This window comes from Sus scrofa, chromosome 9 (assembly GCF_000003025.6).
Source record: "Sus scrofa isolate TJ Tabasco breed Duroc chromosome 9, Sscrofa11.1, whole genome shotgun sequence".
Taxonomy (NCBI): domain Eukaryota; kingdom Metazoa; phylum Chordata; class Mammalia; order Artiodactyla; family Suidae; genus Sus; species Sus scrofa.
Genome location: NC_010451.4, coordinates 119,925,233 through 120,501,948, shown reverse-complemented (window position 1 = coordinate 120,501,948; position 576,716 = coordinate 119,925,233). Strand labels below are relative to the sequence as shown.

General features: G+C 40.6%; 3 protein-coding genes and 2 long non-coding RNA genes across 26 annotated transcripts; 1 reads left to right on the top strand and 4 right to left on the bottom strand.

Annotated features, from left to right (window-relative positions):
• LOC110255517 lies at positions 13,886-104,493 on the bottom strand. 5 transcript variants are annotated; one of them, XR_002335946.1, is made up of 5 exons: positions 102,317-104,493; positions 91,631-91,898; positions 80,876-81,007; positions 47,134-47,395; positions 45,841-46,197 (listed from the first exon to the last, which is right to left on the bottom strand). It is a non-coding gene; the product is annotated as an uncharacterized LOC110255517 (long non-coding RNA). The 5 variants fall into 5 exon arrangements; XR_002335947.1 differs by lacking the exons at positions 45,841-46,197; positions 47,134-47,395 and adding an exon at positions 13,886-14,755 and having other exon boundaries at positions 102,317-103,156; XR_002335948.1 differs by lacking the exons at positions 45,841-46,197; positions 47,134-47,395 and adding an exon at positions 42,369-43,322 and having other exon boundaries at positions 102,317-103,156.
• LOC110255516 lies at positions 116,161-121,143 on the bottom strand. The gene is made up of 3 exons (XR_002335943.1): positions 119,379-121,143; positions 117,617-117,705; positions 116,161-116,459 (listed from the first exon to the last, which is right to left on the bottom strand). It is a non-coding gene; the product is annotated as an uncharacterized LOC110255516 (long non-coding RNA).
• On the bottom strand, positions 124,049-149,991 carry TEX35 (testis expressed 35). Of its 2 annotated transcripts, XM_021063725.1 has the most exons (10): positions 149,832-149,991; positions 136,370-136,605; positions 132,668-132,718; positions 132,066-132,134; positions 130,559-130,615; positions 129,817-129,876; positions 125,438-125,502; positions 124,990-125,182; positions 124,592-124,635; positions 124,049-124,304 (listed from the first exon to the last, which is right to left on the bottom strand). In XM_021063725.1, the coding sequence occupies exons 2-10, from the start codon at positions 136,400-136,402 to the stop codon at positions 124,244-124,246; spliced, it is 633 nt and encodes a 210-aa protein (XP_020919384.1). In that variant the 5' UTR covers positions 136,403-136,605; positions 149,832-149,991; the 3' UTR covers positions 124,049-124,243. The 2 variants fall into 2 exon arrangements, with proteins under 2 accessions (XP_020919384.1, XP_020919383.1); XM_021063724.1 differs by lacking the exons at positions 136,370-136,605; positions 149,832-149,991 and adding an exon at positions 134,272-135,334.
• Positions 148,762-174,906, top strand: CLEC20A (C-type lectin domain containing 20A). Its single transcript, XM_021063723.1, has 10 exons — positions 148,762-149,712; positions 154,207-154,355; positions 155,924-155,971; positions 157,222-157,587; positions 159,079-159,144; positions 160,976-161,341; positions 162,914-164,853; positions 167,601-167,720; positions 169,058-169,143; positions 171,390-174,906. Exons 2-7 carry the CDS (start codon positions 154,316-154,318, stop codon positions 163,087-163,089), a joined length of 1,062 nt encoding a protein of 353 aa, XP_020919382.1. The 5' UTR covers positions 148,762-149,712; positions 154,207-154,315; the 3' UTR covers positions 163,090-164,853; positions 167,601-167,720; positions 169,058-169,143; positions 171,390-174,906.
• On the bottom strand, positions 172,132-560,646 carry RASAL2 (RAS protein activator like 2). Of its 17 annotated transcripts, none has more exons than XM_021063713.1 (19): positions 559,755-560,646; positions 370,205-370,332; positions 357,761-357,885; positions 271,928-272,034; positions 238,131-238,240; positions 217,879-218,032; positions 215,730-215,828; positions 214,402-214,956; positions 211,729-211,873; positions 204,953-205,097; positions 204,051-204,287; positions 200,964-201,165; positions 198,422-198,621; positions 196,771-197,632; positions 187,466-187,600; positions 185,149-185,351; positions 183,276-183,363; positions 180,152-180,182; positions 172,144-177,776 (listed from the first exon to the last, which is right to left on the bottom strand). In XM_021063713.1, exons 4-19 carry the CDS (start codon positions 271,961-271,963, stop codon positions 177,634-177,636), a joined length of 3,345 nt encoding a protein of 1,114 aa, XP_020919372.1. In that variant the 5' UTR covers positions 271,964-272,034; positions 357,761-357,885; positions 370,205-370,332; positions 559,755-560,646; the 3' UTR covers positions 172,144-177,633. The 17 variants fall into 17 exon arrangements, with proteins under 17 accessions (XP_020919379.1, XP_020919376.1, XP_013835347.2 ...); XM_021063721.1 differs by lacking the exon at positions 180,152-180,182 and adding an exon at positions 292,572-292,588 and having other exon boundaries at positions 271,928-272,032; positions 357,774-357,885; positions 559,755-560,103; XM_021063722.1 differs by lacking the exon at positions 180,152-180,182 and adding an exon at positions 292,572-292,588 and having other exon boundaries at positions 198,422-198,600; positions 271,928-272,032; positions 357,774-357,885; positions 559,755-560,103.

Here is a 576,716-nt window from a genome sequence, read left to right as displayed (position 1 = left end):
TTGACAATCATTACCTAACAATGTAAAGCCTCATGCCAGGGACATTGACGTAGCCTACTCTCAACAAGAATAATGTGGCCTTTCCGTCTGTGCTTATGATTCTGCACATGCACCTGCTCAGACCCATAAACAATAATGAAACAAATCACAGAGCCAGCACAATAGCATGAATGACTCCGTGCTGCTGGCTGAGAGAAGGTGGTCATGGATTACGCTCAGTTCTGCACTCCCCAGGCTCCTAAAGAGAAAGCCTCTTGAGGCAGGGGAGGGCCCGGAGCCCTCAGAAAGTTCCATCCATGGAGTAGTCTCTGACCGTCTCTGCCAATGGTCTCAAGAGCTTATGGGATGAGACATTCCCACTGTGGCACAACAGGATCGGTGGCGTCTCTGGAGCACAGGGACGCAGGTTTAATCCCGGCCTCGCACAGTGGGGTAAGGATCAGCTGTTGCCACAGCTGTGACAACACAGGTTCTGATCCCTTGCCTATGAACTCCATATGCTGTCGGGTGGCCAAAAAAGAAAAAAAGAAAAAAAAGAGAAAAGGTTTAAAAAAAAAAAAAAGCTTATGGGATAAAAGGGAAATGGAGTTAGAGAACTATTAAAAAAAAAAAAAAGTAAATGAATCCAGGTCTCAGTTGCAAAAAAGAAATATGCTGAATATATAAGACCTTTAGATCATAGGTGATAACATCTCGTAAACTCCTTTCTGTTGACAGGCAATTGTGTTTTACTGTCACAGCTCTCCACCCAGACTGACCCTCTGCATCATTTGCACAGTGAGACTGGTTTCACCTGTTTGCAACTGTTAAACTCTTAGTCATCACTTCAGTTGTGTAAGCCAATTTTCCCAGCAGATTGTCCTATACACATTTTTAAATCGACAGCAGAAAAAAAAAAAAAAAAAACCAAACATAAATCGACAGCAGAAATCAGCCAAGGGTGTACACCTGTTGTATATTGTCAAAAGGGGAAAAATAAAAACAGTTGGGAGTAGAAATGAGGCCATTACACCAGGGAGAACTGCAATCTGAGCTTTTCATCTAAAAGATGCCAAGAAAGAGAAACGTAGGTGGGCTGGAGGAGGAAGAAGAGGGAGGTTAACGGTGGAAGGGGTGGGAATTGAGATGAATGTCTAAGACTTACATCTTGGGTATAAAGTTGTCAGATTTAGAAAAAAAGAAAAGAGAGAGAGAAGAAAAGAAAAGAAAGAAAGAAGAAAAATGTAAGATGCTAAAATAAATCTGAATTTCCGATCAATAGCATGTAGTTTTTTAGTATAAGTCTGTTTCATGTAATATCTGAAACATACTTATACTAAAAATTATTTGCTGTTTAACCTAAATTCAAATGTAGCTGAGTGTTCTGTATTTGATCTGGCAACCTTACTTGAGTAGCGCCTTTTAATCTCAGTTTGAAAAAAATCCTTTTAGAAAACAGATGTCTTCAGGAAACCGGGTCATGGATTCAACAACAGAAATACTTGCTAATTATGCTGCACAGTGTGATGAGATTATATACTTATTTAATATAAATAAACTAGCAAGTGTAATGACGGAAACTTAGCTACTTCGATTTGAAAAACTATCCTCTTTATTTGGTAGGAGGAGAAATAAACTAAAAATGGACAACTCTGATTTTAAGACTTATGGCAAGAAAACATCCATCCATTTACTCATTCTCTGCCTACTTTTTATCTGTACAAAGTCTTGCTGGTGGAGATGTTTTATTAAATTTTATTTTAGTGATCAAAAGAATTACTACATATGGACTCCCCAATCCAGTTTCTTAAATAATTCTGCGTGGTAATAATAGACGATTGACCCAGCCAAAGACAAAACAAAGCCCCCAATAAAGGGCCAACTTACCACCACCACTTACCACAACCTGTCCCATTCCAGTTTGTCCAGGGTGGCAATACACTAGCATGCACACACAGAGACTGAAACAGCATAGGCTTAGAGTTGGGTGCTAAGATTGCAGTGGAGGAAAGAGGGGGAGAAATAGCATGAAAGAAATAAAGTCTAAGAAGTCCAAATGAGCCAGATGCTGAGGTTGAAAGAGGGTAGGGCAAGGATGGGGGCAAGAGAAGAGAAGCAGGTCTGACCAGAGCTTGGTGGGAAAACGGGAGGGTGGCAGAGAGAGGGAGGGTGAGCCGGTGCGAGGCTGAGCGTTTGTAGATGGGCCAATATTGGAGGGGCTGTCAGATGAAAGGGAACTTTATTTTATCTAGCTCCAGAGAACGAAACCAAGGCCAAGAAAAGACACCGCAGGAAAACAGATGTTGACACCATTTAGGCAAGAGCTTTCTAAGCATGAAGAGCTGATGCGGACAGAATGGCCATCCCTGGAGGAGTGTGAAGCTGAGGCTGGCAGACTGGTGGTCAGGACTCAGGGGGAAGACAACTCCTGTCTTGGGTGAGGCGTGTACAAGACAGATGTTCTCCAACCTGCAGTGTGTGTTTCAATCTGGCAGGGGCCTTATGCCTTTTATCAATTGCTCTGGCCTCAGTGCCTAGAACAGTACTTGCACAGGAGAGTCTCAGGACATCTGGAGGTCACAGGGGAAGTGCTTTGCGGAGAAGGTGGTGCTCTTTGGGGCCTTGGCCTTGAGATGATAGGGAAAAGGAAATGAGCGGGAGTCCAATCCATACGCAGTGAGCATCTGCATTTGGAGGAGGATGGATTACGGCTCTATTTTGTGAGAGCTGCAAGTACGGAATGCATGTTTCCCAGTCCGTACCAGCCTGGTGAGGAAAAAGAGAAAAAAACTCATCTAATAGCAAAAACAACACTTCCTGGGTCCCGCCATTCTCGCCTGCCTATGGAATTTGCGGTCCCTCTCGATTTCTCACCAGCGGGCTCTAGGAGCACTGGGGGCTGGCCCTCATGCCTTCGGAACTCAGGGCCATAAGAGGGTGTTTGCTTTGATTACATTTCTGTCCTCTGACTTGCTTTGTCTCCTGCTTTGCCAGACTATGGTGATGTCTCTACATGCCTATTGGCTCTGATGATGCCACAGCGCCTCTATACCTGGCCAAGGCACCAAAGCTGCCCTGGCACCTGCCAACATGCCCACCACCACCAGTGACACTGCCCTCAAAGCATATGGGCTGGGGAGTGAATGAAGTTTTAAGACAGAAGATGTGGCGTCAGCGAGCAGGAGCAAGAGCAGGTGATAGGGAGTCACTGACCCATCACACAGTGAAGCTCCCCGTGACCTTTTGGGGGAAAACAACCAGGAGAGCAGCCGCCCTGCACAGAGAGAAAGAATATGGAGCCAGAGCAGCTGGGATGTGGTGCTTGACCACTCTCTGCCTCAGTTTCTCCCACGTGAAGCAGGAACAAGGATGGTGCTTCTTCTGAGGCTGTTGTAAAGACGAAACGAGGGAGCACAGACAGAGCCTGGGGCTGCTTGTGGCCCAAGGAAAAGCTGTCAGTCTGTGAGCCCCTTTGTGAACGGTGCTGTCCCAATGTTCTGAAGGCACCCAGTTCCCCTGGGCGGGGGGGGGGGGTGTCCTGTGTTCCTGGTTGTACTGTAGCTTACAATAACCCTAAAACTGAGTGGGTCTCTGCTGCCTGCAACAAAAGGAGCCTGACAACCACTACAGATCTGACTTCTCAGGGGATATATCAACTCCGGTTCTCAAGTTGGAATTTCCACCACTGTCCTCTGAGAAGCAGCAGAAAATCCAGTACCCATACTGGTTAACCATGCCCATACAGAGTTACCTTTCTCTTGAGGAAACAAGGCAAAAAAACACTAAGTGACAATGAAATGTTTGAATATCTGTTTGTGTCTTCAGCAGGAGAGATGATGCTTAGTCCCAAATGTAGAGATTGTGGAAGCAAACTGCTTTCTTGCAGTTATAGGTTGTTCAGCCATTAGTAATCTTTTCTTTTTTCTTTTTCTTTTCTTTTTGGTCTTTCTAGGTCCAAAACCAAGGCATATGGAGGTTTCCAGGCTAGGGGTCAAATTGGGGCTGTAGCCGCCAGCCTACACCACAGTCATAGCCAGAGCAATGACAGATCTGAGCCACATCTGGGATCTACATCACAGCTCACAGCAACGCCAGATCCTTAACCCACTGAGCGAGGCCAGGGATCAACCTTCATCCTCCCAGATGCTAGTCGGATTCATTTCCACCGAGCCATGATGGGAATCCCCCCTCCCATTTTTTTTTTAATTTATGAGAAATTTAAACAAATTTTTCTTTACCTTGCATGGCGTCCCTAGCTTTTTGTTACCTAAGCAGGCCTCAACGAGTGGCCTTTAATTTCAAATGTCTTCGGAGGAAATAACTTTTCATTATTATATTTTGAAACTATTTTGAAAGGATCTGGAGAACATCAAGGGAGAAATGTCTGTTGGCTGATGGAAATTTAACCCTCACATTCAAGAGAAAGGTTGGGGCTACAGATATATGGGCTTGGAAAGCATTAGTATATAGGTCATAATTAAAACTCTAGGATAAAGTAAGCAGGAAGGGGATGTATGAAATGACCACAGAAAGGGACGAATGACTGTTTGGTGCCTTTTTCTAAAAATCCACGGTCATCAGCTTCACATGTGGGGCCTGCTGTTCCTGGGCCCTGCCCCGAACCCCTTAAACCTAATGAAGTCTGTGCTTTTTGGTGCCCTTCACCTCCTCTCCTCCACCCCCAACCACCAATCTGTTCTCTGTATCTGTAAGTTCAGGTTTTGTTTTATTTTTTTAGATTGCACATAGAAGTGAGATCATATGCTGTTTTGTCTTTGTCTGTCTGACTTATTTCACTTAGCATAACGCCCTCAAGGTCTGTCCAGTGTCCTCAAGGTCCATCCCATGCAAACAAAAGTCTGAGCCCCGAAGAATCAAAGGGAGGGTATATTTGTATCAGGCACAGAAAAGACGCGGTGGCAGATGCTACGTAAAGTAAAAGGCAGAAGTGGTAAATTGTCACTAAGACTCTGTGCTCAGCCTGGCCTTCATATTACCAGGCGTGCAGTTCCCTGCGTGTCCCACTGGGTGAGGAAGCCTCACTGGCACAGGCCAGAGCCCATGCACTGGGAGAGACTGGGGGCGCCAGCAGCCCACAGACCTCAGATCCCAACACTGCTTTTTCAGGGGAAAGGGTTTACAATGGCCATCAGGGTCAACTGGAAGCCCCAGAGGGCAGCCCTTGGTGCCTGGTAGGGGCTGGTGAGGCATCCCCGGAGAGTTTAAGTGAAGAGGGAACCTGTGTGCCATCCGACAGAGTCATGCTCAGGCGCAAGAGCTGCAGCCTGCTTTGCACACACATAGAGGCGAGAGTGGACCCAACCCAGTTCTGATGGAGTCGCTTAAACCACTTCCAGGTGATGCTCTGCAGTTAATCATGTAAGATACTTTTTTTTTTTTCGGTCTTTTTAGGGCCTCACTTGAGGCCTGTGAAAGTTTCCTGGCTAGGGGTCAAATCAGAGCGGTAGCCGCCCGCCTATACCACAGCCACAGCCACGCCAGACCCGAGCCCCATCTGTGACCTACACCACAGCTCATGGCAACACCAGATGCTTAGCCCAGTGAGCGAGGCCAGGGATCGAACCCGCATCCTCATGGATGCTAGTCAGATTCATTTCTGCTGAGCCACGCTGGGAACACCGATACTTTGATTTTTAACTCACGACTATTTCGTAAGGCGCTGTTTCTATAATACATAGTATTTTAACCAAAGCAGTTCCATCTTTCCCTAGGGACGAAGCTGAAAGAGTGACCTTTACAGAAGACGTGGCCCAGGAGTGACACATTGCCAACGCATAGGAACAGGGGGACTCCTTGACACGGCGCATGTTTCTGTAGGAAAGTGACTTGTGGGCTGGCTATAAAGTCCTGGAATTGCTGTAAATGTATAGGGGATCATTTTGGAATAAAAATGTTTCTAGCTCGATCCTGGCATGGAACAACTGGGGTTGTGAAATCTAAGCATACATCACTGAAAGAGAATTACGTTAAATAATACAGATGTAGGTCAAATCCAGCCATACATCCCTGGGACAGAATGCGTGCGCTTATCTCTGCTACCTCCCTGAAGGAGCAAACGTAAATCTTGCTTGGAGTACAACTTACATTTTGCCTTTAGGAGAGGGAGGTAGGCCTGGGCAGCTTTAATGCAACATTTACGACAGCGATTTTATGTATCGTGGGGGTTAGCTTTTAAAATTGTTTTGCCTTCACAGAGAAAAGCACCAGAGCAATGATGAAGCAAGAAACAGGGGAGGGTGTGTTTATTAATATGTTAAACACACATGTTTATGTTTATTTGCCCTGGTTCTCTGTACTCAAGGGAAAATTTCTAAGATCGCAGAATATAATCTCATCCTCTATAGACAAGCAGGGTTAACCGCTTAAAGAGCCTTGAAATTGTAGATACACCATCACATGGATGATGAAGCCGCCGCTGTCCATAAAAGGAAAGGGAACACACAAATCCTGGGAAAACACATTCCCCGTGAGAGGGATGAGATAAACGCTTGTAATGGGCTGTATTAACCATCCTCAGAGACAAGATGCAAACAGTCTCAAGCAACAAGCGAGCCAGGGCGTGACTGCCGTGGGGAGCTAGACGTCGTCCCTGCATGCAAACCAGAAGCCAAGAGATTTACCGAGCTCCCCGACGCAGGCGCATCTGTCCCTCCCTTAAATCCGATTTTCTTACCATCTGTTCCTTTACTCCAGCCTTGGCTGTAAACAAAGTTTATGCACAGGGATGCACTGTGTTGCCAGGCAGCCCTCCTTGCTCTTCTCAAACAACGTCAGTTCTGGCCGCAAAGACTGTGGGTCCCCTTGTTATCCATTCTCCCCCAACAATATAAATTGTGAGCACGTCGAGAGTAGTTTTAGAAATGGCATTTTTAAAAACTTCATTGGGTCAATGTGATGTGATGTAACTATCCGGTTTTGAAAATTCTGTAAGAAAAACAACATTTAATATGTTGGGATGATTTAGTTTGCAGAAGAGGCTTTCCCCTGCCTGGCAGAACAGTCAGAACATTGTCGGGGCAGTTGCTACCAGACACGGTAAAGGGATCGAAGAGAAACGAGGCAGCAGCTGCGCGGGAGAAAACTCACCGCCTCCAAGGTTACAGTTTGCCATGGGGGCAGGGGAGGAGAGGTGGGAGGAGGTGAAGAGGACTTAAAAGATGTGTATCTAGGATGTGAGGCTGTGTCTCTGAGAATGTACTAGAAGAGCCAACCATCTGGCAGCTGTGGGGAGGGATCGGTGGACTTTTGGTCTCCAGCTCTGGTTTTTCCCAGCTATATAATATTTATAATACACTCTTCCTGGGAGAAGCTTGGAGCCCTGCGCAGCTTTGAATGGACTGGGTTAATCCTTTTACTGTCCCATGAGTCATGAGAGACAGAGAGAGGTGCAACCAGGAAAAAAAAAAAAAAAAAAAAAAATTCCTCATTGAAAGTGGTCACTGCCATTGCAAAGAAGAAAATAACACTGGCTCTGCTAAGCAACCGCAGGAGTAGTCAACCTTGTGATTCTTCTCCATGGAGTCTCAGAGTCCAGGCAGAGGCAGAAACGGTCAGAATTCACTCAGAGGGAGTTCCCGTCGTGGCGCAGTGGTTAACGAATCCGACTAGGAACCATGAGGTTGCGGGTTCGGTCCCTGCCCTTGCTCAGTGGGTTAACGATCTGGCGTTGCCGTGAGCTGTGGTGTAGGTTGCAGACGCGGCTCGGATCCCGTGTTGCTGTGGCTCTGGCGTAGGCCGGTGGCTACCGCTCCGATTCAACCCTAGCCTGGGAACCTCCATATGCCACGGGAGCGGCCCAAGAAATAGCAACAACAACAACAACAAGACAAAAGACAAAAAAAAAAAAGAATTCACTCAGAGAGGGTAAATGCTGATCACGCAAGTCATTGTTGATTAAAAGTCCTTCCAATGCAGAGGAAGGGACTTGCCTGTTTTGGGGGACCCACAGTCAGAGGACGAACTTTTGGCCAGTATCGATGGGTGACTGGTGACGTATAGGGACGACCACACTAGAAAGTAAGTGCGTTCAGAGTTTCTTGCTGTCGGAAGAGAATTACAAATATGGAAAAGAAAGAGCCATGAAGGGAACTCCAGAGCTGATTTTCTGATCTTGATGATTGCACTGTGTAAGAAAATGTCCTTGTTTATAGGAAATACATAGAAACATATTGAAGGATCAAGGAGTAAGGGGTATCATGTTTACAACTTTTTCTGAAAGGTTCAGGAAAGAGTTTAATTTGTGTGTGTGTATAGAGAATAAGGCAGATGGGATAAATGATAACAGCTGGTAAATTAAGTGAAAGGTATAGCGGAGCTACAAGTACTACTTTAACTATTTTTACAACTTTTCTATAAATTTAAAATTTCAAAATTAAAAATATGACAACAGAAAAAAAGCCTACTATGGGTCTCTATGTACATAGAGTATAGTGAATCAAACTGAGCAGGTCATTGTACAGCAAAGAAATCATAATCAAAATGAAAAGACAAACTAGGGACTGGGAGAAAATATTTGCAAATAATGCGACTGACAAGGACTTAATTCCCAAAATCCACAAACAACTCATGCAACTCAATAACAAAAACAAACAAATAACCCAATCAAAAAACAGGCAGAAGACTTAAATAGGCATTTCTCCAAAAGAGACGTACAGATAGCCAATAGGCACATGAAAAGATTCTCAACATTCCTAATTATTAGAGAAAAACAAGTCAAAAGTACAATGAGGTACCACTTCACACTGGTCAGAATGGCCATCATTAAAAAGTTTTAAATAGGGAGTTCCTGTTGTGGTACTAGGAACCATGAGGTTGCGGGTTTGATCTCTGGCCTTGCTCAGTGGTTAAGGATCTGGCGTTGCCATGACCTTGGTGTAGGTCTCAGACACGGCTTGGATCTGGTATTGCTGTGGCTGTGGCGGAGCAACACAGCCTGGGAACTTCCATATGCCTCGGGTGTGGCCTTAGAAAGGACAAGAGATAAAAGAAAGACCAAAAAAAAAAAAAAAGTTTAAAATAGCAAATGTGGAGAGGGTGTGGAAAAAAAGGTAACCCTCCTACACTGTTGGTGGAAATGGAAATTGGTATAGTCATTAAGGAAAACAATACGGAGAGTCTTTAAAAGGCTAAAAATAGAACTACCATATGATCCAGCCATCTCACTCCTGGGCATATATCCAGACAAAACTATAATTTGAAAAGATACATACACCGCAATATTCATTGCAATACCATTTACAATAGCCAAGACATTGAAACGACCTAAATATCCATCAACAGATGAGTGGATAAAGATGTGGTACATAAATACAATGGAATACTATTCAGTCATAAAAAAGAATGAAATAATGTCATTTGCAGCAACATGGATGGACCTAGAGATTATCACACTAGCTAAGTAAGTCAGACAGAGAAAGGCAAATACCATATGATGTCACATATGTGTGGAATTGGAATATGACACAAATTGGTGTTCCTGTTGTGGTTCAGTGGGTTAAGAACCTGATTAGCATCCATGAGGATGGGGGTTTGATCCCTGGCCTCGCTCAATGGGTTAAGGATCTGGTGTTGCCACATGCTGTGATATATTCTGCAGATGTAGCTTGGATCTTGCGTTGCTGTGGCTGTGGTGTAGGCTGCAGCTCCGATTCAACCCCTGGCCTGGGAATTTCCATATGCTGCAGGTGTGGCCCTAAAAAGAAAAAAAAAAAAAAAAAAGACAATATCTGAGGGCAGAGTCCTCATAAAACATAAAGATAAAATAATGACACAAACGAACTTATCTATGAAACAGAAACAAACTCAGAGACACAGAGAACAGACTTTGGTCACCAAGGTGGGGTGGTGGGAGAGGGATGGAGTGGGTGTTTGGAATTAGCAGATGCAAACTATTATACATAGGGTGGATAAACAAGTTCCTACTGTATAGCATAGGAAACCACATGCAATATCCTGTGATCAATCATCATGGAAAAGACTATGAAACGAGTGTATATGCGTGTACAATAGAAATTAACACAACATTGTAAAGCAACCATACTTTCACAAAATCAATTTTTAAAAAACCGAGCGGGTCAATTTAAATGGAATAACAGTGAAGCATAAAGCACTGCACTCTCCCACTGAGTCCTTGCCCTCAGGTGGCTCACCAGAGGGGCTTAGGGGTTCATTGAAATGAGTGGGGTAGGAAAGAGGATAGGAGTGCAAGATAAATGACACAAAGAGTCAGCAGCGATAGGAATTCAAAGAAGCCCAAAGGCTCCACAGAGGTGCTGTGTGAGGAGGCAGAAGAATTGGGCCAAGAGATTGGTGGTCCTGCTTAGCATGTAGTCACCGAAATTAGGGACTTCTGAGGACCCTGTTTTCTTTGTCATCACCATGCAGGCTGGTCCGCTCCTCACCTCCACTCCCTTGCTCCTACTGCTGCTACTCCCTGAAATGTGGCCCGTTTATGAGCTTAGAGGATCCACTGCATCCATTTATTTTCAACATTTAACTCCCTTCCCTTCCTTCAATTTTTTTTGGCTATTTCTTGGGCCACTGCCATGGCATATGGAGGTTCCCAGGCTAGGGGTCGAATCGGAGCTGCAGCCACCGGTCTACGCCAGAGCCACAGCAATGCAGGATCCGAGCTGTGTCTGCAACCTACACCACAGCTCACGGCAACGCCGGATCGTTAACCCACTGAGCAAGGGCAGGGACTGAACCCGCAACCTCATGGTTCCTAGTCGGATTCGTTAACCACTGCGCCACAACGGGAACTCCCCTTCCTTCGATTTTTTTTCTGACTGACTTGCTCCCCTCCAGACCAAAAAGTCCTTTTCTCTCTTGTGCCTCTATTGTTCTTAATCCACGTGACACTGAATCCATGTGTCACTTTCAATCAGCTGTGGCTCTTTATGGCACCTGCCAATCCGTCCGTCCATCCCCCTCAACCTGAATCTCCGTGATGGCTTCATATCTTTTATCCCCAAGTCCAGCCATAGTGGGGGGCTCAGGAATTGTTCAAATAATCAAATTAATTTGAGACTCCCCCAAACCGTGTTTCTTCCTCTCCTTTCTATTTTCACTCCTGGGCCAACTAAAGACTTTATTCAGTGAAAACACACCCCGGGCTCTTAGACTTCAGGTAGTGTGAATCCACATTTGAAGGAAAATACTTTCTTTTCTACCCCGAGAACACCAGCAAAGACGGAGGGAGAGAAGGACCAGATGTTAGTAAAAGCAACAAGCTCCACCCATCCGTGGCTTCAATTCTTGATGAATGATTCAGGGACTAATCCACATAGAAATATGCGAACTACTCCTTGGGGTTATGTTAGGGGAGGCACCCTAATGACCACAGCTGATTGAAAGGGCCAACCAAAATTATGGTAACCACCGATGCTTGGACGCGTCTCACATCAAAGTATTATATAAGCTGCTCTCTGCTAAAGGCCAACAGACCTTCTTGCCGCAGTGTTATTATAACGATAATTAGTAATCACCAACATTCCTATAAGCACTCTTCATTCAGACACCCCCATAAGCAGCCAACAAATGTCACAAATTCTGTGCACCCAGGCGTCATCCGACCCATCCATCTATGGAATGAGGCAGCGCCGTGGAGCAGAAAACAGCTGTTACCTCTGAGACAGCCATGCTTGAGTTATGTCACCGAGGCGCTTATTGCAAAGTCCACTTCTCCTCCCCTTCTCCATGGTAATTGCAGTTTGAGGTTAGAAAGCACATCTTTTGTGAGTCAATTTATGGTCCCCCTCTTACCATATACCATGTATGAGACTGCTTCGGAGCAGTAAATCATCAATCTGCTGCAGAATGCTGAGGGGGTTCTAAGTGGGGGGGGGGGGATCTCTCCTTGCTGTGGCTAATGCATAAGTGCTAGAGCTTTCCACTGTCTGCTGTCTTCACCCGTTTTAAACATTTGTTTGCACCAAGGGCTGTTTCACCCTTGAGGGAGCAGCCTCCTCACCTCCAAGGCAAGCTGGCAGCTGTTGGGAGAGTTTTCAAAACCAGATTATTTTAAGGCATCTACACAGTGGGTGAAAGCTAACTCTAGTGAAAACCTGTTTTAAAAAACCAAACTTTTAGAAATAAATCAGAAGAACGTCCAAGCCCTGCAGAACAGCTGGCTCCTCAAACACCGAGAATGTTACTTGGTGCCCAGCAGTGTTTGCAAGATTCTAGCCTGACAACTGTGTCAGGGGGCATCCTTAACAAAGAATCCTATGAATCTCCTGTTTTCACATACTATTCATCAAGGCGACACAGGACCAAAATGAGTGCTGTAATTATGGTTTCTGGTTTCAGCAATTTCACACTAAATGGCAAAACAAACAAACAAAAAAGCTCATTGGCATATGTTATATAATTTTTAAATGTATATCAAGTAGTAAATATCAGCTTGGTTTCCTAGCTTGTTGATATGGCCTTAAAAGCAAATTAAAAAAACAAAACAGGAATTCCCATTATGGCTCAGGGGAAACGAATCTGACTAGCATCCTTGAGGATGTAGGTTTGATCCCTGGCCTTGCTCAATGGGTTAAAGGATCCGGCATTGCTGTGGCTGTGGTGTAGGCCATCGGCTACAGCTCGGATTTGACCCCTAACTTGGGAACTTCCATATGCTGTGGGTGCAGCTCCAAAAGACAAAACAACAACAACAAAAAACAAAACAGTTTGATTCTTAAACATAACATGGCTCATTTCTCTGTCTTTTCATATCATACACCAGCACAGCTTAACGTGATTGAGCCAAAGTAAATGGAGAAGCTTACAAGCTATTACTACTGTATTTGCAAGGTAGTCCCCAATCAGCCCAGCACCACAGTGCCCAGAGGAGGAGGGCAGGACCATGACCCTCTTTTTTTGTTTTGTTTTAGGGCTGCGCCCACGGCATATGGAAGTTCCCAGGATAGGGGCTGAATTAGAGCTACTGCTGCCAGCTACCCCACAGCCACAGCAACGAAGGATCCAAGCCTGCGACCTACACCACAGCTCATGGCAATGCTGGATCCTTAACCCACTGAGCAAGGCCAGGGATTGAACCCACATCCTCATGGATACTAGTCGGGTTCATTACTGCTGAGCCAGGACAGGAACTCCAACTCTGTTTACAGATGAAGAGATGAGGGCCCAGAGAAGATACATGGCAGCCAGTCCTAGAGCCTGGTTCTCATGGTCCTAAATTTAGCCCATAAAGTCATGACATCTCTCCTGGTTGGGGATTATGGTTTTAAAAATGATGGCTCCTGCAGCGATTCCTTATTATAAATAATCTAATAATTCATGATGAAGAAACTAGAAAACCAGGGCTAGCAACAAGTGTGTGACAGCTTGAATTTTCACCAGCTGTATTCTTTGGCTGCAAGCCCAGACACCATCTGACCTTCAAGCTCTCGCCAAACACGTGGGTATTTCTTATCAGCACCCAGAACCAAAAACTCGCTGTGATATTTTAGAGATCCAGCATTTCGTTAGGGAGGGAAAAGGGTGAAGATAATAAAGATGCGGCTTATGTTGAGATGGACTTGTTCTTTCTTCTTGGTTACGGTTCTGAGAGGGAAAAGCATCAGTGCTATGAATCAAGTGTTTGTTGAGCCCTTACGTGTGGGTCAAGCTCTGCACACAGATTCTGTGGAGAATAAGAAAAGCTTAAGATATCATTTTAGGGAGTTCCCATCGTGGCGCAGTGGTTAACGAATCCGACTAGGAACCATGAGGTCGCAGGTTCGGTCCCTGCCCTTGCTCTGTGGGTTAACGATCCGGCGTTGCCGTGAGCTGTGGTGTAGGTTGCAGACACGGCTCTGATCCCGCGTTGCTGTGGCTCTGGCGTAGGCCGGTGGCTACAGCTCCGATTGGACCCCTAGCCTGGGAACCTCCATATAGCAAAAAAGACAAAAAAAAAAAAAAAAAGTTATCATTTTAGGATCACTGGTTTCCTATTTATTATGGAGACCAGACACATGTAAGATGCTGTTGGTGGAGCGCTGGCAAACTTTGGCCCGTAGGTCAAGCCCAGCCTGCTGCCTGTTTTTGTACAGTATGGGAGCTAGGAGTGGTTTTCACAATTTTAAATGGTGGAAAAACATTCAAAGAGGAATACCATTTGGTGGCCTAGGAAAATGATTTGAAATTAAAATTTCCACATCCATCCATCAGATTTTACTGGAACGTGGTCACACGCCTTGTCCAGGAGGGCTTTTGCGCTACAGTGGGCAGCAGAGTTGAGTAGGTGTGACAGATACCATCTGGGCCACAAACCTAAAATATTTACTATCTGGTAAATAGTAGATACTCTGACCCTGAGGTAGATAACACTTGATTGGCGCTAAGTGACATGGTTTCGAATCTGTTGCAGAACCAGAGGACTTCCACAAGGGGGTGAGGTAATTTTGGGTGGGAATAACGTTTCAAGGAGAAAGTGCCTCCAAGCAGGGCTTGAAGGAGACAGACATTGAGTGTTGTGGTTGAGGGAAGAGCCAGCCAGATGCTGCTGTCAAATTGGCTCCACCATTGACAAACACATGACCTTGGTAAATTCTTTAACTTCTATACATCGGTTTCCTCGGCTGTTACACAGAAGTAATGATACCCACCTTCTGGGACTGTGGAAGAACCTACCAGAAGACGTTATTGACACAGTCAGCGCATTGCCTGGTATAGAGGCAGGTGTCGCATAGATGTTAACTCTTAGTATGACTGCCATGAGCTCTCACGCTTGGACATCCATTAATAAAATAAGGCAACATGTCACCTAAAAATTAAGCCCATCAGAGGTTATTAGTGAATAAGCTTTCAACATCTTAGAAGATGGGCGTTCCCGTTGTGGTGCAACGGAAATGAATCTGACTAGTACCCATGAGCAAGTGGGTTCAATCCTTGGCCTCACTCAGTGGGTCAGGGTTGCAGCGTTGCCGGGAGCTGTGGTGTAGGTCACAGATGCCACTTGGATCCCATGTTGCTGTGGCTGTAGTGGAGGCCGACAGCTGTAGCTCTGATTGGACCCCTAGCCTGGGAAATTCCATATGCTACAGGTATGGCCCTAAAAAGAAAGCAAACAAACAAACGCCTTAGAAGATGAATTCTAGTAACTGAATCCTATGAAGTTGTTAAAAAGATTTCATAAAAGAATTATAGCACGGGAAAATACGTTTCACACACCCAGAAATTCTATTTTACCAGTGGAACAAGATTGGAAACTCTCTATAAGAGCCTAGTGAAAGCTATTGACCCCTCTCCTTGACAGATGCACATGGCACATATACACAAGCTTTTGCATACAATCTTAGGGCTTAATGGATCCTTGAAGCCCCATCCCTGGTTTCCAAGTTAAGAACTCATCCTCTAGCTGCTCACTCATACTTATAAAACCCGCAAGATATTGATATGTGAACCAGAATGCTAAATTACTAATTCATGAAGAAGAAATAATGTCAAGCGGACTAAAATCCTTGCATTGGCCGATCAGCTCATTATCGTGCTATACAAAAGCTACATGAAAAGCCAAAGCACAATTAAAACTGAGAATGGAATCACAGCAAAGGGAATTAGAGAATGGTCTTAATAGCTCTTGTCGCCAAGCTTCGATAGTCTGAAGCATCCATTTCCTCTGTAGAAATACCCCTGCCAAGGATGCTGGAATACCAGCATCAGCAAGGTCAGTCCAGGCCCTCTCCTGCGGCCAGTTCTCGAGGTCTGTACCCCTGCCTGCAGACACAGTGGAGGCTAATGTCCGCTGTTATCACTCTTGCTAAATAAGGATACAGTACAAGGAGTTCCTGTGGTGGCTCAGTGGGTTAAAAACCCAACTAGTATCCATGAGGATGTGGGTTCGATCCCTGGCCTCACTCAGTGGCTTAAGGACCTGGTGTTGTCTGGACTGTGGTGTAGACCACCAGCTGCACCTCTGATTTGACCCCTAGCCTGGGAACTTCCCTATGATGCAGGCATGCTCCCCCCACAAAAAAGATACAGTACAAGCAATTAGACCCCCACATGCACACATATGGGTTTGCTTACACCTTACCTAGTCTTTCTACTGATGTAGAATATTTATATGTCTGTCTGTCTGACTATCTATCTCTCCCCATATGACTGCCAATTTAGAGTTTTTTTTGTGTTAATTTTTTATAATTTCCTTTACAGAGGGATCTTTGTTCAAAATTAGGAGGTACCTTTCTGTCCCTACCTCGTCCCTACTTCCAATCCAAGCTGACTGCGGAAGAAAAGGATCCATTGTTTCTTTCTCCTTTCTTATTCTTTTTTTTTTTTAATACAATCTTAATTTTTTTCCATTATAGCTGGTTTACAGTGTTCTGTCAATTTTCTACTGTACAGCATGGTGACCCAGTCACACGTACATGTATACATTCTTTTTTCTCACATTATCATGCTCCATCATAAGTGACCAGACAGAGTTCCCAGGGCTACACAGCAGGATCTCACTGCTAATCCCTTTTCCTTTCTTCTTTCTTGCCTCTTTTCCTTTTTCCCTCCATCCCTCCTTCCCTCCGTCCCTCTCCCTTCCTCCTTCCCTCCCTCCTCTCCTTCTTTCCTTCTTTCCATCCTTCCTGCCTAACTTCCTCTCTCTTTATTAAATAAACTTTAATTTGGGGAGTTTCCACTGAGGCTCAGCAGTAATAAACTCAACAAGGATCCATGAGGATATGGGTTCAACACCTGGCCTCACTCAGTGCGTTGAGGATCCAGTGCTGCCATGAGCTGCGGTGTAGGTTGCAGATGCAGCTTGGATCTGGCATTGCTGTGGCCGTGGTGGAAGCTGGCAGCTGCAGCTCCAATTTGATCCCTAGCCTGGGAACTTCCATATGCCGCAGGGATAGCACTAAAAGTAAAAAACAAAACAAAACCAAAAAAACCTTTCATTTTGAAAAAGTTTAAAATGTTATGTACAAGAAATTTCAGAAGTAGTACATAGATTTCCCATGTACCTTTCACCCAACTTCTCCCAGTGAAAATACCTTACATAACCACAGTACAGGTCAAACCCAGGGGACCTGAATTGGTACAATATTATTAATTCAGGTACAGACCTTACTCAGATTTCACTAGTTTTTACACGCATTCTTTGTGTGTGTGTGTGTGTGTGTGTGTGTGTGTGGTTCCATGATATTTTGCCACATTTGTAGACTGAGAAGCCAACACCACAATCAGGATACTACAAAGAAACTCCCTCATGTCACGCTTCAGCAGTCAATGATTTTCTTTTTCTCAGTGTTAGAAATTTTAGTCCAGCAAACTTTTTCTATTTCAGGCACCTGAAGTTCTCACGCAAATGACCTTGAGGGACAACAGTTGTGACCTCACCAACCCTTTCCCTGGGGGGACTAAACACATTCAGTATTACCAAGGCCTCAATGGCAATGCTTAAACTCAAATGAACTTGAGTTTCCTTTCTGAAACTCTGAATTATTTTCTGTCATTGAGCAAATATTTTGAAGGTATATTTCTGCTAGGGTGCAAAAACAGTCTAGCAGAGTTTTGAAAACGAGGATTTTTGACCATTATTCCTTTGACTATAGTTGCACCATAAAAGATTTCTTGAACCGGTGAGATGTGTTGGGGTCCACCTTCATGCAAACCCAAACTTGTTTCCTCTGGGCCCTGAGGATTCCTATACTTTTGTTCTTCATGTTGGCTTTTGCCTGGAGGAGTTGCATGTGGACACATTGAAGGCCAAATCGTCTTATAGAAAATACCCCCTGAGGTTTCACTCCTCTGAAATCTACTTTCAGGGAGTTGGGTTTCCCAGTGGATTTTCTGAGCAGTACACTGTTGTCTGCCCCAGAGTTTGCAGAAGTACATTGCACGGCCATCCCCTGAGACAGTCAAAAACTAAATGGTTATTGGAGGCAGCCCAATGAACTAAGTGTTTTAAATAAATAAATAATGACACATGTGCGTACTGAGCAGAACCGTCATAACGGTCTCTTTAAGGTCGTTACAGAGAACAAAGCATAATTCAGCCCAGGAGAGGTGAGCTGAAACCTTCTCCAGGACCTAATGAATTCTTAGAGTTAAAAAAAAAAAAAAACCTAGGAGTTGATCAAAGAAAGATGAAAAGATGCTTGGAGTCCCTTTGTGGCTCAGCGGTTAACAAACCTGACTAGGATTCATGAGGACGCGAGTTCGGTCCCTGGCTTTGCTCATGAGTTAAGGATCTGGCGTTGCCCTGAGCTGTAGTGTAAGTCGCAGACGTGGCTCAGATTTGGTGTTGCTGTGGCTGTGGTGTAGGCTGGCAACTGCAGCTCAGATTCGACCCCTAGCTTGGGAACTTCCATATGCCACGGGTGCAGGCCTAAAAAGCAAAGTAAAATAAAATAAATAAAAATAAAAATAAAAGAAATAGAAGATACTCGTCCCATGACTTGGAGAGCATAAAGGAACCTATACTTGCTGGTGGGCATGCAAAATGGTAAAGTCACTTTGGAAAACAGCTCGCCCGTTTACAGTTAAAAGTTAGACATACAACTACTTAGAAATTCCACTCCTACCAAAGAGAAATGAAAACATACATCTATACGAAGACTCACATGCAAATGTTCACAGCTGAATTATTCATAAGCGCCCAAAGCTGGAAACAACCTACCTACCTGTCGGTCAAGCAGTGAAGGGATACATAAAATGCCATGTTTCTGTACAATGGCACACGACTCAGAAATAAAAAAGGAGTACGCTACTGACATATGCTACATCGTGGATGAATTTCAAAAACATCATGTTCAGTGAAGTAAGTTAGACACCAGAGACCACATCTTATGTGATTCCATTTGCATGAAATGTCCAGAAAAGGCACACTTAAAGAGACAGAACGTATTGATTGCCTGGGGCTGCGGCTGGGAATGGGAGGAGGGCATAAGGGCTCTTGTTGGGGAAATGTTTTAAGCTGTTTTATAATGAAGGTTTACACCGCTGGGTAATGTTACTAAAAATAATTGCATAGCACACTTGAGATACATACATTTTCTTTTTTTCTTTTTTTTTTTTTGCTATTTCTTTGGGCCGCTCCCGCGGCATATGGAGGTTCCAGGCTAGGGGTCCAATTGGAGCTGTAGCCACTGGCCTACGCCAGAGCCACAGCAATGCTGGATCCGAGCCGCGTCTGCAACCTATACCACAGCTCATGGCAACGCCGGATCCTTAACCCACTGAGCAAGGGCAGGGACCGAACCCGCAACCTCATGGTTCCTAGTCGGATTCGTTAACCACTGCGCCACGACAGGAACTCCCCATACATTTTCTAATGCGTAAAATAAAATATACCTTGACAATGCCGTTTTTTTAAAAAAGATCCTTCTTGTCTTCCACGTTTTTCTGGAAGACAAGAAGGATCGGCCATGGGCCAAAGCCTAGGTTGCCAAGCCCTCTCCAGGGCTCAGCGAATCCTCTCCTCTCGTGAGAAGGTCTTCTCCTCTTGTTTCTAGTTGGGACTAGAAAACATTTGCAGTTCTGGTTGGTACTTGAGTGGAAGGGCCAGCCCTTTGGTTGCCTCTTGTACCCTCTGCTTCTCTGAAGGTGAAAGGCCAGTTCTGCAGACTCTTGATCAAAAATCTCAGTGGGAGCAAGAAAAGCTCCCCTGTCAGCCCCGTGTGGGTAAATCTGGCCGGAGGAAATGGGGAAGGGAGGGCAGAGGCCTGAAGAGAGACACAGGGAGAAAAGAGGCCGGTCAGGGAGAAGCCCTGGGGGTGTGGGGGGGGGCACCCAGGCTTGGAGAGAAGCCACCCCTCTGGGGAACCTCATGCTGCGATGAGAAGCTGCCCATCTTCCAGAGACTTTTGCTGTTCTCAATCGTCCCTGTGTCACCCACGTCATACGTGAGACAGCACAGGCAGAGGATGCAGAGGTGACCAGAGCGTCGGCGAGCGTGGTGCTGAACGGGAGAGGGGCCAGGGAAGGGAAGACACAGGCATGATGCCATCCAGAGCCCAGGAGAGGTTAGCCCGGGCTTGGAAGTTTGAGAGTTTGAGTACAGTTATAAAGGTTGCATTCACATCTATCATTTATTAGCTCTGGGTTCTTTAGCAAATTACTTAACCTCTATCAACAATCTCTTTCTATGTATATCTTATAGTATACTATTCTATTCTATTATTATATAATTATAATTTGCCTAGGGCGGCTGCGTTCAGCTGCAGGGTCAGCTGGGGGCTAAGCTCAGCTGAGATGCTGAACCAGTTGTGCCTCCCTTACCATGTGGTTCTTTTTTTTTCCTGACTTTGGTCTGGGAGTCCTCTTTTTTTTTTTTTTTGTCTTTTTGTCTTTTTGCCTTTTCTAGGGCCGCTTCCCACGGCATATGGAGGTTCCCAGGCTAGGGGTCTAATTGGAGCTGTAGCCACCGGCCTACGCCAGAGCCACAGCAACGCGGGATCCGAGCCACGTCTGTGACCTACACCACAGCTCACAGCAACGCTGGATCCTTAACCCACTGAGCAAGGCCAGGGATCGAACCCACAACGTCATGGTTCCTAGTCGGATTTGTAAACCACTGTGCCACGACGGGAACTCCCAGTCTGATAGTCTTAAATGGAGGCTAGGTTCCAACAAGAATGAGCTCCAAAGTGCAAGAATTTACCATTAAGTCATGTTTGCTGATGGGTCAATGGCCAAAGCAAAGCCCCTGGCTCAGTGGGGAATCAGTGTGGGAGGGGGACTCTGTGAGGCTGGGAACCTGGGAGGTCTGATTCATGGGGGACCCCCAGTACCACACTCTCTAAGCTGCAGTTTCTTCATCTCTAAAATGATGATAATAACATCTCATGTGGCTTCTCATGCAGAATAAATACGATTATGTATGAAAAGCACCTATTCAAACATTTAGCCCTTAGGAAGGCACCAGTGACTATGGGCTTTTATCATCATCACTAACATGGCCATAATTATTACTGCTATTGTCCTTTCCCCTCGGATTTATCAGAATATAGGGAGAGGTGAGAGGGAAAAACCAGGAGGGCCTGACCTAATCTAGGAAGTCAGGAAAGATTTTCTTGAGAAAATGATGTTTCCACGGAGGTCTGATAGTTAAATTCAAAGTTTCCTGGGCTAAAGGGGTCCATGGAGAAGAGCATTCCAGGAGAGGGAACCATGTGTGCAAAGGCCCTGAGGTTGGGGGAATGTGTGGCAACTACGACCGTCATGAAAACAGATGATTATACAATGTTAGCACTGCAAACCTAGAGATTTTCTCTGGCTGTTACGAACAGGCCCACGTCTGACACTCACAGGGCCCAGGGCAAGAGTATAAAGACAGGCCCATAGACTATATATCTAAGCATTTAAAATTATACGCCTTGGAGTTCCCATCATGGCTCAGCGGAAATGAATTCGACTAGGAACCATGAGGTTGTGGGTTCGATCCCTGGCCTTGCTCAGTGGGTTAAGGATCCGGCATTGCCTTGAGTTGTGGTGTAGGTTGCAGACGCGGCTTGGATCCTGCATTGCTGTGGCTCTGGCATAGGCCGGCAGCTGTAGCTCCTATTGGACTCCTAGCCTGGGAACCTCCATATGCCGTGGGAGCGGCCCTAAAAAGAGAAAAGACAAAAAAAAAAAAAAAAAAAAAAAAAATCAGACACCTAACATATGACTAGGGCACAGCCAAAAAAAAAAAGAACCAAAAAAACAAAAAAACGATTTATAGAGCTAGCTAATGAGCTATCAACACAGTATGTTCTGTCCTCCCATCTTATCAGACAGCCCTGGATCACCCGCTTTGGCTTCCCAGCACCAGCTCCATCCTTTATCACGAGGGTCAAGTGCACATACATGTGGACCCCTCAGATTGAAGATCCAGGTTCTCCCCAGCAGCAAATAGCCATTGCCCAGCCACCTCACAGCATCCAGCAGGGTGTATTTGACAACTGTGGGTCCAGTTTCAGGATGGACCTAGGCCGGAGGGCCATAGGCATTACGGAGAACATTCTGGGATCGTGGGTCCCCAAAGTTCAGGAGGGAAGGCATAGTCTTTGCGTGGGTACACCCCCTTGGGGCATGGATAGTTTTTCCCATAAAGAAGGATCAGTCAAAAGGAGGGTCAGAGGGGAGCCCCTAAACACAAGGCCCAGGTCCAGGCCCCTCCCATCTAGAATAATACTGGTTATGGAAACCCAAGGAGAATAACCGAGGCCATGGGAAGGGAAGGCTTCCTGGAGGAGGAAATGCTCAAGCCCAGGATTTTCCAGTGGAGGAGGCATTTGCTACAAACCGGAGTACACGGCAGCACACACCTACCGTGCCTTGAAATTGAGGGTGAAATGTTACAACAGGTGGCTGGTGGTTTGGCCTGGGTTAAGGTATTCCTCTTTTAAGTCTTTAATTTGTTAAGACCAACTGTGATTTCAGTGGAGAAGGCTTCCTCTGCTAGGCTCAAATGTGACTTAGGAGAGAGCAGAGAGGGGTCTGTGCACTCATTTCTAAGTCATTATTATTGGGGTGAGAAAGATTTTCTTCATTGAAGGGCTTAACTACAAACACTTTTTAGTGACTCATACCGTGAGATGTAAATGCAGCCCTTTGCATGAAATAGCCATTTGCTAAGAGTGGGGAGGGGGAAAACAGATTGAGTGAACCCCAACCAACCGACTGGCATGCAGAAACACCTTCTCCTTTTGAAGGAAGTGCTGACTGAGGGCGGGCATTCAACCACGCCTCTCTCATCCCCACAACAGCTACCCTTGATATTGAAGCCCTAGAATATTTGATAGATGGAATATTTGATAAATGAAAAGAAATGATATTTATGTATATACATACTTTACTGTGAAAATGAAAATTACGCCTTTGTGGAAGCCCCAGCGTGGCAGGATTAAATGCACTAAAGAGCCAAGAAAGCTTACATTTTAAAATATAACAAACTCAGTCATTTGGCCCCAGGGGGAAATAGCAATGTCAGGAATGAACTAATTACCAACAACATCCCAGAAGAGAGGCGGGAGAGTTCTTGTTGAAACAGGCTTGGGGGCAAAGGCGTGTGACCCATCAGCTGAGTCTCCTTACAGCAGCCTAGTCCCAAGAAACTTTGCAAGAACAAGGCAGCGTCCCAGGGGGGGTTGTTCCTAATTCTTGCTTCATGCAAATTCCACTAAGAAAGGAGTAATATAAAGAGAGATGAGGCCAGAATATCTGTAATTAGAAGACAAGGGGAGGGGGTGAACCCCAAAGCTATCATTTTGGAAAACTGGGAGAAAAGACAAAACCATACACAGATATTCGACTTAGTGGGAGTTTATCATTAGTAGTGTTATGTTACCAAGAGTGAATTTTTATTGAGTGCTTACCACATGCTTGGCAGTGCTAAAGTTTATGAAATATTGGTTCAGTGAGGGATACACACATCCTATGAAGAAAGTTCTATTGTTATCCCATTTTATTTTGTTTGTTTATTTATTTGTCTTTTTGCCTTTTCTAGGGCCGCATCTGCGGCACATGGAGGTTCCCAGGCTAGGGGTCTAATCAGAGCTGTTGCTGCGGGCCTACGCCAGAGGCACAGCAACGCAGGATCCGACCCGCATCTGCAACCTACACCACAGCTGACAGCAACGCCGGATCCTTAACCCAATGAGTAATGCCAGGGATCAAACCCTCAACCTCATGGTTCCTAGTCGGAGTCATTGACCACTGCGCCACAATGGGAACTCCGTTATCCTGTTTTATAGATGAAGACAAAGAGGCTTAAAGAGGTTGGATCCAGGATGGTAGGGAAGATGGTGGATTCGCTTTGGATACAGTGGATCAGTTCTATAAAGGGCATCCTTAGCACCGTCAAAAATCAGAAATCGAACCTGGAGGATGGAGGTGGGGCAGGAAGGGGAAGAAGCATCTGTAGATCTCCAATGTATACCTTTTTCTTTTTTTCTTACATCTTGACTTCTGAAGCAAATGAATATGCTCTCTGTTCAATAAAGATGTAAAAAAATCAGAAGTCGTAGTAAGGAAAGGTCAGGACTGAAAAAGTAGCTTTGAGAGTCAGGTCGAGTTGAAGACAAGGGTGTGGATGTAAGTGGAAAACCTTCAGTGATAGCTCAGTAGCAATCAGTAAACCAAGAATGGGAGAGATTTTTGTCTGTTTGCTCGTTCTAATCAGCCAAGCAGAAGCAAACTTAATACGCTCTCGGGTCCCAGCCTAAGGACGCTTAATAGACAAGAGTTAACTCTGGGCGTGTAGAAGCATTTAGAAGACTTTAGGAGAGGTTCTCACCACCTGAGTAACTCAGGAAACATTTATCCTGGAGAAAAGGCTAAGGTAAACTTTCCTATAGGTGGTAATAGAAACTCCCAGGAATGATTCACAGCCCCATTCTTCCTAGAAGCAACTGGCTCAAGCATTTCAGTAAGAGGCCAAGGCAGATAAGCCACTGCGTGGAACTTAATTATGCATCACTTGATTTCTTTGATGTTTCCTGAGCTAAGTAGGATTATTAAATGTTTTATGTTTAATCTGTACCTATTACACACAGAGGTTGGGTCTAAAGGCCCAGGAGAACCATTTCTCCAAAGTTCCAGCACTTCTAGCTCCCCGGCCAGCCCTTTGTCAGCTGGAAATAAATGATGAATGAACTGGGAGAGGGGAGGTGCCCTTTCTGAGAAAGGCTTGTCCTCTATAGGAAAGACAAATGGGAGCCACAGAACATTAGCTAACACTAAGCCAACAGGGGCCTTGCAGATGACTAAGGCAATGGTTCTCGCACCTGAGCACACATCAGGACTTCAAGGAGGACTTGTTAATACACGGGCGCCATCACCAGAGTTTCTAATTTAGGTCTAGGACGAGACTTGAGAATTTGCGTTTCTAACAACTTTGCAGATGATGCTATTTTATTTTACCACACGTTGAGGACCACTGAACCAGGGCAATCTCTTCATTTTATAAACAGGAAACCAAAGTCCAGAGGGTGTGAGGAACTTGTCCTAGGTCCCCTCGTTAATGGCAGAACTCAGATTAGCATCTTAATCGCTCTTTCTCTCTCATCTATAAGTGTTTTAGCAGGTATTTCCTAAAAGTAAAAAATGTCTCTTTCCTAACCAGAATACAATGACCATATCAAGAAATCAACATTAAAACAGTATAAATTAACCTACAGACTTTATTCGAATGTTGTCAATTGTCCCTTTATTATACCAGGATCCAATCCAGTGTCACACAAATTTACTTGGGATGTCTCTTCAGTGTGATTTACTCTGGAACAATTCCTCAGTCTGTCTTTGTTTTTAGGACCTTGATACTGTGGAAGGGTACAGGCCAGTTACGTTCAAGAATGTCTCTAGATTTGGGTTTGTTGGAGGTTTGTTCGTGATGAAATTCAAGTTCTGCAGTTTGGGCACAAACAGCACAGCAGTGACCTAGCATCCTTCTCAGGACAGGAGCCACACGAGGTCCGTTTTTCCATTTCTCATGATAGGAGTGTTGACCCCTTGGTCAAGATGGTGTCTGCTGGTTTTCACCAAGATAAAGTTACCATTTTGTCCCTTTGTAATTAACAAGTATCTTGCGAGGAGAAACCATGAGACTATGTTTCTCATCATATTTCACCCACTGATGTTATCATCCATGAGTAATTTTTACCTGAAGCAAGTCTTAATGTGATGGTTGCCAGGTGATGATTCTCCAATTCAATCCTTTCTCCTCCATTTATTAGTTGGAATCCATCTATGAGGAGAAGTTCCCCCTTCTCCCTCATACATTCATTCATCCCTCCATCATTCATATCAGTATGGACTCACTCATGGATTCTTTTTTATTCTAGAATCCACATCTCTTGCCCCCTAGTCCATTCTCTTTGCACTATATGGAAAGAGATGATGCCTATAACAGCATTATTTCAGAGATGACGTGGTTTATTACATTGGTTCAAAACCCCAAGTGAAATTTTTTTTCAGGCCATAAACTTTGACGGATCTCTTCTTTCTTGGCAGGGCAGGTTCCAAGCTAGAGATCAGGAACATGAGCAGCCTTAAGGGTACTAGAGCAACTACTCTCGGTCCTATTTTCCAGGGTTTTAATAACAGTTTAAAATTGTTTGCCTTGTAGAAGACCTAAATAGACATTTCTTCAAAGAAGACATATAGATGACCAAAAAACACATGAAAAGTTCCTCAACATCGCTAATTACTAGAGAAAAGCAAATCAAAACTACAGTGAGGTTCCACTTCATGTCAGTCAGAATGGCCATTATTAAAGAGTCTACAAAAGTTCCTGTCATGGCTCAGTGGTTAATGAACCCAACTAGTAACCATGAGGTTGTGGGTTCAATCCCTGGCCTTGCTCAGTGGGTTAAGGATCCGGTGTTGCTGTGGCTGTGGTGTAGGCTGCCAGCTTAGTTCTGATTAGACCCCTAGCCTGGGAACCTCCATATGCCATGGGTGCAGCCCTAAAAAGACAAGACAAAACAAACAAAACAAAACAAAAATAAATAAATAAATAAAGAGTCTACAAATAACAAATGTTAGAGAGGGTATGGAGAAAAGGGAACCCTCATACACTGTTGATGGAAATTTAATTGGTACAGCTACTGTGGAAAACAGCATGAAGGTTCCTCAAAAAATTAAAAATAGAGTTATCACATGATCCAACAATCCCATTCCTGGGCATATATCTGGAGAAAACTATAATCTGAAAAGATACATGCACCCCTATGTTCATAGCAGCACTATTCACCATAGCCAAGACTTGGAAGCAATTGAAATATCCAATGACAGATAATAAGATGTGTTACATGTATACAATGGATTATTACTCAGCCATAAAAAGAATGAAATAATGCCATTTGCAGCAACATAGATAGACTGAGAGGTTTTCATACTAATCAAAGCAAGTCAGAGAAAGATAAATACCATGTGAAATCACTTAGAGGTGGAATCTAAAATATAACACAAAGGGCGTTTCTATGAAACAGAAACACTCACAGACACAGAGAACAGACTTGTGGGGAAGGGGTGGGGGAGGGAAGGACTGGGAGTTTGAGATGAGCAGAGGCAAACTACTACACACAGGATGGATAATCAAGAGTGTCCTACTGTATAGCACAGGGAGTGGTAGTCAACATCCTATGATAAAGCATAATGGAAAAGAATACGAAAAAGAATACATATATGTATAACAGAATCACTTTGCTGTACAGCAGGAATTAACACAACATTGTAAATCAATTATACTCAATAAATTTTTAAATGAAAAAAATAAAGGTTTTTGTTGTTGGTGTTGCCTTAAAGCAAGGCCTTCACGATTTCCTATCCACCTTACTTCCTCTTAGACCATGTGCGTAACGAGTCTAATCATGCTCATATTATGGTCCTTGAGCTAAAGGAAGATCCCATTTAGATAATGACAGAGGGGTAGGCAGATCTGGTCATGGCCAAACCTAGGTTTCTATGAAGGAAAAAGCTGCTTTAGTTGACAAGGTCTTTCTTTCCTGGTCCCCCCACTCCATTGTCCCTGGGGTACCTGAGGGCAGGACATTTGACTTGCATTTGTACTTGGTTGTATGAGTCAAAGGAGAATGCCAACTCAGAAATCAATATTTGCCATTTTTGACTACTAATACCATGATTAAAAAAAAAAAACCCACAAAAACAAGCATTTACCACATCCTTGTCTTTGTGCAAGAAAAATAAGTCAGCTGTTTAGCAGAAGCAAGATGTGACTTTAAAAAAATCTAAATAATTTTTGTGTTTAGAAACAAATATAGCTGACTCAGAATCATAAAGAAATGAAAATTTCCTTTGGGGCTACACATACCTCTGTCCTCTAAACTATACTCCCAGGGAAAGTCCTCTCAGGATTTAGCTGCTTATAACCCATATTAGAATTCTTTGGGAATAAGATGTCACACTGAACTAGGTTGAGTTGGAATGTCTAATGCAGTGGTTCTCAGACTGTGGTGATACTGCCCCCTGAGGGGCGTTTGGTAGACAGTGAAGGCCTTTTCAGGGCTGTCACAATCAGTAAGATGGGGGTGCTACTGGCATTTAATGAGCAGGGTCAACATCTCACCACGCCAAGGACAGTTCCAAACAGCATGAATGGCCCTGCCCCAAATGCCAATAACTTTCCAGGGAGAAACAATTTTGGAGTTTTCCCAGGAATTTGGAATTAGACTAAGTTTCCAACTCAGTACAACTGTTCTCCTGAATCAAGCAGTTGTAACCCTAGGAACTGCTGGCTGTGGGCACTGTTTATGGAGTGGACTGGGGAGCAGAGAGAGCTGTCTACAATGAGAGAGGACTAACACGGATATGTAGAAAGAAATGGGGGGAAGCGACGGAGATTCCTGCCCACACTCTTATTCAAGCCTGTGGCTCTCATTACATTTCAGGTCCATTGTAATCCTGTGGTTGGTTTCTGTGACATCCCATTGCTTTCAAACAAGAGTGTGAACTTGGGAGAGGCTAATGCCATTTCTCCAACATGATTGAGCACCAGGGAAAGCTGGTATGTTGGTATGAGGGGAGCAGAAACAGATGCACCAGTGGGTACTGCCTGAGGGCCTTAAGTTTCCTGGTCAGTGTCTGAGGCCCAGCAGCCTCTGGCCCAACCAAATGTGGCCTGAAAGGTGGATGCTAGGAGATGGATCTCTCCAGGAACTGCGTTGTTGGCTGGAGAGGGCGGCGCAGGTCCAGAAGAGGAGGAAGTGCTCAGCAGCAAATTGCACCAGGGTCCCCTGGACCCGCAGTAGGAAGTCAGCCCAGCCTGAGACTGGAACTTCTTAAATCCCTTCCTTGGAAAGGATCAGCCTAAGTTTGAATTAGGTGGAGCTGTTTAGTGCAGACCGGACTGCCAGGGGTTGCATCTGCGGATTAGAAGTCAGTTAAGAAAATACCACCGAGCTGAAAATAAGGGAGTCACTTTCTTTAAAAGGAAGACAGAACCCCATCACACTCAAAGGAAAACAAACACCTATCACACTCTTAAAACAGTAGCCTTGGTTTTTTTAATTAGCTTTCTGTCTGCTCCAGTAGGATACTCGAGATTGCGTTGAAAATGGCAGGTTTCATCTCTATTACTATTGGTACTCCATGAGATAGAGAGGGAAGTGGTGGTTTCAGGGTGTATTTTGTAGGCTGATGCTTAATTGCCCGGCTACAGCTCCTTTCGTTTTTTTAAAAGGAGGATTAGAGAGGGAGAGTATAATGCCAAGAACTTTGGCGTTTGCTAGTCTATAAAGCATTTGGCAGTGATGAAGGAATGGCTTCGGAAGGGGTAGGTGCCATTTTCACCTGCCATTTCCAGGCAGCGAGTGTAGACAGATGAGGGAAATGGCGTGGGTGACACCATGACATGGCTTAAGGGATAAGACCTGAGTTTTTTCCCAGCAAGTCTTCCATCCCCATCTTGCTTTTCTTGGATTTCAAAGATGATGCCGAGATGCCCATGATTGATCACCAACACTTTTTACCCTTGGGATGTCCCCACCTAGCATCCCCTTAACAGAGTTGTCACCTTCTTCCAGCTGTCAACATAGGATTCGTTTCAGAACTGGTTCCTTTAAAACATACATCCTTCTAAACAAAAAACAAACCAAAACAAATAAACTGTATTTCACTTTTAGGAATGGAAACAGTTTCAAAAACAAGATAAAAATAAAATCTTGGAGTTCCCGTCATGGCTCAGCGGAAACAAATCTGACTAGTATCCATGAGGACACAGGTTCGATCCCTGGTCTCGCTCAGTGGGTTAAGGATCCAGCGTGGCCGTGAGCCGTGGTGTAGGTCACAGACAAGGATCTGGATCTGGCATTGCTGTGCCCATGGTGTAGGCTGGCAGCCGTAGCGCCAATCGACCCCTAGCCTGGGAACCTCCATATGCCTCTGGTGCGGCCCTAAAAAGACAAAAAACATCTTGTGAAATACTCATCTGATTAAACCCCTACAGGCCATTTCTAAAGGAAGTATTTCTGAGGTTAACATATGTTCAGCAGCAGAATTTCACCAGTGTGGTCTTTCTTGTCATTCAACCCTACCAAGGCTGAAAAGCTCTAGACTCATAGCTAGAAAATAGTACCGGACCCATAGTGGGCAATCAGTAAATGCTAGGTGAACTGAATTGAAACCAAGCCTGAGTTCTAATCCTATTTGTTCCATCAGTTATCAGGGTGAGCCGGGGACTTGTTTTTTGTATTTGTCATAGGGAAAGATTGAAGGATTATCTTATCTGCAAGGTCTCTTGCAACTCTAAAATCTATGAGCAACCAAGTGTTTTGTAGTGCAGTTAGTATTCTGAGCCATTTCTCAAGGCTTATATCTAACTTTTTGAGTTAGTTACATTGTTGACCCCTATGCCCTCCTCTTGGTTTGCTTATTAATATGCCCAGTGGCTTTCTCTCTGATCCATGAATAGGCCAAGCTCTGCTGCCGCTGAGAAATTGCTCTTGCTGTTCTCTCGGTCTGGGATGCTTTCCTCCCACATTCTGAAAGCCTGGCTGCTTCTCATCACTCAGGCCCCAGCTGAAATGTTATCTTCTAAGAAGTCTTTCCTGATGACTTCTCTCGAGCATCTCGCCAAGTCTGACACTCTCCATTATACCATCCAAGTTATTTCTATGCCGTGCATATTATAATTTATCATTATCTTATGTGTTTACGAGCCTCCCCCTAGACTTCAAGCTTCACAGGCACAGGAAATTGTCTACATTCTTTTTTGCTCTATCTTCAGAACCAGGCTTCCAGGAGCCCATATACATACAATTCCCATATACAGCCTCTTCCTCGGAGAAGACCCAGCCCCTTCCTGGGCACCTGGCTTGGTGAGCCAGGTGTGGGCTACATTTCAGCCCTTCATAGTCTCTTGGTCAGGTACCCTTGTTCAATGAACAACCTACTCAACTCTATGCACTCTCTCTGCCCAGCACTGTGCAAAATGCCTACAGAAAATAGAAACATAATATTGATTGGATGAATATCTCAACTTTGTTGAGGTTTAATTTACTTACAACAGAATGCATCATTTTAAGTGTTCCGTTCAATGAATTTTGGCAAAAGCATGTCCATAGGTAACCACTCCCACAATCAAGATAGAGAAATTCCATTACCCGCCAAAAGTTCCCATGTTTTATTTGTTGTTGTTGTTTTGCTTGTTCGTTTGTTTTTGTCTTTTTAGGGCTGCACCTGTGGCACATGGACGTTCCCAGGCTAGGAGTCGAATCGGAGCTGTAGCTGCTGGACTATACCACAGCCACAGCAAAGCCAGACCCAAGTGGGGTCTGTGACCTACACCGCAGCTCATGGCAATTCCGGATCCTTAACCCACTGAGCGAAGCCAGGGATCAACCCCTTGTCCTTACAGATACTAGCTGGGTTTGTTGCCATTAAGCCACAACGGGAACTCCCTTTATGTATTTTTGTAGTTGTCTCCCCTCTCACAGTCCACTCCCAACCCCCCCAACTTCAAGTAATCACTGAATCTTTTAATTTTATTTATTTATATCTCACCTCTTTGCAAGAGAATTTTAAAATGAACTTAAAAGGGAATAAATACATTAAAATCAATAAAAGAGGGGGAATAAAGAGGAGAAAGCAAGATTAAAAGGCGCAAGGCAGATGTCTCAACCATACAGGTGGGTAAAGCATTGTCTGTGATGGAGCTTGAAGGCTGAGGCTTCCTTATAGCCAAGACTCAGAGGGTTAAGTGGTACTTCAATTATTATCTGAGAGGGAGAAGCCCTGCCTTCATCTCAGGGGAGGCAAACTTTCCCTAGCACAAAGATCTGAGATATTTGTCTCGGGTTATCACATAGAAGTTGTTGGAGGATGCTCTGAAGTGTATCATCAATGAGAGTTTCATAGCAAACGCAGTTGGAAGAGTCACTTGTCTATTTCATTCAGTTAACCTTCCAGAAACATTCCTATAGCAAATACTAAAGTATCTGCCCTAAATAAAATGATCTCACTGGGTTTTTCAGAAAAGTGGGATAGCAAACAATTCAAAATCATCTTCTCTAGTGAGATCTGAAAATCAGGAATCCCTCACTGTCCTTATGAGCAACGTATTTGCTTTGAAACCCAGGTGGGCAAGTGGGAGGGTTCACGCTCAGTCGTGAAACTTTAAAGGGCTCGGGCAGGATCCCTGTTTGGATCAAAGGCTTCCCCATCCCTGCTTGGAGCTGCGCTGTGAGTGGGGGATATGCCTGAAAAGAAGCCAGGATTTTCTGAAGGAATACGTTTTGGAGCTGGGCCAACGTGAGCCAGAGCTCCTCTGCTGAGATGCCAAACGTCTATGTAGCAAAATGTTCAAACACTTGAACATGAAAGATATTGTGGGCAAGTGTCGACAGCTTCTCACTGCAGCCATAGAAATTGTTCTGTAATGTCCTTGGAAGACTGCGTTCTAAGCCACCGCATCCTTGGCTGTTGATGGGTTAGAGAGCCCTGAAGTTAATATCCTCTTTCCTGCTGGGTTGTGAATCCATTGAGAGATGAGACAAAGACGTAAAGCAGCTGTGAGTGAAAGTAATGTGTTTTGGGGAAATGTAGCTGGTGTCAGTGGGCAAGTGAGCTTCCCAGGTCTGAGCCCCAGAATCAGGCAGCCTCTCCATCACAGGCAGTACCCAGCCAGTGCTGGCTTCTGTAAGAAGTGGGACAAGGAAAAACTGAAAGCATGTGGTCCCTAATGGAAACTTACTGCCAAGAGGGGGAGGGAGAGAGAGGAAGGGGCTAGGCACCAACCCCTCCATTCATCCTCCAAACTCACCAGCCAGGAGCATTGCTCCCTGTCTCTGGGCTACCAACTCATTTGTCTCCCGGGACAAATGAGACATAAAGTATCCCAGAAGGGTTTGAAGGCGTGTTGTGAACTTGCTTGATATCAACCATTTATTTATTTATTTATTTATTTATTTATTTTTGTCTTTTTGCTATTTCTTGGGCCGCCCCTGCGGCATATGGAGGTTCCCAAGCTAGGGGTCGAATCGGAGCCATAGCCACCGGCCTATGCCAGAGCCACAGCAACGCAGGATCTGAGCCGTGTCTGCAACCTACACCACAGCTCACGGCAACGCCGGATCGTTAACCCACTGAGCAAGGGCAGGGATCGAACCCGCAACCTCATGGTTCCTAGTCAGATTCGTTAACCACTGTGCCACAACGGGAACTCCGATATCAACCATTTAAATGTTGGGGGCTGCCTGCTCAAGACAGCAGTCTTTGTATAACACCTCTGCTGGTTGAGGTTAAACCGTTCTTTCTGAAAATGGACAGATAATTGCACTATTTTCTTTCTACTTTCTGATAAGAAGACTATACCAGCAGTTAAATTGGGCCGGGGTGTGTGTCTCTGTTACCTAAAAGTGGTATTACCCATTAAGATCTATACTTGGAGTTCCCTGGTGGCTTAGCAGGTTAGGGATCTTGTGTGGTCACTGCTATGGCAAAGGTTCAATCCCTGTCCTGGGACATTTTGCCTGCCATGAGTGAGGCCAAAGGAAAAAAACCCCAAACACAAGGTCTATACTAAAAGAAAGAGGAAGAGGGGGACCCCAATGCACCCTCTTTTAATACTACTTCTCACTTGGTCTTTCAAGGTCATTCTTGCTACTCCTTGATCCAGGGGCTAGTATTTAAAACAGGATTTTGCTAAAGCATTAAGAATAGTGATCCTGATATGCGTGTGTTGCCAGATCTGCAGTTGGTTCTGCTCAGTGGAGTGATGGTAAATGCAAAAAAATAAAAATAAAAATAAATAAAAATTTAAAAATTTAAAAAGATCCCTAAAATAAAGAAATTCTGACATACAGCATTTTCTATTTTCCACTTTCTGTGGGGTAAATACTCCCTTCATGGCTGGTTTCAAGCTACTGACACCATCATTACCCAACACGGAGGAGGGAAGAGGGACATGGCAGCATTTATGGTTTTTCCACCAAATCGATACAATAGATCTAATTAATCTCGAGAGAAAATTCTATATTCGTTTTAAACTAATTAGAAAGTGATACATTTTGAATATTTATTACATTTGTCTTTAATATAATTTATTTAATTGTACATTTTTTATACTTAACCTCTAATAATGGTTGCTTTGAACAAATCAGCTCAAAGAATTCCTGAAATATAAGGATCGCCTCTTGTGAGCTGGTACAAGTCAGCTCCAGTACATCCCTGGCTCTGAGGAACATAATTAAAAGCCAAGAAAAGATCAGCATCACTACGAGGGGAAAAAGTACTAATCAATGGTCCATTGTGAAGAGTCTACGTTGAACAGGTCCCCACCTCGGACATTTGTTAGGAAAAGAGTTTAATGTTTTGATGGGCTACCCAGCAGCTTCAATGGGCCTGCAGTTTTGAGAGAACAGAGAGGATCTGTCCTTTGAAAAACATGGGCTAATTTCCACTGTCAGTCAACCTGGTGGGAGGAACAATTCAACAAGGGTTAGAGCCATCTGTTGGAAATCATTGACAGTTATGACGACAAATGGTTTGACATCTGACGTCAACTTGAGTCTTGAGCTTTCTGCAGTCTGCAGGGTTTCAGGAGAGGTGTGGCTGATGGGGCTGAGGATCTAATGGGCCACCCAGGGGGAGGCAAGAAGGGCCGAGGGAGGTGGGAGGGAGAGCAGGAGGAAAGGCAGGGGCAGAGCCGGAAGGGACCCTCTTCTACCTCAGGCCAGAGGCCAAAGGCAGAGAGCATCAGTAATCTCCCCATTAACAAAAATCTGGAAATGTTTCTATCTCATTTTAAAGTGACCTTTTTACCCTCAAGAGAGCCAGCAAATGGAGGTGATGGTGTCAGAACAGCAAACGAAAACTGATTTCTTCTTTAAAAAAAAAAAAAAAAAAAAAAAGATTATTTTATACCCACATGCAGAGTGGAAAGAGAAGTGTTTGGAGTCAGCACACCTCTGAGCAGTTTTGCCACGTCGGACAAATCATCAACCTCTGTTCCCTCCTCTGCAACATCAGGCAGGGCGGGCTCAACAGCATCCTGTGTTAGTGTCAGGGCAGCTGAGAGGGTGTGAGTGAAAGCACCTCACACGCTTGAAGGCACTAGCAACCCTTTAAAACCAGGATGCTGCCTTTGCACGTAGATTAAAAACATTTTTTTTTTCTTATCTTTTTAACATTTTTTCTTGCTGGAGTGTATTGGACTGTGAAACTAGAAACCTGCCTTGCAGCCCCTACCCTGTCAGCTCACTGCCCGCCCTGCAGAGACCAGCCAAGGTGCAGTTTCCTCATCTCCAAAATGGGAGGAGGATCTGTTAACATTCTAACACCGCCTTCCGTCTTGCCTTCAGCTGCTCTTACTAAAAAGCTTTATTTATGCTTTGACTTAAAAGCTAACCTCGAATTCTTTCCGCATCTGTGAAACCCCATGGCCTCTAAGAAGCCATCTTCGCAGGAGTAACATTCTATCTTTGTTTCCAGACCTTGACCGAGGCCAGAGAGGGTAATTCTGTTTTTCCCAGGTTGCCAAGTCAAACCAAGGAAAACAAACACAGCCGATCCCAAATCACAGTGGGTCGTGTATCCCTTGATATGGTAAAGACCCTGACAAGTGGCTCGGGGTTCTTCCATCAGTTTGGTCTGTTTGCTGAGTTCAAGGTCATTGTGAGTTCAGCAGAATGTCCTGCTGTTTTTCCAGCCTTTGGACAGCAAGAGAATGCAAAGCACATTTTGTAGTTAGGTTTGACACACGTAGGGTTCCAAGATAAATTCAATACATACGTTCTGATTCATTCACACTTTACCCACTAAATAACTATTTGATATCTAAGAAGGCTTCAGAATGTTAATGAAAAATCTCTTCAAAATATTCTTTCCTTTTGAACCCAGCAGGCATATTTTCCCAAGAATAAGAGTGAAAAATGGCCAGAAGAGTTTGTGGGTGTGTGAAACACTCCCCAAATATGTCTTTTCTCAACTTTAGGGTTCCTTTGAAATGTACAATGTACATAATAATAATTTTTTAAAAATCTGTACACTGTATCCACCATTTGGGTACAGTATCTGCTAGGAATTATGCTAAGCCCTTTACATACATTGTCACTAATATGTATAACAATATTTGAAGGTAGGTATTACTTCTCTCATTTATAGGCAGAGAAGTTGAGGCTCAGAAGCTTTTATGGCTTGCCCAAGGCCAGCGCTGACAAGCCACCATGCCAAGATTCTATTGAACTCTCTCTGTTTGAATCTTCTTAGTTAATTTTGTTCAATTCAGCAAATATTTATCAAGTGTCTCTATGTGCCAGGTGCTGTCCCAAGCCTGAGGAGAAAAACAAGGAAAGACCTTGGGATGCTCCAGTGAAGGGCTTCTTATTTTTATCCATCAGCATGTGATTGAAGATAGAAGGTTATTGGGGGGGATGGGGTGGTGTGAATTAGTATGCGTCTGATTGTGCATAATAGGAAACCCGATTCAAACTGCCTTAAACAATAAGGAAGACACACAGGGGCTGAGAAGGCTAGCTACCTCCTAATATCTACCCCTTTCCAGAAGAGTTCCCAATTTTCAGCCAGGCATACGCCCTCCGGAATAAAAACATTTCTCAGCCAAACCCAAGCTAGGTGTGGCCATATAACTAAGTCTGACATATACAATGTTAGGTGTGTCCTCTGGGAAGTGACTTTCCCTTTTCTCCTTCTTGCTGATGGACTCAGATGTGATGGCAGTAGCTGGAGCAGCCATCTTGGACTACAGGGGAATACATTATGTATTAAGATGGCAAAGCCACCGGTTAGAAGGTATATTATCCCTGAACTACCTGCTTAGACTTTTTTTTTTTTTTTTTAACCTTGGGGGCAGGGGAGAGAAAGAGCCCTTTAACTTGTTTATGCCACTATTACTGGGGTTTTCAGCTACTTGCAATTGCACCTAATCCTAACTCATATATTCCCATAGCTAGAAGTTCAGAGGTAGGGTGGGCTCACTGTTCATTTGACTCAACAGCTCCATGATGCTATCAAGGAATCAGTTTTGCTCTAGGTCTTTGTTTTACCTTTGCTGTCAGTTTCATCCTGTGGCTGGTTCTCCTTTATGGGGCAAGATCACCGCTAGCAAAAGATGGATATATGCTTCCTTATCAATTTTCAGAGAGAAAGAGTGACATCCAAATGCATCCCCATAAAAACAATGAAGTTCCTTTCCCAGAAACCATCTGATATCTTCTAGCTTTTCACTGCCCTTAATTAAGTCAGATGCAGCCAGAGAAATGCCATAAACTGATTGACTTAGTTCTGATAAAACCAATCACCGCGGCAAGGGAGTTGGGCTTACACTAATTGACTTGAACAAATCAGGGTCCACCACCAGAGGCGGGGTATTTTTTTCTTTCAAAATTCAGGATAACATAATGACTTGGGGTCAGTACAGTCAATTCTTGGCTCTGATGAATTTAACCTTCACAGTTCGTACTGTCCTTGAAGGGACCCAGTGGTCCACTGAGTAAGGGGAAGCATAACGTCTTCTTTGTGTGATTGCTAACAGGAGTCAATGAAATATGCAGCTCCTCTATTTCAGGAAATAGAGGCTGGTTGGCTAGAGGGAGTCCAAACAGTGGATCCATGGAGTTCCCAGATTAATCCCTTGGAAGTGTGCATGGCTTGTCAGTCCTAACCTCTCCCAGGGTGCTTGGACACCATCGCGGCTTGGGGAAGGCTGCTCCCTGAGAACTTCTCTTTCACCCCCCACTCCTCCTCTGATGCTTCCTGAATTCCCAGAAGTTCTAGATTAAAATATATTTCCGAAAAGTCCTCAGTACCTTAGGGGGAGTGACACATTAAACTTCAACACAAATATACCGATTAATGAAAAGCCCATCCCCCAACCCCCAGCACCACCACTACCTCCTCTTATACCAGGGACACTGAGCCAAGTGGACAGTTGGGATGTTGTCATAGGAAAGAAAAAGTTCCCAGGTTCTGGGCACATCAGAGAGGGCAGGGTGGGATCTCGAAATGGGGGTCCTGAGTCCCTGGCCAGGATAGGGATAAAAAGAGTGATCAGGAAGTGGAGATGGTGGAGAAACATCAAAGTCAATTTCAATGACTTAATAATTTAGCCCAGGGCGAGCCCTATGCAATCTATTCTGGATGACAAAATCCCTATCATTTCGTTTGTGGCTGTTAAGAGACCACAGCTCTATTACTTTCCATCCTGGATGCACCCGTGGTTGCCAGAATCTTTGAAGCTTTGTTTCAGCCTCAGCCATCTGGTCTGTGGCATGCCCACATGGCTTGGTACACAGCCTTGTTAAAATGACAGGACTCTATTATTCTCCCCAAAATGGAAAGGAAGACATTCATTCAGTACAGAAAACACGTCAGAGAAGGAGTGAAGCCAGAAACACTGGCCCAAAATAGGATGAGAGGGCGCTGAGGTATCCTGGAAAAACCAAGACCTTTTCTATGATTTTCAACCACCTCTAAGAGCAATTCTATAATAAACAGGTTTTTTCTGTAGTGAACTCATTTGAATAATATCTTCCAAGAGACCATCAGTTCATGAGCTTATTTAAGCTTATCACTTAAAGTAATTAGCTATGTGATAATCCAAATATGGGACCTACCTTATGCTTCCAAAGGGCCATTTCTGAAGTTCTTCTGAAGTGTTTTATTTGACCCTTACATTAGTGTTTCTCTAAATGTCATCCCTGGACCATTCATACAGAAAGCACTCGGCAGGGGAAGGGAGACAGTGATGGTGTCGGGGGATAAAAGGCAGATCTCTAAGCTCCACCCAGAATCTACTAAACTAGACTCTCCCTGGGAGCAGGACCTAGAAATGAACATCTTAAACCCATGAGTCTTGTGACTATAATACACTCCAGGGTTTCAGCACACTGACTCCTAGAGAGTGCCTCTCATGCTACTTTACAATTTATGGTGCTCTATGCTTTACAAAGACTTTGGCGTAGTATCTCATTTGAGCCTCACCACAAGCCTCAGGGAAGAATGTCAGAGCAGGTATTATCACTGCCACTTTAGGGAAGGAGAGCCCACAGCTCTCTATGGTCAAGTAGCTGCCTGAGGTCACCTGCTCCGAAGTGGGGTAACTCACAGCTCAAACCTTAACAGCACCAAGCTCAGTGCTCCTGCCATCACCCCAATGGTAACCACATTCCACCTGACTTCACCTTCGGGCACCGCCTAAAGGGAAGTAGTCTGAGCAGCCACAGGAAGGAGCATCATTTGTGAAAAGGGAAAATAAAACTATAAAAACTTGGAAGCTGACTCAAAATCATTAATGGTCTAATCGTAATGTTGACGTTGCTCAAACTACAAGGACAAGAATTATTTTTATTACATATTGAGATTGGGCTTGGTTGACTCTATAACTGGTTTGAGCAGGAAGGATCACCTTTTTACAGTAGTGAACCACGTGATCAGAAATTCAAGTAAGTTACATTCATTTCTTTTTTTTTTTTTTTTCTCTTTGGCTGCACCTACAGTATGTGGACGTTCTTGGGCCAGGCATCGAACCCACACCACAGCAGTCACCCGAGCTGCAGTAGTGACAATGCCAGATCCTTAACCCGTGGAGCCACCAGGAAATTCCACCTTCATTTACTTTTAGGGATAACAGCATTGAATGAAAATCCATATGATTCAAATCCGAGTCAAGAACATACGTGCAATTATTCTTGTCTATTTTCCTTTTGACAGCAATCCATGATGTCCGGGTTTCATTCAGAAATTTCAGTGGAATTAAAATGGGAGGAGCCCCAAAACTTTTATCATGAAGTTTGGTTCAATTACAATTATTAGCCAATCCAAGCCTGCCCATGAGACACACGTGGGCCATTAGTTTCACAACCGTAGTGTCACACAGATAAGTGGTCCCTACTGAAACCCTACAGATGTGTGTGATGGTTAATTTTATGTTCCAACCTGACTGGGCCACGGGGCACCCAGGTATCTAGTTAAATGTTATTTGGGGTGTATCTGTGAGAGTGTCTCCAGAAGAGAGGAGTGTTTGGATCAGCAGACTGAGTAGAGCAGATTGCCTGCTCATTGCGTTGAAGGTCTGAACAGAGCGAGCAAAAAGCTGGAGGAAGGGACATTTGCTCTCTGCCCTGATCCTGTGTGTCAGGACACTGATATTCTCCTGCATTCAGACTGGGGCTTAACACCCCTGCCCCGCCCCCTGTTTCTCAGGCTTGCAGGCTTGCAGGCTTGGACTGGAACTGCATCTGATTTCCTGGGTCCCTGACGTGCAGAGAGATTTGGGGATGTCTCAGCCTCCGTAATTACACGAGCTAAGATCTTATAATCTCAAAATATCTCTAGACAGAGAGAGAGAAGAGAGAGAGAACTCTTTGTTCTATTCTTTAGAGAATCTTAATAGCTTTTTTCACCTGACGTCTCAGGGGCCACATTGTGGGGTCATTTATCCTTGATCCCCTGGGTCATTGGATTTACAACATGATGCTAAGGCTACCTGGGTTCAGGTTGGAGCAGTATGGAACTGCTGGCTTGGCTTTTTTCCATGGCCTGAGGCTCGGCTCTAATTTACAGGCAGGCATCATGTGGTGTAAGAGCACAAGTGGCTGGTTCATAAGGGTTGGACAGCCCAGACCCCGTTCCAGCTCTGCTTCAGAAAGCATCCTCTGGTGAGATGCTGCATAAATTGAATAAGCCCCCTGTGAATGCTTAGGTCACAACTGGTGAAAAATGCAGATTACCCTACAGGGCTTACACTACTATAATTAAAACATTTTGCTAATAGTTATTTATGGATCACCTATAGTCAATCCTGTGTTAGAATAAATCCAGGCTATTTTGGGGCAATCTGAGTGTACTATGTGATTGTATTTTTCTAAGTGCCGATCAGGCTGTATATTTTTCCATGACCCTTCTGTGCAATCTTCTGTTTTTTATTTATTTTATTTTTATTTTATTTTATTTTATTTTATTTTATTTTATTTTATTTTATTTTATTTTATTTTATTTTTTGTCTTTTTGCCTTTTCTAGGGCCGCTCCAGCGGCATATGGAGGTTCCCAGGCTAGGGATCGAACTGGAGCTGTAGCTGCCAGCCTACGCCTCAGCCACAGCAACTCGGGATCTGAGCCGCATCTGCAACCTACACCACAGCTCACAGCAACACCGGATCCTTAACCCACTGAGCAAGGCCAGGGATCGAACCTGCCACCTCATGGTTCCTAGTCGGATTCATTAACCACTGCGCCACGAAGGGAACTCCTGTTTTTTATTTTTGTAATCCCAGAAATGTATGTCTTCTCCCATGGGATAAACATACTGGCATGTTTTCCAATGTTCAAAATAATTTGTGGTGATTGTTTCATTATTTTTTGAACCATCTGGATTTATCAAATGTAGGATGCATTACTAGGAATCACTGTTCCACGACACTTGAGTTGCAAGAAATATCTCTCCATTTTTCTAGCTCAGGATTTACTCCCTGAGCCCAGCCATACTTATTTAGGACAGGGGGTCCTCGCTCTCCCTTGCCTCTCCCTGAGTTGTACCAGGCCCTCAGGGCTCACTCAGTCTAGAAGGATGGGGAGGGAGGCCTCTGTCATGAATCCATTTGGTCACTGAGAAGATGCTCCTTGCCCAAGTGTGCACGGACCTCTGGCCACTGGCAGGCCCTGTAGTTGAACTCTCTCCTCACCAGGCCGGACCGCATGGCAGCTGCTCCCCAGCTGAGAGGCTTGCGGACAGGCCTTGACAACATCCCTGCAGCCATCCCCCACTCCAGGTCCCGAGACTTCCTGGGTCCTGCAGCTTCTCCTCTCCTTGGGGACCTCCAACCAGAGAACCAAGCACCCTCAGCCGGGCATCAAGCTGCTGCCCAACTCCAGACACCTCAGGGCCCCCAATCCCAGCCTCCACCCACCTGGGAACCGGAGCTCCCACAGGAAGGCTTGATCCTAAACACAAAATGTGTCCCTTGAGAGCCGGGAATACAGAAACACAAAGGCTGGCTGCCTCCTCTGAGAGGGGTAAGGGGAAAATCCCCTTCAGTCTCTGCTGATGAGTCCATAGTAGAAAAAAAAAGTTTCCACAAAACCATAAACCACAAAAAAAAAAAAAAAAGGCAAGACACCAGATACTTTCTCAATAATTCACTCTAAGTATGACATATGTATGACATATACATAATTACTCCTGTTTTTCCTACAATTTTGCTTAAATTATGTTTCTTCTATCTATCATTATATTGCTTATACTCCCTTCCCTCCCCCAATGTTATTTTGTCCCTAACACTATTGAATTTATTTCTGGAATATCTATTTTATTCAATTATTGACTTTTTTTTTTTTCTTTTTAGGGCTGTACCCAAGGCATATGGAGGTTCCCAGGCTAGGGGTCGAATCGGAGCTGTAGCCTCTGGCTTACGCCACAGTCACAGCAGCTTGGGATCCGAGCTGCATCTGTGACCTACACCACAGCGCACAGCGACACCAGATCCTTAACCCACTGAGCGAGGCCAGGAGTTGAACCCGCAACCTCATGGTTCCTAGTTGGATTGTTTCCGCTCTGCCACGACGGGAACTCCAAGGTTTAGTTGTTATATGTTTCAAAATCTAATGGCATCCTTCAACAAATTTTAAAACAGATTTTTTTATTCTTGAATTCTCTTTCTTCGGGACTAATTTCACATGATTTTTCAAGCCATACAAATTGTCTTTGGGGAACTTTGCACGAAATTCACATACTAACTTAAGATGTATCATCTTCACCGGATTCTCTTCTTAACCAGAAGCAAGGAACTTTGGCCACTTTTTGTCTCCCTTTCCTTCTCCTATTATGGTGTTTTACATTGCTTTCAAAAAGATAATTTTATTTTATTCCAAGTTGAGTCAATTCTCAAGAATGTATGGTTTTTGTTACTCTCACAGAATGAAATCTCTTTTTTCTATGTGTCCCACTGCTATAAAGAATAACATCACATTTTGAGGATTTGTCTTAGACTCCACAGCTCTTTGGCACCTCTTGACTCCAGGGATTTATAAGTATGTCATATCATCTCTCAAAAAGACTTTAATTATTCCTTTCCCGTGTCGATGCCTCTGTTTCTTGCCCTTCTTAGAATGTTGTTGTCAGCATTTCTGTATCATTCTGAGTGCCATGGTGGCAGAGGGCACACTGGCTCTGATTCTGCTTTGAAGAGCTTCTCCGTTTTCTATACTATTGGCTTGTAGTTTGGGTTTAAGAAACTTTAATACAGAAACCCTCTTTGTGAAAATATTTAGAGTTTTCCAAAGAAATGTTGATTTGACGTGACTTCTTTCTTGGCCTCTATTGAGAGGATGAAGTCATTTTACAAATTTTTCCCATTCGCATGCTGATTTAAAACCTATCCCTCGAATGGATATGTGGGCAATACAGTAATATCTGGATGCGGCTCATACCTCAAAGCTAAAAAACAAAGAACAAGCAAGTAAACAAACCAACCCTGTAGCTCAAAAAGGCTTGCGCTTCTTTATGAAAGAAACACAGTTTATTTGGGAGGGATCAGTCCCAGGAGGCCCATCACTGGCAGTCTTTGGAAGGTGCTCAGCTGATACCCAGACCACTTCTTAGCCCCCCCTGTTCATCCCTGCATTTACTTGTCCTAAGGATTGTGGTCAGGCCTTGGCCTGGCCCTGAGAAGGCTCCTCTTTGTAAGTCTTCAACTAAGCTTTGCAACCACGGTGCATTCTTTTTGGTTATTCAGCCACAGGGTTGAAACTATTAGTTACTTTCTCATACTGTGAACCACAGCAATTTTATGTCATAAGATGAACTTTATGGCCTATGATAAATAGGGTATGGGCTTTTATTACTAGATGTACACTAACTATGAACAATAAATGATAGTTTTTGTTTGTTTGTTCGTTAAGGGCCTTTAAGAGCTGCATCTGTGGCATATGGAAGTTCCCAGCCTAGGGGTCAAATCGGAGGTGCAATGGCAGGTCTACACCACAGCTCACAGCAACACTGGTTCCTTAACAGCTGAGCAAGGCCAGGGACCAATTCTTTTTTTTTTTCTTTTTGCCACATCCAAGGCATGCAGAAGTTCCTGGGCCAGGGATCAAACCTGCACCACAGCAGTGACCCAAGCCACAGCAGTGACAATGCCAAATCCTTAACTGATAGGCTACTGAGGAATTCCTATAAAATAATTATTTTAAAAAAGTATGGAGTTCCTGGATGGCTCAGGAGATTAAGGATCTGGCATCATTACTGCTGTACTTTGGGTCACTGCTGTGTCTCAGGTTTGATGCCTGGTCCTGGGAACTACACATGTCATGTTTGTGACCAAAAAAAAAAAAACAAAACCCAAACACCTATTAAGTTGGCACATATTGAAAAAAATCTAACTCATAGGAAGTGCAGGTGAAGGTATTTGCCAATATCGATGAAAATTATAAATACACATGCCTTATTAATTCCACTGTTAGGTAGGTATTGCTTATATGCAATTAAATCTGAGTGTGCTATGTATACGGATGTAAACATAGTGTATTTATAATTCGTAATATCAAAAAATCCGGAAACGTCTTAAATATATCTAAAAAAGGATTGATTAAATAAGTTCAGCGGAATCCCATGCAACTGCCAAAGAATAAGATAGATCTACGGGTCCTGATATAAAAATATGACCGAGGCATATTAAGTGAAAAACAATATATACAATAAGTATACCCTTATCTGTGTTTTTAAAAAATAAAATTAGCTTCAACATGTACAGAAAAATTCTGAAAGAATATGATTTGACTATTTACCATGAGAATAATTAAAAGTTCTTGTTTTCCCTTAAAGGTAATACAATGCTATTGCAGAAATTTTAGAAGATACAGAAGGATAGAATGATAAAAATAAGAGTTACCCAGATAAAATTAAGAATTACCCAAAACCAACTTGATGTTTTCCTTTTCCGTATTTTTTTTCAATTCATTTTTAAACTTAAAAAATTGGCACCAAATGCACATATGCTTTTATACTCAACTTTTCTCCACCAATCGGTATCATGTCATGAGCATTTTTTCATATCATTAGTTAATAATGAAAATATTTGTTCCTGAATTAGGCATTCTCTTTCTCTCATAAAGCAAGGCAGTTTTTGTTTGACCTGTCCATTGCTGGGAAGTCTGGAACAAGAGATGGAGAACAGACTTTAGAATTTGAAGATCTGCATTCAAGCCAGGCTTCTGGTTAGTTGTGTGATCCTGGGCACGTTGCGTAACTGAACTGAACCCCATTTTTCTCTTCAGTAACGTGGGTAAAAGGGTAAAAGGAAAGCCAGCCATACCTACATTGTGATGATATTGGGAGGGTTCGATGAGCTGTCACAAGCAAAGTGCTCTTTGAAGTCTGGTAGGAATCTACCTGCTACTCTAACCGAGACCCTCGATGCCCCTCCCTCAGGTCAGCTCACACCGCCTTCTCCTTACTTAACAGATTGAGGTCCTCTGGAAGGCGCCCTCCTCCTGAGCTGGGAAGCCGAGACCCACAGAGAGGGAGTTCCTTGATCCCAGGCAGCTTTCCAATCCAGGGTCTCCATTGCTGGAGAGGCCCAGCTGCCCCCCAGCAGCTTGGGGCTCCATGAAGCTACCTTATGTAAGTAAATCTCTCCTTTTTGCTTAAGGAAGACAGATACCTAAATCGCCATAAAAGAATGTGGATGTTCAGGAGTTCCCATCGTGGTGCAGTGGTTTATGAATCCAACTAGGAACCATGAGGTGGCAGGTTCGATCCCTGGCCTTGCTCAGTGGGTTAAGGATCCCGTGTTGCCGTGAGCTGTGGTATAGGTTGCAGACGGGGCTCAGATCCCGAGTTGCTATGGCTCTGGCGTAGGCTGGCGGCTATAGTTCTGATGGGACCCCTAGCCTGGGAAACTCCATATGCCGCGGGAGCGGCCCTAGAAAAGGCAAAAAGACAAAAAAAAAAAAAAAAAAAAAAAAAAAGAATGTGAATGAATGTTGAATAACAGAGATACATCCAAGGTTGTAGGGAGCACTGTGGGGTGAGGAAAGATGCCCAAGTGAGTAGCCAGGACCGGCTTCCTGTAGGAGGTGATGCTGGACCAGTAGGGAGGGTGTTTTGGGCCTGAGCGGCATGAGCCACGGTGTGGTGGTGGGAGCCATAAGCCGTTCAGGGTTGCTGGAAGGTGAAGGCATGGAGAGGCAGGTGTGAAGCTGGCTAGAGAGGGGGCCAGGGGCCCAGTCGAGAGACGTCTTGGGTGCCACGGGAAGGAGGAGGTTGGACTCCATCCTTGGAAGTCAGTGGTTCTCCATCCTGGCAGAGTTTCCTAGGGAATTTCAAAATGAAATATGGATACTTCTCCTAGCCTGTCAATTAAATCAGAATCTCTGGGGTGGAAGGTGGGCACTGGCTTTTTTTTGTTTAAGTTGCCCGGGTGATTCTAATGTGCAGATAGCATGGAGAATCTGACAGGACACCTTGCCGGATTTTAAGCTAGATAGACGTGGATTTAGAAAAATGGTCTTGGAGGGCCTGTCGTGGCATAGCGGAGACAAATCTGACTAGGAGCCATGAGGTTGTGGGTTCGATCCCTGGCCTCGCTCTGTGGGTTGAGCATCTGGTGTTGCTGTGGCTTTGGCGAAGGCTGGCAGCTACAGCTCCGATTAGACCCCTCACCTGGGAACCTCCATGTGCCACAGGTGTGGCCCTAAGAAAGGTGAAAGACAAAAAAAAAAAAAAAAAGGTCTTGTAGTTGGACTTAGAGTATGAAAAGGCAGGCGGGGAGCCTGCTGGCAACTGTCACAGTGAGCAGGTGAGGGCTGAAGTGGACGTGATGGAGGACAAAGCCGTGGGAATGGAGACAAATTTATGAATAGCTGCTTAGGAGATAAAACACTTTGAACTTGAAGATTTAGTTGATTGGAGAGGAAGGGAATGTAGCCCCCGGGGGGACCTGAGGGTCCCAGCTTGGGAAGCTGGAAATGCCTCAGACAGGAGGAGAGGGTCTGGGGGGAGGTGGTGAGTCCCACTTCGGCCATGTGGGTTGTGAGGTGGGACCTGGGTGTCCAGGAGGAAATCAGGCCTCTGGACAGACCCGTCTAAAGGTAGGGGCTGGGCCAGCTGCAAAGAATGTGCAGTCTGCTAGCTGATGGAGGATGGGTTTTTCTTTTTACCATAGAGTAAAAGAGCAGCCTCCTCCAAAGGCACTTTTCTAGCTCACCAAGGTGTTGTGGGTGTGAGAGGCAAGGGGGGGGCCCCCCACCCCAGATCAGCTCCTGAGATAGGCTGTGGTGTGGATCTTGGTGCCTTGATGTCAGGTGGCTTCTCAGTCTTCTAAAATTAGCAGAGCAGCTGTGCTCGGTGGGTGGCGATGCTGGGGCTCACTCAGCCGGGTCACTGGGCCTTCCTGCCGTGGATGCTTTGTGCGAGCAGGTCAGGGATCAAGCAAGAATCTGTTTCTTTGAAGCCTTCCCCGAGGGGCCGCGTGCCATGCCAGTGGGCTCCAAGGGAACAGAAGATGTCTTCTGTTGCCAGGGGAAAGGGAAAGACAGGGAGGGGTAGGCTAGAAGGAAGCTCGCAGGAGAGGGACTTTTCAAGAAAGTGCACTGTAGCAATGACACCCTCGAAGGCAGGTGAGGAGGTAGTTTGCATTAGAAGAGTCAGAATTAGCTCTGAAACTGAAAACGTGCTGCAGGGCTCTGTGCTTTGCACAGACGAGTGCTGTGCAAATGCTTCTTGGCTGTGACTTTTTGGCTCTCTAGAGTGGTTCAGCCTGGCCTCTGGATTAGGGTTCTGCTGCCAACCCCACCAACCAAAGGGTCTGGGGATGGGGGTGGAGGTGGGGGCAGCAGGTGTGTGTGTGTGTGCTCACAGGTGTGTGTGTGCCCACACAGACACAGGAGTTCCCATCGTGGCTTAGGAGAAACAAATCTGTCTAGTATCCATGAGGACGCAGCAGGTTTGATCCCTGGCCTCGGTCAGTGGGTTAAGGATCCAGCATTACCGCAAGCTGCAGTGTAGGTTGCAGATACAGCTCAGGCCTGGCACTGCTGTGGATGTGGTCTCGGCCAGCAGCTGCAGCTCCGATTTTTTTTTTTTTTTTTTTTTTGTCTTTTTGCCTTTTATAAGGCCACTCCCATGGCACATGGAGGTTCCCAGGCTAGGGGTCGAATCAGAGCTGCAGCTGCCGGCCTACGCCAGAGCCACAGCAATGTGGGATTCGAGCTGTGTCTGTGACCTACACCACAGCTCACGGCAACCCAGATCCTCAACCCACTGAGTAAGGCCAGGGATTGAACCCGCAACCTCATGGTTCCCAGTCGGATTCGTTAACCACTGAGCCACGACGGGAGCTCCTGCAGCTCCGATTTGACCCCTCACCTGGGAACTTCCATATACCGTGGGTGCAGCCATACAAAAGGAAAAAAAAAAAAAAAAAAAAAAAAAAACGGAAATAAACTCACTGATTTTTTTGCTTTTTGTTTTTTAGGGCCACACCTGTGGCGGCATATGGAAGTTCCCAGGCGAGGGGTCAAATCAGAGCCTACACCACAGCCAGAGCAATGCAAGATCTTTAATCCACTGAGTGAGGCCAGGGATCGAACCTGCAACCTCATGGATCCTAATCATGTTCGTTAGCCTCTGAGCCACGAAGGGAACGCCACAAAATCACAGATTTCAAAACCAGCCTCTTTATACTTTTGATCTTTGTCTTTCTTAATTTCGTTGAATAGTCAACATTTAGTTCCTTTACTTTTTATAGCTGGCAAAGGCCTTTGTAATTCTCCTCCAGGGGCCAAAAGATACCGCTGGGCCAGTGCACTCTGTATCACTCCCTCACATCCAGTGAAATAGGACAGGGCAACCCCCCACTCCAGACCCCAGGCCCTGGACCAGGTATCTCCCTGACTTCTCAGCTTCCCCTCCTCCTGCTCCTGACCTGGGATCCTGGCGACTTCTCTTTGCCTTTCTTCAGTCCCCTACCCTTATAGCCAGACTTCGGGGTGTGGAGCATGTGCAGTGGCTGCTTACACTGTAAAGTGACTCTGGACAGCTTGAGCCAACCCTGGGCTACTTGCCAGGCAAAGGGGAAACTTCCAAACATGCAGCTGATTCTGTGGATCACCTTCATAGATGAATAAGGGAGCTGTATATTGGGGGGGGGTGCTGTGGGGCTCCACAGAGAACCCATGGCCCTCCTTTATCTGTGCTCAATTTTCATTCACTCAGATGCAGAGGCTAAACCAGGAGACCCCAGAAAACATAAGATCAAAAAGTGGGTATGGCAGCGTTTCTGCATATATTATATACGATGTTCCTTTTACCTGAACCAACTGAGAGCAAATCTGCCCTCATCTGAGGGCACAAGAATAGCATAGGCAATACATCTCTGTTGTGGCACTTGAAGCTCAATTTGTCAAACTTCTCAGAATGGTGGAGCAGGATATTTTGGTGATAACTTAGCTAACGGGGCACCTGATGTGACGACAGTGAAGGCTGATGATCCAGACTCAGGGACTTCTTTCCCTTCTCATCTCTATTTGGCTGACCGTATGGAGATGCTCTCAGGATCTCCCTGTTTCTCCGAAAGTATTAAAGAAAACCAACAGTTACTGAGCAACTGGCTCTATGCATGGGGCTAAATAGATACATCTACGTAATTTAATTCTTAAAACAATTCTGTGAGGTAGGCGTCTGTGGTCCCATGTTACAGATGAGAATTCTACGAGTCACTGCAAGGTGAAGTAACTTGACAGAAGTCTGAGGGCTCGTAAGTGGTGGATTTGGGATCCTAATCCAGCTCATCTAGTATCAAAGTCCATGTACTTTCTTTTCTTTTTTCTTTTTTCTTTCTTTTTTTTTTTTTTTTTTTTTTGTCTTTTGTCTTTTTTTAGGGCTGCCCTAGTGGCATATGAAAGTTCCCAGACTAGGGGTCGAATCGGAGCTATAGCTGCCAGCCACAGCCACAGCCACAGCAACTCAGGATCTGAGCTATGTCTGCCACCTACACCACAGCTCATGGCAATGCCGGATCCTTAACCCACTGAGAGAGGCCAGGGATCGAACCTTCGTCCTCACGGATGCTAGTTGGGTTCATTAACCATTGAGCCACGACGGGAACTCCCGTGTATTTTCTTTATGCCACAATGCCTCCCAGGAAAGATCCAAATCCCTCTTTTTTTTTTTTTTTAACCAGGTTTGAAAACCTAGTAAGTAACTGTAGGAAAAAGTTTTGATAACTACAAATCGAAGTATCTCTAAGTCTTAGATTCTTAAGTATGATGCAAAGAAAATTGAAAGGGATCAGTTAAGGTTTCCCCAATTCAAAATGCATTGCTGAAGAATCCTCAAAATCAGAAATTGCACCAAGAAGGACCTACTCTCTGGTACAGGGAACTCTACTCAATGTTCTGTAATAAAAGAATATTCTTTTATGGGAAAAGAATCTGAAGAAGAATGGATATATGTGTATGTATAACAGATTCACTTTGGTACACCTGAAACTCATACAACATTGGAAAGCAACTATAGTCCAGTAAAATAAAAAAAGAAATTGCAAGTAAAAATAAAGATCTGAGCCTTTTGGTTCAGAGGTGAGAAGCTACAGAGGCTCAGTTTTACTGCAGATTCCAAAAGAGTTAATGGGTATGTACATGCTGATAGAGCAACTTTCTAAGCTGAAAGAGTGCTCGGTCACTGAAAAATGAAGGGTTCGTGATGACCACAATTTTAAAATGATTATTAGCACAAGAAATATAGACTTCTGATGGATTAAAACAGATTCTTGTTAAAAATCTGCTTTACAAAGTGCTTATGTAGTGGATAAAGACAGAAACATTAATTTCCATTTTCTGCAAGGAAAGGTTTATCCCATTTAATTCAAATCAACCCAACAATCCTCAGGCTTTAGAGACATTAGCTCATTCTCCAGATTTGACCCAGGCCAATGTACCAAAGGTACAGGCTTCAGACTTCTGAAGAAAGGCACATCATTCCAGAGGAAATGTGAACATCTTCCAGAGGCTCTGTGGATAATCCATGACTTCAATTGTTTTGCAAAGAAAGCCAGACTCAGGAGTGGCTTTTGAATTGTGACACTCCTCCTAGCACTGCAAGAACTTATTTCAAACCAACCTAGGTCCTCTGGGGGGGCTGGCTACAGTGCATTTGGTTCTGAAGTGCTCTAAACAAAGACGTATTTTCCCTTCTACTCTAAAAAGACATCTGGTCTACCAGCAGAGTCCAATGAAGGTAGATGCCACCAACACCGAGAAAACTCAAATGTTTTCTTCTCACAGTCTAACTCTATTGGAGAGATGATTTTCCCTGTTGAATATATTTTTCATGTTTAACTCCAGTTAAAGAATATGTCAGAGTCCATGTAGGCACTTGGCTGAGAGTCTTGGAAGTTGGGGTTATAAACAGAATGTGTAGCCCTTTTCTGGGGGAGCGAGAGGGGTTATTCACAGAATCTGAGTACCGGGAGGGGTTTTGGAGAATGTGTGGTAGGCAGCCTCTAAAATCATTCCCAACAAGTCCTGCCTCTCAGGATTCAGGCCCTTGTGTACTCCCCTCCCTTGGGTGTGGGGCTGGATTCAATGTGAGTCAATTCCATGGGACAGCACATGGCAAAAGTGACAGGAGGTCACAAAGGCTCTGACTTTCATTTTGCTTATTCTTTCTTGCTCACACTAAGGAAAGCCAGTTGCCATGTTATGAGCTGCCCAATGGGAAGACCCGTGTAGCAAAAGACTAAGGGAGGTCTCCAGCCAATGGTCAGTGAGGAACCGAGGTTCCATTCCAACTGCGACTCTCATTCTAGAATTCAGAGAGGGTCTGAATGCCAGCAACATCCTGGGTGAGCTAGAAAGCAGACCATCTCTGTGTTGAACCTGGAGATGACTGCAGCCCCAACTGACACCTTAACTGCAGCCACGTCAGAGGACTTGGCCTGGATTCCTGACCCCACAGAATCTGTGAAACAATAAGTTTGCTGTATGCCACTAAGGCGTGGGTTGATTAGTGTCATCTTAGATAACTAATACTTCATCCAATCCAACTTCTGTATTCTCAGTGAGCTGATGGAGACCCAGAGAGGTTTGGTACTTTGGCTTAGCTCTCAAAGACTCAGATATGACCAGAAGCCAGGCCCCCAACTCCCAGACCAAATTCTCTCTCGCCAATTTACAATGCCCTTCTGAAATTTGACATTATGGAAATTCGCCTGCCATAGCCTTATTGAAACCCTCTTTAAATGAGCCCGTGCTTTTTCCTAATAGGATAACTCTGTTGCCGGATGGACAGGAAGAGGAGGGGGCAGTGTCTGGATGCCTGATCTTGAAGCCCCATCTGTCTTTCCCATGGCCCCTGGGGCAGGGCTCCCCACTCCCAGCCAAACCCTATTCCAGGCACCGGGCTTTCTCTTCTACAGTTGGACCTCTGTATCTGCAGTTTCCACACCCATGGATTTAATCAAGCTCATATGAAAAGTGTTTGGCAGGACATAAGATTAGCATACAGAATGGGTTGCATTTCTTCACATTAACAATGAAATATCAGAAAGGTAATGTTAAAAAAAAAAGATGTCTTTTAAAATCACACCTCTCAAAATAAAATACTTAGGAATAAACCTGACCAAGAAAGCAAAAAACTTACACACTGAGAACTATAAAACATTAATAATGGAATTGAAAGTGATTTAAATAAATGAAAAGATATCCTATGCTCTTGGATTGGAAGAATTTTTTTTTTTTTTTTTTGTCTTTTTGCCTTTTCTAGGGCCACTCTCATGGCATATGGAGGTTCCCAGCCTAGGGGTCTAATCAGAGCTGTTGCTGCCAGCCTACGCCATAGCCACAGCAATGCGGGATTTGAGCTGCGTCTGCAGCCTACACCACAGCTTACGGCAACGCCAGATCCTTAACCCACTGGGCAAGGCCAGGGATCGAACCTGCAACCTCATAGATCCTAGTCGGATTCGTTTCCACCGTACCACGACAGGAACTCCAGGATTAGAAGAATTAATGTGTTAAATGGCCATATTACCCAAAGCTAGCTACAGATTTAATGTGATCCTTATCAAATTATTCATGACATTTTTCACAGAACTAGAACAAATAATCCTAAAATTTATATGAAACCATGAAAGACCCAGAATTGCCATGCAATCCTGAAGGAAAAGAACAAAGCAGGAGGCATAACCCTCCCAGACTTCAGACAATGCTGCAAAGCTATAGGAATGAAAACAGCATGGTACTGGCACAGAAATAATGGAACAGAATAGAAAACCCAGAAATAAACCCACACACCTATGATCAATTACTCTTCAACAAAGAAGGCAAGAATATACAATGGGAAAAAGACAGTTTCTCCAGCAAGTGGTATTGGGAAAACTGGACAGATGCATGTAAATTATCACACACAAAAGTAAACTCAAAATTGCTTAAAGACTTAAACATAAAATATGACATCATAAAACTCCTAGAAGAGGTCACAGGCAAAAAACATTCTCTGACAAATCATACCAATGTTTTCTTAGGTCAGTCTTCCAAGGCAACAGAAATAAAAACAGAAATAAACAAGTGGGACCTAATCAAACTTACAAGTTTTGTACAGCAAAGGATACCATGAACAAAATGAAAAGACAACCTACAGAATGAGAAAAAATATTGGCAAATGATGTGACTGACAAGAGCTTAATTTCCAAAATATACCAACAGCTCACACAACTCAATAACTAAAAAACAAACAATGCAATTGAAAAATGGACAAAAGACCTAAACAGACATCTCTCCAAAGAAATACAAATGGCCAATAGGCACATGAAAAAAAAATGTTCAATATTGCTAATTATTAAAGAAATGCAAATCAAAACTACAGTGAATTGCTACCTCCCACCAGTCAGCATGGCCATCATTAAAAAGTCTACAAACAAATGCTAGAGAGGGTGTGGAGAAAAGGGAACTCTCCTATGCTTTTGGTGGGAATGTAAATTGGTACAGTCCCTATGGAAAACAGTATGGAAGTTCTTTTAAAAAGTAAAAATAGGAGTTCCTGCTGTGGCTCAATGGGATCAGTGGCATCTCTGCAGTGTCAGGACGCAGGTTCCATCCCTAGACTGGCACAGTGATTTAAAGGATCCAGCAATGCCATAGCTGCGGCATAGGTCACAACTGAGGCTCAGCTCTGACCTCTAGCCCAGGAATTCCATGTGCCACGGTGGGGGTGGGGTGGGGGGTGGGAGGGCAAAAATGGGGAAAAAACACTAAAAATAAAATTGCCATATGATCTAGCCATCGCTCTCCTAGCATATATCTGGACAAAACTATAATTCAAAAAGATGCATGTGTCCTTATGCTCACAGCAGCACTAGTTACAATAGCCAAGACATGGCAACAACCTAAATGGCCGTGGACAGATGGATCAAGAAGATGTGGTGCATGTATACCATGGGCTACTCCTCAGCCATAAAAATGAACAAAATAATGCCACTCATAGCCATATGGATGCAGCCAGAGATTAGCATAAAGTGAAGTAAGTCAGAAAGAGAAAGATGAATACCATATGATATCACATATGTGGAATCTAAAATATGACACAAATGGGCCTATCTATGAAACAGAAACAGACTCACGGACTAGGAGAGCAGAACTGTGGTTGCCAAGGGGGAGAGAAATGGGAGAGCAATGGAGTGGGAATTTGGGGTTAGCGGACGTAAACTATTATACTCAAGGTCCTACTGTACAGCACAGGAAATTAGATTCAATGTCTATGATAAACTATAAGGAAAAGAATTTTTTTAGAAAAAAAAATGCTTTTTTAAAAAAAGAGGAGGTATAACTGAATCTCTTTGCTGCACAGCAAACATCAACATATTGTAAACCAACTATACATCAATAAAAGAGCTTTTAAAATTTTATTTATTTATTTATTTATGTTGCTTTTTAGGGCCGCACCCATGGCCTATAGTGATTCCCAGGCTAGGGGTCCAATCTGAGCTGCAGCTGCCAGCCTACGCCACAGCCACAGCAATGCAGGATCTGAGTTGTGTCTGCGACCTACACCACAGCTCATGGCCATGCCCGATCCTTAACCCACTGAGCAAGGTCAGGGATTGAACCTGCATCCTCATGGATGCTAGTCAAATTTGTTAGCAGCTGAGCCATGATGGGAACTCCAGATTTTTTTTTTTTTAATATTTGGGAGAAGAATTCCCAAAAGTTCCAAAAAGCAGCACTTAAATTTGCTGCGTGTTGGAAGCTATTTACATATCATTTACACTTATGTACAACTATTTACATAAATTACATTGTATTGGGTGTTATAGGCAATATAGAGATGAGTTAAAGTATACGACAGGAGGAATATGCAGAGGTTATATGCAAATGCTATACCATTTTATGCAAGAGACCTGAGCATCCTTGGATTTGGGGGTGCTGGGGTGGGGGTCCTGAAACCAATCTTCAGCAGAAACCAAGGGGTAACTGTACTCTGAAAAACCTTAAAATTCCCTAACCTCTCTAGATCACAGATTCCAGGATTTGACAGCCTTTCTCTCTCCTGCTACAATTTAGAGCCATCTTGTCCTGTTAATTCTTAGTGAAATGAGATATCTCTCCCCATGCCATTGTCAAGTCACAGATTTATGTGGTGTGCTCCCGCCAAAGGCCCTGGGCTAAACCTGGACCTTCTGAGGAGGAGGAGATGAGGTGACACCGGGAGAGACAGGACAGTCCCAGCAGCACAGCTCTGAGTGTCTGGATGGAGGACAGAGGGGATGGGGTCGGGGAACCTGGTGCAGCTGGGAGCAGAAGGTGGGGCTGGGCCAGGGGAGTCTCGGCCAAGGCAGAGGTGGAGATAGATAGAGTCTTTGCTGGGTGAGGGGCCCAGCCGGGGTTGTGAGCTATGGGCAGGAACAACAGTATAAGGGTCAAAACCAGACTGAGAGGCAGGAGGAGCTCACAGCTTGGGAGGCAGGACATCTAAGAGCCGAAAAAGAGCCAGACCAGGCAGGTGATCAGGAACTCAGGCCTCAAACACTGGTATCAGCATCAAGTCGGCCCAATGATGCTCAATACCAGACTTTGACTTGAAAGCAGCTGTCTGGCCAGGTGGCCTGTTTGCTCCCAGTTATGGCAGGAACCAACCCCCACGCATGGATATTCTTCATCTTCAGCAACTTTCCACCTCACACTCAGAGAAAGGAAGAAGTAGGCCAGGGCTGTTTGCCCTCCACGCCCCACAATCTGGCTCCCTGGTGGCCCTGGGGCTAAGGGTGGGGTGCCTGGTAGGGATGAGTAGACTGTGTGTTTCCACGTTTTCTGGAATATCTGTGTCTCCTCAGTGTTTGGCTGCTTTAAGATTTGGGGAGGAGTGGATGGTGGGGCCAAGAGGACAGTAGCTTTTTTTTCCTTTTTTTTTTTAGGGCCACACCTGCAGCATATGGAAGTTCCAGGGCTAGGAGTGGAACCTGCCTATGCCACAGCCCCACAGCATCGTGGGCCCTGAGCTGCATCTGTGAACTACACCGCAGCTCATGGCAATGCCAGATCTTTAACCCCCTGAGCAAGGCCAGGGATCAAACCCACATCCTATATTGGGTTCTTAACCTGCTGAGCCACAATGGGAACTCCCAGGACAGCTGCTTTTTACGATTCCAGATGTATCCACAGAAATCTTCAACTCTGGAGGGATTGCCAAGCAGGAGAGATGAGCTACCTCTTCCTGCCAGCTGGTGGATACTCTAGTGAATTTATGGACCATTTCTCAGCTTTTTGTTCCTGAAATGACCTTTGTATGGAATGGAGCAGGGATCATGAAATGGCAGCCCACTGGGTCCTACCCTCTGACAAATTTTATTTGATTCAGCTGAGTATTAAGAAATATATACAGAGACAGCTGCTTAAAAATCAGGGTACTTGGAGTTCCCATCATGACTCAGCAGAAACGAATTGGACTAGTATCCATGAGGACGCAGGTTCGATCCCTGGCCTCACTCAGTGGGTTAAGGACCTGGCGTTGCCGTAAGCTGTGGTGTAGGTCACTGAGGCGGCTCAGATCCCGTGCTGCTGTGGCTTTGGAATAAGCTGGCAGCTTCGGCTCCAATTCAACTCCTAGCCTGGGAACCTCCATATGATGCAGGTATGGCCCTAAAAAGACAAAAATTTAAAAAAAAATTAAGGTACTTGACTCAAGTCCAGATTTCTGGCTTCTCTGGCCAGGTCGGGCCCCCTTCCCCTGCAGTGTCGTGGTGCAGAGGCAGGCAGCCTTTCCCACAGGGAGCCAGCACGCTCTTGGGTCCAGGCCTCTTTGGCACACACTCGCATGACCCAGGCCCAAGTGCTGGAACCCCGTCTGTTTTCCTCATCTATCTTATCTTCCTGGCCCATCCCCACCTGAGATTTTACTTCATGAAACTGAAGGATCAACCTGGCCCAGGAGGGGCTACTAGCATCATAACACAAAGACCAAACTTCCTATATTTCCTGTACATTTGTGATACCTGGGAAAGGATTTTCATAATCTCCCTAATTACACGTCTGCTCCATTTTATTCTTTCCTTTGTCTTGTACTTTAAAGAGCTCTCATAATAGAAATTGTCTGCAAGAGCCAACTGCATTGATATCATTAGCATGATAATACTGGTCAAAGATAAATTAGTTCTGCACAAACACAAGCCAAATAGACGGAACCAGTACTCATTAACCCAAAGAGGTGTAGATTATATCCAGAGATGCTAGTTTGGTCAAAAGTCATCTGCTGTGATTAAATAAAGTAGCTGAATTAGAATAACAGGGCAGCTGCTAACCTCATTGTTGATTTCATCAGGAGACAAGGGACTGGGGAACCCTGAGGATGATTCCTGAGTCTCATCCAAAAAGAGGCACAGGAGAGTGATTTTCCCATCTAGTGGCACATTATTAGCTAGCAAATGAGTATTCCTACTGAAGTTCAAGAGATGAATTGGATTATTTGCTTCTGCTCCAGTTGTTTTTAATGTGCACCTTACATGATCACACTTAACTACCACTACACAAAACAAGTCTCCCACCCAGCTGTTCAATACGTTCCAATTTCATGTGAAATGTGCTTCTCAGAAAGATCACCCAGAACCAGTGGATTCTAGATTCTAGTTTGGCTTAATCGCTATCTTGCACTATAATATTGAACAAGTGATTTTTTTTTCTGCACCCCCTCCCCCATTTTCCATGTCTCCCATTCTGGGAATCATGGGCGTGAGTTCTAGGTCTGTAACAAAGGCCATTTTTTATTAAAAAAAAATTTTTTTTTTGTCTTTTTGCCATTTCTTGAGCCATTCCCACAGCATATGGAGGTTCCCAGGCTAGGGGTTGAATTGGAGCTGTAGCCGCCGGCCTACACCAGAGCCACAGCAACATGGGATCCAAGCCGCGTCTGCAACCTACACCACAGCTCACGGCAACACCGGATCCTTAACCCACTGAGCAAGGCCAGGGATCGAACCCTCAACCTCATGGTTCCTCGTTGGACTTGTTAACCACTGAGTCACAACGGGAACTCCAACAAAGGCCATTTGTATTAAGACTGAGGAATAGGAAGAGAGACAGTGAGAATGTGTGACCTGGAGTGCCCTCCGGAAGGACTGAACTATCAATGGTCACTTCTGTCCTTAGAATGGTCTCTCCTGGATATCACAAGGGGTTGCGGTTTTGGAGGCTCACACGAGGAAAGGTAGCTAATTTTAAAAAGTAGGAGATAAAGTTAAAAAAACTACCTATATCAAAGTATAAGGAAACATACTACTATATACAGAATCAATAAGTAACAAGGACCTGCTGTATAGCACAGGGAAATCTACTCAATACTCTGTGATAGTTGATATGGGAAAAGAATCTGAAAAAGAATGGCTATACATACATATATATCATACATATGTGTATATACATCATATATGTATATATGCATATGTATATCATAAATGCATGTATTGTATATACATGATATACGTGTATATGTGTGTGTATATATTATATATGTATGTGTGTGTGTGTGTGTGTGTGTGTATATATATGACTCACTTTGCTGTATACCTGGAACTAACACAACACTGTAAGCCAACTATACTTCAATAAATTAAAAAAAAAAAAAACAGAACATAGATCAACACAGTGTTTCTAATTAGACGAGGAACTAGGTCTACAAAGGATTTAACTAAGAAACTAGGACTTCTTTTGTTACTCAAACATATACCCTCTGGCAGTCTCTGCGGGCAGGCAGCTGGTTCTACCACACGATTAAGGGGAACCCGCAAATGACTGTCCCTAAAGAAAGGAATCAAATCCACTTCCACTTGCTGTTCTGATGTCCTGTGTTAATTTAACCGAGAGATGTGTACTGAGCCTGCCCAGTGCAGAGACCTGCCTAATAAATACCGATAAACTCAACAATGCCCCACTCTCAACTTGAAGGTTCCTCTATTTAATGTCTTGCCTACCTGCCTCCCATCGGGATTGAAATCTTATTAAGGAGGCATGTCAAGCTGTACATGTGCGTGAGAAGGACAAGCACATGGCAAATAAGACATCTATCTGTGTGAGGACCACCAACATGCTACAGCACCATGGTGTACACACAGGCAAACCTCACCCTCTCATCTTGTGGGTATGCAATAATTTAAATTTTCACTCTAATCTCGCCTCAAATATCTGACTTTTAAATTTGTTTTTTTTTTTAATTTTTAAATGATTTTTATTTTTTTCCATTAGAGTTGGCTTACAGAGTTCTGTTAATTTCAACTGTACAGCAAAATGACCCAGTCACACACATATCTATATACAGACATTCTTTTTTCTTACATTATCCTCCATCATGCTCCATCATAAGTGACTAGATATAGTTCCCTGTGCTATACGGCAGGATCTCATTCTTATCCACTCCAAATACAACCCTTTGCGTCTTTGTTTTGTTTTTAATGTGATGTGAACTTAAGACTCTTTCCCTCTCCTCCAGAAGCTCTCCGGGGAATACATGCCTCGTGGAGGACGGAGAGGTTAAAATCCCACTGTTTTGTTTGTCCCTGCGATGCCTATTATTTTCTCCCATTCCAAGTAGGAGTATTTACCTCCAACTAAGCCGAAGTTAAAATGCTCAGTTCTTAGTTTTTTTTTTTTTGTTTTTTTTTTTTTTTAATAATTCATACTTGGTGAGATGTGCAGTTTTGGGGGAAAAAGAGAACTCAGAACAACAAGGAGAAGACTAACTCTTTAGAGACTTATTAGTGTGGGACACCTGTGCTGGTGGGACAACCGAGGTGCTGAGGGGACTCCCCAGACCCCCACACAATGTCCATTAGCCTGCCCCCCACCCCTGGTCCCCCCTGCCAGGGAGCTGAGTGCAAATGCCCATCTTGGCTGCAGCAAAAAGGGATGCTTCTTCTTCCTCTTCCTTCTTTCCTCCTTCAAATAACCTTTTCCTGCCGTTCTCTTGTGGCTCTGTAGGTTAAGGATCTGGCGTTGGCATTGCAGCAGGTACCGCTATGGTTTGGGTTGGATCCCTCACCTGGGAACTTCAACTTGCCGTGTGTGCGTGTGACAAAAACAAAACAACCTTTTCCTGACCAAAGACTCAGGGTAGGACACGTTTTCTCTCTTCTAGTTAAAAAAACACACGCTCTGCACCTCCAGTTTCTTCTACCTGGTCCATCACAGCCTCCCCTTTCTGCTTTGCTAAAGAGAGCCATTCAACGTCAGAGCCCCCCAGCCCAGCCTAGTTCAGCTCCTAGCCCACCCAGCCCCCACCCCAGGCCTCTGCAGGGAACCTTGCCCCCTTGAAGGCCGGGAATCTTGAACTTTGCTGAGCCCCCGGGACTGGCTCTTGATCACTCTGGGGGCATTTTCTTTGAATGCAATCCAGTTTCTCTGATTCCCACGTCCCAAGAAGCTGCTCTCTGTCCAATGGAACATTCGGCTGCTGTGTGCTGTGTAGCAGTCTTATTTTGTTCCTTTCATTAGGGAATGTTCCCGTCAGGGGCCTGCGTGTTGAAAAGGCTCCATGCTCACAAAGAGGGTGGCTTTGTCCCTCCTCCTTCCATGACCTCTGTCAGGAGTTCTTTGAGGCTCCAGACAAGGCCCTGATATAATTTTGAGCTTTGCAAAGAAACTACTAGCCAGGCTGCCTGGATATATTAAAATGTCATCTCTATATTTTGGACATGAGTGGCTTGTTTAGTTAATGCTAGAGGGGGGAAATAGAGTTTGCTCTCAAGGGAGGGAAGCAGAAGGAGAAAACAGGCATACGAACAGCTGACAGCGTTCCAGCCACTTTGTCCCAAAGAGTCAAATCTACCATTAGATCGAAAAATCATCAGCTAATTCTAGTCCCCTGGGAATGGTGCTGGGGCTCCAACAGAGGTGTTGAAAGGCTCCTCAACGTGGAGGCAGAAGGTAAATTCTACTTTATTAAATCAGATTCTTAAAAAGGGAAGCAGAGCTCCTTAACATTTGTTATTAATTATGTGCCAGGCACTGGGCTTGGTGCTTTTATGTAAGTTACTTAATTTAACACTCATAGCAACTTGGAAACTAGGTATTATTACTCCTGAGCACCTCTGGATTTGCTTTATTTTTATTTACATTCTTATCATTCACATCCCTGCTTGGTCAGGTCAAATACCTCCTTTTTTTGTTGTTGCACCTGTGGCATATGGAAGTTCCCAGGCCAGGGATTGAACCCAAGCCACAGCAGTGACAACACCAGATCCTCAACCCTTCAAGCCACACAGGAACTCCTCAAATATCTCCTTGCACAAGCCTTTCCTGAGCCCCGAGTCCATAACCACAGCATCTGTCATTCCCTACCTTATTCAAATGACTCTCTTGAGGTTATTACCTTCTGGGTGAATCCCTCCCAATTCCAATATGTTAATTCTCTTCTCAGCTACATTTAGTTTAGAATTTATCCTATGGAATTAAAAAATTTCAATGGAACATTGTAAACCGATTGCACTTTAATACAAAATAAATTAATTAAAAAATGACAATCATTCGAAAATACAATAGGAGTTCCTGTTGTGGCTCAGGGGTAACAAACCCAACTGGTGTTTCATGAGTCTGTGGGTTTGATCCCTGGCTTTGCTCAGTGGGTTAAGGACCCGGCATTGCCGTGAGCTGTGGTGTAGGTTGCAGATGTGGCTCGGATCTGGCACTGCTGTGGCATAAGCCAGCAGCTGCAGCTCCGATTCAACCCTTAGGCTGAGAATTTCCACATGCTGTGGGTGCAGTCCTAAAGAGACCAAAAAAAGAAAAAGAAAAAGAAAGAAAAAAAGAAAAGACAATAAAACATAGAGAATGATTTTTAAAAAGTTTCAATGATTATAATTTCTTTCTTTCTTTTTTTTTTTTTTTTTCGGTCTTTTTAGGGCCAGTGGTCTTATCAGAACTGTAGCTGTCAGCCTACATCACAGCCACAGCCATGCCAGATCTGAGCCATGTCTGTGATCTACACCACAGCTCACAGCAACGCAGGATGCTTAACCCACTGACCGAGGCCAGGGATCATACCTGCATCCTCATGGGTGCTAGTCAGATTTATTTCCACTGAGCCATGATGGGAACTCCTAATTTCTTAATTTCTAATTTCATATCCACCTGTGTTTCATTTCTGCCTATTTTTGTAATGCCTTCATGTATCTCTTCGAGGATTCTAAATGAATATATTTTTCAGAATTTTTTTTTTCATGTAATTTTGTATTGTGAGTGCTTCTTCAGTTGGACTTTATATGTGCAAATCTTTTGCAACCTGGTTTTATTACTGGAACCAATTTTAACTGGAACCAATTTTTGTTGTTGTTGTTGTTGTTGTTATTGTTGTTGTTGCTATTTCTTGGGCCGCTCCTGCGGCATATGGAGGTTCCCAGGCTAGGGGTCGAATCGGAGCTGTAGCCACCGGCCTACGCCAGAGCCACAGCAACGCGGGATCCGAGCCGCATCTGCAACCTACACTACAGCTCACGGCAACGCCCGGATCGTTAACCCACTGAGCAAGGGCAGGGACCGAACCCGCAACCTCATGGTTCCTAGTCGGATTCGTTAACCACTGCGCCACGACGGGAACTCCAGAATTTTTATATTATTTTGCTTTTTTTCTAGAAAAACTCATATTCCAAGTGTTGACTTTATGGGTTGTCTTTCTTGGTGTAAGATTTCTTCAGGCATTTTCAAATTGGGTTTACAGGATCAGTATGTTCAACGTCTTCCCCCTGCTTTCTTTCTCTCCATACCTCTGCCTTTCTGGGCTTGAGCTTGAGCCTGGCTCTCCAGACACTAAGCTACCCCCCCACCACCGGGTACACAGCCTGGGCTATGGTGCACATCCTGTCTTCCGGGCTCACTTTACTGGCCAGCGAAGCCCTGCCCCGAATTCTGGTTGTGAGCTCTGAGCCTGTCTCTAGTTCCCATGTCTCCCATGGAGCCCTTCTCCCTGAGGTGTACCTGCAGAAGCCAGACTCACAGCGCCTACTACGTACTTTCCGATCCAGAGGCTGGCAGGCCCTCAGATCAGCCTGGACGCATCACTTTGCATTTCAATTCTGTTCCAGGACCATGGACACATGTAACTTATTTTTGAGTGTGGTTATGACTTTTAAAATCCTCTGTTAGGTGTTCTCTATCATTGCCATGTGTTGCAGCAGAGGGAGCTTCAAAGCATGGGCTTACAAAGCCACTGAACCTGGTAACTGGGAATACGAACTGGGGAAAATATCAATAGTGGGAGAGAACAGGGAGGTGAAAAATGGGCAGTCATGTGCAGGTCGGAAGAGTAAAGAACTTAAAAAAATGACGAGTCCAGGTATCACTGGTGAGTTGATGTGCGGGAAGCCCAGTTATTAAAATGGGAAGAGGAATTCCTGTCGTGGCTTCAGAGTTCCCATCGTGGTGCAGTGGAAACAAATCTGACCAGCATCCATGAGGACATAGGTTCAATCCCGCAGCTTGCTCAGTGGGGAAGGATCCAGCGTTGCCATGAGCCCTGGTGTAGGCCGAAGAAGACTCGACTTGGATCTGGCGTTGCTGTGGCTGTGGTGTAGGCTGGCAGCTACAGCTCCAATTCCACCCCTAGCCTGAGAACGTCCATATGCTGCCGGTGTGGCCCTAAACAGACAAAAAAAAAAAAAAAAAAAAAAAAAAAAAAAGGAAGAAAAGCCATATAATTTCGAATGAGATTGAATGGTCTTGACTTTCCAAGGCCTCCCTCCCTCTCAAACCTCCTCTCTCTCACCCCCTTTCATGTTGGTATAACCTCTAGGATGATCGGCCACTTTGGTTTGCCTAGGACTGTCCTGCTTTGAGCAGTGGAAGTCCTGCTTCCTTGGAAGGCCTCAGTCCTCAGCAATCTGGGATGGTCGGTCTCCTGAACCCCCATCCTTCTCCTTGTGAGCCCTAACAAAGGACCTCCCCTAGCAACACTGACTTCACTGAGGGTGACTTCAGGGGACAATAATGGTAGCAGGGAGGCAACAGGAGCAGGCAATAGGCTGCCGCCGTCTCTGTTCGGGTGGAGGAAGCCACAGCCCAAGAAATACCTTTCACTTTGACCTGCATAGAAATGTAGATGAGAAAGGGCTCTTTGAAGTATATGATTCTCAGAATTGTACTTACTTGGAGAAATCTGAATAACTACTGCCAAGGGTGTTTATCCTTCCTTATGTATTGGGTTCTGATACTACTTTCTTTGGGAAAGAAAGATTCTACAAACATGAGTTAATTTCTCTGTGGTCTTCTCAAGTTCAATAAGCCACACTGTCATTCTTTAAGGATATAGTATTAGCTAATACTCAGTTCCACTGACTTCAGGTTCATCATCAGTGTCAAAATCATACGTCCTTTCACTACGTTCAAAGTACCTTTATCTTAGGAAAACAACGGTCAGTTTTACAGCAGTCATCACCACAGCCAAAAATATGCTGCTAAGGTTGCCCTTGACCATCAGCAGTCATGGCTAACACAACACTGATTTTGTCTGTTTGATGGTGGAGGGTGCAGCCACAATGTACCTTGACTCCGGGAATAAATTAAGATTGATAAATTCAGTTCAGTCCCGGCTGTAGTGTTTCTCTTTGAAAAATACTTTCTCTTCCTCCCTTGCTGCTAAGAGTGACATGTTACCAACTGGGACCAATGAGATATAAAATAAAAGTTGACTGGGAGTTTTCCAGGAAACGTTTTGCTTTTCTGATACAAGGGACAGACCTGAAGGAAAGCTTATCGCCATCCCTTTTCCTCTTCTTCCTATCTGGAAGACAGATGTGATGCCTGGACAAAGTCAGCCACATTAAATCCATGAGACAATGAGCATGATGATGAAAAACAATATGCCTAATAAGTCAGGGTTAGAAAGAGAAAGAGTCTACGCCCTTTTTCCCCCACATCTGTGGCATGCAGAAGTTCCCGGGGCCAGGGATTGAACCGGTGCCACAGCAATCACAATGCTGGATCCTTAACCATTAGGCCACCAGGGAACTCTGAGCCTAAGCCTTTGATAACACAGTTGAGCTCTCAGACCAGCCCTGAGACCATACCTCTAGATACTTTCATACTAAAATCTTTCTATACATATTAGAAATACAGTCTCATCTGGACTATATTGTTTGGGGGCAAAAGGAAATAGGCTGAGAACTGGCAGATCTTCCAGGGCAAAGTTTTTGCTGTGGGTCTGGATTAAATCCACTGTGAGAGCAAGACAACTGCCTTTAGTGGGCTGGGAGTTGTACCTAAGCACCTGTTCCCATCTATAGGATTAAAGAGGCTTCAGCCAGTACTCAAGTGGACAATGAGCCCAACCCAAGGCAGTCCAAGGAGACTCTCTGTTGGTGGGAGGATAGATTTTAACTTGGTCGAGGATGAGTAAAGAGGTCAAAAATGAATTAAGTGGGGAAATGTAGTAGAATAAGGTAAAAGGAACATCACTGCAAAGACTCAGAGGAAGAACTTGCTTCTGAAAATGGTTTATTGCAGGAACCATACTTGGGGAAATGCGTGACATCCCTAATAGAAAAAGATAGGGAGGAAGAAAAAAAAGAAAAAAAAAAAAACGCTAATAGAAATCCAAAGAAATAAATACATTAAGAATGAACCACAGGACTTTTTAAAATCAATCCCTTTTTTTTTTTTTTGCCTTTTGCTTTTTAGGGCTGCATGGGCAGCATGTAGAAGTTTCTAGGCTAGGGGTCGAATGGGAGATGCAGCTACCTGCCTACACCACAGCCACAGTAACACTGGGTCCGAGTCACATCTGCAATCTACACCACAGCTCATGGCAATGCGGGATCCTTAACCCACTGAGCAAGGCCAGGGATCAAACTCGCATCTTCATAGACACTGCCAGGTTCTTAACCCTCTGAGCCACAACAGGAACTCTAACCATAGGACTTTTGAATACCATTAACCTCTACAATCTACTGTGGACCAGCACTGCACTAGGAGCTGGGGCTCAGAGGTGGTATAAGCATGGCCCTCAGCCATCAAGGGCTCATAGTGCAGTGACCCCATTCCAACCAAATAACTTATTCAGAATTGAACTGTAACAGTGAACTACGATACCATGAGATCCTACTGTACTTAAAAGTGTTATTTTCTGGACACAGTCACTATATGGGAAAGAAATCATATTACTATCTCCTAAGTAAGTAAATATAGAAGGGAGGCACAGAGAAATGGAGACCACTGAATGTTGTATTGAGCATTGGTTGGTTCATGCAAGGCACTCTAAGAAAATCCACTGTTCTTCAGAAGATATATATTTGTCCTTGTTCAACAAGGAAGTGGTGGATGGTACCCAGGAAGAGAGGCCGGGGAAGGAGAATAACAAAAGCTGTTGCCTCTATGCAATCAGGATTCAGCCCTCGAGCTGAGCCGTAAGCTCTCTGAGATCTCAGATGACTCTGTATCAGCACAGGGACACAGTGGGGAAGCTCAGCCACTGCTTCTGCTATTGACAATTGCTGATACAATCCTGGTCACCCCTCTACCCCCAGCCTTCCTCTGAAAACAGAAATTAAGCCAAGGCACTCAGAACTTCCTATCCTCTCTTCCTTACCCCTGAGGAAATGCCAGTTCATAGCAGACAAGTATGCGGGACAAGGGGGGAGGTAGGAGAGGACAATTATTTCTCAATTCATTGTTTAAGCTCTTCTCACCAGGACCCTGCCTCCTGGGTCCCCTTGATGGACCTACGGGCGGGAGCAGGCCACAAACTGGGCCAGTTATAGAGCACATCAGGCCCTGGGCACTGTGGCTGGATAAGGGATAGACAGCAGACCAATGGGCCAACTGGAGTGTACCATTGGAATTTATGACCACAAAGCACCGTGCCCACTTTCTCTCTGTGATGGAAACTAGAAACTCTAAGCTCATCAAGTGGAGGGATCCAGCCTGAGGTAGATGGAATGATACCAGCACCTGGAGATGCAGTATGACAGGTATTTCCAGCTATTCCCAAGGTACAGCCATCCTGCAGTCATATTAGTCTTCCAGATACATCTTCCTTTGAGTCTAAATGAGTTTAAACTGGGTTTTTACATTTACAACCAAAAAAAAATAATAATAATAATAAAATAAAACCCCAAACAAAAAACCAAGACACTGATTGTTGTACCTTTTACACATTTTGGCTTTCCAAAGAAAATTTATTCCTGATTATAAAAATGAGACACCAATGGGACCTAACCAAACTTATAAGCTTTTGCACAGCAAAGGAAACCATTAAAAAAAAACAACAAACCTATGGAACGGGAGGAAATAGTTTCAAATGATGCAAATGACAAGGGCTTAATCTCTAAAATATACAAAAAACTTATACAACTCAATAGCAAAAAACAAAACAAAACAAAAAAACCCAACAACCCAATTGAAAAATGGGCAGAAGATCTGAACAGACATTTCTCCAAAGAAGACATATAGATGATCAACAGGCACATGAAAAAATACTCAACATCACTAATTATTAGAGAAATGCAAATCAAAACTACAACCTCACACTGGTCAGAATGGCTATGACTAACAAATCAGCAATAACAAATGCTGGAGAGGGTGTGGAGAAAAGGATACCCTCCTTCACTAATGGTGGGAGTGTAAACTGGTAAAACCATTATGGAAAACAGCACAGAGGTACCTCAGAAAACTAAAGACAGAACCTGCCATATGACCCAGAAATCCCACTCCTGGGCATATATCCTGACAAAACTTTCATGGAAAAAGATACATGAACCCCTACATATCTTTACTGCAGCACTTTCACAATAGCCAAAACATGGAACCACCTAAATGTCCATCCACAGATGAATGGATTAAGAAAATGTGGCACATATACATAATGGAATATACTACTCAGCTATAAAAAGAACAAAATGATGCAGCAACATGGATGGAACTAGAGAGTCTCATACTAAGTGAAGTAAGTCAGAAAGAAAAAGACAAATACCATATGATGTCACTTATGTCTGGAATCTAATATATGGCACACAAGAACTTATCTACAGAGAAGAAACAAACTCATGGACATGGAGAACAGACTTGTGGTTGCCAAGGGGGAAGGGGAGGGACTGAGGGTTTGGGGTTAGTAGATGCAAACTATTGCATTTGGAGTGGATAAGCAATGAGATCCTGCTGTATAGCACAGGGAACTATATCTAGTCACTTGTGATGGAACAGGATGGAGGATAATGTGAGAAAAGGAATGTATCTATATATGTATGACTGGGTTGTTTTGCTGTACAGCAGAAATTGACAGAACATTGCAAATCAACTATAACAAAAAAATTTTAAATGACATAAAAATTTTCAAATAATATTGAAAAGTATAATACACTTTAAAAATTACTATAATTCCACCATCCAGATATGTCTTTTCGTATTCATAAGGCACTTCTTTCTTTTGGAAGATAAACAGATAATTTTACAAAAGTACCATTTCACCTAAAATACATTTTTGTGGGAGTTCCCATTGTGGTGCAGCAGAAATAAATCCAACTAGTATCAGTGAGGATGCGGGTTCGATCCCTGGCCTCAGTGAGTGGGTTGGGGATTTGGCTTTGCCATGAGCTGTTGGTGTAGGTCACAGATGCAGCTCAGATCTCATGTTGCTGTGGCTGTGGCTGTGGCTGTGGCTGTGGCCATCAAACGGCAGCTTCGATTTGACCCCAGTAGTCTGGGAACTTCCATATGCCTCTGGTGCAGCCCTAAAGAGCCCTAAAAAGCAAAATGTATGTGTGTGTGTATTTGTCACTTTTATACAGTCTACATTTTAAAAATGGGTGCACAGCATTTTATTACATTACATCACCATAATGAATGTATCTAGTCCCTTTTGTTGGACATGTAGGTTGTTTTGAAAGCTCCACTATTATAAAGACAACGAACATCTTTGTATGCACATTTGGGGACCCTTGATTACCACTTAAGGATACATTTCTCCCTTCTCAAATTCTAATGCTGTTATTTGTCTTTTGGAACTCAATCAATTTTGGCAACTCTTCCTGTGGCCTGGCCTATCAGTATCATATATGTCCTCTTGATTCATTCCTCATTCATTCATTCACACTGTCAGTAAATATTTACTGAGCATATATTGTGGTGCCAGACACAGTATTAGATTTAGGAAAACAAATGTGGATAAATTTGGGGGTTTATCCTTAAAAGGAAGGAAAAATGTGCATCTATTGAAATCTCTGTGCCAAACACTGTACAAGATTCTTTATCTCATTTACTCTTCATTAAAAAAAAAAAAAGAAACAAAACATCAACCCCCTGCAATGGTTAGTATTCTTTCTCTTGTGTAAACAAAGAAAAGGAAGGAGAGCAATGCTGAGCAACTTGTCCAAGATCCTACTGTTATTAAGACCAAAGCTGAAATTCAAACCCAGTTCTGTCTGGTCTCTTTTTGTCACACCTAGTTTAAGGAGAGAGATGTGAAAACAAATGACAAAAGCAAGCTGTAAGAGCTTTGTAAAATCTGAACAAAAGGATGTATTTAGGTCTATCAACCATGATGACAGCAGAAGCAGACCTCAGACAAGTCTTGCAGGCAGCCTTTTTTTTTTTTGGTCTTTAGGGCCGCACCCACGGCAACTGGAGGTTCCTAGGCTAGGGGTCAAATCACAGCTGCAGCTACCGACCCACACCACGGCCTCAGCAATGTCAGATCCAAGCCACATCTGCGACCTCCACCACAGCTCACGGCAACGCCGGATCCTTAACTCACTGGGTGAGGCCAGTGATGAAACCCTCAACCTTATGGTTCCTAGTTGGATTTGTTTCTGCTGCTCCACGATGGGAAGTCCTTTTATTTATTTATTTATTTATTTATTTATTTATTTATTTATTTATTTATTTATTTATTTTAGGCAGCTTTTTAATAGTCTAGGTTAAAGGGTCAAAACCCAACTTTAAAATGATCTTCCCAATGCCACACAGCTTGGTAAGCCAGCGTATTTGTCAAGTGGGAAGCTGGGGAGAGTAGGAGGCTGTTTATAAACAGCTCCTGTTTAGAGAAGCTGAAACCAGCAGGTATAATGCAGTGTTCCCGGGAAGATGAGAACAGCAATGAGAGCAGATGTCATATGAAAGAAGAGCTCAGAGGAAAGGGACCAAGTGTTGGGAGGTCTTGGGGTTCAGGTGATGGAGGTGACACCTTGAGTGGCCCTGTCCCATGAATAGCTGATGCCCCAGCACCAGCCAACCCTCAGGATAAGCATGTGTTTCACTGGAGGCTGGGCATGGACGAGCCTGCAAGCACTGCTTACCAGGCATGAGATGGCAACAGCAGATGAAGCTTGGATAGTGTGTGACTCAGAGTCTGCTGAGGGCTTAGATTTGTCTGGACAAGATCCACAAAGCTGACCAGGCAGCATCCCAGGGATACAAGGCCAGGAGGTACTTCGCTGCATTGCCAGTCCTCAGCCCTTCCTTTCCTTCCCTACAACAAGACCTGAAGGGCCGAGCATGTGCACGCAGCTATAATCTCTTCCTCCCTTCCTCGTACATGTTCCATGTGGTTCCTTGCCCTGTGGCTGAGCCCCCACTGGAGCCATCACAGCAGAATGCTGTGAATTCTCAACCTATTTTTCAACCTCCTTTTTTTTTTTTTTCAAATCAATCCTGAATGGAACACCCAGTAGACAGAGCAAATCAAACTGGACCTGCTCCCATCTGAGTGGGGCTTAGGAATATGCCAGGACGCCCTTCTTCTCCAAGGATGCTGCTCTGTTGGGTACACAGTTTAAAAACCACTGTCATAGCTGGAAGAGCCCTGAATTTAAAGTTAGAACACCTAGCTTCTAACCCAAGCTCTGCCATGCAGAAAGAGTGTGGCTTTCCAGAAGTCTTTTAACCCCTCTCAGACCCTGTGTTTTTCATCTGAGAAATGAAGATAATTAATTCTTGGCCATTTCAGAGATTGCTGAGAGCATGAGGGGCAATCACGTGGGTCAGAGCAGCCGTAAAATGCCACACAAGTGTGAAATGTTTCTTGCTTGGCTTCCTCCACACAGGCGTAGCCCATGGCTCCTCCCACGTCCTTGGATGAGGGGCAAAGACACACCACTTGGGGCTCAATGTGATCTACTCCCCGTTATGGTTTCCAAAGAGAAATGGCCATTTTGCAGCCATGTTTCCTGGGTTTTCCTCCCACCGGGTTGTTATTCTTGGACTTCCCTTTTCACTTTTCTCAGACAGTCCTACTTCTGTGCCTCTGTCCTCTCACCAGGAGACCCAAACCTGTTGCCCTCGGGGGCTCTCACCTGAATCACAGGGTCTTCCATAGCAGGTGCTGCACTCTTGTCACTCGGATTTGTGACTCTCTGGGAAATCCCTTTTAGCAGGGGACAACCAGGCCATCTCCTCTCCTATCAGCGTAGTCCAGGTCCGTACAAAGCAAGAACCTGAGTCTCTTCTCCGAGTTGTGCCAGAGAAACCACTACGTCTGGGGGCTCTCCCACCGCTCCGTACTGTCTGTGGCATCACTACCTGTGAAAGGCAGGCTGAGGTGGTGATAACACACCCCTTCAGGCCCTCCCACCAGCAAAGCCAGAGATTATAGGAATAAAGGGGCTGGTGGGAACAGAGGTTTATCAGGGAGGTTCCTCAGAGGGGACCACGCCCACTCCTCAAAGTCAAGGACTGACTTAAATCCTGGGCTTGATTTGATTTGGAGGGAGGATTAATAAAGGATGGTGCCCACTTCTACTGTGGGACACTCCCGGGGGGGTGACCTGAGTTGTAACTCCACGTTCCCACAGAGTCACCAGCTATACACCAAAAGTATATGTGTGCTTGCTGTATTAAATTGGGTAGACTTTGCTTGCTGGGTAGGATCTCAGCCAGTGGTGTGGATTGTACCAGCAGAGTGGTTTCTGGCCCATGGCATCAACAGTCACCTCTGTTGAGAGGGCACATCCAGAAGGGCCAGTGGTTGGGATGGCCCACTAGGGGCAGGGTAGGAACTGGATTGCAAATGAGGGCATTAATTCTACCCCACATCCCATAGACGAATAGAGCTTAAGGCAGCAGTTACTTACTCAGAAGAGACTTCCTCATTTTGCACCTGTTTTGACATTTCCTATAGTTTCATAGCCCATGTGACTCGAGTGGAGCCACAGAGACCCTTTCTGGACCGTCACAGCCCATCTTTGCATTTTTTTCCCTTCCTTTTTTTTTTTTTTTCTTTAAATGTTGGCCCTTCATTTTAATTTTTAAATTTTTCTTTTTTAAGTATAGTTGATGTACTATATAAATTACACATGTACAATAGCGTGCTTTACTTTTTTTTTTTTTAAAGGTTATATCTGATTTATAGTTATCACACAATATTGGCTATATGCCCATGTTGTATGATTTATTCTTACAGCTTATTTTACATGTAATAGTTTGTATCTCTTAGTCCCCTACCCCTATCTCTCTCCTCCATCCTTCCCTCTCCCCACTAGTAAGCACTAGTGTGTTGTACCTGCAAGTCTGCTTCTTTTTTGCTATATTCACAAGTTTGTTCTAGTTTTTAGATTCCACATATAAATGATGTCAGGCAGTATTTGCCTTTCTCTGACTTCTCTCACCAAGCATTGCATTTTCTTTTAAGTGACATAATCCAGGGAAGAGGAAAAATAAATAAAGTGAAAGGAGTGAGGCCACTAGCAGAGAATTCCAGCTCTGAGATTCCTGGCAGCAAGACCCACTCTTCTTGCCAGAGGCGCAATTGATGCTTTCATGTTCAGCCTCTTCCCGGTACTCAGATCTGCTCCTGGATGTGCCTTTAAAATGTGGCCATCCTTCGGGCTCCACATCAGGAGTCTGGGGTCTCCCAGAGCATGACAGAGGACGAGGCAATGACATTGAAGGGATGTCTTTGCCTCCTGCACTCCCTCCACTCCCACAGGCCACCCCTATGTCTCTCCATGGTGTCCAGGAGACATCAGATATACTCTCCAAAACTGCCTCCCCTCCACCCCTTCCCCTGTCTTCACAGGCAGGGCTTCCTGTCATGCAACCTGCAGGTGGGTTATGGGTGTGGTATCATCTGGTGGCCCGGGTCCCAGGGGGGCATCCTGATGCCTGGGCTCACCAACGTTCAAGCCAAAGAACAGAGAACCCATCGGTGAATGAGAGTAAGATGGGTTTGGTGCCTACATGGACCTTGAACTCTAAGCACCATAAAGGGATCAAAGACTGTCTGGGATAACTGACATCTCCATTGGTTAATTGTTTTTTGGGGTTGGTTTTTTTTTTTTTGGTTTTTGTTGTTGTTGTTGTTGTTGTTGTTGTTTTGTCTTTTTGCCATTTCTTGGGCTGCTCCCACGGCATATGGAGGTTCCCAGGCTAGAGGTCCAATCGGAGCTGTAGCTGCCAGCCTACACCACAGCCATAGCAATACGGGATCCGAGCCGCATCTGTGACCTATACCACAGCTCATGGTAACGCCAGATCGTTAACCCACTGAGCAAGGCCAGGGATCGAACCCGCAACCTCACGGTTCCTAGTCAGATTCGTTAACCACTGCGCCACGACGGGAACTCCTGGTTAATTGGTTTTAAATTCCTTCCCCACCAGACCTTTGACCAGAGCTATTAATTTTCCCATTTTTTTCCTTTCATCTTCTCTGTCCAACCTCTGCTTAGGGAGCTCATCAGCCATGTCAGGAACGAAAGGACAGCAGCCAGAGGAAGGGGAAAATAGGAGCCTGGACCCTGTGCCATGGGCTCCTGTACAGATCGCATCCCATCTCACAGGGCCAGGTTGGCCTGATGCTTCTCCCTGCTTATAACTTGGGGCACAGACCTCCCCGGAAGGCCCCTCCCCTCCATGGGGCCGGCCCGCCAGGACAGAAGGGTAGAAAGAATGGTTTTGCTTCTGGGGTGCCAAGGGTGGAAGGAGTTGACTGTTGCCAAGGGGACAGGGAGTCTGGTGTGCATCTAGGACATTCTTGCCCTCTGAACTGGCTGGTGAGCTGAGACATGCAAATGCCACAGGTGTGGGTTATAAAAGAGAAGTGGCTCAGGGTGAGGCCGGTGGGGCAGCTGGTGACCCACTTTGCATATGCTCTTAGAAGGCTAAAGTTGGGTTCAGGCTCACAGCAGGTGGCGGGGCCACACGCAGCTCTTCCCCACCGCCAAGCTGGGGGCTTGCTGTGCTTTGGCTATGACGGGGTCTGGCTTGTTCTTTCAGAGTCACAGATCGGGCTCTAGGCCATCACTGTGTTAAGGGAAAGTCAGGAGGAAAAAAAAAATCACAACTATATTCTCCCTTTCCCCCAAGTCTGAACATGACAGATTTAAAATCTGGCTGGAATGGACTGAAGGATGGACAAGTCTTGCCTAGTCATTCCAACACCAGCACATCCATCTCCCTCTTCACTCCACCCCAGACCGGAAACATCACCAGATCCCACCAGAGAGGCCCCAGCCTGGCATTACTCCTGGACTCCCCTGAGCCATCTCCACTATCCTGTTTCCTATAACATACTTGCTGTGCTCGTCACCCTGCCAGCCTCTGACCCCAAGACAGGCCTTCCTTTCTGTGTTCCGGCCTCACCCCCTGAAACTCAATGCTCAGCTTCTCTGGCTTTCAAGTTTGCTTCCTTCCTTAACCCTGATTTGCATTTCTTTGGCAGTGAGCAGCCATGAGCCATGCCCCAGGCTGTGCAAGACCCCGGCAGGGAGGGGTGTCAACCAGAGAGTCCACTGGGAGAGGGAGGCTGTGTGTGCCTAGTGGAGATGCCTGTGCCCCTCGGTCTGGTCAATGCCCTGAACAGCTCCAGCCTCCTCTCTGCTGGGGGAGCTGAGCACACCCCTAAAACCCAGGCCAGGAAACAAGGGTTTGCCATACTCCATGTTGTGCTAATGGCATGATGCTCCCACTGTGTCTTTGAAAGATATTATACAAAGGGGTTTTTTGGGGTTTTTTTTTTTAAAGGGGTGGAGGAGGGGAGGAGAGGGTGGTGGTTTTAGGCAGGAAGTGAAGCATCCAATCAGCTGCCTTGCATCAGAGGATGTCAGGGCTGCATGCAGTCCTGCCCACAGCGGTCTTTATGATGCTGGGGGAGCCCCATGAGGAGGAGGCCAGGCAGGATAAAGCCTGAGGAGGGCTCAGAAGCTCTGCCCCTCTCTGCCTCAGGCAGCCTGCCAGGCCCAGGGAGTGAGGCACACTCTCTTCTATGGCCCTTGAGAAGAAGGGCTGTTCTCTTGTCAGGAGACTGCTGTTGAATCTAAGGTTCCACCAACCAAGAGACTGGTCCTGACTAAATTTTGATCATGAGACCAACAGGCGAGCAAGTGGAGGAGCCGAGGATGGGGGGAGATGTTCAGGAAACTATCCCCCATGACCCCACCTGGCCTGTCTTTTAACAGGGTCTTTTCTCGTAGCTCGCGGACAGGGTGGGCACCCCAGAGCAGGCCACCAGGCTGAGCATGCTGGGTGGAGCACCAGTGACAGCAGATGACACAGAAGGCTCTGTTCACAAGGAGGTAAATACCTGTTGGGGGAGGTGAGATAGCACCTAGATGATGTGCATGTCGTTTAGAGTCTCATTAAAATGGAAAGAATTTCCATCAGGGACCAGGATCTGTATGAACAAATGTAGGAATTACACAGGAATTGATAGCGACGGGGCAGACACTCCCAGCAGTTATTACAGGCACATAGACAAACACAACTACAGGGGCCCTGAAATCAGCCTTGGAGATGGATCCAGATGCCTTGGAGCAGTTTGAAGCTCTCAAATATTGTTTCGGTGTTTTATTCTGGAAGAGAGACCGGCTCCTCTGGGACTCCCTCCACAGCACAGTCCTTCTAGGGACCAGCTACGAACATCAGGGACCAGGGGCAAAGCAAAGTCACTCTGTGTGGATGGGGAGCCAGGACCTGAGAGAGGAGGCTCAGGAATAAGACTGCCTCAAAATTGCTAAATGACCGAACCATCAAACATCCACGATTAAATCAAGCCTGTCACGAAATGGACCTCACACCTAAGGGATTGTTTTGCTTGTCTTTCTCCTGCCTGGAGGAAGCAGGTGCCAAGAAAGGTAGGTCATCAAGAGAATGACTGGAGTTCCTGTCGTGGCTCAGGGGTAATGAACCTGACTAGGATCCATGAGGATGCGGGGTCGATCCCTGGCCTCACTCTGTGGGTTAAGGATCCAGCATTGCCGTGAGCTGTGGTGTAGGTCGCAGACACGGCTTGGATCTGATGTTGCAGTGACTGTGGTGTAGGCCGGCAGCTGCAGCTCCAATTTGACCCCCTAGCCTGGGAATGTCCATATGCCGAGGGTGCAGCCCTAAAGAGCAAAAAATAAAAAAAAATAAATAAAAATAAAAATTTTTAAAAAAGAAAAGAACACAACCGCCTTATCATAACTGGAAATAAGCAGAGAGAAGACTTCCTTCCTATGGAAGAAAAGCTGCAGAGAGCAGATCCAGGGGCTCTCAACCCCAGCGCCACTGGCTTCCTGGCCAGGGGAGCTCTTTGCTCTGGGGACTGTCCTGTGCATTGTCAGAGGTTCAGCAGCATCCCTGGTCTCTGCTGACCAGGCCCCACCTCCCGCTGTCCAGCTGGCTCCTGACACCATCAAACATCCCCTGGAAGCAAACCCACCTGCCCTAGAGAGTCACCGAGACAGATGAAGGGGTTGCAGTCCCAGGCTGCACCAGGAACACCCCCTGCACTTAATCTGGCAAGGGCTTGGCTTCCACAATGAAAACAGGATCACGGGAGGCTCAGTACAGGTCACGGGGGTTCCGCACCGCTCAAGTTCAAATGGCGTGTGGTGCCGTCTCCAGCAAAAAACCTTTGAGGATTTCCAGTGTTGGTGTACTTTACTTTTATAAGATTGGTAGTTAAATATGTGCAAATATGAAAGCCGGGCATACATCCCACAGGCCTGCACCTTCTACAACCACCAAACTCAAAGCAGCTTCACGACTTGCACAAACAAAGAGCAAACCAATCAACCTTCAGTTAACAGTGAATTGAAGGAGACAGATGGCACGGTTTTGTGGAGTCCATTGCCCTCCCCGACCCCCGCTTCGCCAGTGGGTGCCACGCCACTCTGGGGGCTAGGCATGGTCCCCTGACTCCCATCTCCCATCTTACTCCATGGTCACTTCAAACACCTGGGAACGTGCTGGTTGTGAGCCTTGCCACGAGGTCGCTTGGCAAACTCAGACTCTACCCATGAAGGTCACCTGTGCCTTCATCTCACTGGCCTGAGATAATTCAAAGAGCACGTCTGGGCCCCGGCAGGCTCACAGTCACAGAGGGATGCTGGCACAGTCGGCTCTAAGGGAGACACACAGAGGACCCAGACGCTGTGTGTGCCCTTTAGAGTCTCATTAAAATGGAAAGAATTTCTTATTGAAAAAAAAAAAAATTAAAGTTCCCACAGGGAACGCCCAAGAATACACCAGGAGACTCCCAGAGGAGTTCAAATCGGGTCTGATCGTCTTTACAGATGAGAACTAAAGCCCAGAGAACTGCCCAGGGAAACGGCTGCGGAGGGTCAGAGCTGGCTGGGAAGGGGCCTCTGCCCTGGCGGCCAGTGCCCTTCCCTCTCCTCGGGCTGTCTCTCCAGCACTGCATTAGAGAATTCTCACCCAAATCACACCTAAGAGGCTGAAATGTTCATTCCACTGAATGTGTTCATTTTTTAAAGGAACTGCATTGAACGAGGGCATGTCTTTTCTCAAATCTCCATCTTCGAGTATGTAATAGTTGGTGCACGCATGCGCCCATGTGTGTGTGAAATAAAACACTTTAAAAATGCATGAATCATTAATATCCAGTTTCATGAATAACGTTAAAGTGAAAACCTATGAAACCACAGCCAGGTCAAGAAATAAAACATGTCCAGTGCTCAGAAATCTTGAGTATTCTTTGTGGTCACCACCCTGCCTTTCTGCTAAAAGTAACACTATCCTAACCTAATCATCCTAAAATCATGATTTTCTTGCTTTTCCTTGTAGTTTTGCTCTATATGCATCCCTAAACATGGACTGAGTTTCACCTGTTTGTGAGCTGTTTTTTTCCCCTTCCTTTTTCAGGGCCACACCCACGGCAGGTGGAAGTTCCCACGCTGGGTGTTAAATTAGAGCTGTAGCTGCTGCCACAGCCACAGCCACAGCCACAGCAATGCGGGATCCAAGCTGCATCTGCAACCTACACCACCGCTCACAGCAGTGCTGATCCCCAACCCACTGAGCAAGGCCAGGGATCAAACCTGCGTCCTCATGAATGCTGGTCAGATTTGTTTCCACTGTGTCACAAGGGGAACTCCTGTTTACGAGCTTTCCAAGCACTATGTTGCTTCTTTGGCTCACCATCACGTCTGTGAACTCCATCTCTGCTGTGGCAAGGGGCTCGAGTTCTTACTCACCCTTTCTATGTTACACAGACATTTGGGTTGTTTCCAGCTTGGGACTGTTACGAGCAGTGCTTCTCTAAACATTTTTGTATATATCCTGGTCCACAGGATACAGAGACACCACCTCCAGGGCATGTTCCCACAGTGGCATTTCTTCACTTGTCAACAGGGTGTGTGACCTCAGTAGACAATGGCAACTGTTCTCCAAAATCTTTGCTTTGGTTCAAAGTCCCACTAGCAGGAGTTCCCACTATTCTCTGTCCTCATTAGCACTTTTATTGCCAAACTTTAAATATTTAACTGGTCAGGTTGGTGTATGGGCTACCTTGTTATGGGCTTAATTTGAGTTTCCCTGATTTACTCAAAAAAAAAAAAAAAAAAAAAAAAAGACAGCCCTTGCCACAGTTATCAACCACATGCATTTCCTCCCATGTGATATGCCTGCTCAAATCTTTTGCCATCTTTCTATTGTCAAATTTAAAATTTCTTAAAAACAATTGTATCTTCGTTAAAATCTCATTTGCCACAAAAGTGTGCCCGTCGTCCAAGGTCCCTCCTCACCTGAGGATTGTATACAGTTATAGGCAAAATGTCTAATACCTGTAAGCTTAGAAATGATTTTTTTTCTACTCTAAATCATTAAAAAGATAACAAGAGAGGTTCACAGAAAAATACCTACCCAGATGTTTTGTTCTTGTCTCCATTTTCCAAATCCTTTCGTTTTTCTGTTTATGGCTGAACTTACTAACTAGTTCTCAGTCTAGGGGCTGAATCAGAGCTGCAGCTGCTGGCCTAGCCACAGCCACAGCAATACTCAGATCCAAGCCATAGCTCAAGGCATCGCCAGATCCTTAACCCACGGATCGAGGCTGGGGATCAAACCTGTGTCCTCACAGACAGTATGTCAGGTTCTTAACCGGCTGAGACACAATAGGAACTCCCAAATCTAGCATCCTTTTACTGAATTCACTCCTTCTTGTTTCTGTATGTTTTCACTGAGAACAAACATGCTTTTACATATCACAGTCCTTTGTTAAAACCACCAAGTATAGAGAAGATCATTTATTTTTCGATTCTTCATTTCTCAGTGCTGTGTGTTGTAGGCATTGTTGTGAGTTAGCTAAACATTATGAACAAAGTGGTGCCTTGATAGTATATATGGCAATGCAGCTGACATATTATTAAGTAAAAGATGTATATATAATTTAATAGTTATGCGTACCTAGTAAAAAATAAATAAACAGCACACCCAAGCCTGCATCTACCTTTCACTTACCTTATCTTCTTTAGACATTTGCGTAGGAGCTCATTGGCAAAGAGCGAAGCCCATATAATCTACCATTAAATAAATTATTCAGTAATCTGTGATGTCCTTGTAACATGAGAATCCCCCATTAAAAAAATAAATAGCTGCACTGCTTACGGAGGCATGTGCCTACTATATATAGTCTTTATAGAAGGTGCTTTGCTGGTGAGCCCAAGTGGAACTCCCTGGCAATCTACAGAAGTGATGTTGGTGGCAGGGTTTGTACACTAAGCCATTCATTGCATGCATAGGTATCAATGCATGATGCATCCACACACACACCTAGCGGAGAAAGCCTAGGCAGCTGTGAGTTATTTGTTCGAGTCGTCTCTTTCTCCCCTTACACTTTGGACTCTCAAATAGGGAAAAAGGACCTATCGGTCACGTGCAGATTCAACCACATGCATTCCCGACTGTACCTAGACAACTAGATCTCTGCTTTATTTTTATTTATTTATTTATTTTTTGTCTTTTTGCCTTTTCTAGGGCCGCACCCACAGCATATAGAGGTTCCCAGGCTAGGGGTCAAATCAGAGCTGTAGCTGCCAGCCTACACCACAGCCACAGCAACCCGGGATCCAAGCCGCATCTGGGACCTACACCACGGCTCCCGGCAATGCTGGATCCTTAACCCCCTGAGCAAGGCCAGGAATTGAACCCACAACCTCATGGTTCCTAGTTGGATTCATTAATCACTGTGCCACGACGGGAACCCCCTGGGTCTCTACGTTTTGTCAAAGTAAACATTTAAGTTGTCTGCTAAAAACACTGATTTCCCTCCCAGACAGATTAAAAACCCAGACACTAAGCTTCCCCTCTTACCTCTCCTTCCCCCCCGCAGGGGTGAGCGTGATGCCAGGAAGCCAGAGTGGGACCTGAGCTGCACGGAGTTGAGGAATCAAGGAGGCAGGATGCAGATCAGAGCTGGGCAGAGAGCCTAAAAGACCTCTCATTCTGGAAGGGATGCAAAAGAAATTGTGAGGTGTCTATTTTTCCTAGTTTAACCTTTCGATGAGAAAAAAAATGTGTATGAATATAGATATGTAACTGGCATGTGGGCAAAGCAATTCCCTCCATAACAGCCCCATGAAGGCCAGAATGGTCCATTAACTACATTATTCATGCAGTGTACATCACATTGGGTCCTGAGTTGACCATGACTGACTAGGTGTCAACATTGTGTTTCATCTTGTCTCATAAGTAGGCGTTGATAGGAGTTCCTGTTGTGGCACAGTAGAAATGAATCCGATTAGGAACCATGAGGTTGCGGGTTCAATCCCTGGCCTTGCTCAGCCAGTTAAGGATCCGGCATTGCCATGAGCTGTGGTGTAGCTCACAGACGCAGCTCAGATCTAGCGTTGCTGTGGCTCTGGCGTAGGCTGGTGGCTACAGCTCTGATTCAACCCCTAGCCTGGGAATCTCCATATGCCGTGGGTATGGCCCTAATAAGACAAAAAGACCAAAAGAAAAAAAAAAAAAGGTGCAGACATTGATATAATTCTCAGCATATTGAAAAAAGGGTGGGCTGAAGAATGAAATGGAATAGTGTGAATACTAGCAGAAATTTGGTGGAAAATTTGAATCTTTCCAACACTTTACACAGTTGTTTAACAGTGAAGAAGCTTCTGAAGAACAATACATGAGACATAGAAAAACAAATACTGTATGACATTACTTATATGTGGAATCTAAAAAAAATACAACAGCCAGTTCTCATCTGGCTCAGCAGAAAGGAACCTGACTAGTATCCATGAGAACACAGGTTCGAGCCCTGGCCTTGCTCAGCGGGTTAAGAATTCGGCATTGCCGTGTAGGTTATAGACGTGGCTCAGATCCTGCACTGCTGTGGCTGTGGCATAGACCAGCAGCTGTAGCTCTGATTCAACCCCTAGCCTGGGAACCTCCACAGGCCATGGGTGTGGCCCAAAAAAGACAAACAACAACAACAACAACAACAAAACCCAACAAACCAATGAATATAACAAAAAAGAAGCAGACCCACAGATACAGAGAACAAGCTAGTGGTTGCCAGTGGGGAGGGGCAATATAGCAGTAGGGGAGAAAGAGGTACAAACTGCCTTGTATAAAATAAATAAGCTACACGGATATACCATATAACATGGGAAATATAGCCAAATTCTACATTACCTTTAAATGGAGTATACATTTAAAATTTAAATCATTGTATTATACACCTGTCTTAAATAATATCGTCAGTAAACATAATTCAATTTTAAAAAGTAAAATAATAATAATAATAATAATGTAGTAGAAAAAAACAATACATGAAAGATACATACATGAGTTTACAATTAAAAGTTGATATACCAAAACAGATGTAGGAGTTCCTGCAGTGGCACAGTGGGTTAAGAATCTGATTGCAGCAGCTCAGGTTGATGCAGAGGCACAGGTTCAATCCCCAACCTGGTGCAGTGCGTTAAAGGATCTGGTGTTGCCGCAGCTGTGGCTCAGATTCAGTCCCTGGCCTGGGAACTTCCATATGCCATTGGTGTAATCATTTAAAAAATAAAAATAAAATAAAAATAGATTTAAAAAAACTAAATTACCACAATGAAATTTTACTACATACCTATTAGAATGACAAAAATCAGAAGTAGTGATAACATCAAATGCTGGCAAGGATGTACAGAAACAGAATCACTCATTTACTGCTGGTGGAGAACATTTTGGTAGTTTCTCATAAAACTAACCATGCAATTACTACATGATCCAGTAAATGCACTCTTGGACAATTATCCCAGAGGATAGAAACTTATGTTTTATTTTTACACAAAAACCTGTTTATGAACATTCATAGCACCTTTATTCATAACAGCCCCAAACTGATAACAACCAGAGGTCCTTCAGCGGGGAAATGGTGAAACTAACTATGGTACATCCTACCTTAGAATAAAACCCAGCATAAAAAGGAACAACTTTTTGACACATGCAAAAACTTGGATGGCTATCAAGGGAACTGGGCTGAATTTTAAAAAATCAATCCCCAAAGGTTACATAGGCTACAGCTTCATTTATATAACATTCTGGAAACAACAAAAATATAGCAATAGAGAACAGGTTGCCATGGGTGGGCTGGTGGGGGAGGAGCAAGAGGGAGATAGGTGGGGTTATTCAAAGGCAACACAAGAGATAGTGAGTGATACACAAACCTTCACACGTGATAAAATAGCATAGAAACACACACACACACACACACACACACACGACAAAGGAAATATAAATAAGATCTGGGAATTAGACCAACGTCAATAGCCTGACTCTGATATTGTACCAAGTTTTGCAAGATGCCACCACTGGGAAACTGGGTAAAGAGCTCGTGATAGCTCTCTGTGTTATTTCTTACCATTGCATGTGAATCTATAACTACTCAAAATAAAGTGTTCAATTAAATTTTAAATATTAAATGTAATCTGGTATTTTCATACCAGCTACTTTAACCTTGGTGTAGGGAGAAAGAGTTCAGGTGTGAAGCCACAGAAAGAACAGTGTGGGAGCCTGGAAAAAGGTGAAAGCAGAGGACAAAAGCAAAGGCTGGAGTTATTTCTGCACGTGTGTGTGTGTGTGTGTGAAGGGAAGGTATGACCAGGGGTTATTTTGGGGTGCCAGGACAGGGTGGGGAGGGATCTCTTAGCAGTGGATATGCCCTGTGTGCTAGTAAGGAGGCTTCTAGATGCAAAGAAGGCAAACAGATGGCAGCTCCTTATGGAGCCCAAATTCCAACCATGAGGTTTTTTTAAGTTCAATAACTCAAACAGACACCATTAGATAGAGTTAGAATCACTCCAGCGCTGGAACCCAATCTTTGTGTGTGTAATGGCTCCAAACCGTAGAGAACAGTGGATTATCTTCAGGTGGCTATGAATGGGGCTGTTTTAGTCACCACAACTTCAACTGTGCTTCTGTTGGTTATCAAACTGCAATGGCCTTCATCCCCTTAGACCTTGGGTGGGCTCCGTGGACCCTGAAGACTGGGTTTCCTCTGGGCCTCACCCCATCCCAGAGCCAGATGGGCACAGAAGGGACAAACAACAGCACACTGACTGGTTGGAGCAGGGCTAGGAGTCCAAGAGGTTAGTGAGGAAAAACAAAACAACTTTAGGACTTTAGGTTCTGTTCAAGGCTGCAACCTTCAATACTGATTTCTTAATAGCAATGCACGGCCTCTACCTTACTGGTCCCTTAACCCCACTTTGGAAAGCAAGTTCTACTGCATGTGTTTCCTAATAGCTCTAGTTCTGATTATCTGTCATCTTGGTTCATTCGCTGTCCTTCCAGCACTCACTGTGGTCCTGTATTTCAAAGGCACTTGATGCCCTTTATTTAGATGTCTTAATGAACCTCTAACCAGGCATTTCAGCTTGAACAATGAGATCTATTTTGTTCCCTTTCCAGATGGCCCACCAGAGTAAAATAGATGGCTTGGGGTAAATATGGAAAAAAGATGAGTTTTGGGGCCAGATATATCTGTGCTTGCCAACTCTGTGATTTCATCAAGCTTGTCTCTGAATCTGCATGGCAAAAGGGTTAAAAGAACAGGCTTTAGGATCGGATCACTTGATTTGAATCCCAGGACCACCGCACACAGCCGGGGTGTCCTTGGATCAATTAGTGAATGTCTTTAAACCTCTGTTTTTTCACCTGTCAAAGAGTTATCTTCACAGCTAATCATCCTCCTTCCTTACTAATAAACCCTTAGTTTTCAGCTGTGCACATGGCCTTCTAAATCAAGACCCTATCTTTTCAGCCTCCTCTGAGCTGGGTGTGGCCATGTGGCCATGTGACCATGTTCTGAAACACCATGTGCCGTTTCTGGGAAGTGTACTTAAAGGAAGGGTGTATGCTCGTCTTCACCTCTTCCTTCATCTTGTTTCCTGGAAGGCAGGAGCTAAGCAGTTATCTCAGACTCTTAACATGAGGGCCACACTCTAGGGCTGGCAGAGCTGAAAGCGAAAAGAAGCCGCTGTCTCTGAACAGTTCCAACTTTTACTTTTTTTTTTTTTTTTTTTTTTTGTCTTTTTGTCTTTTCTGGGGCTGCTCCCGAGGCATATGGAGGTTCCCAGGCTAGGGGTCTAATCAGAGCTCAGCAAGGTCAGGGATCGAATCCGCAACCTCACGGTTCCTAGTCGCATTCATTAACCGCTGAGCCACGATGGGAACTCCAGTTCCAACTTACTTTTAACTTAATGTGAGACAATACAACGTGTGTATTTAAGCCACTGTTACTTGGGGTCTTTGGTCACATGTAGACAGACCTAATCCTAACTGCTATAATAAGGATCAAAAGAGCTACCAAGGGGCATGAGTCAAAGGAACCTTCAAAAACTCCTCCATGAAAGCAACGTGGTCAGAATCGACATTTTTTCAAAACTCTGAAAATTAACAAAAGGCTTTTTGGTGAGCCTGTTTACTCAATCTACAGGTATTCATTCAAGAAAAACCACTGGATCTCCGTAAGAATAGCAAACTTTGTGGCATTTTAACACCATCTCTCCCCAGCTCCGCGGTGGCCTTGAAAATCAAAAGCTTCCAATCATGGTGAAAACTAGAAACATGCCAACCCCCCTGGAAGGGGCAAAACAGGATTGACGTGCCTTTAAAACCTCATTCCAAGAGAACTGTCATTATTTGACTTCTCTGGTGATTTTCTCAAAGACCGCCCTGGCAAGCGTATCTTTATTTGACCTACCTTGGAACTCAGTGTGAAAAGCCTTTTACCTTAGTATGTTTGTTAACAATTAGAGGCAATTTTTAAACTTTACAGCTGCCTAAAGTGGTGGGTAACAGTTGCACAAATAATCTACCCAAAAAGCTTAAAAGGAAAAACTGTAAAATGAAATGTTTATAAAGCTTTGAAAAACCCTGACACATTATTGGTAATCCACAAGGTGATATGTATATGTAGGGCTGTGGGCATGTTCAGGAAAGACCTGAGAGGGTCACCTCTGGCTGACCTTGAGGCTCTGAAAAAGGAAGAAGTAAAGGCTAAGACAGAGCTGTCAACTACCTGGCTTTGTGTTGAAGGCAATTCAACACTCACAGAGAGTCCTCAGCAAAGACTGGGAGATTTATTAGTTCAAAGCATTTAAAGAAATCTCTGTGCAATCATTAGCTGACCACTAAGATAATCAAGCAGAAACTTCAGTGGCCAACCTAACAAAGAAAAGAGACTTAGTTCAGAAAAGCCACGAAACAAACTAACAATAACAAATAGCAAAACAAACGTGAGAAGGGTAGAAAATCTGATTCCAGTTGTCACATATATTATTTAGAATGTCTAGTGTTCAACAAAATATTGCCAGACAAGTAAATAAGCAAGAAAATACAGTTCATACACAGGAAAAAAAAAAAAAAACCCCGAAGAAGTCCAGACACTGGATTTACTAGATGAAGACCTTAAATCAGGTATTTTAAATATAAAGACCTAAAAGAACTCACATCTAAAGAACTAAAGTATTAGAATTATATACCACCAGATAGAGCATATTAATAAAGAGATAGAAATTTCATAAATGCATATATACACAGAATCAAATTCTGATGTTGATATGGAAAATGCACTACGGGAGGGAGCTCAGAAGCAGATGTGAGCAGGCAGAGGAAAGAATTAGCAAACCTGACAGGTCAATTGAAACTATCCAGTCTCAAGAACAGAAAGAAGAAAGAATGAGGAAAAAATGGATAGAGCCTCAAAGGCTTGTATGGGATGCCATCAAGTGTACCAACATATGCATAAATGGAGTTTCAGAAGGAAAAGAGAAAGGGCTACAAATTATGTTTTATAATATATATTATATTGGATGATATAGTAAATGCAAAACATAAGCATGCAGTATGTACTCCATCAATGTTCATTTCTTTCCTGTTTTCCTATGAATGAGCATAACAGAATCATCACCATTTATCAATTTGGTTTCCTTCTTTTATGTATAGTTAATCTCCATTATTTGTGAGTTGTGTAGCTGTAAATTCACCTACTTACTAAAATGTATCTGTAGCCCCAAAATCAATACTCATGAGGCTTGCATGTTTATTCATGGAAATGTGCAGAGTGGTAAAAAACTTGAGTAGTCTGACACACATGTTCCCAGCCAAGATAAAACAAGCCTTCTCGTTTCAGCTCTATAGTATAAACATGTATTCTTTGGTGGTGGGGGGGGTTGTTTAGTGATCTTTTTTCTCACACTTTTGTGCCTTTTGTTGATGATTTTGCTGTTTAAATGATTCCCAAGCGTAATGCTGAAGTTCTGTCTAGTGTTCTAAGCACATGAGACTGTGATGTGCCTTATGGAGGAAATACATGTGTTAGATAAGCTTCATTCAGGCATGAGTTATAGTGCTATTAGCCATGAGTTCACTGTTAATGAGTATATATTAAATGTTAATGAGTATATATTAAACAAGGTGTCTTTCAATAGGTACACACATAAAACAATGTTATTATTGATCGGTTGATAAAAATGTATCCAGAGGCTCATAGGAACTTAACCTTCTATTTCCCCTAGGAACCATGGTTCAATATTTTCTATTTGCAATGACTTTATAGAACATAGCTACTGTAAATAACAGGAATCAACTGTTCATGTATCCTGCTGTAGTAGATTAAAACACATGACTACAATATTTGCAACTCTTTCCATCAAGAGACTATTTTCCGGAGTTCCCGTCGTGGCGCAGTGATTAACAAATCTGACTAGGAACCATGAGGTTGCAGGTTCCATCCCTGGCCTTGCTCAGTGGGTTAAAGATCTGGTGTTGCTGTGAGCTGTGGTATATAGGTCACAGATGCGGCTTGGATTCTGCATTTCTATGGCTGTGGTGTAGGCCAGCCGCTACAGCTCCTATTAGACCCCTAGCCTGGGAACATCCATACGCCATGGGAGCAGCCCTAGAAAAGGCAAAAAAAAAAAAGAAAGAGAGAGAGACTGTTTTGCCAAACTTTGAATCTGGGCTGGCCTTGTTATTGGCCTTAACCAATAAAATGTGGCAGATGTGTAAGTTGTGAAGCCTGGATTCAAGAAATCCTGCAGCTCCTGCTTTTGTCCTCATGGGCCACTATCCTGAGAGACTATGACGTAAGGCAGTCAGCTGAGTCTACTGGAGGATGAGAAGCCAAGTGAAGAACCAAGGCACCCTGAGCCAACAGTGTGCACTAATGGCCATAATGATTAGTCCAAATGTATCCAAAATTTGTCCTTACCCCTGTCCTATCTCACATGTGAATCCATCCTCTGTCTCTATGTGTGATGCCAGAGATAAGCCCATGTCTACTTTCCCAGTGAGGATCTTCCTCGTTTATTAATACAGCTCCACCTTGTTAAGCTAAGGGTGTTCTGTGCAGAAGCCTGCCAAATGCTTGTCTCAGTCCATTCAGCTGCTATAGCAAAATGCTATAGACTGGGTGGCATATAAACCACAGAAATTCATTTCTCACAGTTCTGGAGAGAAAAAGCCTGAGATCAAGGTGCCAGCATGATCCAGGGAGGACTCCCTGCCAAGTCAGATTTTTGTATTCTCACATGGAAGAAAGGGCTAGGTTATTACTCTGGGGCCTCTTTTATTAAAAGGGCACTAATCCTGGAGAAAACACTTATGGTTGCCAAGGGGGAGGGGGAGGGAGTTGGATGGCCTGGGAGCCTGGGGTTAGTAGATGCAAACTACTGCACTTGGAGAGGATAAGCAATGAGATCCTGCTGTATAGCACAAGGAACTATATCTAGTCACTTGTGATGGAACAGGATGGAGGATAATGTGAGAAAAAGAATGTGTATATATGTATGACTGGGTCACTTTGCTGTACAGCAGGAATTGACAGAACATTGCAGATCAACCAATAAATTAAAAAACAGGGCACTAATCCTATTATGAGGGCTCTGACCTTTTAACCTAATCACCTCCCAAAGCCCCCCCCCCCTTCTAATACAATCATACTGGGCTTTAGGATTTAACATATGAATTTCAAGAAAGGCAAACATTCAGACCACAGCAAACCTAACTAGCGTCCGCCTGCACACAGAGCCGGGTCTATAGAGATAACTAGAGGCTTTGGTGTGTATTTTTTAAAATAAAGATGCAGATATTTATCCATAGTCACATATATAGTACATTAACATATCAATGACGGGGAAGGTGACCAGGTTTTAAATGATCATATCTATTTTTAAACCAGCATTTTTTATCAGCCATTTAGATTTCAGGGCACATTTTACTTCTCATTTCACTTGACACATGAGAAAATTGTTGCAAGCTAGTTGAGCTGTAAGGTGAACTTGACTATGATAATGGGACCCAGCTCAGCAAAGACAGCAAGATCAGTTGACCAGCGTTCTGTTCTCAGAACAGAAGATCAATCTGGGCCTTTCTTCAGTTCTGAACTCTGGGGCAGGTCATGGTGGCACCACAAGGCTCCCTCAACCAGCCAGGAAACATTGGCCCAGACCTCCCCTGAGCTCAAGGCAAGAGGCTGCCAGTGTGGTCTTGGGTTGATCCCTAACGGCCACATGGATCTGTAATTGACTTTTCTTGGTGAGTCAAAGAAATTATGTTACTAAGAACATAAGCACCTGCCAGAAGCTGAGACGCTGTCCCTGGAGATAGAAGTTCTTGTGAAAATCAAGAATAAAGGGAATAGGAACAAGGGAAAATGAGGCCAGCAATAGAAAATACGTGGAACTAGAAGACAGTTTCTTGTTTGATCTGACTTCAGACTGGTTGTTTGGGGCCTTGGGGGAAAAAAAATCACTCAGTGTTTGTTTTTGAACCTCGCTTCCTCCACTGTAAAATCAGAGGTGCCCTTCCAACCTTGTGGGGGTTATTAGAAGCTAAAATGAGACCATGTGTAAGAAAGGGTGTTAAGAGAATGAAAGGCTTAGCAGTGAAACAAACAAGCCGACCTGCCTTTCTTTTCAGCCTCAACGCAGAACAGACTCCAGGCTATAGTCAGACCAGCTTTTCCCATGCAAGTTGTTGTGGTTCCTGACGTGTTGATACTTGTGCAGAGCTTATGCATTGTTTCAAAAGAAAGCTCCTTTTATTGTGACATTGTGAAATCGTTGCCCTAGCAAACGATTATAGCTAAAAGCGTACGATTCCTGATCTGAACACCAAAATTTCCCTAAGAGCGTGCCAAGGAGGGCTTATTTCAAGGGACAGATGAGCTCGAAGGAACAAATGGGGTTGGGGCCAGAAATGGAGAGATTCTTGCTAGAAACAGAGTTGGAACCAAGCCCAAGAAGGCCTGAGAAAGAAGCCAGAGTGTCTCAAGAGGGATGGTGGGTGGGGCTGCAGGAAGAGGGGGAATACACTGAGAAGAGGCACATCAGAGTTTTAAAGGGCTTATGCATCCACCATTTCACTGACTTCTCACAAGAACCCTACGTTGCGTGTATCATGTTGACCCTCATGAACCTGCCATACCAGCTCAGAGAGGTTAAGCAGCTTTCACAAGGCCACACAGTTAAGCAGCAGAGCGTGGCAGGGAAATGAAGTGAGGTAGTTTGGGAAGTGAGCACATTTGAACTTTTTCCCGCACAACTTCTCCAGGCCTTTGCTTTTCACTGTCATATGTTGCTAAGGACCCACACCAGCCTCAAGAGAGGAGTGAGTTGTAAATGGCATTTGAAGGTCTAGCAGGGCCAGAGTTTCAATGGACAGGCACACACACACAAAAAAACCTGCCTTTAAAAAAAAAAATCCTTAACTCCTCATTTATCACCAAACCAAACTCCATTTGTGGGTCTCCTAGGGCTGCTCGGCCCCACCTGTGCTCCGGCTTCAGCAGCTGCTTCTAATAATCCTGGGTGAACACGGGGCCTCTGCCTGCTTTTCAGGTGCCTGATGCCAGGACCAATCTGGATAAGTGAAATGTGGGGCTCAGGATCCAGCTTCCCCAGGGGACTGCTTGGAGGAGACAGGCCACACAGTCAGAGCTGTGGGGGCATGAGCACGCCATGGAGAGAACCGTGACCCAGGAAAGGCAGGAGATAGAAAAGCGCCAGGAAATCAAGTCCTTTTTCTTCCTCTCCATCTCTGAACCGTGATGGAGCCTCGCCGTCTGTCTGGAAGACATCCTGCGGGGACCACACTAAAGGCTGCAGCTGGGAGTTCCTATCATGGCTTAGCAGTTAACGAACCCGACTAGCATCCATGAGGACACAGGTTCGATTCCTGGCCTCGCTCAGTGGGTTAAGGATCTAGCGTTGCTGTGAGCTGTGGTGTCGGTCGCAGACACGTCTCAGATCTGGCATGGCTGTGGCTGTGGCATAGGCCGGCGGCTACAGCTCTGATGGGACCCCTAGCCTGGGAACCTCCGTATGCCGCAGGTGCGGCCCTAAAAAGACAGAAAAGCAAAAAATAAAATAAAAGAGGCTGCATGTGTTGGGGAAGCTGCCTCTCACTGGGTAACATCTCCTTCTTTTCCTGCCTCCACTGTCGCTTTCATCCCCTCTCGCTGCCTTAACACTGCACCTCCCAGTTAAGCCTCAACACACCACCATCAGCACAAATACTTTTCTCTGGGGAGTTAAGATAACCCCTCTGACTCCAACCCCCATTTCCTACCTCAGCTGCGGAAGGATCCCGCAATCTCCATGAAGTCTGTGGACTGATGGCACAGGGCCCCTTGGTGAAGCCTGTTTCCAGGGGCAGGATCAGCAGTGTAGACGAGGCCGCCCATTCTGGGCAGAGCCCCAGACCAGGTGCTTTGGAGGAACACAAAGCCAGCAGCAGAGGGAACTCTCAGGTGAGGTGCTCTGGGTATAACGGTTTCCCAAGGCCCGCGGGGAACACCCACAAAGAAGGGCCTTCGTTACTACGAAAACGGCCAACTCTGTAAGAGAAAAGCAGCTTCAAGTGAGAATCTCTAAAACTAAGGAGCCATTTCTATGTAGAAATGAAGCATGTCTATAAAGTGAGAGTAATACTCCCCCTACTTAATAGTGAATAGACGAAGAAGAAAAATAATTTACACTTTTATGTGACAGTCCATCATGTACATTAAAAAGAAAAATGTCCCAGGGTCACGAAGCCCCCCGGAGTCGAGGTATTTTTAAATCCCCCAGAAGAGGAGGTTCTGGAAATGGCAGGTGCAGTCATTGTCACCAAGTGGGCTTGGGGCATAAAAGACAAGCCTTTGGGATCAGCTCTGGTTTCCACTCTGTCCTCCTCCCAGAATCTGTCACACTTGGCATTTGGTAACTCTATCAGGCAGGGCCATGGAGAGGCCGCGTTTGAGGCCAGGGCACAGCTGTAACCTGAGCGTTCCCGGGCAGTGGCCCTGGCTTGTCCCTGGGGGACAGCCGCCGTCAGGGGAGCGGAGCCAGCTGGAACCAGAAGGAGGAGATGCAGCCCAGATGCCCTCCCTGGGTATGTAAGAGCCACACGCCCTGCTGGAAAAGCAGGTGCTGGCCTGGATGCAAACCAGGGAGCCAGACCTCCTCCAATCAGAGCCCACTCTGTCCCTGGAGTGTGTCTCCTCCCCTTCCTCTCTCTGCTGGTGCCTTTGCCTGATGGGCCCAGGCACCTTTCAGGCACATGCAAGCTCCACACTCACCTCCCCACCTCCAGCTTGGCTTCCCTCTCATCCAGGTCTACCAGACAATGCTTTGGCATCATGGGGGTGGGGATGAGAGTGGGACATGTACCTGAGGGTAAAATGCAGATTCCTAAGCCCTGCCCCGGCCTAGTGAATGGCACTTTCCAGGTAGGGTCCAGGAGTCTGTATTTTTTTCTTAAGATTTTTAATTTTTTGGCCACGCCTGGGCCAGGGATCAGACGGGTGCCACAGCAGTGATAATGCCAAATCCTTAATGACTAGGCCACTGGGGAACTCCCAGGAGTCATATTTTAACAAGTGTTCTGGAAGATTCTGCAGCAGGCTAAATCCTCCTGATCTTGGCTGCCAGTCTAATTGTATTTAAACACAGATTTGCTCATTGCACCTCCTTGGTTTAGGCACTGGAGTAGGGGATGGGATGGGATAGGTGTGTCTAGAAATGCCAGGTGACCTGGTGGGACTGGCCCACCTACAGTCTCCTTACCTGAGGGACCGAGGTGCTGCCTGGCCCCAGAAAGAACTCTTAAGAAAAGAGGAAAAGTACGGTGACCAGGTGAGGAGGGCCAGCCCCCGTGAAGGCTGAGACACCAAATCCATGCCTGGCCCCAAAGCACGGACCAGCGCCTAAGGAGACAGGGAGCTGTAAGCAGAAGCTGCACTAAACTTTAATCCACACACCCCCTCACTTAATTGTCACCCACTGCTAGGGTTTGGCTGCAACTTCTGCGGTAGGTTAGGCAACTGGTGATGGAGGAACTGAAACCCTTATCAGAAAAACCCAGAGCTGGGGGTTGGGTCGAGAGAAAGCTATAAAAACCTTTGTAAGTACTTAGCATTCACTACAATAAGATAACAGGATGTCACACAGAATAACGACCATATCTGTGATATTTTTGCTCATCTTTATGAATTTCCATTAGAATTTGTAGGAAAATGTCAGGATCTCCTTTCCGTATATTTTAAAGGAAATTCTCATGAATTAATTCTGCTTTGCCCCCTATGCTATACACACTAAGGTACTTTGCTTTTTTGTTTCTTTAAATATGATCCTGGTTGTTTTTTGTTTGCTTTTTAGGGCCGCACCTGTGGCACATGGAGGTGCCCAGGCTAGGGGTCGAATTGGAGCTACAGCTGCCGGCCTATACCACAGCCACAGCAACGTGGGATCCGAGCTCCTTTTGTGACCTACACCACAGCTCAGGGCAATGCTGCATCCTTAACCCACTGAGTGAGGCCAGCAATCGAACTCGCCACCTCAGCGTTCCTAGGCAGCATTTGTTTCCGCTGAGCCACAATGGAAACGCCAATCCTGTGTTTTTGTTAAAACTCAGAACTGTTAGCTGTCAACTGTGGGACTGTTCACAGGTCCCCCAGCTGCAGGGTCACCTGAGGAAATAAGTAACTTGGATGTTTTGACAGAAAACATGCAGCTGTCCTCTTGCCAGGGGTGCAGAGTCCTTCCTCTCCACTTGAGATCTTTGGGCCAAAACTCAGGCATCTCTGCTTTCCTCCTCTGGGATCCCACCCACGTTCAAGGCCCAGGTCCATCTTCCCCTCTTTTTGCCCTTCACTGGCCATGTGCTTTCCGTCTCTCATCTCCATGTGAGGGTTAGAACGCCTTCAGCGAAAAGCGCTGGAGTCAAAGGGATTGCTGCCCATCCCTCTCTCAGCCCCTCATCACCCTCTCTGGCTCCTCCAAGGGGCCGAGGCTGTAGCTCAACACCAAAGAAAGAGTCCGCCCTTCGAACTTCCACAGAAACAGCCCCCAGGGCCGGCTCCAGGCCCCTTCGGGGTCACAGACCCACTCTTGCACGCACCTCCCGGGAAGAAAATGATTGGTTGCTTTCCGCCCCGCCCCTTACTCTCAGCGTCCTATCACCCAGGCTCCCGAGGAATCTTCAACAAATGGAAATCGATCTTGTTACTTCCCTGCTTGAGATCCTCCAATCACGTCCTGTGCCACCTAGACGTGAACCCAAAAGTTTGGCCGTGGCCTAGCCCACCCCGAGATCTGCCTCTGTGACTCTCCGCCCTCGTCTCCTGCCTTCCCCCGCCCCCTACAGTTCAGCTACATGGGCACCTTCTTGCTCAACCATCATGTACAACCAACTCCTTCCTGTCTGAAGTGCTCTCCCTCTGGAGCCTCCCATGGCTGGCTCCTTCCCTGCTAAGATGTCACAACCTCAGGCAGGCCTGCCCTAACCCCCTATGTTCCTCCAACGTACTCAATCCCCTTAATTGGCTTTGATTTCGGCACAGCACAAGTTGCCATCTGCATCTCTCACCATTATTTATCTACTGGTTTTACGATCGTCTCCTCTGGCCTCAGCTCTAGAGACCACGGCCCCATTCTCCTGTTCACGAGTGTGATCCAGTCTAGCACCAGCGCATAACTACTGCTCAACAAAACGTTTACTGTGAACCAATGAATCCAGACCTTGAGGTAAGGCAGCTTAGGAAGGCTGGGCAGTGGCAGGCAGGTGCCTGGATCCAGGAGATAACCAGACCTGCAGCCTCCATAACCGGGCAGCATTTCCTGGGGAGGGTGGGGGTGTCAGCCACCAATAGTAGGTGTTCTCCTCTGCCGACTTTTCCAATCTCTTTGTCCCCTTCCAGTTTTCATCTGATTCCCATTCTCTGTGCCTCTCAGAATCCTCATTCAAACCTGTTTTCTTACTTTTTTGGCTTTTACATAGATAGATTAGAATATTAGAATATACCAGTGTTTATTTACAGTTGAGAAAGTTGCTACAGGTGTCTTGATGCAAAAAAATAGTATCTGCACAATATTTGGTAATAAAAACCCAGTCATGAGTAAGTAAGGTATGAGACCCCCGTTTATCACAGCCTCTTTTTTCTTTTTTTTTTTTTTAGAGCCCCACCTGTGGCATATGGAGGTTCCCAGGCTAGGGGTCCAATCAGAGCTACAGCTGCCAGCCCACGCCACAGTCAGAGCAATGTAGGATCCTAGCTGCGTCTGTGACCTATACCACAGCTCACAGCAACGCCAGATCCCTGACCCACTGATCGAGGAGAGGGATCAAACCCGCGTCCTCATGGAATTCTAGTCGGGTTCGTTAACCACTGAGCCACGACGCGAACTCCTTAACACCCCCCCCCCCCACTAATACACAGATGTAGTTTCCTTAGCTAGTGTTAAAAGCTAGAAGCACTTTTTTTTTTTTTTTTTTTGGCTCTTGAGGAGCCTAGTACAGTTTACCAGTTAGACGAATTTGTCATTAAAAAAAAAATCTTATAAAATGATACAACATAATGATATCATTCCTTTATTAAGCAGCCCTCAAACCGTGTAAAGTGAGAGGGTCCAAGGAAAATGAGCCGACCCTCAGATATGTAACCCAGTAGCTTTTGCATGTGAATGTGTGTTTGTCTGCAATATTATGAACTTCACAAAATTGGCCTTCAAAGTACCGGATTCTTCATTAAATGAACACCGCCGCTGCAGTTGTCTGATAAGTAAAATGAGCATTTCCATATGAATTAGAAATGCCAACTTGCAGACAGCTTCCCTGAGGTTTTGTTACAAAATCATCTCTGTTTCTGTCATTGTTCAGGCACAATATGCAGCACGTTCCAATCTGGAAATAAGCGTGTTCTTCAGGCAGTCGGGTCCCACGTGCCGACCGGATATTCCTTAAGACAGTTTTCCCCGGAGTTCCCCATGGCGCAGTGGTTAACAAATCTGACTAGGAACCATGAGGTTGCAGGTTCGAGTCCTGGCTTCACTCAATGGTTAAGGATCCGGCATTGCTGTGGCTGTGGCGTAGTCTGGCGGCTACAGCTTGAATTAGACCCCTAGCCTGGAAACCTCTATATGCCATGGGTATGGCCTTAGAAAAGGCCAAAAAAAAAAAAAAAAAAAAAAAAAAAAAAGAAAAAGAAAAGAAAAGAAAAAGACAGTTTTCCCCTCATTCCTATCTAATCCATGAAAACAGTTAATTGGTTAGAAAAAAACCTCTTATTGTTTTACTTTAGTGAAACCCACCAAATTCAGATCAGTTGTAAATCAAAGCTGCAAAGAAAATTTAACAACTTTTTTTTTTTTTTTTTTTAAAAAACACTACAGGGAGTTCCCATTGTGGCTCAGCAGTGACAAACCCGACTGGTATCCATGAGGTTGTGGGTTCACTCCCTGGCCTTGCTCAGTGGATTAAGGATCTAGTGTTGCTATGAGCTGTGGTGTAGGTTGCCGATGCAACTCGGATCCTCCGTTGCTATAGGCTGGCAGCTGTAACTCCGATTCTACCTCTAGCCTGGGAACCTCCATCTGTCATGGGAGCAGCCCTAAAAAGATGAAGAAAAAAAAAAAAGAGCTGATTTCCCTTGGCCACACCTATAGCAGATGGAAGTTCCTGGGCCAAGGATCAAAGCTAAGCCACAGCTACAACCTGAGCCACAGCAGGTGCAATACCAAATCCTTTAAGCCACTGCTCCGGGCCACGGATCAAACTCATGCCTCTGCAGTGACCAGAACCACTGCAGTCAGACTTTAACCCACTGCACCATAGTGGGAATTCCCAGAACTGGTTTCTTAATTAAACTTAACCTTCCCTTTGCACTCTTGTTTGTCCTCTGAATTTTCTTAGTAAATCTTTGAATTAGTGCAGAAGAAAATGTCCGTCCAGCCTGACCATGAACGGATACACATTTTCAGTTAGAGGCATCTAAGCGAATGAAGTGATGCTGAGTTTTAAATCAATAGGGCAAGATACAGAACCGCTGCTATAGATGACACATATTTGTTTTTAAGATAGAACTAGCCTTGGTCTTTAGTCTCAGTTCAAGGTCAATCGCCCTTCTCTCCTACCCACCGCCTTTGCCTTAAACTCCCTTGTTCAACATTCTTTCCATCCTGGAAGAGAGGCTTTGAATTCATTATGGGGACCTGCCATTTCCACGTGGTTTTGGGTAACTTATTTATTTAGAAAGTCCCCATAGGTTGCTTTTTAAGCTTAGCTAGGTGTTTCATTATTTTGGTGACTCGGTTCTTAGCTCCAGATAGGTGACAGCAGCGGCAAGATGGGGGCTAAACAGAGCTTTAGGGACTGAGCTGGCCAGGACACGTCCAGGCAGCCTTGAATGTCCATGGGGTCTAGACCAGATCCAATGGAAGCCCACAGTCATGAAGCTAGAGACCTCTCCTCATGCTTCCCACCCCAAGCAGGTGACCGCTGCCCATAAAGTGCCCCTATCTCTCTGCCTTTTAAGTTCCTCAGAGCAACACGAGGCTGGGAAAGCCAGTTCAAATGAAGAATATCTGGCCTCCTTGGAACTCGGTGTTAGAACACGGCAGCACAGGGAGACGGCTCTGGCACTGCCTCTTCTTCTCACCAGGCTCTGATGCCATGGAAGCTCTCACATGGGGCTTTGGGAAACACAGCTCTGAATCCAAACAGGCCCCCTGTACCCTTGGCCACTCCAGGGACGGGCAACATAACCATCCAGGACAGACAGAACTGAAAGTGCGCCTATGTGGCCCTGTGTACCTGGAGAATATTCTAGAAGGGAGGATGTAGGCTTAGCCCCTGAAAGTGCTAAGTGCAGATGCCTCTTGCCCGGATCCAAGGGCAGTGCTTACGAGGCGTCATCACTCTTTTCCTTAGGGAGGCAGTGCTTGACCCCAAAGGGGGTACTGGAGAAAGGAGTTTAGTCAAATAAAAGAGTGGACTGTTGGGAATATTCTGGTGTATTCTGCCCATTACAAAACTTGAGATGAGGTTCAAGAAGAGAAAGAGCTAAAGGGCTTCGATGCTAGTATTGCTACAAGCACCTCCCTGGGCTACACCCACAGCATATGGAGGTTCCCAGGCTAAGGGTCGAAGCAGAGCTGGAGTTGCCGACCTACACCACAGCCACAGCAACTCGGGATCCAAGCTGTGGCTATGACCTACACCATGGCTCATGGCAATGCTGGATCCTTAACCCACTGAACAAGGCCAGGGATCGAATCTGCGTCTATCCTCCTGGTTACTAGTAAGGTTCTTAACCCACGGGGCCACAACAGGAACTCCTATTATATTCTTTATCAGAATGTATGATGGCCTATTGGCTTCATGTTGTCATCTGTTACAGCATGTATTTTCTTGAATATTTTTTCTCTTGAAGTTTTTGTCTGGAAAACCTCAGTTTTCTGCCTGCCTCATTTCTGCGTGGCCCTCAAAACGGAGACAACTCCCTAAAAACTGCCACTCTGACTCCTTGCCTTCAGAGCGTGTGCTTAAATGGATTCTAAAATGTTTAGAGGAACTGTGCCACATTTGAGGGACAAGAGCTTCAGAAGCAAAACATTTTGTCTGACACTCTTTTTGCTTTGGATTGTGTCTACGTGACACAGGCATGTGACTCCTGGCCACCCAAGTTTGGCCCCGAGTCATTTGCTAGGTGTGACGACAAGTAACAAATCCGAGTGGGAACATTTCCGCTTTCTCTGTCTCCAAAATGCCATTCTGGAATGGTCTGGTGTAACTTAAGAAATAAATCTCAAGGCTCCATGTAGCTGTCCTGTAGGTACCTGTCTTCCCAGGGGCCAGGGCTCATCCTCTGTTACGTTCATATTTATTTTTTTTTATTTTTTTGTTTTTTCTAGGGCCGCCCCCACGGCATATGGAGGTTCCCAGGCTACGGGTCTAATCAGAGCTGTAGCCGCCAGCCTACGCCAGAGCCACAGCAACGCAGGATCCGAGCCACATCTGCAACCTACACCACAGCTCATGGCAACACTGGATTCTTAACCCACTGAGCGAGGCCAGGGATCGAACCTGCAACGTCATGGTTCCTAGTTGGATTCGTTAACCACTGAGCCGTGATGGGAACTCCACGTTCATATTTATAACTAAAGACTTTATTCTTTGGTTTAGGGTGTGAATTGATGATCAGCTTACGCAGCTCCAGAATTAAAGCAGAGAAGACGGGAACACGGATTTCTAAGCTGAAGATCACTGTCCTGGCTTTTTGATGATGTGGAAACAACTTGGACTGTGAATCACAACTACAGGGCCTGATCCCTGAGCTCCTCTTCTGTCCCTCACTGCATATGCACTTACTGAAGCCCTTGATGTCCTGGGCACCTGGGAGACCCAGTGGGCGGTACCACATTCAGCAGGGGATTGTGACTAAGTGTCAGGCTGTTAGCCTCCTTTGGGCTCGCCCTCCTCCTCTATAAACAGGCAATGACATGAACCCTTCTCAGGGAGAAGGGGGAAATGGAAGAAGTGGAAACAGGAGCTCCCGTCGTGGCTCAGCAGAAACGAATCTGACTAGCATCCGTGAGGACGCAGGTTCAATCCCAGGCCTCGCTCAGCGGGTTAAGGATCCAGCATTGCTGTGAGCTGCAGGGTAGATTGCAGGCATGGCTTGGATCCCATATGGCTGTGGCTGTGGTGTAGGCCAGCAGCTACAGCTCCAGTTCGACCCCTAGGCTGGGAACCCCCATATGCCACAGGTACAGCCCTAAAAAAAAAAAAAAAAAAAAAAAAGTGGAAGTGTACAGGTGGCACTTAGGTGATTAAAATAAATCTTGCGGTCAGTGTCCTGGAGCCCCATGGCTGCCTGGAGGATAAGGGTTTGGTCCTGGGGACCTGGGCGCTGTCGCTGCAGCACAGCAAGTTCTCCGAGGGTAGCAAATAAAGCTGGACTGCTGTTTCTGTAGCTACAACAGAGAAGATACCCACAAGCTTGGCATCTTTCCACCCAACAAGGAAATGAATTATCTCTTGAAATGCCACTAAATACTTGGAAAACACATTCCTAAAGTCCGCCTCAAAGTATAATTTTTAGAAAGTGACAAACATTTGAGAAAAATGAAATGTTTTGGTTCTCGATGCATCTGGAGCTCAGTTATGACCCGTCCCCCAAGGTCTCTGGTCTCACCAAGAACCCATCTGCCCTCACAGAGCTGAGGGAAGGATCCTTTTCCTGAACTCGCACAGTTTCTCTCTGGATCTGGCTCCATGTCACTGGGCAGCCAGTGCCCCAGGGCCACAAAGTCAGAGAAAACTCCGCGCAAGGCCCTGTATTTGCCGGGAAGGTAGAGAGACCATTTTGCACTTCTCATGTCTTTGCTCCAAGTTTAGAGAGGCCGGGCCTGTCTGGCCTAGTTACGGCTTTCTGTCTCTGCAACCCTCCCGGCGCCAGCCCTCGGCTTCCTCCTTATTCATGGTCTGTGAAGAGCCCCTCCCGTGCTGTGTATCCATCCAATAGGATTATCAGGGGGCAACACAGCAGGGAAAGGGTTGTGGACTCACTCTCACAAATAACATCCCTCAGCACGATCAGAGCAACCTCAAAATTACTGCTCTTAAAAATGCAACCATAAAATACCCAACCTTGAAGTCTCTCTATATAATTTATTTGTCTGCCAACTTCCTATTTTTATGATAGAAGGTTAAGCCACAAGGGGAAATAAACCCCAGAGAAGCCTAATTACTTTATGTTCTTCCAGGAGCTAAAGACACAGACATTTCCTAATTTTTGTTTAAAAAAAAAATTGGGGGGGGGGCCTCTACTTTCATGAGGAATACAAAGAATTAAAGAAATTGGGGTGTTCTTTTGTGATGCAGTGGGTTAAGGATCCAGCAGTATCACTGCAGTGGCAGAGGTTCCATCCCTGGCCTGGGAACTTCCATAGGCCATGGACACAGCCAAAAACAGAAAAGAACTTGTGACTGACAGAGCAAATATGTGGAGTTCACAGGGCTCAGAGGAATGGGGATGGGAGAATGGGCATGGCAGGGGTAGTTTAGGCTCAACTCAGAACTAAAGAAATGAACATGGAGTGGTTCTGGAATGTAGGTTCTATAAGAATGGCTAGGGAGTTCCCATTGTGGTGCAGTGGTTAACGAATCTGACTAGGAACCATGAGGTTGAGGGTTCAATCCCTGGCCTTGCTCCATGGGTTAACGATCCGGCATTGCCGTGAGCTGTGGTGTGGGTCACAGACGCGGCTCGGATCCCGTGTTGCTGTGGCTCTGGCATCTGGCATAGGCCGGTGGCTATGGCTCCGATTAGACCCCTAGCCTGGGAACCTCCACAGGCTGTGGGAACAGCTCAAGAAAAGGCAAAAAAAAAAAAAAAAAAGAATGGCTAGAAAACGAAAATGTCGTCTCTCACAGAATTTATCCAATGCTGCACACCTGTTTGAGGCGTCTTAAAAGTCCAGGTTGACGCGAATCAAGAGCTTTCCTTCTGAAAGAATGGGGTTCAATATTCCAGTGAGGTCAGGAAAAAGAAAAATAAGAAGGAGGAGCCGAACCTGAAGCCACACCAAGCCAGAGGTGATGCTCAGAAAGAAAGAAGGATCTCTGGACTCCAAACTTCTCCTATTGCAACAGCAGTACGCAAAAGCTTTGGCTGGTATTTCTCCAAGCGTGGCCTACCCATCATGCCTCGGAATCTCTTGGGGGGGGGTGAGGGGGGTGTAAAAATGTAGATTCCTAGGCTCCATCCTCATCTTCCTGAATTGGAATCTTTACAAATGAGAAGGTGGAGTTCCCACTGTGGCGCAGTGGGTGAAGGACCTGGCATTGCTGCAGCTGTGGCGTAGGTCCCAGCTGTGGCTCATACTCGATCCCTAGCCGAGGAACTTTCAGACACCTTGGGGGTGGCAGAAAAAGGGGGAAAAAAAGGAGACAGTGGAATCTACATTTTACACAAAGAGCCCAGGAGCAACTTACTGTGCTGTGGCTCTCCAGCTGTTTCTTACAGAGACACAAACACCAGGTCCCTGCTGTGCATGGAGAAACACATCAGGTGTGGAGTTGATGTGCTGCCAAAGCAGCAGAAGGTTTTGTGCCCTCAGGTGTACACGCAAGGTGCCCATAAATCCGTGGGTGCCTGTTCTGGGCCCCCTTCCTAGCTTTGCCTGACAGTGTTCCTGGAAAAGTCCAGGGCTTCCCACCTCACCTGTTTCTCTTCTCCCAAATGTGAATCGGGCACATGGGGCACTGCCCACACATGGAAGAAGAGTCAAGTCACAAGGAGAGAAGAGCTCAGTGGGCCCCACCTGCCACGGTACCTGGTCCCGCATCTCCCCCTCTCCCACAGAGTCTCTCATCTCCACCCCAGCATCTGCACAAAAACCCCAAGATCAGGACGCAGAAGGCTGGTCAACTATCAAACCCAAGAAGGCTGACCACAGATCTGGCCTTGACCCCTGATCACCTTGTGCCTCCCACTTCACTCTGCAAGAGCCCCCGTCCCCCTCTCCGCCCCAACTTGTTTACCCTCATTCCATCTGTGGCCAAGCCCGTGGCCTTGGATTGGAACCTGTTCCCTGATTTGCGAATCTCCAAGGAGAAACATTTCTGGAAAGCAAATTTCTGGAAAGCAAAGGGAAGGCCTTTGTCAGAACCGGAGCTGGGGTGAGACCACAGGGGACCTCCCAGGTCGAAGCGGCGACCTGGGAGGTTCCTCTGTCGCAGATGGGGAGGTTCTTCCTCCCCCTCCCTACCCTGTCCCTGGAGGTCAGTCCCCAGCCTAGGCGCCCGGTTCCTCCGGACAGACTGTTGCTCCTGCGCCTCCCAGTGGGCACCTCGGGAACTGCATCCCACGACCCTGGCTCCCTCCCGGCCCTCGCGCTGGACACCAAGACAATTAAGAAGAATGCCTGGCGCCGAGTAATGTTCGGTGTAAGGTTGCTATCATTCCTGTGCCAGGAGCGAATCTGCTTTTAGTAAGAGAAGAAACCGGAATGATAGTAATATCAACAGAGCGGACGGAGACAGTAACATCTACTGCGGTGCTTGAAATTCCCCCCAGTGTCACGTTCTGGGCCAGTGGAAGGACTGTTTCATAGCCCGTGGCTGAAGTCAGAGGTCTGCGGGACTATTACCAGTCTGTGTTTGGGGGCCCCGGGTTAAACATGCCTTAGTAGCATCCATTTATTCACTGTTCTTTAACCATCAGCCCCTGAAATCCAAGGGAAGCTACCCAATGAAACTGCACCTTCTCCTGCAGCCCGGGCAGCTCTCTTTCCACCTTGGAAATGCAAAGGGATATTTTCCACCCATAACTTCCTCTACCGTGGGGGTCGAGAAAGGCTTGGGGGATGGGATGGGGCTGGAGGCTTCCAAGGAGGAGGGGGCATTATGCCTTTCCATCATCCTGCCCTGAGGGTGCTGCTTCAAGACCTGAATCCGCCAGGCTTGTTCTCTGCCCACTGGCCCTTGACACTGCTCTCCGGCTGATGTGGGGATGGGAAGGTGGTACTTGGCCACCAGAGCAGAACCACTCCCGCTAATCAGGTCTGCATCCCACACCTGAGGCTGCCTCCCTGCAGGGAGCCTCACTGAGCACCCCATGTAGAAAATCGGGTCATTGTGAAGACATATCTGTATACATGTCTGTATGCATGCTTCTTCACACGGGGTATTTGCACGGCTTCCCCAGTTATTCAGCTGTGCCCACAGGTCACTTCCTTAGAGAAATTTCCCTTGCAGCCCCTGATTCCACTCCTGTACTAGGGCATTATTCTAGGCAGCGGAGACAAGGATGAAGAAGGGACCACGTGAGCCAAGGGAGAGGGGGGAGTGGGAGGAGAGGAGGCATGAGCGGTGGCCAGGGGCCAGAACAGGTGGGGTCTTGTCAGCCATAGTAAGGAGTGTGACTTACGTTCTGAGTCTGCAAAGGGGGATACGGTCCCCACCTCTGCAGGTGTGACATCTGCAAATGTTTGCTTGGGGCACGTCCCGTGTGGAATGGGGGAGGATGTGCCCACATGCAGTCTTGTGCTTTCTCATTCATCTCTAGGTGATGTTATGAACCTGGGTATCCTGTAAGTTTAAAGACAAGATGGAATTCCCTGGCGGCTCAGCAGGTTAAGGACCTGGCATTGCCACTGCTGTGGCTCGGGTCACTGCTGTGGTCCAGGTTCAGCCCAGGAACTTACACATGCTTCCAGTGTGGCTTTTTTTTTTTTTCTTTGCCATTTCTTGGGCCACTCCTGCTGCATATGGAGGTTCCCAGGCTAGGGGTCGAATCAGAGCTGTAGCCACTGGCCTACGCCAGAGTCGCAGCAACAAAGGATCCGAGCCGAGTCTGCAACCTACACCACAGCTCATGGCAATGCCAGATCCTTAACCCACTGAGCAAGGCCAGGGATGGAACCCGCAACCTCATGGTTCCTAGTTGGATTCGTTAACCACTGAGCCACAAAGGGAACTCCCCAGTGTGGCCATTAAATAAATGATAAGAAAATACTGTTCATGGGTACTAGCTACTGTTGATTTGTTTGGGCTGCTCAGCTGCCTCTTTGGAGGGAATCCGCTGTGTGTCTGGGCGGCAGGAGGCAGGATCCATCAGGCCCTCTAGGAGTTGAAAGCCCAGGTGTCCCCTTCTCCTCCTGCCCCCCAGAGCTTGCAGGCTCAGCATCCTGGCCCCTACAACCAGGGGCTCTAACTTGGGGTGGGAAAGATGCAAGGAGAGCAGAGAGCTTATCTGCGGAGACGGCGTGTAGTGAGGGCAGAACTCCCTGTGGCGGCCGGCCCAGCAGTGGTGTCCTAACCAGAGCGTGGCCTCAGCTCAGCCTGCTGCCTTGGGACATTTCCCCAGCATGGTTCTCCAGCCTCCCCACTGATGACGTCTGTGTCCCCACATCCACTCAGTACGTCCCTTCTCAGTAAGTCCCAGCTGTGTACCCATCACTGCAGACTCCCGCCGCAGGAGCTGTGCTGGAGCTTTCAGCTGCTGGCTTGAACTGCCTGCAATAAGGGTGTTTGGGGGTTCTTCTCCCAGCCCCTGAAGTTAGGATCGCTGGCCCATCACAGCATTGCTGTGCGACTCCTGCCAGATCCCCAGCGGTGCCCCCATGCTGGTGCCCAGCAAGGAGGGGGCTTCTCTCCCAGCAAAGCCTCTGCAGATGAGTGTTGGTGGGCAGCCAGCCCCCATCACAGAGATTTTTGACTACAACCTCACGTCCCAGGGAAAATCCTTGGATTTTTTTTTTTTCCATCGCTCTAGATGAGATTTGACCAGTCATCAAACCTCCTAGTCTCATATCCCTGAAATTTTTTTTTTCTAACTTCATAAGTTCACCTCACGAGGAAGACTGTGAGCCTGCAAGCCAGAGACAGGGCTGGGAGGCTCCCAGCTTCTCTGGGCAGGGCCTGGGCAATGGCTAGGTGATGGCTGGGCCAGGGTGGAGATATCACAGCTGTTCCAAAGGCAGTGGGTGCCTGCAGGGTCCTGGGTGTCATGCTGGAACGTCCCATTCCTTTCGAGAAGGAAGGAAAACCAGCAGCTCGTGACTCACAACAGGGTCCTCCCGCAGTCAGCATGCAGCTGAGCTGTCGTGTCGCAGTGACTGTGTGCCAGCCGCACAGCTCATGCAAGGCCACTGCCCCATCCACGGGCTGGGCAGAGCTTCCCCTGGTGCACGCTGCTCATGGCCCCGGGGTTGTTGAGATCCCAAGCCTCTTCCATCCTGGGAGGTAAACAGCTGCTGCTCTGAGCCCCCAACCCCAGCCCTATTGTGACCTGCCCATCATTACCTTGGTCCTTCCAGGTAGGACCAGGCAGACCTCCCTACAATTTAGCGACTGGAGAAACACACTGCCATAGGCAGCACTTCCAGGCTCTGGAGGGTCAGGGCCGGTAGTTACATGGCTGGGGTGTCACCCCTGCCCGTGAGGGCTCTCAGAGCCCTTTCCCTCCTGACTTGTCCCCGTCACCATGCATGCAGCCACCCAGTCCCACCACGTCTCACCCCCAAACTAAGGCCCTGCCTGTCCTCCTTCCCTGCTTCACCCCCACCTCCTCCAGGAAACTGTTCTTTCTGGAAGCGTCCCCTGGGTGTGTGCCCTCCCACCCACATCACGCTGCCTTCCTCCAGTCTCATGTGGCCCCTCCTTCGCCAAAGCCGTCTCGCTCGAAGCTCCTTGAGCGTCTTCAATTCATCATCACCAAGTTGATTGGAAGCAGATCCCTGCCTAATTGTTATCTGGCAGCAGGTAAGTGATGACAGGACCCCTCGGGCCAGGGCCAGAGGGGAAGGTCCCAGGACATAGCTGGCAGGGCTGCCTGAGAAGGGACCTTCCTGAAAGAGGTCAAGCCAGGGGGACTCCTGGGCTACAAGCCGTGAGCAACGCTGAGCTGGCCAGTGGTCAGAGCAGGGACACACAGGTGGGGTTGACACACAGGAAGGCTCAAAGGCGGGGGCAGGGGGGTGTCACACCCAGAGCAGAATGAGACTGAGCAGAAGGGGGGTGTGGTCGGTCAGCTTAGTCACAACCTCTGCGTGGGGGTGGGGCCTCCCCTCTGGGCCAAGATGGGCCTGTGAGTGACAAGCTCCTGCTGGACCAGAAAGGAGGCCAAGCAGCACCCACACAGACTGAAGAGACACCCCAGCCACCTCCTCCTTGCTCTGTGCCACGGCGAGTACCTGGGAATGGAATTTTGGAAACTCAAATCCCATTTTCCTGTTAGGTGCCACGATAGTTTAGAAAGTGCCCTCCTTGGCCACCAGGGATTGGTGGCTCCTGACATGTTGACTTTAATTCTCTCTATTCCCTGTCAACTGGCCAGTTTAGCTTTCTACTGCGGCGCTGATAAAAGTCACCATCAGCGCCAGAGCCAGATGCCGTGGGAGGGATTTCATTGCCGTGGAGATGGAACCTGGGCTTGGCACTGTCCGCTCAGCTGCTGGGTGTTCCTGGGTGTTCCCAGGGTTGACTCCCAGCCCAGCATGCAGCAGGAGGCCTTCCTGAGACCCCAAGGCTTTGCTTCCCCAACTGGATCCAGACCACAACTTCTGCGGGCCAGCTGTTGACCCTCGGTACTTCCTCTGTGCTGCTAAAACCTGCAGCCTGGGAGCCCACAGCCAAGCCTGCGGGAGCCGACCTCTGGCCTCCTTGGATCCCAGCCGCACCCCAGAGCCCCAGAGAGGAGTGACTCAGGTTGGACACGGTGGCTCCAAATGACCTCAAGTGACTCACAGCAAACAGGATGAAGGTGACACCCAGTGTTTCACTTACCAACTCACTTTGTCATTCCTCCGGCAGAGGCAGCCACAGGTCTCAGCTTTTTTACGGAGCTCTTTCTGCTAAAATCCCAGCTTTGCCTGTTCCGACACCAAGAGTCTCAATGTGGCTGCCCGTCAGGGTCGGGCACCTGGGGGAGATTGGCAATCACTGAAGCCGAGGGCCTCCTGCAGAGATTTAATTGGTCAAGGGTGGAATCCTGGGCATCTGTGTGTTTCCAGAGCTTTCCAGGTGATTCGAGTGGGGAAGCCAGGGTTGAAACCCATGGCTCCAACATCTGATCCTGTTGGGGAGAAGGATGCTAACAGACCCACTATTTCCCTTCCCACTGTGGTCGTGAGCACATCTGCAGCCTGGCTCGTGACCTTGGCTGCTGGGCCTCTGGTATGAACTTAGCTGTGCTCATTTCTTTTTTTCGCCTTTTTGCCATTTCTTGGCCTGCTCCCGCAGCATATGGAGGTTCCCAGGCTAGGGATCAAATTGGAGCTGTAGACGCCGGCCTTACACCAGAGCCACAGCATCTCGGGATCGAAGCCACGTCTGCGACCTACACCCCAGCTCACAGCAGCCCCAGATCCTGAACTCACTGAGCAAGGCCAGGGATCGAACCCGAAACCTCATGGTTCCTAGGCGAATTCGTTAACCATTGAGCCACGACGGGAACTCCGCTGTGGTCATTTCTGACCCATAATTATTTCTGTCTCTAATAATTCTTTCTCCTTGAGTTTTCATGACTTTGAAATGTCAGCTCCGTCCTTTGAACTATGAGTCGAGAGTTGCCTTCTATAGAACATCTGTAAAGGCAGAGTACAAAGAAATTACCTTACCAAAAATCTAGCTATGGGAAAGCAGCTTGAGAAGGGAAATAAGAAAGGCCATCTTACTGTTCTTACCTGGTTTGGGATCCTTTGCCTAAACTGTTTGGACTCTATGTTGGTTTTTCTTACATCCACACTTTGTTATAAATCTTTTGTTTGCTTTAGCTTAACTTTAGAGACTTTTGAACATACGTATACAAAAGTAGGCAGAATACAATCACGAATGACCATACACCTACCAACACCCACCCCCGTGAATAGCCAGAGGGGCCCCAGAGCCCACACTCATCAATGTAGCCCATCTTCCATAATTTTGAGGCAAATCCCAGACATGATACTATTTCATCTGTCCAAGTTTTAGTAAATCACTCAAAAAGAACTCTTTGTATCACAACCAGTAATTCCTGGTGCTCAGATTTCCCCATTGTCTCCATGTTGTCAAAAATGGATTTTTTTTTTTTTCAAGTTTGAATCAGTTCAAATGAGGTTCACATGTTGAAATTGGTGGTTGTAACTTTTGACTGTTTTAATCTATAGATACTCCTCCATCTTTTTTTTTTCCTTTGCAATTTGTTGAAGATGCTGGGTTGTTTATTCTATAGATCTGTCCACAATCTAGATTTTGCTGGTATCCTTCCTATGGCCCCCTGTCCCCATTTTTCCTGTTTAGCGGTACTCTGAGCTAGAGCTTAATTGGATTCAGCTTGGGCTTTAGGGGTGGGATATTCTTCCAACAGGAGGCACATGGCATCTGTTGGTCTCCATCTGTGATATTAGATGCTGCAGTTGATCGATGCCTAAGCCTTTTGAAATATCACTGTTTCAAAGTGGTGATATCTGCTTCCATCATTTTCTCCGTCATAGAAGTGTTCTAGCTTACAAACTAAGGAGGAATGATAGAATCAGATATCATTATTTATCTACCGCTTGACACCCAGAATAATGGCTTGATTTCCTCCCTTTATTTACTATTTTCAAAATGATGGATTGCTTTCCTAGCATCCTCCAACAGGGAGCAGAGTTTAACTTTTAGTATAACTATGAATTCATGGGTTTTTAATACATGTGATGTGTTTCAATTCGCTGCTGTTAATATTCTTACTGATGCTTACGTGGCCCTGTTTGGACCAGCAGGAGTCTCTCCCAGTTGGTTCCTGAATCCCTTAAACCTGACCTGAGAAGTTTGTACATTTTAAACATGCTGCTTCATCTTGCATATCTTCTACCCAGACCTAGCATCAGCCGTTTCTCCCCAAGCCCTGATGCCTTTAAGTAGGAAATGGTATTTAGAGACCTCACTTTGGATGTCCTGAGTTTACATAGTCGTTTTTTTGTTGTTGTTTTTTGTTTGTTTTTTTGCTTTGCTTTTTAGGGCCACACCCTTGGCACATGAAAGTTCCCAGGCTGGGGTTGAATCAGAGCTGCAGCTGCTGGCCTACACCACAGCCACAGCAACATGGGATCTGAGCTTTGTCTGTGACCTACACCACAGCTCATGGCCACTCCGGATCCTTAACCCACTGAGCAAGGCCAGGGATCGAACCCACATCCTCATGGTTACTAGTGGGGTTCCTTTCTGCTGAACCACAAAAGGAACTCGCAGAGTTTACGTGGTCTTTTATCTGCCTCAAGTGTCCCCAGATTTTAGTCTCTCTATCCTGGTCTTAGAGTAGGAATGGGCTTTAGTGTTGAGGCCATGACACTGAACCCACAAATATTAAGGAGCACTAGGTGGGGAGACAAAAAGACAGTCTTCTTTTTTTTTTTTTTTTTTTTTTTCTTTTTACAGCCATACCTGTGACATATGGAAGTTCCAAGGCTAGGGCCTGAATCAGAGCTGGAGCTGTCGGCCTACACCACAGCCACAGTAGCACCAGATCTGAGCCACATCTTCGACCCGGTAAGCCAGATCCTTAACCCACTGAGTGGGGCCATGGCTCGAACCCCGAATCCTCATGAAGACTATGTCAGGGCATTAACCTACTGAGCCACAACGGGAACTCTGACAAAGACCATCTTAAGGTGAACCTGGGGAGGGGTGGGAGAAGGCTTCTAGAGCAGTATTTCTCAAACCTGAATCCGCATTCGAATTACCAGGTGCTCTTGTTGAAAGGCAGAGTCCAATTTAGCAGGCCTGTGGTGGGGGACACCTAAGATGCTGCACATCTAACAAGCGCCCAGCTGATGCAAGGGCCCTGGACCAGGGCGGCACTCTGTCCAGGCTCTGCAGTAATAAGCAGTAAGCAGGGCATGAGCACTACATGCTTAAGGAGCTCAGCGTGGGGTGAGGGAAACTTCATAGAGTAGGTGGATTTTTTGCTGTGACTTTTTTTTTAAAAATCGGGATTCATAGCAACAGAGCAGTGGCATCATCACTTTTCAATTTTAAAGAAATCTTTAAGGTATAACATTCATAGATCAAAGGAAACAAGCTACAAGTGTACACCTCGATCCAGGTTTTTGTTGTTTTTGTCGTTGTTGTTGTTGTCTTTTTAGGGCCTCACCTGCAGCATATGGAAGTTCTTAGGCTAGGGATTGATTCAGAGCTGTAGCAGCCAGCCTACACCACAGCCACAGCAACACAGGATCTGAGCTGCATCTGTGACCTACACCACAGCTCACAGCAATACCAGATCCTTAACCCACTGAATGAGGCCAGGGATCGAACCTGCATCCTCATGGATACTAGTCAGGTTCATTTCCGCTGAGCCACAACGGGACCTCCTGAGCCAGGATTTAAGATCACACAGCGTAAAATTCACACCTTAAAAGGATATCTTTCACTCATCTTTCATACAGGCACAGAGCTGTGTAACCATTGCCACCATCTAATTCCAGAACATTCTCATCACTCCCCCCCTCAAAATCCCATATCCATTAGCAGTCATTCCCCACTTCCCTCTCCCCCAGCCCCTGGCAATCACTAATCTATTTTCCATCTCTGTGTATTGCCTATTCTGGATTTTCCTATAAAGAAAACCATACTATCTGCAGTCTTTTGCGACTGGCTTCTTTCACCGAGCATAATATTTTCCAGGTCCAGTCATGTCATAGCCTGTATCAGTATGTCATTCCTTTTCATGGTTGAGTAATATTCCATAGTATGGACAGATCCCATTTAGTTTATCATTCATCATTGGCTGATGGACACTTGGGTTATTTCCACTTTTTAGCTATCATGAAGAAGTTGCTGTAGATATTCACACACACATTTTTGTGTGGCATATAGTCTCGATTTTTGGGGTATGTACCTAGGAGTGGAATAACTGGATCATAACGGTAACTCCACATCAAATTTTTGAGGAGCTGCTAAACTGTTTTCCAAAGCAGGTGCATATCTAACAGTTTCCATTTAATGAATAAATCTTTACACATTGCGCACACCCATAGCACTACCCCCCAGAGCAGGAAATAGGATGTTGGGAGTTCCCTGGTGGACTAGGGATTAGGATTTGGTGCTTGCACTCTTGTGGCCCAAATTAAGTCTATGGTCTAGGAACTGAAATCCCACATCAAGGTGGTACACACTGCAGCCAAAAAGAAAGAAAGAGAGTGTTATCAGCACCTTAGAACCCTCCCCTGAACCTCTCCCCGTCATCCTCCCACCCTCTGGATAACCACTAGTTTGACTTCTGTCACCATCATGGCTGGGGCTTTGAGAGGTAGAGCTGGGGGGGAACGTCCCTTGTGGTAAGAACAGCATTAGCAATCCCACTCCTGGGCATCTATCCAGAGAACACCATGACTTGAAAAGACACATGTACTGCAGTGTTCATTGCAGCACTATTTGCAATAGCCAAGACATGGAAACAACCTCAGTGTCCATTGACAGAGGAGTGGCTCAAGAAGATGTGGTACATATACACAATGGAATATTACTCAGCCATTAAAAGGAACGAAATACCAGCATTTTTAGCAACATGGATGGACCAAGAAATTACCATGCTAAGTGAAGTCAGTCAGACAATGAGACACCTACATCAAATGCTTTCACTGACAGGTGGAATCTGAAAAAAGGACAGACTGAACTTCTTTGCAGAACAGATGCTGACTCACAGACTTTGAAAAACTTATGGTTTCCAAAGGAGACAGTTTGAGGGGGTGGGGGGATGAGCTGGTATTGTGGGATGGAAATCCTACGAAACTGGATTGTGATGAGCATTGTACAACTATAAATGTAATAAATTCATTGAGTAATAATAATTTAAAAAAAAAAGAACAACAACAACAAAAGAACAGCATTAGCAAAGGCACAATGAAACAGGCAGGGTTTTAAATCCTTCTTTGTGGACAGATATCCAGCTTTTCCTGTTGTACCAAGGCCTGGTGAGCAAACTGGTTTCCTCCCTACTCACCCTACTTCCTGTGCAGCCAGGGGACCTTTCAGAGGAAAAGCAAGTGGGAGGCTTGGGATCCTCGGGGAGACTGGCAGGGCTGAGGGGGTGTGGGGGGGAAGGCAGATAAAGAAGGGAAGCAATGTGCCCGATGCCCAAGATTCACCTAAAGGATAACTTCAGCATGAAGCATCCCGGCTAAGTCTGCTGTGTGACAGGTGGCTGTGATGGAGGGGCTGGCCTCCCTGACCCCTTCATGTCCACTTACCTCCCACCGCAGCCCCTTTGGGAAAGACCCAGCCCACTCCCAGTCGCCAAGGCGAGGCTTTCTGACCAGGCCTCCCACTAGCAGGGAACTGCACGGGGCAGCTGCAGTGCAGAACCTGCAGAGCGTGCCCGGCCACGAGGCCCCTTGGAGAGTCAGGCCTTCTGCTGCCACCACGGCCTTTTGGAACCCATCCCTAGAAGGGTGACTGCTGGCTTTCCTGGAGGCACAAATCAGAGGTGTCAGGTGTCCTGAACGCCCAAAAGGTTCCACAGACGAAGCCAGGGAGGGACCCAGGATCCAGAACCCAATCCAGTCTGATTTCTTTTCTTGCGTCTTTGCAGCTTTTCCTCTGGAGAGGTCAGCGGGCCGGGACTGATGTGGTCACAGCGCCCTCTGCTGGTGCATTCTTACGGTCAGCTTTTTTTTTTTTTTTGGTCTTTTTTTCCTTTTTTTTTTTTTTTTTTTTTTTTTTTTTTTTTTTTTTTTTTTTTTTTTTTTGTCTTTTTGTCTTTTGTTGTTGCTATTTCTTGGGCCGCTCCCGCGGCATATGGAGGTTCCCAGGCTAGGGGTCTAATCGGAGCTGTAGCCACCGGCCTACGCCAGAGCCACAGCAACGTGGGATCCGAGCCCGTGTCTGCAACCTACACCACAGCTCACGGCAACGCCGATCATTAACCCACTGAGCAAGGCAGGGACCCGCAACCTCATGGTTCTTAGTCGATTCGTTAACCACTGCGCCACGACGGGAACTCCTTTTTTTGCCTTTTTTCTAGGGCTGCTCCCGCGGCATATGGAGGTTCCCAGGCTAGGGGTCGAATCGGAGCCATAGCCACCAGCCCACGCCAGAGCCACAGCAACACGGAATCCAGGCCGCGTCTGCAACCTATACCACACACAGCTCATGGCAACGCCGGATCCTTAACCCACTGAGCAAGGCCAGGGATCGAACCTGTGTCCTCATGGTTACTAGTCAGATTTGTTAACCGCTAAGCCACGACAGGAACTCCTCCTTACGGTCAGCTTTTATACCTGACTTTACATACATGGATACTCTGGTTTTTAATGGGCTTGGGCGAGGGCTGGGAGTGAGGATTTCTGGTTTCATTCCAGGCTCACGCTTCATGAATGGCAAATCTGAAAGTGGCTCTTGGTGATAAAAATGAGTGTCAGGGTGGGTTCCCAGGCATTAATGATTTAATTGGAAGCACATTTTGTTTTTGTTTGAACCACCGCCCTGGCCCAAGTGTCTGTCAAGTGGAAACTGCCCCTTCCCAGAGGCTCAGTGCGGCATCTCTGGTGGCAGTGGGTTCCCTTATATGTAAGAGGGACAGGTGTGAACAGAGAGATTTTCCTCCAAGAAAGAGAAGCAACCCTGCTCACAGCAGGCAGGACTGTCTCCTGGACAAAGGCTGGCACAGAGCTGGCATTAGTTATCATGAACCTTGGTTCTCCCCCCAGAGCCTGGCAGATACTAAAAAGCTCCTGGGTGAAAGAGCGGCTGGCAGGGGAACCACCCATAGAGGCAGAGAACCCGAGGCCATGCTAACCCCGCAGCCCCTTGCTTGGTGAGGCCTCTTACTTTCCCAACACCCACTGGCACAACACAGAGCACAGCTTCTCAGACTACAGAGGGCACTGGAATCACCAGGAAGTCTCATCAGAAGACAGTTCCTGGAAATCCTGTGCTGGCTCAGCAGTAACGAACCTGACTAGTATCCATGAGGATGCAGGTTGGATCCCTGGCTTGCTCAGTGGGTTAAGGATCCGGTGTTGCCATAAGCAGCAGCAGAGGTTGCAAACACAGCTTGGATCTGGCATTGCTGTGGCTGTGCTGTAGGCCAGCAGCTGCAGCTCTGATTCAACCCCTAGCTCAGGAACTTCTTAGGTACTGCCCTAAAAAAAAAAAGACAGAAAAAAAAAAAAATCCTCAGGACCTGATTTGGTAGTTCTGGCATATAGCCTAAGACTCTGAATTTCTAACCAGCTCCCAGATATGCTGATGCTGCTGGTCCGGGGCCCACATGTGAAGAAGGAAGAGTGCAGAGGGGACAGTGTCTGCCAGCAGAGTGCTCGGGTTCCAATTCCAGCTCCGCCACATCTTCTGTGACCCTGGACAGATGCCTTTCTCTGAGCCTATTTCATCCTGTACCAAATAGGGCGAGTGACCATTCAAATGACTTCAAAGAAAGAGACAGACAGAGGGACCTCCTAGGGCTGTTGTACGAAGAAACTGGAGCAGTGCCAGGGAAACCCTCTCTGCAGAGCCTGCAGCGCCCAGCGCATGGCAAATATCTTTACACGCATGTGTCCCTTCGGCTGTGCACTTGGCACTGCCCTTAGGCCCTGGGGCAGAGCCGTGACAGAAACACAATCTCTGCTCTCCAGGAACTCACACACGAGCAGAAGACAGACAGCAGACAAGTGCAGTGGATGGCATGTCAGTCGGCACTAGGTGTGCTGCAGAGGAAAATAGAGCAGGCTAAGGCTGACGAGGAACGCTGGGCCTGGAGATGTGTTGTTTGCAGGGAGTAATAGGATAGGGTCACTGAGAGGGACATTCTGAGGTGAGAGCCGCGTGGACAGCCGAGGAAAGGGAGGGAAGACGTGGGAGTGCAAAGGCCCTGAGGCCAGAGGGTACACGGCGTGTGTGAAGGAGAACAAGGAAACCAGTGTGGCCAAGTCTCAGCGGGGAGAACGGTCCGTGTGGGGTGAGGGCTGACCCTGCGAGGCACTGCGAGCATCGACTTTGGATTTTGCTCCGCGAGAAATGGGGAAACACTGGAAGTGCCGAGCATAAGAGCTGCGTGATCTAACTCACACCCTCAAAGGACTAGTTTGGCTTATTGGGGACAAGCTGCAGGGGCTCCCAGTCTACTCGAGGACCCTTGTAATATGCAGGGGTGTAGCACAGAGACCCCGGGTAGAAGCTGGGGGAGGATGAGCATCGAGTAAGTGCCACTCGTGGCTAAAAACATGACCCATTTTCATTTTGTCTTCTATTGTGCTTTTACTTTTTCTCTTCTTTTCCTTTTTTTTATTTTTTTAGGGCCACACCTGCAGCATATGGAGGTTCCCAGGCTAGGGGTCGAGTCAGAGCTACAGCTGCCAGCCTACGTCACAGCAAGGCCAGATACTTAACCCACTGAGCGAGGCCAGGGATCGAACCTGTGTCCTCATGGTTACTAGTCAGATTAGTTTCTGCTGAAGCCACGATGGGAACGCCTCTATTGTCCTTTTAAATTGTCCTTTGGGCGGGGTTAATTCACCCCCTTCTCAGGTGAACATGCAGACGGAGTGGGATTTCACTGGCCGCTTCCAGGAAATCGAAAGGTCCAAGGTGCTTCCCATCAGAAAGGATTTGGGGTGACCTCACCTGATCTTGTCTCTATTCTTAAGGGTCCTTCCTGGGCCATCTTTCTCTTCTTTAAAAAAAGGAAAGTTACTGTTATACAAATGATGCATGTTCTTTGTAGAAACATTAGAGATTACAGATAAACACAAAGAATCACAAGAAATAGTCATAATCCTTCTACTCAGAGAAAACTGCTGCTCTTATTCTTGCATAGATCTTGCATAGATACACACACACATTTTTACCAAACGAGGGATGATACTCTAATACTATTTTATAGTTTGCTTTTTTCATTTGACATCATATCATTAACTTTTCTCAAGGGCATGAAATGTATTTCAACAATATTTTTCCCTTTTTAAAATTTATACTTGATTTACAATGTTGTACCAATTTCTACTGTACAGCAAAGGGACCTAGGCTGGCATATACATATATATATATATATATTCCCTTTCTTTTTTTTTTTTGTCTTTCTGCCTTTTCTAGGGCCACTCCTGTGGCATGTGGAGGTTCCCAGGCTAGGGGTCTAATTGGAGCTGTAGCCACTGGCCTACACCAGAGCCCCAGCAACACAGGATCCAGGCCGCGTCTGAAACCTCCACCACAGCTCATGGCAACACCAGATCCTTAACTGAGCAAGGCCAGGGATCAAACCCGCAACCTCGTGGTTCCTAGTCAGATTCGTTAACCACTGCGCCATGACGGGAACGCCTACATTCCCTTTCTTATATTTTCTTTCATCAGGGTCTAGCCGCAGAGACTGGATCTAGTTCCCTGTGCTGTGCGGTACCGGAGGACCTGATCGCTGATCCATTCCAAATGTAGCAGTTTGCAACTCCTACAAACTGCCGTCCATCCCACTGGCTTCCCTCTCAACATAATATTGTCAGGGGAGAATTTCATTTTATGGGTGTGCCATAACCGATTTAACCAGCTGGGGTCCATTAATGCTGTTTCTGATTTTTAAATGCAGAAATGACTCCTCGATGTGTACCCTGGTAGCTAAATCCTGGCAGCCATCTGCAGGTGTTCCCTGTCTGTTAAAGCATCTGATATGTACCATCAGATTGCCCTCAAATACTGTATGAATTATACTCATGCTGGAGTTACTCATCTCCCCACAAACTCATCACCCATAAAAAAACAAACCAAAACAAACCCTTCCTGGTCACCATATTTAAAAGCTGAGCTTGACATTAAAGCATCAGGTGGGCAAAACCTCACCCCATCCTGCTCCATTGCCACCACCTGCTTCACCTGCCGGGTCCTCTGTGGTTGGAGTTGGGGTGGAGCTTTCAGACTCACTGCTCAGTCTCCGGAAGTGAGATGTGGATGAATATTTGGTGCACAGCAAAGGAAACCATAAAAAAAAAAAAGAGACAACTTACAGAATGAGAGAAAATAGTTTCAAATGATGCAACAGACAAGGGCTTAATCTCTAAAATATACAAACAACTTATACAACTCAATAGCAAAAAAGTCAACAACCCAATTGAAAAATGGGCAAAAGACCTGAATAGACATTTTTCCAAAGAAGATATACAGATGGCCAACAAGCACATGAAAAAATGCTCAACATCACTGATTATTAGAGACATGCAAATCAAAACTACTATGAGGTACCACCTCACACCAGTCAGAATGGCCATCAATAATAAGACCACAAATAACAAATGCTGGAGAGGACGTGGAGAAAAGAGAGGCCTCCTGCACTGTTGGAGGGAATGTAAATTGGTACAACCACAATGGAAAATGGTATGGAGGCACCTCAGAAAACTAAATATAGAACTACCATATGAGCCAGCAATCCTACTCCTGGGCATATATCCGGAGGAAACTTTCATTGAAAAAATACATGCACCCTATGTTCATAGCAACACTATTCACAATAGCCAAGACATGGAAACAACCTAGTTGTCCATTGACAGATGAATGGATTAAGAAGATGTGGTACATATACACAGTGGAATACTACTCAGCCATAAAAAGGGACAAAATAATGCCATTTGCAGCAGCATGGATGGAACCAGACTCTCATACTGAGTGAAGTTATAAAGTGGATTAGTGTTAGGTTGTGTTTTGTTCTAATATAGAGGGAAGTACCCAAGAGTCACTTTGATCACATGTATAGGAGGGTAAGTCACCTCTGAAAGACTGAAGGGGTTGCAGGGAGGCTCTGGTGGGCCCTGGAGTCTATCCAGGCCGCCCCCTTAGGAAGGTGGGTGGGTGACTCATTGCCATGGAAATGATATTCTCAGACCTGCTGCGTCTGATAGAGGTGGGGCTCCCGTCTGGGGTGGTGGACGCCCAAGCCCATCCTTACCCACCTTCTGGGGCTGGGCTGTGCCTCGGACCTGGGAGAAGCAAGGCTGCGAGTGGGCATCTTGCCGGGGCCCAGGGTAGAGATGGATGAGATGGCCCGGCCTCTCCTGGGCACTGCCCTGCCTGCCTGATTGCTGCTGCATGACTCACCCTCATGATTCTCCTGTGACAGCAGCAGCACCTGTTCCCTGTGGTGGGCTGGGGTGAGCCGCTTGCCCATCACTCTTTTGGAATCAGACACTGCACTCTTAGGGGTTGGAGGCTGCCTTACAAGGACTCCCTCTGTCCTCTGGAACGGACAGTCTTGATGCTCATACCATTTTAATATATTCAGGCTGATTGCTTTTTTCTAACCCTTCCCCCTCTCGAAACAAAACATGGTTGTTGTTTTTTTTTTTTTCATTGAAGTAGATCAAAATTCATTTTATTACAGACTTGGTTCTGACTGGAGGCAGTTAAGGTATCAGGAGACTGTGATGGAGAATGGAAGCCTTTCAATCTGGGAAGGACCATTCTGACCTCATCGATGTCAGAGCAGTTTTTTGAAAGAATTGAATTCCCCTGCAAATGCTCTCATCTAACTCTCACATCCCCAGGAGTTAGGTGCTACTGTGCCCACCCTCCAGATGGAAACACTGAGTCTCAGAGAGGTGAGCTGACTTACCTGCGGCCACACCACTGACGCATGTCCTGATTCAGCGGCCCCCGAGGTCTGTCCTCCTTCTCTCTCATTGTATTGCCCTTGGAAGTACAGCCAGCCCCAGGGAGCCACAGAGCACCACTGGCCCAGAAGTCAGGAAACTGTTGTCATGAATGGGCTATATGGCCGAGGGTACCTCACTGCACCTCTCTGGATCTCAGAATCCTCATTGTAAACTGCAGAGTGTTGATCAAACAATCTCGGAGATTCCTTTTAAGCGCAGGGCCTTAGTTCAGGCTTGTTTGGTGGTAAGAAAGCCACTCTACTTAAACAAAAATGGGCACCGCCATCCAATGGTCCAGAGACTCTCATAGAGCCAAGGGGCCAGCACCAGACCCGCAGGGCTGGGCCAGACAGTGGCTCTTGCAGCCCCTTCTGCAGAACTGCACGAGTCTCCACTTCTCTCAGCTCCTCTATTTCATCCTTCTCTTTCTGCAAAAGAGCCTTCTTTCTCTATAGATCAGCTTTCTCTGCTTCTCTGGCCAATGGTGGCAGATGCCTCTCCAGTTTCTAATTATAAGTCCTCAGTTTGGGGGCCAACGGAGTCTCACCAAATTCCAATTTCCAATTCCCGGGGAGAGAAATCCGACTGGGCAAGCTGAGCTGGCTAATCCACCTTGCTCAGATCCCCTGGCTCCTGTAGCACAGAGAGGTGGGTGACCATTTCCCAGGTGGGGGGAATGTCCCCAGGAGACTCTGTACACAGGACAGGAAGAGCATCTTTGGGAGACAAGACATGGGTACACATAATCTTTACTGGAATAGGTGACATTGAGACCTCCTGAAAAAGCGCAAGCTCACCAGCAAAGAGTCAGTGTCTGCAGGACATGGCAGGCTGTGGCTCCCCTCGGGAGGTCCCTTCCCGAGGGCCGACTTGACAGCTGTGTGCCCGCCAGGCAGACCTGTCTCCCAACACACAGTGTTGTCCTTCTGTTGCCTCTGAGCTGGATGACATAGCACTGGTTCAGGTGGGAGCTTGGGAAGGGTCAAGGGAGGAGGGACCACTGCCACCAGTCCAGGGGGCTGGATTAGCACTGCACCATCATTTGCACACGGAAGACTCAGTGCTTCAGCTGATCCTGGCAGCTCTGTTTCCCTGATGACCGTATCTTAGTTTTTAAACCTGGCATATGTACTATCTATTGCTGCATAAAAATTTTTTTCTTAAAATCCAGCAACTTAGAGCGACAAGCATTTATTATTTCACAGTTTGTGCAGGTCAGGTGTTTGGGAAAAGCTTAACTAAGTTCTGGTTCAGGGTCTTCTCATGAGGTTGGCTGGGGCTGCATCAGCTCAGAGCTCAGTGGGGGCTGGAAGATGACTCCTCATGTGACTCTTGGCAGGAGGCTTCCGTTCCTTGCCACGTGGCCTTTTCCACAGGACCACTCGGGTGCCCTCACCATGTGGCAGCAAGCTTCCCACCGAATGAGTATCCAAGACAGAGCAAGACGGAAGCCGCATGTCCTTCGTGACTTAAGTCTCCAAAGCACCACGCCATCTTTTCTGCCACAGTCTATTCAAGAAGCAATCCCTAAGTCTGCCCTCACTCAAGAGGAGAGGACTTAGGTTCCTCTTGAAAGAGCATCGGAGAGTTTGTGGGCCGATTGTAAAAGCAGCACAGCAAAGGCATTCCCATCGTGGTGCAGGGGAAATGAATCCAACTAGGAGCCATGAGGTTGTAGGTTCGATCCCTGGCCTCACTCAGGGGGTTAAGGATCCAGAATTACCGTGATCTGTGGTGTAGGTCGCAGATGCGGCTTGGATCTGGCGTTGCTATGACTGTGGCACAGGCCAGCAGCGGTAGCTCCGATTAGATCTCCAGCCTGGGAATCCCCATATGCCATAGGAGCAGCCTTTAAAAAAAAAAAAAAGCAAAAAAAAAAAAAAAAAAACTGCGCAGCAAAGAACCAAATGATGCAGTTCCCCAAGTGTTTGGAGGTTTGGTCGTCAAAGGACCAGGGTGTCCCCTTTAGCAGGCAAAGTAATGGGCCTCCAAAGATATCCGCCAGATGTCCAGATGTTCTGGAGTTTCCATCATAGCACAATGGGCTACGAATCTGACTGCAGAGCCACAAGTTCAATTCTGCCCAGCGCAGTGGGTTATAGGATCCAGTATTCCTGCAGCTGTGACATAGGTCGCAGCTGTGGCCCGGATGCAATTCCTGGCCCAGGAATTTCCATATGTCATGGGTGCAGCCGTAAAACAAACAAACAAAAACCAAAAATCATCACTATTAAAAAAAATAAGAAGACATCTACATTCTAATCCCCAGAACCTTCAAATATGTTATGTTACACGGCAAAGGAGAAGTAAGTTTGATCATCAGGTGACCTTAAACTAAGGAGAGACTAACAGGAGGCCGAAGAAGAATCAGAGGTGCAGAGAGAGAGAGACTTGACTGCCTGTTGCTGGCTTTGAAGATGGGAAGAGGCGATGAGCCAGGGAATGCAGGCTCCCTCTAAATCTGCAAAAGGTGATGAAACAGATTCTCCCCTGCGTCTCCAGAAGAAATGCAGGCCTGCCAACACCTGGAGTGTAGCCCATTGAGACCCATTTTGGACCAGTTTTGTATTGCCTTAAGCCATTAAGAAACTAAGTAGTGGGAGTTCCTGTCCTGGCTCAGCAGTTAACGAAGCAGACTAGGATCCAGGAGGATGCGGGTTCGATCCCTGGCCTTACTCAGTGGGTTAAGGATCTGGCGTTGCCATGAGCTGTGGTGTAGGCTGCAGATGTAGCTCAGATCCTGTATTGCTATGGCTGTGGCGTAGGCCGGCAGCTGTAGCTCTGTTTCAACCCCTAGCCTAGGAACTTCCATATGCCACTGATGCAGCCCTAAAAAGACAAAAAAAAAAAAAAAAAAAAAGAGAGAGAGAGAGAGAAAGAAAAACAAAGAAAGCAAGCAAGCAAAATAGCAATAAGAATAGAGGAGTTCCCTGGTGGTGCAGCAGGTTAAGGATCCAGCATTGTCACTGCTGTGGCTCAGGTCACAGCCGTGGTGGGAAACAGATCCCTGGCCAGGAGCTTCTGCATGATGTGGGTGAGGCCAAAAAAAAAAAAAAAAAAAAAAAAAAAATTATAGGGGTATATACCCACCTTTCTCCCTTTCCTAATCCATTTCTGCTTTCATCAGTTTTTTGGTTTTTGGATTTTTTGTTTTGTTTTATTTTTTGTTTTTTTTGCTTTTTAGGGCCACACCTGTGGCCTATGGAGGTTCCCAGGCTAGGGGTCAAATCAGAGCTGTTGCCACTGGCCTACACCACAGCCACAGCAACACAAGATCCGAGCCGCATCTGCAACCTACACCATAGCTCACTGGCAACGCCAGATCCTTAACCCACTGAGCAAGGCCAGGGATCGAACTCACATCCTCCTGGATCCTAGTCAGGTCCATTGTTTCCACTGCACCAAGACGGGAGCTCCACAGGTTTACTTTTAGTGGAGTTATTTGTCCCTGGTCCATATCTTTAGTATGTGTGTTAACCCTCTCTCCTTTAAAACTTAAGTTCCTTGAGGGCAAGGCCTGGTTTTGTTTCAGTTTCTTTGATTTTTAAATGTATATTAAGGCACCTCGCATGATTATGTGGCCACTAAGAACTGGATCAGTCCTATACTAGACCATCTAAAATTCGAAGCAGCCAACTTGGCAAAGAGGCGAAACAAGAAAGAACTGGTGGGAAATAAAACATGGAATTCCATCAACTCAGCTTTTGTTGAACTGAAACCAGAGACCCACACCCATGGCAGGAGAGTCTGGTGAAGTACTATTTGCTCTGTATATTTCTCTGCTGTCATTTCAAGCCCATAGCCAAGCTTCATCTCCTGGCTGAGGGATTTGGGGCAGGACAGAATAGGGCAGTGGAAGGCAATGGCCCATCACAACCTTTAAAGGCTTCGGAAGGGCCAGGTGTCCTTTGGCAGAAGGGGTGAGGAAACCTTCAGGAAGCTGAGGAGGGGGTCCTGAAAGCCCAAGAAGGGGATCCCGTTTCTCTGAGCAGTGAGGCCTCAAGCCCCACTTGGCAGCAAGACCTCAAAGGGAAGCAGTGCAGACTAGACCCCTGGCCTAGTACCCAAGACACACACATACACACACACAGACACACACACACACACACAAATACACACACCCCTTCCAGGGTCACACAGAATGGCATCTGATATCTTCAGGGACTCTCCTCTCTCTTTTTTTTTTAATTTTCAGGGCCGCACCTGCAGCATATGGAAGTTTCCAGGCTAGAGGTCGAATGGGAGCTGCAGCTGCCGGCCTACGCCCCAGCCATGTGAGTTCCAAGCCACAACTGCAACTTACACCGCAGCTCACAGCAATGCTGGATCCTTAACCCACTGATCGAGGCCAGGGATCAAATCTGCGTCCTCACAGATACTAGTCAGGTTCATTACTGCTGAGCCACGATGGGAACTCCTCCCCTTTTGACCTGGGACATTTGCAGAAGCACGTGCCCTGGAGGGAGCCGGGGGTTGAGGGGAGAAAGGCTGACCTAAGGACGACCCTAAGAATTTTCCACTAAACCCTCAGGAAGCAGGAAGAGGGATTGGAAATACACGGATTTCCATCCTTGGGAGGGGCACTCGGCACACTCAAGTTTGGGGCTGATAGTCAACACGTGGTTGCCCATTTTGGCTTTAAATGAAGATTTTACTCTCCGGTGGAGGGAGCCTGGGGGCAGGATGGTTCACTGAGAGCCACAGGCCGTCACTGTGTGGCTCAGGAATGGGAAAAGGTTGGACCTGAGCTGCTGCGAGTAGGTCCTCCAGTGGCGCTAGGTTGGAAGGACGGCCTCGGTCCCGTGGGAGATGAAGCACAGATAGATCAGAAGGCAGGTCCAGAGGCCAAGGGTGAAAAGGGTGCCCAGGCCGGGTGTGGAAGTTTCCTGTCCCATGGGGAAAAAGTCGGGAGCCTGAGGCCAGGTCAGCTCAGCAGCTGGCCAGCACCCTCCCCTCCAGGGCGGGGGCCTTGAGGTCGCAGCCTCTGGGCTGGGCCAAGCAAGGCCTCCTTCCTGGGCCACGTCCTCTAGGACTGAGTGGATGTGGGGGCAGGGGGAGGGGCAGTGCCTGCACAACCACAGGTGACATGTGACGGGGCTGCACCCCTGAGCACCCTGCCTTTGGGATGAGGGGGCACTCGGTAGCAACAGGGCGCTTGCCTGGATCTACCTACCCCTGGTTGTAGTTGTTCTTTGGGGCACACAACAAACATTTCTCCTGTGGAGGACAGAAACGGCACAAGAAAGGTCATTTGTCCCTGGTCCCAGATGGCCAGGCTGCTGGGCAGCGCATCGGGTCTTGCTATAGGAGAGGACGGAACAAGAGGTGCATTTGGGAGCAGGCCTGTCCCGGGTTGAGTCCTGCGTGGTCATGGTTTAGGAGTCTCCCCAGGCCTGGAGGGTGAGACCCCAGTGCAGAGACATCATGGGGCCAGGGGAGGACGGGAACCAGTCCCTTACAGCAAGAAGGAGGGAGGGAGAGGGCCCAGGAGGGGTGGGGGCGGGGGCACAGGAGCCCAGGGTGTAGCCCTGCGGTATGATGGGGGCAGGCCGAGGGGGGGGCTTCACTTACACAGCAGGGCTCACACTGGTGCAGGGAATCCATTGGGTTCTTATTTGGTGTCTGCAGGGCCATCATCTTCTTGTGAAGCCCAAGCGGTATTCCATCAGCGCCATCCAATTTCTTGAGCTGGAGCTGTGGCTCTGTGACTGTCTTTCCCACCAGCCTGAGGTCTTGCTGTTCCTTCAGTCCTCTTCTTAGGGGACTGGGGAGTCAGGGAGGGGCAGAGTTGGGGAGATGATTGCCAGTATGAAAGGAGATAACCAGGAGCATGCGTGGCCCTGGAAGGCCTTGACTCCAAGGCCCTGGAAGGCCTTGACTCCAAGGCGTGGGGCAACAGAAACCAAGTCAGCTCCCGGAAGGACATTGAGCAAAGTCCTCTGAACCCTGAGGACACTGAGCAAAGTGAAGGGAGGAGCTTCTTTAGGGATGGGGTGCATTGCATGCAGGTTACACTCACCGCTTGCTGTTCTTGTGTATATTTATTAAAACGTCCATCTTCTCATCCATATCCTTCTGCATTTCCTTTGAGAGAGAATTCAAAGCTAGACTCGGGACCGAGAAGGGCTTTGGAAACCCCTTCCTCCTGCCTCACTCTGCGCACTCCTCAGAGATCACCGCAGCATCTTACTTCCTCAAGGACCTGCCCTGGTCCTGGGTGAGGTGGCTCGTGAGATGTACACGTCACGTGCCACCTCTCCTTTCCCCTCCCCCACGCCATGGGCAGCGTTATTAAGGGTTTGTCCAACGTCCCTACGCGTGGCCGAGGCCAGGATCTGTTTCACCTCATCTCACACTTGAATGAAACTTGTATCTGCTTTGGTTCAATGCTTACAAAAACATGGAACCAAGAAACCCAGTCTTGTGACCCCCAAAGACACTTCTGACTCCAGTATTTTGACCCTTGCCATGCACCTAGATCTTGTGTGTTTGTGTTCGTTTCATCTTTTACCCAGTTCTTGGCAGAAATGGTCAACACCAAATAAAACGGACAGTACCTCAAGTGGCATCTCGGCGTTATTATTTACTAAGAACTGAAAGAATAATAAAAATCTTCTTGGGAAAATTTAGAGCTACAAAATGTGACCTGGAAAAACCAGATAGAAGAAAGAGGCGCACGGAAATTCTAGGCTGGCAGATATTATCATTGACGGTGTCTGTTAAGGAAAAAAACAGCGTTGGCTGGACCGTCACAAAAATACAAAATAAGGAGTTCCTGTTGTGGCTCAGCAGTAAGGAACCCAACTAGCATCCATGAGGACAGGGGTTCAATCCCTGGCCTCGCTCAGTGGGTTAAGGATCTGGCGTTGTCATGAGCTGTGGTGTAGGTTGGAGACAGGACTCAGATCCAGCATTGCTGTGGCTGTGTCATAGGCTGGGAGCTTCCCCTAGCTGGCAACTTCCATATGCTGTGGGTGCAGCCCTAACAAGACAAAGTAAATAAATAACTTGCCTCAAGGAAAACCATTTTAACCAAAAATGAAAGATTTGGGAAACAGCTTACTGATCTGTGATAGAAAACTGATCAAGGAGTTACACCATCAGGATGGAAATGATTTTTAAAAATACCTTCTTGAAATGCATTTTTAAATGTTTGTATAAATTTCGAATAAAGTATTTGTAGTCATAAACAACGGCAAAACGTCCTTGAATTCAAAATGCCCCAAGGTCCAAAACATCAGAATCACAATGTCCCACATTCTTAAAAGTCTCACCATCACTTCAAACTCCTCATAGTCCAAACTGACCTCCTCATTTTCTCTTCTAAACTAGCTGTTTCCCAACTGTCCTTGTCACTGTCACCACTGTCTTCTAATCATCCTGTTTAAAACTTCTGCCGTATATAAAAGGACCAGGAATTCCATTGTGGCTCAATGGTAATGCACCCGACTAGTATCCACGAGGATGTGGGTTCAATCCCTGGCCTCACTCAGTGGGTAAGGATCCGTTGTTGCCATGAGCTGTGGTGTAGGTCACAGACGCAACTTGGAGCCCACATTGCTGTGGCTGGGGCGTAGGCTGGCAGCTGCAGCTCTGATTCGATCCCTAGCCTGGGAACCTCCATATACCGCGGGTTCGGCGCTAAAACAAGACCTACTATATAGCACAGGGAACTCTACTCTGTACTCTGTAATAACCTATATGGGAAAGGAATCCAAAAAAGAATGGATACATGTACAAGTATAACGGAATCACTTTACTGCACATTTGAAACTAACACAACATTGTATCAACTATATACTCCAATATAAAATTTGAAAATTAAAAAAAAAAAAAAAAACCTTTGGTGTCATCATGGATGCTTGCCTCTCCCTTCATTCCTTAACTAGATCAAGGGCCAAGAATGTTATTTTTCCTGTGACGCATCTTTCAGATTGACCCTCTCCCTTCTGCTGCTACACCTGTTCCAGCTTTCTTCACCTTGATGGGGACGCGGCTTGCCGTCTGATACTCTTGCTGCTGTCGGCGCCCCCCTGCTCCCCCGGCGCCCCCGGGCCACCTTGCAAGCAGCTGCCAGCTCAGCTTTCTGAAGTGCTGCTCCTAGCATGTTCTTTGATTAAGAATCTCCAGAGGCCTCTTCCTGCTTACACAACCAAGTCCCGACCTGCCTGCCCGTCTTTCAAAAGCCTTCATTATCCGCTGCCTTTGTGCTCAGGCCATTTGATTCTCCCTGTTTCCCCGAATGATCCCCCTTTTATGACGGATCTCCCCACGGACCGTGATCTGCTTCGCCTTCATCCTGCTTCCATGCTGTGTGCAAGCTGTTTCCATGCCCAAAATAGCCTCCTTTGTGCCTTCTGATACCCAGTCCTGCCTGCCCACTAACAAAACACTTACTGTGTTTGCATTTTAATATAGAAATAATATCTGCCCTCTGTAGAAAATGTGGGCAATATAGAGGAATGTAAAAGAAAAACTAGTCTCATCACCCAGCAAGGACTACTATCGACCCTTTGGGGATATTTCTTTCTGGTCTTTTTTTGATATAGGTTTTATTTACTTTTTTTGCCACCAATAGTTAGGCCTATTCTCCTCTATGGATTGTTCACACATAACTTTTGCCCATTTTCCTCTTTGGTTCTTACTGATTTCATATGCTACAGATAAAAAACCTTCTGTCTATGTCTACCATGTGAAAAATTGCTTATCCAAAACTTTTACTCACTTTTTCATTCTGTGTAGAGTGTTTTTCTGTTTTAATTTAAATTTTTCTGTATTATTAAACACATCAATATTTCCTTTACAATTTCTTCCACTGTATTTATATTTAGACCAGTCTATATTATATAAATATAAATCTATATTTAGATCCAGTTAAGTACAATGTCTTATTTTTATTTTTTTAAATTCACTTCACAGACAATTTCAGTTCACAGTGTTAATGGACTTAAGATTTTTCCTCAAATATTCAAGCAATGTTCTTAATAATCCCTTCTCACGAACAGTTAAAAAAATCATCTTTAGGCGTTCCTGTCGTGGTTCAGTGGAAACAAATTTGACCAGCATCCGTGAGGATGCAGGTTCAATCCCTGGCTTCCTTTAGTGGGTTAAGGATCCGGCATTGCCATAAGCTATGGTGTAGGTTCTAGATGCGGCTCGGATCTGGCATGGTTGTGGCTGTGGTGTAGACCAGTGGCTACAGCTCCGATTCAACCCCTAGCCTGGGAACCTCCATATGCCATGGGTGCAGACCTAAAAAGACAAAAAAAAAAAATCATCTTTATTATATTTTAAATATTATAGAGCTGTGGCACCCAACTTTGAGTATAAAATTGAATCTGCTGGGGCTCTTTAAAAATTACCAGTGCCTGGCCCTCATACTACAAGGTGCAACTGAGGGTGGAGGCACAGATCAAAACCACAGTACAGGTGATTTCCATGTGCAAAGTTGGTAATGGGGTTGGGGACAGGTTAAAGCCACCATGCAGGTAATTCCAATGTGCAGCCAATGTTCATTATTGCTCAAGTGCTAAGGACCTGGTTCTCACCAGGGGCAAGAATCTGACACAGAGTTTTGTTTTGTTTTTTGTTTTTTGTCTTTTTGTAGGGCCTCACAGACGCCGCATGGAGGTTCCCAGACTAGGGGTCTGATCAGAGCTACAGCTGCCAGCCTTCACCACAGCCACAGCAACACCAGATCCGAGTCGCATCTGCGACCTACACCATAGCTCACGGCAACACTAGATCCTTAACCCACTGAGCGAGGCCAGGGATCGAACCCGCAACCTCATGGTTCCTAGTCGGATTTGTTTCCCCTGTGCCACAATGGGAACTCCTGAATTACAGAGTTTTAAGCAACTGTGCCCCACCTTGGAGGTTTTTATTCAGTTCATCTGGACAAGGACCTGGGTCAATGCACTTTAAAAATCTTTCCAAGTGACTCTCAGTGCACCCCTGGCAGAGAAGCTATTACAGGGTTATCTACCCTGGTTGCCTTCATTTGTCCCATGATCCATGGGCCGCACACCTTACTTTGATTATTGTGACTTTATTAGGAATTTTAATAGCTGGTTGGGTAGTGTCCCTTATAACTTTTGAAAAATGCATAGATAAATGCCTTTGCTTATTTATGCCTCTACAGTGCTTGTTCTCAAACTTCCACCTGGGGAACGTGAACAAAACCCAAGAATGCAAGACCCGTCCAGATAGCAGCTGGGCTCTATTTCACTGACAGCCAGTCATCCTTCAGCTTGGTACTTCCTTGTTATTTAATTATTTCTTGCAATAGAGTTTGGGTCTCTTACTAGATTGTAAGCCCTGGTAGGGCAGGCTCTGGCATCTCTCTCAATGATTCCTAGTATGCTACTGGCCCAGGGAGGGCAGTCAGTAAATGCTTACCTTCATGATCTGCACAAATTCCTGGAGTTTATCAAAATCCTTGTCCATTACATCCTTTATCTAGAGAGGAAGAAAAGCACAGAGCATGTTATTGCATGGGGAGTTGTCTTCGGGGCATTCTAAGTCAAGGGCTATAGCTGCTCTCTTCAAAGGAACTGGATAGAGCTTAAGGAATGGACTGATGATGACCTATTAAAGCCACTTACTTCCCAAGAGTCTATGAAGGGAATGGGGAACATGTACTATGAAGTCACCCCCAGCAGTGGCCTTGGCACAGCTTGGACTTGGCCACTGCAAGGCTTCCATGTGGAGCTCAGACCACAGCATCAATTACACTGCCTCACTCGAGCACTTCCCTTGTTCATAAGTCTGCTATGGGTGATTCCATCAAAGAAACAGGAAGGGAGTTCTTGCTCTGCAGCTTGCTCAGGGGAGGAGGAGAAGAACAATGAAAGTGGTCTCCGGATTGGCCCCAAATTCCAGGTCAGCCCCTCTCTGTCACTCGGGTAGTATCGCCCCATCTTTATCAATGAGGCACCTTAGAGAGTCTTTATCATTCCAAAATTGGGTTTAAGCTGCAGACAGGTCATAAACAGATGACCTAAGCTGTCTGATGTGTAAACCCACTAGGGGATTCAGGTGCAGTTGGTTTGATGCTTTTTCCACGCAATTCCTGCTTTCCTTCACTGTGCCAAGTTGGCCATTGCACCGCCTTGAGGCTACCCTTTTCTCAGCCTGTTACCTGTTTTATCTCCTCCATTTTTTCCTTGAGCTCTTCCCTCACCTCCCTGAGTTCATTCTGAGAAAACAAAACAGAAAAGGGATTTTAAAAAAAAAATGTCTTGGATGGAGAAGAAACTGTCAAAAGGAGGAAGGAAGAATCCTGGGGCTCTGCCAAAGAGGACCAGAAGTGGCGGCCCACAGGGATGGAAGATGCTACTGTAAAGAAAACAGGACAGGGGGACACACAGACATCCTGTACCTCTTTGAAAAGCTGATGTGATGCTCTTTGAAAAGCTCATACCTTTCCTTGTCCACTGTGGTGTGACCACCAAAACCACACAGCCTAGGTCTGATGGTGAGGAAGCATCAGACAACTTGAATTCAGGGTCATTCTACAAAATAAATGATTTGTAATCCTCAAAAATGACAATGTCGGAGCCCCACCGTGGCACAGGGGGTTAAGGGTTTGAGAGCAGTGGCTCGGTTCACTTGGAGGCACAGGTTCAATCCCCAGCCCAGTGCAGTGGCTTAACGATCTGGCTTTGCAGCAGCTGTGGCGCAGGTTGCAGCTGCAGCTTGGATTCCATCCCTGGCCCAGGAACTTGCATAGGCTACAGGTGCAGCCATTAAAAAAAAGAAAGAAAGAAAATGTCCCAAAAGCCAAGGGTGAAGAACTGTTCCAGATGAAAAAAAACTAAAGAGACATGGAGACTGGATGCAAAGTGTGATTCCAGACTGGATCCCAGACCAAAAAAAAATATCTTCTCTTTTGTTAGTTGGAAGACACCAGTGGGACAACTGGTGAAATTAGAATCGGGGCTTAAGGTGAGAACTGCATCAAGATTAATTTCCTGATTTTGATCTTTTGGTAATTGTACTCTAGTTTTTAGGAAATATATACTGAACTTTGAGAGAAACACGTGCTCACAAATGGTTCAGGAAGTATATTACATAGAAGGGGGTTGTGAATATGAGAGAGAGAAAACCACGATAAAATGCCAACATTGAGGGAATCTGGGTGAACGGTATCCTGGAACTCACTGTGCCATTTTTGGAAATTTTCTCTGAAATTATTTTAAAATAAAGAGTTTAAAACACACACACACACACAAACAGGAGTTCCCATTGTGGCTCCGTGGTTAATAAATTGGACTAGGAACCATGAGGTTGCAGGTTCAATCCCTGTCCTTGCTTGGTGGGTTAAGGATCCGGCGTTGGCTGTGAGCTGTGGTGTAGGTCACAGATGCGGCTTGGATCTCGCATTGCTGTGGCTGTGGTGTAGGCCAGAGGCTACAGCTCTGATTGGACCCCTAGCCAGGGAGCCTCCATATTCTGCGGGTATGGCCCTAAAAAGACAAAAACAAAACCCAAATCTCACACACACACACACACAGAAGGAATGAAGTCCCAGGAGCTGGGGCAGAACCAGAGATGCCCGCAATTTATCTGCCCTAGAAGTTGTTCGGTTGGCTCCACCTCTTCACCATACAGATCCAAAGCCCCACCTCCTGGGCCTGCACCCCTACCTTTAGGTCCTTTGTCCCTCCTGGTTTGGTAAATGGCCCTCCCTGTTTAACTTCTTTGTAATCATATGTCTGTTGGTTGAAAACAGAAACACAACGTGTTGGAAATGGCAGGAGTGGGAGAAATCACCCGAGTCTCTGCCCCTCCCTCCTTCTCCTCTCTCTGGGCTCACCTCGTTCCACACCCTTCCTCTCCCCGGGGGCCTCAGCTCTGTCCCCTGAACCGCCACGCTCACTCCCACCTCTGGGCCTCTGTGCAAGCACTTCCTCTGCCCACAGTGTATTCCCAGCCCTGGAGCAGCCAGAGCCCCAGCCTTAAGCTCTCAGCTCAAAGGCAGGGCTTTTCTGAGCCCCTCGCTGGAACAGCTGCCCCTTCACATGTTTTAATTCTCAGCATCGTAGGTACCACTTCTGATTTTTTCCTTATTTATGTATGCATCTGCTTCGTTTCTATGAGAGCAGAGAGCTTGTCTCTCTCTCTCTCAATCCGCCAGCACCTGGGACAAGTCTTGGCCACCAGGAACAGCGAATGACCCCTGACTCCAAGTCACCTCCCCATGGGTCTCAGGCCTGGCTGCCGGCATAGCCTCAAAAAAGCTTCTTACTTTGATCGGCTCTGGTTTCAATTCCAGGCAAACTGCCTTGTAGTTCTTGCTCTGCAGAGAGAGAGGAGGTTGGGGTTCAGTCTGCCAGGCGGCAGGATTGGGGAGGAACCCCCTCCCCCCAGCCCTGCCTGTCCAACTGCACTCAAGCGCAGGCCCCCCTTACCAACCCCCCAGCACCTGAGCTAAGACAGCTCAAGTGCTGTCATGGTCTACTTCTCTTACAAGCAACACCTGCCCGTTCAGCAGGATGCCCACTCCTTGCTGGCAGGGCTGGCAGGGAAGCCCTTTAAGGTAATGAAGCCAGCTAAGCATTATTTTAGGAGCACTGGCTTTGGCAGTAGACAGATTTGAATTCTAGTCTCCATGGGCCTTCTCCCTGGCTGTGTCAACTTAGGCAAGTTATTTCGTCTCTCTGAGCCTCTGTTTCCGCATCTGTACATTGTGGGTGAATTCACTTTATCTCATGAGGTTCTCATGCGCCTTAAACATGCAGGTCAGATGTGAGCTTGGTCCAGGGTCATGGCTCCCAGAATGGCTGAGTCTTTGGGTGGGACATTTCAGAGCCCCTGGTCTCAGGGGGAGTCCTTCCTACCCCAAGGCCAGGGGTCCATTCCCACCCTCCTTCCAGGCTGAGAGGCCCCTTCATGCTAAGAAGGAGAAACTGCTGTACAGCACAGGGAACTATGTTCAATCACTCGTGATGGAACACGATGGAAGGTAACATGAGAGTGTGTGTACAGATGTATGACCGGGTCATTTCCTGTACAGCAGAAATTGGCAGAATGTAAATCAACTATAATAAAAAATTTGCTTCAAGAATAACCTTTGAAGATTCTGATCACAACAGGGGAACCCGTCAGACAAAAAATATCCACAACTTGGTTATAAGAGATTACCGAGTATTCTTGCAGTGCAGGGCTGGGTTTATTTACTGGTAATTATCAATCTCTAGGGGCAGTTATAAACTTATAGAATTTCGCCTGGTAGAGATATAAACAATTTATATCCAGGAGATGAGATAACCCTAAATAGTCTAGTTTATGGATTTGTTGGATATTAGCTAATTTTGTATTTTACTTAGCAATGTATCAAATTCTATATCTCTATGTTTGTCTCTATTTCTACATATATACTTAAATAATTTCTAAACTGTAACATGGTACCGCTTCCTTTTTTTGTTTGTTTTGATTTTTTTAGGGCTGCACCTGTGGCACATGGAAGTTCCCAGGCTAGGGGTCAAATTGGGTCTACAGCTGCCAGCCTACACCACAGCCACAGCAACAAAGGATCTGAGCCACATCTGCGCTACATTCGAGCTCACAGCAATGCTGGATCCCCGACCCACTGAGCAAGGTTAGGGATCGAACCCGAATCTTCATGGATACCGGTCAGGTTCATTACCACTGAGCCACAGTGGGAACTCCCGCCGCTTCCATTTTTCAATAGTGAATTAAATATCTACTCTGACCAATGTTAAAAAGAGAGAGAGAGAGAGAGAAAGAAAAGCCAAGATTCGCAGGGAGCTCTCTGTACCCCACACCCCCACATCTCCATACACTGGGAGCGCAGAGGCCCCACGTGGCCCAGCAGTGTTTCTCTTTTACCAGATTTTTCTTCAGTTCTGCCCTCTTGGCCGACATGGTGGAGGCGGCCAGAGTGTTCAACTTCCCAGCCTCCGCACAACGGGCCCCCGTGACCAGGCCACTGTCCTGTGCAGGTTACTGGCCAAGGTGAGGGCAGGATGACTGCCTCTCTGGGTGCGGAACAGCTGAGGTCACAATGCCCAGGACCTACACACTGGCTCGGCGTGTCACTGCAGCGTTGAGCCTGGGAGTGGCTCAGCCCCTGAGAAGAGGACCTCAGGCCAGGTTCCCAAGCCACGAAGTCTCCCTCCTCCCAGCGGGAGAGGGGCTCTCCTGCAAGCTCACCCTCAAGGGCCATGGCCTGTGGGTCCCAGCACAAGGCACACTGCCCAAGGGGCAAACCCTGCCAGCTGCTCCCCTGGCAGGACCCACCCAGGGACCAGGGGGAGGTGTCTGCCCTTGACAAAGAGTTTCCCCTGAAGTCTCCTGGGTTCAGGTGCACATGATGTGCAGACCCAGGGCTCTCTGTGTGGGCGGAAGGGTGCCGATCTCGGCAGGATGGCATCAGATGCCCTGGCCTGACCACACAGCGGGCCCTGTCCCCTCCCCCGCTACCCAGTCCATTCTCGGCTCCTGGTTTGCCTATCATCCTAGTAGCGCCCTGGGGCAAGAAGCAACACGTGGACACTGCTGTTGGCGAGAAGGGCAGATGACAGGCAGGGGAGAATCCCGAGGCCACTCTCAGGGTGGCTGTGATATCTGCTTCAAGAGTCCAAGACGTGCAGCCTCCCCTGGGACCTAAAATCATTCAGCATCGAGTTAGCAAGGCCCTATTCTCTTTCCTCTTATCCCTGGGCCTTCCTTCTTTCCTCATTTCAGCTACTAGTTGCTACGGAAAAGCCAACTTGGAAACTCCTGGAACAGACAGACGCTCACCCTCCCATGTCCTACACCTGTGCCTGCCTTTCCCAGAGGCCCTGAGCTCTGGAGCTTCCTCGGAGTCGCTTGAAACATTTCTGATGCGTTTCCTTGGGGGGGGGGTTGTTTGTTTTGCTCTTTAGGACCAAACTTGCGGCATATGGAAGATCCCAGGCTAGGGGTCTAATTGGAGCTATAGCTGCCAGCCTATGCCAGAGCCACAGCAACTCGGATTCCGAGCTGCACCTGCAACATACACCGCAGCTCACAGCAACACTGGATCCTTAACCCATCGAGCGAGGCCAGGGATTGCACCCGCATCCTCATGGATCCTAGTCGGGTTCATTAACTGCTGCACCACAAAGGGAACTCCTCCTCAGGGGTTATTTTGCAGCTGCCATGCTAGCGACAGCCCTCAATCTCACCCCATCGCAACCAAAGAAGAATATCTGTCTCTGTTCCCTCCGGGAGAAGAAGGAAGGGAGGGGAAAGGAGCTTCCCAGGCTTCTTTCTCCATCCTAAGTGCCGAGTTGGAACGTTAGGCTCCCTTAACCACGATGCTCAGTCTTCCTTCCCAGATCTGCTGGCCGCCTGGCCGGAGGGACCCTTCCCCACAGGTCTCCAAAGATCCCACTGGCTTGAGCAGGAAACTACAGTGAACATGCCTGCCTCCTCCTCAGCTTTTACCAGTCCTGTGAAAATGGGCACCGTCTCCTCCTTGGTTGGGGTTGAGCGCCTCCTGGACCTGCAGCCAAGTCTCCTTTGCTTGGCTGAGCAGGTGTTAGATGAGCCTCCTCCTGGCCAAGCATGTCACCTGAGCCCCCTGGCCTATAGATCAGGGAACTGGCTGTAACGGAAATCAAGGTCTCACTGTGAAACTGCCTTAGAAAGTAGAAAATTACACACACACACACACACACACACAGACCCATCATCATTATCATCACCATCTGGACAGAAGTCAAACAGGCCAGGCTTGTGCTTTCATAGAGTACTTAAAATCCCTGTCCCCAAATACCTCTTTGCTGTCATCAGGACTGTTCTGGAAGGGCTGGGAATATGTTTAATGAACCCAAATAAACGAGTCTGTTATTCTCTAAGACTTTGCAGCTGCCCAAGGCCCTATGGAAGCAGCGCTGGGCTGTGACTATCCCTGTGGTATAACCTTGGTACATGCAGGCCAGAGGCCATTCATTCTTACCTGGAGAAGGCCAGACACACCTTCCCGCTTCATGGCAAGATCTCCATGCTCCCGGCCCTGGGCCAGACGAGGGCCAGGAACATGAAGCCCTTCCACATTCCAAAGGTGTTCGAAAGAGGAGACGTTCCCCCGGAAAGAAAGCAGCAGTCCCGTGGCTCTTTTCTCCAAGCCGATGGCATTTGGTTTGCCTTTTTTCTTTTTTCTTGTTAGGTTGCACTCTCGGCATATGGACGTTCCTGGGCCAGAGATCAAACCTGTGCCTCAGCAGTGACCTGAGCCACAGCAGAGACAACACTGGATCTTTAACCCACGGGCCCACATCTGGAACGCGGGGATTCCCTTTTTTTTTACAAGGGTCCTGGGGTTTGGCTTTCATGAAGACAGTGTAGTGGGGAGAGGAGGAGCAGGGGAAGAGGAGAGTCAAAGTGGCCTTGGGCCGCTGCGTTTGGCCTTTTGTGAAGCCAGGGGTACAAAGCTCCAGGGTTTGGCCTGCGCTGAAGCCTGGGCTCAGCTAGGATGCACACCTGGCCCCAGAGAAGGGACAAGAAGGTCACCTGTGCTGAGGGGCCTATGTGGCTACAGGGGACCAGGGTTCTAAAGCCCTTTGATTCATACAGGGGCCCAGAGTCCTGATGGCCCTGGTCTCTGATCAACCTAGCACGACACAGCTCACCACCCATGATCTAGGTGATGCGCTCATCAAACACCAGCTGACACACTGCAAGGTTGGGGGCTGCCTTCCACCGGGGCTGTGGTCCTGTTCCCGACCCCAAGGGACCCATCACAGGACTTCTGTCTGATTGGTTTCCACATTGTCCCGGGTAAGTGACTTACAGACACCTCACCTCTGCGCTGCGCGGTGTGCAGATATCTTTTCTCACTGACACACTGGTGACTCTGCAGTTTCTGATCATTTCTATAAATAGCCTATCAGACCTTGGCTAGAATCTTAATCCTATTATATGGTTTCTATGGAAAAATTACATCCAGTTTCTAGCCTGTGAACTTCCAGGACCTCTATCCCAGGAACAAAACGTAATATTCTCCACCATCAATGGTAAATCTCCAGCTACTTCAATACAGCTAATGAGAAGTGAAAAGTCAGGCTTTGTTTGAGGATCATAGGCTTGTTTCCCCTGTGTGCTCACTGTGACAGGGACGTATTTGCCAGGGCCTCCCAGTACTCAGGGGACCCTGGTACTGTGCCCACGGCCGACTGTTCAGAGCAGCCTGCTGGGCGAGAGAAAGCAATGCCCCCTGTCAGTAGTCCCCCTGCTCTTGCCAAATGTGGCTCCTGGGTTTCCTTACTTGGCTGGTGTCCCTTTACCCTTGGATGGAGTCCAAATAGAGGCTGGCAGTCATCCTGCTGCCTCTTTCGGCTTCCCTGCTCCAAAGCCCTACACTTGCTACCCCCGTTCCCAGACTCCGCTCCACCTCTGACACCCCCAGATCCTCTTCTATCACCAAAGGGATAAAGCTGGGGCAACAGCCTCTTTTTTGCCTTTTTCTATTTAGGGCCGCACCTGCAGCATGTGGAAGTTCCCAGGCTAGGGGTCAAATGGGAGCAGCAGCTGCCAGACTACACCACAGCTGCAACAACGCAAGATCTGAGCCTCATCTGCAGCCTGTGGCAACGCCAGATCCTTAACCCACTGAGCCAGGCCAGGGATCAAACCTGCATTCTCATGGATACTAGTCGGGATCTTAACCCACTGAGCCACAATGGGAACTCTAATGGCCTCTTTGGATCACGCTTGTTGGAGGTCTCTGACTGCCTGGCATCCGTGGAGGATCAGTCCTGGGAGAAGCCTGCATCCCTCCCTCTCTCATTTCTTTGGCTACAATGAACCACAAGGCCACGGCTAACCTGAAAGGAGCCTGGGATGTGTGGCCAAGTTTCTCCCAAGAAGAAGAAATTGATTGAAGGAGCCCGTAACCAGTCTCTGTGACACTTTCCTAGTGCGTCTCATCTTTCCCACTTCTCTTTAACAAGTCCTCGCATGAGAAAACCTGGTTTAGGGTTGTTTTGGGTGCAATCATAGCTGACCAGGTCTGCAAGGGAAGATTCCACCAGGTTCTCGAGCTGAGATGACATCTCCCAGCATACGCGCAACTGGCCGAGTTCTGGTCAGGGATTTCCTCTTTGCACCGAATGGCCAGTGGGCTGGATGTTGAGACAGAGCTGGTGAAAATGATCCTGCTTGTCCAAGGCTTTGCAGTCCAAGAGTTCCAGTCCCAGTCTATCCCAGTCCCACTCTGCAGATGGCCCTGCACACCTCCCTCCCTGCCTGCAGGCATCAGAAGAGGGGTCTGGAGCTTCTCTGGAAGTTCTAAGCTCTCTGAGTAGCACTGGGGGCTGACCAAGATGCCCGATCTTTGCCTGCCCCTTCCCTGGGGGTCGGGGTGGGTCCTGCTGCTGTCCTCTCGTCTGGTCATCCCTAACCTGGTTTGGATGAACCTTGTGTTTAGTCCCAAGAAGCCCCTGAACATGACCCTTGCCTAGGAACGCCTACTGCTCAGCACCCCCCCACCACCAGATATGGACATCAACCCAGCATGGACCAGAACCTGGAGACACTGGCCACTGGTTGGCTTCCTGTAAGGTCCGCCTGCCTGGTGCCTTTTCCACATCTGACTCACTTCCTTCTCTTGGCCATTCCACCTCTGGGATCATTAGCATCTCAGAGCTGAGTCCGCATGAAGCATGGCCCAGAAGGTGTGACTCTTCCCTCAGTAGGAGTTCCAGGCCTCAAGCAGGAGAAGGCATCTCTTCTTGGAGCTCTGGGTGGTGATTAAGCCAGCCCGGGGTCTCGTGGAGAGGTCAGCGGGCTGGAGAAGGCTGCTTACAGCCGTCTCCAAACAGGGGAGCCAGGCACAGATTCTGAGAGCCGCGGTGGAGGCAGTCACGGCGGGAAGGGCTCCTGCCAAGGGCAACCAGACTAGACCAGCCTGGGAGGCTCTTGCTGGTGGCTGAGTTGTGAGGGGAGGAAGACTTGGGGCATGCAAAGCCTGAGAATTTGGCAGTTTCTAGAGGTCTGCTTCTTCCTTCCTGTTACAGGTCTGAGTTCTGAACAGGGCTGGGCTGTCTTCTCTTGTTGGCAAAAAGCCTTCTGTAGGATACACATAAACAGGCTGCTCGTTTTCTGGATCTTGAATTCAATGGAGCCCAGGTTCCTTTGCATTTCATGCCAAGATACTTGGCTGTTCTGGTTTAGTTTATCTTTAACAAACCTAGGACCCCCATTCATCCAGATCCATCCACTTGGACTGGCGGCACACATCCTTGGCTTTTGTTTAGCTCCCAGGCTCACGGTGGGGAAGTTCTGCAGAGGCCTCCTGTCTGCTGGTGTGGGTGGAGCAAAGCATGGGTTCTCTGATGTGGGGCTGAACGCTGTGCTGGAAGCTGGGAGTCCAGCCTTTTTCTCCAGCCCTCCCAACATTTAAACCAGCTAATGTGGTTCCTTTTTGCAACTAAGAAGCTGACTGATGGACGGAGATTCCCGCTAGTTGCAGCTAATTGTAGATCTTGGGAAACTTTGGAAATTGTCAGTCTTTGTGCAGCAGTAAGTCGTGGCTGATGTTTCATGAGCACATTTCCTAGGGAACTGTTGGGACATCTCTTTGGAGACACCTCATGGATTCTTGGGTTGGTCATTTTAAATAGTAGCCGTGGGAGTTCCCGTTGTGGCTAAGCAGGTTACAAACCCGACTGGTATCCATGAGGATGTGAGTTCAAACCCTGGCCCTAGTCAGCAGGTTAAGGATCTGGTGTTGCTGTGGGGTGTGGTATAGGTCGCAGATGTGGCTTGGATCTGGCGTTGCTGTGGCTGTGGTGTAGGCTGGCTGCTACAGCTCTGATATGACCCGTAGCCTGGGAACCTCCATATGCTGCAGGTGCGGCCCAAAGACACACACCAAAAAAAGCGGCTGTGATAAACGGGGGTCTCATACCTTACTTACTCACGACTGGGTTTTTTGTTACCATATATTGTGCAGATACTATTTTTGGCATCAAGACACCGCAGATGATGGGCTTTTCCTCACAAGAGGTCGATGGCTCATCACCCTGTATGGACATTCCATGGGGAGCACTTTCTCCAGCAGGCTCAGGAGACAGAACCCACAAGCCCATGGGCCCCACCCTGGCCCCCCTTCTTCCTCGGGGCCACCGGCAGCCCCCTTGCTCATCCTCCTCCTCTTCTCCATGAGGCTCTGGGGTGTCCCTTGTTCACATGACAGACAAACACTTTGAGAAGAACATTCTGGGCCCTGGACTATCACTCAAAGTTGAGGAAAGACATAAATGACACTGCTCCTTTGGGTGGCAAAACTCAGGGGAAAATCACTCACTGGGAAAGACAGCTTGGATGGAACGGAACACTGAAACAGGTGTCAACAGACAAATGTAATCCCGCCTTATCAGCAAGCAAAGGATGTTAGAGCCATCAAGCCATCATATTACAGCTGCCCTAAGGGTGAGTCCAGAGGGAGCTCAGGAGGGAGGTGGGAAGCCTGCCATCAAGCCATCAACCACTGCTGCCACCTCCAGTGGGCACACTGAGGAGACACAGGATGGGCAAACCCAGGATACCAGTCCCAGGTAGCTGAGATGCATATCAAAGGAAGAATTTCAGTGAGCCTGGACTCTAGCATCTTCCCATACAGAGAAAAGTGCTAAATTCATTAACCTGAGAACTATAGATCAATAGAACAGGATAGAAAGCCCAGAATTAAACCCACACAGCTATAGTCATCTAATCTATGACAAGGGAGGCAAGAATATACAATGGAGAAAAGACAGCCTGTTCAATAAGTGGTGCTGGGAAAACAGGACAGCCACATGGAAAAGAATGAAATTAGAACACTCCCTAACACCATACACAAAAATAAACTCCAAATGGATTAAAGACCTAGATATAAGACCAGACACTATAAAACTCCTAGAGGAAAACAGAGGCCAAACACTCTCTGACATAAACGACAGCAACATCTTCTCAGATCCACCCCTTAGACTAATGACAGTAAAAACAGAAATAAACAAATGGGACTTAATTAAACTCGAAAGTTTCTGCACAGCAAAGGAAACCCTAAACAAAACAAAAAGACAACCCAGAGAATGGGAGAAAATCTTTGCAAATGAATCAACTGACAAGGGATTAATCTCTAAAATATATAAACACCTCCTACAGCTCAGTATTAAAAAAAAAAAAAAAAACCCATCCAAAAATGGGCAGAAGATCTAAACAGACAGTTCTCCAAAAAAGACATACAGATGGCCAAGAAACACATGAAAAGATGTTCAGCGTCACTCATTATTAGAGAAATGCCAATCAAAACCACGATGAGGTACCACCTTACATCAGCCAGAATGGCCATCATCAAAACGTCTATAAACAAAAAGTGCTGGAGAGGGTATGGAGAAAAAGGAACCCTATTACACTGTTGGTGGGATTGTAAATTGGTGCAACCACTGTGGAAAGCAGTATGGAGATTCCTCAGAAAACTAAACATAGAACTACCCTTTAATCCAGCAATCCCACTCCTGGGCATCTATCCAGAAAAAAAAACCATGACTCGCAAAGACACATGTACTCTGACGTTCACTGCAGCACTCTTTTCAGTAGCCGAGACATGGAAACAACCCAAGTGTCCATTGACAGATGAGTGGATCAAGAAGAAGTGGTACATATACACAATGGAATATTACTCAGCCATTAAAAGGAACAAAATAATGGCAATTGTAGCAACACGGCGGGACCTAGAAATTATCATGCTAAGTGAGGTCAGTCAGACAATGAGTCACCAACATCAAATGCTATCACTGACATATGGAACCTAAAAAAAGGACACAATGAACTTCTTTGCAGAACAGATACTGAAGCATAGAATTTGCAAAACTTATGGTTTCCAAATGAGATGGGTTGTGGGGTGAGGGGATGCACTGAGGGTTTGGGATGGAAATGCCTTAAAATTTGTTTGTGATGATTGTTGTGTACTTATAAATGTAATAAAATTCATTAAGTAATAAAAAATAAAAACAAATGATTAAATATATTATCATTCAAAAAAATGGTTTTCTTTAATCAACACTAATTTGGTCTTTGTGGCAAAAACTGCTATATATCCTGGCTTCTCCTTATCTCTTCCAAGCTGAAAGGCTGTGTCCTGGGCTTAAGTCCTCAGTCTTGTCCCCCAAATAAACCATAATTTTCAGCTTTTAGGTTGTGCATTGTTTTGTTTTTATTTTCAGTCAACACAGGCCACCGTCCCTTGCCAAGCCCTCTAAACAAAACCATTCATTTATTTCTATCTAATTCTTGATTTAAACAAAGTAACCCCCTCTGGTGCCCCTAACCTCTGGAAAACGATGACAATACCAACCCAGGCAGTGAGTGTGAACCTCAGGGCCTGCCTGGGTCTCAGTCCCACCGTCACTGGCCGGTTACCCTTATCCAGGCTCAGGGCCAGGCTGGGTCTTAGCAAGCAGCTCTGGGTCACTATCCAGGGGACTCCACCTCGAGTCCCTGTTTGTGCCACACACATTCCCTGAGCCCTGACTACGTGCCAAGCACTCTGCAAGGCACCAGGAGCACAGAAATAATTAAGACACGGCCCTGGCCCCTAGGAACTCATCATGGATGGAGCTGACAGGGGCTTCCATAGAGTCAAGCTTAAAATACAGTAAGTGGGCCCAGGGTGCTGAAGGAGCCCAGAGATGGGGCACGGCCCAGTTCGTGGAGCTGGTTCCCTGCCATGTTCTTTGGATCTCATTCCTGGCCCTGGGAGCTTCCTAGTACCCTTTATGTTAGACCGTTTCTTCTCCAAACCAAGCACGGGGGGCAGGGAAGGTCATACTACCTGCCACGTGCCAGACCTCCCCCTCACCAGTGCCTAGCCGGGTCTCTGAAGATGACACGCTCCCTCCACTCTGGGCCTGAATGGGAGGGTTCACCTGAAGCAGGTGACGGGCCTCACCTATGTCAGCCTCTCCCCCTTGACACTGGAACATCACATGGGTCTTCCTTTCGGCAGAGAGATGCTAGCCTGTCCCAGCAGGTGTGCTGCAGACCAAGGCAGCCTTCTCTGCCTGCTCCAGCTGGTGCGCATGCACCTTTACCTGGCCTTGTCACCACCCACGGCCCATAGAGCTGGACTTGCATTTCACCTTCCTCTCACAAGGCGGAGTAAGGAGATGTCCTCTGAGCCGAGTGTCAGGCTGACACTTCAGCATGTTGTGGTGGCTGCAGGCAACACACGCCTGGCCTCAGGGGTCCTGCGGGTTCCTGCCTCAGGAAATAGTGGGGTACGCATTGATGAAACAACCCTCTGGTTGGGGGCAGGGATCTCCCTCAGCTCTCGGGACTCAGAGAATTGGAAAAACGGAAGCCCCGAAGTCCACACGAAGGAGACTGGCAGTGCCAACCTGGGGTCAATGGGATTCCTCTTGCTGACCCGGTCAGTTACCTGACCTGGCCTCCACCCTGCTGCTCCTACCACCCCCACCCCCCACCCCACATTCCATGGGCCTTCTATTCTGCCTTCCACTCAGTTACTAGTGTAAGTCAGTGTCCTCCAGAGAAACAGCATCAATAGCATATCTATCATCTATCGATCCATCGATCACCTAGCAAGAGATTGGTTTTGAGGACTGGCTCACGTGATGACAGAGGCTGAGACGTCCCACCGTCTGCCCTCTGCAGCTGCAGACCCAGGAGAGCCAATGGTGGCAGCTGCCATCCAAGTAGAGAAGCCTAATGTCCCAGCTCTAAAACAGGCAGAGAAAGAATTATTTCCTGCCTTTTATCCTACCCAGGCCTCCAACAGAAAGGATGGGCCCCACCCACCCATAGGGAGGGCAGTTGGCCTAACTGGTCGACCTATTCAAATGTTAACCTCATCCCCAGCAGCCTCCAGACACACCCAGAATAATGTTTAACATACACAGTTGGTCATTGAATGTAGGGGTCCATTTACATGCGTGTTTTGGGTTTTTTTTTTTTTTTCCTTCTTGTGTTGCCTTGCCTGCAGCCAGGGTCCAACTCCAGCCACAGCAGTGACAATGCTGAGTCCCCAACCACTACACCATCAGGGACCTCCTGGGATCTTTTTCAGTAGTAAATGCTACAGTACTATACGATCACATAGCTGGGTCATATGGCCAGCATGCTTTTTGTTTTTTAATTTTATTTTATTTTTCTGCCTTTTGTCTTTTGAGGGCCACACGCACAGCATAGGGAGGTTCCCAGGCTAGGGGTCTAATTAAAGCTGTAGCCACCGGCCTACACCACAGCCACAGCAATGCTGGATCCAAGCTGCATCTGCAACCTACACCACAGCTCACAGCAACGCCAGATCCTTAACCCACTGAGCAAGGCCAGGGATCGAACCCGCAACCTCATGGTTCCTAGTCAGGTTCGTTCACCACTGAGCCACGACGGGAACTCCGGCCAGCACATTTGACCTCCTCCCCGGGCCACCTCAGCTGCAGGGCCAGGACCCACCACCATCCTCCCTGGGGGGAGGTGTGAACACTTCCGGCATCACTCATGTCCGCATTTGCCACTTGACCTTTGTGGAACTGGGGCTAAAGGAGAGAAAGAGGCAGCCTGCACACCTGCCCGCCTGCCTGCCCGTAGGAGGATATCGCGCACAAGGCGGATGGGGGACTCCATCCCTTTCCCCCTCTTTTTTTAAGTTTTATTGAAAGCCTAGTTGATTCACAAGGTGGCGAGCATTTCTGCTGTACAACAAAGTGATTCAGTCACATAGACACACATATCCATCCGCTCTCAGACTCGGATTCAGTAGCCCTGACGTGAGGCTCGGAATAGCAGCCTTGGGAAACACAGCCTTTATTGGTAGGGAGCCTGGGCTGTAACCTCCTAAGACTGGGCTTCAAATCCCAGGTTCTCTCCATCCTGGTTGACCTTGGGCATGTTTCTTAACCTCTCTGAACGTGTTTCGTCAATGCGGAAAATGAGATAAGCTTCCTACCTCATAGGGGTTTTGAATGTTCTGTTTCAGAGTTAAATACGGTGAAATGGGTAGGGGTGGGTGCCTGCCTCCTGTGAACTGTAGCTGCTCCAAAGGCCCCTCGTTCCCAGGGACAATGCCTGCCTGTCCTTACTCAGGGCAGCAGTACCAGTGATTCCTCTTTTTAACGCATAGCCCCACCCCACCACCCCCGCCCCAGGGCTGGGACTGTGCTGGGTGGGGGCAGGGGTCAGGAAGATTTAGCTGAGGTAGGTATACCCAGGCACATGTGGTGTGCACCCAGCTAACTTCCTCCTCCTGGGATCCCCCACTTCACAACTAAAATGAAATAAATATCGAAAGGAAATCAATAATGAATCTATGACGGAATTCCCATTGTGGCCCAGTGGTGAACGAACCGGACTAGTGTCCATGAGGATGTGGGTTCGATCCCTGGCCTTGCTCAGTGGTTAAGGACCTGGTATTGCCATGAGCTGTGGTGTAGTTCACAGATGTGGCTCAGTTCTGCCATTGCTGTGGCTGTGGTATAGGCCGGCATCTACAGCTCCGATTCGACCTAGCCTAGGAAATTCCATATGCCATAGGTACAGCCCTAAAAAGACAAAAGACAAAAAAAAAAAAAAAAAAAAAAAGTCTATTCAGTTATTCAAACTACTAAGAGAAGGAGTAATTGTTGAAGAAAATTATATGAGAACAGATCAAAAATTTCACACAAAAAAGGAGTTCCTTGTGGTACAGTGGGTTAAGGACCAGGTGTTATCACTGCAGCAGCTCTAGTGGCTGCTGTGGCACGGGTGTGCTCCCTGGCCTAGGAATTTTCACATGCTTCAAGCGCAGCCAAAAAAATAAAAGTTCACATGTACACATATATCATTATATGAATTTAAAATAATTTAGTAATTTGAGAGATAATATGATCAAAATTGGAGATAATATACATAATAGGTTAATGAAAAGGAAAACAGCCAATTAGGTGAATCATATTAATTCAGGAAATACTTTTTTCCAATTTTTTTTTGCAATTTCTTGGGCTGCTCCTGTGGCATATGGAGGCTCCCAGGTTAGGGGTCTAATCAGAGCCATAGCCACTGGCCTATGCCAGAGCCACAGAATTGTGGGATCCAAGCCACGTCTGCAACCTACACCACAGCTCATGGCAACGCCGGATCCTTAACCCACTGAGCAAGGCCAGGGATCAAACCAGCAACCTCATGGTTCCTAGTCGGATTCGTTAACCACTGAGCCACGACGGGAACTCCATTTTTTCCAATTTTTATGGCAGTAAGATACACAAAAGATTTACCATCTCAACTGTTTTTAAAGGTACAATTCTGTGGTGTTAAGTACATTCGTAATGTTATGCAGCCATCATCACCACCCACCCCAGAAATCTTTTTCATAAAATGAAAACTCTGCACCTATTTGTTGGGGTTTTTTTGGTTTTTGCTTTTTTTTAGGGCCACACACGTGGAATATGCAGGTTCCCAGGCTAGGGGTCAAATTGGAGCCAGAGCCACAGCAATGCCAGATCTGAGCTGAGTCACAGCCACAGCAACATGGGAACCGAGCCTTGTCTGCAAACTACACCACAGCTCACGGCAACGCCAGATCATTAACCCCACTGAGCAAGGCCAGGGATTGAACCCGCGTCCTCAGGGATGCTAGTCAGATTCATTTCTGCTGAGCCATGATGGGAACTTCTTTTTTGTGTGTGTCTTTTTGCCTTTTATTGAGCCACTCCCACGGCACATGGAGGTTCCCAGGCTAGGGGTCTAATCGGAGCTGTAGCCACCGGCCTACACCACAGCCACAGCAACGCAGGATCCAAGCCGCGTCTGCAACCCACACCACAGCTCACAGCAACACTGGATCCTTAACCCACTCAGAAAGGGCAGGGAACGATACCGCAACCTCATGGTTCCTAGTTGGATTTGTTAACCCCTGTGCCACGACAGGAACTCCTGATGGGAATTTCTAAAATAACTTTTTCAAAAATAAAATAAAGGCAACATTAGGGGTGAGGGTTGCCAGGTGCGTGATCAGCTCGTGGACTTTCTTCTGATTGGTTGGTGGAGAAGTAACAGGGTGATGTTTCAGGAATCTTCATCATCATTCTTTAGTTTCAGCTAGTCTGAGGTTCACGTGCTTGTGGTCAGCACGTACCTGGGTGTGAGGGGTCTTGGCTTCTGCAGAACAACACGAAGATGTGCATCAGATTGTTCTCCGAATCCCTTCAGGAGGAACTAGCCTGCCGTGACTCTGTTTTAGGATTGAACTATTGTGTAAGCTTTTCTTTGTTTCTATATTCCTTCGCATCTCTAAGTAGTAATTGCTTGAGTCTGCTCTTCGGGCTCAAGGGACCACCTAGGAGACGAAAGTTTTTTTTTTTTTCTTTTTAAACAAAAAAAGAAACGGGGAACTCGGAGGAGATTTGTATCCAGAGGGGCTCTGCAGGGTCCTGCTTGGTTTCACTTTACACAGCGGTCCATTCCCTCCAGCCCCCAGCTCCTGGCAACCACTATTCTACTCTCTCTTTGCGTGACTTCGACTCAGTACCTAATCTAAGTGGAATCATGCACTATTTGTCCTTTTGTGACAGGCTTTTTTCCCCTCAGCATAACGTCCTGTCCTCAAACTGTAGCATGAGTCAAAATTTCCTCCTTTTAAAGCTGAATTGTATGTTTCTACCACATTTTGTTTATTCATCCTCGTGATTCTGCATTTTATCTATTGTTTTTATCTATTGTGAAAATCGTATCAACATGGGTGTGGAAATATTTGAGTCCCTGCTATTGTTGTTGTAGTGTTTTGTTTTGTTTTTTGTTTTTTTTTTGCTTTTGAGGGCCACATCTGTGGCATATGGAGGTGCCCAGGCTAGAGGCCCAATCGGAGCTGTAGCCACCAGCCAGAGCCACAGCAACTCGGGATTCAAGCCACATCTGCAACCTACACCACAGCCTACATTAGCACTGGATTCTTAACCTGCTGAGTGAGGCCAGGGATCAAACCTGCCTCCTCATGGATGTTTATCGTGTTTGTTAACTGCTGAGCCACGACAGGAACTCCTGTGTCCCTGTTTTCAGTTCTCTGTGGAATATACCCAAATGTGGAATTTCTGGATCATCTAGTAATTCTACCTTTAAGTTTTTGAGGCCCCTCCATACCATTTTCCACAGAGGCCACACCACTTACTTGCCCCCTAACAGGGCACAGGTGTTCCTTTGTCGCCACATCCTCACCAATACTTGCTGTTTTCTGCTGTTTTGATAGTAGTCATTCTAATGAGTGTGAGGTGGTTGTCTCACTGTAGCTTTGTTTTGCATTTCCCTAATGATTAGTGATATTGTGCCTCTTTTCATGTACTTATCGGCCAACACATTTATTTGCCTTTAAAGACATAAAGGAAAAATTTTTAAGATCAGCTGTTAAAACAGCACTTAAATGAAAAGTACAAGCAGCAGTGGTTTAGAATCCAAAGGTTCACCTGCCCGTTCAGGCACCAGTGTTTCTTATGATGGAGGCAGCAAGGTGGGCTGCTTAGTTCTACATGATGGCCCCTAGGGGGCGCCCAAGAGCAAAGGCCCCTTGGATCCCTAGACGGCTCCTGTGACCCGCCTGTGGAGCCCCCACTGCCTTCCCCAGCTGTGTGGGGATTTAGAGAGGCTACCTGTAGCAGAACTTTCTATTCAAACAACAACAGCTCCACAGGGTTCAATTGTTTTCAACAGATCGTGTCCACATCCATAAAATTATCAACAGTAAACGATCCATTCATTTTTTTCACTCAACAGATACGTGGCAACTGCCTCTGTTCGCTGGGCACTGAGATCCACATTTGCAATAAATGATGGTCAAGACGGGTTTGGGTTAAAAGCAGAATAAATGGTTCATAACAGCGGACACGAATAAAGGGAGAGGAGTTCCCTGGTGGCCTAGTGGCTAAGGAGTCAGCATTATCACCGCTGCGGCTCAGGTTCAGTCTCTGGCCCAGGAACTTCCAAACACCATGGGCGCAGCCAAAAAAAAAAAAAAAAAAAAGAATAAAAGGAAAAAACTTCTCACCAGAAGCCCTGTTTTTCAGGGTGGGACATGTGGCCAGGGGTGCAGAAAACAAACTTCCCTTCTTTTAAGGAAAAAGGAAACAACATTAATTGGGCATCTGCTATGGGTCTGGCTAAGTGCTTGGTATATATGACGGGATAACATTTTAACTATTCATTTGTGCTTATCTGTGAGTGTCCTGGACAGGAAAAGGACCTCAGAGAGGAACAGCGGTGCGGGGACGGGGGATGTCCTCAGTCCCTGAGGGGCTCAGCCGTGGCGCGGTTTGCAGACCTGCAAGAACCCAGGTCAATGGAGGTCTTAGTGCTGAGACAGGGCACAGGGTGAGAGCCAGGCTCTTTGTGCTTCCCCTACTGTGTGTGTGTGTGTTGGGCTGCACACCGCAGACCTGCGAGGCTGTACTCACCCAGCTTCGAGACCGAAGAAAGAGCCTAGAGTCAGCCACAGAGACATCAGTGTTTCTCGGATGGGGGAGCGGACCTGTCTGAAGCACGGTCCTGGAGTGGCAGCCCGCAGCGCGCGGTGGAGGGACGGCTGGCCGCACAGGACACGCTGGCGGCAGTTTTGCTGGGCGGGGTGGGGGCGGGAGGGGGAGGCGGCCATTTGTAGGGGGAGCGACCGCACGTGGGCTCATTAGTTGCCAGGGAAACAGCAGAGGCGCTTGCTCCTCACCTGCCCCTTTGATAAGAATGATCACTGGCTGGGGCCTGGGGCGAGTCCGCAGGAAGGTCATCAGGGAAATAGGTTATAGGTGAGGAAGGCATGGGCAGGCGGAGGATGTAGGGAGAACAACTGAACAGGTGTGTGTGTGTGTGTGTGTGTGTGTGTGTGTGTGTGTGAGCAGCCCTGAAAATAGATAAGGCTGAGTTTCTTCCTTACCTGGTAGGGGTGAGCTCAGAGTGAAAATTAAGTTGATGTACACGCTGCCAAGGTAGTGGAGTAACTGGAACGCTCATGCATGGCTGGTGGGAGTGGAAAACAATATAGACCCCACCTCCACCCCGAAGAGAGCAGTTTCTTTTTGGGGGGGTTAGTTCTTTTGGGGGAGTGGGGTTTTTTTGTTGTTTTTTTGTTTTTTTGGTCCTTTAGGGCCACACCCGCAGCAGCATATGGAGGTTCCCAGGCTAGGGGTCAAATCGGAGCTGTAGCCGCTGGCCTACACCACAGCCACAGCAACGCCAGATCTGAGCCGCGTCTGCGATCTACACTACAACTCACGGCAAAGCCAGTTCCTTAACCCACTGAGCGAGGCCAGGGATCGAACCCTCATCCTCATGGACGCTAGTAGAATTCATTTCTGCTGCGCCACAGCAGGAACTCCCTTGTTCATGAATGTTCCCAGCAGCTTCATTCATAACAGCCTCAAACAAAACCACCACCAAATTCGGCAGCAGGAAAAGGAATAAACCAGTTGTCGTATTTCCCTACATTGGAGTACCCCTCAAAGATAAAAAAAAATAAAAAAGATACATATGACAAGATGGGTGAATCTTACATTTTACTGAGTGAAATTCCTTTCAAACAAAATGCTAGAAAATGAATCCACAGGGATAGAAAGCAGAGCAGTGGTTGCCTGAAGCTGGGGTGGGGGAAGGATGGCTGCAAAGGGCTGGAGGGAACATTTGGGGGTGTAGGAAATTGTGGTGGTGGTTCCCCATGCACATGCAGTCTGTGACCCCGATTAGAACCTCTACTTAACATAGGTGCATTTTATTGCACGGACATCTTCCAAACTTGAGTTGATTTAGAGGTAGAGAGGTAATATTTTTTTTGTGCCTTGGAATTTGTGTATCAAACCCACTGTAAAGATTAATTCATCTAACCCTCATCATACCATTGGAAAATAGCAATTTCATAACCCCCCTTTGCAGATTGTTTAGAAAACTGTTTAGAAACACCACCCCCGGTCTTCGCTCTGTGTTTCTCCTTTATTCTCACACCACACCTCTCCACACCCACCCCTTCCGACACCAGACATGTGGGGGTTTCCCCCACAAGGAGCAATTTTTTGTGGCACCAGCTGGGTGTCCTACGATTTAACTCAGTTCCAACCTTCCATGGAGACAGACAGTGTCAGATCGACCCACCAAGGGCTCAGCCCTACAAGGCTCTCCACCCTCCCCCACCTTCAGACATCCCACCCTTTGCTACTTATGTTTCTGACCCACCAGCTATAGATCAGAGGCTCCCGCCACCCCCTCCTCAGGTTCAATTTGCTAGAGCAGATCTCGGAGCTCAGAGAAACTTTTTCCTTACTAGATTTCCAGTTTATTACAAAAGGATTAGAACTCAGGAAGCGCCTGATGGAAGAAAGGCACAGGGCGAGATATGAGGAAAAGGCTCAGCTTCCCTGTCAGTCTCCCCAGATCTCCACGTGTCGCCAACCAGGAAGCTCTCTGAACCCCGTACTTAATGGGATTTTTGTGGAGGCTTCATTACGTAGGCGGGAGCGATCATGAACTTGGAGGGATGGGGCTGAAGTGTCCAAGCTGCTCATCATGGCTTGGTCTTTTTAGAGACCAGTCCCCTTGCAGGAGCTCAGCAAAAGTCACTTCATTAGAAAAAAAGACAGTGCTGTTGCTCAGGGAATTACAAGGATTTTAGGAGCTTTGTGCCAGGCACTGGGGGTAGAGACTGAAATTTACTTTTTCAGTTATGTCATGGGAGTCAAGGCTTTGAGAAAACCTGCTTGGATGCGCTTGGTCGGGCATTGCAGCCACAAGGCACATCTCTAACGAAGGTTCTGCAGGGCTGTTAGCAACTCACTGTGCAGAACACCAGGGGTGCTGAGAGCACGTCCCAGTCATTCAGCAAGTGTGGGAAATGCAGCTTCCACTCCGGGGACACAGGTGTAGTTGGTCCGGGAGAAAATAGAAAGACCGTGGGAAAGTTGGAGCTGTGGACCGTATCTCTGGGTGCGTTGTGTCCTGGTGGAAGAGCAGTCCTGATCTGGGGGCTGGGAAGAGATGCTACACGGGGTTTCCACACTCTTTTGCCTTTTGCTTGCATTGGTTCATGCAAACCATGTTTGTTCCTAGGTCTCTTAGGAAGCCCGCTGCTTCCTTCTCTCTGTTGCTTTTATCCAGCCTGCATTTCCTCACACAGCTAGGGTGACACTGACTCCTGGGAGCAGGGCTGTCCTCCCTCTCCTCATCACCTGCCCTCCGTGTCCAGGGAAAGGCTCCTCCCTCACTCATGTACTCAAGATCTCTATGTGCCAGACAGAGTCTCAGGTCGGAGTGGGACTCCACAGAGAAGCACAGTAGCAAATCCCTTTAATACCAACCAGAACGCCTCCTCTTTCTTCACTGAGAACGTGTGCTATGCTTGTTATGGGGTGAGTGCTCTGTGACCGAGGCACCGTTCCAGCTCTCAGGGAGTTCACAGGAGTTCCCGCTGTGGTGCAGTGGCTTAAGGAGCCAGTGTTGCTGCAACTGTGGCAGAGGTTGCAGCCGAGGCTCGGATGCAGTCCCTGGCCCGGGAAGTTTTGTATGCCCTGGGTATGGCTAAAAAAGGGAAAAAACAAAAGAAAAGAAAAAGAAAACCAGAGGAAAAATGTTGCTCGCAGAGTAACAGAAGAGAGGAGAAATGCACATGGACCTTCAAGCCAAAGTGCCAGGAGCCGGAGCAGCCTTCAGCCACAGTCTCTGTGCACCTGCCACTGGTCCTATTCACTCCGGGAGGGAGGCCTGGAGGGGCCCTTACCTCCAGAGACGGAGGATCCCTGGGTGAATGGCCAGGTGAGAGGGTCCTGGCAGGGGTGGCGTTTTCCTGGCTAGAATCGTCAGGTTCTCGTCTGTCCCCAGAGGGTGGCCCTGAGAGGCCCTGGCACACACGGGTTCTGCCACTAGGACGGAGTCATCTGAGGCCATCACTGCACAAGAAAACATTGTGCAGGACGTTATTGTCCAAGCAGGAGCGATCTGTTCTTCTTTCCCGTTGGCCTTCTCTCCAGGAAGGGTGTGAAGGGGTGGAGGGCAGGAAAAAAAGAGTCTTCCAGGCTTTGGTTTCCAAAAGCCTAGCTCTTAGGGGGACAGAGAGAACTCTGGGCATAAACAGGATGTTGGGGGGGGGAGTGAAGGGGAGAGAGATGGGGAGGAGGGGAGAGAGACGGGGGTGGAGGCGGGGGCAGGGTACCGCTGTTCTCGGATCCCCAGAGAAAATGCCTCGGTCTCTGCTCTGTGCTGACTCAGGGAGCCAGAGCCTGGTCGGGCTCGGGGTGGGGGCTCCTGGCCTCCCTGGAGGAGGACTAGTTGGGGGCTGATCACCACCTCACCTCATGCTCCGCAGTGACACAAGCTTGAACTGCCATCCAGCATCCTATCTGTCAGTCTTGAGCCAGTAATTTCTTGGTGCCACCGCTTTCTCACCTTTAAAATGCAGATCACGCAGGACTTGCCTGGCACTGCGGCTGCTAAGAGGGTGGGCAGGGAGGAGCGTGCAGCGGAGCCTGGCCCACGCATGGGCCAGCTCCTGGCCATCCTCGGCCCTCCCTTTCTTCTCCTTCCCCTGGGCCCTTGAGGACCTGGGGCTCTCACTGAGCCTGCCCTCTGCCCCCCAGCAGCAGCCCCTCCTGGCTCTCCCTCCCCATCTGCTCGTTAATTCCTCGATTCCTCCTTAATTACGGATCCCTGGCACTTGCCTTCCCTGAAACCTGCAGGAGCACAGGAATCTATCTTTTCTGCTTTCCTTGGGCTGCACCCCTGGCACCTCACACAGTGGCTGGTCTGCAGGAGGCACAGACTTAGTATTTGTTTAGTAAAATCTGTCGATTTGGGTAGGAAAGAGGAGGAGAGTGGGGCTCACGGAAGCAATGACCAGCAGACCAGGAGCAGCCTCTGCCAGAGGAGGGGCGCCTTTCCACCCGCTGACCTGTCCTGCGTCGCAGCCATGCCAGCCTTGGGGCTGCGACTGTCCCTCCGCGCAGCAGGTAAGGCCACCGCCTGGGCAGGTAGGGCACCAGCTCCATGCACGTCCAAGGTCCAGGCTGCGGGAAGGATGCCTCCCCCGAGGTGCCCAGACTTCAAGGCTGAAGGGGAGACCAAGTGGGAAGCAGTGACTGCTTTTCCAGGTCAGCCACCTCCTGGCCTGTGTCCCCTCCCCCGTCCCTCCCTCAGCCCTGCCCAGGGAACAGCCCCTGGAGCTGGCAGTTCTGCACAGACGTTTACGCATTCATTTCTTCATTTACACATCTCAGCCAAGCACACATACATATTAAGGGCTTGTGGATGCCGATCAGAAATGGTCCCCTTAGGCTTGACCTCGCGGTGGGGGTTAGGGACATTGGGCAAGAATATAGGCAACAAGACTGTCCCAGTATGTGACAAAAGCAACGGAGGAGATAATCAGGGTGAGGACAAGGGACAATCACAGGAAGAGGCACATGTGGAATCTTGCCGGCAAGGAGCCCCGGGTTCAACTTAAGGACTAAAGGAAAGAAGCTCAAGGAATAAAGCCGGAGAAGCTCTGAGGCACAGGGTCGAGGCTTGCGGGTGAGGTGGGCTATGAAGGGAGCAAATTCAGGAGACTGAGGAGGGCTCTTCTGACAGGAGGCCCAGGTCACACAGGGGCCCCCGGAGCCAGCCCTGTAACCCGTGGGAGTGACAAGCTGAGCATCTCAGAAAGGTCCTTCTGGGCAGAGTGGGCGGTGCGCTGTGACAGTAGCAGAGGGAAAGGCTGGGGCCCGTGCTGTCAGTTCCAGCGAAGGGAGAGTGTCTTGGGCCAGGGTGGCAGTGGGCACAGGAAGAAGTGGAAAGTTCAAGAAGGTCCAGGATACAGGCTGCCTGGAGGACGGAGGGGATTTGCCGAGACAGAGAGGGCGGGGCGCCGAGGGGGTCCTGGGCGGGGCTTGAGGTGCTGGGGTGATGAGCTGGAGGGACTACGACCTGGGGGGACCAGGAGCTGGGGGGGACTAGGACCTAGAGGTGGGACCAGGACAGGCCGGACTGGTGGCGTGAACCCGTGTGCACACGAGAAATGGACAGACGCGTACACCCAGCTCAGGGGTGGAGGCTGGATCTGGGAGTTGTCAGCTCACGTTGCTTAAAGCCAGGAGATCAGCAACGGCCCAGGGGTTTTTAGACTCTGGGTTGGGACCTATTAGAGCCTAAAGGCAATTTAGTGGGTCACAGCCAGTGATTTTTAAGAATTAAACGGGATAGGATTGAAAAAAGAGAGTTCACATTGTGGCTCAGCAAGTTAAGAACCCAACATGGTGTCTGGGAGGAAGCAGATTCGATTCCTGGCCTCTTTCAGTGGGTTCAGGATCTGGTGTTGCCGTGAGCTGTGGTGTAGGCTGCAGATGCGGCTTGGATCCTGCATGGCTGTGGCTGTGGTGCAGGCCAGCAGCTGCAGCTCCCATTCAGCCCCTAGCCTGGAAACTTCCGTATGCCGCAGGTGCGGCCATAAAAAAAAAATAATAATAATAATAATAATAAAAAAGAGAATCACACATCATAAGAAAGAATAACTTTTTTCTACTCCTTTTCTCTTGCTCAGGGATCCTTCAGCTCCTCTCAGTGACAAGCAGCATCTGCCTGGCTTCTGGTGGGTGTGAGCGGTGTTGTTTTGGCAAGTGCCTCTTCAGGCCTGCTCCTCTGCATGCCTGATCCTTCAGTCTTATTTTCTCTCCTAGGGCATCTGGCTTGAGGCTGGTTCCTCAAGGACGAGGATGCCCCACCTCCCACCCCAAGACCCTGGCAGAGCCGGGCTTGGTCCTTGATCAGCCCTCATTTGCTGGCAGCTCCACAAGGGCATGGAGTCGAGAAGAAGAGAATATTGAGATCTTGGGGTTTGGGACTGGTTCCTGGGAGAAGGGTTCATTCCCTTGTTCACTCATTCATTCATTTTCCATATGTCCAGCTCCTCTGAGCTGGCCACTGGGTGTACAATGATAAACAAAGCTGGTTCTTTGCTCCCAGGTTGCCTGGACTGGGTGGTAGAGACAGGCCAGCTAAAAGGTCCTTTTTCCCAGGGGCTTTACAAAATTTTGGGAGTTCCTCCAATAGCACAGCAGGTTAAGGATCCAGCGTTGTCCCTGCGGCAGTGAGGGTTCGATCTCCAGCCCCGCACAGTGGGTTAAAGATCTGCCCTGGGAACTTTCATATGCTGTGGGTGCAGACAAAAAAATGAAAAAAAAAAAACCACTTTTTTGATGCAGGCGCTGCCAAGAGAGTCTGATCCTCATGGTTGGGTGGCCTGGGCATTGGTGTATTTTAAAAGCTCCCCAGGTGATTCTAATGTGCCACCCCAGTTATGAGCCTGTGGCACCTACATCAGGGCAGAACTGCTCTGTGACTAACCTCACCCTGGGAGCCCCACCCATGGTCCTTGAGCTCTGGCTCTACCCTTCCCATTGAGTGGCCTTGGCTGAGCCACTTAAATCTCGGGAATTTTTCCTTTTCTTTTTTTTTTAATTTGTAAAACAGGAGTAGTGATGTTTATCCTAGGGAGTCGTTGGAAAGGACTCAGTGAGCTAGTGGCACACGGCTAGTGCTCAGGAAACACTACTGTTATTAACACCTAAGAAAGGTGACCTGCTGCTTACGGGAGGAGAGCCCACCCAGGATGGGGCAGAGGGAAACAGGAGAATGGGGATTGAGGGAGCAGGTGGGGATGGCTAGACTATTCAGGCCAAGAGAGCAGCTTGTGCAAAGGCCCAGAGGCAGAGGTGCATGTAAGTGGAGGGTGGCGGTGGGACAGGAGAGGCTGGGGAGGTTGCCGGCAGGGTGGCTGAACCCTTGGCATGTGGGGCTAGGGGGGAGGTGGTCACGGAGTGACCATCTCTCCCGCCCCAGCCCTGCAGCTGACCAGCGAGGGCAAGACCTTCTGGAGGGTGGAGCAGGAGCTGCGCTGGTCTGAGGCCCTGGACTACTGCCGGCAGCACCACACAGACCTGGCCGACCTGCAGAGCATGAACAGCTGGAGCAGCATCAAGGCCCTCTACTCCCTCACCAGCAGCACCGGGGCCTGGATCGGCCTCTTCTTCGATGTGCAGACTCGTGGCCCGAGATGGTCCAGCGGCTCCATCTTCAGCATCCCGGTGTGGACCTCGATGCCGTCCTTGGAGGAGGGGCTCTGTGTCACTCTGTATTCCATAACCCTTCTCGTCAGTCTGGGGGCCGCCTCGTGCACAGCTCAGAAGCCCTTCATCTGCTACTACGGTGTGTTCAGTCATTTGCTGGGCCTGGTGTTTCTCCCGGGCTCTGGCGGTCTGGCTCAGATCTTTCCGAGGATAACTTACCGACTAGCCTCTCAACTCTTTTTTGCTCCATTCCTCTCTGCTGCCTTCATGTCCATCTCTTCTGTTCCCTCGTTCCCAAGACTCCAGAGAAAAAAGGGATAAATCGGGGTGGACAAAAAGCAACATATGGAATGTTCTATCCTGTCCTTTCCTTTTGCTAATGAAGGACCTGGAGAGAGAGGACGGAAAAAAAGGGAAGCAAGAGGGAAAGTCAGGCTGGGGGTCCATTTGCATCTATGCAGAAAACAGAGCCGAGTTCAAGGTCTCTTCCTAAAACACGTGTGGTTTCCTCTCGAGGGGCTGGGGGAGTGTGGTACGGCCACTCTCTGGGAGAACCCCCTGCTTGGGGTGAGAGCCTGCTCCTTCAGGCATTTCTGCAGAAAAGCCACTGACTCAATGACAGTGGGGCTCGCTGTGGGGGAACAGCCCCCCTCTTTTGCCCCCGCCACCCCGGCTGGCCCCACTTTGTCCAAACAGCCCCGGCCACCGACCCTTGTCTTAAAGGTTCTGAGAGCACCCGGGGTTGGTTACAGACAGCATTTTCCTGGTAAAAAGTACCCATGTTGCTTTTTTCTCAGCCAGCCAAGGCCCAGCCCAACGCATGATCACCCCAACTCCTCAAATAAGGGACAGAAGACTAACCTGATGTGTCCCCAAATCTCTGCCACACCGTGCCTGCCACAGGGCTTGCAGTGTAGCCCAGGATAGCCTAGGTTAGATCCCAAGCCAGTAGAGAGATTTTCAGGAGTGGGGAGTGGGCTGGGGTGGGGGTGGGGTCCCCAAGAAGGAAGGGCTGTGTGGGCAGGGCTGTCCCCGCCCCCCTGGCATCTTTGGACTCCACCCAGAGGCATCTTCACTGGATTCTCGGCTCTCTAGCTCTGGAAGGCCCTACACCAGCACAGCTCTCCCGGGTCCACCCGCCTCCTATCCTCTGTTCTCTACAGAACAAACGCCTACAATTGTAAATGAGACCCATTTACTTAAACACATTGTTCAGGAGGTTCCCTTTGAACTTAGAATCACCTCCTTTTTGTAGCCCCTCAGGCCCTGCTTGAGCTCTCTGGCCTCATCTCCTATTTCTGCCCCTGGACACACTAGCTGCTCTCTGGTCCCCAAACGCGTGTGGCTCTCTTGCCACTTTAGCGCGGCCTCTTTGCAAGGCTGCTCCTCTCCTATTCTCTTCAAGACCAAAGAGCTTGCTTGTCTTATTCCTGCTATTTTTCCAGGGCCTAAAATAGTGTCTGCCACACAATAAGTACTCAGTATGTATGGAATAAATGTAGCTCGAAAAAGAGGAGCCTGTCTGCCCTCGCGCTAGGCTTCTCCAGGCGTCAAGTTAGAGATTCCTGGGGCCTGCAGAGGAGCCCAGGCAGCCTCACTCCTGCCTCTTAACATGTGGCCTCTTTCACAGACCCTGCCGTGGGGCTTGGCACCGTCCTGCAGCCAGCTGTCAGCCTGACCACCTCTGGGAAGCCAGGTACACACCCCTTTCCTTGTGTGTGTACCTCCCTAGACTAGCTGGCTCCTCCCCACCCCTGCCTGGCCCAGGGACACCCTGGGCTTAGATGCCCCCAGGCTGATACCCAAGCAGAGGCTCAGTGCCTTTGTTATTTGGATGTCGGGGTTGGGGGGGGTCTCCCACCAGATGGGTGGCAGAGCCCAGGCTGCCCCCAGTCTTCTGATGCCCCCATCTTCATGGCCTGGGAGTTGGGGCGGGGGCAGCGCCTCTCACAGTCCGGGCCACCCATCTGCTGAGGGCGATATTACCGCCCTGGGATTTTTAAAAGAGTTTCTTGGCGTCTGGTAGAGAGAAATGTCAAAGCCAGCGCATTCTCCAGTCTGCCCGGTAAGGCTGGTTTTGTGCATGTCGTAAACTCAGCGTTGTGACGGGAAGAGCAGGGCAAGGCTTCCAGGGCAGGCAGACCTGCATTTGCATCTCATCTTGCCACTTAATAAGGCATAAATATAGGCAAGTCATCACCTCCTTTCTCTACTCTGTAAGAGGAGGTTAATAACACCTGCTTCTCAGGATTATAGTGAGGATTTAAAAAGATGATGTATGCCACATGCAAAGCTCAGGGCTGGCCGGGACGAGGTGCTTGAAAAACAAAGGTATCTTTGAAAGATCAGTTGAGATAGGGAAAAGATCAGGCAAATCTTGATGCGGCTTCATGTGTCAGTGAGTTTGGGAGGCCTTATTTGAATCCGAGGATGTGCTTCCCAATTCTGCAAACAGAGGCGTTTCCTTTAACAGGTCTCCAGAATCAATCCCTCAGGTGGTGCCGAAGCCTATTCTTTCCACCCCTCTCTTGCTTAGAATCACAGATGCTTGTGTGCTGTAGACCTGGCCAGGGGCAGGATGGAGGTGGGCTGGAGGCAGAGGCTGGGGGGAGCTGGTGTCTCAGTCTAGCTGAGCTCCAGCAGAAGTCAGGGGCATGGACCCGGTCTGCTCCTGTCCAGCAGGTGTGTCCTGCAAATATCACACAGCCCCCCTATTCTGCCTTAGCCTTGGAGCCTCCTGAGAGCAGAGGAAGCAGGCAAAGATCCTGGAAACCACGAATTAGGCCGATTCCAAACCAGGATTTTCTTATCTACTCGCATTACCCCCCGAAAAGTTTAACTCTACCATTTAATTGAGTCTTTACTGTCTGTATGCACGGTGCTAAACCATTTATATTCATGGGTTCATTGAATCCTTTAAACTGATTGAGGTAGAGTTACTATCCCAGCTGTACAGATGGAGAAAGCGAGACAGAGGCTTGACTTCCAAGGCCTTATAGCCCAGAGGAGCAGTTTTTTTTTTTTTGTCTTTTTGCCATTTCTTGGGCCGCTCCTGTGGCATACGGAGGTTCCCAGGCTAGGGGTCGAATCGGAGCTGTAGCTGCTGGCCTCCACCAGAGCAACGGCAACACGGGATCCGAGCTGTGTCTGCGACCTACACCACAGCTCACGGCAACACTGGATCCTTCACTCCCTGAGCAAGGCCAGGGAACGAACCCGCAACCTCATGGTTCCTAGCCGGGTTCGTTAACCACTGAGCCACGACGGGAACTCCCAGAGGGGCGTTCTTAACCCCTGCTTTTCCTAGTGAATGTTGTTTTCCCCCAGCTGCTGCTATGATGGCTCATTCAGTCTCCCAATCTGGTATTTAGGCTGCCTATAAAATTGTGGGTTTGATCAAACCTAACACCTGAGGACACGGAACAAAGGCCTGAGTCTAACCAAAGTTCTGTCCTGGGGGCAAGGAGGGCTGAGCAGGCAGAGATCTCCGACCTCAGGCCTGTGGTCTCTATGTTCTTTGCCTGCAGTTGAGGTCCAGATTGGCAGACTGACCTTCAAGCGATTTGACCAAGACAGGACGTGGCTGGCGGCCTTGCAGTATTGCCGCAGATACTACACAGACCTGGCTGACCTGCAGTCGGTCACTGACAAGGCAGACAAGGAGGCCCTGAAATCCATCGCGAGTAAGACCGAGGCCTGGATCGGCCTCTACTTCAACGCGGCCTCTGGGTCTCTGAGATGGTCCAGCGATGCAGGTACCAGCATCCCTGCCTGGCTGAAGGTGCCCCAGTTCGGGCCAGGCCTGTGTGCAGGGCTCGCCAGCTACTGGAGCTTCTTCCCCAGAGTCTCTTCAGTGGACTGTTCATCCCTGAAACCCTTCATCTGCTTCAACGGTGCGTGATAATTGCCCCTGCTGGCCCTTATCCTGCCAGGTCGAGGCTAGGATGGGATATGGGCTTGCTTTTTTTTGCCTTTTTTTTTTTTTTTTTTTTTTTTTTGGCTTTTTAGGGCCATACCTGCAGCATATGGAGGTTCCCAGGCTCAGGGTCCAATCAGAGCTACAGCTGTTGGCCTGCATCACAGCCACAGCAACACGGATCCGAGCCCCATCTGTGACCTACCCACAGCTCACAGCAATGCCGGATCCTTGTCTCCACTGAGTGAGGCCAGGGATCAAACCCTTGTCCTCATGGATCCCAGTCAGGTTCGTTACCACTGAGCCACGACAGGAACTCCCAGATATGGCTTTCTTGGCAGTAAGAGATGCTGAGGATAGACAGAGGAAGTACTACTAGATTCCAAAGGTGATGGAGGGTCAGAGCAGGCTTGAGTTTAAGTCTGGGGGAATCTTCAAAGAATGACCCCATCCAGCCTCAGGGCATTAGCAATTAGCCATGGCAATTACTTACTGGTTCAAAGGGTGGGCTTTGGAAGCTGACTTTATCACTTGCTAAAAATAAGAAGAGCAGCATCTCTAAGCCCTGTTTTCCTCATCTGGAAAAGAGATTCAGCAGAATGGTATTGATGATACCCCTCATTGGTTGGCTTTGGTGAATGAATGCAAATGAATATAAAGGACCGAGTAGAGACCCTGGCACAGAGTGAGCACCCGGTAGATATTAGCTACTGTCACTGTCGCTGCTGTGAACACAGAGGAACCAGCGATCCACCTGGCTCTTCTGGATCTTGTGTTGCATCTCCTCAGCAACAGGCTTCATCCTGCCTTTGTTCTTTCCACCCTCTTCTCTTTCTTCCCTTCTGTTTTTCTTTCCTCTTTTCTTTTTATGGCCACACCTGCAGCACATGGAATTTCCCCAGGTTAGGGGTCTCATCAGAGCGGCAGCTAGAGCCTATGCCACAGCCGCAGCAACTGCCAGATCCGAGCCGCACCTGCGACCTACACCACAGCTCACAGCCATGCTGGATCCTTAACCCACTGAGCTAGGCCAGGGATAGAACCCGTATCCTCACGGACACTATGTTGGGTTCTTAACCCATTAAGCCACAAAGGGAACGCCTTTCTTTCCTTCTTGTCTATAACAGCTTTATTGAGATATAATTCACTTACCTTAAAGTTCACTCTTTAGATGTGTCCGTATGGTGGCATTTCATATACACCCAGCGCGGTCCAATCATGACTACTGTCTAATTTGGGGACATTTTTATCACTCTCAGTAAGAAACTCCATACCTTTTAGCAGTCACTCCCCAACCCTCCACCCTGCAACCCCTAGTCTACTTTCTGTCTCTGTAGATTTGCCTATTCTTGGCTGTTTCGTTGTTGGTTTGTTTTGGATTTGAGAAGCACCAGGAGCCTTATCTATAAAAGAGGAATGATGCTTCCTCGCCTGAAGAGCTGTTGCAGAGAGTAAAGATTGTGAAAGTCCCCTATCCTGTGACAGACCTGGGGAGCTCGAGTCCCGCCCTCCTCAGCCCTGCCCTCACTCATCATGGTGCTCCTTGCAGACCCCACCGTGGGACACCGGGTGTCAGCAGCCCTCCCTGAGCTCTTCTACACGCCGTCTCAGCAGGGACCGCAGGGACGACGCCCAGGCCAAGTACCCTCCCCTGTTTGCTGCTCTGTTCTGGGTGCTTTGACCTGTTCTCGGCTGCATCCTGGGGTCTCCAGAGCCTGGGAGTGAAGGGTGATATGCATGCAGCCTTTTGGGGTGGGCCCTGTGGGAGCCTCTCCAAAGTACCCCCTATGGAGAGAGATGTCGCTGGACCCCCCACCCCGCTAGGCTAGCTGGGGCTCAGAGGAGGAAGACCTGGTCACCATCACTCTCCTTCCCTGATCTGGGCCACTGAACCTACAGCTCCTGGGCCAGGGGACCCAGGAGAGGCTGTGCCGTCTCTCAGGTGAGGGGATGAGGGCCTGGCCTGGGAGGCAGAGGGGAAGATGCTGAGCGGTTTCCTAACGAAGACCCGACAGAGAGGCCTCGGAGGTTCAGCATCCAGAAAGGGATGTGCATGGGCTGTCAAAATGCTTCCGATTTGGGACTTTTCTGGGAGGAGAGAGGATGAGATAAGTTGCTGGGACTATGGGACATGGCTGGGAATGACAGGGGTAAGTGTTGCTTGAGCATTTTTAAATTCCGAACATCTTCACAGCTCTTACCTCATTGTGCTTCCCAAGAGCTCTGCAGTTAATTAGGACAATTAAGGGCGAAGGGACAGTTCTCCTGGCTTCTTTACTGATTCCTACATCAGACAAAGGTATTCCTGCCTTTTTGGAGGACGCAGAGAAGTTAGGGGACTTGCTCACAGTCGCACAGAGCTTCATTAACTCCAGGCACTCAAGGAAAGGTGGGGCCTGTTCTGAAGGCGCTGACAGCCAGCTGGGAAGAGGGGTCCTGACAGGCATGATGGGCCACTAAAAAGGGGATTGTCCCAGTTCTTGTAATTGTCAGAGGGTTTCCTGGAGGAGGTGATTTCCAACGATAAGGTGGAGTCAGCCTGCCAAGGGGCGTGGAGACGGGTGGGGTTGCAGGTAGGAGTTGCAGGTGGGTTGGGGCCGGCGCTGTAGGGGTGTGGGGGGCTGTGAGCTGCTAAGGAGGCCACCACTTCGGTGGAGAAGCCTGTCTTCTGCTTCCCATCAAGGTCTCACCTGGCCTGCTGGCCACCCAGGCCGTACCGGGGTTCAGGAGGCCCTCCCTGAGCTGCGTGTGCGGGCAAGGGGCTGCAGGGCCCGGGAGTTCTGCGCGTTGCGGTCCCTCCCCGGCCAAGTCTTCTCTTTGCCGTAGGGACCAGCGCCGGCTCCGCCGGCACCACGGCTACGGAGGGGCGGCTTGCGCAGCGACTTAGTCCCGAGCCGCCTGAGCTCTGCTCGGCCACTCCCGGCCCCCGCGCTTCCGTCTTCGCGGGCTCCGCGGCGCCCCAGCCTCAAGGGACAGCGGCACCAAGCCCTCCTGCCCACGCGATGCTCGAGTACTCCCCCGCCCCCGACCGAGGGCCCTGGACCCCGCCGGTCGCCACCCAGAGCGCATCCATCCGCCCTGCGCCCCCTGCCTCCTTGCTGACTCCTGCAGGGTCAGCGCCCCCGGGGAGACCCCCTGTCCTCCAGGAAGTGATCGGGAGCCCTCTGACCTTCATTTCGAGCCCTGCTCCGAGCCCCGCGCCCCCGGAGGACCCCGTTACCCAGGGCGGGCCTGGGACGCCGTTGGAGGCCTCGCTCAGCTCCACCCTGTGGGCCTCAGCTCACCGAGGGGTGGCGACGCCGCCTGGGTCCGCCACGTCCAGCCAGTCCCGCAGCGCCGAGCCTCCGGGGTCCGAAGAAAACACCTTGGAGCCTTCCGGCTCGGGGAGCTCCGCTGGACCCCAAAGAGCAGTCACGCACTCCGAGTGGGCAGCTCCGAGCCAGGCCGCACACCTGGAGACCCCCGGGAGCCGGCTGGGGCCTGAAACAGGTGCCCGCTTGCCCGCGTCGCTGAGGTTGGGGACCCTGCCCCGGGGCGTCCAGCTCTTCCTTTGGGAGACCATGCCCTACTTGCTATGCCCCGGCCACCAGTCAGGGAGGTTGAGAGCGGGAGGAGGGGGTGGGCAGGTGGCTGTGCTCTGGGCACCTCTACCCGACCCACCTGCCCCCGGTGCACGGGAAATCACGTCACGGGGGATCCTGTCCCCCCAGAGCCAGTCCACCGCCTCATCCTCCCTGGATAATAACTTAGGGTGGGGCAGTCTAGGGGGAGAAAGCCTCTTTTGGCTAGAGGAGTGGACAGGCAAGGGTTGAAAGGTCGGGTCTTCTACTTACTGTGTGGTCTTAGGCTAATTTCCTAACCTCTCCGAACTTCATTTTCCTCATCTTTAAAGTGAAGAAAAATACCAGTGTTAGGTATCTTTCAATGCCTGGCATCTGGCAGACACTCCATGAATGGTAGTTAACTATTCTTATCTCAATTCAGTAGTGACAATTTAGTACTTCATTCAACCTCCCATCTCTGTTCCCATTTAATAGGCAGGGTTGGCCTCCTTCTCATTTTATTAATTATGAATGATCACAATTATGAATTATTAAGATTGTGGAATCTCACAGGGCAGAGGCTGTTTGATGCCTCTTTGTCTTTCCCAGGCCTAGCGTAGTGTTTGGCACATTGGAAGATGATTAAATTCAACAGTCATTTCCTGAGTAACTGTTTGGAACATTGGCCGTGGACACCAAGATGAGCAGGACCTGTTTCCTGTTATGAAAAGTGTAGTCTAATAGGGGCTAATAGAGACAACCAGGACGGTTTGATAAGTGTGGCCCCAGAAGGGTGAACCAAGAGCCTTGGCAGGGAAATGCCTCATTTATTCGGCCTGGAAAGGTGATGGTCATTGGACAAAAGGTAACGGAGGATTTCATCAGGCAGTAAAGGCTAGAAGGTTCTTTCTGGCAGAGGGAACAGCAGGGGCAAAGACGGGTAGATGTGAAGTGTGTGGTCTGGGAAAGATAAGACATCCGAGGTGACTGCAGAGTAGGTCACATATTTGGGAAGGGATGGGGGAAAGAGGTGGACCGAGGCCAAATTCTGAAGAACTGGATCCTGCTGTCAGTGGAGCCATCTGAGGTTTTTAGCAAGTGAGCAAAACGCTCCGCTCTGTAGTTAATAGAATCAAGGTGGTGATAATGACATGCAACGCCTATACCAGGATGCTACAGGAAAAAAGATGATTCAACATTGTATATGCAACAGGTGAAACATCAACCTACCGTTAGAAAAAGGTTGGAAGGAAATCTGGGAAAATGTTAACAATGGTTATATTCCGGGGATGAGAATATGAGTGTTCCCCCAGCCCTTCTGCTTCTGGACTTTACCATCTTATTCAGGTCCCTAGAGAAATTTACAGTGCCTTGGGGGCGGGGGGAGAGGGCAGCTGGGGAGGACACACAGGAAGTGTATGTGAGGGGGAGAGACTTGCACGCCTGGGGGAGTGGAACCAAGGCCACATCTGGAGCAGCGGAAGGTGGCGGGACTTGAGGCAACGGAGTTTTACATTGTTGGCAGGGGACATCAAGGGAAGGAATAGAAATACACATCAAATGCTCGCCTTTGTTGGCTGAAACACAGAAATGCAAATTCAAAGCAAGAGGCATTTAAACATTTTTTTTTTACTTACCGGTTTGGCAAAGATTTGGGGTGATAATGCTGGATAAGAAGGAAAGCGAATCAGACACGGGCTAGCACTGTAAACTGGCGCTCCCATTCCAGCGGCGTATGTCAGTTCTGAAATGGGGATGCTCTTTCGTACAGAAATTCTACCCTTGCAAATTTGTTAAGGAAATAGTACAAAGTACACACACACACACACACACACACACACACGTGCGCGTATCTCCACACACAGGTTGTTGGTTGCAGCATTGTTTATTATAGTGAAAAATCGGAGGCGATTTAAAGTCCATTGAAAGCAGACTGATTAAATAAGTTATAGTACATTCAATGAAATACTATGCAGCCATTAAAGAGAATAAGGTAGATCTTGATGCATTCAAATGAAAAAATTCAAGTGTGTGAAGGATATCCTATAGCAAACTCTAAGTAGTGGCTGTCCCCGGGTCTGGGGAGGGGATATTTTGCTTAAATATTTTACAATAACATATCACAAAACACTGTGGTTCAAATATTCCATATCCGAAAAAAGAAAAAAGACATCTGCAAGGCACTGACAGGACTTTGGTGACTGAACATGACAGCAAGTGAGGGGAGTAAGGGGGCAGCTGGAGGTTGTGGGGTCTCTGGCTGGAGAGCCTCGGTGGATGGGCAACCACGCAGGGAGTGAGGGGGTTGCTGGGGGAAGCTGAGTTGGGGGTGCTAGCCCCTGATGGAGATGCTGGGGGTCCCTGGGTACCATGGCAAGGGCACTGTGCAGCTGGCACACAACATAAAGGCACTAACCTCTTGGGGTAGGAACCACAGAAAGAAAATATTCGGTACTGAGGAGATAGAATATTGCCTGAACCCCACAAGTCCTGATCTCAGGGACACTTTGTGAGAGATGGTGGGGTGTCGCCGTGTGGGCTGGGAACACGAGCCTGTGGGGTAAGCCAAGGATTGGCAGGGCTGAGTTTCCCACACTGGATAGTTTCTGCAAGATGGTCAGGGCCAGGTACTCATCTCGGACCGCCTTTCTCTGGCTGTCTTTGCAATAACTCCTTTATCTTCCCCTCCTGTAGCTGTGACCAGTGAAAAGAGTGGCACCTATACGAGAGATACAGCTACTGCCACTCAGGCCCAACATTTGAGCTCATCTCATCAACCAGATTCTAAAGAAGAAACTCCAGCACCCAAACCAGGTAACTGCTTCTGGCTACCAAGTTCCCACTCTTACCAACCAAGCAGTTCTATCTGGACAGCCTGTCCTTAACACAGGGCACTTGAGATCTTTTTATGAAAGGGCATGAAATGTTGGGAAGGGAACAAGGGTAAGAACTAGGAACAGGAGGAGGACGCTAGAGTTAGCTCCCTGACATTGTGAAAGCTCAGGGAGCAAATTTCCTCACTCGAGCATCTCCTCCTTCTCATCTGCCAAAAGGATACAGTAAAAACTACTTTGCCTACATCATAGAGTTGTTTCAAGCACTCAATGAGATAATTATGCCTAGGGACTTTATAAAGCTATGCAAATACAACGTCATCCTATTCTTTCTTCTTCTTCTTCTTTTTTTTTTGAAAGAAATAATAGCTTTTATTGCTTTGCCAGGCAAAGGAGGCCACAGCAGGCTAATGCCCTAAAGACTGTGCCTCTTTCTTCTTTATTTTTCTTTTTCTTTTTTGGCTGCGTCTGCAGTATACAAAACCTCCGGGGTCATGGATCGAACCTGCACCACAGCAGTGATCTGAGCCACAGCACTGACAACACTAGATCCTTAACTGTTAGGCCACCAGGGAACTCCAAAGTTGTCCTGTTCTGAGGCTGCAGTTTCTGTGATTACTGCACTCATGGCCAAAGGCTGAGTTTGTTGATAGGCTAGAGAACTTAAGAGTTTTCTGGGATAGAGCTGGCCTTTACAAATATGGGTCCAGGGAGAGGTGACTATTTCCAGCATGGTGTGGGACATCTACTCGTTAGATTTACTAAAAGGGAGAAGGAAAATACAGAAGAGACAGGAAAGAAAATAACTGCCTGAGGGTGGCCAGGATTTGGGAGGAGAGCCAGCTGTTATTTCACGCGTGAGACTCTTTCCTTTCACCCACTAGCTGGCTGTGGCTGAGCATTTTTCTGTCCAGCAGTTTCTTTCTTCTTTCTTTTTGAAAAAAAATTTTTTTTGTCTTTGTCCTTTTTTTTAGGGCTGCACCCATGGCACATGGAGGTTCCCAGGTCCAATTGGAGCTGTTGCTGCCAGTCATGCCATAGCCACAGCCACGCTAGATCCGAGCTGCGTCTGTGACCCACACCACAGCCCACGGCAACGCTGGATCCTTAACCCACTGAGCAAGGCCAGGGATCAAACCCGCAACCTCATGGTTCTCAGTCGGATTCGTTTCTGCTGTGCCATGACGGGAACTCCTCTTTTTTGAAATCTTAAATCACCACGGAGCATCTGTGGGCACACCTGATTGCTAAGAACTTGACATTCTTACATGGCAATGGGATAACTTCCCCCAACCAGGTAGCACTTTCTTTTTTCAGCACAACTCTTTGGAATCCTGAAAGCAGATTTCATTATCCCTGTTCTGATGGACCCAGAAGACATGAAAGACCAGTTTTTGAATGAGGTGAGATTTCTGCCCACTTCTAAGTTTGATCTGTCAGATGATTTGATAATGCAAAGCAATACTATCAAAGCCAATATATGGAGGAGAAAAAGCCATGGAAAATTTGCCTGTCTGTTCCCATTGCCATCCTTCTGGCTTATGGTGACAGGGTGGTTCACATGCTCCATTTTTTTCTTATTCTTCCCAACATTTTTCCTGAGTTCTTAAAAAAAAAAATCAATATAGCTTAGTGAGAAGGATCTAAGTTTGGGTCCTGGCGTTGCGCTCATTAGTTGTATGACCTTGAACCAAGGCACTTGATCTTTCTGAGCCTCAGTTTCCTCATGAATTAGCAACACAAGTACCTAACTCATAGGGTTGGTATTATGATTAGATGAAATATTCCATAAAAAGTGCTTAGCAAATTGTCTGGCACACAGTAAGTGCTCAATAAACATTAGCTTTTTTTTTTTTTTGTCTTTTGTCTTTTGTTGTTGTTGTTGTTGTTGCTACTTCTTGGGCTGCTCCCGAGGCATATGGAGATTCCCAGCCTAGGGGTTGAATCGGAGCTGTAGCCACCGGCCTACGCCAGAGCCACAGCAACGCGGGATCCGAGCCACGTCTGTGACCTACACCACAGCTCACGGCAACGCCAGATCGTTAACCCACTGAGCAAGGCCAGGGATCAAACCAGCAACCTCATGGTTCCTAGTCGGATTCGTTAACCACTGCGCCACGACGGGAACTCCAACATTAGCTATTATTATTATTATTATCAAATTATTGTTCTGAATATACATTTGTTCCAGGCTCCCCTCCCCCTCTTTTTTGTTCTTTTAAAGTACTGAGAGATGGGAGATTGTGAAGGGGAAGAAGTGTTCCTAAATACTGTGAAATAGCCTCAAGCTGATTTTGGGTATGACTTAAAGGCACATTTTCCAGTGATATCAGATAATAATCATAAAATGTTGGAGCTAGAGAGTTCCTCATAAACCATCTCGCTAAAATTATAATTTTACAGACAAGTTAACAAACTGGCATTAATCAGGTAGCTTATTACAATCTACCCGTAGACCAAAGAAAGAAGGCCCAAGCAGTTCTTTCTAAAATCTCGCAAGCTGGAAATTCTAGAAAGAAAGGGTGTGTGTGCGTGCACGCACCTGCTAGGTGCTAGGGACGGAACTGGAGGGCTTTCCAGTGCAAATGATGCAGTCTGGCATCTGATAAATTTTTTAGTAAAAGTTCAAGTAATAAGATTGCAGTGCTGAGTCTTAAGACTATGAGAGTTGAGAATCTTTCTTGGGGGTCAGGGAAGGGGGTACCAAATCAGAAATCATTTACTTTCATTTTATTTATTTTTAAAGGGCCTCAGGTGCGGCAGATGGAAGTTCCCAGGCTAGGGGTTGAACTGGAGGAGCAGTCACCGGCCTACACCACAGCCACAGCAATGCCAGATCTTTAACTCACTGCGTGAGGCCAGGGATCAAACCCACATCCTCATGGATACTAGTTGGGTTCATTTCCACTGAGCCATGTTGGGAACGCCTACTTTTAATTTAAATTAAAACCGTAATGAAAAAATTGGGGTCAAGTGAGGAATTCCATCTTCCTGTTACCTCTGTTGGGGTATATATATATAATATATATATATCCTATATTAATGGAGAGAATTTCCACCTCCTAGATGTAAAGGATGGACTTGGTGGGGACTAGGTGTGTGTGGGAAGGGAGAATATATATTATCAGTTTTAGACTATTTAAAATTCCAAATAGAAGGCAAACAAACCCCCCCACCCAGAGCCAGCGCATCCCAGTTCCATGGATGGGGAGAGAGAAAACATAAAGACACACACGAACAGTGCTCAGAGCGAGATAGGGACCAGTGGTTAACAACTCTGGCTGAAGTTAGAATCCCCTGGGGAAGTTTCAAAAGAAAAAAAAAAAAAAAAAAACGCCTGGGCCAATCTTTAGATTCTATTTTATTGTTCAGTGGTGGCCTAAAAGGGCAGATGATTCTGATGAACAGTCAGGCTTGAGAATCCCTAAGTCATCTGTGTCAGTCTCTTTTCCCTAGAAGTGGTGGCGGCGGTGGCCTTACAAACGTGAGCTGTGTGCTTTCTATTGGTGGAGGTGCTGACGGTAAAAGGCAGGGGGCTGGAGGGAGGCTATGCGAAATAAAGGGTATTGGGGGGAGGCAGTTTAGGGCTCAGAGACAGGAAGGTTGCAAGAGAGCATCAGCAAAGCTTTCTCTCTTTTTGATGTTTCAGATCCAAGAGGCCTTAAAGCTTACACTGGGTCAGGAGAAATTCAGATTGAAGTGGGTCGGCTTCGAAGAAAACAAAAAATAGCTCACGTCTGCTAACCTGGCGTCTCGTCATACGCTTTTCTCTGGATTCTGAGTGAATTTTAGTTGTTAAATTCCTAGTAAAACAGAAGTAGGAAGAACTGATAGGTGAAGAAACTAACTGGTGGAATTTCAGACCTCTATTGAGCGTGTAAAAAAACTACTACCTCTGGGGGACCTGCACCTTGGGGTTTTCTAGCATGAAATAGGTAAGCAGAAGGTGGAGGTATGTGGGAACAATAACCTTGAGAATGACTAGCAAACAGGAACAAAATATCCCAACCAAACAACTCCATTAATCTATTGGGGAATTAAGAGAGGACGGCGCGGGTGTGGGAAGCTAAGTGGGGCCGGACTTCCAATAAAAAGGAGGGCACTTTCTTCCCAGTTACGAGCTAGAAAAGAGATTTCAAATTCTGCAGAACGAGGAGCTCTCTAAAAGTGTTATTACAATACATGTTAGCGCTAGCTCCCTGTCCTACATCTGCATACTTTTAACCTCTAAGTTGGGAAGTTCTAAGACAGCACGTTGTTCTGAATGTTAAAATATACCTTCAGGATAATGTTCCTGCACACATTCTGCTTCTCGTTTTTCTCCAAGCGTCTCCTAAGCACCCAGAAAACAGGCAGAAGTAAGAGAGTAATATGTCAAATACAGTAGCAACTTTAGTCTGAAATGTTTAAAGTTAAAGTTTATTTGTATTCTTTGTAGGAATATCAATAAAAGACCTCAAACGTATCTATATCTGTACATGTACAAGAACCGTCAAAAATTATTCACAGAACAAAAATAAATCTTCTCTTAGAACAAACCCAGGTAATGAAATGCAGATACGGAGCTCACATATGGAACGATCTAAGTGCTACTAGCACAAAAATATGGCTTTAAAAATAAAATAAAATCTTGGGTTTTGTTTTTCTAACGTGTATTTTTCTCTGTCTTGAAATAAAAAATAAATTATTTAGAGCTATCATTGTAAAATAGTCCTGTGTATTAACACACTCTTATTAAGGCCCTGGAGATGAAAAACAAAATCAAATTTAGAAGGTAGGTTCCTCACAGGCGAGATTCAGGTTAATGCTCTGCTGTCTGCTTGAGTTAATTTTAATGTGACTAGGAGATGTCTAAGCACCAATCAAAATTTAAACTTTACTATTTATTTTAAATTTTCTGCAGGAGAGTGGTCACTGAGTCAATTAGTACTTAACCTTCTGGGGAACTGGGAACCGAACATTTTCCCTTGGGGGCTAAGGAGTGACATAAATACGGTACTTATTCTTAAATATTTGTACCCCCACACAGACGATCGAGGCTCCTAATACACAGTTCGGTGGAAATCTCTCTACAGATAAATCCGGTTTTAAGTCTCAAACTAAAACATTTCCTAGGGAAGAACGAGGGCATTGAAAAACATAAGAACTGAGCTGGAAATTAAAATACATGCTGAAATATGGGCAGAAGTGACCATTTGGCTTTCTTTGGGTGACTCACTGCCAACCCCCTATGGGTTGGTTACTCCAACACTCCAGGAGTAACTGATCAGGAATGAAAGCTACTTCTTTCTGGATCCTACTCTCAGATCAGTGATACTCAACTTCCTATGACTCCCCAGAGTATCCATAATGCTATCTAGGATTCTTGAGACAATGTCAAACCAAATCGATTTCAAGTCACTTTAACTTATATATACACATAACACATATGGTACATTTTAACGAGGAAAGAACCACTGTCATAAAATCTAACAAATGAGAGCATAAAAATCTAAAAAACTTGAGGAAGTCTGGGACTCGCTGCTCTATAAGATGGACTGACTTTCAGAAAAAGGAAGCCTGGGAATCACGTGTTCTGTGGGGGTGCACACACGTTGTCTACAGAGACTTTTTCATCTAGCTGTGCATTTTGAGAGCAGGCAAAGGATAGAAATCCTCCTGTCTCCTTGAACCTTTGGGCTATGGAGAAGGCTGCTGGGCATTAGGCCCCTGCTGGATCATGTCTCTTCCTCAGGTTCTTTCCCTCTGCATAAGATATTTATTTTTCCTCATGCAAATTTCATCACTTTTGTCCTTCCTAAACTCAAGAGCATTCATAACTGGGTCATGACAAGAGAATGCTTCTAGAACTAATTACAATCATTCGAACACGAAAAGAGATTCTATTTAAAAATTCAACACCCCAACATATCTCGCTTTTTAAAACCAGCAAGATAGGTCCTTTTAATTGACATACTGCTAAAAACCAAAGTGTCCCACATTCTTGGCCCTCAGGTAGGGGGCGGGAAGGCAACTATTTACTGTTGAAGCAAGCAGGAGATTTTACTACTAGATTTGAAAAAGGGAAAAGGAATGGAGAGGAAATCCCTTTTGGTTTTCCACAATCTGCAGAAGGTGTAGCTGAAAACACAGGGATGGTGTGGGCGTGGGCTCCAGTCACAAGTCTGATCTGGTGTCAACTCTAGTCTGAGTCCCTTGAGCCTTAATAATCCAAAGAGGGCTCCTCCCCCAAGTTCTGTCCCATAACCAGCCTTCTCAGAAACTGCAAACTGGAGACAACTAGAACTAAACCTAGATGGAAGGCAGAGCAAATGTAATCGAGCTCACTTGACGGAAAGGGTCTTGCTCAGGGGTCAAACCCCTGCTGCAGCAGTAACCAGAGCCACAGCAGTGACAACGCCAGATCCTCAATGCGCTGAGCCACCAGGAAATGCCCAAGAAGCTTTACTTTTAACATCACGGCATAACAGCAGTCATAGGCTGGAAATCCTACTTCTTTAGCTGTCCAACACCATCCCAAGCAAAGGGAGAAGCCGACCAGAGAAAGCTAATTCTGACCAACTCAATCCTGAGTGAAAACGGCAACAAGTTCTAGCAGCATGATGACCTCATTCTACCACGCTCCCCTTTACCACCTGCCCTGGACCCTAGCACTACCTTGGTGATAGTCTTTGTCACGTCACCTAGTTATAATCTCCACTCTGTCATGGCTTGTAGTGCGGAGACTCAGGGAATATGATGGATGACCTGATGGAAATGTAACTCCTTTTTGCTGCTTCGGCTCAGAAAGCTTATTGCTCCAGAGATAACAGAAGAGAAACATCAAGCTCTTTTCCTACATCCTACCAACATTGTCCTTGTTGATGCCAAGTCTGGTTGTCAGCTAGACAAGCACTTTGCAAGCAAGCATGTCACCTGAATTTCAAATTCCATCCAGCCTTCATCTAGGCCGCACCCTACCATGAGATGACATGTTGGGTGCTAGAAGGACTACAAGATGTGACTTTCTTAATCCACCTGCTTCTCTTCAACCATGCACCTCCTCCTAGCCAAACAGAGGCATGTACTTAATTTGGGCTGAAGAAAAGCCAATTAAGCAATACCGCCAGAAAAATTATCAGCTGTGCTGCCCTCTTCCCTGCCAAAAAAAAAAAAAAAAAAAAAAAGAAAAAGAAAAAAAAATCTTTCTGGAAAAGTTCTATAGATTGCAGCATTCTCTAAAGAAATATTCAGAAAAATATTCCAATAGGAATAGGCTCAAAGGATAATCTAAAATTTAATATCTGGCAACTCTACTGAACTTCTAGCTTATTTCTAACTTTATTATCTGTTTACCCTTTCTCTTCAAACAAGATAACCTGATCATACAGGACTGTATAATCTCTCCAAACATTTTGGGCATCTGATCTTCCAAAGGAGGCCGCCTTTGCAGGAGCTCCCACAATGCTGGCAAGATATACTGCATCCATCAAAAACATATTTGATTTGTTTTGTCTCCCCCAACCTCCAACATGTCAGCCCACTGTCATCCATAACCACCACCTGAGAGCTTCCAAACCTCAGTGCAGGACGTCTCCCACGTTACATACTTAGAGCCATTGGAACTGACTAGTCTTTCACCAGGTTTTCTGAAAGCTTTTACAGAGGGTGAATTAAATATGGCTATAACTGAGAATGGCCACAAATAAGAACAGACCTTTGTTTAAACAACACACCCTCTCCCCCAACAAAGGGTAATGGTAATGATTTTTTTTCCCAGTAAAATAAATGATTTTGGCTACGGTGGGCCCTCAGCTTGGAGGGCAGAGCTAATCATTGGTAAAATAATGAGTGAGGGTCAAGAAAACACACAAGCGCCAAAACATGTGGGCATGAAGTCTGTGGATCAGATAAGCACATGGGGCAGCTCCTGTTTTCCACTGCTGAGCAGCAGAAATGGGAGGGTCACGGAAGAGAAAGGATTTAAGAGGTTGTGGGCTGGTGGCCGTGTGGAGGTTGCTGAGATGCAAGGTCCAACAGAACGAGCCACCTGAGAGCAGTGCTAAGAGGTCAGAGGGCAAGTCTGGGGTGCGGTGGAAAGGGAGGCTCGGTGTTCTGTCAGGGCTTCGCCCCAAAGGGGACAGGATAAATGCTCTCTTGTCCCTTATAAATATTCTGTTATGTGGAAACACTCCATGGATATGGCTTCCTCAGGTCTTTTTTTTTTTAACCCCCCCTTCCCTTTTCCTTTTAAAAAAAATTTCCTTAAAGTTTATAATTTAAAATAAACATCATTAACTTATTGGAGACACACTATTGCTTTCTCAATATAAACAAGTGCTTAGATCTTGCTTAAAGAGATTCCAACCCCCTTCAACATTATATCTGACAGCAGAGAAGGCAGGAACTTTTCCTATTTGTGCAGTTATATGTACATATGTGTGACTATATGTGTATATATATACTTGTATATAAAATGTCGATTTAACTTATAACATTCCTTACTTCTGATAATCAGGGTTGCGTTCAAGTTGTCATTTCACCCCTCTGGAAAAAAGGAAGCAAATTAGCTTCCACGACTGTTTCCGTCTTTCAATAAAGCCAAGGGTGACAACTTGTGTGAAACTGGGTTCTTGTTGCCAAACCTACCAAGGGCATGGGAATAGCAACTGGAATGTGCTGTCCTCTCACGTTTAGTAGCTTATTTTTTAAGAAGCACAATCCTGACTTTTAAGAGAGCAATGCTTCAGATTTGGCTTGCTTTCCCAAATTGTACTCAGGGGATGAGAGGAAGAAGCAATTTAAAAGGTAAAGACTGAGAAACAATTACCCTGCCCAGAGATCTGCTCTACACTGGATACAGTTTTTATCCCAAACAAAATAAAGATTTACTAGGAAATAGTCAGGGATTCCTGCTAGGGTATGGTACGGTTTTAGCCCTTTTCTGTATAGAAGAAAGGGTGTTTATTTCAGATGGCTTGTGGGCAGCGTATGTGCAGAGCCTCTCTGGGGAGAGTGGACCCTGTAGGTGATGGCTGCTCCCACTGCGGGGAGGCAGCGGCTGTGTGGAGATGCAGATGCTATATAGACACACACGGAGTTATCGTTTTGTAAACTCTAAAGAGGAAAAAGAACACCCTTTATTACAACTGGGGAGAAAAAAAAGCCCCCTATCTAAAATGGAAAATTCCCATCTGCTACAGACAGAAGGAAATGAACATCAACAGGAGTTCAAGAGACATCACTCCTCACGTCCAGTTTTGATGTGTCCTCTGGAACCGTGTCTCCCCAGATCAGATTAGCCGTCCATCCGGAACCGGTCTTGGCATATCAATGGGATAAACTGTTTGGTGTGGATCTCGGGACTTGCCTGCTTTCCCAAAGGACAGGGAAGCGGGTGGGGTTTTAAACTGCCAGGTGGATCCCTGAAGTCATTCTGACAGCCTCCTGACGCGGCCGGGCTGCTCCGCCAGACAGACACGGGGGCTCTCTGCCTTCCGAACTGCCGGGCTCCTGCCTCACTCACGCTGGTTCCTACTCTGCCTCCTCTAACAACTGCAGTGCTTTCACCAAGAGGACAACAATAATAAAAATAGCGATAATTAGAAAGGTCATCTACATTATGAACTTCCGTCGGGTATATTACAGTGGTCTTTTCTGTACATGGCCCAGAACTGAGTTCCCTATGTACACAGAGACGTGGGGGGACGCGTCGAGCTCAGGAGTCTTAGCCTTATGCCCTGAAAGACAAGGTTCCTTTCTTTTCTCGCCACCCCGCTGTTCTGCAGTAGTACATTCTGTAAACCGGGTGGGGTGGGGGGAGGGCTGGGGCCAGGAGAGTGGGGACATTGCCTTCCGTCTCCTCCCACAGTCTGTCTAGTCGCAACGCCCGTCAGCAGCTGCTGTTTTTGAATTCACCATTCTCCGTGATGGAAAGCTTGGTGGGGTTGGTGGGGGAGATGCCATTTCGGACCTGCATGCTGTACCGCTCCTTCACTTGGGTCAGCGCGCTCATCAGTCTGGTGTTGGCCGAGTCCAGCGACACGATCCGTTTTTCCTACAACACACCAATCGGGGCTTTATTCTGGCTCCGCGCAGGCTCCCACACCGTAATCCTCTACGGAATGACGGCTCTAATGCCGTCTGTCAAACAGCAGTACACGTGATGCTTCCCAGACAAATGGAACGTCTCTGCCTCTTTCTGCACCCTGGTCAGCTCAGCTTCCCCCGAGCCCAATGGGTCTGTGGTTGGTTTTCTCTCCTTTTTCCTTTCGGCAGAGCAGGGTTTGTTCTTAAATCACCCCCCCCGCCCAGGACCCTAGGACGTCATGTCAGAATGACACCACGTGTTGCTCCAGACTATGAAACAGAGGTGTCAAGCTGCCTTACTGTATGAAGTACTTTTGGGTCAAAATGAAGCCATGGGAATTAGGTGGCAAAGAAAGAAGCACCAGAGGTTTCATTTCACAGAGGAGAAGTGCATGTGATCTGCGGGTTCTTGGCCCCCGAAGAGGCACACTGGTCACATTTGGAAAGAATTCACATTGTGCTCAAAACTGAAACAACACATGGTGGCAGTTTATAGTCACCCACAAAGTGAGGATGCAACAGCAAGGGGGGGTGGAGGGAGCAGCCAAAAGCTCAGACCGAGGAGTTACTGGAATATGGGAAGGGAGATGTGGCCGAGGGGGGATGCCAAAAACACGACACATGAAAACAAACAGAGAACACAAGCTCCTAGACTCATTCCAGCTCAGAGGTACTCCAGGATATCTACCCAATAAGGAGACTGCTTTCATTTTACTTTTGAGTCTCTGGGAAAAAAAAAAAAAAAGCCTCAGAACCAATATTTTGGAAACAAAGACTACTGAATATTGAGAGCAAAAAAAAAAAAAAAAAAAAAAAAAAAAGAAAAAGGAAAAACCCGAGGGAAAAAAAGGGGGAGATGGCAATCTAGAGAAACGTAAGCTCATCTAAATTAAAAAAAAAAAAAATCATCCCATCAAAATATTGTCAGTTTCACAAAGGTAAGGACAGAAACCCCAATCTTAGCTTCAGCAGTTAGGTAAATCATTCTTGAACCTTTCCAACGTGAAGTCGCATTTTCAGAAAATGTTAGTGCTGAGAAGGACAGTGTTTATCTATGCCTATGAAAATTAAAAAAAAAAAAAAAGTGCATGAGGAGCAACCCTCAGAGCCAAAGGGAGCTTTCCTCCCAGGAAGTGTTTTAACTCAGGGAAATGCATGGTTCGGACAGGCAGGGTAAGGCTCACTGAGGACACGGAGGGGCTGAGGCTTACATGCTGTTCCCTGCAGTTAGAGCAGTAGCTCCACAGGCTGCGAGCGGTCGTGCTCTGCCGGACACGTGCTGCCCAGGGATGCAGGGTGAAGACCGCTGCCCTGGGGGAGAGTCATGTGAAAGCATATGCAGCAACAGCATCAAGCACCGCTTCCCTTTATCTCCTGCTTCCCGGGTGGCGTGGGGTGGGCTGAGGATCTACAGGACAGCAGTGCTGGTGGTCACAGTTTCAAAAGTATAGAAAAACTAGCTCACACTTGTTATTATCATTAAAAAAAAAAAAAAAATCTTCCCTTCCCTGATGGAGAGGTTAGGTGGTAAGATATAAAAAATCAGCATTAGTAACTAACCACTAGTCTAGCACAAGATGCTTTTTACTTTGGGAAAGTAACTCATTTTAAGGATGGGCAAGACTCAAAGAAAGAAAGAGCTATAAGGCTTTATTTAAAAAATAATAATTTTAAAACTCCAGCCAGTGGAGTTTACTGGGACTACAGGCATAGAGCTTTTAAAGGCCAGTAAGTAAGGGTTGGCCAGTGGTTACCAGGAACCAAGGGGGAGAGCCAGATAAGATGTCTCCTCTCTATGTTTAGAAATGATCTCTCAACAGAAAAACTGGTAATCAAAAAAGAAAAGCTATTTCACTACTGGGATAAATTATAATGCCCCAATTCTAAGGAATGCAGGATCCTCCAGGGTTGATTTGTTAAAAAATTAGGCATTTAGGAAAAATCATGTTTTTTAAAGGGTCAAAAAGAAGGCTAAGAATGACTGTATTTATTTCCTACAAGAGGAACAAGTGAAGCCAAACAACGTTCCTACTAATCAGCTGAAAGTTTTCAAGTGGAGAAACTCCCTTCTGTAACTACCTCCCCTTGCCAATGCCTCAAAGTCAAACAAAAAGTAAAAGAAAAAAAAAAAAATCGCACAGGGACTTTTGAAAGTCAAGTTCAGTTGGCAAAAGATGCCCTGACATTTCAGTTCTGCCTGGATTGAAAGGCAAAGCAATCTAGTTCAGGCCTGAGAGGGAGGGTGTCAAGTGTGGGGAGCGCAGGAGCTGGAATGTGTAGGAGGCCAGTGCACTGGGCCGGGGCTGGGAGCTGCTCAGCTAGAGAACGGACGGGGTTACTTGCCTGTTTGAATAATCTCATCTCCATTTATGACCTGTAATTTAACACAGCGGAGATATCACTTGCAACAGTAACTAGGCAGCTGCTTGCTTCTCCTAGGAGGAAGCCCTGCTCTTTCTCCATCTGAGTCACATGGAGAGATCCTGGGGGTGAGAAGAGGCACAGCCCCTGGTCTGATGTTTAAGAAACGGTCCCTCAGTCCCATCACCAGGATCCCAGGGCGGTGCTACAAGGTCCAGGGCAGGGTCGCCAGTGGAGTGCTCATCCTCTCCCAGTGACTCCAGCAGATGAAGAGGCTGAGTTCTGGGACCAGCTTTGTCTGCAGGGGCCCAGGGCCACTGAGAGAGATGCGAACCGGTGCACCGGGCACCTGGCCCGTCCTATTTTGGGAACTGTTGGGTTCAACTCTGCTATAAGGAAAGGAACTGCATTCATTTCAGAAACACTTTTTTACTCCCAGTGGCACCAACGAAGATGTCAGGGACACAAAAGTAAGGGTCACCTCACTGGGAGGCTTTCACCCCCAAACATGTCCCCTTTCTGTTAAATGATGCCAGAAGGACTGCTCTGCTCCATCAAACACTGAAGACATAAGATTAATCCTTTCAAAGCAAAGACTCTGATATAAAAAATCATTTGTTACAAAGGACACCAAAGGATTTTCATGGTCTTCTGCTAGAATAAGATTTTAATGTATCGATGGGACAACAGCTGGAATGGGGAAATCGTCCTTTTAAGGAGATTATAATTTTTTTAAAAACTTGTTTTAGTGTTTGTCTTCTGTGCTGTGCAATGGTGCAGAGGCTTTCAAAATGTGGTCTAATGGATTCTCCCAGTGTTCTTGAGGGATCAGCAGTGAGCCTCTGGTAGAAAATCTATTACATGGTAATGCCTGTGTTTGAATAGGTGGCCTTGTTGCTGAGTGGTCAGCAGCAGCAGCTGCAAAGGGACGAGTGGGAAGTGCCTCTGGCTCCTCTAAAACTGTCCACAGAATCCAACCATTTGAAAACCACTGCCTTGAGGTATAGACCCAAACTATAACCTAGTTGAGATGGACCACAGGTCTGACCCCCAGAGGGGCTTTGAGGATAACATTTCTCCCATCCCTGAAAGGTGACGCCCTCCTGCTAAGTGACAGAAGGTCCATACTTTCCAGAGCTTTGGGGCCTGTTAAAGCCGACTCCCTCCCTTGCTTTTACCTTCTATTCCTAGGACCCCTGCTTCACACCCAGTCATCTTAGCCTTGATGTCACAATGGGGGTGGGGTGGGGAGTAGAAATCTATAGAGCAAACCACGAGGCTGTCTGGGCAGCATCCGACAAAGCGGAACGTGTGTATGCTTGGTGCCATGGCTATGACACCCCCGAGGTCCCTCTGCTTAAGACTGACGTGGTTTAAACCAGCTGATGTTATTCAAATCATCTGCATTGTCTCACTAGAACAAAATCTCTTCTGGTGTAGTCAGTGATAGGACTCTCCCTGCCTTATGCTGTCATACTGAAAATCCCAAAGGGAACACACATCAACACTAGTTCTCTTAATGCAATGGCCTTCTTTATCCAGGCTGTTTCTCTTAAGCCTCTTGCGATGAAATTCTATAGCACTGCCTATCGAGATGGCCTCGGCTCTGCTACCCTTCCCTCTCCTACTTTGGGGACATCCAGTAAGGTTTTATTTATTTATTTATGTCTTTTTAGGACCGCACCCGCAGCATATGGTGGTTCCCAGGCTAGGGGTTGAATCAGAGCTGTAGCTGCTGGCCTACCCCACAGCAACGCCGGATCCTTAAACCAATGAGCGAGGCCAGGGATCGAACCTGCATCCTCATGGATGCTACTTGGGTTCATTTCCGCTGAACCACGACGGGAACTCCAGAAAGGTTTTAAAAAAAGGACCAAGTAAGAACTTTTTTCTGATTCTTAGGAGGTCTAAATACCCAGAAACTACAGAAATCAAGGGTCCGAAACATCCTGGGAACCGTGCTGGCGAGAGAGCATCACAACTCACGCCTGACTTCCAGTCTCGGGTGTGTAAGGGAGAATGAGGGCCATGACACGTTCTTCCTGTGGCTGTGCTTTCAGCCTCACTCCCACTTCCTTTGAAAAATAAACTCCAGCCCGCATTAGCCCTGTCAGGAAACTAGACTGGGGGTAGAGGGCGTGCTGAGGAGTGAAGAGGGGGCTTACCACAGACTGACCACTGGAGAGAAGAAGGCAGGACATAGAGTCCTTGCTCCCATTTTTACATCACAGCTTAGGGAAATGAAACAGTCTTTAAGGGTGAGAGGTTCAAACCAGGCTGGGCAGTCTTCAGGGAAGTGACACTTTCAGTGGCCAGACCAGCCACATCCAAACTGCACCTGCCTTTTGTTACGTGTATCACACTAAGAATACAACCATGTTTTACACTGATAAAGTGAAGAGGAATTAGAAACATTTCCTGCCTCCTGGGTTTTGCTCTGATCACTGCTATGTCCCTGTGGGGTGCTCTTGGCAGCTGTCATGCTATTGGTGTCACAGGTAGAAGCTACAGTGAGCAGAGGCCCAGGCTGTGAGTCCATCGACCGAAAGAGGCTCTTCGAAGCACAGCGTCAACGAAGAAGGGCAGCCAAGCGAATGCCAGGCACCAGCACAAACCCTGAACCAACAGAGGGACAAGGAAGGGCACTTCTACAACCTTGTCTTTCCCTGCGTTTCTACCACTGCTTGGAGCTAGAGGCTGAGGGCACAGTGGACGTGACTGACAAGACCGTGAACGTCAGAGCCAAGCGATGGTCAGTGGAGGTCACAAGCCAGACACATGCGGTGTACTTTTCACAGATACCCCCTGGGAAATGCCCTCCTTTCCAGAAGGACAGAAGAAAACCCCATCATGCACTAGGCTGGGATCTGTCGAGCAACTGCACTAAGCAGGCTAAAACCTTGCTGGGTTAAGAGACTTGCCACTAGTAAAGGAGAGGGAAAGTCAGAGAGGTCACATGGAAGTTCTTTTCATCTTCGAAAGGTAATGCTGAGAACTTTCCAAGGACCCATTTTCCATTATGTGCCTTGGCAACGGCAAGGAGTGGGAAGCCAGGAAATAAGTTATCATAAACAAGTGCCTTCTATCAGATTAAGGACCTTCTTACCTGTGCATCAATTATTTTTTGCTTTGCATCAATAACTGCTTGCATCTCAGCGTGATCCTTCTTCAGCTCCTCTTCCACAGCCATTAGCCTAAAATGGGGCAAGAAGGAGAGACCACCATCTTCAAGGAGAGAGCTGGCTAATGAGAGGACAAGAAGGCCCCACTCAGGACGGCTTCAGTACTGCCACTCCTTTCTTTTTTTTTTTTTTTTTTTTTGTCTTTTTGTCTTTTTGCTATTTCTTGGGCCGCTCCTGTGGCATATGGAGGTTCCCAGGCTAGGGGTCGAATCGGAGCTGTAACCACCGGCCTACGCCAGAGCCACAGCAACGCGGGATCTGAGCCGCATCTGCGACCTACACCACAGCTCACGGCAACGCCGGTTCGTTAACCCACTGAGCAAGGGCAGGGACCGAACCCGCAATCTCATGGTTCCCAGTCAGATTCGTTAACCACTGCGCCACGACAGGAACTCCATGCCACTCCTTTCTAATACTGGATCTGCAAACATGCTCAGTCTCCTTGCCTTGGGGGAGGCACCCAAAGTTGATTTCTCTACTGGGACTGGATCCCGTGCATTTGCATCTCCTCTGGAAGTGTCCCCATAGTCCTCATCTCCCGCTCTATCAGAGCCTTCCCTCAGCACAATTTATTTCATCTTCAAATAGGAGGCCAACCACAGCAAGCCAAACCCTCTCTTAATCTCATTACCTTGTGACAGCTGACCTTCCTCTTCCTCTAAATAGCTAAGTTTCCTCAGAGTGAACTCTTTCTCATCCACCATTCACACTGCAACCTCCTGATGTTTCAGTCCAGAAAAGGCTCTCGGTAAGACTACTAAATTCTCCTGTGCTGCTTGAACAACGAACATTTTCTGTCTTTAATTTACTTGGCCTGCCTGCAGCATTTAACTACATGGAAGCACAGTGGTCAGGAGCGTGGCCTCTGGGGCTTGACTGCCTGGCCTCAAACCCCAGCTGCACCACCAAGTGACCTTGGGCAAGGGACTTAATGAATTTGTTGCCTGTTTGTTTGTAAAATGAGAATAATAATAATGCCTACCCCAGAGGCAAATGGTTATTGACAGATCAAACACATTTTACTTGTAAAGTAATCAGAAGAGTGCCTGACCCAGAGTAAGTGCTATGTACTGTTTGGTAAAATTATCCCCCCCCCCCCCCCCGGCCGCCTCTTAGAATCCCTTTGATGTCCTTGGTTCTCTGGCTCTAAGAATATCCAATAAACTTATTTCCACCTCTCTGGACTTATGGTGAAAAATTAAGCTGGCCACTGACATTGAATACCTAGTTTGGTTTATTTATTTATTTATTTTTTGCTTTTTAGGGCTACGCCCATGGTACATGGAGGTTCCCAGGCTAGGGGTCGAATCGGAGCTACAGCTGCCGGCCTACACCACAGCCACAGCAACTCGGGATCCAAGCTGCATCTACGACTTACACCATAGCCCACGGCAACGCTGGACCCTTAACCCACTGAGTGAGGCCAAGGATTGAACCCACAACCTTGTGGTTATTAGGTGGATTTGTTTCCACTGCGACACAACGGGAACTCCAAGATTTTTAAAATTCCTTTTCCTCTAGGACCTCTCAAGTGGGTCATTAAGTTTTTATTTTTCTTTCTAATTGCTGCACCTAAAGAAAAATAAATATTTTCTTGTCTTTCCTTAAAGGAAGTGCACTAAGGTTTGGCATTTAGAAAATGTTAGAGACAGTCAGTGATCACCTTGTAGGAAGTACCACAGATTTCAGGCAGTGCTGAGAATGGCCTTTGTGCCACTGCCTTAGGATTCTCTGGGGGGTCGTCCCACCTCCCTGTACCCCCAGGGAGCCCCCATCCACCGCCAGGGGACCTCTGACCTGCTGATGATGCTCTTCATCTGGCTGTCCTTCTCCTCCTGCTGCCTGCGAAGCCGCTCCTCGCTGTCCTCCAGCCGGGCCTTGTACTCCAGCAGGAGCTTCTGCATCTGCTGCTCCTGCACCAGCAAGCGGCGCTCATACTCCTCCAGCCGCCGGCTGGACACACGCAGGCGCTCCTTCAGTTTAGTAATTTCCTGTTCATACTGGGGCAGAGAGGAAGGGGCGCCAAAGACAAGGAGAGAAAAACTGGAGTTACACTGGTTTTAGACTGGTTTTTTTCCAGGGCTGCAGGTACACCATATGGAAGTTCCCAGGCTAGGAGCTGCATTGGAGCCCAGCAATGCGGGATCTGAGCCACGTCTGTGGACTACACCACTGGATCCTTAACCCACTGAGCGAGGCGGGGGATCGAACCTGCATCCTCATGGATACTAGTTGGGTTCGATTCCACTGAGCCAGGACGGGAACTCCAGCGATTTATTTTTTTATGAAAGAAGCCTTAGGCAATGTAGCTGGATGCTGTCTGAGCTGCCATGCTATGTGCTGCTAACATTTTAAAAAAGTATCGGCAGGCAGAAATGGTAACGCAGCTCTGCCCCCCTCCTAAAATTACATTTTTAATCTTACCTTGGCATTCCAAATCTCTATATGAATGTATCACTTTCCACATTAAACTACCAGTTGCTGCAAGTCACATCCAATCTCTGATGGTATCAAACGGGAGCAGGGGAAAAAATGTTCAAGCACTTGGAAGTCTGACAAGTCACTTAATATAAGCCAAAAGCCACTGTTAACAAGAGGAAAGATTTCTGCATCATCCCCTGTACTGTGGGATCTCTGACACGGCTCATCAGAATGCCATCGTTTCCCCTGCTAGAATCAGCCCTTTAGAGAGCAAGCTGCATTCCTATAATGTTAAGCAACTAAATCAATAAAGAGAATTTTATGGCAGGGTAAACTACTGCTGCTTTCTCTCCATTTACAAAAGTGCACAACATTCAAGTCACAGCTCTAAGCAAAAGGCCTACATATCTCCTGGGGCTGATTAATGGGCTGATTGCCTCTTGGCCAATATATATATACACATATTTTTTTCTTTTTTCTTTTTTTGGTCACATCTACTGCATGTGCAAGTTCCAGGGCCAGGGATGGAACACTTGCTACAGCAGCAACCCAAGCTGCTGCAATGACAACACTGGATCCTTAACCCACTGCACCACAAGAGAACTTCTTAGCCCATTTTCATGATGTGGTTCATCTGTCCAATTTGGTTCTGCTTGTTGGAACACATATATCACTTCTCTTACTAAAGCTTTATATAAATTTATACAAACGAAAGCTTTATTTAATAAATTCTTACCAAAGCATTATATAATTCAATTGGTTACACAGCCCTTTCTTCTAACTGAAGTTGCTATGGTAGAGTTTCAGTAATTGGAATGTCACATTTCTAGGTGAGATGCATTAAGCTTTCTTATAGATGGTCTACTTAAGTTCATTAGTAATTAATGATAAATCTACATCATAGCTGCACTGCAAAATGCAATGGATTTTCACATAATATCCCATTTAATTGATAATCAGAAAATTAGTTTTTGCTTATCCAGCGTCATGGTCCAAACTATGCTTATTCATCCAGAAGGTCAAAGATGACAGTTCTTACGATAGTTTGAAGAGGCAGACTGCATCAATAAGCATGGTTTAGGATCATATGGATAAGTAAACAGAAGCCAGTTGTCTGGCTGTTAATTAAACGAGACATTGCCACACATGACGTCAAGGTTCTTGTTTGATAATCCTTTTTTCTTTATGTCAACTTTCTTAATAAAACTGATGCAATAGACAGTTAGTGACTTTTTTTTTCTTGGTTAATATCTTAAAAACATTATCTATAGAGTTACAAGTTCTTTATCCAGAGAAGGTTTAAAAAAAGACAAAATCACTACAAAGATACATAAGTTATAAAATCATTACGAAGATAAGGAAATCTAATCCAAGGGTAATTTTGACCTTGTTAGTTTATAGAAACACTAAATGTTCACCTAAAATGATGAGGAATAAATAGCAGAATATTCTCCAAATTAAGGCAACCCATATTTAAAAAAAATTATAGCTAATCCCCTCACCCCAGCTCGATGGACATTTCCACATATTTTCACACACAGACATTACTGAATTATTATACACAGACATGTACATAAGGGTTAATATAAGAGGAGGAGCTGAGGCTGGGGAGGTCCTCTTCTTGATTCGATGACCCTTTGGGTGGCCTATCACTGTGGGGGCAATCGGTCAATAAAGACAGACTAGGCTCTACCTTCTCAGCGTGCTTGGCCTCATCTTGATTTTGCTCACTTTCTTCCACATCCTCTTCATACTGTCCATTGTTCAGAACCCAGGCTGCTGTCCTTTCCACTGGGGACATTGTGGCAGAGTCCACGGGTGACTGAACCTGCATAAGAAATATTTATTAGCATCTCCCAAGAGAGCCCATCCACTAGTTATGATTCAAAAGAGAGCTATTCTTGGAAGACAGAACGTGATCCCTGTTTTCTGATAAATGCTCAGTTCTAAATAATATTTTATTACTGCCAGGGCTAGGGGGAGAGAATACCCATTTGTAAAATAGTAAAATATTTGAAAATGCTGTAAATAGAACTGACTTTTTTTTTTTTCCTCTCCAATGAGGGAAAGCCAAGGCCTTAAAATTGTTTATTAGTCTAGTGGTTTCATTAGATCACTACCTAATGAAAACACGATGATGACAGAATGAAGGAAAGAAAGCAGAACTTGATGGTTGATTGCTCAGATAAGGAAACATCTGCTTAACCACAAATGCCAAGGAACCAAGGAACTGATTAATGCTAAACAACTCACAAGGTACCCATTTATATATCAGAATGCCAAATTCTTAAATTTCCTATCAACCATTTAGGGAAAGAAAAAAAAACTGATAGTGGTCATTTTTACAACGCATTGATTTGCTGATGGGTTGGGATCACTCAGCAGTCTGCATTGTACCAAGAAAGTTCCTTGATGAATAAATACAGCGTCAAAACAATGAATAAACACAGATCAAAACAATAGATACAACAAGTCTAAAGGACAGTTCTACCAATTAGGCTACTTAGTAAACTGCCCTCTTCCCGTACAGATGTACAGCGATAAGAATTCTGGCCTTGGAGTTCCTGCTGTACCTCAACATCTCTGAAGTGCCAGGATGCAAGTTTGATCACTGTGCCACAGCTGTGTCATAGGTTGCAACTGCGGCTCAACTTGGATCTAATTCCTGGCCTGGGAACTCCATATGCTGTAGGGCGACCAAAAAAAAAAAAAAAAAAAAAAAGACTTTTGGTCTTAATAGGCACATGAAAAGATGCTCACCACTCTATTAGAGAAGTGCACATCAAAACTACAATGACGTAACTTCACACAAGTCAGAATGGTCATCATTAAAGTCTACAAATAACAAATGTTAGAGAGGGTGTGGGGAAAAGGAGGGAACCCTCCTACACTGCTGGTAGGAATGCAGACTGGTACAGCCACGATGGAAAACAGTATGGAGGTTTCTCAAAAAACTAAGAATAAAAGTACTATATGATCTGGCAATCCAGTCTTGGGCATACCAGACAATACTCTAATTTGTAAAGATACATGCACCCCAATGTTCACGGCAGCACTATCTATAACAGCCAAGACAAGGAAACAACCTAACTGTCATCGACAGTGGAAGGAATAAAGAAGATGGGTTATATACATACAATGGAAAAAAAAAGCCATAAAAAAGAATGAAATAACACCATTTGCAGCAACATGGATGGACCTAGAGATCATCACACTAAGTGGAGTAAGTCAGAAAGAGAAAGACAAATACCACACATATAACTTATATGTGGATTCTAAAATGCAACACAAACGAACTTATCTACAAAACAGAAAAAGACTCACAGACATAGAGAACAAACTTGTGATTGCCAAGGCGGTGGCATGGGGGGAGGTAAGGAGTTTGGGATTAACAGATGCATACTATTCCACGCAGGATGGATAAACAACTCGGTCCAACCATACAGCACAGGGAACTATGTTCAATATCCTGTGATACTGAAAATTTGAAGAAGAATGTATATATAACTGAATCACTTTGCTGTACAGTAGAAATTAAAATAGCACTGTAAATCAACTGCATTTCAAGAAAATAAAAATAAAATGTTAAGAAAAAAAAAAAAAAAAAGAAACCTGGCCTTGAGTAGCAACTGTGCCACTTACATTGCCACTTAATCTCTTCAATACTTTTTTCCAAACCTACTGAGTTGGGATACCACCACCGTCACTAACACCCCCACCCTGATCATCTCACAGGGAATTCTAAGGACTGAATAATATAACATATGTGAAAGTTCTTTGGAAACTCCAAGAAGTACAGAGCTTAGACGGCATTACAGTACTTATGCTTTGAAAACTGGCACTAGACATAATAATTCATATTAGGCTACTGAATATTAGTGCTTTCTCCATAAACAATGCTGGAAGTAGACAACAAATTCATTTTCTTTAGCCCTCCTGAGAGAGAGAAGACAGGCAGAACAAAGCATTTTATGTGTTAGTCTTTTTATAATTAAAATGAATTTCCATTTTGAGGATCAATACTCTAGCATCTCAGAATAGGAAAGGAATTTTCTTTCCCATGCAGAGCTATATACCTTAAGCATATTTATATCATTCTGGAAGAAAATCTGGCTAAACTCTAAATATGCAGATATTTTAAAAGAAGGTGTATTTTAAGGGGTAGTTAGAAAAACTAGATGAAAAAAATTGGTTGCAGAGACAAACAGGCTATTTGGAAGAGACTTTAAAAATACTCATACAGGGAGTTCCCGTTGGGGCTCAGTGGTTAACGAAGCCGACTAGGAACCATGAGGTTGTGGATTCGATCCCTGGCCTCTCTCAGTGGGTTAAGGATCCGGCAATGCTGTGAGCTGTGGTATAGGTCGCAGGCATGGCTTGGATGCCACGTTGCTGTGGCTGTGGTGCAGGCGGCAGCTGTAGCTCCTATTCGACCCTAGCCTGGGAACTTTCATGTGTCGCAAGTGCAGCCCTAAAAAGCAAAAAAACCAAAACCAAAACCTAACAAACAAAAACATACAGAAGTAATATGAGGATATTTCCTAAAAGGTGTGAACAGAAGAACTTGGTTTGGCTGATTTACAAACAGATTATAGATATGTATCAATAAAAAATGGTTTCATGCCTGAGGCAAAACCCAGCAATTATGAATGAACTTTCAGAAATTCCTCCTTTGAAGCCATTTTCTCCACTGTGTCAAGAAACACGTCTTGGGGAGTTCCCGTTGTGGCTCAGTGGTTAACGAACCCAACTAGTATCCATGAGGATGCGGTTCGTCCCTGGCCTTGCTCAGTGGATTAAGGTTGCTGCGGTGTAGGCTGCAGACATGACTCAATGTGGCCTTACTGTGGCTGTGATGTAGGCCGGCAGCAACGCTCTGATTGGACCCTCCATATGCCATGGGTGTGGCCCTAAAAAAAAAAAATAAAGCAAAAAAAACCAACCATGTCTTAAATTCAGTACCCTCAGTTCTTAAACATCTACTTTCATCTCCACTATGGTAGGTGTGTTTCCTACTACTTCGTTCACTTGCGTATCACTCTCATTATTTTTGTCATAACCATGTTAGCACTGATATTCTATTTATTATCTCTTTAAACTTTCTCAGCAAATTCCTTATGCTAAGCAATATTTTCAGAAAAAAAATATTTATAAACATATTTTACATTAATAGTGATTTTTTTCTAATACGTGTTAAAATAATAACAAGATTAAGTAAATACTTGCATACTTGAATGATTTTTAGTATCACACCTTGAGAACACTCATCTATGTGATATGTACCATTTATATTAGAAAAGATGAGGAGTTCCTGCTGTGGCTCAGCAGAAATGAATCTGAAGAGTATCCATGGGGATACAAGTTTGATCTCTGGCCTCACTCAGTGGGTTAAGGATCCAGCGTTGCCTGAGCTGAGGTGTAGGTCGCAGATGTGGCTCAGATCTGGCGTTGCTGTGGCTGTGGTGTAGGCCGGTGGCTACAGCTCTGATTAGACCCTAGCCTGGGAACCTCCATATGCTGCGGGTGTGGCCCTAAAAAGACGAAATAAATAAATAAATAAATAAATAATAATTACCTACTTCAAACGTTACTATGAGAAACAAACTAGATAGCGTGTAAAAACAGTTTGTAAACTACCAGGTACTTCACACACACACACGCAGACACTCTCTCCCTACCAGATTTTGAAAGCAGAGAGCAATAAATGCTTTAGTATTGGAAGAGAAAAATGGTTTAATGGGGGTTTAGGTTTTTATTTGATATATGTACACCTGAGAGGCAAAATGTTGTGGTTCTGAGTCTTAAAAAATCAATAGGAAGTCTATACTTAAAGGAGTTAAATGTCTTTTCAACGTAGAATCTTACCACTTTACCACATAGGGCACAGGAAAGCTGCTTTTCTGTGAAACCCGGATTTTCTATTCAATTGCTGCTTGAGAAAAGTAGCTGCTAAAATGAGTAACTTCACCGTTTGGAATTTATAACTTCAAGGAAGCTATTCAATAGCTTTCTGCTGTATAGTTAACAGAATGCTGCTTGAAAGAATTCTCTTTCCCGGTGATGTGTTATGAGTAACCATTTATTGAGTGCCAATATATGCATTACGATCTAACAGCACTCCTAAGAACATAGTAAGGAGAGATCTTAGCCCTGAAAAGCAAATTAAAAACAACTCCTTAGGTAATCTAGGCTTTAACTATTAAGTGAGAAGCTATAAAAACAAGAGTTGGTTTATTTCACTGCTGCTAGTGGGAGGACTTCAGAAGGACTACCAATGTCCAGCGATTTATGACAGCGTATACAATGGGAACTGGGCTTTCCAGTCTACTCCTATTTTCTGGTTGAAACTGTTTTTTTTTTTACTACTGCCTAATGTAACCTGGCACTCTGTATGGCATATGTCAGGTAGTCAATAAGTTTAAAAAAAAAAAAATCAGATTAATATAACTATTCCTTGTATTTGTAATAAAAACTTTCTATAATTATAAAGAACATAAAAGTAATACTGGACAAATTAGAAATAACTTACGCTGGAAAGATACAGAGGTGATTTTTATTTCAAAAATTATCATTATTTTTTTCTTCTTTTTATGGCTATAACCATGCATATGGAAGTTCTCCAGCTAGGGGTTGAATTGGAGCTGCAGCTGCTGGCCTGCGCCATAGCCACAGCAACACTGGCTCCGAACCACATCTGTGACTAGGCTGTGGCTTGTGGCAACTCTGGATCCTTAACCCACTGAGCAAGGCCAGGGATCGAATCCGCATTCTTACAGACACAATGTCAGTAACCCGCAGAGTCACACAGGAACTCCCTCAAAATTACTTTTTATTGTATTATATGCTTCACATGAAAGCATAGTGTACTGTCTTTTACACTTAATTTACTGGTCGTATGAGTGCTTTTTTCCTAATTAAATTGTCAACCCTTGGAACATGGCACTATATATCAGAGTTTCGTGGGTTTTTTTTTTTTTTTTTTTGAATGATAGTGACTATCTCACTGCACAATAGATGCTTAATAGAATATTATGTGTTTATTAATACTTTGGTTTCTCTTTAGAATTCATTACCAAAGTATAATTCATTACTAAGAGAAGGATACCCTATGTTTTTCCTCTGATCCTTTGGAAGTACATCAAAGGCTTTTCTTTAGTGTTCCATCTCCTTTATAAGCAAAATTTATTATCTCTAGTTTATAGTCAAAGAAATTAAGAAAGGGAGTTGAGGGAGTTCCCGTCATGGCTCAGGAAATCGAATCTGACTAGTATCCATGAGGACACAGGTTCGATCCCTGGCCTTGCTCAGTGGATTAAGGACCTGGCGTTGCCATGAGTTGTGGTGTAGGTTGTAGATGTGGCTCAGATCTGGTGTTGCTGTGGCTGTGGCATGGGCCAGTGGCTACAGCTCCGATTTGACCTCTAGCATTGGAACCTCCATATGCTGTGAATGCAGCCCTAAAAAGACAAAAAAAAAAAAAAAAAAAAAAAAAAAGGAAAAGGAAAGGAGTTGATAAGTGATTCGGATCCCATCTTGCTTAGCTATAGCCTTAGGAAGCACATTTTATTCACTGACTTTCAACAGTGGATCAGTAAAGAAAATAAAGGATGAAAAAGACGAAAAGAAGCAGGGATTCCTACAAGAATATCTCCCCTTTGAGATAATCTTGGATAGGGGTTTCTCTGGAAAAAATAATAATGCTTTAGGGCAAAAAGGCCTGAGACAGCCGTTTCACTGATAGCCTGACTATGCTGAGGACAACTGAGAACAGGCTGGTTCCCTGTTCTCTGTTGGTATTTACTAGTTGTAAATAATACTTGCTGCTTTCAGCTTCTCCACAGTCTGAAATAGTCAGGTTCCTATAGAGGAGTAACATTTCTGCTCTTAACACCAAAGAAAGAGCTGCCTAAATTAGAAAGTCAACTCTGAGAAGCCTTGAAGAGGCTGATCAAGAGAGGGTTCAATAAATCCAAGTGTGAAAACTTCAGCATCATTCTGACAGGCAAATACCTATTTAAAAAGCCTCTTCAAATTTGAATTTCTAAGGTTAGGTAACATGCTATATCTGTACAACTCACACATTGTAAATAAAGTCTACTACGTGTACTGAGTATATGATACACAAAAAAACAAAACAAAGAGGAAAACGAGAAAAAGAAATCCAAACAGAGGTGAAAAGGGTGAAAAAAATTAAAGACAGTTTCCTAAAAAAAAATTCCTTCTCTGTAGATTGTTCCACTAGGATTTTATTCCCTTCCGACTCAGTAGACGGAGAAGACTGAGGCTAGTTACACTGCCCACAAGGGCTGCTCCTTTGTGCTAAGATACAAGTGGAATTTGCATGGGACAAAGCCTCCAATAATTATAGATGCCTACAGAACAGTCCCCACAAAGAAATCCTCCAGTTTTGAGGACAGAAGAATTCCCCAACATAATCTGCAATTAAAATATGTTGAGAATTTAGGTAAAAAATGTGCTGATTATATAGAACATCAGAGGTTTCATGGGAGTGAAACGAAAAAAGCAATCAAAAAAGAAAAAGGAATAAAAAATATTAACAACATGAGTTTGAAAGAATAAACCATCTGCATAGAAAAAGCCAGTGTAGAAAAAACAGAAACTTGAACAATCAAAATACAGTGATTTACGGTTTAACTGATATGACAGTGGCAGGACCAGCAAAGGCACAAACAAAACTGACTACTGAAAGCTGTGCTGGGACATCTCACCATGGCTATGCCCCACTTCATGCCAATATAATACAGACATTCCCAAACTTACCAATGGTTGTGGCACAAAAGTATTTTAATTAGTTGTTTGGAGACCATGCGCAGTTCCTACCTTCTAGCCATCCAGACGGCTTTCTATTCACCCACAGAAACATGCAGTGCTTATATGACAGGTGCTATGTTTTCCTATAGCATGAATATTATAGATGACAAGTGGTTTCAAATGATCACACAAAAGCCTATTTCATTTATAATGTTTATCAAAAATCAGTCAGGACCCTGGGAATAGAGGACTCTATGTAACACTGTATTTTTCCATCCAGGACTGGGCCTAAGTAGGTGAAAGTTGCTGTCCCCTGTCCTGCCCCCTCTGCCAGTCTGCCAGTCCTCTCTACTCCTTGTCTGAGAGCCTTTGCGCTGCACTAAGCCCCCATGCAGAGATGTGCCTCCCCACAGCAGTCCATCCCTAAAATTACTTATTTTTCTTTTCTCTTCTCAATAAACACCTGAACTCTCTGAAAGTGGTTGATCTCAGCTAGAAGCTGCCATAAGAAGTAATGTGTGGAAACTAATTCACTACAAGGTGCCAAGGACTGATAGCCTCCTAATACATCCTTTATATCTAAAAAACTTTCATTTAAAGAAAAAGAAAACATATAATATACTCATATAAATTAATGTAATACAATTTTTTCCTTTTCTTTAAGTGAACATGCTTATTAAATCAAATAAACTGGTGATATTGGGAGATATAACAAAAATGAAAAATTTAATATTGAGGAAAAAGTTTATTTTTCAGGAAAGAACTGACCAACTAGGAGGTTTTTGCTCAGGAAGTCGGACCAGAATCAGTTTGTTTTTCATCTCTTTTTCTACTTCTGTATCCAAAGATTCTGTAAATGTTCTAATTTTTTAAAAAAAGCAATAATTATCGAAGTAGGGCAAGGGCTCTGATAACAGCAGAATGCAGGCAGAAGCAACCAAATCAGTATAAACACCTGCCTATAAAAATACAAGCATATTAAAGAGACTCACTGTTGTTTCATTACAGTCTCCTCTGACCAGTAACTCTGCTGGAAGAGGATTTGGTACAGAACTCTTGGAATCACAAAGCTCCCTAATACATACAAAGTATGATTAAAGCATTCAACAAAGCTTTTTTTAGGAGAAATTTTTTTTAGATGAAAGTAAGACGTGTAACATATGCCATTCCTAAGGTTATTATTTTATTTTATTTCATTTGTCTTTTTGCCTTTTCTAGGGCGGCTCCTGCGGCATATGGAGGTTTCCAGGCTAGGGGCTGGATCGGAGCTGTAGCTGCCGGCCTACGCCAGAGCCACAGCAATGTGGGATCTGAGCCATGTCTGCAACCTACACCACGCTCACGGCAACGCCGGATCCTTAACCCACTGAGCAAGGCCAGGGATCGAACCCATAAACCTAGTTCGGTTCCTAGTCCAGGTTCATTAACCACTGAGCCACGACGGGAACTCCTATTAGTTTACTGTAAGAGCAAAATATGTATCGGTGCCTCCAAATGCAATATGCAAGAAATGATTAAATTCCTGGAAAACCTTTTTATTTGTGAAGAAAAGGTCTGATCATCTTCTACTAAGATTAGGAATGATACCAGCTGGGCTGGTCCACGTAAACAGAACTATAAGAGATCTGCAACTGTTCAGAGAATACTTGTCAACCACTTGTGTTTCTTTTTACCTCTCCCCTTTATCTTGCCTCCGCAGGTGTTGCGTTGTTATTTTCCTATTTCCAGGAAAAGGCACATGGGACTTGCTATTACCAAAGGGAGGTGGGGGATGGAGTAGGGAGCAGTTACATTAAACTCTTGGCTCAGAATGTAAAACTTTATTCTGGAAACTTAAGAAAAAAAAATTAAGGAGGATTAATATCCTGATTCCCAAAATACATCCTAGTTAATTTGGCCTGTGGATGTCATAGTTTAAGTGTCTAACTGTTCACTCAACATCACAGATCTCAGTGCAAAATGAGGTGCTGGCTCTGCCACTTGACGGAAAGGGCGCCCTGTGTGGCTGTTGGAGTCTCCTAAGGGTAAGGAGTCAAGCTACCTTTGGCTGCCCCGCCCAGCCAGAAGCCCCCAGCACTTTCCTCTTTCCATGAGAAGGAAAACAGTTGCAGAAAGCTAGTCTTAAGTAGAAACCCTATTAGCAGCCCGCTTTCCCAATGAGGATATACAGAGAACCTAGGAAACAGCTGGCCAAGGAGCAGGCAGCCCCTCGGCATGCACACCTACCTGCTGGGTCTGCTGCCTCTGGATGGCTCTCACTTTGGGAACAGGGCTCTCTCGGGAGGAAGAGGACTGCTGCCGGGACCGGCTCCCATTCTGCACAGGTTCGGCCACCAGGGCCGCAGATGCCACTGACATGCTCCCTGTGCTACGTAAGGAAGCGCTGTGCGGCAGGGACGGCGGGGCTTTGGCTCGGGCACCCAGCCCAGCCTGGTCCATTTTACGGATCTGGGCCTGCCCCGTGCTGTTCTGCCGCGGCAGAGCAAGAGGTATGTGCCTGTCTGGCACCGTGTGCCGCCTGGAGAAGTCCTCGCTCTGAGTGCTACGTTTGGTGAAATCCTCCATGCTGCTGTTGCTGGGCCCACTGAGCTTGAAGTCTTCACTGTTACTTTGGCTCCTGGAACTGGCAGTGCTGAGGTTCTCCAAACTGGAATCCACAGAGGCCTTTGGCATGGCTGGAATTGGGTTATTGAGGTGATAGACAGGGTTCTGGAATGACAAGGGCTGGAGGCTGCCTGGCTGGTTCAAGGCTGGGTGCAGGGGCCTTCGCACTTGGGGTGCACTCTGGGGAGTGCTCTGAGTCTCCCGCAGTTGCTTGATGCTGGCCACCTGGGTGATGGAGAGCTGGCTCCCAGTCAAGAGCATAGGCACATCAAGCATGACAGACGCATGCTCCACCTGGGCGGCGTGCGTGTCCTGGAGGTCCATGAGGGAGATGCTCCGGCCATTAGGAAGGCTACTTTCCTTCTCGTCCTTTTCAGAGTAAGTCATGCTCTGGGAGGAGGCTTGCTGAACCAGCAACAGCGTTTTCCCTCTGAAATAGCTGTCTGTGTTGTCCTGGCTTGGAGATTTTAGTTTGTGCAAATCACTGTGCCAAAGGAAAGGAGCATGAATTACTACTCTTGAAAGCAAATTCAACAGAGTTAACATTCTTCAACTCAGGCATGTGAATTCTTCGGAAGGCTCACAGGCCCAATGTGGATACTTTTACCCTGGTTTCTGAACTCAGATTTCATCATTACAATTCTTAGAACAAAATCGAACATTTTTAGTTTTTACCCATTTATCCAGATGGAGAATAAAACCGTGTATAACCCTCCATCCCTGTCTTTGATTTTGACTAGAATTCCAATCATTTCCTAGTTAGGTTTTAAACCTCCCAAGGTATCCCAATGCATAGTTAATTGGTTTTGTCCAAACCTTCAAGAGGAGAAGCCCTGAGTGCACAGCCAGAGTCTCTGCTAATGGCACAAGTCTTGCCAACACAGAGAACAAAGTCTAAGCATTGACACTGCATCCACCTGCCCAGCTGACACAGCCAGCTCTAAAAGGATTTCAACTGGGGTTCTCCAGGGTTTGGGTGCCACAATATGTGAAAACACCAATTTCACAGAACCCTTAGTCTTCTATGAAGCACAATATAGTTTTTTTTTTTTAAATTGTCGAATGTATTACAACTTTACAATATTGTTCTAGAAAATAAGTATCCTAGGTCATGTGTATTACTATGACAAACAGTTGGGTTTATCTCAGGTCAGATGATTCTTTCCAACTGCTCATGACCTTCAAGTTGGAGATTTAACAAGTTAAATAGATTTTTGCCCAATCTCTAAACATCTCCCTCTGAGTGAAGCAGGTCAAATTCTCTGTTTCGTACCTGTCAGTAGGGTCTTCAAATATTTTCTGCAGCCCGGAGGAGAGGCTTCCACTGACATTTGGACTGGAGCTATGCTCAGTGAAGCGTCTCAGTTGCTGCTGTATTGGTGTGGGATTAGTCAGAGATTTGGTAATATCAGCAAGAACACGAGGGAGAGGTCCCAATTTTGCCACGGTCGCCTGTAGGAAGGAATTTTCACCCTAATTGGATAATAAGCATTGCGATATCCACCACAGATTGTTTTGGGGACAGCGATGCCCATTGATGGAGGGGTGTAGGTTGGAGGGAAGGGTAGGTGTTTGCATATGGGAGTGGCAGGTTCATAATGCATTGTTATGGAGCAGCAGAACCATGGCGTCGAGATGGATGGAGGAGGCGAAACAAGATGCAGCAGACATTGAGGAAAGAAAGGAAACAGAAATTAGGATTATGCAAATAAAAATTAAAAGACATGCTCAAAACAACCAAACTATTGCCATTCCAACTAAAATAGGCATGCAAAGCAAACTAAATCTTTGGGAGGCTGGTAGATCCAGGTGGGGGAAGGCAGGGGAGGAACGAAACACCTTCTAACCAAAAAGGACTTGAAGACCAGAGGATTGGCTAATGTGATGAAACTTCCAAAGAAAAGGGATTGTGTGAGGAAAGAAATGCATGCCAACATACAAGAAGGTGTCGCATTCAGGGTTCAGAACACCGCAGGGCACACAGTTGATATTGCCATCCGCTAGCCCATTTAATCTTGGGAATCCTGATCTATTTCCAACTGAGTTTCAATCAGTAAGACAATTTTTTTTTTTTAACATTAAAATCAGGCAAACGTTATGAGATATGTCTAGATGTATCTCTGGTTCCCAGGACCAAACAGAGATTTAAAAGGAGAAAATGTGTTTGCACAGCAAAGCCTGTTAAAAAGACCTTGACCCTGAAAAAACCAGGTTGATTTCACAAGATAACTGTCTCTGCATCGCACTGATGCAGTCATTCAGTGAAGAATAACGTTTTATGTTTTGCTTTATCTGCAGCTCAATCATTTTTTTCCTTTGGGGAATTCTTATTCTCGTGGGGTCTTATGGGAACCCTCAACCATCAGGCCACTTTACACGGCTGCCTCTGGGTTTTCACTGTCTTCTTAACAACGGGTAGACTCTTCTACCCTCTCAAATGAGTACAAAAGCCATGCGAAAAATGTCTTCACTTGCTTGATCCTTTTGAGCCATGATTCATATGAAAGGAACTTAGCCTCAGCATAGCTGCAACTTAAATCTAGCTAGCATTTCTTTTCTTTTCATTCTTAACTTAGGCCACACCCATGGCATATGGAAATTTCCAGGTCAGGGACTGAATCCTAGCTGCAGCTGTGACCAGCGCCACAGCTATAGCATATATGCATCCTATACTCCACTGTGCTGGGCTAGGGATTGAACCTGCGCCTCCACGTGACCCAAGTCACTGCAGTCAGGTTCTTAACCCTACTGTGCCACAGTGGGGACTCCCTAGATAGCTTTCCTAAAAGTGAAGGGGTCCTTGAAGAGAAGAAATAATGTACTATTTTACAAATGTTTGCAGTAGCCTTGCCCTAACCCTAAGCCTAACTGATGGTGGATGGCCACCCTACCAGTTACAGTTCCTCAGGAAAATGGTCTTTGTTAATAGGTTTTACTCCCTCCCACACCATTTTATTGGTGCGATACTTTTAAAGATAATAGGAAAATGGAGGAAAACAAAGTCTTATCCCAGAAAAAATAACTTTGTCTTTTGAAGTTATTCTAACATACCACCACAGATATTTATAAGGTACCTGTAGTAAACAAAAACATGAATACATAATTATTGTGGTAAACCTGGCCAAAAGCTGTTAGACAGTTTTTTACAGCAAACTCTATTCCTTTTTCCAAAATTCCAGAAGGAAGAAAATGATTGGTATGGTATACATTTAGTTATCAAGATGACAGACAATAAAATTCTTAGCATGTGGTTAAAAAATAAAACGATTAGAAATCATCATTGTTTTCTACATCCTTAATTCACATCTGCAGAGGAAAAGAAAACATCAGGATTTTCAGATTCCATTAACTCTATAGTACTGACAGTTATATTAAACCCTTTGACTTAACATGATGAAAATAAATCTCATGGGTGAGTTACTTAACACAACTGCCTCAGTATTTTCCTTAATCCACACTGTTAAGAAACTACTATATGAGATTTCAGCTCATTCTACTCTACATAAATAAGGCTGCACATATGAAGATTTGATATCAGTTTCTAGGCAAATACACACACACATACTTGTATTTCTTTACAGAAATATATACCACATTAATTCGGGTAACTACTTAAAATATGTGTTAATCATTTTGTGGCTTTCTAGAATTTCCTGGTTTGTAGGACATATATTTTACTCAGAAATGATAACCATTTCCTCCCAGCTCTCCTTTTGACCAGCAGACAGCATGAGTGCGGTCGGATACTCTCCAGATTTCAGGTACGTTAGGATTCTCTGCCTCCCATCTCCCATTACCCATCCAGCTTACTTTACCTTATCAAGTTGGGAAACTACTTCCCACAGTAAGGAGTGCAAAACTGAAAGCTCTCGACCCAGATCGATATAGCCATCAAAGCCTGGGGTGTTTGAGATGGTGTCTGGATTAGAGATCTCCAAAAGAAAGCGCTTCATTCCGCCCCATTCGTATTCTAAAAAATCATTCATGAATGCCATGTATTCCTCTTTGTTACCAAATCTGAAGTAGAGGGAGAGAAAATGAGAAGGAACACATTCAAGACAAGAGATGTGATCATTCTGAATTGACTTTACAGAGAGCTATACTTTTTTTTTGGGGGGGGGAGCTAAGTGACTACTCTGTTTATTATCTGTAAGTGACAAACACTAAAACATACTTTGCTAATATTACATTAATACTCAAAATCTTTTTTTTTTTTTTTAGTAATAGAACATTTTTTACCTTTATTTATTTATTTATTTATTTAGTCTTTTTTTTGCTATTTCTTCGGCTGCTCCCGCAGCATATGCTCCCAGGCTAGAGGTCGAATCAGAGCTGTAGCCACCGGCCTACGCCAGAGCCACAGCAACGCGGGATCCGAGCCGCGTCTGCAACCTACACCACAGCTCATGGCAATGCCGGATCCTTAACGCACTGAGCAAGGGCAGGGATGGAACCCGCAACCTCATGGTTCCTAGTCGGATTCGTTAACCACTGCGCCACGACGGGAACTCCTCAAAAATCTTTGAATAGCTTTCTATTCAAAGGTAGGGTAGAGACAAAACACTTTTTTTTCCCCCTGTTATTTAAAGCCAGTATAAATGATCCTCATCAGTATAAACCTTCAATATCACTGGTTTCCTCAAAGTCTTCTGAATATATTGTACCCTTTCTCTTCTCCAAGCTTTTGTGTTCATATTTATTTCTACTGGAGAAGAGCTTCTCTTCTTTGACTGTCTGGCTAGGTTCTAGCTATCTTCCAAGCCTAGCTTAAGTCCAAAAAATAGGTTCCAAATGAAACTAAAAACAATTTTTAAAAGAACTAGCTCAAATATGGGTAAACATGTATATTTCCATACACAGGGCACACAGAGTTCAAATGGTGCACTTCTAAAAAGCCACTATTTATGCCAGAAAACAATCTGTCTCATTGAAGTTATAATTTTTTCCTTCAAAATATTTCTACTAGAAAGTTGTCCTTAAGCTTCATTATTGAATAAATCTGTGATCAATTTTGCGATCACAGTGTGGACTGCTTCTCAGCGATTTCTTAAAACTGTTTTTAATAATTGATAAAAATTATACAAACTGAAGAACAATTTGAAAACAAGAAAAAGTGAAAGAAAAAAGGATGAGTGTATCCACTTTACCACCCAAATAAGTGGTAGTTTACAGTTCAGTGGATTTTTCCCCCAATTGCTTTCTACTAACTTCCGTTTGATAAAGTTTAAGCTTACAGAAAAGTTTAAAGAACATACAACACATACTCTTAGGCCATTCACCGATATTAACCAACTGTTTATATTTTGCCAAGTTTGTTTTTCACTCTCTTTCTATATATATGTACTTTTTAAAAATATCGAACCATTTTATTTTATTTTATTTTTTTAATATATTTTTTTAATTTTCCCACTGTACAGCAAGGGGGTCAGGTTATCCTTACATGTATACATTACAATTAGATTTTTTACCCACCCTTTCTTCTGTTGCAACATGAGTATCTAGACATAGTTCTCAATGCTATTCAGCAGGATCTCCTTGTAAATCTATTCTAAGTGTCGAACCATTTTAAACTGTTACAGACATGACCTCTTAGTATATTAGCACTATTTCTCCAGAATAAGAAATAACTCTTACCTAAACCACTGAAACTTTTAAAAGATAGTATTTTAAATTATCTTATATATAGCTCATACTTAAATCTTGCCAACTGTCCCCAAAATGATTTTTATAATTTTTTTTTCCAATTCAGATCCAATTAAGATTCAAGCACTGCATTTAGTCTCTTTTAATCCAAGACAGTCCCCCAGCCATCTTTTCCATTTTTCCTGACACCGGCTTTTTTTGAGGGGCCAGGCCAACTGTCTTAGATAATGTAACCAGAGCATTTCCTCTGACTGTCCTTCCCAACTTCCTTATCCTGGGTTTGTGTGTTTTCATATTGCTGGGATAAAAGCTCATGCACCATTTGGTATCCTATCTTTTTCTCATAATATCTTCCATCATGTTCCATCACAACTGTGCTATACAGCAGGACCTTACTTGGCTGAAATGTTTTTTTTTTTTTTTTTTTTTTGCCTTTTAGGGCTGCACTTGGAGCATATGGAAGTTCCCAGGCTAGGGGTCAAATAGGAGCTACAGCTGCCAGTCTACACCACAGCCACAACAATGCAGAATCTGAGCCGAGTCTGCGACCTACAACACAGCTCCCGGCAATGCCAGATCCTTAACCCACCGAGCGAGGCCAGGGACTGAACCTGCATACTAGAGGGATTCATTTCCACTGAGCCACAAGAGGAACTCCTAGCTGAAGTTTTTAATAGCACTTTTTATTTTAATATAGCTTCATTTATTTAATTTTAATTTAATTATATCTTAATCATTTTCCATATTATTGGTTTTTGGTAAACACAATTTGCAGTGGCTGAACATACTCCACTGAATGCATAGGCTACTTTACCATTCCTCTACAAAGTGAATATTCAAACTAATTCCATTTTTTTTTTTAGCTCTTTTTAATAACATCACAATGAAAATCATGTAACACAAGTGATGAGGCTCCCCACTCCTATCCGAATTTTAGATTTCAGGCCTCGTGTACCTGTTTTTCTTTTTTTTAAGGGCCACAGTCTCGGCATATAGAAGTTCCCAGAATGGGGGCCATATTGGAGCTGTAGCCTCTGGCCTACGCCGCAGCCGCAGCAATGCCAGATCTGAGCTACATCTGCAACCTACACCACAGCTCATGGCAACGCCGGATCCTTGACCCACTGAGTGAGGCCAGGGGTCGAACCTGTGTCCTCGTGGATACTAGTCAGATTTGTTTCCGCTGAGCCACGATGGGAACTCCTCATGTACTTGTTTTTTAAACAATTTTTTTAAGTGGTTATGGCAGCTCCACCTACTTGGCAAAGTTGGCCAGGTTCTGGATGACCTTGGCAATGAGCGTTAGAGTCCGAGACGTGCGGTCATCAGGATACTCCTGCATTAGGTTGAAGAGGCTGGGAGACATGATGGCCGGGCACAGGAAACGGAGGAACAACGAGGCACTGATGAGCCGCTCGCTGATGTCCTGCTTGCCGCGGTTCAGGCACTGCTGCTTCCACGATGCAAACACTTCTTTCAACTCGCGAGGGAAAACACTGGCGAAGGAAGAAAGACCCAAACCTCTAAATTCAAAAGCATCATAACCCAAGGAAGCAGAGGTGATCCCACTCTGGCCCAACAGAGCCGGGCTGAGAGGAAGGTCTAACAGAGACCTCTGCCTGATGCATGGCTGAGAGACGGTGGAAAATTCCCAGACACCCAGGTGGAAAAGCGGAAACGCAAAGCTACAAAACTCGGGAATTAGTGCCAATTTAGTTTTACAAAGTGGGAAGATGGCCTGGGGCTCCTGACTAAACTAACTAGTTTACTAGAGTTCATCATAATATTCTCTCTAAAGACTGCTTATCAAAAATCTTCCAAAACCTCACCGAGTGCTGGGGCTGGTGTCATTATCAAAAATCATTAGTGCCTCTGTTTGACGCTAGCAAGTATGTTTAAAAGTCCTTAAAATATTTTTGGTGTTAGAGGATACAGTGCTCATATTCCGGGGAAACATTAGACTTAGGTAGACAGGCAGCGCTGAGGTCCTTCTGCTTACAATGGAGGCTTAGATTTTAGGCAAAATTGTAATTAGGGAAACTTGCTGTTTTTCCTCTAAGTCCTTCCTTTGGATAGGAAATAACAGTTAACACTGTGATCACTTTTACATGGAAAAATTTAAATTCCATAAGCAGAGAATGAAGCGCTGGCACCAGCTCACCAGTAGGAGTTGATGATCTTGCAGAAAGCCAGCTCACAGCACATTTTCAGGTTGCTCTGATGGTCTATCAGTTCACTGGAAGAACATTTGCTGGGATCCACTTCGCAGTTCTCATCTGACTCATACAGAGCTTTGATGAACTCCCCTATGTGAAAAGAGAAGAAAGAGAAGATGATGAAGAGTGTAACTATAAATAGCGCCTTCCTGAACGGAATAGAATTTAGGGCTTCTGTACTAAAATGTATAATGGGGAATTCTTTCTGACGTCTGACACGGAGGGCACAAAAGACTCTTCATAGAGGGTTACTGACTTGGAACTCGAGTAACTACCTCCCATATGTCATGTTTATCTTCCTTACTCTGGAAGTGGAAAAACCGTAGTCATTAACATGATTACCGTGGTATTTATGAAAAGAATAACGATACTACTTTAAACGATGCTACAGCTTACATCTTTTATCTGAAGCCACAAATATATTTAATTAGCAGGAACTCATTATTTATTATAAGGCCTCTCTACCAGGATGACTAACGTTGTTGCCATTTTAGAAGAATAAATAGCCCATATCTGAATAAATAGCCCACCTACGCTGTTAAGTGGTAACATTAGTGCCAAACACAGATTCAAGGGTCTTCCAGGCCTACCTCCTGTAATGGGGATAGTCTTTTAGCATGGCACAAAGCAGAGCATCTCTTTATATAATCTGTATACGTTTCCCCAAACAAATTTAACTCGGAAGCCCTGTTCACATATCCTTTGTAGAGACAGGCCCAATATTTCCTGAAAGAACAAATCCTTACTTCACCTGTTTATCCTCCACTACGCACTGCACCTTGTATATGTTCTGCTCCACGTTTCACACTGTTTAGTGCTTGTTCACACATCTGTCTCATCTTTAGGATCAATACCGTTAGAGGTCAGGGACATGGTTCTTCTATTCATGTTCTAATCCCAAGCCTATTGTATAGTTTCCAAAGCATGGCAGGGGCTTAATGATTATTTGCCAGAGATGATAGTATGTACTCTTTTGGTTTTTATAGGTCTTTATGAAAGAAGAGGAGATCTTTCAAAGCTCCCTTTAAATCTGCCAGTATAAGCTGAGGTTCACAAAAGTTAAGAGATTTCATGAAAGTGAACAATAATTTCCACAAAAAGTAGAGCAGCGATATTGAAGAGCATTTTCTACCAAAATGATTAGTATTAAGTTAAATAAAAGATTTAAAAAATGGCTATGGTAGAGGATGGGAAGGGATTATTTGTAGGAAAGATGCTTGGAAAACAGGAATCTAAGTTGGTGCACAGACAGAGTCTCAGGTCAAATCCCGGACTCACCACTTAATGGAATGTGGAGCCTTGAAAAGTCACCTAATTAGTCCAAGCCTCAGCTGTCTTGTTTAGAAAACAGCACTAATAGCTCCAGTCTTGTGGAGTTTGGGTGAGGATCTGAAATATTGCATGAAAAGGATCCAGTATGGTGCATGGTACTTAGTAGGGCTCCATACAGTAGGTATTATTATGTACAAACTGTTACTTTAAAGTAACTTTTCATAAAGTGAAATGACCAACATCATTAAAAGGCTTTTAAAAATGTTTACCAATTCTCATAAGATTTCTTTTTTTCCATTATAGTTGGTTTACAGTGTTCTGTCAGTTTCTACTGTACAGCAAAGTGACCCAGTCACACACACACATATGTATACATTCTTTTTCTCACATTATCCTCCATCATGCTCCATCATAAGTGACTAGATACAGTCCCTGGGCTCTAGAGCAGGATCTCATTGCTTATTCACTCCAAATGCTTTCTATTCAACATGTTCTCAATGTCTTCTATGCTATGGGCTTCCAAACAATTTACCTCATTGAAAGAGTACCTAGATACAAAACTAAGTCATCAATGTCAAATACTTCAGGTAAAAATCGATCCACCTCTAAATTTATATCATAAATACCTGGTTTAGTGAGTTAAATCTATTCAAGGGAAACAATACTACTATTAATATGAACTCATGAATTTTGAGAATATTTTTCTTTTACTCGTCAAGAACGAAATAAATAATTCAAGGGTCTAGAAATATATTAACTGTCTAAAGTTTCTTTTTTTTTTTTTTTTGCTTTTTAGCGCCGTACCTGGGGCATATGGAGGTTCCCAGGCTAGGGGTTGAATTGCAGCTACAGCTGCCAGCCTACACCACAGGCACAGCAATGTAGGATCTGAGCTGTGTCTGTGACCTACATCGCAGCTCATGGCAATGCCAGATCCTTAACCCACTGAGGGAGGCCAGGGATCAAACCCTCATCCTCACAGGTGCCAGTCAGGTTCATTAACCACTGAGCCACAACAGGAACTCCTCTAAAGTTTTTTAAAACTGATTTTGACATAATTAAAATCCTCCAAAATTGAGAAAATCCTTTTCACTTTTGAGGCTACAACCTATGTCTGACAGTGTGGAAAGGACCACATTGGAAGGTGCCCCTAGAAGCTTCTTAGCTAATCACACGTTACTGAGACAGAGTTAATAATCCCTTCATGTCTGCTCTTTCGCCTTTGAAAAAGAGATCATGGCCAAAGAGGATGGGTGCTCAACGTGTTGTTTAAGTGCGAGTTTGTGCCTAGAATGTTCTATGGTGTGTTTTCTATGTAAATCATTAACTCTTTACCAGCTAGCATCCAAATTTCATGTAGAGAAATAAGCCAATAGATATGGACATATTTTTGCTAAATAGAAATCTGTTAAAAAAATTTGCTAAAAGGAAATCTGCCTGCGTCACCAAGGATGGAAATCAGGTCGTTCAAGGGGCTTCTTTTCTGTATGTCACAGAAGACGGTGTTTCCTGTGTGTCACAGAATACCAACAGGCAATGTGACTTCCACCAGAAATGGAAAAGGGGTTAACAGGCGGGAGATTTAAGTCTATCTGAGGCAGAGTCTGTGCTACAAACAGCAATGTTTTCAATCAAGATAAATGAAGACAGGCTAAGAAGCAGGTAGAGATATTCTCTTATTAGATTGGCAACTTTTAACTCAATTTTCTCTGAGAATTCTTCAGGCAATCTGGAAGTAACATTCACTTTTTTTTCTTTTTTTTTTCTTTTGGCCCAAAGTGTATGAAATACAACAAAACTTTATTGAGTGCTCAGTTGTACTTATTAATTTTCTTTTTGGTTTATTAAGACTTCCCTGTGGAAGTCTTTGTATTTAAAACTTATCATGAAATCTTTCTCAACTGTATTCTTAAGAGGCTGCTGCCATAGCAAGTACAGTATCATATGATGAAAGCAACTGAATCTTTCTCGGGCAACTGAACATTTTGCAGTTCTTCAGGGTTACTAATGGAAAATCACTTATTACTATTTTGACCTATATAAAATAAGTCTGCATTTACACTGGTGCTAAGGCATTCAGTAAACTAATTTCAAAACAGAATTTCTGTCATAAAAATAAAATGCAGGCGAAAAATCAGCGACTGAGAGTCTAGGATGTTAAGGCTAACTAGAAATATGGGGATTTAGGTGGGAAGAAGACAGTAGAATTTCTGTCCTGAAGAAGTTGACCAATTAATTCTGTTTGTGCTCTTGGAAGCAGCAGCCATTTCCACCACCCTGGCCCTTGCTCTTGGGTTACAAACATAATAGAGATCTTTGTGGGGTCATGTCAATTCCTCCCTCTGCTCACTGCAGTAATTTTCATGTCTCATTGAACCCATCAGCTATTTAATTATTAACTGTCCTACCAAAGGACTTGTCTCTCCTTTTCATTTCAGAAATGATTTCACTTGGAAATCCTGTTTAGCACCTTGAGTGGCAGAATATGAATATCTGATTTGTAAGAAGTAGGTGGTCAACAAATATTTACCCTTTTACCCTCCCAGAAGAGAGAATACTGTTTGAGATGCGTCATCCTTGCATTTTACAAGGCGGTACAAACCATTAAACCATGAGATATAATTTATGAGACGACTGGAGTAAGCTCTTCATGTGAGACCATGATTCTGTTCCTTTCCTAATGTTAAAAAAAATTCCTTTTTCACTCTCCTCCTTATAGATTCCCATTAGATCTTAAACGAAAACACATGGCTTAGAGAAAAGAAAAAAATAAGAGAGGAAACAGGAGGAGATAAAAATTTCCTCCTCCAGAGCAGGAATTAATTGCTACTACAGTGAGTCCAAGACATGTAAACAAAGCAGTTTTTACCATTATTCCCTTTTCAACTTGTGCGACCTGGCTCTGTCCTCCTCAGAGCCATGCCAGTCATTACTAGTCATCTTTAAGTTGCCAAGTGCAATAGCCGTGTTTTCTTTTTAATCTTTACTTTCTTCAGTCTGTCATTCTAGTGATACTTTTTTCCTCTTGGTTTCTAAGGTTCAGTATGTTCCTGGTTTTCTTTTTTCTTTTCTTTTTTTTTTTTGCATGTGTGCTTCCTCCTCCGTCATAAACTAGGTGCACTGTGATATCTGTCTTTGGCCCTACTCTCTTCCTCCTCTGGTGATCTTGTGGTTTCACTGATTCCCTCTTCGTAAGTAAGAGTCCTACATTTCCAACAGCCAGCTAACAGATGTCTTGGGATTTCCTAACTAGAACCCTGGGATCTCCTACTTGAACTGCAAGATGAATCCAAGTGAGGTGGAAATATCATTTCTCTTATCTTCAAGCCCACTACTTCTCCGTGGTCTCTATCTGTTTAGAATCTCATCATCCTTCTTGTCATTCACAAAGGCCCCAAATTCCTCCCCCCACCCCTTCCCCATCCCCACACACTGAAAAGTTGCCAAGTCCTATCAGTTCAATTTTAATATTTCTCAGAGTCACCTTTTCTCTCACTTGTGGTGACTTCCTCATTCAGAGTCTTATTTCTTGCCTTCCTAACTGGTCTCTGTTTTCAACTGTTTAACTAACCCACTTAAATCACTCTGTTGAACTGATGCTATTACAAACAGCCTGCTTAAAACTTCCAGGGGCTCACCAATAATTACTGGAAAACCTACACCCCCCCAGCCAGGCAGTCAAGGCTCTCAACTAATTGGTTCTAATTGTTTTTCTTTTTTACTGTTGTTGACTTTTCACTTCATTTCCCAGCTAACATGCCTGGTTCTCTGCTACCTCCATGGCTTTTTGTTCATGAGGTTCTTTCCCCTTTAATAATCCCTGCCACTTCCGTTGTCCAATCTCTCTGTTTATATAAACCTGCTACTCTTCAAGCTACACACACATGATAAACACATTTCACAAGGGAAACTTCATAATTCCATCAGCTAGAATCAGTTTCTTTAATTATCTGAAAGGACACAGGATTCTCTTTCTCTTTTTGGTTAGAGGGATATCCTTATCTTTCTTATCTATCTATATTGTTAACTCCTTAAGGGCAAACATTTATCCATTCTTACAACACACCTTACTGTCTGCTTTTGATAGTCACATGTGACTGCTGAGCACCTGAAACATGACTAGGGCAAGGTGAATGTGTAATAAATGTAAAATACACACTGAATTTCAACCAGTTAGTCTGAAAAAAGTAAAATACCTCATTAATAATTTTTATATTGATAATGCATTAAGTAATATTTGGACACACTGGGTTAGACAGAATGTTATCCAAGTTAATTTTACCTGTCTCTCTTCCCCTTTTATATGGTGACTACTAGAAAATTTACTTATATGGGACTCTTAGGATAGGGCTGCTCGATGTTTTTATTTTTATTTTTTATTTATTTTATTTTATTTTATTTTATTTTATGTCTTTTTGCCTTTTCTAGGGTCCCTCCCGTGGCATATGGAGGTTCCCAAGCTAGGGGTCTAATTGGAGCCGTAGCTGCCAGCCTACGCCAGAGCCACAGCAATGCAGGATCTGAGCCGAGTCTTCGACCTACACCACAGCTCACGGCAACGCTGGATCCTTAACCCACTGAGCAAGGCCAGGGATCGAACCCGCAACCTCATGGTTCCTAGTCGGGTTCGTTAACCACTGAGCCGCAACGGGAACTCCAGGGCTGCTCAATGTCCTATGTGAAGCACTGGGGATATGCAGGTGAAGAAAATGACAGTGTTCTTCAAGGAACTCACATCTGCTTTATCATAAGGTACATGTAAGTGCCCAGCACAGTGGCTACTCTGGTGCTTAACACTGGATTTCATGGCCACATAGGGAGCTGCAAGTGAGTAGCCTTAGTCAGTTAGAACTATTGATTCGACAAAAATCAGTTGCTGCAAAAAATTCTGGAAGTTTTGAGGGCAGAAATTGGGAGTTGTGGAAATTGGCAAGAGTTTCTTCATTGTCTTGGCTGCACTCACGGCATGCCCAGGGATTGAACCTGCACCACAGCAACGACCTCAGCCACAGCAGTGACAATGCTGGATCTTAACCCATGGAGCTATCAGGGAACTCCACGAGTTTCTTCATTTTTGATACATGATAATAAATGCTAACACTTTCAAGACTTAGGTAATGTATTTATATCATGGGATAAACACCCGGCACTTTGGGGGATCTTCGTACTAACATTACTATGTATCTCAGGATCTCAAGAACGTGAGGGCCTAGGGGTAGCTGCATATACTGATGGACTTCCTTTTCATACACGCTGTAGGAAACCAGTGGGTGGTTCCTCCACTGCTGACTACTGCGGAGACTTCTTACGGATGAAACTCTGACTTGAACACTTTAATCGGCTAGAACTAAAAAATACGCAGACTTTGAGCTCAAGTTGGTTGTTTCATCAGAGTGGAATAACCTAAACATCTCAAGGGAAAGAAGACAGATGTTGTTCTTCTCCATACCCAATGCATCATGAAGATACTGCTGTCCCACCAGCTTGAGGTATTCCTCTATGGATTTGGTGGCAATGGTGTTCTCTCTGAAGATCAAGACATCATGCTCTCCACAACGATCCACCTCAGACATCACCAAGTCGGTCAGAAAATCCTGAGAGGAGAATGTTCAATCAGGCAGAAAGCAACTGAATAACTAATATATATTAGAAATATAAGACAACCTGGGAACACTGCTTTGAAACTAAAGCTACCAAGTTCATTAAAAAAAAAAAAAAAAGTCAGTCAGGATGAACCCTAACCCCTAAGTTAGAAATTCCTTCAATGGTTTTTCACTGCACTTTTGATAAAGTCTGTAATTCTGAATATGGTCTATATTTTCTGTTTCTGTCTACTTTCTCAGCCTCATTTTGTACCATTCTCCCTGCATTTTGCTCCAGTCTCAAGGGCCTTTTTTTTCAAAGGTCCTTCAGTACATCAAGCCCTTTCTAACACACCATGGTGTCTATTCGACAAAGAGCTTTTTGCAAATGCCCTTCACTCCCACCTTCGCTCTGCCCCCACTGACATGGAGTTAATTTCTTGAATCCTTTGGATTTTAATTCGCACATCATTTCTTCAAGGAAGGCTTCTCTGACCAACACTGCTCCTGAACTCCACCAGTTAGGTCCCCTGAATCCATTTCTTTTTTAAAATCGGCATTTCTCACTATAATCACACATGTATTTCTGTAATTATTTGATTAACATGTTTTCCCCAGAAGACTGTATAAGCCCCATGAGACCACAGAGTCTATTTTTATTTATCTCTATATTTCTAGCATTTAACAGTTTCTGACACACCTTAGGTGCTCGATACATAATAGTTGCCAATTGGTCCACAGTATCAACATGAAATTTCTTGAAGTAAACATCTGAATTCATTTTCCAGGCTAATTATGTTTGTATATATGTGTCTCCATCCATCCATCCATCCATCCATCCATCGAAAAGTAAGGCATTAGGAGCAATAAAGCCTTTAAGAAACAGCTGTTTCATTTCTCAACAGTCTTAAGAAACCTGACTTAAAATTCCATGATGGAGTTCCTGTCGTGGCTCAGTGGTTAGCAAATCTGACTAGGAACCATGAGGCTTCGGGTTCGATCCCTGACCTTGGTCAGTGGGTTAAGGATCCGGCATTGCTGTGAGCTGTGGTGTAGGTTGCAGATGTGGCTCAGATGCCGCGTTGCTGTGGCTGTGGCATAGGGCGGTGGCTGCAGCTCCGATTAGATCCCTAGTCTGGGATCCATATGCCATGGGTGAGGCCCTAAAGAGACAAAGGACAAAAAAAAAAAAAAAAAAAAAAAAAAAAAAATTCCATGTTCACTATTACTCAATTTGAAATGTGATAACACTATGTATTTTGAAAACTATACATTCAGTGTATACTCGGAAGTCTCCAAAGCCACAAACAGAAGGAATGTGATGATATACTTTTACTTCAAAAAGAAGCATTTTAAACATTAATGGGATTATTCTGGGGTAGCTCGACAGTGTAAAAGAGTTGCAGACTTAGGAATCACAATTAAAACTCTTATGCTAAAGGACAGGAAGAAACTTGGGGTGATGGTAACATTCTGTATTTTGATTGCAGTAGTTTCCATGGGTGCATAAACTGTCAAAACTCACTGAATTTTTCACTTTAAGTGGTTATAGTTCATGGTATATAAATTGTACCTCAACAAAGCCACTTAAAAAAATCCTACATTTGGTTTTGAACCTGGAGCAAATGAAGAATAGAAAGAACATATTCATATAATTTCAAAAATGAGACAAAATTTCAAATTCAAAATTTTTTAACACCAGAAAGCTCAAATCTATTATTAGTAAATTCAAGCACAAAAATGATAATCAGTAGGAAGGCTGTTAAATCAGAGACTAAATATTGAATATATTGATATATTGCGGTTTGTATCAAGAAACCTTAAAAACAATTTTATTACCTGATTCTAAATAAATTATTCTAGCTGCAAATTCCTCTAGATCTAACACACAATTCTACCATGACCGACTTGCATACAACATAATGGAGACTTATCGCAGAGGTGATAATTACTAGGCTGATCAAAGACTATCAATTGTCCAGTGTTCTTCATACAATTAGCATATTTCTTTCTTTCCAATTTCTTGAGTTTTTACTTCTATCCAAGATGAACTGAGATAAGGCTATCATAAGACAGCTAGTAACAATTAAATAATATCCCTGGTATTTTAACTCCAAATTTAAATGTTAATCTCATGAAGACTCGTTAATGACCAGCATGCTTCTAGAATACCTCCTTTTGTGACTAGGAGATACAGTCATCAGTCAATCTTAACCTACAGCGAGGAAGAAAACCATCACACAATACACTCCAGAACTAAAGATAAATAATCTTGAACACACTATGGGATTATCACATGAATTCTACCATTTATTTTGTCAGACAATAAAGAGATAGCTCTGGTATCTATATTCCAGGCAAACAGACTTCAAATAAACACTTGTTGGTCTCTAAAAGTTTTGCTTCCCAACTTTTTTTTTTTTTGGACCAATAGTGAGACATATTTTTCTAATTTGAGTCTTCACAGCAAACATGTATTTGTTTCTTCTTAAAAGGTAGAGAAGAAATTTTGGGTCATGCAACCCTCCTTTTCCACTTACCTTGGCTCTGCCAGTACTCTGGAGAATGTGCACTAAGGCACAGGCCAGCTCCTCTTTATTTCTCACACTAATTACTGGTTCAAGAACAGAACACAACATGGTGTAGTTGCTGGTGACGAATTCTGCAAACTCCTTGTATTGCTCCATAGGCAGAATGGTGATGGTTTGGAAACGTGATTTAATCCGAATAGAAGGTCCTCCTGTCTTTCCTTTGTTGGGTGTAGGTGTACTCACTGGATACCACTTTTCTACAAACTGGCGACCAGTCACACTGGCAGTGGGGATGTTGACTAGCCCTACATAATTATTCTTGTCTTTTTTTTTCTTTTTTTCCACGTCTTTATAAATGTGAACTGTGATGCTATGAAGAGGTGGAAGGCTGTAGAACTCAAAATGTTCACCCCAGAAAATATTATCTGCTTTGGTCTTGCTGGTTGTTCGAGCAAAGAGGATATCATCAAGGCACAGTTCACAGAAATATTTCTTTTTAGGGGCAAGGTCCTTGGCTTCAATAATCCATAGACGGAGAACATTTTCGGCTCGTCTGCAATTGTCCTAGAAAGAAGCGACAAAGTTTTCTTTGAGCGCTGAAGCCCCCCAAAGACATTTTCCCCCTCAAGTCAGTGATGCTATGCACTTAATGAAGAGGAATGCTATCTCACTGCTGAAGATGAACTCTTAGCCACACACATTCTATTTCACTTGGGCTACAACATACCATCCGGAAATGCAAGTTCTCAAATAACCAGCCTTGTGGGAACTAGAGCAGCTTTCTGCACATACAATAGAGGTAAGTCAGTAATTAAGAAACGTATGTTCTATTCCCATTTCTATCATGTACTCGCTTTTGACTTGATCAAGTCAACTTGACTTCTCTGAGACCTCTTAACCACACGGGTAAAATCATGATAATATCGCTGATAAGATTATGTTGAGCACAAGATGATATAATGTGTACTTGTTTACATGTTCTATAAAATTTAATGGAGTTCCCATTGTGGCTCAGCAGTAATGAACTGGACTAATATCCATGAGGATGGGGGTTTGATCCCTGGCCCTGCTCAGTGGGTTAAGGATCTGGCATTGTGTGAGCTGTGGTATAGGCTGCAGACATGGCTTGGATCTGGCATTGCTGTGGCTCTGGTGTAGGCTGGCAGCTGCAGCTCTGATTTGACCCCTAGCCTGGGAACTTCCATATGCCGTGGGTGCAGCCCTAAAGAAAAAAAATCTGTAAAATTTAAGGTGTTATTACTGTATTTACCATCTATCAACTAACTTACTGCTTATAGTGTTTTTCATTGTTTTTAGACCTTCAAAGCCACCATTACCTTATTTGGTTGAACTGTCCTACGAAGGTTTTCCATCCACTTATCCCTCTCTGAAGCCGAGTTACAGCTGAAGCATTTACTTCCACTTAAGTAGGTAACCTTCAAGATAAAGATTAGAGATAAGGAAAAGGAAACACAGGGCTTGGGGGCTCTGTCCTCTTAGCAGTATCATTTAAGAGTTAGGGATATGCCAAGAGCTGCAGAATAGTATCAAACAGTTTAATACACATGTAATCAGAGGAGAGAGAGAGAGATAAGGGTGCTAGGTATTAAAAAGGGGAAAAAGATAAGCTTTTTCTACAAATGGTGCTGGAAAATGTGGACCTCCATGTAAAAATTTAACCTTTACCCTTATCTCACACCAGAGACAAAAATCACCTTGAAACGTGTCATATAACTCATATAACTAAATGCCAAACTGTAAAATTTCTAGAAAAAATTAAAAAAGAAAAAGAGTTAGGGACATGCTATGAACCCGGATGTCATACACCACCTGGAAACCCAAATACCCTTTGCTGGCTTTGTGATATCTACGTGTACATCTACATTCCCTTTCACTTTGTTGTCCAGTTAGCATCTACATTCATATTTAGGTACGGTGACAAAGGCCGTTGAGCGCAGGAACCTCAAACTGGCTTAGAAAGAATAAAATCAAAAGCTTTTAATTAAATTTAAACCTTTAAAAATTACTCGCAAGGAAATAGGCTCAATTCTGAGTGAGTTAATAAAAAAACAACTAAAAAGGGAAGAAGGACTCTACAACAGCTCATCAAATTTCTTGGGACTGCCACCACTGTAGTACTGAACACGAAGGCTACTCCAGGAAATTAAAGAGTTGCCAGCACTGAATTACTCTGGAACCCGTTCCTCCTCCACAAGACAATCAGTTTGTTGATTTCCAGTCATTTATTGGGTGAGCCTGATGATCACAATCACTGTCCTTTCAAAATGAAACGATGTCTTCTATGCCTGGAACCTAACACATGGCTTGGCACACAATCTGTTGAACTGAGTTCCATAAATGTGGCAAAATTCAAGTGATTTTTATACAAAATGACACCAATAAATGACCTGTCCAAATTGCTGATGTGTGCTCACCTATTAACACAATCTCAGATTATAACCTACTGAATCAGATCAGATGCTACATTCTGTCTAATACGGTAGCTACTAAGCACACATGGCTAGTGAGCACCCCAAATACAGCTGATTCAAACTGAGACATGCTGTGTTAAATACACAACAGGTTTTGAAAACTTAGCTTAAAAAGAAAAAAGAATGCAAAAAGTTTCACTGATAATTTTTAGTTACATGTCGAAGTGTTAACATTTAGGCTTAAAATTATACACATGGATACACCTGGCTTGCACTGCATTTCTGTTGGATAGTGCAGGTCCATAAGAACAGGTATCAAACATCTTTCAAGTTCTACAGCATCTAACACGGGACGCATCAACAGTAACTTTGCAAGTTCATGTTAATTAATTAAATCATATGGTTAACAAATATATGGATGGTTTTGAAATTAAATGTGCAAATGGTCAACTGTGTTCATTTAGTTTGGGAGGGAAAATTACCTTATGAAAAGTGATACTCATAATTTTCTGGTGAAGGGCAATTTGTTCATTCAAGAAATTAGGCACCTGCAATGAATGTGCCAGGATCTGGCCTAGGTGCAGAGGATTATAGAAATAAGTAAGACATGGTCCCAGGTCTTGAACTGCCCAAGTTTTAGTGGGAAAAAATATGCTTTTGGGTCAATTTCCTCAAAGAATCATTAAAACTGGAGGCTTGGGCTTTTAGGAGAAAAATAATAGCATATTGTGTGATATCTTTACCAATGCTAAAAAAATTCAAATACAAACTTAATAAGTTATTATTAATCATGTGCTCTCTGTGGAAAATGCACTACAAACTCATTTATTTTGAAAGCAGACAAGGCCAAAAGGAATGAGCAGCCTTCGTTAATAATAATCATCAACATACTTAGACTAGCAGATTCCTAATTTTTCCTCCCCAAGTAGGTAGTTTTTAGTAACTGAAAACCAGTTAAGATGACCAAATCATCATTACCGGTAATGAAATCATAAGAGTACTGGATAGAAAATCTGTTTATCATCCACTCTTCTTTCTTCCTACAGTTTTTTACCTCAAAGCAGAAGTCTTGGCCAAGGATGCTGCTATGCAGTGGCTTCACTGATACGGGCTCCCCTCTGCCAAGGTCCAGACATTCCACTGCACTGCACGGGCTCAGCAAGGATTCATGTGAACGTGACTCTTTTAGTTTGGGCAGCCCACGAGACCTAAAGGGAGAGGAAAGTATTCATAACAGTGTCACTACTCGGTCAAAAAGAAAATAAAGGTCAAAGACAATGGAGGCTAAAAACAAATGTATAAATGCCCAAGTGAAAAATAAATGTGCGAATTGATAATCTGTAAAAATAACCATCGTACCATATTCGTGTGGCACATATAAACCACATACATATTCATGTGTGCATACACACTTTCTTTTTTTTTTAACAAAACGCAAAAATGCACTATAATTTTACTAGTCTCAAGGGAGCCCAAGGTTCCACCACAGACAATGTTTTTATCCTCATTTCTATGTTGGAGAGAGAAATACTATCCAAAGTTATCTTATACATTCTTTTTTTATGCAAAGGTGTTATCAAAAGACAGGCTTTTTTCCTCCATGCTACAGCTTTACCTTCTTTTATCATTGACAAAATAGTAGTGGCTGAAGCTTCATTCCGTTTCTTTCTGCTTTGGCAGAATAAACACACATCCAGAATCAAAGCCAAACTTCTCAGCACAAGACCCGGCTTTTCAAAAGGTCTGATTTACATCTCAATATGGAATTCTTTTCTGGCAAGCATCTGGTTAGATCTCAGCTTTACTGTACAAATATGAATAAAGAATAAAATGCCCTGGAGGGAGTTCCCTGGTGGCCTAGTGGTTAAGGACTTGGCATTGTCATTGCTGTGGCTTGGGTTTCAATCCCTGGCCTGGGAACTTCTGTGAGCCATGAGTGCAGCCAAAAAAAAAAAAAAAAAAAAAAAAAATGCCTTGGAGAAACTTCCCACTGCAAGAGAAATCTTCAAACTCTCATCTAAAAGAACAGATTTTTGCTAACAGTCAGGCATTCTGGCTGACTTTGTTCCCTGGTTATTTCAAAGGAATGTGGAGACTCTTGTCACTATAGGAACTAGTACTTCACTGCCTTCCCCTTGGAAGAATCAGTGAGGCCAAACAAAATAAGAACAATATAAAACAACATTCTTAAATCCAGAACGGGAGAGCTAGGCAGTTTTACTCAACAATTACAGTATTTATTGACTGAAACACCCAGAGTTAAATATATAAATTTCAAGCAGAAGTACCCAGTAATAGGGATAAAAGAAATGCCCTGTGGAAAGACATTTGTTTTTGTAAAACACATTAAACAAGCAGTTTCATTCACTTCCTCGAAATAACAATGTTAACATTAAAATGAACTGAAATTCTTAATGCCAGAGTAGCTTTGAGTTAAATTATAACGTAATGAGATACAGGAAACTATCACTAAAGGCTGCTCTTTCTGTTTCCATTCCAGCACTGTTTAATCAAACCCAATACCAAAAAAACAACTTAAGCAATAGGATTTTAGTCCATTCTTTTCTTCCACACATTGAAAAACCAACCACTACTTAACATTTAGAGTGAAAAACATTTGTTCTAATATTCGGCACTCTTTGGAAGGTCAAAAAGTCAATAATTACATTCACTACTGATAATATAAAGTATGCACAAAAGCCACCTAATGTTTTGCACATAAAAATATAACAATGTGGAAAAAATAAAAATCATTTAAAAATACATAACAATGTAACAGCTTCACATTTCTTTTGTTCTACTGGATACAACGACATAACTAAATGCAAAAGCAAATTTTAGTTTAATGTAATGACCATAAAACCTTTCCCAATATGCTTCATAGGAAGCCTGGCTGAGGCACCGGGATACTGTAATCTTTCTTAAACATACGAAACAACAACTGCAGCTCATTTTCCCCAGGAAGAGTCAGTTGGAGGGGAAAAGCTTCTCTTGCTCTGGGAGTGAGCCTCTCAACAGGAGAGATGAAGGTACATTTAAAATAGAAGCAGGTATACCAAAAGGCTTACTTTTCTTTTTAAAACTCTCTAGGAAAATATACTAAAACATAAATGCATTTTATCTCCAACCAAGTAAATGTCTACCTACATGAAGCAACTGTACAGCCACCTTGCAGTGCAACCCCAAATCATAGCGGTGCCATATGCCACGGTACAGAGAGTCGCTGTCTGACTACACCTCAGAAAACAACTCTGTGTTTAGAAGACAGGAACCAAGAGAAGATGGTTTCCCCTGCCACGTTCCCCTGCCACCTTCAGCATCTTTGGGAAAATGCTTTCCAGGTGTGATTTCAAGTCTTCAATAGAAGCAGAACAGAAACACATACAACGGAATATGAAGGCATCTTCCAAAGAGGCTGTAGGACAGGTGGATATGCTCCTTCTCTTCCTCAGGCGGCATCCAGCCCCTCAGGTAACACAAACAAGGTTCCAGGGCTCTAGGCTGGGCATGTTGCCATGGTGCTACACCTATAAGGAGATTAGAGCCGAAGGCAGCAGGGAGAAGCTGTGGCTTGAAGGACTCAAGGAGCGTGCTCTGCAAACGTGACCATTTTGAGACAGAAAGAAGGAACGGCAACACCCCACCCATGTCCATGAACAATTTTAGAGTCATAAGCTGTAGGAGAAAAACTGAGGCAACTCTGGGGGTGGAGGAGAATGTCTTAACTCTGCTAGAGAACAAAGCTGAGAAGCTTTAGCTGCTGCCCAGATGATTCCAGCCCCCTGTTAAAAGGTATTCGCCACATCCCACCTTACAAGTGCAATCTTCTCTGACATCCGTTCTATTTCCTTTGCAGCGCTTACCCTAGTTTCATGTTTCTAGGTATTGTTTTACACTAACTTATCTGAGTTACACACTGTTTTCCTTTTAGAGAGAGAGAGCTGGATAAAATTCTTTAGTTACTGTATTTCCAGTGCTGAACAAATTTCATGTGATATTCAGGTTTAACTTCCAAATATAGCCATGAACAGATATTAGAACCAAGCCATTTGGAATTAGAATTAAAAAAATCCTCCTGGTTACTGAAATTTCAACCATTAACATATAATTCAGAATCATCTATTGTTCAGCATTTAAGTGTGTTTCTGTGCATATGCACAACTATGCCCATGAACTGAACACTAAAGTTCTAATATGTTTGACATGGCTACTGAATAAATAAGCAAATCCTTCCTGTACTGGGAAGAAAGTGTCTCTGAAAAGACAAAAATAGGTCCCAGAGAAGCAGGATGACAGTAAACAGGAAGATCAAGCAGCGTGGGAATGGTGCGGGGATGTGGGGGGGGGGGAGATAGGGGGAGCTACTACTGTGCAAATGTTTCTATATAATATCATTAGTAGCCAAGTCTCCTCTAAATCACGTTTACCCTCTCCTGTACCTTCCTATGAGTTGATTTTTCTTAGATCTGCTAAGTAGAGTTTTAGCAGCTCTGCAGGGCACTTCCATTTACTTCTCTAACGGAAAGCAGACTGTGGCTTTATTGAGAGAATAACAGGAGTGTAAAACAACTTTTCCTAATCCAGTCTGACAGTGGCCTTCATCAAGAAACCCAGCTCAACAGTGGACAATGTGAATCCCTGACTACTGGCCAGGGTTCTCCTCCTGACCCTGGCTCCCCGACTCCTGAACCTCCATCATCCCAAACACCCTGTAACAATTCAGGGCTCAAATATGACTATTCCTCGGTTTAACTGGGAAACTGCTTCCCACAGGCAATTTTACTTCTTGTTAAGTATCCTTCATATTTTTGTTTTAAGGTCAGCAGACAACCTCAAGCTCTAGCAATGTGATAGGTAAGGGTTAAAAATCTAATTGCTTTGCTGATGAAGATTACCTGCTGCATGTGACCTATTTAAGAGATAAACGACAAGGCAGGAGAAGCCTTCTACTACTCATTACAGAGAATGAACATTATACTGTTTTAACCCACATCCCTATCTGAAATCAGGCTTAAAAGACTAAAGTGAAGGGTTGGGGGGTGGGGTACCAACAAACACACCACACTTAGTGGATTCACTAAGGAAAAAAAAGGAGTCAAAGAAGTCTGATTCACGCAATGTTAAGTGAAACACAGCTGGATTTTCCCCAGCTCAACCATCCAATTTTATACAAAGCATATTTTCCCTAAAGCGCCAATGGTGCTTGGATGTGCTGGCTCAATCTGCCACATGTTTACAGATTCAGTTCCAAATTTGGGAAACTTTTAATTAGGAATATAACTGGGAAAAAATGCTTATCACCACACAAAATCCTATACTTCAGTGCAGGTGAATTTCTGCTTGGCATGGCAGTTATGATTTCAGACGGCTTTGCTGAATTTGTGAAAAGACAGCTCGGCTGTAAACTGGGTATAGCAATATACGCTTGTATTTACCAGTATGTGTTCCTCCGGCATTTTACCTTGTTTTAAGATTTCCCAGGTAGAAATTAATCAAATTCATATCTTAAAACTCTACTAACAAATCTATATAGGAGCTAATCAGTTTTTTAAAGGTTGCACCTGAGCTTTTTACTTTGGGAAAAATGCAGCTTTACTTGGTCCCCAGATTTTTGTTGTTTTTCAACCCAGTATCTGCGAAAACATCCAACTAATGTTTTGTGTTTGAAAGAGCAGATCCTTTCCTCTTCTGTAAAGGTTTCCCTCCTTGGATTAAAAAGAAAAACGAAAGGAATTAGAGCTCATTCACCAGAGTTCTCCTTGAGTGTTAGAAAAATGTCCTGCCAGAGGATTCTGATGCCACGAGCTGCTCTGATCTACCTGCTGCAGTTAAAGCCAGTCCCTGCTGTTTATATTACTCACTGGTTTCTGTGTTAGCTTTAAAAAATACCACACAACCACTCACACAAAAACACTATTTATGGAAACATAACATCTACTGCTGACCTTCCTTCTCTCTGCTCTCAGCTTCTAGACAGGATGGTCTAATGAGCCCAGCTGCTAATGGTAAAGAACGATGTTTGTCAGGCTGAGTTTTCTCTTAAAATGAGTAAACTCATGGTAAGGAAATTTATTATCACAGTAAAAAATGACATTCAATCTATTTTGGTACATATGCATGTGTGCAGACAATGAAGGCGGCAAAGAATGAAGACAAGATTATAAATATTAAAACATGTACTGAAGGGGAGAACCCAACTAGCCTGCAATATGACAGACACCAGGGAACAATATCTTTACAGAAACTCTACTGAATTGCAATATACCCTTTTTTCGGTCCTTAAATTGTAAATGGAGTAAACATCTACTAGTGCCATTAAACAAATTCAATATAAACATAACTATACTGAATTTAAAAGAATGAAACTAAACCAGATCACACTCATAAACCAATTCAATTAACATACTACTTTAAGAGTGAGTGGAAAGACTAGTAACTTTCCTTTTTCTTTTTCTAAATTTAGACTTTTAGTCTTATTGTTACCATAAAATTAAGTATGAGTAAAGGGATGATAAAAAAGGAAGAAACTGATAAAGTTCAATGCCTTCTTAATCATTCCTAAATTCATGACTATTTGCTTTCCCATTAGTTTCTTACTTGGCTGAATAAATGAATATAGTATGAATCAGTCTATCCATTCAATAGTTACTTGCTGTGCACTATGTGTCAGGCACTGCACTAGAGACAGACGCAAGGAAACCGTGGTGAAGAAGAAGGGCAAGGGCCTTGCACTTGCAGCTTATAATCTAGTGAGCTAACAATCCAATATGATACAGTGTGAGAAGACTTAACGAAAAAGAATGCAAAAGCGGCTCTGCGAGCAATAGTAGTTGCCCTGGGCCTTCAGTTGGGGATTCAAAGAAAGTTTCTTGGAGGTAAAATTAATGTGAGGTTGTGGCCTGGAAGATGGCACGGAATTAGCTCTAAGCAGATGTAGAGGTTTTAGAACTGAAAGTTCTAGAGGGACTAGCCAGCATATGAGAAGCCCTGTAGAGAGAATATACAAATCTGGCGTGTTTGAGGAACTGAAGCGAATTCAGCAGTGTGGCTCTGATGCAATGTGTTCATGTTGGGGCTGAGACAACAGGTAGGTAATAATGAGGCTTGAGAGACACTATCTTGGGACCCATAGTAATGATGAGTGTTCCAATCTGATCACAAGACCAGTGGATGGACACAGAAAGGTTGTGGGTGGTGGAGGGTGAATGACATGATCAGACGTATGTCTTGACTAAGAGAGATGTCCTTTGGCTAAGGAGTGGAGAAAGAGACTAACCCAGAGGGAAGAGAAATCATGAAAGACTTAGAGATTGGTTTATATAGATTGTGACAGTAATCTGAGTATATAATGAACTAGAGCAGCAGAAATGCCGAAGAACTGGATGGATTAGGGTGGTAAGTGGTAAACAGGCCTTGATGACTGCAGAGCTGGGGGCATCAGAGAGAGGGGAGTCAAGGATGAACCGCTGTGTAGAAAGATGGTAAAGTTCTTTACAGAGATGAGAAGTGAGAGGCAATGCCCGGTGAGGACAGGGGAGAAACAGAATCGAGTTGAGTACAAGTCTGATATTCCCATGGGATGGACGGTTTGTGCCCCGCCCCCATTTATGTTGAAATACTAACCTCCAATGTGACTGTACAGGAGTGTGACTTTTGGGAGGTGACCAGGTCATGAGGCTAGAGCCCGGGTGAAGGGGATTAGTGCCTTCATAACACAGACTCTAAAGAGACGCATCACCCATTCCCCCATCTGAGGACACAGAGAAAAGACAATCTTTTGACCCATGAAGTGGGTCCTTATCAGACACTAAATCTGCCAGAATCCTGCTCTTGGACTTTCTAGCCTCCAGAATTGTGAGAAATACATTTCTGTTGATTATAAACACCTACTCTAAGATGTTTGGTTACAGCAGCCTCAACAGACTAAGGTAATGTGAAAACTGAAAGAGAACATGCACACTGAGAAAAGATCCTAAGAAAATAACCTAAGAAATGCTAACATTTAAATCTACAAAACTGCCAGAAGAGATCGAAGAACATCAAAGACAGAAGGAAAACCAAGAGACTCAAGTATCATAAAAGCCCAGGGAAGAGAACTCTTAAGAAGGATGGACTGTCCATTACTGGAGAAGATAGACTGTGTTAAAATATTAATAGTAGCCACTGGGCATATGAACTGAGAGATAATTGGAGATGCTGGCAAGAGCAGTTTCAGTGAAATAAGGACAAAAATGAGGCTGCAGAGGGTTGGGAAAATGAATAGGATGTGAGACCGTGAAGAATAACTCATGAAGTTTGATGGTGAAGGAGTGGCAACCGGGAAATAGCTAAGGGAGACATGAAGTTGAAATGGGGTTGAAGGTTTTCTCCAATTAATCACTTTCCCCCCTTAAATAATAAAGTAATAAATGTTCTTGGTAATAAATTCCAAGAGCTCAGAAGGCTAGAAGGTGAAAAATATGAGGGTACCTCCCTCAACCTCCTATAGAAAATACTATTAACACTTTTTTGTGGCCTAAGAAATTTTTTGCATATAACTGCAGAGCAGTTATATAATTTGCATATATATCAAATATTATATATATGATAGATGTATAATATACACTCACAAATGGGATTCTACTATCCTTTTTTTCCTTAAGAGTGTATTTTGGAATTCTGTCCACATTGGAACAAAAAGATATAATCGGCCTCTTTTTAATGACCCCTTAGTATTCCCCTATATGGGTCTCTAGAAGTTTAACCAGTCCTTGATGCCACCTAAGTTTAACCAGTCCTTGATTACCACCCAGGTTTGAAAATATCTTAGTACACACGTGAGTGTATTCACAGCTGACATTTTCAGATGTGAAACTGCTAGGTCAAAGGACACACACATTTAAAGCTTTGATTTTGCTAATGTATCCTCAATAAAAGAGCATCTATTTAAATTCCTACCAATAGTGCATGCTTCTACATGCTGTCACTAAAATGAGATATGGCTTAACTTCAAAATCTTTGCCAAAAAATTGGTATTTCATTATCGTTTCAGTATGAATTTCTTTAATTATGAGGCCAAGGACATTTTAACAGGTATACTGGCAAGCTCAGTTCTTTTCTGTGAATTATGAATAGCATTTTCATTTCTTAAACTAACTTTTTTTCTTTCTCTCTCTCTTTCCTTTTTTGCTTTTTAGGGCTGCAACTGTGGCATATACAAGTTCCCAGGCTAGGGGTCGAATGGGAGGCACAGCTGCTGGCCTACATCAGTCACAGCAACTCGGGATCTGAGCCGTGTCTGTGACCTATATCACAGCTCATGGCAACGCTGGATCCTTAACCCACTGAGTGAGACCAGGGATCGAACTCGCATCCTAATAGATACAAGCTGGGTTCATAACCCAGTGAGCCACAATGGGAACTCCCTTAAACTATTTTTCTAATTGCTGAACTTTAACTGATATGTAAATACTATTTGTAAATTAAGTAAATTAGTACTTTTTCTGTCATATTTGTATTTACCCCAGTTTATGCTTAGAAAGGGTTCTTCCATTTCAAGATCATAAGAAATCCAGCTATATTTTCTTTTAGTGCTTTTTTCATCTAATCCACTTGGACTTGGAGGGAAGGGGAGATGACAGGAGTATAGGAGGAGTTAGTTTTATATTTTACCAAACTGTGGAAATATAATGACCATAAGTTGACTCATTCATTATTACTACATAGTATTCTACTCTTAAGTGCTATTGTTATGAGTATGTTTGCGTATGTATACGTGTTTATGTGTACATATGTGTGTGTATGATTTTGCCCTTTGATTTTTCCTTCTTAATCATCTTAGGAGGTAAGGCTTCCTATGAAAACATGCAACAAAAAGTATAATGGGAAAGACACTCAACTTGGAGCAAAAAGTGCTATGTATTCATGTCGGCTCAAATCACTCACCAACCATGTGACATGGAACAAATAATTTATTCTATCTGAACCTTGGTTATTGCATTTGTAAAATGTGGATAACGACTCCTCTTCCTATACTTCACACAGTTACTGCGAGAATGAAATGCAGTCATCTATGATTTTACAAATATCGTTTAAAGTACAGTACCATACAAGTGGGACTATCATTGTAAACATAGTTGTTTCACAGTGATGTGACACGCATTAGTTCAATTTATGTAAATTATTCGTCTAGTTGAAGTCAGGGTAGCTATTCTTGAATATAATCTTCGCTGGAAGAATATGAAGACAGAAGGAGTAAATGTATGAAAATATTTTTATTTATTAAGATAGAGCATTCTGGAGTTCCCATCGTGGCACAGCAGAAACGAATCCATCTAGGAACCATGAGGTTATGGGTTCGATCCCTGGCCTTGTTCAGTGGGTTAAGGATCTGGTGTTGCCATGAGCTGTGGTGTAGGCTACAGATGTGGCTCAGATCTGGTGTTGCTGTGGCTGTGGTATAGGCTGGCAGCTGCGCCTCTGATTAGACACTTAGCCTGGGAACCTCCATATGCCGCAGTAGCGGCCCTAAAAAAAAAAAACCAACAAAACAGAACACAAACAAGATAAAGCATTCTAATGAATTTAAAATGCTATCATGATACATTAGAAACTTAAATTGGATTTTAGCTCCTAAAACTTAGGTCTCATTAATTGGCCCTTGCCAGTAAACATGGATAAAGGAAACTCTATAATCTATAGCTAGACTGCATTGATTAATTAATGGCCTCGAATCCAATAATTTCTGAGAAGCTGTCATTCTACCCAAGTACACCATATTGAAGGAGATTCTTCATCCTTATTATCTAGAGTTTGTTTAGACTCTCCTCAGAGTCTAAATGGGCCAAGAAATTAAGTTCCTTAATAGGACAGGCATTGTGGTAGAGGGTAGGGATACAAAGATTGTTTGTACACTTGAGAAGCTTCCAATTTGCTGCAGTAAACAGAAACATGAAAAGATAAATTCGGAGTCCCCATCGTGGTTCAGCGGTTAGTGAACCCGACTAGCATTCATGAGGACGTGGGTTCGATCCCTGGCATCGCTCAGTGGATTAAGGATCCAGCATTACCGTGAGCTGTGGTGTAGGTTGCAGACACAGCTTGGATCCAGCGTTGCTGTGGCTGTGGTGCAGGAGGGCGGCGATAGCTCCAGCTGGACCCCTAGCCTGGGACCTCCATATGCTGCAGGTGCGACCCTGAAAAGACAAAGAAAAAAAAAAGAAAAAGATAAATTCAATAGAAAGTGGTTAGTCCTACAATAAGGTACATACAGTTGGCCATGGGTGGGTTTATGGGACAGGTGCTTAGTCTAGGATGATGCATAAGAACACGGAAAAGAAGTCAGGGAGCATATGACTCCTGATTTGGGTCATAATTTGGGTTGTTGCATTAAGTATGAATGAGAAGTGAAACCTGTCAAAGGACAGGGTGGAGGAATAGGAAATGGTATTTGGGATAGAGAGGGCGGCAAGATCAAAAGTAGAAAAATATGGAACAGCACAGTAAGTAAATGATGAACTACCGGTAGAGTGGTAGGAGACAGTGCAGAGAGTTAGGGATGGACGGAGCCATGTTCCATTTTGTACATTATGCTAAAGATTGTAGATTAACAACGTATTATATACATATGTGATGAGATAGTAAAGTTTCAACTGTGACTCTAAGACAAAACAGATGTTGCATGCTGAAAGTGAAGTTCTAGACAAATGGTAGAATTTACAAAGGAAATGTTTTAGAACCAATTCCATTACCTCAAACCTCTCGGAATAAGACTACAGAAAGTGGTGAGAGTATGGAGAAGGGAAAGGATTTTGTGAGACAGAATTTGGGGAGAAAGCTGTGTGGCTCATTCCTCCTACTCCTCCCCACCCCACTACGGATATGGGTAGGCAATGCATACAGGATGGGATCTGATTTTATCTGGGAAATCTAGATGATGAGCAATGACTAATTGTTGGTGGCAGAGCCCAAGTTGATGATTTTGGATTAGGCTGTACTCCTAGAGGTTCATCAGGGCAAAGAATGTGTGACTACTTCCTGCGGATAAGAGGACTGGGAGGGTGAAGAGACCAGAACAGTAAGAATTCCTTCCTAGAAACTGTGGAAGGTATGCAAGTGAACACCTAGAATACAGATGTACCCGCTACACTCAATAAAGCCATAGCTAAAAGCTCCTCAGAGATGAGACATTTCTGTAGAATCCACTTAAGTACCCCAAGATAGGAGAGTCAGTTTTAAACATATGCCAGGCTCAGAGAGCATCATGCAAGGCGAAGACAGTACTAAAACTTTCTTATTCCTTTCTGTCTCCCCTTGCCCCAAATCTGGAGGGCACCTAAAACCATGGGTAATTAAGCTGGATGGGAAGAGTAGATCAGAAGAATGTAAGTGGTTTACAACACTCCCTTCTCAATAAGCAGGCAGACTCCCTGCAATTGGCTTGCCTGGGGTGATTACTATCTCAAACTGAACACCAACAGGCTTTGAGTCAGGACTTTTTATATAGAGTAACCACAGCTTAACTAAATGGAGAGAACAGACTTAAACATAAAAACAAAACCCTAGAACTTCTAGAAGGAAACATAGGTGAAAAACCTCTTGGGACACACACAAAATCCATAAAAATTGCTGGTGGAAATGTTAAATGGTACAGGTACTCTGGAAAATAGTTTGGTAGTTTGTTTTTTTTTTTTAAATAAACCTAAGTAAGTACTAATCATACAACTCAGCAACTTGCATATTTACCCTAGAGTAGTGATAACTTATATGTACACAACTGTTCACAGCAGTTTTATTCCTAAAGACCAGAAACAAATGTTTTCCAGTGGGTAACTGGTTTAACAAATTTTGATATATCCATATAATGGAATACCACTCAGCAATAACGAGGAACAGACTGTTGATAAATGGACAACTTGGATGGATTTCATCCAATGGATGGATTTCAAGGGCATTCTATCTAGTTGGGGAAAAAGAAGACAGTCTTAAATGGCTACATACTATATGATTCCATTTATATAACATTCTTGAAATAACAAAACAAAAAGCGGTTGCTAGGGGACAGGGATGGTGTAGGGAGGTAGGTATGACTATAATGTCGTCGCAGAGGGCGTTCTTTCCTGGTAATGGAATAATTTTGTCTCTTGATTGTGGTGGTAGTTACACAAATCTATACATAGGACTAAACTGCATAGAACTATCTGCACGCAAATGAGCACATACAAAAAATTGGTGAAAACTGAATAAAGTCTGTAGTCTAGTTTACAGAATTATACCAGTGTCAATCACCTGGTTTTGATATTACACTACAGTTATAAGATATCACCACTGGGGGGAGGGCTCCAAGACTCTATGTACTATTTTTACAACTTCTTGTGAACATAAAAATGCCAAAAAAAAAGAGAAAAGAATTAAAGAATTAGTCTAAAAGGAGACACTCAAGAAGATGAGTATATACACCCTGCAAATGAACATCACACTTACTCTTCGGTAGCTCCTGATGAAAAATAAGCAGACTATTTTATAACCATGCTTTGTCAGTGAGCCTCAGAACCAAAGACATAGTGTGAAGATTTTTACTTGAAGAACATTTGAAGGACATGAGAAAATTCTATTTTATGTGCTTATCTTTACCTCAAGATACTGGTAAATTTAAGCAGCACTTCCAGAGCAAGGCTGGCAACCTGACAGGCATTCGAAATCCTGGAATGCCTGAAATGTGGTATGACCATGGTTTTTCAGCATTTCCTAGTTTTTCATACTTTTCAAAGTGCATTTCAATACAGACTCTTCTCCTGTCCCAACACCCTTCCACATGACATGGTTTTAATGTGAAAACGCTGCCAATATCGATTCTAGGAAATCACTTTACTGGCTTTTATCTGATTAGATGGCTTTGGAACAATGATGACTTTGTGACATCCTATTGATTTTGCCTCTAAAATGTTCCTCCTATCTTGCTTCTGACTCTTCATTCCCATGGCCACTACTCTCTTTAGAGTCTTCATTACTTCTTACAATAGCTTTTTGCTAATCGGCCTCCCAAACATAGTCTCAGAAAACCAAGTCATCTGAAATTATACATAGCCACAATTTTGATTAGGTCATTTCCTCGCTCAAAAATGTTTAAAGGCTCCTCAGTGCTTATATGATAAAGCCCAAACTCCTCGATCTGACATTTAAGGACTGTGCTGTGTATGGAATACTGGATTGAAAATAACCTTCACTTAGAATTTTGAAAACATTGCTTCATTGACTTTTGATTGTCAATATTTCTGTTGAGAATTTTCCACACCTCCTTTGTGCATGACATATTCTCTCTAGAAGCTTTTAAGATAGTTTTTAAAGCCTCAGTGTTGTGCTCTTTCATGATGATATGAATTGATGTGTGTGTGTGTTGAAAGTCTTTTGTCATTTTTCATTCACTATGTTGGAAATTTGGTGGCCTTTCTAGTCTGTACATTTATATTTGCTTGTTTGGGGAAATTTTCTTATATTATTTCTTGGGCAATTTCCTCTCCCAGTTTTCTAAGTTCTCTTTTATCAGAATCTTCTGGATAGAGTTTTTCATTTTCTGTTTCGCTTTCTGGGAGACTGACTCGATTTTAGGGTTTTTTTTTTTTTTTTTTTTTTAATTTTATGGCTGCATCCATGGCATATGGAAGTTCCTAGGCCAGGGACTGAATCTGAGCCTCATCTGTGACCTATGCTATAGCTGCAGCAATGCCAGATCCTCTTAACCCACCGTACTGTGCTAGGGATCAAACCCACGCCTCCACAGTGACCTGAGCCACTGCAGTAGGATTTTTAACCCACAGTCACAGTGGGAACTCCAAGTCTGGCTTTTATATTTCAATTTCCAAGCTCTCTTGTTTCATTAAGGCTCCTTATAACATCTTTTTATTTGTTTCCTAGATGCATAATCTTATATTTTGAATATATTCATTATGTTTTGAAGTTGTTTTTGGCTCTATGCATTGTCTCTGTTTTTTCTGGGTTCTTTTTTTCTCTCTTCTATTTATTTATTTTTCTCTCTATCTTTCATGTTGAAGAATTTCCTCAAATATCTGGAGATTCTTGGCCATCTGTTTATATTTAAGATAAAAGAACTCAATGGAAGCTGTGTGTGCTGGAATAGAGCTTACAGATTAATGAGCTTCACTGCAGAGTACTTCCTGGCCAGCTGGTATTTAAAAAAAAAAAAAAACCTTAATGTCTTTATTGAGATATAATCAACATATCATAAACTCTATCCATTTAAAGTGTACCATTTTCAGTATATTCAGAGTTGTGCAATTATCACCACAAGCTAAGCTTAAAAACATTTCATCACTCCAAAAAGAAACCTCATGTCCATTAGCAGTCATTCTTTTTTTTTTTTTTTTTTTTTTAACAGCTGTGCCTGCTGCATATGGAAATTCCCAGGCTAAGGGTCTGATCGGAGATACAGCTGCTGGTCTACACCTCAGCCACAGCAACACCAGATCTGAGGCATGTCTGTGACTTACACCTCAGCTCACGACAATGCTGAGCAACCCACTGAGCAAGGCCAGGGATCAAACCCACATCGTCATGGATACCAGTCAGATTCTTAACCCACTGAGCCACAAGAGGAACTCCCATTAGCAGTCATTCTTCATTCATTACTTCCCCCTGCTCTATATCCCTAGCCTCTGGCAACCATTTATCTACTGCCTCCCTAGATTTGCATATTTTCGACAGTTCACATAAATGTAATTATACAATATGTGGTCTTCTGATTGGCTTCTTTCACTTAGCATAAAATTGTCCAGGTTCATCCATGTTGTAGCATGTAGCAGTACTTCATTCCTTTTTATGACTGAATAATACTGCATTGCATGGATATATCAAGCTTTGTATATCCGTTCACCAGTTCATGGACATTTGGGTCATTACTACTTTTGAGCTATTATAAATAATAGTTATGAACATTCATGCACAGGTTCTTGTGAAGATATATGTTTTCCTTTCTCTTGGATACACTTAGGAATAGAATTACCAGCTGAAATTGTAATAGGGGAACACAAATGTTGGTATCTGTCTCTGGTGCATATCTGTATCTTTATCTGGCTTCTCCATTTTGGTATGTGATAAAATTGCCTTCTGCAGGCAATTACACTTGATCTTCTTACTTAAAGTAATCCATCATTCAGATTTCTCCTAGTTTTATCAAGGACGGAGTTTGTATTTCTGTTTCTTATACTAAGTCATTCTCAAGATTAAAAAAACACAAAGTTTTTACCTATCAACTTAAAAACTGCAACTTTCCCCTTCTAATCATTTCCTACCTCATGCCTTCACATACCATGAACTCTTCAATATTTCAAGCCCTGTGATTTCCTACTCTTTGCTTTTGCTTATTATTTCCATTCTGAGGAATGCTCTCTCCAGCTATCTGTTTCTAAGTTCAAATTATACCTGTTTTTTAAGGTTCCACTCACAGGCCGCTGCCCTCTAAGTTCTTTCTGATCCACCCAATGAGAAATAATCTCTCCTCACCTATAATATTTTCTCCTGGATGTTTACTTCTTTTATTGGACTCCTTGAGGTTGGGGCTGTGTCTTTAGTTCTCTACATTCTTGGTAGTACATGGTTTACCAGACTGTACGTAAATGTCACAATTAGATATGTTACTGTTTATCAAGACATTTGGTTTTTAGAAAAATTAATTATTTGGCAAGTTTTTACTTGCTATGCCTATGCCCCACAATTTTACAAAAGAAATTTTGAGTTTAAGGGTGATTTTAAGTTGATCCCCCAAACCACACTGGTACCAAATTCCATCAGAGCCTCAAAGCAGCGTTTATGACTTGCAGATCATCGGCTAGACAAATCTGGACCCATTAAGGTCTTTTTGATCAATGAAGTCTGCATGTTAAAATACTCGATGGTCATTTGCACAGAGAAGCTTACTGATCATACAAAGTAAACTTTCTTTAGATGACATTAACTCCTTTAAAACTTTTTTTTTTTTTTTTGCCATCTTAAAGCAGTAACTTAGACCTTATGAGAACCATCTTATCTTTTAAAATATGAGTACAAATAAGGTTGTGGTTATCAAAAACCTTGAAGAATTCATAATACCATGATCACTACTTTATTAGCTTCCTGATACCTGTGGATAGACTATTTACTCCTCTTGAAGTGAGAGATAAAGTGATGTGCACAGTATCATAATGACAAATTTAAAGAGAAAGTGATCCTAGCTTCTTGAGTTCAATGTTCTGGTTAGATTTGGTCGAATGAGCCACAAAGAAAAAGACTGACATATTGGACCGATGAAAATCTAAAACATGAGTGATTTTAAAACAACAGATTGGAAGAAAATTTTAACAACATGCACTATAGTGGCTTGTAATCCCTGATAATAAAGAAAGCACTACTCCAAACCATAAGAAAAGGGACAACAGTTCAACAGAAAAAAATGGGCAAAGGGATGAATATGTAAGCCATAGAAGAAAACTTGTGAAAAAAATGTTCCACTTGCTAGGCATTCGGCAAATATAAATTAAAACAAAGAAATGTCTCCCTACATGCCCTTTTTTGGAGAGACAATATGGAATAATGGTTAAGAATGGAGCCTCCAGAGCTAGATTTCTTGGATTTGAACGGCAGTTCTGCCATTTTCTAAACTGTGTGGCCGTGTGCAATTTACCAATTGCTCTCAGTTTTCTTATCTTCAAAATTAGGTCACAACTGTTAACTAGGATTGTTGTGATGATTAAATGAGTTAGTTTATGTAAAGTGCTTAGAATGGTGTCACACGTAGTACATACTGTCTATGTGTTTAATATTATTAGCTGCCCATCATTCTGACGAAATGTAAGGATGTTTGAAGGATGAAAGCAATCCTCATCTGTTGGTGCAAATGGAAATTAGTACTACTTTTTCTGAAGGAGCAGTTCAACTTCGAAAATCTAACCCAATCACATAAGGACAGAAAGGTACATATCAAAAAATAGTCGTTGCACCCTGTTTGTGCCAAAAAGGGGGAAACAATTAAAATATCCATCACAGAGACGTGAAGTACATATGCTACAAAACCTGTAGCACTTGAAGTGGGCAGCTGTTTGCTTAACGATGTAGATTTATATGACTGATACATAAAGGTGTCCACAATATTTTTACTAAAAAGCTAGGTCACAAAGTAATACACACAATATGATCTCACTTAGATGCAAACAAGCAAAAGATGTGTCTGTGTGCATTTAGGTATGGATTTTAAAAAGGTTTGAAAATATACAAACTATTAATGATAAGGCTATTTATATAGGGAAAAAAGGAAGGTGAAGAGGAACTTAATTGTTTTTTAAGCTGTACTTATGTATTAAACCTTTTTTTTTTAGACAGCAAAGACACAAGCATATTTTACTCTTCAATTAAAAAACTGAAAAAAGGAGTTCCCATCGTGGCTCAGTGGTTAATGAACCTGATTAGTAACCACGAGGTTGTGGGTTCGATTCCTGGCCTCGCTCAGTGGGTTAAGGTTCTGGCCTTGCCATGAGCTGTGGTATAGGTCGCAGACACAGCTCAGAGCCTGCGTTGCTGTGGCTCTGGCGTAGGTTGGCGGCTACGGCTCCGATTATACTCCTCGCCTGGGAACCTTCATAAGCCATGGGTGCAGCCCCTAAAAAAACTGAGAAAAGGGACAGCTTACTAGGTTTGCCTAGAGTTTCTGTCAACTTGCTATAAGAATAGAAATGTTGGAGTTCCCATCGTGGTGCAGCAGAAACGAATCCGACTAGGAACCATGAGGTTGCGGGTTCGATCCCTGGCCTTGCTCAGTGGGTTAAGGATCCAGCGTTGCTGAGAGCTGTGGTGTAGGTTGCAGGCAAGGCTTGGATCCTGCATTGCCGTGGCTGTGGTGTAGGCCGGCAGCTGTAGCTCAGATGTGATCCCTAGCCTGGGAACTGACAAATGCCTCAGGTGTGGCTCTAAAAAGATAGAAGACAAAAGACAAAAGACAAAAAAAAAAAAAAAAAAAAGAAAAGAAAGAAAGAAAGAAATGTTTTTCTATTTAGATTAGATACCATATACCACTTGGGAAGAAATGATCTAATTTTGGCAACTGATGCATATGACACAAGACCAGAGGTCTTAGGAAAATTTCTAATCATACCTGTAAGGGTACTAAATTGAAGAACTCAGTTGATAATTCTTGTGCCTTAGTTCTATTTACCTGTCTGGATAATCTGAGGACAAGAAAGTTTGATTTTGCTTTTTTTTTTTAACTGTGATACAGTTATACTTCTAGTGAGTATTTCCCTATTAAAGAGAAACAAAGTTTGGGAAAATTTTTTATGTAGGAAAACTTATTCAAATGGATTTGAAAAATAAAAAAGATTGATTGATATCTGAGAGTTACTAGCACCTTTCTATCAAGCTGTATTTGAGACAGAGAGATACTACTATTGATTGAAGCAGGACAGCATGGAAGCACATATAACGAATTTAAGTCATTGGAAAGGGTAAAAATATGCTGACTATATAATAGCAATAGCAGACTCCAGGAGAATATAATCTCTTGGTAACTCAATCCAAGAATTCCTTTAAGCTACTTAAAGCCAAATACAATAGGACTGGGTACTTTGTTTGAAGTTAAAAAAGTGATACTTAGTACAAGTTTAAAAAAAAAAAAGAAGCCCACCTACAAAAAATATCTCATCTCCCAAGTTAATATATGAGGCTGCAGAAACTGGCTATTGAATTAGAAACATTTTAGTTACTGCACCATATCCTTGGTCTTAAAAACCAGTATTCTGGAAAAATGTGTCATTCTATTTTATTGAAGTTTATTTATAAAATGCTTTGAATTCTTACAACGATGAAGGTTGCAAAATAAATCTATAAGAAAAACATGAGAAAAAAATTTTATATGATTACCTTAAAACAAATAGGTATAAAAGACATACTTAATGATACAGTTATACTGCAAATTGGACAGACTTGCAAATTCCACAGAACATCTCTAATGTGGCTGATAAAGAAGTAGCCTCTCATCAACTCAGTATGGGGGGCAAGTTACTTCATGTACAAAATAAGGAGAGTAATTCTCTGCCTGGCAAATGCATAATCTGCCATTATAGAGATTATAATCTATTTTTGTTTGTTATGCAGGTAACTGACAATAATGAACTTACTACCAAAAGGAAAACAAATCCAAGTATAAATAAGAGCATCATTATGAAAAGCAGACATGCATTTATATCCAAGCCCTACTACTTAGCTGTGTGACTGGGGCAAGTGCCTCAATCTCTTCTGCCTTAGTGTCTCATCTGTAAAATGAGCATAATAACAGTATCTAGGGTTGTATTACATGAGAAGCTACATTAAAAATGCTTAGCACAGAAATTCCTGCTGTGGCACAGTGGGTTAAGAATCCAACTGCAGCAGCCTGAGTCTCTGTGAAGGTTCAGGTTTGATCCTCAGCCTGGTGCAGTGGGTTAAAAGATCTGGCATTGCTACAGCTTCAGCTCAGATTCGACCCAGGAACTTCCATATGCTGCAGGTAAGGCCATAAGAAATAAAATAAAAATGCTTGGCACAGAGTAAACAATCGATAAATACTGGTGGTGGTGGTGATGTGTTAAGACACAATAAGTACTATTTCCTATATTTTGGAACATTATGGAGACATGAAATATAACCAATGTGTGCTAGTATATATTCCATTATTTTAGAAGGTTGTTAACCTTAGCAAGCTAGGCATTTGAGGTGGACCTAATTATTGAAATTCAGGCTTCCTTTTCAACATGTCTTCTGGAAGTAATTGCAAATTAATATGAGATCAATTCCAAATATTATGTATAAAGAACAATGTAGTAATGAAAACCATAGACACTTAGGGCCAAATTGTCCAAATCCAAATACCATTTCTGCTATTTACTAAGCAGTATAACCTTGGGTAAGATTTTTTCTGTTCCGCACACTCTTCATCTCTAACATGGTGATAATAATATTTATCTATACTATTGGGTTATTATGAAGATTAATCAAGGTAATGCATACAAAACACATAGTACAGTGATCAAAAATGTTAGTCACTGGCATCATCATCCCTTAGTCATTCTACAAAAGAAAGATACACCTCTGACCACAAGAACTTGATTCTACAGAAACAGCACAACTGATCCTTAAATTAGTTCTTAGGTATTCATACATTCTCCGATATTATATAAAAACTGGTTGGATATTTGAGCCAACATTTGTATTGGATCTTTCCATCTGTCAATGATGCAAAGTTAGAGAAAACCAAAATGCCTTATCAAAATTCACTGCTTTCTTTGCTTTAATCAAGAGAACTCCTACCTGTCATCTGCACTGCGAAGAGAGGGAAGCCGAAAGCTCGTGTTTCTGTCAAGCTTTGATTGGCTTTTGGTCCTCTTGATGGAGCCTTTCAGGCGCTTGCTGAAGAACCCCTAGAGTGAAAAGGCAGAAGATGATGGGAAAACGAACCAAGAGGGAACCTTGCTGTCTCCTAACTCATTCTCTCTGCCTTTGAAAAAATACTCAGATTCTTATAATGAAGACCAGAAACAGAATTCTGCTTTTAATTTTTTAATTTGTAATCAATAGCTTTGAAACTGCCTGGTAATGGGATACATTCTTTTTTCCCTTCTTATGACAACTGGGAGAGTTAAAACTTTTTGACAGCACTTAATATCATTTTTTAAATAGTTTTTATACTAGCTATGGTAGAGAAACGTCTAACTTCTATGGTAGTATGTTGGTGGTTTCAATAGCAGTAAAATTTGGTCTGTGTCACCTTGGATATGGAATTTGTGAAGTTAAATTTTAAATGTAGCTTAACTATTTTAAAATGAAATAGGCATGTGTCATTGATGAAACCAAGGAAGCATCTAGACTACAAAAGAAAAAAGTGCTTTACAGTGTTTAGCTCCTTCTTGCTTTCTACCACTACCACCAAATGATCTAGGAGTGCCTTGAATGTCTTTTTAGTCTTAGCATCTGGCAAATAATGGCCATTCAAAAAAAGTTTGTTGAATAAAAGAATAAATGCAAGAATGCATGACTATGGTCACTGCTTTTAAGAAACAATTCTACTGTGGCAGATGAAAGGACACCTTATAAGTATATCAAAATGCCTTAAGAAAAGCTTGCAATTCCAAGAAAACTATTTTGATGCATGGAAATGACTCTAATCACTTATTAACTTATAGAAGCTGTATACAATAAATATTTCCAAAAGAAGAAAAAAATACGGGCCAATCAACACATCAAATCTGTCATATTCTTTTAGTTACCACTAAAGCCTACTCTTTTGGGGGTGAAGACTATATTATCATGACAAGCTAGATTATGCTTATCTAATAATGCCACAAAACATACTAAGAGATGATAAACAGGTCAAACAAGGGAAATGGGACCTGGCTCGATGCCGTCCTCACTCAGGGACTTAGGCTAAGGCAGGCTCATCTCTGTGCTTCTATAGTTGCTACAGCAGTATAAAGGAAAGGTGACAAATTATGTACTTGCTCTTAAAGCTTCATGAATCTTGTGGTCCCATTTTATTAGACAAAATAGTCACATGACCACATCAACTTCAATGGGGAAAGGATGTACAATCCTCTCATGTATTCAGAAAGATAAATGGTAAACAGCAGTGTGGACTAGCACAGTGCTTTTCCACACCAAGTAGTTTGTAAGCATACAAGCAACTACTAGAGAAAAATAGAAAAAAAAGTAGCTCAATCAGAAGTAGAACTATTTAGCTCAATGAAGAAAAATGATTATGTTATTTCTTGTTCTTGTAGCCCAGAGAATAAGAGTAAAAACTCCTAGAAAATATCACATAGATATCATTCTGCATGCTTTTTTTTTTTTTTTTTATTCCCCAGGCTGTTTCTTATTATAGGTATATTGAGATTGATTGGAGGAAAAAAAACAAGGCTATTTTTAAAAGTACTATATTTCTCAGAGACAGGCATTTGCCTGGTCTCCTGTATAATCTTAGCATCATTAGGGAAATACACTATCATTTGCTCTTCAGGGCAAAGACTTTATTTACTACTTTCTATGATTCAGTCAAGATTGAGTCACCACATTGTTCAGCAAACCAGACCTAAGTTTTTAGAATTCTATAAGGATCATTTAGAGCTGGTTCAAAACCACTGGCTAAGTTGAGATTTAGTCCAAGGATCTGACTTAATAGTATATACAAATACATTTCTAACAAAAATAAAGTAAAGCAGTTAACTGAGAATGTACTAGCAGATGTTCACTCATATAATACTTTTGCCTTTCAGTGGCACTTATTATATCATACTCATACATATATATATATATATTTGTTGTTGTTGTTGTTGTTGTTGTCGTCTTTTTGCCTTTTCTAGGGCCGCTTCTGGCAGCATATGGAGGTTCCCAGGCTAGGGGTCTAATCGGAGCTGTAGATGCTGGCCTACGCCACAGCCACAGCAATGCCAGATCTGAGCTGTGTCTTCGACCTACACCACAGCTCATGGCAACGCCGGATCCTTAACCCACTGAGCGAGGCTGGGGATCGAACCCGAAACCTCGTGGTTACTAGTCGGATGCGTTAACCACTGCACCACGACAGGAACTCCCATACTTCATATTTTAATCCATTTCTCTATTAAATATTTATGTCCATATGTTATAAAGCACCATACCAGATGTTGTAAGGGAATCAAAGATAAATGCAAACTCTGCCCTCAAAAAGTCCATGGTTTAATATTGGATTCGAAATAAATATATATATGACACAATATGCTTTAGGAAGGTACATGTTCTTAGTGCCTGGCATATTTAATCACAAAAACAAAACCATCATATTTCTTTCAATCTAGGGCACCAATGACTGTAAGTTATATCACTTTTTTTTTTTTTTGGGCTGGACCCACAGCATGTGGAAATTCCTCAGCCAGGGCTCGAACCTGAACCACAGCAGTGACTCAAATCACTATGGTGACAACACCAGATCCTCAACCCACTTTGCCACAGCAAACTCCTCACATCACTATTTCATGAACACTAAGAAAAAAAAAAAAAGCCAATTTAACTATAACACAACACCTTATCACTTAGAATTTTTATTTTGCACTAAAGATGTTGTTTTTCAAAGACTTACTTTGGCAGATTGTGTCATATATCACGCAGAGCATAATACATTAAAGAATATACAAAATTGGTTAAAGTATTCCTAAGGCTTCTTCATTATTCTGAACTACTTTTTGACTCAGAACAGTTGTTCATGTTTTTCCACAGAATACCATGATATATTCTTTCTTTCAAGAATGTTGATAAGGAGTCCCTGCAGTGGTGCAATGGGTTAAGAATTTGACTATAGTGGCTTGGGTCACTGTGGAGGTGTGGGTTTGAGCCCTGGCCTGGCGCAGTGGGTTAAAGGATCTGGCACTGCTGTAGCTGTGATGTAGGTTGCAGTTGCAGCTCGGATTCAATCCCTGGCCAGGAACTTCTACATGCCATGAGTATGGCAAAAAAAAAAAAAAAAAAAAAAAAAAAAAAAAAAAGAATGATGATGACAAACAGCATATTGTAAAAGAATAATCTACAGAGCTGTTAAAATGTGAAAAAAATGTATCTTAGCATTGACGAAACATGGCATTATTTTAGAGTTACACAGGAAATTATTCCTTGAGTTTAGTGAAAAAAGAGGTTGTATCATCTGTCAAAACATAGGGAAATTATATGAAAGAAGTGGTATATTCTAGGCCTGTGAGGGTGGACAGGATTTGGATCTGGGCGTATTGAGGAGCAAGGGGATTTTATGGAGCAAAGCATGAAAAGTGGCATTGAGGTAACAACACACATTAAGTAAATTAGTCTGGTTGGTATATGAGTAGCAGCAGTGAAAAATAAGTTTGGAAAGGTGATTTACTCAGCCATTAATGTCTAATTATTTTTCCCTTTGGCCGTTAAACTTTTGAGGGAAGGTGTAATGCTCAGCATATTAACATCTACCACAGAATCTAAACCTTAAGAAGTTCTCAATAGATAGCATATAAATCTATACCTAAAATATGGTTGTTTAAGAATATAGATAAGGGAAAGTGTAAGATGCTCAGGTGGGTCAGTGAAATTTCATGGAGATGGCAGAATACACTACAAAATGGTTTTCATTTCCTTGATATAACTGAAACACAGCTTTCATGTGAGAATATTCTTAGCTTAGGGCCCTATTTGATCGAAGTTTTCCATTCTCCCCTACCTCATGTTCAGTGGTACCCAGGAAGAGGAGCTGGGATTTTCCTAGCTTATCGTGACTGTTTCCAAACCTTTATTCCATGAAGTAATGGCTTGGAGTAATGCATATTCTTCAAGGTTCATACCACTTTGATTTAATATACTTTATCACTCTTTGCTGCCATGCATTAATCTTTCTTTCTCTTTCCTTTATTTATTGAGGGGTTTAGCCCCTAGCTTGCACTATTTCTGTCTCTTAACTCTTAACACCATGCTGGTGTTAATAATATCTTAGCTTCACAATTCCTTAACTCCAAGAACCCTTAACTGCCTCTCCAGCTACCCACTCCTAGAATCACACCCTAGATACTAATTCAGATCCTCCTCCTCAGACATCTTAGATAATAATACTCTTCGGAATTTTTTTTTTTTTCTGGTCTTTTTAGGGCCGCAGGCTAGGTTCCCAGGCTAGGGGTCCAGTCAGAGCCAGAGCTGCTGGCCTACGCCACAGCCATAGCAACATCAGATCTGAGCCACTTCTGCAACCTATACCACAGCTCATGGCAATGCTGGTTCCTTACCACTGAGCAAGGCTGTGGATTGAACCTGGGTCCTCATGGATACTTGTCAGATTCATTTCTGTTGAGCTGTAAGGGGAACTCACTGACTTATTTTTTTTTTTTTTTTTTTGTCTTTCTGCCTTTTCTAGGGCCACACCCGTGGCATATGGAGTTTCCCAGGCAAGGGGTCTAATTAAAGCTGTAGCCGCCAGCCTACACCAGAGCCACAGGAACGCGGGATCCGAGCCGCATCTGCAACCTATACCACATCTCAAGGCAACGCTGGATCCTTAACCCACTGAGCAAGGCCAGGGATCGAACCCACAACCTCATGGTTCCTAGTCGGATTCGTTAACCACTGAGCCACGATGGGAACTCCACTGACTTTTCTTCTTGACCAGGTATCTCTTTCTGCAGATACATCTGCTCTTCAGCCTCAAAGAAACCTCCAGTCTCTTGACCACCTAATTTTCTTCCTCACCCTGTTCTTTTCTCTCTACTCAACCTAGACTCCTGGACCAGTGACCTGAAGCTAATTAATCTCCAATAACTTCCATTCGCTTTATGATCAGTTACCCAAAATCAAAACTGAATCAATGTTTAAAATCTGGCCTCACAATCAGGCTGTTCAGGAAGACCACATAGCTGAATAGGCTGATGCTACTAAACAGTCACTATCCCCAAGGTTGGTGTGGCTTTTCCTATGCCTCTGACCTGGACCACCTGTGCACAGAACCTTCCAGCAGCATTACTCCCTCTGGGAAACCTCAAAGTGTGCAGCATGCCCTCTTGCCCACCAGCCCCTCCTGAGCAATTCTTTACATATAGGACAGGGTGCTTTGTACCGTGAATAACCCTGGCTATAGCTGAGTGGACCAGGGGTGGAAAACTGACCTAGAGGCACCTAAAAGAGTGGTCCTGGTAAGAGTTCTGCATGCAGGATATGCTATCATCTGGTAGCTACTAACGGCTCCACCTGATGCCTGACCATTCTCTGCTTTGTTCTTGATACTCCAGCAACTCTAAAAGCGTACAATTCTCGACATTCACCATGTATCTCTGCTAATGCTCACATTCCCTCCCTTTCCCCCAGCTAAGTCATCCTTTCAGACTCAGCTCAGGCACGATCTCTTCTAAGGTGTCTGTTTTGGCATGTCCTGGCCCTGCTCTAGATGAGGACCTCCTCCTCTGTGCTTCCAAGTATCTATAAATAGAGCCAGCTTTACACTCAGCACACTGCCTGCCTGCTGATGTGTCAACAGTCTTCTCTACTAAACTGTACTCCTCAGGACAGGGACTAAACAATTTGTGCATTCCCAGGGCAGGGCTGATTACCAGGGCATTTAGCAGGGGTCAATATATATTTGTAGAATTGAAATGTAACAGGATAGAAATGAATAAAAGCCATTACAGTGGTTTTGGTGCAAGTGCCACCATGGAAAGAATTATGAAGTGTGGCTTCAAATCCTGGCTCCAATTTCTCCTAGTTGAATGACCTAGGACAAGTCATAACTTTAAAGTCTCAGATTTCTTATCTGTAAAATGAGGATTAAAAACTCCTTTTCCTAAGGCCATTCCAAAGAATAAGACAGCTGAATGCAAAAGTACTTTTAAATAATGGAAAATGGGTTCCTATACATATTAACTGAATATAAATCTAGGCTGAGAGACTCCTGAATACTAGGTAAAATCACGTTTTTTTTTTTTTTTTTTTTTTTTTCCCTTCCTCCTAGAAACTACTACAACAAAGGAAGAGAAGGAAACTAGAGATAAATTCCAAAGTATCACAGATCTGGGGCTATTGTGTCCAGTGATGTATGCCAGTGTCTGTAAGTTATATCTGGTATATCACAAGTGTTCAATAAACATTTGTTGGCTGAATGAATTCACTGAAGGCTTCCTGGGAATCAAGCATGGCTCAGGTACTTTCCAACATGTGATGCTATTTAATCCATGCAACAACTCACGAATTAGTATTCAGTAACTTGCTTTAGGCAATACAGTTAATAGATGAGGAGTTAGAATTTAAATCCAGTATATCGCTAGTACTTAAAAAGTTTTATTTGTTCATATATTTATTAAGCATCTATTACAGCCAGATACTTGAGACACAACAGTGAACAAAACAAAAATCTTTGCCTTAATTAATCTTATACACCAGTGGAAGGAGGCAGACAATAAACAAAGAACAAGAAATTAGCACAATAGAAAAACAGAACTGAATAAAGAGGGTTGGAATTATAAAGTGGTCATGGGAGACCTTACAGACAAAGATTTCATTGAGTAAAGACTGGAAGGAAGTGAGTCAGTTTGTAGATACTGGAAGGGAAAAGCATTCTAGGCAGCAGGACTAGGCTCAGCAAAGGCTTTATGGCAAAAGCATGTCTAGTATGATCAAGAAATAGCCAAGAAGTCAGCATGGCTGAAATGAATGAGCAGTAAGAAGGGTTGTGGGAAACGAGGTTGGAGAGGTAGCGGGGTGGCTCTGGTGCCGAAGTGGGGCAGATGGAACAGCCCGCAGATCCCGTAGGCCACTGTAAGCACCTCACCTTTCACTCTGACGTCTACGGAAATCACCGATGAGAGGTAAGACCATTCCAAGCAGTCATAAATAAATAAGCATTTGCTTTTCTAAAAGAAATTTCAGCTCTGAAATTTTACTATGATTTTAAGCCATAATGTGCAATATATGAACAGGTCACTTTCTTCATCAGCAGTAGATCGCACATCAATAGCTGAGATACAGAGAAGCTATCTGACTTTTTCCAAGTCACACACTGCTGCAAATCAGCAGAGTAAAAACTTAAAGTTCAGGCAGTTCTGACCCTGAAACTCTTGCTTTTTAACCCCTATTACCATGACAAGTTCTCCACATTCTAGTTTCTCTTCAAATATTCTAGGCACTATAATATAATGCATTTTCAGAAGGGGAAATAAAGAATTTCTCCAACAAACAAAAGCTAAAAGAGTACAGCAATACTAAACCCATTCTAAAAGAAATATTGAAAGGGCTTCTCTAAATCAAAAAAAAGGTAAGAAGAATTAGGATGGGGGAAACCACAATTGGAAAGCAATCACTTAAATAAGCCAGCATACAGATCTAAACATGAAGATGCTAACAAAAAAAAAAAAAAAAAAAAAAAGACATCAAAATCATACAATGTGGGGAAGGAAAGTGATAAAATATAGACTCTTTTTTTATTTTAATGATGTGTTTGAGCCTACATGACTATCAGGCTAAAGCAAGCAGATATAGGAGGGGGTTAATATACTTAAAAAACAGGGCAACCACAAATAAAAACCGAACATTACATTCACAAAAACTGAAAAGTACTCAAGCATAAAACAAATGGAAACCATCCAAACAAAAAAAGAACAGAAAAGAGAAACAAAGAATCAACTGGAAAACAAGGTTTAAAAGGGCAATAAATACATATCTATCAATAATCACCTTAAATGTCAATGGACTGAATGCACCAATTAAAAGACACAGAGGGGCAGATTGGATAAAAAAGCAAAAACCTCCAATCTGCTGTCTACAAGAAACTCACTTGAGGGCAAAGGACACACATAGATTGAAAGTGAGGAGGAGTTCCCATCATGGTGCAGTGGTTAACAAATCCTACGAGGAACCATGAGGTTGTGGGTTCGATCCTTGGCCTTGCTCAGTGGGTTAAGGATCCGGCATTGCCATGAGCTGTGGTGTAGGTTGCAGATGTGGCTCGGATCCCACGTTGCTGTGGCTTTGGTGTAGGCTGGTGGCTACAGCTCCAATTAGACCCCTAGCCTGGGAACCTCCATATGCCGCAGGAGTGGCCCTATAAAAGGCAAAAAGACCAAAAGAAAAAAAAAGAAAAAGAAAGTGAGGGGATGGCAAAAGATATTTCATGCCAATGGACAATACATTTCTGATATGCAATACTCCTACCAACCAGACAAAATAGAATTTAAAATGAAGGCCATATAGAAAGACAAAGAAGGACACTATTTAATGATAAAAGGATCCATTCAAGAAGAGGATATTACAATCGTCAATATATATACCTCTAATATAGGAGCACCTAGATATCTACAACAAATACTAACAGACATAAAAGGAGAAATTGATGGGAATACAATCACAGTAGGAGTCTTTAACACCCCACTCACATCAATGGACAGATCCTCTGGACAGAAAATCAACAAGGCAACAGAGATCCTAAAGGACACAATAGAAAAGTTAGACTTAATGGACATTTTCAGGACATCATATCCAAAAAAATCAGAATATACATTCTTCCCAGGTGCACATGGAACATTCTCAAGGACTGACCGCATACTGGGGCACAAAGCTAACCTCAACAAATTTAAAAGTATGGAAATTATTTCAGGTATCTTCTCTGACCACAGTGGCATGAAACTAGAATTCAACCACAGGAAAAGAAATGAGAAAAACTGACTACATGGAGACTAAACAACATGCTACTTAAAAACCAATGGGTTGGAGTTCCCGTCTTGGTGCAGTGGTTAACGAATCTGACTAGGAACCTAGAGGTTGCGGGTTGCTCAGTGGGTTAAGGATCTGGCGTTGCCGTGAGCTGTGGTGTGGGTTGCAGACGCGGCTTGGATCCCGAGTTGCTGTGGCTCTGGCGTAGGCTGGCAGCTACAGCTCCAATTAGACCCTAGCCTGGGAACCTCCATATGCTGTGGGAGTGGCCCAAGAAATGGCAAAAAGACAAAAACAAACAAACAAACAAAAAAACCCAAAAAGCCCAATGGGTCAATGAGGAAAGCAAGACGGAAATTAAAAAATACCTCAAGGTAAATGATAATGAAGACACAACCACTCAAAATCTTTGGGATACCACAAAAGCAGTGCTCAGAGGGAAGTTCACAGCAATACAGGCCTTTCTCAAATCAACAACTTACCCACCACCTAAATGAAATAGAAAAAGAAGAACAAACAAAACCTAAAATCAGCAAGAAGAAGGAAATCATAAAGATCAGAGAGGAAATCAATAAAGTAGAGATTAAAAAACAATAGAAGAAATCAATCAAACCAAGAGCTGGTTCTTTGAAAAAGTAAACAAAATTGACAAACCTCTGGCTAGACCCACCAAGAAGAGGAGAGGAAGAACCCAAATAAACAAAGTAAGAAATGAAAAAGGTGAAGTCACAATGGATACTACGGAAATACAAAAAACCATGAGAGAATACTATGAACAATTGTATGCTAACAAATTTGACAACCCAAAAGAAACTGACAACTTTCTAGAGACTTACAGCCTGCCAAAACTGAATTAAGAAGAAACAGATCAACTGAACAGACCGATCACTAGAAATGAAATTGAGTATGTCATAAAAACACTCCCTACAGGAGTTCCCGTCGTGGCTCATTGGTAAAGGAATCTGACTAGGAGCTATGAGGTTGCGGGTTCAATCTCTGGCCTCGCTCAGTGGGTAAGGATTCCGAGTTGCTGTGAGCTGTGGTGTAGGTTGCAGATGTGGCTCGGACACTGTGTTGCTGTGGCTGTGGCATAGGCTGGTGGCTACAACTCTGATTAGAACTCTTGCCTGGAAAGCTCCAAATGCCACAGGTGCGGCCCTAGAAAAAAGACAAAGAAGTTTTTCTTTTCTTTTTCTTTTTTTTTTTTTTTTAACACAAAAAACCCAAAAACCAAAGCATTCCCTACAAATAAAAGTCCAGGACCAGAGGGCTTCACGGGCGCATTTTACCAAACATACAAAGAGAAACTTGTACCCATCCTCCTTAAACTTATTCAAAAGGTTGAAGAAGAAGGAACACTCCCAAAGACATTCTATGATGCCACTATCACCCTAGTTCCAAAACCAAAGATACCACCAAAAAAGAAACTATAGGCCAATATCTTTGATGAATATAGATGCAAAAATTCTCAACAAAATTTTAGCCAACCGAATCCAGCAATACATAAAAAAGATCATACAACACAATCAGGTGGGTTCATCCAGGTTCACAAGCATGTTTCAACATATGCAAATTAATTAACATCATACACCACATTAACAAAAGAAAAGTCAAAAAAACACACAATCATCTCAATAGATGCAGAAAAAGCATCTGACAAAGTCCAACATCCATTCATGATCAAAACTCTTACCAAAGTCTTACCACTAAAATCTGGAACAAGACAAGGATGCCCACTCTGACCACTGTTATCCAACATGGTTTTGGAAGTCCTAGCCACAGCAGTCAAACAAAGGAAATAAAAGGCATCCAAGGAGGAAGAGAAGAGGTAAAACTGTCATTGTATGCAGATGACATGATACTCTATATAGAAAACCCTAAGGACTCAACCCAAAAACTACTTGAACTGATTAACAAATTCAGCAAAGTAGCAGGATTAAGATTACTAAGATTAATATTCAGAAATCAGTCATATTTCCGTATACTAACAATGAAATATTAGAAAAGGAATACAAAAATGCAATACCTTTTAAAGTTGCACCCCAAAAAATCAAATACCCGGGAATACACCTGACCAAGGAGGTAAAAGACTTATATGCTGAGAACTATAAAACATGAATCAAGGAAATTAAAGAAGATGTAAAGAAATGGAAAGATATTCCATGCTCCTGGGTTGGAAAAATTAATATTGTAAAAATGGTCATACTACCCCAAGTGATCCACAGATTCAACGAAATCACTATCAAATTACCCATGACATTTTTCACAGAACTAGAACAAACAATCCAAAAATTGGAAGCACAGAAGACCCAGAATTGCCAAAGCAATTCTGAGGAACAAAAACCAAGCAGGAGGTATAACTCTCCCAGACTTCACAAAGCCACAGGAATCAAGACAGTGTGGTAGTGGTACCAAAACAGACAGTCCAATGGAACAGAAGGGAGAACCCAGAAATAAACCCTGACACCTATGGTCAATTAATCTTTGACAAGGGAGGCAAGAACATAAAATGGGAAAAAGACAGTCTTTTCAGTAAGTATTGCTGGGAAACCTGGACAACTGCATGCAAATCAATGAAACTAGAACACACCCTCACACCATGCACAAAAATAAACTCAAAAATGTCTGAAAGACTTAAATATAAGACAAGACACCATCAAACTCTTGGAAGAAAACATAGGCAAAACATTCTCTGACATCAACCATATGAATGTTTTCTCAGGTCAGTCTCCCAAAGCAACAGAAATAAAAGCAAAAATAAACCAATGGGACCTAATCAAACTGACAACTTTTTGCACAGCAAAGGAAACCAAAAAGAAAACATAAAGACAACTTATAGAATGGGAGAAAATAGTTTCAAATGATGCAACTGACAAGGGCTTAATCTCTAAAATAAACAAACAACTCATACAATTCAACAGCAAAAAAGCCAACAACCCAATTGAAAAATCGGCAAAAGACCTGAATAGACACTTCTCCAAGGAAGATATACAGATGGCCAACAAGCACATGAAAAAATGCTCAACATCACTGATTATTAGAGAAATGCAAATCAAAAACTACCATGAGATACCACCTCACACCAGTCAGAATGGCCATCATTTATAAGTCCACAAATAACAAATGCTGGAGAAAAGGGAACCCTCCTGCACTGTTGGTGGGAATGTAAGCTGGTACAACCATTATGGACAACAGTATGGAGGTACTTTAGAAATCTATACATAGAACTACCATATGACCCAGCAATCCCACTCTTGGGCATATAGCTGGACAAAACTTTTCTTGAAAAAGACACATGCACCTGCATGTTCATTGCAGCACCATTCACAGTAGCCAAGACAAGGAAACAACCTAAATGTCCATTGACGGATGAATGGATTAAGAAGATGTGGTATATATACACAGCAGAATACTACTAAGCCATAAAAAAGAACAAAATAATGCCATCTGCAGCAACATGGATGGAACTAGAGATTCTCATACTAAGTGAAGAAAGTCAGAAGGAAAAAGACAAATACCATATGATATCACTTATTTCGGAATCTAATATACGGCACACATGAATCTTTCCACAGAAAAGAAAATCATGGACTTGGAGAATAGACTTGGGGTTCTCAAGGGGGAGGGGAAGGGAATGGGATGGATTGGGTGCTTGGCGTTAATAGATGCAGACTATTGCCTTTGGAATGGATTAGCAATGGGATCCTGCTGTGTCACACTGGGAACTATGTCTGGTCACTTGTGATGGAGCATAATAATGTGAGAAAAAAGAATGTATACATGTGTAAATGGGTCACCATGCTGTGCAGTAGAAAATTGACAGAACACTGTAAACCAGCTATAATGGAAAAAAAATCATTATATTAAAAAAATAATAATATAATGCATTTTCCCCATGTGTGCTATACTAAATTTCTACATGTATTTTATTACAGAATTATATATCACAAAGAGTCAGAAATGCAATATGACAATTGAAAAATATGAGAGAAAAAAAAGACTTTTCTAAGTCAGATAGCACCCACTAATGTGATATCTGACTTAGAAAAATTTGCTCCTGAAGTAAAACTGAAATTCTATTATAATTACTTTTATACATAACTAATTCTGTGGTCACCAAAAGAAAAAAATTCAAATATAAAATTTTAAAAATAGATGGATGCCAAGAGGAAAATGTTTCTCTTTCTTTTGCATAAAGTTATGGTATACATGTCTTATGTTAACTTGAAGAGTAAATGATGCTCCTATAAGTGGACTCTAAAAATCCTACAGCATAAATAGAAACAAAGAAGTAGACTACGAATAAATTTGATTTCATCCTTTCAACCTAATCTGAAGGATCACCAAAAAAACCCTCCAAACAAATCCTACCTCATCTAATCATCCTTTGAAATGCTGCTGCTACCATCTATAACTCTTAAGAGCAGGAAAAAGCTTATTTTAAACACCTACATTGTCATAGCAATTGATACAGCCAAGATGACTTACTTTAAGTAGTTGATCCTCACAATTTTTTGTCAAAATAAGGCTGAAAATTAGGAATTGCCAGTGAAAGAGAAAGCCAAATGGTGTCTTTCTCTGGAGCTGGGTAAATGTTAAGATAAAGATAAAAGTTGTCCACCACTTGCAAATTGGAGTAACCCCTGAAGACTGAACTTGGCTATCAGGGCATGATTGGTAACTGAAATAAAACTGCTGCTACGCAACCACTCTCAGAAGCCTCAGTGGTGGTAATCAGAGACACTGACTTGCTGGCGTTCTAGTGTGGCTGCTGTTCCCTTAAGACATGGGGAAGAGGCAGAGAAACATGTCATCACCTTCCTTTTTTCTTTTTTTTTACATGTCATCACCTTTCACACAAATACACAGTGATGTGCAACAGAACCCTGCTTTAATCCTGTTTGAGACTTTTCCATATAAGCAAACACACATGGGACTAAGCAATTCTAGGTGATTAGGTAATTTTAATAGCAGCTTCTTAAAATGTTATATGACTCATACTATGAAAATGTTACCATATCAACTAGAAAGGACCCAGGTGAGGACTGATTTCATTCTTGCTTTTTAAGTTTTAGTTTAATTTGTAATTTAATCTGTGTATTTTGCATATTTTAGCAGTTCATACTATTATGGATCGTAATTACCTGAGAAGAAGGACCATGCCATATGTAAATTATTCCCTTATATATATATTCTCTTAACATAACTTAGGAACTTGTAGATGTTCTACAAATTTTGACTAAAATCTAATTGCAGAAAACTAACGAGGAAAAAGGAAAAGGAAGCGTAACTAAAAATGCTAAAACTACTCTTCAGTGATCATATTTTACTTGAGTTTATCTTCCAGTTATTGGAAGTCCAAACAGAAAGGGAAACTCTAGGTAACAAGAATAAACAGAACAACAAATAGCTACAAAGTGTTTTATAGTTAACAACCAGTTTCAATGAGGATAATTTCTCCTCTGGCTGAGGTTTTTCATTTTGGTGTTTTTGTTTTCGTCTGTTTGTTTGCAAATTTAAGCATCACAGGGAGAAAAAAAAAAAGGTTTTATCATAAATTACAATTGTTTTTCTAGCCCAGAGCTGATGAATCAGAATCTTTGATGTGGAGCAGCAATCTGCATTTTTGACAAGCATCCAATGGTTCTCTTTTATTAAACAAAGTAAAACTTTCATTATGAAATTCTTACAAAAGCATAGAATATAATAAACACATACTTATTAATCAGATCTAACCAATGCTAACATATTGATGTTATTAGATTGCATTAAAATATAAATGTAAAAAATAAAATATGTATATTATACAATGTAATATACAATTGTTATATACAATAATATAATTTATTGATATGCTGATTTACTATGGGAGCAAACAAGCTATTAAGCACATCTTCTCTATCACTAATGATATTCTTTGTCTTAAAGATTCATTTTCATTTGATAGAAAAGTGTTATGTCAGATTTGTTTTGACTATCATCTTCCTGTTAAATTTTTTCAAACCTTTTAATTTTTATGTATTATGTTTTGTATCTTTTCTATTAAAAATACATAATTTTATAAAAGGGTAAATTCATTATTTTTAGGTGTATACAGTGTGATGATTTTTTCTTTTTAGGGCTGTACCCATGGCATATGGAAATTCCCAGGCTAAGGATCGAATCCGAGCTTTTGCTGCTGGCCTACACCACAGCCACAGCAATGTTGGGACCTGAGCCATGTCTGTGACCTATACCACAGCTCATAGCAGTGCTGGATCCTTAACCCACTGAGCAAGGCCAGGGATCAAACCGGCATCATCATGGATACTGGTCCTATTCGTTTCTGCTGTGCCACAAAGGGAACTCCCATTTTTTTGACAAATGTATACTACCACATTGAGATATGGAACATCTCTATTACCTAAAATTTATTCACGGCCCTTTACACAGTCAATCCCTTCCTCCTTGCTCTGTCCCTAGAAACCACTAATCTGATTGGTCCCTATAGTTTCATCTTTTCTAGAATGTTATATAAATGGAATTTTACAGTAGGGAGTCTATTCACATTGCGTACTGTTTTTGAAATTTATCTATATTGGTGCATGTATGAGTAGTTGATTCCTTTTTTTTTTTTTCCCCATACTCATGGCCTATAGAAATGTTCCTGGGCAGGGACTGAATCTGAGCTGTGGCTGCAACCTACACCACAGCTGCTGCAGCGCTGGATACTTAATCCATTGTGTGGTCTGGGGATGGAACCTGTGCCACTACAGAGACAGTGCCAGATCCTTAACCTGCTGTACCAAGGAGGGAACCCTGTAGTTGGTTGCTTTTAATTCCACCGTATGGATATATCAAAACTGGTCTATTCATTTGCCAACTGATGGACATTTGGGATGCTTCCAGTCTGGGTCTATTAAGAATACAACCACTAAAAAAATTTGTGAATAAGTCTTTACTTTTAACATGAGTTAAAAGCCTAGCTGGAAATTCGCAAAGGAATAAATAATAAGAAAGAAATGGCAATTACAATATGAGCGACAACTAACAATAAGATTTTAATGAGGTGAGTGGGGGAGCAATCTTGGGAAGGGAAGGTATCTCTGATGCTTTTCCTTTCATATTTGAAAAAATTTTAGATTTATGGAAAATCTGGGGAAATATTACAGAGAGTTTTCCTTTGCCCAGCTTTGTCTAATGTTAACATCTTATAGAACCAGGGTATAATTATGAAAACTAAGGAATTAGTATAGGTACCATACTGACGGAAACCAGACTTAATTCTAATTTCACCAGTTTCCCCCCCGCCCACTGTATTAGTTTTTTTTATTGCCACTGTAACAAATTACCACAAACATGGTGGCTTAAACACTACAAATTTATTATCTTATAGTTCTGTAGGTAACAAGTCCAAATAGGTCTCATCTGGCTAAAAATCAAGTGTTAGCAGAGGTGTATTTCTTTTTCAGGCTCTATGGAAGAATCTGTTTCTTGCCTTTTTTTTTTTTTTTCCTTCCAGTTTCTAAAGGCGACCTACATCCCTTGGCTCATGGCACCCTCTCTCTATCTTAAAAGCCAGCAATGTTGCATTTCTCTGTAGGCTTCTCAGTTTCTAAGGCCTCATGTAATTACAATAAATGCACCTGGATAATCTAGGATACTCTTCCCATCTCAAGGGAAAAAGTCTTTTGCCATGTATGACAACATACTCACAGATACTACGTATTAGGATCTTTCAGGGCCATTACTCTACCTTCCACACAGTTTATTTAATTACTTTCTTATGAGCAGGCATTCAGGTGTTTTCAATTTTGCAATTACAAACAATACTGTAAGGAATACCTCGGATATATGTGTTTTCATACTGATGGAGGTGTATTTTCCAGCTAGGCTGCTAAAAGTGAGACTGCTGGGTGGAAAGGTAAGAACACGTGTAGCTTTGCCAAAATCTCCTCTAGAAGGGTTATACCAGTCTGCATTCCCATCAGCAACGTATGAGAGCGCCTGTTTCCCAAACCTCACCAAAATAATTTATCATATTCTAGTTTTTGCAAACCTAAAAGGTAAATAGTATATCTATGTTGTTTGATTTGCATTTTTCTGATTATAAGTGAATTTGAACATTGGTTTTATATGTTCAGAACAATTTTTATAGTTTTGAGAATTACCTATTCATATCTTTTTTTTCCTGGTTTTTCTATTGTATTTTTGGCCATTTGTTCTTCATTCAAAAATAATTCTTTTTATGTTGTAAATATTTTCTCCCAGTCAGCTGGTTTTCTTTTAACTGGGTTATGATGTTTTTGACCATGCATTAAAAAAAATTTTTTTTTTTACTTCTAGCTTTTTAGTACCATGACAGAAAGTTTTCTTTTCTATACTACAGTTAAAGAGGAATTCATATATGTTTTCTTTGTACCATTCTTAAATGGTACACTTTATTTTTCACACTTAGATCCCTAATTCATTTGGAGTTTATTCTTGTTGAAAGGTATGGGTTGCACCTTACATCTAATTTTATCTTTTTGTCCAAATGGCCACTTAGTTGTCCCTATACTATTTATTTGGAATATCAACTCCTCAGGAAACCATTCTTGATTTCTCTAACAGAGGTTAGTCTCTTGTTTCTGATTACCTAAGATCTTTTGTTTATACTAATGCTTTGACCAGTAATTCATTCTATTGCTATTTTATAACCCCTACTGAGTCTTATATACCCGCTACTGAGTCTGAACTCCTAAAGCAAACATTACCAAGCTCACGTTTGCATTTCTTCAATGCTTAGCACACAGTGGGCTACTTTACATATTTGCAGAATTCTAATAATGACTAGTATGAATTATTAATAAAAGTAAAAAAGTAGTAAATATCTTTATTTACCAATATATCTGAAGGGAGAAAACCTCAACATTATTAAAATAAAACCAAATGTGGTATTCAAAAATGAGAAGTTTAATATCTGAAATATTTCTGTAGTACCTCAGTTCCTGCTAATGAGGTATATGTTGATTTTCTTCTGACTAGAAGAGACTGCTGATATTACTTAAGTTCACAGAGTATGAATATTAAGGAAGATGGCTTTAAGGAATAAAATAATGAGAAATGAAGGGTCAAAACCAAGAAAGAGAACATTCCCCCAAAGTGAGGTCTATTAGTCTACTGGGCAGCCTCACAGAGGTTATCATGGAAGCCTGAAAAAGCATCAGATAATGTAATGTGAAAGGCAGTTTTTCACTGTCAGGGGAGATGGACTAGATGAATTTAATTGGAGTTTTCTCTCTCTCATTTCTAGGACTCTAAGAATAACAGCACCACAGATCAAGGGGGACTGTGGAGCCCATTATTTGTTTGAAAAAAATAAAACTCTGAAGTTCCCTGGTGGCGCAGTGGGTTAAGGATCTGGCGATGTTACTGCTGTGGCTCAGGTCGCTACAAGTGGCATGAGTTTGATCCCCTGGCCTGGGAACTTCCACATGCCATGGGTGTGGCAAAAACAAAAACAAAAACAAAAACCTTCCTGCCTCTGATGAAACAAAGTGCACTTAAAACCCATATTATGGACACAGTGGTGAGCAAAAGGCACAAAGTAAAACAATGTAGTCACTCTATTAATTCTTTTAAGTACAGAATAAAGTGGGGGAAGGGAGGGAGAAATGCATCATGGAAACATTTTACAAGGTATATTTGTATAACTTCTAGAGGCTATTTCCTAACTGTACTTTTTTTTTGTCTTTTCTTTAGGGCTGCAAAGGTGGCACATAGAGGTTCCCGGGCTAGGGGTCCAATTGGAGCCGCAGCTGCCAGCCCATGCCACAGCCATGGCAACGGCACATCCGAGCCGCATCCTCGACCTACACCACAGCCCACGGCAATGCCGTACCCTCAAACCACTGAGCAAGGCCAGGGACCAAACCCGCATCCTTGTGAATGTCAGTCAGGCTTGTTCACTGCTGAGCCATGACAGAAATTCCCTAACTGTACTCCTTTAAGTGCTGCGAAGAGATTTATTCCATTATGAAGTTAGGTCCCAAAATATTAACAAATTCATTCTTCGCATACAGAATCTTTTAATCTGCAAAACTGCAAGGATCTTAAAATATTTGTGTAGTATTTTATTATCATAAAAAGGCACTATAGGCCTTAGAGAAGGTCAAACAACTTGCTCTTGGTCACACAGGGATATGCTAGCTGAACATGTATTAAAAAGTAAGTTCTAACCACTCCTTTTCCTGTTCCAGGTCCAAATTCTTAAATGCTAATAATATGAAATCCTTGTACCGATATTTTGGCAGAATTAAAAAGGCAGGTGACACTGGGCCCTAGACCACATGGTTGGAAGAGTGCAAAGCCTTTTTCAGCTGCAGGTACCTGATTTTGATGGAGAGGTGCTCCTGAGTGACAGTGATGGTCTCCCTGGCTGCATAAGATATGAGCCAGGTAGCTAAGAACAGATCATCAGCTTTTGACCTTCACTTCTGCTGAATGTATTATCTTTTCTTCATTTAACTTTTAAAGAGTTGAGAGCAGACCACATTCCTACACTTCCAATTATTCCTTGAGAAGCAAACTAAGACAGTCCCCATGAGTCACTCTTTCTACAATCAAATCTCATAGGCTTCCACTCAAAGAAAATGATTTCTTTCCACTTAACTATTTCTACTTATTATCCTTAATTCTATTTTACTTAATAGATTAATGTAGAACCTTTTTAAAAAAAATCCATATACAATGTTGATTAATTTGAAACCATTAACGAATGATGAAGATGCTATGGCATAAAAGGTTAATGTCTTTGAAATGCGCATATTTTGGCAATTATGAATGTCACCTATATGCTGAGTTTTCATAAACAGATTAGGAAAAAGAAAAGATCAGTGGTGGAGCTATAAAAGGAACAAGATGTGGTCTTGACCTTCTAGTAGAGTGGTTTCTAAATTGTTTTGACTGCATAGCAAATGAGTAAAATATTGTTGGTATACTTTCCTAAAATTGTTTACCTGTAAAATACAAGAATGTTCTGATGTATAACACAACCAGTAACATAAAATTTTAAAAAGAGTGAAATTTCAAAAATCAAATGTTTATTATGTCTTTCTGCAACCCAAATGGACTATGCTGTGCACCCTCTGAAGTGTGTACATCCCATTCTAGAGACTACCAGCTGGAATATCAGTTCAGGGCCAGCAACTATACACATAACAGCCCTGCGATACAACAGTATCAGTATTATAATGGATAAAATACACACTCCTATGGAAGGGCAGAGAAGGTCAAGGCTAATGTTGCCTACCAGAGGCAGGGAACCACTGGAGCTGTTTTGAAGGATGAGAACACTTTTAGGGAGACTAGAAGGTGGCCTTACTAGGCATGTAAGTGCAGAGATGCTGGAAGAAACTTGTTTGGGGAACTTAAGTTTGGTAAAGATGGAGCACTCTAATTTTTGAGGCTAAGAACCACGGGTGGGGATGACAATACTGGATGTAAGGGAATTAAACTGGAAGGGCCACCAAAAACTAGACAATGAAAAGCTCTCTGTGCCAAGATATCTTTGGTTTTAATCATCCTATAAAACACAAGTTAAAAGCTTTCAGCAGATGACGGATGCTTTCTGAAGGAAAAGTTAGCTATGTCTGAAGGCATTCAAATGAGGGGAAGGAAGAAGTGAGAGAGAGAGAAGAGAATGGAAAGAACCCACTGTGCAAGCCAAATAAAATGTACAAAAATTAGACATGTCCAAGGCATGGGACCATACAGAGCTACTAAAAGACATTAGGCAAGGGAGAGTCAAATAATGATCAGGTTTAAATTTTAAAGAGATTGCTCTGGCAGCAGTGTAAAAGCTAAACTGCATGAAGGGGGAAGTGGAGGCCGGAAGATGAATTAAAGTCTCCACTGTTTTAGATGGGACCAGCTACTATTGCGAGGGGCTCAATGCAAAACAGTAGGGCCCTTGTTCAAAAAGCAGGAAAAATGGTGCCATTAAAGGTACTAAAATAGAAAACATTTTCCTTTCTTCAGCAGGCTCTCTCTCCATCTGCCACAGTATTTTTAATTTGCTATTTAATGTCATGTTTCCTTGGGCACCAGGGTATGAAGTGCAAACCGTCATAGATCCCAGGGGTGCTAGACCACAACTCAGTGGATACCAGGTTGCTCTTCCTCACCCACCAGACCCATGTGCTATGCCCAGAACAGGGAAGTCAAGCCAGGCTTCTCCCTTCCCATGGTTGCCACTCCAACTCACTAGGTACCTGGAATTGGGGATGAACAACAGGTTTACCTCAAATGAGTTGTGGTCTCTGCTACCTGCCAGACACCAGTGAAGGTGACAGGCAGGAACAAGGATGGCCTCATCAAGAGTGTGCAGCCTAATCCCTATCTTTCTTTCTTATGCTTGTGTACAGGCTCCTGTTAGCATCAGAGAGTGAGAGCCCTGGATGGGTATGGCAGAGAGAGGAAGGGCAGCTGGAGTTCCAGGCTGTGGGAAACTAATGGATGTGGAATACATCTCAGAGAGGCAGTGGGAGGTGCTACCATGACTTGGCTCCAAGTTCCTGTGCATGCTCCACTGTACCACTGGACTTCACTTACAATAGACAAATCCAAAGATGAATAATTCAGAATTCTGAGATGGCAATCACTGAGCACTGAAATCCATTCAGAGGGCCTTTCTGGTACATGCCCTTGCACTTTCCTAGGCTCATGCTCATGGAACTGGACCTGGCTCTTGGGTTTTTGGCCCTGGGAACTGAAAAAATTTATGTACAATGAAGTAAGAAATTCAAAGGGGAAATAGCTTTTGGAAAAAAACATAAATGGGTAAAGTATGGAACAAGCTAAATTTAAATCACTATAGTTACTGGAACTAAGTGTTAGTAGAATATTAACAGAAGACTGTTGAGAGGAAGATTGTCTAAAACAAAATCACTTTCTATTTCTTGATTTGTAGATCAATAATTATATTAAAAGTCATAAAAGATCCTTCTGTTTTTTTTGGTCTTTTTAGGGCTGCACCTGCAGCATATGGAGGATCCCAGGCAAGGGGTCCAACTGAAGCTGTAGCCAGCAGCCTAAACCACAGCCACAGCAACTTGGGATCCGAGCCATGTCTGCGACCTACACCACAGCTCACAGCAATGCTAGATACTTAATCCACTGAGTGAGACAAGGGATTGAACCCATTGGATGCTAGTTGGGTTCGTTAACCATTGAGCCATGATGGGAACTCCAGATCCTTCTAATACAAAGATCTCAGCTCTAGTAAAAGCTAAAAGAGAATTCCATGCAAATGGAAATGAAAAGAAAGCTGAGGTAGCAGTACTTATATCAGGTCAAACAGACATTAAAAGAAAGACTGTAACAAGAGACAAAGAAGGACATTAAATAATGATTAAGGGATCAATCTAATAAGAAAATATAACAATTGTAAATACATATGTACCCAACATAGAAGCACCTACCTACATCAAGCAAATATTAAGAAGCCTAAGGGAGAAACTGATAGCAAGGCAATAATACCAGGGGACTTCAATACCCACTTCTGTCAATGGACAAATTATCTAGGCAGGAAATCAGTAAGGAAACAATGGCCTTAAATAACATATTAGACAATATGAATTAATAGATATATATTCAAAGCATTTTATCCAAAAATAGCAGGACACAAATTCTTTTCAAGTGCACATGGAACATTCCCCAGGATATATTACATGCCAGACTTGTAATATGTTCTTGACTCATGGAACAAGTCTCAATAAATTTAAGAAAACTGAAATCACATCAAGCATCTTTTCTGACCACAACAGAATGAGACTAGAAATCAATCACTAGGGGAAAAAAGCATGCCAGCAAACAACCAAAGGGTCAGAGAAGAAATCAGAGGAAATTTGGTATACCTGGAGAAAAATGATAAATGAAACACAATAATCCAAAATCTAAGAAATGCAGCAAAAGCAATTCTATAGTGATAAAATCTTTCTCAGGAAATAAGAAAACCTCAAATAAACAGTCTAATCTCACCAATAAGAGAACTAGAAGGAGAATGAACAAAATGCAAAGTTAGTAGAAGGAATGAAATAATAAAAATCAGAGTAAAATAAACGAAATGGAGACTAAAAAGACAATAAAAAAGATCAATGAAACTAAATTGGTTCTTTGCAAATATTTTAAAAAACTGACCAATTTTTTATCTTTTTTTTTTCTTTTTAGGGCTATACCTATGGCATATAGAAGGTTCCAGGCTAGGGGTCAAATCAGAGCTGCAGCTGCCAACCTACACCACAGCCACAGCAACACCAGATCTGAGACATGTCTGCGACCTACACTGTAGCTCACAGCAAAACCAGATCCCTAACCTGATGAGCAGGGCCAGGGATTGAACCCACATCCTCACAGACACTAGTCTGGTTCATTACTGCTGAGCCACAATGCAAACTCCAAAAAAACTGACAAACTTTTAACCAGACTCCTCAAGGAAAAAAAGAGAGCTGAGAGAGCTCAAATCAATAAAATTATAAATAAAAAAGAGGAGTTAAAAACAATATCACAGAAAGAGAAAGGATCATAAGAGACTACTGTGAACAACCATATGCCAATAAAATGGACAATCTAGAAAAATGCACAAATTCATAGAAATGTACAATTTCCCAAGATTGAAGCAGGAAGAAACAGAAAATACCAACAGGCCTATTACCAGCAATGAAATTGATTCAGTAATTGAAAAAACTCCCAACAAACAAATGGCTTCACAGGTGAATTCTACGAAATATTTAGAGACGAGTTAACACCTATCCTTCTCAAATGCTCCAAAAAATGGGAAGAAGGAATGCTCCCAAACTCATTCAATGAGGCATCACCCTGATAACAAAACAAAAAGAAATCACATAAAAAAGAAAATTACAGGCCAATATCACTCATAAACATAGATCCAAAAATTCATAATAAAAGATTAGCAAACCAAATCCAGTAATACATTAAAAATATAATACATCGTGGTCAAGTGGGGTTAATTCCAGGAACACAAGGATTTTTCAATGACTGCAAATCAATCAGTGTGATATACCATATTACCAAGTTGAAAAATAAAATCCATTATGATCATCTCAATAGATGCAGAAAAAGCTTTGGACAAAATTCAACGTCCATTTATAACAAAAATTCTCCAGAAAGTGCACACAGCAGGAACCTACCTCAAAATAATATAGGCCATATATGACAAGCCCATAGCTAACATTATACTCAATAGTGAAAAGCTGAAAGCATTTCCTCCAAGATCAAGCACAAGACAAGGGTGTCTACCCTTGCCACTTTTATTTAACATAGTATAGAAAAGTCCTAGCTACAGCAATCAGAAAAGGAAAAGAAATAAAAGGAATCCAAATTGGAAAGAAGTAAATCTGTCACTGTTTGCAGATGACATGATACTATATATAGAAAACCCTAACAATGCCAATAGAAAACTACTAGCAGCTCATCAATGAATTCAGTAAAGTTGCAAGATACAAAATTAATATACAGAAACATGTTGCATTTCTGTATACTATCAACAAACTATCAGAAAGAGAGATGAAACAAACAATCCCATCTACAATTGCATAAGAAAGAATAAAACACCTAAGAATAGGCAATTCCCATTGTGGCACAGCAGAAACGAATCTAATATCCACGATGATGCAGGTTCAATCCCTAGCCTTGCTCAGTGGTTCAGGGATCTGGCATTGCTGTGAGCTGTGGTGAAAGTCACAGACTCAGCTCAGACCCAGATCCTTTGTTAATATGGCTGTGGCACAGGCTGATAGCTGAAGCTCTGATATGACACTAGCCTGGGAACTTCCATATGCTGTGGATGTGGCCCGAAAAAGCAAAACAAACACAAAAAAACCAAACCACCTAAGAATAAATCTACCTAAGGAGGTAAAAGACCTATACTCAAAAACTGTTAAGACCCTGATAAAAGAAACTGAAGATGAAACAAATAGATAGAAAGATACACTGTGTTTATGGATGGGAATAATTAATATTGTTAAAATGACCATACTACTCAAGGCAATCTACAGACCCAATGAAATCCCTATCAAAATACTAAGGGCATTTCTTCACAGAACTAGAACAAATACTTTCTAAATTTGTATGGAAACACAAAAGACTCCAGACAGCCAAAATAATCTTGAGAAAGGAGAATAGAATTGGAAGAATCACATTCCCTGACTTTAGACTACACCACAAAGCTACAGTAATCAAAACAGTATGGCACAGGTACAAAACCAGACACAGAGATCAATGGAATAGAATAGAGAACCCAGATATTTATCCACACTTATATGGTCAAGTAATCTATGACAAAAGAGACAAGAATATACAATAAGAGAAGACAGCCTCTTCAACATGGTTCTGGGAAAACTGGAAAGCCAAATGCGAAAGAATCAAACTGGACTGTTTTCTCAGATCATAAAGAAAAATAAACTCCAGATGGTTTAAAGACATAAATGTAAGGCCTGAAGCTATACATCTTTTAGAAGAAAAGACAGGTAGTGTGCTTTTTGACAGTGGTCCTTATAATATTTTTTTGAAGGTGTCTTAGGCAAGGGAAATAAAAGCAAACATAAACAAATGGGGATACATCAAACTAAAAAGTTTTTGCATGGTGAAGGAAACTATTAACAAAACAAAAAGAGAGCCTACTGAATAGGATAAAATATTTGTAATAATATATCCAATAAGGGGTTAATATCCAAAATATATAAAGAACTTACACAACTTCATCATCGAAAAAATAAATAACTCAATTAATAAATGGGCAGAGGACCCGAAAAAGCACTTTTTCCTAAAGACGACATACAGATGGCCAACAGACACATGAAAAGATGCTCAACATCACTAATCACCAGGGAAATGCCAATCAAAATACTATCCCATTTTCCTATCACCAAAAAAGACAACAAATAACAACTGTTGACAAGGATGGGAAATTTTACGCATGTTTGGTGGGAACGCAAGTTGGTACAAACAGTATGGAGGTTCCTCAAAAAATTAAAAATACAACTACTATAAGATCCAGTAATTCCCCTTCTGGGTATTTACTTGAAGGAAACAAAACACTTAATTTGAAAAGATACAGGCAGGAGTTCCCATTGTGGCTCAATGGCAGCGAACCCAACTAGTATCCATGAGAATGTGGGTTAGATCCCTGTCCTCATTCAGTGGGTTAAGGAGGCGATGTTGCTGTGAACTATAGTGCAGGTCACAGAGGCAGCTCAGATCCCACACTGCTGTGGGAGTGGTGTAGGCCAGCCCCTGCAGTTCCTATTTGACCCGTAGCCTGGGAATTTCCACATGCCGCAAAAACAAAAGAAAAAATATACATGCATACCAATGTTCACTGAAGCATTATTTATAAAACCCAAGATATGGAAACAACATAAATATCTATCAATAGATAAATGGATAAAAAAGATGTATGATAAAATGATCTGGTATGTATGTGTATGTATTTATGTGTATATCACACACACACATACTAGAATATTAGTCAGCCAATAAAAAAAAATAATATCTTGCCATTTGTGACAACATGGATGGATCTAGAGGGTATTATGCTAAGTGAAATAAAGTTAGACCAAGACAAATACAGTATGATCTAACTTATATGTATAATGTAAAAACAAATAAATAAAAATGGACTCAGAGATACAGAGGACAAATGGGTGGGTGGCAGAGAAGAGGGAGCAAAATAGGTAAAGGGGATTAAGAAGTATAAACCTCCAGTTATAAAAAAAATAAGCCTCAGAGATGAAATACCCAGCATAAAGAATATGGCAAGTAATATGTAATAACTCTGCATGGGGATGGATAGTTATTAGACTTATAATGGGGATCATTTCATTATGTATGCAAAGGTCAAATCACTTTGTAGTACTTCTGAAAAGAACATAATATTGTATATCAAACAGATTCCAACAACAAAATAAATGATAAAAATGAAATTCATAGATGTTTAATTTAAAACAAAACTTTTCAAGATCCAGTGGTTTGGTATTGGCATTGGTTATAAAATTAAATGGCCTGATGGTAGGAAAGCACTTCAGGGTATTACTCTTTACCAGCAGTGTTTCTACCTTGCTGAGTACTGGCATAGCTGAGAAGTACAAAAACACCTTCCTGTTGAGCTAATCTTAGAAAATTGAGAAGTTGGCAAACTTCCCTGTGTATGTATTTCTAGCTTCCTAACTTTTTTGAAAGGAGAAGGCATCTAATATCTGTTATACTTAGTGGCTAATTATATGCCCCCCCCCCAAGCAGGTATCTGCCCTTCAAAATGCTTATTTCTGGTTGTGATATGAAAGGTGTTAAGCCTCTCTGCCCCCATTAAAGCAGAAGAAGAATATCCTGGCTTTGAGGAGACGTCCTTACAGGACACTATCCATAAGAACGAACCATAATTGAATTCATCCTGTGCTCTCTCAAACAGCCTCCTTCTCCCAGGCAGGATAAGCTGGAATCTCTACTACTTAGCACTACTGCAAACCTATTTCTAGGTAGAGCCATGGAATGGGGAAGGTTTCCACCCTTCTTTGATTCTTTCAAGTTCAGGATCTTGGCACTATGCCCTGCCATGTTGCTCCCTTTTCCTCCAGGTATTTGCTATCTGCTTTCTATTCCCCTCAAGGGGTTGTGTCTAACATTATCCCTTTTTTCTCTTCTTTGCATTTTATATTTTCTAGGTTATTTATCATTCAAAGATTTAAAAATTACATGCATCCTGATTTCAAAATGATTTAAAGTTATGGTTAATATTTAATATCTTCAGCCTACAATTTTTCTTCTCTGACATCCCTATGTTTTTTATATTATTTTTACCTCTGGTAGTAATATTTTGATAGGCATATAATATGAATATATATTCACACATATATGAATATAAATGCACTTTTTATTAAAAGAGGTATTACTGCAGGGTGATCCTATTATGGATTTTAACTCCACACAGATGGTCAGGAAAGAGAAGGAAGAAAGATGAATAAGGAATCTTTAAGCAGCAAAGGAGAAGACTAAGTATCCTAAAACATAATAGCAATGAGAATACAAAAACTGAAAGAGCATTGTGGCTCGAGTGCTACAAATTCAAACTGAATGTTTCACTGCTAAGACTGAGATTCTTAGGCTGATCAGAGGTCACTGAGCCACAATAAAGTATTCTGTAAAATTAGACTGCTTATCTGAACTGACTGTCGCAAACATTTAGGAGGGTAACTAACATGTAATGCAGCAACTTGTTTATGGGCAACAGCAGGCCCCTGAGAAACGATCACTTGCTTGTTCTTTATGGCAGAATTGAAGGTACAAAAGAAGATAGTGGGAATACACGGACTAAAAAGAGTTCCTAATATTTTAATCAGTCACTTAGACAAACACTTCTCAATCCGGGCTGCATGTTAGAATCATCTGGAAAGGTTTTTTAAAAATGTAGAATACTGGGTTCTAGTGCAGAGAATTTAAGTGGTGGAGCCCATGCAGGGGTACTATTTTTAAAGTTCCTTAGAAGATTTCTGTGTACAGCCAGAGTTGAAAACCACTGTTTGGACAATGCGCACTCTATGGTCTTTAGTAAGTAGGCATGAAGCTTTCTGTCTCTTTGTTTAACTTAAAACACAAAGATCTTATTGAGGATTCTATTCAAAGTAGAGAGAAATACCAACTGAGGCCAGTATCTTAATACTTAAGAAAGGATGTAACATTTCTTTTTGTACAGATTTTTTTTTTTTTTTCTTTTTAGGGCTGCACCTGAGGCATATGGAGGTTCCTAGGCTAGGAGTCAAATTGGACCTACAGCTTCTGGCCTATTCCACAGCCACAGCAACATGGGATCTGAGCCGCATCTGCGGCCTACACCACAGCTCACAGCAACACCAGATCCCTGACCCACCAAGTGAGGCAAGGGATCCAACCCACATCATCATGGATACTAGTCAAATTCACTTCTGCTGCACCACAACGGGAACTCCTGTACAGGAATTTAATTTCGTCTACATTTATTCTTTCGAGCTTCCTTTCTTCCCCAAACATGCAAAGTTCATCTTTTGACAGCCTTTTGTTTCTAGTAGGTCTGACTGGTAATGCTCAGGTGTCGCTGTGACAAGAACGTGAGGAGGGTTACACAGGAATAGTCAGTTACTGTCTTATTTCAACTATGCTTTCTGGTTGTCTTGGCATATATTTTAGTGCCTGAATTCTTTCAGAGCCAAGCTCAAAGCTAATACAAATGAAGCAGCTGCAACTGCATTGTGTTACATTCACATGGAAGGCCAACTCAGACCATTGTGTTATGGAAATGAGAACACTAAGCGGAGCACCTGGCCCGGAACACAAGCAGCTTTCTTTTAGCCAAAGCTAAATTGATGGCATCGTCTAAGGAGAAGCGATACAAAAATCATAAATATCAATAGTCACTTTATACATAGAATACTAAAGAAAGAAGCCTGTTCCCAAAAATCAGGCACTATGAAGTGAATCTACAGAATTACAAGATGTTAGCCTAGTCCCTTTCTGAATTAAATTTAAGTACTGGGATAACTTTTTATTAGTTTACTGACTCTTCCTAATCACTCTTGTAATACCATTTGAATGCAGTTTTAACAATAAAACCAAGAGAGGAAGTGTGAGACAGATACTTGATTCTGGTTCTTAGATAATTCATGTATATGCTATCCATTCAACAATTGTTTGTTGAGTGTTTCCTATGTACCAGGTACTGTTGTTAGGTATTGGGGTAGCTACAAAGATAAGTAGAAGAGATATTTATTATATAATGAGGACAGAGACCTACAAACAAATAACTGCAATTGGAATTAAAGTGAAGAAAGATGAAATGAAAGTGGAGGAAGAACAGAAAAACTATTTGGCAGATCTCTGCTTTCCTTACAGCTATGATTAGATAAAAATACAAATACATTTAAACATACCTAAAAGCCAAGACTTTGCATTAACCTACAGGTTCAGTGGTCATATAAATTCCCTCTTCAATTTCTTATGTTCTTATTTTTAAACTTATTGTCTCTGCTATCTAATATCTGCATAAAAATGGCTTAAAGTCAGGAACATACAAGAATATACTGCTTATTAGTTACCTATTTTAAGTCCTAAAAAATAGAAATTTGGGCAAATGAAGAAGATAAACAAAGGTTTAAAGGTTTGGGGTTTCCCTGCTATGGGCTCACTGCTATAATTATTCCTTGGCTCCTTTCTGCCTTCTCAGCAGCAGTCAGCAGGATACAAGCAACTCCTACCCACTGGCTTCTGGGGATCTCCCTAGGGTGAACCACTACTCTAGAACCATCAGCAGTGTCAGCTAATAGCTAGGGATGGGGCCAGACTGGCCTTCTATTGAATGATAACCCCTTACCCATTACTTTGAGATAGTGAAAGCAAGGAGAGTCACACAGAGTCAAGTAATTTACCAATATTCACAATATTTATTAAACTTGGTTTAGCTTTTGAGCCAAGACAAGTATTTCAATTAGACACATCTCAATGCTTTAGTGGCCAGCACATTTAGTTAAACTTGAGAAACAAACCTACTTACAGCTGTGCTCCAACCTACCCATTCACCATCTCTTGCAATTTGTGCTTTCATGCCTTTTGTGGAATTTGTGATTCCTGCCTCAGTAAAGCTTTTCTCTATTCCCTGAAGGTATGAGTCACCTATGAAGTATGTCTTTCAAATGCTATTCTCTCAGCCTGGAATACTCTCCTTCTCCTGTCAACTATTTTCATCCAGCCTTTGAAACTCAGCTGAAATAATGGCTCCTGGACAAAGCCTTAGCTTGCACAGTGCATTGCTAAAAATCTGTGTCACTAGGCTCATCTACCTCCTTATGAATCTGGTCATTTTTCTGTCTCTTGCTAGTAGACTACAAATTCTCTGGGTTGGAAATGCTGTTGTGTTCATTTCTGTTTCCCCAGTACCAAGGAGTGTGTCAAGAGTATCAATACTTTGATCAAAATCAATTGGCGAATCACCAATACTTCGCTCAAAATAAGCATTCAAGGAGTTCCCATCGTGGCTCAGCAGTACCAAACACGACCAGGATCCATGAGGATGCCTGTCTGATCCCTGGCCTCGCTCAGGGGTTAAGGATCTGGCACTGCCGTGAGCTGTGGTGTAGGTCGCAGACGTGGCTAGGATCCAGTGTTGCTGTGACTGTGGGGTAGGCTGGCAGCTGTAGCTCCGATCTGACCCCTAGTCTGGGAACTTCCATACGCCGTGGATGCGGCCCTAAAAAAACAAAAAGCTAACAACATAAGCATTCGGTAAGTGTGTCACTGTCATTGATTTCCATCAGACTTGTTAAAATCTATTCTATCTGCATTTAGTAAGCCTGAAAATAGATCTAGGATGAATAAGGCCCTTTAGGAAGTCTATGACTAGCTCCTCTTTGGAGTTCTCCTGATGCGTACTGACCCTGCTGTTCACAACTTAGTAAAGACTCCTGAATCCTAGAACCACAAGTAATTGTGCTTAAATCTCATTCTGGCCCCTTCATAAAGCTAACATGGAATTGATCTTTGAGGTGCTATATAAGTAACTTAACTATCTCAAAGTTTGGTTCCTTTTTGTCCTACTTTCCATGTTCAAAAAGCCTTTTGTGATATTTATGACAAAAATATTTTGTGTATCTGAAAAGAAGGCGTGCTTCTTCCGGCAATACATTTAAGTGAGGTAAATAAGTCACATTAGCTATTGGTATTATACGGAAATTTAAAAAATAGGATGTACTTCCACAGACATCCAAGTACTGCAGTGCCCCAAAGAGCCAACATATTTTGGTTTCTCTTAAAAGAATATAAATGATTTATCCACCATTATCAAAGGAAGGAACGTCACAGACTAGATTTTTCCGAATAACGAGTTTTATAAAGTTCCACATATCTTTAAGATTTGAAATATTCTCAATGGATATATATCACATAATATTATACAGTTCCCCTTTTTAAAGAGCCCAGTAGAAACAACAGAATTTCACTTTCCCTTGATGATTCCGGATTATTACCATCACTGACAATCACTGCACTGTGCACCATCCATTCCGGAGTACAATGGCACTACTGCTAAGCATCAGGCTATGTGCCTTTATCCTAAGTGAATTCAGGTTGTTTTTAAGGACTCCTCATTTTTCATTTTCTCTGCTTCCTCCTCTACTCACTGCCATTTTTAAAAAAATTATTTTATTTTTATTATTTTGCCATTTAAAGAAATTGCAATCAGTGTGTCAGTGTGTTCTGATGGCTATTTTCCCAAACAACTGTCTAGGTGAAGGCTTATGAATGGCTAAATTCTGGAGATTTAAGTGCATGGGCTTTCTGACTGCATCGGTTAGTCAGAGGTCCCTTCTTTCCCTCAATATTTCTAAATCCATGAGGTGACTGAGATTGTCAAAAGAATGACAAATGAGTAAGTGGTCAGTAAGCGGTGCTAGTCTTCATGTATACGCATCACTGCCTTCCTACTTTTACTCCAAAATAATCAGTCTTATTATCAAGGTAAACAAATTAGCTGCCAATTTACTTTTTAAGTGAAAATTGTTACTGCTAATTAATTAAAAATTTAAAAGCCCAGCCATGAACTTCAGATTTAATATAAGAAGTACTTCAATGTCACCACATTGCAGAGGGATATTCTTCTTTAGTTATTCATGTTAAAGAAAAAAAAAAAACTTAAGAATTCATCGTTCTACTCTAGCATGGTATGAAAACTTCAAATTTTAACTCAAACCTTTTCACCAAACTCTGTGTATAGATAGTTTCACTATATTTGATTTGCTTCACCAAGGAAACGTGAAAGGAAAGAGAGAGAAAAAATGTTTTGCACTAATGAAAACAAATTTTAAATAAGCAGTCATGTCTATTAGAACAAAGAAATTTAGTAAAAGGCATGAAATTTTATATTTTAAAATTCCTGTCATAATTTGGTTAGAATATTAATGCAATTTGCTTGTGATCTTTAAAAATAAGATTTATAAAAATTTGAAAGGTATCACAGTACTAGATATCCACAAACTCTACAAGGCAGTGAGAATATATAACAAGGGGAAATCTTGCTTCTCAGGATAAACGCAAAATAAAACATTTGCTTTGGTTAACTTACAAGGAACTGCCAGCTTATATCTCAAAATACCAGTTCTACTTCAAAGATCATCCTAATTTTAAAAACTAATATCGGAATAAATAAAGAATACGACATATTTACTTGGCTGAATTTTTTTTAAAATCTTTTTTTTTCCCTCCAATAGAAAAGGCTAGTTCCACTTTATTGTACTACTAATAATGACCAACTTCACAGATATAATTCTTAAGTTTAAAAACAATGAATTTTAATAAAATAATTTGATTAGAAAGTAAGTTATTTCTTATTCAGTAAACAAAGAAAATAGATGAATTAAAATCTGGGTTATTCCAAGTTATATCAAAAAGGTCTCCAAACCAGGGCTGTAACTGGTGGTCAGCTAACCTGATGGCTTATAGCCTTTCCATCTCGGCATTCTTTCATATATAATACTGATTCCCAGTATTGCCTAGTCAGTTTAAGGAGTATTTGTGATTGGAACATTTCTTCCAGGGTATTTCTTAAGCACTTATAGGGTCACTATAAGATCGCTTAAGCAAAGCACAGGCCAGGTTTCAGGATTAGAACTCATAACTGTCTAATTCTCGGATAATTTGCTCTGCACCTTTGAGTCTCATCATTCTCTGCTTAGGCTCCACTACTAAAAAAATTATACCCCATCCTTTGGAAAAAAAAAATCTACCAACATCTTTATAGAACTGTGATAGGTTTTTAGCTAGTAACTTGATAAAGAGATTCTTGGGGAGCAAAATATTTTGATTTCTTAGCAACCGTCTCTAACTCTGAGAAGAGAGGAGCAAAGTAAAATATTCTTTTAGAGAAGAGACACACTTACTGGTACTTTGAAGGGTGAGGTATTTGCAGTGTCCATAGAGTTGGGTTTCTCTGATGTACTGGTCCCTGAGATACTCCGTCTGCGGGGGGACCTTTCTGCTGGCACCTCTGGAAAAGAAAAAAGAAACATCATTAAAAACCCAAATTTAGGGCTCTTCCACTGACCTGTGAAATTATTGACTTTTTTTTTTTTTTCTCACAAAAAACTACTTTGCTTAAAGGTACATTACATTCTATCTCTACATAATTTGTCTCTTTATCTCTAAAGAGACACCATCAAGACACTAGGGAGATTGTCCCCCTCATCAAGAATCTGCTTTAGTGTACAGCTTTTATCTTTAGCTATGCAAATATAAAAAGTAATTTTCTCTATGTTTACTATTTCTAAGTTCACTTAATATTTGCATCTCACAGTGTATGAATCTACTTCTCTACGTCAGCAATATAGGAGTTAACAAAATCCAGTGAAATTTTTTTATATTCTTGTGAATAAATTTAGACTAGTGTTTCACATGATTTGATGATGTCTGCACAGAGGTCAAAGTTCAGTTCCATGCTGATAAAATGATTCACCAGACTGCAACCAAAGGTCCACAAGAAAACTAAAAGCTGCTGCTAGGATAAAATAACATATATGCCTATGCAGATATAAAAATAGATCAGCTTCTCCTTGTTCTGGCGATACGACCTCACTAAGATCTTACTCTGGAATCCTAAATCAGTTTAAACTGACCTAACACGCTTCAGTTTTTGCAGATGATGTGGTATTCTCCAATTTAATTACTATACTCTACATTAAGGATACATTTAAATTTTTTTTCATAGAGTGATATATATATATATATATGCATATATATATATATGCACTTACACACGCACACACAGATGATAGATATATACATATTATACCTTTATCACAACTGCTTCCCATCTCCACTTCAACTGACAGACATATAGGAATCCAGCTTCTTAGATAACATTAGATAATCTCAACATGGACAAGGAAAAAAAAAACACATCCTAAAAAAAGTATTCTGTGTTATCTTCCAGATCTTAAAAAATAAAGAGTAACTCGTGACTCCAGATTCTGACATTTTGATTCCTGCTGTTCTCCCTTTAAAAGATAAATGCAGTTTAAACTTCCATTTCTGGCCTCCTGGCCCCTGGGATCCGTGCTACTTCCACTTAAGAGAAAGCGTTTTTTCTCTCGCTCTCTCCCCGTGTCTTGCTCTTCCCCCTCCCTCTCTACAGCTTGCAGAGAGAGCAAGCGAGAAAGAAACACACAGGACTGCAGCTATTCAATCAATCGTTCCGACTGCACATCCTCATTAGTTACTTTCAGGCTATTAGCAGACGCCCAACCACTGCCTCCTCTCAGTTACAGCAAATTTCACTGTATTACACTAATCTGCAGCAACAAAAAAACATTTACTGAAATTTATATTCAGCGGGTGCCAAGAGGACACCATTTTACACGGACCCAGTAATGCACACAAATCAATCCCTCCTATGAAAATCCAAAGGGGAGTGCCTACCCTATCACTATCGTTGCATGCTGGCACTGATTTTCTTTACATGACTAAACATTTCTTCACTGTGTCATCCTGGCCGGTTAAGACCTAAGCCAAATTGCAACATGCCTAATGACCGAGAGTTGACAACACAGCGTCTTATGTGCCTGCAGTATAAGAAAGTTCCATGTTCTTACTGTATTGTAACATTATGACCAATAACTGTGAGTCTCCCAAGTTCTAACATCAGTAGTTAAATGAGCCTTAATGTACAAAGCATTTTCCGAATTAGGCATGCATGAATTCTAATACACATGTCTAAAAAAAAAAGGCAGTGTAATCAGCTAAAATTCATGGGAATGGCACAAAGCATTGTATTTAAATAAACCAGTTTGTCAAAGCACACCGAACAAGACCCTTGGACTTCAGGAACATGACTTTAAAGGGTGATTTTCCAAGTCAGGCAATTCTACCTGGGGGGCAGGCAGGTGGGGACAGGGGCTGACGAAGCTAAAAGGAAATCTCATCTTTCCACTGATAATTACTGATCATTAGAAGATACATGAGATTGAATATTACAGTGTAATATATTTTAATCCCTGAATAATTGATGGAGAAACCAAATTGGGAGAAAAATAAGTTCCATTAGCAAGGATAAACTGATCTAGTAAACAGTTTTCCTTAATTTGCAATGTTCTGGCTAAGGAAACAAAAAGAAACATTTCCTCGCTGTCTTCAAACACCAAGTTTTAGTTTACAGGCATATGAACTCATTAAGTAAATATACTTCAATGCTTTTAGCTATCTGAAATTATTTTTCGTTAAAATGAGCAAACACATTTCAAACTCTAACAAGTTAAGTTCTTTGTTGGACTTGAGATTCTCTTTCTGTATCATGAAAAAAAAAAATCACAGCTGTGACGTAGCTTTAAGACTGTCATTGGGTTCAAAAAGAAGAAATTATTCTTGAAGTCTGAACAATTGCCACTAAAGAAGGAGAAATAAGGAAACAAAATAAGATAAATCCACTAATGATAAGACAAGGAAGCCTACACTTCTTGGCTTTCTCAGCCCTCGCAACAATGCAACTTATCTGCTTATGCAGAAAAGGGCTTTGTATATTAACGTTCTTTAGATTCATAACTATTTCAAAGCTGAGAGAAGAATATATACCCCAAGAACCAATGGCCACTTAGAAACAGGGGAGCAGCATTAGCAAGAGCGGAAATAATAACTTGCTGGATTAGTCAAAGGCTGGCCTGCATGTTAAACTGGTCCAGTTACCTTTAACTTTAAAGCCACAAGCAGAAAGGAAAGCTGCCCTTAAAGCTACATTTCTGCTGATTTGGAAGGAAAAATCTATACCAGTTCCGTAGGCCAAAATTAGACAGCTCTCTGCCCTACCCCCTCATACTACATACTATTACATTATTTTTACCTGCTGTAAAAATTAATATTCTTTTCAGTCACAATATTAAGGTTATTTGAAAATATGCTCACTCAGACTGAGACAAGAGGCATAGAATATTGTTTCAGTAGATAAAGGTCTGAAACTATTTTGTTCACCTTCTCATCCCCTAAAAATAATATTTTTCATCTTCAGCTTGAAAGGCAAAAAAAGTTATAAAAAGTCCAGCTAAGTTTTAAATTTATCTCTTCATTTCCTTTGCCATCGGGCATGAACTGAGATGAGGTGACAACTTATAGTAATGAGAGATGACCTCCAATACAGCTCCACGGAGGATGATGCATTGAACAAAGAGACATTTGGGTGCTTTTCTTAGCAGCTCTACCAGCTCTCTGTGTGATTATATGTAAGCCATTTCAACCCTTCCCGCTTCGATCTTCAATAAACTGGGTTACTCAGACAACCAGAGAAGACGACAAATGAATTAGTTTATATGTTTTGATACAAAATTAGCTTTTTGGAAGAATGGGGCTCTCTAAATCCAAAGCATATTATTAAAATGTCATTTCCTTAACAATCATATTTTCCTCTGTGTCAATGGCTTTCTTAGAAAAGTGTGGCAAAAAAATTGACAATTGGATAATTATAGGGGCAAAGGCACTTATGGTGGAAAATGTGCCTATTCAACAAACAGAACTCAACCCTGCCCTTCAGACCAGTGTGTTCATGGCCTTTTGTTTACTTTTAAGGAAGCCAACGTAACAAAAAGTGTTTCAGGGAGGGAAAAATTGTAGAAAGGAGACAGGCAGATGAAGAGGTAAAGTAATTTCACCACAGTAACTACAGTGAATAGGTAGATGTATGAAGAAGGTGAGTGAGAGTCAATACTGAAGGAATTTAAGAGGTCAGGTCAGCCTTATAGGTTTATCAGGGACAGACACTGCAGCCAGAGAGGCCAATACAAAGCGTCCCGGGGAAAGTGCAGCTGGAGGGCAGTGGGTCTGGTGGCACTAAGCAGGGACACATAACAGCAGAAAAGCCTAAGAGGAACTAGGGAAGGCATGCTCAGGCCATGTGGGCCTTACAGGCCTATACAGAAGGACTGAACTTTTTATTCTGAAGGAAAAAGCACAAGGTGAAATGCACAAGGTACAAGTCACATAGAAAACTATGGAGATACGACTTATTGGCACCTGCTTAGTTTCTTTTTAGAATTATGAACAACAAATGTGATTGAAATGGTTCTAGAATTATATTATATTTAGAAAGAGAGTAAGGGAAATGTTTATCATATTAACCAAAGGTTAGATTTCAAAAGCTTCTGCGACTAACTTAAATGAGAAAGGTATCTATTACGACATATCATTATGGTCAAGTATCTATAAACATCAACTGTATTTACTTTTTGTTTAGTCACATTTAACCAAATTTCATATCATGTCATATATGCATATACTTAATACAAACAACATAGCTAAAAATGTCATAAATTCTAATAGTGTCTGCCAGTTATAGAATGAATTATCACAATGTTTTTTAAGTAGAGGAAATGATTCAAAAGTACTTTTTTTTCAGGAGAAAAAGATGTACTTCAAAATTATTTAAGCACTTCTTTTGTGAATAATTTGTCTAAGAAAAATATTTTTCTATTTTCACAATAATCTGAGCTAGTATTAAATGTTTGTTATGTGCTAACAACTGGGTCTAGTAACTCTCTTAATTTTGGGATAGCCTCTGAGGCTGTAGCAATTACTACTGTCTTAGATGAAGGTGGAGGCAAAATTTAAAGAAGAGAATAATCTTCCAATGTGAAAGTAATTTCAGAAAATTCAAAATGATGAACAGAATGAAGAAAGATATTTATAAAGTTTTAATTTGGTAGCTAATGATATAAGGAATCAAAACAGCCTCATAGCAAAACTCTCTAGTTATGACAGACCAGGAAAAGATTTCATGTTCACAGATGCAGTCAGTTTGGCATCTAGAGTATGTCTAAATACTTCACATTAACAGCAACTCAAGACGATTCCTAGTAATTTTGTACAGAATTATAAAACATGAATGAATGTGAATGTTCTGCCAATTATAATTACTCACGGGCCCCTTTAATATTTGATATGATATTTAGGAAAAAAGTATTCTAGTATTATCATCAAAATGGAATTCTTTAGTTTACTTCAAAAATCTTTTCAAAAATCAATAACGTTTCAACAAAGCATGATGGAAAATTAAATATGCACTAAACTGTGTTTGTTCAGTCATTCAAGTCACTGGAACGTCAGTGTGTATAATGTTGCTGTGAAAGAATCCACTACCATCTATTTTCCCTTCCAGTGTAAAAATGATGACAACAATAAATAGGATAAGTCCACGGCTCAAGTTATTAATGAGTGGGTTAGGCAAATCACTTCTATCTCTATGCTTTGAATTCTAAATTAGGAGAATTCTTCCAACATAGGACGCACAGAACACATACAGGAAGGAAAGAATAGTATTAGGAAATGGGTTTGAACCTCTTCAGTAAAGAGGGGATTTAATAACAAATGGCAATTGTGAAAGAAAAAAAAGGCTTCATGAAGTTTCCTACTTTTTGCTGGAGGATTCCTAAAAGTAACGGGAATTTAAAGATACAGGAAGAGGAGTTCCCATCGTAGCGTAGCACAGCAGAAACAAATCCAACTAGGAACCATGAGATTGCGAGTTCGATCCCTGGCCTTGCTCAGTGGGTTAAGGATCCAGCGTTGCTGTGAGCCGTGGTGTAGGTCACAGACACAGCTCAGATCTGGCACTGCTGTGGCTGTGGTGTAGGCCGGCAGCTACGGCTCCGATTAGACCCCTAAGCCTGAGAACCTCCATATGCTGCGGGTGCGGCCCTAAAAAGACAAAAGGCAAAAATAAATAAATAAATAAATAAACAAATAACAAATAAAGACAGGTAGAGAATGATTTTATAAAGGACAAGTGACAAGAGCAAGGAGGAGAAAATTACACCCTGCATTTATTTAGTTGCTGACAACATAGCACTTGGGTGTTTTCAAGACTTCCCCACCTGATTTTCAATAGGACATTTTCTGCTGTATCCCACTTGTGCTGCTGTAAAGCCAATGCACTGACAGTACCATTCAGCCACTCCTGAAATACAAATCCCCAGAGCCACTGTAATTCATCTGATTTGTATCACTTAGACCGTAGTACTTCACACAAACAAGCAGTCCTTTCAAGTCTGCATGTCCTAGACACTTCAATACGCACAAATCGGTGTTAAGTACAGAAATGTGGGGAATTCTCAGAGTAAACCCATCCAGTCTCCCCTACCTTTTCTTTAAGTCGACAAATTTATTCTCCATTATTACTATTATCATTTAAAAATTACCCTTGTTAATATAATAGAACAGATTTATATCTGGTCAAATAAATAACCTGAACACCATACTTAACTCCATTTCTTCAGCTTAGGGCTTCACATGATGATACTGGATGAGATGACAGAGAGCAGTTTCAATGTAAAAACACTGTTAACGAGAAAGGCTAAGAAAACAGCTCGGGGATATTTACACATGATTTCTTAAGTTTCAATTCAAGGAATCTCTGGTTCTTAGTAATGACAACCAGGGAATCATCATCACCATCATAATATAAGGACAGCTACAACATCAACCTATCATATATAACTGCTATTGTATGCTAAGTGTTTTATATTAATGTTCTCTTCAATCCCCATGACAACTTTCTGGAATTGGAATTATCACCCCTATTTTAAAGGTGAGGAAACGGGAGATGTTCCATTACTCTGCCCATGTTTGGAGGGCTGGTAAAGGGCAGAATCAGGATTAGAACCCATGCAGGTTGGATCTAGGGCTGGTATTTTAATCACCACGCATGCTATCTTGCATTTTGTATAATGGATATAATGTGTAATGAAGAAAAATAAGATAAACAATCATGGAGACTCTAATTTTCTTCCTTCTTTCTAAAAATAACTCAAAGAACTTTAACAATATGCACAGGAGTTCCCCTCGTGGTGCAGCGGAAATGAATCCGACTAGGAACAGTGAAGTTGAGAGTTCAATCCCTGGCCTCGCTCAGTAGGTTAAGGATCTGGTGTTGCTGTGAGCTGTGGTGTAGGTAGCAGACTCAGATCCTGCGTTGCTGTGGCTATGGTGTAGGCCAGCAGCTGCAGCTCCGATTTGATCCCTAGCCTGGGAACCTCCATATGCCTCAGTGTGGCCCTAAAAAGCAAAAAAACAAAACAAAACGATGTACATAATTCTTCATATTTCGAAGAGAATTAAATCATACTCTTGGAGTATCATTTACTGCAAACAAAACTCCATCATTCTCAATCCTGGAATGCTAATAAGAACACTCTAGTCAAGAAATAAAGAGGGAGTTCCCGTCGTGGCGCAGTGGTTAACGAATCCGACTAGGAACCATGAGGTTGCGGGTTCAGTCCCTGCCCTTGCTCAGTGGGTTAAGGATCTGGCGTTGCCGTGAGCTGTGGTGTAGGTTGCAGACGCGGCTCGGATCCTGCGTTGCTGTGGCTCTGGCATAGGCCAGTGGCTACAGCTCCGATTAGACCCCTAGCCTGGGAACCTCCATATGCCGCGGGAGCGGCCCAAAGAAATAGCAAAAAGATAAAAAAAAGAAAAAGAAATAAAGAGAAGTGAGGCAATGGGGTAAAGAGGAAAGATGACCTGCTTAATGCAGTGGTTCAAAAATTTGAACAAAATAGAAATTAAGCTATAAAAAAATACCTACTATTGAGTCCTTGAAACAAAAAGTGATGACAAATAACCTGCCCTTTGTGAGGGATAGATGAACAGGTGAAGCGCAGAGGTTTTTGAGGCAGTGAAAATACTACGTGTGATTCTGTAATGGTTGATGCATGTCTTACACATTTGTCCAAACCCACAAATGGTACAACATCAAGACTGAATCCCAATGTAAACCATGTACTTTGTGTGAGTATGATGTGTTGGTATAGGTTCCTCAACCGTAACATGTACCACTCTGGGGGGGAATATTGATAATGGGGGAGGCTATGCATTTGTGGGGGCAAAGGTATATGGGAAAATCTCTAACTTTTGCTTAAATTTTCTGTGAACCTAAAACTGCTCTAAAAGAATAGTCTTAAAAAAACCCAAAACAAATAGCTCCCACTCTTCTATCCTCATAAAACACCTCATCTTCAGTACACCTAAGTGGAGAGATGACTACTTAGGCCAATTCTAGGAGACAAACATAGATCAAAAAGCCTTAAGATTTTAGGTTTCACAAAGAACAATCTCTAAATAACTAGAAAGCACTGTTCAGCATAAAATGACTGTTTTGAACATTTCAATCTACTCATTTATAAGATTTTCTTAAGCTCATAGCTTTGTTCTGGTAAATAATATTTTGTCTTCGACTCTGGAAAATAATATGTCTTAGAGCAGAGATGTCCTAAGACCTTTATCTGAACCTTTTCTATAACTGACTTAATAATATATGCTCATTAACAGCAGGCTTCATATACAATCTTGGGTATAATCTAATTTCAAACTATGATTTCGGTGTTCATCTTCAAAATCTTTTTAAAAAATATCTGGTCCTTGATTATGCTAGGGTCTTTTGAGACTAATTTGGGTTTTATTTATTGAAAGCACTTAAATACAAATATTTAAGCCTCTCATGGAAAGATGAGAACTTAATCATTTACTGAGAACCAAATATGCATGTGGACCTCACTTATTAGTGAAGGTAACAGAAAGGGCCTCCATGCGATGTTGATTTGTAGTCCTTTAGCCACCAAACACTGTCAAGCCTCTCTTCAAAATGTCTTTTGGCTTCATTTTGTTCTCTTTTTTTCCGCTACCATCTATCATTCTAGTCCAGGACTTTTTTTTCTTTCCTTTCCTCATGTAGATTATGGCAGAACTCCCCTAACTGATCTCACAGACTTCTGTCTCTCCCTGCTTAAAGCTATCTTGCTCACCACTACCAGATTAATCTCCCTAAAACATCACTTTCTTGATGTAATTACCTTCCCAGAGATCCTAAAGGAAGACAAGCAGGCCCTGAGAGAAAGAACCACCTAGCTCCCACCTTACAGTCACTTTCTTCTGCCAACACTCTCCAACAAACTGCCTTAGTCAGATGATCCCTGCTCTTAAGTGAGCCATATTCAGTCCTCTGTGTCTGTCTTTGCTGCTAATGGTTTTCACTTCTCTGCCAAATCTTGCGTAAACTTCAATACCAATTTCAATTCATCTTCTTTCATAAAACCAGGCCTAATTATTCACCTTCCCTTGATTTCCAAGTAATACATTTGTTTAAGTTCATATTACTTGATTATGCATTCTCTAGTTTTGGGTACCGAACTATATTCCTGCCCAGTACTCTGTTCTAAAGCTCAGGTCTTGCACTGCAAGATTTGAATACTGGTGATCCTGTCTAAATTTTCAAATTAAACAAATTTTAATAAATAGAATTCTCTCATTTTTACATATTTCTCCCATGTTTCCATAAACTGCACCCATTCATGCTTGTCTTGCCTGCAGCACTAAAACAGAGTAAAAGATAACTGGTATCAAATTTTAACTAAACAGCTGAAACATAGTTAAGCACATTCTGGCCACCTTTTTTCTCCTTTAATAAATACATGAGATCATACAGAACTAACATTTTTGTATGTTAAAATGGTAAAATATCAGCAATTTTATGTGGTTTAACTTAATTGATAGTGAAACTATTAATATATTTTCTAATTATTTCTAATTCACATATGCCATTAAAATTTATCATCTAGTGAAGTTTAAGAATCACTCTCATTTTATATTAACTTGAATCCTCCATTATAATTGAGATTTTCATAAAGAAGCTTCATGGGAGATTTTTCGCTTCCATGCATCATTCTATTTAAAAATTCAGAAATTTTCAGGTTTTTATTAAGAATCATGACTTAAATATAAATTAATCAGGTTTACATCCCGATATTTTCTTACTCATTTCTATTTTCTTTAAATATCTGTTCAGCTTGATTTCCTTAAGTTTTGTTTGTTTGGTTTTTTTTTGTCTTTTTAGGGCCACACCACCAGCATATGGAGGTTCCCAGGAAAGGGGTCAAATTGGAGCTGCAGCTGCCAGCCTATACCACAGCCACAGCAACACCAGATCCCAGCCGAGTCTGCAACCCATGCCAAAGCTCACGTCAATGCCAGATCCGTAACTCACTCAGTGAGGCCAGGGATTGAGCCTGTGTCCTCATGGATGCCAGTCAGATAGATTTGTTTCCGCTGAGCCAGGACAGGAACTCAAGTTTTTTATTTGCATATCTCTAAGGAAAAAATTTGAAAAGAATTTCCTCTCTCCTCCCCCTTTTCTAAGGTTATCCTCTAAACAAAGGATGTAAGACTTAAAAGCCCTAAGGTAACCATGACCACACGTGGGGCTCAATATGGATTCAATTACCATGCTTAAATGTTAGCATGGTCCTTAGCACTTTTCTTCAATTTAGACACCAGAATGTCCATTTGTTTATTCACTTGCAATGAAAAACAGAACTATCACTGATTGTAAATATTAATGCAAGTGTGATCCAGCATTCATTCTTTTTCTGAAGTCAACCTATATGAGAAATCAAACCATAATTGGTAGATTTTAAACTACTGATTCAATTTCTTTAATGGCATTAGGTAGCAGGGCTACTTACAATTTTTTATCCTTAATATAATCAATTGTAATAAATTACATCATTCTGTAAAATGTCCATTTTCTCTACATTTTCAAATATTTTAGCATAAAGTTGTTCCTGATAGTCTATTTTCAAATCTCTGATTTTATGTAATTTTGCTTTTTTTCCCATTTCTAACATTGTTTATTCGTGCTTTCTCTTTTGTGTTGATCAAATCTTGATGGGTTTTATCTACTTTTCACTGGACTTTGGAGTTCCCGCTTGTTGCTCGGTGGTTAAGGAACCTGACTTGCATCCATGAGGATGCAGGATTGATCCCTGGCCTTGCTCAGTGGGTTAAGGATCTGTTGTTGGCGTTGCCGTGAGCTGTGATGTAGGTTGCAGACGCAGCTCGCATCCAGCATTGCTGTGACTGTGGTGTAGGCTGGCATTTACAGCTCCAATTAGACCCTGGCCTGGGAACTTCCACATGACGTGGGTGCGGCCCTAAAAAGACAGAAAGACAAAAATAAAAAAGAAAAAAACATTTTCATTGGACTTCTTAAAGAAAACTCAGCTTTATTGATTTTATTACATTTAATTTTTGTTTTCTATTTCATTATCATCTGATGTCATCTTCATTATTTCCTTCCCTAAACTTTCTTTGGGTCTATTCTTTCTTTTAACTTGTTGAGCTGAATGCTTAATTGGCTCATTTAATTTTATTTTTTAAACATAAATGATTAGAGCTATGAGTTTCTCAACTATTTTAGCAATATTTTACAAGTTTTGATATTCACTATTTTCAGGATGGTCAGTTCTAAGTATTTTATAATTTATTATTATTTCTTTGACTAAGGAGTTATAACAAGTAACTTTGAAAGTTTTTAAAAAGAAAAGTTTTAAAAGTAAAAATTCTGGTACTATTTTCTGACTTAGTTCATCTATGATCAGGAGAATATGTTCAATACGATACAAAGAATTTAATTGGTTGAGATTACACCTCAATCTATTGTCGGTTTTCATAAAGATGCCGTTATGTACTTGAGAAGACTATATAATTGTTGGATTCAGGAATCTTATAGATGTCCATTAATTCAAACTTATTATTTTTTTTTATTTTCTGTACCCTTACTAATTTCTGTAGACTGGACTATTGATTTATCAATTTCTCCTTATATTTCTGTCAATTTTTGCCTTATAAATTTTGAAGCTTTGTTACTGAGTGCATGGGAGATGGCTATAACTTTCTAGTAATTTTTATGTTGTATCATTACAAAAGGACTTCCTTTACCCCTAGTAATGCTTTTTGACCTAAAGATCCATTTGATCTCATTTTCATGGCTATGCTAGCTTTCTTTTAATTAGTATCTGCCTGATTTATCTTTTCCCCAAACTTTTACTTTTAACCCTCCTGGGTCCCTATGTCTCTCTCATTCACAGCATTAAAAAAAAAATTGAGTCTGACAATTTTTACACTTTTAACATTTTCATATATTGTATTTTCTGATAGTTGGATTTTATTTTTACTATTTTACTTTATTTCTATGATTTTTTCTGATTTTCTGTCTTTTCTCAGATTATGATAAAGTTTTAAAAATTCATTTTCTCCTCTACTGCTTTTGAAGTTATACACTCTATTTTCATTCTTTTTATTTTTTATTTTTTTTCCTTTTGAGGGCCACACCTATGGCATACGGAAGTTACAGAAGTTCCCAGGCTAGGGGTCAAACTGGAACTGCAGCTACCAGCCTATGCCACAGCCACTACAACACAGGATCCAAATCTCATCAGCTTGATACAAACCACATCAGCTTGTGGCAATGCTGGATCCTTAACCCACTGAGTGAGGCCAGGGATCAAACCCACACCCTCATGGATACCAGTCAGGTTCTTAACCCACTGAGCCACAACAGGAACTCATATTTTTATTCTTTTAATAGTTGTCCTTAACATTTTAACACATGGACCTAAAGCTAATCCTGATTTCTATCTTTCTCTTGAACAAGTCAATGATCTTAAAATAATTCAGTTCCACTCAGCCCCTTTCTATCTCTGACATATATAACTGTTGTCCGCTCTTTTACGTTTACCTTATCAGACTTGCAGTTATGAATTCTCAGGAGATATTTATCTTCCTTCCTTCCCTACCAGTCCAGACTAAAACAAATAAGATTTGTCAATTTTTGTCAGTGAGCATTTTTTTCTTTTTTTGCCTTTTCTAGGGCCGCTCCTGCGGCACATGGAGGTTCCCAGGTTAGGGTCTAATCGGAGCTGTAGCCACCAGCCTACGCCAGAGCCACAGCAATGTGGGATCCCAGTCGCATCTGTGACCTACACCACAGCTTAAAGCAATGCCGGATCCTTAACCCGCTGAGCAAGGCCAGGGATCGAACCTGCAACCTCATGGTTCCTTGTCGGATTCATTAACCACTGCGCAATGACGGGAACTCCAGTGAGCATATTTTAAAATTCCCACTTTCACTCTTCAAGGAACCCAGTCCTATGGAGAACAGTGGGGTGGGGTTTTCAGTTCTAATTCCTAGACTTTTGTTTGGTCCCTAAATTCATCTCCTATGTTGTAGTAATTAAATTTAACCTGGAATTCTGAGAAAGGCAAATGCCCCAGGGCCATTCACTGTCTGAATTTTTGGTTGTTTTCTTTTTTCTCCTCCTGGGGATGTCCTTTCCCTCCAGAAAGGAGAGTTCAGCCATTTAGTTTAAAATGTCTGTTTCATCAATATGACATTTCTAGTTGCTTCTGTATTATTTTTCAGGATGTCTAGTCTGCTGTATTGCCAGATGTGAGTTTTAATGTTTGAATGTGTTTTCCTCTTGACGTTAGATATAATTTTAAAAATCAGATAATAGTTGCTAATACAAATTATTAACTATGGTCAGCAGAGTCATTTAGAAACTTAAAAATATTTAGGTTTTATAAAAATCACTTTTATAAAATTATTCAATCGCTTGAATTACAATGAAATAAAATGAATTCATTAAATACAGTTTAGAAAATATAAAGGAGTACAAAATAGTTGTTGGGTATTTTCCTTCTTGCTACAATTAGGAAAACCCACTCATAATGTACTGAATAATAATGGCAAACACTATCAATGCACTTTAAATGTTACTTGCAGGTCTAAGAATAGAAGATAGTAGTAGAAAAAGGAGCAAAAGGTAGTAGCTCTTTCAGAATAATTTAGATAACTGTGAAAATGGCTGAATTCCAAACATTTGGGTCTCTGAATAGCATTCATTCCTTTATTCACAAAGTACTTATTAAGTTTATTACTTAAGCACCTATTCAGTACTATTCTGGAAAATGTTAAATATTAAGAGAAGATCCCCACCCTGCAGCAGCAGAATAGTGCTAGATGGGTACATAAATAACAACATAAAAGGGTACACAAATAACCAACTACAAGTCTGGATAAGATAAATGATATAGTAATACAATGGCTGTTAGCTCTCTCATCTTTCCTACTTTCCATTGCTAAATCTCTACATGAATTTTTGATTACTGTATGAGCCTCTCCCTTCTCCTCCTCAAAAGGTTAATTCTGTACTGTTAGTCCTGTCCTTACCCCCAAACCTATAAAGGATTTTGTTCTCTCAGTTATTCTCTTATAAGTTCCATATCTGCGCTCTCTTCTATCTAAAAACATGCACAGGTCTCTCCAATTAAAAAAAAAAAAAAGTACCATTTCTATCAGTCACAGATCTCTCCAGGTAAGAGGTGTAACCTGTGGCTCTCACTGTCTCACTGTCTGTTGTCTTTCTCAGTTTCATAAAATCTGACTTCCTCTTCTTCAACTTTAATGAGTGAAATAGCACTAATACCTTCACGGGTGATCAAAAGACTAGGTCAAATCCAGAGTGTTTTCTGACTTCTCCTTGGCTTTTGTAGTCAAGGACACTCTTGATCAGTGTTGACCTTCCCTACCTTGATACTTGTAATAACACAACACCCTGGTTTTCCTTCCACCATTAGCCTTGGTCTGTGTCTCCTTTTTCTCTCTATCCCAGTCCATCCTCAGCCCTACTCCTCAGGTGTTCTTCAAGATTCTGTCCTTGTTCTCTACTTTTTCTTGACAGTCTCTCAAGAGTAAATCACCTGTAAGGGCTTCAACTCTCTTTGTTCTCTAGATGGCTCCCATCAGAACCATATTTCTATCCAGATGTGTACTCGTTACCTCAAACACAATATATCTAAATGGAACTTACCTTTGTCCCTCACAAACTGGCTCCCTTTCTCAACTTCTCTATTTCTGTTAGTAGTAACACCAGCCTCCCAACTTCAAAAATAAGTTTGACTCATTTTGTTCCCCACTCCTCCAACTGATCACTAATTCTGCTGACAGAGCCTTTGTAATTTCTCATCTTTTCATCTCAGTTGTTGATCTAAGCTGTGCAAATATTCAGCTGTACCTGGAGTGCACCTGGGGCTGAAAAGACAGAGGATTGAACCCCTATTGTGGAGGCAGTCACAATCTAGATGAATAATAAATAAGCAAACAACTAATTATAATACAGAGGGTTAAGTGTTAAAAATAGAGGCACTTATTTAATACCTGGACTACTGTAATAGCTTTCAAACCTCTTTAACTGCTTCTAGTCTCTTCCCTCAATGTGACACTTTCAGATATGTCTTCCTAAAATAACTATTTTGACCATATCCTTTTTTTTAGTCAAGAATATTTAATTCTTCCCAAATGCTTTCAGGACAAAATTGTCACTAATTAGTCTGTCATGAAAGATCTTAAACAGTAAGCCACCAAATATCCTTCAAGTATTATCTCCTATTACTTCCTTTTTTTTTTTTTTTTTTCCTTTTTAGGGTTGTACCAGCGGCATATGGAGGTTCCCAGGCTAGGGGTCGAATCAGAGCTACAGCTGCCAGCCTACACCAAAGCCACAGCAACGCAGGATCCTAGCTTCGTCTGTGACCTACACCCCAGCTCATGGCAATGTGAGATCCCTAACCCACTGAGCGAGGCCAGCGATCAAACCCTCATCCCCACAGACCCCAGTCAGGTTTGTTAACCACTGAGCCACAAAGGGAACTCCTCCTATTACTTCTTTACATGCACTTTCCATTCCTTCCAAATCAGTTTACTCACTGGGCATGAATGTAATATTTCTCCTTCTCTTCCCTTCATACAGAAAACTCCACATTTCCATAAAAACATATTCTATCTTTTGAGATTCAGGTTAAATCCCATCTCTGTAAGGAAACACTCAGTGTTCCTAATCAAAAATGATGTCTCCCTTCAAATTTTCAAAGCAGTTTTTGCCTGGATCAATCATTTCACAATCAGGTACTGCCTTATTTCATTTTCTCCATTGCTGTTTTGAATTAACATTAAATTTTTTCTCACTTAATTGTACACAGTTCATGTTTTCTCTCTTACCAAACTCTGTGTTTCTCACAAGCAGCTTTTTATCTTATACATCTTTGGATCCAGCCACAGTAGCTAGTTCATGGGCAAGATTTGAAACAGTGGTAGGGGTTTTAGAAAATTCAGTCTGGATGAAGGGATGATGCTGACAGAAGAAAACACACACACACAGGCAGGAAAGGGCAATATTTGTCCAAGACGGAGACAGTTAATCAATTTGGTGCAATGAAGGGTACTCCCCACACATGACCTACCATCACCAAAAGAAGTACTAGAATGTCAAGTGGAAAGGCCAGAATAAGTTCCAGACTAAGGCGTTCCACCTTTATCTGACAGGAGATGAGGGAGCCCTGGGAGGTTTTAAATAGAATAATAAAGAGGGCATAGTTTTGTGAAGTTTCATCAAACCAGTATTGTGCTAAATTAATAGGAAAGGCCTGAATATCAGTTAAGTGACTCTAGTGCAGAGATGAAGTAATAAAGCCTAACCAGCACTGAGTGCTTTTCTTTCAAAGAGGGAAATCTGCCATAAAATTCCTTAGGCAAAGAAACCACAGTTGCATAGGTTCTCTGATTCAATGGCCCCTTTGGGCCCACTTGTCCTAGATTCACCACAGAGTAGACTGTTTTCTCTTGGCATCTTCACTGGGAAAAGCACGTTCTACCATTAAGGTCGCTGATGGTAACTACACTAGCCAATGACTCATTACTTAATCCTCAAGTTAATCCAAGCTCTATCAAGAGAGTTTGCTCCTAGTTCCTCTGGAGGAAGAGTTGAGTAAATTCCTGTTTACCCACAGATGGAGATATTTGCTACTCGTGGTCAAGACCAAGCTTCAATCCCCAAACTATGACCTGCTGACATCCAGGGCTCAGCCCTGCCACAGCAGAGCGGAGAATGCATAGCTGTCTACTCGCTCGGTATAACTTCTTGTTTTAGCTCTTGAGCAGAACCATGACTCTGACTTCCTTGTGTTTTATCTATTACATCTGTTCAGGTTTCCTTACATTAGGTAGACAGTTTGTAGGAATTTGCATTTTTCTTCTAAGCATGTCTTAATGTCCTTTGTCTTTTTTATCCTCATTTGCGGATAAAGAGGAGTGGGAATGGGGTGGTATGAGAGGGGTACAAACTGTAGTACCTTTTATCTGCCCATCTCTATGTGATCAAATCCATTTTTGGCATAGTAGGATAATGGTCAAAAAAGAAATTAATCTTGAGGATAGATAATTAGAATTCATAAAACTATCATGCAAGAGCAAGGGAAAGAGGACTACCTGCCCTTCCCGAGATGCAGTAGGATCTAAGTGGTTGGTTTTACTCAGGGATATTTGTATTTGCTTTTCTTTATTGATATTTCTCTGTTGGGGGGGAGGGGGGAGGGAATGTGAAGCATACATTAAGAGCAGCTTCAGGGAAATGAAGAATTAAGAGGTACACATATTTCTTAAAGTCACCCAAATGTCAGGATAAGCAAGACTATGATAAACAAATTTAAGAATAGGACTAATATCTATCTATCTGTATCCATCTACATATACATGAGTTTTTACAGAATCAGAAAAAAATCTGATTAGTACGACTGTACATCTAAACTGCATGAAAAAAGAAATCACTTACAGAATGTTGAGATTGAAAACATAACTGAATTAATAAATAAAACAGAAACTTATGCTAAATATAATTTTTAGAAAAGGTAAAATTAGAGATATCGTTTGGAATGGCAGAGACTTTTCACAGGTTACACAGAATAAATTAGAACACTATAAACTGTGTCCATTTATAATAAAGACATACTTATATTTAGGGAAATATATTATGAGATAAATCAAATTTATAAAAAAGATAAAAATGAAGGCAATTATTAATCTAACAAAAGTATTCACAAACAGGAATTTTATAAGCATCAAACTCTCCTATTGCATGTAAAATGCAACTGGACTCACAACCTAACTTTCCTAGGAATTTGTTTATTACATCAATAATTCCATAATCCATAATTGCTTTACTTAGACATTTATTAGAAAGTACTCATAAATGAAAAGTTAAAGTAATGGCTGGTCTATGTGTCCCATTTTATGTATTCAGTAGAAATCTTATATATGAACATTACAAATATTTCAAACCTTGTGTAAAAGCTACTTCTCAATCCATGTTGGCTTTCCTTACACACAAAGCCTACTCCACTCTCATACGGCAAGCCTCATCATCTTGTACTGAAAGGTATAGTAAAACAATAATATATTTTGGCTAGTAGAAGTTTTCTAAATACCACGAACAGCTGACCAGATGACATGATAATAAGCCTTGCATGGAGCTGGCACTCTTTGTTAAAGCCAAGCAAACTGTCTCTTATTTCTCATAGCCAATGCTGGTGGCACTATTTCGACAGACATAAACAAAACTTGAAAAGCAAACAACTTAAACATACTCTGTTAATTTCTCTTCCCCCTTTCAAAAATACAAATGTGGATTTTAGAAACCACGAGTCTTACTCCCCAAAGTAAGAGAAGTTCAGGCAACAAAGGGTTAAAAGAACAAGCGGAGCCCTACCGTACCCAGAAATGACAGAAGGCTCTTCTCCTCTTCCGTGCTACTATCCAACCACTCGGCCACATCACCGGGGGAAAGGAGACTCATTCTCCAGCCAGAAAACTTTTCCATACAGAGCACAATTACTGAATGATGGAGCGGGAAAAGAAAGATACAGAGACAAAATTCTTGGGGGTCTAACACTTAAATTGCTGGCTAGGCGGTAACGATGAGAGAGAAAATGTGGTCCTCCCTCCACTCTGAATTCTGTCTCTGTGACATCAATCTAACACAACGGGGAGAGGGGGAAGGGACTAGAGAGGGTTAAAAGAGGGTGAGAGAAAAGAAGGGAAGAGAGATTTGTCCTTCAGTCTCTCGGTGTTAAGCTTTAGCCTGAAAGAGAAAGCCAGGGTAAAACTGAATAATGATTTGTGTTCAATGTCAGGAGAAAGCAAAGGAAAATAAAGAAGACAGATATTCAAAGAAAAAGAAACAGGTTCCTACACTGAAGCAGCTTAGATAACCAGACAGCACAATAGCTCATCAGTTAAGTAAATCATATCATCAAACAAAAACAAAGGCAAAAGAACAAATTCAGCATTTTGTTTTGTTCTGAGAAGAAAGGTTTTCGAATTTCCTTTCAGTCAGCCCAAGAGAACGGCAGCCCCCTAACCCCTTCCTGCTTTGGCTGCTTCCACAGCATCCCAGCCCCCTTTACGAAGATTTGCTGCGAGCAAAGGCAGGTTGATAAATCTGTGAATAGGAAGCCCTCATCCCCCCTTTCTTCTGCTCCTCCTCCATTCCTCCCCCACCTCGCATGGCGACTGCATTGATCGACAATAATGGAATCTGTAACTGACTGCCAACAGCAACATTAAGGATATTACAAGTCCACTTCATAAGAATTCGAGCCGGTGGTCGGAACTTGAGGGCAACTCTGGGCTTGTAGTCAATAGCTTTGTCTTTCTTAGCAAGAAAGAAAAGGGGGTGTGTGTGCGTATGTGTCCGTGTGTGTCTGTGCGTGTGAGGGTGTAAAGGAACGAAGGCTGAAATCTGAAAGAAGAAAGAGAAGTGAGCTTGTTGGGCTGAAGATTCAAAGATCCATCAACATGGCAAATAACTGCCCTTCAACTTCTGTCACACTTACAATGTCATGGTGAAGGACTGAGATCCAGATGGATTCTTCTATGTGATTTACAGTACATATTTACATGCTTTGATTCTGGATTATTTCACAGGCTTATACTTTATTAATAGGCAGAGAAAAATCAAGCAGAAGAGGTCTTTTGCAAGATCTATAAATCTCTAATATCCCTGTTCTCTGGAGATTGATCGAGTTGGTTACTGTGCGAAAAAGACTTTTAAAAAGATAGTTTCCCCCTGCATTAGCAAAACATCAGCTCTGTTCCCGGTAATCTACTCTCTGTTTTAGCAAACTGACTTCAGAGAGAATTCTCACGGCTTAAGGGTTCCTGTCTCAATATATGTGAATCCACACCCTTCTCTCCATGTTTACTTCATTATTCTTCATCTGAACTCTTAGTCCCTTGGTAAGCTCCCTGAGGACACAGCTTTGTAACCCTGATGGCTAGAGCAGTGCTTGGCACTTAGAAGTTTATTTAATACTTATTGAAGTTTTGGCTGGCTGCTTTAAAAGTTTCAATAGCTTCCACACTGGCAGGAGATTTCAGGCGGAATATTTCAGGATCTCCTTTTAAAATTAGTCATTTTGACAGACAGTGACTTAAAAGCAGTTGTAGTAACAGTACCAACTGATTGAGAAGATAAGAATGTGAAAAAGTATAATGAATTCATAATGTTTAAATAAGCCTATATTTTATTACTCAAAATAACTATATTAAATTGAAAAATAGTGATAAATATGTATAGAAGACACTTTATTGAAATGTCTTGCTTGGTAAGCGTAAGCATGGGTTGATAATCACTTTCTTCTTCTTTTTTTTGGTCTTTTCAGGGCCACACCTGCGGCATACAGAAGTTCCCAGACTAGGGGTTGAATCGGAGCTATAGCTACTGGCCTACAACACAGCCACAGCAATCCAAGCTGCCTCCGTGATCCACACCACAGCTCACAGCAACACCAGATTCCTAACCAACTGAGCAAAGCCAGGGATCGAACCTGCATCTTCGTGGATCCTAGTCGGGTTCGTTAACCACTGAGCCATGACAGGAGCTCCAGATAATTCCTTTGTGATAACTTTTTATAACCCATCAGTATCTCTGTAGCTCCTGGGTTGAAACTATTGGCCTAGAGCATCAAGTTCAAACTTTTTGGCTCCTGTTTCTTTCTTGGTATGGGCCCCTAGACTCTCCTTGGCTCTGCCATGCTGTACTACTTACCTCACTCTCATGCCTTTGCATGTTCTACACAAAAAAGTAATCTACACAAGAGCAGGAAAAATTCATATGCTTTGTTCATTGCTATATCCCCACTATGAGCATCATCTGGCACACAGTGGGTATTCAAAAAAAATTTTTTTTTTTTTTGTCTTTTTAGGGCCACACCTGCAGCATATGGAGGTTCCTAGGTTAGGGGTCTAATCGGAGCTGTAGCTGCTGGCCTACGCCAGAGCCACAGCAATGATGGATCTGAGCCACCTCTGAGACCTACATCACAGCTCACAGCAATGCCAGATCTTTAACCCACCATGCGAGGCCAGGGATCGAACCCGCAACCTCATGGTTCCTAGTCGGGTTTGTTAACCACTGAGCCACCACGGGAATCCCCAATTTTTGCTGTTTGATTAGGATACGTCCTTTTGCATATACACTTCACAACTCTGAACTGATCCATTGAGATTCAGCTTAAATACCACCTCTCCAGCTCTTCCCAGACACCTTAATGTAGACTTAATAGCTTTCTCATCCATACTTTCACTGTTATTACTCCTATTTACTTTACTGAAATTATTTGTTGGGTAGTGATTCCTCCACCATACCTTGTGCCTTTAGAAGGCAAAAACTATGTTCTACTAATTACAAAAAAAAAAAAATTAATGCCTCATATATAGTGGCTGATTAATAAATGTTCATTGAATGATATATTACTAAAAGATTATGATTCCATATACCAAAGACAGATTAATAAAAAAGAATCCCACATATTCCTTAATTTTTTTGTCTTTTTAGGGCCACACCCATGGCATATGTAAGTTCCCAGGCTAGGGGTCCAATGTGCCACAGCCACAGCAATGCCAGATCAGAACCCATCTACGACCTACGCCACAGCTTGCAGCAATGCTGGATCTTTAACACACTGAGTGAGGCCAGGGATTGAACGTGCATGCTCATGGGTACTAGCTAGGTTCTTAACCACTGAGCCACAACAGGAACTCAGAGAATCCCACATATTCCTGACGTAAGGATCCATACCACTAGTCTCCAAATCAACAACCAAAATAAAATCAAGTTAAGGAAAAAAATAAATCATTCTATTTATTTTAGCAAAAAAAGGAAGCATAGGCAAAAGGGCATCATCAAAATAATACAGTACAATAAACATGCCTTCTATAAACAGACAGTCAGGAAAGGAGGCACCCAAGAAAAAGTTCTGGATTGAAATTTTGTCATAAAACATGGGACATCACAATGTTTTTCTCTGCTCACAATCAGAACATAGTATGAATTAGTCCTCTTTATGTAAAATTTCCCTTACAGATAAAGCCATGAAATCTACCTGAAGATATAACCATTCTAGATAATGGACTGTACATTTTACTAAAATATGAGTAAAGAACATCAAAATAGTAGGACTCTCAGTTAAGAAATAATGTTTGGCTATAATTTTCTCAACAAATCACCAAATCCCATTCATTTTGGTGGTTTATCATGTGTCTGACATGTAACAAGTACTTATTCAACATTTGTTGATTTTACTTATTATATTTATTTTACTCATAAATGTGATTGAAAAGTTTCTACTTGAGGGCATTTATATTTCCCTGTAAGTATATATGTACTTGGCACATTACTTAATGTGCTGCAACTTACTAAAGAGTTTTCTAGGCACTTCGGTAAGTGCTCTACATACATCTCATTTAAAATTCTTTTTTTTTTTTTTCAGTTTCGTTGATTTTCTCTACTAATTTCCTGTTTTCTTTTTTTTAATGATTTTTATTTTTTTCCATTATAGCTGGTTACAGTGTTCTGTCAATTTTCTACTGTACAGCAGGGTGACCCAGTTACACATACATGTATACATTCTTTTTTTCACATCATCATTTAAAATTCTTAAACAGGCACTGGGAACTATTTCCAGTCTCTTAGGATAGACCCTGATGGAAAATAATATAAAAAAGGGAATGTGTATATGTGTGGCTGGGTCACTTCGCTATACAGCAGAAATTAGCATGACATTGTAAATCATCTACACTTTAATTTAAAAAAAAAGTAAAATAATTTTTTTTTTTTTTTTTTAGGCCTCACCCATGGCGTATGGAGGTTCCCAGGCTAGGGGTCAAATTGGAGCTATAGCTGCTGGCCTACACCACAGCCACAGCAACGCAGGATCTGAGCCACGTCTGCAACCTACACCACAGCTCACAGCAACACCAGACCCTTAACCCACTGAGCGAGGCCAGGGATCAAACCCGCAACCTCATGGTTCCAAGTCAGATTTTTTTCCGCTGCACCATGACGGGAACTCCAAAAAAATAAAATTCTCCAAGAGCAATGTAAGATAGGTATTATCTTCATTTTACGGATGAGAAAACCAAAGATCATAAAACTTAACTTATTCAAGGTAACATAAGTAGTCACAGAAATGAAATTTAAGCTTCTGAATGTTTGCAAGGTTCCCTGCTATACGAATCTCTATCCTACAAGGACTAATTCAGGCAGGGGTTAGCGAACTTCTTCTCTGCAAGGCCAGACAGGCACACATTTTAGACTTTGTGGGTCATATGGTCTCCCTCACAACTATTTTAATTCTACTATTACAAAACAAAATCAATCACAGGCAATATGTAGATGAAGGGGCATGGCTGTATTCCGATATAACTTTATTTATTAAGGAAAAAAAAAGAGAAAGCTGTGGGCTATAGTTTACTGACTTCTGATTTAGGCACATTAAGTAAACATCTTTTGAGTAATCAGTATATGGGTAGATCTCTAAAATAATTATTTGCCTGGGTCAAATAAAGTTTTGCTTTATAAATGAAGAACTGTCATTATTTTACTTTCAAGACACTAAAAAAACAAGTTATATTTTCCTCGCACTTCCTCAGTCTCATGGTCTTATAGGAAACAATTTTTATTTGAATATAGAGTATAAAACATGTAGCTCTCTCTTCAATTACTTAACATTCCTGATTTGTGTTATAGCTGCCTGTTCGTATGCTTTCAGAGTCACTTGTTTGACAACATTAGTGAGAAGTGCTAAGCACTGTTCTAAGCCCTGGATACAGCTGTGAATGAAAGAGACGAAATCTCTGCCCTCTTGAAGTTTCTATTCTATGAGGAAGAGGTAAACAATGCACGAGATTTAAAAAGTAAAATAGGAGTTCCCGTCGTGGAGCAGTGGTTAACGAATCTGACTAGGAACCATGAGGTTGCGGGTTCGGTCCCTGCCCTTGCTCAGTGGGTTAAGGATCCGGCGTTGCCATGAGCTGTGGTGTAGGTTGCAGACACGGCTAGATCCCGCGTTGCTGTGGCTCTGGTGTAGGCCGGTGGCTACAGCTCCGATTCAACCCGTAGCCTGGGAACTTCCATATGCCGCGGGAGTGGCCCAAGAAATGGCAAAAAGACAAAAAAAAAAAAAAAAAAAAAAAAAAAAGTAAAATATAGGGAGTTCCCATTGTGGCTCAGTAATAACAAACCAGACTAGTACCCATGATGAGGCCGCGGGTTTGATCTCTGGCCTCGCTCAGTGGGTTAACGATCCGGCATGGTTCGGAGCTGTGGTGTAGGTTGCAGATGCGTGTCAGATCCTGCTGTTGCTGTGGCTGTGATGTAGGCCAGTAGCTACAGCTCCAATTAGACCCCTAGGCTGGGAACTTCCATATGCCTCGGGTGTGGCCCTAAAACGTAAAAAGCCAAAAAAAAAAAAAGGAAAATATATATTGTGGTATCTGGTGAACAGTGGCAAGGAAGAGGATAGGCAAGGAAGAGGATACATGTCTTGTTTTTATGAATTTTCCTATTGTGGGCATTTCATACAAATAAACTCACATAATGTGCGACGTTTTTCACCCGACTTCTTTCATTTAGTTCGTAGCATGTATCACTATTTCATTCTTTTTAATGGCTGAACAGTATTCTTGGGTTGTTTTCACTTTTTAATATTATAAATAATGCTGCTGTGAATATTTTTGTACAAATTCTTATGCCTTATACTTTAAAAGGATATCCAAATAAGATGTATCCTGTAGTGGAGTTCCTGTCATGGTGCAGCAGAAACATATCCGACTAGGAACCATGAAGTTTCGGGTTCAATCTCTGGCCTTGCTCAGTGCGTTAAGGGTCCGGCCTTGCTGTGAGCTATGGTGCAGGTCGCAGACGCAGCTTGGATCCTGTGCTGCTGTGGCTGTGGTGTAGGCCTGCAGCTACAGCTCTGATTAGACCCCTAGCCTGGGAACCTCCATATGCTGTGGGTGAGGCCTTTAAAAAAAAAAAAAAAAAAAAAAAAAAAAATATATATATATATATATATATATATATATATATATAAATCATGTAGTCTACTTTTTCTACACCAGAAAAATTTAAATGCTACAGCAGGAGAGCATTATTTTTAATTTTACAAGTTCCATGTTTTCCTCCCAATTCTTCCAGGATTTCCATCCTTCTTGAAAAAGCCAAAACTACTGAATCAGTCTCTTTTCTCCTGCTCTATTACTCCTACACACAGGAAAAGAGTAATACTAGATACTCAGGAGTGGACAAAGGCAGGTAATACATAACAAGAGATCTTTCCCTAAATTAATAACTAAAGTTGGCAGAAGTTAGTTTTATTTGGGGGGGAGGAGTGGACTTTATATTTTGATATAGCTTAAAACTTAAACTATAAAACAAAAAAGGTAAAAGAAGACTACAAGGAACTCTTACGTATCTTTTATTCAGATTCACCAACTGTTTACATTTTACTACTTCTGCTTGACCATTCTTTCTTCCTTTTTTCTTTTGTCTTTTTACGGCCACACCCATGGCATATGGAGGTTCCCAGGCTAGCGGTCTAATCAGAGCTGTAGCTGCAGGCCTACGCCACAGCCACAGCAATGCCAGATCCAAGCCTCGTCCGCACAACAACTCACGGCAATGCTGGATCCTTAACCCACTGAGTGAGGCCAGGGATCGAACCCGCAACCTCATGGTTCCTAGTCGGATTCGTTTCCACTGTGCCATGATGGAAACACTGACCATTCTTTCTATATATATATATATATATATATATATATATATGCACATATATGTATGCATTTTTTAAACCATTTGAGAAAGTTGGAGACATTATGCCCTTTACTGCCAATGGCTTCAGCATAGGTTTTCCAAAACAAAGGGCATTCTCTTATATAATTCAGAACAATTATCAAAGTCAAAAAATTGAAAACTGCTGTTGGTGGGTATTTTAAGGATAAAATTAAATATGCCTCTATGTGAAAATCTACTATACACACTCTATTTCAGTATCAAAGTCCTTTATTTGAAAAACAAACTGTTTACAAGCAATAGTGACTGAGAAATCACAAGTACTGATTACAAGTATAATTCAGAGTTTATATCATATAAACATAAGGTCCAGCATATTTTTGATAAAGGATTACTAGTGAATTTATTAATACTGAATACATTGTTGTGATAAAGGACTGGAAGTAGGAATAACTCACTTTTTTAAAAAGGCACTAAAAGAATAAGTAAAGTGAATGCATTTCCATCATGATATTCCTTTGAATATACACAACCTTTTGCCTTGAAAAAGCTTAAAGCAAATAAAGGTCAAATCATAACTCTTATATTTTGGTGAAGAGACATTTTACTGTAATAGGAACAGAGTTGAATATTACAAAGTTTTTGGCTCATTACATTAAAAGGTACCCCATAAACATATGTATGTATATATGCATGTGTATGCATATATACATATATGTATATGCATATACATATATTATATAATCCTCCAACCACTTACATATAAGTTATATATCAATGAATGCACTCACCCATTGTTTTCACTTGCTAGAAATATTATGTTATGGTTAGAGCCAAAGAAAGAATGAAGCTGGATTATTTTGATATGTGAAGCCACAGAAAAACAAGGATGTTAATATTATAAGAGCCATTTCTATTGCATGATTATTTAAAACATGTAATAGAAGGTGCTTTGCTATTTTCCGGTGAAAAGGGGTATCAAAAGGTAAAGCAGTTTTTGATCATTGTACAACTATAAATGTAATAAAATTCATTAAAAAAAGAAAATCAAAATACAGAAAAAATGTAAAGCAGTTTTTTTAATAAAAAAGCACTATTAGGAAACTTATAAAACAGAAGCTTACAAAGGAACTTAACAGAGACTAATGGCAGATTTTGTTTGAGGAAGTTGACGACTATCTAGAATTGAGATAATCAGGAGTTCCCACTGTGGCACAATGGGATTGGTGGCATTTTGGGAGTGCTGGGACACAGGTTCGATCCCTGGCCCAGCACAGTGGGTTAAGGATCTGGTGTTGCCGCAGCTACAGCTTAGGCAACGGCTTTGGTTTGGATCTGATCCCTAGCCTGGGAACTCCATTAAAAAAAAAAAAAAAGATAATCAGTTTCTTGAACACCAAAGCTATTCTTTAAAGGGAAAAAATGTAAATAAAGTGATAACTGTAGTTAATGAACAGATAACTCCTCAGAAAGATCCAGAAAGTGGCTAAAGTATAATTATTCTTAAATTACTTTCCCCTAAAATAAAGTTAAACTTTACAACTAATTGTACTCAAAGCACTTTTTGGAATCTATTATTTAGTATTTCATACAATATCAAGCAAACAGCCCCTCAGTATCTACTGAGTGAGTGGACAGACGGATGGATAAACCTACACATCTAAGATTATCACTGCTATGCAAGTAAACTGAAAATCACTAGGGCAATATCTTCTTTATCTATTTTATGCAGAGGACCAGCAATAGTTTGAACATTTGTATCATGAATAATAAAAGATCAAATATATTGTACATTTATAAGGTACTGGTAGTACATGGAGTGCTTTACATGTGCCAACTAAAAATTGGCACTTGCCATCTGGCTCTACAAGAATTAAGTCACTAACCACTGCAGTCACTGACCTTCACCCTAACTGATCTCTACGGATCTTCACCCGAAACACACTCTGAGACGAGTTTAGGGTGAAAATCAGGAATGAGGCACTGTGCTCTGAGAAAAACTAGTAGAACTGGCCTTTCAATAGATATTTTCAGGGGAAGATTTTATGAGCCCAAATTCTTGCATTTTCTCATAGCTGAAAAAGCAATAAAATCATTAATGGAGACATCTGCTCCTCGTGATTAGCAGTAACCTTCATGAGACTAGCAGCAGCCTTCTGTAAAAACGTGTGTTTGATAGCATTTTGTGTGTGTGTGTGTGTGTGTCTTTTTAGGGCACACCCATGGCATATGGAGGTTCCCAGGCCAGGGGCTGAGGGTTGAATCAGAGCTGCAGCTGCCGGCCTACACCACAGCTACAGTGACTCGGGATCCGAGCTGCATCTGCAGCCTACACCACAGCTCACAGCAACACCAGATCCTTAACCCACTGAGCAAGGCCAGGGATCGAACCTGTGTACTCATTGATGCTAGTCAGATTCACTTCCACTAAGCCACGACGGTAACTCCACATGTATTACTCTTCACCAAAATCACCTATGTACTGACTTCCCCACCATCCCTTCAGAGCCATTCCTCAGTGCTCTTAGAGGCTCTCTCCCCGACTGTAGTCCTCATCTTGCACCCCAATTAAACCTAACTCGCGGCCCTCAGATAGAGCTTTTGTTTTTCAGTCAACACGTTTCATCTCATGTTTTCCTCATAACAAAACCCTGTGTGGTAGTAATATTTTCCCCACTTGATACATGGGGGGAAACTACGGTTTAAAGAAAACTGAAGTTTAGAGAGGTGACAAAGTCACAGAGCCAGTAAGGGGCTGGGGGTGGGGGTGCCAGGACTTAGACATTCCTATTCCAGAGCTGATACTCTTAAACACGTTCCATATTAGAGTGTTCGCCTATGAAATTTTTAGATATTTTAGGAGAGGCTTGAAATGTGAATAGTCATTAAGTGGGAACTAAAATTGTTTTCACTGCTCAGTGATCTGAGAGACCACAACAAGGGTAAATAAATTGTGTAGGAATCCAAAGATCCCACCAGAATCAGGAAGCCAGATCCCATAGTTTCTAACATGAAGGTATGAAAAGATAAACTTGGAATTTCATATACTACACATATAATTCATTTTATTTCTTTCCACCAATAAGTGATTCTGACAGTCTGATTATTTTTAACAGGTATATCTTAACAAAAGGGATGTTAGTGCAACACTTAGCACAGAAGAAGTACTTAATATCTGTTAAATGAATGCATAAATGAAAATATTTTTCTATGCCTGATCAGGATATGGGACAGGCTGTTTGACCCTACGGGCATTTTAATGAGGCTGTTTGATGCTATGCTTGAAAACTTGCCACTGCTAATAATTTTAGAGTGGGAAACCATGTCAATTTTTATCCATCATTTTAAGTAATGTTTTTAAAGTTAGGGAATGTTACATGACAGAGGAAAAAATCTGTTTGGTAGATTTAAGAGACAACCTAGGAGTTCCTATGTCGCTCAGTGGGTTAAGAATCCAGTGTTGTCACTGCTGTGGCATGAGTTTGAGCCCTGGCCTGAGAATTTCCGCATGTCACATGTGCGGCCAAAGAGAGAGAGAGAGAGAGAGGAGGGAGAGAAAACCTAATTTTGGCCATGTGGTACCTGATAAAAGTTACTGGGTACTAATGATTATGGGTATATAATGATTATTATGAAAATAAATATATATATTATTACAGAAATGTTTAAGCAACTCAAAAAAAAATCAAGGGGTTTCACGTCTTTTTTTTTCATTAAAAAAATCAGGAGTTCCCGTGGTGGCGCAGTGGTTAACGAATCCGTCTAGGAATCATGAGGTTGCGGGTTCGGTCCCTGCCCTTGCTCAGTGGGTTAACGATCCGGCGTTGCCGTGAGCTGTGGTGTAGGTTGCAGACGCGGCTCGGATCCCACGTTGCTGTGGCTCTGGCGTAGGCCGGTGGCTACAGCTCCGATTCAACCCCTAGCCTGGGAACCTCCATATGCCGCGGGAGCGGCCCAAGAAATAGCAACAACAACAACAATAATGCCGAGGGAGCGGCCCAAGAAATAGCAACAACAACAACAACAAAAGACAAAAAAAAAAAAAAAAAAAAATCAAACTATTAAAACCTTTTAATAGATTCATTTTCACTTGGATTGTTAAAAGACCATACACAGACAGGCCTAGAAAACAAACACTGCAATCAAGTCTTTAATTTCCTTTTGATTAGAATTTTAAGTTGCAAATTGGGCTTTAATATAAGAATGAATTGGACTGGAATAAACAGTTGCAGCAGTAGATATGCAAAACATGCTCCATTTAAGTGAGTTTTAAAGGCAGAACTTCTTTAGTAGTATCTACCTGGGAGGGTCCATACAAAAATGGAATACATAAAATCATGGTACCTAAAAGAATCAGAAAAGTTTCTTCTCAAGAAGCTCATGGTCTATACTTTTCTGAGGATCTACCCTTATCATCCAGATTTAGGGAAAAAAAGTATCCTTAAGGGCTTTCTCACTTAAACTAAGCTGATCCCTAGTGAAGAGTAAATTAAAAAAATACGTTAAGTACCATCTGAAGAAGGAGAAGAGGAGAGTACTTTACTACTATTGATGGAATGGTAGGTTATCGTTGCCTCAACAATCTACCCCCCTACTTTGTACACAGACTGAGAGGATTCACTCCCTCCCTCCCTGTCAAAGAGAACACTGTGTAGGCTATTTCCTATGTCCCCTATGTTTGAGATAAACCCAAAGTGGATTCAGTATCCCTACATTTCAAAGCAAGTGAGAAACAACTGGAGCCAGGATCCTCCTCGGGGTTACTGGGAGGTGGCTTCTAATATCTCTAGTTCTCAGTCCTTACAAGAAGAGGGGGGGGATTTAAGGATTATCTTCCAAAATGTCAGTGCTGGTCTAGAAAGGAGTGCTCTTCCGTCTATCCATCTTCCCCTCCAACCTAATAAAGAAGCACCAAAGGAATCACTTACAAAGACTGGGTGTGTCTGACCAGTAATTCATTGCAGGTGAGACAGCTGAGACAGTAACCTTCTGGAGAAAGGCAGGGGAGGAGGGAGGGAAGGGCAAAAACTACGTTTTAACGGTGCTTCCTAAAAATTCTTAAGCTGAAGTCCTAACCCCTGGTACCCTAGGACAAGACCTTATTTGGAAATAGGGCCATTACTTATGTAACTGGTTAAGATGAGGTCATGAGAGGGAACCTTAATCCGATACTGCTGATACCCTAATAGAATGGAGAAATTTAGACACAAACGCATGCAGAGATAACACCACATGAAGATGAAGGCACAGATTAGGGTTATGTTTCTACAAGCCTAGGAATGTCACAGACTGCCAGAAAACTAGGCAAGGAACAAAGTATCTCCCATAGCCCTCAGAAGGAAGCAATCCCGCTGACATCTTAATCTTGGACTTTCAGCCTCCAGAACCATGAGACAATACATGTTTGTTGATTAAGGCACCCAGTTGGTAGTAATTTTTATTTTTATTTTTATTTTACAGCAGCCTTAGCAAAATAATACACTGACCAAGATTCAGCAGTGAGGCAGCCCATAGCCTTGTAATTATATGTCTGGATAAGTAAAAACTTGTGTCCCTTTTCCCAATCCCCTTTTCTACCTCCAATGCCAGCTAAGCTAGAAGCAGAAAAAGGAAGGGAGAAGGATGGAAGGAGTGAAACAATCGGCTGGGCACCTCCCACTCAAGGTGGGTTGGTGGGAGGGGAGTTAATCTGAATATTAGATAAAATTTTAAATTGAATTAGATTAATGGACTGTTTAATTACTGAAAGTAATTTGAAAAACTATTGGCTCCCCATCACATTATTAGAGATCAGCTTTCTAGAAGTTACAGCACAGGTGGGGGCTAGGACTGCAGAAAACAACTCCCTCTCCCTGTTTTCTTAGCTTACAAGCAGAAGCAGCCCTAGGGGGTGAGGGACCTAAAGCTTGCTCTCTTTGTGGGCTATCTTTAAGAAAAATAACACAAAATTACAAACACAAATCTCTCTTGTTTTCTCTATTTTATTAAGGTCTAACATACTGAAAAGATCTTGAGGTTTGGGGCAAAAGCAGCTGTCACAGACATAAGAATGTAATTCAACAGCAGTAACACAGTCAAGGGTTTATCAAAGTCCCACAGTCATTCATAGTTTACCTAAAGATATCATCATCTGGCCGTGGTATAGAACCTATGGTAATAAATCACTGCAATGCTCTCCTTAAATGTTTCCTTATATGTCAGCAGTGGTGTGTTCAGTTAGCATGAAGAGAGATTCCCGGGCTTTTCTGCAGATCATTAATAAATAATAAAACTTTAACTCTCTTGAGACACTCATTACTGATGTTTAGTAAAATAAAATTAGATAAGCAAAGTAAAAGGTTAAGCACAAGGACTGTGTGCTGGATAACAACTACATACATTCTAAGGGTTTTCGAGAACACAGGAAGGGTCAATGTTTATATTATCAATGACGCTCTACACTTAGTCTTCCTAGTTTTCTACCTGTGACTTAGGAGAAATAAATAACCATTTAAGTATATTATTATGACAGATAAAAGCCAAATGATCATATCAGGAGATGCTGAAAAGGCAGGTGATAATATCCAGTACCTCTCCTGAAGGTAAGTGTAGAATATTCGAAATAGACCGAAACTTTCTTAATTTATTAAAGGATATAAAAACCAGTAGTAATATTATACACAAATGTGAAACATTAAAAACATTTTATGAAGGTTAGGATCAACATAAAGACATCCACTATCAGCTCTATTTTTTAACAGGATATAGGCTCACCAGGCTCATTACATGTTACTGGGAAGAGGTCCTACCCAATGTGATAAGACAAGACAAGTAATAAGGGATACAAACATCAGAAAGAAAAACAAATGGTAAGTATTTGCAGAAAATAAGGTCTATCTCTAAGTGAGGATGGCAACAGGGGATAAGACACTCAACTGAAAAATGATAAAAGGATTTAGTAAGATGATTAGAATAAAGATAATTATACAGAAAGTGAGAGATTCCTTATATACCAGCAACTGCCAACTAGAAAAATTAAAATGAAGGGTGGGGGAAAAAACTGTAACTGCAATGTATACATCTAAGGATGACCTGACCCCCTTGCTGTACAGTGGGAAAATAATAATAATAATAAAAAAAAGAAAAATTAAAATGAGAAAAGATCCCATTCAAAAACAAAGAAAGAAACTATAAACTAGGAATAAGCCGAATAAGAAAAAATTTAAGACATTTAAAGCAAAAATGAAGCTTCATGTATGACAGATAGGGGTGCTGTTAGAATCCTGGGGGGAAAGAAAGACTGGTCAATAAATATGTCAGGAAAAAGTTGTCAATATGAAAAAAAGTATAAACATCTAAAAACCAACTCCTGGTGGAGTAAGGACTTAAAATTCAAGAATAAAAATTAAAAACTCCTAATAAAGAGACCATGGGATAGGAAATAATTTTGTAAACAAGAAACAAGAAATATTGACTATAAAAGATTAATAGGTTTGTCTATACAAAATTATGAATTTTTGTCTATCCAATAACCTTAAAAAAAGTAAAAAAACTAGCTACAAACTGAGAATATATTTACAATACATACAACTGTTGAAGGGTTACCATCAAGAACTTAAAAAGAACTCTGATATATCAATAGAAAGACCATAATGACTCAATAAAAAAATGAGCAAAAGAGAAAAATAATTTCACAAAGCATTAACACATACCCCATAGAACTCTACCCAATATTCTGTAATAACCTACATGGGAAAAGAATCTGAAAACAAGTGGATACGTGTATAAGTATGACTAAATCACTTTGTTATACAGCAGAAATTATCACAACATTGTAAACCAACTATAATTCAATCAAACTTAAAAAAGAAAATCTTCATTTTTAAAGCACACACATACATAAAGCTTTAGAGCAGAAAAATTATCTTAGCAATCAATCAATTCAAAGCCTAAATGCTACAAATAAGGAAACTCAGCTGGTTTGCTAATGGAAGAGCTCAATTTCAATCTTCTGGCTCTGAATCCAGTGTTCTTTCTAGGACAATGATACACTGCTTCCCTGAAAAGAAATAACTTAATAACTATTGACTGAGGGGTATGAAATATTAAAGTATGGGATATACTCAGCCATTCAGGTGGAGTGAGGGCAAAAGCAGGTTAACCAAAAGCAAAACACTATGAAGCCTGGATCATTCTGATTCCTGTCTTCAGCAATCCATGAGAGCCACAGCTGGTGGTTCAATTATCAATTAGGGCCATCTCAGGCTGCCTCCAACTTCATGCCTAGTGACTTTGATTAAGTGACCACAATGGGTAACTGCAAGACAAGATGGTCTCTGAAATGGCTTCTACTGTAGATTGGTCATTGTTAAGTGCGTGGTCACTTCCTTATCCAAATGAGTGCTTTTCTATTTGTGGCTCATGAAGTACCTGCTGTTACAGACTCTGCATGACGTTTGCCCGGCATTTGTAAGAAAGCACCCCACTCTCCTTTGGTGCATGAGAAGTCTTCACATACACCCACTGAGAGTGTTTTAACTATGTTTCTACAGAGACATTCCTTGCTTTAGACTTTTTTGTCCTTAATATTATTTTACATTTTCTGGAATAAGGAATGACCTTTGATGCATCAAGTTTTGTATCAATTATTTTGACAACTAAAAGCAAAATTCAGAATGAGGTGTCTAATCTCACATCACTTCTGTTTCTAGTTTATGTTGATCAGTGCTTGAAAACCACTTGTGGTTATAAAAATTAAAGAAATATTGAGAAGTTGGTGCATCCTCTGATGCATCTGTGGCTCTGCAGAGTTCCAAGGGATGCCATTCACATCATAGTGGATGTGGATGGTGGCCCCTCGGGAGTTGTACCCACGTACAACCTGCATGGCCATGCACGGAGGCATCATCTCCTAGGGGGCTCATTTTCCTGATTATGGGCTGTAAGAGGCAACCTCACATTTTGTACTCTTGAGCAACTACTCACTCCTTAGCTTCATACGGAAAACTCTTCCTCTGTGTCTCAGATGTACAGATACCATACCTAACAGGACTTCAAGTACTTGATCTGTGATGACAGAGGAAAAACTTTCAAAATTATTAAATTAGAGATCTAAGTGGGAATATATGACTAGGTTCAAGTATCCATTCAGCAACCTGCGCTACTCACATACAGACTCAACCTCATTCTCGTCAGCTGTAATGTGACCTTTCCTCACTTAGTTACTGCAATGAGGTAATGAAAGTAAAATCATCCATTACAATCCTGTCATCTACAGGAAAGGGTAGGGGATTCAAGAGATATTTAAAAACCCTGGAGTTCCCATCGTGGCTCAGTGGTTAACGAATCCGACTAGGAACAATGAGGTTGCAGGTTCGACCCCTGGCCTTGCTCAGTGGGTTAAGGATCTGGCATTGCCTTGAGCTGTGGTTGGGTCACAGATGCGGCTCAGATCCCACATTGCTGTGGCTGTGGCGCAGGCCGGCAGTTACCAGCTCTGATTGGACCCCTAGCCTGGGAATCTCCATGTGCTGCAGGTGTGGCCATAGAAAAGACAAAAACAAACAAAAAACAAAACCCTGAAGGAATTCCTATGATAGTCCTGAGATTTAGGCCAATTGTTGACTAAAGGACCACAATTCATTCATGTTAACCTAAGGGACCCAAGCACAATAGGCTGTTCAACTCAGAGAAACCAACATCGACACTTGAGGAGACTGGGGGAAAATGTATAAATAAATCATAGTAAGAGAAATATAATAATAAACATGTGCGATCAACGTCATGTGTAATCAAAGGAGTACAAATGTAAACATCAAGGAGAAAATATTTCTCATCTATCAAATTAACAGATAAAAAAGGTTGGAAAAGTTGAAATGAGATACTATCACATACCACTAGCAGGCATCATTTTTAATAAAGTAATATGACAGCAGGAAACTGGACCATTAAAAAATTGGTGCTCTTTGACTTATTATTCCGTTTTTAAGAATAACCCTAAAGAACCCAGAGAAGTACACAAAAAGGCATGCAAGAAGATACATATGCTTGGGAGAAATCCCTTACCCACCCCACAACTCCCTATACTTTCAATAAAATCATGGTACACCCATACAGAATATACATATATACTGGTAACCAGGTTATGCAATCAAATATTTTACCTGTTACATAACTAAAATTTGAAAATCTGACAATATCAAGTATTAGGCAGCATGTGGGTCTCTCAGGAGTTCATATACATTGCTGGGGGGGAAATAACTTGGCATTATTTGCTAAAGTTGAACATTTATTCACCCTAAGACCCGTAAATCCTGTTCCTAGGAATACAACAAAGAGGAACCCCTGCAAATGGATGAAGGAACATATGTATGAAAATGTTCATAGCAGCACTGACTGTAGATAGCAAAATTCTGTGGACTATCGATAACAAAACCAAATATCCTTCAAGGAGAGATGGAACCCAAAATTCTCAATTTTTTTGGTATTTTCAAAATTCTGTGGACTATCGATGACAAAACCAAATATCCTTCAAGGAGAGATGGAACCCAAAATTCTCAATTTTTTTGGTATTTTCAAAGAATGTAAAAACCATACAGGGGTCAAATAAATGAACTGTAGCACCAATATGGCAAGAAGTTATTCATATAATATTTAAGTGGAAAATAAGTCTCAAAAGAATATAGAAAATTTGCCCTTCAACTGTGTATGTAGAAATTGTATAAACGTTAATTCTCTACCAAATAATCTATACAGCCATTGTAATTCCAGTTGAAATGTCAACAGAAATTTTTCTGGTTTTTAGCTTCTGGTGGGGGACAATTTGCTTTTACAGTTCATTTGGCAAAGTAAATTTCTGAGTAAAAAGCCAAAAACATTTTGGAAGGAAGAAATAATTAGAAGGACCCTGTTTATATCAGTAAGAGAAACACATTAAAATCTGTAATCATTAAAACAACAGAACAACAGATTTGTGGAAAAGAAAAAGAATCCAGGAAAAAAGACATATAGACATTTCGCTGATAATAAAAGGTGCTTTTCAAATCAGCATGGAAAAAAAAGAGTGGGCTATTTAACAAAAGGTTCTGAGACAATTGGCTGTATAGCTGAAAAAAAAAATCTCATTTCAAAAAACCAAAAATAAATTCCAGGATGAAGGCCTAATCTTAAATTGAGAAAGGCCTTTTTAGGCATGACACAAAAGCCAGAAATTACAATGGAAAATTTAAAAAAAATTAAAGCTTTAAATAGGAGGGAAAAAAAAGATACCTTGAATAAATCTATAAGGTTATTTAACAGTATCTATCAAAATATGAAATGTAAACTGCCTTTTATTCTATTTCTAGGAAAAAAATCCTACAAAAATATCAGTACAAGCAATTCAACATATAGGTACAAAGATGTTCAACAAAAAACTGGTAATGGCAAAAACTAAAAACACTAAGAGTTCCTAAGAAGGAGAACAGATACATCTACAGTGAAATAATACACAGCCTTTAAGGATCTACAGGTATAAATATAATGCAATGAAAAGGTATCTTCAACACATTATTTTATTTGAAATATTAAAACAGTATATGATATAAGTATGGAGTTCGATGAATTATGAAATAGCACCAAAGCAAGAATTAGAATATTGTAAGCAACTCATAAGTCCCCAAATACTCCATCTGATCCCAATTCTCCCTAACCAAAAGATACAACTCTGAGTTCTGTGCCAAACATTCTTTACTTCTATTTATAGTTTTAGTACCCAAATGTCTATCCCTCATTATACAGTTTTGTTTTCCCCTCTCCTAAACTTTATACAAGTGCTATAACAACATACGTATTTTAAAATTTGGTTTCTTTTACTCAAGATTATGCTTTTAAGGTTCATTAATATTGTTGTGTGTCACTACGGTTTGTTCATTTTCATTGCTGTATTCTAATGCATAACTATCTTACATGCTCAAAACCCAATTTTGCCGATTTTTTTTTCCAGGTTGTATCCATTTGGGGGTTCTTACTGGATGTTTGTTTGTTCTTGTATATACATCTTCATGTATTTTTACTGGATTAGCATCATTTTTAGTTTTACTAGATAAAGCCAAACTGTTTTCTGAAGTAACTCCATGAATTTTTGTTTCCACTAGCAATGTAAGAGTTCCCACTGCTCTTATATCCTGGACAACTTTGGCTTCATCAGATTTTAAATTTCAGCCAACCTTGAGGTTGTATGGTGTTTCTCCTTGATTATTCATGAATAATCTGGCTGAGTACCTCTTCAAATGTGTGTTATTTTCTTTTCTGAAGTGTCTATTAAAGTCTTTTTCCCATTTTTCTATTGAACTTTGTCTTACTAATTTGTAAGAGTGCTTGATATATTCCAGTATATTCTCTTTGTTGGTTTATGTAGCTTGCTTTATTTTCTCTGAGTAGTGTGTTTTGATAAACAAAAGTTCTTAACATAGCAACATGTCTAACTTTTTTCTTCTTTATAGTTAATGCTTTTTCTGACTGATTTAAAAATTATTTCTCTATCCTAAAGCCACTAAAGATGTTATAATATGGGCAAGAAAATACAATGGAGAAACGCGGTATTGGGAAAGCTGGACAGCTGCATGTAAATCAATTAAATAAGAACACTCCCTCACACCATACATAATAATAAACCCAAAATGGCTTAAAGACTTAAATATAAGACATGACACCATAAAACTCCTTGAAGAGAAATAGGCATAACATTCTCTGACATCAATCGTTTTCTTAGGTCAGCCTCCCAAGGCAACAGAAGTAAAAGCAAAAATAAACAATGGGACCTGATCAAACTTATAAGCTTTTGTACAGCAAAGGAAATCATAAAGTGAGAATACAACCTACGAACTGGGAGAAAAATATTTGCAAATGATGCGACCAACAAGAGCTTAATTTCCAAAACATACAAACAGCTCATACAACTCAATAACAAGAAAATAAAAACCCAATCAAACATGGGCAGAAGACCTAAAGAGACATTTCACCAAAGAAAAGACCTAGATGTCCAAAAGACTGATTTCATTTAGCATAATGCCCTCCAAGTCCATCTATGTTGCTGCAAGCGGCAAAATTTCATTCTTTCTTATGGCTGAGTAGTATTTCCTTGTACGGAATTAGATCTTTCTTAAATGTTTGCTAGAATGCTTAAGCAAAGTCCTCTGGGCTTAGATTTTATTTGAGGTAAAGATTTTAACTTCAGATTCAACTTCTTTAACAGTTATATAAGTATTAGGATATTCTTCTTGTGTCAGTTTCAGCAAGCTGTATTTCCCAAAAAGTTCTAGTATTGCACCTACTTTTACAATTTGTTTCCACAAAATTGTTCGTATCTTGTTTTTTTTTTACTATGTGCAGGATTGATAGCAATGTACCCTTTTACATTCCTGCTAATTATGTTTTTCTCGATCGGTCTTGCCAAAGGCAAGGATGTTCTTTCAAATAACCAATCCTTAGCTTTGTTGATGTTCCCTATTGTGTTTAATCCATTCCTATTCTTATCCTTTTTTCCTTCCTTCTATGTTTTTGACTATGGTACTATTTTTCTAACTTCAAGTTCTACTCTAGCTAAATCATACACATTTTGATATATAACATTTTCAGTATCATTTGGTTCTAACTTCCATTATGATTTCTTCATTGAGGAGTTCCCGTCGTGGTGCAGGGGTTAACGAATCCGACTAAGAACCATGAGGTTGTGGGTTCAATCCCTGGCCTTGCTCAGTGAGTTAAGGATCCGGCATTGCTGTGAGCTGTGGTGTATGTTGCAGACACGGCTCGGATCCTGTGTTGCTGTGGCTCTGGCGTAGGCCCACGGCTACAGCTCCAATTCGATCCCTAGCCTGGGAACTTCCATATGCCGCGGAAAGAGGCCCTAGAAAAGGCAAAAAGACAAAAAAAAAAAGAAAAAAGAAAAAATGATTTCTTCATTGATCTATGGGTTATTTAGAAGTGTCTCTCAGATGCTTTTAAGAAGTTTTTTTTTAAAATACATTTATCTCATTTAATTGTTTTCAGCAGGAGGGTTATTCAGAGAACCCAGCCCACCATTATCAGAAACAAAGAGCCTATGATATATTAAGTGAAAAATGTTAAGCTGAACTACAACATGTATTGTTTGATTTTGCTGAAAACACAGAAAAGCTGTCTATGCTCATGTATTATTTACATATACACACACATACACAGAGTCTGGAAGAATAAACAATTTTTTTTTTTGCTTTTTAGGGTCACACCTGCATCATATGGATGTTCCCAGGCTAGGGATCGAATCAGAGCTGCCCCTGCTGGCTTACACCACGGACACAGCAATGCCAGATCTGAGCCTCATCTGTGACCCACACCACAGCTCACAGCAACGCCAGATCCTTAACCCACTGAGCAATGCCAGGGATTAAACATGCATCCTCATGGACACTAGCTGGGTTCTCAACCTGCTGAGCGATGGGAATTCCCTAATTGTTAATTTCCGTTTTATGAGCAGAAAAATAGTAGAATTCCTAGAGTATGGGGAGAGGAAGACATTTTATCCCTGGATCTGATCTGAAATTATTGGAGGCACCAGCTATTACTGCCATTTTTAAAATTAAGAGCTTATTTAAACTAGACCCACATAGTAACTTCAATTATCATAATAGATTAGAAAATTATATATAATCAGGGGAGCAGGGAACTTGAAACTTTATTCAATTAATTTTGGCCTTCAAATAAGATGTGACTTCAGGAAAAGTAAGATTTTACTTTTGATGTCTCAGAAAGAAGCAGCTCCTAAGACTCAGTTTTAGAGCCAGAACATACTTCTCAAATTCTACACATTACCACATTCTCTTTTTTCCCTTCTTAATGAATAGGGAAAATACTGGTGACTACGTTTTTGCGTATGTTTTGTATTTTTGCTCCTCACACTGAATAATGCCAGAGTTTACTTCAGATCTGCTTTTCTAGCCTTTCCATCACTGAAAACATGCCCCCAATTTTTTAGCTGTGGTACAAGGGAGAGAGCAGAGTACTCTAAAAGGAACTACAAAGTAAAACAGAAAATTACTTAACACCTCTTAAGGGTTATGTCTTAAAACATAATCAAATAAATCCAAATAAATAAAAATGAAGAGAAGTTCAAGGAAGAAGGATGGCACAGACTGTCAAGAACTATGAGGCATTAAATGACACACATCTGAAAAGGTCCGTAATTGGAAGGCAGGACTAAAAGTGGGGAGGACGCTGTCCAAATGGTGGGGACATACAACATCTTCACAGGCACGGGGACCTCCTTCGTCAGCTAAGCCTTCAAGAGCAACGTAATCTCAGACTGGATAGGTCTATAACTTTCTAACTGCAATTTTAAAAAATTAAGTAAAGAGATTTTTCTTTCTCTTTCCCCTTCAAACCTAAGTTACAGGACAATAGAAACCTTTTTAAGGCTCTTCAGGTTTCGTCCAGTTGTTGCTTATGTTACATTTTTCCCTGACAGTCTAAAAGAGATGTTTTTAAGTTTTAATATCCAATCATAACATACAAAGAACTTCTGCACGCCTATAAGAAAAAAGACAAGACTTCAATGTCCATTTTACCAAAGAGCCAATTCAATATGTGAAGGGGTGCTCAGTTTCATTATTCATCAGGGAAATGCAAATTTAAGCCAAAATGGAATTACATACCCATCAGAATGTCTAAAACGAGAAAAACAGAAAATACAAAATGTTGACAAGGATCTGGAACAAAATGATTTTTCACAGGTTGCTGATGAGACTGTGAAACTCTCATCAGAGTTGTACAACTACTTTGAAGAACTTCAGGACAGTAACTACCAAAGCTGAACAATGTTCTGTGACCCAGCAATTCCACTCCTATATATGCACCTTACAGATGGGCACACAGAGGTTCCCACAAGACCTGCGCAAAAGTGTTTGTAACAGCTAAAAATTAGAAACCACCCAAGTACTCATTAGCAGTAGAATGGATAACTTGTGGTTTGTTTATACAATGGAATTCGGTACAGCACCGGAAAAGAACAAAGTACTGCTTCCTGCAATGGAATGGATGTATCTCACAAATCTGTATTTGTGACCATGAAAAGTTAGTCTCAAAAGAATGTACCCACTGTTTGATTCCACTTATACACTGTTAAAATTCCTCCGAAGTGACAGGAGTCAGGATAGTGATTACCCTTCTGAGCTAATGCCTGGAAAGAGTGCATAAAGGAGGCTCCTGGTTGCTGGTAATGTTCTGTTTTGTTTAATCTAAATGCTGGTTACAGGAAAAACTTTTTTAAATTACCATGTGAAAAACTTTTATTGACCTGTACACTCATTATTTATACACTTTTCTGAATGTATGTTATCCTTTAGCAAGAACTTTGAGAAAAGATGTGTAATTTTGCTAAAACAAATAAACAAGCAAACAAACCAAAAAACCCCACAAAACGGAAACAAAAAACTGCAAGCAAACTTCCAGGATGACGTTGTGATATTCTCTGAAGGTCCATTTTGTTTGGGGTATGTTTTTTTGTTTTGTTTTGTTTTTTGTTTTTGGTCTTTTTGCCTTTTCTAGGGCCGTACCTGTGGCAGATGGAGGTTCCCAGGCTGGGGGTCGAATCGGAGCTGTAGCTGTTGGCCTGTGCCAGAGCCACAGCAATGCAGGATCCGAGCCACATCTGCAACCTACACCACAGCTCACAGCAAGGCTGGATCCTTAACCCACTGAAGGAGGCCAGGGATGGAACTCGCAACCTCATGGTTCCAAATCAGATTCGTTACCCACTGAGCCATGATGGGAACTCCAAATATGTTTATTCTTAACCTGAAAGTTTTCTAGTGTATGTGTATAGTCAAGGACTTTATATTTGAGGTCATTTAAAGGGTTAGATGAGGAAAGCCACCTATAGACCAGGTTTGCAAGTGCATCTTCAAAGCAAAATGGCAAGATGTGAGTAACAGAACTACCAGGCTTTTCATAAGCTTTCAAAGTGCCATTCATAAGTATTCAGAGACATATAAAACACTGATTTTCACGTCAAATATTTTGCAGTAGTAGTAATTTATACATATTATAAATATATATTTATTATTATATAACATATATTACTGTGATGTATATAAAGATATACATGTACTCATACCAAAGACATTCGTATTTACACATAGTTATGAATTAGTTCAGGATAAAAATTTAATAAGAGTTTTCTGTACTTTTGGCTTTAATATCACTTTGCTTTAAATTTCCATGCTTTTAAAGGTTATGTGATTACGTGTTATATTGAAAGAAAAATGAAACATTTAAAACAGCCCTTTCATCACTTTAAAATGTGGAAATACCCCGTACAACAAATAGAAGATAGTTAATAAATGTTACTTTTCTTTTTCTTTGCAAAAAAACAAACGACATATTCTTGAACACACGTTTCTTCTCTTCTCAGATAAACTACTCTCTCCATTTTATCCTTCCCATTCTGAAGCATGAAAATGCTTGTGTTCAGCTCTATTCCTGGACTCGTTTATAGCAATCTTCTCCACTAGATCCTTCACAGCTCGCTATTTTACTCACGCTCACTGTGTTCATGTTAGCATGCTACATACTCACGGACCTAAAACAGCACCCCTTTGTTATTTCAGTTTCTACGGAACAGGAGTACAGGTAGAGTGTAGAGTAGCGCAAGGTCAAAACCAAAGTACTAGCGGCTGCTGCCTCATCTGGATCTCGGGGTCCTCTTGTGGTTGTAGGACTGAAATCCCTGTTTTCTTACTGGCTCTGGGCAGGGAGTCAGTCTCAGCTCCTAGAGGCCACCTTTGGGTCCCATTTTTGTGTCACTCACAAAACACAGCGGCTTCCTTGTTCAAAACCAGTGAGAGAGTCTATTCTGCTATGATGAAGTCTAATATAAAAAGCAACATAATCATACAGAGTAACTAACTACCATCATCTTTGCCATATGAGACAACCTAATCAAGGGAGTGGCTATCCCATCACAGTAACACATTCCTGCCCTACCTACACTGAAAGGTAGTGGATTTACAAAGACATGGGTATGGTACATACCCACATCATAAACACCAAGCCTTTGTACATGATTTTTTTTTTCTTTTGTGGCTGCACCAATGGCATATGTAAGTTCTTGGGCCAGGGATCAGATCTAAACCGCAGTTGTGACCTACGCCACAGCTGTGGCAATGCTGGGTCCTTAACCCACAGCATTGGGAAGGGGATTGAACCTGCGGTGCCTCAGAGACAGTACCAGATTTTTAACCCGCTGCACCAGAGCAGGAACTCCATGTGCATGGTTCTAAATTGTGCTATTTTTTTTCCTTTTCAAATTAAATGTGAACTATTTCATTGAAGACAATGATACTCTAATTCCGGCAGGTAAACAATCTCACCTTTATGTCAACTAAATTATTATTAATTTTATGAGGACTATCTGTGATATCAGAATTTTCATTTTCAATCTGCCATTTTTTAATAAAATAGACAATAAAATGTTTAATTGTGCAAACACTGCTGAACAGCTTCTGATGCCACATTAACTGCTGATGAACATGTGACCCTACCTCATATTTATCATTAACTGATGAACGTATAAGCCAAAGCTATAGATGAAATACAAGTTGGGAGGACTTGCTCTATCAGTTATCAAGACTTCGTCTTCATCTTCTTCTTCATTATTTTTTTGCTTTTTAGGGTCCCACCTGCAGTATATGGAAGTTCCCAGGCAAGGAGTCAAATCAGAGCTGCAGCTGCTGGCCTCTGCCACAGCCAGAGCAATGTGGAATTGGATCCACGTCTGCAACCTACACTGCCACTCATGGCAAGGATCACTTACCCGAGCAGGGCCAGGGGTCTAACCCACAGCCTCACAGTTACTAGTTGGGTTCCTTACTGCTAAGCCACAGTGGAACTCCCATCAAGATTTCTTATAAAGCTATAGTAATTGAGACAAAGTGGTATTAGTTTTGGAAATAGACCAGTGGAACAGAGAGTCCTGAAACAGATCTATGCATATTATTTATGATAAAAATTAGTGAATTAAAAAGTCAAACATTTTGCAGTTCTGCAAAGTTTCTGAGAAAAACTAGGAAATAATTGGCTGGATTTTCTTTTTAAAAAGGACCAGATGAAAGCCTGGCTTCTGGGAAAAAAACAAATAAACAAGCAACCCACCCCCCACCCACCCCATGGGGTAGGGGGTATCTGTGAAATAAAATAGTGTTATCAAGGACAGATTTAAACAGTTCTACTGAGGCTCAGAGGACAAACAGATATACTACCACTAGGTTTCTGCCTTTTATATTACAATAAATTCCCTGTGAAGAGTAAATTTTGGTTTTGTTAATATAAATGTTTCTAAAGAAGACTGGTTTTCATTCTTCGTAATGACCGGAATAACTTGCAGGATTTCTTCCTTACACCATGTCTTTGGCTTTGTTGATAAAAATGGTCATCACTGGCTCCGATTGAAAAAGAAAAAAAAAAAAAAAAAGCCACTTCTTTGGAAAATTTAAATTTAAAAGTTGATCATCATTCAAGTATTTACTGAGTGTTGTATTTATACAGGAAGGAAATGAATAAAACTAAAATTACAAAAAATATATTTCATAATTTTAGCAACTGTCACTGTGCAAATATTTATAAGGAAAATAATGGTACCTGTAAAACAGAGTGACATTTATTGCTTAAGGAAACTACCATGATGTTTCACTGAGCTTCAAGTGGAGGCAAAAATGCTTTAAGAAAAATCTCAAGATGTATGTAAGCTAACTATATGGAAGATAAAGATCTTAATTCATTAAAAAATCTCCTTGGAGTTCCCTTCGTAGCTCAGCAGTTAATGAACCTGAGCAGGATCCATGAGGATGCGGGTTCGATCCCTGGCCTTGCTCAATGCGCTAAGGATCTGGTGTTGCCATGAGCTGTAGTATGGGTCGAAGACACGGCTCGGATCCTGCATTGCTGTGGCTGTGGTGTAGGCCAGCGGCTACAGCTCCAATTCGACCCCTAGCCTGGGAACCTCCATATGCCTCCAGTGCAGTCCTAAAAAGCAAAAACAAACAAACAAAAAACTCCTTATATTTCAGCTGTACTAGAGACTCACAAAAATCAGACCAAATACTGTGATACAATTCTTCTCCCATACACAGAAACTAATTAAATAATTACTCTTCTTTGAGTGGGCAGTTTCCCATACTTTAAGAAAATGCTAATAAGAAATTTAACTGAACTAAGCAAACTCTTAGAAAAGAGTTCTTGGTATAAAGAAGTTGATGACCCTTTCCTGTTAACAGACATATCACATCTTGTCCTGTCCCTTGACAGAGCAAAGCAAATACTATGTATTCATACAGGCTATATTTTTTGTGGCTCTTCTTGCACTCTCTTTGACATATCATTCCTTTTTTATACAAAATGAAATAAATTATTTCATTTATTTCCCTGACACTTTATAGTCTAAGAAAAATGATCATTGAAGTAGGGACTCAAACATCTTACCTTCTCCTATCTGACTCAAGAGACTAGAAATCAACTCAACTATACACAACCCATGTGAAGTACAATTGGGCAGGAAAATTACAAACTGGAGCATTAAAAAGTGAAAGAATCTCCAGTTTTTCTAGCCTTCATATTAACGGAAGGTAATAACTGTGAATGGTTAACTATCCAACAGTGTTGCTAAATTTTTCAAAGGTGCTCTACAGTCTGTGGAATTCAATGCAATACATCAGAGTAAGCAACTTGTCCAACAGGTTGGCTACCCTAGGTGACAGCTGATCCTGAATGACACCTGCTTGATCCCAGCAGCTAAACTTGCTTGTTTACTTTCGAAAGTCTGACAAAAGGAAAAAAAAAGAACACGCCGAACCTGGTCATTTTTCTTCTTCAAAGAAGGGAACTGTACTAACCTAAACTAACTTTTCAAGTTGCTGTTTCAGCAAGTCACTTATTTATAAAACACTGTAAAGCTGAGAATGACAGAAATGTGGAGTTTTGTGGAGTCTAATTACTGATAAGAACCCCTCGATGGCTCCCTCTCCACATGTTTAAGTTCAGAGAGCGCTTCATTCAGCAGAAAAGAAAGGTCTGGGAAGGGGCAAGGAAGGTACCAGAGAAGATAAAGACCGTCATCTGAATTTTAATGATGATTCAGTAAATCTCTCCTGCTTGTCAAGTATGCACAAAGAAAGTATTCTCAGTGGCAATGCTTATGCCTTCCAAATACAAGCTGACATCATACCTATAATTACACGTGGGACTTTGATAGACTGAATCCTCAGCAGTGCACGGGCATGCACGCGCACGCTCGTGTGCACACACACACACACACACACACATACACATGAAGGAAAAAACAAAGGAAATACAAGACAGCTGTTAAGGGGATTCATATTGCTGAATCATGACTCATTTTCTTGACTCACTGTTCACTAGGAAATAAAAGGACATAATTTTTTCTCTCTCCACACTAAAGAGTTAGGTATTTTAGAAAGTTTATGCAATGCAAATGTAAGAATCTGGTGAACCTTATTTCACCACAATCACCTGCTTCTTCACTAAAACTGATATACGGGGAACTGAAAACAAGAACAACTGCTAACAACCACTAGAGAGCGTGAAAGAACAGAAAAAAACATAACCAGTTGGTACTTTTCCTCTTTAGAGGCTGCTACAGGTCAAGATTGAAGCAGAAGGGGAAACACAACCGCGCCATCTACATAAAAGGACTCCCAGAGTTTTGAGTGGATAATCAGGTAACTTTTATGAGTAAAGAATTCACCTGACAACTCAGGGCATTTTACATGTCCAGCCTCAAGCCCCTGCCTCTTGGACTGTCCTTCACCTTCATTTTTGTTTGAAGAGTTTTCATTCTTACAGTTTTAAGGAGGATACAAAACAGAATTACACTCGAGAAGTAGAGAGGAGTTCCCGATATGGCGCAGCAGAAAGAAACCCGACTAGGAACCATGAGGTTGCAGGTTTGATCCCTGGCCTTGCTCGCTGGGTTAAGGATTCAGCAGATTCAGCGTTGCCATGAGCTGCGGTGTAGGTTGCAGACATGGCTTGGATCCTGCATTGCTGTGGCCGTGGTGTAGGCTGGCAGCTATAGATCCAATTAGACCCCTAGCCTGGGAACTTCCATATGCCCTGGGTGCGGCCCTAAAAAGCAGGGGGGAGAAAAAGTAGAGAGAAACTGCAACAGGAAAGGAGAAATAACTCCTCTGAATGGGACAAAAGTTTTTATCAACTATAGCCAGATTTTTAATCAGAAAAAAATGTCATAGTGGGAGTTCCCATTGTGGCTCAGCAGTAACAAACTCGACTAGTACCCATGAGGATGCGGGTTCAATCCCTGGCCTCACTCAGTGGGTCGGGGATCCGGCGTTGCCGTGAGTTGTGGTGGAGGTCGCAGACGAGGCTCAGATCCTGCATTGCTGTGGCTGTGGTATAAGCTGTAGCTTTCAGCTCTGATTCGACCACTAGCCTAGGAACTTGCCTATGACACAGGTGTGCCCCCTCCCCCCAAAAAAAGAAAAAAAAAAAAAGAAAGAAATGTCACAGCTATATTGCACACCTCTTTACTTTCTTTGAAAATTTAATATATGAACTATATGAATATATACTTCATGAAAAAAATTAGAGAACCTATTCTTAAAGAAAAAATCATGAGTGGTATAAATGGGCCTGCCTTCAAAAAAACAATGGTCAGAGAAAATTATTTCACATAATACATAAGAGAGTTTCTTTCCTCATGCCATTCATTTCTCTCTACCCACTCCCTTCCCATTTACAATTTGTCATTGGTCACAAAATGGGCACCTTATTAGCACAGTGTATTTCCCTAACACAGAAAGTATAAGCTTGCATAATCTGACATTTGTATCCAGGAGAGGAAAAGGAGTATGTGTTTCCTTCTAATATTTTCCTCTTTCCAATGCCCGGTAGTGAATTTTATAATGATGAGGTTGATTAATAGTTTCTTTCAAGTTAGGTCAGTAGAATACCAGCAATTGATTAATGACCTGATTGTTTCTTATATGGGGAAATACAGTAAGGCCAAAAGTCCATCTTGATCTATCTATCCATCCATCCATCCATCCACCCATCTAACTATCATATATACACACGTAACACACACATGTATCATGGCAGTCCTTTCACATACTCCACGCAGGATAAAAGACGAGAAAAATCTAAGCCTGTGTAACACAACGTGAACACTGTTCAGCTGGACAGAACATTAGGTTCTCATACTCACAGCCATCAGTCCTCTAATAAACAGTGTGTTTTAATAATGGATTCAGCAGTAAGACAAACAGTCTCTTGTTTCCTACTGGGTGGAGAACGTGCTTTGTAATTTGGCTTCCGATAGCCAAGAGCAGAAATGAAACTATTCCTTACAACTTACTGCTCATCCCTCACAGACTTGTAAATCACAACTGCATCTGCACAGACCCAGTTGAAAACTGGAATGAGCAGGTCAAGCTTCAACACAAAAACACTACAACCCTTCACTATGCTTATGGCCAAATCAAGCTAAGTTGTTCCCAGGAATTGTAAAGAGCCATGACAGATCCTTTTGACAGTGGCTATCTTTACTCTTTAGCTCACTAGAATAGTGTGGCCTCTCTCAACCTCACAATGGTCTCCAGAAAAATGGAAAGGGCAGCAACCTTTTTAGGGACTAAATGAAAATGTATGAAGACAGATGTTCGCTGTCTGTTGTGACTCTCAAGATCCTCCACTTAAGTTACCCTCTAACACATAATTCATGAGATGAAGTAACAGAGGGCCCTTATAAACGGACAGAAACAGAGCTGGACCTTGGATAAGGAAGCAAGTGGTCCAAACAGTTGGATAACTTTAAAATGTTATGTTACATTAAAAAAAATATAAACACAGAGAAGGCAGTGAATATGGGATATTTTGTTTCTAGGAAACAGATAAAAGTTAACCCTAAAAGCTTTACTAAACTATGCAGAAAATTGCTAAGCCCTAAAATTTTTAAAGGAAATTAAAATCAATTTGAGGGTTTTAATTTTCTATATAGATACTCAGAATGTCACAGCTATGTAATTGTTTATATAAAAACAGCATACAAACCACAGTCATCTTCCATAAATAAAAGCTGTTGTTTTGTTCTGATAAATATTTTGTCACATATTTTTGGTTTTGAACAAGAGATATTAACATTGACGACAGCCATCCTCCAATAACTCCTCCCCCTAACATTTCAATCCAAGTTTCTGATGCATTTGGTCTTAAGGCAATAATTCATGGTACTTGACACCAGCATAGACAGTATGGATAAAGTACAGAGCCTAAATGTAGTACCACAAAAAAACTAGTAAAGTGAAAATCAAGAGACCAGGATTTTCAATTCTGTTCTAACTCTGTGATCTTGAGCAAACATGAAATTCCTTAGACTTCAATGTTCTCACTGAAAATGGAGAGTGTGGACTGCAGTAGGTAATCTCTAAAGTCTCTTTCAGATTTAACTTCCAATGAACTGATCAGCTAAGGTTTCTAATTTGTCATGTATTGGCAGAGGATATTAAAACCTGCCTTGGACAAACACACACACACACACACACACACACAAACAAGCAACGTTCTCATTTGAGCTCTTACTGTTGTCTACAGATCCAACCTGTTGAACTTTCTGAATGATGCAGATTGAGTATGTGCTGCTAAGATTCCAGCAAGGCTATTATGATATTATTGATGGACAATAAATTTTGTCTCCCTTGAAGAGAAATGGGCTGTATTCATTCCCAGGTATCTAAATATTTCATAAAGAATCTGGGGAAGATCCAGAATAATAATCCACTTCAAATTATTAAAAAAAATAGGTAAATGTTGCAGTGTTACTATTTTGCTATGATCATTTCACTTTCAATTTATCTGAATTTCTCAGAAAGCTATTCTTGAGCTGGATTTTGTACTGGATATTGACAGCCTCCACACAACACTCCTGTGAACTCACAGTAATGAAAACCACCATATGTTTTCAAAAGCCAATAATCACAAAAATCAACAGTCCTTGTATTTGTGAAATTAGAAAAAAAAAAAACCCACCCATTCCCTTTAAATATATACAAACTTTTAATTTCTATTTCAGATAGACTATAGGATCTCTTACCTGGGGTCTGCATTCTGTGAAGTTTCTGGCTGTTGCTAACATGATCTTTCCGGCATGCCAGTCAGAAACACTTTCTATACCGTACTAGCCCGTGCTCGCTCTCTTGCTTTCTCTCTTTTTTTTCCTCTCACTCTGTGCCTCAGACGGTTTGGAATGCAGAAAAGCCAGAGCCAACGCCAGTCAAACTCAATCCTTTTTTTCCCTCCGCTCCTTTGCTAGAGAGCACGGAACAATAGCCAGTCATCCTTCCTACTCACAGCGCCTCTCTTTCACAGCACAGGGGGCAGGCAACCTCGTTCAGGAGAGGCCATGGGATTTACCAAGCGAGCTAAGTCAACTCCTCTGTCCCAAGGGTGGCTATGTACACCTGTGTGTTTTAAGAAGTGATTCACTTTTTAAAGCAATCTATTTCAAAATCTGTCCTATTTTAGGGATAGGAAAATAAAACACATTTTAGAGATTCTTATTTTGAAATGATATGCTGAATTTAAAATATAAACTTTTCAAAGTACAAAAAAACAGGAAATGTCTTCCAGCTGATACATATATATATATATATATATATATGTATATATATATATATAAAGTCTGCTAACACATGTGTGACTATTTTACACTCAGTGCATCGCCTTATCACATTTTAAATTTAGAAATATTTTAGATTTCGAAGATTTTTATTTCTCTAAAACCTTTCTTTCAGGTCCTTTAAAAATTAAGAATAATCAAAAATTAATCTTACAAACAGAATGACTCATAACCAAGTGGTCGAATAGCTATGATGACATTATAGATAATATCATTAGTCTCAGTCATTATTTTGGTTTGTTTAAAAATCTGTTACATTTCTAGGGTCTGTTTTTCCTACACTCCAAAAAAGGAAGGCAGGTCAATGAGGTAATCTTCATTATTGGTAATGATGACCTAACACATTATGCAGCTGCTCGGCTGCTGAGGTGAGCATGTCAGGATTGATCATTTAAAAAATTCACTGTTTGGGAATTCCCATCGTGGCACAGTGGTTAATGAATCCGACTAGGAACCATGAGGTTATGAGTTCGATCCCTGGCCTCGCTCAGTGGGTTAAGGATCTGGCGTTGCCGTGAGCTGTGGTGTAGGTTGCAGACACGGCTTGGATCCTGCATTGCTGTGGCTCTGGCGTAGGCTGGTGGCTACAGCTCTGGTTAGATCCCTAGCCTGGGAACCTCCATATGCCCTGGGTGAGGCTCTAGAAAAGACAAAAGAAAAAAAAAATTCACTATTTGAATCACTAAGCCGATTCCACCTGCCATCTCAGACAGTACAACAGGACAGACAGGAGAGGAACATGGTACCAATCTGTTACCTATCGTTTAACAAACTGCTGATAGAAACACATATACTCTTTTTACATATTTGTATGTGAACTGTATGTAACAGATCTCTCACACACTCTCTAGACAGACATGTACACGCAGATATGTGTCTATATATACACATACATACGTATTGTGTATATGTGTGAATGTATGTGTCTCTGGCACCCTTGTTTGCCTCACACTTTTCTTTCTAAGTCTCAATGGTTCACATTTACAGTCTCCTTTAATTCTGCCATAATTTGGTTTTGGTTATCTGGGTTCATCCTCTGTCAAGGATCATAATACCCTAATATTGCATTTTCTTCCGCCTTTACTTTGGGTTTCCTATTTCTACTTCAGAAGAACTACTCCTACAGACCCTATTATTGCTACTCAAATAAGAGTCATGAGGGAGAAGGAAAGGCATAAACAACAAGTTATTCAGAAAAGAACAAACTAAGGGTCTGACTACGAAGACTTCCAGACCACAGAGTCCTATCCTGTCCTAAATGAAACAAAACCCCAACAACTCCTACCCTCTTCTCACCCAGGTAAGCTTTAAGCTTTATCATTATTAGTGTCATTTACAATCAACCTTAACATAGTGTAAAGTACAATGACATTATTTTTATTCTTCTTCAGGATAACTCCAAGACATAGGTCATGATTTCCATCATTCTATCCAAGAGTTAGAGTCTAAGTTAGAAACTAAGCAGTGAATCTAAATTATAAGGTAGAAAGATTCTAGCTCAATAGTAGGAAGTCAGAGCCACTGCAAGTGGCTTTCCGAAGGGGCTGCATGTGACAAGAGACGGCTCCCTAACTCTTCCAACACAGGCTGGCAGGCAGTCCGTCTGATGACTAACTGTACTACAGAAGTTCTGTGCTACTGAACCATGCGGGTATTTTGATAATAAGACAGAATAATAGCAATCTTTCCTGAAACGACAAAGTTCACGTATACATTTTAAGTGTGAGTTTTTCTTCTTAAATATATTTTAAAATGTTAGAATTTATTACTACTACTTAAAGATGCCTGAAATGGTTCCAAATTCAGGTCGATAATGACATTTTCAGATATCTGAAGGTGAATGATAGAAATAATTTGTGTTCCGCAAAAAGCATTTTTACTAGCTGGGGCTCTGATACTTGAATAAATCTGAGAACCACTGTTGAAACAATTTTTCATAAATCCAAATATTATTCCATTAGTGAACACTCTTCAAAGGGTCTCATACATTGTGTTTGCTTCTTTTTTTTACTCTCCACTAGTCTTTTTATTCTTTATAGCCTTCATCATCACCTAACATTACACTATGTACATCAGTTCAATGTCTCTTTTCCTTACCAGAACATGAGGTAGATGAGGGAGGGGCTCTGTCTTGTTTTGACTTATTGCTAGAGCCCAGAACAGTGCCTGAACTTAATAGGTACTTAGTAATTTGTGGCTGGCTGGATGGGTGCATGGATGGATGGGTGGATGAAATATTATATAGTGTATAATATACATCATATTATGTGTAATAAAATTTAATATAGAAATATATGTAATGTTATAGTAAAATATATTTATATAATATAAAAATGTATTTTTATAAATTGTAATTTATGTATATATTATATAGGCATATATATATTATCTACCATATATAAATGTATAGAGTATATGTCTATATAATACATAACTATAAGTCTATATAATTTTATGACATATGTAAATGCATATCATAAGTATATGTGTATATATAATATACGCATTTGTACATATATAGATATATTTAAAATATAAATATATATAAAATGCAATATTTATATGTATAAATATTACATATCAATATTGTGGGAGTTCCTGTTGTGGCTCAGCAGTAACAAACCTGACTAAGATCCTTGAGGATGAGGGTTTGATCCCTGGCCTTGCTCAGGTGGTTAAGGATCCAGCATTGCTGTAAGCTGTAGCATAGTTTATAGATGCGGTTCATATCTGGTGTGGTTGTGGCTGTGGCTATAGCTGGCAGCTGCAGCTCTGATTCCATCCCTAGCCTGGAAACTTCCATATGCTGCAGGTATAGCCCTTAAAAAAAAAAAATGTGTATATATACACACACACACACACATAATATATAAATATGTTTATGTAATTTATATGAAGATATAATTTCTATGTTTATTAATATATATTTAAATTTTAAAAAGAATATATTTCATTTACCAAACTTTTTGTAAGTACTTAGACTGAGGAGTGGTTTAGAATAACCTGATGACAAGGACCACAGCATATCCACTTTCTGATGCCAGAGCCTAGCACTGTGTATGTCACGTGGCGAAACGAGAATATAAAGGAATTCATCTCAGGTTTATGCAATTTCAAGTAACTAATTGAAGCCAATTGAATTATATAGGAATGGAAAATAGTTATTTCATCATTTACCCAACTAGGACCTACTTATTATAGTTGAAATCCTGATCCCTTGAAGTTGCTTCTTGGAGTTATTACTGTCTACGAACCCACAGCCATGTGTTGTGCTGCCATGGCCAGGGAACCATAGCTTCTGAGGTACAGACTGAAGAGACTGATAAAATCTTAATCTACAACACTAGGGAGGAATTCTCTATGAAGCTGGAAGAGAATGAGTAAATGGCTCACACTTCAGCCATGAGCTCAAGTTGCAAGTAACTGAAATTCATGTCCACGCAGAAAATCTGGCATTGGATAGAAGAGCTGTACAGAGTTTGAAGGAGTTTTGAAGTGATATATATAACTAGAACATTCAATTCAGCACCCAGCATATTCATTTGGATTATATGAGGGCACGTGAGCCATGTTATTTCTGCAAAGAATCACTATGTTGTCAACATGTGGTTTAACATTTTTTTCCTTTGTAGAGTTGGATAGGGTTGTTTTGACTCATTTACCTTACATAGTCATGATCCAGCACGGTATTTAATAATTGGTTTTATTAGGTTAACTGCATGAAAATGCCATTTTTTTAAGTTAAAAATAGTCAACTATCAGCAATGATCAAAGGAATGAGAAAGATTCAAACACTGAAGAAGTTTTGGAGTAGACAATTTTAAAGGCCTCTTCTAGTTCTTGAATTCCATATTATAATTCAAACATAAATAAGAAATTGGATCAAATTCAAAGTTTAGTCACCACCTTGTCAAACTACGGTCCTGCTATAATTAACATAGCACTCTGTTCTTGTCCTTCTTGGATTTTATATATTGTAAGCCACATAATAAGTGCTTAATAAATATTTGCTGAATAAACAAATGGCTTGAAAATGATATCTATGTGAGTTTCCAAATTCGGTATCAACCTTTTTTTTTTTTTAAGGCTAGGATATTTTTCTAATTATGAAGCAATCAAATAGTATATTTTGTGAACTTTGAAGACTATAGATAGCATACTTTCTCCTACCCCTTACAAAAGTAATTATGGAATTCTGACTTTGGTACAGGTATAGAAGTCATTAAGAAACCCTAAAACTATAGATGAATGATTTTCTAAAAATCAAAGGGCACAAAAAATAAGCTAGCTGCATATAACTGAAAGGTACTGGCACACCCATTTTATTCCTTATCAAATTAACAAAAGAGCAAAACAAACAAACAAAAAAACCTACTGATACATGCCGTCCTCTCTTCCAAGCAGATCTGCCTATCAACAGCAGTCAATAGGTGTGCACCAGACTGCATATACACCAGACTGCATATACACTCCCTCTTTTGAACAGAAGATGATCAGAAACACAGCTTCTTCTAACTATAAACAGTTTCTTTTAATGCCTCCCCATAAACCAGACTGACATTCTGATGTTGTGGTCTTCCCACTGCATTCCTCTTAGAAGTCACACTAGAAAAGGAAATCATTGTTTGTAACTGGAATGACAAACACCAAAGTCACCCACTTATTCAGAAATGCCACTGAAATTCTAATTTTTATTCCTTTTTATACGATGGGACCACAAGACACATTTTTCTTCTGATAAAAAGGCATTCTGAAGACCAGAAGACTTGTGAGTCATATATTTAGTTAGCAAAGTACTCAAAAATGTTTAGAAATGACACATGCCAAACAAGTGACAATTTTGATGGCACACAATGTTGTCACAACTTCTGGCTAGGTATTACGCATTTGCCTTGCTTTTCCAGCTAAGCTGATTTAGTAGACTGCATTTGCTTTCCTGAAATGGCAATTGGCCGGGAGGAAGCATCATAAAGAGCAGGAAAAAAATCACCCTTCAGTCACCCTTCTCCATCTCAGACTCTCATATCAATTGGACCACACTTCAAAGAAAAATAATCAAAATCTATGTGGTAAAATTTAGGAAAATCTTTTTTCTAGTTTTATTTCAGTGTATGAGTAATAACATACTACCAAAGCAAAAGCATCACTTCTACTTCGATGAAAAAAAAAGTCATTACTAAACAGCAAAAAGCAACTAACAACATTCTGGGATACGGTTGGATATTAATGGATATTTTAATGTGCTCAGAGAGCCAAGGACAAGCCTGTGACATTGGCTCTCCTCATTTAAAAGGCGAGCTTCAACTGAACTTTAAGAAAGCCTTCAAAAACTCATTTTCTTCAATGGCTTTGAAAAATATACATAACCATCTGTTAGGCTTGTTGATTTCCTGTTAAGCTAATCTACAGTCACAACTAAAGTACTATTAGTCCCCCTTTCCCATATAATGCAGATAACACTTCGGTTTCAATAAAAATATGTAGGCATTGGATTTTGCCTTAGGTTTAAAGATTATTTGCACATATGGCCTACCGTTTCCATAAATCTACTTAGAAAAAGCAAAGATGTTATATACAGTATAGTCGTCTTTGGCATACCACTGATACAACAACATACACATGTACTATATACTTCAAAATACTACTGCATACTGCAGGTAAAGTCCACTTTGCTCAATTTCCATTATTCTCTTACAAGCAACTGGAGCAAGCTAAAATTTAATAGAAGTCCAAGAGATGAAGCATGATGCAAAGAGGACATCAAAATGGACAAAAGACACATGAAAAGATGCTCAACATCACTCGGCATCAGGGAAATGCAAATCAAAACCACAAAGAGATATTATCACCTTACAAAATAGTTACCATCAAAAAGGCAAGGGACAACAGGCACTGGTAAAAATGTGGTGAAAAAGGAAACTTTATACACTGTTGCTAGGAATATATATTGATCTAATACTATATGGAGGTTCCTCAAAAAATTAAAAATAAATCTATCATACAATCAAGCAATTCCACTACTGGATATATACCCAAAGGGAATGGAAATGGTATTCTTAAGAGATACCTACACACCCGTATTTACTGCAGCCTCATTCATAACATCCAAAATACAGAAACCTAAATGCCCATCAATAGATAAATGGATAAAAAAGATACAGTAGAATATTATTCAGTTATGAGAAAGGAGGATATCTTGCTATTTGCAATAACATGTATGGACCTTGAACACATCATGCTAATTAAGTAAGATAAGTCAGACATGACAGGTACTGGATGACATCACATACATGAAATCTAAAAAAATCAAATTCAAAACAAACAAACAAAACCCAGAGTAAAATGGTTGTCACTAGGGGATTGGTTTGGGGCGATAAAATTGATGTTGATTAAGGGTATGAACTTGCAACAAATAGTAAATAAAGCATAGCACAGTAAAATAGACAAAAAATTTACACAACAATAACGTAACATAATAAATATCGCTACATGGGCAATCATATTACAATATACAAATGTATAAAAGTAAACTCTGTACACCTTAAATTTATACAATGTTATTTGCCAAATACATTCAATTTTTAAAAACATTGTTTTGATTATTTTTAAAAAGAGAATCCATTCCCCAAAGAAAAATTTAAGTTTTTAAGCAAGGAGAAAATTAATCTGTGGTACTTACATTCATTACTTCTAAAAGGTAAGGATGGTGATAGTAATAAAAATTAGACTTTTTATATTCTAGGCTCCAAAAGGGTAATCCTATTCCAGTTTATGATACTAGTTTTATTATATTTTCACTTCCAATATTACATTTTTTTTTTTTGGTCTTTTTAAGGACATACCAGTGGCATATAGAGGTTCCCAGGCTAGGGGTCAAATCAGAGCTGTAGCCGCAGGCCTATGCCACAGCAACACAGGATCCAAGCCGCGTCTGCAACCAACACCACAGCTCACAGCAACACCAGATCCTTAACCCACTGAGCAAGGCCAGGGATCAAACCCGCATCCTCGTGGATACTAGTTCGGTTTGTTAACCTCTGAGCCACGATGGGAACTCCCAATATTACACTTTGAAAGACATACATTTTCCCCCTATTTTTTGAGAAGGGTTTTTGTTTGTTTTTTTGCTTTTAAATTCAGTATTTTACTAATTATTCTGATTCTGGGACTTTTTTTTTTTCTTTTCACGTCCCTCCCTTTAACAAAGTCCCATTAGAAGTGTTATTTTACACTCCTTCTTGTTTTATGGTGGAAGGGTGTGAGATGGGGTTAACGGGGAGGTTGGTCTCTTTGGGAGATGTTTACTGTAATATTATCTTATAATACTACATTATTGTATGAGTGTAGTTTACAGTTCATCAAAAGGGTTATTTTTTGAAAGTTCCTATGTAATGGCATGAAATGTTTTTCTTTTTTTAAAAATTGAGAAGAATAATCTGCCAATCTGTTAAAGCCAAGTATAAAACATTATGGACATGGAAAGACAACTTTATAAATAATCAGTTTTAGTTTTAGAAAATACCAGTAAATACAAAAAGTAACTTTCAAGAGATTAAAGTTCTTGTAAATTTCTGCAGATACAGTGAAAAAAAAAACTTTATAGTTGCCAAAGTTCTATGTCATAAGAAGTAAATAGATATTCTCCCAGAAAAGGCAAAAACAATGTACAGAAAAGGCAGAGAATTATGGGACAGGGCACAGAGTCAATTCTAAACAAGCAACCCTATAAAAGAAAACATAATATAATTCAACAACACAAACACTGCATGAAAGGATTGATATAATGTGTTGAAAACAAGCCCAAATTTTCCTGTCCATCACAAGAGTAACATATTTCCTCTCAGCAATAAAACAGTACCTAAATTTATTGTTGCTGATGCTAAAAACCAAAGAGGGGAAAAAAATCCCTTAACGATGAAAAATTTGAAAATCTTCTGAGAGGGTTGTTTCAGTGACAGAATTACAATTTTTAAAAAGCCAAGAATCTGGTTTTCAACATATTCAAGAGTTATGATTATCCATCTGTACTATTCTTTAAACCACCTTCAGTAGTGGTTACTATTAACAGATAAATCTGCCCCAGGATATAATAAATTTAGAGAGCTTATGGCTTGGGTCTTTGAACTAATTTAAAACTAAATAATGTACTTAACATGCTGGTCTTAAAATGCCACACTGACAGAAAACATAAATAAGTGGAAAAATAGCTATATTTCAGGGAAGTATAATATTTAAGTGATAATTTCTGGGTGACAAAAATTGGGAGATAAAAGAGAGATCAATAAATCTGCTAAGGAAAGAGTCATTGGTTAGTAGGGGCAGAATCACCCTCCCACCACTAGATCTCTTAAGAGAACATCCAGAGAAATAAGAATAGAGATATTTGTATATAGGAGCTGGAAATACCCTCCCCCCCATATCAGGAAATAAATACAATGGTTTTTATCTCATTGGTGATAGTAAGGCCACAATACTGACTTTACAGATATAGTTTTATCCCTAGAGAAGTTCTAGGTTTGAATTTGTAAAATGTGATTATTATGGATCATGCTTTATCCTGTACTATAGGTTGCTCTATGATTAAAATGATTTCCAATAAACATTCAAAATTTCCTAAAACTTTTATGATACATATTTTAAATTCTATATCATATCCATGCAAAATGAAATTAAAAATATGATGAATTGGAATATGCTGAAAATATATTGTGCATATCCTTATTCAGTGTTTAATTGGACTCAGTATTTATTGAGTGCTATTAAGTGCCAAACATGCTCTCAGCAGAGAAGTTCTCTACATGATACATGAAGTTGCACTTTTTTTTTTTTTTTTTAAAGGGCTGCACCTGCTGCATATGGAAGTTCCCAGGCTAGGGGTTGAATTGGAGTGACAGCTGCTGGCCTATGCCACAGCCACAGCAACGCAGGTTCCGAGCTGCATCTGCGAACTACACCACAGCTCACAGCAACGCCAGATTATTAACCCACTGAGAGAGGCCAGGGATTGAACCCGCATCCTCATGGATACTAGTTAGGTTCATTTCTGCTGACCCACAAAGGGTACTACTGAAGTTGCATCTTTAGTAAACTGAATTTCATTCATCAAAGTTTTTCTTAAGGCTGCCAACAGCAACCAGAAAGTATATATTTTGTTTCCGTATTTTCCACTAGATGACTACACATCATTTTTCACTAAATAATAATAAAACAGGCACTTCTCCTAGTGAATTTATTTTTGTAATAGTGAGGAAGATAACTGTTGACAGGATCAAAGGACCAGGAGTATAGAACTCCACCTCTTTTGCTCACCACTCTAAGATGCTATTTGCAGGAGAAAGGACATCAAGATTAAGAGGATAACTTCAGGACTAGATTACCAGGTTTAAATACCAGCTGTGCCATTTACTACTTGGAGAGTTTTGGAAAAGCACAGCCTCAGTTTCATTAAATATTAAAAAACAAACAGGGATAATAGTAGTACCTAGCTCAGTGAATAAAGTACGTAAATATTTACAAAGTGCTTCAAACAATCCACGGCACAAACCGCCATATAAACATTTGTTGAGTAAAATAAAGTACAAATGGTATTTTGTGTGTTTGTGTGAGGGAAGCAGTAAAAAGCGGGGTGGGGGGAGATGAGAACAATTTTTATCATTCATCTCTGATTTAACTTGGCATTCTTTCTCTCAAAAAGCTTCCCTCTCTGTGATAAACATCTTTATGCGTTTCTTCATCTATCAGGACTCACAAGCTATTACCACCTTGGATTCTCTGAAACTGTTTACTTTCCCCTCTATTTATAGAAATGTTTAATTCTTTTACCTGTGAATGCTTCATGTGCCATTATATGGTCTAGAATACATACTCTTGCAAATGACAGTCATGTGAAAAAAATCGGTAAGTTTGTCAAAAAAGTATTCCTCTTAGCAAGAGTACTAGTCAATATTTTGCTCAAAAACACAGGGAATAGCAGAAATAAGACATTACATCTTCCATATTATAATCACAGATATGTTGATAAGAAAATAAATTATCCAAGAAGGGGTACAGATGAAATGTTTTGTGAAATAGTTTCTCAGCAGGTATGTAGGACAGTAGCTTGTAGAATCTTGGGTATAGAGGCCAAGGAGCAACATTAAAATATCACATTAATTATGCTCCTCATACTATGGGCTAGTATTAGCCCAATCTTAGAGACTTATCCAATGAAACAATTTTGAGAAAAGATTGTGCAGGACTGGCCAGTCACCTGATAATAATGCTGTAGAAAGTGGGACTGAAATAAACCAACACATTCACTTTAGCAGTCAACAACATTTATACTTTTCTTGGCACGAATGACTCTGACAACTTAAGGCAACTTAGTCAACAATATTATCAACCAAGATTTATTGAATAAATAATAAATGATGATCCAAATATTGCTGCAGATAGATTTTCCTGTCATGTCAATAGCAAAAAGTACATCCAAAGTGATTGAAGGAAAGGGCATTAAATTCCATTAATTTTTTGGTGTGCACTTCATTTCTGATTACATATTTACTATCTGTGACTTTTTTTTAATGACTGGAGTTGTTCTCTCAAAACATCTGGCATCTTGAATGTCTGTCATAATAAAACTATGCATAATTTGTACTTAAAGTCTGAAATTGAAGTAGCCTACTTAGATGGGTTGTAAAAGTGTCCATGCACTGACTGTTTGGAGTTCAAGATTTCTTAGAGAAAACAGCATAACTGGTGGAGAGAAAGAAACTAAGATTTGATGAGCACCCACTATGTGTCAGCACTCTGCTGGGGACCTTAATTTTAATATTTTAATTTTTACAACCCTGTAAAGTAGTAACTACCATGCTGATTTTACCCATCAGAAGGTTTTTCTTTAAACTGCACATGACTTTATTAAGTAATATATGTACATTGTAGGAAAATATCAACTATACTTAAAATTAAATAGGATAATAAAAAACAACAGTCCCATCCATAACCCACCCCACCAAAAGCATTTCTTCTTTGAATTTTTAACCTTTTCTTTTGGTATTTATCTCAACAGTTTTAAATAAAACCTAGTGGTATGTGATTATTATTTATTATTCAGAAATGTTGAGACAAAACTGGAAAAGCCCTAAAGCCTCCCATTCTCTCACCCTACCCAAGTGGGACTAGGTCCTCTCCGAGCCAACTACACAGCTGCCATCCTGGGACTTCCCTTCACCAATACTCTGGGGATTCCCTTTGTCTTCTTCTTGTCCTTTCTGACCCCTCCTATTATTTGATGGGTACTTCAGCTTGGAACACAATTTCAGTTTAGGAGTCGCGTTCACTCGGAACTGCAAGAGCACTGGCTTAGCATCTAACACTGCTGTCAAGAACTCAGAGGCTACTCTTATTTGAATCCTGTAGAGCATATTATTGCTTCTTTGTTAAATCCCTGCAAACTTTTAGGAGGCTCTTCTCATCACAGATATTCTGAAATTTCCTGAAGATATGCTTTGAAATAGGTCTTCATATTCCACTGCGCCAGGAACCTAAAATTCATAACCTTCAGTTTGGGGAATTTTTTCCTTCAGGTCTTCACCAAATGTCCCTTAAACAGTAAAATGATCATTTCCCCTGATCATGTCATACAGAATAATGCTCCTCTGCCCCCCTTCCCACCCACAGCACTCCCAAGATTCTCTACCCACCTCACTTCTCCCACTGTATTTGTCACTACGTGACATAATGGAAAGCTGTTCACCTTCGTCAGTCTACTCCTGCCAGAATGTCAGTTCCATGAAGACAAGAGCTCTTGTCTACACTGCCAGCTATTCTGAATGCTTTGTTTACACAAGCCAGAACAGTGTGTGGCACCTAACAGAATTTTTTAAAATATATATGATGAGTGAAAGGATTAACTCCATAAGGAAAGGTAATATGCTAAGTCAGTTACTCAGTAGGGCTTTGCATCAGGAACAGAATCTGGTTGGGAAGACAGACCAGGTCTCGTAGTGGCCCATCAGTATTTTAAGTCATTTAAAAATGATAAATAGCCAATCAGTAATTGCAATTTGTACAAAGTGACGGGGAAGTACCATGAGAGAGGGGCTTTCGAGTCACACATATTTGGGTTTGCATTCCGGTCCTGCCACTCCTTTGGCATCAGTATTCTCATTTCTAAAATGAGGACACCAGCAGCACCTGTCTCACAGGCCTACTGGCAGGAGGGGATGAGAGAAGGCACATCCAGTCCGTAGCATGGTCACCCCCGCGTCAGCCACTGTGTCTACCTGGCCACGGGGTCTTTTCTTTATTTATTTTTATTCTAAAAAAAATAAAGAGAGAAAACTGAGGGAGCAATCAGTGATACCAAGACATAGGAAGACTCTGAGACTCACACTTAAATAAGCCATTTCATGGTACTGTTTCTAAAAAACATGATACGAAGTATGAGAAAATCTATACAGCATACGACTTATTCAAGAAGTTCCTGTCATGGCTTAGCAGTTAACAAATCTGACTAGCATCCATGAGGATGCAGGTTTGATCCCCGGCCTTGCTCAGTGGGTTAAGGATCCGGCAGTGCCGTGAACCGGGGTATAGGCTGAAAAAGACACGGCTTGGATCTGGCATTGTTTCGGCTGTGGTGTAGGCCAGTAGCTACAGCTCTAATTTGACCCCTATCCTGGGAACCTCCATATGCTGCAGTTGTGGCCCTAAAAAGAAAAAAATTAAAATAAAAAAAAAGAATTTATTGCATTTATCAGAGAAAAAAGAAACACACAAGTATATTACTTTCTTTGGGCTGCTACAGCAAATCACCACAAACTAGGTGGTTTAAAAACAACAGACAATTATCTCTCACAATCTTCTGGAGACCAGAAGTCCAAAATTAAGGTACAGGCAGTACTGTGCTTCCTCCAAAGGCCAAAAGAGTGAACAATTGCTTCTTCTGGCTTTTGGCAGCATTAGGTTCTCCTTGGCTTGTGTCACAGAACTCCCCGTCCTTGCTTCAGCTTCAAAAGGCTTTCTCCTCTGCGTCTCTGTCTTCCTCTCCTGTCTCTTATAAGGACACCTGTCGTTGGATTTAGAACCCATCCACATAATCCAGGACAGTCTCACTGAGAGATCCTTGGTTTAATGACATCTACAAAGACCCTTTCCCCAAATAAAGTGACATTCACAGGTTCCGGAAATGAGCAAGTGGCCATTTGAAGGTTAGGACACTTTTGAAGGCCATCATCAATTCACTGCCTTCAGGTATACGATCTACTGGATTTTGTGGTGTGTATCCCTCCCTATTGGATCTTTTATACTGTTTTTGTAGCTACAGAATCAGGAAGGGTATCTTCTGCCCACTATGCCTTCAGATGAAACAACAGATTACGATGTTATTAATTAGTCTGCATGGTATTTTAATAGTTTTCTGATACCTAGTTTCTAATTTAAAAAGACTTTCTAGCCTCAGGAATCCACCTTTTAATTTAAATGGATACTAGAATATAGCCTGCTTTTAAAAAGCTATAAAAAAGTCCTTAATGACCACAACTGGACTTGGATATTACAAATACTAGAATTTTTAAAAAGAGTCTGGTAATCTCTGAATCATTCAAAATAGGGAAGAAATAGTAGAATGAGATTATTCTATCTACCTAGGCATTACTACTAAATCCAACTGGCCCTTCGGTAAAGGCCCTGCCATATTTACATGATGGCATGACAGTGGTACTGCAATGGACCAAATGTTGGTGTCCCTCCAAAATTCACGTGTTGAAATCCTAACCCCTCATACGGTAAGATCAGGAGATGGAGTCTTTAAGAGTAAATTAAGTCATGAGAGTGGAGCTGTCATGACTAGGTCTGGTACCTTATAAAAGGGACCCCAGAGAGCTCCGGGGCCCTCTTCCACCATGTGAGGATACAAGTCAGCAGTCTCCAACCCAGAAAGGACTCTTAGCAGACGTCAGGTCTGTTTGCTGTTTAAACCACCCTAATGACATACAATAGGATATAACTGATATCCTATTATAGCAGCAGGAACCGACTAAGCCAAGTACTATACAAGAATGTATCATTTAAGCATAAATACAACAGAGCAGTTAAATTCATTGCTAAGCCCTGGGAAATCTTATGGAAATTTAAGTATAATTCTAATTTATTAAGCAAGTAAACGCATTTAGTTATAAAAGCTCATCTTTACCAATAACTAACCCTATGCTATAATACTGATCTCAAACATTAGAAGAGATGAAATTTTCTCCTCACTTTTATTTTGCATGCAGCTTATTTTGGGAGAGATGTATCTACCACTATGAAACTTTCTAGCTTCTAGCAGCTATGCCAAGATTATTTTTAACTAATTGTTTGGGGCACTACTGATAATATTCTGCTTTTAAATAGATTTTTCTCTCTCTTACTTTCAGTCATTCCCAATGTATTACCTCACTAGCTCCCTCCCTAGCTCGTCCTACATATATCTGAATACCTCCCTACAATTTCTTCTTCTAAAAATTATTTACAAAAGATTTGTTTAAATTGCTTTTAACTCCTTGGTGGCATTACTTTGATTAAAATAAGAGGGGGAAAAAGCTCAAAGGCCTCTAAGTTGAAAAAATAATCTTTATTACCAGTTCTCTAATTCAGTCTTTTACTTCCTTGAATTCCTCCCACGAATTCATCTTCTTTTCTACCTTTTCCCTCTCATTCTCTACTCTGTAGAAAGAACATGCTAAACACAGACAAAATAAAAATTATTTTGTAAGCAAAGGGAAAAAATGAAACTGGTAGGAATTTCTGGTTGTAATGTAAATACAATTACAATGGGGAAAAACTAATTTGCAAATTTTTTAAGACAAAAGGAAATAAAATAGGATATACATTTCAGAGAAAAGAAAGTAATCAGAACAATCCAGCAAACACAAGAGCTCTATGAAAAACTTGGGAGTATTGTTTGTATCTAATTTCTGTAAGTATTGTTCATATAGAAATTAGATGGCAAGTGAACGCTGAGAAGGTCATAACAAAACATGCTTTGTCCCTGGAAGGAGCTCCAGTCTGTTTTGGACACAAACTCAGCTAGATTTTTTTCCACCAATCTGATTTACAAATCCTTCTGTTTGAAATATAAACTAAAAGGCTTTGGTAAACATCTTTGACTATCCTGTTCTCCCTGCAACCTCCCCAGAAAAGGATGGGGTGGGGTGGGGCAAGGAGCAGAGGAGAGGCAAAGGAAAACTGCTCAAGTGACTAAGGTTAGCAAAGTTTAGATAATTTTGTTCAACTTATTTGAATCATATATTTTTCCTTTTGGAAAAGGTTCTAGAGCAGCCAAGAGCCTAGTTCAAGTCTCAAAAATAAATCTCAAGATGCACCTATAAACAACTCATCTTTCTACCTCAAGTTACATAACAGAAAGGTGAATTATGACTGAACTTTAGAAGAAGGGAATTTGCCAAACTGTGCAAATAAAAGCGGAAAAACAAAACAAACAAACAGAAAAAAAAAAAAACGAGTAAAGTCATGAGATACAGAGACAGGATGTCTCTTCAGATGAAACATCTCCAACTTCTTTATTGGGTTGATTTAAACCCATCCAAGCAAAATGAGAAACATAACAGTCTACTATCTCAATGGTTCCATGGTTTTGTAAGGGTCAGAGAAAACTGAAGTTTGCCTCAAATCAAAATATATGTTGTTGGTTTTGCATTCTTCTTTCAAATCATAATAAATATCACATCAGATAAGGAAGCTGAGAGTCCATGATGAGAAGAGATGGATTTTGAATCCAGTTACGACAACTAAAAGCTTGTACCATTTTCAATGCCCCATGAATGTCTCTGGAAAAGGTAGTCCTTCTAGAGGGAATGCAGCATTGTAGTCATAAGCCTGCATTTTCTTTCCTAGAGCAGCCAACTCCCTATCTACGAAATAACTGCTAAAGCTGCTCTTGTGATTTTAATGAACTAATTAATATCTTCACCTAAGCTCGAATAATAGCACACATGTTTATGCTATCAACCTGAAATGCAGCAAAAAGGATAAAAAGATCATTTTCTATCATTAAAAGCATTTATGTTCTCTCACCATTTTGTATAGGAACAAGAAAATATTTAATGAAAGCTCCTTATTACTAACAAAGTCATAAGAATGAGCACAGATGCTGTGCTTACCAACACAGCTCCAGTCACCCTATCCACCAGCAGCACACTCGTAAGAGCTCAGATCTCATGGAAATCTCCAGGTAGAATCGGTTGCATCTCCTAATTCCTGCTCAATCATTATCCATCTCCATCTCTCTGACCCTACCTAATGGACCCTGCTTTCTGAGGATTTTCTGGGTCTAGAATTACCAAAACGTCCTTACTAAACTTCGAGCAGACTGAAAGAACTACTCACTTGCTATGTCAGGCTTTCGGAAGACAGAGGCTGTCTCAACCTGACACCTTGCTTACCTTTCTCTGAGTAATAGTACATTTGTTTTCCTTGTAGTAAGAAGACACAACTGGGAGGGGTGTGAACTCTAAAGCTCAGAGAGTGAGGTGAGGAGACAAATTGCTTCCACTGTTGTTCAGGTAAAAACTCGTAAAAGAGAGACTTTGGGGTTCACAGATTAAGTGTGGTGAGAGATTCAGTGCCACCTGTGACTCAGCAAGGCTGACAGAGGTTCCCCCTGCCATGGGATAAGGCACGAGAAGCAGTGGATGGTTGGGGGGAAACTCCAGAAGTGTTGTTTTGGGCCAGTGAGGTCAGGAGGGACCCTCCAAATCGACAGAAGGAGGAGTCCATGGGAAGTATTAGGGACAGCCTTGTCTAGTGGATTTATTAAAATGCCCATGACAGGTTCTTAATCGAAGGCCTGATGTTCTCAATAATTTCCATGTTAAGGTAGGCTTATTGACATAATTACTTTTTCTCACACTGGAGACTCTTCTGCTAACCAATTACTGTTGTTGTTGTTGTGGTTATAACTGGCCCCCATTCAGAGCTTTTGGCTTATAAATAGCATGTGTTGTCAGAGACACTTAACTAAGAGGACAAATGATTCCCACCTAAGATAAGAATGTGTGTGATTGACAGAATGAAGCCCTTTGGTTGCCAAAGGCCTATAGACACATATGCACCCCACATGTTTTAGGAATGGAACATACCTGCAAACTAAAAACTATCAGGTCACACGTGCTTAAGACCCTGGAAGAAAGTACCCAGGAGGTGTACACTTAGTTATTAAGAAAAGCTAAATAAATGTGATGTTTTTGACCGGGCTTTTCTTCACTTGAGCAGAATGACAATATTTTACAAGTCAACCAGGATATAGATAAAGATGTGAACCAACTTCTCACCTTCCATGCAAAGCCTAACCTCAGTAGTTATTAAAAAATAAATGGGATTTAAATAGAAAAAAAGGAGTTCAGATCTGGCATTTGCAACCAGGCACACTCGATGGTGGACTTGTTAACTTGGACAACGGCATGCACCAACACTGCACTTATCAGAACCAAGACTTGTGACTATAATAACTCTTTATGGTCCTTGTGGCCACATAATGATATTAATTCTCCCATTTCATTCCTAAAATACTTCTCTGAAGTGGATGTGGTTTTCCCCGCAAGGGGAAAAAAAAAATTTCCACATCTAAAATTATTTTTCACGTGTCTCACCCGAAAAAGTCAAGCAAGGATTTCTCTACGCATCTCACATCAGCCACTGGCTTAACAATGAGTCACCCACTCAACGTGCAAGATGCACAAAACAACCTGCTAGTTGCTGTGGAGATACCAAAGTGAAGGTACAGTCTTGTATCTAAGAGGTCCCAATCTAGTAAAAAAGATACACAGCAAACTTATTAAAAGCATAAGGACAAAATGAATCGACTGACAAGGGATTAATCTCCAAAATTTATAAACAACTTCTGCAGCTCCATACCAAAAAAACAAACAACCCCATCTAAAAATGGGCAGAAGATCTAAACAGACAATTCTCCAAAGAAGACATACAGACGGCCAAGAAACATGAAAAGATGTTCAGTGTCACTCATTATTAGAGAAATGCAAATCAAAACCACTATGAGGTACCACTTTACACCAGCCAGAATAGCCATCATCCAAAAGTCTAAAAACAGTAAGTGCTGGAGAGGGTGTGGAGAAAAAGGAACCCTAGTACACTGTTGGTGGGATTGTAAATTGGTGCAACCACTGTGGAAAGCAGTATGGAGATTCCTCAGAAAACCAAACAGAACTACCATTTGATCCAGCAATCCCACTCCTGGGCATCTATCCAGAGAAAACCACGACTCGCAGAGACACATGTTCATTGCAGCACTATTTACAATAGTCAAGACATGGAAACAACCTAAATGTCCATCGATAGAGGAGTGGATCCAGAAGATGTGGTACATATACACAATGGAATATTACTCAGCCATTAAAAAGAACAAAATACCAGCATTTTTAGCAACATGGATGGACCTAGAAACTATCATGCTAAGTGAAGTCAGCCATACAATGAGACACCAACATCAAATGCTTTCACTGACATGTGAAATCTGAAAAAAGGACAGACGGAACTTCTTTGCAGAACAGATGCTGACTCACAGACACTGAAAAACTTATGGTCTCCGGAGGAGACAGTTTGGGGGGTGGGGGAATGTGATGGGGTTGTGGGATGGATATCCTGTGAAATCAGATTGTTATGATCATTATACAACTACAGATGTGATAAATTCATTTGAGTAATAAAAAAATGAAAAAAAAGCATACGGACATACATTCAGTACTAGAGGTTAAAAAAAAAAAGCTGTTTATCAGAGATAAATGCTGTGAATTCTGATTAGCAGAATGATGCAAACAATTGCCAAGAGGCAATATCGAATTGGGCCTCAACATAGATGAGGTGGGTGCAGTGAGAGATCAGAGCAAGACAATCAAGGCTGATGGCCCGATGAGAGCAGAGGCCCAGGTACGAGAATGCCCAGGGAACCTGAGGCAGTCCTGTGAGGCCAGAACTCAGAGTATCTGTGGTGGGTAAAGACGGATGAGATTAGAGAGCCAAGCCTGAGTCAGATTACAGAGGACCTTCAGTCCTTGCAAATTTGGATTTCATCCTGTAGGTAATGTAGATCCAGGAAAAGTGTTTAAGCAAGTAGAGTAATATGATTCAGTTAGTGTTTTTAGGAAGACAATGCCAAACAAGTAGTGAAAAGAGTAATACAGAAGAAAGGAAACAGAACCAAGAAGACATAGATGGGTAGGTTGAACATTCCAGTAGAGATGTTCAGATGACCAACTGGGAATTCAGGTCTAAGTCTGAGAAATTAAAGCCAGAAATGAGATTTAAAAGTTACTGAGGTGCTCTCATCATGGCTCAGTGGTTAATGAACCTGACTAGCAAACATGAGGACACAGGTTCGATCCCTGGCCTCACTCAGTGGGATTAGGATCCAGCATTGCTGTGAGCCGTGGTGTAGGTTGTGGACGCCGTTCAGATCCCACGTAACTGTGGCTCTAGCAGAGGCCAGTGGCTACAGCTCCAATTTGACTCCTAGCCTAAGAACTTCCATATGCCATTGGTGTAGCCCTACACACACACACACACACACACACACACACAAAGTGACTGACACCAAGATGATATTTAGAAATACAAAAATATTTACATCTACAGAGAAAGGACAAAGCAAGCACAGAAGGATAAGGATAAATAAGACCTCTAGATACCTGCACTTGTGAAGAGGGAAATAGTAAAGAAGGTACAATGAGGGGAAACTACAACTGAAAGGAAAAAGGTCACCAGGGTCAGGAAAGGGGAGCTCCAAAAAGGGGAAGGAAGTTGATCATTAGAAACTTTGAAGAGAGAGGGTGAAAGGACAGGAGTCATGGAACTTAGCACATTTCTGATCTGGTGGAAATTTCACTGGCAGATGAAATCAGATTTCGGGTATAGAAAAAAATCATTAGGTAGTGAGCACAAATAAACTGCTCTTTAGAAAAAGCTGATGAAGAACTGACATGGCACTAAAGTGTCCTTATTTTTGCAATCAGTTCTAGAACCAGCTAATACACCAAAAACTTAAGAATGTGCCTGTTCCTGGAGAAGGCTGTTAAGTAAAATCAGTGAGAAGAGGGCATAGACTCCATGTGCTTTTTTGGTTTTAATTTATCTAGCTTCGAAAATAAGAGTAAATCTTATAAATTAAATATGTATAATAATAAAGTGGGAGGAATAGGCTAAGAGGACATTATACCATGTATTGAACAAGCATGGAAACTTGCTTTAGTTATTGCCTGATTACTCATTTGCTTAGATTTATATGCCCTTACTGTTAATTCAATCCCAATTTGCTTCCTGTTGTTTCAATTCATTCCATTGTATCAGTTGTCTTCTTAGAGAAGTCCTCATAGCAGCCTGTTCTGACTGCTCCAGTCGGAACCAACTATCTTCATTCTGTGGCTGGTACCAAGTTGTGTAACGGGGCGCCCTCTGCAGCATCCTCCTGAGTGATCCTTTGTATCTCCCTGGTGCTGAATCTTCTCTCCTACATCCCACATCCTGCTCATTCTCGGTGAAGGATATATTTCAGGGAAAATGATGTGTAGGAGGCAATTTTTTAAAACTGGTATGGCTGAAAATGTCTTTATCCTCATGTGCGATGAATGGCGTATAGCTAAATATAGAAATCTGTATTGAAATAATCTTTCTTCAGAAATCTAAGGGCACTCCTCATTGTTTCATACCTTCTGATACTGCTGACAGAAGTCTCAAGGCATTCTGACTCCTGATCCTTAGTTTGTAATCTGATTTTCCTTTGTTTGGCAGTTTGCAAAATGCCTCTTTGTCATCAGAGAGAAACTGAAATTTCCTGAAAATGTGCCTTGTCATAGGCACTTAGTAATTCCTTTAAATCTGGAACCTCATACCCTTCAGCTGTGGGAAATCTTAAATTATTTTGCTAGTGATTTTGTCCAGTTTTTCTTTTTCTGGACCTCACCGTTTTGGCTTCCGAGACTGATAATTACTTTATCTCCCCGTCCCCCAACACACACACTTTCTGGGATATTTCCTTATTTCCATCTTCTAACCCTTTTATTGAGTTTTATTTCTTTTTTTTTTTTTAACAACAGCAGCACTTTGGCTTTGTTTAAGACTCTATTCTTGTCTTGTGTATGTAATATTTTCTCTCTCTAAAGATAATGATAATTTTCTTTTTTAAGTTTTTCTATTCCCTGTATATTCCTCTAATTTTTTTTTTCTTTTCTTTTTCTTTTTTTTTTTTTTGTCTTTTGTCTTTTTAGGGCTGTACCGTGGCATATGGAGGTTCCCAGGCTAGGGGTCAGATCCGTGCATCGTCTGCAACCTGCACCACAGCTCACGGCAACACTGGATCCTTAACTCACTGAGCGAGGCCAGGGACTGAACTGGCAACCTCACGGTTCCTAGTTGGATTCATTTCTACTGTGCCATGACAGGAACTCCCAAGATTCTTTTTCCTTCTGTTTTTTATGTGTTTTGGATCTCTTTCATGCTAGAGGCTTTCTCTCAGATGTCTACCAGTCTTGGGAACGTCAGTGTTCTTAGGTCTTTCCTCTGGGGCTGATTAAATACCCCAACGTCACTCTTCTGACCTCCTGCCTGCAGGGTAAAGGCATGTGAGGGAGAGAGATGGAATGGTCTCATCCTTCAGTGTGCAGGTGCTCATGTTATCCCACTGTATTTGATAAAGTACCCTGTGGTCTCAATTTGGCTGGTACACCCCGGCCTGGAGAGCCTTGAGTTTTCTCCCCCAGAGAATTAACTCACAGCCTTCTATGACCGTAGAGGTGGGGGTGGAAGAGGAAATTGTTCAGTGGTCTGGAGAAGAGGAGACTGAGGGACCTACTACTGTGTTCCTGATGCCACTGATTCCAGAGCTATTTGAAGAATCTGCGGTAACAATCAGGTTGGTTCTTGGCTTTCTTTGTTGCCAAATTGAAATTTGGCTTTCACATCAGCAGAGTCATTTACCACACTCCATTTACTTTCCAGCTTTCTTTTTTTTGTTCTTTGGTTTGTTTTTTTTTTAAGAGCCGCATCTGCAGCATATGGAAGTTCCCAGGATAAGGGTCAAATAAGAGCTGCAGCTGCTCTAACACCACAGCTCACGGCAAGGCCAGATCCTAAACTCACTGAGCAGGGTCAGGGATTGAACCTGCATCTGCATGGATACTAGGCGGGTTCGATACACCTGAGCCACAATGGGAACTCCTGCTTTCCAGCTTTCAATTCATTACTATGTATTGTTATTTTTTGGTTGTTTTCTTCTTTGTCATTCTTCTTATTCTTGAAGGACCATGTCTTTAAAAGGACAGCCCTACTACAGTTGTAATGGGCTTTCTGGAAGGAATACAATTATATGCGTATGTTCAATCCACCATTTTTTTCCCTCAGAAGTCCAGGGAGAATCTAAAAACCATTCCTGATTGTTCATGCCACTCGTTACCACTCCCATCTGATTCTCCAACCAAAAGAGTGGTTCACTAAGACTAACACTGCCTTAGGACTGGTCAAGAGAGGCCTCTCACCTGGGCAGCACATTTCATTATTTTTTAATTTTTTAAAGTGTGTTCTTTTGTTTTAGCTTTATTTTTTTATTTTTTATTATAGTTGACTTGCAATGTTATGTTAATTTCTTCTGTACATCAAACTGACATATATATACACACACGCACATTCTTTTTCTCATATTATCATGTTCTATCACAAGTGATTAGTGAACTTTGCAGCACACTTGAGAGAACTCTACTCAGGTAGTTTGGGGCACCAACCCCAACAGCGCTTGGATGGACTGGCCGGGCTGTCCACATGTATATTTGTGGGGCCTCTCGTGAAATGGGACCAAATTTGAAAATTCCAGCCTGACCTTCCAGAATGTTATAAAAGTACACAAAGTTGAAGCATAGAATGTATTTAAGAAAAAAAAAAGGTTGTTTAGACTAACTTAAATATTAAGATATATGATATACTTTCTTAATTTAGCAAGTAGCTGGTCCACAATTAAACACGGACTTCCTTCATGACTTCCCTTCATGATTTCCCAGGTCTTCTGGATTTACAGCAACCCTGACAACAGCCTCTACAAATGACTTAGCTGAATCAGAATAGAAATCTTTTATTTAAGACACTTTACTGCCATCTGCTGGACATTTTATGAAATAATGACAAATCAACAATGACAACTAAATGACATATATCCCGAGTTGCTAGGCAACACATAATTTGTGCCCAATCAGACAGGAAGCAATGCCTTGGGATTACTTTTGGCAAAACTGAACTAATCTCTACTGTGCCAGGATAAGGGTGGGGAGGAAGATAAAAGAGCAAATCAGGTATCTAGACATCCACTTCTAACTTGGAATAAATTGTGGTCTGACACCTTGACTTAGAACTGGGAACTAATTTCCTCATTAAAAAAATGATTTAGCTGCCAATATAAATCTACCCCATAAAGGTGAAATTAAAAAATGGCTTTAATACCACACCAAGACCAGCCCACCCACCAGCAAGCCGGTAACCAATGAATGAGGCAGGGCCTGGCAGCCTTCTGGGCCAGGGGCTAGCCCTGCCTATCAGAGCACCCATGGTAGTCAGCTCCACCACAAGAGAGGATACACGGAGCCCACATACGGGGCATACCTAGAGTACACAGCTCTGTGATCACGGCAGTGTGCTGCTGGGCCCCACAGGATGACGCCTACACAGGCCATTTATCCAAGATCAGAAAACGTAAGTGGGCTAAGATTGAGAAAGAGACTTAGACAAAATAAGAAGACAGAAGAACATGTTCCAAACAAAAGAACAAGACAAAAACCCCAAAAGAAGAACTAATCAAAGAAGATATAAGCAATCTACCCAATGAACAGTTCATGGTAATGATCAAAAAATGCTCAATGAACGTGGGAGAAGAATGGATGAACATAGTGAGGAGTTTAACAAACAGAAAATATAAAGAAGAACCAAACAGAGCTGAAGAATACAATAACTGAAATAAAAAATATACTAGAAGGAATCAAAAGTAGATTGCATGATACAGAGGAACAGATCAGTGAACAGAAAGAATAGTAGAAATCACCCAAGCTGAACAGAAAAGAGAAGAAAAAATTAAAAAAAAAATAGGAATAGTTTTTAAGATACTCGAGACAGTATCAATCATACTAACATTCTCATTATGGGGGCACCAAAAGGAGAAGTGAGAGAAGGGAGCAGAGAACTTATTTGAAGAAATAATAACTGAAAACCTTCCTAGCCTGGAAAAGGAAACAGACATCCAAATCCAGGAAACACAGAGAGTCCCAAACAAATGAACCCAAAGAGGTCCACTGAAGATGAATTAGAACCGAAAGGACAAAAATTAAAGGTAAAGAGAGACTCTTAAAAGCAGCAAGAGCAAAGCAACTAGTTATGTACAAGGAAACAACCATCAGACTATCAGCTGGCTTTTCAGCAAAAACTTTGCAAGCCAAAAAGGAGCGGCACGATATATTCAAAATGATGGGGCGGGGGGACTGTAACCAAGAATCCACAACCTGGAAAGGCTATCATTCAGATTTGAAGGAGGAGAAAGAGTTTTACAGAGAAGCAAAAGCTAAAAGAGTTCAGCATCATTAAGTTGGCTTTACAAAAAAATGTTTCAAAGACTTTACTAAGTGGAGAAGAAAAGATGATAGCTAGAAATATGAAAATTACAAAAGGAAAAAATCTCATGGGTAAAGGCAAACACATAGTAAAAGTAGTAAATCAACCACTTCCAAAGCTGATAGGAAGGTTAAAAGACAAAAGTAGTAAAATCGTCTATATCTACAATAAGCAGTTAAGGGATAGACAAAACAAAAGATGTAAAATGTGACATCACAAACATTAAACATGGGAGAGATTTAAAATGTAAGGTGGTTAAAACAATCACATATAGACAGGTTGTTACATATGAACTTCACGGTAACTACAACCCCAAAGTTTCTAACTGATACACACAAAAAATAGAGAGAGGAATCCAAAAATGAGACTAAATTCTATGAAAAGAGAGCCAGGGTAGCAACACATATCAAAAAAAAATACACTTTAAAACAAAGATTGTAACAGGAGACAAAGAAGACATTATTTTATAATGAAGGGCTCAATCCAACAGGAAGGCATAACAATTGTAAATACCTATGTAATCAATATAGGAACACCAAAATACATAAAGCAAAGATTAACAAATATTAAAGGGAGAAACTGACAGTAAGACAATAGCAGTAGATGACTTTAATACCACACTCACCTCAGTGGATACATCATCCAGACAGACAATCAATAAGAAACACTGGCCTAAACAACACATTAGACTCGGGGAATGTAATAGATACATACAGAGAAGAGTCAATCCGAAAGCAGAATACACATTCCTTTCACGTGCACATTCTCCCAAACATATCACATTCTAGGCAACAAAACAAATATCAATATATTTAAGAATACTGAAATCATATCAAGCACATTTTCTGAACACAAAAGTATAAGACTAGAAATCGACCATGAGGGAGTTCCTGTTGTAGCTCAGTGGTAACAAACCCAACTAGTATCCATGAGGTTGCAGGTTTGATTCCTGGCCTCATTCAGTGCGTTAAGGATCCAGCATTGCTGTGAGCTGTAGTGTAGGTCACAGATGAGGCTTAGATCCCATGTTTCTGCGGCTGTGGCAAAGGCCGGCAGCTGCAGCTCTGATTCAACCCCTAGCCTGGGAATTTCCATATGCCGCACATTCAGCCTTAAAAAGCAAGCAAACAAACAAACAAACAAACCATGAGAAGAAAACTGTAAGAAATACAAACATATGGAGGTGAAACAGCATGTTACTAGACAATCATCAATGGTCACTGAAGAAATCAAAGAGGGAATCAAAAAATACCTGGAGAAAAATGAAAATAAAAACACAACAACCCAGGAGTTCCCCTCATGGCTCAGCAGAAACGAATCTGACTAGCACTCATGAGGACATAGGTTCGATCCCTGGCCTCATTCAGTGGGTTAAGGATCCGGTGTTGCCATGAGCTTTGGTGTAGGTCGAAGACATGGCTCGGATCTGACGTTGCTGTGGCTGTGGCGTAGGCCAGCGGCTATAGCTTCAATTCAACCCCTAGCCTGAGTACCTCCATATGCTGCAACTGCAGCCCTAAAAAGCAAAAAACAAAAACAAAAAAACAAAACCCACAATGACCTTAAATCTATGGGTTGCAGCAGAAGTAGTTTCTTAGAGGGAAGTTTATAGCAATACAAGCCTACCTCAAGAAACAAGAAAAATCTCAAATAAGCAATCTGGCCTTACACTTAAAAGGATTAGACAAAGAAGATGCAAAACCCAAAGTTAAGAGAAAGAAAGAAATCATAACTATTAGATCAGAAACACAAGGAGACTAAAGAAAAAAAAAAAAAAAAGCAAGCAAGCAAGCAAAGATCAATGAGACCAAGAGGAAATTTTTTGAAAAGATAAACAAAAATTGAAAAAACTTAGCCAGACTCATGAAGAATAAGAATAAAAAAAGAGGGGGCAATGGAGTTCCTGCCATGGTGCAGAGAAAATGAATCTGACTAGGAACCATGAGGTTATGGGTTTGATCCCGGGCCTCGATCAGGGGGTTAAGGATCCTGTGCTGCTGTGAGCTGTAGTGTAGATCACAGACATGGCTCAGATCTGGCGTTGCTGTGGCTCTGGCGTAGGCTGGTGGCAACAGCTCAGATTCGACCCCTAGCCTGGGAACCTCCATATGCTGCAGGTGTGGCCCTAAAAAGACAAAAAGACCAAAAAAAAAAAAAAAAGGAGGGGCCAAAAAAATGAAATCAGATTCAAGAAGTTATGATTGACAGCAAGAAATACAAAAGACCATGAGATGATGATGAATTAATAGATGCCAATGAAATGGACAACTAGACAAAATGAACAAATTTCTAGAAATGTTCAATCTCCCAAAACAGAATAAGGAAGAAACAGAAAATATGAACAGATTGCCAGGAATAAAACTGAATGAGTGATTTTTTAAAAACTTCCAACAAACACAAAAAAGTTCAAGGCTAGAGGGTTAACAGGTAAGTTCTACCAAACACTTAAAAAAGAGTTAACACCATTCTACAATGAGTCCCAAAAACTGAAGAGAAAGGAACACTTCAGAACTCATTCTATGATGCCATCATCACCCTGATATCGAAATCAGATACTATGAAAGAAATTACATGATAATATCACTGATGAACATACATTCAAAAATCCTAGACAATTATTAGCAAACCAAATTCAACAATACATTAAAAGGGTCATACCCCATTATGAAGCGGAATTTATCCCAGGCATGCAGAGATGGTTTGATATCTTCATATCAATAAATGTATAGGCCACATTAACAAACTGAAAATAAAAATCATACGATCACTTCAACAGATGCAAAAAAAAGCTTCTATCAAAATTCAACATTTAGGGAGTTCCTGCTGTGATGCTGTGGGTTAAGAATCCAACTGCAGCAGTTCAGGTGGCTGAAGAGGTACAGGTTTGATCCTCAGCCTGGGCAGTTAAAGGATCTGGTGTTGCTGCACCTTTGGTATAGGTTGCAGCTGAGACTTAGATTCAATCCCTGGCCAGCAGAGATAAAAAATATGTTGTGGGTGCATCCGTAAAAAATAAAGAAATTTTTAAAAATTCAACATAATTTATGATTAAAAAATCTTAACCAAGTGTGTATAGAGGAAATATTCCTCAACATAATAAAGGCCATATATGACAAACCCACAGCCAACATCATACCAAACAGCTGAAAGCATTTCCCATGAGATTAGGAACAAGACAAGGATACCCATTCTTGCCACTCTGATTCAACATAGTACTTGCAGTCCTAGCCACAGCAGACAAGAAAAAAAGAAATGAAAAGAATCCAGACTGGAAAGGAAGAAGTCAAACCGTCATTGTTTGCAGATGACATGATTCTATATATAGAAAATCCTCAAGATGCCACCAAAAGAACTATTACAACTAATAAATGAATTTAGCAAAGCTGTAGGCTGCAAAACTAACATAAGAAATTGGATGCATGTCTATATACTAATAACAAACTATCAGAAAGAGACATTAAGAAAACAACTTCATTTACAACTGCATCATAAAGAATAAAATACCTAGGAATTAATCAAACCAAGGATTAAAAACCCCGTAAACTATAAGATACTGATGAAAGAAATTAAAGATAACACAAATAAATGTAAAGATACATTGTGCTTATAAGATGGGAAGAATTAATACTGTTAAAGTGACCACACTACCCAAGGTCATCTATAGATTTGGTGTAATCCCTATCAAAATACCATTTTTTCTACAGAAATAGAAGAAAATATTCTAAAATTTGTAGGAAAACACAAAGACCTCAAATTGCCAAAACAATCATGAGAGAGAAGAACAGAGGTGGAGGTATTATGCTCCCTGATGTTCTGGTACAGAGCTGTAATGATCAAAATGGTATGGGACTGGCACAAACACAGACACATAGATCAATCAGTGTAACAAATAAACCCATGCTTATATGGTCAATTAATCAACGACAAAGGAAGCAAAAATACTTAACAAGGAAAAGATAGCCTCTTCGATAAATGATGTTGGGAAAACATGCAAAAGATTCAAACTGGATTACCTTCTTACACTACGTATAAGAATAAACTCAAAGTGGATTAAAGACCTAAATATAAGATCTGAGACCGTAAAACTCCTACAGGAAAACGAAGGCAGTATGCTCTTTAACATTGTTCTTAGCAGTGTTTTTTGGATCTGTCTCCTTTGGAAAAGGAAACAAAAGCAAAAATAAATAAACGGAAGTATATCAAACAACAACTTTTACACAGTGAAGATATGTACCATATATACATGAATTCAATAGCCAATTTAAGTACAAAGTGCTAGTACACACAGTCTCTTGTTGTTGTTTTTTTTTAATTTTTTGCTTTTTAGGGCCACACCTGTGGCATATCGAAGTTCCCAGGCTAGGGGTGGGAACTGGAGCGGCAGCTGCCCCCCACAACCACAGCCATGGCAAGGCAGGATCTGAGCCGCATCTGAGTCCTACACTGCAGCTCACAGCGACAACCAGATCCTTGACCCACTGCGGGGCCAGGGATCGAACCTGCATCCTCTTGGATACTAGTCGAGTTCGAGTTTGTTATCATTGAGCCACAATGGGAACTCCCACAGTCATTATTTATCAGGATTTTAAAATCTATTTTTTTAAATGGAAGGATAAATTTCTTGTAACATGAAATCTTCATCACTCTCACTTCCCCTTCTTTCAATGTTATCATTACTACCCTGTATTGCATAGAAGATTTTAGCATTTTGAAAATACTCCATAAATGATCGAGACACTCCTAAGCGTGTAGGTCTTGGGAATAAAGAGAGAGTCATTGCCAGTTTACACATCAAGCTAGAACTCAGGCTAATTTAACAGAGAAGGTCAGGGTTAAAGCAATGATTTCAATAATCAATATCGCCTAATAATTTTGATTAAAAGAGTTTTCCTTTTCATTAATTTTATAAATGCTTTGGAAAGTATATTTTGCTTTTTAATATTTACTTTCTTAAAATGTTCTTCCAATTTTTATCACTGGGTCAAGAGACTTAAGAAAACATGGATCCAAGTTTAATTTTTCCTTAAGGTTTTTCCAATTTGTTTTCCTTTTTTTGGTGGTGTTATTTTAGATTTTCTGTTTGACTTCTTCACTTTCATAAACATGAAAATTCTGCATAGCTAACTTTGACTCTATAAGACTTTTGATGTATTTTTCTAAGGCTTGCTAACATGTATCAAAGGTATATTATATGAAATTATAATTTTAGGTACATTTACTAAATGTTTCTGGGTTTTGAGGACTTCATGATAATGAAACAAATTTACTTATCACAGGCATAGTTTTTTAAAAATCCAGAGATGTATAAGTAAGACCATGGGAGTACTTTTAAGATTTATCACAATGTAATACACTATAGGTATAAAGATCTCTGCAGCTTTGAGTTACTAGATGTTTGGTTTTAAACTTGTCAGTTTAATCTGAACGTTTTGTTTGAGAATGGAGAAAGTGCCTATTTATGAATGTTTGCACTTTCTGATTAAACCAGCTTTACGATCACACTTTTGATGCCTCCTGCCAATGGGAATTCTTGCTCACCTTAGGCTCCAACTTTACTTTGCTCATTTGGGCATGAGAGTATGACCTTTATTGGAATGTCAAAGAAACGCCACAACCAGGTTGGACAGGGTTCTCAACTTACCTTTGTGCTAACAACTCCCAGCCAGGCAGCAGACGACATGCAGTAGTAAGAGACAAATTTTCTCCCATAAATGTATGCACCACAAATGTCCACTGTTCAGCTTTCACCTTCCCCTATGTTACATTTTTTTAATGTAACAGGTTATATTTGTATGGAAAGTGAATATGTACTATTTCTAGTTCATGTGGCCAATCTATATAGCTCCTGTATTGTCTGTCTGCAAAGACTATACCATCTGAAGATGTAATTTCCTTTTGAAAATTCAGCAAATCAAGCTTTTGCACGGCCTGAATTTGAAAAATCTTTTTGATGACTAAATTAAAATCTGGGTATTGTCACTAGGGGAAAATAGTTTTTCCCAGGTTTTCTGAATTTGGAATGGGTGCTTTCAACATGATGATCATACGCCTTAAGAAAACATCTCATTTCCTATGGAAAAGAATCTGCTGTATCAAAATCTGCATCATGTGCCAGGGTAAACATAAAATTTTTGTATCCTGGGTAATGTGCAAATTGCTGAATGCAAGAGTCGGAGAACTAGTGAGTGAGAAGCACATTCTGTGCTTAACCCCTCCCCCTGCCCCCCACCTCCCGCAACACACACTTTTTTCTCCTAAGTTCTTGACATGTGCTAGGTTTCTCATCACTGTGCATCTGCTGTGTTGAACAATGTGTGCGGCACAAACACAGGCCTTTCCAGCTTTTTACATTCTGGTTTCTTCACCAGTTTGAAAGCTCCAGTGTACAGTAAACTGGCAGCACTCATGAAAGTTCTTCACAGATCCTTATATTCATGGGGCTCCTTTCTGATACCAATTCTCTAAGGTAGAAGAAAGGTGCGTGGCATTTTTCCACTGTCTCACACCTGAAATCAAAATGCACGCACTGCTTTACGTCCACGGAAACGGATCCCTCCTCCTCGAGGTTCCTCTACTGGAGAGGAACGCAGGGAACGGAGAGCTTGCGAAGGGAGAGAATCACGCAAAACAGAAGGGCTTCTCACACACCTGACTGACATATTTCGGAAGCAAAATTCTGCATTTTCGCTCTTCTTCTCTTGTCAGTCCTTTGCTAGTGCTTGCTCATCGTCCTAACCTCTAGCCATTCCAAGGCTTCATCTTGAACTTTTCTCTTCCACCTAAACGCATTTCCTGGCGATTTCATTCAAATCACATTTTCTTCAAGCACCATCTTTTTGCTAAAAGTCTTCAATTTGTTATCGCCAGTCTGCACTGGCGATAATAATATACCTTAATTTCCAAATTTACATATTTCTACTTGTACACCTTAGACGCTCCTCAAGCTAAACATGTCTAAACCAAGCTCTTGGTCCAAAGTGTCAAACTTGCTTCTCCTAGTGTCCCTTATTTTAAGAAATAACAACTTCATTCTTCCAGCTGCTCTAGGCAAAATGTTTCAGTCTTCTGTTTCTCACTTTCCACATTAGATCCAATAAGCAAACTGGTTCATTAGCGCCACCTTCAAATATATCCAGAATCTGGTCACTTCTCAGCCCTTCCGCTACTACCGTTATGGCCCAAGTTCTATCATTTCTTGTCTAGATGGCTGCAATAGCATCCTAATTGGTCTCTAAACTCCCCTTCTTGCATCCCAAGTCTCCATATAGAAGTTAGCTGCTTCTGATCCAACAGAGGAAAAGCCAAAGCTTCTACGATAACCTATGAGACCTTTACATCTGCTTGCCAAAGAGCCGAATGATGTCATCTCCAGCTCTATGCTGTTTCTGGAACACTCTAAACACCTTCTTACTTTATACTAGCTCTTCCCGAGTGGAACCCCACACTCCCGACATCTACATGCCTTATTCCCATACTTTCATCGGATCTTAACAGTGAGGCGTTCGTGACCTTAACTAAAATTTACTTCCTTATATTTTCTAGCCTTGTTCCCTACTTTATTTTCTTTGTACTTGTCAACATCTAGCACAGCATACGTTTTACTTATTACTCTTGCTTATTGTCTGTCCTCCTCAACAGAATGTAAACTCTACCAAGGAAGAGATTTCTATTTTCTTTTCCCCCAATGCTATATCTCAAGTGCACTTGGCACATAGTTGTCTCTCTGCCACACGAATGTTTTTTAAACATAAAAATCAATAAAAGCCACACACTAATATACCACAGTAAGAGCATGTGCTGTAAATAGTCATCAGTAATCCATCTTTCCAGCTATATAAGAATTTCTAAAGGCAGATCTTACGTCTTTTTTGTCTTAAGGATGGGCATAAAATGTTACCTATAAGCAATTACTCAATTAAATATATGACAGCAGGAAATTCTGCCTAAACCTTTGGGACATAAAAATAGAACAACAGAATAATTATGTAATTCAAAATTAGATTGGCATGTAAAGAATAGCTCTAAAAGTAGTCTTTTCCCTGCTAATATTTATGAGCAATAGCTTCCAGTACTAACTTGGAATCCATCCCCAAAATGATCATGGACTACCATGATTCAAGACGGCTGCCAGGATTCGAGGGCAGAAGGTGGAAGGTAGAGGACTGCCTCTGGGCTACACTCCTTGGCCACCTCATCTGAGCCTGTCTTTGGGACCTGCACCTGCAATGCTGGAGACATTTAACAATTTACTATATATTTCTCTCTTCTATAAAATCATAATAATTATTCAGACTATAATTACACTTCCTCAAAATCAATTGACTTTTAGGGATCAAAGCGTGAGCAGTCAAAGGAACCTGAAGAAGTGACAAAGATAGTCACCAACATCACACTGCAAATAATGATAACAAAGGAGTTGAAAGAAAGTGATTCCAACCCAGTCCAATCCATTATAACTAATAGGCGAAATACAAACAGGCTCTTAAATGGTTACGGCCAGACAGGCTTGCAATATAATTTAAGCCCACACCTAAACTGGTTTCAACAGATGCTAAAGAAGTACAATAGGGAAAGGATAAAAGGAAAACTTGACGTTTCCAAGTGTGACTCCTGGCACAGAAGTGTTTGCTAACCTAACTTCCATAATAGCAACAAATGTCAGAGGATAAAATGAGAACTAAAGGACTCAAATTTTGACTAAGAATCTGAGTTCCACTTAGAAAATGAAATGAAAAGAAGAAAAAGGCAAAAACAGACAAAAAGCCAAAAACCTTGATTTTCAAAAATACAACAAAGTCACAGCATCATCCACATTAACTAACATAGAGACAGTCAATTCTTCCCTTTTATCTACCTACTAAATAGCAAACAATAATACCACAAAACACCAAAGAAAACTCGTACTTTTAAAATTCTTTCATTGTTTTATTTAATCTTAATTATGTTCCCTTAAAATTAACCCGATTGCTCTAATTATTTAAATACTGATTAGTAAGCCTGCAAAACACTAAACAGAGTCATTTGGTAGGAAATAGGGAAACAGCCACTTTGATACTGACATGAATTCTTTGTGTAACAATTCCAGTGGGTTTTTTGTTTTTTGGGTGTTTTTTGATGTCTCCCTTCTGTCACCCACTCTAACCACAGTCTTGAATATAACTTAACACGGGCCATATAAAATTAGCTGAGTTAAATTAGCCTGATCTGACATTACATTATACAAGACAACATTAATAGCTGTGTCAGCAGGGCTCAAACCATTTAATACTGTTTCCATCCAAAACAGACCACCTAACACTTTCAAAATTTCAAGCCAAACAGTAAATTCAGAAATAACACACCATCCAACTTGCCTAGGAGTTTAGGGTAACTTCACTTGGGCTCAGACAAATATTTTATCTCCGTAAAATAACTTTGCTGCCTCTTGGTTATAAGGAATAAAACTTTCTAATGACCTCTAACTTTCGGTTAACACACTATATTTTAAAGCATGTACATAACAGTAAATGCCGGGTGTTTTGTTTTATTGCAACACTCAATAACAAGTCTATAAGTTACCAAATAAAAATCAGGCATGTCGTTCCTTTTACACAGTAGCTTACCCAGTTTAGCGGCCCTCTGGTGGGTACTCAGGAAACTGACCCTCGGAGGGGACACTGACAGTTCTCCTCAGGCATCGCCCTTTGGTGGAATCTGTCGGCTGCTCCTGTCCTCCTTCCACAGGTATCTAGTTAAGCAAAGAAGAGATGAAATGTAATCGTGTTATAACTACCTTCTGATTGAATAATGTTTTTAGTTAATGAAGGCAGGCGTCTGTAATCACCAGAGCAAAACAGAAGAAACTAGAGGTAAAGTAAATACGATGGTCAAAGTATCACCAAACCCCTTCCGGAAGCTTTTCTTTAAAAAGAAAACTAAAAGATCAGGATGGGTGAGTATGTAAATTAGCTTAGGTGAGGTATGTACAAATCACAGCCAGCTGTGTTTCTGCTTAGCTCAGAAACAAAACACCCACACAAATAAAATTCTTTAACATCAGAAACTGGCTCACAAGTCCCAATCCTGCCTAATGCTCAATAAGGTGAATGGAAATAAACGTTGACCAGAAAGATTTCACTCCAGAATTCTCTTAAAAGACGGTTTTGTTAGATAAAAGTAGCAAAATCACCCATATTTTCTTTAATTTTAGAAGTAAGCACTTAACGGACAGTTAATAAAATACTATATATACTATCTATCGAAATTTTCAGTCAAAACTTGCATAGATACTTACATAAAATGGCATATTTTCTTCCAAAAGTGAGACTGGTTTTTGAAATCCTAAAAAAAATTTTTTTTCTATTTATGTGGAATAAGAACCATGAATGCTACAAAAGATCTCTTTCTAATGCCACTATTTCACAACTTACGTACTGCCTTTCATTGTATCATTGTAGAGTAATGAGATATTTCCATGTTCTTTTTTTTTTTTTTTTTTTTTTCTAAAAGACCCATCATCTTAGTTTGGAGATAGAGGGCAAAGACTTTTCATAAAGAGATTTCACTAGTAACCTTTAGCAGAATTAAGAATAGTATTGGTAACATCTTAAACAGTTGGACAAAATATGTCAGGAATTATGTTACTAAGGCTGTTGCTCCAGAATCATACCCCTGCCCCTCCCTCAACTGGAGACTAATTGCCCTTATCTGGGTTTCAGGCTCAATTACAAAAAGAGGAAGCTGCAAAGGGAAAAACCAGACTGGTTGAAACCAACTAGACCCAAGATGGTGGAAGACCTGACCTCCAGGAGACCTTGAGCCTCATTACACATTCATTGTAATATATTAGCATGCTAAATGACACACCCACCAGTACCCTGACAGTTGACAATTGCCGTGACAACAGCTGGAAAAGTCCACACAATGACTGAAAGGGGGTGTTGCCCCAGTTCTGAGTCTAAACCACACCCCTGCTCTCAGGTAAGTCATAAATTTCCTCCCTCTCATCACTCAATTTTCTCCCTTTCACCTCGATCCTTCTAAAATATATTATTCAGCCCAAATCTGGCTGAGAAGTTGATTTATGAAGTAAGTTTCCATACTACTCCATTCTTTGGCCAGTGAATAAACCTTGTCCTGTTGCAGTCTCAGCATTGGTTTCTTTACCGGCTGTGTGAATCTGGATGGAAAAAGAAGCTCCCTGGCAAGACCCCTAGGCCTGGACTAGGACCCTAGCACAGGTCCAGGTGACCAGTTCAGTAACAGTTAATCATAGCCTCTAATTTCTTAGGGCTCCAACACAGAATTTCAACAAATTTCAATGATAATGTCTAGCATTAAGTTCTTACTATATGAACGGCTAAAGAATTTACATTTTTAATATTATGAGGGAGCCATTATTATTAGCCCCCTTTTAAGCACCAAGAATAATTTATCCCTCTAGATGATTACAGTGGGCACCTCTCACATCGACTGATCCAGTAAAAGTGGGATAGATACGGTCTTTAGTGTGTGTGCTTTCTGCTTTGCCTCAGTAATCCAACTCCTATGACTGAGGTCAAGAGGATGATACCAAGAAGCGAAGCTTTCTCTGTGTGACTGGGAATCTGAAGAGCACAATGCTAACTAACATCTTCCTGAGGACTGAAAGTCTTCACACTCTTTAAAGGACTAAAAATTCCCTTATTTCCTCATCAGCATAACTATAGCTACTGTCTGCACACCGAGAAACCAAACAGGGAATTAAGAAAAGCAAATTTCTAAACAAATAATGGGATACCAAGTAACAGCTTTTAAGCTCTTTCAAAAGCTCTCAGTAATAGAAAACTTTAGGAACAGTAATCTAAGACATCCATCCCTTTCAGGATGGAAATGATCTCTACGTAAATAATTAAAAGAGTAGCACAAAGAGGTTAAATAACTGCCTTCTAGTAAGAAAGGTACAAATGCATCCTCTACCTGCCTTGGGAAAAAATCGGGGTAAATTTGGGAAGGAAAAAAAAATTTGGATCTTTGAAAATACGGATGAATCTAAATAAACTATTTCCATAATCGTTCTAAAAAAATGTATTACCTTAAATAATAAGGCCTAAGGCATACAGAAAAAAGGAGGAGTTATTTTTGATATTTTAGGAGAGAATGACTGCTGATCTCTGTGGCAATTTATAAAGACCATACCCAGGAAAAAAAGAAATGGCTTCTATTAATCATATACTTTGTTCTCTACTATACTTAAGAAGAGAATAAATAAAGTATACCAAACTTCTTATTTGGGCCTAAACGTCACTTCACTCACAATTATATTCTCAAAGTTTTAATGTACACTCTTCCATTTCCCACTGCTGAAATTTAAAATATTATCAAACGTTTGACTCAAATTATTGCTTTTAAAGTTTAGAGTCTTTTTTTTTGGTCTTTTTAGGGCAGCACCCATGGCATATGGAGCTTCCCAGGCTAGGGGTCAAATCTGAGCTACGGTGGCTAGCCAACACCACAGCCACACCAATGTAGGATCTGAGCCACACCTGCGACCTAATCAGAGCTCAGGGCAATGCCAGATCCTCAACCCACTGAGCAAGGCCAGTGATTAAACCCAAGTCCTCATGGATCCTAGTCAGGTTCCTTAACTGCTGAACCACAAAGGGAACTCCATCCAAGTTTAGAGCATTTCATCTCTGATTCAGAATATAAGGGAGAATAACGTTTACTTTTATTCTAAACCTGCATTTCTCAAGAATTATTTGCTCTTACATCACCATCGATTTCTTCTTACATAAATTAAAAGTAAGAGGGATATTTCAAGTATCTTCAAATGAACTAAGCTGGAGTTTACAAATCTTAGTGTACAGCTGGGCGAAAATCAGTTTTAGAAAAGTCAATTTTAGAAAAGCAATTTTTACCCATTCTGATTGTTCTAATTTAGTTTACCAGTTCACATTTACTTGTTCCTACTGAATTACTCTTTAAAAACTGTATTATTTTCCAGGTTCTATAGGAGAGGAATTTCTTCTTTCTTTTTTGTTTAACTTCTTTTGCCTTGTATTGTGCTTCTCCTAAGTCCTTTTCTCAGGGGGAATGGTGACCATCATTGCTTTGGCTGTCCAATGCCTGGCTGTCCAATGCCTGAAAATAGCTGTTTATATATATTTGTGTGGTCCAGTCTTACATTGTGTGCAATGGGAGGGCTAGTCTTGTTCCAATGATTCCATCATAGCTGGTACCAAAAGCTTACCTCTTATTCAGACTACTAACATGGTCCCTTCCTTGGTGAACGCTGCCCTTTAAATCTATCCTTTACCTTAAATCTATCCTGTAACACTTAGCAGAGGATTTCCAACATGCAATTATGATCATGTCATTCTAAGGCTTAAATTAAAGCCCTTCAGTTGCTCTCCTTTGCAGTGGTTTTCAAAGGACTGATGGTATATTTGTGTGTGGAAGTATGAGACGAGGGAGGTATCTCTGCTTTGACCAGAGCAGACTTCAGAATTGTCTGTTGTACTGCGCTTCTGCATAGGCTTTCTACAAAGAAAGGGTTCTCTTAAAAAAAAAAAAAAAAAAAGAAAAAAAAAGAAAGAAAGAAAGAAAGGGTTTTACAACTATCTTATAGAGTAAGTGCAACCTCCAGGTTTTCCACAGTCTGGCCACTGTATGAGTATCCAGCTACAGACTTTACATTCTAGGAATACCAAATTGCTTGCATTTCTCTAATAAATACCCCATGTTGTAGTTCAGAGCATTTGCTTAGTTTGCTCTCTCAGCCTGAAATATTTTCCCGTACTTTCTTTTCCCTTCCAAACCTGCCAGGTAAACTCCCATCCATCCTAAGGCCTCACCTCTTCCAGGAATCTTCCCTCCTATCAAGCTCCTAAGAGGAGGATAAGGTATCCTCTCTGATGTTCCTCCAACAGCAAAGCTTCCTCTATCACTACACTTACACACGGAATTATAATTATTCATTTGTGCAACCAATTCCATGTAAGTTAACAGTTTATGTTTTACCAGTTAACCCTTAAATCTTAAAATAGCTCCAACTCACAAATGAATAAGTGGGTATCTGACAGGTAGAGATGGGGGCCATTTTTGGCAAAGGGAAAAACATAACATCAGCCAAGAAACTGGTAAGCGTACGACTTTTTTACTTTATTTGCAACAGGGAGTAGGCCAATTTAGCTAGAGCCTCTTAGGGGGAGAAGTTGGATAGAACACCAAAATATATTATAACCACATGGGAGGGCTTTAAATACCAGGCCATGCATAATTCAGGAAGCTCTGGGAAACCATTCAAGTTTTTAGATCAGAGGAATAGTAGTCTCTTAATTGGTCTGTCTCCTTCCTATCTTTCCCTCTTCCAATGCATCCTACAGATTAATATTCGTAACACACAACTTCGATCCCCTTCCTTTCTTAAGCTTTCTTTGGTAATTGCCCACTGCCAACAGCATATTAATGATACAGACTACAGTCCTTTAGAATAAATGGGTTTCTTTTATTCTATCCCATTTACTTGTGCTATTTATCAAACACCATTTTAAAATTATTTGTCTCATTCCCACAACTAAACTTGGTACTGGGGAGAAGAGAAAGAACTGTGCCTTATTCTTTGTAACTCCTAACACAGTGAATTCACATACAGGGGCACGTTATGTATCTGCTGAATAACTTGAAAATGGTTCTGAATGAAATATGCCATGAGGAGTTTTCCCCAGGATAAAAAAAAACACCTGCTTTTAGCTGTTTGCACAAAGCCTAACTGCTATTTTCGTCAATATATCTGGGTGTAAATTGAGCTTTCCAAAGGCAAGAAAAATATTTTAAAATATTTTGAAATTGCATTATTACTGCCTTCCTGCCTATACTAGCATGCAGCTTTAAAAATTTCAAATACAGAAAGAAGCGTCTGAATGAAGAAAAATGGAGCCACATTTACATTCCGAATGGCTGGTGATTGCCAAAAGAAAGACACTCCTAAATTTAGCTTTCTTCTGTATCTTTGTCCCGGCTGCACCTCGAGGCTCGCAATTGTCTTCTTTACCATTTCCCTCAACTCCTCCATCTCTAGTTTACTTGGTCTCATCTCCTGCAAGCAAAATGGAATTCAAATGGCCTCCTACGCCCTCTTTGAACTGGGTTGGTGCCAAGCCAGCTGGGGCTGATCCTGGCATCCGGGCAGGGAAGTATATTTCCTAACACATCACCAGTGTCTATCTGGCAGTATTTGCATGAAGTAATTTACTGAATCAGTGAGTCATTTCTCAAGGTGACACTCCTGACAGACGTCTCTCCCGGTGTTCTGCCCAGACCTACCCTCTGTCACACTCCCAGTCTGGTAATTGGTGTATTTAACACTCTTCCCATGTACGTCCCCCAAGCAGACTTTTTCCCATTTCTGACAGGAAACATGCAGAGTTCAGAGAGAGCATTAAAAGATCCCCCACTCTGAATACACGAGTGACACCAGACTAATATAATCCTCCCACATCCCAACAATGCCTGGCTAAGGATTCAGTTTAAACCCCTACAGAACCCTCTTAATTGATCTTATTAACACAGCAATAAACACCCCCATGATTAGTTGATGAAGGTTTAAAACAGCTTTTTAAGATAATTTTTTTTGCAGGAAATCCCTTAAACTCCTTGTTTCAAGGAATTCTAAATTAAATTGTTCAGTGCATAACTCCACATATATGAGTTATATTTTTCATGATAGTGTGGGTGGAAGGTAGAAGAGTGACAGCATATTCTGATCCTTCCACGGGGGAGGGGGGGGAAGGATTTCTAATCTTTTCCTATCATGAAATTAATAGAATACTAAATAAAATAATAAAATTCTAATAGTTGGTAGGGTAGTACCATACCATTTTTTCTTACCTAGGGATTTACTCCAGTTTTTCCAACTTAATCATGGTCAAACATACCTGTCTCAGAGCATTAAACTGTTTTTTTAACTCGGCAGCCCTTACCTGGTCTATTGCAGTAATGTAACTCATCCATTTCCTTCCAATGCCTTTCACTCAATTTTCCACATGATCAACAGTTACTTTTCTAAGAAGCAAATGTGTGATAACGTTATTGTCCTGTTAAATATCTTTCCATGGCCCAAATCACTTCCAGAAAAAAGTCCAAATTCCGTAGCATGACCTTCAAGGCACTTTACTATTCAGCTTTTGCCAGCTATCATTTTTCCTCTTGCAAATTATATTCCAAGAATTCTGAAAGTTTTGCAGTTTGCCATTGAGATATAAGATGTCCTTGACTTTGTATCTTTATAATACATGGAATGTCCTTTTCTACTTTTCTTCCAAGCAAGCTCCTATTTGTCCCTAAAGACATGGCTCAATCATAAATTTCTCTGTAAATCCTTTTCTGGCATTCTCCATTTTAAACTATAACCCACTCCAGGCAATATCTTAGTTAACCTTTCCCTTATGGTAATAGTATAATCTTTTTTAAAAATTGTATTGAGATGAAATTCACATAAAATTAACCATTTTTAAGTAATGTGAATAATTCAGTGATATTTAGCACATTCATGATGTTGTGCAGCCACCACCTCCATACTTAGTTCCAACTGGTTATAACTTAATTTGCCTCAATGTGTCCCCAACAAAATTGCATCTCTGCAACCACAATAATGCACATATAACAGATGCTCAATAAATAAAGATGGAATTACATATTCAACCATGGGAAAGCATCTTATGGATTTTTTGTCTCCCCTTTTATTATCCAGTCTTAGAAAAATAGGTAACTAAGCCTCTCGTTGTAGGAAGACTTATCACATAGGATAGAAGGTAAGGAAATGACTATTCAGGAATCAAAGTTTATAATTTGGCTTTTTCAAAATTTATTCAACAAATATTTACTGAGAATTTTACTTATTTATTAGGAAATGTTGTAAGCACTGAAGGATTCGGCACTGAACAAAACAGACAAAATCCCTGCCCTAAAAACTTATATAAGAGAAAAGAGACAATAAACATAATAAATTATATACCATTTTAGAAGGTGGTAAATGCTATGGGGGAAAAAATAGAGCCCAGTAATTAGATCAGAAGTTCTGAATGGATATACAAGGAAGGGTTGCAATTTTAAAGAAGTCTCTCAGGGTGGGTCTTATTGAGCAGGTGATATGCAAGCAAAGGGTTAAAGGAAGTGAGAAAGGGAGTCAGGCAAACATCTGAGGTAAAAGACAAGGCTAAGGTCTTGAGGCAGGGATGTGCCTGATGTGCCTAAAACAGTGACGAAGCCAGAAGGGCTGAAACACAGTGAGCGGGGGAAGTCTCTGGCCTCTGAAGCTTGGAAGGATGGAGCTGTCATTAATGGACATGGAGATGCCCCAGCAGCTCTGGGAGGAAAGATCAGGGGCTCAGTGTGGGGCCCGTTGGAAACGGTGATTATCTATCTAAGCAGAGGTGTAAAACGAACAGGAGGATAATGAGTCTAGAGAAGAGAGATGTGTTAGGCTTGAGATATAAAATTAGGATTGTCAGCATGAGAGGGTATTGGAAGTCACAAGACTGGATGAGATTCCTGAAGAAGTGAGGTCCCAGGACTGAACTCTGTAGCATTCTCCGGCTGAGATCTGGACAAGAGACGAGAAATTGGCACAGATGACTCAGAAGGAAATGCCAGAGAGGCGGCGGGGAGAAACTAAGAGAGCAGAGAGCACAGGGTCATGGAAGCCAAGTGAAGAACATGGTTCTAGGAGAAGGAATGAGTGATCAACTGCATCAAATGCCATTAAAGAATAAGATGAGAAGTGAAAATTGACTAGTGAATTTAGCAGTGTGGAGGTCACCAGTGAGCTTGACAAGAGCAATCTTTACAAAGTAGTGCATGTTAGAGCGTGACTGAAGCAGGCTTAAGCGAGATGAGAGAAGAATTGAAGACGATGAGTTTAGAAGTTTGGGGAATTTTTGCTAGAAAGGGACGAAGAGAAAAGAGTGGCAACTGGAGGTAGAAATGAGATTAATGCAGGTTTATCTTTTCTTCTTAGATGGGGGGGATAATGGCATGCTGATGGGCAACATCTAGCAGAGAGCAAAGAGTTAAAGATGTGCAAGAGATAAGGGAAAACTGCCGGAGGGACGGTCTTGAACCGGAAAGAAGGGGCACGTGCGGAAGGAATAACGGTCAGACTGTGGACAACTCCAAGGTGAAAAGAAGGAGATCAGAGCCTAACGAAATAGTTTCGGGTGGACAGGTGGACAGGGTGATAGAGCTCTCTTCTGAGTGCCTGAATTTTCCCAGTGAAGTAAGCAGCAAAGTGATCATTGCTAAGGAAGGGTAATCAAGAAGGAATCAAAAAAGCAGCAGAAGTCTGGGGGAAAAACAATCACCTTTGAAATAATTTTAGGAGTTCCCATCATGGCTCACAGGAAACAAATCCGACCAGGAACCATGGGGTTGCAGGTTCGATCCCTGGCCTCGCTCAGAGGGTTAAAGATCCGGCGTTGCTGGGAACTGTGGGGTAGGTTGCAGACACAGCTCGGACCTGGCATTGCTGTGGCCGTGATGTAGGCTGGCAGCAACAGCTCCAATTAGACCCCTAGCCTGGGAACCTCTATATGCCATGGGTGCGGCCCTCAAAAGACCAAAAAAAAAAAACTTTTTTGGATTGTGCTACTCAAAGGATGGTCCAAGGTCCTAGGCTGTTCTGCAAATTGTTTAAGAGTCCTCAGCCAACAATTTGACAACACAGGAATTAAGAAGCAGGCCTCGTGTGATCAGCAGATTCATCTCATTGTGCATCATGTGCTCCTTGAACATGTACAATTTTTGTAATTCTATTCTTTCTTTTCTTATGATTATCTATTGAATAGTAATTAAATTAATAAAAATGTGAACTTACATACTTTTGCCTTTTTAAAACTTCATTTTTCTTAAAAATTCATATTATTGTATTTTATTGTTCATGATGAGGTGGGGATAAAACTGGTCTTTCACCATCCAGAGACTGAGAAGTCCTAGTCCAGGAGAGCTGGACAGTGAATGGACTAGGGAATGTTTTGTGATTGCCAAGCAGCATTAGAGGCTCACATAAGGTTTGCGGCTATTAGCTAAAAGACAGTCAGCATGACGGAGTGATTTTCTCCAGAAACATTGTGCTGCATGGAAGCAGGGCAGGAAAGATGAGGAGTAGCATTTAACTGACCTATCACACTGCCAACTGAGTCTGCTGATGCAAAAAAAGGGCAAGGAAATAGTATGCAAAGATTAAACTGACTGTGGAATTCAAGCTGGGAGAAGTGGGAAGAGAGGGTATCAGAGGTATGGGGGGGGGAGGTGGTAGGATCAATGGACCATAAGTCCCCAAAGAAGTGAAAAAATGCTAGAAAAAGGAATGAGCTAGAAAGATGAGCAGCTAAGATGTCAGACATTAGGATGCATGCAATTTAGAATAGGAAGAAGGTGTGGCCACGAGGCAGTAGAGGAGAGGAGTTCAAGGAACTCAGGGCCATGGTATTGAAAGAATCTCACTGCCGATACTGGAATCACCCTCAGTTAAGGCGGGAGTAGTGCTGGAGATAATGATAACGAGCCAGGAGGTAAAGTCAACAAAAAATGAGGAGGAATGACTGGGGGTGAGGGACAGGGGGTGGCTGGAAGATGACTACGACATGGGACTCAGAGTTTGGGCTTTATAGGAAAAATGAGGGGGAACAGACAGGAAACGACCATGAAATGAGAAGGATGCCTACTGAAGGCAGCATGGAATGAAGGCTGTGGGAGAAAAACAGCCATGCCTGACAGCCCTTCATAGACGGGAAGGTAGACATTCCTCAGGGAAGGGAGGCATTCTCATGAGACCAAGAAGTTAAGGAACTGCTTGAGAGAAGAGGTGGAAGAAACAGCCGAGTTGGCTGATGACAGACCCTGAGTTGAAGAGGGCATAGTGAAAGGGGTTCGAGAGGTGGGAGAGGATGCTCGGAAGGCAGGGACAGCAAAGGAGATCCAGAAGCCATATGCAGAGTGGAAGATAAGGGATTCCTCACTGTCCAGGGCTACTCATGACGACTAGCATTAAAAAAAAAAAAAAAAAAAAAAAAAAGGATAAAGTACCTAAGAAATTGTTTTAGAAACATCATTCAGCATGGATAGTTACTTTATGGTACCAAAGGGGACCCAAGCCTGGATGACTCAATTGATCAGTAGTATTTAAGGCATGGATTACGTCCTGGTTCTAGATAAGGCATGTTCTTGCCCTTAAACTATTTATCTTTAGGCTATTTAATTTCACACATTACTAAATTGAACAAAATGTGGGTGAGGGCAAAGAGATGGCAAATGCTAGGTTCACATCCCTCCTTATTAAGAGCTCTGATGAAAGACTGCTGACAGAGCCGATTGGTTTAAATGGGCATTGTGAATTATCTGTTTATTCAAATTGGATAATTAGAAATCTTCTATACTAATATTCACTCTACCAATTTTTATTCTGTATCTAGTTAATATAAACAAGGCAACATGTACACTGTGGCAGAACGGGCTGACCTTTACCAAATTATTTTAATAAAATTAAATTTAACTTTATTAAAATACTGGGGAAAAGGTCATGGGTAGGGAGACGGTAACAAAAGGGACATTTTTCAATGGCTGGAGAAAAAGAATAAGCCAGTTCAGAGAGGGCACATTAGCCAGGGCCTTGCACATAAGAACCGTCTATGAAAAGAAAACACTCTAAGTGCGTTATTGTTAATGACCCTGCCTTCGCGAGGTTAAAAGAGGCTGAGTGAGAGAAGAGACAGAAAAGAAAAGGGATGGGGGCGAGGGAGAGAAGAGAAAAGGGAGGTAAAGATCCACAGATGAGATTTAAGAAATGTATTTTTTGGGTATTGCTTCCTCTGAACTCACTTTTCTAGAGGGATGACTTATGAAACTGATATTCTACCTAAGAACTTCCTAGTTATTTATATATAATTTTGGCACTTAATCTTTCTCCTTCATTGAGTAAGATCGCTTCTTAGTCTCTCCCCCAAACCCCCACCCCATTATCTGTCTTCTTTATGAAGAATATACTTGGTCTTTTTTTTTTTTCTTTTTTACGTCATGGAGATTAGGCATGGGATGGTTTGTGGTCCTACTAAATCAACTCTCCGATAAATGGCCAATAAGCAAATGAATTCTTTGGATATGGAAGGATCTGTAGACTGGAAGAGTTTGAGGAGTAAAGTAGTAATAGTCTATCACGAGTTCAAGGTTTTTTTTTTTTTTTAATTTAGAGGGACAGAAAGTTTATCTAGAACTAGATGTCTGCATTAATTATATGTCTCTTGGCCCTTCTCTCCCTTGCTGTGTTTCAGGAAACAAATCTCTACAGAACACATCAAAGGCAATCTTTTCCTTTGGCTTCAACTTAGGTTTGGCCAGTAGGTAACACTGGCAAGAAATCAGAAAGCAGGAAAAAGAGAGCGTGCTTGTTTGTTCTCCCTTGCTTCCTCCCTGCTGGCCATTTTTGTGTTGGTAGAAGCTGTGCTCTTTTGTGTATTGCCACACCAACTGCCATGCAGCCCTCTCGTGCAACTACAGTTCCCTGGGTTCCAAAAACATTGCTCCCTTCCCTTGTCTTCAAGTCTAGGGTGGTAAGTGCTGTCTGCTGTTACTGGTTCACTGCTACTTCGGCATCCTCTGGTGGGGTCCCCTATGCCGTCCACACCTCTGTAAATAGTTCCTTCATTAAAGCCCATTCAATTAATCTACTGACTGTGCCACCTGTTACTTGAAAGGAGCTAGACTGATAGAATTTCCAATAGCCCCTCTGGACCACTTTCAGAGCCAGGTCTCCACAAGCCAACCCATCCTCAGTTCAAACGATCTCAATTCAAATTCACTGTTCCATAGTGAAAAATCCAATCTTATCTAGTTGAAGTCGCTCCTTCATGGCAATCACAAGTCATCATGATGACACCAGCAGCCCTTTTGACAGCCCTTTACACATAGTGTATCATTCATAAAGCCCCCATTTTCATAAACACAACTTACAGAGATGCCAATTAAAAAACTAGAGTATTTCAAGAATTTGGTCAGAGAAGGGAAGTGGCTTTTCTCAGGAACATCCCCCTCACCTCCTTCTCCTTGTTGAGCAACACCAGCTGGCTGTCTGTGAGGATACAGTACTTCCGCTCCCATGTTGTCGTCTCGGTGTAGGGTGACTGGCCACAAGACAGACGATGGGTAGGTGGCCCTTTCACATCTGCGTGAGAAACATGAAAAACCAAAGTGACAAGTCATGACTATGCTTGGTCAACTTGCATTTCAAGTGAAAGACTCTCTAAAATCATATGGAAGAGGTCTAAACATAAATAAATCTAAATGGTCAACTGAACACTTAAATTCCTCTGAAGAAAATAAAAAGATTTATATACAGAGGGAAACTTCTGCCTTCTAGGCTTCAGAAAAGAGGGGTGAAACACTCTAGGAAGAACTGTTGGTACAAACTTGACACAGCAACACATCATACAACGCACTAAAATCAGAGACGGTCACTTCAGAGCAAAACCAACATCATTCAAACTAAAGAGGTGGGAGTGCCTCAGAGACCAGAACGAAAGACAGCCTTTAGGTTAAAGATGATGTCGCATGTACAACTTTGCGAGTGCTTTTGATCCAGAACTGGCAGCCTGTCTTCAAAATGGCTTTATTTCTAGTCTGACCTAAGAGCATCATATCACCACTAGAGGCCAGTAAGATCTTAAAAACACAGAAGGCAATTTCCTCAAGGAAAGATCTAAACATACTATCATGTCTCTTAAAGTTGGAGGTATACAATCTCAAAGTTAAATGTTTTAATTCTTACAAATGTCTAATTTCCTATGTTACTTTAATTTTTTATTGAACTGACATGTCACATTATAGTAGTTTCAAGTGCACACATAATGATTCAATACTTGTGTACATTGCAAAATGAGGACTGCATAAGTTTCATCACTATCCTTCACCATAAAAAGTTACAAATCTTTTTTTTCTTGATGATAACTTTTAAAGATTTATTCTCTTGGCAACTTTCAAATATGCTCTACAGTGTTGGCTACAGTCACCATGCTGTAGCTGACATTCCTGTGATTTATAACTGGAAGTTTGAATCTCTTGGCCCCCCCTTCACCCACCTCACCCACTGCCCCCAAACCTCGTTCCTCCTGGCAATCATCATTCTGTTCTCTGTATCTATGAGTTTTGTTTTATTTGTTCATTGGTTCTGGGTTATAGATTTCACATATAAGTGAGGTCATACAGTATTTGTTCTTCTCTGACTTATTTTATTTAGCATAACAGCCTCGAGGGCCATCCATGTTGTCATAAGTGACAAGATTTCATTTTTTAATGGTGGAGTAGTAATCTATCCATCTACCCAAGGACACTTAGGTTGCCTGCATATCTTGGCTGCTGTAAATAATGATGCAGTAAACACAGGGTTGTTTCTAATTAGTGTTTTCAGGTTCTTTGGAACATGGCATTTCCAAATTTCCAGAAATGAAATGGCTGAGTTGTACGGTAGTTCTATACTTAATTTTTTTGAGGAAACTCCACATGGTTTTCCATAGTTGCTGTACCAATTTACATTCCCATCAACAACAGTGCACAAAGGTTCCCTTTGCTCCACATCCTCACCAACACTTGTTATTTCTTTTTTTTTTTTTTGGCTGTGCATGCAACCTGCAGAAGTTCTCAGTTCCCGGGCCAGGGATTGAACCCACGCCACAGCAGTGACCTGAGCCACTGCAGTAACAACATCAGATCCTTAACCCACTGTACCACAAGGAAACTTCTCTTGTCTTTTTTCATGACAGCCATTTTCAGAAGTGTAATCTCTCACTGTGGTTTTAATTTGCATTTCCCTGATGATAAGGAAAGTTAAGTGCTTTTTCATGTATCTGTTGTCCATCTATATGTTTTCTTTGGAAAAATGTCTATTCAGATATTCTGCTCATTTTTAAATTAGGACTGCTTGGGTTTTTTCTTCTTTTTTTCTGAGTTATATGAGTCCTCTATGTATTTCGGATATTAACTCCTTATCAGATACATGACTTACAAATGTTTTCTCCCATGTAGTAGGTTGCCATTTCATTTCGTTGATGGTTTTCTTTGCTGTACAGAAGCTTTTTAGTTTGACACAGCTCTACTTGTTTACTTTTGCCTTTGTTGCCTTCACTTTGGGGTCAGATCCAAAAAAAAAAAAAAATTAAAAAATTTTTACATGAACTGTTCACTCATTTGTGCTATTGTAAAGCTTGGAACATATTTCAAGCCTAAGTACACATTAGATCCACTGAATAAGGCTTTTATGACACTTCAATATGTATTAAAAGTTATTTAGCCATGAAGGACTAACTCCTTTCAGGAATATTCTGCAGGAGCACCTCAAACTGAAGAAATCAGAAAACAACACCCATGAATACGGAAAGCTGTAAATGGTAAAAAAGTACATTTTATCTATTTAGCGAGAGCCTTCATTACTCTTCCTTTCTATAGACTTCTTTTACAGACTTTCTATAGACTTAAAAGTCTTTTATCACAGGATGATAAATATCCCTGGTATTGACTGACTTCAAGGAAACCTGAATGACTTCCTGGATGGTTTATGCTATAATTACTCAATTATACATAACTATAGCTGCAGATGTGTAGAAAGTAAACAAGCCAGCAATTAGAGCATTAAGTGTACGTCTCTCTTCTTACATCTCCTTATGTGTCCAATATTATCTTCAGTGCTCCTTCTGGCTTAACTTCCTTTGCTCTCTCCAAGTCTATAGCTTTGCATGCTTGTGGAGCTTATCAGTTACCCTCCAAAATAACTCAAAATCCAAGAACCAATAATGTTGCTAGGGCTTGGTTGGACATGTTACTAATTCTTAGAAGTTCACTGTTTTTCATTTTTCCCCTACTTTTCTGCATCTGTCTCCTCTGAACCTCGTACACCAGTACATGCTGCATCAATAGCTTCTCCATTCCACCCCAACTCTCTCTTTCCTACCCTCAACTTTTATTTCAATCAGTTACGTTAAAGTCTTCTTTGTACTTCAAATTTCCTAAAATTGTCAAAGAAAGCTTTAAAGGGACTGACTCTTTATCCTTTATTACACAGATAAGAGATTCTTGTCTAAACTTAAAAACCATGTCAAAGCTGATTTTCTTCACATGATTTGGACAAACAAATGGGTTAGATTTTTACCACAATGCAGGCCTATTTTTAGAGTCAAATACCAAGACCACTTCAGCAGAGGGATGCACCTACTTTATGTGGAAATGTGGTGGTTTTGTGGCCTAGACGAGTTTTCATTCAAATGACTAACCTTCTTATGTAAGTTGGTCATGAGTGACCTAAACTGCTCCATTGTAACTTAATTTGAATAGTAATCTTATGATCCACACTGAACAAGAAGACATTGATAGATTCTGTCCATAAGAATTAGAATATAGGAGATGGTATTATAGCAAAACCCAGATTTCCTGACAAATATAAATCAGCATCAGCACTGAATTTAAGAAAATCTAAATGATCTTCCCTGTGTTATCCCAAGTAATTTTCTTACAGTTGCCCTTACTGTTCTCCCTTCCTGTTCAGCCAGAGCTTTGTTGCTAGCTTCTTCATGGTTTTATGAAACAAAAAGCATTCCGGACCCTGGATTACTCCTCGTCAGTGCTAGAGGTAGAATGAAATAGGCAGCAATATTTTGATGTTTAAAATTTTTCAGTCTGTCTGAATTATGAGGTTGATATGCCATGTTATAAATTTTATAGTTTCACAATTTCTCTATCTATTGTCCACTTTTTGATCATTTCATAAGAATTTATAAAAGGAAGAAACAAGAAAAGTTAGAATAAGGGTGGGATGGTTCTTTTCAGCATTTCTAGATTAAGGTTTAATGGGCATTTTAAGTAACAATATAAGATAAACCTATAAATTTAATGTATTCATTCTATCATGTCCTAACTTCTGTGGCTAAATGAAGGTTTAATAGTAACTTGTAAAGCCTGTTTATTGGGACTGTATTAACAAGACAAACTCAGATTACTGCCTTACTTCACTTTACCAGTTCTACCAATCCTCCCTCCCCCCCTCCTCTAGTGACACAGATTTTATTTCTACTTCCAATTACATTTAGTACCTAAAATTCACTAGAGGAAAGGATAACTACCTCAGAATTACAAATAAGCATCTTTATAGAAAAACTGGAATGAAAATTTAGATTGGCATTGTCTCATTTCCATAAGGATACTAAGGGTACTGAGTACTGGACTTATTACAAAAACTGAATGATTTCAGAAACATTAAAAAGAATCAGAGGTTGCTCAATGAAGCCCACTGGAAAGTGCTTCTTTGAGATTAGATATTATCATGTAGTCTGTAATTTTCTAAATTTTTTGATCTCATGATCCCTTTAGACTTTTAAAATTGACAACTTCAAAGAGCTTTTGTTTATGTAGATTATATTTATCAATATTTACACTAGAAATTAAAACTGAGACATTTTAAATATATTTATTCATTTAATAACAATAATAAGCCTATTGCATGTTAATATAAATAACACATTTTCGATGAAATGTAACTATTTTCCAAAACAAAAAATTAGTGAGAGAAGTGATACTGTTTGAGGTTTTGCAAAATCTCTCCAAAATCTGGCCAGAAGAGAAGACGGTTGAATTCCTTTTTTTTTTTTTTGCTTTTTTAGGGCCGCTGGGGGTACAATCGGAGCCACCAGTCTACACCACAATCACATCAACATGGGATCCAAGCTGCATCTGCGACCTACACCACAGCTAACAGCAATGCCAGATGCTTAACCCACTCATCAAGGCCAGGGATCAAACTTGCATCTCCTCAAGGATACTAGTCAGATTCATTTCTGCTGAGCCAGGACAGGAACTCCAAGCCAGCTGAATTCCTGTATCTATTTCAACATTCAGTCACTTGCTTTATGTTGTTTTGGTTGAAGTATAAAGCAAAAAACATGTACTCACACACATATATAGCTGGAAAAGGGAAGAGTATTTTAATAGCATTTCCAGGTAATTGTGGTCCATCTTTTCCAATACTACACCAAAAACTGACAAGCAACTGCTTCTTAAAAGTGGGGAAAATGTGGAATTTGATACCATTTCAGTTAACTTTTCATACCATGTTACATTAAAAAATCATTGGTCTACCTTGCCTTTCGGGATAGATCTTTTCAACCACATGCATAAATTTGGGACGCTATGCATTAACCATTTAGGAAAAAAAGGTTCACTTCGTTTTGCAGATCTTCCAAATGTTGACAATTTTCACTACATAGTACCAAAAAATCATTTTCATTAATCTTCAGAAAAGTCTTTGTCTCATCAGGAAAGTCTTTAAGTGCTAGAAAGCCATCAAGCTCCAGGTGGCAGGTTCAAGTTTTCCAAAATACTGATCTTTGTTTTAATTCTTAAATCTTACCATTGTCAATAAATAATGTTGGGTTTTTTCCCCCTTAAGAGAGAGGTTTATGTCCTTTTTTCCAGAAAATGTCTGACAGATAACCAAGACTGAATAACCATATTTGTCTTACAATTGATCATTTGAGTAAAAATGGTGTTTCATGAAATACAAATGCTAATAAGTTCACCTCACAGCTTAATCTGCACAAATGCTTTCTCTGGTGACAAGCATCATACGTCTGTATTCAGCTTAAATGTACTTCCCCCTGTCATCACACAAGACATTAAAAACATGTCAACTCTAAGGTTGAGATTTAATAAAACTGAAGTTTTTAAATGAGTTTTCAAGGATATTTTATTTTGTTTTGTTTTTCCGTCCTTCTAGGGCTCCACCTGCGGCATACGGAGGTTCCCCAGGCTAGGGGTCTAATTGGAGCTGTAGCTGCGGGGCTACACCACAGCCACAGCAATGCCAGATACAAGCCGCATCTGCGACCTACACCACAGCTCAGGGCAATGCCGGATCCTTACCGCATTGAGCAAGGCCAGGGATCGAACCCGTATCCTCATGGATTCTAGTGGGATTCAGTAACCACTGAGCCATGAAGGCAATTCCAAGGATATTCTTAAGTAAAACTGCCCTTTTTTTTTTTCCTACTGCACGTGTTAGATGGTACTGCAATGACTACTGGTATCGTTTGTTGCCACTGCCTTGACTCCCTTCACTGCACCGCTAGTTTTACTCATAATTGCTTTTGAATCATCGGTGCAAATGTCAACACAGGGAGGGGGAAAAAAGGCAAGTTTTACTATGAAAATAGTTTTAACCTAGCCAATGAGGGAGATCCTTGGGGTCTAGTGTCTCAGACCATGCTTTAAAAACCACTGCTTAGAGAAGAGGAAGAGGAAGGCAATGAAGAATTCTAAGAAAATATGGCAAGAGTCTGTCAGATGCAGTGGGGAGAAGACCAGAGATTTAATAGAATGGACAGGAGACTAATGTAATGGCCTGGGCATGGGGGATTAGGGTCAAAGATTGGTGACAGTGGAAACAGAAAGAAAGGGACTGTGTGAGCTGGGTTTTGAAATAGGAATAAACAGCTCTGGTAACTCCCTAGCTGTTTGTGGGGAAAGAATAGCACAAAAGAGATGGGAGACTAAAAGAGCAATTAATACAAATAAGGATTAATAAATGCTCATAAAATAGGTTGCATAACTGTAATTCTACTTTTGTTTTAGCAGGAAAGTCTAAAACAAAAGTTTTTCAAAAAAGGAAGAAAGAAAACCGAAAAGGGAAGCTTTTAAATTTGAATTAAATTTGAAGGATTCAATGCAATCCATTAAATCTGAATAATTTCAAAATAAAAACTTATTTAGTCTACCTATAAATCTAAAAGGTCAAACTCTGGGCCTCTTCAAATGTTAATATAAATTTAGTAACTACGTGGTAAGGAAACAACAACGACTAAAAAACTTCTCTGTGTAAATAACCCTTTCTTATAACCCTTCCCTGTAACCAGAGAAAGGAGCAAAATGGCCTGTCACATCATTTGACACAGAGAATGAAAAAATGACATGCTAGAGCTGGAAATTCCATTAGACTTATCTATAAATAACCACAAAGTAACTTTTCTCTGGAGGGTAAGCATCTTGTCTCTTCCAGACTTAGAGAGCATCTCCAAAGACTTACAGTAGGACAGTAAATAAAGGGGTCCAAATGGAAGTAGAAATAGAGATAAAGGAGAGTGGAAAAGAACAAGTCTGTGATCCAAACAGGAGAATGCAAAATAGAAAACTAATGTGGGAAATTTTATTTCATTTATTTTTTTGGCCTCACCCTCAGCGTACAGAAGTTCCCAGGCCGGGGACTGAACCTGTGCTACAGTAGTAACCCAAGCCACAGCAGATCCTTAGCCCACTGAGCCACCTGGGAACTCTGAAATTTTACTTTTGTATCTCAAAGCTCCTTAGAATATTATCTGGGTTGCTTTTGAATTACAGTGTTTACTAGATACATATGTTTTTAAAAATTCCAACATTATAAATTAAATGTAATTGGTAAAATCCTAAAGCTATTTACTGCCATCCAACACAAGCTTTACAGAGGATTCTCTACAGACAATCTTCCAGCTAACCCAACCCTAATGTTTCCTTCAGTCTCAAGAGCCTTTCAATTCTTAGCACCAAACTAAAAAAAACAAAACTCAGTTTTTGGAAATCTATCTATAACAGAGAAGAGTTTAATACATTAAAAGAGGAACACATTTTGAACAAATAGTTGTAAACAGCAGAGGTCTGAGCTGCTGGAGAAAGACCAGTATTTTCAAGGTATGTGTTTATTCCCATGCCAGTGTCAACCTGGTGGCTTAGAAAAGACAAGTTTTTGGGAGTTCATGTGGTGGCTCAGTGGTAATGCATCTGACTAGCATCCATAAGGACGTGGGTTCGATCCCTGGCCTCGCTCAGTGGGTTAAGGATCTAGCATTGCTGTGAGCCACGGCGTAGGTCGAAGATGCAGCTCGGATCCTGAGTGGCTGTGGCTGTGGCGTAGGCCAGCAGCTATAGCTCAGATTCAACCCCCTAGCCTGGGAACCTGCATATGCCACAGGTGTGCCCCTAAAATAAAAAGAAAAAAAAATTTTTCCCCAGCATTTAAATTTGGGTTTGGGTTCTGAATTTGGTCAGGACTCAAAGTGAGAGTACAAGCAGTACTTTTATATAAAGTAGAGTGACCACTTTGTTAGAGAAGTTAAAACACATCTAAATAACTTTAAAACAGAACTATCCACTTAAACTAGTTAAGAATATGTCAATTTCCTTAAATAGACAAAGGACAATTTTTCTCTTCACCAAAATGTTCAAAACAGTTTTAACAGAAGTTCAAGTTTAAATAAAATTTATATTAATAGGCCAACTAACGTGCTGTATTTTCAAAGGCAGTTCTTTATTTTTCTGATAAATAATGAAATCTTTGCCCTATCATAGAGCTTGAAAAGATGTGGTATACCCTTGGTTACCTTCTATAAGCAATTTCTGCTACAACAAAAAAAAATATTAGATCTGTCATATGGAGATGACTTTTAATAATGCCAGCAAATATTAGAGCTATAAGACCAAATTATTTTATAAATGTGTTAATGCTGCCTGCTGAAGACCTAGCGTAGCTGCCATCATTACTGCCATCAATGTACTTGTCACTCTTTTTCATTCTTCAAGTACAGAAAGGAAAGGTAAAACCAATCAAGACACTAAAATGAAGTTTAATTTTATTTTGTCCCCCTGTTACTTTTTTACCCTGCACCTTTTGTCAAAATGTCAGAAAATACCTTGTTTCTGGAAGAAACAAAGTTTTTTTTAAATTGATAATGATCCAAACATTAAAACTACTGCCTATGGGAGTTCCTGTCATGGCGCAGCGGAAACAAATCCACCTAGGAACCATGAGGTTGTGGGATCGACCCCTGGCCTCACTCAGTGGGTTAAGGATCCAGCGTTGCCGTGAGCTGTGGTGTAGGTCGCAGACACGGCTCAGATCCCACATTGCTATGGCTGTGGTGTAGGCCAGCAGCTGTAGCTCTGATTTGACCCCTTAGCCTGGGAACCTCCATATGCTGCAGGTGCAGCCCTAAAAAGAAAAAAAAAAATCATTGCCTGTGAACTCTGCTTTGTCCTGACATACTATGAACCTTTGAGCTGGCAAATTACATTTCAGTGCATACGCATCAATGGTCCCAGCAGATTTAAATATGGTCACACTCACCTTGGTAAATAATAAGGGTACTTATCATTCAATATGTTTAAGATAAAAAGTCATTAGGTCATAAATGTTTGCCTTTGGAAATTCAAGCCTTATCATAAATTCCCTATGAGACCATGACTATTTGTTGAAATGATTTTATACCGTGTCTTTTAACCTTAGCTAACCAGTTTAGTTTCCTTCTCAACTACGGAGGCTTAATTCCATGCTACTTCATCACTGGATCTAGTCAGTAAATCCCCTATACTCACCATCGCCCTTTTTAAGACAAAGAGAGGGCAGGTAGGAGCTAACATATGGCACTTCTTTCCGGTAAATAATTTCTTTTAGCTTAAGGTTTGCCAACAGGCCCTTTGCTGATTCCCTCTCAGTCTCAGCAGCACCAGGTCTTAAACGTGGGGTTTCTAACTCTGCTCCATCACAACTATCTGATAACAATGTAATAAGTTCCTGAAAGCATGACATTTATTTATCAAGTATTCCTTGATAAAAATAACATTTTTCTCTGCAAATAAACTAATGTTTAGTTTGATGGTATTAACTAAGAATTTTACGAAAAGTGACCAGGATAGGAAACAATTCCTTTGATGGCTGCATCCTGCTTCTCCCTTCCACGTCACTAGTACAGGTGCACTAACCTGATCTCACAAGCCAGGAAACTGTAGTCAGAGCAGATCATTTTGTTTTCTTCCCTTTTTCGATATGCAAAAGAAGAAGTAAGTTCCATAACTGCCACAGTGGGCCAAGCACTGCTTCAGCAATGATACAGCTTAGGTAACTGAACGGAATGTTATGAAGGATGCCACTTTAAGATGACAAGCGCAGTCAATCACAGCTCGCTCTTCAATCTTAAAAGACCACTCCCATCTGTAGTTCATACTCTTACCCAAACAGAAAAAAGAAAGTACTCAAGATAAAATAATTCATTTATATACACTCATCCTTAGAAGGAAAAAAAAAAACACATCTATATTCAAGTTTTTCCTTAACAGCTAAACACTGTGCAAAGTTAAGAAAAGGGTAAGAAAATATTCGCTGTGCCCTTTAAAACAACCATGGTGTTGTGTAAACGATCAAAACTCAAGATCCTTTTTGTGTCTCAAGTTCCTGTTACTGGTAAAAAATGAACTATACTAAGAATTAATCTCAAGCACCATTTAATACTCACTCTTCTTATTATATATCGTACTTCCTCCTATGTTAATATATCCCCACGCCTGCCTTTTTTGAGTTGAATCTCGTCACTTTCCTTTAAAGTCGGCTGCTGTGAGGAAAGAATTGGAGCTTTTAAAGGAATATGATTTTTGGAAAAAAAGAGTAAATAGTTTACCACTATTGAGAGATTAGTTTCTAGGGTTTTCACAACTGGTTACAGCCAATATTGTGTCATTATCTCACTATCTAGGGAGCAAAAGATGACACACTGCATTAAAAAGAAAATTTATCAAGATTTTGGCAGCATTTAAAAAATGTTAATAGTTCTACATCTCTCCACAGTATCAAGTAGAATAGACCACAGACTTAAATATGCATCTTTTCTGAATTGTGACCTGTTTGAATCACAAATCACTGAGCTTACAGTGAAAACTATCAAGGAGATAATATCTATAGGCTTCTCTAACAAATCCTATCAGTCACTCTCTGGTAAGGAGACAAGCCAATTCTGTCAGCTAGGTCCTGACACAACTCAGGTGACTTATGTGAGAAGTGAAAAACCTTTATTTTTATCAAAAGCCAATCACCTCAAATGAGTAAGAGAGAACAAACAACTACAATATGAGACTCTAGTAAGTTAAAGGAAGGATTTAGCATTGTCTCTACAACACAATCAACACAAATAGAACAAGACACCCCTTTTATCTAAATCTAATTTCTGAAATGTGTTGGACAGAAAAGTTTCACATAACAGAGACTATATTCTGATTTTAAGTGGGAAAAAAATAATTCAGTTCAAGCCCATCTAAAACTCCCAATTAATTTCCCCAAATATTAAGTATTTGTAAATCTCCATATAATATCCACCAAAAAATTCTAAATTAAAAATAAACATACATAAATCATTTAATATTTAATAAACTCATTAGTGAATACAAGTATGCATATGTATAGTATTAGATATAATTTATATTTTCCTTTACTGCAAAACGTTCTATCAGGTAAAGAAACAATAATCTGATAAAGATGCATAATGAATCCAAACAGCACCACAAACTGATGAGGTTTCACAAACTAACATCGCTTTCAGGATTTTATTTTTCTCCCAAATAGGTAAAAATCTTATGTGGAATACATGAGAACATGTACACAGCCAAGTGTGTGCCTTTTGACTTTTTGTCTTTGTCTCTCACTAGCCTTTATCATTTCCATCTTCTCTCCTAAGGGTTTTTCTAATCTCCCTAGGCTCACCTACTTTTCACAGGCTTTTCCATTATCTTAAAAGATACTGGGATTGCATGAAACCTTTAAACAACATGATCACAAAACATAATCCTGCTGAAGAAAAAACTGACTCAAGGACAATAGTCTACCCTGTATTCACTCACTCAGATTAATGTACAACTTACGGTTTTTGGCCAGAACATAACACGCAAGTTCTTTCAATGAAAGATGTGGACAGTCAATTTTAGGTTACAAGTTCCCAAGTCATCCTAACAAATATTTAGATGAAGAGAGTTCAGATATCGAGGGATACATTCACATTACAGACAGCAAAGAGAAAAGAATAAGGGAAGCAAAGAATGATGAGAATCAAGTGAGAGAAGAAATTTTAAAAATAAAGGTCAACAGGAAAAGAAACGCATAGAAGAGGAAGAGGGAGGTCCTTTGGGAATCAAATCAGAGTCGAAAGGTATCTTAAAGGTCAGTAAATCATACTTCCTCAATTCATAGATTAATAAAACAAGGCTCAGAGATATAAAATAACTTGCTCAAAGTGACACATCTAGCACAGTTACCTTAGTATGATATACAATCTAGGATTTTTTTCTAGCATAACATAAAGCTTCTCCTTGTTTTTTTATTCCATTTGGTTTTGAGTGTTATTCAGTAAGCATTTACATACCGTGTGTAAAGCACTGTAGTCAAGCCTGGGATGTAACAGCGAACAAGACAGACCACTGAACTCATGGAATTAAAGTTCAGTTGAGGGATCAAATGCTGTACAATTAACATATGATTAAATAAATATGATAAACACTATAAAGAAGCAGTACAGGGTGCTGTGACAGTATATAATGAGAGCTACGGACTTAAGAGTCTGGGGCATTACTGCAGCGGGGAGCATGGTTAGTGGTGTGTAAATTTGGTGGGGAGGCTGAGTATTAGCACTTCAGGCAAATGAAATTGCAGTCCCAAAAGCCCTTGAAGAATAAAGTGGTTCTATTTCTCCAATGATCTGAAAAGGAGGCTGCTATGGTTTGACACAAGGAAGAAAGAAAGCTTATCCAAGACGACACAAAGACTTAACCAAATTAAGATGTTCACCTTGATCCTAGGAAGGGAAAGAAGCCCCTGAAAGATTTCAACAGAAGAGTAACACCATTGATTTGCATTTGTGTGAAGAGGTGAATGGGAGGTTCGTTTACTGAGATTAAGGATTCTGGAAGAAGACCAGGTTTGAGGGAGAAGCTGATGAATTCAGCATGGGTCACATTCAGTCAAAAACAATCAGTCAAAAGCCAGAGCTATCTATCTAGGTCCAAGACTTCTAGCCCTGGCCCACAGAAAAATGTGCAATTACATCAAGAGATCCACAAATGTCTCATCCAAATTCCATTTAAGAAATATATGGCAGCTACTAGGATAAAATGGCAGACTGAACATATGCACTTTACTCCTTCTCAAAACTAAACTACAGTGAAGATAAATTTAAATGTGGAAACAGGGAGTTCCCACTGTGGCACAGTGGGTTAAGAACATGACTCAGGTCACTGTGGAGGTGCAAGATCCCTGGCCTGCCTGGTGCAGTGGGTTAAAGGATCCAGCATTGCCAGAGCTGCAGCTCAGATTCAATGCCTGGCACAAAAACTGCCATATGCCAAAGTGTGGCCATTAAAAAAATAAGTAAATAAATAAATAAAATAAAAATATTGAGAGAGACAGAGACAATAGCCCAAATGACAGAAAAAACAGAAATAAAGAAAAATGTAATTTTGGAAGCTATAAAGAATATATTCAAGTGGTAACTGACTTAGCACGTCTAAGAAAACTGAATCCTGAGATAAGAGTGAGGAAAGGTAAGAACCAACCCAATTACATCAGAGAATCCTTAAAAAGTTCATGGGTAGGCCAGCACTAAGTATCTCTCAATGACGGGGAGGGATAGTCTAAAATAAGAACTGCATGAAAGTGATTTAAGAATCACACTCCCTGGAGTTCCCATCGCAGCTCAGTAGAAACCAATCTGACTAGCATCCATGAGGATGTAGGTTCGATCCCTGGCCTCGCTTGGTGGGTTAAGGATCTGGCATTGCTGTGAGCTGTGGTGTAGGTTGCAGATGTGGACTGGATCCCATGTTGTGTGGTTGTGGATAGGCCAGTGGCTACAGCTCTGATAGACCCCTAGCTTGGGAACCTCCATATGCCACAGGTGCAGCCCTAAAAAAGACCAAAAAAAAAAAAAAAAAAAAAAACCACACTCCCAAGATTCTCTCTCTGGCATTTTATTGATAACTATCCTTCCAACTCAGGTAAAAGAACAGAGGTTTGCTTGCTTAGAAGGGTAAAATAAAGGGTGGACTAAAGGATGACTGTCATAGTTGAGAAGATCATCCTACAAACATATAAGGAATGTTAATGAGGGCTTCCTCCAAAGTTCTCTTCACCCCTCATGTGCCTCTCCTAACTGGTAGATAGACCTTTACTCACCAGGCAGGCAATTAGAAGAGCACTCTTTGAGAGAAAGAAGAACAAACAAAACCCAAAGTTAGTAGAAGGAAAGAAATCACAAAGATGAGAGGAGAAATAAATGAGATAGAGACAAAGAAAAAAATAGAAAAGATCAATGAACCTGAAAGCTGGTTCTTGAAAAGATTAACAAAATCGATAAACTTTTAGCCAAACTCATCAAGGAAAAAAGGGAGAGGGCTCAAATCAATACAATTACAAATGAAAAAAGAGAAATCACAACAGCACAGAAATACAAAGGATCCTAAGAGACTATTATAAGCAACTATATGCCAATAAATGGACAACATAGAAGAAATGGACAAATTCTTAGAAAAGCACAATCTTCCAAGACTGAACCAGGAAGAAACAGAAAATACGAATAAAACAATCACAAGTTCTGAAATTGAAACTGTGACTAAAAAACTTCCAAAAAATAAAAGTCCAGGACCCCATGGCTTCACAGGTGAATTCTATCAAACATTTAGAGAAAAGTTAATATCTATCCTTCTGAAACTCTTCAAAAAAACTGCAGAAGAAGGAACACCTACAAGCACATTCTATGAGGCCACCACCAACCTGATATCAAAACCAGACACCAAAAAAAAAAAAAAAAAAAAAAAAAAAAAAATTACAGGCCGATATTACTGATAAACATAGATGCAAAAATCCTCAACAAAATACTAGGAAACTGAATCCAACAATTTATTCAAAGGATCATACAACATAAGTAAGTGGGATTTATCCCAGGGAGGCAAGGATTCTTCAATATACACAAATCAACCAATGGGATACACCACATAACAAACTGAAGGAAAAAAATCATATAAGCATCTCAATATATGCAGAAAAAATTTCTGACAAAATTCAACACCGATTTTTGATAAAAACCCTCCAGAAAGTGGGCAGAGTGGGAACCTACCTCAACATAACAAAGGCCATATGTGACAAACCCACAGCTAATATCATTCTCAATGGTGAAAAGCTGTAAGCTTTCATACTAAGATCAGGAACAAGACAAGGGTGTCCACTCTCACCACTTTTATTCAACATAGTTTTGCAAGTCCTAGGCACAGCAATCAGAGAAGAAAAAGAAATAAAGGAATACAAATTGGAAAAGAAGAAATAAAACCGTCATTGTTTGCAGATGACATGATACTATACATAAAAAATCCTAGAGATACTACCAGAAAACTACTACAGCTCATAAATGGATTTGGTAAAGCTGGAGGATACAAAATTAATACAAGAACTCTCTTACCAACAATGAAAGGCCAGAAAGAGAAATTAAGGGAAAAAAAAATCCCATTTACCATTGCATCAAAGAGAATAAAATACCTAGGAATACACGTCTACCTAAAAAGACAAAAGACCTATACTCTGAAAACTATAAGACACTGATGAAGGAATCTGAAGATCATACAAACAGATGAAAAGATATACCATGCTCCTGGATTGGGATAATCAACACTGTCAAAATGACCATACTACCCAAGGCAATCTATAGATGCAGCTCAATCCCTATCAAACTACCAAAGGTATTTTTCACAGAACTAGAACAAAAAATTTTAAATTTATATGGAAACACAAAATACCATAAATAGCAAAAGTAATCTTGAGAAAGAAATATGGAGCTGGAGGAATCAGGCTTCTCAACTTCAGACTTTACTACAAAGCTACAGTCATCAAAACAGTATGGCACTAGACAAAAAGAGAGAAATAAAGTCCAATGGAACAGCAAAGAAAGCCCATAAATAAGCCCATGCACTTATGACCAATTAATCTAGGAAGCAAGAATATACAATGGAGAAAAGACAGCCTCTTCAATAAATGGTGCTGGGAAACTGGATAGGTACATGGAAAGGAATGAAATTAGAACACTTTCTAACACCATGTAGAGCAATAAATTCAAAATGGATTAAAGACATAAATATAAGACCGGCTACTATAAAACTCTTAGAGGAAAATATAGGCAGAACACTTCTCAACATAAATCACAGCAGTATCTTTCTTGATCCACCTCCTAGTGCAATGAAAATAAAAAACAAAAATAAACAAATGGGACCTAATTAAACTTAAAAGCTTTTGCACAGCAAAGGATACCCTTAAATAAATGAAAAGGAACCCACAGAATCAGAGAAAATATTTGCAAATGAAGCAAGTGATAAGGGATTAGTCTCCAAAATATAACAACTCATACAGCTCAATATCAAAAGACATAACCCAATCAAAAAAAGGGAGAAGATCTACATAGTCATTTCTCCAAAGAAGACATTCAGACGGCCAAAAAGCACAAGAAAAGACGCTCAACATTGGTAATTATTAGAGAATGCAAATCAAAAATCAATGAGTTTTCATCACCTCACACCAGTCAGAATGGCCATTATCAAAAAATCTGCAAACAATAAATGCTGGAGAGGGTATGGAGAAAAGGGAACCCTCCTACACTGTTTGTGGCAATGTAAGCTGATGCAACCACTATGGAGAACAATATGGAGGTTTCTTTAAAAATGATATAGAACTACCATATTATCGTGCAATCCCAGTCCTCAACATATCTCCAGAGAAAATTACTATTTGAAAAGATACGTCAACCCAATGTTTACTGCAGCACTATTTACAACACCAAAGACATGGAAATAACCTAAATGTCTATCAACAGAGGAATCGATAAAGATGTGGTACATATATACAATGGAATATTACTTAGCCACAAAAAAGAATGAAATAATGCCATTTGCAACAACATGGATGGAACTAGAGGTTATCATACTAAGTGGAGTAAGTCAAACAGAGAAAGACAAATATCATGTGATATCACTAATACGTAAAATCTAATAAAAATGATACAAAAGAACTTATTTACAAAACAGAAACAGATTCAAAGATTTTGAAACCAAATTTATGGTTAAAAGGGGGAAATGTGGGGCAGGAGGGATAAATTGGGCAGTTGGGATTGACACACACACACTACTACATATAAAACAGATAGGTAACAGGGACCTACTGCATAGCACAGGATAATCTACTTGATACCATGTAATAACCTATATGGAAAATAATCTAAAAAGTAACAGATATATGTAAACGTATAACTGATTTACTTTATGTACACCTGAAACCAACACAACTTTCTAAGTGACTAACGCCAATAAAAATTATTAAAAAAAAAAAAAAAAAAAAGAAGAGCATGCAAAGGTATCAGATCAGTCTAAGAGGAAAGAACCAAAGATACTGACCAAAGGGCTCTCCCAAAAAACAGCCCACCCAGATCACCTTATAATAAAACCCTCCAGTAGACAAGGCCTAACCTCATATTCAGATTCTCCAGGCAATTTTCTCATATTCATTCTTAATCTGGAGCAGACAAACAAGGATTATCAGAGATAAGAGGAAAGCCTCTAGTGTGAGAAAACAAAGATCAAAACAAACAGAAAACGAAAACTTGAGGAGACACAAATGATACAGGAGGAAAAAAACCAAAGAGCCATCATCATCCTCAAAGAGATATGAGAAGTAATGACATCTATGAAACAAAAACAGGATATTTTTCATGAAAAGCAACACTCATAGACTAAAAAGAGCTTTTGCATATTATAAACATGATAGAAAAAAAGTAAAACAAAACTCAGTGGTATAAGTAGAAGACAAAGTTCAGAACATATTCCAGAAAGTAGAACACAAAAACAAAGATAGAGAAAAGAAAAAAAAGATAGCATACACACACAGTGGTGTATATACACATACAAATACACAAAGATATGGTGAAGAAGTTGGGATGATTGCAGATTACAGTTAAATCCTCATCTACCATAATCAAAAATCAACAAAAAGCTCTAAAACCCATGAATACAAGAAGTAGTAGTATATGCACATAGCTTGGAAATAAGGAGATGCGTAAATGCCAGAATAAAAAGATGGAAGAGTCAGAAGTTCATGCCTGAGAAATAGTGGACAGGGGTAAGGAAAACCAATATATTCTGTTAAGAAAAAGGCAAATAACCCAACTGAAAAACAGGCAGAACTTGAACTACCATTTTGTAAAAAAGAATACCAAAATGTCCACTTAACATGTAAAAAGTTGCTCAACTTCATTAATCATCAGGGAAATGCAAATGAAAACCACAGTGAGATATTATTACTACACACCCACCAGAACGGCTATAAGGAAAAGGTAACTAAGTGTTGGTAAGGATGTAAAGTAACTGCAGGTGGGAGTGTGACCTGGTGCAATTACTTTGGAAAACTGACAATATTTACTACAGCAGAATATATACATATCTGGCAATTCTACCCTAGATATATACCCAACAGAAATGTGGACACCATTCACCAAAAGATGTGTATAAAAAAGCACATGACAGCACTTTCATAATAGCAAAATGTCCGATATAATGGACAATTTGTGGTAATTTTATGAAATGGAATATTATATATCAATGAGAGTGAAAGAACAACTACATGTAACAACACATATAAAGCTCATAAAGACTGAGCAAGAGAATTCAGATACAAAAGATGCATAAAATGTTTACACTTTGGTCTAAGTTTTTGTACAAGTTTACACTTACAAAAATAGGGTAAAATTCATCTACAATATTAAATTCAGCATCATAGTTACTCTTTGGACAAATAGTGACTGAGAAAGGACTTAAGTGAGCCCCCAGGACACTAGTAATGTGCCATTTCTTCAGCAGGATCCAAGTTATTGCAGTATGCCACCTATATGCAAATTCATCAAGTTACAGGATATGTGTACTTTTTTCTTGGTACATTGTATTTCAATAAAAATTATCTTTGAAAAGATTCTAGGAGTTCCCACTCTGGAGCAGTGGGTTAAGAACCTGACTGCAGTGACACGAGTTGCTGCAGAGGTGCAGGTTCAATCCTTGGCCTGGTGCAGTGGGTTAAAGGATCTGGTGTTGCTGCAACCGTGGCATAGTTTGCCGCCGTAGCTCAGATTCAATCCCTGGCCTGGAAACTTCCATATGCTACAGGTGCAGCCCTTAAAAAAAAAAAAAGAAAGAAAGAAAGAAAGCTTCCAGTTTTTCTATTTATAAATTGAATGACCTTGAACAAATTTACTCAACCTAAGTAAACCTCAATTTATTCATCTTTAAAATAGGGATGACAAAAATAATTCTCTTAGGGACTTGTGTGAGATTCAAAACAGTTAAAACACATCAAGTGCTTCGCACATACCAAGCACACAAAAAACGTTTGTTAGCATTACTATTAACCACTTTGGAATTAAAAAGGTGGGTGAAATCACTATACAGTCCCACTTTGAACAAATCTAACGCATATGAAACATGAATTTAGCTGTACAGTGAGATAACTATATTCAAATTTGCCATTTACTATTTCCATGAGTTTGGGGCAATGATTTATTCTCTCTGAAACTCCTTTTCTCAATTATAAAAGGGAATAAGAGCATGGTGTTGTGTGTGTGTGTGTGTGTGTGTGTGTGTGTGTGTTTGTGAGTGTGTTGAGAGAGAATTTTAAAAATAGATTAAAAGTGGAAGATAGTTCCAAACAGTGTTGGAAACCATCTAAGTCTATCTATATTTTCATATGGCTATGTGCAAATGCATGAATTATTTTAAAATATGGAGGCAAATAGTAGAAAAAGCTATAGGAGCTGAAAGTGGATGCCTGCACAGCCAGAAACTGGCTGAAGCAATGCGTAGGGAAGCTAACTGCTCTTCTGCATTTCAATCCTGTGGCACACACTTGCAACTATGTATATCTACTACTTTGATTTAAGATTAAATTTTAAAATTATTCACTTTAAAAATATATAGCTAGGACCCAACAAATCAGAAAAGGGTTAAAGGCAAGCTCCAAACCTAAGCCAATCAATATCAAGCTGAGGGACAAAAAAGAAAACAACGTTTAAAGCACTTAAATATATCCATAATTTAACTCCTCTATCATGGTACAGAGTGTAGGTGGCATGGAAATGCTAACTTTGAGCCCACATATGCTTAACTTCCTCTATTATTAGTTAGTGAACCACCTGTTACTAATGAACAACCTATTTTTAACTAGTTCAAGTCTACTTAAAGACCCTAGGAATCAGAAAAGAAATGCTGGCTATAAGACACATATAATATACATGGCATTTGCAACATCAGGTTGAAACTTACGCTTCTCATATGACTCTCTAAGGTTTCAATTTCCCCAGAAGAAAATACAGTACTTCAATATACTGGAAGGTGATACTAATTCACAGTCCCTGGTACTTACAGGTTCTTACACAGAGCTGCTTAATATAACTCACTTTTGGTTTTCAGTACATATGAATTGTTCACAAAGATCTTTGAGGGGCTCCCTGGTGGCCTAGCAGTTAAGGAGCCAGCACTGTCATTGCTGTGGCTTGCCCTGGGAACTTCTGCATGCCAGTGGGCATGGCAAAAAAAAAAAAAAAAAAAAAAAAAAACACTTTGGAAAGAGACTCAGATCAAAGAATTTGGTAGTGAGGCTCAGAGCCATGACAGGACCGATGGCCCCATCCTGGTTTATCTGAAAAAGCTGAGAACAATTTCTCAATTGCTGGCACAGAGAAGAAATTCTGGTTCAGCAAATACTAGCTCTCATTATTATCACTGTTGCTGAGAGGCACACTGGTCAAGAGGTTAAGAGCACAATCTCTGAGTAAGGCTCCCTGAAAAGGAATCCCCACTGCTTACCAGCTCTAGTCCCATACTTAACCTCTCAGTCACCCAGTTTTCTCCACTTTCAAAATGGACCGATGGTTTCTACGTCACAGCAATGTGGTGAGGATTAAAGAAGAACTGTCAAGCATTTAGACAGTGCTTGGCATATTGCAAGACTTCAATAAATGTTAGCTCTTGTTTTTCTTTTTACATCACATATCTGAAGAAATGGATTTGTTTCTTATTCTAATTCAAAACTACTTATGTTAAAACATTGAAATAAAAAGAGGAAAAAATCAATTTAAACTGCGAATGATACTCAGGATTATGTAATGTATACAAATAAATTTTTCTTGGAAATATCTAGGAAAAACCTAATCTACACATGTTAGCGCTAACAAAAGGCAACTTCCATCTGTTACCATTAGACAGGTTCTAGTAGATCACTGTGCCATGCATGAGTCAACACATTATTCTTGAGGTAAACTTGACAAAGGAAGAGCCAATAATCCTATAGCCGTTTTGATACAGAAACAATTATAAGCTGAAAAGAATAAAGGGAAGAAACATTCTTTTTCTTAGACTGGTTTGGTCAACTAATGTACATCATTTAAGTCAGCCTGCCATTACTTCCCAGATTTAAAGAGAAGAAAAAAGAAAATCTTATAATGGCACTTTTAAAATCTAACCAGTTAGTTAAAATACTCTCAGCTCTATAAGCCTCTTTCCACTGCACAGCTGATGGCTAAACCTGAGAAGAGCAATTAATCCTCATCTGTTTCTCTATGTCTTTCAATGAGTACAAAAACACATATATACTTCTCAAAAGCAATCACAAATATGTAAAACAATCACAAATTCAGTAGGTGATTTTTTTTTTCTTTTTAAAAGTTGAATCCAAACTCAAAAGATTCAAGATTCGATAGTAAGTTTGTCACTGGTTCTTAAAATTAAAGCCTGAAGGAAAACTAACATATACACACACTCTCTTCAGGTGCTTTTCCAAAACTATCTCAACTCCTCTGTAGATCCACAAACAAGAGATCCATTGTGTGGATCTGCAAACCCTGTGACGTCATTGAAATACAAGCACCAATTGGTATCACAGTTTGTGTTTCCAAGGATACCAGGAACTTTAAATACCCTGCAGTTAGTTCTACAAAGCCCAGGAGCAGGACCTTCGTAACAATACCAGGAGCCTGCCCACTTTCTTTTCAGACAGTTTCCAGCAGAGAAAAGACACTGATTTTGCCCCAATAATTCCTCCAAATAATATTCTCAAGGAGATTCCTCAATCATTCAATTATTCGTTTTTTATATGCTCATCATAATGACAGCAGAAAGGGGATTAAGAATTTACATAGCTCTCATAGTAGAGTCTCAAAAGGCGAGCTTAGAGTATCTTTAATGAAACCACATTACAGATTTTTGAAATGTAATGCACAGAAAACACTTCTGACTAATCCCTACAGTAATGTTGGTCTGTGTTATGGAGTACTCTTTCAGTAACACAGAAAAATAATTTCTTCCCCATGTGCTTTTCCTGGAAAAGTTACTTTTCTTACTTAATATTAGCTTTGAACTCACATATGAATTTAGGATGTAAACTTGTTTATTCTAGCTAGAGGGCTTATTACATGACCCTCAAATTTAAATTTACTGCAACACAGAAAAACAGGCTAAGTGTGAGGTGATAATGATTATGTTATTGTTAAAAGTTAAACAAGGTAATAATCCTTTATAAAGGACTCTTTAAAAAGGTGGTAATGTAGGGGAAAATTGTTAGAAAAGGTCTCTAGCTAAGCTTTTCTCTAACATCTATCCAGAGTTAGACCTAAACACTTATTTTTACATTAATTTCTGAGATATTCTCCATTAATTACATGTGCCATTGAGATTTTAAACAGTTCCAGAGTTGTTGTTCTATTAAGGAGATAAATATTTTAAGCAAGTATTTTTCAAAATGTAGGCTAGAAACTGACAAGGAGAACAGGAAGAACTCAGAGACGGCAATGAGAGTGCCTAAGAGCTGCCTGATGAGGATGGGAGGTTGAAGCTCTAAGAATGGAAAGCCAGACCTTGTGGCTTTTCTCCATTATACGACCTCATGCTACAATGCCAAGATTACAAGGCAAAGGAGACTTTCTATTTAGGCATTTTGTATTTTATTTTAAAAATAACATCACTAATTAGAAACACCTTTCAGTGTAGGTCGTATTAGATTTTTATTTAAGTGACTAAGTATTGAGTCTATTTTAGGGAACTTATACAGTACTTGGTACATATGAAGATGTATATATGACATTGTATTATTTAATTCTTAGAAAAGTCAAGAGTATTTTTGAGGGAAAAAAGTATTTACACAAATGATTTAACTGCTCTTAAAACACTTTTTAATAAAAGTAGTATAAAGAAGGATATGTGAAAAAATGATATATGTAAAGAGACAATTATATGACCCTCAAAATACAGGAGAGAGATATAAAATCTAAAGATTTTTTTCTTAACTTTAGAAAGCCATTGTGGGCTTTATATAAATTCCTCAGAGCCTCCAAAAGTAACAAACATTGCTTTATCATCAGTTTCCACATGACAACTCATGAGAAAGGGTAGAGAAAGATATCTATTAGGTTCAGTAAGGCACTGATACGACTTTAAAGCAAAAGAAAGTTTAAAACGCAATTCTCAATGGCAATAATAACAAAGAGCTAGATCATGGGTTCTGTGCCTTCCAACCAAAAAGCTCAATTTTGCAAGAGTGCTCATCTTTATCAAGCCATCATTTACAGGCAGGTGCATTTCTTGATTCAACAGACAACGATCATAAGATGTAATTAAACATTCTGTTTATAAGAAATCACAATTAATTTTGTCAAACAGGCATCTACTAAAACTAATTCATCGTATTGTAAAAGCTCCTAATTCCACTGATCAAAAACCAGTTTCACTGTTAATTACAGTGCTTTCAGTGTGTTAAATCAAGAGTTTGAGATAAACAGTTAAGAAGCTAATCATAACTCCTGTAATGTCATACTTTCCATGTAGGGAACAAGGAAAAGTGAGGAAAAAATGGCCAGGAGCCTGATATAGCAGAGGAAATGGAAGAAGCAACGTTCACTGAAACACAGGGCAAGAGAGAAGTGGCAGAGTATTACCTCTGGAGGTTAGACAGAGAGACTCCTTCTCTAGCACTGCAGACCAAGACCATGTTTTCATAACTATGTCAAGAACAAGCACATGAAGACCACCTGGATCAAGAGGGTAAAGAATATGAAACTACCCAGTTTCTAGTGGTTTACTATATAGTTAAACTCAGTCCTACAATAACTTAGTTGAACAAGATGGCACACATATTAATTTACTGATGACACAGAAATGAGTGCAATGGTACCTATGATGGACACACAATCAGGATCCAAGATTATCATGAAACTGAAAAATGACAACTGCCAAATTGAGTAAACTATAATTTATTGATAATAATAGTTTGCATTGTCCAATGTTCTTTTATCAGTCTGTGAGAATGATTTTTAATGTAGCATTATACCACATAGATTTACCAAAATTTGAGTTAATTCTCTCAAACATGAAAACCTCCCTCAGATGTGGAAATTTAAGTTGGTCCCAATCTTCTGATTTTATAATTTTGCAACAAATATCACACTGAAAGTTTGTAAGTATCTCTGATTGTTTCTTAGAAAAAACTATAAGACATGTAACCATTGAATCAAAGGTTTACAGTTTTAAGACTCTTAAGACATATTTTGACAATCCTTCAAAAAGTGTAGTACAAGTTTATATTCTCCAATGCAAAAGACGAAGCCATTCATTTTGACACATCTTGAGGAAAATGTAGGTCATTTATATCTATCAATTTTGGAGTTCCTGTTGTGGCTCAGCAGAAACAAATCCAGCTAGCAACCATGAGGTTGTGGGTTCGATCCCTGGCCTTGTTCAGTGGGTTGGGGATCTGGCATTGCTGTGAGCAGTAGTGTAGGTCGCAGACGCAGCTTGGATCTGGGTTGCTGTGGCTGTGGCTGTGGCCGGTGGCTACAGCTCCAGTTAAACCCCTATCCTGGAAACCTCCACATGCCGCGGGTGCGGCCCTACAAAGACAAAAAGACCCCCCCCCAAAAAAAAATCTATCAATTTTAAAGGTTAGAAAAATACATGACAAACATTAAGTACTGCTATAAGCAAATCACTGTGCTAGACATGGGAGAAAAGTAGAATCCATTGTGACAGACACATCATCAGATATTAACAATACAATGTGATACACACAAAGAAGAAAAATAATTAAGTGCTGTGGGTAGACAGAAGAGGGAATAATTATTAAACTTAACAGTCACAGTTATCCAGAGAGGGAACAGAAGATATTATACCCTTATCAGTGGTTAAGGATAGGGAAGACAACAACTTGACTGCACACTTCTTATAAACGATGGTACGGATGACTATTAGGAAACTGTGTTCAAAGTATATTACATGATAATTGGTTGGCAAATTGCAAAAGTTGGCTAAAGAACTTTTTCAAAGTTGTACTTGTATACATTAAAAAGTATTTTTTGGCCGCACCCATGGCATATGGAAGTTCCTAGGCCAGTTATCAAACCCTTGCAGAGACCCAAACTGCTGCAATGACAAGGCCAGATCCTTAACCTGCTGGCCACAAGAGAACTCCAAAAAAAGTATATTTTAAAAATCACACATGAATGCAAACCCATGGGCCAATCTTTTGATACAAAATCAAGCCTTCCTTTAGAATCTAAGTCTACTGATATGTAGTTCTGCTTGCTATTTTTGCAAAAACCACACTCTCTATACAGCAACCATGATTTCTAGTTATTTTACTTTTTTCTTCACTTATGAAAATTTTAAGACACTGATGAAATAATTGGAACACAGAGTCCTTCCAGACTTTTCCCCCAGTTTTTTAATAGTTGATTCATCACATTAAGAGCAATTATTTGTAAACAACTTCCCTTTATTAAGGCTTTCCAAAATATTAAATTTTAACTTAATGGAAACAACTTTTTCCATTCATATTTCATCAATTTGTGAGACATGAAAACTTAGTGTAATTACAATAACAAGAACATGGCAGGTTTGCAAACAAACTTTACTGATTCTTGGTAAGCTTCCAACTTCACTGAAATGTACGTAAGTGAGTGCACACATTGGAAGCAACCCTCCAGCCCCAAACGTCCAGTGCAGCCTGAACGACAGTCAGAAGGATTCATAGAAAGAATGGGAGGCTTTGGGGGATTAAGAACATCAGTTAAATCACCAAGTCTTTTATAAAATACTCCAGCTATTCTAGCGAAGCTACATATTCAGGCTATAGAAAGATTCTGAGTTATGGAAAAAATAAAATGATGCAATATAATCTTATTTCCAAGCTAATTATAATAATTTTTCTTTGAAAGATTCTTAAAAAAGCTTTGTGAAGTTCCCATTGTGACTCAGCAGTAATGAACCCGACCAGTATCCATGAGACACAGGTTCGATCCCTGGCCTTGCTCAGTGGGTTAAGGATCTGGCACTGCCGTGAGCTATGGTGTAGGTCACAGACTTGGCTCAGATCTGGTGTTACTGTGGCTGTGGATAGGCTGGCAGCTACAGCTCCATATGACCCTAGCCCGGGAACTCCCATATGCCACAGGTTTGGCTCTAAAAACACCAAGAAAGAAAAAAAGCTAAAAAGACTTTGTGTGAATCATTAACCTAACTGATTTTTTAAATCTGACAGCACAAGTCATAGTGTTAAAATGAAAATTTTAAATATTTAAAATATTGAAATAATGGAATTCTAAGCAACTTAAGAAAAAGATTTAGAAAAAGGATCTTAAAATCGTAAAATCTACTATTACATTTCTCCCTTCCCTAAAAATAAAAAGGAAACCTCCCTATTAAAAATCTGTTTTCTAAGAAAAATTGCATTTTATGTGTCTCTAGTTGGTTTACTATCGTATCATCTTTCATATTGAGGTTTACATTTCTACCTGGCAAAAGACATTTTTCATGTCACTGTTTGACACAATTTCATTTATACTGAGCAGAAGTCTTAATGAGTACTCTAAAAATGTTAATAAAAGTTAAGACTGAAGAGGAAGACAAAACTAGAAACATATACATATAAAAGAAACGAATCTTTCTTGGATCTCCAAGTGTGCTAAAATAAGTTTTAAAATTTACTTACTTTATTTATTTATTTATCTGGGGTTTTTTGGCCATGTCCCTGGCATGTGGAAGTTCCTTGGCCCAAGACTGAACTCTTGCTCAAGTAGCAACCACTGAAGTGATAACGCCAGATCCTTAACCCACTGAGCCACAAGAGAACGCCTAAAATTTTACTTTTAAAATAAAAAATTAACATCTATTATTAAGCAAAACCAACCTCACGTTTCAGGCAATCTGTAAGATCACTGGGTCTAAAATAGATTTTTTTTTTCAGTAACTGAAATCGCTAAGGCTGTTTGTGGCTATATTCTACACTCAAAATCTAGAAAGCAATATAATGGTTAAAAAAAACAGTATCTGTGATATCAAAACCTGATTTACCTGGGAAGGCAGACATTTCTATTATAACAGTTTTATTGAAATATAATTTACACAGAATAAAATCCACCCAATTCAAGTACATAATTCAATGGATCGTAGTATGTCCACAGATCTGTGCAACGACCAACCATCTCTGTTGATTTCATTTTATTTTTTAAATTTATTTATTTATTTATTTATTGGGTTTTTAGGGCTACACCCATAGGGCATATAGAGATTCCCAGGCTAGGGGTCGAATCCGAGCTGCAGTGGCCGGCCTACAACACAGTCACAGCAATGCAGGATCCGAGCCACATCTGCAGCCTAGACCACAGCTCACAGCAATGCCTGTCCTTAACCCAGTGAGCAAGGTCAGGGATGGAACCTCTGTCCTCATGGATGCTAGTCAGATTTGTGAATGGCCAAGTCACGATGGAAACTCCTCCATTCATTTTATAACGTTTTCATCATCATGCTTTAACTATCAAGCTTAGTCTTACTGCCCCCTCACCAGCTGTAGGAAACCACTAACTTTCTTTCTCTATATTCTCTCCTAGATATTTCATATGACCAGAATCATACAATATACAGGCTTTCATGTTGCATAACATTTTTAAGACTCATCTATGTTGTAGCATATATTAGTACCTCACTGGATATATATGCAAACTGGATTATCCATTCATGAGTTAATACACATTTGAGTTGTTTCTGCCCTTTGGCTCTTATGAATAACGCTTCTATAAACATCTATGTATATGTTTTTATATGGACATATGTTTTCACTTATCTTGGGTAGTTATCTAGAAGTGCAACTGCTGAGTCACATGGTTATTCTATGTTTAACTGTTTAAAGAACTGCCAGGTCATTTTCCAAAGTAGCTGCACCATTTTACACTCCTACTATCAGTGTATGAGGATTCCAATTTCTCTACATCCTGATCAATATGTGTTATTATCTGATTTTAGATTCTTCTTCATGTAAACGTGTAAGCTCTACTCTCTCAGAAAACTTCAATTATGTAAGACCTTATTACAACCACAGTAACCATGTTACACATAGATCCTCAGAACATATTCATATTATAACAGAAAGTTTATACACTTTTACCAAACTCTCCTTATTTTGCCCAACCCAACCCCTGGCAGCCATAACACTCTGTCTCTATGACCTCAACTTTCTTTCTTTTTTAATTAGATACTGTACATAAATAATATTATGCAATATTCGTCCTTCTCTGTTCTGCTTATTTCACTTAGGATAATGCCCTCCAAGTTCATCCATATTGCTGCAAATAACAGGTTTCCTTCCTTTTTAAAGGTGCAAAATATCCCATTATATATGTATATTTATGTACGTGTGTGTGTTTATTTCTTTATCCATACATTCGTAGACAGACATTTAGGTTGTTTCCACGCATTTGCTATCATGAAAAATGCTGCAATGACCATGAGAGTACAGATTTATCTTTGAGAAAATGATTTTGTTTTATCTGGATATGCATCCAGAAGTGGGATTGACAGATCATATGGTAGTTCTAATTTTAATTTCTCAAGAAACCTACATATTTTCTTCCATGGTGGCTGTACCAGTTTGCTTACATTCCCCTAACAGTGTAAAAAACGTTCCCTTTTATCCACACCCTCAGCAGTATTTTCTATTGCTCGTCTTTTTCAAACTAACCGTCACAGAAAGTGTGAGGCAATATCTCACTGTGGCTTCGGTAGTTTCCAGTCTATTTTGTCAATGGCTATTCAGCAGTTCGCTGTGATTTTGGTGTTTTTGTGAGAGAAAATGAGCCTGAGTCCTTCTACTTCACCATCTTCCTCTAATCCTATCTCAAGTGGTTTTGACTTGCATTTCCTTGATTATCAGTGTTGAGCACCTTTTCATATACCTTTGGCCATTTGTATGTCTTCTTTGAGAAAGCACCTATTAAAAGTATTTGCCCAGCTTTTAGCTGGGTTATTTAATTTTTCCTATTTAGTTGTATGAGTTTCTTGTATATTTTGGATAGTAATCCCTTTAGGATATGTGATCTGCCAGTATTTTCGCCCCTTCCGTAATTGCTTTTTCATTTGTTGATGATTTCCTATGCTGAGTAGAAGCTTTTTTAGTTTGATGTAGTCCTATTTGTTTATTTTTGCATTTGTTGCCTTTGTTTTTACTGTCAAATCCCTCTCCAAAAAAATTATTGCGAAGATCAATGTCAAGGAGCTTATGTCTTACGTATTCTGCTGAGAATTTTATAGTTTCAACACTTATATTCAATTTAGTTGATTTTTATGTAAGATGTAAGAAAGATCAGTTTCATTCTTTTACATGTAGGTATCCAGTTTTCCTAACACCATTTATTAAAGAGGCTATTCTTTCCCCATTGTATATTCCTGGCTCCTCTTTTGAAAATTAAATGACTGTAAATACACAGGTTTATTTCTGGATTCTCTATTCCGTCCCATTGATCTGTAACTCTGTTTTTATTCCAATGTTACATCATTTTGATTATTGTAGCTTTCTAGCGTAGTTTGAACTCATAAAGTGTGACATCTCTAGCTTGGCTGTTCTTTCTCCGGACTGCTTTGGTTATTGGGGGTCTTTCATGAGCCATAAAAATTTTGTGTGTGTGTGGAAAAAAAAATGTCATTGGAATTTTGATATGTATTACATTAAGTCTGTAGGTCACTTTGGGCGGTATGGACATTTTAACAACATCAATTTTTCCAATCCATGAATGCAAAATATCTTTGAATTTATATTTACCTTCAATTTCTATCAGAAATGGGTGTTGGATTTTATCAAAGGCTTTTTCTACATCTACTGAGAGGATCATATGGTTTTTATTCTTCAGTTTGTTAATGTGGTATATCACACTGATGATTTGTGGATATTGAAGAATCCTTGCATCCCTGGGATAAATCCCACTTGATCATGATGTACAATCCTCTTAATGTATTGTTGGATTTGGTTTGCTAGTATTTTGTTGAGGATTCTTGCATCTATGTTCATCAGTGAAATTGGCCTGTAATTTTCTTTTTCTGTGGTATCTTTGTCTGGTTTTGGTATCAGGGTGATGGTGGAAGTGTTCCCTACTGTTTATTTTTTGGAAGAGTTTGAAAACAATTGGTATTCTTTAAATGTTTGCAGAAATTCACTAGTGAAATCTGGTCCTGGACCTCTGTTTGGTGAGTTTTGATTACTGATTCAGTCTCCATACAGAGTCAATTGGTCTGTTCAGATATTCTATTTTTCCTGATTCGGTTTTGCTAAGTTTTATGTTTCTAGGAATTTATCTTTTTCTTCTAATTTATACAATTTGTTGGCATACAATTGTTCATGGTACACTCTCTGATTGTCTGTATTTCCATGTTATCATTTGTAATATCTCCTCTCACTTCTGAGTCTTTTTTCCCTTTTTTAATTAGATACTGTACATAAATAATATTATGCAATATTCGTCCTTCTCTGTTCTGCTTATTTCACTTAGGATAATGCCCTCCAAGTTCATCCATATTGCTGCAAATAACAGATTTCCTTCCTTTTAAAGGTGAAAAATATCCCATTATATATGTGTATTTATGTACGTGTGTGTGTTTATTTCTTTATCCATACATTCATAGACAGACATTTAGGTTGTTTCCACGCATTTGCTATCATGAAAAATGCTGCTGTTTGGCTAATAATGGTTTGTCAACTTTCTTAACTTTCCAAAGTAGCTCTTAGTTTCATTGATCTTTTATTTTCTAGTAACTATATGATTTATTTCCACTGTGATTAGTTATTTCTATCCTTCTTTTTCTAGTTCCCTGAGGTATTAAGGTTAGGTTACTTATTTAAGATCTTTCTTTTTTCTTAATGTACACATTTATCACTATAAAATTCCCTCTTAGAACTGCTTTTGGTGCATCCCATCAAGTTTTGCTGCATCCTATTAAGTTTTGCTGCATTTAAAATACACCATCACCCAACATTCTGGTTGGCAAGATTTCTGCTAAAAAATCTGTTCAAAGTCTTATGGTGACTACCTCATATGTAACGTGATGCTTTTCTCTTGCTGCTTTTAAAATTCTCCTTGTCTTTAGCTTCTGACAATTTAATTATAATGCGTCTTGGTGCAGGCCATTTGGATGCATCTTCTTTGAAACCTTCCTGGCTTCCTGGATTTGGGTGTCTGTTTCTTTCCTCAGTTCATTTTCAAAGATTATTTCTTACAAAAAGCTTGTGTCCCATTCTCTTACTCATCTCCTTCTGGGACCCCTACAATGCATGTATTAGTCCACCTAACAGTATGCCCTAAGTCCTTTAAGCTATCTTCATTCTTATTTCTTTTTTCCACTGCTCTATCTTCAAGTTTGCTGATCCTTTCTTCTGCTATTTTTAGTATGATGATGAATCACTGCTGAATTTATCAATTTGGTTATTTTATTCTTTAGCTCTATTGCTTCTGTTTTGGTACTTTTCTCTTTTTGAAATTATTTGTTCAGGCATTGCTCTCCTGACCTCAGTAAGCATCTTTATGACCATTAATTTGAACTCTTCATTGGATAAATCACTTATCTGCATTTCACAAGATCAATTTCAGGATCTTCTTTTGTTTGGAACATACGTCCCTGTTGCTTCATTTTCCTTGACTTCTGTTGGTTTCTGCACATTATATGAACAGACACCTCTCAAGCAACCCCTCAACATCTTAACATACTGGTCCTGTGTAAGAGATAAATTTCATCAATCAGCCCAGTGTGAGCTGCTGGTTGCCCTTCAAACATCTGTGATTGTCCAAATCATCTTCTTTTTTCTTGGTGGCTCCCAGTAATTAAGTATGTGCCAAGAACCATCAGTATCCCCAAGTGTAAGAACTGCCCATATAGGCTCCCAGGGACTACTAATTGCTGAACCTTTCAGTATCTCGAATGCAAGCTAACTGAAAACCTTTCAGGAAGCAGCTGAAGAGTCATGGACATTCAATAAATAATTCTAATGAAAGAGATACTGGGAGCTAGGTGTTTTTGCTTACAAACACTGTGGTGAGCTAGAGGTAACAGTTGCTGAAAATGCTTGTGCAGCCAAACAGAACCACCTCTATGTTATATTTAGTTCCGAGTTATCTATGAATGCCAAGCCTGTGCCTAGAGCAATATGATTTAGGAGCCAGTCCCCTGGTTGGCAGGCTTAACACTTGGGGTACTATATGTGTGGACAAACTCCTTTCAGGGAGATGCTGGCAACTTGATTCAACTGTTGGAACAAGCTAGTTGGAGACAGTGGGGGATGCTCGTTAGGTCTCAGGCCCTATGCAGTATCTTAGCACATGCAGGTTGATTAGAAATTGGAACTTCAAGCAACAGCTCCAATAGTATGCAAATCCCTTGCAGCCAGAAACTAGGAAACCAGCATTTTTGCCTGACTTTCTGGCTGAGCACCACCTCCTTCCCCACCCCACCACCATGGAGAGGTAGGGGGGAGGAGAGCTCTAAGAAATGTCTGTATGCCCATTTGAAAACTAGCTTTTTGTTTCGCTCAAAATGGTCCTATAGGACTCGTAAAGGCCAAGTCCTTCCGGTTATCAGACCTAGTGATGGGACAGCCCAACTATAGTGTGGCAGCCATAAAATGAGGGGACTAGACAGGTGGACATGTTCCTTCCAGAGAGAAAACTGGAGACTTTTGTTTTTTGGGGTTTGTTGTTGTTTTGTTCTAGGTTTTTGGTGGTGTTGTTGTTTGTTTTAAAATAAAAGCAAGCTAGTGGGAGAATGCAGGGAAAGCATCCACTGGCTTTTTCAAGATCCCAGAAAGGACATAGTCAACACCTAGAATTAGAAGTTGGACCCTCAGGCAGCAGCTTATAAAGTATGAAGTCAAATCCCTTCCAGGGAAAGACTGGGAGATGAGCGTGTTTTTGCCTGTTCCCTTTGCAGTGAGCCCCAGGGGAATAGCTGCAGTGAGTACTCATACACCCCTTAGTAACCACTTTGTTTGCTACACTCCTGTGGATCAGGTGGCAGCCCTACTGACTTTCAGAGCTAGGTGATTTGGGGGCCTGTCCCTCATCTTTAAAACTTGGGTCACCAGATGTATAATCAAACCCTTCACTCCTCAGGGAGAGGCTGAGAGTTGAGAATTCTCTCATAATTGTATAGTAGTACCATGTCTGAGGTGGGATTTGTGGCAAGAATGTGTCTCAGCCTTTCCTACCTGTTTTAATGTGAGGTTTTTCTCAGTTGCCCAATATACTGGAGTCAATTACCTTGTTCCTGGATTTCTCTTAGAAGGGATCACTCTGTGTGTAGCTGTATGCTTGGTGTGTCTATGGCAGGAGACAAATTCAGCAGTCTCCTAAGTCGTTCTCTTGGTAATGTCTCTGTTATTGTGGTTTTGATTCATATCTCCCTGATGACTAACAATGTCAAGCATGTATTTTTTTTCCTATACTACTGTTTGTTCAAACATCTTTTCATATGTTTATTACCATCAGTATATCTCCCTTGGAGAAATGTCTATTTATTTGCCCATTTTGAAAATTGTGTTGTCTTTTTATTTTTGAAATGAAAGAGTTCTTTATATATTCTGGATAAAAATCCCAAATAATATATTTGACTTTCAGATATTTTCTCTCACATTGTGGAGCTGTCTTCTTTTCACTCTCTTGACAGTATCCTTTAATGCACCAAAGTTTTAATTCTTATTAAGTTCAAATTATCTATTTTTTGTTGTTGCTCATATTCTAGTGTTGTTTCTCAAAATGCTTTGCTAAATCAAGATCAGAGATATTTCTGTATTAATTCTTCTAAGAGTATTATAGTTTTAGCTTTCACATGTTGGTCTTTGATCCGTTTTAAGTAAACTATATCTGCTACAAGGTAAGGGTCCAATTTCAATTTCTGTATGTGCCTATCAAGCTGTCCAGAACCATGTGTTCAGTAAACTATTCTTCTCCCACACTGAATGGTTTTAACACCCTTGTCAAAAAACAGTCGACCTTAAAGACATGATTTTATCTCTGGACTTCAATTTTGTTCCATTGATATATGTGCCTATCTCTGAGCCAGTAACACATTATCTTGATTACTGCTTCTTTGTAATAGGTTGTAAAACTGGGCAATACGAGCCCTCGTACTTTGTTATTTTGCATTTTCAAGATTGTTGTGCATATTCTGATTCTTGGAATATCATACAGATTTTAGATTCAGTTACCATTTCTATAAAGAAGTCAGCTGAGATTCTGACAGGGATTGCACTGAATCTTCAGATCAGTTTAGAGAGTACTACCATCCTAACAATATTAAGTCTTCCAACATGAGACTTTTTTCAACTTATAAGACCCTCCTTAATTCTTACAATAGTGTTTCGAAGTTCTTCAGAGTAAAAGTTCTGCACTTCATGTGTCAAATTCTTTCCAAAGTATTTTATTCTTTTTTGATGCTACTGTGAATGGAACTGCTTTCTTAATGTCTTTATTAGACTCAATTCAAGTGTATGGAACACCATATATTTTTGTATATTTATCCTGCATCCTGCAATCTTGCTGAACTCATTTATTTAGCAAATTTTGGAGGCGTTTCCTAGGATATTGTACTTGAACATATCATTTTCAAAGAGAGATATTTGTATTTCTTCCTTCAAAATCTAGATGCCTCTTATTTCCTTCTGTTGCCCAGCTGCCTGGCTTGGACTTCCAGTAAAATGTCAAGTTGAGATGAGGTCATACTGGAGTAGGATTTACATCCTTATAAGGAGAGGAAGATCTGAAGACCCAGAGAGGCACATACACAAAAAGACCATTTGGTAACAAAGAAAGAGATTCAGTGACGAAGCTAAAAGCCAATCAATGACAACAATCACCTGAAGCTAGGAGAGGGGCCTGGAACAAATTCTCCCTGACACTCAGAGTTCAGACTTCTGGGCTCCTGAAACTGTATGAGGAGTCCTTTGTCTTGAGCCATTCAGTTTATAGTACAGGTTTTGTTTCAGCAGCAGTAGGAAACTAACACACAGACTACGATGGTAATTTAGGTGAGAGGGTTGGTAGATTGGGACCAGCGTGTGGCATAAGAAATAAAGAAAGGCCATAGTAGAGAAATATTTAAGTGGTAAAAAAGACATGATGATGATGAAATGGATTTGGTCAGAGAAAGGGAAAACAAGGCGTTATGGAAGAACCTTCAGATTCTGGACTACCATACTAGATGGTAGGTTATAACGTCACAGCATTTCTCTGTATTTGATTCTTTTTCTAAATACTATTATAAATATTTTACCTTTAACTTCTATCTATAAATTTCTTCTTGAGCTTTCCAGGGCAATGCCTGCATTATAATCTTAAGGATTAATAGACTATTTCATTCCTCTTTCTATGTAGCATTTCAGAGATTTGTTACTGAAGGAAAAAGACTGAAACTGATTGCCAGTTCCAAAACATCACACTAAAAAGTCCCCTTAAAAATAAAATATAACTTAATTTTCTAATCTTAATATAACTATAAATACTAAAATATAGAGTTCACTCCTTATTTAAATATCAATGTCCATACTGCCATCTTTCTGGGATAAGATATTCCTATCCTAATATTCTCCTTCAAGTGTACATGAATAACAAGATCCCAGGGTGAGTATCTCATTTGAATATTCATAATCTATATCTGGATTATTCCAATCTTATATTTAAAATTCAATAATTCACAGGGTTAGAATATAATTTTTTACTTAACTTTATATTCAAATCTTAAATTTCTTTCCAGTCCTCAGAATTACTTTTGAAATGAAAATCATTCAAGCTAAATCTCAAAGTGAATTATAAGGAACAAAAAGCCACCTAAGAAAATTTTTCAGGTTACACAAGTTTTCAATTCTTTATTCTCTTGAATAACACAGCTTTCTTCCTCCATTTAGAAAAACATAATAAATTAGTTCTGATTCTGGATCACAATGAGAAATCAATTTGGCAAATATAATACCTTTTCTGACCTGACCATTTGACTCTTGTGAACCTTATAAAAAACATTTAGCTAAATCTCACTAATTTAAAATAGGAAAAACCTTGTATAAGATTTCATTTCATATACTGCCTCTACTTGCAACCATCTCGGAAAAGATCACCTACATCATTAATGATAATATAAGAATAAAGTTACGTTTTTACTTTCCCTAATAGAATGTATGCATGTGAGAAAAAGAACTGTCTTATCTTTTCCCATGCACAAAGTAGCCACTTGGTCAGTAATTACTGACTTGAATTCATTAAAATACAATTCTATTGTAGCAGGAAAAGAGACTAAATGTTCTTTTAAGGTACTTTTTAGCCCATATTTTATTGTCATTTTAATTAATCAACCAACCACTTCTTGTCCCTACTTTCATACTTTTTCATTTCTTTGAAAAGAGTCAAAGCTACATTATAACTAAAACTAAGTATAAAAATGACACATTAGGGAGTTCCCGTCGTGGCGCAGTGGTTAACGAATCCGACTAGGAACCATGAGGTTGCGGGTTCGGTCCCTGCCCTTGCTAAGTGGGTTAACGATCCGGCGCTGCCGTGAGCTGTGGTGTAGGTTGCAGACGCGGCTCGGATCCCGCGTTGCTGTGGCTCTGGCGTAGGCCGGTGGCTACAGCTCTGATTCAACCCTGGCCTGGGAACCTCCATATGCCGCGGGAGCGGCCCAAGAAATAGCAACAACAACAACAACAAAAGACAAAAAAAAAAAAAAAAAGACACATTATTGTTCAGTCATTAGCTGTAATTTATACACTGATTTTTATACATATTTCTAATATAATGTGGCAAAGAGGATCTATGTTTTTAAATGATGAAGAAAACACAAAAGAAAATGTTCTAACAGAAGTATCATCACCCACACATTATACATATATAGTAACTCTGGACTACTAGTTATGCTGATTAAAAACTGTATACATATTTAATGAGCAAGTGAATGTCAATGCAGAGATGAATAAAGTTATAAGCTTATATAGCACCTTTCTCCCACAGATCTCAAAGCATTTTCCAAATTTGTTTTTACCATCTTCCATGAAGTGAGCAGATGGCAAGATTCTTCTAGCTTTAGACTGCAAGATTTAGACACAAAAAGGTTAAGCAGTTTCCCAAAGTGTCCAAGTGAGTCAGGAACAAAACAGAAATAGAACCCCAAACTCCTGATTCTTAATCTCACACTAAAGCTACCAGACCTCACTTAACCCTTCCTTCTTCTGATCTTAGGATTTTACAAAATAATGTAATAATACCACCAGCAAACAGTACTTACTAAGTGCTAGGCACTGACTGTACTAAGGGCTTTATATGCATGATCTGACAGCATCCCTCTGAGGGTAGAACTGTAATTACTTCCATAATACACATAAAGAAACTGAGGCACAGAGAATGTGAATAAATTGATCACAATCACACGTTAGTAAGTAGTAAAGCCAGGATATGAACCAAAGCAGTACGACTTTATAGCACATAATCATACTGCTACACAACATCAGGGCTACCCACAGGAGTCAGGAGATTTGGGGTCTCATTAAACTACATTTTGTATGTATGAGCAATTTGGTCATTACTGGAATAACTACATGTCGCAGATTATACCTGTAGTCCAGAGCAATTGTTAATAATGCCCCCTTTCAATCTTGAAAAGCCTTTCTGTTCAGATACAAATTACAAAGTCATCTTAATATCAGGCATGTCTTTAATATTTTGTTTTTGTGTAAAATAAAGACATTTTAGAGGACTTTCAAGGTCCTTCTAAATTCTAAAGTAATGCAAAATAAAGTGTGAGGACATAAACATACAGGAAGATTTTTGCTTATGTAAGTATTCATTGTAGTCAGCACAGTAATTAAATTTTTATAGAGAAATAAAAGTTTACCAAACACAAAAATGTTCACTAGCTGTCTCCTTACAAAAATTAACCCACACTTGAACAGTATCCATCAACAAATCTTTGTTAATCGTTGCTGAATACCTGTATGACCGCAAAATTTTGATCAGAGTCAAATTGCTAATTTTGTAAAAAGGATAGGATTTCACAAAGCTGATGAGAACTATGTTGGGAAAGAACTCATATTCTAAGTAAAAGTTCTTAATGATAAAGGATACAGAAGATCTATACCATTTAACACTGTAGAAAATTGACACAGATGACGACAGGCACTCTAAACAAAAATGCAGATAACAAAGGATTAAGAATGAGTCTTGGGCCAGACAACATGGCATAGACTCGTTTCTTCCTGCTGCTCCCCACTAAGTACAACTACAGACTCTGCAACTTCAAAAGGACTCTGAAAATGGAAAGACGGCTGACTTCTTAGGTGTCCTTGGACTGGAATGCTTCTCTGAACTAGTTCCAGTAACAAAGGTTCTCAAGAGGTAACATGAGAAACAGAAAAAAGACTACAGGAATTGGATTAAGCCACAGGTTGGTATCGACCTGGTGAACACAGATAATCTCGTTTCCATCTTGCAGTGAGGACAGCATAGGGTATCACAGAAAAGGGAGGCCCGAAGAGGAGATAGAGGAATTCCCAAGGGACAAGATGTACCCTATGGATGCTCGAGTATGAGATATTATTCCCAAATCGCAGGGTTTGTGGAACTGAGGATAAGTATAAGGGCTGTTTGGTTCATTTATTCTGGTTTATTTATGTTAGATAAGTAAATCTAATTTTCACTGACCTGGCAGAACATCTTTCAGCAAAAGGTGACCCAGACCTTGCCCCAAACCTAATAACAGAAAGTGGCCTACGTATGACACTAGACTCACCAGCACTGGCAATGTGGTATTGATAGAAAAGACTGTAGACAATGAGCAGCCAAGAAAAGCACATTTCTTTCCCTCCAGACCTCAGACACCCCTCCCCCATTGAGACACACTAGGTTGAGGTGTTAAGAGTGGCAATGGAAAAAAGGACCATCACAACAAGGGCTCAGCCCGAGAACTGTACTCCATATCCTATATGCAGGCAGTATCCCAGCCCAGAAAGACTTTTTGTACCTCTGGGCTGGAGAATCCTTTCTCACTTCTAGAGGCACTAGCAGGGGCCAATAGGAGATCAGATAAACTAAGGAGACCAAAATAATGCCACAAAGAACCTGAAAATTAAATTGTCATTGGAACCATACCCCTCAATGGCAGGCCTGTAACTACCTGCTAAACCTAAAAAAGGGTGACTGTCTGATAAAATAAAAGATTTAAACAGGACCCAGAGTTTCAAAATGTAATAGCCAAAATTTTCAAGATTCAATTTAAAAATATCATCCACATAACAAGAAACAGAATATCACAACTTGAATATGAAAAGAAAATCAAGCAAGATGAATCAGATGTTGAAATTATCTGAGAAGGAATTTAAAGCTATCATAAAATGCTTTGCAAACATTAGGAATTCTCTTAGAACAATTTAAAAAAATAGAAAATCTCAGCAAAGATATCAAAATTACTCTTTAAAAAAGCCACATGGAAATTACAGAACTGAAAAATAAAAAAAAACAGAAACAAAAGTATCACTAAAACAGTTCAGTAGTAGGTTGAAGATGACAGAAGACCAAATCAGCAAACCTGAGGACAGAATTTACTGATTTTAAGCAGGAAAAAAATAAACATAAAAAACCATTTTAAAAGAATAAAGACCTATAAGGATAATATCAAAAGAGCAAATATTTATTCATATAATCAAGGTCCCAGGAATGAACAGAGTAGGGATAAAAAGAATATTTAAAGAAGCAATGGTGTAGTTCCCATTGTGGCTCAATGGGTTAAGAACCCAACCAGTATCCATGAGGATGCAGGTTCAAACCCTAGTCTCATTCAGTGGGTTAAGGATCTGGCGTTGCCACAAGCTGTAGTGTAGGTCGCAGACGTGGATCAGATCTGGCGCTGTTGTGGCTGTGGTGCAGGCCAGCAGCTGCAGCTCCAATGTGACCCCTAGCCCAGGAAGTTCCATATGCTGCAGGTGTGGCCCTAAAAAGAAGAGAGAGAGAGAGAGAGAGAACGAACAAAGAATGGCTGAAAACTCCCTCAAGATTAGGTAAAGTCATAAACCTTTGGATTTAAGAGGCTAACTGCACCCAAATAGGATAAATCCAAAAAGTCCAAGACAAGTCACATCACAATTAAACTTCTGAAAACTAAAGACAAAGAATAATCTTGAAAATGGTCAGAGAAAAATGACTTATTACCTAACATGAATTAAAATGGCAGTGGATTTCTCATCTGAAACCATACAGGCCAGAATGAAATGTAACAGAATTTTTCAAGCTCTGAAAAGAACTGTCAACTGCAAATTCTATACCTGATGAAGTTATCCTTTGGAAATGAAAGGGAAATAACAATATTCTCAAATGAGGGGAAACTGAAAAATCACTAGCAGGCCTACCCTTATACAAAATACCAAAAGAGGGTTCTTCAAACAGAAAGAAATGATAAAAGAAGGATATTTAGAGCATCAGGAAGAAAGAAAAAGTAATAGAAAGAGCAGAAATATGAGGACATATAATATCCTCATGAGTTTTTATTCATTGAAGCAAAAATTACAATACCATCTGATACTCAAGAAATGATATTTTAAAATAGAGTGTCCTAAATGGAAGTAAGATTTCCACACTTCACTCACTCAAAGCGGTAAAATGATACCAGTAATCTGTGATGTCACAGAGGAATATGCAAAGACTTTTAGAACAACCACTAAGAAAACTATACAAAGAGATACACTCAAAAACACCATGAACATATCAAGAAACAAATCTGTTGGTGAAATGAGGCAATTCTCTACGCTGATGCTTGAACAGTGCTCCATGAGTGAGTGACCAATTATCTGAAGAGTCATCTAAAGGTAAACACTATAGCCAGAGAACATAAAATCTTCATATAGAAGGATCTTTCCTGACTAAGCAATCCAGCTGTAGCCTCTGCATGTACCTCTCTGCACATGTGTGTGTTGGGGATTGGGGGAATTAATCTATACTATTATTATCCACATTTAGCAGTTAACCAAATGAAGAGTAAAGTTATCCAAGACACAGCAATGATAAGCTGGGAAGTTGCTTGCCACCCTGATTCACTTTTCCTGGTGCAATCCTTGGTCACCCTTCTCTAGGGAAGAAGAGAAGGTATTAGTAAAGGTTACTGAATCTCACTTACGATTAAGGCTCAACTTATTCTAGTTGAATTAATGTAAAGGTAGAAGGATAGAGATATTAAATTGGTGGAGGATTCAGGTCTAACTCTTACGGTCTCCCATTTCTCACTTTCAAATCCCCAGCTGCCTTAAAAAAGGAAAGAGCTTCCTTCTGGAAATACAATATTTACATCCACACACTAAGTGTTACCCCGCCCCATACATAAGGTAAACTTACTACTTTCTCCAAAATGTACTTATTATCAAATAATACACGTGAGACGGTTTGAGAACTAAAAAGAACCCAAAAAATATAGTATTTTTGTTGCAATATTGCTCAGAGATCTTTCGATTCTCTATGTAAAGAGCACTTTAACACAATTATTTAGCACTCTATATTTTATACCAAGTACAGACATGATTTATATTAGTAACACTCCTTTAGAATATGTAAGTTCTAAATACATGCCACTCCAGAAGGAAGCATGATTATCAAAACCTAAATATTCAGGTTATTCATAAATTCATTCTGTTTTTAAATTTTATTTATAAATTATAAATTATTTATTCTTTCCCCAGAATTCTTCTTTATGCTTTATATTCTGCACTTTAATTTTAAAACTATGCTGTTTAATTAGAACAATATGGGGAGTTCCCATCGTGGCGCAGTCATTAACGAATCCGACTAGGAACCATGAGGTTGCGGGTTTGGTCCCTGCCCTTGCTCAGTGGGTTAACGATCCGGCGTTGCCATGAGCTGTGGTGTAGGTTGCAGACGCGGCTCGGATCCCGCGTTGCTGTGGCTCTGGTGTAGGCCGGTGGCTATGGCTCCGATTCGACCCCTAGCCTGGGAACCTCCATATGCCGTAGGGGCGGCCCAAGAAATAGCAAAAAGACAAAAAAAAAAAAAAAAAAAAGAACAATATGGCAACAGGATATAACAGAAGAGCTCAGTTTTCCAAGAAACTGAAATAGGTATAAATTTTTAAATGAGCCTTGAAAGAACTAGCAAATTTTCTAATGTTTAAAAAAACTGTAATAACTGTGCAGAGAAAGTAACAGTTGAAAAAGGATGTCACACAATTTTGTTCAGAAAAAATACTCCAAATAAAAGTTCACATTCAACTTTTTTTTAATAATTAGTGCAGTTAACAATTATAACCTAAATCCTGTTTAAAAGGTTAAAAAGTTTATTTTCATAAATTCACATTTCATATTTTGTCGAGATAAATTCTCATCCACCCTCTACCTCCCCCTCCAAACACACACATATACACTATTTAGTATGAAATTTTGGCAACTGCCTAAAATGATTTATTTTAAGTGTTATTTTTCTAATACATTTACTCTTGGATATAAGGTCCTTTTATACCTAATAGAAGTAGTCTAATGCTGAAAAAGAAAGATGGCTACAACTAACAAAAATGGCTGTTAATAGTTTTTAATGAACATTTCTCATTGGTCAAAAAAAATGTAATGAACACTGGGCTTCAGAAGAGATGGGATTCACAAGAAAATATTAAGTTCCTTTTGGCTAAACAAAATGATACATGTCGAATTCCAGAGTAAATAGGAACAGGAAAGCAATCGTCAAAGGAATACAATCTAGGGATAATAGCAAATTCTGAGGCATCACTGTCAATCCAATACATTGGAATAAACGCTAAAGAAGATTAATAAACCAGCTACAATCATAATTTCTAACAGAGACTAACCCCTGCTCACTGTGGACAACAGGTGTTCATAAAACGCTGTTTGAAAGGCCATAGCTTAAATCATAGGACAAAAAACAGCTCAACCACTGATACTAGATATATAATAATCAAATAGAGAAATCGGAGTTAAATACTTTGTTTTATTATAGACAAAGCCAGGCACCAAAATATTAAGAAGTATTAAATTTTAAATTGAAAAAAAAAGTTTAATGTCATTCCTATCTTTTTAATAAACTAGGAAGAGACCTTTAATATCTTAAGGGCATAACACCTCCATTCAGTGCAAGGATTTTTTTCACAAAAAAAGGCTTATTTTTTAAACCCTTGGTTTAGAATGTTGTCAAGAGGACTGAGGTAAATAAAACTGAAATATTAGAATATCAGTGACTAGTCTCCACATATTAGAATTATCACACGATCTTAAAGCATGTTTCTTACTCTGAGATTCTCATAAATCCTAGTGTGAAATGGACAGTTCCACTAGGTAGAGTTTTGAGCAGTCCCCTGGATAGAGAGTAATGGCTAAACACTTTGAATTAAAAATGTTCAGTATAAGCTTCTTAAAATACTATCACTACTAATTAGATATGTTAACCATGTTTTTTTCGAAGAAAGTTTAAAGAATGGTATCACAAAGTACCACAACAGCTTTGTTTTACCTATGCTATCAGTAATTTGTCATATATTATTTGGCCAATAGCATAAAACCTTCACTAGCTACAATTATCTACAGTATATAAAGTGCTGTATTAAACGTATACCAAGCATGGACTCTGCCTTTCTTTAAAAAAAGAAAAAAAAAGAAGCTTGGATCTGAGAATAAACCCACAAATGCTGACAACAACTCATATGTTCTAACCGCCAGATACCACTTTTCTCCAGAACAACAAACCACACACATAGCATTCAAAATACCCTTTATTTTTACCACAGTTATGGATATATATTGTACTAAGTTATAATTGAATTGGTATCCCTTAAGCTTCAAACTATTGTGACATTTTGGTGATAATATCTAAAAACATGGACACAATACCAGATTTCTGTTTTGTAAAGGCAAAGGAATAAAAAAATCATCATCAAATCCAGATATTAAAAATGAAAAGAAAAAGAATCTAAGAATATCTCAATGAGAAAATTCACATGAGAAGGACAGGAAAAATGCCTGTGGTTTACTGACTAAAGCTCAGTCACTACGAACCTGTAAACTCATATGGATAGGGTTTCATAATCACAGATTCAGAGTCATTACTCATCTTACTCCTCTCTTTGCTTCCTCACAGAAATATACTGGCCTTGAGTGTGAGAAATGGACTGGAAACTGCCTGAGGCATATAAAAATATGACAGTCATCTGGCAATGACAATAAATCACAGTGTTCATTACAATCAATCTACCAGTAGCAGACTCTAGATCACACTAAACCAAAAACATATTTATGCTTATGTTTACATCACAGGTATAGGAAACTGATAATTACTGAAAGTATCTTGTTAAGTCTAAAATCTTATAAATACCTTATTCAAAAATTTATTGAATGAATATACAAACATAAGACACAAAATAGCAAAACTGTTACTACTTTTTAGATAAAAAATGGAAAACTAAATGTGACTTAAGGTCTCAAAACACCAAGGCATTATTTTGGATGCAGGATATGTCTTTATAAAATAGAAGGGTAAATACCCAAGAGAAATGAAAACATGTCCACATAAAAACTTTTCATGAATGTTCAGAGCAGCCTAATTCAACAATTCAATGTCCATCAACTGGTGAATACGTAAATGTGATAAATTCATACAAGAGAATATTATTTGATCATAAAAAGAAATTAAGTGCTGACGGATGCTACAACATGGATGAACCTTAAAAACATGCTAAATAAAAAGGACATATATTGAATGATTCCTGTATATGAAATCTAAAGGCAAATGTATAGACAGAGAGCACATTAGCGGTTACCTATGGTGAGGGGAGCAGTCACAGGGGCACACTGGGAAGTAACTGCTAGTAGGGAGAGTTTCTTTTTGGTGTTACAAAATTTATTGCAGTATGGTTGCACAACTCCGTGAAAATATTAAAAACTAGATTGCACAAAAAGGCAAATATTATATGAAATACCCAGAGAAGTCAAATTCAACAAGACAGAAAGGATGGTGATTACCAGGGGCCAGGGGAGAGAAAGATGGGGAGGTATTGTTTAATGGATACACTTTAGGTCTGGAAAGACGAAATACTCTGAGATGATTGGTGATGATGGTTGCCCAACAGTATGAATGTATTTAATTCTACAGTTCTCCACACTTTAAAATGTTTAAATGGCAAACTTTATGGCATGTACGTGTTACTACAATTCAAAAAAACCAAATCAGTTGTAATATTAAATGAGTAATTTGTATGGTATGTGAATTACATCTCAATAAAGTTGTTAAATAAAAATAAGGTGTATGTGTGCACAAGAATATTAAATTTGCTACCACGATGAGTGACTCCTAGTCTATAATCATAAAAGCTGAGTGGCTCTGCGAATAGACTCTGATTGGTCTGGACGGGTGGACGTGCCGAAGTCAGAATGCCAGTCTTGATGTTCTTGTTACCCTCACACTACATGCTCCACTGAACGATTTCATCTTTTCCTGTGACTTCAACATCCATGTCTGTATCTTCATATGGGACCTAGTCTACTTTTGAACTCCTGCCCCATTATATCTCAATGTTCACTGGACAGTTATTCCCACATTCTTAAAAACCTCTCAAATGTTACATGCTCAAAGAGGGCCACGAAATGGAGGGGTAAGAACAGGGCTTAGAGTCAAGGAGACCTGGACCCAACACTTACTAGTTGTATAGTCTAAAGGAAATAACTGAACCTTTCTGAGCCTTTACTTCCTTACTTTAAAATGAGAATAAGGAGTTCCCACTGTGGCTCAGCAGGTTATGAACCTGACTAGCATCCATGAAGATATGGGTTCGATCCCTGGCCTCACTTGGTGGGTTAAGGATCCTGTGTTGCTGTGGGCTATGGTGTAGGTCACAGATGCAGCTCATATTCCGGCATTGTTGTGGCTATGGTGTAGGCCAGCAGCTGCAGCTCCAATTTGACCCCTAGCAGGGAACTTAATCTGCCACACCTGTGGCCCTAAAAGCAAAAAAAACAATATTAAAAAATAAAACGAGAATAATTATCTCATAGTACTACTCAGAGGATTAAACCAGATAAATGCATATAAAGTATCTGGAGATTATATAGCAGAAATTGGCATGCTGTAAATCAACTATACTTTAATAAAAAAGTTTAAATAAACAAAATAAATGCTAAAGTGAAAAAAAAGTATCTAGAGGTTGAAAACCGAGCATACAGAAAATACTAAATACATGTTCACTGCCTTCCCTATAAACTTATTCTATTTCTTTATTCTCAAACTAAGTAAAAGGAGTCACCATTTTGTAAATTTACAAAGCTTGTTATTGATTCCACTCTGTCTTCTGCATTCTTCTTCAAATTCTGTCAATCTACCTCAGAAAAGTCTTTTTTAAGTCTCTACTCTTATTCATTATCAACACTTTAATTTAGGCTTTTACCACATGGAAGTTCTCAAGCCAGGGACTGGATCTAAGCCACAGCTGTGACCTATGCCACAGGTGCAGCAATGCCAGATCCTTTAAGCCACCGGCTGGGATGCGGAATTGAACGTGTACCACCACAGTGACCCACACACTGCTTCAGTAGCATTTTTAACCCACTCTTCCACAGCGGGAACTCCAAGTTACAGTTTCTTTTGCTCCAAGGTAAATGCCAGAGATACCTAGTGTGCAAGCCACAACATTAAGTTCCAATCAGTGTAATAAAGTATTAATCGCAATATTTAAAACATCCTTTCTTATTTTTTTTTTCTTTGCCATGCTATGCTTATTAAGACTTTACTGGAAAACCATGAGCAACTGAAAACCAAGGAACTATTAATCTTTAGTAGGCTCCTAAGAAGCCAAAAAAAAACTCCATTACAACTGCATCAAAAAAACAACTATATATATATATATATAAAACTTGGATGACTCAGCAAGTTTTAGAGTGTTTATTGAGAAATATACTAGTTTTCATCCTGGGTCCAAAATGAGAATCTATGATTCTGAAAACTGAAATTAATGATAAAGTCTAATGCTGAGAGAAAGGAACAAGTCTATAGTATCATACTCTGAAGTGGATCACCAGATCACAAACCCATGAAGAGATATATTCTTTTCTAAGTTAGAAGTAGCTCACCATCACTCAAGATATTAAGCACAGCTTAGAAAAACTGCTACATGGTTGATGTCACCATTAATTACCATTGTTCAGACTGGACTGGATCCTTTGTACCTAATACCTCAAAAAAAAAAAAAAAAAAACCTTATGGATATCTGAGGATTTGGTAAATCAATGGCTATCTCTTAACTTAAATTTCTAGAAAATAAGCATGAAAAAAGATACTGGCAGCCAGGTGAAGGGTGGGATAAGAGCTGAATAATCTCTCTCTCTCTTTTTTTTTAAACATACCAGCCTATTTTAGGTAAATAAATAAATGGCAAGGAAGTTTAATTCCTTAGGACGCTGGCTCTCTCCCATAAATTTATCAATTTACTTACTGACTTGGTGAATGTAAGTTAAATTACTTTTAGATAATAAAATCACACAAGCCATTTATTTGTTACAGAAAGTCATTGCATATAAAGCACATCTTTTTTCATTATATTATTCAGATTGTTCAGAAATTACAAAACCACATGGAGAGAATGAAATCTGATCATTTAAGCATGAGACAAAAAGGACAAGAAAATTCTACTTCAAGAATAGCTTTGTTGGAGACTGATAAAAATTCGGTGAGGGAAATAAACTAAAATAGTCAAGTAATTCTTTTTATTGATTATACCTAATAATTAACTCAATTCATATTAAATGGATTTACTTACATGAGGCAAAAATAAATACAAATTTTGTTACTGTTGAAGATTATTTTAATTAACACATAGAAATATACTGAAAATCCTACTGAAAATAATTAAAAAACAGAAAGTGCCAAAATAAGACAAAATTACCAATAATTAATGCAAAATCTTTTATCATCTTTTTAAAAAAAATCACAGAATAATTAAGGCACACTGAATGAACTCACTGGAGTTAATTTCCAAAGTTTTATATCATTCCAAAATTCAGAAAGGATTACATTTTATTCAAGGAGTTAAAAAGTAATACATAGTTTTGATCTCAAAAGCCTTCAATAATAAGATAAAAAAATTACTGTGCAATCTCAGAGGCAGGAATATAATTACAGAGGATTTAACTCTCCCCAAATTGCACTAGCATACCTCAGCAAAAAAACCCCTCAAACTGGAGCTCCTATTGTGGCTCAGTGGTTAACACATCTGACTAGGAACCATGAGGTTGCTGCTCAATCCCTGGCCTCGCTCAGGGGGTTAAGGATCCAGCGTTGCCTTGAGCGTGGTGTAGGTTAACAGATGCGGCTCAGATCCCGCATGCTGTGGCTGTGGTGTAGGCGGGCAGCTACATCTCCCATTAGACCCCCAGCCTGGGAACCTCCATATGCCACAGGTGCAGCCCGAAAAAGACAAAAACAAAAACAAACAAATCCTCAAACTGATTATTCAACATACATAGGTTATCCTGGGCATTAAATGCTAGTAAAATAATGGAAAAAGAATGATTTTATATAGTTAGTTAGATAGATAGATCGATTGATCTATATATCAATAAATGCCAATGAGGTATTTATTTATTTTAAGGCCACACCTGTGGCAAAAGGAAGTTCCCAGGCTAGGAGTCGAATCAGAGCTGCTGGCCTATGCCTCAGCCACAGCAATGCCAGATCAGAGCCATCTTCAACCTACATCACAGTTCACAGCAACACTGGATCCTTAACCCACTGAGCGGGCCCAGGGATCAAACCTGAGTCCTCATGGATACTAGTCGCATTCGTTACCACTAAGCCACAGTGGGAACTCCCACCAATAAGGTATTTAAAACAACTTTGCATTTAATTTTTATTAATACTCTAAAACATTAAATATAAAAGTTCTTAACGAAATAAAAGCATATTTAAATCTGGAGTCAAAAATCATATATTCTGCAATAATACTGATTATTAAAACTAAATATTTAAATAATAATAGGAGTTACACCACTGGTTGTGGCTAAAAGTTTAACAACTGCAGATTTGAAATATTACCACCCACCCCCCTCCCCTTCACCTTCCCACTTTAATGCAACATTTCTGGGGTATAAAAAGTCCCACCATAGCTAAATTTAAGCTATCGTTGCAATGTCACTAAACAGGAATTGGGTAAAGATATGCAAAATTGGCTTCTGTGTGTGGTTCCAGCATAACACTGGGTATTAACTTTTATTGAGCTCTCACTATCTGACAAGCACATGCTATGTACTTTATACATCCCCTCTCATTAAATCCTCACAACAACCTACAAAGTAGGTATTACCCCAACTTACAAATGAGGAAATTAAGGCTTAGAGAGATAAAGTAATTTGCCCAGGGTCACATTACTAATAAATGGTAGAGGCAGAATTTAAAAATATCTTTACTCCCCCAACTTATCATTCTTCCTTCATGACATATTATTAAGGGGTCATGCATGGCCTGATTTGTAAATTAATCCATTCATCCAATCAGCTCCTTATTTGTAATGGAACAAATATTGGAAAACCATAATTTAACCCCTAATGAAAACAACGCCAGTAACTTCACACCAACCTATGCACTCCTTCCCTTCATAACTCCTCCTCAGTTCACCCCAGCAAAGGTAAGACCTAAAGTGGGTATTAATCATTCCCTTTATAGTCAGGTTTAAGTCTCAAATATCTCTAAAGAAAACCTGAGATTCCTGAAAACTACATTATGCTGCTTTGTAATAATCTTTCAATGTTGATATTATCCATATTTCAAATAAGAGAAAGGTAAGGCTCAATAAAGTCAAACACGGCTCATCAAGAATCACTAAGCAAACAGATGACATGAAAAGAGTTTAAAAACAGGCTCTATGTCTCCAAAGACTGATCCTCATTTCATTAAAACATTCTGCTTCTAAAATAAGGTGATTTTAAATATCAAATAATTGGTAATAAATGAACTCAGTACAAAGACCAATGTACTTATCTTTAAAATTAACTGTAGAATATGCAGTAAAAACAGAGATGAATCATAAGCATAATAAAATTTATATTATAAAATTTTGCAAAATTCCAATGGAAAAATGAAACACATGAACAAATGGAAGTATACACACACACACGGAGTGTTCTTAGTTGTAAAGACTACATGTGGTAAAAAAAAAAAAAAATTGAAATAGTTCTTCTATTAAATAAAGGGCAAATAGGAAGCTGAAACAAAATATTCCCAGAATTTGAGAACACATTTAGAAAATATCACTTAGACAAAACTGATTTATAAATGTATAATTAAGACTGGAACATTAAAGTACTCCAAAAATATTCCAAGGTACATCCTCATGAACATACAGCATTATTATTATTTTAATTAAAAAAATGTTTTTTTCCTTTTAGTGCCACATCTGTGACACATAGAAAAGTTCCTGGACTAGAGGTCAAATCACAGCTGCAGCTGCTGGTCTATGCCACAACCACAGCAACGTGGGATCTGAGCTGCATCTGAGATCTACACAAGAGCTCACAGCAAAGCCAGATCCTTAACCTACTGAGCAAGGCCAGGGATCAAACCTGCATTCTCATGGATACTAGTCAGATTCTTAACCCACTAAGCCATGACAGCAACTCCATATTATTATTTTAAAGCTACAATTAACTAGAACTTACTATAAATTAGGTAGTGATTGACACATCTATCTGATTTAATCCTAATAAGAACCCCGTGATTTATATTACTAGCTCTATAATATTGTAAAGCAAATAGAGAATCATATAGGTAATGTATAAATTTATAAAGAGTTTTTTTTTACATTTATATTTGGAGAAATGGGTATTTCATTTTAAAAAAACAAACAAACAAAAAAAACCAACAGCAATTATTGCTTTTAGAAAGAGAAAAATCTGTGAAATAAGAGAAATTCTAAGGAACATCTTAACACAGATATAGAGACAATCAGAGTATTTTAAACAAAAACACTACCAAAAAAGAAAATGCAGGACAATATCTTGCAAAAATCTTGCAAAAATTCTCAAAAAAATATTAGCAAACCAAATCTAACAACACGTTAAAAAAGACTATACACCACGATCAAGTATGAATCACACCAGGCTCACAAGGATGGTTCAATATACAAATCCATCAATGTGATATACCACATCAACAAAAGAAGACACAAATCACATGATCATCTCAACAGATGCAGAAAAAGCATTTAATAAAATTCAACATTTATTTATGTTAAAAAAAACTCTTACCAAACTGGGTATAGAGGAAACATATCTCAAGATAATAAAAGCTATTTATGAGAAACCAACAACTAACATAATACTCAAAAGCAAAAAGCTGAACCTTCCCAATAAAATCTGGGAAAAGACATGGATGCCCACTCTCACCACTTCTATTCAACAAAGTTATTAGAAGTCATGGTCACAGCAATCAGACAAGGAAAAGAAACAGAAGGTATAAAATTCAATGGGAATAGGTAAAACTGTCATTATATGCAGATTATATGATATTATATATAGAAAACCCTAAAGATGCCACACAAAAACTACAAGAACTAATAAACAAATACAACAAGGAAGCAGGATACAAGATTAATATACAGAAATTGGTTGCATTTCTTTATACTAACAATGAAATATCAAAAAAGGAATGTGAAATAACAATCCCCTTTAAAATGTCATAAAAATAGTTAAAATAAACCTGACCAAGGAGGTGAAAGACTTATATGGCAAAACACTGATGAAGGAAACTTAAGATGATTCAAAGAAATGGAAGTCCATACTCTTGGAGTGGAAGAATTAATATTATTAAAATGGCCATACTACCCAAAGTTATCTACAGATCCAATGTGATTTCCATCAAATTACTCATGATATTTTTCACTGAACTAGAAGAAGTAATTCCAAAATTTATATGGAATCATAAAAGACCCTGAATTACCAAGGCAATTCCTGAGGAAAAATAATAAAGCTTGGAGACATAACCCTCCCAGATGTCAGACAATACTACAAAGCTCGGTAATCAAAAAAGCATGGTATTGACACAAAAACAGATACATGGATCAATGAAACAGAAAAAAAGAACTCTGAAATAAACCCACATGCCTATAGTCAATCTTTGACAAAGGAGGAAAGAATATACAATAGAGAAAAGACAGTCTCTTCAGCAAGCAGTGTTGGCTCAGCAGAAATGAGTCTCATTAGTATCCATGAGGATGCAAGTTTGATTCCAGCTCTTGCTCAGTGGATTAAGGATCCAGCATTGCCACGAGATGTGGTGTAGGTCACAGACATGGCTTGGATCTAGCATTGCTGTGGCTGTGACATAGGTCACAGACATGGCTCAGATCTAGCATTGCTGTGGCTGTGGCATAGGCCAGAGGCTACAGCTCTAATTTGACCCCTAACCTGGGAACATCCATATGCCGCAGGTATGGCCCTTAAAAGACAAAAAAAAAAAAAAAAAGTATGAAAAAGAATATATTATATTTACTCACATATAATATATATAATTGAATCACTTTGCTGTACACTAGAAACATTTTATAAATTAACTATATATCAATTTAAAATTTTAAATAAAAAATAATGCTTTAAACACATACTAAAATCATGCAGAAAGAAATAATGTTACAACTGTTATTAATGTTGCAAATAATTTGCTTAGTTATATACCTCATATCATAGAACTAAATCAAACTCAGACAGAATATAATTAAGCATTTCTAAAACAAAAATTTTAAATAATGAAACATAAGAATATATTTGTACTAACTTAAGATAAATTTTCTAAATAATTAAGAAATGAAGGAGGACCATAAACATGCTTTAAGGTTTGAATAACTCTTTTAAATTGCTCAAACTTAAATAATACTTGGAATAATTGTAAATGACGGTAAAACCAACAATATAGAATAATTGAAAATAAATAAATGAAATACTACATATACTCAGATTCCACTTGATAGTCAAAAGAAACAAAATCCTTAAGGAAACGTAGGCTGTAAATGACACATTAGACCAGATGGACTTAACTGATATTTATAAAGCATTTCATCCCAAAGAAGCAGAATATACATTCTTCTCAAGGGCACATGGAACATTCTCCAGGATAGATCACATCAGGGCCACAAATCACATGTCAGTAAATTTAAGAAAACTGAAATCATATCAAGCATCTTTCCTGACCATAATACTATAAGACTATATAAATCAACCACAAGAAAAAAAAAACTGCAAAAAACACAGACACATGGAGATGAAACAATAACATGCTAAGAAACAACCAATGGATCACTGAAGTCAGAGGAAATCAAAAAATAACTACAGACAAATGAAAACAAAAACACAATGATCCAAAACCTATGCATACAGTGAATGCAGTTCTAAGAGGGAAGTTTATAGCAATACAAGCTTACCTCGGGAAACAAGAAGGATTTCAAATAAACAATCTAGTCTTATATCTAGAGTAACTAGAGAAAGAACAAACAAAACCAAAGTTAGGAGAAGGAAAGAAATCATAAAGATCAGAGCAGAAATAAATGAAACTGAGATGAAGAAAACAAAAAGATATTAATAAAACTAAAAGCTGGTTCTTTGAAAAGATTAACAAAATGTGTAAACCTTTAGCCAGATTCGTCAAAGGAAAAAGGGGGGGGATAAGGGCTGAAATCAATAAAATAAGAAATTAAAAAGGAGAAGTAACAATGGACATCAGAGAAATAGAAAGGATCATGAGACTAGAACAAACAAATATATGCCAATAAAATGAACAACCTAGAATAAACAAATTCTTAGAAAGGTACAAGCTTTCAAGACTGAACCAGAAAGAAATATAAAAATACAGACAGATTAGACACAAGTACTGAAAGTGAAACTGTGATTAGAAAAACTTCTAACAAACAAAAGTCCAGGACCAGATGGGTTTACAGGCCAATTCTATAATATTTAGAGAAGAGCTAACATCCATTCTTCTGAAACTATTTCAAAAAACTGCAGAGGAAGGAACACTCCCTAACTCACTCTATGAGGCCACCATCACCCTGATACAAAAAACAAAGATACCACAAAAAAAGAGAAAATTGTAATAACCTTACAAGATAGCTATCATTATCTCATACTTTACTGATGAGAAAATGGGGACTCTGAAAAACTATATGAAACTTTCTCAGCCATGTAACTAGACAACAGCATAGGTAAAAACCTGAGCCCATCTGTCCAATCCCAAAGATCTTTTCCTTTCCCTTACTCTGAGCTATAAGTAAAACACAAAACTGTAACAAAACAATACTTAAGTCCACATTTGGTAAGGTCATGGGGGAAAATTTTACTCATAAATTATTTCTGGCATTATTAACATGCTATATCTTTCTAGCGGAAAACCTCACAATATGTAATGAGCTATGAAGCAGTCCCATTCCAAGGTATAATCATTCCTGGTATACCCCAAAGAAATAAGCCAAACTAATGAGGACAGGGGGAGGGGAAGGTTCCCATAAGCAGAAAGTGAAATGGAAAGAAACTACAAACTAAATGTCCAATAAAGCCTACTTCACATTTCAATATAATATATTACCAGAGTGTCCAACATCCTTGCCATTTTTATTACTGGTCAATAAATGGAAATGCATATCAAATAGTCTTAAGTGAAAAAAAAAGGAAGACAATTTACACTGTTTATAACCCTTTTAAAAGTAAACATATGCCATGTGAAAAATAAAATATAAATTCAAATTGATCTAGCCTATTTTTTCTAAAGCCATTTAACTTCACAAATTATTTTAAGTTTGAGAAAATGTGATTGTCATATCATTTTAAAATTTATGCCAATACATCATATTAATGACCTCATAATTAATGAGTCCTCTGTTATGGACCAAAGTGTGTCCCCCTAACGTTCATATGTTGAAGCCCTCGACCTCATTTTGACTGTGGGCCTTAAAGGTTAAATGAGGTCATAAGGGTGGGGCCCTAATCCAGTACAGCTGGTGTCCTCATAAGAAAAGAGAAACCCAAGAGTCGCCTGTGCACTGAGGAAAGTGAGAATACAACAAGAAGACAGCCCCATCTACAAGCTGAGAAAGTCTCAGGAGAAAGCAATCTGACCACATCTTGATCTTAAGACTTCCAGCCTCCAAAATGCTAAGAAAATAAATTTGTTATTTAAGCTAGGTATTAAAATACCTAGACTGTGGTGTTTTGTTATGGAAGCCTTAGCAGACTAATACACCCAGAATATGTTTATTTAAAAATGAAAGAGTTGTATTGTTATTTTGGAGAATTTTAAATACAGTAGAATTATACATAAATAGCCTAAATTATTAAAGATCACTATATATATGTTTAAAAATGTTATTCATTAATTTCAATATGCTTAACTAGAGACAAATAAACATTATAAGTGACAAAACATGGGAACAACTGTAGGAGAGCTTAGATGCAACAGATGAGTGATAAAATGCTAGCCATGTGGGGTTACACATAGTGAAATGCAGTGACTCAAGAGAAAAGGCAGAAAGGGAATAAATTTCTCTGATTTGCAGAGATGCTTTTTTGGTAACTTGTGAAATAAAGCAAATAGAAGCCCCAATTATGGAGAAGATCTGAAGAAGTATATGTTTTTATAATAACCAGCCCTGGAGTTCTCCTACGGCACTGCAGGTTAAGGATCTGGTGTTGTAAATGCAGCAGCTTGGGATCACTGCTATGGCGCAGGTTTGATCCCTGAGCCAGGAACTTCCCCATGCTGGGGACTCAGCCAAAAAAAAAAAAACAAAACAAAACCTAGAGTGTACCACTATTAATTATATGTACATTTTATGAACTGAGTACTCTATTTTTTTCTAATTTAGCTACTGATTCCCTAGACTAAGTGAGGAAGCCTCTAGTTACTTAATAAAATAATGCACTATGTTGCCAGCACCAGAGTAGTGTCTACTGAGTTATTATATAAGGTCTTTTTCAGTAAGATTTTTATTAATAAGTTGATTAAACTTGAATGAAACTATTTAAAGAAAATTATCTAGAAGAAAAAAATAAAGCTTTCTAATTCCCAAGTTGGGAAAGTAACTAACACAGGGAAAGAGGATGTTGTTATTGCTATGACATTACAGATAAACAAAACATATTAACCCTAACCATAAAGGAGAACTACATATGCTATATTAAAATTCTTTTCCCACTTTTTAACCTTTCATTCCCATCTTTACCTACTGACAGAGGAAGAAAAATAATTTATGAATAAAATTTCTTCCCAGTAATTTTTCCTTTTAAGTGTTACAGACAGTGAATATATATAGTTTACATCCCGTGCATATCTATATTTTATAGTTTCTACTGTTTCACATAACTAGTGACAATTATGTAGACGATATGGTATTCTGTTGATTTGATATGAAGCAAATGTTTAATTAATCCTCTTTTATTGGCAGTTTCAAGTTATTTCTACTATTGCAAATATATTGACTCCATTCTTAGACATGGGCCCAAAGCAGCTGGAATTACTTTTAGTTATAAGAAGCATAAGTTTTGTTTTTTTTAATTTGTATTATTTGACCTACATATTGTAGCAGGTGAAGGAGTGTACATTGTTTAACTGGAGGGTTTAAGGTAGCATAATAGTGAAGCCTTTAGCTTTTACCTCTTCTATTGGTTAGAGATCCTGAGTATGGTATATTTCATTGCTTTAAGCATGAGATTAGCTGCATTCAGCTATGATACAAGAATTATTTATTACCTGTATATGCTCAGAACATGAGCATGCTCAGAATAAGTTTGGATTCACAGAATTTAAGACCAGAATATTACAATTTATTTACATTTGGTAATGTTAACAAATTCAACAATTGGGTACCCTCTTTCTGTTTCCTGTTTTTTTAAAAAACTATATCCATGTAAATTCACTTTCTTAATAGAAACAATACCAAATAAATACCGAACAACTGCTACGTGCCAGACACTATTTTAAATGTGTTAAATATATACCACATTATTTAATGCCTCTCACATCTTGCACTTCATCTTGCACAAGAAATATAACAAACACTAGTGAGTTTCAAATTTTTAAATATATTGACTTCCTTAAAGACATCTATATTATAATAATTCTACATCTTGCTTCAATACTATAATAGCAACTCTGATAAGAACATATTCTACTCACGTAGCATTTGGGAATAAATGCTACGTAAACTATAATTTACATAGCATTTTCTAATTTCATTTATCACTTTATAAAAAAGAAATCACTATCCAACAAAAGGGTAAAGAGAAATTCAGAAATTAAATTTCAAAAATGAGCACTGCCAGAGATGGAAGTAGAATTCCATCTATGGAATTGTAGTTTTCCCCTGCAGCGAATGAGAAATGAAGAAAAGTCCACATCTGCAGAAGGCTGGAAAACCACTCATGCAGACTCTAGGCTGGATAGAAGCTATAGCCCAAAGAGAAAAGGAAAATTTTTGACAAGAACGAGCTCTAATCTTCGCATGAAACAGTACACTTCTGCTTTAAGAGGCTGACTACTACTGAAGCACTTAGGAGATACCACAGTAACTAATAAAAACTGCTGGTCTGACTAGTAGGGACACTATGTACTGTTCTTTACTTCTTACACATGAAATCCCTTATAATCACACCTTAAAGTCTGTACATTCTTCCATTTGCATAATTACTATGTGATTAGAATGCATAAGATATGATGAAGGAATAAACACAGAACATTTTTATCATCTTAAGCAGATCACAAATGTGTAAAAAGCAGGGATACATTCTAAAGCACCTCACACATAAGTGAACTGCCAAAAGGTTAGCATACTTGCTAAAAACTGAGTGTCAACTACAAAAGTCCAAAAAAGTTTATAAATACAAAAAAAAAACAAAAAACAAAACAAAACCTGGAGTTTCAGTTGTGGCTCAGCGGTAACAAACTCAACTAGTATCCATGAGGACGCAGGTTCAATCCCTGGCCCCACTCAGTGGGTTAAGGATCTGGTATTGCCCGTGAGCTGTGGTGTTGGTTGCAGACATGGCTAGGATTCCATGTTGCTGTGGCTGTGGTGTAGGCCAGCAGCTGCAGCTATGATTCGACCCCTAGCTTTGGAACTTCCATATGTCATGAATATGCCCACTCCCCCTCCCCCCCAAAAACAAACAAACAAAAACTACAGCCTTCTTTTATCAAATGTATACATGTTAATTACTGAAGAGGCACTGATTCTAAGAATTTCTTTTAAACTCTCAATTTCCTTTGATGCTCCTTTACTCTGATCATCCTGTGATCATCTGGCAAAGAAACAGACATACCAGTATGCAAGAAAATACAACTACCTAGCCTTTCAAATATGTTAATAGAATATTAATAGAGGCGCATCAAGAAAGAATTTACTCTTGGTAATTATCTATAAGCCAAGGGTAAGAAGAAAATATATTTACTTAATAGTATAATTAAAACTCACTGAGCAAAGGAAAATCTAAGGGAGGATGAGGTTTAAGAGAAATATTGAATTTCTGTCACAAATATATTGGGAAAATTACACAGCTTTTCATTGATATTATTTTTAAAGGAATTAAACTGTACCCCAACAAGAAAATCATTCAACAATTCCCACAATTTTTAGAAAGAATTTAAACTTGTGCTGATACGGTCGGTCTTATAATAAAAAGTTTTCTAAAGGTAAGAGCTTATCCAAAAATGACCACAATTCAATGGAGCTGTGAGCAGTGTTAATAAGTAAACAGTGTTATTAAGGTTTACAAAAACAAAACCAAACAAATGTAGGTCCTAACTCATAACTGGAATAGCTCATCAGATAAAGTCAATCATTTCCAAGGCACTCAGATAAAAATTTAAGAGTTCTTTTTGTGACTTAAAATCTTATCATCAATGTAAAACATTTTAAAATATACCAAGTCCTAAAAGAATTTTTTAAATGTTGACATTCTTTTGTCTGAAATGAATCAAACACAAAGTTCTATTTTGTCATCTAAATAATCAAGATTTGCATCTTCTACTTCCATATTCCAAACTGTGTTTTTATGACATAAGCAATTCAAAATTCCAACTTATTAAAAGCTGCCAATACAATTCAGCTCTAAACATTTCTCTCTAATAACTTTTGTCAGTCTTTATGAAGAGGTAAGAGTAGAAAAAAATATTTTAATCCTCAACTTTGTAAGGGGGAGATGATTTGATTATGTCTCCCTCTAAAAGGGAATTAAAAAGGGTAAGAATAAAACAAAAACACATTTAGACAGGACCCACAGAGTTGAAGAGTATAACAATAAAAATTCCTTCTAAATCTATTTTTCACTATTAATTACTGTTAGTGATTTTCTGAAATTCCTTTTTAAAAATTATACTAATTAAGTAAATTTGTTTCATAATGAAAAATAGAATGGTTTGATGTATTATAAAACACAAAAATTCTACCAGTAATAAATTCCCTCTTTCCCCTTATTCATCACAATATACCTTCTCTTACTGATTCACTGGGTGATTCTCCTTTTAGACTCAGCATCCTGGAGAAGCCATTGGAAAGAGTAGAGAAAATACCACGGATGAAATACCCCTGCTGCTCAGACTCCACTGACCCCACCGAAGTCGGCCACCGTCTACCAAATCTGACACTGCCGCGGGGTTCTGGTTCTGACATAGATCTGCTGAATGGAACCCGAAGTGACCGGGTGTTGACCAGGTTCTCCGTCGCCACTGATGTTCCATGGACCTCGTTAGCAGAGGAAGAAACGTTATTCCCAACCATCTGTGGCAGGACCTCTTGTTGTGGTTCATCCAGGCCTCCTTTATTATTTTGCAATTGTTCCCTTTTGCCCCCTTTCCACCTAAAGCTGGGATGTGTCTGCCACCGATAAGCACCCAGTGGCTTTCCTAGATTGGAAACAGCCTGTTCATTTTTCTTCCTCTTGCTTTTCACTGGACCACACCATGGATAACTCTTTAAGCTTGTTCCAGGCTCTGAATGTGCATAAGCAGGTTCTGACAAAGATCTTCCATAGCTTGGAGGACAAGGTGATGTTTGTCTCTTGAAAATACTCATCTTCCGGGACTCCATTTTTTAACAACTTCTCGAGACTTTAAATTTCCTCTGCTCTGCAGTCGTTGCTGTTGAACCACACTTGTCCGTGCAGTCCAAAACATTCAACTGCTTAAGCAGCTTTCTTTGTGTGGCTTTGAACCACAGCAGATGTTGCTGCTTAAAAGCTGGTGTCATGTTATTACCCCATTTTCCCAGATCTCCAAAATTTCAGCAAGCACCCAAAAACCTTCTGTCTGAATCAAATTATCTTCAGAGTACAGAAAAGAAGATAATCTCGCTTCCTGCAGTAGGTTACATTTCTATACTGAGTTTTCAGGAAATGGTTTTTTTTTTTTTTTTTTTTTTAAAAAAAAGAGAGAAGTGAAATAAAAGTGACAAAAAACCCACAAACACCTTTTTGGACCAATAGCAGTTAACACCATGTGAATGATAGTGGGTTAAAAACAGATTGTGAAAGTACTCAAGCTGACATCCACATTTTCGGGAAAAAGGAGAAAAAGCTTGCCTAGAAGCCCGCTCTTCAAGTGACAGCTCTTCAGAATAGTTTTTAAAGTGTGTATTTCAAGAAAAATCATTGTTATTTCCACTATAACTTCTCTCAAAGTTAATACTGTTTTTCAACCAATAGGTAAGGGCATATACATACTGTTTTGTACAAGTAGGCAATGCAAAAAGGAGGAAAAAAAGGACAAAAGAATGCCAAAATAGAAAACCATTTTTAATGTAAACATACTAGGGAGAATTTAAAAAGAGTAAATGGATAAAAAGAGAAAAGGGATAGAGAGTATTTGTTATGAACTATAGCAAAGGAAAAGGAAAGTCTTGAGGCAAAATCTTGTGGGAACTGGAACACAGGAAAGTACATACTTAAATGTTTCTAGAAGGGAAAAGTTTGCTTTGTAAATCTTATTGGGATATGTTGTCTGGAAAAAATATTCCCTATCTATTTAACCAAAGAAATTCCTTCATTCCTCTTTGTGCTATTTACAACTTTAAAAAAGAGCTGACTACTTAAAATTTTGTAAAAGCAAGTACCTTGTATTGAACCAAGATGATGAATGCCAAATTTTTGGCTGGTTAAAATTTTTTTTCAACTCTCTGCTCATAAACTCCTGAAAATAGGGGTTTCAAATGGAAAGCCTGACAGACTTCAGACCACCAATAAAAGAGATATAACATGGCAATCAAATCACTTTGCAAGCTGTATAAAAAATGATGATTTCATGCGGAAAACTAAAAACCCATCCATTTATTTGTAGAACATGCACAATGAAAAACATTTCTCACTCTAAGTATCTCTTATTACTGTCAAATAGTAAAGTTAGTAATACATCTATTCTTTGAAAATATATTAAAATGTTCTAGTTATTGCCATTATCATAAAATAACCTTAATCAATAATCATCTCTAAGTTTATACATTCCTACATTAAATAAATGTCAAGGAGTTCCCATCGTGGCTCAGTGGAAACGAATCTAACATCTATGAGGATGCAGGTTCCATTTCCTGGCCCCATTCAGTGGGTGAAGGATCCGGCGTTGCCGTGAGCTGTGGTGTAGGTCGCAGACGTAGCTTGGACCTGGCATTGCTGTGCCTGTGGTATAGGCCAGTGGCGATAGCTCTGATTCAACACCTAGCCTGGGAACCCCCATATGCCATGGGTGCGGACCTAAAAAGACAAAAAAAAAAAAAAGGAAAGAAATGCTGAAATATTCAAGTTTCCCAAAAGCATAATATACCACATTAGAGTATGTTACAATCATAAAATTTCCCCTTGTTTTAAAAAACATTTAGAAACATGAATTTGTACCAGAGAAAAACAATGACATTAAGTTCTAATCTCTATTTATGGCACATTACACAATCCACAAAAACTAATCTGTAATGGAAAATAGACATAATGTAAAACATAAAAGCTTATAAGCTTATAAAAGAAATTATAACAGTATTTTTGTGAACTCAGGGTAGGCAAATACTTCTTAGAATACAAAAAAGTAATAATCATAATAAGAAAACTGATAGCTACAAATTCATAAAATCAAAACCTCTGTTCAATAAAAGACATACTAAGAAATCAGTAAGCAAGCTACAAAATGAGAGAAAATATTCACAATACAAATATCGCACAATCTGTGCCAAAAATAAAAGGAACTCCTAAAACTTATTAGTAAAAATGAAAATCCAATTTTTAAAAATAGTTGAACAAACCTTTCACAAAGAAAGTTATATGAATGGTCAATAAGCATACAGAAAAAGTATTAGTATTTAGAGAAATGCAAATTAAAGCCATAATGAGGTATCACTCACATTCACTAAAATAGCTAACATTTAAAGGGCTACTAGTGCCAGATGTTGGGTGAGGATGTGGAACCACCCAAAATCTCACAATTAGTAATGAAAGCATGAAATGATATAATTTCTATGGAACAAATGACATTTTTTAGAAGATAAACATAACATCTACTCAATGCACATCAGTTCCACTCTCAGGGATTTACCAAGTGAAATGAAATACAAACTTGTACTTCAATGTTCACAGCAGCTTTATTTTATAATACCCATAAACTGAAAACAACCCAAATGTCCATCACAGTAGAATGGATAGTGATACTTTCATACAATGGTATACCACTCAGCCATAAAAATAAACTACTAAGACACAAAGCAATGTGAATCAATACCACAAATATTATGCCAACAAACAGAATTAGACACAAAAGAGCACATTCTGTATGATCCATTTCTAGAGTTCAAAAATGGGCTAATCTATAATGGGGGAAAATCTAGAAGGCTGTTGTCAGTGCTGGAAGGCACTATCAATAAGAAAAGGGCATCGGAAGCTTTCTGGGGTGATGTCTTGATATAAATGTGAGTGTGAGTATATGTATTTATCAAAACTCATCTAATTATTCCCTTAAGATTTATGCACTTTTTCATAATTAAATTTTACATAACAAAAACTGTAAGCAATACCGAACTCTAGTTAGTAGGTTTGCTTATCCAGTGTTATGGGTTAGCAATTCAGAAACCACTTTCTGGGTATTACACTTAAGGGAAGGAGTAAATACACTGAAGAGAATGAATGAATGAATGCAAACAGACAGACATACCAGTACTGGAACAAACCAACATTATGTACCTCCTGATATGATGAACCACGAAGGAATAGTTTGTGAATTAATGTCGGCATTAAAAGTAATGCATAATTTTGAATTTGATCCTAAGGGGGAGCTATGAAAAACATTATTAGAACAATTAACAAAATTTGAATATAGATTATGGATTAGATAATAGAATCATATCAACATTAAGTTTCCTGATTTTGATTATGAAAGAGAATGTTCTTATTCTTAGGAAATTCACATTGAAGTATTTAGGGATATAGAGGCATGATGTTTCCAACTTACTCTCAAACAACTCCAGGAAAAAAACTATGCATGTAAAGGCATACAAAATATGATTTAAAAAAAGGGGGCAAACTGTACACAATTACTGAATCTAGGTAAAGAGTATATGGGAGTTTCCTGCACGCTTGTAAATTTTCTACAGGTATGAAATTACATCAAAATAAGGACATTGCACAAGCAAATGTTTTTAAAATTTCACAGCTATTTCCTTTGAGTCTATAAAACAGACATTTTCTTTTGGCTGCCCACAGTTAACATTCCGGATATATCCTTCCAGTCTCTTTACTAAGCATGTAGGCAGGTAACATGTTTTAAAAATAGGGATTGTATAACAGTGTTTTATTACATTTTATCCTTGATATTAGCAGTCTTTGAAAACAAATTTTATTTTTTTATTTTATGGCGACACCTGTGGCATTTGGAAGTTCCTGGACCAGGGATCAAATCCAAGCCACAGCTGTGACCTACACCACAGCTGTAGCAACACTGGATCCTTAACCCACTGCACCTGGCTGGGGGTCAAATCTGCCCACCACAGAGACAACACTAGATCATTAATCTGCTGCACCATAAACTCCAAACACAGATATTTTTATTATTAATACTATAACAGTCCCTATTTCAGAGTACTTTTGAGTAATATATAAAACAAAACATCTAGGAGTTCCCGTCGTGGCGCAGTGGTTAATGAATCCGACTAGGAACCATGAGGTTGCGGGTTTGGTCCCTGCCTTGCTCAGTGGGTTAATGATCCGGCGTTGCCGTGAGCTGTGGTGTAGGTTGCAGACGTGGCTCGGATCCCTCGTTGCTGTGGCTCTGGCGTAGGCCGGTGGCTACAGCTCCGATTCAACCTCTAGCCTGGGAACCTCCATATGCCGCGGGAGCGGCCCAAGAAATAGCAACAACAACAACAACAAAAGACAAAAGACAAAAAAAAAAAAAAAAAAATCTAGTTTCACAGGTTTCATGAGAGGAAAGTTAATCAAGATCACTCTAGTAAAATACCTCAGTGAAAAACTAAATTTAACACATAATTTTGAGAAAACTTGCACCACAGGAGTAGAATTTGAACCCCATAATCAACACTGTAAAATTCAGAAACTCAGTATTAAACGAGAAAATATTTTTACAGTCTAAATAGGTAAGGTAAAAATAATTACCACAGTTTCTAAACTTATCAACTCTATTCTTTTGAGGAACTACTACCATTCTTCTTATCATAAACTTCCCTATTTAAGGAATATGGAAGTAGAAAACATTAAATAGCACAGAAAAAGATTCTAGCAAAATCAGAAAGCAAAAGAAATACAGATTGAGGAAGTGACAGTCTCTGAAGTAGGAATAATCAAACAAAGAAGATTCATTTCTCTCACATCTGGCTAAAGTTGGATTATCTGCTATCATGAAAGCCAATATTGTTTATGTTGGTTATTCCTCCAAGTTCGATCTTTCATCTGAATTTAAGTCAATAACTTGACACTCTTCATTTTCTGAATTTTCTCAAAGATATATAATGCATTTATAATTTTAAAGAAAATACATTTCATAATTTCTTAAAATTAGAAACAATGACACTAGTACCACTAAACTACCACATTCATCATGAATCCTAATATACTGCTTGGACTATCATAATAAGAAAGTTTCTGTCAGCTCAAGTATCGAATAATTTATTTTAATTTTTTTTCTTTTTTATGGCCACACCCATTCCTGGTCTAGGGGTCAATTCAAAGCTGCAGCTGCATGCCTATGCCACAGCCACAGCAATGCCAGATCCAAGCCACATCTGCGACCTATACCACAGCTTGCGGCAATACTTGATTCTTAACCCAACTGAACGAGGCCAGGGATTGAACCTGCTTTCTCATAGACACTATGTTGGGCTCTTAACCCACTGAGCCACAAACGGAATTCCTATTTTTAAAAAAATTTCTTAATAATAACTTGTCATATTTAAAGCACAGCTTTAAGAACCACGCTGGTTGCTATGTCAACAGAAACAATGTCGCTAAACACCCAAGTAAGTATTTACCTTCACACAGGGCCATATTTCAAATTATTACTGAGTGCCTACTATGTAGGACTGTATCAGGCACTGCATTAGAACTAGAGGAACAAAAAGATTAGAACAGACACTGTCCCTGCCCTCTTGTCAGTCTTTTCTGGCCAACCAGCAGTTCCCGATATTAGGAAGGGGAGTCTATACAATGTTAGGGAAGTGTGTAGCAAGGGTTATCTGAAATCTGAAGGACAGCTGTGACACCTAGAGGGATGGATGTGGCTCACACCAAGTATGGAGAACTGAGATAGCTGGTAGTTGGTCAAGATGTATGCTTCTCAGTATTTCCGACAGCACCATGGCTTACTTGGATGTAGTTTTCTGTATTCAGCTAACGTTTCTCAAACAAATAACACATAAGCAAATATAAAATTCATGTAATGCTCAAATTGTTCCCTACTGTCAAAACAAGCATAGTATAAAATTAAATTTAAAAAAAATTTAAAACACTTGAAATGTATAAAAAAATTATTTTAAAAATCAAAAACCAAAACAAAAAACTAAGCATGACAATAAAGTTGACTATATTTTTTCTTTTCCATATAACTCGTACGGCAAAAATGCAGGTAAAAATCAACAAGAAGGCACAATAAAAGCAGAGGGGAAATAGCTCTTAACTTTAGTAAACTCCACCCCTTCGTTTAAACTTTTCATTTTTTTTTTCTTCCTCCTCTCTATATCAGAACATTAAGAACCAACGAATCGGAGTTCCCATCATGGCTCAGTGGTTAACATATCCGACTGGGAACCATGAGGTTGTGGGTTCAATCTCACTGGCCTTAATCAGTGGGTTAAGGATTGGCGTTGCTGTGAGCTGTGGTGTAGGTTGCAGACGTGGCTCGGATCCCGAGTTGCTGTGGCTCTGGTGTAGGCCAGTGGCTGCAGCTCTGATTCGACCCCTAGCCTGGAACCTCCATATGCTGTGGGAGCAACCCTAGAAAAGGCAAAAAGACAAAAAAAACAAAAAAACAAAAAACCTTAATCAGTGGGTTAAGGATTGGAGTTGCTGTGGGCTGTGGTGTAAGTTACAGACGTGGCTCGGATCCCGAGTTGCTATTGCTGTGGTGCAGGCCAGTGGCTACAGCTCCAATTGGACCCCTAGCCTGGGAACCTCCATATGCCACAGGTGCAGCCCTAAAAAAGACAAAAAGACTAAATAAATAAATAAAGCCCAAAAACCCACAGTTAAAAAAAAAAAAAAAAAAAAACTGTTTAAAAAAAAAAAAAAAAAGAACCAACAGATGAAACAAATGATTAGGCCCAGAGAACCAAACATAAAAAGATACTGCAACAGATCTGCTTGTGGACCAATGAGAGTGCTTTGTATCGTGTATGAATCACCAGGAGACTGATTTAAAATGGAGATTTTGCTTGACTACATATGGGTGAGGGCCTGATACTCTACATTGCTAACAAGCTCCTGGCTGATACCCACGTTACTCATTCATGGGCCAAATTATGAAAGTAAGCTGTACATAGATTTTTAAATAAAAGGACTAAAGGAATTCTCAAGGTTCCCATGAGACTCGGTCAAGTTCACCAAAATGAAATATTGTTATTGGGATTTGAGGAGAAAGTGAGAATATGCGCCTCAAGTTTTCTGTGAAAGCGAGCGTGATATATCACATAGAGACTTAGCCTGTGATCATGTGATGAGAATCAAAATGTAGAAATCCCAGCAAACCTCTTTCTTGCAGACAGCAAAGACCATCTACAACATATAACTCAAGCACAATTAAAACTCCAATAATCTTCTGCACTTTATGAATTGCAGCATTTTTTTAATGGAAAAAAGCAAGGGAGGGAGATGGGAATGACCAATAGGAAAAAGACCAAATAAATCACAGTTCATAACTATGCAAAAACAAACATGCATTTATATGTGCCATAACGACACACATTTTTTAAGACCAACTACCTGTGGGGAGTACAACTGAGACATCACTTTTCATCTTTTTAGTTTTTATCTTTTAACTGTAAGTATATGCTATATTCATAATAATAAGAAAAACTTTAAAAAAGAAATTTATATGTAAGAGGTCTAAGAGAGAAGGTAGAAAAACAAGATACACTCTAAAAAGTAGATCATGATCCCACTTTTGTTGAAGATTATCATTAATATGTCAGTATGTACATGAGAAAATCTGCTGATATGTCTTTAAATGCTGGGTTTTTTTTGTTTTTTTTGTTTTTTTTGTCTTTATGCCTTTTCTAGGGCCGCTCCGGCGGCATACGTAGGTTCCCAGGCTAGGGGTCGAATCAGAGCTGCAGCTGCTGGACTATGCCAGAGCCACAGCAACAAGGGATCCAAGCCGCATCCGTGACCTACACCACAGCTCCCAGCAATGTTGGATCCTTAACCCAACGGGCAAGGCCAGGGATCAAACCCGCAACCTCATGGTTCCTAGTCAGATTCGTTAACCACTGAGCAACGACAAGAACTCCCAAATGTTTTTCTTTTTTAGCAACAATAAAATCCATTGTTATTTTTGTTGCTACAGGAGATTTTAATTTTTAGACTATTAATTTCTGTAATATATGAAATTTTACAATGGGTATGTATTTTTATTCCTTTTCAACGCAGAAAGTTTATTTTTAAATCTACCCACAGCAAAAATGAAAGCTTTAACATTAACTCAGAGAATCAGAATTAGGGAATAGAGAACTGAACAAATCATCACAGATTAAATTACCCAACTCTTTCCTATACTCAAGGCCAGAGAGAAGAACCTGTCCATCACTACTTAGTTAACAGTAAAAAACAAAACAAATAAAAAAGAACACAAGAGTATTCTAATTCGCTTTAGGATTCCATAACCTCTTTAAACTGGCATTTTCCAAATTACAACCCACAGAACACATTTGAGAACTTTAGGCTTACAGAGCACAAGTGTGACATTAAATCCAGATATTCTAGTGTTATTTAGTATAAATGCTAAAAATCTTTCTTTTTTACAGGTTAAAACAGGATATCAATTTCTCATTAAAATGGCTTTTTAGGTTTATGTCAACTATGGAGGCAAGTACAGATGAAAAGGCAAAACTTGAGCTTTCTCAGTTTACAAATACTAGTCTGCCACCACTTCCTATCTTAAGATGCACCTATTCTATCTACATTGAAATTCTATCCTATAAATCCCACGTGCTCTTCTGTAACAGAAGACATGACATATGCTACAATTAACAAAAAGTTCTGGAGTTCTGTTACTAGAATAAGAGAGTACATACATCTTAGATCAACTCATGAAAAGCTTTAAAAACAGGATTAATTTCTATAAACCACAAGAAGACATCTTTCAAAAATACAAAGTTCTTGTTTATATGAAGCTAAGTAATTAATAACAAAACATCCCCTTCCCATCTCCTATCACTGGAGCACATCTGCTTCCCGATGAAACACTTCCTGTGGCAAAAATTACCTCCCTTCTAAGTAGTAATAGAACTCAAAGACACACCTGACATGTACACAATTGCTTCTCATTTAAGAGACAAAGATATGTCTAAGAGGGCTAAACAAAGATTATTTTTAACAGACAACTGTTGGAATCTATAATAATTTTTTAAAATAAGAAAACATTTCAAAATAAAGACAAAAACACATGATCCCTAATGCCACAATCAAAGTTATTTTTTTAAATGAAAAAATAAAGGGAGTTCCCATTGTGGCTCAGTGGTAATGAACCCAACTAGCATCCATGAGGACGCAGGTTTGAGCCCTCGTCCCACTCAGTGCACTAAGGATCCGTCATTGCCATGAGCTGCAATGCAGGCTGCAAATGTGGATTGGATCCCGAGTTGCTGTGGCTGTGGTGTAGGCAGATAGCTGCAGCTCCAATGAGATCCCTAGCCTGGGAACTTTCATATGCTGCAGGTGCAGTCCTCAAAAGCAAAGCAAAATAAAATAAAATAAAATAATTTTAAAAATAATTTCTGGTTTTCTTCTTACCTCTCTGATCACACCTTTTCTGTCTCCTTTGAGTTTCATTCTTCTCTATCTAGTCTCTAGATGTTAGAAGTTCTTCTAACTGGGTCCTAGACACCCCGTCTTCATACTCCTGCCGCACACATCATCATTCACAGTTACCACAGCAACTTAGCAACATACTCATATATTCAATTTGACATTTTACGGCCTCTCAAATTCAAAATGTATAAAACCTAACTTATGATCTTTCCTTTAAAGTCTGGTCTTATTCCAGGGTCTCTTGCCCTAATAAAAAGTACCATATCCACTCAGCTGTACAAGCCCCAAACCTTAGTCATCTCCCTCTCTTACTGTTCAATATCAAACCCATGAGTCTCACTGTTGTCCCTTCTAAGTATCATTTAATCTATCTACTTCTCACCATTTCCTCTAAATCAACCCACTATCATTTCTCACCTGGACTATATCAGCCTCCTAAATTCATCTACCTACGTATACTGTGGCCCTCTGCAAACCATTCCTACTGTAGTCAGAAGAATCTTTTCAGAATGTAAATTTACTGCATACTGTTTAAAACCTTTCAACCGCTTCCCACTACTCTTAAGAAAACAACAACAAACAACCAAAATTCCTCAACATAGCCTGGTCCCTACTCACTGCACCCCTCTAGCCTCCCTTCAAATCCTTTTGGTCCTTCATACTAGCCACTCTCCTTCCCCACCACAGAGCTCTTGACCACACGGCAACCTCTACTGCAAAGGATCTTTCTACCCTCATCGACTATCCACTCAAGGTGTGGGTTTCAGTTCAAGCGTTACTTTCTGAGGGAGGCCTTTCATGACCTCCTTGACTAGGTCTAATCCCCTTTTCATTGGCCGTGAGAGCCCCATACATCTCCCTATTACAGTTATGGTTGTATTTGGGCATTTCCTTGTGAGATTATTAATCCATGCATGTTTTACCCACAAAACTGTAATTTCCATGCCTGTCTCATTATCTACAGGGTCCTCAATGCTTGACATATGGTAGGCACTCAATAAATGTTTGTTGAATTGATTAATAAAATCTGAGAAAGATCTATAATAAAAGTACCTAACTTCAGACTAGTAGTAAGAAGGGTAAGTGATCGTTTGAGTTTATCATTATTTCTGATACTAAGAAGATCATATTAAAATACATCTGATGGGGAGTGGCAGGGGAGAGAAGACAGTCAAATACTCTCCAGGGATTTGTTTTCCCTGAACCAGGTGGCTATTTGTTTCTTCAAGGATATGGATAGAAAGAAGTATTAACATAGGAAAATAAGAGAATGTGGTGAAATGAGAAGAGGGCAAAAAACAGGCAAGAGATACTGCTTTAATTGTTAAAATTTTTTTTTCCAGAAATGCCAATTTAGTTGTAGAAACTATTATCTGCCTTTTCCAGGTTCTCTTAAAAATTATTTTTAACATTAGGATCACTGTTGGGAGAAAATCTTAAATAAGCATGAAGAGATAACTATAAGACTCAAGAAGTTCCATACTTTTTTTAATGAGCATATACTTGGAAAATGAACAAAATTCTGATAACCTGAAATAAATATTAGCATTGTACATCTGATAAATAACCAAAGCAGCTTAGATTGAGGTAGACTTAGCCAAACCCCAAAAGTGAGGGTGCCAAAGGAAAGAATTAGGAATTATTCTATTTTATTTTCTTTATTTTTATGGCTGCATCACTGGTATATAGCAGTTCCCAGGCTAGGGGTCGAATCGGTCTATACCACAGCCACAGCAACACCAGATCTGAGCTGTGTCTGTGACCTACACCATAGCTTGTGGCAACACCAGACACTTAACCTACTGAATGAGACCAGGGATTGAACCTGTATCCTCATGGATACTATGTTGGGTTCTTAACCCGCTAAGCCACAATGAGAACTCCAAGGAATTAGGAATATTTTATTATAATCTAAGGTACTTATACTACCTGTGTGAAACAATATAACATCATTTAAAAGTGGACTTAGATTAGCTATAAACATATATACCAAATTCTAGGGCAACCACTTAAGAAGTTTTTTTTTTTAATAAGAAGGAAAAAAATAGAATCATATGAAATGATCAATTAAAATCACAAAATGCAAAAAGGAGTGGAAGGCAAATATAAAAATAAAGAACAAGGGCAACAAATAGAAAACAGTAATAAATGTAGTAGATACTAATCCAGCTATATCAATAATCACTTTAAACATCAATGGTCAATTAAAATGATCTGTTAAAAGACAGAGATTATCAGTGGGGATCAAAACACAAAGCCCAACTATATATCATCTATAAGACACCTGCTTTAAATATAAAGACACAAATAAATTAAAAGCAAAGGAATTGAAAAAGATGTACCATGCTAACATATAACATATTATGTGCTAATGAAATGAAAGCTAAAGTAACTACATTAATTTCAGATAGAGCAGAATTCAGAGCAAGAAAAAGAATCAGGGATAGATAAAGGTTTACATCATTATAAAAGAGTCAATTTCCCAAGAAAATATGAGAATCCTTAATGTATGAGTGTCAAACTACATGAGGTAAAAACTCTAAGGAGAAACAGGTGAATCTCTGATTATAGTTGGAGGTTGCAACCACCTCTCTATGAGAAATGAACAGATTCATCAGACAGAAAATCAGTAAGGACACAGTTGAACTCATCAGCACCATCAATCAACTGCATATAATTAACATCCATAGATTACTTTATCCAATAACAACAGAATACACATTCTTTTCAAACTCAAGTTCAAAATACACAAAGATGAACCATATTCTGCGGCATAAAATACACCTTAAATTTGAAAGACCAGAAACCATACAACATATGTTCTCAGACCAACGTGGAATAAACTAGAAATCAGTAACAGAAAGATAGCTGAGAAATTGTGAATTATCTGGAGATCAGAGTAGTCTCAAGATGAATTTTTTTGAAACTGTGAACTAAAGGGAAATGAAAATAAAACTTATTTGAGTTTGTGGGATGTGACAAAAGAAGAACCTAAAGGGAAACTGAATGCACATATTAGTAAAGAAGAAAGATCTAAGATCAAAAAACTAAGCTTCTATCTAGGATTCCAAAAAAAAAAAAAAAATGAATCCAAATTGATTATGTCTGAATATAAGTCTTATTAAAACAAGGAAACTCAAATACTCCAAAATTATGATATTTAAAGATTCATGCATATCTAAGTCATATATACCACAGTCAGCATGACTCAAAAAAAAAAAAAAAAAAAAAGGAGATCAAGACAGTAGATGAGGTAAGAGAGACAACCTCTCAAGAGGTCTAGTCCTAGGAGCAAATGTAACCTTGAGCTAGGCCAATCCTAGCACTAGGGAAAGCCTCCACCAAGTTGTACTATTCTGTCAAGAGATGGAAAATCTTCTGAAGTATTTGCTCCAAAGAGACACAGAAATTTCAGATTATCCATACTCATGAGACTGAAATCACTAAATCTAAAAGGGCCTTTAACAAACAGCACTGACATTAATCAACTAAAAGTAAAAGATTCCTCCCATACTTTTGCATTTGTGTTTCAAAGTACAGCCATAGCATTAGGCAAATAAGGAATTAGTGATACTCAATTCATTCTATCAAGATATTGTTTGGGTAATAGAAAGCAGCTCAAGCTCCTCTTCATCAGACTCTGCCTTTATCCTGAGGGAACCAACCACATTCTGGAACTGGAACAAAGGAAATGATACTTTGGATCAAAACAACAAAAATTCCATAAAAAATGAAGAGCCTGGTTAAATGGTCACTTTCCAACTCTGATCTCATTTTCTCATCTGGTTCATACTGGAATTTTATAAAATCCCAAACATTTCATAAAAGCTAATACACTAATAGATGTCCTCAGGCTTCTCTTTTTCACATATCTATATTACTATTATAATTCTCCGAGGAATTACATCCAGAAATTTACTAATCACTCTTAAGTAGTCAAGTTCACAACTACTAGCAATGTTCTAAGATTCTCTGTCAATAAAAATAAACATAATTCCTATATTTAAATATCTCAATTTCCTAATAGCTTTTAAATTTATATATATATAATCAACAATTTTTTCTGTTATCCAAAATATCAACCCTTTCTGCTTTTTCATTCCTGTTTTTTCATGGTATGTTTAATACTAAACAAAACAAAAACCCTTCAAGCTGTATCACTCAAACTGTATCTACCTATAAGCACGATGGTCCATCATCTGCTAATGGCACCCATAAAGACCTCAAGCATGTGAGTTAAATGTCCTCATTTCTCCTCGTCATCCTTTCTCTCAGACTATTAGCAGTCAACAATGGCATGCAGTTCTTCATCTGCCCTGCCTAGGATTATTTATTATACTGCTGCCTCTCACCCATGTCCTAGTACCAGTTCCCGTTAAGTGCTAGTTGGCATGAACATTTAGTAAGTCATAGATTACTGAATCATATAGTCAGCAATCTGAAAATACTACTTGTACATTTCTTTAGTTATTTATGCTTGTACGTTTCACTATATTATTTGTTGGATGAGTTCTTTTGTAATTCATTCATTCAACAAATACTTGTGAATGCCCACTACCTTGTTAGGAACTGAACTAGATGAACATTTATTCTGCTAGTTTCCAGTGACTTCTAAAATTTTACAGAGACATTTAGACATTCTCCTTTTTCAAATTGTACATCATCTCAAGATGTTACTTGGATCCTAAAAATCTACAAGATGAAGTTTCAGAAACTATATACTGTACATCCTCATTTTATAGTTCATTGGGAATATTAAAAAAAGATTTTAAAATTTTTTATTATACTTAATTTACAATGTTCTGTTAATTTCTGCTGAACAGCAAAGTGACCCATTATACATATATATGAACATTCTTTTTTTCATGTTATCTTCCATCATGTTCCATCACAAATGATTACATGGAGTTCCCTGTGCCATACAGTAGTACCTCATTGCTTATCCACTCCAAATACTATAGGTTGCATCTGATAACCCCAAACTCCCAGTCCATCCCATTCCCTCCCCCTAGGCAACCATAAGTATGCTCCCCATGTCCACGAATTTCTTTTCTGTAAATAGGTCCCTTTGTGCCATAAATTAGATTCCAGCTATGTGATATCATGTGGTATCTGTCTTGCTCTTTGTGACTTACTTCACTTAGTATGAGTCTCTAGTTCCATCCATGTTGCTGCAAATGGCATTATTTTATCCTTTTTATGGCTGAGTAGTATTCCACCATGTATATGTACCACATCTTCTTAATCCATTGATTGTTGATGGACATTTAGGTTGTTTCCATGTCTTAGCTACTGTAAATAGTGCCACAATGAACATATGGGTGGATGTTCCTTTTTCAATCAAAGTTTTGTCCAGATATATGCCCAGGAGTGGGATTGCTGGGTCATATGGTAGTTCTGTATTTTGTTTTCTGAGGTACCTCGAAACTGTTTTCCATAGTGGTTGTACCAATTTACTTACATTTCCACCAACGGTGAGGGAGGGTTGACTTTTCTCCACATCCTCTCCAGCATTTTCTACTTGTAGACTTACTAATGATGGCCACTGTGACTGGTTTGAAGTGGTACCTCATTGCACTTTTTATTTGTATTTCTCTATTAATTAGCAGTGTTGAGCATTTTTTCACATGCCTGTTGGCCATTTGTAAATCTTCCTTAGAGTAAAGTCTATTCAGGTCTTCTGACCATTTTTCAACTGGGTTGTTTGTTTTTTTCACTCTTGAGTTGTATGAGGTATTTGTATATTTTGGAGATTAAGCCCTTGCCGGTTGCATCATTTGAAACTATTTTCTCCCATTTCAAACACTGTCTTTTTTTTTTTTTTTTTAATGGTTTCCTTTGCTATACAAAAGCTTCTAAGTTTGGTGAGGTACCATTGGTTTATTTTTGTTTTTATTTCTATTGCTTTTGGAGACTGAACTAAGAAAGCATTTGTACAGTTGATGTCAGAGAATGTTTTGCCTATGTTCTCTTCTAGGAGTTTTATGGTGTCTTGTTTTATGTTTAAGTCTTTAAGCCATTTTGAGATTATTTTTGTGCATGGTGTGATGGCGTGTTCTAGTTTCACTGTTTTACATGCAGCTGTCCAACTTTCCCAGAACCACTTGCTGAATAAATGGTCTTTTTCCCATTTTATATTTTTGCCTCCTTTGACTAACATTAATTGACCATAGGTCTGAGATTATTTCTGGGCTCGCTATTATGTTCCATTGGTCTGTATGTCTGTTTTTGTACCAGTGCCACACTGTTTTGATTATTGTAGCTTTGTAATATTGTCTGAAGTCTGGGAGAGTTATACCTCCTGCTATGACAATTCTGAGTTTTTTATGGTTCCATATGAATTTCTGAATTGTTTATTCTAGTTGGAATGAAAAATGTCATGGGTAATTTGATACGGATTGCACTGAATCTGTAGACTGCTTTCAGTAGTATGGCCATTTTAACAATATTAATTCTCCCAAACTAGGAACAAACAATATCATTCCATTTTTTGAATCATCTTTAATTTTCCTGACTGTTTTATAGTTCTCAGTATATAAGTCTTTCACCTCCTTGGTCAGGTTTATTCCTAGGTATTTAATTTGGGGGATGAAATTTTAAAAGAGGTGTATATTTTTATTCCTTTTCTAATACTTCATTGCTAGTATACATAAATGCAACTGATTTCTAAATGATAATCTTGTATCCCTGATACTCTGATAAATTCATTGATCAGTCTGAGTAGTTTTTGTGTGGAATCCTTAGCATTTTCTATATATAGCATCATGTCATCTGCATGGAGTGACAATTTTAGCTCTTCCTTCCCAATCTGGATACCTTCTATTTCTTTTGTTTGACTGACTGCTGTGGCTAAGACTTCCAATAGTATGTTGAATAAAAGTAGTGAGACTGGGTATCCTTGTCTTGTTTCAGATTTTATTTGGTAAGCCTTTCAACTTTTCTTTACCGAGTATTTTAAATTGGCTGTGCTTTTGCTATAAATGACTTTTATTATGTTAAGGCATATGCCCTCTATACCCACTCTGGTAAGAGTTTTTATCATGAATGGATGTTGGATTTTGTCAAATGCTTTTTCCGCATCGATTGAGATGACCATGTGGTTTTTGACTTGTCTTTTGTTAAGGTGGTATAGGACGTTGATTAATTTGCATATGTTGAACCATCATTGTGAACTTGGGATGAATCCCACTTGGTTGTGGTGTATGATCATTTTTATATGTTGTTGGATTCAGTTGGCTAAAGTTTCATTGAGAATTTTTGCATCTATATTCATCAATGATATTGGCCTAAAATTTTCCTTTTTGGTAGGATCTTTATCTGCTTTTGGTATTAGGGTGATAGTGGCTTCAGAGACAGTCCTTGGGATTATTTCTTCTTCTTAAACCTTTTGGAAAAGCTTAAGAAGGATGGGTACAGGAGTTCCCATCATGGCACAGCAGAAACAAATCTGACTAGGAACCATAAAGTTAAGGGGTCAATCCCTGCCCTCGCTCAGCAGGTTAAGGATCTGGCATTGCCATGAGCTGTGGTGTAAGTTGCAGATGTGCAGCTTGGATCTGGTGTTACTGTGGCTGTGGCATAAGCTGGCAGCTGTAGCTCCACTTCGACCCCTAGCCTGGGAACTTCCATATGCCATACATGCAGTCCTAAAAAGCAAAAAAAAAAAAAAAAAAAGGATGGACGGATGGGTTTAAGTTCCTCTTTGTATGTTTCATAGAATTTGCCTGTGAAGGCATCCGGTCCTGAACTTTTGTTTGTAGGGAATGCTTTTAATATATACTCTATTTCATTTCTAGTGATTGGTCTGTTCAATTGATCTTCTTCTTGATTCACTTTTGGCTGGCTGTATGTCTCTAGAAAGTTGTCAATTTCTTCCAGGTTGTCAAATTTGTTCGCATATAATTGTTCATAGTATTCTGTTATGATTTTTATATTTCTGCAGTATCTGATCAGATTTCTCCTTTTTCTTTTCTCATTTTGTTTCTTTTGGTTCTTTCTCTCCTCTTCTTGGTGAGTCTGGCCAGAGGTCTTGTTTACCCTTTCAAAGAACCAGATCTTGGTTTATTGATTTTTTTTCTATTGTTTCTGGATCTCTAATTTTATTGATTTCCTCTCTGATCTTTATGATTTCCTTCCTTCTGCTGACTTTAGGTTTTGTTTGTTCTTCTTTTTCTAAGTACTTTAAGTAGTTAAGTTATGCTACTGATTTGAGATTTTTCTTCTTTTTTGAGGAAAGCCTGTATTGTTATGAACTTCCCTCTAAGAACTGCTTTTGCAGCATCCCATAGGTTTTGAATGGTTGTGTTTTCATTATCATTTGTCTTGAGGTTTTTCTGTGTGTGTGTGTGTTTGTCTTTTTAGGGCCACACCCATGGCATGTGGAGGTTCCCAGGCCAGGGGTCCAATCAGAGCTGTAACTGCCAGCCTATACCAGAGCCACAACAACGCAGGATCTGAGCTGCATCTGTGACGTACACCACAGCTCACGGCAATGCCAGATTCTCAATCCACTGAGCAAGGTCAAGGATCAAACATGCACCCGCATGGATGCTAGTCAGGTTCGTTACTAGCATGCTAGTCAGTTCGTTACTATTCGGAACTCCTAATTTCCTTTTTGATTTCCTTGTTGACCACTGGTTTTTTAGTAGCGTGTTGTTTAGTCTCCACGTAGTCAGTTTTTCTCCTTTTCCTATGATTGATTGCTAGTTTCATACCACTGTGGTCAGAAAAGACACAAGAAATAATTTCTAAACTCATAAATTTGTTGAGGTTAGTTTTGTGCCCCAGTTTATGGTCAATTCTTGAGAAAGTTCCATGTGCACTTGAAAAGAATGTATATTCTGATTTTTTTGGATGGAATGTCCTGAAAATATCAATTAAGTCCAACTTTTCTATTGTGTCATTTAGAGATTCTCTGTTGCTGTACTGATTTTCTGACTAGAGGATCTGTCCATTGATGTGAATGGGGTGTTAAAGTCACCTACTTTAATGTATTCCCTTCAATTTCTCCTTTTATGTATGTTAGTATTTGTTGTAAGTATTAATGTGCTTCTGTATTGGGGCATGTATATTGGCGAGTAATAATCCTCTTCTTGAATGGATTGTTTTATCATTAAATAGTGTCCTTCTCTGTCTTTATGGCCTTCATTTTAAAGTGTATTTTGTCTGATATGAGTATTGCAACTCCTGCTTTCCTGTTTTTTCCATTTGCATGAAATATCTTTACAACCCCTCACTTTCAATTTATGTGCCGTCTGCATTAAGGTGAGTATCTTGTAGACAGAATATTGTATTTTTTTTTATTATCCAGTCTGCCACTCTTTGTCTTTTGATTGGAACATTCAGTGCCCTGACATTTCAGGTGATTAGTGGTAAATATGCATTTATTGCCACCTTGTTTTCCTGCTGATTCTATGTTTCTCCTTTGTTCCTTTCTTTTTTTTTTTTTTTTTTTGTATTTTTTGTTTTTTGTTTGTTTCAGTTGGATGATTTCCTTTCATTTTATGCCTGTGTCCTCTTCTTTTTAGTTTATGTGAATGTATTGTTTGGTTTTGATTTGTGGTTGCCCTGTTTTTCAAATATGTTAACACTTTTATCTGCTTACTTTAGCCTGATAGTCGCATAGGATCAAAAACATTCTTTAAAAAAAAGTCTAGATTTTCTTGATCGCCTTCCCCACATTTTATGATTTTAATGTCCTTTTTAAACATGTTTATCCTTTTGCTGTTCCTTGTGTTTACTGTCACTTTTACAATAGTTTTTTTTTTCCTTTTAGATCTATATACTTGTTTTTTTAAGTGATTATTTTCCAAATATGATTTCCACCATCCTATTTCTTCTTACTTCTTTTTTATGTGGAGGAGCCCTTTCAGTTTTTATTTTATTTTATTTACTGTTTTAGGGCCACACCCACAACACATGGAAGTTCCCAGGTGAGGGGTCAAATCAGAGCTGCAGCTGCAGGCCTACACCACAACCACAGCAACACAGGAACCAAGCCATGTCTGCGACCTACACCACAGCTCATGGCAACGCCAGATCCCAAACCCAATGAATGGGGCTAGGGAATTGAGCCCACATACTAGTCGGATTCATTTCCACTGTGCCAGAAAGGGAACTCCTCAGTATTTCTTTTAGAATGACTTTAGTATTACTACACTCTTTTGCTTTTTGTTTGTTGGAGAAAATCTTTATTTCTTCTTCTATTTTAAATGATATTCTTGCTGGGTAAAGTATTCTAGGCAGCAAATTTTTCCCTTTTAGAACTTTGAATATATACTGCCACTCTCTTCTGGCCTGTAGTGTTTCTGTGAAGAAATCAGCTGGTAGCCTTATGGAGATGCCTTAAAATTAAGTCTTTGTTTTTCTCTTGCTGCCTTTAGAATCCTCTTTTTAACTTTTGCAATTTTTATTGTAATATGTCTTGGTGTGGGCCTGTTTGTGTTCAACATCTTTGGGGCCTTCTGTGTTTCCTGTAGCTTGGTATCTGTTTCCTTTAGATTTGGAAAGTTTTCAGCCATAATTTCTTCAAATATATTTTCAATCCTTTTCTTTTTCTTCTCCTTCTGGAATCCCTAAAGCACAGGTTGGCCCACTTTATATTATCCCACAGATCTCTTATAGTGCTTTCAAGTTTTTTCATTTGGTTTTCCGTCTGCTGTCCTGATCAATCAATGGGTGATTTACATTATTCTATCTTCCAAGTCACTAATTCGTTTCTCTGCATTATTCATTCTATTCTTCAGTGCCTTTAACTCCGCTTGTAACTCTGCAAACGAATATTCTAATATTTCTTGGCTCCTTATATATTCTAATTCCTTTCTAAAGTAATGTGCATTACTGTTCATATCCACTCTTAATTCCTTCATATTCACTCTTAATTCCTTCAGTACTTTCACTATCTCCTTTTTGAACTCAGTATCTGCTAGACTCCAGAAGTCTGTTTCATACTGTCCTTGAAATTCTTTCTTCCCTAGTTTCTTTGACATTTCTGTCCTCATTTTATTTTTCTAACTGTTCCTCCCCAGCCTTTTATAGATGAGGAAAACAAAGCTAATTTACAAAGCAACACAATTAAGTACCAGAGCCACAGATATTAGGTGGTAGAGTAATATTTAGCAAGCAACAAAGCAATAAGTCTAACACAAGCCTAGTAAATCTTAACCTTTGTAATAATCAAAATTGTGTATTATTGCAATGATCACTTACAGTCAGCTATTCAAATGCAATTAATTAAATAGAAAATATTTAATCAACTTTTACTATAGGAAAGTAGTAATTCACTGCTGGCAAATTAGAAGTCATGTCCGAGTTCCCATTGTGGCTCAGCATAAATGAATCCAACTAGTAACCATGAAGTGGTGGGTTCGATCCCTGGCCTCGCTTGGTGGGTTAAGGTTCCAGCATTGCCATGAGCTGTGGTAGCTGTAGCTCCGATCAGACCCCCAGCCTGGGAAATTTCATATGCCATAGTGCGGCCCTAAAATGCAAAAAAAAAAGGGGGGGGGGGAGTCTGGATTGTATGATAGAATATAAGCTTTACAAACAGAAAAGATGAGGCTTATTAGCTGGGCCCACACACAACTGCCTAGTTGACTGACCTTGAGGAAGTTACTCTCAGCCTTACAAAAACAGAAATGAGTGGAACAGGATAGAAAGCCCAGAAGTAACCCCATGCACCTATGGTCAACTAATCCAAGAAGGCAAGAATATACAACAGAGAAAATATAATCTCTAATAAGTGGTGCTGCAAAAACTGGACAGCTACATGAAAAAGAATGAGATTAGAACATTCTCTAACACCATACACAAAAATAAACTCAAAATGGATTGAGGATGTAAACGTAAGGCCAGATACTATAAAACTCTTAGAGGAAAATACAGGCAGAACACTCTTTGACTAAATTGCAGCAGTATCTTTTTGAATTCACTTCCTAGAGTAATAAAAATAAAAATAAAAATAAATAAACAAGACCAAATTAAAAGCTTTTACAAAGCAAAGGAAACCATTTAAAAAAAGAAGAAAAGATATCCCACACAACAGGAGAAAATCTTTGCAAATAAAGTGACTGACAAAGGATTAAAAGCCAAAATATATAAACATCTCATACAACTTTATATTTTTAAAAAGCCCAATTAAAAAAATGATCAGAAGATCTAAATAGACGTTTCTTCAAAGAAGACATACAGATGGCCAGTAGGCACATGAAAAGATGCTCAACATCACTAATTATTAGAGAAATGCAAGTCAAAATTACGATAACGTATCACACCACTCAGAATGGCCATCATCAAAAAGTCTACAAACAATAAAGGCTGGAGAGGATGTGGGAAAAAAGGAACCCTCTTACACTGTTGGTGGGAATGTAAACTGGTGCAACCACTATGGAGAACAGCACGGAGATTCCTTTAAAAACTAAATACAAAAATAAATAAATAAATAAATAAAAACTAAATACAGAACCACCATTATGATCCAGCAATCCGACACCTGGGCATATATCCAGAGAAAACCACAATTTGAAAGATGCGAGAACCGCAATGTTTACTGCAGCACTATTTACAACAGCTAAGACAAGGAAGCAACCTAAACGTCCATCAACAGAGGAATGGGTAAAAAAGATGTGGTATATACATACAATATAACATTACTACTCAGCCATTAAAAAAAAAAATGAAATAATGCCATTTGCAGCAACATGGACAGACCCAGAGATGACCATATCCATACTAAGTGAAGTAAGTCAGACAGAGAAAGACAAATATCATGAGATCACTAATATGTGGAATCTCATTTTTGCCACAGGTGCGCCCCTTAAAAAATGATGCAAAAGAACTTGTCACAAAACAGGAACAGACTCAAAGACTTCAAAATCAGACTTATGGTTACCAAAGGGGAAATGGTGGGGAGAGGGATAAATTAGAAGGTTGGGATTAACACAGACACACAACTATATATAATACAGATAAGTAACAAGGCCCTACTGTATAGCACAGAGAAATAAATACTCAATACTCTGTAATTACCTATGTGGGAAAAGAATCTGAAAAAGAATGGATATATGTACATGTGTAACTGATTCACTTTGCTGTACACCTGAAACTAACACACATTCTGAGTCAACTATACTTCAATAAAATGTTTTAAAACACACATGGCAAGTGTTTAAAACTTGCATAATTTTGATCCAGCAATTCTAATTTTAGGAATTTAAGACAGAGAATCACAGATACACCTATATGCTTCTACAGGATATTCATCACATTGTGATTTGTAACCCTGGAAAAATACCTAAAAATCCTAAAATTAACGGCATAATTCTGGTTAAATACATTTGATCTTTCTCACAATAAATGTTTATGCTCCTTTAAAAAAATCTGTTAGCCTTACTTTACTCAAATAAAAGAGGGACTACAGTAGAAATGCATTGTGTATGTGTGCTTGTGCTGAGTGAAATCGAAGCAGGAGTGGAGCTAGGTCTTAGAGTAAATGAGGAAAGCTAAAATTGGGTGGAGTCAAAAATTACCCTGAGAGTTCTTAAGTCACTAAAACTACTAAATTAGAAGTACTATCTCTTACTGTGTCCTATGCAACTATTTTTTATTTTTTTAATCATTTGAACATGGCAGATAGAGCAAAAGAAAAACAGTTGGCAAACATTTGGTGGGCATGTTGAACCAAAAATATCTGTACTTAAACCTTAAAATCATTCTTTGTGTCAAGTCTTTAATTTGTTTAAGTCTCATATATGTATGAGGCAATGTAAGTTGCTGGCTACAAGGGAACAAAGATTTGGTTCCTTATTTAAATCTAGGTAAAATTGATGGCTCAGGGTTAATGAATCTGACTAGCATCCATGAGGACACAGGTTCGACTCCTGGCCTTGCTCAGTGGGTTAAGGATCCAGCGTTGCCATGAACTGCGGTGTAGGTCGCAGACGAGGCTCGGATGCTGCATTGCTGTGGCTGTAGCTCCGATTCGACCCCTGGCCTGGGAACCTCCATAAGCTGTGGGTGTGGCCCAAAAAAGCAAAAAAAAAAAAAAAAAAAAAAAAAAAAGATTAAATCTCGGTAAAGAAGGGATATATTACATACCTGTGTTAGCTACTGAGTAGGAGTGGGAGGTCAGGAGGGTAGGGGGAGAAAAAGAAAACAGAGATAAAGGAAAAAAATTAAAGAAATTTTAAAAGGTGAAAGAATTTCTAAATAGAATTGAGTTTTATGAATCATAATATCATAAATTTATGTCCTCGATTTTTAGGAGAGTGCTAGATTATTTCATTTTTGTTCTTTTCAATATAGAGGACTTAAAAATTATAAACAATATTTTTACTGTTTTTCCCAAGAAATAAACTTCTCATCAGAAAGGACAGAAAAGAGGGTCTGTGGCATTTATTGTGGACTTCAACATTTGTTTAATTACATGACCTGTGCTTATCCTATGAGCCACATTTAAAGAACATTACACAGCTGGCAGGTGGGGTTAAAATACAACAGAGGATTATCAGTCAATGTTTGTGAAGGAGAATCAATAAAGGTAATTGCTGCATGAATCCACACTGATTTATGTCATGGCAGAACAATCTGAAACTGTCAGGATGGGTTCCCTCAGATGTGATCCAGATTTAAATGTATTTTTTTCATTGCCTTTTGTTTAGCTGCAGAAATTTGATCCTACTAAGGGCCTTTATTCCTTTAAAAAATAATTTCCCTGATTCTCAAGTTGTGACTCAGTCTGGCTGTGTCTATCTGCCTCCTGCCAAGGATCAGCTTCTCTGTGGGAACTGGAAATGTGTGCATACCCAAGAAGTGATGCAAGATCTGAACTTTCCCCAAGGGCAGTGCCAGCATCCTAGGACTTCAGACTTCTGCACTTCTTCCCTCTCCTAAACCAGTCTCCTAGTGATGGAATGCAAAGGAAATAGTTGTGCAGCCTCAAAGGGGGAAGTCCTGAAAATTATACTCTCATTTGCCTACTTTGTCACACATTCAAGGCAGAAGACTGTATGCCTCCAAATCCCTTACCATTTTCATCTCCTGTAGACTGGAGGCTAGATTTAAATATGTCCATTTGTTGATGGGCTGCTTAAACTAGATCAATATAATCTATCCATCTATCTCTGAATTATTGTTTTTATTATTTAAAGAAAATACTAAATCCACTTCAATAAGCTGCGTCATCTATAAGCAGTTTGAATTTTAAAATAATCTAGACATTTAAATTTTCTTCATTCATGCTTCCATTGCCCTTTCTGTTTAATGCATTTTATTTTGTGTTTTAGTTGGTTTTATGCACTTCTGACTATTCACCAGATTTTAACCTCCTCATGCTCAAGCTCCTTTGTACTCTCCAAGGTGCCTAGCAGAGTACTCAGTAAGCTGTCATCAAATATACACTGAAATAAATTGAAGAAGTATGATGGGATACCAAGTTAGAAAGGCAAGGAGAAGAAAAGATGTAAGTACAGTACAAGGTCACCTTCAAACATTTGGGACACTAGGTTTCAATCCCCTTCCCCATTCTAACACCCTCTTCCTCTGCTAAAAACAGTGTCTAGCAAGTTAAAGTGGTTTGGGGTTTTTTCCTCCCAGTCTGTTAGTTACAAAATGTGTGCGTGTGTTTATCAAGAATTATTTTTATAAGAATTTGATGCACAAAAGTTTACCTTTTGAGACTAAGAAACAGTCTTCGTTTCTTTCCAGAAAACGAAGCTTCCTCCATCCATTATGTGTTGATACTTAGGATTTTGCCACAATTTATATATTCATTTCTTACTTCGTTCATAAAAGATTTTTCACTTATTAACTGCTAAGTGTCACAAGCCTTTCTAGGTTCCCAGATTTTGAGGATTTTTTTTACATTTTCCTTAAATAAAATAAATTAATTAAGTTTTAACATGACAGAATGAAGGCCTCGTGGAGTGAAGTGAGAATACAGAGGATGGATTACCCAAGTTGGCTTGGGCAAATCGAGGAAAGCTTTGCAGAGAAGGTCGTCTATCAACTGAGATTAGGCAGGAACTTCTACTTCGTGAAGGCTGGGGTGTAAACAGCAGAAAAGGACATTTTATTTCGAATAATTTCTACTGAAATCAGTAGTACTCAAAGCTTAGTTCTCAGACCTCTGGTGGTCTACAAACTGCTGTGAGGCTATGTCAGGATGAATACAAAAATAGACAATCAGTGTTTAGAAACCTTTATGGAAATCTGACAGAGTAATTTTATGTCTGTTGAATCTAATTTTTAAAATTACAGCTCGTTTTATATTTCATTTCTCTAGTTATTCATTTTTATTATATTTGCTAAAGTACTGGTTTACAACAAATTGAAGAGAATTTTAAACAGAAATAGTTTGAGTAATATTATTAAATGCATCCAATTCTGACTATAACTCTCAAATTGTTCACTCTTTGCAGCTTCTTTTTGTATTTAGAGTGAACTCAAAAGGCCTATCCCCTGACTTAAGGAAGAACCTCATGTATCAATTAGAGGATGATCCATTTTATTTAAGAATCATGCTAACAATTCAGCTATGCTGACCAAACTCCTTAAGCATCTTAGCGGAGTGAGGAACAGCTGGTTCACATTCTTTGGCACATGTTATCAAAAGTAGAAGCAACTAGATGCTAATAGAATACTATTTCGTTTTATTTTTCTAATACTTGAAGCCATTAATCCTCATACTACTTTTTTGTGAGGCCAGTCTTGCACCTCTTCAGAATCGTCTTTAATCAAAGCACACAAGTACCTCCAGAAATAAGGCAGTTTTGTGCAGATATAAATTCAAATAAAGACAGGTCTTCACTATCTAAAAACTTATGCTCTAAAATAGAAAATGCACAGTGAATGTTTACTCCTGATATAAAAAGGATTCTTCTGTCCCCAGACCATGAAACCAAAACAAAGTTTTAATATGCAAAGAATCATGTAAAACAGGCATGTAAACTCAGAAATAAAACCTCAAGTCAGAATCTTTCACCAAAATCTTTAGACCACATACTGTTTGTTCTTAACTCTGCCAAACAGTTCATTCAGGTTAATGACGGATTCTCTGCTGTCAATCTTATCCACAGCTCTTTTTACAATGAAAATTTAAATTTACAAATATCAGGGAAGTCCCACTCTGGCACAGTGGTTTATGAATCCAATTGCAGTGGCTCAGGTCACTGCAGAGGCACAGGTTCAATCCTTGGCCTGGCACAGTGGATTAAGGATCCAGAATTGCCTCAGCTGCAGCTCGGATTCAATTGCTGGCCTGGAGAACTTGCATATGCCATGGGTGCAGCAAAATTAATAAATAAATAGTAATAATCCATAAAAGTTTAATCAAATATACAATCAGAATGTAAGTTTAAAGATTTTACTATTTCTAGGTTTCATATAAACAGGCTTTGTGACAGGAAATACTTTAATCTGTGAAGTAAAATTACTTTAGTGATATTCTTTTTGATGACATAATTAATATTGTGCTAAAAACGAAACTACAGTCATCCACTTCCTGCCATGAACAAGTAACTGATATTAAACTTGCCCTCCTGCTGTAAACAACTAGAAAACCAGACAAAATATATGAAACAAGATTTTTCAGATACTAGAAAACAGGAAACCAAGGACTGTGATCTTTAGGCAAAGGAAAACATATCAGATAAAACTTATGACAACCTTGGGTTTTAAGCTGGAGGCATTTTCTGAATATTGGCACAAGGAAAGGGAACACAGGCAGAACACCATGACCTCAATGAATTTGAGGAGACAAAAATGGGAGTTCAGGGAGACTGAGGCTGATGGAATTTGCAGGGTAAAGTATTAGAGAAAAGGAAATTACACAAAGAGATCCAGAAATCTGCAAGGGGATCCCTTTGAGTGACTGGTTCCATAATTAAGCTGCATGTGTAAAGGATTAAACTTCGTGACTACCGGCAAGGAAAACTGCTGGGGAGCTACAAAATGGAAAATCCTCACAACTCGGGACTGGAAGACATGTGAGATCCCTCAAACCAAAGAAGAAGAAATCTTGTTTAATGTCCAAAGCATCTGTAGAGATCCCCAAGGGTCACACACCGGCAGTAGGACTAAATTAGACCATCCTAACAGTTTTATGTCTGGCCTCAAAACAGGCTGATTCTCCATAAATGTAAACTCAATCCTAAATAGAGGAAGACAAAACAAAAAGCAAAAAAAAAATCAACAATGTAAAATTCACATTGTTCAAAATCCAATCAAAAGTTACTGCCCATGTTAAGAAGTAGGAAAATGAGAAAAATAACCAGTGGAAAAATTAGCCAGTAGTTATAATATCAGAAATGAAAGAGATGATGGACTTAACAGAGACTATTAAACAGTTATAAAAATATGCTTAATGATTTAAAGGAAGACAAGATAACAAGCAAGGAAATGGAATATATTTGTAAAGGATCTAATGTAATTTCAGAAAATGAAAATACAGTATCTGAAATGAAAATTTTACTCAATAGACAGGCGTTTGGATTACATTTCACAGACAAAAATATCATTAAACATTCAAAGAGAGCAATTCAAAATATACCAACTGGAAAACAGAGATGGGAGAGGAGGATTAAAATAACAACCAGTAGTCTGTGGGAACATTATCAAGCAATTCCTGAAGGAGAGGATAAAAGAGGAGGGGCCAGGAATAAAGCTGAAGAAGTAAGTCTGAAATTTGTAAAAATTTGAACTAAAAATCCCAAGGAGGATAAAGCCACGAAAACCACACCAAGACACATATACAGTTGATCCTTGAAAAACTCAGGAGATTAAGTGTCACGCATAACTTTACAGACAGCCTCCTTATCCCTGGTTCCATATCCCAAATTCAAGCAACCACAGATCTTAGTATATGAATACAACCTATATACAAGTGGACCCCTGTAGTCCAAGCCTGTGTTATTCAAGAGTCAACTGTAATTAAACTGCTGAAAAACAGTTATAAAGAGAATAATAATAGGAGTTCCCGTTGTGGCTCAGTGGTTAACAACCCTGACTGGTATCCCTGAGGATGCAGGTTCAATCCCTGGCCTTGCTCAGTGGGTTAAGGATCCGGCCTTGCCATGAGCTGTGGTGTAGGTCACAGATGTGGCTCGAATCCCATGTTGCTGTGGCTGTGGTGTAGGCCGGCAGCTACAACTCTGATTTGACCCCTAGCCTGGGAACCTCCATATGCCATGGACATACAACATGAAGAGGAATAAACATGAGAATAACTAGATTATTAGTCATTAAAAAAAAATTAAGCTTCCAGATGATGGAACAATATTTTAATGAGCAGCAAAAACAACCGTCATACTGAATTCTATACTTGGGTGTGGAGGGACTCTCAAAAATGAAGGGAAAAAAGATATTTGGGATAAATAGAGCTGAGTGAATTCACTGGCCCTTAGACAAGGAGAGGAGAAAAAAAAAAAAAGAAATCAATAGAAGTGAAAATGGCAAAACAACAGAGAAAAATCAACAAAACCAAAATATAGTTCTCTGAAAGGATTAATAAAATTTCTAAATCTCTACTCAGGCTAATCAAAAATAAGATAGAGGAGGACTGCTGGATCATACAATAGTTCTATATTTAGTTTTTTAAGAAACCTCCATAGTGTTGTCCACAGTGGTTATACCAGTTTATATTCCCACTAACAGAGCAAGAAGGTTCCCTTTTCTCCATATCCTCTCCAGCATTTATTGCTTGTAGACTCTTTTTTTCTTTTACAGCCTCACCCATGGAATACAGATCCCAGCAATATTTGAGACCTATGCCACAGCTGCAGCAACACCAGGTCCTTCTCTCACTGCCAAACCAGGGTCAAACCCACCACTCCACAGAGATGAGCCAGATCATTAACCCATTGCACCAAGGTAGAAGCTCCTGTTTGTAGACTTTTTGATGATGGTGATTTTGACTGGTGTGAGATGACACCTCATTGTAGTTTTTGATTTGCAGTTCTCTAATAGTGATGTTGAGCATCTTTTCATGTAGTTTTTGGCCATATGTATGTCTTCTCTGGAAATCCTGCTATTGGGCATATATCCAGAGAAAATCATAATTCAAAAGGATACATATACATGCAGCCCTATGTTCACTGTAGCACTATTAACAATAGCCAAGACATGGAAGCAACCCAAATGTTCATCAACAAAGGAATGGAAAAAGAAGATGTGGTATATATATACACGATGGAATACTACTCAGCCACAAAGAATGAAATTAAGCCATTTGCAACACAATGGATGGACCTAGAGATTATCACACTAAGTGAAGTATGTCAGACAAAGACAAGAATCATATGAGATCACTAATACCTGGAATCTAATTTTTTAAATGATACCAAAAGAACTTGTTCACAAAACGGAAACAGACTCAAAAATTTCAAAATTAGACTTATGGCTACCAACAGGGAAATGCTGGGGTAAGGGATAAATTAGGAGACTGGGATTAAGATACACACACTACTATATATAAAATAGAGAACTAACACAGGCCTACTGTGTAGCATAGGGAAACCTATTCAATATTCTGTAATAACCTATATGGGAAAAGAATCTGAGAAAGAATGGATATATGTGTATATGAATAACTGATGCACTTTGCAGTACACCTGAAACTAACACAACATTGTGAGTCCACTATACTCCAATAAAAATTAAAAATAAAAGAAACTAAAAAAAGGATAGAACACAAATTATGAGTATCAAGGAAAAAAAAGAAGTTATAACTACTGATCACATGGACATTATGAGGATAACAAATATTACAAACAACTCTGCGTATAAAATTGATAATTTAAGTAAAATATTTCCTGAAAGAAATAACTTATCAAAATTCAAACATTAACAACCTGATGTCTTGTAAGGAAAATGAGTAAATAACTACTCCAGAGATGACATGGGTATCTGTGGACAAAAAACACAAAGAATCTACAAAAAACCCTGGTATCAATAAGAACCTATAGCAAGGTCACAGGATGCAAAATTAATAAACAAATGTCAATTGCTTCCCTATACACCAACAAGGAACAATTGTACTTAGAAATTCTTTTTTTTTTTTTTTTTTTTTTTTGTCTTTTTAGGGCCACACCTGAAGCATATGGAAGTTCCCAGGCTAGGCGTTGAACTGGAACTGCTGCTGCTGGCATACACCACAGGCACAACACACCAAATCTGAGCCACATCTGCGACCTACACCACAGCTCATGGCAACACTGATAGAAACTTTTTAAAATACCATTAATAACAGCATCTCACCTACTCCCCAAAAATGATAGAAATACTGAGGAATAAATTTAACAAAAAAAATACATAATCTATATGCAAAAACTATAAAATATTGATGAAAGAAATCAAAGAAGATCTAAAGAAATGGAGAGCTAGTCCATGTATTGGAAGACTTGCTACTAAAAAAGCGTCAGTTCTACAAACTTGATCTATATAAACACAGCACCAATCAAATTCCTAGCAAGTTATTTTGTGAATACCAACAAACTGTTCCTAAGGCTTTATAAAATGGAAAAAGAGGGAGTTCCCATTGTGGCTCAGTGGGTTAAGGGGCTGACTAGTATCCATGAGGATTTGAGCTCAATCCCTGGCCTTGCTCAGTGGGTTAAGGATCTGGCGTTGCCCAGAGTCTTAGACCTGGTGTTGCTATGGCTGTGGCGTAGGCCAGCAGCTGCAGCTCCGATTAAACCCCTAGCCTGGGAACCTCCATATGCCACAGGTGCAGGCCAAAAAAAAGTTGGGGGGGAGGACTAAGAATAACCAACATAATACTGAAAAAGAACAAAGATGAAGGGTCACACTGTAAGATCTTAAGCTGTATTATATAGCTGCAGAAATCAGGACAGCATGATATTGGCAAAAGAATAAACAAATAGATCAAGGAGGAGGACAGGATTAAGATGGCAGAATAGAAGGAATGGACCTCAACTACTCTCCTAAAAACAACAAAATTCACCACTAAAGGCTGAGCAATCTTCACTCAAATGGACTGGAAACCTTAAAAAAAGATATCCTACTCCAGAAGAAAAAGAGGAGGCCACATCAAGAGGTAGGAGGGGCAATTCTGCGATATAAACAACCCCATACCTCCCGGGTAGGAAGCTCCACAGACTGAAAACTAACTGGTTCACAGAGACTCACCTACAGGAGTGAGAGTTCTGGGCCCCACATCAAACCCTCACATGTGGGGATCCGGCAATGGGAGAAAGAGCCCCTGGAGCATCTGGCATTGAAGGCCAGTGGGGCTTGTGCGCAGGAGCTCCACAGGACTGGGGGAAATGGAGACACCATTCTTAAAAGGCATACATGGAATTTCACGTGCACTGGGTCCCAGGGCAAAGCAAAGTCTCCATGGGGATCTGGGGCAAACCTGACTGCAATTCTTGCAGGACATCCTGGGAAGACAGGGGTGAATGTGGCTTGTTGTGAGGGAAGGACATCGAAGGCAAAGCTCTTTGGAATATTCAGCAGCTTTCTCTGAGGTGGCCATTTTGGGAAAATCTGGCCCCACCCATGAGTCAGTGCTGAGAAGCCCCAGGGCAAACAACAATCCAGGTGGGATCACAGCCCCGCCCTTCAGTAAACAGGCTACCTAAGGACCCCTGAGGCACAGAGCTGCCTCTAATCCCATCCAGAGACTAAGCCCCACCCACCAGAGAGATAGGAATCAGCTCCACCTACCAGTGCGCAGGCATAAGCCCCTCCGACCAGGAAGCCTACAGCAAGCCCCCATACTGACTTCAGCCACAAGGGCGGCAGACACCAGAAGTAAGAGAGGCTACAACTCTATTATCTATAAAAAGGTAATCACACCAAAAACCTATAAAAATGAAAAGACAGAGAACTATAACTCAGATGAGGGAGAAAGGAAAAACCCCAGAAAACCAGCTAAGTGATGAGGAGATTCTCAGCCTCCAGGAAAAAGATTTTGGATTGTTGATGCTGAAGATGATGCAAGACATTGGAAATAAACTGGAGGCAAAGATGGATAACTTACAAGAAACACTGACCAAAGAGATACAAGATATAAAACTAAAACAAGAAGAGACGCAAAATACAATAACAAAAAACTCACTAGAAGTAGCTAACATCAGAATACAGGAGACACAAGAACAAATAAGCAAGGTGGAGGACAGATTAGTGGAAATTACAGATGCAGAACAGAGAAGAGAAAAAAGACTGAAAAGAAATGAAGAGAGTCTCAGAGAACTCTGGGACAACATGAAATGCACCAACATCCATATTGTAGGGGTGCCAGAAGGAGAAGAGAGAAGGGGACAGAAAAAATATTCTAAGAGATAATAGCCAAAAACTTCCCTCACATGGGAAAGGAATCACTCACTCAAATCCAGGAAGCACAACGAGTACCATATAAAATAAACCCAAGGAGGAATACACCGAGACACATATTAATCAAACTAACCAAAATTAAAGACAAAGAGAAAATCTTGAAAGCAGCTAGGGGAAAAAAACAAGTAACATACAAGGGAACCCCAATAAGTTTATCGGCAGATTTTTCAGCAGAAACTCTGCAGACCAGAAGGGAGTGGCATGATATACTTAACATGATGAGAGGAAAAAACCTCCAACCAAGAATACTCTACCCAGAAAGGCTCTCATTCAGATTTGAAGGAGAAATCAAAACCTTCACAGATAAGCAAAAGTTGAGAGAATTCAGCAACACTAAACCAGCCTTATAACAAATACTAAAGGAACTTCTCTAGGCAGAAAAGAAAAGACGGCAACAGGAAACAAAAATTCCGCAAATGACAAGGCTCACCAGTAAAGTATATATACAGTAAAGATACGCAATCATCCATGCACAATCATACCACCAAAGTCAGAGATCATGAGAAGAGGTGGGCACAAATGCAGGACACTGGAGATGAACTTGCAATTAAGAGAACAACAACTTAAAACAATCTCATATACATATAGACTCATATCAAAACTTCAGAATAACTGCAAACCAAAAATCTACACTTGATACACAAACAAGGAATCTCTGGAGAAGAAATATATCTCATACTAAATAGGTGCATAATCCACCACCATGAAGGGAGTCATTTGACATCATTCTTGGAATGCTGAAGTCTTCCTAGATCTGATTCTGATTTCCTCTCCAGCAAAGAATGTATGATAATTATAATTGAATAATGTGACTGCACAATTAAATAATACAGTTCTACAACTGTATTATTAATAACCATTTCTCTCCATGGTACAATGTAAGGTCTACAATGTTTTGTTTATCACATCACCTAGAATGGTATAATGCCTATATTGAAGAATCAATAAGATGTAACAAATTGTGAGGACATATTTATATAGCTACACTGTTTTTTAACCAATTTATGCATTTTATATTTTACCTATTTTCAGAGGGTATATTATTTTTGTTATTCTTACAAGTTAAGTTATTCTTTTTATTATGCTATATAAAATATTTAATGGCACATAAGGCTTTCTTCTTTATAAATTTTAGTTGCATAATGTAATAATTTTAATATAATGCTAATTTTTAAAGAAAAATTTTAATGCAATAGATAATACTAAATAGTAAGGATGAAAGCTATACAAAATGGGATAAAGTATAGAATAAATTTCCTATTTGTCTCAGCATATTTTCCATTCCACTTCTTCAGAGGGAGTGAGTCAATCTGTTTCTTAAGATCCATGATATAATAATCTGTGTGAATGTAAGTGTGTTTAAATGTATGCATTTTATTATGTAAAAAATAAAAATAAAAAAAGGAAAACAAAAACAAAAACAAAAAACAAACAAAAACAAATAGATCAATGGAACAGAATAAAGGGCCCAAAAACAGACCCACTGATATATAGTTAACTGTTTTTTTTTTTTTTTTTTTTGTCTTTTGTTGTTGTTGTTGTTGTTGCTATTTCTTGGGCCACTCCCGCAGCATATGGAGGTTCCCAGGCTAGGGGTTGAATCGGAGCTGTAGCCACCGGCCTACGCCAGAGCCACAGCAACGCGGGATCCGAGCCGTGTCTGCAACCTACACCACAGCTCACGGCAACGCCGGATCGTTAACCCACTGAGCAAGGGCAGGGATCGAACCCGCAACCTCATGGTTCCTAGTCGGATTCCTTAACCACTGCGCCACGACGGGAACTCCCGTTAACTGGTTTTTGACAAAAACAAAATGTCAATGCAATGGAGAAACGGACTAGTCTTCCAAAAAATCAGATGTCTACACATAAAACAATGACCCCAGACACAGATCTAACACCTTTCACAAAAATTAACCAAAAACAGAAAACAGACCTATATGTAAAATGCAAAACTATACAACTTCTAGAAGAAAACATAGGAAAAATTCTATGTGACCTGGGGTTTATATTTGGTTTTCAAATAAGACATCAAACGTACACAATCCATGAAAGAAAAAATTGATTAAGTAGGACTTATTAAAATTAAAAACTTGTGCCTTGCAAAGGATACTGCTAAGAAAAAATACAAGTCATATTTTCCGCCAAGAAAATATCTGTAAAACACAATTGGTCAAGGACTTGTCTTCAAAATATACAAAGAAAAAATTTAAATTCAACAGCAGAAAAACAAATAACCCATTTAAAAATGGGCAAACCATCTAAACAGACACTTCATCAAAGAAAATCTTCAAATATGCATATGAAAAAATCAATATCATGTCACTGAAGAAATTAAAATTAAAACAAGATAGCAGATACAAACCACCATACATAAAATGGGTAAACATGGTCCCACTGTATAGCCTATGGCCCTATATTCAATATCTTATAATAAACTATAATGAAAAATATGTGTATAAATGACTCACTTTGCTGTACCCTAGAAACTAACACAATATTGTAAATTAACTATACCACAATAAAGCTTTTAATTTTAAAAAACAACAGTAAACATATACACACTACTGTATAAAAACAGATGATTAATCAGAACCTACTGTATAGCACAGGAAAATCTACTCAATAGTGTGTAATAATCTATATGGGAAAAAAGAATGGGTATATATATATATATATATATTTTTTTTTTTTTTTGTCTTTTTGCTATTTCTTAGGCCGCTCCCACGGTATATGGAGGTTCCCAGGCTAGGGGTCCACTTGGAGCCGTAGCCACCGGCCTATGCCAGAGCCACAGCAATGCGGGATCTGAGCCGCGTCTGCAGCCTACACCACAGCTCACGGCAACGCCAGATCGTTAACCCACTAAGCAAGGGCAGGGACCGAACCTGCAACCTCATGGTTCCTAGTCGGATTCGTTAACCACTGCGCCACACGGGAACTCCCAGAATGGATATATTTATATGTATGACTGATTCACTCTGCTGTACACCTGAAACAAGTCAACTATACTCCAATAAAATTAAATTTTTTTCAAAAAAGGTATACCACTTTACACTAAATTCTCCTGTCTAGCTTGAAAACAAATATTGTTTTCTACATGTTATCCTTTAGTATACTAGTAAAAATAAAATTTCCTTTGCATTAAAAAAAATAAAGAAGAGCTCTTGGTTAAAAAAGAACAGAAAAAAAAAAAGTTTTAATCCGGCACCTTACACGTCTCAAAGCTACATGTAGTAGTAAGATTTTACTGTAGATACAGCATCCAGATTAATAAATACTTCATAATCAGTTTCTGAGAAATTCAAATGAATGAAGACTATTCTAGACGTGCTCTGAAACCCCTTCTCTCTCCCCTTTTTATAATAAGCAATTTTTGCAAATGCTGAATATACGACAGCCTATTTGGCTTTCTTTTTTACCTCAGAAAACTGTGGTTATTTTCTGTGTCACGTGAATGAGAGATTGTTATTTATTATCTACATTAGCTACTTTATTGGACTGTTTTTGTGTGCAATGATGTGGTCACTGGCTGAAGGTGGTGTGAAGAAGAGTGGTAAGAATAGATCATCAATTCCAGGAAGGGGGTATCTGCACACAATCCCACTTCAGATGTGGTGGCCGCTACTATCATTTTTATATTCGGGGGGGGGGGCCTCTTGAGAGTGAAAAAATACACTGTAGGTTGCTGTCATTTTAGTAAAACTTGAGTTACCACTTCACGAAGGCTTATTTTTCTCTCCCCAACTTCAATATGGTCTGAATCAATTACTCTCAAATTTCAATTGCAAAGCTCCTTTATTCCTCCTTTCCCCACTGCCGTTCTCACTCCATTCTCTTCCAATTCTTTCAGTCTTCCTCAAGTGAAAAGAACAGTATCTATTAATTTTTATCCAGAAAGGAAAAGGAGTATTGTAGAGAGAGTATAGTCTTTAAAATTAGACTGATCTGAATGTGAATTTTGCCTTTATCAAAGAAAAGCCACTTTGTTTTTAGGGTCTTAGTCAGTGGCATACTAGAGCCTGCTCTAGTCGTGCGCATCTCTTCCCGAATCTCCTTCACTGACTCCGTCTGAAGTCAACTGACAGCCTGAAATCAGCCATGATGGGAGCATTTACCTCACAGAAATCAGTATATGCTACAAATCAGGGCTTTTCCACCCCAGGACCCAGTCAATGAACATTCACCAACATGTCACTGCCTTAGTTTCCATGTTTCTCAAACAGGCCTGTCACGCCAACCTTGCAAATCGGTTTTAAGAATTTCAAATAGTATAAGTAAAACGCCTAGCAAAATGCCAGACACAGAGACTTACTCAGTATCTGGGAGACAGCAATATCATTACAGTATCAGAAATAAAGTCTGAGAAGTAGAGCATTAAAAAACTCTGGAAGTCATAAAATCCATAATGAAAAAGTATAATAACAAAAGTGTTGGACTTTTGTTAGGGTTGTTGGATCCTTCAGAATTTATAAACAGAAAAAATTGCACAGTATTTCATACAATATTGCCCAATCATTGCGAATTTGTTTTGCATCTACTCCAAATTTACAGGTTTCATTATCTCCTCTGTTGAAGTTGTCAGCCACCACTACATATCATACAAATGCAAACTTTTTGAGAAGTGACTTGGAAGGATTCAGAAAGCTATAAGACCAATGAGGAAGTACCAGAAATGGGAAGTTAGGAATAGAGGTCACTTAGTAACTGTAATTAAGCATGTAAAGAATGCTTAGGTTCACCATGAGGTTCACCTGTTCACCATTTCTTCTGACCACTGAACCCAAATTTTGGCTTCCACTGGAAAAAGAGAAATTCAGATTAGGTGTGGAAAGCAATACCAGAAGTTCATTTGTATCATTTTCTAGACTCCACATATAGGTGATATAATAATGATCTTTGTCTTTGACTTGCTTCATTTAGTATCATGATCCCTAGGTTCATTTATGTTGATGCAAATTACATTGTTTTGTTCTTTTTTATGGCTGAATATTATTCCACTGCATATATGTACCACATCTTTTTTATCCATTCCTCTACTGATGGACATTTAGGTTGCTTCCATGTCTTGGCTATTGTAAACAGTGCTGCCATGAACATCAGGCTGCATGTATCTTTTCGAATTATGTTTTTTCCACATACATGTCCAGGAGTAGGATTGCTGCATATGGTAGCTCGATTTTTAGCTTTGTTGTTTGATTGCTTTTTAGTTTTGTCTTTGTAGGCCAATAGCCACAGCATATGGAAGTTCCCAGGCTAGGGATCAAATCAGAGCTGTAGCTTCTGGCCTACGCCACAGCCACAGCAACACTGGATCAGAGCTACACCACAGCTCACGGCAACACGGGATCCTTAACCCACTGAGAGAGGCCAGGGATTTGAACCCGTGTCCTCATGGATACTAGTTGGATTCATCACTGCTGAGCCACTACAGAAACTCCTATTTTTAGTTTCTTGAGGAACCTCCATACTGTTTTCCACAGCAGTTGTACAAATTTACATTCCCACCAACAGTGTAGGAGGGTTCAGAGGGCCTTTCCAAGGCCGTCCTTCAAACTGAAATGTTCTCCCAATGCTCTTTCACTTACATCTCAACCCAAATATCACTTCCTCAGAAGGTTTTCCTTATCTCCCAGTGAAAGTCATATTCCTTAACACCACGTACCAGTGGTGTTATTGTGTTTATATTACCAGTTTATATTTATACGTTCACTGTCTGTGTAACGAAACTTCAGGCTCCATAGAGCAGGCACCTTGTCTGTTCCTTACTCATCACTATAACTCAGGATGTAGCACGTTCCCTGGCACATGGTAGGTGAATGAACAAATGACATACACAAATGAGGACAAATTAAGCTTCAACATATATTAATTAATATTAGATGTAATTCAAGCTCACAGGATAATTACTGAATCCCAAATAACAAGGATCTGGATATGGTATTAACATAACTTAAGAAAAAGATCATACTGAAGCCTACTGGTTCCACAGAAAGTACTAGCTTCCAAAGATATAACTCAGGCATTGTATTTTTTTTTCCAATAGCAGGGAGACTGAGTAATTCAGAGGCAGTACCACACCCTGTATTCAAGACACTGTTCTGTCACCTACTCATGTTACCCACTGTTCCTTTAAAAAAAAAAAAAAGTGAAGGAAAAATTCAGAGGAAGAAGATTCTGGAGAGAGCAAAATTTATATCGGTTTTCCACATAAAGGTCTACACGACAGAATCCTAAACAGAATTTAAAACTGCAACTGATATACATGGTTTAATATTATATGATTTAATTTTATATATGGTTTAATATTATACGATTAACCAACTCTGATTAGTGAGCACTGGCTGTCTAATGCATATATTAAAGAGTCTGAGGCTGAGTCTAAGCTCAGAGAAAAGAGAATTGTGAAGGATTATTAATGATATGTCAGTAAGGAGTACAAAAGCCCAGGAAAGTAGAAACATCCACGAAATATATTTGCCTGTCCTGGTTAAATGGCATGGATTTATTTAATTTATGAGAGAATTGATAATGTTTATGTATTTTGTGAATCAATTAAAATTTGTTCATCTGAATGTATAACTGGACTAAATACGGGGGAAAACAGCAAGGTAAAAAGGACAGTGTATTGAGAGGTTGTAACTACCAAAATTACTGATTGCCTAGACAAAACAGATTAAGAGGCAAAGAGGCCTGAACTATTAATTAGCTCTGACAGGTTTCTTGGACTAGGAAACCTTAGACATGGAATGTTCCACTCTGAAAATATCACCTAACTTTCAGTGCCAAGCGGAAGTGGAAAGTTTTGACAAAGTAGATTTTTAAAACACTTGAACCCAATGGAAAAAAATGTATAAAATATAAAGTGTACCACCATTAATTACTATTGTTCTTTGAAAAAGTGAAATGATACCAGAAATATCACATAATTTCACATCAACTTTAAAACAGAAGAAAAGTATTAAGTGATCATAAGTTATGTGCTAATAAAGAGCAAAGTGTAGTAATGGTCTAGCAAAAAAAACCTGCATTAATTATTTAATTATTAAGTAATAACCATGAGATTCTACAGCTATTATTATCTGTGTATAATTTATTTCAAAAGAATGTCAATGCTTAAAATAGATATAAATACAAAATAAAAGTGATTAAGAATAAAGTAAAAGATAAAATAAATGTCTGGTGAAAAGTGGGCACAAACATGCATTCACACACATATGTGCTCATGTATGCACAGAATATTTCTGGAAGGCTACAACGGCATTAATGGTCAGCCCTGGGAGAGAGGCCTGAGAAACTGGGAGGGTCTAGGGTAGGAAGAGAACTTCCCTTTTCCTGTACTTCCTTGTAGTTGTTACAATGTTTTCCACACTTATATGACTTTTCCCCCTAAAAAGTTAATAAAAATTTTCAAAGCTAAATGAAGGAGGTTATATGGAAATAATTAACTGTTCTCCTAACTTAACTGAAAGAGAAAACATGTTAAAATCATGGAAGTGAAAGGGACCTAAGATCATTCTCTCCATTTTATTAATGGGAAAATTGAAACAACAATTAAGAAAATTTTGTTCTCCTAAAGTCAGTAGTCAAATCAGTGACACTGGCTCTAAAATCCAGAATCTCCCCATTCACAATAATGTGCCAAGTACTATATTTATTCTATCTCACCTTAGTTACAGAAGTATAAAAGCTCCACCTAATAGTAAAACTTTCCTAAAACATTCTTGTGACTGGCTCTGGGTAGCAACATACAGGAATCAGATTTGACAACAATTTTTACTAATTTAAAAATAGGTAGGAGTTCCCGTGGTGGTGCAGCAGAGACAAGTCCGACTAGGAACCATGAGGTTGAGGGTTCAATCCCTGGCCTCGCTCAGTGAGTTAAGGAGCCGGTGTTGCCATGAGCTGTGGTGTAAGTCGCAGACGCAGCTTGGATCTGGCATTGCTGTGGCTCTGATGTAGCCCGGAGGCTACAGCTCTGATTAGACCCCTACCTGGGTAACTCCATATGCCGTGGGTGCGGCCCTAAAAAGGAAAAAAAAAAAAAAAAAAAAAACGAAAACAGGCAACTCAGGCTGAAATCTGGAAATGATGATTATTTTTTAAAGCCAACTCAGGAAGGAGCTGAATTTAGCTCATCAAGGAACTAGCTGCTGCCTGCAATTGTCCTTGGAAAGTAAATGCCAAAGTCAAAGGATTCACGCATGAGTTTTTTCGGCTGCTTAAATCCAGAGGCAGAAGCAGGAAATCAATTAGCCTTTCATTTATTATCTGTTTAGGCCTTCTTAACTGACCTAATTATAACTCAACTCCAACACAATTTAATCATTTAGGGAATTTAATGTAGAAACAGTTTAACTTCATCTAACCTACAGAATCCATAACTTAGGTACCACTCTGATAAGAGAAGCCATTAACTTTTCTTCCCTCAATGATATACTTACTTGAAAGACATTCTAGGTCATTATTCAAGATATGTGTTAGAAAATACACATTTTATCTTAGCAAAAAATGATTAAGCTTTTAGAAATTTCCAATTTAATACAGTAGAAACTGTATTATCAGGTAGACATTAATCTTAGATGGCAAATAAAAAAGGAAATATGGGAGTTCCTGGTGGCTTAGTGGGTTAAGGACCCAGGGTCATCAGTGCTGTGGTGTGAGTTCAATCCCTGGCCTTGGAACTTTCACATGCCATGGGTATGGCCAAAAAAAAGGAAATATAACAAATATTAGAACAGAGAATCCTGAAATCAATTCCCAAATAGTTAAGACAATGAAAGATACGGATAGATAAAGGATGTAGCTATTCTAAAAAGACCACTAGGAGGATATACTCTATGACCTACATTAAGCATTTAGAGAGAAGTCTAACAATATTTCTGCCATTCTCCAGGAAGAGAAAAAGATTATATGCTAATGGTTTTTCATATATACTCATTTATTAAGAAACAAAGATTTTTCCTGAAAGTTGATTAATAGACCAAAGAAAAAGGCTACATCGACACTGACTGTAAAATTTGGCCTAATGTCATTGCCTCTCTTAAAAATAACTTCCATAGATATGAACTAAGGTCACACATATCAGAATAACTGGAAAGAACGGGAGAGTTAGGAGTTCCCGTCGTGGCTCAGCAGAAACGAATCTGACTAGCATGCAAGAGGACCCAGGTTTGATCCCTGGCCTCGCTCAATGGATTAAGGATCCGGCATTGCCATGAGCTGTGCTGTAGGCGGCAGATGTGGCTCGGATCTGGTGTTGCTGTGGCTGTGGTGTAGGCTGGCAGCTGCAGCTGTGATTAGACCCCTAGCCTGGGAACCTTCATATATTGCAGGTGCAGCCCTAAAAAAACAAACAAACAAAAAAAGGTAGAGATAAAGAGAAAAGTCTTTCGTTTTTCAGTTTTTTTACGTTAGACTTGATTATAAGATAAAATACTCTTTTTTTAAGCTTGTTTGTCATAACTGATAACTGGAAAGCTTTACCAATAATTAAAATTCCTCTTCTGGAATGTGGCAGGATAAAGATTTAATGACAATATGTCAGCTTTTCCTCTGAGTTTTAATGAAACCGTTTCAAGAGACCTAAATTTTTAAAAATGAATGTCCTGATTGTGGGCATTTAACGAATCCTAACATGATTCTTCTTGTCAGTTATGATCCGTTGTGATGTTGTTTGCAGCGGCTGATGGGTTGTGTCTGGCGTAGCTGTGCTACAGATCGACCTAGCTAATCATATGCTAGCAAAAAAAAAAAAAAAAAAAAAAAAAAAAAAAAAAAAGAAAAAGAAATAAAAATGAATGTCCTCAATTATGGGATTTCAATCCCTAACTTCTTCTAGTCAAAAAGGAAAAGTGCAATGGTAAAGGTAAGGCTACTCTAACCTCAGTCAACCTCAGGGAGTGCCAATGAGCTCCAAGGTTCAGAGAACGGACTCCTTCCACACCCGTCAGACTCCGTCAAGACCTCATGGGCTCCTTTAATTACTTATTCAAAACTATGGTCTATTTGCCCAAATTGTGCAACTTCAAGGAAGACCCAAACCCCAGATTACGACCATTTGCCCTAAAAAAGAAAGACAAATTTATACACTTCCAGCCAAAGCAAATGCTCTATTTTGATGGATGCTCCAATGTGAGGATGGCCTTTTACAGCTCACTTGTTCCATGTATCCTGTTGTAAAGACCTCTATCTCTGGATGCAGGAATACTATGATTGGCCACAAATGCCTTACTAGTGTCATAGTGGACTGTCAGAACTACTTTGCCATTGACCATATCCCCAGCGCAATGGTTCAAAATAGGGTTTATACCCCCTAGGAGGCACTCTGGAAATCCCTGAGGGCATTTTAGTTATGACAGTATCTAGAGGTTGCTACTGGGGTCTAGAGTTCTTCCACACTGTGCTGGGGAAGGGGGATGACATGATGTCAAGACATCTTGGAATGCATGGATATTTCCATGCCGTGAAGAATGTCCTACCAAATACTCATGTAGGTAGAAACCTAGTTCATAATTATCTAAGCCAAAACCCTAAATCTATTCTACAAATAAATATAAGGTATTTTTGTACAATTTTAATAGGATTAGAATTTCTAGGAATGTAATTATCAAGTAAATAAAAGTTATATTTTGTTTTGTTTGGAACTTTACAAGGTTGTTTACCTTTTTCCAAAGTCATGTTGCCAATGGCAACACTACATGTGGTATTTTAACTGCCACTGAAGGAAGCGAGTTTTATCAATCTGCATTTGAGAGTGCCACAATCTTGATGATGCCATACAAAGGTGTAAGCATGTGACTACATAGTGTCTTCTAATGTAGTCATGCTTGAGCATTTACACATTGAAATACATATTTTATTTTATTTTTTTTTGTCTTTTGTCTTTTGTCTTTTTGTTGTTTTGTTGTTGTTGTTGCTATCTCTTGGGCCACTCCCGCAGCATATGAGGTTCCAGCTAGGGTCTTCGGAGCTGTAGCCACCGCCTACGCCAGAGCCACAGCAACGCGGATCCGAGCCGCGTCTGCAACCTCAGACGCAGCTCACGCAATGCCGATCGTTAACCCACTGAGCAAGGCAGGACCGAACCGCGACCTCATGGTTCCTAGTCGGATTCGTTAACCACTGCGCCACGACGGGAACTCCCATATTTATTTTAAGTTACTTTCCTCATTATTTTTCATTTATATCACTTAAGGTATTATAATTACTTTTTTTTTTCTTTTCATAGCCACATCCTCAGCATGTGGAAGTTCTCAGGATAGGGGCTGAATCCAAGCTGCAGCTGAGGTCTATGCCACAGCCACAGCAACACCAAATCTCAGTCACATCTGTGACCTACACCACAGTCTGTGGTAACACCAGATCCTCAATCCACTGAGTGAGGCCAGGGATTAAATGTGCATCCTCATGAAGACTAGTCAGGTTCTTAACTTGCTGAGCCACAACAGGAACTCCTTACAATTACTTTTAACTTATGTGTGAGGAAACCTACAAATACATTATACAAATATAGATCTATTTAATCTATATCTACTCTTAATCTAAAATATATGAATTTTATTTCATGATAAAGAGACTATCATAAAATATTTGCTATAACAAGTAGACAGTGAGTGTGACAGAGTTGTGAATCTGATCTAGAGATAACAATATTAAATTTAAGTGGAAAAACTGTCAAGCTTCTTTATAAATGAAGTATTCTTAAATGAGAGTTTATAGGATTAATCTATAGGTTATTTTGGTCCAGCTCATTATTCTAGAGGATAGGTTTATAGTAAGCTTCTATTAGACTACCACCATTTCCACAAGTTACCCAGGCCATAGTCAGAAGCAGCCCTTCCTCTCACCTGAAACTTACACACTATTACCTGAGCCAATTTATAGGTACGCTTGATTTTGTGAAATTGGATGGGGGGAAAAAAAGATTAAAAGGACTTGCAAATTCATTAAAATACATCTCTTTCATATATTAATTTTTCACTGACAACTTTTCCAAACAGGGTACAGTCAAAAATAGCTTCAAATTTAATTAGGCCTCGACCAGGTTCAAAGTTGGAAAAACAAAACAAAAAAAGTCCTGAATGAATGGAAGGAAGAGGAGGAAAGAAAGGGAAAGGGCAAAAGGAAAGGAATTTTGATCAAGTTGGTAAGGAGGTTACATACAAAATGGAAGATGAAAAAGGTTATCCAGGAATAGAGAGAATTTATATGCCTATAAATTTCTCAATGATTAAAAAAATCTTAGGCACAAAAAATTCTTTTTAAAAGCCTTTAATGATAGAATCAAGTAAGAGAGTAAACCTAGACATGGTTATTCCCATAAAAGATTGTGAAAACAGAAAGCAATTAATACTTGGGGGGGTGGTTTCTGCTCCCACGACTTTAGCTTCAAATCTCCTACAGGTCAAAACTTTGTAAAACATCTCCAAATAAGCCATCTGATTAAAATAGCTTAAATTTTGATTAAAATAGTTTATATTAAATACTGGGTAAAGAACTTTTGCCGCAGAAACTGTCCATAATCTACTCTCTCTACCAGGATCTGATCTACACCAACCAGTCCACTCCAATTCTATTAGTATAATATTGTTTGAATGGACAGAGTACAATCTACTCTATTTCAAAGAGTCAATTTGTTTCCCTCAGAGCCACCAACTTATTTAGACTTCAAGTCTGAATTTCCCAGACCAATATTTTAGGCAAGCTGCTCAAGTATCAATTATTATTTTCTGTAGAGAAAGCTGCTCAGATAATATGAGAGTTGGCAGGTTTTATTGTTTCCTTAGCCTTTACTCTGCGGACAGAAACCAGTTACAGGTTAAATGGCCTGAGTACCAAGGTAATGATGCTTCTCAAAACAAAGTCAGGACCAAAGTGAGGGTAAGAATGAACAGGAACAATGCACTGATAGATCAGATTACTTTAAAAGGCTGTTTATGTTTTGTTCCTTATCTTTTCAACTCTTGTCTTCAGGATTAGACATTGCTTTTGGATGCCCTAAAGATATAATATGTGGACAAAAATACTCCATAATCTCAGGAACAACTGGTGTATAGTAGAGTACAAATTTACTGACTGCTGATTAAGTAAACATTAATTATTAACTTATTAAAGACATAAAGACAAGCAAATTTATGTTGAACAAGAGCATGTACCAAGAAATATAGTCAAAATGAATTCACTACTGACTGAGATAAAGTGTTGTAAAAAATAAAAGAGAAATGATGAAGGAAAAAAATGGAATGATGAACAACTCAAACAAGAAAACTAAAACAATGAGTTCCTGTCATGGCTCAGTGGTTAACGAATCCGACTGGGAACCATGAGGTTGCGGGTTCGATCCCAGGGCTTGCTCAGTGGGTTAAGGATCTGGCGTTGCCATGAGCTGTGGTGTAGGCTGCAGATGCAGCTGGGATCCTGCGTTGCTGGGCCTGTGGCATAGGCCGGCAGCTACAGCTCCGATTAGATCCCTAGCCTGGGAACCTCCATATGCCGTGGGAGTGGCCCTAAAAAAGGCAAAAAGACAAAAAAAAAAAAAAAAAAAAAGAAAGAAAGAAAGAAAAGAAAACTAAAATAAGAACTGATCATTTTTAAGGAGAAAAATACCCAGGCTGGTAGGTATGTGCATATGGGCATGCGTGCATAAATGTGAGGGTATAAGTATGTGTGCATTTAATTGTAAGCAGATGCTGACGCATGAATGATTAACATTTGAAACCTGAAGATCTGAAAAAAGACTAAACGTAGATCAGAACTTCTGAATAAAAAAGATATATGAAAAGAGCATGAAATAAAAATGAACAGTATATCTTCCAGAGGACAAGGCAAACAGAATCAGCTTAAAAAGTGAACACAGAAGGGCCAATTCTTAAAAAAAAAAAAAAAAAAAAAAGAACCACCAAAGAACTCTCTTTGAAAAGTATGCTGTAAAACAGGAGAAAAAATTTTAAATAGTTGCACATGTGAATGAATATTAAAAATATTTTAATCCTCCTAAGAAGTGTGTTTCTAATTAGATATTCCCTTTACTGATTATATATTTTATTAACTCTTCCCACAATAGCAGCTGTTAGATTTAACTTAGCAGCTTCCTCTTTTATGAGCCTACTGAAACATGTGTATACTATGTTCTTAACACACTTCTTCTAGGGAAAGACTACAGAATTTCTGTATCTCAGTTTACCTAGTTCCTGGTGCAATTTACTGTATCTTTTTTTACGTTAAAATAGAGGAAATCCTTTCATCTACTCCATAAATGTTTAATTATCTGTTCAACATTGTATTCTCTATAAAATACAAGTCAAAAATCCTCTTCAAATGTCTTGGAATTTTTCTTAGCAACCAAGTAGTAGAGAATATTGCCTATTTTCAACTTATCTACTCAGAAATGAGAAGAAATTTCAACCAAATAAGACAAATCTAAAATCAGAGTGAGAAGGATGGAAAAGGACAAAGTCACACACTAAGTATTTTAAGAGTGGAAATAAATGTATTCATAATCACTCAGCCAAATTGCTAATCTATTTTAAACCTTCCATTCTTCCATGACGTGTATTTCTTTAAAATATAAAATGGAATGTTAAGAAGGCAGCACTCTGGCAAGCATAAACACCCTAGTAATTTTTACAAGTTGCTTTTTGGGAAGGCCCACTCACCTAACTCCATCCTATTTTAAAACTATGCTGTCCCATAATTAAATAATACAGCTTTTGCTTTTAAAGGCTGAAAGTAGAACTTCAAACCGTTCTCTATATCTGGAACTCAACATATAGTTGTCAAACCCTAAAAGACAAATTCATTAATAAATAGAATGGTAAGAAAAAGAAATGGTAAGAAAAAAATTCTCCACTAATTTGCAAATTGTGGGGAAGAATTTAATAAGTGTGTCATAAGCAGAACCAATACGACTTCTGTGTATCTCTTGCCTTTTATCTCCTCTAGGGTAAAAGATAAAGACTATCTCTTGAACCTACTCAAGCATTCTCATTAAACACCAAAAAAGGGAGGCAATTAGTGTCAACTGGAATGATTAAGAAGAACACCTTTCGAAAATGAACCCATCCAAGAATGAACCTATTGAAGAGCCTTATCTAAAAGACATATAAAAATAAATGAACACTTCACCAAAATAAAACCTTCTAATAAGTACTGTCACCATAGATCCCTTTGGGTTTTTCTACATTGTGAATACAACCTGTCAATCACAGAGGGGAGAAAAAAGTAACCATTACAGTTAAGTAAGACTTAGAGATACTCAAATATAAATAGACATCAGGCTTTTTTCTTTGAGTATACATTGGCTTTAAAAAAAAAAAAAAAAGACGCAGTCATAAAAATGTCAAAAATTGACAAATGGCACATTTTAAAGAGCAAGTAGACAATTGTGTGTATCAATGCTAAAAATAATTTTAAAGATTATAGCTTCTATTGCTCAATTACTGCTCTAATAAAAGATGAAAACTAAAGATAGTTTCATTGATCTTCCCTCATTGTCTTGGAAGTCTTAAATGTTAAATGAAAATTAGTTTTGCAGTTAAAAAAATAAGTTTATAGAGCCACAATTAACTTCAACATTTTCATACATGTTCAAAAAAATTAAAGAATTTGGTTTCAATATATGAACTGTATAACACGTGACAAACTCCAAAACTGCACATAGAAAGGAGCAGGAATAAAAATGACTACAGAAGAGCTCATTCTGTGTGACCCAATACCCACTGCTCATGTGATGGTACAGACAGCACCACTGACTGCTGTGAAGTTGAATATGTTTGTGGGCAAAAAATCTCAGCAATACAAAGCCCAGTGTGTACTGCAACTAGCTTCCAAAGCTAGCAGTGCTATTATTGTTGAGACCTTCAGGCCACATGAAAGGCAGAATGTACCACAGTCCCCAATTTTTAACATAAGACTTTCAGTGGGAGGAGAAAATATTATACTCAAAATAGAAGTTCCCTTTCATAGATTACCAGTGAAAACTTCTGACTGGGAATCAGTCCTTCACAAAGTACTTCAAGGGAAATTACCTCTAGAAATTAGGCTAAAGGTGTGAGGGGAAAAAAAGATTTCTGGTAATAAGATTACAGATCAATTTTCTTCTCCGAAGACATCCATATCTACATATAATAAGTATATAGTATTTTGCCAGTAATAAGACAGTCTACTTTCTGGTCTGCTGTTTTCAATTTTTGGTCTGTCACAGGATCTAAAATAAGACTAAATCTTAGCTATCTGTGTGCTCTGATTTGAACTTTAATAAATGTGTTAAAACTGTGGAGTATTTAAGTTTAAAAGTGCACAAGATTTTATGAAGACTAGAACATATGCAGGTGGGTGCTTAACGAATTTTCTGCCCATTCTGCCAGTAGCAGGATGCCATCTGCTTGTGCCATGAATCAAGCTAGCCCTCAGCAGTTTCCAAAGTTGACAGGAAAATCTGGCTGTTTAGTTAACATTGAAAACATACTCTAAATCCAAGATGAACTGTTATTTTTAAAAATGCTCTCAGATATAGTTAAAAACCTGTTTTCCCCGTTTAAAGAAGCAGTCTGTTTTTACATTTTTTTCTCATACAACTACTTCAAAAAGAACTGAATTATACAGATTGCTGATTTCAAAATAATACTTTCAAGTAACCGAAAATATATTGATTATCTGAAAAACAAGCTCATTTCTTTATACAGGATACCGTTTCTCTCTTGTATAGTACAGATAACAAATAAGACGAGAAGAAAAGCACAGTAAAATAATTTACATAACTATGTTTCCCAACAGTTAACCAGAAATTATAAATCTTCATTCTCTCATTCTGTTGTTTCTTTATCTGCCTCTCTAAACTTCAGGTCTTCTAGGCCGGGAGAAGGTCCACTGTCAATCTGTCATTGTGTTTAAATACACAGAACAGTAATAACTAGTCACGTATGCATATTCTAACTTAGTGTGCACACTACTAAAAGTCTTTCAAAAAAATTTTTTTAGGGAGTTCCCGTTGTGATGCAGCGGACACAAATTCGACTAGGAACCATGAGGTTGCAGGTTTGAACCCCGGTCTCGCTCAGTGGGTTAAAGATCCAGTGTAGCCATGAGCTGTGGTGTAGGTCGCAGACACAGCTCAGACCTGGCATTGCTGTGGCTGCGGCATAGGCTGGCAGCTGTAGCTCTGATTGGACCCCTAGCCTGGGAACCTCCATATGCTGCAGGTGCGGCCCTAAAAAAAAAAGACGGAAAAAAAAAATTCTAAAGCTAAAGATGGAAAATATCTTGCCAGACGCTGGTGGAGGGGAAAAAAAACTCATTGGATTTATCAATTAGGAAAGTCTTGTGTGTGTCTGACTGTTTCGAATAATAACTGGAAATGCATTCCTCAGAACAGAAGCTAAAAAGAAATGCAATAAAACTAAAAAAATCCACTTAAATGACTAAACTTTAAACTAAAAAGTGACCTCTACTCACTGACTTTTTTTCTTATTTTTGTTTTCCTTTTTGAATAAACATACTGATAATGAGATATCTACCTCTGTCTTTCAGAACTTTTAGCCAGTTTTTTCATATCAAAACTTTTAGCTGCTTTATTCATATTAGGCACCTACTGATTTTAGTTTCATGAGGCTATCTGTCATTTCATTAAAAACTTTCCCCACAAAATTATTGCTATTTGGATAACATACTTTGATTTGTTTAAGTGCATTAATTTAAAAATCCATTCAGTAATGACACTGGTAGTGTCACACAGCCATTATTTTCACACTTTGCAGCACTGAGATTAATTACAAGCACATGACCCATTAAAAAAGATTCCTCCTATCTCCTTTATTTCTAGCACCTTTAGGAAACAAGGTCTTTGTTTTACTTTCAGGAAGCTGAAAACAGATGAATTTGGTTTTGGTGAGATTCGGGAACACTTGTGGGAAACTGGGTTTTTCAAGATCTGCAATGGAGATAAAATGGGTTTGGGGAACTGTATGTGAGAATACATGTGTGCACAGATGCATAAAGAAGGGGGAAGATTGTGCATGCAATTCCACCACTGCCCTAATTTACAACTAAATCCTTTAAAGAGCATCAGGCAAGTCCTAGGTTGGTGTTTGTCATGGTCAGACACTAGCAAGCAAGACAATCTTGGACTAGAGACATTAACTCTCTTCTGGACCTTCTAGTTTATAAATTTCCTTTCAGTTCTAAAACTCAAACATTCATTGAGTATCAATTATTAGGAACATAAAAATGAACAAAAACATAGTTCCAGCCCTAAGGCTGATTTCATGAAAAACTCAAGCACCATGTACACAGTTTCTAAATAACTTTACACACACACGAAATGTTTGAAGAACAAAAGCATGTCTTCTGAAAAAAATTAACCTTTTGTCTAGTGAAACGGGAAAAATAAGTGAAAACTGACATTACATCACTCTAGCAAAATAAGTAATTTATCAAGTACAGGACTGCCCAAGATCAAGCTTTTAATACCATGCTCAGTAACCAAATATACCTTTGTCTCCTTTAAAAGATGAAAGACAAGAGTTCTCGCTGTGACACAACAGGATAAGTGGTGTCTTGGGAGCACTGGGACGCAGGTTCGCTTCCTAACCGGGCACAGTGGGTTAAGGATCCAGAGTTGCCACATCTGTAGCTCGGATCTGAGCCCTGGCCTGCTGGCCTTGGAACTCCGTAAGTCTGGGGGCGGGGCGGGGAGGTGGGGTGGGAAGGAAGGAAGGAAGGACAGGCAGTAGTAAATCAACTATACTTCAATAAAAAAATTTTTTTTAAATAAAGGCAAAATTTGTAAAATAAAAGACAAAAATTCTGCACTCACTAAGGAAAATGACATCAAGAAATTTAATGATCGCTTATTTTCAGGAAAGCCTTTAGAACAAGGAAGGGGAAATGTGGTTTAAACACCACACACACACACACCCCATAATACCATTTATCACTGTAATTCTTGCTTAGATCCTTAAAAATTAAATATATTTCTCTGAAGATTTGGAGCCTGCTCTATTTGGAAAGAACCAATTTTTTTAAAAAAAATTATCTATCTGACTGCTGGCTGGCATAATAATAATCGCCAAAACAGAAGAGTCATAATTGTCATCCAGAACCCAGAAATGCATCCCATTTTTGCCTACCCCACCAAGTACCAGCAAATAGTAAATAGTACTGACAAATTCAACAGCTAACTTCCATGTCTATAAGTTGCCCTATCTTCCTTTTATGTGGGTTTTTTTTTTTTTTTTTTTTTACTTTTGATTTTGAAGTAATTTCACTCATAGAAAAGTTGAAAGAATTGTATAAAGAATTCTCATATACTCTTCACCCAGACTCTCCAGATGTTCATATTTTGCTACATATGCTTTATTATTCTCCCTATTTTTTAACAAAATAGTATGAAAAAGAAAAAATTCTTAGGAATAATTTATCAAAAGAAGTGATAAACCTATATATTGAAAACTATAAAACACCAGTGAAAAAAATTAATGATGACCCAAATAAATGGAAAGATGTCCCATGTTCATGGACTGGATATCATTACAGTGGCAATACTTTCCCCTCCCCAGTTAATCCACAGGTTAAACAAAATCCTAATAAACATCCCAGCTGATTTTATTTTTGCAGAAATTGATACGCTTATTCTAAAGCTCATATGGACACCCAAATAGCTAAAATGATTTAGCTATCAGAACTTAAAACTTAACTCCCAGAAAAAGAACAAATTAGAATACTCACACTTCTCAATTTCAAAACAAACTACAAAGCTAATAATTAAGAGTGTGTCAGAGATGTAGGTTAGATATATCGATTAAGAACACAGAAATTACCCATTCATTTATGAACAACTGATTGGAAATTGAGTGCCAAGACAACTTAATATGGAAAAGAATGGTCTTTTCAAAAATGGTGCTGGAATGACAGGATATACACATGCAAAAGTAAGAAGCTGGACCTTACACGTCACACCATACAAAAAACTGACTCAACATAGATCTATATACATTCTGAACATTAGTTCTTTATTAGTATATTTACATTTGATTTTAAACTATTTTTCTCCCATTCTACAGATTATCTTTTCACTTCCCTGTTATCTTTCAGAAGGAAACGTATGCATAATTCTGTGCCACTAGAGTAGGCAACAGTTTATTTGATATGACACAAAAAGCACCAAAAAAAAAATAAAATGAAAAAAGGAAACAGGACTTCATTGAAATTTAAAGTTTTTGTGCTTCAAAAGATATAACTGAGAAAGTGAAAAAAGAATCTGCAAAATGGAAGGAAATAATGTCAAATGATATACACGATAGGATCTGGTATCCAAAATACACAAAGAATTCTTACAAATCAACATCAATTTAAAAATGGGCAAAGGAATTTGAATAGACATTTCTCCAAAGAAGATATACAATGTCCTATAAGCACATGGAAAGATACTCAGTACCATCAGTGACTAAGGAAATTCAAATCAAAACTACACAAAAGTGCCACTCAACACCCACTAGGATGGGTGTAACAAAAAAGATGGACAATGGCAAGTGTTGACAAGGATATGGAAAAACTGAAACCTTCATTCATCACTGCTAAGAATGTAAAACGCTACCTTTTGGCGTTTCTTCAAAAAGTTAAGCATAGGGTTACCATATGACACAGAAATTTCACTCCTAAGCATATACCTAAGAAAAATGAAAACCTGTCAACAAGTTTGTTCACAAATGTTCATATCAGCATTTTTCATAATAATCAAAAAGTGAAAACAACCCACATGCCTATAACTGATGAATGCAATATATTCATACAATGGAATATTACACAGTCATAAAAGGGACTTCAGTACTGGTATATGCTGTAACATGAATGAACCTTGAAGACATTATGCTAGGTAAAATACACCAATCACAAAAGGCCACATTATATGATTTCACATAAATGAAATATACAAAATAGGCAATTCTGTAACAGCAAGTAAAACAGCGGTTGCCAAGGCCTAGGGGAAGGGAAAAAGTGTAGTGGCTATTAATGCACAGGAGGTTTCTCTTTGGGGTGATGAATATTCTGGAATTAGATGACAGTGATTATTGCCCAAGTTATTGTGCAATATACTAAAAACCACCCAAGCGTACATTTTTAAAAGGTGAATCTCATGGTACATAAATTATATCTCGATTTTTTTAATTATTTGAGAAAAAGAAAAAAAAAAGAAAAACTATGTGTTTGAGACCTTTGTCAGTAAAAAGACAAAAAAAAAAGAAAACAGCTGGACAGACTCTTGGGGGAACCCTCACTTGTGTGGAACAGAGAGGAAAAAGAGACCCAGAGAAGTGATCAGAAAGAGGGTGGAGTCTATTACATCCCAGAGAACAACACACTCAGCAGCATCAAATCTTTTCAGTAACTAATTGAGTGATAAACATGCTCAATACAACAAGACTTGACCTGTTTAAGTTCTCTCTCTTATAAAAGAGGCCTGGTTACTACTCTCCCCTCCTTCTCTAGTTGGGGCTAATCCTACACATTATTGGAAGCAATCAAGCTATCATCTTTTCAAAGGCTCCGTAAGTCAGGCTTTTCACTGACTGACCTTTTCTTCATCAGACAGGATTAGTAAATGTTTACTCAATAAATTTAATATACATGGGATCCTATATAACACCAACCTGATCCTGATCTCACTTCATGAGCTTAGTTATTAAAAGAAAATCTATTCTCTTGACTATCTTATAAAGTAATACTTTTATTACTTTATTGTTTTTATGAAGTTTTTTTTCCTCCTTTCATGTTCTACTCTAGTTTTTAAAACTACAGAAAAAGTTTCCCAAAAATAACTAGAAATTTAGAAGTTCTAATCGTTTTCATTTTTGCTTTGGCCACACTTTTTTATCCAAACACTCATCTCTGTATCTTAGGGAACACACAGAAGGGGGGGATTTATTTTTCAGTAATTGTCTAATAAGTGAAAGCAGCTTAGAAAAGAACAGGTGGATGTGTAAATCTGTCTGTTTTGAAACAGTTTTCCTGTATCACTTTGTTTTGTTTAATTTTATTTTCTAGGACATCCGAAAACTACATGGCTACAAGCAGACTGTCTGGTCAGCCAAGACAAAGTCCTGGCCCTGTCTTGAAATAAGATAGGGCAGGTCTACCCTCCTGTATTATGTGACCGGCCTAGTTTGAGGCTATGTATACACATGACAGAGAGACATCATCAATATGGATGCTATGGTGTCATATCTCATGAGCAATGTTTCTTGCAGCAGTGATGTGCATGCCAAGTTAAAAAAACTCAAATATAAGAGTTCTAAAGTAAAACTCAAAATATCCAGTGTAGTATCAATTTGCAAAATTTCATTTCAAACACCAAACAATACAGGCTTCAACTTTCACTCTTTCAAAACTATCTTTTATTTTTCCAAGAATAATTTCTAGATTAAGTTTTCTATTATTTATATTCCAAACATCAAGTTATGTTTTACCTGATTCCAGTATGATTCCAATATGATTAAGACTTTTTAAAGCCTGTATTTTGCCAATATAGACTTCACAAAGTATTATCTCAGTAATCTAAATTTAAGTCTTAGGATCTAGAAGCCATCAAGAAATATTTTTATCAGAGTTCCTGCTGTGGAGTATCATTTAATACTAACAGTCCCTATATAATTTACAAAGGTACACTTAAAAGCTGAATTATGCAAGTCTAAAAATAGACATATATGCTATAATGGTGGTTATTCTCCCAAAGTCCTAAAGACAAAATTAAATCCCTAACTAAGGCTTTGAGAACACTACCTGTTACCTCAGCACCACACTTATTACCCCAAACCAACTACCCAGTGAGCAGAGATAACCCTCAGAGGCACCTCAACAATCTGTGGCCTTGGGAATTAGAACCAGACATTTATCCTTCCTACGGCCTTCAGCCGTTCCAAGGCCCACTTCCTGCAAGAGTGAAAACTGGGTGGTAAAACAGTTGAGAGAGGGATGACAGAAAGGGAATGGCGAGACATGGGGGAACCCTGACTAAATGGGCACCACGGTAAGCAAATAAATTCTAGGATCCGGCTGTGTGGTGATCCAGAGAGGCACCTGGCAATGGAGAATTTCTGGGAGGCTCCCTCCACGAAGCAGGACACAGTGAAAATATTTAAACTATTGCCAGCCCAGTCACATTAAGCTAAAAAACCATTGTGCATGATTTGGAGCAAGAGGTGCTACAATGCAATAGTTCAAAAATCAAGATTCAGGAAACAGAATATGGCAGATTCCATCCCCCGTGCAGAAAGGAGTTCAGGAAGTCTCAATAATGTTCAGAAATAGCATCTGTATGGAAGTTGAGGCCCACCAAATAGGTACTATAATTTTATACACTCAAGGAAGACTACCCATAATGTCAGGTAGTATAAAAAGAGATGGAACTCACGAGCAGGTATTTAGGCTAAGCAGAGCGGCAGGTTTACAGATGAGCTGCTATATGGTCTAGACATTCATGAAATGTCCACATCTTACACATAACCACTTCTTCCAACATGTCCTCATAATGTTTGAGGCCGTTAGCTCATTTTCTCTCTTTCTCTACCTATTCTACAGGGCCTGCTAAATGCCAATCATCTAAAAATCCATCACTTGCTTTTCAAAGAATTATGAAATGACTCTGAAAAAGTCTAAGACATTAGCTGACGCTAATAATTTAGCCATTCTAATTTCATGTATATTTCTTTCAAATAAAGTATGCATCTGAGCACAGCTGACATTCTTACCACAAAAAAACATACATCTCCCCTAATCCCACCCACGATTTACTGTTATAACCACCAAAGTCCCATATTAACATTTATATCATATTCTTTTTTGCTTTTTCTTTTTTCTTTTTTTGCTTTTTTTGCTTTTTAGCCCCGCACACACAGCATATGGAGGTTCCCAGGCTAGGAGTCCAATTGGAGCTATAGCCGCCAGCCTACGCCAGAGCCACAGCAACTCGGGATCTGAGCTGTGTCTGCAACCTACACCACAGCTCACAGCAAGGCCGGATCCATAACCCACTGATCAAGGCCAGGAATCGGACCTGCATCCTCATGGATCCTAGTCAGGTTCATTAACCACTGAGCCATGATGGGAACTCCCATATCATATTCTCAATTTATTGTTTACAAGGGGATCCACTAAATCAATACAAAACTCATATTCATTCTAGAACTATGTGATATAATAAGATGGGGAAAAGGGCAGAAATCAATTAATGCTTACTTAGAGATGAGCGATTTTTATAATGTACAAAATGAAAATTAATTTCAGGTAAATGAGAAAAAATTCTCAAAACTAACAATAATTTAAATCACCATCGTTTATAAATCAATAGCTTCATTTCTTTGCATTTATGTATGTGCTTTCAACAGCAAATGGTGAATAATCTGGAGGCTCAATTCCAGTATTTAATCTGCCTCAAATGAAATCATTTTTAAATTTCCAGTTAGAAATTTGGGGACTGCAAGTTTCTATTATAAGGAGTAATTATGAGCTCCCGGCTGCGAAGTAAATATTACCTAAACAGAAATTCTTAAAATACTCTTTGCAATTAAACACCTAGTAATCATTAAACAAGGCACCAAAGGGGAGTGGGGGTGGGCACCAACAGAGCACAGGTTTACAACAGGTTTCTGGAAACTATGAATTCAACTGGCAGACCAGGAAGAAGGAGGGATCTTTGTTCTAAGGATCCCTGCAGCCAACAACTGAGATATAGATGTAACAGCACCTAGCTAAATTGTTCCTGGCATAGGAACAGAGGCATAATATTCTCAACAAAGCCCTGTAGAGTACAGCACAGTCTGCTGAGAGATAGTCATCAGTGGTAACCAGTCATTCATGGGGGCTTTAAGTAGAACTGAGAGAGGAAATCCAACAGACTGCATAAAAGACAAAAAACGAGGCTGGCAAGATGACAGCAATCCAGCAAGATCTGTCTCCCGTGTTACAGAAGATGTAGGAGGCTGCTTTAGAACTGCCTAAAAAAAAAAAATCTCCTAAAGACATTAACAGATTTTTTTAAATGTAACATGTAAATTATTACAATAGGATGTCACCACATTTCTAAGCCTTCTTTTCTTCTGGGTTATAATGTACTGAGCTATGTTCTTTGGGCGGGGAAAACTTCCTAAAAATGTCTTAAATTTTTTAAATAAAGGGCAAGTTTATCAGGGAAAAATGAATGAATAAATTATAATTAAGAAATTTTGGTAGAAGACAAAGCATGCAACCCAATGAAGATGACTCACAATTGAGCAGTTTGCATCAGAATGGCATCTAAGTCCTAAAATATTCTAATGCCCTCTGGGGCCAAGAAGAATATAGAATCAAGGTCCTGTTTCCTACTGTATCCAGACTGTCTACAGCCTGTTTACACCTCATAGAACTAGATTTCAGTGTAGAAAAAAACATCAGCAACAGAACCAAGGGAATGACTCTATTTCTTTAGACAGTATAATCAATCGGTCACCTAGCCTCAAAATATGGGAGTTCCTTTTCCTTTCTTGATGCCTTCTATTAATCGATTACTAAAAACTAGGTCTTCTCTCAAAATGTCTCAAATCTAATTAGCATAGCCTCAAAATATCTCCCTCAAATACTGATCAATCAAATTGTGATAAGTTTAACATGTCCACAAATTCTTAGATACTCCTCCCAGGAGGTGGAGCTTAATTCTCTTCCCTTTGAATAGTGACTTAGTGACTTGCTTCTACTGAACAGACTATGGAAAGAGGAAGATAGCAACTCTGCAGTGGAGAAACCTGGCATATGTCACCTTACCAAGCAATCGAAGTTAATATCACCAGTGGTAAGTGATGTTATCATGCATCTTGATATGACACAGTGAGAAGGGTTCTTCCCAACTGAGGTATTCTTCCCCAAAAAGCCCAATCTAATAAGAAAAGACATCACCCAAACCCAAACTGAAGGACACTGTACAAAATATCTAGCTAGTACTCTTCAAAAACATGGAAGTCATGAACACAAGGAAAGCCTGAGAAAGCATCGCAGACTGGGAGATCTGGGGAGCCTGAGGAGATGTGACAATTAAGTGCAACACGATATCCTGGATTGGACCTTAGAACAGAAAGAAGAGCGATATTGGCGGAAAAACTGGTGAAATCTGACTAAAGTCTGTAGTTTAGCTAATGGTATTGTAGCAATGTTGATTTCTTCATTTTGATCTAAGGTTATATAAAGATATTAACATTAGAGGATGTTAGGAAAAATGATATTTGAGAACTCGGTGTGCCATTTTTGCAACACTTAGGTATATCTAAAATTATCTCACAATAAAGGGCTTTTTTCCAAACTTCTTAACCACATCTTCCCTTACTTTTTAGAGAACCACCACCTTAGCTCATAAGCTCTATTGCTATTAACTTAAATTTTCCAGATTCCCATGTCTTTAGGATCTGCCCTCTCCAAATTATCTGATATATATCAAAGGAAAAAAATTTGTATCATCTCCCTATTCAAAAACTACAGACTCAAAACCATAAATGACTCCTCGGTGCCTCAATATTATTTAACACTAAGCTCATCACTAAAAGGCATCTGCTAACAGCCATACACTACCTACTTAACCTTTCATTACTACTAGAAATACCTATTTTTTTAATCTTCAATCATACACCAATGACAATTTAAGAAAAATTTTAAATTCAGTAATAAAACTGAGCATTACGGGCAATAACAGAGGATTTTTTTTAAAAAAGAAGTATGGATTTTGCTTTTCAAAATATTATAACTTTTAGGAACATGATGGTTGTTTATTTTGCATTTTCTATCACTTTTCCAAACTTTTCAGTAATTTTCACAGGTCTTGTTCAATTGATTCCTTTACTTCTGAAATACCTGATCATATTTTTATAATAAGACAATCATATTTCCCACTTATTTATATCTACTTCTGGCAATGGTTAAGAATCTAAATTAACTGATTTTACTTGAAATATTTGTTAAATTATCAACAATTATAAATGATGATATTATAAAATGTTGCAGTACACACATAGCTGACCCAGAAGAGGATACCTGATTCACAGAATTACTGAATCTTATGAATAACACCCTAAAAAGCCTCCCAGAAAGCTTACGCTTCCTTTTTCCAGGAAGCTTTTTCAGTCCACGTTAATGGACAAGTAGTATTCTAACCACCTACCTTAAAAATTTTTAATTATATCAAGTTATTTTATAGATATCAACAATCTGGTTCTAGAGTGCATACGGAAAGGCAAAAGGCCCAGAATAGCCAACACAATATTGAAGGATTAGAACAAAACTGGAGGACTGATGCTACCCAACTTGAAGACTTCTTATGCTGCAAGAATCATGACACAGTGGTACTGGCAGAAGAACAGAAAACTAGATCAGGGGATAGAATAGAGAGCCCAGAAATAGATGCACAAAAATATAGGCAACTGATCTTTGATAAAGGAGCAAAGGTAATACAATGGAGAAAAGAAAATCTCTTCAACAGACAGGGCTGGAATAAGTGGAGATCCACTCATTAAAAAATGAATCTAGGAGTTCCTGTTGTGGTTCAGCAGTTAACGAATCCGACTGGGAACCATGAGGTTGCAGGTTCGATCCCCGGCCTTGCTCAGTGGGTTAAGGCTCTGGCGTTGCCATGAGCTGTGCTATAGGTCGCAGATGCAGCTCGGATCCCGCGTTGCTGTGGCCCTGGTGTAGGCCAGCAGCTACAGCTCCGATTAGACCCCTAGCCTGGGAACCTCCATATGCCGCAAGAGTGGCCATAGAAATGGCAAAAAGAAAAATAAATAAATAAATAAAATGAATCTAGACAGAGTCCTCACATCCTTTACAAAAAATTAACTCAAAATGGTTCACAGATCTAACTGTAAAATGTGAAACTTTAATAAGACTCCTAGAAAATAATAAAGAAGAAAACCTAAGTGACCTTGGATATGGTGATGCCTTTTTAGATACAATACCAAAGACATAATCCATGAAACAAATAAGCTGGAGTTCTTTAAAATTAAAAAAACTTCTGCTTTGAGAAAGACACTATCCAGATGATTAGAAGAGAGGCCACAAACTAGGAGAAAATTAATAAAAAATGGGCCAAAGACCTTAAAAGATACCTCATCAAAGAAGATAAATGGCAAATAAACCTGTGAAAAAAATGCCCCACATCATACATCATCAGGGAAATGCAAATTAAAACAAGGAAATGTCACTACACCCCCATAGAGTCCAAAATCTAGAACACTAACACCACCAAATGCTCGCTAGGATATGAAGCAACAGGAACTCTTATTCACTGCTGGCGGGTACAGCGATTCAATGCAAAATGGTATAGACACTTTGGAAGACAGTTTGGAGCCAGCAACAGGACTCCTGGGGATTTGCCAAAAACAGCTGAAAACTTACGCCCACACAAAAACCTGCACATGAATGATTAGAAAAGTATAAATCATAACTGCCAAAACTTAGAACCAACCAAGATATCTTTCAGAAGGTGAATGGATAAGTAAATTGTAGCACATTCAGACAATGGAACATCCAACATTAAAAAGCAATGAGCCACCAAGCCATGGAAAGACATGTAGGAAGCTTATTAAGTGAAAGAAGTCAATGTGAAAAGCCTACATACTATATAATTCTAGTATGTATACTTAGAATACTATACAAGCTATAGACATTATGGAGACAGTAATGATGGATTTATATCGTTATACATTTCTCCAAACACACAGAATACATAATATCAAGAGTGAAATCTAAGGTAAACTATGTGATGTGTCATTATAGGTTCATCCTTAGTAAAAATGTAGCATTCTGGCTAGAGATGTTGATAACTGAGGCGGGAGGAGGAAGGGTTGCATGTGTCAGAGCAGAGAGAATATGGGAAATCTCTACACCTTCCTCTCAATTTTACTGTAAACTTAAAACTGCTCTTTAAAAAAAGTCTTTTTTTTTTTTAAATTTTTAAATTATAAGAACACAGTATGTATTCTTAATCTTATATCTCATTCCTTATAACTGCTTCAGCGGGTTACTTTGCTTCTCCTTCTTCCTTTTCATTTAACCTTAGGAGCCAATTAAACCCAAGTACCTGTTTTGTCTTTGTTAGCCAGCTGACCTACCCTTACATTTATCCTTGGTCTCAGCCCTACAGATGTGGGAAAGAGCACCAATGAGTCAAGCACACTGGGGTATGGACCTGACTCTGCTTATAACCACACAACTTCAAGTTTCAGATTCTTAATCCCCTAAATGAAGTTTACAGACTAAATGATCTCCCAGTTCTTCCTAGCCCCAACTTTTTACAATTCTCAGTTAATAACAGGTACAATTAAAATAAATGTGAAAGGATTCCAGAAAGATGGTGATGAAGGCTGCAGCCTTTGAATGTCCCTAAATTCCCCCATAAAAATAGACCAACTAGGATAACTAAACCAATAATTCACATAACAAAACCAGATAAGATGAATTGCTATGAACCTCAAAATATAAGTAAACAAGGAAATACTACTAACAGTTATAAGATATGTACAATCAAAGACTGTATATCAACACAAACTGACCTTAAAGTATACTGACACATAGTTTTAAGAATATGCAAGAACCTAAGGAATACAATTCCCTTGAGCCTTCCCGGAACACACTATACACTGGTACTATCCATAACAAGTCTCCGTAATGATGGAAATGCTCTTTCCATGCTCTTCAATATAGTAGCCACCAGCCACATGTAACTATCAGGCGCTTGAAATATGGCTTCATGTAACTAAGGCACTGAATTTTTTATTTTATTTTAATTAATTTACACAGCTATGTTGTTAGTTTTTGACCCTGTAGCTATAGAATAAACATTAAACAATGAAAACGAGTGGCATACCATAAAGACGGGCAATATTTTGGAAAACAGTTTGGCAGGGCTTTTTTTAAAGTTAGTTATGGAATTTTAATATTAACCATCAATTCCACTCCTAAGAATCTGCACAGGAGAAATGAAAACATGTCTACACAAAAACTTATATATAAAAGATGACAGCAGCATTATTCGTTTTTTTCTCCAGTTTTTTTCCACTTTTACTGAGATATAACTGGCATATAATATTATAGTAATTCAAGGTGTATAACAAAATGATTTGATGTATATATACACTGCTAAATGAGTACCGCAATAAGTTTAGTTAATGTCAATCACCTCACAGTTATGATCTTTTTTCTTATAATGAGAACTTTGAAGACATACTCTCAGGAGTTCCCATCGTAGCTCAGTAGTTAACGAATCCGACTAGGAACCATGAGGTTGTAGGTTCGATCCCTGGCCTTGCTCAATGGATTAAGGATCCGGCGTTGCCATGAGCTGTGGTGTAGGTCGCAGATGCAGCTCGGATCCCGCATCCCGCGTTGCTGTGGCCGTGGTGGGCCGTGGTGGCTACAGCTCTGATTAGACCCCTAGCCTGAGAACCTCCATATGCCGCAGGAGAGGTCCTAGAAAAGGCAAAAAGACATACTCTCTTAGCAATGTTCAAATATAAATACAGTATTGTTAACCACAGTCAGTATGCTGCATATTACATCCCCAGAACTTACCTTCTAAGTGAAACATTTACATTTTGACCACCTTCACCCATTCCCCTGCTCTCGCATGCCCTGCCTGTAGCAACCACTGTTCTCCGTGTCTTCAGCTGTTATTAGATTCCACATAAAAGTGAGATCATATAGTATTTGTCTTTCTCTGTCTGACATATTTCACTTGGTACAATGCCCTCAAGGGCCATGCATGTTGTCACAAATGGCAGGACTTCCTTCTTCTCTATGGCTAAATAATATTACAACAGAATATTATAATATCATAACAATATTATTTAGCCGTAGAAATAATATACCACATCAGGCTGTTTCCATTTCTTGGCTACTGTGAACAATGCCGTGATGAACATGGGAAGCATAGCTATTTCTTTGAGATAAGATTTTATTTCCTTTGGAGGAGACAGGTTGGTGGGTGGAGGATGAACTGGGGGTTTGGGATGGAAATGCTATAAAATCAGGTCATGATGATCACTGTACAAATATAAATGTAATAAAATTCATTTTGTAATTAAAAAATAATAATAATAAATTTTATTTCTTTTGGGTATATGCCCAGAAGTAGATTTGCTGGATCATATGGTAGTTCTATTTTTAATTTTTGGGGGAGCCTCCACACTGTTATCCAGTGTTAAACCAATTCACTTTGCCACCAACAGTCACAAGTGTTCCCTTTCTCCATATTTTCACCAACACATATGATCTTGTCTTTTTGATAAAAGCCATTCTGACCAGTGTGAGGTGATAACTCACTGTGGGTTTGATTTGCATTTCCCTAATGATTAGTGATGTTACACACCAGTGACGCATCTGTTGGACATCTGGATGTCTTCTTTGGAATAAATGTCTATTTGGTTCCTTTGCCCATTTTTTAATCAATTTTTTTTCTGCTACTGAGTTCTATGAGGCAACATTATTGTTAATAGCAACTGGTGAATGATCCAACAAAAATGTGATATATCCATGTAATGAAATACAATAAAAAGAAACTAATTAATAAAAAGAACTAATTCATCAATAAAAAGAACTAATTAATGATACAATACACAACATGGATGAACTCAAAAAACATACTCAATGCTAAAAAGCAAGATACAAAAGAACACATTTTTTAATGATTCCATTTATATGAAATGTCAAAAAAAAAAAAGGCTAATCAATAGAGACAGAAATAAATTAATGGGTACCTAGGTCTAGAGGTAGAAATGGGAAGTGATTATAAATGGGTATGATTAGCATGTTGGAAACATTCTAAAATTAGATTGTTGTAATAGTTGCAATTAAATATACAACCACTGTTTACTTAAAAACCAGTATATTTTATATTGCATACATTAAACCTCAATAAAGGTGCTTAAAAAAAATAGTCTTGCAAAAAAAATCTAAATCAGATCAAGCCAGCGGATCTAACTACAAATACATAGGAAGTGAAGGGGCAAGATGACATGTTAATGACACCACAGGGAAGCAATCAGCAAAACTCAGACCGTGGGAAACTGTAAAAAAGAATCAATCCTATTTCTTCTACAAAACATTGCAGAAGAGGAGGTGGGGGAAAGAGAAAAACAGGAAAAACCTATAAATGAAGAGACATAAATATATCAACGATTAAAATGTAGGAACTTATGTGGAGCTCATCCAAATAAGCTAAACATAAAATGAAATTATAAGACTGGGAAATACAAATAATGATTAGATATTAGATGGTTTTTAAGAAATGATTAACTTGGAGGGTATAATAATATTATGGAGAATTCTCATCTTTTATAAGCACATACTGAAATATTTATGGATGGAAAATATGTAGGATTTGCTTCAAAATAATCTGAAGTGTGTGAGTGGGAAGTGAACTGGTATAAATGAAATAACATTAGCCACAAGTTGTCATAGTTGAAGTTGACTGATGGTCACATGGGACTCATGAGATGATTTTCTCCAGTTTTACATATGCCTGAAATTCTCTATCAGAAAGCTTAACAAAGGAGTTCCCTGTGGCTCAGCAGGTTAAGGATCCAGTGCTGTCACTACAACAGCTCAGGTCACTCCTGTGGTACAGATCCAATCCCTGTTTTAGGACTTTCGCATGCCATGGGTGTGGGCAGGGGAAAAAAAAAAAAAGAAGTTAAAAATAAGAGAGAGAGAGATAGGGAGAGGGAAAGATGTATCAGTTTCTATGCCTGCATTACCAATAACCCCAAAATTAAAGGTTTAAAAATAATAATAATCATTTATTAGTCTCACAGCATCTGAAAGTCAGGAATTTGAGAAGAGCTCTGCCAGTTAATTCTCACTTGGGGTCTCCCGGGTGGTTAGTCAGATAGCAGCTTAGGCTACATTCAACTGAAGGTTTGACTGGATAAGGAAGATCAGTTTCCAAGGTGTCCCTCACCTGCCTGGCAAGTTGGTGCTACTTGTTGATCTGTGAACAGTCGTGTAGAGTTTTTTTAATCTCTGACACCAAATATATGGTGTCTTTTCACATATATCACCAATTCCCCAACAAGACGAGTCCAACAATTCAATTCAATTCTGACACTACTCAGAGTTAGCACAGAGGCCACAGGTTAAAAGCTCAGTCCTACAAAACTGTTGGGTGTTAGTCACAAGTCTACACGGGGCCACCCATACTTGTAACCAACTACCTCTAAACTGGGGGCTCCTACAACCCCCTCTTCAGGTTCAATAATTTGCTAATACAACTCCCAGAACTTAGGAAAACATTTTACCTACATTTACTGGTTTAGTATAAAGGACACAGCTGAGGAAGAGCCAGGAAGAAATGCATGGGTAAGGTACAGGGGTTGGGAAGGGCGTGCCTGTGGAGCTTCCATGCCCTTCCTGGGCACATCACCCTCCCAGCATCTCCATGTGTTTACCAATCTGGAAGCTCACCCAATCTCACTGTTCAAAAGCTCCTGAAGGACTCAACATTTAGCCTCTTCTTCCTTGCCTGGAAGTAAGTTGGCGGGCTGCAAGTTTCTACCTTCGAGTCACTTGGTCTTTCTGGTAACCAGCCCCTACCTGAGGCCAACCGGGGCTCCCCACCCTAGGTCACCCCATCTGCATAAACTCAGAAGAGATCAAAAGTGGCTCAATTATGAATAACAACACTCTAACATGCAGGAAACCCCCAGGCTCTTAGGAGCTCTGTGCCAGAAATTGATATATATATAAATAGTAAAATATATGTATACTTTAATATTCCTTAGTTAGGGTCCTCAGTTCCTTTCTAAGTGGGCTTCTCCACAAGAATGCATAGAAATCTTCTGGGTACAATAGCTGACTCCTCTCAGAATGAGGAATCCAACCACTAAATTTGTAATAATGCCTTTCATGATCTCCTCCTAGAGGAACGACTTGGTTAAGTTCCTGTGCACCTCTGTTCACAACATTTTCATCTACTGATCATCAATATATAATCTTGTTTTATGTGTGTTACTTTTTTTAGTTTTGTTTTGTTTCTTCAGCCGTACCTGCGGCATATGGAAGTTCCTGGGCTAGGGGTCAAATTGGAGCTGTGGCTGTGCCATGGCAACACCGGATCCAAGCCAGATCTTGCAGCAATGCTGATTCTTAAGCCACTGAACAAGACCACAGATTGAACCTGCATCCTCACAGACACTATGTCTGGTTCTTAACCCGCTGAGCCACAACAGGAAGCCCTATGTATGTTCTGGTTAAAGCACCTTAATATATGTTACTGACTTACTAACATGCACTCACAGCCAACAGCATCATAACTCATGCCTCAATGAAGTTTATCTAACACACATGCTTTCTTCACAAAGTTCATCACAAATGCTGGAGGGGGTATGGAGAAAAGGGAACCCCCTGCACTGTTGGTGGGAATGTAAGCTGGTATGACCACTATGGAGAACAGTGTGGAGGTACCTTAGAAATCTAGACATAGAACTACCACATGACCCAGCAATCCCACTCTTGGGCATGTATCCAGACAAAACTTTCCTTGAAAAAGACACATGCACCCACATGTTCATTGCAGCTCTATTCACAATAGCCAAGACATGGAAACAACCCAAATGTCCATCAACAGATGATTGGATTCGGAAGATGTGGTATGTATACACAACGGAATACTACTCAGCCATAAAAAAGAATGACATAATGCCACTTGCAGCAACATGGATGGAACTAGAGACTCTCATACTGAGTGAAGTAAGTCAGAAAGAGAAAGACAAATACCATATGATATCACTTATATCTGGAATCTAATATAAGGCACAAATGAACCTTTCCACAGAAAAGAAAATCATGGACTTGCAGAATAGACTTGTGGTTGCCAAGGAGGAGGGGGAGGGAGTGGGATGAATGGGGTGCTTGGGGTTACTAGATACAAACTATTGCCTTTGGAATGGATTAGCAATGAGATCCTGCTGTGTAGCACTGGGAACTCTGTCTAGTCACTTATGATAGAGCATGATAATGTGCAAAAATAGAATGTGTACATGTGCATGTAACTAGGTCACCATGCTGTACAGTAGAAAAAAAATTGTATTGGGGAAATAACTATTAAAAAAAAGAAAGAAAAAAAAGTACATCACAGCCTTCTAAGCTTAGGAACACTAGAAAGAAAGCACTTAATCACTATGCCTGGATACCATTTTAAATAGAAAAATCACCAACAAAAACACAAAAATAGGATAAAATGTGGAATTAAACAGCAAAAAAAGCACACTTTAAGTATAAAAGTTAAAACAAGAAGGCAGAAGTTCACCTTGTTTGATCTCAGCTGGGAACCTGCACGTCTAGGGACACACATTTTTTTTTTTTGTGCTGCTCTGCAAATGGCCACAAAAGCATCAGAGCATTGATTTAGGATAACAAATAAAATTTAGCAGGTAGGGAAATTCTCAAATACAGACTCCATGAATAATGTGATGAAATTATTATATGGAAAGCACCTGAGAAAAAAGTGTTTAAAATCTTCTTCTTCTTTTTTTTTTTTTTTTTTTTTCTATTTGTCTTTTTGCCTTTTCTAGGGCCGCTCCCACAGCATATGGAGGTTCCCAGGCTAGGGGTCAAATCGGAGCTGTAGCCACCGGCCTACGCCACCGCCACAGACACAGCAACGCAAGATCCGAGCTGCATCTGCAACCCACATCACAGCTCACAGCAACGCCGGATCCTCAACCCACTGAGCAAGGCAAGGGACTGAACCCACAACCTCATGGTTCCTAGTCGGATTCGTTAACCACTGCGCCACACGGGAACTCCAAGATCTTCATTTTTAATTGCTTCAAGTTACACATCCATTTGGGGAGTTTCAGTGATCATCAGTATTTACTAAATAGTAATGCCATAGGGGAATGATCTAAAATGTAATACTCTACAATGCTTAAGGGGATATAAAGCCAATTAAATTAATCCTTTTTTAACATGAGAAATCTCAGCAAATATTAATGATACCCCTGAAATTTTAAGGCAACTAGCTTTTTTAAATTAATATTCACTTTGCTTTTTATTTTTAATCCCAGTAAGCATCTTGACATGCTGATTCATTTTCTTTTCCACTGTGGAATATTTTTGAAGAAAAAAACTACCAAATTTTCCTAATAATCATTTTCAGATCATAAACAGTATTTAAAGTACTATTTCATCTATAAAACCAAAAATGTACAAAAGACCTAAATAAACTTATATTCAACCCCCAAAACACTAAAAAGCAGGCGAACAAAAAGCACTAACTAAAATATACCCCCAGAAATGCACAGTCATCCCTCAATATCTAAGGAGAGACTAGTTCGCTCCACAGATACCGAAATCTGCAGATGCTCAAGTACCTTACATAAAATGGCACAGTATTTCATGTAACCTATGTATATCTTCCCAGAAACTTTAAATCACCTCTAGGTTATTTATAATACCTAATACCGTGTAAATGCTATGTTAATAGTTGGCTGCAAGGAAAAATTTCCGTTTTCTTTTTGGAACTTTCTGGAATTTTGCCCCAAATATTTCTGATTCCTGGTTGGTTGAATCTAAGGATGCAGAACCTCTGGATACCACCATCTGGGCACAGTTTTGTATCTTTACATACAAACTTCACACATTCTGAAATCTGGATAGAATAACCTATGTTTTTTCAAAAATCAGAAAGTTATAGGTCTTTAAAAATCTTGAGTCCATTCAAAACAAGTGTTCATTAAACTACTACACTGATAACACTGGACCTGTATTCAAGAGACATGAATTACTGTACTAACTCTTATACCAGCTTTGGTCAAGTTATTTATCTTCTCTAGACATCAATTTCCTTATCTCTGAAATAGAAAAACTGACCTGTAATGAGAACCCTTCCATGCCTACAATTTTATAATTACTTCCTCATAAATTATAATATAGTAAGAATCCTGAACCCAGACAGAACTACATTTAACTGTCACAACCATCTCTCTAAGACAGCTGTGCCTGTGACATTCACTTCTCCAAGGATTACAAAGATTCCCATTGATGGACGTTATCTCTCCTCCCCTATGTACAGATTTTAACAGTTCTTACTTCCATTTTTCCTTTCGTTCCCTTCCTTCCAGACGCTCAGGGAAATGTAATATACCTAAGGGTTGAGAGACCCTAAACTACAGTTTAAAAAGTGGCAATGACGATGACGGTGACAGTGGTGATGCTGAAGGAATAGTGAACTACAGACAATCTCTACAGGAGCAACGAGTATTTTTTACATCTGTATCACAATATTTGAATTTAATCTCTAATGCCCGCATTAATATAAGAGCAGGTCTTTTATCTTTTATGGAGAAAAGAATCCATGGATTCTTATTTTGCCTTAAAAAACACAGAACAGTTAAGTCCAATATGCTATAATTTCTTAATTGAATCAGACAACAAAACAAGGCCTTTAATTTTTTTTAAATCTCAGAAAATCTCTAAAAGATGAAAAGTTTGAGGAGCAAGCTCATGTAATGACCAAACATAACTCTCCTAAAAGAGGACAATACTTTAAAAATGGGAAAATTACAGCTGAACCATCTAAAGCAGAAAGCAACACTAATAGAGCTCACAATGTTTATACACTGGGGTTGTGGCAGCTTCCAAATCCAATCCACTAACAGCCATCCCTAGACTAATTGTTTCCATTAGCTAATAAAGGAGGAACCAATGGTCAAACAATAGATAAGAATTAAGAATCCGAATGCCCCTTTTTGCATGTTAAATGTAATTTATTTTAAGTGTAACAGAAAATCATTCGGACTTCACTACGTGATCAAATTTGCCTTCCATTTAGTAAAGTGGCAGAAGGAATGACAATGCAAAAGTGTTTAAGTAGAATATAGGACAGTTTTGATTTCATACAAAGAAAAAAGAACACTCTTTCTAAAGTGACTACTTTGTTCCAACATGACTCACAGAGAGAACATGAAATCTCTCTTCAACTGGTGCTCAAAATATCTGGCCAAAAAAATAAATTAATGATTAAGGCAAGATATGGAAAAAGACAAAGACAGCAAACACTGTTCGGCAAATAAGAGAAAATGAAGAGGTGATGTGCAGAAGGGAAAGACTGCCATGGTCAAAGAGGCCCTGGCAGAAATACCTAGGTTTAAGGGGGAAAATGAACTAAAGCCGCAATAATCTTAGAATCTCTTTTACTTACAATGTGTACAACAATCAGAAACACAAAACATCGACTTTATGATACATGTTTACTTAATCAGATTTTGTCATGCTCCTTAAAAGGTTAAAATTCCTAAAGTGCCTAATATACTCCCTGGTACACAGCAAATACTCAAAAAATAATCTAAGAACATAAACTCTTCCTATTTTATTCTCCATAGCTCAGAATCTCTGAAAAGCTTCTTAGTTTCAATATCACCATGTAGCACATAAATTAATGAATAGTTTAGAGATAATTTATATCCTAGCTAACTAAACAAGGACATTTTTACACTGGTTTAGATAATCCACATGACATAATCCTCCCTAATGAAATATTTTTAATCATCTATATTTAAAAGAAGATGGAGAACAGACTTGTGGTTGCCAAGGCGAAGGGGAGGGAGTGGGATGGACTGGGAGTTTGCGGTTAGTAGATGCAAACTATTGCATTTGGAGTGGATAAGCAATGAGGTCCTGCTACATGGCACAGGGAACCATATCCAGTCATGATGGAACATGACGGAGGATAACGTGAGAAAAAGAATGTATACATAAATATGTAGGACTGGGTCACTTGGCTGTACAGAAAAATTTGACAGATCACTGCAAGTCAATGACAATAAAAATAAAAATTGAAAAAAATAAAAGAAAGGAAAGGAAGATAAAAGGAGGGAGGGAGCGAGAGAGAAAGAGGAGAGAGAACACACACGCAAAGCACCTATGACAGTGGTCCTTTTTTTTAGAACACGGAAACAGAAGATAAGTGGAAAATTATGGTAAAAGAAAATGTAATTTGGAAAATTACAAAGGCAATCTCCCAAGACTGCCGAAATAAATTCACATATTTACATACTAATATTCATCTAAGTGTAGAGTAACAGCTTAAAGTGGTCATGGACAACTCTCCAAATTCTAACCTAATAAATAGTAAAGAATAAAACAGATAAACCACAGTAAGCCTGTTGATTATGCCTGTAATAAAATCATTGTGTTTCAATTCACCATGTAGGAGATAGTAACTATATGGTTTTCCTTCAGACAATTTAAGATACGTATACACAAAACTTGCTCCTGAAGGGTCAAAATTAAAAGCCAAAGCAGTTCACCAAGACTTACTCTTTTTGTCATTTCTTTCCCCTAATCCCTTATTTATAGTTTTTACCTCTTTTTAAAAAATGAGTAAAGTAAAGCATGAACATCACAGAAATACTAGTTAGCACTGTAGATGCTCATGGTAAATTAACAACTCTTGTTTTATGGCAAGACTGGAAATGAAATTCACATCACTACAGGAATAGAGTTACTCAGCAAAGGGAGCTTTCTCCAACTGTGCATATGTATACAACATAGTTCTTTTACTAAAAGGGAAAAAACATCTTGTCTTGTATAATCTTTTATTTGCCAAAGGGAGCCTGTGAGCTTATACATATTTTAATAGTGTGTTCATATTCACTTATCCATTGTACAACTTACATAAAGAAACTTAAGATGAGGAGAGAAGAATGAAAGGTAAAGGTAAAGACAAAATATTCTATCTTCCTTGGAAGAATTAATCTTGTTAAAAATGGCCATACTGGAGTTCCTGTTGTGGTGCAGTGGAAACGAATCCAACTAGGAACCATGAGGTTGCAGGTTCCATCCCTAGCCTCGCTCAGTGGATTAAGGATCTGCCATTGCTGTGAGCTGTGATGTGGTCCCAGATACAGCTCGGATCCTGTATTGCTGTGGTGCAGGCTGGCAACTTTAGCTCTGATTTGACCGCTAGCCTGGGAACCTCCCTAAAAAGCAAAAAAAAAAAAAAAAAAAAAAAAAAAAAGCCATACTACCCAAAGCAACCTACAGATTTAATGCAATCCCTATCAAATTACCCATGATATTTTTCACAAAATTAGAACAAATAATCCAAAAATTTCTATGGGAATCAAACTGCCAAAGCAATTCTCAGGGGAAAAAATAAATAAAGGAAGCGGCATGAGACATAACTCTCCCAGACTTCAGACAATATTACGAAGTTACAGTAATCACAACAGTGTGCTACTGGACCAATGGAACAGAACAGAGAGTCTAGAAATAAACCCAGACACCTAAAGTCAAATAACTTTTGACAAAGGAAGCAAGAAGATAAAATGGGAAAAAGACAGACTCTTCAGCAAGTGGTGCTAGGAAAACTGGACAGCTGCATGTAAATCAATGAAATTAGAACACAACCTCACATCATGCACAAAAATAAACTCAAAATGGCTTAAATATAAATATAAAACATGACATCATAAAACTTCTAAAAGAGAATGCAGGCAAAACATTCTCTGACATAAATTGTACCCATGTTTTCTCAGGGCAGACTCCCAAGGCAACAAAAATAAACAAACGGAACCTAATTAAATTTATGAGCTTTTTGCACAACAAAGGAAACCATTAAAAAAAAGACAACCTATGGAATGGAAGAAAATAGCTACAAATGAACTAACTGAAAAGGGCTTAATCTTCAAAATATATAAGCAACTCATACAACTCAACAATGAAAAACAACCCAATCAAAAATGGGCAGAACACCTGAACAGACATTTCTCCAAAGAAGACATACAGATGGCCATAGGCACATGAAAAGATGTTCAACATCACTAATTATTACAGAAACGCAAATCAAAACTACCATGAGGTACCACCTCACGCTGGTCAGAATGACCATCATTAGTAAGTCTACAAATAACAAATGTTGGAGACGGTGTAGAGAAAATGTTGGTGGAAATATAAGTTGGTATAATCACTATGGAAAACAGTATGGAGGTTCCTCAGAAAACTAAATATAGAACTATTACATGATCCAGCAATCCCACTCCTGGGCATATATCTGGACAAAACTGTAATTCAGAAAGGTACATAAACCTCTATGTTCATTGCAGTACTATTTACAATAGCCCAGACATGGAAACAACCTAATGTCCAGTGACAGATTACTGGATAAAGAAATGTGGTAATATACACAATGGAATACTACTCAGCCATAAAAAAAGAAATAATGCCACTCACAGTGACATGGATGAAACTAGAGATTCTCATACTAAGTGAAGTAAGTCAAAAAGAGAAAGACAAATACCGTATGATATCACTTATATGTGGAATCTAAAATATGGCACAAATGAATCTATCTACAAAACAGAAATAGACTCACAGACACAGAGAAGAGACGTGTGGTTGCCAAGCGGGCGTGTGGAGGGAGTGGGATAGACTGGAAGTTTGGAGTTAGTAGGTGCAAACATTACATTTAGAATGGACAGACAGCAAAGTCCTACTGTGTAGCACAGGGAACTATACTCAATCTCCTGGGATCGACCACGACAGAAAATAACATTTTTTTTAAAATAGCGTGTGTGTGTGTGTGTGTGTGTGTGTGTGTGTGTGTGTGTGTGCGCGTACGCACATGCGCGTGTGTGTGCATATGATTGAATCACTTTACTGTATAGCAGAAATTGGCACATTGTAAATCAACAGTACTTTAACTTTTAAAAAATTTTTCAATTTAAAAAAAAGCCAATCCTCCTAATACAGAAGTTCAAAATAAAACAATTTGAGTTATTTATCATAAGCATCTACTTTGGCATAATCAATTCAAGGAAAGACTTAATTATAGCTGTAATTTACAGCATCATAAATAATCCAAGTTGTATAAAATAAATGAACCAATCTTAAGAAAAGCTGCAAACAGCCAAAGGCTATCGCTGAAGGTAAACATTTTATGCTATTAAGTGACTTCGGCATTCATACCAAGCCTTTACATAGGCATCTCCACCCACAGGTTAGCCTGACGTTACACCATGCTGAGACTGGGTTGGTGTGGGAAAAGGTTACTGACATCCATCACTGTGAAAATTAATAGCTTTGCAATAGATGAAGAAATAAAGGTATGGCACAGCAATGTTGCAGCAAATATAATGTGCTACCAAAAAAAGCGTAGGCAAAATCCATTCATAACATTCCCTTTCCAAGGCCACCTACAAGTTAATTCATTATTCAAATGCCAAAGACAGCAGCAGGCACACATACTCAGCCAATAAGTCACCATTATAAAAGCTGCATAAACATTTCCAGCTCAATCATCTAAGAATAACAGAATGAGACAGGAACATATTTCCCAAGCATCTCAGCAATAAAACTTGCAACAGCTTTGAAAACAACATGACTGCATGCAAAAATAGGCGCAACTAATATTTTTGAGTGTCTCATGGAATAATTTACATATCCCAAGTTTTCTGTAATTTTCTTTCTGAACATCAGAAAACAAAGAATGAAGTCTAACTAGAATTGGTATGCATATAATAGCTAAATAAAGCTTGCAAAAGGATGTCAGAATCCCCATAGGATACCAGAGTTTAAGTATGAGGAGTAAAAAGAAAGATTATTACTCTACAGTGAAAACTCAAAGAATAATCTCTCTTATTTCCCAGAAGTATCTTTTTTTAAAGTCCTCTGAATGGCAATCATCCACGTTCGACTGTCCATGTTCCTTTCAAAAAGGAACTTATGAGAAACACCATGCTAATAGATAACTAAAATTAATTCATTGCAGATGTGTAATAACCAACAAAATTTTCAGAAATACCTACTGTATCACAGTAGAAACAAAAGCTATTATTTCCCTATCAGAGAACATGCTACTTTCCTATCCGATACGCACTCTCCCTTCCTTAATAAAAGAGCCCCAATTTTATTTGGGGTAGTAATACACATAGTTTAATTTCCTTTACAGCCAAGTGTGGCCAAGTGTCTAAATTCTGGTTAATGAGATTAAGTGGAAACATTGCTTATATGTAACTGGTTCAAAGAAACAGTGGAGTCTTTTTGGCCCTGTCCCATTACTCTTTGCTGCTATTTGAAACAGTGACACAATGGGTGAGCACAGTGTTACCTGAAATGCAGTTCTTGGAAGATGGAAAAATTCCTAACCACTAAAATGGCTGATGGCCCTCCAAAGGGCCACAGCACATAAACAAACACTATTACAACTACAGTATTAATATTTCATGGTAGGGTCTAAAAGGCTCCTTGAGAATTTACTTTTCCTAGCCAACAAGTGAAGAGCTCACAAACAGATAACAGCCAAAAATGGAAACGAACAAGATGTCCTTTCATAGGTAAGATATAAACAAACCGTGGTATATCCACATAGTGGAGTAGTATTCTGCGATAAAAAGAAATGAGCTATCAAGCCAGCAAAAGACATGGAGGAAACTTAACTGCCTACAGTTAAAGCAAAGAAGCCAGTCTGACAAGGCTACATATTGTAGGATTCCAATCATAAAACTTTTTGAAAAAAGCAAAACTATAGACAGGAAAAGGATCAATGACTGCTAGGATTCAGGGGGAGAGGGGAGTGGAGGAGAAATGAAGAAGTGAAACACTGGGCATTGGCAGGGCAGTGAAGCTATTCTGTGTGATAGCGTAATGGTGAATACATGCCACTATGCATTTGGCAGAACCCATAGAACTGTATGACACAAAGAGTAAACCCGAACTAGGGACTTCAGTTAATAATAATGTATCATTATTGGCTCATCAATCTTAACAAACGTACCACACAAATGACAGAAGAAATTGCACATGCGTGCCAAGTAGGGGGTTTGGTGATATGGGAACTCTTGGTATTCTCTGCACAAATTTTCCATAAACCTAAAACTGCTCTAAAAAAAAAAAAAGTTTATTTTTTTAAAAGGCTGGGGGTGGGGTGGCATAGAATAGGGGAAATAATAAAATATTGAGAAGCACTGCTCTGTTTTAAAAAGAGAGGCTCCAGCTATTTCAGTTTTAAACTTTAATCAGCTTTCAGAGATTTCAGAATAATGTAGGACTAAGTTAAACCCTGGCATTTACTAATAAGGTGACAAGCTCTTTCACCTCTTTCAGCATTGCACAACGGAGGTAAAAACACTGACTTCGGTCTATGTAAAAGGACAGTGTTATGAACAGGAAAATAAATGCAAGTACACTTGTAAAGTGCTCAGGCTTTGACACAGGAGCTCAGTAAAACATACCCTTGCACTGCTTTATCATGAAACAGCCACATTTGTGTACATTTCATTCCCATGAAAGTTAATAAGGTGTCTAGACTATTCCACCACTACTTTAATTTACCACCAAGGACCCTGGAAAAGTCTACATTTTAAAAAAAAAGCTTGGGGAGTTTCCGTCTTGGCTCAGTGGAAACGAATCTGACTAGCATCCATGAGGATGTAGGTTTGATCCCTGGCCTCACTCAGTGGGTGAAGGATCCCACATTGCCACGAGCTGTGGTGTAGGTCACAGGCTAGGCTTGGATTCTGTATTGCTGTGGCTGTGGTGTAGGCCTGCAGCTGCAGCTCCAGTTAGACCCCTAGCCTGGGAACTTCCATATGCCACACATGCAGCCCTAAAAAGACAAAAAAAATAAATAAAAACAAAACTTATGACAACTGATAACTCTGTGACAATTGTAATATGGCATATATACTCCATGGGATTTAGTGAACAGTACAGTACCAAATGAAAAGAACTTTCCTGTTTTTTCCCCTCTATCACAGCCAACTTTACCATTAGGTAAAAAGTAAAGAATATTTTATCTATAACTGTGCCAAATTGGTAATCAGAAAGAAGAATGAAATAATAATGAGTTACTTCAGAAAATTCAAAAGCTCAGTAATCTTCTCTTTGTATCTGTCACATACCTACAGTATTAAGGAATTTAGTTTTCTTTTTCAAAATGTCCCATGGAAAATGCTTTGTGTTCCACAAAGAGAAGGCATCATATAATCTTAAAATTATAAATAAATCAGCCAACCACATTTGTTATATTTCTAATAGATATTAAAAACAGCTAATACAGGAGTTCCTGTCGTGGCTCAGTGGTTAATGAATCCGACTAGGAACCATGGGGTTGTGGGTTCGATCCCTGGCCTTGCTGAGTGGGTTAAGGATCTGGCGTTGGCGTGAGCTGTGGTGTAGGTTGCAGATGCAGCTTGGATACCACGCTGCTATGGCTGTGGTGTAGGCCTGCTGCTACTGCTCCAATTCGACCCCTAGCCTGGGAACCTCCATATGCTGTGGGAACAGCCCTAGAAAAGGCAAAAAGACAAAAAAAAAGAAAAATGAAAAAAGAAAAACAGCTAATACACATAGCACCTAGAAGATGGCAGGTACTAAGTGCTTTATATATACACTAACTAATTTGATTCTCAAAAGAAATCTTTGAGGTAAATACTATCATCAAATCTCTGAGGGTAGCTAGTTGCTATGATGTTACCAGAAGGTATCAGCAAAACATTTTCAAATAATTTCATCTCTATTGTCACCTGGCTGATAGAAAGACACAGCAATCATAAGTAAACATCCCAATTCCAGAGTACTTAGAATATGGGGGAAAAAAATGTTTGCAGGTCCATTCCTTCTAGAGATAAGAGAACTAAGGCATAAAAAGGTTCAGCTGTTTGCTCAGGCTTCTATGTTCTATGGCTCATGGATATGATATAACCTTACCACAACTCTCCATTCTAAAAAGAAACCAACAGAGATTTCTGTGATGCATTACAGAAAAAACATGCCTGATAAAATCAGTTCTAATTCATGTCACTATTCTGAAAAAGTATTTTGTAAAAAACTTTTATAACAGATATATCCATATGAGGCATAAAAACACCACCATTATGAGAGCCACGTACAAGAATATATGAAATCACTCATCTGACGATGTCAAGAAACTTGAAAAGAATTAGCTCATGAGTCTAGAATGGTTATCAATATAATTTTCCCCTTTTTATAAAGGTGGCCAAAAATCTTCAGATTCCAAAAAGATTTGTTCCTTGTGCAGTCAAATGCAGACATCACCATTCTTCTATTCCTACAGTAATGTGAATGCTTAACTGACATAGCTAAAAATATTTAACCTTAATTCTAACCTTGTCATTCATTGGGGAAACTTGTGAAAAACACATGAGTGACAGTAAATTTGTATTAACCAACTTTAGAAGCTAATATGTAAATTTCCTCTGAAAGGAATCTTGCCAATGATTTTATTCTCTAGGACTGAATTTGAGGACTTTAAGGACACAACAAGCAGATGCAATGCATGATACTAGACTGACACTGGCTTGGAAATATCAATTGTAAAGGGGCTTTGCAGTTAATTAGCTCACTAAAAGAGATGAAAATTTACTGAAATGTAGAGAGAGCTGGGGAAAAAGAGCAGGTTGACAGTAAGTTTTCAGACAATGGTAGGCTCTAAATGGTGGGAATTTAACTATTTTTACTTATCTAAATATTTAAAACATAAAGTATACATTTTCTAACTTGGAACAATGCACCTGGACTACTTCTATAATAACCAACGTTTTTTTTTGTTCTTGTTTTTAAGGAAAGGAAACAGAAGGGAAAGGAAGAAGGAAGGAAAGCGAAGAAAAGAGGGAGATGGAAGGAGACGGGGAAAAGGGGAAGAAAGGAATGGAAAAGAAGAAAGGAAGGACACAGCTTCAGAATTTAAACAGACCTGGTTCAAATCCTGAGTGGATTATTTAAGAGATGTGTGACCATGGGCAAGTTACTTAATCTTTTAACTTCTGTTTCCAGAGAATGTCACCTGTGTTTTAAAAATATTTCTAAGGATTCGGTGAAATAATTAGTATCTAACACACTAACAATTCATTACATTAATCATCTTGATTAATGATTCATTAATCATCTCCTTCCTCTTCCTTCTCAAGAACAGAGAGGAGGAAATCATCTTCATCCTCTTCCTTCTCTAACTAGCAGAACAGAGAAAAACACTTCCGGCTCCTCTCCTGTGTTCCTCTGCAAAGTGCAGAGTGGGAGAAAAGTGAGAGCATCTGTGTTTCCACAGTCTCTTTGGCAATCTGGAAGAGCAGGAATGTTTGTTGTTGTTTCTTTTTTAGGGCCGTACCTGGGGTACAGAAGTTCCTTGGCCAGGGGTCAAATCAGAACTGCAGCTGCAGGCCTGCGCCACAGCCACTGCAACGCCAGATCTCAGCCACATCTGCAAGCTACACCACAGCTTACAGCATCACCAGATCCTTAAGCCACTGAGCAAAGCCAGGGTTCAAACCTACATCCTCATGGACACTAGTTAGGTTCCTAACTTGTTGAGCCACAATGAGAACTCTAGGAATAGTATTTTTTAAAAAAAACAAAACTGGCACTGCAGACCCATCACAGACACATTATATATTTTTACTTCGTTTAAAAAGCAGTACTTGGGTTTAACCAAATCATCGATGTCACAGCCATGATGATGCTCTGGCCACAAACAAATCATTTCAAAAAATCCTTAACCCTGCTGCTGACTATTCTGAAAGTCAAAATGGTTGACTGTTTGAAAATATCACTCAGCATCTAAGACTGACTCTTCCTAAAAGCACTGACAAGATCTTCGATTCTGTGAAATCTCAAAAAAATCCTTTCAAAGTTAACAGGTTAATAAATTAATCGCCAATATTATTCCCTGCTATATATCCCAGATGAGAGATGCACAGGAATAGAATGTTATTAGCATGAAGAGAAAAAGGGGATGGGAGTATATGTGCCTTCAAAAATGTTCCAGATAATCTGCTTAGCCAACAGTAAAAACTGTGCATCACTCCACAGAAAAACAACAGAGGGAGACAGCAGAACTCACTTCAAATGCTCAATTCCTAACTTCCTTAAAAATGCAGTAATTGGAGAGGACAAAGGAAAAAACAACTTCAATTTTGGGCGCAGAAACAGAACAGAGAGGAGGGGTAGAGTTGATCTCAGTCCCTGCATTATTTGCAGTTATTTTAAAGTTCTTCCTGACAGAGTATCATAGATCTACATGGATCACCTCTAGAAAATTTTCCTCACTGGATTTTGGGGAAAAAAAGGAGGGGAGGTCTTAAAACCAAGTCAGAAACATTAGATTCTCATATTCTGAATAATGAAAAATAAATCCCTCCTCTGGGATCAACTGCAGCCTATTGTCTCAAAATTTGGGAAATCAGAATTGCAGCCCTTGTGGATTTAAACTCTACAGTGGCTTCCACTATACTCCAAATTAAGTGCAAATAATCTTTGCAAACAAAACAACCTACAAGGGATTAATCTCCAAAATATACAAACATCTAATGCAACTCAATATCATAAAAACAAAAAACCCAATTCAAAAAAACGGTTGGAAGATCTAAATGGACATTTCTCCAAAGACGACAGCGGGATGGCCAAAATGCACCAAAAAAGATGCTTGACATCAGTAACTGTTACAACTATGCAAATCAAAACTAGAATGAGGTATCACCTCACATCAGTCAGAATGACTATCATCAAAAAATCTGATGATGATGTGGCTCAGCGGGTTACAAATCCAAATAGTAACCATGAAGTTGTGGGTTTGATCCCTGGTCTTGCTCCATGGATTAAGGATCGGGCATTACCTTGAGTTGTGGCCGCAGATGCAGCTCACATCTGGCGTTGCTGTGGCTGTGGTGTAGGCTGGCAGCTGCAGCTCGGATTTGATCCCTAGCCTGGGAACCTCCATATGCCTTGGGTGGGGCCCTAAAAAAAGAAAAGAAAACAAACAAACAAATAAAACTCTGCCACAGCCTGTATGGGTAAAAAGAGAAAGAGTGGATACATTTGTGTATGTATGGCTGATCACTCTGCTGTAACCTGAAACTAACACAACATTGTTATCACCTATATGCTAAAAAAAGAACTAAATGCAAATAAATCCTCAAAGAGCTTTAAGATTTGACTCCTACCAACCACTCCAATCTCATCCCCACTCTGTGCAGGGACAAAACCTTTGATTAGTTCTCTAAACTGTCAATCTCATCTTCATCTAGAGCTTTCCACATGTTACCCCCACTGCCTGCATAGGGCTGGGCCTTTAGGTCTCAGTTTAAACATATCTCCTCAGGAAACCTTTCCTGACTGTCTTATCTTTTCATTCTTTAAGGAAAAGGAATAAAAAGAAGGTAAATAAGATGTACTGAGTATGTAGGAAACACTGGGAACGCTTCACATGATTTCCACTTAATCTTTACAATAAACCTCAAAAGACTGGTACTATTCTTATAGAGGAGGAAACAGACTCAGAAATTAAATAGCTGGTCTAAGGTCACAGAGGTAACACATAACAAAGATTCAAGTCCAAATTTGGCTAATCCTGAACCCAGTCTTTGTGCTGCACTATATTGCCTCTCTGTTTAAACAGAAAGTTATCTTAGTAAGAGGAAATGTTTTATTAAATACAAAGCTACAAAGAAAGACCATAGGTTACATAAGAATCTATCAACTGACAGTCTGGATAAGTAATTATATTCAGGATTCTCATTTGATATCCATATTTCTTTTATGTTAGCAATTAGCTATGGAAGATCTTTAAGGGAACAATGGCTATTTCTCCTAAAACTCAAAGAATTCATAAGATATATTTAAAATGCTATTTCTCTTCTATATACATTTGGTATAATAGCTAAATCAAGTAATTAAATTACCTGAAGGTCTGAAACAAAACTGGGAAAAGTCAATTTGAGAAAATTCACAAGTACTCTGGAAATACATACTATCTTGGCTTCCTGATGTTTTCATACATGCCTAACCTTCCCAACTTGGATTACACAACTCAAGAGGGCAGAGCCTTTAACCTATACATATCACAATACTTTGCACAATGCTAACCTTCCCAACTTGAATTACACAACTCAAGAGGCAGAGCCTTTAACCTATACATATCCACAATACTTTGCACTGGAAGGAATCAAAATATTTTTAAAATGCCAGACATTACAAAAAAGAAACCAATTTTCTTTATATTCCCTGTGTTAAGTTTTAAAACATGCCCACATATTTTAGCATTCCTCCCTTTAAAATATGAAGCCTAATTCTCCTCCCCTTGAGGATGGGTGGCTTGATGAGCCCCTTCTAAGGAAAAGAATAAAGCACAAGTAACAGTATATGACTTTCAAGTCTAGGTCATAAGAGGCACAGCAGCTTCCTCCTTGCCCCCTCTCTTAAATTATTCACTCTAGGGGAACTAGCAGCCATGTCCTGAGAACACTCAAACAGCTCTACAAGGGTCCACATGGCTGGGAACTAAGGCTTCCTGCCAATACAGCAACAGACAGAGAATTAAGAAATCTCTCAACTATTAAAATCCTTACATTGATTCTATGAACATCTGTGTCAACCTCTTTCCTTTGAATCTTGGGGAGCAAAGTAGCTATTTACTTAGAAAAGGTCCTCCCACATGATCTTGTCACACTTCTCCCTGATTTGACAATTACTGATAAAGAACATAATTATCTGAAAATAAACAAAGTGCCCTTTAGATGTTAAGGACAATAAGGAAGATAAGGGGCTTTGCCGGACTTAGCACTCAGGCTCTCCTAGGACTTCCCAACTGGTCTGGCTTAGCTAAAACCTCAGAGGGATTCCCCCTACTCTCTTTTTCACATGAGTCCTATGGAAAGGCTTTCATAGGGAGCAGGCCAAGAGCCCTAACCACTGGGTCTTGAGGGTAAGAGCCCCACCCAGAATTTTTATGGAAACTCTAATACACTAAAGTCTGTAATTACATGTAAGACAAGTTTTCAAAGTTTTGTTAGACATGTTATAGAGCAACTTAAACTACTACCCCTCCCACCAAACATGCCTCCCAAACCCCTGAAAAAAATAAAAACAAAAAACACAAAAGCCCCAAGAACAGGGAGCTATTTTCTGGTGGCATGTTTTTAAGACAGAGAAAAGTAAATACCACCCTTAAACACATGACACATTCAAGTCTATCCTGTAGTTCACAGGGTTGCTGGGTTTACCCACAGCTGATACAATGAGACTAAAGTGATCACTTAAAAGCAGATGACAGGTGTTTCATTTCATGACATTTAGAACTTATAATTCCTCCCCCAGCAGCACCCCCCAGCAAAAAAAAAAAAAAAAAAAGGCATGGGCCAGTAAGCAAAACACAAGAGTGAAGCTATTTCTGAGTAAAGTTTACAAAGGGGTTTGGAAGTAAGGAGTGGAAGAGAAAGGATACACTGAAAGAAGGATGATGGTTAGACAAAGCAATGAGCAACAGACACCAAATCGTACTCTTAACTCCTGTATTTCACCTCCTTGCCCTAATCAAACTCCTGTAAAAAGTATCATCTAAATTTCCGAATTGCAAAAGATGAATGAAAGTAACATAAAAGATGTACAACTCATACAGTTACAGCACTCACCCTCCAAACCTCAAGAAAAACCCACCTTGCTGTTCAAATTCTGTCTCCCAGTTAAATACCTAGAGAGATTTCTCCGTTACTTTAAAACAGCAAACACTGGTCATTTCATCACTAGGTAACTGCTTCTACTACAGCACTGAACTGTTACTTTAAGTTACTATTACTTTTTCTTTTTTAAGTATTTATTTATAGTATGAAAATAAAACAAGATCACAGCAAAAATTTTAGAATACCAGAAGTTATATTCTACCACATCCAGACCTGAATTACCAGAGCTAATGGATACATCAGTTGCTACAATGAGGTATCAAAATGATACATTAGTTTCTTGTGTATACATTCAATGAGAAATTACTTTTCACATACTTGTACTGTTTCCTTCTAAATGGGAGGAGTTATACTTTACATTTATTTATAGCCTACCCAGCACCTTGCATATTGCAATAATAAGTATTTGTGGATTTAATTGTCACTACAAAGTACCTCCTGTTCATTTATTCTCAGAATGGGCTCAGAATAAACAAATTTGCTTGCTTGCTTACATTTCATATAACTTGAATAATCTACAAAAAATCATGTCATAGTTCCAACAAGATAACTGAAACAAAAAATATATTTCGTTTAAAAACAATAATAAAGAATTTAATCTTTCTGGAAAAAATCTTGAGTGTCCTACATATCTTACTGTAGAAACACTCTGCATATTTGGAGGTTAATTATCTAGTAATTTATGTCATCTTCATTTATGACCTACTCAATTTTATATTAGAAACAATGTTAACAAGATTTTTTATCTGATTTCATGTCTACAGAAGATTAGAAAAAAAGTAAGAAGAATAAAAACAGGTATGTGCATTGACAATAAATTACCAAGAGGAAAAGAAGAAACCATAAAATGAGGAAACAAAAACAAGAACTACAAATACGCAGACTCAAAAAAAAAGAATAGCCAAATTGGGGTTTTAATATAGGGATGAAGAGTCTTACTGAGGACATTCTAGTACCATGTAACCACTGTTTTTATAAAGATGTTAAGGTAATGCTGCATAGTGATTAAGAGTTCAAACTCTGTGGTCAGACTGCCCAGAACTCACAGCAGCACACTACCACTAATAATTCATGTGATGGCAAATAGAAATTACTTTAACCACCCTAGGGGTAATTCAACTAATCCATAGTCTAAAGACACTAATATTTAATATGTGGGCTAATGAAAAAAATAAGATAATGGATATAAATGTTCAGCTTACACCAACGCCACTCCCAATAGTTATATAAATAAAAAGAATGTTAAGTTTGGTTTTTACTGCTAAGAGGGCAAGGAAATGAATTGGAATATTCCTATCCAAAAAGGTTGCCATTAAAAAGGTCTTGGAACTTAGTGGGATATACTCTAATTATATGGAAATTTAAGTATACAAATCCATAGGATAACCTAACAAAACAAAACAAGTATTTTATTTAAGTTTAAAGAAAGAAGGCAGAGAGGAAAGAAAAGGAAAGGATAGAATATTGGCAGGAAAAGCCCAAATCAGAAGACCAAGATTGGAGTTCCCGTCCTGGCTCAGTGGTTAACAAACCCCGAATAGTAACTATGAGTGGTTGACAAACCCAAATAGTAACCATGAGGTTGCGGGTTCTATCCTTGGCCTCCCTCAGTGGGTTAAGGATTTGGCGTTGCCGTGAACTGTGGTGTAGGTCTCAGATGCAGCTCAGATCCAGCACTGCTGTGGCCCAGGCCGGCGCCTGTAGCTCCAATTCGACCCCTAGTCTTGGAACCTCCATATGCCGTGGGTGAGGCCCTAAAAAGACCACACACACACACACACACACACACACACACAAAAGAAGACCAAGATTACTATTTGATTACATCTGCCCAAAAAGGTATAGAAAAAAATCTTTAGCCTTGAGGTCTACCCCCAAAGGTAACATCTGAAGACTGGAATTAAATAAGATACACTGGAAATTGACACATGGCTTCTTTTTTTTTTTTTTTTATCATTTCCCATATGATAAACTATTACAATATACCCTGACAAGATAGTACTCAAGATTTAACTTGCATGAAATACACAAAAAATAAAAATAAATTTTATCTCTCTCACAGAGGTGATATGGTTAAGGTTACAGAAGATATTTTAGGAGAAAAATGCTCTTTGACATGCCAAAATAATAAGCATGGCTGAAAGGAATGTTTAAGGACAACTTACCATACACAGAAAAGAAACTTAAGCATTTTCTTTCAACTTTTATCCTCTAAAAGTTGTATAATCTTCTAATTATCAATCACATATTGCTTACACTGAAATTTGGGTAGAAAGTCAATAACCAAAGTCCCAGAATGACAGTAGAATAAGGATGTACGGATTGATATTTTAAATAAATCATTATAATGTGAGACATAATTTTAAATGTGCTTCATTTGTTTTATAAATTGCCCTGCTGAATGTGGATATAATATGGAAAGGACCAGTTCTATTATTTGAAATAAAGTTATTCCTCCTTTAATTATACAAATGTTCAATTCGATAAAAAGCAAAGGGCTATTATAATCCTGGTACTTATGTTAATACCAATATATAAACTTGCTAATAAATCTTATTTTTAATTATTCTTAGTGTGCTGGTATCAAAAAAAAAGTGTGCATATGTTGTATGCACATATGTTTTTGATGTGCATAAAACATATCAAAAATTCATGAAGAGGAGTTTCTGCTGTGGCATAGTGGGTTGGTTAATGATCCAGCTTGGCTCTGTGGAGGCACTAGTTCGATCCCCAGCCTTGTGCAGTGAGTTAACGATACGGCATTGCTACAGCTGTGGTGTAGGTCATAGCTCTGGCTAGAACTCAATCCTTGGCCCAGGAACTACCACATGCCACAGGCGTGGGCAAAAGAGAAAAAAAAATTCACTAAGAGACTTACCTTATAGTCAAGTTTTTTCAACAAACACTAAAATCATTTGATGAGGAAAAGATAGTTTTTTAAAAAAGTGGTTACATAATAATTGATATCAACATGTAGAAAAAAAAAGAATGCATAGACTCTTACCTCATACATAAAAATTTAATTCAAAATGGATCACAGATGTAAATTTAAGAGCTAAAACTAGAAAACTTCTAAAGAACCATAAATCATCATCATGACCTTAGGTTAAGCAAAGCATTCTTAGATATGATACCGAAGGCCTATTTCATAAAATTAAAAAACTGACAAACTCGAATTCACGAAAATTAAAAACTTCTGGGAGTTCTCTGGTGGCCTAGCAGTTAAGGATCTGGCATTATCATTGCTGTGGCATGGGTTCAGTCCCAGGACCAGGAACTTCTGCACGCCATGAGTATGGCCAAAAAAGTTTTAAAATCTTTTACACTTTTTAACAACTTTTAATGATGTCAAAAGACATCATTAAAAAATAAAAAGACATGCCGTTGTCTGGGAGAAAATATCTTAAAAGTCTTTTAAAAGAATTTGTATTCTGAATATATCAGCAATTCATACAACCAATAATGTAACAACCCATTTTTAAAGTGGGCCAAAGATATGAATTAACATTTTACTAAAAAAAGATACAGGAATGTCTAATAAGTATTAACATTCATTGGCAGTCATAAAAATGCAAATTAAAAGGTACTTGACATCACCAGTAATCAGAAAAATGCAAATTAAAACGACAGTGAGATATCACTTCAAATCTACTAGGATAGCTATTCAAAACACATACACAGAAAATAAGTGTTGAGAGGAATATGGAGAAATTGGAGGCCTCATACATTGCTGGTGGGAATGTAAAATGGTGCAGCTGCTAGAGAAAACAGTTCAGCAATTCCTCAAAAGGTTAAATGAAGAGTAATCATGTGATCCATCTCTTCTAATTCTAGGTATATATACCCAAAAGAATTGAAAACATAAAAACTTGTATATGAATACTCACAGCTGAATTATTCATAATAGCCAAGAAGTAGCAACTACCCGAATGCCTATCAATTAATGAATGAATAAAATTAGTGTGATATATCTATATAGTGGAATATTATTCAGCCCATAAAATGAAATGAGGTATTGATTCATACTAACTACCACATGAGTAAACACTGAAAACATTATGGTGCATGAAAGAAACCAACTACATATTATATGACTCCATTTCTATGAAATGTCCATAAAAGGGAATTGAGAAAGTAGATAGTAGCTGCCTAGTGCTGCAAGTGGGAATTAACTGCAAACAGGTACAGGGAAGTTTTGTGGGGTGATGTAAACATCCTAAAATTAGACTGAAGTGACAGCTGCACAGCCTATAAATTTACTAAAAATAAGGGAACTGCGCAATTACAATAAGTGAATTTTATGGTAAGCAAATTATATCTCGATAAAGTTGTTAAACAAAAAAAGATATACCAAAAAATGCATAGAATATTATGTTTCAAGACACATAAAATGACCCTCTTCTTTCTGTTATGTTATCAATGTGAGATACTAAGTAATTTACTTAATCCTCATAATAAACTAGATTTTTATTATTGTCTCCAAATAACAGCCAAGAAAATTTAGACACAGAAAGATTAAGTAACCTGTTATTTAGTCACTAAATTGCAGAACCAAGATTGGAACTCTAGTTTACCTGACTTCAAATAACAAAGTCAATAGATATTTCATTTGTTTATAAAATACAATAAGCATTTCCTATACGGACCAATTTTTTGAATTCTGAGGTTTTTCAACAGGAAAGAAATTCTTTAGCTGACCAAAAAGATCATAAATACCTAAGACGTGACATAAAAAGAACACCTCATCAGGGTCAGAAGGCCTAAGCTGATAAACCTCATATAAAAATGAAAACTAGGAGTTCCCATCGTGGCTCAGGGGTTAACAAATCTGACTAGGAACCATGAGGTTGCGGGTTGGATAGCTGGCCTCGTTCAGTGGGTTAAGGATCCGGCATTGCCTCAAGCTACGGTGCAGGTTGCAGACACCGCTCGGATCCAGCATTGCTGTGGCCCTGGCATAGGGTGGCGGCTATAGCTCTGTTTAGACCCCTAGTCTGGGAATCTCCATATGCCGCAGGTGCAGCCCCAGAAAAAGACAAAAAAAAAAAAAAAAAAAGAAAGAAAGAAAGAAAAGAAAACTAAACTAGGTTATCTCTCTAAAATCTCTCTCAAGTTTGTTCCACAAGATAAAATATCTCCCAAAGAAAAGACATTTTCACCATGGGTTTTCTATAGCTTTCCATAACACAGGTACCATAACATTTGCTCCCTCCTAATGTTTTATATGCTTTAGTAAGTAGGACAGGGAGGCACTGCTCTCTGTCTGGCCCTCTTTTCCACTAGTTGGTCACTGCAAACTTCTATTCTTCAGGAATAAGGTAACAATGTCAAAATTCAACTGAAAGTTATATACAATTGTCTTGATCAGAGATTGAAGGGAAAATGTATTTACAGGCTAGAGGAATACACATAAGAAAAGTCTGGGAGTTCCCACTGTGGCACGGTGGAAACAAATCCAACTAGTATCCAGGAGGATGCGGGTTCAATCCTGGCCTCACTCAGTGGGTTGAGGATCTGGCATTGCAGTGAGCTGTGGTGTGGGTTGCAGACGAGGCTCAGATCCTGCATTGCTGTGGCTGTGGTGTAGGAGGCTAGCAGCGTAGCTCTGATTTGATCCCTAACCTGGGAACCTACAATGCCGCAGGTTTGGACCTTAAAAAAAACAAAAAGAAAAAGTCTAGATTTGAGAATAAGTACTGAGAAAAGAAAAACAAATGTACTATCTGGCCTTTTATACAAAGATCACCACTACAGGAATTTATCTCCAGCCTAAAAGTAACAAAGACAAAATGTAAAGTTCATTCCTCTTCCTCTGTGTCTTGAGTTTCATTAATATCATGCATGTATCTTAAACGAAATTCCAAAAAGACTTGTTCTTTCCAAAGAACTTATCCTCGAAATTTTAAAAATCAGAGAAATTCTACTCCTGGGCATACATCCAGAAAAAAACTTTCACTGAAAAAGATACATGCACCCCTATGCTCACTGCAGCACTATTCACTATAGCCAAGATATGAAAACAACCTAAATGTCCACCAACGGATGAATGGATTAAGAAGATGTGGTACATATACACAATGGAATACTACTCAGCCATATAAAGGGACAAACTAAGCCATTTGCAGCAAGATGGATGGAACTAGAGACTCTCATACAAAGTGAAGTCAGTCAGAAAAAGAAAGACAAATACCATATGATATCACTTATATCCAGAATCTAATACATGGTACGAATGAACCTATCTACAGAAAAGAAACAAACTCATGGACATGAAGAACAGACTTGCGGTTGCCAAGGGGGCGGGGGAGTGAGTGGGAGGGACTGGGAGTTTGGGGTTAGTAGACACAAACTATTGCATTTGGAGTGGATAAACAATGAGATTCTGCTGTACAACACAGGGAACTATATCTAGTCACTTGTGAGGCAACATAATGGATGATAATGTGAGAAAAAGAACATATTATATATACATATATAATTGGGGTCACTTTGCTGTACAGCAAAAATTGACGGAACACTGTAAATCAACTATAATGAAAAATAAATTTTTAAAAAATAGGAAAAAATTTAAAAATAAAAAATAAAAATCAGAGAAAGCATGATCAATGACACAAAGGAATCATTTTTACTTACTATTTGGGAATAGAAAAAGTTAATGCTGTTTTTGTTTTTCCCAACAGGAAAAAAGGGACTCAAACTTCCTTGTGCCTTTAAATGCTTCTATTTCAGAAGAGAAAGTACTTTTTTCATGCTGCCTAATTTTGGAGAGGCTGTGTATCTTACTAGAACTCGGGAATAATTCAAAGTCAAGTGAAAATGCTGAACTTAAACATATTTAGATATACTATCAATATTAGATGACTATTAGAAGGAGAGTTATTTTAAAAAACATGATTAACCTTTGTTAAGTCTTTATCTTCAAACCCCTGTATCCTCCTATCTGCAACACATTTTGGAAATAATAAAATCAACAAAAGAAGAGTAGAATCAACCTAAATCTTTGGGTCACAATGGGACTGAAGTCAAAAGAAGCTTTATGACGAAGGACCAAAGAATGAAAACCAGTCTTAATCTTCTAGCTACTCTAAGTGGATGTCTGCTTCCCTTGCACTGAAGGCCAGGGCTCAATCACACCACTGAGTCAGTTTTACTCAGAGTCAGGAGGAAGCAGACAGCACATGACAGCATGCTGTGTAATGCATGACACACCCTGTTTCTGCGCATAGACCTGAAGTATTAAAACAAAGTTAACAAAAGTCAGTTATGGGGACTGAATGAATCCAACTGCCCCATCTTCTCCCAGATTATGAAGAAAAACAACTTTCAAAGGATAGTGCATGTACAAATCCCTTGAAAAGGCAGCTAGGTTATAAAATATATTTATTCTTGAAGCTTTCTCACATTTTCATTTAAACAGACTTCAAAAATAAGTAAGAGAATGTTAATAAACTATTCAATATGACTACAAGTACGTGGTTAAAAAAAAAATTTTTTTTAATGAACAAGCCAAAAAGTACTGCCTAAAAGAATGGTGTTTCTTCCCATCTTGTTCACACAGAATGCATATGCACAGTGACTAGCCCATCCCAGCTGTCCATAATATGATGCAACAATACTGCCTAAGTCTAGAATTCTGATTCTGCCTTGCTATGGGGTCTAGTCAACTAACTGGACTCATCTACTTACTGCCTTTATTTGCAGTCTACAGCCTTCAAAAATATATGTCCTATATCTCTGCATGTGTTTGATACATGTCATCTCGACAAGGTAATAGGTTATTTGAGGGCAGAAACCATGTCCACTACTTTCTGGCATAGAAGAGCATGGGCTCTGGAACCATTCCACCCAGGCTCAAATCTAAGCTCCAGTCATCATCGCTGTGACCTTGACCAAGCTATTTACCTTCCCCAAGCCTCAGTTTTCTTATCTGCAAAATAAGGATAATAGCACATGGTTGTTGTGAAAATTACATAAGTAATACCTATGTAATAAATTCTGAGTACCTAAAAAAGTGTCTAGCACATAATAAGCACCAAAATTTTTATTGTTATAATTATCTACAACACCAAACACCAAGCTTTGCTCCCTTAGTAGATGTTTAAATAACTGCCAAGTAGCTAAAAGAAGTGTACAACTGTAACAGCAATACAATTTCTCTTATCACCGCCATATAGTTTATGAACAATGAAGTCTCTACATTTCAAGAACACCATTAATTGTTTAAACTATTTTGCTCAGGTAGTCTAAAATGCAGCATATTAGCAAGCACCCTACTTTTCAATCTAATGCTAGACTACTTTACATAGTTTTTAACAGCAAGCAACTATGACAGAAAATTTTAAATATTTTACTTTTTTTTTTTTTTTGCGATAGTAGGGGACTAAACTTCACCTAAGCCATCATTGTGGCGCCAACTCACAAGACAATGTAGTGTCTAAAAACCCAAATTCATAGGAAGCTTGCACAAGATGACTTATAGCAAAACTTTGCGCTAGGGATCGGAGAGACATGAGAAAAAATCATTTGTTTGTTAACAGAACCAGAACTAGAATCAAATCTTTTTGGAACTAGTAAGATGATACCAATAAGAGGATCCAGATGTGTATGCTAAAAATCAAACACGGAATTAAAATATTTGATACAATCCAACTTCTGGGTAGATACCCAAATGAATTGAATGCAGGGAATTAAACAGACATATATATGCCAATGTTGATAGCAGCAAATTCACAATCACCAAAGGGTGGAAGCATCCCAAGTGTCCACTGACAGATGAATGGATAAATACAATGTGGTATATAATACACTGGAACACTCTTCAGTTTAAAAAGGAAGGACACTGTGGCACATGCTACAATATGGATGAAATTTGAAGACATTATGCTAAATGAAATATATCAACCACAAAAGGACAAATTTTACATAATTCCACGTATAAGAGGTACCTAGAATAATCAAATTCATAAAGACAAAAGCAGAATTATGATGGCTGCCAGGACTGAGGGAAGGAAGAATGGGAAACTTATTTAACATGGGTACAAAGAGTTTCAGTTTGTGAAAATGAAAAAGTTATGCAGATGAATGGTGGTGATGGTGGCACAATATTGGGAATGTACATACAATTAAAGACTGAAATAAAAACAAAAATAAACAAATGGGACTTAATTAAACTTAAGAGCTTTTGTACAGCAAAGGAAACCATAATCAAAACGAAAAGACAACCTACAGACTGGGAGAAAATATTTGAAAACAATGCAACCAATAAGGGATTAATTTCCAAAATATACAAACAGCTCATATAGCTCAACATCTAAAAAGCAAACAACACAGGAGTTCCCATTGTGGCTCAGCAGTAAGAACCCAACTAGGATCCATGAGGATAAAGGCTGAATTCCTGGCCTTGCTCAGTGGGTTAAGGATCCAATGCTGCCAAGAGCTGCAGCATACATAGGTCACAGGCACTGCTCAGATCCCAAATTGCTATAGCTGTGGCATGCGCCTGCAGCTGTAGCTCCGATTCAACCTCTAACCTGGGCACTCCATATCTGCATGTGCAGCCCTAAAAAGCAAAAAAAAAAAAAGACCTAAATAGACATTTCTCCAAAGAAAACATACAGAAAAGGTGCTCAACATCATAAATTAGAGAAATGCAATTCAAAACTACAGTGAGGTACAACCTCACAAAAATCAGAACAGCCATCATCAAAAAGTCTACAAATAATAAATGCTGGAGAGGATGTAGGGGAAAAGGAACACTTCTATACTGTTGGTGAGAATGTAAATTGCTGTAGCAACTATGGAAAACAGTACGGAGGTTCCTTAACAAACTTAAAATAGAGTTACATACAATCCAGTAATCCCACTTCTGGCATTTACTTGGAGAAAAAATGTAACTCAAAAAGATACATGCAGTGTATCCCAATGTCCACTGCAGCACTAGTTACAATAGCCAAGACATGAAAACAACCTAAATGTCTGTCAACAGATGACTGGATAAAGAAGACGTGGTGTGTATATATATTCAATGGGATATTACTCAGCCATAAAAAAGAATGAAATGACGGAGCTCCCACTGTGGCACAACAGGATCTGCAGCGTCTTGGGAGTGCTGGGACATGGACTTGATCCCCAGCCCAGCATAGTGGTTAAGGATCCTACATTGCCGCAGCTGTGGCTTAGTTCACGGCTGTGGCTTGGATCTGATCCCTGGCCCGGGAGCTCCATAATCCAAGGGGTGGCCAAAAAAAAAAAAAAAGGAAAAGAAAAGAAAGAATGCCATTTGCGGCAACATGGATGGACCTAGAGATTATCATATCATATCACTTCATTATCAAGTGAAGTAAAAGCCAGACAAAGAAAGGCAAATATCATGTTATCACTTATAGGTGTAATCTTAAAGAAAGAAAAAAAAAGATACACATGAACTTATTTACAAAACAGAAACAGACTCACAGAAATAGAAAACAAATTTATGGTTACCAAAGGGGAAGGGACAGTGGAGGGATAAATGAGGAGTTTGGGATTAACGCATACACAGTTACACATATCATATAACAGATAACCAACAAGGACCTAGTGTATAGCACAGGGAGCTCTACTAACCATCTTATAATAATGTCTAAGGGACAAGAATATGAAAAAGAATACACATATACACATTTATATATACATACACACACCCACACATATGAATAAGTGAACCACTCTGCTGTACACCAAAAGTACTCTCCTATATATACAGCAGTACTGAATACCACATAAAGCAGGGTGATTATTGCATGCAAAATTATTGTTTTCACACTTTTTCTACTTAAAAAAATTACTTCTTATAGCTTCAATGCTGAAATAAACCAGTAAACATTAGGCAAAAACCCATGTTAACCACTGTGACTGACTATAAAACTGGGTGAAATTAACAGCTAGCTGTTGTTTTCTACATCCATAGAAAGTGTTGAGTTCCTAAATTTCTACTTTTATAAAAAATATATATATATACCAAGTCTAGTTCTTAGGTTCCTAAGTGATCCCAGTTATTAAGCATATAGTCTACATTGCTTATGAAGAGGATACTGTCCCAATGCCTTATGGAAAAAAAACTAGGAAAAACTTTTAGGTACAGTAGTAAGAATACGGTTCCAACAATCACCACCAATCAGAGATTTCAATTTCCCCTGAAATATAAAGCAGAAATGATCTGGGAGTTTCCTGGTGATTCCGTGGACTAAGGATCCGGGCATTGCCACTCCTGCGGCTCTGGTTACAGGTGTGGTGCAGGTTTGAGCCCTGGCCTTCTTGGCGCTTCTGCATGCAAGGCATGGACAAAACAAAACAAAATGTTAAAAAAAAAAAAAAGATCCAAAATGTGGTACACCTATTAAATATATAATGCCACAGGAACTGGGTAATAAACACACTAAGGAGGAAAAAAGGTTGAAGGAAGTATCTTGGATGACCAGAGCTTCCTTAACAGGCTTTTGCTAATTAACGTCCGGGCATCAACACTTCCAGGATAATTCTATGGCTGGATGTTAGGACCTAAGGGTAGCAGATAATTTCTCAAAGACGGAAACACAACATTCTAAACTCAAATTTTTCCTCTCTCTATAGCACTTCCTTAATACTGAATTAAAATGCTGCTGCATTAATAGAAACACTTTTATGGAAAAACGAGATTCTACAACTAGAAATATTTCCACTTGAACAAAGCCAACCCACTTCAATAAAGGTGATTAAAGATTTCTAAAAAAAAAAAAAAGTCAAATCATCTGACTTCCGAACTCATAAAAGAGAACCGCCCCCGAGGGGGTGGGGCAACACTAAAAGGGAGGTTGTTGTCATCGCCTACTGCGCACGGCCAACAGGCTATCATACATAAAATATAAATAACATATTTTCTTAGCAAAGAGCTTGCTAAAACTGTTGAAAGAAAACTTATGTTTAATCAAAATTTCTGCCAAATAAACACCCTAATGAAAGAGTAACCTAACAGCAACAGCTCGGTAATTTACCCAGCTACTCGGTTACCAAAAAAAAACTGGCCTCTTGTCCACTGAACTCTTACCACATGGTCTGTAAATCAAGTTATATTTTAGAATATGGGCTGTAAACCCAGTTACATTTGAGAAAACCTGTTTCATCAGGAGAGGGTTTCTCAACATAGGCACTAGTGACATCTGAGGCAGCATAAATCTTCGTGGTAGGAGGTCCTCCCGGGCACTGCAGAATGTTCAGCAATACCCTGGCCTCCCTCCGCTGGATACAAGTGACTCTCCCTCCACCCCAGATGTGACAAGAGAAATTGTCTCCAGACACTGTCAAACGTTCCCAGGAGGGCAAAGCTGGCCCCATGTTGAGAACCATGAGCTTCGTGGAGTTCCTGCCACGGCTCCATGCTAATGACTAGTATCCATGAGGATGTAGGTTCACTCCTTGGCCTCGCGCAGTGGGATAAGGATCTGCTGTTGCCACGAGCTGTTGTGTCGGTCACAGATGCAGCTCCAATTTGACCCCTAGCCTGGAAACTTCCATATGTCAAAAGTGTGCCCCTAAAAAAATCAAAAAATAAAGAACTTTGACAGCACTTCAGACTCACCTTTCTTCTCTCCACTCATTATCTTAATAAATACTAACTACTTCCCCTCCCATTGGTTTTCAAATTTTATACCCAAGGCCCCAAAAGGGTCCAGGAAATGCTTCAGGAGCACCCCTAGAGTGTAATCAGAGTAGGGATACTTTCATTTTCTGGGGTTCTGGATATTTTCGTCAGGGGAAAAAAATCCTGAAAATACTAGCAAATATAAACATTCCATAACATCAAGTTTCACAGAGCACTGAATAAGAAACCTCAAGTTTTTTCCCTCCTTTCTCTTTGTATATTTTAAATCAAGGCCAGTTTCAGAAAACCTAACATGTGAAAGAAAGAACACTAGGAGTGAGCAAGTACAGTGAGGTGGGGACCAGAGGGCAAGTTCTAGGGTACAGCTTCACTATATTTCTTTGGCCCAAGACAAAATAAAATGTAGCCTTCAGAAGCCTTACAGTACTTTCTACCTGCTCTAACGGATATTAGCTGTTCAAAGCCCTGAAACATAAAATGCAAGTCCACGCAACACCCCCCAGGAGAAACCAATAAATTAAATTAATGCTGTAATTATATGTTAGCTTTATTTTAAACCTCTAAAAATCTATTTTCCTCCCCTAGGTGATAAAACTTTTGTCCCCAGATTCAACTGAGATAACTGATATACACCACTGCATAAGTTTAAGGCACAGCACACAGCATATTTGATTCTTAAATTGAAAATAGATATCCTTGTCCTTCCCGGCCTTCAAAGGTCTCCTAATTTAACCATCTTAAGCAGAAGAGCAATATGTGTAACATACTGAATCATCTGTAAAGGGGATCTCAAAAATTTAATGTGCATTCAAATTACCTGGGCACTTATTTAAATATAAATCCTAGGCACAGTTCCCAGGGATTTTGGTTGGTGGGAGAAGGGAACAGGAAAGGTGCAGGGATCTGCATTTTTAACAAGCCCCTGATGATTCTTACGTAGACTGTCTGAGGGACTCATTTTTATTTATTTATGGGTTTTTTTGTCTTTTTAAGGCTGCACTGGCACATGGAAGTTCCCAGGCTAGGTGCCAAATAAGAGCTGCAGCTGCCACAGCCACAGCCACACCAGATCCAAGTGGCGTCTTCGACCTACACCACAGCTCCCAGCAATGCTGGATCCTTAACCCACTGAGGAGGCTAGGGATTAAACCCGCATCCTCAGAGATACCAGTTGGGTTTATTACTGCTAGGCCACGATGGGAACTCCCTGAAGGACCCATTTTTAATAACACTGGGTGACATGTTGAATGTGGCACCAATGTTATCTGCCATCATGAAATTCTAGCAATCTCTATCCACAGACTATACCATACTTGGTATTTATTACCACTAGATCTGGTTAACACAACCTAAGATCTAAAAATAAAAATACACTTTAAATACTCTACAATTAAATGGTCCAGACTGCTATGAAAGCAAATAAATAAAAAGCAAATATTACAGATTTATTTTATGATGAATGGTTAGATTATAAGACCTGATAAATCTGTATCATTAATTTTTTCCCTCATGCAAAACTACACTTATTACCACAGTTATAATTTTATCCTGGAGTTCCCATCGTGGCACAGTGGAAACAAATCCAACTAGGAACCACGAGATTTCTGGTTCAATCCCTGGCTTCGATCAGTGGGTTAAGGACCTGGCATTGCCATGAGTTGTGGTGTAGGTAGCAGATTCGGCTCAGATCTGGTGCTGCTGTGGCTGTGGCACAGGCCGGCAGCTGTAGCTCCAATTCGACCCCTAGGTTGGGAACCCCCATCGACATGGGTGTGGCCCTAAAAAGCAATAATAATAATAATAATAATAATAATAATAATAATTTTATCCTGAAAAATAAATAAACCTTTACCGGCTATAAAAATCCTAGCTCTCAAATAAAGGTTTTCATGCACCACAAACATACTCGCCTCTAACAAACAGTACAGTCAATTCACGCATCAGTCGTTTTGATGCACTGTCTTCCTGGATACACATTAAAATGATGTACTAGGATCCAAACAGATAAATGACTTCTCATATCATTTTGACATCCAATCGTTTTTACTGCATTCCTACTACAATCTCCATTCCTGAAGACCCAAAAATATTATTTATGCAAATGGCCATGTCAATTTCATTTTCTCCATTTTTAACTTAAGTATAGTTAAAGCAGATGGCATCATTTTCTTTTCAACTTAATGTGCCTCCCAAAATACCCAATTTTTTAAAAAAGCATTAGCTTTATAAAATAGATGAGCAATCCCATACTTGTCTATTTTTTCTTATGCCATATAAAAATAGGGTTGCTGATAAAGCACACTAATGTTTTCACATTTCACCTAACATTCGAAACACATTCAGTTGAACATTTCATGAGTCTCAGGCTGGTTGGTGGTACATTCAGTCATTGATTTTTTTTTTTTCCAGCGGTAACAACAGGAGTCAGCTCCATGGATTCCAAGCTCCTTTGACAAGACTCAGGGTGCCCTTTGTCTTCAAGGTACAGAATACCATAAATAAAAAACGAGGCCGTCCTAGAGCCAGGCTTAGCTTCTAAAGAACATCTATCTCCAAAAGCTTCCAAAGGAACACAGAAATGAAAAACGGGATCAGAAAGATGAAAAACAAAAAATGAGGTGAAGTTAGTGGAAAATGCTAAAGATAAAAAAGCACAACTGGGTTTTTTGTTTTTCTCTGTTTTAAAGTTTGTAGAGAGAAACACAAAGCAGAGAGAGATCTAGGGTTTGAGAAGAAAGAGTGTAATGACAACAAATGACAAAGACAAAACAGAACTACTTGATTTCTCTTAACAGAATGTAGAAGTACTGGATTGGAGTCTCTAAGCAAGTCACAACCTGTTTCAGACTCAGTTTCTTCACTTCTAATCCTGTCTATTTCACAGAGGTGCTATGAAGAACACAGAGGAAAAGGCTTATCATGTATGCCCAAGAGCTCCACAAATATGTTTTTAATCCCTTAGTAAGCTAAATACATTTTTAAAAGAAACATTAAGAGGAAATTGGAAAGAGAAAAAATTTACTCACAAAACTCTACAGGTGATCTTTTACATAAAGAAAATACTGCACTGATTTTCATAAAGGAGTTAGGAGTAGGGCTCAGAAACCTATCAGTTTAGAAACCTAAATCACCAGTAAGTCTGGGGACACTCACTCATCTGGAAAAGTTGAAAATGTATAATGAAACAGGCGATTTTTGAAAACTTGGGAAAAAGAAGGTTACTAAGATCCTACTCTGATTCCTTTTAACTCATTGAAAGAAATTGAAAGAACTGTATTATCATATTCCAAATCTTAATTGAGCTTTATTTTTAAGATCTTGCTATTTTCTTCATTCAAGGTTACTTCTGAATATGTCTTTTTTTTTTTTTTAGGGCGGCACCAATGGCATATGGAGGTTCCCAGGCTAGGGGTCAAACTGGGAGTTGCAGCTGCTGGCCTGCACCACAGCCATAGTAACACAGGATCTGAGCCGCGTCTGCGACCTACATCACAGCTCATGGCACTGCCAGATCCTTAACCCACTAAGCAGGGCCAGGGATAGAACTCATATCCTCAGGGAAACCAGTCGGTTCTTAATCCACTGAGCCACAATGGGAGCTCCATAATACAAGTAAATCTATTTTAAAATGCAGCTTTAGGAGTTTCCATTGTGGTTCAGCAAAAATGAATCTGACCAAGGTTTGATCCCTGGCCTCACTCACTGGGTTAAGGATCTGGCATTGCCATGAGCTGTGATGTAGGTCGCAGACGAGGCTCGGATCCCGCGTTGCTGTGGCTATGGCAAGGCCAGTGACTACAGCTCTGATTCAACCCCTAGCCTGGGAACCTCCATGTGCTGCGGGTGCAGCCCTAGGAAGACATTAAAAAATAAAATAAAATACAGCTTTACTAGTTACTTGGGAGATATACTTAGGGGCTTTTTAAAAATTAAAATATAAAAACAGCATACAATGCTTAAACAGAGTGGGTTAGAGTTCAGTTCATCTCAGAAATTGAACCCAAAAACTATTCAGGTCCAATCATCCGAAAGATTACTATTCACAACAGTATCAGTGACTGTGGTACTCAAAGAGCTTCCAGTTAAATCTATCAGAGAAAGGAAAAAGGAGTATTTTGATTTTTGCAAACACAGAATAATCTCATCCCAAGGTCTTCAAAAGTATCCTTTAATATATGGCATGAATCTACAAAATTAGAACAATATTAATCTTACCTAATAAGGCTGCTGTAAGATTAAACCGAGACATATTATGTGTGAATACGTTTTGAAGAATTAGTAAGTCTTACACAATGTTAGATATTTTATAAGCCTATGTGGACAAATGAATTAAACCAATAATTATAAAAATTAACAACCTATTTTGTTAAGAAACACTGAGCAAAAAGTACATTAACTGTAGTTCCTCTTTTTTAAAAAAAATGATCTAAAAATAAAATCACAAAAGACTTTCCTATCATTATATTACCTTGTGAATTCTTCTACCTTCATGTACACAGAGCTTTAATTAACTAAGTAGTATATACCCTCATGGAACCCACATCTTCATAAGGCCATAGTATTAAAGAAATACTACTGTTAGTTGTAGAATGATCAAATTAATTAAAGAATATTTCATCAAAGAAACTGTTACTATTAGCTGTGAGACTATCAAAACAAATAAAATTCCCGTTCAGTTAAGTAGCCTTCAATACAATAAAGGAAATAAAACATACACACAAATAAGTGGAATACAAGTTGAATGATGAAAAGTTCCGTAACAGCTATGTAAGCAAAGTTCAACAGAAGTTCAGAGACAGGAGAAGTTATTTCTAGCGAAGGGGAGAGTACAGAAAGAGATGTTAGGGGAAAAAGTCCTATTTGTGCTGGGTCCTAAAGGATGAGGAGGATGTTGAAACATTCCTAAATAAAACACACACTTCCCTGGAAGAAAAATACCTCCCGTTCACTGGGGGGGAAAAAACGATTATCTCATTAAGTAGTACCAACATCCCTCCAATATGTATTTCCCACTGAACTAGAAGTTCCCCTTTTCACATCTCCCTATCCTTCCCCACAATCCCAGTGCTCGTATCTATCACCATATCTTATCCATTTCAACCTCCTGTATCTCTCTCCAAGCTGCCCACCCTTCTCTTCTCCATCATCACCATCTCCCTAGTCTGAATTACCATTGTCCTTGCCCATATTACAATCAGCTTCTGACTGGTCTCCCTGATCCTCACCAATTTGTCTTCTACACTGAAAATACTGTGGTCTTTTCTAAAGCAAATACACCAGTCATCACTGTCAGACCCCAATTCTTCACACACGGTTACTGGTCTAGCCTCCTTTTATAACACATGCCCGCTCACAATTTCTGATCCAGCCACTCCCGTCTTTCCTGAGTCTTAGGCTCACTAACAGCAGGACCTCTGCACATGCTGCCCTCTTCATCTGGAACACGTGCCCACTCTTAACTCCCGTCTCCTTGATAACTCCTACTCACCCCTTAGATCTTAGTCCCTCAAGAAAGTCTTCTCTATTCTCCCAAACTAAATTAGACCATTTAGTTACACACTCTTAAGAAGCTGTATAATTTCTGAGGTAGTATTTGTTACAACTGTAATTTTATATCTATTTGGTATTTAATTAACAATTACCTCCCTGATTAAACTGTAAGCACCATTAGGATAGGGTTCACAAATAATTTTGCCTTAGGTTAGACCTGCCAACAAACCTTATCTGTTCCCACGTCGATGTTTTCTTTTCAGTCAAAGTATTTATGGTGAACCATGGAGAGGCGTCACTGTCCTGCCTACTAAAACATGCAGTCTGTAAACCAAATGCAGGCCCCTCACCACTTCCCCTCCCCGCACTGTTGCTTCCCAATGTCTATTTGGCAAAAATTACTTCATTTTTTAACCTAATAATAAGCATGATTTACTAGCTTAACTGCCTGTTAGTAAGAGGCTTAAGAAGTTTAGTCTAAACCTAGAAAAAGTGACTCTGCTTGCCAAAAAGTATCTTCAGAAAAGGGGGAGAGAAGTGTTTCAGTGATTTATTCAGGTCAAATAAACATTCCCAACTTCCACTCCACCATTTATAGGAAGAGATGTGCTGTGAAATGTGTCATCAGGGCTTATGCCATTAACAGTCTGTAGTGTATTTGGAGGAATCTGAAGTAGGAGATGAAGTTTTTTATTGTATTGAATCAGATGGCTACATGGGCGATACTAAGGAGATACAATGACCTCTTTGGAGCACTGACTTTAAATAAGAAAAAGGCATTAAAGAAACCCAACTTGCCAAAGCTTTAGTAGCTCACGATCACACCTCCATGAAGAGGTCAAAACAGCAGATTGGAAACTGCACAAAGAACAGAAGATGACGGCTGATTTGCTCTAGGGCGAGTTGTCATTCAGGCTCAAACCAGATAGAGAGACACTTCAATCAGTCAAGATGGATTAGCAAAGAATAGATTTACCCTTCTGCCTGAAACAACTAAAATTATTATTTTCCCATATTATTTAAATCTTTTTAAAAGACAGTCAACTATTTGAAGCAAAAAATAATCTTTTTTTGTGGGGTTTGTAAGTAAAACATAAGAAAACAACGACACAAAAGCCAGAAAGTGAAAAATGTTAACTTTAATTTTATAAGGTTCTTTTACTATCCATGAAGTAATATATTACCACTGGAAGGCAGACTACTACAAGTTAAAAGATGTACACTATATGAAATAAAAAGCAATCTCTAAAGTAAACAAAGTAGAAAGTGGAATTATAAAAAATACACAATGAATGCAAAAAACATTAAAAGTAAAAAAAGATTTAAAAAAAATATGACAAATAAAGCCTAAATAGTAAGATAGTAGATTTAAACCCAACCATTCAAATTAAACCCAGTCACATTAAACATAATCCCATTAAATATAAATTGTCTAAATACCTCAATGGAAAGGTGAATAAAAGATCAAGACTCAACTAACTGCTGCCTACAAGAAACCCACTTTAAATATAAGGACACAAGTGGGTAAAAGTAAAAGGATGGGAGTTTCCATTGTGGCTCAGCAGAAATGAATCTGACTAGGATCCATGAGGATGCAGGTTCTATCCCTGGTCTCGCTCAGTGGTTTAAGGATTCGGCACTGCCGAATCTGGAATCTGGCGTTACTGGCGTTACTGTGGTGTGGGCCAGCTCCTACAGCTCCAATTCAACCCCTAGCCTGGGAACCTCCACATACCTCCGATGCAGCCCTAAAAAGACCAAAAAAAAAGTAAAAGGATGGAAAAAGATATTCCATGCTAACACAAATCACAAGAAAGCTAGAGTGGCTATATGAATACCAGATAAAGTAGATTCCAGAATAAAGAATATCACAGTGATAAGGAAGACCATTTCATAATGATAAAGAATACAATAATACTATTTCTTCATCAGGAGGACATGATACACATAAACGTTTATGCTCCTAATAACAAAGCTTCAAAATACATGAAGAAAAACCTTATAGAACTACAGAGAAAAAATAGACAAAACTACAATTATACCAAAGACTTCAACAAATCACTCAACAATTGATAGCAAATCAGGCAGAATACAGAAGATCTGCACAACATCATTAATCAACTAGACCGAATAGATATTTATCAAACCCTCCACTCCACAACAGCAAACACACATTTGTTTTAAGTGCACACTATATTCTAGGCCATAAAATAAGTCTCAGTAAATTTAAAAGGATTCAAACCATACAAAGCATATGACGTGACCACAAATTAGAAATCAGTAACAAAAAGATATCTGGAAAATCCTCAAATATTTGTAAACTATGTAACACACTTCCATAAAGCCCATGAGCTGGAGTTCCTGCTGTGGCACCAAGGGATTTGCAGCATTTCCACAGCTCCAAGACACAGGTTCAATCCTCGGCCCAACACAATGTGTTAAAGGATTCCTGCAGACACAACAAAGGGTGCAGCTGAGGCTTGGATCTGATCCTTGGCCTGGGAACTCCACATTCCACAGGGCGGCCAAAAAAAAAAAAAAAAAAAGCTTATGAGTCAAAGATGGTATCAAAAAAATTGAGAAATTATTTTGAATTGAATGAAACACCCTTCCAAAAACACATTTGTGGGCTGCAACTAATACAAGACTCAGAGGAACATTTACATGGAAACATCTTTATTATAAAAGAAGAAAAGTCACCAATCAATGACCTCAGTGTCTACATTAAGAAACTAGCAAAGGGATAACAAATGAACCCAAAGTAAACAGAAGAAAGGAAAGAATAAAGGTCAGAAGAGAAATCAGTAAAATTTGAAAGGAAAAAGGAAGGAAAAAAGCCAATGAAATCAAAAGCTGATTCTCCAATCAATAAAATTGATAAAACTAAACCAGACTAACGGGAGGATAAAACAGGGAAGATACAAGTTTACAGTATCAGGAATGAGAGAGGTAACATCATTAAAGATTCTGAAGTTATTAAAAGGACAAGGAAATAGCATAAACAGTTTTGGGCTTATAAATCTGACAACTCAGACAAAATGGACACAATCCTTCAAAGACACAAACAAGGAAAATTCATCAAGAAGGAGTTCCCACTGTGCCTCGGTGGGAACGAATCCAACTAGTATCCATGATGATGTAAGTGGGTTAGATCCCTGGTCCTGCTCAGTGGGTTAAGGATCTAGCGTTGCCGTAAGCTGTGGTGCAGATCTCAGATGCAGCTCAGATCTGGCATTGCTATGGCTGTGGCACAGGCCAGCCACTGTGGCTCTGACTGGACCCCTAGCTGGGGAACTTTCATCCACGTGCCACAGATGTGACCCTAAAAAAAGAAAAAAAAAATTCATCAAGAAGAAATGAGTAGGAGTTCCCATTGTGGCCCAACAGAAAAGAATCCGACTAGTAACCATGAGGTTGAGGGTTCAATCCCTGGCCTCGCTCAATGAGTTAAGGGTCCAGCATTGCTGTGAGCTGTGGTGTAGGTCACAGACATGGCTCAGACCCTGCACTGCTGTGGCTGTGGTATAGACAGCCACAGTTTCAATTTGACCCCTACCCTAGGAACCTCCATGTGCGGTGGGTGCAGCCTTAAAAAAGCAAAAAAAAAAGGAAGAAGAAATGAATAGATGAAATCCTTATACCTATTAAAAAAAAAATTGGATTTGAAGTGAAAAAAACTCTTCTCTTCTCACAAAGAAAAGTTCAGGTATTAATGGATTCTCTGATGAATTAAGCCAAATGTACAAAGAAGTAATGCAGGTTCTACACAAATTCTTCAGGAAAATTTAAAAAAGAAAGAAATACTTTACAACACATACTGTGATGTCAGCATACTCTAAAATCAAAGCCAGAGAAACAACACAAAAAAACTACCAACCAACGGTCCTGACTATAGATACAAAACTTAACATAATGTTAACAAATCAATGAACATATAAAGAGGGTAATACATCATGACCAAGTAAGGTTTAGGCAAGAATGGCAAATTGGTTTAAGACTCAAAAATCAATGCAATTAATATCAAATACACTAAAAAAGAAAAACTACATGATCATCTCAACAAATGCAGAAAGTGCATTTGACAAAATCCAATACCCATTTGTCATGCGGGGTGGGGGGGGGACCCTCAAGAAACTAGGAATATAACAAAATGTCTTTAAATGGATAAGGGGCATCTACCAAAAAAAAAAAAAAAAAAAAAAAAAAACCACAAACCTAAAGATAACATCACACTGAAAGAGTAAAAGACTAAAAGCTTTGACCCTAAGATCAGGAAGAAGGCAAGGATACATGTTCTAACCATTTCTATTAAACATTATTCTGGAGGTTATAGCCAGTGTAATCAGGCAAGAAAAAGTAATAAAAGACAACCTAGGAGTTCCCGTTGTGGCACAGTGGTTAAGAAATCCAACTAGGAACCATGAGGTTGCAGGTTCAATCCCTGGCCTCACTCAGTGGGCTAAGGATCCGGCGTTGCCGTGAGCTGTGGTGTAGGTTGCAGACACGGCTCGGATCCCACGTTGCTGTGGCTGTGGCATAGGCGGGTGGCTACAGCTCTGATTGGACCCCTAGCCTGGGAACCGCCATGTGCTTCGGGAGCAGCCCTAGAAAAGGCAAAAAGACAAAAAAAAAAAAAAAAAAAAAAAAAAGACAACCTAATAGGAAAAAAAAGTCTTAAGCTGCAGACATTATATATGATCCTCTACATAGAAAAAGTCAACACAACCTAAAAAATATTTACTAGAAATAACAAATAAGTTTAGCAAGGTTACAGGATATAAGACAAAGATGCAAAAATCTATTTTAGTTACAGTACAACAAATACCTGGAAACTAATTATTTAAAAAACGTATGACCTACAGTATTATCAAAAATTTTGAAATACTTAGGGCTAAATCTAACAAAAGATGTGAAAACCTGCACACTGAAAGCTTTGTAGAGAGAAATTTAAAAAGAAAAATACAAAGAGATGTACTGTGCTCTTAAACTAAAAGACTTAATATTGTTAAAATATTAATTCTCCCCAAACTGATCTATAGATTGAACACAACCCCAATCAAAATCCCAGCCAGCTTTTTATGTAAAATTGAAAAGCTCAGTCTAAAATCCATTTGTGGGAGTTCCCGACGTGGCGCAGTAGTTAACAAATCCGACTAGGAACCATGAGGGTGCGGGTTCGATACCTGCCCTTGCTCAGTGGGTTAACGATCCGGCGTTGCCGTGAGCTGTGGTGTAGGTTGCAGCCGTGGCTCGGATCCCGAGTTGCTGTGGCTCTGGCGTAGGCCGGTGGCTACAGCTCCGATTGGACCCCTAGCCTGGGAATCTCCATATGCCGCGGGAGCGGCCCAAGAAATAGCAAAAAAAAAAGACTAAAAAATAAAAAAATACTAATAAAATCCACTTGTGCATGCAAATGACCTAGAATGGCCAAAATAACTTTGAAAAAGAAAAACAAAATTAAGAATATTTATACCTGACCTCAAAACTTATCAAAAATCTGGAGTTCCCATCGTGGCCCAGCGGAAAGGAATCTGACCAACATCCATGAGGATGCAGGTTTAATCCCTGGCCTCACTCAGTGGGTTAAGGATCCAGCATTGCCATGAGCAATGGTATAGGTCACAAATGCAGCTCATATCTGGTGTTGCTGGAGTTCCCATCACGGAGCAGCGGAAACAAATCCGACTAGGAACCATGAGGTTGCAGGTTCGATCCCTGGCCTCACTCAGTGGGTTGAGGATCCAGTGTTGCCATGCGCTGTTGTGAGGGTCGCAGGTGCTGCTCAAATCTGCTGTTGCTGTGGCTGTGGCATAGGTCGGAGGCTGCAGCTCCAATTGGACCACTAGCCTGGGAACCTCCATGTGCCACAAGTGAGGCCCTAAAAAAAAACAGACAAAAGGCCAAAAAAAAAAAGATCTGGTGTTGCTATGGCTGTGGCATAGGCTGGCAGCTACAGCTCTGATTAGATCCCTAGCCTGGGAACCTCTATATGCTGCGGGTGCATCCCTAAAAAGACAAAAAACAAAAATAAAAAAACTTATTAAAAATCTATAATAATCAAAATAGTATGCCTGTGAGTCAAGATAGACAGTAAAATAATGGGATACATCAAAAACCACATAAAGGCCTACATTTCAGTTTCAACACAGGAGCAAAGGCATTGGAGTGCAGCAAGATCAATCTTTTCAATATGCATATTTTAAAAAGTAAATCTCAATCTTTAATTTGCACTACAAACAAAAATAAAATTAATACAGATCATAGATCTAAAATTACAAAACTGTTAGAAGAAAATGTTTGCCACCTTAGACTTGTGATTTACTTAAATTTCTTAAGTAAAATATGAAAAGCTTAATCCACAAAAGGAAAAGAAAATATTCATCAAAATTCTTCATCATGGAATTTCAGATGTGGCTCAGCAGAAATGAACCAGAATAGTATCCATGAGGATGCACTCAATGGGTTAAGGATCCAGTGTTGCCAAAACCTGTGGTGTAGGTCAAAGACGCAGCTCAGATATGGTGTTGCAGTGGCTGTGGCATAGGCAGGCAGCTGCAGCTCCGATTCACCCCCTAGCCTGGGACCTCCATATGCCACAGGTGTAGCCCTAAAAAGCAAAACAAATAAAATAAAATTCTTCATCAAAATTAAGAACTATTCTTTGAAGACAAGTGTAAGGCAAGCAGTGTAAGTATAAAGTAAGAAGAGTGTAAGGCAAGTCAAAGAATGAGGAAAAACAACTGCGAAACACTTATCTAGTTAGTTACTTGTATCCAAAATATAAAAACAATTCATATAACTCAATAAGACAAACTCAGCTTAAAAATGGATATTGATTTGATATTTCACTTAAGAAGATAAGTGTCTGATAAGCATATGAAAAGATGCTCAACATCATCAGTCATCAAAAAAATGCAAATTAAAACCACTTATCGCTACATACCTCTTAGAAGGGCTAAAATATAAGACTGCCCATACCAAGTATTGGGAAGCCATTGAAACTAAAACTGTCATACTCTGCTTGTGGTATAATGACACAGCACTTAAAACAGTTTGGCAGTTTCTTAAAATAGTAAACATACAATATGATCCAGTCATTCCATTCCTAGCTATTTACCCAAGAGAAATAAAAGCATATGTCTATACAAACACTTGTACACAAATGTTCAGAGAGGCTTTATTTCTCATAGCCAAAAAACTGGAAACAACCCAAATGTTCATCAGAAGGTAAATTGAGGGAGTTCCCTTGGTGGCTCAGTGGTTAACAAACCCAACCAGGATCCATGAGGATGCGGGTTCAATTCCTGACCTCACTCAGTGGGTTAAGGATCCAGCGTTGCCGTGAGCTGTGGTGTAGGTCACAGATGCAGCTCAGATCAGGTGTGGTGGAAGCTGGTGGCTATAGCTCGGGCTGGACGCCTAACCTGGGAACATCCATATGCCACGAGTGCAGCCTTAAAAGCAAAAAAGCAAAAAAAAAAAAAAAAAAAAGATGAACTGATTAAATAATCTATGCAATGGAATATAACTCAGCAATATAAAGGAATTAACTACTGATTCATGCAACAACACGAATTAATCTTAAAAAGTGCTAAATGAAAGAAGACAGACCAGAAATAAGTATATAAAATTCTTGAAAATCCAAACTAAGCTATAAAGACGAACAGCAGACTAGTGGCTGTCTGATGACGGGTGGGAAAGGTGGGTCAAGAGGCTTACAAAGGAAACTTTTTCAATAGATGTTCATTTTCTTGATTGTGATGATGGTTTCAAGATTATTTATATATTTCAAAAGATACCAAACTACACTTTAAATACATGTAGTTTGTTATATGCCAAATATATCCAAAAAAAATTGTCATATGTATGAACTGATCGGGATGTAAGACTATAACTCACTTCCCACTGCAACACTGCCCAAAGCTCAAGGAATCAGAGATTTTAAAGAACTGCAATCTATTCACAAGAAAGTTACATTTCAGAACTGATACACATGGTTTATGGCATTCGGATCAGGCTTTAAGTTTCTGAGTCCTTGAAATATGAACCTTAGGATATGTTTAAATTACAAAGCATATGCACCATAAGGAGAGCCAGGTTCAGGGGGAGCTAAGATGAAAGCAAACCGGGCCTACCAAGAGGCCAGTGCCCCCACATGAATTCTATAAATACCCTAAAATGTCTGTACATGGCCAAGCTCTGATTGATGTCTGGGTTTACCTGGCTCTATGAAAGTGAGTTCTTTTTAGAATTTCTGATAACAAAGGGAAGAGCCACTAAATCCTGGAATAAATAAAGCTGTGCTCCCGATGAATACAATTCATGGTTCTCATGATTGTGTGACTTCTTAAATTTCATTATTCTCACTGGCTTGGTCAAACACAAATAACAGGCTTAGAAAGGCATGCGTTTATAGGAAAGAAATCTATTTTTATATTTTGTGTTACTCCTTTTAAAAATACATAAATTTTAGATAGCTAAAAGATTTTGTGTAAACTTTTTAGAATATAGAAATATTCACGCCACTCACTCACTCACATACAGCTTTCTGATGTTGTCTATAGCTAATAAAACTTGGACAACTCTACAAAACATGTCATCCAAACATGATATCCAAAGCATATCCAGCACATCAAATGTCATTATTTTATAGTTATGGTACTATATAGGACACATAGGTAAACTACAGATTCAAAGTTCAAATTAACAAATATCACAGTGAGTGCTTTTATATAACAGTTTAAAGTGGTTACCTATGAGAAGCCAAATTATATAGTAGTTACAGACTGGAGAGTAAACTGCCTGAGTTTAAATCTCACACTACCCACTTACATGCTATATAATCTTGGCCAAATTACTTTACATCTCTACTCTGATTCCTCATCTGTAAAATGAAGATAATAACAGCATTTACCTCACAGGGTAGTTATGAAGATTAAATAAATTAACAGGCATAAAGCAACTAGAACTCTCCTCACAGTAAGTACCTAAAAAGTTTTACATTATTGTTGTTGTTATAATTATGCTAACGATTGTCACTGTTACTAGAGTTAAGATTACTGTATAGGATAATTAATATTTGTCACTAATAATTTGAAAAGTACCAATATATCTACTAGGCACTAAAATAAAAGGCCCTGAATAAACTGTCTCCAAAGAAAATACACAAATGTAACATTCGGAAACCAGATGCTTTTCTGTAATACTAACAATGAAATATTAGAAAAGGAATATAAAAAAAGCAATACCTCCTCAAACTGCACCCCCAAAAATTAAATACCCAGGAATAAAACTGACTAAAGAGATAAAAGACTTATACACTGAGAACTATAATACATTAATAAAGGAAATTAAAGAGGAATCAAAGAAATGCAAAGATGTCCCATGCTCCTGGATTAGAAGAATTAATATTGTTAAAATGGTCACACTACCCAAAGCAATCTAAAGACTTAGTGTTATCTCTTTCAAATTATCCATGATATTTTTCACAGAACTACAACAAATCATCCAAAAATTTATATGTAACCATAAATGACCCAGAACTGCCAAAGCAATCCTCAGGCATTAACTCTCCCAGACTTCAGATAATATGACAAAGCTACAGTAATCAAAAGAGTGTGGTACTGGTAAAAAAAAAAAAAAAAAAAACCAGACATATGCATCAGTGAAACAGAATAGAGAGCCCAGAAATAAACCCAGATACCCATGGTCAATTAATCTTCAACAAAGGAGGCAAGAATGTAAAATGGGAAAAAGTCTCTTCACCACTGTGCTGGCAAAACTGGACAGCTGCATGTAAATCAAGGAAGTCAGAACACACCCTCACACCATGTACAAAAATAAACTAACACTTAAACATAAGATACCACAAAACTCCTAGAAGAAAACGTAGGCAAAACATTCTCTGACATAAACCATACGAATGTTTTATTAGGTCAGTCTCCCAAGGCAAAAGAAATAACAAAAATAAACAAATGGAACCTAATCAAACTTACAAGCTTTTGCACAGCAAAGGAAACAAAAAAAAAGAAAGAAAGAAAAGACAACCTACAAGAGAAAATAGTGCAAATGATGTAACGGACAAGAGTTTAATCTCCAAAATAAACAAATTCATACAAATCAATCACACACACACACACACACACACACACACACACACACACAAATACAACTGAAAAATGGCCAGAAGACCTAAAGAGACATTTCTCCAAAGAAGACACATGGATGGCCGGTAAGCTCATGAAAAGATGTGCAACATCACTAATTATTAGAGAAGTACAAATCAAAACTACCATGATGTACCAGCTCAAACCAGTCAGAATAACAAACACTGGAAAGGGTGTGGAGAAAAGAGAATCCTTCTACACTGCTGGTATAACCACTATGGAAAACAGTATGGAGGTTCCTCAGAAAAATAAGTAAAGAACTAACATATGATCCATCAATCCCACTCCTGGACATATATCCTGAAAAAACTATAATTCAAAAAGATACATGCACCCCTATGTTCATAGCAGCACTATTCACAATAGTCAAGATATGGAAGCAACCTAAGTGTCCATTGACAGATGAATGAATGAAGATGTGGTACATACATACAATGGAATACTACTCAGGCATAAAAAAGAATGAAATAATGTCATTTGCAGCAACATGGATGAAACTAGAGATTCTTATACTAAGTGAAGTCAGAAAGAGAAGGAAAAATACCGTATGATATCACTTGTATGTGGAATCTAAAATATGGCACAAAGGAACCTATCAACAGAACAGAAACAGACTCACAGACATAGAGAATAGGCTTGTAGTTGCCAAGGGGGATGGGGAAGGAGTGGGATGGACTGAGAGTTTGGGATTAGTAGATGCAAACTATTACATTTAGAATGGATAAGCAATGAGGTCCTACTGCATAGCATAGGGAACTATATCCAGTCTACTGGGATAGATCATGAGGGAAGATAATATAAGATGTATATATATGATAATATATATGCTATATATATAAGAAAGTGTGTGTATATATATATGCATGGGTCATTTTGCTGTACAGAAGTTGGTACATTGTAAATCAACAATATTTTAATAAAATGTAAAAAAAGAAAATATACAAACAGCAAATAATTACATGAGGGAAATGAAAATCAAAACTACAATGGGACATCACTTCACACTGACTAAGCTGGCTTTAATAAAGAATGGAAGGTAGAAAGAGTAGACAAGGATGTGGAGATACTAGAACCCTAGTACATTGCTGGTAGCAATGTAAAAAGGTTCAGATGTGAAAAAGTTTGGCAGTTTCTCTAAAGTGGGTATAGATAGTGGTGAGGGTTACACAGCACTGTGAATGTATGTAATGTCACTGAGTTGAACATTTACAAATGGTTAAAGTGAAATTTGGAGTATATAAATATACATATATTCCACCACAATAAGAGGGAAAAAATGAATGCAAAAGAATGTATTAGGGAGTTCCCGCTGCAACACAGCAGATTAAGAATCCAATTGCAGCGGCTCAGGTCACTGAAGATGCACGGGTTCAATCCCCAGCCTGGCACAGGAGATTAAAGGATCCAGCCTTGCCGTAGATGCAGCATAGGTCACAGCTGCAGCTGGGATTCAATGCCTGGCCCGGGAACCTCCATATGCTGCAGGAATGGCCATATAAAAAGAAAGAAGAATGTATTGGTCACTCTCTCTCCCTCGCATCCTAGCTTATATTTCTTCAATTCACCAGAGAAGAACTCAATGTCCATTCTTATCTACATAGCCCCAAGAGAGGCAGGGAAGCTAGAATAAGACACACTACTCAATGTTAAGACAACTTAGAAAAGCATAAAAATGCTTCTTTAAACAGCTTGTGATCTACTTTAACACAAATACACTAAACTAGAAACAGCAACTATAAACCTGGATAATAGTGAAAGGGTAATTTTTCCCTGAAAAAGTACTGGATTGGAACTCAGGTTCCAACCCAAAGTGCAAATAAGTAAAAATTTCCTCTTAAACTGATTGCGAGGGTGCTTAAAAAAAGAATGACCTAGGACTTCCTGACCTGAACAAAACAGTAAGAGATACCACCATATCAAAGCTTCTCGAGTATCTTTTTACCTCAATAGGAATCACCACATACGATACTGCTGTTTCTTCATCATATTATCAAACAAGATTCAAAAATTAGCATATTTCTGTAAAAATGAAAACCACTACAAAATCTTTTTGAAGCCAGAATATCTACAAGTAGAGTCATTTTTTATATTTGAACCATATCTTCTATTAGTTGATAACTACTGTACTGGGCATCTTTTTCTTTTCTTTTTTTTTTTTTTTTTTTGTCTTTTTGCCTTTTCTAGGGCCGCACCCACAGCAATATGGAGGTTCCCAGGCTAGGGGTCGAATCAGAGCTGTTGCTGCCGGCCTACACCACAGCCACAGCAACGCCAGATCCAAGCCACGTCTGTGACCTACACCACAGCTCACAGCAACACTGGATCCCCAACTCACTGAGTGAGGCCAGGGATCGAACCCGCAACCCCATGGTTCCTAGTCAGATTCGTTTCTGCTGTGCCACGACGGGAACTCCTCTTTTTCTTTGTTTCTTTCTTTCTTTCTTTCTTTCTTTTTTAAGGCCACTCTTGAGACATTTGGAAGTCCCCAGGCTAGGGGTCTAATAGAAGCTGGCAGCTGCCAGCCGCCAGCCTATGCCACAGCCACAGCAACACCAGATCCAAGCCATGTCTGCAACATATACCACAGCTCATGGCAATGTCAGATCCTTAACCCACTCAGCGAAGCCAGGTATCAAACCAGCATCCTCATAGATACTAGTCGGGTTCGTAACGCACTGAGCCACTATGGGAACTTCCCAGGCGCCTTTTTCAAGGTCTGTTCATTGATATGGGCTAATCACCAACCACTGGGCAAAACTGGCACATTTCAAAACAGGAACAATGTACTAGAAAGGCCGCAGGCTTCTTCATTCAGGGGTAGTCTTGAAACTTACAAATACACAGAAAATTATACAGAGTCAAGCCTGAGGAAATAATGGGAGCAAGGTACTTAAATATTATATCCTGCCCAAATTTAAATCAAACAAAATTCCCTACAAACTTCCACAAGATTAACTGGATAGAGGATACCTTATTTCACTCTCAAACTGCTCTATATCATTATTAAAAGTTAAACTACTTTTTTCCTAAGTTTGCTCCTATTCCATGCTAAGCAAACAGATAACAGATCAAAGAAAATTTGGGTATAACTCCAACTATAGAGCGTTCTGGAAAAGGCAAAACTATGGAGGCAATAAAAAGATCAGTGGTTGCCAGGAGTTAGCGGGTATGGGGTACAGAGAGATGAAAAGATAGAGCACAGATTTTTAGGGCAGTGAAAATACTGTATATGATACCGTAATGGTGGATACATGTCATTAAACATTTATCCAAACCCACAGAATATACAAATGAAGGGTAAACCCTAATGCAGACTCTGGGTGAAAATAACCTCTTAACGTAGTTCATCAATTGTAATAAATATGACGCTTTGGTCCGGAATGTTGATAACAGGAGAGGCTATTCCTGTGGGGGAAGAGGGGATATATGGGAAATCTCTGTTATCGCCCTTATATTTTGCTGTGAAATTCAATCTGCTCTAAAAATATAAAATCCTTTAAAAATAGAAAAGAAAATCTGATTAACTGGTTAATGGTCTATATAAACTATGCCTTTTCAATCCCACTCCTACTGCTGTCCTTTTTTCCAGAAGAAAATTTAAACTACTTCTGTCTTAAATGTTAGTTCTTGTTGTCATTCCTCGAATTTGGCTCTGTTTGACATTATAAACTTCCCCAGGACATACCTAAATTAATCCTATGCTAAAAACTTGACATTAACAGAGCGCTACATTAAATACACGCCTCAGTTGTTCGTGTAGCTAAAACCAAAAGACCGATATTCAAATCACAGATCATTCCTTCTTAATGAGAAACTAAGAGGAGGAGGAGGACACAAATGCAGGAGTACCAACTATGTTCTTCTTAGAAAATCTAACACATTATGTACCTGTGTCAGGTTATTTCAGTTGGAAAGTCTAACACAGTACAAATAAGGCCATGGGCATAGATCTGAACTTTAGCAGACCAAACTGCTTTTTTTTTTTTTTTTTTTTGTCTTTTGTCTTTTTGTTGTTGTTGCTATTTCTTGGGCCGCTCCCGCGGCATATGGAGGTTCCCAGGCTAGGGGTTGAATCGGAGCTGTAGCCACCGGCCCACGCCAGAGCCGCAGCAACACGGGATCCGAGCCGCGTCTGCAACCCACACCACAGCTAACGGCAACGCCGGATCGTTAACCCACTGAGCAAGGGCAGGGACCGAACCCGCAACCTCATGGTTCCTAGTCGGATTCGTTAACCACTGCGCCACGACGGGAACTCCCCAAACTGCTTTGACTCTACACTCATACCCTTCTCTCACTGACTTAGAAAATATGCCATTAATCAAAAGAAGTACCACTGGGGGGGGGGGGCTCAGTTTTGAAGGTCACTTTTATAAACACTAGAACCCTGAGTACATGTAACAGGTGCTAAATAATGTTTAAGGCACTACATGGAATCTATGCAGACATACTTCAATAGGTCGAAAGTAACCATATAGAAGTAGGACTTAAAATTATGAGCCAAATTTTCATAACTTGTGGCAGGAATTGCTTTCCAGGAAGGTCACAGAAATTTGGCACTAAGTCTCAGGCCTTTAAAATCATACTCTTCTAGGAATTCAGCCTAAGGAAAGAGTCAAAAGTTCAATTCAAAGACTTGTGTACAAAGAGAATGTGTATACTACTAATATAAAATTTTTTTTAAAATAATAATGTCTAAAATAGGGTAATGGTTAAATAAGTTATGTTAAATTAGTCATTAACAAATTATATTTTCAGATCCTCTCAATAGATGCAGAAAAAGCCTCTGACAAAATCCAACACCCATTTCTGATAAAAACCCTTCAGCAGGAACCTCCCTCTACATAATAATATGACAAACCCAGAGCTAACATCATTCTCAATGGTGAAAAGCTCAAAGAATTCCTGCTGAGAACAGGAACAAGACAAGGATGTCCGCTCTGGCCACTACTCTTCAACACAGTTTTGGAAGTCCTAACCACAGCAATCAAAGAAGTTAAAGAAATAAAAGGAATCCAAATTGGAAAGGAAGAAGTAAAACTATCACTACTTGCAGATGACATGATACTATACCTAGACAATCCTAAGGACTCTACCAGAAAACTGTTAGAGCTCATCCATGAATTTGGCAAAGTCACAGGATACAAAATTAATACACAGAAATCGATGGCATCTCTATATACTAACAATGAAAGACCAGAAAGAGAAATTAGGGAAGCAATTCCGTTTACCATCGCATCCAAAAGAATAAAATATTTAGGAATAAACCTACCTAAAGAGACAAAAGACCTGCACTCTGAAAACTATAAGACACTGATGAAAGAAATAAAGATGATACAAACAAATGGAAAGACATACCATACTCTTGGATTGGAAGAGTCAATATTATCAAAATGACTATACTACCTAAGGCAATCTACAGATTCAATGCAATTCCTATCAAATTACCAAGGACATTTTTCACAAAACTCGAACAAAATATTTTCAAGTTTCTTTGGAAGCACAAAAGACCCAGAAGAGCCAAAGATATCCTGAAAAAGAAAAATGGAGCTGGAGGAATCAGGCTCGCAGACTTCAGACTATACTACAAAGCAACACTCATCAAAACCATATGGTACTGGCACAGTACAGAAATATAGATCAGTGGAACAGGATAGAAAGCCCAGAATTCCACCCACGCACCTATAGCCAACTAATCTATAACAAAGGAGGCAAGAATATACAATGGAGAAAAGACAGCCTGTTTAATAAGTGGTGCTGGGAAAACTGGACAGCCACATGTGAAAGAATGAAATTAGAACACCCCCTAACACCATACACAAAAATAAACTCCAAATGGATTAAAGACCTAGATATAAGACCAGACACTATAAAACTCCTAGAGGAAAACAGAGGCCAAACACTCTCTGACATAAATGACAGCAACATCTTCTCAGATCTGCCTCTTAGACTAATGACAGTAAAAACAAACAAATGGGACTTAATCAAACTTAAGTTTCTACACAGCAAAGGAAACCCTAAACAAAATGAAAAGACAACCCACAGAATGGGAGAAAATCTTTGCAAATGAATCAATTGACAAGGGATTCATCTCCAAAATTTATAAACACTTCCTACAGCTCAATACCAAAAAAAACAAACAACCCCATCAAAAAATGGGCAGAAGATCTAAAGAAACATTTCTACAAAGAAGACATATGGATGGCCAAAAAACACATGAAAAGATGTTCAACATCACTCATTATTAGAGAAATGCAAATCAAAATCACTATGAGGTACCACCTTACGCCAATGGCCATCATCAAAAGGACTACAAACAATAAGTGCTGGAGAGGGTGTGGAGATAAAGGAACCCTAGTACACTGTTGGTGGGATTGTAAATTGGTGCAACCACTGTGGAAAAAAGTATGGAGATTCCTCAGAAAACTAAACATAGAACTACCCTTTGATCCAGCAATCCCACTCCTGGGCATCTATCCAGAGAAAACCATGACTTGAAAAGACACATGTACTCCAATATTCATTGCAGCACTATTTGCAATAGCCAAGACATGGAAACAACCTAAATGCCCGTCAACAGAGGAGTGGATCAAGAAGTGGTACATATACACAATGTAATATTACTCAGCCATTAAAAGGAACAAATACTGGCATTTTTAGCAACATGGATGAATGGACCTAGAAATTATCATGCTGAGTGAAGTCAGTCAGACAATGAGACACCAACATCAAAGGCTATCACTGACATGTGGAACCTAAAAAAAGGACACAATGAACTTCTTTGCAGAACAGATACTGAGGCACAGACTTTGAAAAACTTATGGTTTCCAAAGGAGACAGGTTGGGGGGTAGGGGGATGCACTGAGGGTTTGGGATGGACATGCTATAAAATTTGGTTGTGACTACTGTGGTACACCTATAAATGTAATAAAATTCATTAAGTATTAATAAATAAATAAATAACAAAACAAATTATATTTTCAGGAGTTTCCACTGTGCCTCAGCAGTAACAAGCCCGACTAGTAATCATGAGGATACAGGTTCAATCCCTGGCCTCACTCAGTGGGTTAAGGATCCAGCGTTGACATGAGCTGTGGTGTAACTAGCAGACACAGCTTGGATCTGACATTGCTGTGGTGTAGGCTAGCAGCTGCAGCTGTGATTCGACCCCCAGCCTGGGAACTTCCATTTGCTACACATGTAGCTCTAAAAACAAAAAAAATTATATTTTCATATTATAAGCCTCAGTTATAAAGAAGTGTGATATTGGCATATGAATATGGACAGATTAATATAACATAATAGTAAATCTTGAAATAAACTAAATGGGAACCTAGTAAGAGATAAAGGAGTCATCTTAAATCAGTGGGGAAAAAAATGAATTAGTCAACAAATTCCAGTGTTAGGACAAGTGGAAAGCCATCCTTCTAAAAATGAAATTGTATCAGTATCTCATAACTTACTCCAGGTGAATTCCAAATGGATCAAAGATTTAAGTGTAAAAATGAAAACAAAGAGGTACTAGACAAACCATGAGAGTTATCTGATAACATCAGAATAGGAAAGTTGGAGTTCCCGTTGTGGAGCAGCGGAAATGAATCCGACTAGTAACCATGAAGTTGCAGGTTCCATCCCCGGCCTCACTCAGTAGGTTAAGGATCCGGGATTGCCATGAGCTGTGATGTAGGTCACAGACGTGGCTTGGACCCAAGCTGCTGTGGCACAGGCCAGCAGCTATAGCTCCAACTCAACCCCTAGCATGGGAATCTCCATATGCCACGGTTATGGCCCTAAAAAAAGAAAAAAAAAGAATAGGAAAGGCCCTTCTAACTATGACAAAAAAAATTAAAAAGCCATAAAAAACTAATACACTCAACTGCATAAAAATAATTTCCTCACAGAGGAAAAGAAAAAAAAAAAAAAGACTAATGAAAATACCAGGAGGAATTCCCTTGTGGTGCAGTGGTTTGTGCATCCCATGTTGTCAGTGCTGTGGCACAGGTTTGATCTCTGACCCTGGAACTTCCACATGTCATGGGCACAGCCCCTCCAAAAAAAAGAAAGAAAAAGGAAATACTGCCAACTCATGGCAGACAAAGGGCTCTTTACCTAATCTCCTAAGAGTTCCCACAAATCACTAAGAAAATATCTAACAACCCAATAAAAATAGGCGAAAGATATGCACAGTCAAAGAAAAGGACATATTTAAATGGCTCTATAAGACATTCAATGTAAGAAACAAGAAAAGTTAAAATTGAAACTATGACTACTTTTTACCTTTAAATTGTCACATTAAAAATTTTTTAATAATTCCCTGTGTATGGGGAGATGGGCACTCTCATACATTGCTGAAGAAATGTAAATAGGTGTAACACCTAAGAAGAGCAATTTGGGAGTATGTTTCAAAATTACAAATACACCCTATCTTTGACCTAGCAAGTCTATGAATTTTTCTTACAGATACACTGATACAAGAGCAAAATTATTCACTGCACTATTACTTATACCAGAAAAACTTTGGGGGCTGTTAAATTATGATTCATCCAGGCATTAGGCAGCCATAAAAAGAATGAGGAACTACTTTACAAATGGACTGAAAATATATCCAACATATATTATTAACGAGTGTATATGGAGGGGGGATGTGAGGGAGGAATAACACAAGGATAAGTTCAATTCCTATAATGGGTTATCTTTCTGTAAAAAAGGAGAAAAAAAACATATACACAATGAAAACTACAATACTATCAATTCAGATGCAAAGGAACAACCTGCTCCAGAATCCCAGAATGCCCAACCAACTTCCTCTATGGGCTTGCTCCAGTCCTTTCTTTAGCCTCAGAAAAAAACATGACCCTGCATTTCTTTAAACTAAATTTCCTGGACCCCATTCTTGGCAGAGTTTATCTGTCTAAATTATCTATTTGCTTCTAGATGCATGGAATAAGAAAGGAAGGATACACAGGAATCTCAAACATGTACTGATTTATGGAGGGGGCAATGACTGACTACCAGATGGCAAGTGAAGTGGTAAGGGGTGGGGGGTGAGAGAGACCTCAAAGCATATCCTTTTATATCTTCTCAATTTTGAAAGAAGGAAATGTGTTATCTATTTTTAAATTAAATTTAAAAATAAAAGTATAGTTTAAAGGTTTTTTTTTTAACATTTTCAAAAACATAAGAAAACATACTGTTAAGAGTTCCCTGGTAGCCTAGCAGTTAAGGATCTGGCACTGTTACTGCAGCAGCTTGGGTCACTGCTGTGATGTGGGTTCGATCCCTGACCCAAGCACTTGGCACGCCACTGGCATGGTAAAGCAAAATCAAAAAACAACACTGTTAGGAAAAAGGCAGGATAGAAAACATGCAGCATCAAACCAAATATGTACAAACAAGTACATTCGTACTCCGAAAAGACTGGAATAAAATATATTTGAAAAAGAACTGTCTCTGAGAGGTGGAATTATAGGTGATTTTAATCTTCTTTGGCTTTTCCTTTAATTCAAATTCTTTACATTAAGTATGGATTATATTCATAATTAGGAAAAAAGTATTCAATTCTTAACGATATGAATCAGAGAGGTTAGAAATTAAAGGCAAGTTAGAAAGTTATCAGGTATTATCCAGGGTTCTAACGATCATAAATGAAATGTTCAAATGTCCTTAAAATATCACTCCAACCACAGAATAAAGAATTTATGGATAAAGAATTTAGGAAAACATGGATTTAAAAAGACCTACTCTGTCCTCTAGTCTACCTCTTAAGGATCACTTCGAGATTATTCTCATCCTCCTACTTTCTGGATGTTTTGACCATTTTTGTTTTCTGTTACCTAGGTAATGGTACTTCCAGCATTTCCCTTAAAGACTGTGAAACGAACAATCTGGTATTTCTCACTGACCTTCAGCTTTGAAAGGCCATCTCCCCAAGGAATAGCAGTAAGATCTAGAAGCTAAAACAGGAGGCTATGGAATCTAAGGTTAAGAGTTCTAATCCTGACAAACCGGAATTTGTCTCCAACTTTGGGAATAAGCTAAATTTCCTCGGCCAGTTTCCTTAATGAGGAAACGTAAAGGGCTTATTTTGAAAAACATTTAAGACTATCAAATTTAAAGTTGCTTTTTAACTTTTTCACACTTTTCTTCTGAATTTTGTTTTCTTACCGTAGGTTAAAATGTTTCCTCTCTAAATTTTCACTCCTCTAAACACTATCTGCAAGCATTACCAATCTCTCAGACTCAGGAGAGGGGGGGGTTATTTTCAGAAAACCTACTGAAAAATGACACAATGTGAACAGAACTTACCCTCATGTTGAAGACAATTTATGGAGGTATAAGAATGCAATCAGGATCTAAACTGGGCCCTTATGAGCAAAGCAGCTGCAGATAACTAATTAATGCAACCAACACTTGGTCAGGGAAGGTAAAACTCAAGACTCCAAACATCTGAACCCCGCTAGTGGCGATAAGGAGATAACTTCTATGTCACAGACCAGCAAATGAAATTCTGTCTCGCTTTCAAGAGCTCAATTTTTATTTATTTTGTTTACAGTATACCCACTAACACCACTGCACTGAGTCTCAGGACGTCTTTTTTCACCCCTACCATTTAAATACCATGTGCTTCTTGATGGCTGGCTGCCTTCCCACCAGGAGGCCAGCTACATTAAACTTGTAAAAGATTCTCCACCAGCAAGTCTTGAGGAGCACTTGATAGCCTTTGGGAGGAAAGGTGTTTTGTTTGTTTGTTTGCTTTTTAGGGCCATACTCGGGGCATATGGAGGTTCCCAGGCTAGGAGTCAAATCGGAGTTGCAGCTGCCGGCCTACACCACAGCCACAGCAACACAGGATCCAAGCCACATCTGCGATCTATGCCACAGCTCACCGCAACACCTGATCCTTAACCCACTGAGCGAGGCCGGGATCGAAACTGCATCCTCATGGATCCTAGTCGGGTTCATTGACCACTGAGCCACAAAGCGAACTTCCGAAGCGTGTTTTTACAAACATCAGAGAGCAATTATCCCTCTGCCAGGGCGGGGTGAAACAGTTTCAGGAATGCCCTCAGCACATGGGCAACTCCTCCTCCTGGTTAACAAGACCAAACACCTCTCTAGTTACTTACAAGTTACTTCAACAGGGAAGGACAAGAGAGCCGACAGCTGAATTTTTTCTGGATTAACTCAGTCATTAGTTGAATGCTTTTTTGTGGTTCACCTACTTAAAAGGTGATCAAATCACTGTGCGCTACTAAAGAGAGCAACTGCTAAGAACAATTACATAAACCCTCCGCTTCAACTTACCTCATCCTTCTTTCTAATGAAACAAAGCATTAGAAACTACTGCCTTGCCAACATTTCCTCAGTAATCTCAGTAAAGCCTACTTTGTCATGTGAATCTCTTTTCTTTTCCTTAGCAAATCAGAGAACTGTATTTCATTCAACATAATAGGACACTGCACATCATTTTTTTAAAGTTTATGCACTGAATTTTATTATCTGAAAAAGATAAAGGCAATCCTTATAAACTAGTCTCATAAACAGGAGCATTCTAGAATTTCGTATTATTTATGTCAGAGAATTTGAGCAGATCCTCAGTTCCATATATGCAATTCCTAAGTCCAAAAGGCTCTAAAAATCCCTTTATATAACTTATCTAGCAGTAAAATCTGACCTGCACTGATATCATGCTATTTATAGTCTTATACCATATTTAATGTGAACGTCCATTTGTTTAATTGCAGAAATATTAACATGACTGATTCCTGGATGTCACTCCAGGCACCACTAGGGGGTCTATGTCACTGTATACACACCATATTTTCCAAAATCAAAAGTTTTGAATTCTGAAACACTCCAAATGGTTTTGGAAAAGAGACGGTGGTTGTATCGTTTACATTCTTTAAAAATAGCTTTATTCTTTGCAAATGAAATAGCAATAAACCAAAATGACCGGAGTATAGAAGAATACTAAGATGTTGTAAAGGAAACAGTCCACTATCTGTGACATTTGTAGAACACATACATTAAGTGAGATATACAACTTTTCTCTCAAAGGATGAAAAAAGGGGGACGTTTGAAATCAATATAATTTAAAATAAATAGTACATGCCTGGGCCTTCTTGGAAGTTCTAATTTCAGTGGAGAACTGTCGCCTCCTACTACGTATAAAATGTACTGGAGATCATGGGAAATTAATGTGTCAACACTCAAAGTCAATGACCCATCCTAAGTACTGAACTCAAGCTTGAGATCCCAAGAATTCCTAAAACATTAACACTTATTTGTAAAAGTTCAATTGATAGTATCTGAGAAAATTAAAACAGTTAAGTAACATGAGCATATTTGGGGATGTACTGAGTACATATTCACTGATTTTCTTCTGGTAATCAATTAGCTAAAGCACGTACAACTTTAAGTCTTGGTTGAGCAATTTCATTTACCTACATATTAATACAAAACAGGAGTCATGGGGTGCATATTTAAGATGTGTAAGAATGAGTTATTTGCTAAGAATATTCAAAGTTAATTATGTTAAGAACATTATGTATAAGACTAGTGAGTTAGTCACAACCAACTCATACAAGACCAAAATGAAACAACTTCCTCGACTTGTTACTGGTAGCCATATATTAAGCACACACAGGGACATATTCCTAAAAATGCAATAAAATATACTTTATCCTTTGTTTTAATTGGTGAGGCACAAGCAATATTATTTACTACAACCAGGTAAGATTTCTGCCCCCATCAACTCATATCCAGTTTATAAGAAATTCTTACCAAATTCCCACTGCCATATTTCTAGAATTATATGGTATCTGATGCAGGATAATAAATTCCCTTTTTATTCTGCTTGCTGAAACAGTACCAGCCTTTAGAAATTTTCCAGCAGGTTCCTATCAATCCTCAAAAAACAAGAAGCCATATATTAGCTTAATGGTAGGCAATCACATTGATGTTATTTATTTTATTAAATGAATATTTTAGATAAGGTTTGCTCATACTATTAAAATTCAAAACAGAATAATGTCTTGGTGATTGCTTTTTTGTGAGAACTGTATTTCCCCTCTAGCTATCAAAGAGCATATCTGTGCATACACTTGCAGACCTGTTGTGCTGATGGGTTCAGGGCTCCAATGCAGGCACTTACATTGTGTAAGACCGGTATCTTACATTTCCCCCCAGTAGTGTCCTACACTCACCATCCATTCATGGTAAAGTAGTTAATTTTAATGTTCTCATTGTTTACCAGAAAGCACAGACAGTGAGCCTGGCTTCCTCGCTCCCGTTTCCTTTTGCTGGGCTGCTGAGCTTTTTCAGCCAATTGACTTCGCTTTGAGGCTATAAATATCTGAAAAATGTTCTGCATTTGATGCTCTTGGCTTCTGCATCCATATTTAGCTGTTTGTGGCATGCCTTTGTTTAAGCTACTCTACCACCCATACAGCCAGTCAGGTTGAGAACTGCATGGTCAAAGGACAGATGGATCAACATTCAACAGACACTGACTTACCAAGAGCAAGGTATCCATCTGCTAGACACAGTGACAATGAAGGGAGTGGCAAGATAGGGATACAAAGATAAACAAGACAGACTGAATCCCTGGTGTCAAAAATGTTACAGTCTTGATGGACACAGACACAACTTACAATACTGGAATAAAACAAATGAAATAGTTTAAAATTAAAATAAAGGATAGCACAGCCTATGTATTTTCTTCTAGCTGTGTCTCCAAGATGTGCATTTGTTTGTGTTCTAAATATAGATCCACCTATTACAAAGCTCTGAACATATTCCAAAAGAGTTTCCAATCATGACAATACACAAAATCTGGAGATAGGTATTATCCACTCAAGAGCCCGGCCTATCACGAGCAAACTCAAAACAGTGCCCAGTCTTCAAACTTTGTGAGGCAAATTAATAAAATATTATTTATAAAAGTTTCTGTTAAGATTTTTGCAGGGAGGAGTAACTTCTGTTCTTGTGGCTGTTTGTCTGCATACTGATTTCCAACAGAAGTACATTGCAGAAGATGTGAACCACAGCCAGAAGCCAGCAGTACTTAATACAGCTCCTTGTTTTGCACCCTATCTTTAAAAGTCCCCTGGCTATTTTAGGTTAGGTCTCAAAACTGAATGAGTTAGCTCTGCGATTCCCGTCCCCACCTTCCTATCTTGTGAAAACATTCCAAATAAATATACGTCTACCCTCAACAGTCCCTGTTTCTAAACTGGGTTGATGGACCTCTTGATAAAAAAGCGCTCCCCAGAATCCCAACAGCCATGATTTAAACGCACTAAAGCCTTGCCTGAGGCCAGCCCCCCAAGAGTCAAGCTGGAATTGGGAGGCCAAGTCGTAGGTAAAATAATAGGGCAGGCCATAGAATCAGACAACTCCAAAGTTAAAATGTACCATAGATACCAATTACTCCAGATTGCACATTTTATGTAAAAACCTACATCCACAGACTTAAAATTACTTGCCCAAAGTTAGACAATAATTTGTGGCAAAGGCAGAATGAAAACTCAGTCCTCAACCCCCAGTTGCCTACTCTAGACTAATTTCTGGATTTCTTTAAAAACATTTGACTACACTCACCAAAGTCTCTTTCAATTGCATAAAAGAACCTTGATGTCCCAAAACAATGAGGATTTTGAGGACACAAAACAAACAAATAAATAAGGAAACCAAAATGAACTGTTTTTTCAAAATAACTTCCACATTCCATTATTTTTACTTCAAAGCTTTTCAGTGAGTTATACAACAAGCAACTTAAAAACCGGCTAAGGACATAGAAAAGCCAGGAGTCATGCAGATAGTTTTGGAATATTTATTACATCAAACTAAAGACAATAAAATAGTAACCAGGATGAGCTGCCTTAGAGGAAGGAAAGCAGCAGTACTACACAGTAAATAAAAACAACTTATGGTTAATTGATAGGGAAGACAAAAAAAAAATCACAATGCCGTGGGACGTCTTCAAACTGGCTCTGAAATGCACATTAGGTATGTGTCTGGGAGGGAGGATATACATATATATTTAAGAATATAACACACACTTATATATACACATACTGAAACACAGCCATACACCACACAAACCTAGCCCTAGGAATAGACTACAAAAACAAGCACATAGTTACATGCAAAGAACGCAGTTAACACTAGGTCTAGAAAATCCAGGCAGAAGAGTTGTGGACACTCAAATACTGAATTACCATATGTATGTATTCTTGCGGTAACAGGTCCCATCTGTAACTTCACATAAAAAACAGTACGCAAAACAAGTATCTAAGGACAGAAAGAAGGAGCAAATAGGAAAAGGGAATAACTACAATATACCCTAATTCAAGCTCATTTTCAGATTCTCATCAACCTTTGTTATACACTATGGGCTAAGTGGGATTAGCAGGTGAGTGGAAAGCCAGACTCTAAAGGTTTTAATCTGCTGAGAATGAACTGGGTGACCTTGCATCATCTCCAACCTCTTTGCTTTAATTCTTTCAGTTAATTAAAACAACATCGAGAAACATTTTAAAACATCCAGCCAAATACAAAGGGCTAATACATAAATCCTTAAGAATAAAATTGCTGGATTTTTAGAACTGAGAAGACCAGTACGAGATCATTTAATCCACTCATTTTACAGATAAGGAATCCCAGGTCAAAAAAGTGACCTGATATGCTCCAAATCACACAGCCACTTAGGGGCAGAACTGAGACAAAAACTTGGATCTCTGGATTCCCAGTTCTATGATCTTTCTGATAGTAATAGACTTAAAGTCTTGAAATTAACTGAACTATCCAGGAAGACAACATTAAAGTCATAAACACAAACCCTGTTCAGAAGGATTAAAAAAAAAAAAAAAAAAGGATTGTACTTGATCACTACAGGCTTAGATGCGCACGACTTCAGGATAACATCTTAACAGTGTGCTGATACCAGGTGCTTCAAATTTGCCATCTTCTCCTCAGCCACATTACTAATGTCTTTCGTATTCCTGTAAGCTAAGCGATAAACACGTTGACGGTTCAGTGTTTTGGAAAGACACAGCTCAGTTCTGAATGCCAGGCTATGGGTTTTCCAAAGCACCATGGTTTTAATGCTGCCACAAGACTCACCCTAACAGAATCTCATCATTCAGTTTTAATTAAAGAGGTGGTTACTAGGAATGCAGAAAGGGAAAGTTTTAGTGTGTTCATCACTTTTTAACTTGCTGAGTAGCAACCCAGTCACTTTACAAAGAGCACCAGAAACAATAGTGCAATCTAAAACAATCCACACCCCTTCGACTAAGTGTCTGCCTTTAGAGAGTGAGGTTCATAAAGAGGTTATAGAATTAGACTGTTTCCATCAAATAAATTTTGGTTTTCATTTTATTATTGTATCCTCTGCTAAGATTGTTCATTATATCTTGCTTTCCAGCCTTGTCTCATTCAAGAAAAAGAAATGAAACCCCATTCACTTGATTTCATGGTGTGTTCTTGAAGACTGTCTACTTCCCTTGAAGTAACCACCTAAGAATTAAGTCTGCATAGTCCAACTCCATCTTAAACTTACTGCAGGTGCCTGAAAAGGTCCAAAGATCATACTGAGTCACACCTCTCTCCCCCAGTACTAGTCTGGAGAAACTTGTTAGGAATGCACTCCATAACAAAAAGGGATGTGGAAAACGGACCCTGGATGGATGGGGACTCAGAACGGATCAGAGACCAGGGAATGAGTTTCAGCCTGAGCAAAGACAAGAAACACTAGCCTCTAAGACGGCCTTTCGTCCTTACCGTACACCCGGACCCAGCTCTGCTGCTGGCACACGGACTCCAGGAGGATCCGATCCAACATGCCACCGGCCACGGCGCCACTGACTGGGACAACGGCTTCCAGCTCCTCAGGAGGAAGCGGCGAGTCGGACTCCAGTCCCGGGAACATCTCCGGCCAGGACAGCGCCTCCGCGGCTCCGCCGGACGGCAGGGAGAGCTCCATGGTGCCCCGGAGGGACAAGGCGGCGGCGGCGGGGCGGGCGCGCGGATCCGCGCCCTGCCTGCGGGAAGGGGAGGAGGAGAGCGCAGCTGCGGGGGCAAGGACCGGAGCGGCAGCCGGCGCGGACGCGGCTCACCTCCTTCCCCGGCGCCCACTGCCCGCGTCTCGGAAGCTGCAGCCCACCTGCAGCCTGCGGGCGGGACCCAGGCCGGGAGGCGGATCCAGCGTGGCCCCGGGCGGGGGTGGGTCCGGGCTCAGGTGTGGGTCCCTCCCGGGAGGGGACGTGGAAAGACCCGGGAGGGGCGGCTCGCCTGCCTGCCCCCTCGGAGCCGCCTTTCGGTGCCCGGGTCGGCGTCCCCCGCGGTCGGATCCGGCCGGGGGTGGGGATGGAGCGGGGCCGGGCAGGGCTGGGCGGGGGGCGTCGCCGCCAGGGGCTGCCCCCTTTGACCGGCTCCCGCCGCCGCCGCCGCCTCGGGGGCTCCGAGTGTCCGCTTCCTCAGCCTGGAGGAGGGCGGTGACCCCGGTTTCTCGCCTGCCTGTCCTCAGCACCCACCCCAGGAATGAGCCGGCCCGCCCCCCTAACTCTCAGGCCACTGCTCCTGCCGTGGCTCCAGCTCAGGCTCCAGCTCTGCCGCGGCTCCCACAAGCCCGGCAGCCGCGGCCGTGGTGGCGGCGGCAGGCGGCATCCCAGGGTGATAGGCCGGAGCAATCGAGGGCCGAGAGCCCAGCCGCGTATGCAACTGAGTAACGAAGCGGAGGAGGAACTGCCGCCGAAGGCAGGAAAAATCGGACACCGAGTTATTCATTCAGCCAGTCCCGCCTACTTTCCAAATAATTCTTTCTCCAACCGCCCTGCAGTGTTTGTCCTGGTCGCTGGGTCTCCCGGGCTGCTGCTTGAAGTGGAGCTGACATGGGGAGGCGGGGAGGAAAAGGGGTGCGGGAAATTTAAAAAGGAAGGAAAGAGCTTCCCTTTCCACTATTCCCACTTTTTCCCTTTTAGGTAGGCATTTATGTCTTTGCTTATTTGAACTAACTTTTCTTTCTTATTGGAGGAAGAGATTGAAGAGGTTGCTTTATTTTTCAGTCACCCTAGAGGAAACGCCTCCTTCCTTCCCAGAGAGGAGAGTTGGCAGAGAGGTCTGGGATTGTGGGATTGTGTGGGATCCGCGCACTCTGCCCCGTCCGCGCTGAAGCTGGACTTGTCATCGGTTTAGAATAGCATGGTTAAGAAGTGTGGTGTGGATGGATGGACGGGCCTCCCAAGCCCATGAAATGCTCAGAAAAGCCCAGTATTGACCAAACACGTTTCTTTTTCCCTTTGATCTTTGTGCAATATGTTGGCTTTTTCTCCAGAGCCTCTGATGATGTAACTTGCGTTTTTTCGGTTGTGGTATTTTTTGTTTTTGTTTTTTTGTTTTTTTAATAGATTTGTGAGCTGTCTTCCTTGACCTTAGGTTTAATTTTCTGCCCACCCAAAGCAGTATTCACCAGTTCAGATTTAAGTGGTCGCTGGAAAAGTAATAATTAGGATTTCAAAATTGAAAAGTAGCAACTTAAAAGTGTCTTGCACATAGGTTTGCAAAAATGTTTATTGAACACAGCTATGTAAAGGGGGCAAGGTTTCCATAAGTTTACTTTTTTTTTTTTTAACACCTTTTAGGGAGGTTTATTTAGTTCTTTCCCTGGTTTCTCCCTGCTTTGTACAAGGAGACTAGGCTACAAGAGACATTTTAGTTTTCTGGTTTTGTGGTACCATGGTGTACTGTTTGGGCTTATCAAGACCTATGAGAACACACTTTGTAATTTTCTCCAAACTCTTATTTAGAGTAATAGTATTTTCACAGCAGGAAGTAGCCTTAGAGGTAATCTCATCATGCCTCTTAACAGGTGAGGAAACTGAGGAATGAATGGCCATGTTAACCTGGCAGACCAACAACCAAAACACAGAGGTCAGCACGGTCTCAAAGATATTGATTATTTCAGCTTCTTTCCCTCAAGAACCTTTTGTAATTAAGCTTGTTTATCTGACTGCATAGACAGACTTCCAATCTTTTTTTTTTTTCTTTTTTTGTCTTTTTAGGGCTACACCCACAGCATATGGAGGTTCCCAGGCTAGGGGTCTTATTGGAGCTGTAGCTGCTGGCCTACACCACAGCCACAGCAATGCCAGATGCAAGCCACGTCTGCGACCTACACCTCATGGCAATGCCAAATCCTTAACCTGCAGAGCAAGGCCACAACCAGAACTCCCTACACTTCCAATTCTAAACCGTCCTATCCTTCAGTGATTGGGTGGACAAAAGAAAGTGTTGAAACTAGAGATTTCAAGCCCTCCACTGAACAGAGATAGAATATTTCTATTTACACTGCATTACTGCTGAAGTCATGGTAACAGAAGTCGGAAAGCAAGGGAATAATGGGATAAAATTTGAGCATCTCTTTATAGATCAGTATATAAGGAATTTAGTTACCCTAGCAATTATTCCAAAGCAGCATTACAAGTGGCGTCTGAAACATTCACAGTGGGTTGGGTTTTTTTTCCTAGCTTGTTCTCTCATTGGTGTCATTCATTCTTGAGCTGAAGAAAAAACTTCTACCAATCCCCAATAATCCTACTTTCTTCATCCAGATTCCCCAAATCCCAGTTCCTGCTTCTGACCTACCCCTTCTGACCCCAGACTGGCTGCAGTGGTTATCTAGTTACTTAAGTAACAGTATGTCTGGAATTTATCTAATGTTTTTAATTTAAAGAGAAAATACTCTCACCACCTGAACAATAATTCTGCAAGATAAGCAGAACCAGTATTTTTTAAAATCACTATTTAGCCAATAGGGGGAAAAAAGAAACTAAAGCATAGAATTCTATTAAGCAACCTACCTAAAGTAGTATATCGGGTTAATAGATTAAAACCCTAGTTTTCTAATTTTTGGATTCACTGATGGATCTGGATTCCTTAAGGGGTTTTGCCCCCTTTGGCTGGTAGAGTTGTTCTAACAGTTGTGGAGCCAAAAGTAAACATTTCATGGTGTTTGTGATTATCACTCAAGAAAAATACTGAAGAAAAACAAAACAAAAGTGATAAACCAATTTGCATTGCTGGGAGGCAGTTAATAATACTTGGATTTATATGGGTGATATCTGCCTGGTGTAATCCCAGATCTTAAAGTGAAGATAACTCCTTTGCTGATGAAGTCTTGGTTTACATTGTAGTTTGCAAACAGGCCTTTGTGTGTGAACTACAATAAAACTAAAGTCTCATTTTCCTGCCTGCCCTATGCCCTCCTTTCTGCTCCCTCTAGAGCTTCTGACACTAAGCTCTCAGAAGTGATCTACACATTTATTGCCATTGAAATTCAACTGCAGGAGTTTCTGTCATGGCGCAGTGGTTAACGAATCCGACTAGGAACCATGAGGTTGCGGGTTCGGTCCCTGCCCTTGCTCAATGGGTTAATGATCTGGCGTTGCCATGAGCTGTGGTGTAGGTTGCAGACGCGGCTCGGATCCCGAGTTGCTGTGGCTCTGGTGTAGGCCGGTGGCTACAGCTCTGATTGGACCCGTAGCCAGGGAATCTCCATATGCCTCGGGAGCGGCCCAAGAAATAGCAAAAAAAAAAAAAGAAATTCAACTGCAAGAATCTAACCCAAGACCCAGGATGGGAGAGAACTAAAAATTGGGGAACTATGGAGGAGAAAAGATAATAAATTCCCCAGGTCGTAGTCTGAAAAACAAAAGCTGGCAACAATCTGAGATTTCCACGAGAAAGAAACGAGCCTTTGGTTTATATATTATCAATAAAAAAGAGAGATGAAGGAGTTCCCATCTTGGCTCACAGGAAATGAATTTGACTGGGAACCATGAGGTTGTGGGTTAGATCCCTGGCCTTGCTCAGTGGATTGGGGATCTGGCATTGCCGTGAGCTATGGTATAAGTCCCAGACTCAGCTAGGATCCTGCCGTTGCTGTGGCTGTGGTGTAGGCTGGCAGCTACAGCTCCGATGGGACCCCTAGCCTTGGGAACCTCCGTATGCCACAGGTGCAGCCCTAAAAAGACCAAAAAAAAAAAAAAAAAAAAAAAAAGAGAGAGAGAGAGAGATGAAAATTTGGAATCTTGGCTGTCAACCCAAGGACCAAGGAAATGTCCAATTTTCTCCTTTGTTTATCTGTCAGAAAACACATATGAGGCATCTCCTTCATCACAAATACTCTTAACTATTTTTTTATGGCCGCCCCCATGGGCCTATGGAAGTTCCTGGGCCAGGGATTGAATCTAAGCCGCAACTGTGACCTACCTGCGCTACAGCTATGGCAACACAGGATCCTTAACCCACTGTGACAGGCCAGGGAGCAAACCAGCACCTCAGCAACGACCCAAACCACTGCAGAGACAACACTGGATCCTTAACTGGCTGCACCACAGGCTATCTTAACACCACAAAACCCCTAATCCCCCAAGCAATAATGCAACTGTGTAGTTTACCTGCTTATCAATATTCCCTTTCCCCTTGGACACAATGATGTGTTCTCTCTCTCTCTCTCTCTTTTTTTTTTTTCTTTTTTTTTTTTTGTCTTTTTTTGTCTTTTTGCCATTTCTAGGGCCGCTCCTGTGGCATATGGAGGTTCCCAGGCTAGGGGTCTAATTGGAGCTGTAGCCACTGCCCTACACTAGAACCACAGCAACACGGGATCCGAGCTGCATCTGTGACCTACACCACAGCTCACAGCAACGCTGGATCCTTAACCCACTGAGCAAGGCCAGGGATCGAACCTGAAACCTCATAGTTCCTCGTCGAATTTGTTAACCACTGTGCCACGACGGGAACTCCTGATGTGTTCTCTCTTGATTATATTCTTTAACATTGACCGTGCCCAGTTCATCACAGCGGAAGAGTTTAGACATTTCTCAAGAATCTGTCATCTGTCTTCCTCCTCCCTCGCTCTCCAATTCCCTGGTGATCTGTTCACCTCTAACATTTCAGCTTCTTCCCTTGGATAGTGTCGACTCAAGGATACCCATCTCCAGCCTCATCCACAGGACTAGGTCCAGTCAGGAGCTTATAAATGCTGAACACCTGCACTAAGATGTACTTCCTGTACTTCAGACTCAGGGGATGCAAAGTGAATTCTTTCCCCCTTTCTCCTGCCCAGATACCGTCCCTTCTTGAATTTCCTTTTTATGTTAGTGAAACGAGTAGGTTCTTCCTCAGACTTGCTTAAACACGGAGTTCCCTTTGAGCACCTGCCCCCCCCCCCATCTTGCACAAATCAAACCCCTTTGGAATGTTTTCCATTCCCACTGACAGCATCCTAGTTCCGGCTTGGTTAGTTTGCACCAGGATAATGCATTCGCTTTTTAGCTGTCCTTCTTGCTCTGAGCCCTTTCCACCTCTAGTTCATCCTACCCTCTGCTGCAGGTGAATTATGCCAAAACACAATTCAGTCCAGGACACATCCAAGTTCAAAAACGGCTCCCTGCTGCCAGCTCAGTAAAATGTGTGCTCTACCAAGATTAAAAGGGCCTCCCAGGAGTTCCCTTTGTGGCGCAGTGGTTAACGAATCCGACTAGGAACCATGAGGTTGCGGGTTTGATTCCCTGGCCTTGCTCAGTGGGGTTAAGGATCCGGCGTTGCCGTGAGCTGTGGTGTAGGTCACAGATGCAGCTCGGATCCCGTGTTGTTGTGGCCCTGGTGTAGGCCGGTGGCTACGACTCCAATTAGACCCCTAGCCTGGGAACCTCCTTATGCTGTGAGAGCGGCCCTAGAGAAAGGCTAAATAAATAAATAAATAAATAAATTAAAGGGCCTCCCAAACCACATTGCTACCTGACCCACAGCCCAGGCTCAGCCACCCCAAATGGCTCATGTTCCCCAAATACATCCAGCACTTTCCTTGCCTCTTGCCTCCTCTTGTTTCTTATATCAAGAATGAATGTCCTCTCCTCCATCTCTGCCTGCTAAAAACTCACCAACCTTCCGGAGCTCCTCCCACCCCCATCAAATGCCAATGTCCTTCTCCCGTAAGTCATTTCCTACCCTCCGGTCTGGCAATGATCTCTGCCTCCTCTGAGTTCCCATGGCATTTGTTCATGTCTGCCTTCTGGAATCAATCACAGTTTATACTGTGGTATGGTCCTTTGTGTAACTCTAATATGTACTCTTAGGTTATAAGCATCTTGAGGACAGAGGCCTTGTGTTAATTCATGTTTATCCTCTATAATGTCTTTCACATATCAACCCCTCAGTGAAACTCGAAGCCAGGAAACAAAAAATTAAACAGAAAAAAAAAGAAAACCTGAAGTTCCCTTCGTGGCTCAATTAACAAACCCGAATGGAATCCATGAGCATGGGAGTTTGATCCCTGGCCTTGCTCAGTGGGTTAAGCATCCAGCACTGCCGTGAGCTGTGATATAGACTGCAGACAAGGCTTGGATCTGGCATTGCTGTGGCTGTGGCGTAGGCTGGCAGCTGTAACCCAGATTTGACCCCTAGCCTGGGAACTTCTATATGCCATGGGTGTGGCCCTAAGAAGCAAAAACAAAAACAAAAACAAAAACAAAAAAAGGAAAAAAAAGAAAGGAAAGAAAAGAAAACCTAGTTGGGGTCATAGATATTTGGAGCTGCAAAAACCCTTAAAAAGTCGGTTTAATGAACCTGGCCATGCAACCCTCCATTCTCTCCCCTTCCCCTCCCCCATTTAAAAAATAGATATACCTAAACCCAGGAAAATAACCTGGCTTGCTCAAGGTCACACAACTAGTGACAGAGGAAGGATTAGAATTCAGATCTCCTGAATCTCAATTCATCACCTCCGTCAACAGATTGTTTCCTTCCTGCCCTTTTCCGTCCTCTAAATGGATGTTTTTCTTGTTGATAAAGCTTTCCTCAGCAAAATAATTTTATTCTTTTACATATGATTTAAGTTTAAAGCATTTGTGCCACATTCCTGGCCCCACATATAATTTTAGCAAAATTATACTTTTTTTTTTTTTTTTTAAGCCAAAGGACCAAACAGAGACATCAGAGAAACATCTGGTCTGATTCATCAGGGTAGCAGCAACATTTCTATTTATACATGAGCACAGCCCTATCTTTGTAGCTCTCAGCTGTTCCTCATTTCTCAGTATGTCCCTCTTTTCAACCTTGTCTGTCCCTCATCAAGAGAGCATCCCGCATCCTGAGTCTTAAGCAGAATCCAATGCGATGGAAGAAAATAGATTCCCTGCTCTCTAGAAGAGGCCTTTATTCAAAAGGAACTATTTCTCTACTTTCTGTCTTTTTTATTCAAGGGCCTAGGACAGCAAGCTTCAAGTGGTTGGGTGACTGCCATTCATTCCACTACATTCTGGGTAGAAAGAGTTGGATGAAAACCAAAGCTGTGACATGAGTCAGGTTTGGAAGCAGGTCAGGTAGAAAGGAAGTGAGTATTCTAAACAGGGAAACTGAGGCTGATATAGAGCTCTTAAGGAACCCCGATTCTCCTCACAGCACGTGACAGTGATTCTAAGTTAGAATCTGTTGCATCTTAGGCATTCATCAGTACCAAGAATAACTTAGGAATCTTCTTGGGGTTTTTTTGTTGTTGTTGTTATTGTTTTTTTGTGAGTGTTCCTTTGTACCTGGCCCATGTTCCCTAAGAGAAAGTCACTGTTTGTACCAACCAATGACTGTATCATTTGGGAAAGCAATAGAACAGCCCAGAGACAAACAGACCTCCTCCAATCATTTCTTTTTGGCAGAAGCTCCTTCAAAATAATGACTTCACCTCAGTATTCAACTACAGGAAAGCAAAAAGAATGAAAACACTCAGATGCAACCTCAAGGGCCACTGACATCAGGGCCTAATTAAAACTTTAGAGGTTCTAAGCACTGAAAATAATAAAGTGTCCAACCTTACACCATGTAATTAAAATTAAAACATTGCAGAGTATTAGAAAGAGCAATAAAGTTCTGTTTTGTTTTTATTTTTGTTTTTGGTAATGACCACGACAGAACTTGTTTTAGAAATGGCAAATATTAAACTCTTATAGTTTGGGTATGTGTTTTTGTGTACTCCTGATTTTGCCAGAGCTCTGGACCCTATTTTTTCTAGCTTGGGCTAGAATACACAGTACCAACCATCCATTAACTAATGTAATCTGTGAAGGGGGTAATCTTTGGCAAATTAATTTCTGTGTTCTTCTTCTAGTAACTATAGAAACACCAAGTTACTTCAGCTTGGCCAAAGAAAACTACCCCTTCCTTAGCATTGTGGTTCTAATGAATCCTCAAAAGATGCAATTTAAAACAAAACAAAACAAAACAAAAAAACCCCTCAGAGCCAAGTGATTCTACAGGAGAGACTTTTTTAAAAAAATAATTTCACTGGCCTCATATTACCTTGAGAGCAGTATTCTGATCATTGGTCAAGGTATGGAGGCTACACTGGCCCATTTTCATTTTGTCTCTAGTGCAACGAAGGTGTTGAGACATTGATTATAATAGTTGGAGCCTTTTTAAGACTCTTCTGAGCAAAGACCAAAAAAGATGTCCCAAAATATATTCCTAAAAGGCCGTCATCTAAATATGGATAAAGGGAGTTCCTGTCGTGGCGCAGTAGTAACAAATTCAACTAGGAATCATGAGGTTGAGGGTTCAATCCCTGGCATCGCTCAGTGGGTTAAGGATCTGGCGTTGCCATGAGCTGTGATGGAGGTCGAAGATGTGGCTAGGATCTGCCGTTGCTGTGGCTGTGGCGTAGGGTGGCAGCTGTAGCTCTGATTAGACCCCTAGCCTGGGAATCTCCATATGCCGTAGGAGTGGACCTAAAAAGCATAAATAAATAAATAAATAAATAAATAAATAAATAAATAAGGATAAAGGTGATCATAGCTCCTGAAATGTCTCACTATTATTCATCAGGGTTGATTGCAATTGAGAATAAGATCTGTAGAAAGTTTTATCGATCATTTCCCCATTGGTCTGTAAAAGGACATCCTTAACAGGACAACTAGTCAGAAGTTAGTAGTCAGAAAGTGGGGTACTGGATTTTAAGCTTGCTGATGGGTAATGTCTCAGTGGTGACAAGATATAGATCGTGGTCCTGAGAAGTAGATGATGAAAAGAATGGAAGAGAAGCTAACAAGTGTTAAGGAGGTACCAAAATCAGGAAGGTATGTTATTGGACTATTAGGATGGTGGTAGGAGGCGGGTTAAAGAGGACGGCTGAGTTAAATCTTGAAATCTTTGGGGAACGAATGAAAGGAAGCAACCAAAAGTTTGGTTATTGGCAAGGAGGAGGAAAGGGTAGCAATCATCCTTAAGAGAAGGATGAAGGAGCTCCTGTTGTGGCTCAGCGAGTTAAAAACCCGACGTAGTGTCCATGAGGATGCGGATTTGATCCCTGGCTTCACTCGGTGGGTTAAGGATCCGGGATTGCCATAAGCTGCCATCGGTGTGGTTCGAGGATGCGGCTCAGATCCTGTGTTGCTGTGGCTGGGGTGCAGGGTGGGTGCTGCAGCTCCAATCTGATCACCAGCTCAGGAACTTCCATATGCTGCAGGTGTGGCCTTAAAAAGCAAAACAGAGTAAGAAGAAAAAGAGAAAAGGATGAGCTTTTACATGAGTATTAAAGAATGATGGTCTGTAAGTAGCAGCGGGACTACAAGTAGCCAAATGCCAGCCCCTGCACCTCATCTCCCTCTATAGCACAACAGAACAAAGCGTATGCAAAAATGAACAACCCCAACAGGTCAGATCCTAGCCTGAATTCGAGGCAAGAAGTAGAGCTTACCCCTCCAAGAAGAACTATTCAGGATATAGAGTATTTTATTACAATAGAAAGATGGGAGTTCCCGTCGTGGCGCAGTGGTTAACGAATCCGACTAGGAACCATGAGGTTGCGGGTTCGGTCCCTGCCCTTGCTCAGTGGGTTAACAATCTGGCGTTGCCGTGAGCTGTGGTGTAGGTTGCAGACGCGGCTCGGATCCCGCGTTGCTGTGGCTCTGGCGTAGGCCGGTGGCTACAGCTCCGATTCAACCCCTAGCCTGGGAACCTCCATATGCCGCGGGAGCGGCCCAAGAAATAGCAACAACAACAAAAAGACAAAAAAAAAAAAAAAAAAAAAAAAGAAAGATGATTCCATGTTGACTTGGTAGAAAGGATGATTAAGGGGGTTTTAGTGATGGGTGCAAAAGATGATAAAGAAAGGGTTCCTAGTGATGAGTTGAAGAAGTGACAAAGTACTAAACCATTTAAGGGATGAGGGTAAAAGAGAGAACAGGCAACTAGAAGCATTTTGCTTTTAATCAGTGACTCAGGATTATAGGGATGAGAAAGAGATGGGCTTTAAATATTATGCTTTGGTGCACATTTTTTGGTGTCCCAGTTGGATAAAGCTTCTGTCAAAATGCAGAGCTGTGGTGAGGGCTGCCACAGAGTTTCTGCAGAGGCCATGAAGACTTTGTTCTTAAACAAACTGTGTCTCTGTGCTTGGAGCTATAGCCGAGAACCGAGAACAAAGCTCCTCTCTAAAGTCGTGGCTCAGCAAAGGGGCCATTTCTTCATTTCATGAGAACTCATGTCTGTTGATCTCTTTCTTTGATCCCTAGATGCTTTTGGTCCCATGCCCTGCCTGGGACAAACGATTGTTCATCTGAAATACTCTCACACCAATCCCCTCCATTCCCTCGCACCCTGTCCTGCATCAACTCTAGATCATTCCTACAGTGTGCCTTTTTCTGCTTCTCCTTCTCAAAAAAGCTGAGGGTGAAAGAAAAATGACATAATCCAGAATCTTGCATTGATACCAGTTCAAGCTCATCTGGGTCCTCAGAGACTCCATCAATCCCTGAATTTATCTTTGATCAGTTCCCTCTCCAGTAAATATACCGAATCTTTGTCTCTTCTCAAGATCTAGTTAACTCCAGATTCCTGTTCTCAAAATGTTTCTGCCTCCTATTTCAAGGAGAAAAATTGTGGTCACTGAGCAAGATCTTCAGCATCTCAGTCCCACCATCATCCTTTCCTTCAGTGTCTGGATAAGTGGCCTCTCCTTTTTTTTCAAAAGCCAAACTCTCCCACTCTTTAGGGGCTTAAGCAGCTATCTTTTCTCTTCTTTCTTTCAACTGCGCTTTCAACACTGAGGGCTTTTTCCCTCAATTTATGTGTTCAAATCTCCCATCTAGTCCAAAGGTTCCTGACCTGGGAATTTGGGGTTGTAAATGCAAACTGCTACATTTAGAATGGAAAAGCAACGTGATCCTACTGTATAGCATAGGGAATTTATATCCAATCTCTTGTGATAGAACATGATAGAAGATAATACGAAAAAAAGAGTGTGTATTGTGTGTGTGTGTGTGTGTGTGTGTGTGTGTGTGTGTGTAACTGGGTCACTTTACTGTACAGCAGAATTTGACAGAACATTGTAAATCAACTATAATAAAAATTTTTTTTCAAAAACTCCTTTGGAGTTCCCATTGTGGCCTAGGTCATAGATGTGGCTTGGATCCCGCCTTGCTGTGGCTGTGGCTTAGGCCATGAGCTGCAGCTCTGATTCAACACCTAGCCTAGGAACTTCCATATGCTGCAAGTGTGGCCCTAAAAAGCAAAAAATAAAACAAAACAAAAAAAACCCAAAACAAAAACTACTGACCTATGAGATACACTGGTGCCTGCAACTTTCTTTGAGATGCATCCATAAAATAAGATGGGCTGATGGATGGATAGTTGGATAGATATGTGATAAACTAAATATAGCATGGGCATATGCAAATCTTTTGATGATTTTTCCTATTGAATTTGAATTTCTATTTTATATCTATCAATACATTTTTATAGTTTGTTTATCTAGATATTAGATTTTTTTGTTAGATTTATTCCCGAATACATTAGAGCTTTTCTTGCCATTATAATTTATGTATCATTATTATTATATTGTCCAATTGGTTATTGCTTATATACAGAAGCACTATCAGTTTCTGTGCACATTGATTTTGTATTTATCAAACTTGAAAAAACTCTCTTATAAGTATTGATTACATGACAAAAGATTGTTTGGAATGTTCCCTGTAGGTAATTATATTATTTTTGTATAATGACTATTTTGGTACTTTCTTTCCAATCCCTCCCTTCTGTTTCTTGGCTTAATATATTGGTTAGGTCCTCCAGGACAATGTGCGATGGACACAGTAGTTATGTCTTGTTTCTGACTTTAAAAGGAATGTTTCTGGACCTGGGACCTGGGACCCTTTGCTACAATGCTTGCACCTAGACAAACATCTCCTCAAGCAACAAAATACAAAGAAACTATGAGGGACTAAAAATAACTGCATACATGCACAGTTGGGACAAATTATGGGCAAGAAGATACAAAAAAGCTAAAAACCCAACTGCCACTTCTGAACAGCCAAGAGTAAAATTAGGGCATTCCGCATGCTCCCTGCACACAGCACCACCAAAGGGCTGGGCAGACCACCTAAGCCACCCTCTGACCCAAACTGGGGACCTGCCCCTACCCTCATCCCCTCTAAGGAGCCAGCTCCCACCTCTCCCCAAGCAAGTAAGCTAGGGAGCAAGCAGCAAGGCAAACTGCTGCTTGGTTTTGCTCCCTGTGTGCTGCAGCAGGGGCCCCCATAAAGCCTTACCTGAATTTTTACCTGACCTCTTATCAATTTCTATTGATTAAAGAAGGCCAAGAACCCAGGTCAGAAACATTTTCATTATTTCACCATTAATTATGATGTTTGCTATAAGTTTTTGATATTGAGGATTGTCTGATCTCTTTCTAGTTCTCTAGGAAGAATATTTTAAAATTATAAAGTGCATTTTTTTGAGAAAATGTATGTAAAATCACAAAGCGAGTGTTAAGTTTTATTAAATGTCTCTGTGTATTTATTGAGGTGATCACTTAGTTTCTTTCTCCTAATTGGATAAGATAGAGTTATATTAATAGATTTTTAAAAATAAAGGATCGTTGTATTTGTAGTATTAAACCCTCCTTGATTATACTGTATTTTTAATGAACTGTGAATATTTTATTTAGCTTTTCCGTATCTATATTTATATGTGAGAACCAGTAACTCTCCCTTCTGGTGTTATCCTTACCTGATTTTTTTTTGGTCTTTTTGCCTTTTCTAGGGCCGCTCCCACGGCATAATGGGGGTTCCCAGGCTAGGGGTCTAATTGGAGCTGTAACTACTGGCCTACACCAGAGCCACAGCAACTCGGGATCCAAGCCGCGTCTGCGACCTACATCACAGCTCACGCCAACGCTGGACACCTAAACCACTGAGTGAGGCCAGGGATCGAACCCACAACCTCATGGTTCCTAGTCGGATGTGTTAACCACTGAGCCACGAAGGGAACTCCAGGATGGTCTATATTTTTTAACATGGCATTCCAATCTCATCATTATTCAGCCTAACCTTTTTCTCTAGCTTCATTTACATCTTAATCGTGTCTCCAGCAATTCAAAAACCACATGTAGATCACGCTGTAGCCTGTGTATTTTTTTCCTTCCATGCTTTTGCCATGCTATCCCTTCTAGAAGGCACAGCTCCACTTCCCTCAACTTCTCCTACCTCAGTCTAAACCTAATTCTCCACCTCCCTCTATACGTGACTAACTTTTCACATCCCTGAAGATCCAACTCAGTTGTCAGCTCATTCAAAAACCATCCTAACACTTACCCCTCCTGCAGGCTTCACTAAGTGCCTTTCTTCAATGATCTCATAAAAGTCATTGTTATGACTATATTTTGCACCTACCATGTTGCATTGTAATTATTGATATATCCCCACTGTGCAGTGAACTCATCAAGAGAAGCAATTGAGTTTTATTCATATTTAAAGTTAGAGAACCTTGCAGAGTATCTGGCACAGAAATATTTGTTGAGTTCAATGAATAAATGATTTAGTTGAATTGAATATGCTCTTTGCGGCAAACTTTGGTCTTTGTGATTATTTTTGCTTAAAATTTAGTCTTCACTAGACTTTGCCCACCCCGTTGACTTGATAAATTTAATGTTTTTGCTCTAACCAACTCTAAGGATGGTTAAAAAATAAACAGTGATCTATGAGTGTGGCTAATATGGTCTAGATTGGAGTATAGACCCACAGTGGAAAAAAGAAACCAGTAAAGCAGTGTGGAGTGATGAAAGGAGAGGACACAAATTGGAACACATATTGCCTACCATCCCTAACTAGGGTTTTCACCAATACTATGGTGAGGAGTGATTAATACTTACCAGTAGAATCCTCTGTGTATGGCTCCTGGATTATCTGCAAAGTCAGATATCACCTTGAGGTTTCCATAAATTCATCTGGAAACACCATCCCACATCTTATAGAGAAATCAGTGCTCTCTCCAAACTGCCTGCAGTTTTTCTGGGCTCCCCATTTTCTTGATAACCTCGGGGTTTGATTTCTGACTTCCGAATTCCCATTCCTCACTCTCTATCTTGCAGCTGTTCCTTTATCTTCCTTTGGCACTGACGCAAGGGCGGGTTACAGCCCCTCCTCCTAGATTTCCCACCCTAAATTCATGAGAGGCAGCTGTGTGTAGCAGATACCTCCTGGAGATTCAAAGATAGTGTTTGTCAGATAGGATGCTAAATGGCAAATATGCAGCACTCTTGAGCAACAAATTTATTTTATTTATTTATTTTAATTTGTTTTTTAGGGCCGCATCTGAGGCATATGGGAGTTCTTAGGCTAGGCATCAAATCAGAGCTGCAGCTGCCAGCCTATACCACAAAGACAGCAAGGCAGGATCCGAGCTGCGTCTTCGACCTACACCACAGCTCATAGCAACACAGAATCCCTAACCCACTGAGCTAGGCCAGAGATTGAACCCGCATCCCCGTGGATACTAGTCAGATTTGTTTCCACTGAGCCACCACAGGAACTCCTTGAGCGACCAATTTAAAACTTAAAACTTGGAGTTCCCGTCGTGGCGCAGTGGTTAACGAATTCGACCAGGAACCATGAGGTTGCGGGTTCGGTTCCTGCCCTTGCTCAGTGGGTTGACGATCCAGCTTTGCCGTGAGCTGTGGTGTAGGTCGCAAACGCGGCTCGGATCCCGCATTGCTGTGGCTCTGGCATAGGCCGAAGGCTGCAGCTCCAATTTGACCCCTAGCCTGGGAACCTCCATATGCCGCGGGAACGGCCCAAGAAATAGCAAAAAGACAAAAATAAATAAATAAATAAATAATAAAACTGAAAACTTGATCTTCTTGCTCTATTCCTACCAACCCAAAGCACAGCGATTCATATATCTATACATATTTTTTTGCAGATTCTTTTTGTATTTCCCAATTTCTTGTTTCTTCTTTTTTTTTTTTTTTTTTTTTTTTGGCACCTGAGGCATATGCAAGTTCCCAGGGCAGGAGTCGAATCAGAGCTGCAGCTGCCACCACAGCCACAGCAACTCGGGATATGAGCCGCATCTGTGACCTACACCACAGCTCACGACAATTCCAGATCCTTAACCCATTGAGCGAGGCCGGGGACTGAACCTGCATCCTCATGGATGCTATTAGGGTTCTTAATCCACTGAGCCATAACGGGAACTACCGTATTTCCCAATTTCTTATGCAGAAAGATTTCTGTGATCTTTTTGTTGTTTCTTTCCAATCCATAGGAGCCTGTCCTTTCACTCGTTAGGCATCTCAAGATATTACTCTAAACAACAAAGACAAGTCTTATCTAAAAAGAACTCATGCCAGTTCACAAAATAATACTTTCTCGTTCCTTGGCTAATGTCTATTTATAGTGTATATAGGTTTATGTGTCAGAGAACTAAAAATTCAGTATTGTTCACGTTAATCCATGTGATGTTTCTTCCCAATAAATCATTTGTAAAATCTTATGTGAAAAAACCCTTTAGTTAGTGCTAATGTTGGTACCTAAGCCAGGTGGTACCAGTCAACACATAGAGTCATCATCCTGGTTTTCAAGTTGGAGCAAACAAAGGAGTAGTTTTTACAGAATTATATGTGAACTGGGCCTTAAACAAATCTCAACTCAGTGCCTTTACATAAACATTCCTCATGCTGGATACATGTATACGTGGCCAATCTAAATGGGATATTTCTGAACAACAGCACATATTGATGGTCCCTAAACTTCTGGAGTCCCAAAGAGGTTTTCTTTTTCTTTTTTTATTTTGTTGAGAATTTTATTTATTTATTTATTTGGTCTTTTTAGGGCCACACCCGAAGCATATGGAGGTTCCCAGGCTAGGGGTCTAATCAGAGCTGTAGCCTCTGGTCTACACCACAGCCACGGCAACGCCAGATCCTTGACCTGCTGAGCAAGGCCAGAGATTGAACCCTCGACCTCATGGTTCCTAGTTGGATTCGTTTCCACTGCGCCATGATGGGAACGCCCCAAAGAGATTTTCTTTTATTTATTTATTTATTTTTGCTTCTTAAGGCTGCACCTGTGGCATATGGATATTCCCAGGCTAGGGCGTGGAATCACAGCTATAGCTGTCAGCCTACACCACAGCTCATAGCAACGCCAGAGCCCTGGCCCACTGAGAGAGGCTGGGGATCGAACCTGCATCCTCTGGATGCTAGTCGGACTCGTTTCCGCTGTGCCACAACTGGAACCCAAAGAGATGTTCTTTGAGAAAGCCTTGAATTCATTCTTTCCAGTAAATATTTGTTGAGAGTCTACTGTGGGTCAGGTACTGTGGCAAACCCTGGGGACTGAGTAGAGAAGAAGAGTTGAACCCCTGGGTCCACTGGAGTTGATATTTAGCAGGGAACATAGTCAATAGGAAGAGAAG

Excerpts from the sequence above, each read along its gene's own strand:
- TEX35 (XM_021063724.1), bottom strand. The coding sequence starts at position 134,307 with ATGTCGGCCAAGAGGGCAGAACTGAAGAAAAATCTG. Across the intron at positions 132,719-134,271 it reads CAGAACTGAAGAAAAATCTG|AGCAAGAACTACAAGGCAGT; the intron begins GTAAAAGAGAAA and ends CTCTCTCTGCAG. Across the intron at positions 124,305-124,591 it reads AAGAACAACTACAACCAGGG|GAAACTTCCACACCCGGCCT; the intron begins GTAGGTAGATCC and ends CCCATGGGACAG.
- CLEC20A (XM_021063723.1), top strand. The coding sequence starts at position 154,316 with ATGCCAGCCTTGGGGCTGCGACTGTCCCTCCGCGCAGCAG. Across the intron at positions 159,145-160,975 it reads GACCACCTCTGGGAAGCCAG|TTGAGGTCCAGATTGGCAGA; the intron begins GTACACACCCCT and ends CTTTGCCTGCAG. Across the intron at positions 161,342-162,913 it reads ACCCTTCATCTGCTTCAACG|ACCCCACCGTGGGACACCGG; the intron begins GTGCGTGATAAT and ends TGCTCCTTGCAG.
- RASAL2 (XM_021063721.1), bottom strand. The coding sequence starts at position 559,956 with ATGGAGCTCTCCCTGCCGTCCGGCGGAGCCGCGGAGGCGCTGTCCTGG. Across the intron at positions 204,288-204,952 it reads AAGATCATCAACTCCTACTG|TGTTTTCCCTCGCGAGTTGA; the intron begins GTGAGCTGGTGC and ends TTCCTTCGCCAG. Across the intron at positions 201,166-204,050 it reads AACCTGGCCAACTTTGCCAA|ATTTGGTAACAAAGAGGAAT; the intron begins GTAGGTGGAGCT and ends CCTCTACTTCAG.